The 514,216-nt window shown below is 44.7% G+C and overlaps 5 protein-coding genes across 61 annotated transcripts; 1 reads left to right on the top strand and 4 right to left on the bottom strand.

Annotated features, from left to right (window-relative positions):
* Positions 1–11,605: 11,605 nt before the first annotated feature.
* Positions 11,606–12,529, bottom strand: LOC143925263 (taste receptor type 2 member 40-like). The gene has a single exon (XM_077449853.1). The coding sequence runs from the start codon at positions 12,527–12,529 to the stop codon at positions 11,606–11,608; it is 924 nt and encodes a 307-aa protein (XP_077305979.1).
* A 12,482-nt stretch (positions 12,530–25,011) lies between these two features.
* On the bottom strand, positions 25,012–25,932 carry LOC143925261 (taste receptor type 2 member 8-like). Its single transcript, XM_077449852.1, has one exon. It carries the CDS (start codon positions 25,930–25,932, stop codon positions 25,012–25,014), a length of 921 nt encoding a protein of 306 aa, XP_077305978.1.
* Positions 25,933–57,683: 31,751 nt separating this feature from the next.
* Positions 57,684–128,491, top strand: LOC144000345 (uromodulin-like). Of its 4 annotated transcripts, XR_013278218.1 has the most exons (14): positions 57,688–57,985; positions 67,918–67,947; positions 69,557–69,580; positions 71,803–71,826; positions 71,930–71,950; positions 74,475–74,498; positions 77,758–77,850; positions 90,448–90,656; positions 97,159–97,319; positions 102,457–102,702; positions 104,531–104,693; positions 107,034–107,130; positions 119,370–119,393; positions 128,070–128,491. XR_013278218.1 is itself a non-coding variant. In XM_077494136.1 (13 exons), exons 1-11 carry the CDS (start codon positions 57,910–57,912, stop codon positions 107,104–107,106), a joined length of 981 nt encoding a protein of 326 aa, XP_077350262.1. In that variant the 5' UTR covers positions 57,685–57,909; the 3' UTR covers positions 107,107–107,130; positions 119,370–119,393; positions 128,070–128,491. The 4 variants fall into 4 exon arrangements, 3 of the variants coding, with proteins under 3 accessions (XP_077350264.1, XP_077350263.1, XP_077350262.1); XM_077494136.1 differs by lacking the exon at positions 104,531–104,693 and having other exon boundaries at positions 57,685–57,985; XM_077494138.1 differs by lacking the exons at positions 67,918–67,947; positions 69,557–69,580; positions 104,531–104,693 and having other exon boundaries at positions 57,684–57,985.
* A 25,078-nt stretch (positions 128,492–153,569) lies between these two features.
* On the bottom strand, positions 153,570–208,741 carry LOC144000340 (pancreatic secretory granule membrane major glycoprotein GP2-like). Of its 5 annotated transcripts, XM_077494128.1 has the most exons (12): positions 203,834–203,857; positions 198,053–198,145; positions 195,134–195,241; positions 193,344–193,505; positions 188,950–189,189; positions 185,760–185,922; positions 180,376–180,448; positions 173,835–173,855; positions 167,009–167,029; positions 160,844–160,864; positions 159,752–159,775; positions 153,570–156,170 (listed from the first exon to the last, which is right to left on the bottom strand). In XM_077494128.1, exons 4-12 carry the CDS (start codon positions 193,457–193,459, stop codon positions 156,109–156,111), a joined length of 741 nt encoding a protein of 246 aa, XP_077350254.1. In that variant the 5' UTR covers positions 193,460–193,505; positions 195,134–195,241; positions 198,053–198,145; positions 203,834–203,857; the 3' UTR covers positions 153,570–156,108. The 5 variants fall into 5 exon arrangements, with proteins under 5 accessions (XP_077350254.1, XP_077350255.1, XP_077350257.1 ...); XM_077494129.1 differs by lacking the exon at positions 167,009–167,029; XM_077494131.1 differs by lacking the exons at positions 159,752–159,775; positions 160,844–160,864.
* Positions 208,742–211,974: 3,233 nt separating this feature from the next.
* Positions 211,975–417,293, bottom strand: LOC144000334 (uromodulin-like). 50 transcript variants are annotated; one of them, XM_077494080.1, is made up of 37 exons: positions 416,992–417,293; positions 403,378–403,398; positions 400,357–400,377; positions 399,638–399,664; positions 396,713–396,733; positions 393,684–393,704; positions 392,965–392,991; positions 389,952–389,972; positions 389,233–389,259; positions 386,308–386,328; positions 383,296–383,316; positions 380,263–380,283; positions 379,543–379,569; positions 376,686–376,706; positions 375,962–375,994; positions 372,491–372,511; positions 372,103–372,135; positions 370,692–370,718; positions 369,320–369,352; positions 367,910–367,942; positions 366,348–366,380; positions 364,804–364,836; positions 363,254–363,286; positions 361,710–361,742; positions 360,160–360,192; positions 358,616–358,648; positions 357,032–357,064; positions 355,489–355,521; positions 354,715–354,747; positions 344,188–344,280; positions 337,916–338,118; positions 333,322–333,482; positions 321,493–321,738; positions 320,371–320,533; positions 317,960–318,056; positions 312,642–312,665; positions 211,975–212,376 (listed from the first exon to the last, which is right to left on the bottom strand). In XM_077494080.1, exons 1-37 carry the CDS (start codon positions 417,065–417,067, stop codon positions 212,315–212,317), a joined length of 1,899 nt encoding a protein of 632 aa, XP_077350206.1. In that variant the 5' UTR covers positions 417,068–417,293; the 3' UTR covers positions 211,975–212,314. The 50 variants fall into 50 exon arrangements, with proteins under 50 accessions (XP_077350206.1, XP_077350204.1, XP_077350205.1 ...); XM_077494079.1 differs by lacking the exon at positions 211,975–212,376 and adding an exon at positions 304,871–305,292 and having other exon boundaries at positions 416,992–417,290; XM_077494127.1 differs by lacking the exons at positions 211,975–212,376; positions 321,493–321,738 and adding an exon at positions 304,871–305,292 and having other exon boundaries at positions 416,992–417,292.
* Positions 417,294–514,216: the final 96,923 nt, after the last annotated feature.

Below are 514,216 nucleotides of genomic sequence, written 5' to 3'. Positions count from 1 at the left end.
CTGAATTTGAGTCTAGCTTCTATTTATTGTATGTCTCAGAGCATGTGGAGAGCAAAATTGCGTGGAAGAGGGGGCCCAAGAAAATGTTTGCCCAGGATCCAGTCAATATTAAAGACGGCCCTGGAGGCGGGGGGGGGGAGGAGAAGAAGGGAAAGAAAGGGGGAGGGAGGGGGGAAAGGGGGGGAAGGATGGAGGGACTAGAAAGGGACAGAAAAAGAAATGTAAAGGGGGAGGGGAAGGGAGAGAAGCAAGAGTGGGTCAATTGACCCACCTAATGGTAGTTAAGTTTAAAGATGATAGCACACCCGGGAACGGAATGTACCTGTAAAGCAGAAGCAGCATCCCATTCAACGTGGTTGCCCTATGTGTGCCGTGCAGACGGGCAATTCATTTTTACTGGCCAAAGCCACATCCATAGGATATAGCAAGCCGAGACCTACAACGGGAAAGGACCCAGATCCTTGCAGTGAGGACTTTTTTCCCCCACAAATAGAGCTTTTTTTTTTTTTTTTTTTGGTGGTATTTGATCGCCTATGCGGGTTTTATTTTTTGCGTTATAAACAAAAAAAGAGCGACAATTTTGAGAAAATAAAGACTGTATTTATTTTTACTTTTTGCTATAATAAATATCCAAAAATGTAAAAAAAAAAAATTTCTTCATCAGTTCCAGCCAATATGTATTCTTCTACATATTTTTGGTAAAAAAAAGAATTGCGGATAATGATTGGTTAGCGCAATAGTTATAGCATCTACAAGATAGGGGATAGATTTGTGGCATTTCTATTATTTATTTTTTACTAGTAGTGGCAGTGGTTTACGATTTTTTTTTATAACAGAACTGCGACATTGCGGCGGACAGATCGGACACTTTTGACACTTTTTTTGGGACTAGTGACATTTATACGGCGATCAGAGTTAAAAATAGCCACTGATTACTGTATAAATGTCACTGGCAGGGAAGGGGTTAACACCGGGGGGGGGGGTGATCAAGGGGTTAACCACTTGCCGCCCGCCCTATAGCAGAATGACGACGGCAAAGTGGTTTCAAAATCCTGACTGGGCGTCATAGGACGTTCTCAGGATTTTGAGCTGCTGCGCGCCCCCCGGGGACGCGCATCGCGGCGATCGTTGTTGCGGGGTGTCAGTCTGACACCCTGCAACTACGATCTCGGTAAAGAGTCTCAGACGGAGACTCTTTAACACGTGATCAGCCGTGTCCGATCCCTGCTGATCACAGTGTAAATAGGAAGAGCCGGTATTCGGCTTTTCCTCACTCGTGTCTGTCAGACGTGAGTAGAGGGGAGACGATCGGCTGCTCCTCTGACAGGGGGGGTCTGTGCTGATCGATTATCGGTGAAGCCCTCCCCGAGGATGCCCACACTGGACCACCAGGGACGCCACAAGACCACCAGGGATGCCCAGCACCAGGTATGCCACCCTAGACCACCAGCATTGCCAGTCAGTGCCCACAATGGATGCCAATCAGTGCCCACAATGGATGCCAATCCATGCCCACAATGGGCATCACTGATTGGCATGCATTATTGTTTGGCACTGATTGGCATCCATCAGTACAATATAATACAATAAAATGCCGCCTATCAGTGTCCATCCGTGCCACCTATACGTGCCCATCCATGCCGCCTATTAGTGCCAATCCGTGCCATCTATCAGTGCCCATCCATGCCACCTATCAGTGTCCATCTATGCCGCCTATCAGTGCCCATCCATGCTCATCCGTGCTGCCTATCCATGCCCAACTGTGCTGTATATCAATGCCCATCCATGCCGCTTATCAATGCCAATCCGTGCCAGCTATCAGTGCCAATTTGTGCCATCTATCAGTGCCCATCTGTGTCGCCAATCAGTGGCACCTATCAGTGCCCATCAGTGCCGCCTATCAGTGCCACATATCAGTGCCCATGAATGCCACCTCATCAGTGCCACTTCATTGGTACCACCTCATCAGTGCCCATCAGTGCCGTCTTATCAGTGCCCGTCAGTGAAGGAGAAAACCTACTTATTTACAAAGTTTTGAAACTGAAACAAAAAAAAAACATATTTTTTTCAAAATTTTCGGTATTTTTTTATTTGTAGCGCAAAAAATAAAAAACGTAGAGGTGATCAAATACCACCAAAAGAAAGCTCTATTTGTGGGAAAAAAATGATAAAAATTTCATTTGGGTACAGTGTAGCATGACCGCGCAATTGTCATTCAAAGTGCGACAGCGCTGAAAGCTCAAAATTGGTCTGGGCAGGAAGGTGTTTAAGTGCCCAGTATTGAAGTGGTTAAATGTGTTCCCTAGGGAGGTGTTTCTAACTGTTGGGGGGAGGAGGAGACTGACTGGAGGAGGAGAGAGATCTCTGTTCCTGCTCACTAGAAACAGATGATCTCTCTCTACTCCCCTGTCAGAATGGGGACCTGTCTGTTTACATTGACAGATCCCCATTCTGGCTTTCTGAGGAGCGATCGCGGTTGGTGCCGGCGGACATCGCGGCTGCCGGCCACGTGCATCGGCTCCGACGTCGCGCCGGTGTCACGCGCACGCCCCCTATTGCTCTTAGAGTGGCCGATTGAACACCTACGGCAGTGTAGTGACGGCGGCTGGTCAGCAAGCGGTTAAAGTTTAATTAAAGCCAAACCTTTTTTTTAAATGGGGAAGAAAATATTTGAAAGATTTGTGATTTTTTTTTATTTTTTATCCAAATCCAAAATAAAAAATGTTGTCATTACTTTCTATAATGTACACATAACATGAAATTAGAAAAAAAAAAAATCTTTGCAAACCGAGGGGAATTCCCTCTGTGAGAGTTGTCACCTCAACAGGTGTCCTCATTGGAAGGTTTCTCCTTAAAAAGGAGTTATGCTTAAAAAAATTTAAAAGTCAGCAGCTACAAATACTACAAATACTGTGGCTGCTGACTTTTAATAATTGGACACTTACCTGTCCCAGGGTCCAGCGATGCGGGGGGGGGGGGAAGGAGGGTCGAAGCTCCGCTCGTTCCCCCCTTCTTTCGGTGGCGCCGGCATCCTAACTGTGGGCACCCGGCTGCGCATGCGAGCGCAGCTCCAACGCCCTGTGATTGACCGCACAGTCATCTGGGACCTGTCACGTGTCCCAGATGACTGACAGGAGGGAGGGGGCTGAGCTGAGCCCTTCCTGCGCCGAGGGGAAGTGATGTCACCAGCCCAGGCACTGAAGGAGACAGACTACGAAGGACCCCCCTAGCAACAGGCATTTAGAGGTGAGTTCAATTTTTTTTTTCCAAATGTTTTTTTATTTAATTTTTTTTAGGAATTTTAATGAATTATATTTTTTTCAGTGGATCATCACTTTAACCGCTTCAACCCCGGAAAATTTTACCCCCTTACTGACCAGAGCACTGCTTACAATTCGGCACTGTGTCGCTTTAACTGACAATAGCGCACCCGTTCGACGCTGCACCCACAAATAGAGATTTTTTTTGGTGGTATTTGATCGCCTCTGCGGTTTTAGTTTTTTTGCGCTATAAATAAAAAAAGAGCAACAATTAAAAAAACAACAAAAAAAAAAACAATAATTTTTTGCTTTTTGTTATAATAAATATCACCCCAATGTTTGTTTTTTTTGTTTTTTTTTTAAACAAATTTCTTTATCAGTTTAGGCCAATATATATTCTTCTACATATTTTTGGTAAAAAGAAAAACGCAATAAGCGTATATTGATTGGTTAGCGCAAAAGTTATATCTTCTACAAACTATGGGAAAGATTTATGGCATTTTTATTATTATTATTTATTTTTTTACTAGTAATGGCGGTTCTCTGCGATTTTTAGCGGGACTGCAACATTTCGGCGGACACATCGGACCCTTTTCACACATTTTTGGGACCATTGTCATTTATACATTGATCAGAGCTATAAACATGCGCTGATTACTGTGTACATGTCACTGGCAGGGAAGGGGTTAATATACTAGGGGGCGACCAAGGGGTTAAGTGTGCTCCCTCAGTGTGTTCTAACAGGGAGTGACTAGGAGAGGAGACATATCACTTAGTAGGAACAAACAATATGTTTCCTCTTCCCTGACAGCACAGGGATTTGTGTGTTTAGACACACAAATCCCCACGCTGGCGCTCGTGCACGCGATCGCGCGTGGCTGGCGGCGATTGTGCCCGCCGGCCACGTGCATTGGGTCCCCAGCAGCTACACGTGCCCTGTGGTGGCTGAAAAGCGAAAGGACGTGCCCAGGGGAGCCATTCTGCCGCAGTATATCTGCGTGAGCCGGTTAAATTCCTATTTTGTTGACAGCTTCAGATTTAGAATTTACTCACAACTTTATTTTACTATATTTTTTATTAAAGAAAATGGAATATATTTACATGGAAATAAATATGGCATATACTGTATATATATATATATATATATATATATATATATATATATATATATATATATATATATATATATATATATATATATACATTATCACATCCACACACCAACAATGACACCTTCAGTGTATGAAACATGACATCAGGGTGTGGTTGTTAACCCCTTTAATACCAGGGGGGCACTTAGACACCTTCCTCCCCAGGCCAATTTTCAACTTTCAGCGCTGTCGCAATTTGAATGACAATTGCGCGGTCGTGCTACACTGTACCCAAATTTTTCATAACTTTGTTCCTACAAATGGAGATTTCTTTTGGTGGTATTTGATCACCTCTGCAATTTTTATTTTTTGCGCAACAAATAAAAAAAGACCAACAATTTTGAAGAAAAAAAAAAAAACGTTTTCTTTGTTTCTGTTAAATTTTTTGCAAATAAGTAATTTTTCTTCTTCAATCATGGGCACTGATATGGCTGCACTGACAGTCACTGATAAGGCGGCACTTATGGGCACCGATGAGGTGGCACCAATGAGGTGGCACTTATGGGCACTGATAGGCAGCACTGATGGGCACTGATAGGTGGCACCGATGGGCACTGACAGGTGGCACTGGCATGCAGCACTGATGGGCACTCATAGGAAGCACTGATGAGCACTCGTAGGCGGCACTGGTGAGTACTTATGGGTGGCACTGGTGGGTACTTATGGGTAGCACTGATAGGTGGTACAGACGGACACTGATAGGAACAGATGGGCACTGATAGGTGGTACTAATGTACACTGATGGGTGGCACTGATGACACTGATGGGTGGCATTTCCTTGCATTACTCAATTCATCTATTACTCTATGGTGCCAGTCAGTGCCCATTTGTGGGCACTATTTGGCACAGATTGGGCACAGATTGGGCACATGTGGATGGCCATGGGGGATGTACCTGGCCATCCACATGTTGGGGGCTTCCCTGGTGGTCCTGACAGCTTCCCTGGTTGTCCAGTGTGGGCATCTGAGGGGGGCTGCACTGATAAACAATCAGCACAGACCCCCCCTGTCAGGAGAGCTGCCGATCTGCTCCCCTCTACTCGCATCTGTCAGACGCCAGTGAGGAAAAGCAGATCAACGGCTTTTCCTGTTTACATTGTGATCAGCCATGATTGGACACGGCCGATCACGTGGTAAAGAGCCTCTGACGGAGGCTCTTTACCGAGATCGGTGTAGCGGTGGGTCAGACTGACACCCCGCACCACCGATCGCCGTGATGCTGTGGCTGTTATCCTGAAGGACATGATATGATGCCCAGTCAGGATAACTGAACCACCACCCGGCTGTAATTTTGCTATAGGCCGGGCGGGAAGTGGTTAAGGAGCAGGGCCGGGAAGCCGGCTGCGGCGTCCTTAACAACCGAGGAATCATCAGCTGTCAATGGGCTTCCCCGCTGACAGCTTTAAAAAAAAAAAAAATTAGCAGGTAAAAAAATAGTAAAAAAATGGCATGGGAAAAATCCATACCTGACCCCCCACCCCCCACCCCAAAGCACCTTGTCCAAATGTTGATGGGGGCAAAGGTATCTTCTCCACAACCCTGGGCTGTGGTTGGGGGGGGGGGTTTGCAGGTGGGGGGGCTTATCGGAATGTAGAAGCACCACAAGGGGGGTCCCCAGATCCCACCACCCTATATGTGAATATAGTGTGGGGTACATAGTACCCTCTACCCATTCATCCAAAAAAGTGTCAAAAAGTAATAAAAACTGAGTATTTGATAATTCTATTTATTACAAAATAAAAAAAAATGATAAAGACCGTGTCCCCCAATGTAAATACATCGCAAACCACGACTCCACCACACTGCCAGAACCTGAAAAAAAAAAAAACGCTCTGTACTCATTGACGACTGATCGTCGCATGCCTCCTCTACAGCTTCACAGTTCATATTCATTCACATGGGGGGGGGCGGGATCTGGGGGCCCCTTCCTAAGGCTATAGATCCACATAAAACAGCAATAAACATGAAAAGATGCATCGGGGACCACCCCGCTCATCAAAAACGGCCCACCGTGCCACAGCAGGAGCAAGGTTATCCGGTGAAGTCGAGGGAGAAGCGAGTGAGGAGCTACTTTGACTCAGAGCAGGGTGATCATATCCCATCCAAGGTATGCATTAGGGGAGTGATCATAAATGGGACACCTTCTACATAGATAGAAGCAAAATAAAAGGCAACAAAAACTATAATTTAAGTGCAGAACAAAATCACAGTAAAAGAAGCAGCCGGCAACTCCGTAACATCGAGCGGATTTATTGTAAAGCCTTCACAGCGAGTACAGTCAGCAGAAGACTAGTTTTGGCGATAAGACTTGTTCGCAGCACACATATATGTTGAAAAGCATGAAAATGTATATATAAGAGACTATCACATGACTACTGCTCCTCTCCAATCATCAATGTGTTCAATTGAAATCAGCTGATTGGTTACAAATTGTCAACAGATGTGAAGCTGGCAAGAAGTGAGAAGCAGAGAGTCTAGCTATAATACAACACATGAGATACAAAACATACAAAGACTTAGACATGTGAATTAGTTTTCGTCCGAATTTCGGGTATTTTCGTTATCGCTTTAACAAACGATAACGAATGTGCAGAATCCGAAAGCCGAAAGATCCGAGATAAACAAATGCTTTATTTTCATTTTTGTTGTGACAACAGTTCGATACAGATAGGAGATTTGACATGACGCTGACAATAGCGATCTGTGTCCATTGAACCTGTGGTCGAATGTGCCTAACCTCAGCTCTATTAGTCCAAGATTATTCTACAGAGAGAAAAAAGATTCGACATAGAGAGAAAAGATTCGACATAGAGAGAAAAGATTCGACATAGAGAGAAAAGATTCAACATTATAGAGACAATAGCAAAAATGGTCAACTGTGTCTAACCTAACTCTATTAGTCCAAGATTATTCTACATAGAGAGAAAAGATTCGACATGAAGATTGGACGAAGCAGTCGCCACCAGCGGACATTTATGATCAAATGCTCCGCCCATAGGCTATAGAAGAATTCTAATGTTGGGTGACTGGTAATAATAATGAATAAATATAATTATTACTAATGTCATACAACATTAGAATTCTACTATAGCTTGTAGGCGGAACATTCGGCCGTCGTACAGTTTAGCTGCTCCATTGAATCTTCTCAGAACATTCGACAGACACCATAAGCCTTCAATGACAGATTCCACCTTCATTATTTTCGGATTTTCAGACGAATGCATTTTTTTAATAAAATAAATAAAAACAAATTTCAGGAGTAACTAAATAAATTTATTTTTTGGGCGAAAACGAAATTCCGAAACTGAATATTTCGGTGTGCGCACGTCTACAAAGACTATCTTGACATGTGAGAAAATACATATATTAAAAGCTCTATGAGAGAATCTTTAACCTCTTGAGATCCGCGCTATAGCCAAATGATGGCTACAGCGCGGATCTCCTTTGCCGGGACTACGTCTATTGACGTCGTCCCGTGTACGAGCGGCCTGCGCGCCCTGTGATCAGCGAGTCTATGAGACTCCCATGATCACGGATCCGAGCAAGGGGTCGATCCCGACCCCTTACCACGTGATCAGCTGTCAGCCAATGACAGCTGATCATGTGATACAATGGAGCCGGCAATCGGCTATTATTCCTCCTCGCGCTGACAGCACGAGGAGAAAAAAAAAGAGCCGATCACCGGCGGCCGTGATCGGGACATCAGTCCCAATCATGGCCAGCCCTGCCAGTGCCCACCTGCCCCCTGCCAGTGCCACCTCATTAATAAATAAGTGCCCCCCGTCAGTGCCACCCAGCAGTGCCCATAGTGCCACCCAGCAGTGCCACATATCCGTGCCCATCAGTGTCATCTACCAGTGCCCATCAGTGCCCATCAGTGCCGCCTATCAGTTCCCAGCAGTGCCACCTATCAGAGCCACCTATCAGTGCCCATCAGTCCCATCTATCAGTGGTACCTATCAGTGCCCCTTAGTGCCACCCATCCGTGCCACCCATTCGTGCCACCCATCCGTGCCATCTTATCTGTGCCCATCTTTGCCCATCAGTGCCGCCTTATCTGTGCCCATCAGTACTACCTTATCTGTGCCTATCGGTGCCACCTTATCTGTGCCTTTTAGTGCTGCCTTAACTATGCCTATCAGTGCCCACCAGTGCAGCCTATCAGTGCCCACCAGTGCAGACTATCAGTGCCGCCTCATCAGCGCACTTCAATGAAGGAGAAAAATTACCTGTTTGCAAAATTTTATAACAAACTATTAAACATGATTTTTTATTTATTTTTTATTTTGCATCTTTTTTTGTTTGTTTAGCAAAAAATAAAACTCCCAGCTGTGATTAAATACCACCAAAAGAAAGCTCTATTTGTGGGAAAAAAATGATAAAAATGTCATTTGGGTACAGTGTTGTATGACCGTGTAATTGTCATTCAAAGTGCATCAGCGCTGAAAGCTGAAAATTGGTCTGGGCAGGAGGGGGGTTTAAGTGCCCAGTAAGCAAGTGGTTAATGAAAAAATATATAAAAATGTTAAAAGACGTGAAATATAAAGACTATTCATACAAGAGAGTACACATTCAAATTGTATCACAAGCGATGGGCATAGTACAAAGCCCATAGCGCCAGGACTTTTTTGAAAGTATTTCATAAAAAGGTCTACATCATATCGGTGGTTCATTCCAAGGTACCCTTGTCTGTAGGTGGAGAATCCACCAGACTTCACGTGAAAGAAGTGCGCGGTGGATGTCCCCCCCATGTGAGGATAATTTAACTCTTTCCAAGCCTGAGTGTGAAAAGGATGCCATTTTGCCGTTATGTTCAGACCTAAAGTGCTTAGACACATTGGATAAGCCTTTGTCATTACTGTTATGCCGCGTACACACGATCAGACTTTCCAACAACAAAACCGTGAGAATTTTGTTCGAAGGGCTCCAACTTGTCTTGCATACACACGGACACACAAATGTTGGCCAATAATTACGAACGTAGTGACGTACAAGACGTACGTGATATCTCCAATACGAACGCTAGTTTTACCAGACCGAGCACTTCCGCCTCGTCCTTGATTCCGAGCATGCTTGTTTATAATTTGGACGTTTGTCTGACCGACTTGTGTACACACGATCGGAAAGTCAACACACATCTGTTGGAGGAAAATTTGAGAACATGCTAGCCAACATTTGGTGGGGGAAAGTCCACCAACAATTGTCCAATGGAGCGTACACGCGGTCGGACTTTCCGCCAATAGCCTGACATCCAACATTTCCCGTTGGAAAATCCAATCGTGTGTACGGGGGCTTAAGATGCACCATAAAAATGTTCGCTGATTCGAGTTCTCAGTGGTCTCATGGTGCGACCCCCATATTGTTTGTTACATTTATCGCATTCCACAACATATACAACATTGCGAGTGCCACAGTTGATATATTCATGAATCGTGAATTATTTTCCTGTGGCACATGAAACTACTGTCTTTTGTTGTCTAGAGTGTCTATTACAGAAATGGCGTGTGTTATTCCCTCAAATGTGAGAGCCCACAGTGTTCAACCAAGTTTTTTTGTATTGCTGCAACTCAAACAAACTAGGCCTCCTGGAGTTTTAGCACGGCGGCTTGAAAACCTACAGCCCGACCTAAATGTTGGTGTCAAATCTCCATCCGTTGAAAGTATTGGTAAATATCTATCTATAATGTTTTTAATTTTATTAAATTCCAAGGAGAAGGCAGTTACAAAAGTGATTACAACATAAATAAATATAAAGCATGCAAAAAAGTCTATAAGTGGAAAAGTCCAACATGCAAAAATCCCACGTGGTTTGATTTGGGCGTTCCTCTGGGACACCAAGCAATATATGTTGACACGCAATCACTAATGTGACAGTACCACCACCTATAAAGATGTGAGCTTACCAGATAGCTCAGACCCAAAAGAACCTACGTCCTGTGAGTCAATAGAGCTTAGAAATGTCAGCTGACAACATAGGATGCAATTTCTGGAACTGCGTCCCCAAAACTTTTAGAGAAGGTCCGTCTAAAAAACAGGAGTCAAGTTTCAACCGGTAAAATGGAAAAGGATAGAGAAGACCATATCGCGTAATTCCATATGACAATGAAAATGTTATTAAAAAGGAACACACTTACATTTTAAAAGTGTTTCAAGCGCTTGTAAAAAAAAATGTTGGCGGCAGTGGAGTTCTTCCGACACGTTTCGTCTCAGTAGACTTCGTCTGGGGTGGGAAACAAAAGGGCAATGGGCCTTGGCTGGTGAGAAATGGGGCCCATAGGTCAAAAATAGAGGTCATCCCACAGCATGATGTGCCCCCAGTAAGCTTAGAAGTAGAAAAGGGCTTGTGACCTCTGGAAGCCAGGTCAAGTTGGATTTGGCTGGAGACTGCCTTGGAGGTACATTGCCGTGACTGTCAGCTTAATTCCGTGGGAACTTCCAGGCCTTTACTTTGAAGGCAGTTGCGGAGCTCTGAGAAGGTAGATCCTTCACAATGGGCCTCCCTGTAGTTGGAGGACAATTTAAATGGGAAACCTACAAAGCTGATGTTGTTGGCCTGTGGGATCTGTAAATGGGGATTCAAAATCGTTGATTGCAGCAGCTCTGCACAGATTTGATAGGGGTGTCCCTGGAAGGATAGATTACAGGCATTTCTGGCAGCCTGCATTACAGCTTCAGGTCTTCAGGTTGTCTATGAGATAACGCTCTATGGACTTGGTCCATTTTCAGACAGGGATGTTGGGGACCAGTTCTTGCAGGAGGACCAGGATGGAGCCTTTCAAATCTGTAATACTTTCCAGGGAGATCTCTGATTCTTATGTCGCTTCTCCTGGCTCTATTCTCTACATCTTCCAGCTGGGAGCAAAAGGCAGTAATCTCGCTTTGTAGATTTTGCAGGTCTGCCTTTTGGGCTTCTAAAACAGTAGTAGCGGCATACATCCTCATTTCTGTAAGGGCTGTGTGTTGGCTTTTCTCATAAGGTTATGCATTGCTTTCTCATAACTTTCAGCCCCAGTGATAATTATCTCCAGGAGAGGGGAATGTCTCAAGAGGGGAACACAGACAGAAATGAAAACTTGACAGGAGATATAATCTTTCTACACTCCATCTTACATTTTTATAAGATCGCTATCATACTGATCTCTATAACAATTTTGTAGTGAATATTTAGATATTCAAGGTAAGTATCCTCTACATTTTATGTCTCTGTGTTCCTCTGGCTTCTAGTCCAGAATCTACTCAGAATGGTTCTTCTCAGCTTGTTGCTGGCCTGGAAGATGACGGCGGCCTCCACCGATGGGGATAATAATCGTAAGCTCAAATTGACTGTAAGCATTATTACAATGAACTTGGTGGGATTTCTAAAAAACATAAGTATTCGAGAAATGCAGAAAAATGTGGACATGAGAAGTAAGAAGAAGATTGTCCTTAGTGCAGTGACATGAGCCTGAAGATTTGGACGTGTTGATCCAGAGTCGTTATTCTTCACCCTCCAGACGTGTCTGAGCAAAAAGGAGGAAGTGAGGACCAGGCACAGAAGACTAAGGCAGAATGGAAGAATGACGCCTACGGTGTTTGTAGGCACAAAATAGGTAAGACTGGAATGGTACCTGGTAACAGAGTCTTCTGTACTGTTCTCAGAAGAATGTATAGGACTTTCTGCTTGTACATCCCAGATGGCTGGGACACTCACAATGATTGTACCAAGAGCTGTTAAAAATAGAAGTTGACTCAGGTAATTGGACACAATTCTCTTTAACCAGATGAAGAACCCATAGCTGAGATTGGTGATGGTGGTACAGTAATGAGCCGAGAGCCAGAAGGTCAACCAGAAGCTGTAATATGTCAAGAAGTTAATGAATGTGTTCACAAACACAAATACTTGTATAATATATAAGGTTTTTGGACACAAGACAAAGAACATTCCCTGTAGGCTCATCACACACTGGAGGAGAAGATTCACAATCCCCTTAGCCAGAAAGATCACATCGGTGGGACTCAACTTCCCTTTCTTTCTGATGATGTCCAGGTTACCCATCACAATACAAGTGTAAGAAGGGATTGCCAAGCCAAGTCCCAAGACTGAAGAGACTAAAATGGATAATAAGAACGGAGACATCATGCTGGTGTGATCTCCGGACAGAGATGACGGGACACGTCCAGTGATAGCAAACAGAATGATGTATCAGTGTTGGAATGATGGAAAAAGTCTTTACAGATCTGTCTTGTTGACTTTGCATGGATTTAATTTCAATGCCGACATGTAAAGCACGGAACAACCCGTGTAATACAATCTCTGACTCATTTCCATTATACTGAGATTATTAACCACCTCAGGTGTGGCAGCTGCTTGTCCCTTATTGATCATGATGTACACTTGTCAATACTATGACTATTATGACCATAAATACGATATATCAATGAGGGACAAACAAGGCTTTATATTGGCCGGATTGTCTTAAAAAATAATTTATATATTTTTTATATTATAATTGTATTTTCTGAGTCCTTTTTCCAGCAAATTTAAGAAAACCCCAAGATCCAGTTCTCGGGGTGACTAGTAAAAACAAAAAGGGTCGGCTTCCATTTCTGACATTGCAATCGAGAGGAGCTAGGAGACTTCAGCTCCCTCCAGTGCTCATCTGTAACCTGCATCCAGGCCAGCCCCTCCACTACCTCCCGCCTACCCAGGGGAACCATCATGGATCGCTTTGTGGAGTGATGCTGTTCCTGAGCAGCCCCCGTTCTCGCTCCGACTCAGGGGTAGAGATGGACGAACTTCCGATTGGGACGTTCCACGAACGTGAACCGTGAACCGCGAACGCAGTCGAATGTTCGTGAACCTCAAAGTTTGCGGTGGGCCCCATTGACTTCAATGGCAGGCGAACTTTAAAAACCTACAGGTCATATTTCCAGCCACAAAATAATTACTAGCTGTGCACACATAGTCCCATCACATGGCCACTGACATAACACATGTATGAAGTGAATCTGGGATCAACAACGACAAGCATTCTTTTTTTATATGTGACATTTTGACAATTCAGGACTCAGGAGCGCATGAAGGCAATGGAGGAGAGGAAAGGTCAGGGTAGGCTATGAAGAGGGTGCAGGAGATGATCACCAGCACCGTAATAGAGAGCACTGACACCATCACCGTGATATAGAGCACTGACACCAGCACCGTGATATAGAACACTGACACCAGCACCATGATAGAGTGCACTGACACCAGCACCATGATACAGTTCACTGACACCAGCACCGTGATATAGAGCACTGACACCAACACTGTGATATAGAACACTGACTCCAGCACCGTGATATAGAACACTGAATCCAGCACCGTGATATAGAACACTGACACCAGCACCATGATAGAGTGCACTGACACCAGCACCGAGATATAGAGCACTGACACCAGCAACGTGATATAGAACACTGACACCAGCACCATGATAGAGTGCACTAACACCATCACCGTGATATAGAGCACTGACACCAGCACCGAAATATAGAGCACTGACACCAGCACCGTGATATAGTGCACTGACACCAGCATCGTGAAATAGAACACTGACACCAGCACCGTGATATAGAACACTGACACCAGCACCATGATAGAGTGCACTGACACCAGCACCGTGATAGAGTGCACTGACACCAGCACCGTGATATAGAGCACTGACACCAACACTGTGATATAGAACACTGACTCCAGCACCGTGATAGAGTGCACTGACACCAGCACGAGATATAGAGCACTGACACCAGCAACGTGATATAGAACACTGACACCAGCACCATGATAGAGTGCACTGACACCAGCACTGAGATATAGAGCACTGACACCAGCACCGAAATATAGAGCACTGACACCAGCACCGTGATAGAGTGCACTGACACCAGCACCGTGATAGAGTGCACTGACACCAGCACCGTGATATAGAGCACTGACACCAACACTGTGATATAGAACACTGACTCCAGCACCGTAATATAGAACACTGACTCCAGCACCGTGATATAGAACACTGACACCAGCACCATGATAGAGTGCACTGACACCAGCACCGAGATATAGAGCACTGACACCAGCAACGTGATATAGAACACTGACACCAGCACCATGATAGAGTGCACTGACACCAGCACTGAGATATAGAGCACTGACACCAGCACCAAAATATAGAGCACTGACACCAGCACCGTGATAGAGTGCACTGTCACCAGCACAGTGATATAGAGCTCTCACACTAGCACTGTGATATAGAACACTGACACCAGCACCGTGATATAGAGCACTGACACCAGCACCGTGATAGAGTGCACTGACACCAGCACTGTGATATAGAGCACTGACACCAGCACCGTGATATAGAGCACTGACACCAGCACCGTGATAGAGTGCACTGACACCAGCACTGTGATATAGAGCACTGACACCAGCACTGTGATAGAGTGCACTGACACTAGCAACGTGATAGAGTGCACTGACACCAACACTGTGATATATTAAATTATACTGTTACTCAATTCAACGATTACTCTATGGTGCCAGTCAGTGCCCATTTGTGGGCACTGATTGTCACAGATTGGGTACAGATTGAACACATGTGGATGGCCATGGGGGATGTACCTGGCCATTCACATGTTGGGGGCTCACCTGGAGGTCCAGTGTGGGCATCCGAGGGGGTGCTGTGCTGATAAACAATCAGCACAGACCCCCCTGTCAGGAGAGCCACCGCCGATCGGCTGCACTCTACTTGTCTGTCAGATGCGAGTGAGGAAAAGCCGATCACCGGCTTTTCTTGTTTGCATTGTGATCAGCCGTGATTGGACACAGCTGATCACATGGTAAAGAGCCTCTGTCGGAGGCTCTTTTTACCGAGATCGGTGTAGCGGTGTGCCAGACTGACACACCACACCACCGATCGCCGCGGTGCTGTGGCTGTTATCCTGAAGGACGTCATATGACGCCCAGTCAGGATAACTAAATTGGCTTCCCCGCTGACAGCTTTAAAATGTTTTAAAAATAGCAGGTAAAAAAATTGTAAAAAAATAATAAAAAAAAATGGCGGGGGAAAAATCCACACCGGACCCCCCACCGCAAAGCACCTTGTCCCAATGTGGCAAAGGTATCTTCCCCACAACCCTGGGCTGTGGTTGGGGGGGTCTGCAGTGGGGGGGCTTATCAGAATGTGGAAGCACCACAAGGGGGGTCCCCAGATCCCACCACTCTCTCTGTGAATGAGAATGGGGTACATATTACCCTCTACCCATTCAGAAAAAAGGTGTCAAAAAGTAATAAAAACAGAGATAGTATTTGACAATTCCCTTTATTACAAAATGATAAAGACCGTGTCCCCCAATGTAAATCCATCATCAATCACGACTCCACCACACCGCCAGAACCTGAAAAAGAAAAAAAAAAACGCTCTGTACTCATTGACGACTGACCGTCGCACATCTCCTCTACCACTTCACAGTTCATATTCATTCACATGGGGGGGGGGTGGGATCTGGGGGTCCCTTCCTAAAGCTATAGATCCACATAAAACAGCAATAAACATGAGTAGATGCATCGGGGACCGCCCCGCTCAGAGATAGGCTGTGGTCAAAAATGGCCCACCGCGCTCACGGCAGGAGCAAGGTTATCCGGTGAAGTCGAGGGAGAAGCGAGTGAGGAGCTACTTTGACCCAGAGCAGGGTGATCATATCCCATCCAAGGTATGCATTAGGGGAGTGATCATAAATGGGACACCTTCTACATAGATAGAAGCAAAATAAAAGGCAACAAAAACTATAATTTAAGTGCAGAACAAAATCACAGTAAAAGAAGCAGCCGGCAACTCCGTAACATCGAGCAGATTTATTGTAAAGCCTTCACAAGGAGTACAGTCAGCAGAAGACTAGTTTTGGCGATAAGCCTTGTTCACAGCACACATATATGTTGAAAAGCATGACGATTTATATATAAGAGACTATCACATGACTACTGCTCCTTTCCAATCATCAATGTGTTCAATTGAAATCAGCTGATTGGTTACAAATTGTCAACAGATGTGAAGATGACAAGTGAGAAGCAGAGAGTCTAGCTATAATACAACACATGAGATACAAAACATACAAAGACTTCGACATGTGCATTCGTCCGAATTTCGGGTATTTTCGTTATCGCTTTAACAAACGATAACGAACGCGCAGAATCCGAAAACTGAAAAATCCGACATGAACAAATGCTTTATTTTCATTTTTGTTGTGACAACAGTTGGATATAGATAGGAGATTTGACATGACGCTGACAATAGCGATCTGTGTCCATCCAACCTGTGGTCGAATGTGCCTAACCTTAGCTCTATTAGTCCAAGATTATTCTACATAGAGAGAAAAGATTCGACATAGAGAGAAAAGATTCAACATAGAGAGAAAAGATTTGACATAGAGAGAAAAGATTTGACATAGAGAGAGAAAAGATTTGACATAGAGAGAAAAGATTCAACATAGAGAGAAAAGATTTGACATAGAGAGAAAAGATTCTACATAGAGAGGAAAGATTCAACATAGAGAGAAAAGATTTGACATAGAGAGAAAAGAATTGACATAGAGAGAAAAGATTCAACATAGAGAGAAAAGATTCAACATAGAGAGAAAAGATTCGACATAGAGAGAAAAGATTTGACATAGAGATAAAAGATTCAACATAGAGAGAAAAGATTCAACATAGAGAGAAAAGATTTGACATAGAGAGAAAAGATTCAACATAGAGAGAAAAGATTCAACATAGAGAGAAAAGATTTGACATAGAGAGAAAAGAATTGACATAGAGAGAAAAGATTCAACATAGAGAGAAAAGATTCAACATAGAGAGAAAAGATTCGACATAGAGAGAAAAGATTTGACATAGAGATAAAAGATTCAACATAGAGAGAAAAGATTCAACATAGAGAGAAAAGATTTGACATAGAGAGAAAAGATTCAACATAGAGAGAAAAGATTTGACATAGAGAGAAAAGATTCAACATAGAGAGAAAAGATTCAACATTATAGAGACAATAGCAAAAAAGGTCGACTGTGTCTAACCGAACTCTATTAGTGCAAGATTATTCTACATAGAGAGTAGGGATGAGCCGAACACCCCCCTGTTCGGTTCGCACCAGAACCTGCGAACAGACCTAAACTTCGTGTGAACTTTAGAACCCCATTAAAGTCTATGGGACTCGAACGTTCACAATCTAAAGTGCTCATTTTAAAGGGTAATATGCAAGTTACTGTCCTAAAAAGTGTTTGGGGACCCGGGTCCTGCCCCAGGGGACATGGATCAATGCAAAAAAAAGTTTTAAAAACGGCCGTTTTTTCAGAAGCAGTGATTTTAATAATGATTAAAGTGAAACAATAAAAGTGTAATATTCCTTTAAATTTCGTAGCTGGGGGGTATCTATAGTATGCCTGTGAAGGGGCGCATGTTTCTGGTGCTTAGAACTGTCCCTGCACAAAGTGTCATTTGTGCAGGAAAAAAAGTCTTTTAAAATCACTTGTGGCTAAATTGTCGGCTCCCCGTAATACAGAGAACACTCAATGAGTGTTCTCTGTATTAGCCGACAATTCATTCATTCATTGATTAAAAAAAAAAAAAAAAAAAAAAAGCGTGGGGGTTCCCCTAAATTCAATTACCAGGCCCTTCAGGTCTGACATGGATATTAAGGGGAACCCCGTGTCAAATTTAAAAAAAAAATTGACGTGGGGGTCCCCCCAAATATCCATACCAGACCCTTCAGGTCTGATATGGATATTAAGGGGAACCCCGCATCAAATTTAAAAAGAAAATTGATGTGGGGGTCCCCCTAAAAATCCATATCAGACCCTTTATCCGAGCACGCAACCTGGCAGGCCGCAGGAAAAGAGGGGGGGACGAGAGAGCGGCCCCCCCTCCCTCCTGAACCGTACCAGGCCACATACCCTCAACATTGGGAGGATGCTTTGGGGGTCTGTGACCCCTCAAAGCACCTTGTCCCCATGTTGATAAGGACAAGGGCCTCATCCTCACAACCCTGGCCGTTGGTTGTGAGGGTCTGCGGGCGGGGGGCTTATCAGAATCTGGAAGCCCCCTTTAACAAGGGGACCCCCAGATCCCGGCCCCCCCCCCTGTTTGAAATGGTAAGGGGGTACAAAAGTACCCCTACCATTTCACAAAGAAAGTGTCAAAATGGTTAAATAAGACAAACACACTTTTGAAAAATTCCTTTATTAAAAATGAAAAAAAAAAAAAAAAAGATTCCGGCGGTGCTAATCCACTCTTGCTATCCAGCGACGGATCTCCGGGGTCCAGCGATGGATGATCATATCCAGCGACGGGGGATCTCTCAGTCCAGCGCTGTCCATACATCCTTCTTCTGTCTCCACTCCGGAGACAATGCAGAGAGCACAGCGCTGACGTTTCTTATATTGGGAGGGCGGGGCCACCCGTCACCTGACCCCACCCCTCTGACGCTGCAGAGGGAAGAGGGAAGCCAGGGGTTCCCCAGTAGCAAGAGTGGATTAGCACCGCTGGAATCTTTTTTTTTTTTTTTCATTTTTAATAAAGGAATTTTTCAAAAGTGTGTTTGTCTTATTTAACCATTTTGACACTTTCTTTGTGAAATGGTAGGGGTACTTTTGTACCCCCTTACCATTTCAAACAGGGGGGGGCGGGATCTGGGGGTCCCCTTGTTAAAGGGGGCTTCCAGATTCTGATAAGCCCCCCGCCCGCAGACCCTCACAACCAACGGCCTGGGTTGTGAGGATGAGGCCCTTGTCCTTATCAACATGGGGACAAGGTGCTTTGAGGGGTCACAGACCCCCAAAGCATCCTCCCAATGTTGAGGGTATGTGGCCTGGTACGGTTCAGGAGGGAGGGGGGGCCGCTCTCTTGCCCCCCCCTCTTTTCCTGCGGCCTGCCAGGTTGCGTGCTCGGATAAAGGGTCTCATATGGATTTTTAGGGGGACCCCCACATCAATTTTTTTTTTTATTTGATGCAGGGTTCCCCTTAATATCCATATCAGACCTGAAGGGTCTGGTATGGATATTTGGGGGGACCCCCACGTCATTTTTTTTTTTTAATTTGACACGGGGTTCCCCTTAATATCCATGTCAGACCTGAAGGGCCTGGTAATTGAATTTAGGGGAACCCCCACGCTTTTTTTTTTTTTTTTTAATCAATGAATGAATGAATTGTCGGCTAATACAGAGAACACTCATTGAGTGTTCTCTGTATTACGGAGACCCGACAATTTAGCCGCAAGTGATTTTAAAAGACTTTTTTTCCTGCACAAATGACACTTTGTGCAGGGACAGTTCTAAGCACCAGAAACATGCGCCCCTTCACAGGCATACTATAGATACCCCCCAGGTACGAAATTTAAAGGAATATTACACTTTTATTGTTTCACTTTAATCATTATTAAAATCACTGCTCCTGAAAAAACGCCCGTTTTTAAAACTTTTTTTTGCATTGATCCATGTCCCCTGGGGCAGGACCCGGGTCCCCAAACACTTTTTAGGACAGTAACCTGCATATTACCGTTTAAAATGAGCACTTTAGATTTCTCCCATAGACTTGTATAGGGTGTTCCGGCTTTTCGAATTTGCTGCGAACAGCCCAAATTGTTCACTGTTCGCTGAACAGGCAATGTTCGAGTAGAACATGAGTTCGACTCAAACTCGAAGCTCATCCCTAATAGAGAGAAAAGATTCAACATAGAGAGAAAAGATTCGACATGAAGATTCGATGAAGCAGTCGCCACCAGCGGACATTTATGGTCAAATGATCCGCCTATAGGCTATAGAAGAATTCTAATGTTGGGTGACTAGTAATAATAATGAATAAATATAATTATTACTAGTGTCATACAACATTAGAATTCTACTATAGCTTGTAGGGGGAACATTCGGCCGGAAATGTACGATTGCGGCCGTCGTACAGTTTCGCTGCTCCATCGAATCTTCTCAGAACATTCGACAGACACCATAAGCCTTCAATGACAGATTCCACCTTAATTATTTCAGATTTTCAGACGAATGCATTTTTTTCCGAAATAAAATAAATAAAAACAAATTTCAGTAGTGACTAAATACATTTATTTTTTGGACAAAGACAAAATTCCGAAACTAAATATTTCAGTGTGCCCATATCTACATAGTCTATCTTGACATGTGAGAAAATACATATATTAAAAGCTCTATGAGAGAATCTTTAATGAAAAAATATATAAAAATTTTAAAAGACGTGAAATATAAAGACTATGCATACAAGAGAGTACACATTCAAATTGTATCACAAGGGATGGGCATAGTACAAAGCCCATAGCGCCAGGACTTTTTTGAACGTATTTCATAAAAAGGTCCACATTATATTGGTTGTTCATTCCAAGGTACCCTTGTCTGTAGGTGGAGAATCCACCAGACTTCACGGGAAAGAAGTGCGCGGTGGATGCCCCCCCCCCCCCCCATGTGAGGATAATTTAACTCTTTCCAAGCCTGAGTGTGAAAAGGATGCCATTTTGCCGTTATGTTCAGACCTAAAGTGCTTAGACACATTGGATAAGCCTTTGTCATTACTGTTATGCCGCGTACACACGATGGGACTTTCCAACAACAAAACCGTGGGAATTTTGTTCGAAGGGCTCCAACTTGTCTTGCAAACACACGGACACACAAATGTTGGCCAACAATTACGAACGTAGGGACGTACAAGATTTACGTGATATCTCCATTACGCGCGCTAATTTTACAAGACCAATCGCTTCCGGTTCGTCCTTGATTCTGAGCATGCTTGTTTATAGTTTGGAATTTTGTCTGACCGACTTGTGTACACACGATCGGAAAGTCCGACAACACACATCGGTTGGAGGAAAATTTGAGAATATGCTAGCCAACATTTGTTGGCGGAAAGCCCGACAACAATTGTCCGATGGAACGTACACACGGTCGGACTTTCCGCCAACAGCTTGACCTCCAACATTTCCCATTGGAAAATCCAATCATGTGTGCAGGGCTTAAGATGCACCATGAAAATGTTCGCTGATTCGAGTTCTCAGTGGTCTCATGGTGCGACCCCCCATATTGTTTGTTACATTTATCGCATTCCACAACATATACAACATTGCGAGTGCCACAGTTGATATATTCATGAATCGTGAATTCTTTTCCTGTGGCACAAGAAACGACTGTCTTTTGTTGTCTAGAGTGTCTATTACAGAAATGGCGTGTGTTATTCCCACAAATGTGAGAGCCCACAGTGTTCAACCAAGTTCTTTTGTATTGCTGCGACTCAAACAAACTAGGCCTCCTAGAGTTTTAGCACGGCGGCTTGAAAACCTACAGCCCGACCTAAGTGTTGGTGTCAAATCTCCATCCGTGGAAAGTACTGGTAAATATCTATCTATAATGTTTTTAATTTTATTAAATTCCAAGGAGAAGGCAGTTACAAAAGTGACTGAACTTGTTTAGAACTCTTACTATTACTAAGGAAACTGTTGGGTTTTTGGTTAACTACTTACAGACCGGACCATTTTGCTGGTCAAAGACCAGACCACTTTTTGCGATTCAGCACTGCGTCGCTTTAACTGACGATTGCGCGTCGTCGACGTGGCTCCCAAACAAAATTGACGTCATTTTTTTCCCCACAAATAGAGCTTTCTTTTGGTGGTATTTGATCACCTCTGCGATTTTTATTTTTTGTGCTATAAACAAAAATAGAGCGACAATTTTGAAAAAAAACACATTATTTTTTACTTTTTGTCATAATAAATATCCCCCAAAAATATATAAAAAAACATTTTTCATCCTCAGTTTAGGCCGATACGTATTCTTCTACATATTTTTTGGTAAAAAAAATCGCAATAAGCGATTATTGATTGGTTTTCGCAAAAGTTATAGCGTTTCCAAAATAGGGGATAGTTTTATGGCATTTTTATTAATAATTTTTTATTATTTTTTTTTTTTTACTAGTAATGGCGGTGATTTTTATTGTGACTGCGACATTGCGGCGGACACATCGGACATTTTTGACACATTTTTGGGACCATTGTCATTTATACAGTAATCACTGCTATATAAATGCAGTGATTCCTGTGTAAATTACACGGGCAGTGAAGGGGTTAACCAGTGGGTGGCAGTGTAGGGGTTAAGTGTTCCTAGGGGCATGTTACTAACTGTGGGGGGGGGCTGGGCTTTGTGTTAGTGAACACAGATCTCTGCTCCAATCACATGGAGCAGAGATCAGCGTCACTTGTTGCTAAGCAGAACGGGGAGATGCTGTTTACAACGTCATCTCCCCGTTCAGCCGCCCCGTGAGATGATCGCGGATATACCCACGGCGATTGAGTCCGTGGGACCTGCGACCGGACTCACGGGGGTCCCGACCGGCACACGAGTGATCAGCGTCACTAGTTGCTAGGCAGAATGGGGAAATGCTGTTTTACACGGCATTTCCTCCATTCAGCCGTCCCGTGAGACGATTGCGGGTATGCCTGCAGCGATCGAGTCCACGGGACCCGCGACCGGACTCACGGGGGTCCCGATGGCAGTGCGGCATTGAAGATTGGATGTACCTGTATGCCAATATGCCTGCCCGTGCCATTCTGCCGACGTACATTGGCGTGTGCCAGTCGGGAACTGGTTAAACCAAGGTGTCCATCGATCACAAAGTAACATGGTAGGGGGTGACCACTCTAGTCATGAAATATGCAAATATCAGATGTGCAGATGAAGTCAACAGAAGCAATAAGGGAGTAGACAAATATCTCAGAAGAAAACATACCAAAGTACTCCTGTACACACAAAAGAGAATTGGTATATAAAGTGTAGTGCTAAATGTGATAGTCTGGCTGGAAAGTGCCAAGACCACCTAACTTGCAAAAGTGCAAAGAAATATTTATATGATAAAACGAGTGACCTATACTAGAGTGGTATCAAATATAAAAGATACAAAAAATAATATAATATCAAATTCAAAGATACAAAAAAATGTGGCCAGTGCAAGAAAAATGAGTATCAAATTTAAAAGATGTAAAGAATGTAACCAGCGCAGACATTAACATCTCACATATATAAACCTGGAATAGGCTAGTAGTGAACGTGCACAAAAAACAAAAACAAATTATTACAACATACATAAATATAAAGCATGCAAAAAAAGTCTATAAGTGGAAAAGTCCAACATGCAAAAATCCCACGTGGTTTGATTTGGACGTTCCTCGGGAACACCAAGCAATATATGTTGACACGCAATCACTAATGTGACAGTACCACCACCTATAAAGATGTGAGCTTACCAGATAGCTCAGACCCAAAAGAACCTACGTTCTGTGAGTCAATAGAGCTTAGAAGTGTCACCTGACAACATAGGATACGATTTCTGGAACTGCGTCCCCAAACCTTTTAGAGAAGGTTCGTCTACAAACAGGAGTCAAGTTTCAACCGGTAAAATGGAAAAGGATAGAGAAGACCATATCGCTTAATTCCATATGACAATGAAAATGTTATTAAAAAGTAACACACTTACATTTTAAAAGTGTTTCAAGCGCTTGTAAAAAAAAGTTGGCAGCAGTGGAGTCCTCCTGACGCATTTCGTCTCAGTAGACGTCGTCTGGGGTGGGACACAAAAGGACAATGGGCCTCGGCTGTTGAGAAATGGGGCCCATAGGTCAAAAATAGAGGTCATCCCACAGCATGATGTGCCCCCAGTAAGCTTGAGAGTAGAAAAGGGCTTGTGACCTCTGGAAGCCAGGTCAAGTTGGATTTGGATGGAGACTGCCTTGGAGATACATTGCCGTGACTGTCCACTTAATTCCATGGGAACTTCCAGGCCTTTACTTTGAAGGCAGTTGTGGAGCTCTGAGAAGGTAGATCCTTCACAATGGGCCTCCCTGTAGTTGGAGGACAATTTAAAAGGGAAACCTACAAAGCTGATGTTGTTGGCCTGTGGGATCTGTAAATGGGGATTCAAAATCGTTGATTGCAGCAGCTCTGCACAGATTTGATAGGGGTGTCCCTGGAAGGATAGATTACAGGCATTTCTGGCAGCCTGCATTACAGCTTCAGGCCATCAGGTCGTCTATGAGATAACGCTCTATGGACTTGGTCCATTTTCAGACAGGGATGTTGGGGACCAGTTCTTGCAGGAGGACCAGGATGGAGCCTTTCAAATCTGTAATACTTTCCAGGGAGATCTCTGATTCTTATGTCGCTTCTCCTGGCTCTATTCTCTACATCTTCCAGCTGGGAGCAAAAGGCAGTAATCTCGCTTTGTAGATGTTCCGGGTCTGCCTTTTGGGCTTCTAAAACAGTAGTAGCGGCATACATCCTCATTTCTGTAAGGGTTGTGTGTTGGCTTTTCTCATAAGGTTATGCATTGTTTTCTCATAACTTTCAGCCCCAGTGATAATTATCTCCAGGAGAGGGGGAATGTCTCAAGAGGGGAACACAGACAGAAATGAAAACTTGACAGGAGATATAATCTTTCTACACTCCATCTTACATTTTTATAAGATCGCTATCATACTAATTTCTATAACAGTTTTGTAGTGAATATTGAGATATTCAAGGTAACTATCCTCTACATTTTATGCATCTGTGTTCCTCCAGATTCTGGTCCAGAATCTACTCAGAATGGTTCTTCTCAGCTTGTTGCTGGCCTGGAAGATGACGGCAGCCTCCACCGATGGAGATAATAATCGTAAGCTCAAATTGACTGTAAGCATTAATTCAATGAACTTGGTGGGATTTCTAAAAAACATAAGTATTCGAGAAATGCAGAAAAATGTGGACATGAGATGTAAGAAGAAGATTGTCCTCAGTGCAGTGACATGAGCCTGAAGATTTGGACGTGTTGATCCAGAGTCGTTATTCTTCACCCTCCAGACGTGTCTGAGCAGAAAGGAGGAAGTGAGGACCAGGCACAGAAGACTAAGGTAGAATGGAAGAATGACGCCTACGGTGTTTGTAGGCACAAAATAGGTAAGACTGGAATGGTACCTGGTAACAGAGTCTTCTGTACTGTTCTCAGAAGAATGTGTAGGACTTTCTGCTTGTACATCCCAGATGGCTGGGACACTCACAATGATTGTACCAAGAGCTGTTAAAAATAGAAGGTGACTCAGGAAATTGGACACAATTCTCTTTAACCAGATGAAGAACCCATAGCTGAGATTGGTGATGGTGGTACAGTAATGAGCCGAGAGCCAGAAGGTCAACCAGAAGCTGTAATATGTCAACAAGTTAATGAATGTGTTCACAAACACAAATACTTGTATAATATATAAGGTTTCTGGAGACAAGACATAGAGAATTCCCTGTAGACTTAGCACACACTGGAGGAGAAGATTCACAATTCCTTTAGCCAGAAAGATCACATCGGTGGGACTCAACTTCCCTTTCTTTCTGATGATGTCCAGATTACCCATCACAATACAAGCGTTAGAAGGGATTGCCAAGCCGAGTCCCAAGACTGAAGAAACTAAAATAGATATTTCCGGGGACAACATGTTGAGGTTTGGTGTGATCTCCGGACAGAGATGACGGGACGCGTCCAGTGATGGCAGACAGAATGATGTATTCAATGTGGGAATTATGGAAAAAGTCTTTACAGATCTGTCTTGTTGACTTTGCATAAGTGTGATGGATTTCATTGCAATGCCGATATGTAAAGCACGGAACAACCCGTGTAACACAACCGCTGACTCATTTCCATTATACTGAAATTATTAACCACTTCAGGTGTGGCAGCTGCTTGTCCCTTATTGATCATGATGTACACTTGTCAATACTATGACTATTATGACCATAAATACGATATATCAATAACGGACAAACACGGCTTTATATTGGCTAGATTGTCTTAAAAAATTATTTATATTTTTTTTAATATTATAATTGTATTTTATGAGTCCTTTTTCCAGCAAATTTAAGAAAACCCCAAGATCCAGTTCTCGGGGTGACTAGTAAAAACAAAAAGGGTCGGCTTCCATTTCTGACATTGCAATCGAGAGGAGCTAGGAGACTTCAGCTCCCGCCAGTGCTCTTCTGTAACCTGCATCCAGGCCAGCCCCTCCACTACCTCCCGCCTACCCAGGGGAACCATCATGGATCGCTTTGTGGAGTGATGCTGTTCCTGAGCAGCCCCCGTTCCTGCTCCGACTCAGGGGTAGAGATGGACGAACTTCCGATGGGACGTTCCGCGAACGCGGTCGAATGTTCGCGAACCTCAAAGTTCGCTGTGAGCCCCATTGACTTCAATGGCAGGCGAACTTTAAAAACCTACAGGTCATATTTCCAGCCACAAAATAATTACTAGCTGTGCACACATAGTCCCATCACATGGACACTGACATAACACATGTATGAAGTGAATCTGGGATCGACAACTACAAGCATTCTTTTTTTATATGTGAAATTTTGCCAATTCAGGACTCAGGAGCGCATGAAGGCCATGGAGGAGAGGAAAGGTCAGGCCAGGCTATGAAGAGGGTGCAGGAGATGATCACCAGCACCGTGACAGAGAGCACTGACACCAGCACCGTGATAGAGAGTACTGACACTAGCACCGTGATATAGAGCACTGACACCATCACCGTGATATAGAGCACTGACACCAGCACCGTGATATAGAACACTGACACCAGCACCATGATAGAGTGCACTGACACCAGCACCGTGATATAGAACACTGACACCAGCACCGTGATATAGAGCACTGACACCAGCACCGTGATATAGAACACTGACACCAGCACCATGATAGATTGCACTGACACCAGCACCGTGATAGAGTGCACTGACACCAGCACCATGATATAGAGCACTGACACCAGCATTGTGATATAGAACACTGACACCAGCACCATGATAGAGTGCACTGACACCAGCACCGAGATATAGAGCACTGACACCAGCAACGTGATATAGAACACTGACACCAGCACCATGCTAGAGTGCACTGACACCAGCACTGAGATATAGAGCACTGACACCAGCACCGAGATATAGAGCACTGACACCAGCACCGTGATAGAGTGCACTGACACCAGCACAGTGATATAGAGCACTCACACCAGCACTGTGATATAGAACACTGACATCAGCACCATGATATAGAGCACTGACACCAGCACCATGATAGAGTGCACTGACACCAGCACCGTGATATAGAGCACTGACACCAGCACCGTGATAGAGAGCACTGAGACCAGCACTGAGATAGAGTGCACTGACACCAACACCGTGATATAGAGCACTGACACCAGCACTGTGATATAGAACACTGACACCAGCACCGTGATATAGAGCACTGACACCAGCATCGTGATATAGAGCACTGACACCAGTACTGTGATATAGAGCACTGACACCAGCACTGTGATATAGAACACTGACACCAGCACCAGGATATAGAGAACTGACACCAGCACCGTGATAGAGTGCACTGACACCAGCACCGTGATAGAGTGCACTGAAACCAGCACCGTGATAGAGAGCACTGAAACCTGCACTGTGATATAGAGCACTGACACCAGCACCGTGATAGAGTGCACTGACACCAGCACAGTGATATAGAACACTGACACCAGCACCGTGATAGAGTGAACTGACACCAGCACTGTGATATAGGGCACTGACACCAGCACCGTGATAGAGAGTACTGAGACCAGCACTGAGATAGAGAGCACTGACACCAGCACCGTGATATAGAGCACTGACACCAGCACTGAGATAGAGAGCACTGACAGCAGCACTGATACCAGCAACTGGGCCCCAAAAATATGACACCGATCAACCTCTTCAAACAGGAGGGTGCGGGCATATAGTACGGTGTGCTTTTTTTGTACAAGGAAGTGAGCCAAATGTAGAAAAAAGGTCTGTGTGTTTGATTAAATAAATTGTTTATAGACATATACATGGTCTACTGGTCACATGTGTTGAATTCCTCCGAGATCCATGCCTCATTCATTTTTAGAAATGTGAGGTAGTTAACACTGTCGTGAGCTAGGTGAGTGTGCTTATCGGTCACGATCCCCCTGCTGCGCTGAACGTCCTTTCCGACAGGACACTGGATGAGGGGCAAGCCAACAGTTCCATTGCAAATTGGGCAAGCTCTGGCCAGAGGTCAAGCCTGCCCACCCAGTAGTCCAGGGGTTCATCACTCCTCAGAGCGTCCACATCGGCCGTTAACCCGATGTAGTCGGACACCTGTTGGTCTAGGCATTCCCTGATGCTGGATCCAGATGACACCTGTCGATAGATCAGCTGAAAGAATGACCTCATATCAGAAGTCCCCAACACATCTTCAAACCGGCCTCTTCTTGCAGGCGCTGTTGGATTGGTACCCGCAACTCTTTCTCTGGGAGTGGAAATTCCTCCTCTGCCAGCGCACGCAAAAGCAGAATGCAGCATTTCTCGAAGCAAGGCCTGGAAGTGCTGCATTCTGACAGCCCTCTGTGACGGTGGTAACATTTCCGCCATTTTGTGTTTGTACCGGGGGTCTAAGTATGTTGCCACCCAGTACTGGTCCTTGACCTTTATGCTTTTTATACGGGGGTCCCTGTTAAAACATTGGAGCATGAAGGCCCCCATTTGCACTAAACTGGAAGCGGTGTGGTGGCCTGGCTCCTGCTCATCATCCAGGATAATGTCGTTCTCGTTCTCCTCTCCCCATCCACGCACAACAACAGGGATCCCAGAAAGGTTTAAAGCATGCTCTTCTTGCTCCTCCTCATCCGCCCCGGCACCATCCTTCTCTGACTCCTCTTCAGACTCCTGTTGTTCACTTGTCTCAGATAGAGTAGCCCCCCCGGGAATTCATCCAGTGTTGCGACTTCCTCATCTTCCCGCTCCTGCTCCTCCACAGCTTGATCAATGACACGACGCAATGCACGCTCCATAAAGAAGGCATAAGGTACCATGTCACTGATGGCGCCATGGCTGCGACTGACCAGTTTGGTGATCTCATCAAATGGCTGCAGAAGTCTGCATGCATCGCCCATGAGCAGCCACTGGCGCGGTGAAAAAAAACCAAGCTCCCCAGAACCTGTTCTGCCGCAGAGTTCGTACAGGTAGATGTTAACTGCACGTTTCTGCTGGAGCAGCCTATCAAGCATATACTGTAGAAGGTTGAGTTTCATCGCATCGGGCAATCACAAATAAGACGTCTGACCGGCAGATTGTGTCGCCACTGAATGTCAGCAAGGCGAGCCATGACTGTGTAAGATCTTCTGAAATGGGCCGAGATTTTCCTTGTCTGCCGCAAGACTTCCTGGACCCCAGGGTATTTGACAACGAATTGCTGCACGACCAAGTTTAAGACATGTGCCATGCATGGCACGTGCGTCATTTTGCCCTGTTTCAATGTGCTAAGCAGATTGGCACCATTGTCACACACCACTTTACCAACTGTCAAATTGAGCGGTGTTAGCCACTGATCTGCCTGTGAACGCAAAGCTGAAAGGAGTGCCGGGCCAGTGTGGCTCTTGGCTTCCAGGCACAACAGACGCAGCACGGCATGGCAACGTCTCACCTGGCATGTCTAATAGGTTCTGGGGAGCTTGGGCAGCGCAGCGGAAGAGACGCTAGAAGAGGAAAAGGAGGAGTCAGCTGAGGAGGAGAGGGAGGATGGAGTAGGAGGAGGATAAGAAGAGCCAGGCCTGCATGAAATCCATGGTGGTAAAACCACGGGTTACATGCTTGACGGCCGTCAGAAGGTTCACCCAGTGGGCAGTAAAAGTGATATACCTTCCCTGCCCGTGTTTGCTAGACCACGTGTCTGTGGTCAGATGTATCTTGGCACCGACACTGTGTGCCAGAGATACATTCACTTGCCGCTGAACATGGCCATATAGCTCTGGGATGCCGTTCTGTGAGAAATACTTCCTTCCTGGGACCTTCCATTGTGGTGTTCCGAGTCCACCAGTTTATATGGCAGTAGTTGGCGGGCTATGAGTTCTGACAAGCCAGCCGTCAACCGTTGTGCAAGAGGGTTATCCGGGGTCATCATTTTTTTTATGCTTGAACATTTGGCCCACGGAAGCCTGCCTTTTTGCAGAAAAACGTGAGGATGGCATTATGGAAGGTGGAGTGGAGGACAATTGTGAGGAGAGAGGAGAAGGAGAAGTAAAAGACGATGCTGGACGGTGAGAGCCTGGAGTGTGGCTTTGTGTGTTCCGTTGCTCCCACTGGGCTCGGTGATGGCTGCTCATGTGCCTTCTTAAGGCGGTCATCCCTAGGTGAGTGTTGGGCTTACTGTGACTTATGCGTTGACTGCAAAGATTGCAGATGGCAATGCTATTGTCATTAGCGGACACATTAAAAAAAAGCCCACACTGCGGAGCCATGTGCCGGCGTCCTGGGAGCGCTAGATGTGACCGTACATGGTCGATGACTCGCTCCTGATACATTCGCATTCTGCTTTGTCCCTCCTGTACAATCTAAGTTCTTCCTGCTTCTCCTCCCTATCTGCTGGTCCATATCTCCCTCTGAACTCCCCTCCTCTTCCTCTCTTGTGGGCACCCACGTGGCATCACTAGACACGTCATCATCGACGTCACCTTCCCCACCGCTATAAGTAGAGATCTCGGAGTAGGCAGCAACAGCGGGGACAAACCTCCTCCTTGGGCTGATCTGGGTACTGGCGTCAGACTGCTGAGTAGCAGTTGTTGCTACCTCCTCTTCCTGATCCAATACCAAGAGTGGCTGGGCATCAGAAATGTCCTCTTGATATGGATCGGAAAATAATTCCTGTGACTCAAGCGGAAGGTATGTGGTGGTGGTGGTGTTGTTGGTGGTAGTGTCTTTGAGGGTGCACATAGCAGAGAGTGAAGAAGAGGGTGCAGATCGAGAGGATGAGGAGGGTGCAGAAGAGTAAGGCTGAGTGAGCCACTCAACCAAGTCTGGTGCGTCCTTTGACGTAATCGCACACACCTTCTGAAATTTGCCACTTTGGCTCAAGTCTGTTGCTCCTGCCCTACCCCAACCACCCCTGCGGAAGGGCCTGCCTCTTCCTCTGCCTGTCATTTTTTAAATGACCCTGTGACAAAAGTCTCTAGAGAAGTGCAGTATGTATGTGGAAGAAGGTATATAACACCCTGATTCAATCTGTTATTTTTGGGGGCCACTGGTCTATCACACCAGTTATAATACTTTTTTTATTGCATTTGTCGCTCTCTGTAGTATCGCTGCAGAACCGCTGAAGCAGTCACAATGCTGCACAGTGGAAATGCACTATACTATGCTTTCTATATGTGCAAGTATTTTTATAAATGTATTACACCCCTATATACTGCACACCAAATAGTACACCTATACCAGTCCTTACAAGGACCTTTGTGGACCGATTAGCTAGTGATGTGTAGACTGTACCTCAGTCCCTACACTGAAGGACTGCTGCAGAATAGGGCAGCAATCTGCAGCACAGCAGTGCACCACAACCCTATATATTGTACACCTATACCAGTCCTTACAAGGACCTTTGTGAACCGAGTAGCTAGTGATTAGTGATGAGCCGAACACCCCCCGGTTCGGTTCGCACCAGAACTTTCGAACGGACCCCACGTTCGTTACGAACGTTAGAACCCCATTGAAGTCTATGGGACTCGAACGTTCGAAATGGAAAGTGCTAATTTTAACGGCTAATATGCAAGATACTGTCCTAAAAAGGGTTTGGGGACCTGGCTCCTGCCCCAGGGGACATGGGTCAATGCCTAAAATGTTTTTAAAAATGGCCGTTTTGGCGGGAGCACTGATTTTACTGACGATTAAAGTGAAAAAAAAAAGTGAAATATTCCTTTAAATATGCTGCCTGGGGGGTGTCTGTAGGATGCCTGTGAAGTGCCACGTGTTTCTCGTGTTTAGAACAGTCCCTGCACAAAATGACATTAAACGGAAATAACACCATTTAAAACTGCTTGCGGTTTTAATGTTATATCTGGTTCCTGCAATATGGTTGAAAATCATTCAGAAAAATGGCATGGGTAGCCCTCCCTGCCCATTACCAGCCCCTTTGGGTCTTGTACGCATATTAAGGGGAACCCCGTACCCATATTAAAAAAAGGAAATGCGTGTGGCCCCCAGGCCCTATATACTCAGAACAGCAGTATACAGGCGGTGCAAACAAGACAGGGACTGTGTAGGTTTGTTGTGTTAAGTTGAATCTGTTTGTAATTTTCAACGGGTACATTTTTAAAGTGTAGCTCCAGTCAAAAAAACTATTTTTAAGCTTTTTGGAAAACATAGGGAAGGGTTATCACCCCTGTATAATTTGTTTTGTCGTCCGTCTTTTTTCATCTCACTTGCTGTTGTCTCCTTCCGTTTGCAAGTAGGAGATGTTTGTAAGTTGGATGTTTGAAAGTAGGGGCCTGCCCTATATGCTCTGCAGAAATGGCGGAACAAGGTGTTGGTTTTGCCACAACATTGTAAGCCCTCAAAGTGGCTCTTGGTGGGCGCTGGAGCGCCCTGCTGTGAACGATTATATCAAGAATTGTAATTACATGCCATTGTTGAACAGTGGTAGAAAAATTGACCTTTGGTGGTTGTGGTGCTGGTGCCACAACACTATAAGTCCTCACCATTACTCTGGGTGGGCACAGGAAGGGGCCCTCCTGTGAAATATTATATCAAGAATTGTAATTACATGTCCCTGTTAAACAGGGGCAGAAAAATTTGGCCTTAGGCACTGCTGCTGGTGCCACCACACTGCAACCTCTTCCATATACTCTAGTTTTATTGCAGGAATTAGCCCTGCTGCAAAGCATTGCATCAAAAATTGTACTTAAACGCCCCTGTTAAACAGGGGCAGAAAAATTGGGCCTTAGGCACTGGTGCTGGTGCCACCACACTGCAACCTCTGCCATATACTCTAGTTTTATTGCAGGAATTAGCCCTGCTGCAAAGCATTGCATCAAAAATTGTACTTAAACTCCCCTGTTAAACAGGGGCAGAAAAATTGGGCCTTAGGCACTGGTGCTGGTGCCACCACACTGCAACCTCTGCCATATACTCTAGTTTTTTTGCTGGAATTAGCCCTGCTGCAAAGCATTGCATCAAAAATTGTACTTAAACGCCCCTGTTAAACAGGGGCAGAAAAATTGGGCCTTAGGCACTGGTGCTGGTGCCACCACACTGCAACCTCTGCCATATACTCTAGTTTTATTGCAGGAATTAGCCCTGCTGCAAAGCATTGCATCAAAAATTGTACTTAAACTCCCCTGTTAAACAGGGGCAGAAAAATTGGGCCTTAGGCACTGGTGCTGGTGCCACCACACTGCAACCTCTGCCATATACTCTAGTTTTATTGCAGGAATTAGCCCTGCTGCAAAGCATTGCATCAAAAATTGTAATTAAACGCCCCTGTTAAACAGGGGCAGACAAATTGGGCTGCTGGCATCACCCAGAACCAAAAATGTTCTTCCAACATATCAGCGGAGGAGGAAGAGGATAGACAATCAATATAACAGGACAGTCACTCAGCATCAGCATAGGCAGTCTTGAAGGGATGTGGTATTTCAAAAAAAATTATTCGGTTACATCAGCTTCAGGTGCTTGGTAGCTGTGGGTGATCCAAGACTGATTCATCTTCATGAAGGTCAGTCGATCAACTGATTCGGTGGACAGGCGCACCCTGTGATCGGTAACAAAGCCACCAGCAGCACTGAAGGTGTGTTCCGAAAGAACGCTGGATGCAGGACAGGCCAGTGGCTCAATTGCATACTGTGCAAGCTCTGGCCAGTGATCCATCCTCAAGACCCAGTAAGCCAGAGGATTTTCGGTGGGAAAGGTGTCCAAGTCTGACCTTGCCCCTAGGTATTCCTGCACCATGTAAATCAGACGCTGGTGATGGGTGCTGGAACCAATCATACCTTGGGGCTGCGGACTAAAAAATTGTCTGAAAGCATCAGTCAGACGGCCACCTTCTCCACCGCTCCTTCTGACCGATGTCTCAGCAACACGTTGTCCAGGACCAGGAGTTTGTAACCTCCCAGTCTCTGGGAACGCATTGCACAGACCTTTCTGCAAGGCCTCCCGGAGATGTCTCATCCTCTGCTCCCTCTGCGATGGCAAGATAAGGTCGGCAACCTTACCCTTGTACCGTGGATCAAGGAGAGTGGCCAGCCAGTAATGGTCCCTCTCCTTGACCTGAAGAATACGAGGATCCTTCCGCAGGCTTTGCAGGATCAGGGAGGCCATGCAGTGTAGGTTAGCTGAGGCATTCGGTCCGGAGTCCTCTGGGTCACTAAGGTCAACATGATCGGCAGCTACCTCCTCCCAGCCACGTACAAGTCCACGTGTTTCTTGGGACTGTAAATCATCCCTATAAGACTGCTGCTGCTGCTGCTGATGCTGATGCTGAGTGCCAGCCTCCACCTCCATGCTGACACAATCATCCTCCTCCTCCTCTTCCTCCTCCTCATCCTCTTCCTGTGTGATGGGTGGCACAGCAGGAACACTGTCTGGATAAAGGGGGCCTTGAGAGGCAAGGAAGTCCTCCTCTTCCTGCCTCTGTTCTGCCTCAAGTGCCCTGTCCATTATTCCACGCAGCGTATGCTCCAAGAGGTGGACAAGAGGTACAGTGTCACTGATGCATGCACTGTCACTGCTCACCATCCTTGTGGCCTCCTCAAACGGTGACAGGACAATGCATGCATCCCTGATCATGCCCCACTGGAGTGGTGAGAAAAAACCAAGCTCCCCTGACTCTGTCCTGGTGCCGTAGTCACACAGGTACTCATTGATGGCCCTCTGCTGTGTGTGCAGCCGCTGCAGCATGGCCAATGTTGAGTTCCATCTGGTGGGCATGTCACATATAAGGCGGTTCTTGGGCAGGTTCAACTCCTTTTGGAGCTCAGCCAGCCGAGCACAGGCATTAAATGATCAGCGGAAATGCACACAGACTTTCATGGCCTGCTTCAGGACATCCTGTAAGCCCGAGTACCTGTCTAAGAACCGCTGCACCACCAGGTTAAGGACGTGAGCTACACAGGACACATGGGTCAGTTGTCCCTGTCAGAGGGCGGAGAGGAGGTTGGTGCCATTGTTGCAAACCACCATTCCTGGCTTAAGCTGGCGTGGCGTCAACCACCTCTTGGCCTGCCCCTGCAGAGCTGACAAAACATCCGCCCCAGTGTGGCTCCTGTCCCCCAAACAAACCAGAGCAAGCACGGCATGGCATCGTTTTGCCTGCGTACTTGCGTAGCCCCTGGAACGCCTACGGAGCACCGCTGGTTCTGAGGACAGAGCACTGGAAGAGGCCATGGAGGAAGAAGAAGAGGAGGGGGTGGAGGAGAGAGGTGTGTCACAACCAATAGTAGCATTTTGGAGGCGTGGTGGCGGAACAACCTCCAACACTACTGCACCTTGTCCTGCATCCTTCCCAGCAGCCAGAAGAGTGACCCAATGGGCCGTGAAAGACAGGTAACGTCCCTGTCCATGCCTGCTGGACCATGAGTCAGCGGTAATATGCACCTTACCGCTGACCGCCCTGTCCAGCGAGGCAAGGACATTGCCTTCCACATGCCGGTAGAGAGCCGGAATCGCCTTTCGTGAGAAAAAGTGGCGTTTGGGGACCTGCCACTGAGGAACCGCACATTGTACAAACTCACGGAAGGGGGCCGAGTCTACCAACTGAAAAGGCAGCAGTTGAAGTGCTAGCAATTTAGCCAAGCTAGCATTCAACCGCTGGGCATGTGGATGGCTGGGAGTAAACTTCTTCCGCCGGTCCAGCAGCTGGGGCAGGGACATTTGCCTGCTATAATCGGACGTGGGTGTACCACTAGCAGAGTTCCCAGGAGCACTTGGCTGTGACACACCTAATTCTACACCTTCATTCCTCTCAGAGCAGGTTTCAGAGAGGACTGAAGGTCTAGTGGGGTTGGAGATGCCTGCTGATGAGGAGCAAGGAGAGGTCCGCTTTGTTCTTTGGTGTGGGTCTTTGAGGTACGCTTGCCAACGAGCTGCATGGCAGGTCAACATATGTCTGGTCAAGCATGTGGTGCCCAAGCGGCTGATGTTTTGGCCACGTGAGATACGCTTGAGACATATGTTGCAAATAGCAGCGGTGCGATCTGATGCACTCGTCTCAAAAAGGCCCACACCAAAGAACTTTTAGAATAACGCGCAGAGGCAGCGCCCTGCACAGGCGGAGCTCTGCGGTGTGATTCAGTCGTTGTGCAGCCCCTAAGCTGGCCCCCGGAGGGCATCCTGCCTCATTGGACATGTGCCTCCTCCTCCTCCTCCTCCTCCTCCCTCCTTCCAGGCACCCACGTGGAGTCAGTGCCCTCATCATCCCCTCCCTCTTCATCGCTGTAGCAAACCTGGCAGTATGCTGCAGCTTGTGGAACATGACTGCCAGATTGCTGTCCTTCTTGAGCATCCTCTCTCTCTGCGCTCACGCTACTGCCTTCCTCTAGCTGAGTGTCATCATCAGAGCCCACCAAACACTGGGCATCCTCCTGGAGCATGTACCCAACACTGTGCTCAAAGAGTTCAGGAGACTCCTCAGGAGGACGTGGTGGGTCTAGGGAAGGAGTCACTGATGATGACATTGAGAGGAGGGAAGACGATGCGTTGGCAGCTGCTTTGCTACTACCCTGAGACTGGGTGAGAGAGGATGAGGAGGATGAAGAGGGCTTGGTCATCCACTCTACCAAGTCGTTGGCATGTTGCGGTTCAACATGTCCAGCTGCCGAAAAGAAGGACAAGCATGTCCCATGGCCACGTGCTGATGACAATGCACCGCGTCCACGACCAGCACTGTTGTCTCTAGACACAGAGCCTGCTTGCCCTCTTTTATCGGCTCGCGCCTGTCTGCCTCTCCTTGCTGGCCTTCCAGACATGGTAATGGCCTGAAGGGAGTTGGGTAAAACAGCAGTTGGGTAGTTTATATTGTGCTGGAGGAACACCCACTAACTCCTGCAGATGCCTTTTTTATAAAACAGCAGAGATAAAGGGGTATATACAGATGTATACTGTGCTGTGCTGGAGGCACACACAACTTCCAATAACTCCTGCAGATGGCAATTGGGCTCAAATAGAGAACAGCTATGTAGGTGGATATAGCGGTATGTACTGGGTACAGAGCACGCAGACAGCACGCACTATCTCCTAACACTACTGACTGCAAGCTCTATTATTAAAGATAGATCACTAGCTATATAGGTGAGGTGAATATAGTGGTGTATACTGCGGTCAGGGCACAGACAATAACCACTACACAACAGCAAGATAGGAAATCAGCCAAAAACGATCGGTGTGTACTGTGTTGAAGGTACACAGAACACCCACTGCTTCAGATGCCAACATACTATACGAGGCCGCCTCAATGGCGGCCTTATATAGTGTGGGGCGTGCACTACACAGCCTGAGCTATGATTGGCCACAGGCATCCTGCCTGTGGCCAATCATGGCTCTCCTCGCTGCTGGCGCTGCGATTGGCCAAGCATGCGAGGTCACAGTGCATGCTTGGCCAATCATGAGCCAGCAATGCACTGCGCCATCGCAGTGCATTGTGGGCCGTGAGCGCCACGCAAATTTTGACGCCAACGGACCAAGTGTTCGGATTTCGCCGAACGGACGAACAGCCAATGTTCGAGTTGAACATACGTTCGACTCGAACACGAAGCTCATCTCTACTAGTGATGTGCAGACTGTACCTCAGTCCCTACACTGATAAAGGACTGCTGCAGAATAGGGCAGCAGTCAAGTATAATATTCTTTCTATATTTGGAAGAAAGTATATTATACGTGTACAACCCTATATCCTGTACTACACCTATACCATACCAGTCCTTAAAAGGACTTTTGTGGACCTAATAGCTAGAGATTTGGGTCACTGCAATCTCTCCCTGCTCCACACAGCAACCTCTCCCTACACTGACAAAAGACAGAATGTAAAATGGCCGCCGGATCAGGTCTATTTATAAGGTAGGGGGAATGTCCAATTGTCCATGTGATGAAATGTCTCAATTGGCTGTCCTGTACCCCATGATGGATGTGTCATCATGGATCAAAGTTTTTTTACACTGTAAACACATATGTCCACCGGGCGAACAGTGGCAATAGTCCGCCGATTGGGCAAATAGCGAAAAAACGCGAAATTCGCCATGAAACGACCGTCGGGCGAACAGTTCGGCCATTACTAGTCAAGGGACATAGCACATGCTGCAGCTAATATGGAGCTCACTCCCTCTGCTGAATCGTGTGCTGCAGAAGGACATACGCTCCTTCAAGCCCCCACTGCAATGCCACAGGTGAACCCAGCCTCCCCACCTGGTAATGCCCAGGCAGTGGTAACCCTCCTCATGGTCACCAAAGCCATGGATCAAGTGGTCCTTAAAGGTCTAGAGAAATAATCTGCGTATCATAGGACTCCCAGAAGCACAGAAGTGGGCTTCTGTGGAAGCATTGGGCTCACTGGCTTGTTGTCGTTGCTCTGATACTGGTTCCCCCTCTCCTCTCCTTTCCCTGTCCCCTCCTCCCTCTCCTTCTCCTTTACCCTCCCCTTTTTCCCCCTCCTTTACTTATCTCCCCTTCCCCTCCCCTATCTTCTTTTGCACCCCCTCCCCTTGGAGCTGTTTTATATCTGTGGTTACAGAGGAAGCACTCTCTGGGGGCTGGGGGGGGGGAGGGGCGGTGTCCTCAATGTGTACTCAATGGGGAAAAAAGTGAAGTACTTCCGATGTTTTTGGAGGTTTGTTCTCCAGTTTCCGGTTGTTTCATGTATTTGTTTGATTGCTTTATTCTTTCTCATAGCTTTTTAGGATTCTACCAAAGCCACAGTGATACCTGATCCAACAGGGCAATGTCTGACGTGGTTCTGCCCCCGCCTAATCTCACTTCTATCTACTACAACAGCCATGGCTCCTTCAGATGCTGGGGATCACTTAAAGGTAATCTCATATAATGTCAAGGGGCTACGCTTCCATCATAATGCAAATTCTGAGACATCTTAAGCCCCGTACACACGAGAGGACTTATGTCCGACAGACTTCCGAAGGAGTTCTGCCTGAGTTCTGCCGGAGTTCCGACGGAGTTCTGACGGACTTTTCGACTGAGCGGACTTGGCCACACACAATCACACCAAACACGGATTCGAACGTGATGACGTACGACTGGACTCGAATAAGGAAGTTCATAGCCAGTAGCCAATAGCTGCACTAGCGTCGGTTTTAGTCCTTCGGAATAGCACACACACGAGCGAATTTTTCGGTAGAAACTGGGTCCGGCAGAGTTCCGTTGGAAAAATTTGAAGCATGTTCCATTTTCTAAAGTCTGTCAGACTTTTGCGAATCAAAAGTCCATTGCAGCCCACACACGATCGAATAGTCTGACGGAATCATTCCGTCGGACTTTGGATGTTGAAAAGTCCGCTCGTGTGTACGGGGCTTTAAAGTGATTGTAAAGCTAAGGTTTATTTTTTAAATAACAAACATGTCACACTTACCTCCACTGTGCAGGTAGTTTTGCACAGAGTGGCCCCGATTCTCGACTTCTGGGGTCCCCCGGCGGTGCTGCTAGCTCCTAACTGCCTCAGATAATCCCCTAGGACAGCGATGGCGAACCTCGGCACTCCAGATGTTTTGGAACTACATTTCCCATGATGCACTGGCACTCTGCAGCGTAGTTGAGCATCATGGGAAATGTAGTTCCAATACATCTGGGGTGCCAAGGTTCACCATCACTGCACTAGGAGAAGAACTCGCACCCCCCCCCCCCCAGCGCCCACATCATTGGATTTGATTGACAGCAGCGGGAGCCAATGGCTGCACTGCTATCATTTTTTGCGGCACTTTTTGGGCACCAGTGGGGCCACTTTTAGTCCTCGCTAGCAGCCAAATAAAGGGTTAAAAGTGCTGCCCATTGTCATGATCTCAAAGGAAGCACCTCCAGGTAGCAGAGTTCGGAAGCAAGAGGCTGACCAATGCAGAGTTGAGCGGGGGAGTTGCCGGTGAGAAGAAGAAGGAAAGGCTGGAAGGCAAGCTCATACAAGACTTCCTGTGTTAAGATGGCGCTGGCGGTGGTCGTCTCAGATCGGGATCCTTCGGCAAGATAAGTGATGACGTGATAGGTGCTGCCCGTTGACTTCAATGGGCAGGGGCGCTTTAGGAGTATACACCGCTCCTAAAGAGCCTCAACAATGCTGCTTGCAGGACTTATTTTTGATGCCCAGAAAGTACATCGCCCCAGGCACTCGGGCTTTCACACTGGGATTGCAGATGAGGCTTTTTTCAGAGACTTTACAGCACTAAAGTGCAAGAAAAAGGCCCCCAGTGTGAAAGGGTTCCCGATGTGATTGACCCCTTATTGGGGGATCTTGGCATGAGTCTCCCAGGGCCCCACTCCTAGGGGCATGCAAATAATCTCTACCTGGTGGCAAGAGTGCACTTTGTTTTTTATATTCTAACAGCTGCATGAGATATTGCTCATTGTTGATGGCATGTGACTTTCGCTACAACCAGTAACAGAATCGATGTCAATATGATGTATTGAATTTTGATGAATGTTGTTCTCTATTATAGAAACAATTCGGTCATCTCTCTTCTTCTACATTACCCCTGATGAAAGGAATGAATTCTTCCTGAAACGCGTCGGCAGGAAGAGGAGGTACTTTTACATTTTGCACATATCTGTAAAATAAGTACTCAGCCGTGACCTCCTAACACTTTTAACCACTTCCCGACCGGCGCACGCAGATGTAAGTCGGCAGAATGACACGGACAGGCAAATGGACGTACAGGTACGTCCCTTTAAATTTGCCTCTGTGCCATCACGTGCGCGCCGGCTGGGACGTCTGTGAGTCGGATCACGGGACTCGATCGCTGCGGGGATCCCCGCGATCGTCTCACGGGGAGGAAGAACAGGGCGATTCTAATGTAAACAAGCATCTTCTCGTTCTGCCTAGTGACACTGACACTGATCAATGCTCCCTGTGATCGGGAGCAGAGATCAGTGACATATCACACGTAGCCACGCCCCCCCACAGTTAGAAACACCCTCCAGGACACACTTAACCCCTTAACTGCCCCCTAGTGGTTAACCCCTTCACTGCCAGTGTCATTTACACAGGAATCAGTGCATTTGTATAGAACTGATCGCTGGATAAATGACAATGGTCTCAAAAATGTGTCAAAAATGTCCGATGTGTCCGCCGTAATGTCGCAGTCACAATAAAAATCGCTGATCGCCGCCATTACTAGTAAAAAAAAATATTAATAAAAATGCCATAAATATATCCCCTATTTTTGTAAACACTATTACTTGCGCAAACCAATCAATAATCGCGTATTTTTACCAAAAATCTGTAGAAGAATACGTATCGGCCTAAACTGAGGGGAAAAAAATGTTTATATATTTTTTTGTGGATATTTATTATAGCAAAAAAGTAAAAAAGAATGCGTTTTTTTTTTTTTTTCAAAATTGTCGCTCTTTTTTTGTTTATAGCGCAAAAAAAAAAAAAAACGCAGAGGTGATCAAATACCACCAAAGTAAAGCTCTATTTGTGGGGAAAAAAAGGATGCCGATTTTGTTTGGGAGCCACGTCGCACGACCGCGCAATTGTCAGTTAAAGCGACGCAGTGCCGAATCGCAAAAAAGTGCTCTGGTCAGGAAGGGGGGTAAATTCTTCCCGGGGCTGAAGCGGTTAAAACGCTGGATTGTTGCTATATATTTTAAATGTATGTGGAAAATGAGACACAGTATTTTCAAAACGTTGAAAAATGTATTATTTCATAAAAACAGTGTAACAGTTAATGATAACAACTATACACAAAGTGATACATAATATCCATATATCGTATATAAGAAAAGAGCACTTCTCCTACGGCCCTGTGTATGGCTGTTATCTTTGATCGTTACACTGTTTTTATGAAATAATACATTTTTCTATGTTTTGAAAATACGGAGTCTTTAAAAGTTCACCCTTAATGTCCCTTAGTACCGGGGGGAAGGGGGGGACTCATTTTCCACATACAATATATTTGGGATATTTGGCAACAATAAATGGAGTTTTGTCTCCATAATGGATCCTCTCAGATAATTTATATATTTTAAATGTTGTAATAAAATTCATATTTTTATTGAACCTTTACTAGTCGGTTGTCAGCTGCCTTTAAAGACATTTATTTGGAGGTCATTTGTATTTCTATGCAGTACTGGGATGTTGGCAACAATGTAATGAATGGTCTTCTCTGGTGGATCTTCATGTTACATATGTCAAACTATAGTGCAGTCTATTATTGAATGAGACCAGAGAGACTTAAATACACTTTTTTACCAAAAGTATTGGAACACCTCAGGGCTGGTTTGGGACAAAAATTTGGCCCTGGACTTCATCCAGACCGGCCCACTTTAATTTTGCAAACACGCAAAAAACAGTATATAAACTGTACGCAATTGGGCAAAAAAGCCCCAAGAGAGCCCCCCTTACATCAGGGTCCCCAGAGGGCCCTTCCTTATATCTGGGTCCCCAGAGAGCCCCCCACTTACATCAGGGTCCACAGAGAGCCTTCCCTTACATCAGGGTCTCCATATAGCCTTCCCCTTACATCAGGGTCCCCAGAGGGCCCCTCCTTACATCTGGGTCCCCAGAGAGCCCCCCACTTACATCAGGGTCCCCAGAGAGCCTCCCCTTACATCACGGTCCCCATATAGCCTTCCCCTTACATCAGGGTCCCCAGAGAGCCCCTCTTACATCGGAGTCCCCAGAGATCATCCGCCTTACATCAGGGTCCCTAGAGAGCCAACCCCTTACATCCAGGTCCCCGCAGAGCCCCCCCCTACATCCGGGTCCACAGAGAGCCTCTCTCTTACATCAGGGTCCCCAGATAGCCCTCCTTACATCAGGGTCACCAGAAAGAGGGCGGGTAGTGGGCTGGGACCCTGTGGTTGGGGACTCCTGGACCAACTCAGGGCTATGGGCCCTAGATTCGGGGCTATAGCCCCAAAAGTCCCCCCCAGCGATGCCACTGGCTGTCACTGGAACCGGCCCACTGAGCCATCGGCCCACCGGGAAACTCCCTATAGTCCCTATGGCCAGTACATGCCTGGAACACCTGCCTTTACACGCACATGAACTTTAACCTCCCTGGCGGTACGATTATTTCGGATTTTAGGTGCTAAAAGCGGTACCATTATTTTGCATGAAAATTTGACGTTTTATATTGTAGTCCTGTAATTCTGAGGAATAACTCTCTTAAATCTGTCCAAACCAGAGTCTAGCAAGCATCCCGGGTATGATAAAGTTTGAAAAATGAAATAATAAATTATAATATAATAAATAACTATAAATAATTGTACCAAATAATAATATAACAATAATAAAAATTATTCAATAATGTAAGCAAATCAAAAACACTGAAATTTGCTCAGTTGCAGAATTGTCGCTGTCATTACTTTTCAGTATTTGATGACGGATCTCCCCACAAATCGCTATCGCTCAATTCTGCGAGTGATTCCAATTTATTATCGCTGTTTTCTAGATGGTCTAAAACCATTTTTGATGTAAAGTGACAGTTTGGTTGCTATGGACAATCTCCAGTTTCCAGGCAGAAAGAACAGTTTTATTATATAAAACTGCATGCAGGACACTGGGCAGACCACTAGGGACAAAGGGGAGGTGAAATATTTACATACAGCAATGTAATCTGTAAGATTACATTATACTGTATGTAATGTGTGTGTTTCACTTTTTGAATTTGGCGCCGATCTCCGTCCCCGTGCGTCGCAACGCTCGCAGGGAACGGAGATCGAGTCCGTGATAGATCGAGCGAGACACGGCTCGCTCGTACAGCGGGAGACAATGCTGGATCCGAGGGAGAAGGTAAGTAAACCTCCTCCTGGATCCAGCGATGCAGTCCCGATTCTGGCTCGGGGATACCGCTTTTGGTATAAAAATTCCACCCTGAGCCAGACTCGGGAATACCGTCAGGGGGGTTAATGGCATCCCAGTCTTAGTCCGGAGGGTTCAATATTGAGTTGGCCCTCCCTTTGCAGCTATAAGCACTTCTACACGCGGTCGGACATCCCGACAACCAAATCCGTCGGATTTTGTCCGACGGATTTTGTCTGAAACTGTTGCATACACACAGTCGGACAAAGTTGTGATGATGTTATTTCGTTAGGACAGGACTACGTTCAGGCTAGTAGCCAATAGCTTTGGTGTAGGAATTTGATCTGAGCATGCGTGGCACTTTGTCCGATTGGAATTCTCTACACACGATCGGACAAAGTCCGATTGGACCATTTTGTCGGAAAATTTTATAGCCCAGCTGGAAAACTTGGTCCGTCGGATATTCCGATGGAAACAGTCCGATGGAGCCGAAGAATATTATACTTGACTGCTGCCCTTCTGCTGCAGTAGTCCTTTATCAGTATAGGGACTGAGGTACAGTCTGCTAATCATTCACAACCTACTTGTTCCACAAAGGTCCTTATAAGGACTGGTAAGGTATAGGGTACTACAGTACATAGGGTTGAGTGAGGTACAGTCTGCTATTCCTTAAGGACTGGTATAGGTCCACAATACATAGGGTTGAGGTGCACTACTGCTGACCGCTGCCCTATACTGCAGCAGTCCTTTATCAGTATAGGGACTGAGAGTTTTGTCACAGGGTCATTTAAAAAATGACAGGCAGAGGAAGAGGCAGGCCCTTCCGCAGGGGTGGTAGGGGTAAGGCAGGAGCAACAGGCTTGAGCCAAAGTGGGAAGTTGCAGAAGGTGCGTTCAATTACTTTAAAGGATGCACCAGACTTGGTTGAGTGGCTCACTCAGCCTTACTCTTCTGCACCCTCCTCATCCTCTCAATCTGCACCCTCTTCTTTACTCTCTGCTATGTGCACCCCAAAGGCACTACCACCAACAACACCACCACCACCACCACATACCTTCCGCTTGAGTCACAGGAATTATTTTCCGATCCATATCAAGACATTTCTGATGCGCAGCCACTCTTGGTATTGGATCAGGAAGAGGAGGTAGCAACAACCACTACTCAGCAGTCTGACGACAGTACCCAGATCAGCCCAAGGAGGAGTTTGGTCCCCGGTGTTGCTGCCTACTCCGAGATCTCTACTTATAGCGGTGGGGAAGGTGACGTCGATGATGACGTGTCTAGTGATGTCACATGGGTGCCCACAAGAGAGGAAGAGGAGGGGAGTTCAGAGGGAGATATGGAACAGCAGATAGGGAGGAGAAGCAGGAATAACTTACACTGCACAGGAGGGACAAAGCAGACTGCAAATGTATCAGGAGCGAGTCATCGACCGTGTACGGTCACATCTGGCGCTCCCAGAACACCGGCACATGGCTCCGCAGTGTGCGCTTTTTTAAAGTGTCCGCTGCTGACAATAGCGTTGCCATCTGCAATCTTTGCAGTCATTGCATTAGTCGCGGTAAGCCCAACACTCACCTAGGGACGACCGCCTTAAGAAGGCAAAAGAGCAGCCATCACCGAGCCCAGTGGGAGCAACGGAACACACAAAGCCACACTCCAGGCTCTCACCGTCCAGCCTCGTCTTCTACTTCTCCTTCTCCTCTCTCCTCACAATTGTCCTCCACTCCACCTTCCATCACGCCAAGCTCACGTTTTTTTGCAAAAAGGCAGGCTTCCGTGGGCCTAATGTTCGAGCGTAAAAAAATGATAACGCCGGATAACCCTCTTGCCCAACGGTTGACGGCTGGCTTGTCAGAACTCATAGCCCGCCAACTACTGCCATATAAACTGGTGGACTAGGAAGCCTTTCGCAAATTTTTGCCCATTGGAACACCACAATGGAAGGTCCCAGGAAGGAAGTATTTCTCAGAGAAGGGCATCCCAGAGCTATATGGCCATGTTCAGCGGCAAGTGAATGTATCTCTGGCACACAGTGTCGGTGCCAAGATACATCTGGCTACAGACACGTGGTCTAGCAAACACGGGCAGGGAAGGTATATAACTTTTACTGCCTACTGGGTGAACCTTCTGACGGCCGTCAAGCATGTAACCCATGGCGCCCGTGTATATTTGGTTTTACCGCCACGGATTGCATGCTCTTCTTCTCCTCCTCCTCCATCCTCCTTCCTCTCCTCCTCGGCTGACTCCTACTTTTCCGCTGCTAGCGTCTCTTTCGCTGCGCCGCCCAAGCTCCCCAGAACCTATTCGACATGCCAGGTGAGACATTGCCATGCCGTGCTGCGTCTGTTGTGCCTGGAAGCCAAGAGCCACACTGGCCCGGCACTCCTTTCAGCTTTGTGTTCACAGGCAGATCAGTGGCTAACACCGCTCAATTTGACAGTTGGTAAAGTGGTGTGTGACAACGGTGCCAATCTGCTTAGCGCATTGAAACAGGGCAAAATTACGCACGTGCCATGCATGGCACATGTCTTAAACTTGGTCGTGCAGCGATTCCTTGTCAAATACCCTGGGGTCCGGGACATCTTGCGGCAGGCAAGGAAAATCTCGGCCCATTTCAGAAGATCTTACACGGCCATGGCTCGCCTTGCTGACATTCAGCGGCGACACAATCTGCCGGTCAGACATCTTATTTGCGATTGCCCGACGCGATGGAACTCAACCTTCTATATGCTTGAAAGGCTGCTCCAGCAGAAACGTGCAGTTAACGTCTACCTGTATGAACTCTGCGGCAGAACAGGTTCTGGGGAGCTGTTTTTTTTTTCACCGTGCCAGTGGCTACGCATGCAGACTTCTGCGCCCATTTGAGGAGATCACCAAACTGGTCAGTCGCAGCCATGGCGCCATCAGTGACATGGTACCTTATGCCTTCTTTATGGAGCATGCATTGCGTCGTGTCATTGATCAAGCTGTGGAGGAGCAGGAGCGGGAAGATGAGGAAGTCGCAATGCTGGATGAATTCCCAGGGGGGGCTACTCTATCTGAGACAAGTCAACAACAGGAGTCTGAAGAGGAGTCAGAGGAGGATGGTGCCGGGGCGGATGAGAAGGAGCAAGAAGAGCATGCTTTAAACCTTTCTGGGATCCCTATTGTTGTGCGTGGATGGGGAAAGGAGAATGAAGAGGACGACATTATCCTGGATGACGAGCAGGAGCCAGGCCACCACACCGCTTCCAGTTTAGTGCAAATGGGGGCGTTCATGCTCCAGTGTTTTAATAGGGACCCCCGTATAAAAAGCATAAGGGTCGGGGGCGTGGCCGGCGCGTGACTGAAATGGCCGCTTGAGCTCACAGCTCTCCACATCCACGGCGGCAAACAGCTACTACCAGCGAACCCCAGCCTTTACAACAGCCTTGTTCGGCAGCGTACACTCCCGCAGAGCCTAAGGAGCATGTCGCTGAAGCGTAAGGAGACCAGGCTTCCCCGCAAGCTGACAGCCTTCATGTATCAGCCGTCCGCGCGGCGAAGCCAAGATGGCGCCACGGCGGACGGGAAAGACACATCAGCAGAGCAATCCAGCCTTCTTCATGGCAGAGATGACCGCTCCGTTACGGACGCAGCACGGGTAAGTCCCTGTACCTCAGGGAACCCTTTATTATCTCCGCCCGGATCTCCTACCTCACAAAGCCCTGCTAAAAGCAAAATGAGGATGGATGCCTCAGAAGCACAACAGAAGGGAGAAAATTGTACAGGCCTGTCCTGTGGCTTACCCACACAGAGCCCTCAAATGGATGCCATTGCATCCTTTCCCACTATAGGCCAAGCTGTTATGGATACTACCCTAAAGGAAATGCTCATGTCCCTCTGCAGCTCCCTGCAATCAGACATACTGTCAGTCATGCAGGGATTAGGCACTAACATGAAAGTAATGGACAAAAGAGTCACTCATTTAGAATCTAATGTGGACGCCATGACTGCCACCATAAACGACATAATAGACTCACAAGAAACACAGGCCCAGGAAACAAAATGGCTAACTGACAAATTGGCAAATTTGGAGGACAGAGCCCGACGTAATAATTTTAAAATTCGAGGGGTCCCGGAATCAGTGCAAACTACTGAACTTCCTGCATTTGCGAAAGGCCTAATTAAATCAGTACTTCCAGAAGCAAAGAATATGGAACTGCTTGTGGACCGTATTCACAGATTACCAAAACCTGCATTTTTGCCTGACGCCACTCCCAGAGATGTTATTCTCAGAGTGCATTTTTTTTCATATTAAAGAGCAATTTATGCAAAAAGTGAGGGCTATGCCAACGCTACCTGAACCCTATACTCACCTACAAATTTTCGCTGACCTCTCCCAGCATACCCTGAGCAGACGTAGACAACTGAACAACATTACTAAAACCTTACGTAACAACCAAATCCAATATCAATGGATTGCTCCTGCCAAAATATCCATTCACCATGCTGGCTCAAAGCATGTGGTCTCCTCAGTCGAACAAGGACTGCGTCTATTGCAAGAGTGGGCCATTATCCCATCCAATAATGATCTGATACCTATGGATCAAAGCACCACAGGTTCCATGATAACCCAACCTCTTCCACAGAGACTACCTAATTAAATGGCTGAGGTACAATATATCATTTGGCCGTCTGGATGTGACTCCTGATCACACTCGGTCGCATTAGACTGTTACCCCCCTCCAGGGTCCCTTTTTCAGACACTGGTGTGTCGTTCCAGTACCCTGAGAACTGTTTTTGTTCCAGTTTCACCTTTTCCACTCCACACATCACTATCCCCCTGTTGGACTAGTAACCGCTTCCTGGGGAGCACCTCTGTCTTGTTTCTTTTTTCCCTTTTTTTTCTTTTTTTTTCCCCCTTTTCTCCCTTCTCCCTCGTCTTCTACAGGTACTCAAGATCTACTGCTGATTTCTCATCCAAAAGACTGCCTCTGCAACCCTCTTCGGAATCACACACGACAATCAATAAGCACTCCTTTCCTAACGACACATCTAGACCAAATCCTTGTGAACGAAGCAACCATCATCCTCATCTCTGAAGTAAGCGAAGATATTTTCATTCACAACAGCTGTCTCTCAAGTTCTTACCATGACCATAACTATTGTTACGATTAATGCTAAGGGTCTGAACCATCCCGCTAAAAGAGCCTCTTTATGGGCTCTAGCTAAACAAACCAAGTGCGACATACTGTGTGCACAAGAGACACACTTCCTAGCCAGCAACCCTCCCTCCTGCACCAATAGAAACTTTAATACCATCTACACAGCTAACGCGGATCAAAAAAAGAAGGGAGTGCTTATAGCCATTAGCAACTCTTTGACTTTCCAACAAGACCAATGTTTTCTAGACTCAGGAGGACGGTATATTATTCTGAAATGTCACATTAATGATGCCCCCTATACTATAGTCAATGTATATGTCCCCAATACCCACCAATCTCGGTTTCTTCGAAAGCTGCATAACAAAGTTAAAGCAATCCAACATGGCACCATCGTATGGTGTGGTGACTTCAACTGCACCCCTGACCCAATCTTAGATACATCATCTCATACCATAAGGAGACGTCCAGAATTAAACTCGCTTCTACATGAGCTGGAACTTTATGATGTATGGCGGTGTACCCACGCAGATGAAAAGGATTTCACATTTTTTTCTCCATGTCACAACTCTTATTCACGTATTGACCTTTTTCTCACGGATCAATGGACTCTGCAGAAAATATCTGCTTCCAATATACATCTGACCTCCTGGTCTGACCACTCCCCTGTAAGCTTGACCATTGAGGATACCACTAAATGCAATCCGACCTATTAATGGAGATTGAACACCAGAATACTGCAATCTCCACAATATGCACAAGTTTTACAGGACAATCTAATGTCGTTCTTTGAACAAAACATGGGCTCAGTGACTGACCCTCATGTTCTATGGTTAGCGCATAAAGCGTATATGCGCGGTCTTTTTATTCAATTAGGGGCCAGAGATAGGAGGCAAAGGAGGCAGCGACTGAACACCCTATTGACAGACATACAATCTACTGATCTCCTTAATAAGCAAACTCCTACACCAGCACTTAAATCGAAACTCATTGCCCTCAGATTAGAATTAAGAGCTCTATTGATTGAAATCCATGACAAACACCAAAAACGTTTAAAAATGAAATTTTATGCTGAAAGTAATAAACCAGGTAAACTGCTCTCCCATCAAGTTAAGGGTTACTCCGTTAAATCCCGTATCCCTTACGTCCATCATCCACATACTAATGTTAAGCTGACTGATCCGCAAGCCATCGCAAACGCCTTTAGCACCTATTATAGTGCTCTCTATAACTTGAAAGATAACCAAGATCAACCCCAACCAACATCCTTGCAAATCCAAGCATTTCTAGATACAATTTGTCTGCCCAGCCTATCTCCCCTCCAACTAGACGAACTAAATGCACCCTTCACGTTAGCAGAAATTACTCATGCCATCCAATCCTTACCTAACAACAAAGCACCCGGGCCTGATGGCTTTGTAGGAGAATACTTTAAACAATTTCATCATATACTTACCAAACACATTACTCCAGTGTTCAATTCAGCTGCCTCCTCGGCCTCTTTTCCACATGAAATGCTGAAAGCTTTAATCATAACAATTCCAAAGCCAGGGAAGGAGCCCACCTCAACACAAAACTTCCGACCTATCTCCCTACTAAATAATGATGTAAAACTATTTGCTAAAGTAATAGCTAACAGATTATCTGATATGATGCCACAATTGATTCACCCTGACCAATCAGGATTTATTAAAGGTCGCCAGACATCTGACGCAACCCGGCGAATGGTCAACATAATTCATCATGCGGTGGCCCATCGGATGCCTTCTCTGCTTCTATCTTTGGATGCGGAGAAGGCATTCGATCGGGTCCACTGGCAATATCTAAAACAAACCTTGGAAAAATTTGGTTTTCAGGGTCATATATTGATGGCTATTTTGGCCTTATACTCTACTCCATCAGCACAAGTCTACTGCTCATCCATGTTGTCCACTGAGTTTAATATATCCAATGGCACCCGTCAAGGTTGCCCCCTCTCACCACTAATTTTTGATTTGTTAATTGAACCCCTTGCGGCTAAAGTGCGATCCCACACACTTATATCAGGTGTTTCGATTGGAGATAAAGAACACAAAATCAGCCTCTTTGCTGATGACGTGATTTTCACGTTGACTAATCCTTCCTCTTCCCTGGCTTCGGTGCAAAATTTATTAGATGATTTCAGTCGTGTATCTTACTATAAGGTAAATGTAACCAAATCTTTCATACTACCTCTAGCCTTGCCTCAATCAACCCAACAACAATTGCGCAACAGCTATCAATACGCATGGTCTTCACATTCCCTCACTTACCTGGGTACTAATCTTACATCCACCCCTGCTGCCTTATACAAAGCAAATTTCGTTCCGTTCTTAGCTAAACTTCCCGTAGACCTAGCCAACATTTCTAAACTCACCCTTTCCGCATCAGGCAGACTCGCGGCATTTAAGATGCTCAAACTCCCCCAGCTGCTCTATCTATTCCGAGCTCTCCCCATACCTTTACCATCCTCCTTTTTCTCACAAATACAATCCTTGCTCCGTAAATTCGTTTGGCAGGATAAAAAATCTCGAATAGCACGACATCTTCTTACAAAAAACAGAAAAATAGGTGGCATGGGATACATAGATATTAAACACTACTATTACGCGGCAATCTTGGCTCAACTCAAAGCTTGGTTTATCTCTGACCCTGATAATCACTGGAGCAATATGGAAGCTTCCCAAATCTTAGGCAAAAACTTACGAACTTGGCTTTTATCCGCACCAAAAATTAGGAAAACAGATCACCGTCTCTCCCCAACCATTAAGGCATCTTTGGCAGCCTTTAATTATCTATTTGACCATTTACCTACCACAGCTCCTACCTGCGAAATTCCTCTCCCCATAGAGACGCTAAACTTACTGATAGCGGACTTACAGACTTCCGCTTGGCGTGACAAAGGTATATCCCACATCTCAGACTTATATGACACTGCTAACGGGTATATACTCCCCTTCACCTCCTTACAGGAGAAATTCTCATTGCCACTCACGGATTACTTTAAATACGTCCAGATATCACATTGTCTCCTAAATACTCCCTCCCTCCAACGTTCCATACCGACAGTGGCTTGGCACTACCTCTCCAAAAAATCCACTTCGACTAAGGGTATCTCTCTCTTTTACGCTCTTCTGGATGATAAAAATAGCTTTGAGAAATTACCCCCTATGCTAATTTGGGAAAGGGATCTTAAGTCCACGTACTCTACACACCAATGGCACAGCGCATTACGCGCCACTTTTGCAGCAACTAAGTCAGCTAACCTTTGGGATCTCTCCCTCAAATGTAACCTTCGGTGGTACATTACCCCTACACAAATACACAGATTTAGTCCTACCACGGATCCTAACTGTTGGAGACTCTGCGGCTTTCCTGGTACCCTATACCACGTTCTTTGGGAATGCCCTAAATTGACCCAATTCTGGACAAACATCTTTCACCTCATATCAGACATCACACATATTGCCTCCCCTCCAACCCCCGAGCTAGCACTCCTTAACATTGGTATTGATAAATACCCACACGACCTTCAAACTATAATCACCCATATATGCCTGGCAGCAAAACTGACTATTGTACGTAACTGGAAATCCCCTGATCATTTATCTCACACTGAAGTCATAAGACTAACACATTTACACGGCATGTATGAACGCATGTATGCATCGGCAGAAGGTTCCTTGTCTAAACTGACCCACAGATGGGAAGCTTGGCTAGAATGGTATGACAGAACCAAACCTTTATTTCACTGACAACTTCTGATAATCTATGAGAGAATAATTTTACTCAGGTCATCAATTACCTGTACATTCCCTCCCCTTTCCCCCCCCCCCCCCTTTTTTTTTTTTTTTTTTTTTTTTATATATCCTTTCTTCCCCACTTTGTAACCTATGCACTACTATTGTTACTGCCAACAGGATACCTAAAGTTATTTCCTATGTTATTATTACTGTTCCGGTTATTCCACGTGCGTTTCTGTCTTGTACTTTTCAATAGAACAGTTTACTAAAGCAACACTAGCATAGCATATACGAACTGCAAAAATTCATCAACATCGATACTTTGGTCGAGGGAGCGGTACCTCGCTCTAGGGCACAGTGTGCTCCCATTTGGGGTGCCTGGAACGAGGGACTGATCCCCTTTCCTTTCAGACTATGTATTGTAACCGACCTATCTTTTCTTCTTTAGTTTGTATCCCCTTTGTTATGTTTGCATACTGAATGTACCAATACTGCACTGTATATTGTCAACGACTTACTGTCATGATTACTTCTTTACCCTGTATATCACTTATTTGTTACTCAATAAAAATCTATTGAAGTTAAAAAGCATAAGGGTCAAGGACCAGTACTGGGTGGCAACGTACTTAGACCCCCGGTAAAAACACAAAATGGCGGAAATGTTACCGCCGTCACAGAGGGCTGTCAGAATGCAGCACTTCCAGGCCTTGCTTCGAGAAATGCTGCATTCTGCTTTTGCGTGCGCTGGCAGAGGAGCAATTCCCACTCCCAGAGAAAGAGTTGCGGGTACCAATCCAACAGCGCCTGCAAGAAGAGGCCGGTTTGAAGATGTGTTGGTGACTTCGGATATGAGGTCATTCTTTCAGCCGATACATCGACAGGTGTCATCCGGATCCAGCATTAGGGAACGCCTAGACCGTCAGGTGTCCAACTACATCGGGTTAACGGCCGATGTGGACGCTCTGAGGAGTGATGAACCCCTGGACTACTGGGTGGGCAAGCTTGAATTCTGGCCAGAGCTTGCCCAATTTGCAATGGAACTGATGGCTTGCCCCTCATCCAGTGTCTTGTCCGAAAGGACGTTCAGCGCAGCAGGGGGGATCGTGACCGATAAGCGTACTCGCCTAGCTCACGACAGTGTTAACTACCTCACATTTCTAAAAATGAATGAGGCATGGATCTCGGAGGAATTCAACACATGTGACCAGTAGACCATGTATATGTCTATAAACATTTTTTCAATTGAGCACACAGACCTTCTTTCTTCATTTGGCTCACTTCCTTGTCCATAAAAAGCACACTGTACTATATGCCCGTACCCTCCTGTTTGAAGAGGTTGAGCGGTGTCATATTTCTACTGGGGCTGCTTATTATGAGGGGCTCCCACCATCCCTGTGCTGTGCTGACTTCCTCCTGGGGCTGCTTATTATGAGGGGCTCCCACCATCCCTGTGCTGTGCTGACTTCTTTCTGGGGCTGCTTATTATGAGGGGCTCCCACCATCCCTGTGCTATGCTCATTATGAGGGGTTCCCACCATCCCTGTGCTGTGCTGACTTCCTCCTGGGGCTGTACTTCTGCTGTGCATATTATGAGGGGCTCCCTCCACCCCTGTGCTATGCTCATTATGAGGGGCTCCCACCATCCCTGTGCTATGCTCATTATGAGGGGTTCCCACCATCCCTGTGCTGTGCTGACTTCCTCCTGGGGCTGCTTATTATTAGGGGCTCCCACCATCCCTGTGCTGTGCTGATTTCCTCCTGGGGCTGTACCTCTGCTGTGTATATTATGAGGGGCCCCCACCATCCCTGTGCTATGCTCATTATGAGGGGCTCCCACCATCCCTGTGCTATGCTCATTATGAGGGGCTCCCACCATCCCTGTGCTGTGCTGACTTCCTCCTGGGGCTGCTTATTATGAGGGGCTCCCACCATCCCTGTGCTGTGCTGACTTCCTCCTGGGGCTGTACCTCTGCTGTGTATATTATGATGGGCTCCCACCATCCCTGTGCTATGCTCATTATGAGGGGCTCCCACCATCCCTGTGCTATGCTGACTTCCTCCTGGGGCTGCTTACGGTGCAGGTGTCAGTGCTGTATATCACGGTGCTGGTGTCAGTGCTTTATGTCATGCTGCTGATGTCAGTGCTCTCTATCACGGTGCTGGTGTCATTGCTGTATGTCACGCTGCTGATGTCAGTGCTCTCTATCACGGTGCTGGTGTCAGTGCTGTATATCACGGTGCTGGTGTCAGTGCTGTATGTCACGCTGCTGATGTCAGTGCTCTCTATCACGATGCTGGTGTCAGATCACTCTATCACGGTGCTGGTGTCATTACTGTATGTCACGCTGCTGGTGATCATCTCCTGCACCCTCTTCTTTGCCTACCCTGGTCCCTGACCTTCCCTCTCCTCCATTGCCTTCATGCGCTCCACAGTCCTGAATTGTCAGAATTTTACATATAAAAAAAGAATGCTTGTAGTTGTCGATCCCAGATTCACCTCATACATGTGTTATGTCATTGGCCATGTGGTGGCACTATGTGTGCACAGCTAGTAATTATTTTGTGGCTGCAAATTTGACCTGTAGGTTTGCAAAGTTCGCCTCCCATTGAAGTCAATGGGGGCCCGCCGCAAACGTTCCGGTTCGCGAACTATCGGCCGCGTTCGCGGTCCGCGTTCACGAAACGTCCCGTCGGAAGTTCGTCCATCACTAGTGTGCGCAGCCTATTGCATTAGAGTGTGCAGCCCAAAGCTCATATGTGTTCATATTATGTATATATATGGCCATGGACTGTGTCGGTAGAGCAGTAGACGGTGTCAAAAGGGCAGAGATTGGAGTCAGTAGTTTACTTTTTATATATTTTTTTTGTATTATTACTTTTTTACAATTTTATTATTTTTTTACAAAAAAAAATTACAATTATTTTTTTATTATTATTTTTTTTTACAATTTTTTTTAGGAGCCCCATTGGGGGGCTTTGGTTAAATACTAGGGGTCTAAACAGGCCCCCGATTTCTCACTTTTGAGACAGAGAAAGGGACTAAGGACAGACATTCTCCATTCCCTTTCTCTGCAGCCAAGCAGCAGGGGAATTCTGCCCAGCACAGGGTGATTAGGGTATGCACAGGCACACCTGACACATCCAGTGCGCACGCCTATGTTTGGGGGATGTCCCCATTGTAATCCCATTGCACCAGAGATTGTCCTCAGTCTCCTGGGATGAGCGACTCCCAACATCATTCCCTGGGAGATCCGTGTGAGTTCAGATCATCGAGGAGCGCCCACTAGATCCAAAGAGGACCTAACGTGTCATGTGACTGGCCTGAAGACATCTTGGAAATTAAAATAAAGAAAAACATATTGCAAGGGGGAACTCCGAGAGTGGAGGGGGCGAATGGGGGGGGGGCTGAGGGTATTTTGTGGAAAGGTCCTCTAGGAGCTCCATGTGTAAGGGCAGGATGTCCACCAATTCAAACCGGAGGATCACCCAGGGGCGGATTGACAACTCATGGGGCCCCCGGGCAATAGGAGATGATGGGGCCCCCGGGCAATAGGAGATGATGGGGCCCCTGGGCAATAGGAGATTATGGAGCCCCCGGGTAATAGGAGATTATGGGGCCCCCAGACAATAGGAGATTATGGGGCCCCCGGGCAATAGGAGATTATGGGGCCCCCGGGCAATAGGAGATTATGGGGCCCCCGGGCAATAGGAGATTATGGAGCCCCCGGGCAATAGGAGATTATGGGGCCCCCGGGCAATAGGAGATTATGGGGCCCCCGGGCAATAGGAGATTATGGGGCCCCCAGGCAATAGGAGATTATGGGGCCCCCGGGCAATCAGAGATTATGGGGCCCCCGGGCAATCAGAGATTATGGGGCCTCTGGGCAATAGGAGATTATGGGGCCACCGGGCAATAGGAGATTATGGGGCCCCTGGGCAATAGGAGATTATGGGGCCCCCGGGCAATCAGAGATTATGGGGCCACACAGTAGACATAAACATACACACACAGTATACAATCACACAGTATACACAGACATGTTTCTATTGGCTGAGAAGGTAATGGAGAGGTGGGGCAGCTATAATCTCTGGATTTTTAGACCAAAAGGATGTCGGTAAGGGAAATTTCAGAGACAGATGTAAAAAAAAAAAAACACATATTTTTACATACTGCCCCTGGTTTTACTGAGGCTGGCAACCCTGATGGGGCCCCCTAGTGGCCCGGTGCCCTTGGGCAGTGCCCGAGTGGCCGAATGGTCAGTCTGCTCCTGGGAACACCTGGTATGTGCTACTGAATTTTATTGAGTAATAAGGAAATGCTGAACAAGCCTTCCCGCTGTCTCTTACAAGAAAAAGAAAGAAAGGAAAAAGTCAAATAAAATTGCATTTATTGCAGTAAAGTCTTTATAGAAGTCACGGCCTTTCTTCTCATTGTGGCCATTTAATGTAGACGGAGTGGAATGACTTCTACAAAATAACTCAACTTCTATAAACTCAAAACATTTCAATAGATAACTAGAGGTAATAAACACATTTAGGCGTATTCAGTCTTTGTTGAGTTCATAGAATGGAAAAGTAAAGGACGTGTGTCTGTAAACCTCGCTGATCGGCATCAAAATGACCTTCTGAATTTTTACTTCCTTCTAAAATGACTTTTCATACGATAAGGTGGTGGAGCTGAAGCCATTGTGTCTCTGGTATCTCCGGTAAAGGAAGACTTTCCAGGAAGCCATCACTGCTGGGTCTGATTCTACTGGAAAAACAACCACCATGTCTAAGCCCCTCGTAATCTTGCTGCTTTTGTCCAGCACATTGGTGGTGACCTTCACAGCTGGCCAAACACCAGGTATGTAACTTATTTAATATTCAAAGCGAGTGAACCTAAAATGTTTCTGGTGCAGTGCCGCATTTTTCGATTGTCTCCAACCGGCTCACCTTTATATCTGTCCCTTGGATCCTAGGCTCAGGCTCTACATGGGGACCCAACGTTTGGCTGGGTACAAGTGCAGTGATATTGAGGAAAATGATTGCGTTTTTGTCAAGATTTCACCAAATTGGTATTTCTTATGCCCCGTAGACACGAGCGGAAATTCTGCCAGCAAAAAGTTGGATGAGAGCTTTTGGTCAGAAATTGCGACCGTATGTATGGCTCCATCAGACTTTTGCTGGCCGAATTTCTGCCAGCAAAAGATTGAGAGCCGGTTCTCTATTTTTTGGTCGGAAAAAGTTCCTATCATCTGTACCAATTCCGACGTGCAAAATTCCTACGCATGCTCGGAAATAATTCGAGGCACGCTCGGAAGCATTGAACTTCATTTTCTCGTCTCGTCGTCGTGTTGTACGTCACCGCATTCTTGACGGTCGAAAGTACCGAGAACTTTTGTGTGACCACATGTATGCAAGCCAAGATTGAGCGGAATTCCGTCGGAAAAACCATCCAAGATTTTTCCAACGGAAAATCCGCTCGTGTGTACGGGGCACTACTGGTTAAGGGCAGGTCTAGGTGAAGTCAAAGAAGGTTCCCTAACGCCTGGGGACCTTGGATTGTGGGCTCCTTGAGGGTAGGGAGCAGGCATGTACTGGCCATTAGGACTACTGGGATTTTCCCGGTGGGCCGATGGCTCAGTGGGCCACTCTGATGTAAGGGGGCTGCTGATGGGACACTCTGATGTAAGGGGGCTGCTGATGGGACACTCTGATGTAAGGGGGCTGCTGATGGGACACTCTGATGTAAGGGGGCTGCGATGGGACACTCTGATGTAAGGGGGCTGGTGATGGGACACTCTGATGTAAGGGGGCTGGTGATGGGACACTCTGATGTAAGGGGGTGGTGATGGGACACTCTGATGTAAGGGGGCTGCTGATGGGACACTCTGATGTAACGGGGCTGCTGATGGGACACTCTGATGTAAGGGGGCTGCGATGGGACACTCTGATGTAAGGGGGCTGGTGATGGGACACTCTGATATAAGGGGGCTGGTGATGGGTCACTCTGATGTAAGGGGGCGCTGATGGGACACTCTGATGTAAGGGGGCTGTGATGGGACACTCTGATGTAAGGGGGCTGGTGATGGGACCCTCTGATGTAAGGGGGCTGGTGATGGGACACTCTGATGTAAGGGGGCTGGTGATGGGACACTCTGATGTAAGGGGGCGCTGATGGGACACTCTGATGTAAGGGGGCTGCTGATGGGACACTCTGATGTAAGGGGGCTGGTGATGGGACACTCTGATGTAAGGGGGCTGGTGATGGGACACTCTGATGTAAGGGGGCTGGTGATGGGACACTCTGGTGTAAGGGGGCTGGTGATGGGACACTCTGGTGTAAGGGGGCTGGTGATGGGACACTCTGGTGTAAGGGGGTGCTGATGGGACACTCTGATGTAAGGGGGGGGGCTGATGGGACACTCTGATGTAAGGGGGCTGGTGATGGGACACTCTGATGTAAGGGGCTGGTGATGGGACACTCTGGTGTAAGGGGGTGCTGGTGGGGCACTCTGATGTAAGGGGGGGGCTGATGGGACACTCTGATGTAAGGGGGCTGGTGATGGGACACTCTGATGTAAGGGGGCTGCTGATGGGACACTCTGATGTAAGGGGGCTGGTGATGGGACACTCTGATGTAAGGGGGCTGGTGATGGGACACTCTGATGTAAGGGGGCTGGTGATGGGACACTCTGGTGTAAGGGGGTGCTGATGGGACACTCTGATGTAAGGGGGGGGGGGGCTGATTGGACACTCTGATGTAAGGGGGTGCTGATGGGATACTCAAAATGTAAGTGGGCCGGTCTGGATGAAGTCCAGGGCCAAATTTCTGTCCCAGTCCAGCCCTGGTAGGGAGTGTGAGTGTGTAATGTACAGGGATAGGGACAATTGTAGACACTCACTCAGGTTGAACTGGATGGACTGGTGTCTTTATTCATCCTTACAAGCTATGAAACTATGAAGCCTTGTGAACTATTGAAGACTAATAACCCCCCTTAAAAAAAACACCAAAAAAAAACTTTTTTTTTTTGCCTTTTCTATTGACTCAAATTTAATGCACAGAAATGATGAATTTCCCCAGTTTTTGTCAAAATTTCAGGATAAAGGAAACTCTGTTTCTTATCTATCTCTGACCAGGTCAAGGTAAAAGCTCATCGACCTTGAAATGAAGTCATGCCCCTCGTTATTCTACTGTCAGATTGCAGAACTTCAGTGGGTGGCGTAGGCTCTGGCAATGGACAGGGAGGGTATGGCCTCTGGAAGCATGAGATAAGTAGAATGGGAAGGGGGTGGACCCTCATTCAAATGAGAGAAATGGAGAGCTGGGGAGGTCGGTCCCCAAAAAGATCCTCCAACAAAAACAAGGAAGGGTGGACTATTGCGGCACTGGTTGGATTGCTATAAATTCAAATTATGTAGTAGGTAAAGCAATAATTTTATTAATACACAATTGATAAAGAACAAAAAATATATATGATCAAATACATATTAAAAAATGCATGATGAACAGTGAATATATATCCCCAGCTTAATGGTCCACAAAAGGGAGGGATCACATTGGGATAATTGCTTCATACGCACAATACGAAAATTGGATGGAAAATACCACTTTTGAAGTGTTTGTACATATGAGCGTATCATTTTATTTTGGTGGGGATAGTGGATCTTGGGTGGGAGTTCCCACTCTTTTTTCCCCCAGGACTTGACCCCTGAGTACGTTTCTTGCAAATAAAAATCCCTTTAAGCGGATTTGTTGTCAGTCTCTAAAGTTTCTGGGCCATTTACCACGGGAAAACCCCTAGACGCAAATCGAGGAGAAGAAGGTAACGGTGAGCCCAATCAAACCAGCAGCTCCTTCGGGGGTTAGTGCTACAGTTACATAGTAGGTGAGGTTGAAAAAAAGACACAAGTCCAACCTATGTGTGTGATTATATGTCAGTGTTACATTGTATATCATGTATGTTGTGTGATTATATGTCAGTATTACATCGTATATCATGTATGTTGTGTGATTATATGTCAGTATTACATTGTATATCATGTATGTTGTGTGATTATATGTCAGTATTACATTGTATATCATGTATGTTGTGTGATTATATGTCAGTATTACATTGTATATCATGTATGTTGTGTGATTATATGTCAGTATTACATTGTATATCATGTATGTTGTGTGATTATATGTCAGTATTACATCGTATATCATGTATGTTGTGTGATTATATGTCAGTATTACATTGTATATCATGTATGTTGTGTGATTATATGTCAGTATTACATTGTATATCATGTATGTTGTGTGATTATATGTCAGTATTACATTGTATATCATGTATGTTGTGGTCGTTCAGGAGCTTATCTAATAGTTTTTTAAACTATTGATGCTCCCAGCTAAGACCACCGCCTGTGGAAGGGAATTCCACATCCTTGCCGCTCTTAGCCCTTGTACACACGGTCGGAGATTCCGTCGGAATGTGTCCTATCGGACCGTGTTGTCGGATATTCCGACTGTGTGTGGTCTGCATCGGACTGATTCCGTCGGAATATCCGTCGGACCAAATTTTCCAACTTGCCGGAAATATTTTCCGACAAAATGCTCCGATCGGATATACTCCGATCATGTGTAGCCTACTCCGACGGACAAGGTGCCACACATGCTCACAATCAAATTCGGACACGGAAGCGCTCGTTCAGGTAAAACTACGGCTCGTAAGCGATATAGCACATTCATCACGCTGCAATGTTAAAAATTCACATTTTCTTGTTCTTTACAATGCTGCAAGAAGGAACTTCTTTTGATGCTCATAGTCACACACACTTCTCCCGAACGCATTTCATGACTCTTTTTTAACCATTTCACCAATACAATTTTAGTTTGCGTCACATCTACACAATTTTAGATTTTGTTTATTCTTTTTTGGATGCTTTTTTTTTTTTTGGATTCCCTAAAAATCTCCTTTAAAGACAGTTTGCTTATTTCTCCTTTTTTTTGGGGGTGTTTTTTGTGTGTAAACTTACCACAACACCATTATTATATTTTTTTGATATTTTGTTTTTCTTTTTTAATCTACAGGAGGTTGTTTAGTGTTGTTACCCCTTGTTATTTATTTCACTTTGTTTTTTGGAAATGTACCTGCCTGTTCACAAATAAACTGGCCTTTTGGAAGGAAAACACATACGCAAGTATTTCATCCAAACAAAAAATACCTTTATTTAGGTGTCAGTAACAGATAAAGAGGGAGGCAGTGATGTAGAAACTGGGGAGATTAGCGAAGCCTTTGGCCCCCAGGGCACACATCAGCTATTTAAATGCAAAACTTGGCCTGAGGAATACATATCTGAGGGAGAGAAGTCTGGTCCTGAAGTCCATAAAACCCGGAACAGCAGCAGATGACATCTATGTTCCCAGGCTGTGGTACTACAAGAGGCTGCATCTTCTGTCAGACCAGACTGAACCCAGGTCATCACTCTCTGGTCTTCCTTCACGCTTCCTTCCAGGCTGTGGCTAACAAAAACAAGGTGTGTGTGTAGCAGACCCACAACATAATAAGATTATCTGAAGAAGAGACTGTCCCCTCATCTCGCTCTGAAATTGAGTTTGCACTGTTGGAGAAAAAGGCACAACAAGAAAAAACATAAATTTACCTAGGAGACACCTAAAACCAAGCCAAGCAGTAAATGAAGGAGTTTTAAAGAAAAATGTATTGTGAAAATGCCTCTCAGATATTGTCTGGCATATCAATGGCCCCCCTACCCACAAAGTAGTCCATGTATGGGTTCTAGCCTCATGGGCGCTTTGGGGGGGGCAAGCCAGGATGAGCAGGTTCAAGGCCCGTGAGGTTCTCAGCATTTTCAAGCAAGTCTGCTTCTTGTTGGCCAACTGAGACCGCATAGTTCGCAGAAACTTTTTCATAAAATTGTGAAGAACACAGCATGCCAGCACTATGTGATTCAGTTTGTATTCCGCCATGTGGATGGGCGTAAGAAAAAGGCGGAACCGGCTGGCCAGTATACCAAAGGTGTTCTCCACCACTCTTCAGGCTCTGGACAGGCGGAAATTAAAAATCCTCTGGTCTGGGGTGAGGGTCCTCATCGGGAAAGGCCGCATCAGATGGTTCACCAGGGCAAATGCCTCATCCGCGACGAAGATGAACGGGAGTCCTTCCTGATTCTCCTCTGGGGCTGGCAAGCCAGACTGCCACTCTGGAGACGCCAGTAGAACTCCACCATCCGACATCCGTCCATTTTGCCCCACGTCCACAACAAAAACTCATAGGTCGCAGACACCACCGCTAACATCACGATACTATGAAACCCCTTATAGTTATAATAGTACGACCCTGAGTTGGGGGGTGGGACGATGCGGACGTGCTTCCCATCTATTGCTCCTCCACAATTGGGAAAGTCCCAACGACTGTCAAAGTGGGAGGCCACAGTCTGCCATTCCTGTGGCGTTGAAGGACACTGTGGAGTGTAACAAGAAACAAAATTAGTAATTTAAATAATCAACATTGCAAGCAGATTAGACACCAAGATTTTGGCCAAGATCAGTATAACATTTTGGGAACTGAGTATTTAAAGCCTAAAGTATAAGGTCCCCTTATCAGAGTCATCACCCCCCCCATCCCTTCCCCATCCCCCCATCTGATGGGCCCTTGCTAAAAAATGAGGGGGGGGGGGTTGGGACAGGTAACCCTCTCCACTCGATTGAGAGCTGAATGCCGAAATAATGTGTGATACTTTGGGAAGCCCCTCCTTACTTACACTATTGTCAGCCCACCTGACAGGTAAGAAGTGTCATAATACCAAAAATAGAAAATAAATGGAAGCACATTTTGACATTCTGCTATTACATATCCAGATAATTAATAGGTGAAAAACAAAAAAAAAAATAGCATTTGAAAGTATTGAGGCAGGCCCTTGCACTACATGCTTTGGTGAATTCATCCATAATTGTGAGCATCAAAAAGGTAGGTATAGCGTGTATTGTGTTTGGTAAAGTCATCAGATAGAGATTGCTATCAGCTGAGCTAGCAGTTGGGGGGAGGGGGGTTCCTAATGAGTTTGGCACAACCCAAAAAATTTAAAAAGTGACTCTGCATGAATTGAAGCACACACATAACATTTGTAGAGATTTTAGGGGTGTTTAGGGAAAGCAATACTATGGAGCTGACAAAAGACATTGGTAAGTGACTAGACTATAGTTTTATGGGCCAAGAAGAGCATGGTGGGGAAGTTAGTGAGGCAAATAATGCCTGAGGACAAAGGGGCAGAGCATATGAATTAGAGCATATTGAAATGATGGTAATTAGGGAATGGGGAAAGAAATGCAAGACATTAGCAATCATGAAATACATAGAATGTGATGTTAAAGGATAAAACTTACCTTCATATAGTCCTTCTGCAGGACCTGAATGATGGCAGAACAGGTCTCTGGAATAATGATCCACAGAGCCTGGGGGAGATTCCTGTAGGAGAACTTGAGGTCCTGAAGGCTTCTCCCTGTCGCCAAGTAGCGCAACGTGGCGATGAGCCTCTGCTCCGGCGTGATGGATTGCCGCATGCAGGTATTCCTGCCTGCTGATATAAGGGGTCAGCAACGCCAGCAGACAGTGAAAAACGGGGTCCGTCATCCGGAGATAATTCCTGAAATCATCAGGATTATTCTCCTGGATCTCACGGAGCAAAGGCATGTGCGAGAACTGGTCACGCTGGAGTAACCAATTCTTGGTCCACAAACGCCTCCCCTCCCTGTTCATGGACCGGGCTTGTGTCAAAGTAAGAACCCCAACACGAAGCCCCTGCACAGCACAAACTCTACGACGAGTACGTAGACGAAACATGGTTTGAAAACAGTCGGCTCGTCAGAACGACACCAGAAAGCACCGATAAACAGCAAGGCCTGAAAGAACGAACTGAATAGCAGAAGCAAGCAGACATAAGAAATGCCTTTCAAAGCGTACTATACCAAGATATAGTCCACAATGAGAAGCAAATACTTAATGACTGCACACACTGATTATCAGATACGCAAAGACAAGCACAAACTGAAGAGCGGTAGCGATCTGAATCATCAAATCTGAAAAGCGCGAAACGTCTCTCACCAAACTTCTACTAACACGCGATCAGGCAGAAGGAGCCCAAAGGGTGCCGGACGTGGTGCTGAACTTCCCTTTTCTAGGGCCCGCCGTACATGGCTTACGTCACCGCGTTCGTGGCAATCGCAAATTCTGATAACTTGGTCCGACCGTGTGTATGCAACATCACTTCTGGACCTGGTCCGGAATGAATCCGTTGGAATAACTCCGACGGATTTGGTCATCGAATGTCCGACCGCGTGTACAAGGGCTTATATCTAGATATCATCATCAGTATAAGGACATTGAGCAAATTTTTAAGAAATATTGGCATATTTTGGGTAGGGATAAGCATTTGGGTGAAGCATTGCCCAAACAACCCAAATTCATCTATAGACGGGTGCCCAATATTGGGGAAAGGGTCATAAAAAAGATTCTCAACTCCCCAATTAAGACATACCATTTCGGAAGAACTTAAAGGCTTTTTTTCGCCTGTAGAAGGTGTATTTGTTGTAGGACCATCCGTCAAGTAAATAGGGGGGTCACCTCTATTACTAATAGAGAGGGGGAGATATTTAAAATTGACAAATTCATGACGTGCAATATGACGCATGTGGTGTATTTGTTATGGTGCCCCTGTGGGCTGTTCTATGTAGGGCACACCAAAAGGATGCTTAGGGTACGTATTTCTGAACATCTTTCAAATATTCGGAAGGGCTTCCAATTCCATAGTGTGTCATTGCATTTTAAAGAATGTCATCAGCAGGACCTTAGTTTGCTGCAATTTTGTGGCATTGACTATGTCCATCCCTCCTGGAGAGGCTCAAATCGCGTGAGGGAATCGTCTCAGAGAGAAACGCGATGGATATTTTAATGAATGTCTCTCCCCGAGAGGGATGAACATAGAACTAGACCTAAATTGTTTCATTAGTCATTTTTGATTAATTATATTGAGTTGGGAAAAGGGGTCTTTGAAATGTTTGAGGTGATCCGCACATAGGGGATATCTCCCTGCAGTCCTATAATGATCATAATGTAGGGTGGAGAGGACTCCCGGTGGCTTGATTGATGTGCCATCCTAGGCTATAGGATATAGACCTCGGGGGGGGGGGGGGGGGGACATATATTGGGTGTAGTATGCTGGCTTGGGTCACCCACGGGTATCTATTATGAGAATAAGATTGATCTGTTCATTAATTGTAGATATTGATTAACTTATTTCTATAAAGGGTCTTTTTAGGGGCTGTTTTAATATGACTCCCTGTAGGCTATATTATTTAGCATTAGGGGTTAAGAGCATTGACCATCTCATAACGGTCATCTGTATTTTTATTTTTATTTTTTGAATTGGATTTGAATAATTTTAATTTTTTTTTAGTTTATTTTCTTTTGTTGGTTATTTATATTTTTATTTTGATTTTTTATTTTTATTTTGATTATTTATTATTTATTTTTGTTATTTTTATTTTATTTATTTTTATCTTTATTCTTATATTTTTTTTTTTTTTTTTTATGATTAGCATTTATTCTATTACGTAATACCTTTGTTCTGTCATGACTGCGTCTCGCTTTAACTGACAATTGCGCGGTCGTGCGACGTGGCTCCCAAACAAAATTGACGTCCTTTTTTTTCCCCACAAATAGAGCTTTCTTTTGGTGGTATTTGATCACCCCTGCGGTTTTTATTTTTTTTGCGCTATAAACAAAAATAGAGCGACAATTTTGAAAAAAACGCATTATTTTTTTACTTTTTGTTATAATAAATATCCCCCAAAAATATATAAAAAAAAACATTTTTTTCCCTCAGTCTGGGCCGATACGTATTCTTCTACATAGTTTTGGTAAAAAAAAATCGCAATAAGCGATTATTGATTGGTTTGCGCAAAAGTTATAGCGTTTACAAAATAGGGCATAGTTTTATGACATTTTTATTAATAATTTTTATTATTTTTTTTTTACTAGTAATAGTGGCGATCAGCGATTTTTATTGTGACTGCGACATTGTGGCGGACACATCGGACATGTTTGACACATTTTTGGGACCATTGTCAGTTATACAGCAATCACTGCTATATAAATGCAGTGATTCCTGTGTAAATGACACTGGCAGTGAAGGGGTTAACCAGTGGGTGGCAGTGTAGGGGGTTAAGTGTTCCTAGGGGTGTGTTACTAACTGTGGGGGGGGGGGTTGGGCTTTCATTTAGTGAACACTGATCTCTGCTCCAATCACATGGAGCAGAGATCAGCGTCACTAGTTGCTAGGCAGAATGGGGAAATGCTGTTTACAATGGCATTTCTTCATTTGGCCGCTCCGTGAGACGTGATGCCCGCGGCGATCGAGTCCGCTGGTCCCGCAACCAGGCTCACGGGGGTCCCGACCAGCGCAGGAGCGCGAGCTCCCGATGGCAGGGCGGCAAATTTAAAGGGACGTACATGTACGCCCATTTGCCTGCCCGTGCCATTCTGTCGACGTACATCGTCGTGCGCTGGTCGGCAAGTGGTTAAGTAGCAGCTTGGGTTAGGACGGTGGAGATTGGAGCGCTGTGGTGATACACTATTTGGAGGGAACGAGATTGGTGTATCTATTTTTTTGGAATCCCAAATTCTCAACCGCAAATGTCAGACATTGAAACCGGACATACGAGTAACAATGAATCATCTCAACTTGTCTGATACTATGTAATCATTTTATAATTTTTATATTATTTTCCAGGTCCATTTTCCACCACCATCAACACTCCTGGTAAGTGTTTTGTTCTTCATCAGATCACAATGGTGGAAGCCCTGTGGATTATTTTATACTTGTACAATATAATGTAATGTTCTTATCGTTAATTGGCTGCTCTTGTTTTATATTATATATGGTGATGCGTAAACCATGCAAGATTCTGTACACTTTTGTCTACTTTTTGTGCCTCAATACACATCTAGAGCAGTGATGGTGAACCTTGGCACTCCAGATGTTTCGGAACTACATTTCCCTTGATGCTCATGCACTCTGCAGGGTAGTTGAGCATCATGGGAAATGTAGTTCCAAAACATCTGGGGTGCCAAGGTTCGCCATCACTGATCTAGAGGTTTCTTAAAGGGAATATTCTAGAAGAAAGTGTGTTCTATACCTGTATGAAGGCTCACATACCTTGCGGAGACCTCATGAAATCCCCCCAACCCCCAGTTGCTATATTAGGCCAATGTCTACAAGACCCTGGAGCTGAACATTGGAGCCAAGTCTTCCCTGCTCCTGCCAATTACCGTATATACTCGAGTATAGGTCGATCCGAATATAAGCCAAGGCCCCCAATTTATCACAAAAAAAAATGGGAAAACGTATTGACTCGTGTATAAGCCGAGGGTGAGACATGCCTGTCCATCCCTGTGTGTCCGTCCATCCCTGTGTGTCCAGCCGCCCTGTGTGTCCAGCCGCCCTGTGTGTCCAGCCTACCTGTGTCCTGAGCCTGTGTCCTTCTGCACATACGGCGGCCATGCCAGGATCGCCGCACCTCTTCTCGTCTGTGACAGACGGCGGCCATTCCACTGTTCAAAAGCCACGCCTCCGTCTGTGATAGGCGGAACACTCAATTTCCCAGCAGTCTGTGTTCCGCCTATCACGGACATCCTCTCATCCTCGTCCGTAGTATGAGGATGAGCGGATGTCCGTGATAGGCGGACCACTGACTGCTGGGAAATTGAGTGTTCCGCCTATCACAGACAGGAAGGCGCGGCTTTTGAATAGTGGAATGGCCGCTGTCTGTCTGCACGACACGCTGATCGGGTAGACAGACGGTGGTGACTCGAGTATAAGCCGAGGGGGGCACTTTCAGCCTAAATAAAGAGGCTGAAAATCTCGGCTTATACTCGAGTATATACGGTAGGTCAAAGAATCTCTTCTTCAGAGATTATGATGTACGTGTCAGGAAGGAACGGCCCTGAGCTTTGAGCCACAGGCACGTGTCATCATTGGTAGGCTTGTGTGGAAATGAGCAGACATGTGATTCTCCCCACTTGTCTGAATCATAAATCACTCCTTACACCAGTCATATGGTATTGTTGCCATAGAGCAGGGGGTCTTCAGACTATGGCTCTCCAGTTGTTTAGGAACTACGAATCCCATCATGCCTAGTCATGTCTGTGAATGTCAGAGTTTTACAATGCCTTCTGGGATCTGTAGTTTCGCAACAGCTGGAGGGCCGTAGTTTGAGGATCCCTGCCATAGAGCATCGCTAATAATTTTATGAACAATCGGACTAATAGATTTTTTTTACTGTAAATGAATTTATGGTAATAAAGTTTTGACTATATGACATAACAAGAAAAATATCTTTGACATATCATCTGTTTTTTGTTCTCAATAGAACCCAGTTCTCCCACCATCACTAGTAAGTTTTCTTTTTGTTTTATAATCGTATATTTTAGCCTAATAGTTCAGGTGAAAATTTAGTCTATAGTGGTAAAAAAGGTTAAGAGTTATTATTGGACTTTGGGTTGGGGATTAGGAGGTGAAGTGTAAGGGTTAGGTTGCCTAAAGAGGAACCATGGGCAAAATGCATGGCGGTCTTTCAGTAGAATCACCACAGCAGTCCTCTCCACAACATAGCCCAACAGATCAACATATATTTATTAAACGTTTTCATGGGAATCAGATCTAGGCCATACTTACACCTCGGAACAATGGGCTACTGCTTATAACTCCACATTTAAGGTCACCAAATGCTCTAATCTTTGGGAACTAACTATCAAAATAGTACAGCGTTGGTACCTAACTCCCACGAGATTATCGAAATTCTGCACACCCCATAATAACCGATGTTGGCGACAATGTGGTGACAAAGGTGACACGCTCCACACTTTTTGGAGCTGCCCCAAACTGACTTCCTTCTGGGAGTCAATTTTCCAACTGCTCTCTGAAATAGCTCATGTGCCTGTAACCTCTCAACCCAGCCTAGCTCTTCTTTCCCTGAACCTAGATATGTACCCCAAACATCTCAGACATACGACTCTGCATGTCCTACTCTCAGCCAGACTATGGAAAAATCCTTCACCGCCCATGGTGGGAGAAGTGGTGAGAACGACCCACTTGCATTTCACCTACGAACAAAACGATAGCTCGTTGCCAAGGTACCCTATCATGTAACTCCCAGGCATGGCTACCATGGTCAACATGGATCAAACACCAAACTGTCCTTCCACTGTCGTATGAAAGCACTATCGTGAATCCGCCCGCAGATTTTTAAATACAGGAATGTTAATATTGTTACCCTATACACCATGGTTATGTTGTCAATCATACGTATTATGATAGTATACTTTTAGCTGCGCCTTCTGTACTAGACGACTAGTATTTTACTTACCATCAGGGGGGTGGACTCCCCTCCTGGCCACAGCATTGTTCCCGTAAGGGGTGCCCGGGAGGAGGCTCAAGGCCCCCTCAGACTAATTAGCAACAAGGCAACATCTCTATTACTTGTAAGTACCTGTATGCTACATCACTGCACATTTTCTCTTGTTACTGACTCACTCTAGGTTGATTCCATAATTGACAAGTCAACGAATGTATGCATTTTGATACTACTGTAACGCAATATCATTTGTACTACCTGTTAAAATCGAATAAAAATCTATATTTAAAAAAAAAAAAAGAATGCGGTGACGTACAACGTGTGTGCAAGCCGAGAAAAATGAAGTTCAATAGCCAGTGTGGCTCTTCTGCTTGATTCCGAGCATGCGTGGAATTTTGTGCGTCGGAATTGCGTACACGTGATCGGAATTTACAACAACGGATTTTGTTGTCGGAAAAATTTGAAAACCAGCTCTCAAATTTCGTTGGTCCGAAATTCCGACAAAAAAAAAAAAAAAATGTCTGATGGAGCCTACACACGGTCGGAATTTCCGACAACAAGCTCCCATCGGACATTTGTTGTCGGAAAATCCGATCGTCTGTACGTGGCATAAGCCCCTGTACACACGGTCAGACATTCCGACAACAAAATCCGTCGGATTTTGTCTGTTGGATTTTGTCCGACGGATTTGGCCCGAAACTGTTGCATACACACGGTCGGACGAAGTTGACGGAAAATCCGATCGTTCAGAACGTGATGACGTTATTTCGTTACGACGGGGCTACGTTCAGGCTAGTAGCCAATAGCTTTGGTGTAGGAATTTGATCTGAGCATGCGTGGCACTTTGTCCGATCGGAATTCTCTACACATGATCGGAGTATGTCCGATCGGAGCATTTTGTCGGAAAATTTTACCAACAAGTTGGAAAACTTGGTCCGTCGGATATTCCAATGGAAACAGTCCGATGGAGACCACACACAGTCGGAATATCTGACAACGCGGTCCAATCGGACACATTCCGTCGGAATCTCCGACCGTGTGTACAAGGGCTAAGAGTTATGGTCAGGAAAGGGACAGGTGAAATATAATTAGGGATGGGTTAAAAATGAGGGCCTACAATGAAAATCAAATTTTCTTCAATCCCAAATACCCAGCCCCCCCCCAAATTTCATTCATCCAAACCGTACATACAAGTAACAATGAAGAATGTCATTGTATCGGATAATATGTATTAATTTCATATCATTTATTCTATTTTCCAGGTCGGATTCCCACCACCTCTCCTAGTAAGTGTTTTATTCTCCCAAACCAGACATACAATTAACAATAAATCATGTCATCATGTCTGATAATCTGTGTTCAATTCGTATCATTTATTCTATTTTCCAGGTCCTATTCCCACCACTCCTGGTAAGTGTTTTATTCTTCTATCAGATCACAATGGTGGAAGTCCTGTGGATTATTTTATACTTGTACAATATAATGTGATGATCATATTATCGATTGGTTGCTCTTGCTGTACATCAGGGCAGTCATCAGAAAATTTTGGGCCCCTTATGCCCTGTACACACGGTTGGAACTTTCCGACGGGAAAATGTGCGATCGGATCGTGTTGTCAGAAAATCCGACCATGTGGGGGCTCCATCTGACTTTTTTTTCCGGCGGAATTTCCAACACACAAAGTTTGAGAGCAGGATCTAAATTTTCCAACAACAAAATCCATTTCAATTCCGATCGTGTGTAGACAATTCCAACAGACAAAGTGACACGCATGCTCAGAATAAATTACGAGACGAAAGCTATTGGCTACTGCCCTCTTTATAGTCCAGTCGTAAGTGTTCTGCGTCGCCTCGTTCTGAACGATCGGATTTTCTGACAACTTTGTGCGACCATGTGCATGCAAGACCAGTTTGAGGCAAAATCTGTCGGAAAAGATCTGACGGATTTTGTTGTCGGAATGACCGACCGTGTGTACAGGGCATAACACAGCTTTAGGCCTGCATCCGCCCCCCCCCCCCCCCCCCGCCTGACCACCAACATTCCCCTGGGCCTGCCTATGGGCCATCCTACCGAACTCACACACCGGCCACCTCACCTGTATGCACTCAGCCCCCCTTAACCCTGTATATATGTCAGCCCCCCCCCCCACATACAACTGTATATATGTTACCCCCCCCACACACACACACACATGTATATATGTCAGCCCCCCCCACACAACTGTATATATGTTACCCCCCCCCCACACACACACACATGTATATATGTCAGCCCCCCCCCACACACCTATATATTTTCCACCCCCAAACCCCTATATATGTCAGTCCCCCTCATATCTGTACATATGGCAGCCCCTCACACACACCTGTATATATGATACCCCCCCCCCCCACACACACACACACCTGTAACTATGTCAGCCCCCCCACACACACTTGTATATATGACACACACACACACCTGTATATATGGCAGCCCCCCCACACATACCTGTATATATGGCAGCCCCCCCCACACACACCTGTATATATGTTAACCCACCCACACACACACACCTGTAACTATGTCAGCCCCCCCACATACACCTGTATATATGTCACCCCCCCACACACACACCTGTAACTATGTCAGCCCCCACATATATGGTAGCCCCCCCACACACACACCTGTATATATGTCAGCCCCCCACGCACCTGTATATATGTCACCCCCCCCCCCACATACACACCTGTAACTATGTCAGCCCCCCACACACACCTGTATATATGGCAGCCCCCCTCACACACACCTGTATATATGGTAGCCCCACACACACACCTGTATATATGGCAGCCCCCCCCCAAGCACACACCTGTATATATGGCAGCCCCCCCCACGCACACACCTGTATATATGGCAGCCCCCCCACGCACACACCTGTATATATGGCAGCCCCCACACACACACACACCTGTATATATGGCAGCCCCCACACACACACACACCTGTATATATGGCAGCCCCCTCACACACACCTGTATATATGGCAGCCCCCCCACACACACACACACCTGTATATATGTCAGCCCCCCCCCCCCCCACATACACAAATCTGTACACACACACAAACCCCTGGCCCCTCCCTATACACAAACAGCCCCCCTCCCTTTCCTTCACAGCCCCTACTTGTAACTTCCTACCTGGTCCCAGCTCGTTTTACAAAGCTGACATGTTGTTCAGGTGAACATTTAATGTTTGGTGTTAAAAAGGTTATGTTTTAGGTTATCATTGGACTTGGGTTGGGGAACAGAAGGTGAAGTGTAGGGGTTAGGTTGCCTAAAGAGGAACCGTGGACAAAATACATGACATACAGAACAATATATCAGTAGAATTATCACAGCAGGTGTTGTTTTCCTAAGTCCACCTATAACATAGTTTTATCATCTGTTGATCCTGCCAGTAGATCCATTGTTTTTCCACTTCCTGCAACCAGCCAAGCTACCTTTCAAAAGTGGAAGTTAGAAGGAGTCCCTGTTTCAGCAAAAATGGTCAGCCAAGCAATCACCCAGCAGGGGGCATCGAGTGGATGAAGACATGACTTCCTATACTTCACACAGGAGGGTGACCACACCTTTACAGCATTGGAAGCTGGGGGTCACCATCATTGCAAAAACCTTGGAATACGTTAAACTTTTAGGCTCGGAGTAAGTTGAAAGTTAAGAGTTAATTTTCAGGATTAGGTCCAGGATGAAGTTTCACTGTTAAGGGTTAACCTTTAGGAATGTGCTAAGAGTTATGACAAGGGAAGGGGCAGGTAAGTGATAATTGTTAGAGAGACTACGAGGGCCTACAATGAAAAAAAATCACATATATTTCAATCCTAAATACCCAACCCCCAGATTTTATCCAAACCGCTCATATGTATTCATTTTATATTATTTATTCTATTTTGCAGGTCGGATTCCCACCACCACTCCTGGTAAGTGTTTTATTCTTCTATCAGATCACAATGGTGGAAGTCCTGTGGATTATTTTAGACTTGTACAATATAATGTGATGATCAGATCATTGATTGGTTGCTCTTGTTGTACATTATATATGGTGATGAGTAAACCATCCAACATTCCGTACACTTTGATCCTATTTTTGTCCCTCAATACACATCTAGAGAAGTTTCCTAAAGGGAATATTCTAGAGGAAAGTGTGTTCTATACCAGTATGAAGACTCACGTATCTTGGAGATATCTTGGAGAGACCTCATGAAACTCTCAAGCCTTGGTTGCTATAATAGACCAGTGTCTACAAACCCTGAAGTTGAACACTTGAGCCAACTCTTTCCTGCTCCTGCCAATTAGCTGGTAAAACCACCCAACATTCCGTACACTTTTGTCCTATTTCTGTCCCTCAATACACATCTAGAGACGTTTCCTAAAGGGAATATTCTAGGGGAAATATTGGTGCCTTACACCCGCCATACGGTATAGTGTCATAGAGCTCATTGATCATTTCATGGATGATTGGACTAATCAATTGTTTACTGTAAATCTGTAAATGTACTCTGTAAGGGCTCCCCTAATATAAAGGGGGTTAACGCCGTTTACGATGTTCCCTCTCCGAGACACACATCCACTCGGTACCAATATCCACAGCTAAACGACCCTTTCCTATAGGAGCCGATCCCTCTGGCAAAAAGACGAGACGCACTCTGTCTCTGCTGTAGTAGGAATGAATTTATTAAAAACCAACATTGTAACTTTTATACACAATTTAAGGCACATGCTTTAACATGAACAAGAGCCCAGCTCCACCCACACATCCCAAGACGTCTGCTAGGCTTCAAACGATCCCACCCAATACACATCTTTTTACAAAGGGTTAGCAGCCAGTCTGTCTGGCACTTTACAATACACACAAGGATAGACTTAAATGAACAATAGAAATGCAAAACAACTTAATTCCTCACAGCAATGACACTTAACCCCCACATACAGTATACATCCAATTTATACACAATGAATTATACAGCCTTGAATATGGCTATCACAGACCATATCGGGGGTTTCTTTTATTCACCCTGTGTCCAAAGTGACCCCACTGTCACATACTCATATTTATAAAGTTTGACTATCTGATTATCAGCCCAGTAGTTCAGGTGAGAGTTTTGTCTTAGCCCTTGTACACACGACGGAAAATGTCCGATCGGACCGTGTTGTTGGATAATCTGACCGTGTGTGGGCTCCATCGAACTGTTTCCGTCGGAATATCCGACAGACCAAGTTTTCCAACTTGTTGGTAAAATTTTCAGACAAAATGCTCCGATCGGACATACTCCGATCATGTGTAGAGAATTCCGATCGGACAAAGTGCCACACATGCTCAGATCAAATTCCTACATCAAAGCTATTGGCTACTAGCCTGAACGTAGTCCCGTTGTAACGAAATAACGTCATCACGTTCTGAACGATCGGAATTTCCGACAACTTCGTCCGACCGTGTGTATGCAACAGTTTCGGGCAAAATCCATCGGACAAAATCCAACAGACAAAATCCGACGGATTTGGTTGTCGGAATGTCCAACCGTGTGTACAAGGGCTTATGCCACGTACAGACGATCGGATTTTCCGACAACAAATGTCTGATGGGAGCTTGTTGTCGGAAATTCCGACCGTGTGTAGGCTCCATCAGATATTTTTTGTCGGAAATTTCTGACCAATAAAATTTGAGAGCTGGTTCTCAAATTTTTCCGACAACAAAATCCGTTGTCGTAAATTCCGATCGCGTGTACACAATTCCGGCACACAAAATTCCACAAGTTTGAGCCAACATTCGTCGGAAATAAACTGGTGCTGGTGCCACGACACTGCAACCTCTCCCATATACTCTAGTTTTGTTACTCATGCTAAATGCATTGGTGATCCTGCCATGAATGTCCTTGTTCAGACACATCCTGTTTCATGCTGACAACTGCCTCCTAATTGTGAGTTGTTACCGCCACATAAAAAGACGTTGAATATGGTGTATGTGATAAAGCCGGAGATAAGTGGTGATAACAGTTTTCAGGACTCAACGGTGGTGATAAGTCCCTAGTGAGGTGTTTAATAGGAATGAGGTTTTTGGGTGATGGAATATTGAATGTATGAAGGTAAAAAAAAACGTTGAGCCTTTAGAAAAACTTTAACCACTTTCAGCCCCCGGACCATTTTGCTGGCTTAAGACCAGACCACTTTTTGCGATCCGGCACTGCGTCGCTTTAACTGACAATTGCGCGGTCGTGTGACGTGGCTCCCAAACAAAACTGGCATCCTTCTTTCCCCACAAATAGAGCTTTATTTTGGTGGTATTTGATCATCTCTGCGGTTTTTATTTTTTGCGCTATAAACAAAAATAGAGCGACAATTTTGAAAAAACGCATTATTTTTTACTTTTTGTTATAATAAATATCCGCCCAAAAATATCTAAAAAAATAAAAAAAATTCCCTCAGTTTAGGCCGATACGTATTCTTCTACATATTTTTGGTATAAAAAAATAAAGAAATCGCAATAAGCGATTATTGATTGGTTTGCGCAAAAGTTATAGCGTTTACAAAATAGGGGATAGTTTTATGGCATTTTTCTTAATATTTTTATTTTTTTACTAGTAATGGCGACGATCAGCGATTTTTATTGTGACTGCGACATTATGGCGGACACATCGGACATTTTTTACACATTTTTGGGACCATTGTCATTTATACAGCAATCAGTGCTATATAAATGCAGTGATTCCTGTGTAAATGACACTGGCAGTGAAGGGGTTAACCAGGGGGTGGCAGTGTATGGGGTTAAGTGTTCCTAGGGGCGTGTTACTAACTGTGGGGGGGCTGGGATTTGTGTTAATGAACGCTGATCTCTGCTCCAATCACATGGAGCAGAGATCAGTGTCACTTGTTGCTAGGCAGAACAGGGAGATGTTCAACGGCATCTCCTCGTTCAGCCACCCCGTGAGACGATTGCGGGTATCTCCACGGCTATCAAGTCAGCGGGACCCACAACCGGACTCACGGGGGTCACGACCGGCACGCGCGCACTGCCGGCAGAGCGCACGCGATGGCAGGGCGGCATATAGAAATGGATGTACCTATACACCAATATGCCTGCCCGTGCCATTCTGCCTCATATTATCTATATTATATTATCTGACTCATAAAAGTCCTCCAGAAGTTTGATTGGTCCTCATCAGTATCCTCTGTTCTCTTTAGGTGCTTCAACACAGACATGTAAAGCAGATGAGGAATGGCAGCTGAGGAACAATCGATCTGGATGTTTTTGTAAAGATCCGTATAATGTCACTGGTATGTATATAGGAATTTGAGGAGTCACTCCAGCTTTCCACACTATTAAATTGTTATAGTCATCTAGTATTAAAAATACTATTCACAAACCATTTAAAGTTTAACCCCAGCTTTGGATAGACTTAAGAATAATAAAAATGTCAGTAGTGTGGGCGTGGTCCGACCACGAGAGAAGATGGCCACTTAGCCTGAGATCTCTCACCAACAGAGCTGCTTTCCCATCATTAACTGAGATGAGACTATGGGTACTGCATCCTGCGGCTCGTCAGCGACGAGATCCCGATCTCCCCGTGACAACTCCGGGCAGATGAGCCAGTCAATCCCGGAGATCTTCCACACTCAGGTCGGAAGCGCGCGGGCACTCTTAAGCTCCCAGCACACCCCTTACATCAGAGTGCACCTTAGGAGTCTTCCCTTATATTAGCTTGCCCATCAGAGCACCTCTTACATCAGGGTGCCCACCAGAGGCCACCTTACATCAGAGTGCATCTTAGGAGTCCTCGCTTAGAATTTGGTACCCATCAGAGTGCCCTTACATCAGAGTGCTTCTTAAGCCCCGTACACACGAGAGAACTTATGTCCGACAGACTTCCGAAAGAGTTCTGCCGGAGTTCTGCCGGAGTTCCGACAGAGTTCTGACGGACTTTTCGACTGAGCGGACTTGGCCACACACAATCACACTAAACTCCGACGGATTCGAACATGATGACGTACGACTGGACTCGAATAAGGAAGTTCATAGCCAGTAGCCAATAGCTGCCCTAGCGTCGGTTTTAGTCCGTCGGAATAGCATACACACGAGCGGATTTTTCGGAGGGACCGGGTCCGGCGGAGCTCCGTCGGAAAAATTTGAAGCATTTGAAGCATGTTCCATATTCTAAAGTCCGTCAGACTTTTGCAAATCAAAAGTCCGTTGCAGCCCACACACGATCAAATAGTCTGACGGAATCATTCCGTCGGACTTTGGATGTTCAAAAGTCCGCTCGTGTGTACGCGGCATTAGGAGTCTTCCCTTATATTAGGTTGCCCATCAGAGCACTTCTTACATCAGGGTGTCCACTAGAGCCCACCTTAACATCAGAGTGCATCTTAGGAGTCTTCCCTTACCTTTGGTTGCCCATCAGAGCCAACCTTACAATGGAGTGCATCTTAGGAATCCTCCCTACTTTAGGTCCCCATCAGAACCCTTTATCAGATCCCTTATCAGTGGTCCACCCTTACCTTGCTCACAGCATGTCTATATTCAGTGTAGCAGCAGGGTGGGAGGTAGAAGGCAGAAGGTGGTGGACCACAGATGAATGGAGGAAGTTCTGTCCTCCTCCTGGGGCAAGCAGGTCCTTAATTGCTAAGATGCTGATGGTCCTAACAAACAATAATACATGGGGGGGGGGGGGGACCTGTGATGAAATATGAAATCCTGTGGTACGATGGATGGGTTGCAGTTTGGAGACTATCCCAAAATGTACGCATATGGATTACATACAACAATAGTTTTAAAAATATCATTAACACGTTGAACAACATCTTTCCAGTATCTTACCAACTTACCAATGGAGTTGTAGGTGGGGGTGGGGGGTTGGCCCAGAATTTTTTTTTAGACATGGGCTCACTGAAATATTTTGTTTCCGAATTTCGTTTACGTCCGAAAAATACATTTATTTAGTTACTCCAGAAATTCCTTTTTATTTATTTTGTTTCGTTAAAAAATGCATTAGTCCGAAATTCCGAAATAATTAAGGTGGAATCTGTCATTGAAGGCTTATGGTGTCTGTCGAATGTTCTGAGAAGATTCGACGGAGCAGCGAAACTGTACGACGGCCGCAATCGTACATTTCCGGTCGAATGTTCCGCCTACAAGCTATAGTGGAATTCTAATGTTGTATGACACTAGTAATAATTATATTTATTCATTATTATTACCAGTCACCCAACATTAGAATTCTACTATAGCCTATGGGCAGAGCATTTCACCATAAATGTCCGCTCACGGCGACTGCTTCATCGAATCTTCATGTCAAATCTTTTCTCTCTATGTCGAATAATCTTGGACTAATAGAGTTAAGCCGCGTACACACGGGCGGACTGTCTGGCCAACTAAGTTCGTCAGACAATCCGACGGACAGTCCGTCCTACTTTTGAGTGAACGGACTTGACCACACACGATGAGCAGACAGTCCGTTGAAAGTTTGCACGATGACGTGTACGGCACGTACGACGGGACTAGAAATAGGACGTCCAATACACTGCAATGCAACCTTCGGCCGTGTAAATCCTTTCTGAGCATGCGCCATACTTAGTCCGTCCAACTTCCCTACTCACGAGCGGATTGTCCGCTGAAACCAAAGTTGGACGGACTGTATTACGGAAATTCCGAAAGACTTAGTCCGCCAGACTGTCCGCTGAAAAAAACCGCTGAAGCCCACACACGAGCGGATTGTCCGCTGAAATGTGTTTCAGCGGACTAAGTTGGACAGACAGTCCGCCCGTGTGTACGCGGCTTTAGATTAGGCACATTCAACCTTTTTTGCTATTGGCTCTATAATGTCGAATCTTTTCTCTCTATGTCAAATCTTTGTATGTCGAATCTTTTCTCTCTATGTCGAATCTTTTCTCTCTATGCCAAATCTTTTCTCTCTATGTCGAATCTTTTCTCTCTATGCCAAATCTTTTCTCTCCATGTCGAATCTTTTCTCTCCATGTCGAATCTTTTCTCTCTCTGTCGAATCTTTTCTCTCTATGTAGAATAATCTTGGACTTATAGAGTTAGGTTAGGCACATTCAACCTTTTTTGCTATTGTCGCTATAATGTCGAATCTTTTCTCTCCATGTCAAATCTTTTCTCTCTCTGTCGAATCTTTTCTCTCTCTGTCGAATCTTTTCTCTCTATGTCAAATCTTTTCTCTCTATGTCGAATCTTTTCTCTCTATGCCAAATCTTTTCTCTCCATGTCGAATCTTTTCTCTCCATGTCGAATCTTTTCTCTCTCTGTCGAATCTTTTCTCTCTATGTAGAATAATCTTGGACTAATAGAGTTAGGTTAGGCACATTCAACCTTTTTTGCTATTGTCTCTATAATGTTGAATCTTTTCTCTCTCTGTCGAATCTTTTCTCTCTCTGTCAAATCTTTTCTCTCTCTGTCAAATCTTTTCTCTCGCTGTCGAATCTTTTCTCTCGCTGTCGAATCTTTTCTCTCTATGTCGAATCTTTTCTCTCTATGTCAAATCTTTTCTCTCTATGTCAAATCTTTTCTTTCTATGTCAAATCTTTTCTCTCTATAATGTCAAATCTTTTCTCTCTATGTAGAATAATCTTGGACTAATAGAGTTAGATTAGGCACATTCAACCTTTTTTGCTATTGTCTCTATAATGTTGAATCTTTTCTCTCTATGCCAAATCTTTTCTCTCCATGTCGAATCTTTTCTCTCTCTGTCGAATCTTTTCTCTCTCCGTTGAATCTTTTCTCTCTCCGTTGAATCTTTTCTCTCTATGTAGAATAATATTGGACTAATAGAGTTAGGTTAGGCACATTCAACCTTTTTTGCTATTGTCTCTATAATGTCGAATCTTTTCTCTCCATGTCAAATCTTTTCTCTCTCTGTCGAATCCTTTCTCTCTCCGTTGAATCTTTTCTCTCTATGTCAAATCTTTTCTCTCTATGTAGAATAATCTTGGACTAATAGAGTTAGGTTAGGCACATTCAACCTTTTTTGCTATTGTCTCTATAATGTTGAATCTTTTCTCTCTATGTTAAATCTTTTCTCTCTCTGTCGAATCTTTTCTCTCCATGTCAAATCTTTTCTCTCTATGTCAAATCTTTTCTCTCTATGTAGAATAATCTTGGACTAATAGAGTTAGATTAGGCACATTCAACCTTTTTTGCTATTGTCTCTATAATGTTGAATCTTTTCTCTCTCTGTCAAATCTTTTCTCTCTCTGTCAAATCTTTTCTCTCGCTGTCGAATCTTTTCTCTCGCTGTCAAATCTTTTCTCTCTATGTCGAATCTTTTCTCTCTATGTCAAATCTTTTCTCTCTATGTCGAATCTTTTCTCTCTATGTCAAATCTTTTCTCTCTATGTCAAATCTTTTCTCTCTATGTCGAATCTTTTCTTTCTATGTCAAATCTTTTCTCTCTATAATGTCAAATCTTTTCTCTCTATGTCAAATCTTTTCTCTCTATGTAGAATAATCTTGGACTAATAGAGTTAGGTTAGGCACATTCAACCTTTTTTGCTATTGTCTCTATAATGTTGAATCTTTTCTCTCTATGTCGAATCTTTTCTCTCTCTGTCGAATCTTTTCTCTCTCCGTTGAATCTTTTCTCTCTATGTCAAATCTTTTCTCTCTATGTAGAATAATCTTGGACTAATAGAGTTAGGTTAGGCACATTCAACCTTTTTTTCTATTGTCTCTATAATGTTGAATCTTTTCTCTCTCTGTCGAATCTTTTCTCTCGCTGTCGAATCTTTTCTCTCGCTGTCGAATCTTTTCTCTCTCCGTTGAATCTTTTCTCTCTATGTAGAATAATATTGGACTAATAGAGTTAGGTTAGGCACATTCAACCTTTTTTTCTATTGTCTCTATAATGTTGAATCTTTTCTCTCTATGTTAAATCTTTTCTCTCCATGTCGAATCTTTTCTCTCCATGTCAAATCTTTTCTCTCCATGTCAAATCTTTTCTCTCTATGTCAAATCTTTTCTCTCTATGTAGAATAATCTTGGACTAATAGAGTTAGATTAGGCACATTCAACCTTTTTTGCTATTGTCTCTATAATGTTGAATCTTTTCTCTCTATGTCGAATCTTTTCTCTCTCTGTCGAATCTTTTCTCTCTCCGTTGAATCTTTTCTCTCTCCGTTGAATCTTTTCTCTCTATGTAGAATAATATTGGACTAATAGAGTTAGGTTAGGCACATTCAACCTTTTTTGCTATTGTCTCTATAATGTCGAATCTTTTCTCTCCATGTCAAATCTTTTCTCTCTCTGTCGAATCTTTTCTCTCTCCGTTGAATCTTTTCTCTCTATGTAGAATAATATTGGACTAATAGAGTTAGGTTAGGCACATTCAACCTTTTTTGCTATTGTCTCTATAATGTTGAATCTTTTCTCTCCATGTCGAATCTTTTCTCTCTCTGTCAAATCTTTTCTCTCTCCGTTGAATCTTTTCTCTCTATGTCAAATCTTTTCTCTCTATGTAGAATAATCTTGGACTAATAGAGTTAGATTAGGCACATTCAACCTTTTTTTCTATTGTCTCTATAATGTTGAATCTTTTCTCTCTCTGTCGAATCTTTTCTCTCGCTGTCGAATCTTTTCTCTCTCTGTCGAATCTTTTCTCTCTATGTCAAATCTTTTCTCTCTATGTAGAATAATCTTGGACTAATAGAGTTAGATTAGGCACATTCAACCTTTTTTTCTATTGTCTCTATAATGTCGAATCTTTTCTCTCTCTGTCGAATCTTTTCTCTCTCTGTCGAATCTTTTCTCTCTCTGTCAAATCTTTTCTCTCTATGTCAAATCTTTTCTCTCTATGTAGAATAATCTTGGACTAATAGAGTTAGATTAGGCACATTCAACCTTTTTTTCTATTGTCTCTATAATGTTGAATCTTTTCTCTCCATGTCAAATCTTTTCTCTCTATGTCAAATCTTTTCTCTCTATGTTGAATCTTTTCTCTCTCTGTCAAATCTTTTCTCTCTCTGTCAAATCTTTTCTCTCTATGTTGAATCTTTTCTGTCTATGTCGAATATTTTCTTTCTATGTCGAATCTTTTCTCTCTATGTCGAATCTTTTCTCTCTATGTTGAATCTTTTCTCTCTATGTCAAATCTTTTCTCTCTATGTCGAATCTTTTCTCTCTATGTCGAATCTTTTCTCTCTATGTCGAATCTTTTTTTCTCTATGTAGAATAATCTTGGACTAATAGATGTAAGGTTAGGCACATTCGACCACAGGTTCCATGGACACAGATCACTATTGATCAGCATCATGTCGAATCTCCTATCTATATATAGAACTGTTGTCACAACGAAAACTAAAATAAAGCATTTGTTTATGTCGGATCTTTCGGTTTTCGGATTCTGCGCGTTCGTTATGGTTTGTTAAAACGATAACGAAAATACCTGAAATTCAGACGAAAATGCATTCGGACGCAAACGAATGCACATGTCTAGAATTTTTTAAGCTGCATTCCCTGAACAATGTTTTCCTTCTATCTTACGGTATGGAGGATACAAGTGAAGTTACTCCCTGTTGGTTTTTAGGCTGCACTGCCTCCAATTTTTTAGGCTCGGTTCACACTGCTTCAAACTGTTTTTTAACCAACTTTCAGTGGGATTATATAGTGCAACTTGGATGCAACTTGTAGATGGTTTGCATATTGTAGGGGGAAAAAAAAATCAGGCTTAAAATGCACCAAAGTAGTACAGGACCACCAAAATTGTGACGTGCTGAGTTGCATTTATGTGAATTTCCATTGTCATGCAATTTTTTTCAACTAAAGTCACATCTGGTATCACACTAATATAAACAGAGCCCTAAAGTAAATGGAAATACAGCCAATAAAATCTCAAAAGTCGGTAAGGTTGAAAAAAAGACATCAGTCCATCAAGTTCAACCTGTGTGTGTGTGTTTATGTCGATATTACATTGTATATCACTGTATGTTGTGATCATTAAGGTGCCCGTCTACCGATGCTCCCTGCTGATACCACCACCTGTGGAAGAGAATTCCACATCCTTACCGCTCTGACAGTAAAGAACCTTCTACACAGATTATGAATAAACCGCTCTTCTTCCAATTTCTGGGAATGGCCTTTTAAACTCTTTCACAGAGTTTTCTCCCTATTGTGGGGTCACCAGTACGGTATTTGTACATCGCTATCATATCCATATTTGGGCAGCACAGTGGTGTAGTGGTTAGCACTCTCACCTAGCAGTAAGAAGGGTCGCTGGTTCAAATCCCAACCACGGCACTACCTGCCTGGAGTTTGCATGTTCTCCCTGTGCCTGTGTGGGTTTCCTCCGGGTACTCCGGTTTCCTCCCACACTCCTAAAACATGCAGGTAGGTTAATTGGCTTCTGTCCAAGAATTGGCCCTAGTATATGAATGGGGACCGTGGATTGTGAGCTCCTTGAGGGTAGGGATCAATGTGAGTGTACAAGGATAGGGACAATTGTAGACACTCACTCAGGTTGAACTGGATGGACTGGTGTCTTTATTCAACCTTACTAACTATGAAACTATGAATCCCCTCTCAAGCGTCTCTTCTCCAGAGAGAATAAGCTCAATGCTTGTAGTCTTTCCCCATAGCGGAGATCCTCCAGACCCTTTATTAACTTAGTTGCCCTTCTCTAGACTCGCTACATTTCCAACACATCCTTTCTGAGGACTGGTGCTCAGAACTGGACAGCATACTCCAGGTGCGGCCGGACCAGAGTCTTGTAGAGCGTTATCGGTATCGTTTTTATCTCTGGAGTAAATCCTCTTTTAATGCCAATATTCTGTTGGCTTTTTCTGGCAGCAGCTTGGCATTGCATACCATCATCTTCTAGGACCCCCAGGTTCATCTCCATCCTAGATTCCCCAGAGGTTCTCCCCCTAGCAATAGCTTGTATTCATATTTTTAGCACCCAAATGCATTACCTTACATTTTTCAACATTAAACCTCATTTGCCATGTGGTTGTCCAACACATTCGTTTATTGAGGTCCTCCTGTAAGGTTTCCACATCTTGCTGTGAAGTTGTGGCCCTGCTTAGTTTTGTATCATCCACAAACATTGAGATTGAACTATTTATCCCATCATCTATATTGTTTGTGAATAAATTAAAGAGAACTGGTCCTGGAACAGATCCTTGGGGGAAATCGCACTTGCCACACCAGACCATTCCGAGTTTTTGATATTTATCACCACCCTTTGGACAGGACCCTGTAATGAGTTTTCTATCTAGGTACATACCCTATGTATGTGTAGCGGCGGCTCCTGAAGAGAACGCGCTATGTGTTTTTCAAAGTTAAACTGCAGTTTGGTTTGGATTTGTTTGTCTAAATTGGACCTCTGCATCAGTCTGACTGGACTGTGAGATGTTCAGCCTGGCCACAGGGGGCACTGTCTCTTGTGGCGGGCATGGACCTATGATCTGGTTAGGTGCTTAAGTTACTCTCTTTTGAGGTCAGGTCATTGGGAGTGGCGCTCTCGCTGTGCCCTCTGGGAGAGGGTATTTAAGATGCGGACGTCACATGGCTCGGGGTCCAGTATGATGTGCTGAATTCATGGTCCTGGTCCTCCTGACCAGCCCCCAGGAAGACTATGTGCTGGGGTGCGGATCCACCCAACTTCAATGTCTCGGGGCTGGCTAGCCAGAGGCAAGGGAACTAAAAGAGGATTCTGAGGTGGTTGGGTGCCGTTTACGGTTCGGGAGAGACCCAGTGTACTTCAAGCATTCCATGGGAGGACTCTTTAGAAGAACGCCACTTATGGTTTGGTTTTCTTAACAAGAGCCTGGAAGGGCTGAAGTACCCGAGAGAATCCGGTCTTGTGGATATCGCCAAGCAGGCTGAAAGATCCAGGTATCCTACAAGTGTTTCAAGTTTAGTTTCCCTACATGTTCTACAACAACGTCTGTGGCAGAGACTTGTTCCTGAGGAAGCACCTGGTTGGCTGCTAGGCCTTGTGAGAGATGGACTGTCCAACCTGAGTGATCATCCAGTTGTGAATGGCTATTCTCTGGATGCAGTCAAAGTAAGTAAGTTCTTTTTAACGTTTTTGACTTTGACACTAAGAGAACCTGAACTTCCTTCCCAACCCTCTGACCCCAAGTTGAAAGACCGTTCAATTCACTGAGATTTGCAAATACAATCCATTCAAGTGGATCTGTTGTCAGTCTCGAGTTACTGGGCTATTTACCACGGGACATCCCCTAGACGTGTCACAAGGAGAACAGAAGGTAACGGTAAGCCCAAAAATAACCAGCAGCTCCTTCGGGGGGTTAGTGCTACATATGTATGTATGTATGCAGTGCCGGGACAAGGTCATCTAGAGCCCAGGGCAAACATACCAAACTGCGCCCCCCCTCCCAAGATGTATGAGCATTATGTGGCAACAAAAATCCCCCCACAATTACACTGAGCACTAATCTTCATGCCTACCCCCTAAGCATACATTCCCCCTCCTCTCAGTAGAAATCCACCCAATGCTGACCGCCACCCCCCCCCCCCCCCTTTCAGCACAAATCTTTGCACCTACCCATTCCCCATATCCACCCAGCTCGAATGCCCTCTCCCCCACCAAAAAAGGTTCAGCCCTTCTAGCACAAATCCTCTACCCCTAAAATTGCCCATCCTAGTACACATCTTCTAACCCCCTCCTAGCACAAATCTTCTTGCCATTCCCCTCCCTACACAAATCCCAAAAATCACCACTCTTGGCACTCCCCGCCAAATTTTCCCTCCTAGAACAATACTGCCACCCCTCAAATTCACCCTTTCAACACAAATCCTGCCCCCCCCCCACCTCACATGACACCACAGTGCCCAGGGCAGCTGCCCCTCTCGTCCACCCCTTGTCCCGGCTCTGTATGTATGTATGTATGCATGTATACCCTATCTCATCTACTGTGAGCTTTAATGAGTACTATGCAACAATACATTGTCATTAGGGATGAGCCGAACACCCCCCGGTTCGGTTCGCACCAGAACTTGCGAACGACCCCCGCGTTCGGTACGAACGTTAGAACCCCATTGAAGTCTATGGGACTCGAACGTTCGAATTGGAAAGTGCTCATTTTAACGGCTAATATGCAAGATAGTGTCCTAAAAAGGGTTTGGCGACCTGCCTCCTGCCTCAGGGGACATGGGTCACTGCAAAAAAAAGTTTTAAAAACTACCGTTTTGGCGGGAGCACTGATTTTAATGACGATTAAAGTGAAAAAAAAAAGTGAAATATTCCTTTAAATATGGTGCCTGGGGAGTGTCTGTAGTATGCCTGTGAAGTGCCACGTGTTTCCCGTGTTTAGAACAGTCCCTGCACAAAATGACATTAAACGGAAATAACACCATTTAAAACTGCTTGCGGTTTTAATGTTATATCTGGTTCCTGCAATATGGTTGAAAATCATTGAGAAACATGGCATGGGTAGCCCTCCCTGCCCATTACCAGCCTATTTGGGTCTTGTACGCATATTAAGGGGAACCCCGTACCCATATTAAAAAAAGGAAATGCGTGTGGCCCCCAGGCCCTATATACTCAGAACAGCAGTATACAGGCGGTGCAAACAAGACAGGGACTGTGTAGGTTTGTTGTGTTAAGTTGAATCTGTTTGTCATTTTCAACCAGTACATTTTTAAAGTGTAGCTCCAGTCAAAAAAACTATCTTTAAGCTTTTTGGAAAACATAGGGAAGGGTTATCACCCCTGTATAATTTGTTTTGTCGTCCATCTTTTTTCATCTCACTTGTTGCTGTCTCCTTGCGTTTGCAAGTAGGAGATGTTTGTAAGTTGGATGTTTGAAAGTAGGGGCCTGCCCTATATTATAGCGGTATGTACTGGGTACAGAGCACGCAGACAGCACGCACTATCTCCTAACACTACTGACTGCAAGCTCTATTATTAACCACTTGTTAGCCCAATGTTTGCATAAAGTGAAAGATGAAGTTATGCTGAGTAAATAGATATCAAACATGTCACTCTTCAAAATTGCACATGCCCGTTGAATGGCGCCAAACGTCGCTACTTAAAAAATCCCCATAGGCGACGCTTTAAATATTTTTTTACTGGTTACATGTTTTGAGTTGCAGAGGAGGTCTAGGACTAGAATTATTGCTCTCGCTCTAACATTCTCGGCGATACCTCACATGTGTGGCACATGCGAGCACATGGGGACATGGGCGCTTTAATTTTTATTTTATTTTTTTATTGTTCATTTTACTTTATTTATTTTAGTTTGACATTTTTTTTCCCAAAAATATATTTTTGATCACTTTTATTCCTATTACAAGAAATGTAAACATCCCTTGTAATAGGAATATGGGGTGACAGGTCCTCTTTACAGTGAAATCTGGGGGGTCAATATGACCCCACATCTCACCTCTAGGCTGGGAAGCCTGAAATAAAAAATAAAAAAAAGATTCTGGCTTTGATCGTACTGGCGAGTTGGTAGAAGCACCGGAGGGCGGTGAGGGGTGGGGGGCGTCTATGGCTGGGTATTTCAGGGTATCACCGAGTATGGCTGGGTATCTCTGAGTATGGCTGGGTATGGCAATTTATGGCAGGGTATTACAGAGTATTGGCGGGGTATTGGCGGGGTACTACAGAGTAATAGCAGGGTACTGCACTGCAGAGTAATGGCAGGGTACTGCACTGCAGAGTAATGGCGGGGTACTGCACTGCAGAGTAATGGCGGGGTACTGCAGAGTAATGGCGGGGTACTGCACTGCAGAGTAATGGCGGGGTACTGCACTGCAGAGTAATGGCGGGGTACTGCAGAGTAATGGCGGGGTACTGCAGAGTAATGGCAGGGTACTGCAGAGTATGCACTGGTATTGCAGAGTATTGGCAGGGAATTGAGGGGTTAAATTCGGTGAGCAGCGATGTGGGCACTGCAGATGCAGCCCACATCGCTGCTGACACCGATCTCTTTCCCCTCCGCTGTACCGATCGGTACAGAAAGGGGAGGTAGGAACAGGCGTCATAACATGACGCCGGTTTGTTTCCAAGTGATCACTCCGTCATTTGACGGAGCAATCACGTGGTAAACGGCCGCTATGAGCGGCCGTTTACCGTGATGCGCCGGGTCCTATGGACCCGGCGGTCACGGATGCTCTCGAGTGCGCACACCTCGGGGCACGCGAGAGCAGAATTCTGGGAGGCCGTTAATTAACGGCCTCTCTGAGTTAAACAACCGCCCTGAAGCCGTTAATCGGCAATGGGCAGTTGTTAAGTGGTTAAAGCTAGATCACTAGCTATATAGGTGAGGTGAATATAGTGGTGTATACTGCAGTCAGGGCACAGACAACAACCACTACACAGCAGCAAGATAGGAAATCAGCCAAAAACGATTGGTGTGTACTGTGTTGAAGGTACACAGAACACCCACTGCTTCAGATGCAAAGTAACACATTACAGGCGGCCGCCTTAAAGGCGGCCTTATATAGTGTGGGGCGTGCACTACACAGCCTGAGCTATGATTGGCCACAGGCAGGATGCCTGTGGCCAATCATGGCTCTCCTCGCTGCCGGCGCTGCGATTGGCCAAGCATGCAGGGTCACAGTGCATGCTTGGCCAATCATCGGGCAGCAATGCACTGCGCCAACGCAGTGCATTGTGGTCCGCGCGCGCGTCACTCGAATTTTGACGCGAACGGCCAAAACGTTCGGAATTCGCCGAACGGCCGAACGGCCAATGTTCGAGTCGAACACGAAGCTCATCCCTAATTGTCATTCCAAAAGTTGCTTTCAGTATTTGTAGCTCCTCCTTCATTACCCAAAAGCCCTTTTCTGTAAGAATTCCATTATCCTGGGAATTCCTCATGTTGGCTGTAATTTTTGGAATATGTGACGGGGCCCCGGGAAAGATATAAAACTATATCCATGTTCCATTGAAAGCTTTGTCACAGGTTGTTCCTGAGAAGACCTGCGAATCGTTTGAGATGACCGCCATCTTCCATAAGTGTCAGTTTAATGACCTGAGCATTTACTTCAACAAGAGTCATGTGAAGGATACCACCTGCTATGGCTTCCAGGATGACCCCGTCACAAATACCTTCACAATCCTGGTCCCTCTAAAGCTCAGAAGTTGTGGAGTCCAGGTACTGGTAAGTCTTCTCATTAAGCTGCTAATATTGTTAAAATGTATCATACCCTAATGTTGTTGTTGTTGTTGTATGTTGTTGTTGTATGTTGTATGTTGTTGTTGTATATTGTTGTTGTATGTTGTTGTTGTTGTTGTATGTTGTTGTTGTATGTTGTTGTTGTATGTTGTTGTATGTTGTTGTATGTTGTTGTTGTTATATGTTGTTTTGTTCTACAGTGGTGTGAAACAGTGTTTGCCCCCTTCCTCATTTCCTGTTCCTTTGCATGTTTGTCACACTTAAGTGTTTCGGAACATCAAACCAATTTAAACAATAGTCAAGGACAACACAAGTAAACACAAAATGCAATTTGTAAATGAAGGTGTTTATTATTAAAGGTGAAAAAAAATCCAAACCATCATGGCCCTGTGTGAAAAAGTGATTGCCCCCCTTGTTAAAACATACTATAACTGTGGTTGTCCACACCTGAGTTCAATTTCTCTAGCCACACCCAGGCCTGATTATTGCCACACCTGTTCACAATCAAGGCATCACTTAAATAGGAGCTGCTTGACACAGTAAGGTCCACCAGAAGATCCTTAAAAGCTACACATCATGCCGAGACCCAAAGAAATTCAGGAACAATTGAGAAAGAAAGTAATTGAGATCTATCAGTCTGGAAAGGGTTATAAAGCCATTTCCAAAGCTTTGGGAATCCAGCGAACCACAGTGAGAGCCATTATCCACAAATGGCGAAGACATGGAACAGTGGTGAACCTTCCCAGGAGTGGCCGGCCGCCCAAAATTACCCCAAGAGCGCAGCGACCACTCATCCAAGAGGTCACAAAAGACCCCACAACAACGTCCAAGGAACTGCAGGCCTCACTTGCCTCAGTTAAGGTCAGCGTTCATGCCTCCACCATCAGGAAAAGACTGGGCAAAAATGGCCTGCATGGCAGAGTTCCAAGGAGAAAACCACTGCTGAGCAAAAAGAACATCAAAGCTCGTCTCAATTTCCCCACAACACATCTTGATGATCCCCAAGACTTTTGGGACAACATTCTGTGGACCGATGAGACAAAAGTGGAACTCTTTGGAAGGTGTGTGTCCAAGTATATCTGGCGTAGAAGGAACACTGCATTTCATAAAAAGAACATTATACCAACAGTAAAATATGGTGGTGGTAGTGTGATGGTCTGGGGCTGTTTTGCTGCTTCAGGACCTGGAAGACTTGCCGTGATAAAAGGAACTATGAATTCTGCTGTCTACCAAGAGATCCTGAAGGAGAATGTCCGACCATCTGTTCGTGTACTCAAGCTGAAACGAACTTGGGTTCTGCAGCAGGACAATGATCCTAAACACACCAGCAAGTTCACCACCGAATGGCTGAAGAAAAACAAAATGAAGACTTTGGAGTGGCCTAGCCAAAGTCCTGACCTGAATCCTATTGAGATGTTGTGGTATGACCTTAAAAAGGCCGTTCATGCTCGAAAACCCTCTAATGTAACTGAATTAGGACAATTCTGCAAAGATGAGTGGGCCAAAATTCCTCCAGGACGCTGTAAAAGCCTCATTGCACGTTATCGCAAACGCTTGGTTGCAGTTGTTGCTGCTAAGGGTGGCCCAACCAGTTATTAGGTTTAGGGGGCAATCACTTTTTCACACAGGGCCATGATGGTTTGGATTTTTTTTCACCTTTAATAATAAACACCTTCATTTACAAATTGCATTTTGTGTTTACTTGTGTTGTCCTTGACTATTGTTTAAATTGGTTTGATGTTCCGAAACACTTAAGTGTGACAAACATGCAAAGGAACAGGAAATGAGGAAGGGGGCAAACACTTTTTCACACCACTGTATATGTTTTCAAATCTGTGTATTTTATAAACCATAGTCTTTATCACTGTCATGGACTTTTTTTCCACTCTTCCTGCTACATTGTAACAAAAAATAGCAGGTAATATATATGTGCAATTTTTACACCCGTCGGCCACCCGGTAATTTTTATCTTGTATCTGTAATTCTGCAGTTTATACTAATATGCTATTTTAGTATTTTAAAAATCTATAATTGTACCGGCGCTCAAAACTACTCCTTTCTTACTATGTAGGTGCGCTACAATCCCAAATTGTTTTCCTCACCTAAATGAGGTGATAATGTGTATAAATTAATTTCAGGGGTTGCGCCCCCCTCTCGCTAATATCCCATAAACCCTAAAAGTGCTTATGCTATGTGTGTACTAAACCAACTTGTGATCACTCAATGTGTTAATATCGATCTACCATATCTTACTTCACAACATATGAATATGGTGATCACCAGGGGATCCCCCCCCCCAAAGTGTACAAAAACAAAACAAAACAATTCAATATTCTATTGAAACTATAAAATACAAAAGTGTATATCTAATTAAATCCAAGTCCTTATTATGCAATGGTTCTTTGAACCGGATTAAACTGCTCCAATTGGGATCCGCTTCACCCTCTGATAAGTGTTCCACTAGTCATGTATCACCGGAAAAGCCAAATCGTGCCACCGCCACCTTATAGAATGGCCACTCACCAGACTTCACCATATGATACTCCATCGGTTCATTCAATGGATGGCCACTCCTTAATCCGCTCTCCCGTTAGCAATTCCTCAATTATTCGTATATTCATACAAAGGTAAATGAAACCAACATGGTGTAAATCCGTATTTAACTGTATACAATTTTATAATTAAAGGTGAAACGAATTTACACCATGTTGGTTTCATTTACCTTTGTATGAATATACGAATAATTGAGGAATTGCTAACTGGAGAGCGGATTAAGGAGTGGTCATCCATTGAATGAACCGAAGGAGTATCATGTGGTGAAGTCTGGTGAGTGGCCACTCTATAAGGTGGCGGTGGCACGATTTGGCTTTTCCGGTGATACATGACTAGTGGAACACTTATCAGAGGGTGAAGCGGATCCCAATTGGAGCAGTTTAATCCGATTCAAAGAACCATTGCATAATAAGGACTTGGATTGAATTCGATATACAATGTTGTGTTTTAAAGTTTCAATAGAATATTAAATTGTGTTGTTTTTTTGTACACTTTGGGGGGGGGGATCCCCTGAGTGATCACCATATTCATATGTTGTGAAGTAAGATATGGTAGATCGATATTAACACATTGAGTGGTCACAAGTTGGTTTAGTACACACATAGCATAAGCACAGGTTTATGGGATATTAGCGAGAGGGGGCGCAACCCCTAAACTTCATTTATACATATTTTAGTATTTAGATTTTTTTTTTAAATGTGGAGTTTAAAACTTTTAGTTCTATAATTAAGAGTTCATTGGCTGCCAATTTATATAAATATATTTATCAGATGATATCACTCTCAATGTAGAACCAATGTAATTAAGCTATTACCCGCTACATGAGAACATCAATGCAATCAAAGTAGAGATACACATTTGGATAGGAATAAGCAGCTCCGTCCTCGCCTCTCATTCTGACATCTACCTGGGTGCAGTGTACATTGCCCCACCAGAGCCCCCATATTTCAGACCAGACACTTAAAAAATGAGGCCACCAGCTTCCAATCCACAGGACAAGAGTTCCTCTTTGGGGATGCTAGGACAGGACAGGAAAGGAATAGAACTTTTTGAAAGAAATGGAGGCTTCCCCAGGCTTTTTAGCAACAAGTAGGAGTCAAAAAAAAGTTCATAAAAATCACTAGTTTTATTATCAAAAGACATTTGGACATCAATAAAGTACAAAAGTTAAAATATAATCTCTGGTACACACAATGCGAGACAGTTTGGACTGGGAAGGGAAATCAATTGATTGATAATACCATGGATGGATGGATTTGAGTATTACATGGTATGATTTTTATATATTTTTTTCTTTTTATTTAATATATATATATATATATATATATATATATATATATATATATATATATATATATATATATTATTTTTATATATATATATATATATATATATATATATATATATATATATATATATATATATATATATATATATATATATATATATATATATATATATATATATATATATATATATATATATATATATATATATATATATATATATATATATATATTTTTTTTTTTTTTTTTTTTTTTTTTTTTTATAGTCTACCAGGTTGCAAATTTGTGAATTCCAGCCAGACCAGATAAGGAACAAGCCATGAGGCCTGTGTATATGTTATAATGAGATTGATGACTCATGTTTCAAGGGAACAATGAACTGAGAGACATATTGTTTTTTTCTTAACTAAGGAAAAGAGGCTTATTCAAAAATTGTCTTATCAACAAGTATTATTAATTACAAGAAGTTGCATTAGCAATCATTTATATTATATCATTATTACATTATACTGGAGAGATTACATGCTTACTTAATTGTATAATTTTATATCTATTTTGTTTAGGTATTTTTATATATTTTGTTTTTTGGCTGACAATATTCAAACATATATTCATGATGGAATGTTTCATGGTGCTCATTGAAATATATTAGTATATATATATATATATATATACACACACACACACACACACACACACACACACACACGTATATGTATATCATACCATGTAATACTCAAATCTGTCCTTTTATTTTTATATGTATTCATAGAAATGTAAGAACCCCCTGAAGAAGACTAAAGCCGCGTACACACGGGCGGACTGTCTGGCCAACTAAGTCCGTCAGACAATCCGACAGACAGTCCGTCCTACTTTCGAATGAACGACCATAATCCTCTGTTGTATTTCCTTCCCAGTCCAAACTGTCTCGCATTGTGTATACCAGAGATCATATTTTAACATTTTTACTTTATTGACGCCCAACTGTCTTTTGATAATAAAACTAGTCATTTTTTGAAATAACTCATCTGGAATTCTGCAATCACCTTCTCCAAGTCCATCAGAGCACCTCCAACAGTGCTTGCCGGTCTGATATAGGCAGCTCCCCCTTACTTCTCGCAGTACAGAAGAGGGTACTATCATACTTCGACCACCTACAAAACACCAGTCCCAAGTCATACCACCATGAGGCCCTACTGACTAAGAAGGACCAGTCCAAGCCTTGCGGTCTGCAGCAACTCATCAGCTGTCTATCCCAAACTCCCAACAATGTGGCTTGAAATCTCAAATAAACATAATTAATGATTCCAAAGTAAAAAAAAAAAAAAATGTTGGAGAATGGAGAACTGATAAACAACCTCCAAGAATCTAACTGTTTACCAGTCATTGTACACTACAAACTGGCCCTGTACCTGGAAGTGCTACAAAATCCCAAAGACAGACAGACCTTGAGCCTGTACTGCCTGAAAATTGAATTAGGATGGCACAGACAGACCTACAAGCAATGGCAGCTGGTGGTAATTTTTTTTGGGGGGGGGTGGAAAACAGTGACACCACTCCAAACCCCCCCTCGGTCGCTCGCTCTGGGTTGGTTTGGGTCGGGTCTGGAGCACTTACCCCATCTATGGTGGGCAGTGCTTCTCTCAGGCTTCGTCGGCATCTTTCCCTGCTCTGCAGCAGTGGCTTCACCTTGTCTTGCTCTCCACGGGCATTGCAGCAGCTTCTGTTTCCTCCCTCCTCCTTGGCGGCCAATTGGGGTTCTTCTCTTTTCGGCCAATCGGTAAATGGTTCTCATACCTGCTTCTAATTGGCCGGTTTGAGAATCAGTCTTTCATCCACCCTATTTTGAAACCTATTATAGACTCTGGCTCTAATCAGGTGCTTCAAAAAACAAAAACAAATCGCTGCTGTAATTCATGCACCATGGCATCCTGAAAGGGGCCAGATGCATAAATAGGTGGTAGCGGCCGTGGACCATAGAGCATTCATTAGGATGTGGCAGCCATGGATAGAGGGGGTGGCGCCCGGGGGCCCCTAATGGATGAGCTGCCACTGCCTACAACCCCAGGCAAAGTAGTCTGTGCCAGCAATGTGACCAGGGGGTCCTGGAGGATGAAAACCACTACCTGCTACAGTGCCCCAAGGACTTATCAGTGAGGGACACTCGCTTCCAGAGGCTCTCCGCTCTCATCCCTTACTTCAGTTCTATGAAAGAGAAGAGGAAACTTCAAATTCTACTTGGAGAAGAGGAGACAATGGTGAAAATAGCTGCACAATGTGTGACAGAGTGTCACAGACTGAGAGGGAGAAAGAGAGCGAGACCCACCCAACCTGTAGCGGCTGTAGAGGTGGAAGAGGATGGGAAAGCCGATAACGAAGTCTTGCTGCTGCTCACCGATATGTCAGAAGCTGACCCAGTCCACATGCCTTACAGAATATACTTTGGACACAAAATGGTTAGAAAAAAAAATTTAATATAAATAAACAATAAAATCTACAGACAGGTGTTGAAAGGGACATTAAATGGCCTTTGTTTGGTATTTGTATGGCAGTTGGTGTGTGTGATGGGGGAGGAGGAAATAGATTTCGGCACTATCCAATAACATTTTTTTTTAATCTATTGTATTTCCTTTTTTGTTTCTATAAAGAAAACAAATGGCGCCCATATCACCTTTATAGCTGGTATTACGATTGATGTGGACACCTTCGGAACGACCCCAGGCAAGAAAACCCTGAGTGCAACCCTGCAGTGTTCCTACAAGTTGGATATGATAGCCAGTCTGAATACGGTTCCCGATCCTATCTTCAGGTAAAAGAATTTTTTTTTTTTTTAAATGTGAGTCTAATGCTGCGTACACACGACCGGACTTTCCGGCAGAAAAGGTCCAAACGGAGTTCCAACCGAACGTGTGTACGCGGCATAAGGATAATGGAAAATGTCCAAAGGCTGAGTGCTTAGCAACTTGGCTCCTGGCTGGATTCACATGAGGAGCTTCATCAAATCTGACCGACCCAACCAAGATTTTCATAGATGATTAGCCTGGTCAGGAGGAGACACTGGAACCAATGTACTACAAAAGAAAATACATGTATGAGGTCAATTTACAAATTACATGTACATTCCTCCTGTACAAACAAGGCAAATATAAACGTTCTTTAGGCGATGTCATCTTCTCAACGGATGTTCTTTTATTATAGGCAGTCGTAAAATACTGCATTATGACCACTAGATGGAGTTAAGGGGCACAACAAATATATACATCCTTCTACAAGGTAACAGCTCTAGAAAATGCTACAGGGAAATTCACAAATAAGTGTAATCAATGATTAACATTTTCTAGAGTTTGATACATTGTATCTCTTGCTACAAAGACATAGGTAATTCCTATACTCCCCAGCTCCATCTGGTGGTCATAATGTGATATTTTACTACTTACCATGGTAAGAAAGAGCATTCATTCAGAATAGAGAAGATCCTAAAGAGCATTTGTTTTTGCCCAATTCACCTAGAATGAATGTACATGCAGATTCACTGGATAAATGGATACATTAAATCATTACATGTTTATATATAAATGAACCAAAAACTGTGTCAACAGAAAATACATGGGGGGGGGGGGGGTGTCAGGAACCTATACACAGTATATATATATATATATATATATATATATATATATATATATATATATATATATATATATATATATATATATATATATATAATATATAATATATACTGTATATTAGTTAACACAGTCCAATAGACTGCAAATCCTGGTAAATCTGTGATGAAACCATCCAGCACCCAATCCAACTTGGGTGCTTCCGTCAAGATATCGCTCCCTCCAGTCTGGACAAATAGGAACCAGGTATTATAGCCGACCATCCAAGACTAGCTGATAATAGCTTAGATGCAACTGGAACTCTTTATTGACAACTCACAGAGAATCTATATACCACACAAAATCAGATAAAAAGCTTGATCACGTTATCCTCAAACGATTAGCACATCTAAGAAACCTACATGAGCCAACATAAACATAATGCTAATCCACCTCTAGCAACTAATTTATGATAGTGATTCAATTAACCCATAAACTAATCAACATAAACGTACACCATCACACAATAGTTTGCTAACAAGGTGGACACAATACTAGCAGACAGACAGAAACAATAGGTGACCCAAATAACAATGGGAGAGACACAAACTTAGCAGGATCAGGTTACTTTGAGATGCTGATATTAACATCCACTCTGAGTATCACAATCTAAAGCAGTCATTGTTAGTTTTGTGCATAGAGGCCCTAAATATGTATCCCAGGCCTAGATTCCCAGAGTTTGTGTGCTTCAGGGAGATAATCCTGCATCCAAAGCAAGACCACTCCAAGGGTCCCCCAAGAACACACCTCTCAAAAAGTAGTGTTCCCTTAAAATTCAGGGCCCATCAAAGAATACCCCCTACCATAGAAGTCTGGGCAACCAAACATAAACCCCAAAGGGCAAAGCTGACCAGGCACTTCCCTTCGGAAGACAACAACACCAATAGTATTATGTACCTAACAAAGAATGTGCGGCATTCTAGAGCAACAAGTAACCCAGTGCACTTACTATAGGTGTATTCAGGCACATTATTGAGGGACTATAAATACCTTACAACAGACCCTACTTAATATTAGCACATCCCACCCGAAGTAATGACCGGTACGTTACAAGATGTGCGGATACTGTTCGGTTAACACTGACTATACGATCCATTGCAGGTCGCAAAACTAGATATCACTTTTGAAGAAGGATGTGAGGGTGGGGTGTAGTCTCTATCACCGGGACATGTCCCCCATGGTAGTGCCCACCTTTCAATGCCTAGTTTGCATATTAGCCATAAAATGACCAGAATTCAACACAATCTGTCCCATGTGGACTTCAGTGGGCTTCACCTCTAAGTTTGGGTTGGACAAATTTTGACAAAGATTTTCTGAACCATTGGCAAATTGAACTTGGACAGATTTGTTCATCTCTACCTGGGAATGCTTTCCACGAGATTTTGCAAGGTGTCTGTTGGAATCTGTGCCCATTTGTGAGGTCAGATATTGATGTTGAATGAGAAGGCCTGGCTCACAATGGATGTTCTAGTTCATTCTAAAGGTGTTCAGTAGGGTTGAGGTCAGGGTTCTGTGCAGGACACTCGAGTTCCTCTACACCCAACTGAGCATACCGTGTCTTTATGGAGCTGGCTTTGTATATAGGGGCGCAGTCATGCTGGAACAGAAAAGGGTCTTCATCAAAACTGTTACCGCAAGGTTGAAGGAACAAAAATGTTTAAAATGTCTTTGTTATGATGCAATATCAAGAGTTCCTTTTTTCAAATAAACACCTGAATTCAAACACTTGGAAGGTTTTTCCCAAACTTTTGGTCCATGAATTGGCACCTGACTCACTCATGACCCTCCTGCCACCTGGTATGAAGGACTCCAGTTAAGATAAGAGAAACCTCTCTGACCCCCTGGCCACATATTCATACAAAGAGGTCCTGTCACCTGTCTACTGACTGCACAGGGTCAGTCATTTGCTTCCAGTATTAGAGGATTATGGGAAAAAGTCAAGTGGCAGCTATGCTGGCTTATCAGCTTTATCAGCATAGTCACATGACAGTCATTATTCTGTGTGTGATCTTGGGGGATGTTTAGCTTAATGGTTGTGAGCGGTCTGAGACTGTTGTTTAAGCAATTTTTGGCCCACATTTATAAAAAAAAATAATAATATATTGTTTGATGGTATATGTTTTCTTAGTTGAGAAGGAGATGCACTAAAGTACTGTTTTGTGTCTATGGCACGGTCTGCGGGCAAGGCCTTTGCTAGCTCTACAAAAGATCTAGGGCTAGAGCCCACAGCAGCAAATTAAAGAAACTAAAACGCTTGGGTTGGCATACACATGTAAATGATATACATGTTACATACAATATACACATATACATCAGGGTTCCCAGAGAGCCTTCCCCTTACATCAGAGTCCCCAGAGAGCCCCCCACTTAGATTAGGGTCCCCAGAGAGCCCCCTTACATCAGGGTCCCCAGATAGCCCCCCCACTTAGATCAGGGTCCCCAGAGAGCCCCTCCCTTACATCAGGGTCCCCAGAGAGCCTCCCCCTTACATCAGGATCCCCAGAGAGCCTCCTCCTTACATCAGGGTCCCCAGAGAGCCCCCTTACATCAGGGTCTCCAGAGAGCCCCCTTACATCAGGGTCTCCAGAGAGCCCCCTTTCATCAGGGTCTCCAGAGAGCCTCCTTACATCAGGGTCCTCAGAGAGCCTCCCCCTTACATCAGAGTCCCCAGAGAGCCCCCCACTTAGATCAGGGTCCCCAGAGAGCCTCCCCCTTACATCAGGGTCCCCAGAGAGCCTCCCCCTTACATCAGGGTCCTCAGAGAGCCCCCCACTTACATCAGAGTCCCAAGAGAGCCCCCTTACATCAGGGTCTCCAGAGAGCCCCCTTACATCAGGGTCTCCAGAGAGCCTCCTTACATCAGGGTCCCCAGAGAGCCCCCTTACATCAGGGTCCTCAGAGAGCCTCCCCCTTACATCAGAGTCCCCAGAGAGCCCCCCACTTAGATCAGGGTCCCCAGAGAGCCTCCCCCTTACATCAGGGTCCCCAGAGAGCCTCCCCCTTACATCAGGATCCCCAGAGAGTCTCCTCCTTACATCAGGGTCCCCAGAGAGCCCCCTTACATCAGGGTCTCCAGAGAGCCCCCCTTACATCAGGGTCCCCAGAGGGCCCCCTTACATCAGGGTCCCCAGAGAGCCTCCCCCTTACATCAGGGTCCACAGAGAGCCCCCCTTACATCAAGGTCCCCACAGAGCCTCCCCTTTAGATCATGGTCCCAAGATAACCTCCCCCTGACATCAGGGTCTCAAGATAGCCTCCCCCTGACATCAGGGTTCCCAGAGAGCCTCCCCCTGACATCAGGGTTCCCAGAGAGCCTCCCCCTTACATCAGGGTTCCTAGAGAGCCCCCCTTACATCAGGGTCCCCAGAGAGCCCCCCCCCCCTTACATCAGGGTCCTCAGAGAGCCCCCCCTTACATCAGGCTCACCAGAGCGAGCACAGGCAGTGAGAGATGATGTCATCTCTCTGCTGCCCACGGCTGCACAGTGAGAGTGGAACAGCGGTGATGCAGGGCGGGTGGTGAGAGATGATGTCATCTCTCTCACCCACCCGGCTCTCCCGTGCTGCCCCCCCCCCTGCACTTGCAGCCCGGCTATAGAGAGGCAACGATCACGGCCATCTCAGAGAGACTCGGGGCTATGGGCCCCAGATTCGGGGCTATAGCCCCAAAAGACACCCCCTAGCAACGCCCCTGTCTGCAGGTATTTACATTACATGCAGGATGTAAGATCCTATAGTATAGAAAGCCAGGTCTCTGCTTTGTTTGGCTTCTGAGAGCAAAACAAACCCCTAAACTGGGGGGGGGGGGCTTCTACAAGAAACGTTGCAACCCCCCCCCCCCCCTTAATAGCACTGTACAGATCTTTGTCGGCATAGAGGATTGGAAGATTCTCTTTAAGAATTGGAACAATTTAGTTGTACTCTAAGGAAAAAGTAGCAATAAAGTTTATTTTTATTATAATCGCTGCATTGTTTGTGTTTGTTCGTACGACTATTCTGAAACATTTCTACCCGATCTCTGTGAAGGGATATATTCTTCTAGCTATTGTTTGTGTACTACAGCCCCTGTCCCTGAGTCGCTGATGAATTCCTGTACATTCTTGCAGAAAGTTCTCCTCTGTGCTCCTTTATGGTCTGTAATTAGGATTAAGCCTTTCTAATTTCCCTCCTTCTATTCTTGCCTTTGTTTACCAGTTTAGTTTTTAGCTATCATTTAAAATATTAGTAATGTATATTTAATTGATTTTAATCAGTATTTTATTTTTATTTTTTATTTGAAATGCAGCACTATATTTATCACAGTTGCCGGGAAGGGACAGTTCAAGGTCTACATGGCTTTGTATAAAGATGGCACCTACAAAACTCCGTACTCGGGATCAGAAGTCGCCCTGTCCACAGATCAATTCTTGTATGTCGGAGTCTTCTTTCCGGGTGGCACATCATCGGATCTTGTCCTGGTGATGAAGAACTGCTACGCCACCCCAGGGAATGATGCGAATGACTCCACGAAATATTACTTCATCCAAAACAGGTACATTTAGATGTAATAAGATCCATCTACTGACACCCGACATTTCCTTCTCCATGACCGGGAGTGATAGATGAGGGATCTGTGAGCCAACCTTGGTTTACTCCCTTAGAACATGGGCAGCAGACCGGGGTCCCCATAACAGATGAAAAAGATATTGGAAACCTGAGTGCAGAGATCTCTCTACCTGTGTCCAGAGACAGGAGAAGCTGCTGGATGGTTCAACCCACCTGTGTCCATCCAACCCACCTGTGTCCATCCAACCCACCTGTGTCCATCCAACCCACCTGTGTCCACCCAACCCACCTGTGTCCTTCCAACCCACCTGTGTCCATCCAACCCACCTGTGTCCACCCAACCCACCTGTGTCCTTCCAACCCACCTGTGTCCTTCCAACCCACCTGTGTCCTTCCAACCCACCTGTGTCCTTCCAACCCACCTGTGTCCAAGCAACCCACCTGTGTCCATCCAACCCACCTGTGTCCATCCAACCCACCTGTGTCCTTCCAACCCACCTGTGTCCTTCCAACCCAACTGTGCCCATCCAACCCACCTGTGCCCATCCAACCCACCTGTGTCCATCCAACCCACCTGTGTCCTTCCAACCCACCTGTGCCCATCCAACCCACCTGTGCCCATCCAACCCACCTGTGTCCATCCAACTCACCTGTGCCCTTCCAACCCACCTGTGTCCATCCAACCCACCTGTGTCCAAGCAACCCACCTGTGTCCAAGCAAACCACCTGTGTCCAAGCAAACCACCTGTGTCCAAGCAAACCACCTGTGTCCTTCCAACCCACCTGTGTCCATGAAAACCACCTGTGTCCTTCCAACCCACCTGTGTCCTTCCAACCCACCTGTGTCCTTCCAACCCAACTGTGCCCATCCAACCCACCTGTGCCCATCCAACCCACCTGTGTCCATCCAACCCACCTGTGTCCTTCCAACCCACCTGTGCCCATCCAACCCACCTGTGCCCATCCAACCCACCTGTGTCCATCCAACTCACCTGTGCCCTTCCAACCCACCTGTGTCCATCCAACCCACCTGTGTCCAAGCAACCCACCTGTGTCCATGCAAACCACCTGTGTCCAAGCAAACCACCTGTGTCCAAGCAAACCACCTGTGTCCAAGCAAACCACCTGTGTCCTTCCAACCCACCTGTGTCCATGAAAACCACCTGTGTCCTTCCAACCCACCTGTTTCCATCCAACCCACCTGTGTCCAAGCAACCCACCTGTGTCCAAGCAACCCACCTGTGTCCATGCAAACCACCTGTGTCCATGCAAACCACCTGTGTCCATCCAACCCACCTGTGTCCAAGCAACCCACCTGTGTCCATGTAAACCACCTGTGTCCAAGCAACCCACCTGTGTCCAAGCAACCCACCTGTGTCCAAGCAACCCACCGGTGTCCATCCAACCCACCTGTGTCCATCCAACCCACCTGTGTCCATCCAACCCACCTGTGTTCATCCAACCCACCTGTGTCCAAGCAACCCATCTGTGTCCATCCAACCCACCTGTGTTCAAGCAACCCACCTGTGTCCATCCAACCCACCCGTGTCCAACCAACCCACCTGTGTCCATCCAACCCACCTGTGTCCATCCAACCCACCTGTGTCCAACCAACCCCTCTGTGTCCAACCAACCCACCTGTGTCCATCCAAACCACCTGTGTCCATCCAACCCACCTGTGTCCAACCAAAACTAAAGTACCAGATCTGATTGGCCTTTGCTTTTAAATATATTGACCGTTATGTATATTGTTAGTTCTCTCAATATGTATTCAACGATTATCTGTCCTTTTATCTCCCTTTTACTTTCTATAGCTGTCTTAACAAGGCAGATGGAAGTGTAACTGTCCCAGAGAACGGTGTCTCCAGACAAGGGTGATTTTCTGTGCCGATGTTCAAGTTTGTTGGAAATTATGACAGAGTGTATCTACACTGCGCTGTCAGCCTGTGTAACTCCACTGCTGAAAATTGTAGACCTGTAAGTAGGTTTTCAGCTATACAAAGAGGGTTAGAGCCAGTGGCGGCTATTGCAAAAAAAAAATTTGGGGGGTGCGCAAACCCCTCCAGGTCCTTAGCAGCAAACAGAGCCTCCCTCGCTTTCGCGGCTCCCCTGATACCTGGCCGGTGGCTGCCGTGTTCCAAATCTTCAGCCTCTTGTTTGGCTGGGAAACCGTAATTGAGCATACATATTCGCCAGCACACCATGGATGGAAAGGATCACATCACAAAAGAAAGTGCAATGTTTTGGATCCGCGCAGGACCCCTTTCGTCAGGCATGTGATACGTAGGACCCCTTCGTCAGGCATGTGATATATATCACATGCCTGACGAAGGGGTCCTGCGCGTCTCTGAAACGTTGCACTTTTTTTTGTGATGTGATCCTTTCCATTAAACCTTTTGGATGAAAAATTGCCGATCCATGGTGTGCTGGTGAATATGTACGCTCAATTGATGTTTCCAGGACCCAACTGGTAATCGCTGCAGAACCCACCATTTTATGAGCCACAGATACCAGAAACGCGTGCGAGAGGAATATCGATGTGACATGAAACCGCAAGTGGCGCGTGGCAAAGTTTGATTCGCTAAAGTTAAAAGTGGACAGGTTCAGGGCGCAGTACTCTGCGCCTCGAACACAATGTTAACCACTTACTGTCATTATGCGTCGGCAGTTTGAAGAGGAGTATCATTGTTATGGCAGCAGATAGCCGCCATGACCCCGGTATCCTCTTCTTCAGCGGGCATTCCGCTTTCAGATAAAAGTGGTCTCTGCTGCATATTCGCTCAAAGATCACTTTTATCGGGGGTGGGAGAGAGGGCCCCCCTGCCACACGCCGGTCATCTCCACTGCTTAGCGGAGCTGAGATAATCGCGTCCGCCCTCCTCTGAGCCTGGATGCTGAGTGAGGGGAAGATGGACCCCCACTCGGCTTAATAGCATTGGCGGGTGGAAGCGACGTCAAACGTCACTTCCGCCCACAGCTCTTAAAGGGGAATTTTTTTTTCTTGCATTTTAGTGTAAATATGAGATCTTTTTGACCCCCCAGATCTCAAATTGAAGAGGTCCTGTCATGCTTTTTCTCTATTACAAGGGATATTTACATTGCTTGTAATCAGAATAAAAGTGACCCACCAAATGCAGCCTGTGTCCCATTAAATGCAGCCTGTTTCCCATTAAATGCAGCTTGTGTCACATCAAACCCTTCCCCCCTCCCCCCGTTCTCCATAGGAGCACAGCGGTACTTGCCTTTCTTTGTTGACCTCTCCTGAGCTGTCTCCTTCTACTGGCAGCGGCGATAGAGGATTCCGCTCCTCATACTTTCTCTCGGTTGCAATGGGAGAGAGAAAACAGGAAGTGACATCAAACTCAGATGTAAATCAAACTGCCCGGCCGTAGTAATAGATACTATGAGCACCGGGCGGAAGCTACACGGCGCTTCGGAAAGCGCCGCAAGGGGGGACAAATGCCCACAACTGAAGCGTCACGTCTGCAATCTCATGATTGCATAGATGTGCTGCTTCCTATAGTGCACTGTGTCTGGCGTCTGAACACAGTGCACTTAAGGACTTTTTTTTTAAAGGGCCAGTTTTAAAATTATTTTTTTTTTTTTGTGACTGCATGGGGTGGGGTGGTGCCCGTGCACCCCCTATGGATGGTCCACCACTGATACAATGATATTTTAAATAAAGTTGTGAATGTGCTGCACTGCAAGGTGCATGATCAATGTGAATAATAACTATCAGTCCCTCCCCTCATGTCAGGGTACTCGGTGTGATCCTGGCCCCTGACCTGTCCTCTCAGCCTCAAATCCAATCGCCGTCCAAATATTGTAGACTTCCCAGCCGTAACATCTCCAAAAATTTGCCCCGTTTTTAACTGTTTAAACCCCTCCAGTGATTTTGGAGCCTCCTCATCTCTGTGTATGTCACCATCGGCAGCTGCTTCCTATGGTGGTACACTGGTGGGCTCACTGATGAGTTGGGCTTTGTGCATCTATAGACACACACACACACACACAATGTGGCTCGGCCCCCACCTCCGGTCCCTCCTCACAGGATTTGATTGACAGCAGCAAGAGCCATTGGTTCCTTCTGCTATCTCTGAGCCTGTGAGGAGAGAGAGAGCGAGAGAGAGAGAGAGAGAGAGAGACCAGTGGCGCTGCAGATGGGCACATTGCTGGATCGAGATAGGACTTGGGTAAATATAAAGGGGGTGAGGGTATACTACTAGTGAAACATTTTTTTTACCTCCGTGCAGGAAATGCATTAGGATAAAAATGAGTAACTTTTAGAATCACTCTAATGGTCTTGTTTGTTTCCAGGTCTGCTCCAGAGCAGGGAGCCCCAGTGATGGAATTGGATTCTCCAAGGGTTATGATTCCTCAGATCCTATAAATATTGGACCGATTAGACGATCAGGTAAACTTGTGTTTGGATTCTTATTATTTTATGCTTGATGATTTTTATCTGTTTCCTGAGAAAAGACCCAAATGATCCCATAGCACCAAAACTCCTTCTAGAACAGATGTTATTCCAGGAGGGCAGAGGACTTGGACACAGGAGGTTGTTGTATGTCTCCCGGACATCACTAATTTCTCTACAATGTAAAATAGATTAGGACATGGACCAATCAGTGAGCAGGAAGAGGGATGAAAGGGGAACTCTGATAGGGATCGGGAGGTGTTGATAATTTCTAACATCTTTTAGATGGGCATCCTTTAGAACACAATATCCAGTGATATTGGAAATAGTAACTCATCAAAATCATCAGCACTACGCGGATGACATCCAACTCTACCTGCGCACCACCAACAAAAAAGACCAATACCAGGCACTGGAAAACTGTCTCTCATTGATCGACGATTGGATGACGGAGAGCTCCCTCAAACTCAACAAATCCAAAACAGAACTCCTCTTCCTCTACGCAAACCGAAACAAGGACCCTGGCACAATGCCCACACCACTCACCATCCTCGGACAACCCATCACCCGCAGCATTAAAGCCAAAAACCTCGGAGTCATCTTTGTCTCAGATATGACGATGGATCCACAAATAGGATCAGTAGTCAGAGGATCCCATTACCTTCTTCGTTTATTGCGTAGACTCGTCCCCTTCATCCCGGAAAGAGATACAGCAGCAGAAGTTGCCGGCACAGTGGTGTAGTGGTTAGCACTCTCACCTAGCAGTAAGAAGGGTCACTGGTTCAAATCCCAACCATGACACTACCTGCCTGGAGTTTGCATGTTCTCCCTGTGCCTGTGTGGGTTTCCTCCAGATACTCTGGTTTACTCCCACAATCCAAAGACGTGCAGGTAGGCTGATTGGCTTCTGTCCAAAATTGGCCCCAGTATATGAATGGGGACCTTGGATTGTGGGCTGCTTGAGGGTAGGGACTGAGTGTACAGGGATAGGGACAATAGTAGACACTCACTCAGGTTGGACTGATGTCTTTATTCAACCTTACTAACTATGAACTAAGTTGGAACAATCATCCATTCCTGACTCGACTACGCAAATTCCCTCTAACTAGGACTTCCAAAATACCAAATTTTAAGTCTACAAATCATCCAGATCACAGCAGCCAAACCGGTAACTGGAAAAAAAAAAACCCATGGGAATCAATCACCCTATCCCTGAGGACCCTCCATTGGCTAGCCGTGAAGGACCGAGTTACATTCAAGACCCTCTGCCTCACTCACCAATGTACACAAGGAAAAGCCCCGCAATACCTCTGCAACAAAATAAAGCACTACACCCCCAGGTCGTGCCCTCTCCGGGGTCAACTAACCAGAACCTCCTCCACATCCCCAAGACCCGTTACAAATGAAAAGGCGAGCGAAGGTTCGCAGTCCAAGGACCACGCCTATGGAACGCTCTACCCGCGGACATCCGCTCGGGAAAGAAAACCATCTGGCCTTCAGGAAGAAGCTCAAGACCCATCTCCTCCGAAGACCCAGACGGACACTGGCGGGAAAAGAGCTCTGAGGCGATTTAGTTCGCATATGTAGCGCTATACAAGTTATTCATTCATTCAAAGACGTAAATATATTTGCGCACGGAACTGGATGGAATCAGAGAAATCAGCCCCATGGTTCAGGTGAAAGTTTAGTCTTTGGGGGTTTAACTTCTTGTCGACCAGCCACCGCAGTTGTACTGCGGCAGGTTGGCACGGCTGTGCAGGACGCTGACATTGTATGACGGCTGCTTTAAGAAGCTATAGGGGGGCACACGCCAGGGGCACGTACCAGCGGCTGCAATGTCCGCCGGCCACCCACGAACGCTTCACAGAGAGCCAGAACAGGGATCTGTCAAAGTAAACAGATCGTTGGGACAGGGGAGGAGAGAGAGAGAGAGATCTGCTGTTCCTAGTGATTAGGAACAGCGATCTGTCTCCTCCTCCTTATACAGTCAGTCCCCTCCCCTCACAGTTAGAAACACCTCCCCAGGGAACACTTAACCCCTTGATCGCCCCCTAGTGTTACCACCTTCCCTGCCAGTGACATTTATAGAGTAATCAGTGGGTATTTTTTTAGCTCCGATCACTGTATAAAATGTCACCGGTCCCAAAAAAGTGTCAAAAGTGTTCCATCTGTCCCCTGCAATGTCGCAGTCCCGCTAAAAATTGCAGATCGACACCATTACTAGTAGAGAATAAATATTTAATAAAAATGCCATAAATCTATCCTTCCTATTTTGTAGACGCTATAACTTTTGCGCACACCAAATTTATATAAGCTTATTGTGATTTTTTTTTTTTTTGCTAAAAATATTTAGAAGAATACATTTTGGCCTAAACTCATAAAGATATTTATTTTTATTTTTTTGGACATTTATTATAGCAAAAAGTAAAAAATATTGTATTTTTTTTCAAAATGTATGCTCATTTTTTTGTTTATAGTGCAAAAAATAAAAACCGCAGAGGTGATCAAATACCACCAAACTAAAGCTCTATTTGTGGGGGAAAAAAAAGGACATCAATTTTATTTGGGAGCCACGTCACATGACCGCGCAATTGTCAGTTAAAGCGACGCAGTGCCTAATCGCAAAAAGTGCTCTGGTTAGGAAGGGGGGTAAAATCTTCCTGGGCTGAAGCCGGTTAAAATCCGGTAATGCGATGTCTCACCCTGCTCTGCACATGCTCAGTTGATCTCCATTTTTGGCATTGTGCTGAAAATCAGTCACTAGAGGCAGATCTACCGACCGCCTTAAGATTTACTGCTGTTCAGGGACTTCGGGCTTCAGCAAAATGGTGGCCTCCAGCAAGAAGGAATAGAAACAACGCTGGAGTCATTGTACAACACGTAATAATTTTGGTATTATCATTTTTAACCACTTGACCCCCCGGAAGATTTACCCCACTTCATGAGCAGGTCATTATTTAACTGACAATTGCGCGGTCATGCAACGCTGCACCCAAACAACATTTGTATCCCTTTTCCCCCACAAATAGAGCTTTCTTTTGGTGGTATTTGGTCACCTCCGGGGGGTTTTATTGTTTGCGCCATAAAATAAAAAAGACTGAAATAGTTTTATTACCCAATGATCCTGCCAGTAGGTCCAGTGTTTTTTTCCACTTCCTGTAACAGCCCAAACTGTGCAATAAAAATGAGTGGTACAGGAAGTCCTGGTCCTAAATAGTCAGTTAACCACTTCAGTCCCGGACCATTTGGCTGCCCAAAGACCGGAGCATTTTTTGCGATTCGGCGCTGTGTCGCTTTAATTGACAATTGCGCGGTCGTGCGACGTTGCTCCCAAATGAAATTGACGTCCTTTTTTTCCCCCATAACTAGAGCTTTCTTTTGGTGGTATTTGATCACCTCTGGGGGTTTTTATTTTTTGCGCTATAAACAAAAAAAAAAAGAGCGACAATTTTGAAAAAGAAACAATATTTTTTACTTTTCGCTATAATAAATATCCCCCAAAAATATAAAAAAAAAACATTTTTTTTTCCTCAGTTTAGGCCGATACGTATTCTTTTACATATTTTTGGTAAAAAAAAGCAAAAAAAAAATAGCTTTAAGCTTATGTTGATTGGTTTGCGCAAAAGTTATATTGTCTACAAAATAGGGGATTTATGGCTTTTTTATTAGTGGCTGTCTATGGTACCGACAGGGCCGTCTTTAAAGCGGAGGTCCACCCTAAAGTGGACCTTCCGCTCATTGGAATCCTCCCCCCCCCTCCGGCGCCACAATTGGCACCTTTCAGGGGGGAGGGGGGTGCAGGTACCTGTACAGTACAGGTATCTGCACCCACTTCCGGCATAGATATCCTCAGAATCTACGCCCCTTTCCGCAGAATCTACGCCCCTTTGCGCAGGTCCCCCGCTGTCTGCTGGGAAACACACAGATCCCAGAGGCAGCGGGGACCATCCTTATTGCGCAGCGCGACTCGCGCATGCGCAGTAGGGAACGCGGGAAATGAAGCTTGAAAGGCTCCACTTCCTGATTCCCATACCCAAGATGGCGGCGGCAGCACCCGAGAGACGATCGAGAGATCGGCTTCGGGTGCCGACATCGCGGGCGCGCTGGGCGGGTAAGTGTCCTTATTTTAAAAGTCAGCAGCTGCAGTATTTCTAGCTGCTGGCTTTAAAAAAAAAAAAAAAAACGGCGGAACTCCCGGCGGACTCCCGCTTTAAGGCAGGGCAAAAGGGGCCCTGTCATTGTTGTGGGGCCCAAAACAGCTGCCTCATTCTTGTCAACTATCCAGGTTTAAATTCCCTTGTCCCTTGAAGTTTTAGTCCTGTGCTGTGTCCTGATATCTCACTGTGAAGAGCTGGTACTAATGCTGCCCAGCTCTGCCCTATTGTTGTGTACAGGTGACTCACCCGCAGACCCTGTATTTACATGTAAATAACCGGCATTCGTATGTAAATAGTGGCGACAATACTAAGTAAATAGGCATTTATATGTAAATAAAGGTGGCATTCCTATGTATATCATGCTCCCCTGCTGTGAGGAGGCGATGTGCTGTAACCTCTAGCAACTAATCAGTGATCCGTAATGTGTGCTGTAACCTCTAGCAACCAGTCAGTAAGCAGTAATGATATGCTGTAACTGCTGGCAACCAATCGCAATCGCTGCCTGATTTGATACAGAAAACTGATTTTAAGTCTAGCTGCTATTTATTGTATGTCTCAGAGTAGGTGGAGAAGGACATTTCATGTTGGGGGGGGGGGGGGGCCCAAGAAAAATTTTGCCCAGGGTCCAATCAATATTAAAGACGGCCCTGGGTACCAACATAACATGGCGGCGATTCGTGCAGCCGAGCCATGTTTTGCTGCCAGGAGGATACAACAAGCAGCTCAGGGAATGAAGCCAAAGTTCTCCTATTCCACTGACAGGTGGAAATGAGGAGCAGCTCATTGCCATTCGGAGAACACTGCCTGCTGTGTAGCCTTGGGAACCGAGGCAGTGGCTCCGGCCACTAAGAATGCTGTGGTGTTCAGAGCCTAAAATAGTGCCAGAGATAGCTGCCATGTGTGTGTGTGTGGGGGGGGGGGGGGGCATGGTTGCCAAGAGCAAACATCAGAGATGGTTGAACACAGTGTAGACACGAGACGCATTTTGGAAGAGCCAATCACTTCCTTCATCAGGAGGCTCAGGCCAGTATCAAGTGAGCTATCACGTACCTGGTACTGCAGGCCAATGGAGAGAGAGGGCTTCCCTTCCGGCTAACTTCCAGACGCCCCTGAGGGTGAAAACATGAAAGGTCAGGCCCAAAGAAGCACAGGTCACCTGCTGGACTGCATGCAGGAGGTTACAGAGTACAGCTGGTGAGCTGACATAAAATAATGAGCCGGGTTGGTATCAGAGCAGACGTGGTCAGGTGGATAGCTGGAGTCGAAGACAGGAAGCAAACAGGAGACCGGTCAAGGACAAGCCGGGTCAGTAACAGGAGACACAAGAACAGGACTATCACGAAGATAACACATTGGAGGAGCCAAAGATCAAACAGCAAATGTAGACACTAGCAGACTTCCTTATATAGGCCCATGTGACCTGCTGGTAGAGATACGGGGTCCTAAAGTCCTTCTCCTGCCATAAGTGCTGGTAGAGATACGGGGTCCTAAAGTCCTTCTCCTGCCATAAGTGCTGGTAGAGATATTGGATCCTAAAGTCTTTCTCCTGCCATAAGTGCTGGTAGAGATACGGGGTCCTAAAGTCCTTCTCCTGCCATAAGTGCTGGTAGAGATACGGGGTCCTAAAGTCCTTCTCCTGCCATAAGTGCTGGTAGAGATATTGGATCCTAAAGTCTTTCTCCTGCCATAAGTGCTGGTAGAAATACTCGGTCCTAAAGTCCTTCTCCTGCCATAAGTGCTGGTAGAGATACGGGGTCCTAAAGTCCTTCTCCTGCCATAAGTGCTGGTAGAGATACTGGGGTCCTAGAACCCTTCTCCTGCCATAAGTGCTGGTAGAGATACTGGGTCCTAAAGTCCTTCTCCTGCCATAAGTGCTGGTAGAGATACTGGGGTCCTAGAACCCTTCTCCTGCCATAAGTGCTGGTAGAGATACTGGGGTCCTAAAGTCCTTCTCCTGCCATAAGTGCTGGTAGAGATACTGGGTCCTAAAGTCCTTCTCCTGCCATAAGTGCTGGTAGAGATACTGGATCCTAAAGTCCTTCTCCTGCCATAAGTGCTGGTAGAGATACTGGGTCCTAAAGTCCTTCTCCTGCCATAAGTGCTGGTAGAGATACGGGGTCCTAAAGTCCTTCTCCTGCCATAAGTGCTGGTAGATATACTGGGTCCTAAAGTCCTTCTCCTGCCATAAGTGCTGGTAGAGATACTGGGGTCCTAGAACCCTTCTCCTGCCATAAGTGCTGGTAGAGATACTGGGTCCTAAAGTCCTTCTCCTGCCATAAGTGCTGGTAGAGATACTGGGGTCCTAGAACCCTTCTCCTGCCATAAGTGCTGGTAGAGATACTGGGTCCTAAAGTCCTTCTCCTGCCATAAGTGCTGGTAGAGATGCTGGGGTCCTAAAGTCCTTCTCCTGCCATAAGTGCTGGTAGAGATGCTGGGGTCCTAAAGTCCTTCTCCTGCCATAAGTGCTGGTAGAGATGCTGGGGTCCTAAAGTCCTTCTCCTGCCATAAGTGCTGGTAGAGATGCTGGGGTCCTAAAGTCCTTCTCCTGCCATAAGTGCTGGTAGAGATGCTGGGGTCCTAAAGTCCTTCTCCTGCCATAAGTGCTGGTAGAGATGCTGGGGTCCTAGAACCCTTCTCCTGCTGTTGGTTCTCTGATATGAGCAGCTTAAACCCTCATAGCATCAACTATCTAAAGTTTTGTCTCAACAACATCCACAGACCTTACGGCTGCACTCTGGGACTAGGATCATGGCTATCCTTTTTTTGTTTTCAGTTCTTTCGTTTTTTGGGGTTTTTCTTTTCTTTTTTTGATTCATTTGTTTCCTTTTGCTTTTTTGGATACATTGTTTCCAGTAAAAAAAACAAATTGTACTACAATTGTCTTGCCTTTATGGACAAGATTAGATGATTACTTTCAAATGAGCCCGTCTGTGGTTCCAGTTGCCGGCCAAGCTGTATACTATGACATTTAGATTGGGATTGAGCACCTAAGGCAGTGACGGCGAACCCCAGATGTTTTGGAACTACCTTTCCCATGATGCTCAACTACACTGCAGAGTGAATGAGCATCATGGGAAATGTAGTTCCAAAGCATCTGGGGGCGCCGAGATTCGCCATCACTGGCCTAGGGCATGAGGTTAAAGTCACATTAAAGCCAGGGCTTCAAAATAAGATGTGATAGTGTGACTTACACGCGCTTGCTTTGCTTTTAACATCATTTTATTCTCTTCCTACTCCACTAAGCCCTAGACATGGGCGCCGTCAATAAATTTGTTTCGTTCTGTTCTGTTACGGTTCATATTAAAATTAATCCGTACTTCGCGTTTCCTGTCTGAAATTCCGTTTCATTTCGTACAAAATACGAATTGCCGTTAGGTTCGTTAATTTGTATGAACATTCGTTACGATGAATTTAAAGGCAAAAATATACCTCAATATGACAGTCGATGCTGATGGAAGTTTGGTTTTTATCCGAAATACGAAATTCCGTTGAAGAATTTCCTATCCGAAATATGAATTTTCATTAGATGAGAAAGAGAGAAGCGGATTGTCTGCCATGCACCGCTGGTCCAGTTTTCGCCTGCTCCTCCTGGGGCTGCTTATTATGAGGGGCTCCCACCATCCCTGTGCTATGCTGACTTCCTCCTGGGGCTGCTTATTATGAGGGGCTCCCACCATCCCTGTGCTATGCTGACTTCCTCCTGGGGCTGTACCTCTACTGTGCTCATTATGAGGGATTTCCACCATTCCTGTGCTGTACTGACATACTGAGCACAACAGGGGTACAGCCCCAGGAGGAGGTCAGCACAGCACAGGGATGGTGGGAGCCCCTCATAATGAGCACAGCAGAGGTATAGCCCCAGGAGGAAGTCAGCATAGCACAGGGATGGTGGGAGCCCCTCATAATAAGCAGCCCCAGGAGGAAGTCAGCATAGCACAGGGATGGTGGGAGCCCCTCATCATCATCACCATCCCTGTGCTATGCCGACTTCCTCCTGCGGCTGCTTATTATGGGGGGCTCCCACCATCCCTGTGCTATGCTGACTTCCTCCTGGGGCTGCTTATTATGAGGGGCTCCCACCATCCCTGTGCTATGCCGACTTCCTCCTGGGGCTGCTTATTATGAGGGGCTCCCACCATCCCTGTGCTATACTGACTTCCTCCTGGGGCTGCTTATTATGAGGGGCTCCCACCATCCCTGTGCTATGCTGACTTCCTCCTGGGGCTATACCTCTGCTGTGCTCATTATGAGGGGCTCTCACCATCCCTGTGCTGTGCTGACTTCCTCCTGGGGCTGTACCCCTGCTGTGCTCAGTATGTCAGTACAGCACAGGAATGGTGGAAATCCCTCATAATGAGCACAGCAGAGGTATAGCCTCAGGAGGAAGTCAGCATAGCACAGGTATGGTGGGAGCCCCTCATAATAAGCAGCCCCAGGAGGAAGTCAGTATAGCACAGGGATGGTGGGAGCCCCTCATAGTAAGCAGCCCCAGGAGGAAGTCAGCATAGCACAGGGATGGTGGGAGCCCCTCATAATAAGCATAATGACTGAGTCGTCGATGCGACGACAACTGATCCGAAATTCGGAAACAAAAGTTTGTATTGCGTACAGAATTCGGACGCACGGCAATTCGTATTTGGGATCCTTCTGAACGTACGAATTTTGGGAAATTTGTACGAATTTGAGATTCATACGAAACGAATCGCACATGTCTACTAAGCCCCCATACACACGGTCGGACATTCTGACAACAAAATCCGTCTGATTTTTTCCGATGGATTTTGTCCTAAACTGGTGTTGCATACACACGGTCGGACAAAGTTGTCAGAAAATCTGATCGTTCGGAACGTGATTACATTCGTTCATTACAACGGGACTACGTTGCGGCTAGTAGCCAACAGCTTTGGTCTCATAATTTGATCTGAGCATGCATGGCACTTTGTCCCATCAGAATTCTTTACAAACGATCAGAAAAAGTCAGATCGGATTTTTTTGTTGGAGAATTTGAGATCCTGCTCCCAATTTTTTTTTTTTTTACGTCGGTATTTTCGATGGAAAAAGTCCAGTAGAGCCCACACACAATCGGATTTTCCGACAATATAATCCAATCGGACCTTTTCCGGCAGAATTTCTGACCGTGTGTACAAGGCAAAACTGTGCCCTGACCATGATGGCCATCGTCAGGTATGTGGATGCCCCCTGTGGCCACTGGGACCTATGAAGTCTCATTGGAGTCTCCCATTTAAAAGCCACAACCTTATGGCGAACAATTCTCGAGAGGCTTTGGCGCTGTGCCACTCTTGCTCTGCCTCTGCCAACCTTATGGCGAACCATTCTCGAGAGGCTTTGGCGCTGTGCCGCTCTTGCTCTGCCTCTGCGAACCTTATGGTGAACCATTCTCAAGAGACTTTGGTGCTGTGCCACTCTTGCTCTGCCTCTGCGAACCTTATGGTGAACCATTCTCAAGAGGCTTTGGTGCTGTGCCGCTCTTGCTCTGCCTCTGTCAACCTTATGGTGAACCATTCTCGAGAGGCTTTGGCGCTGTGCCACTCTCACTCTGCCTCTGCCAACCTTATGGTGAACCATTCTCGAGAGGCTTTGGTGCTGTGCCACTCTTGCTCTGCCTCTGCCAACCTTATGGTGAACCATTCTCGAGAGGCTTTGGCGCTGTGCCGCTCTTGCTCTGCCTCTGCGAACCTTATGGCGAACCATTCTTGAGAGGCTTTGGTGGTGTGCCACTCTTGCTCTGCCTCTGCCAACCTTATGGCGAACCATTCTCGAGAGGCTTTGGCGCTGTGCCGCTCTTGCTCTGCCTGTGTTTTTGGCCCTGGCTATGGCTGCATATAAGGTTGTAGTTCTAAACATGAAAGTGCATGCGCGGGAGACTCTGGAGAGACTTCATAGGTCCCAGAGGTCAAAAGTGGGACCACCATACCGGAAGTTGGCCAGCATGGCCATTTTTCAAAAGAATAGCAAAAGCGTGTAAGTTGTACTATAATAATCATCACATTTAGGAAATTGTTAGGGATGAGTTGGGGGGGTCCATGAAGGCCTACAGTGATTATCACACTTGCTTTGATCCCAAATATCCAACCCTCAGATTTTAGAGTCCAACCAGTAACAATGAATCATCTCAATGTGTTTGATAATATTTATTAATTTTATATCATTTATTCTATTTTTCAAGTCCAGGGCCCACCACTCCTAGTAAGTGTTTTCTTCTTCTATCAGATCACAATGGTGGAAGTCCTGTGGATTATTTTATACTTGTACAATATAATGTGATGATCATATCATTGATTGGTTGCTCTTGTTGTACATTATATATGGTGATGAGTAAACCATCCAACATTCCGTACACTTGTGTCCTATTTTTGTCCTTCAATACACATCTAGAGAAGGGAATATTCTAGAGGAACCTGTGTTTTATACCTGTATGAAGTCTCACATACCTTGCAGAGACCTCATGAAACCCACCAACCCCCGGTTGCTATAATAAACCAATATACTGGACCACCAGGGACACCACCAGGACCTCAAGGGATGCCCACCACTAGTCACCACCAGCTATGCCACCCATGGCCAACAGGGATGCCAATCAGTGCCCACAATGGATGCCAATCAGTGCCCACGATGGATGCCAATCAGTGCCAAACCATAATGCTTGCCAATCAGTGATGCCCATCAGTGCCATCCATTGGTGTATATCAGTGCCACCTATCAGTGCCCATTCATGCCCATCCATGCCACCTATCAGTGCCCATCCGAGACACCTACCAGTGCCCATCAGTGCTGTCTTTCAGTGCCCATCAGTGCCACCTATGTGTACCCATCAGTGCTGCATATCAGTGCCACCTATCAATGCCACCTATCAATGCCCCATCAGTGCTGCATATTAGTGCCCATCATCAGTGCCCACCAGTGCCACCTCATCAGTGCCACCTCAGCAGTGCCACCTTATCAGTGCCTGTCAGTGCAGCCCAATCAGTGCTCATCAGTGAAGGAGAAAACCTACTTATTTACAAAGGTTTTTTTTTTCAAAATGTTCGATCTTTTTTGTACTTGTTTAGCATAAAATAAAAACCCCAGAGGTGATCAAATGCCACCAAAATAAAGCTCTATTTGTGGGAACAAAATGATAAAAATTTAGTTTGGGTACGGTGTAGCATGACCGCGCAATTGTCATTCAAAGTGCGACAGCGCTGAAAGCTGAAAATTGGTCTGGGCAGGAAGGTGTATATTAGTATATAGTATTGAACTGGTTAAAAAAAAAAAACACCCCCCCGCCATTGTAATTCATGCGACCGGCGCCCCCAGAGGAGCCGGACACATGAATAGGGGGGCGGCGGCTGTGGATAGATTCATGCTATGCATGAATCTATCCACTGCATATAGGGGGTTGAGGAGTAGAGAGGGGGTGGCGCCCCTAATGGACTGGACTCATTCAGTGGCGCCCAGGCACCCCAATGGACTGGACTCATCCAGTAGCTCCCGGACACCCCAATGGACTGGACCTATCCAGTGGTGCCCGGGCGCTCCTAATGGACTGGACTCATCCAGTGGCGCCCAGGCACCCCTAATGGACACGGTCTCATCCAGTGGCTCCCGGACACCCCAATGGACTGGACCTATCCAGTGGCGCCTAGGCGCTCCTAATGGACTGGACTCACCCAGTGGCACCCGGGCGCTGCCACTGGATGAGAAACTGACAAATTGTTCCCTCTGTGCACAGTTCTGTGTTGTTGACCAGCACAGAGCTCTGGGTTGTGATTGGACACAGCCGATCAGTGGGTCCCAGCCGTGAATCTTTGATCATTGGCCAGGACTTGCTGACATGTTTCCCCTGCGTACAATCACAGTGTGTGCCAACCGAAGCCCAGAAGTAGGCAGTGACATACGGGTACTTCACTTTACCTACAACAGCCGCCCATCCGCAGTACATTGTGGGCGGTCGCTAAGTGGCGAACGGTTGGACTAATCAGCGGTACTCAGGCTACTAAAGTTTTGATTATCTGATGTAATTGGTAAATAATACAATCTATATACCTTTGACCTGTTATCTATTTTTTTCCTCTACAGAATCCGCCTCTTCCACCAGCAATAGTAAGTTTTTGGACTTTCTTTATATTGTTATAATAAGTAGGGATGAGAGAAACTGACAAACTCTTTGTTATTTAAGCCAAATGAATTGAATCCTTGGTGATCCTGCCATGAATGTCCCTGTTCAGGCACGTCCTGTTGTGGGGTGACAACAGACTTTGCAATTGTCCTCCTGAGTTGTCACCCTGACTCTTGAAACTCAGATGTAGAATATAGTGTGATAAATGGTGAAAATTCCGGTGATAAGTGGCCATAACAGTTTTCATGACTCATCACGGTGATAAGTCCCTAGTGAGATGTTTGTTAGGAATGAGGTTTGTTAGAATAACATTGTCCCTTTGCAGCACTGAACCATCAAAAAAAAAAAAACCGACCTATGGACATATGAGGGAGTATTTATAAAAGAAATGTAATTTTCATAAGAGTATCTTGAATCAGGAAAATACCACATTATGACCAATAGATGGAGCTGGCAATTATCGTAAACAATCGTAAAATAAATATTTATCTTCTATAATCATCAGCTCCATCAAGTGGCCATAATGCGGTATTTTCCTGATTCATGCTACTGTTATGAATAAAGAACGTCTGACCCGGAGAGAAAATAGCCGAAAAACACTCAATTTTGCTGGCATTCACACAGAACATATGTGTTTTTGCATGAAGATAAACAGTTTTTTTTTGTTTTTTTTATAAATACATCCCAAAGTGTCCTATTAAGTGTAGAAAAATAAGGTGAAGAGTGAAAACAAAGAGAAAAAAAGAGTGAAAAAAGTGGAAGGAATTGGGGACACCTCGAAGATAAGAGTTTTGATGTCTAGGATGGAAAGAAAGCCAAAAATTAACTGAGGTGGGTTGAAATGGGTTTTTTAAGAACAGTCTACTGACTGGAATGGTACCAGCTGATTGGAGAAAAGCCAATGTAGCACCAATATTTAAAAAAGGGCCGAGATACATCCCTGGGAATTACAGACCAATCAGCCTAACATCAATAGTATGTAAACTCTTGGATGGGATGATAAGGGGCTATATACAAGATTTTAGTAATGAGAACGGTATCATTCGCATTAATCAGCATGGATTCATGAAGAATCGTTCTTACCAAACCAATCTACTAACCATGAGGAGGTGAGTTGCCATCTAGATAAAGGAAGGCCCGTAGACTGGGTGTATCTGGATAAAGGAAGGCCCGTAGACGTGGTGTATCTAGATAAAGGAAGGCCCGTAGACGTGGTGTATCTGGATAAAGGAAGGCCCGTAGACGTGGTGTATCTAGATAAAGGAAGGCCCGTAGACGTGGTGTATCTAGATATAGGAAGGCTTGTAGACGTGGTGTATCTAGATAAAGGAAGGCCCGTAGATGCGGTGTATCTAGATAAAGGAAGGACTGTAGACGTGGTGTATCTAGATAAAGGAAGGCCTGTAGACGTGGTGTATCTAGATAAAGGAAGGCCCGTAGACGTGGTGTATCTAGATATAGGAAGGCCAGTAGATGCGGTGTATCTAGATAAAGGAAGGACTGTAGACGTGGTGTATCTAGATAAAGGAAGGCCTGTAGATGTGGTGTATCTAGATAAGGGAAGGCCCGTAGATGTGGTGTATCTAGATAAAGGAAGGCCCGTAGACGTGGTGTATCTAGATATAGGAAGGCCAGTAGACGTGGTGTATCTAGATATAGGAAGGCTTGTAGACGTGGTGTATCTAGATAAAGGAAGGCCCGTAGATGCGGTGTATCTAGATAAAGGAAGGACTGTAGACGTGGTGTATCTAGATAAAGGAAGGCCTGTAGACGTGGTGTATCTAGATAAAGGAAGGCCCGTAGACGTGGTGTATCTAGATATAGGAAGGCCAGTAGATGTGGTGTATCTAGATATAGGAAGGCTTGTAGACGTGGTGTATCTAGATAAAGGAAGGCCCGTAGACGTGGTGTATCTAGATATAGGAAGGCCAGTAGATGCGGTGTATCTAGATAAAGGAAGGACTGTAGACGTGGTGTATCTAGATAAAGGAAGGCCTGTAGATGTGGTGTATCTAGATAAGGGAAGGCCCGTAGATGTGGTGTATCTAGATAAAGGAAGGCCCGTAGACGTGGTGTATCTAGATATAGGAAGGCCAGTAGATGTGGTGTATCTAGATATAGGAAGGCTTGTAGACGTGGTGTATCTAGATAAAGGAAGGCCCGTAGACGTGGTGTATCTAGATATAGGAAGGCCAGTAGATGCGGTGTATCTAGATAAAGGAAGGACTGTAGACGTGGTGTATCTAGATAAAGGAAGGCCTGTAGATGTGGTGTATCTAGATAAGGGAAGGCCCGTAGATGTGGTGTATCTAGATAAAGGAAGGCCCGTAGACGTGGTGTATCTAGATATAGGAAGGCCAGTAGACGTGGTGTATCTAGATATAGGAAGGCTTGTAGACGTGGTGTATCTAGATAAAGGAAGGCCCGTAGATGCGGTGTATCTAGATAAAGGAAGGACTGTAGACGTGGTGTATCTAGATAAAGGAAGGCCTGTAGACGTGGTGTATCTAGATAAAGGAAGGCCCGTAGACGTGGTGTATCTAGATATAGGAAGGCCAGTAGATGTGGTGTATCTAGATATAGGAAGGCCTGTAGATGTGGTGTATCTAGATAAAGGAAGGCCTGTAGACGTGGTGTATCTGGATAAAGGAAGGCCTGTAGATGTGGTGTATCTAGATAAAGGAAGGCCCGTAGACGTGGTGTATCTAGATAAAGGAAGGCCCGTAGACGCGGTGTATCTAGATAAAGGAAGAACCGTAGACGTGGTGTATCTAGATAAAGGAAGGCCTGTAGACGTGTTGTATCGAGATAAAGGAAGGCCTGTAGATGTGGTGTATCTAGATAAAGGAAGGCCCGTAGACGTGGTGTATCTAGATAAAGGAAGGCCCGTAGACGTGGTGTATCTAGATAAAGGAAGGCCCGTAGACGTGGTGTATCTACATAAAGGAAGGCCCGTAGACGTGGTGTATCTAGATAAAGGAAGGCCTGTAGACGTGGTGTATCTGGATAAAGGAAGGCCCGTAGATGTGGTGTATCTAGATAAAGGAAGGCCTGTAGATGTGGTGTATCTGGATAAAGGAAGGCCTGTAGACGTGGTGTATCTAGATAAAGGAAGGCCCGTAGACGGGGTGTATCTAGATATAGGAAGGCCCGTAGACATGGTGTATCTAGATAAAGGAAGGTCCGTAGACGTGGTGTATCTAGATAAAGGAAGGCCCGTAGATGCGGTGTATCTAGATAAAGGAAGGACTGTAGACGTGGTGTATCTAGATAAAGGAAGGCCTGTAGACGTGGTGTATCTAGATAAAGGAAGGCCCGTAGACGTGGTGTATCTAGATATAGGAAGGCCAGTAGATGTGGTGTATCTAGATATAGGAAGGCTTGTAGACGTGGTGTATCTAGATAAAGGAAGGCCCGTAGATGCGGTGTATCTAGATAAAGGAAGGACTGTAGACGTGGTGTATCTAGATAAAGGAAGGCCTGTAGATGTGGTGTATCTAGATAAAGGAAGGCCTGTAGACGTGGTGTATCTGGATAAAGGAAGGCCCGTAGACGTGGTGTATCTAGATAAAGGAAGGCCCGTAGACGTGGTGTATCTACATAAAGGAAGGCCCGTAGACGTGGTGTATCTAGATAAAGGAAGGCCTGTAGACGTGGTGTATCTAGATAAAGGAAGGCCCGTAGATGTGGTGTATCTAGATAAAGGAAGGACTGTAGATGTGGTGTATCTAGATAAAGGAAGGCCCGTAGATGTGGTGTATCTAGATAAAGGAAGGCCCGTAGACGTGGTGTATCTAGATAAAGGAAGGCCCGTAGACGCGGTGTATCTAGATAAAGGAAGGACCGTAGACGTGGTGTATCTAGATAAAGGAAGGCCTGTAGACGTGGTGTATCGAGATAAAGGAAGGCCTGTAGATGTGGTGTATCTAGATAAAGGAAGGCCCGTAGACGTGGTGTATCTAGATAAAGGAAGGCCCGTAGACGTGGTGTATCTAGATAAAGGAAGGCCCGTAGACGTGGTGTATCTACATAAAGGAAGGCCCGTAGACGTGGTGTATCTAGATAAAGGAAGGCCTGTAGACGTGGTGTATCTGGATAAAGGAAGGCCCGTAGATGTGGTGTATCTAGATAAAGGAAGGCCCGTAGATGTGGTGTATCTGGATAAAGGAAGGCCTGTAGACGTGGTGTATCTAGATAAAGGAAGGCCCGTAGACGGGGTGTATCTAGATATAGGAAGGCCCGTAGACATGGTGTATCTGGATAAAGGAAGGCCCGTAGACGTGGTGTATCTGGATTTTGCTAAAGCATTTGACACAGTTCCCCATAAATGTTTACTGTACAAAATAAGATCCGTTGGCATGGCCCATAGGGTGAGTACATGGATTGAAAACTGGCTACAAGGGCGAGTTCAGAGGGTGGTGATAAATGGGAAGTACTCGGAATGGTCGGGGGTGGGTAGTGGGGTCCTCCAGGGTTCTGTGCTGGGACCAATCCTGTTTAATTTATTCATGAATGACCTGGAGGATGGGGATGGGGGAAACAGCTCAATCTCTGTATTTGCGGATGATACTAAGCTAAGCAGGGCAATAACTTATCCGCATGATGTGGAAACTTTGCAAGAAGATCTGAACAAATGAATGGGGGGAGGCAAATGAGGATCAATGTAGAAAAATGTTAAATAATGCATTTGGGTGGTAAAAATCTGAATGCAATCTATAGACTGGGGGGAGGGGAACCTCTGGGGGGATGTAGGATGGAGGAGGACCTGGGGGTCCTGGTAGATGATGGGCTCAGCAATGCCAAGCTGCTGCCAACAAAGCAAACAGAATATTGGCATTAAAAAGGATCAACTCCAGAGATAAAAGGATAATTCTCCCCTCTACAAGACTCTGGTCCGGCCGCACCTGGAGTATACTGTCCAGTTCTGGGCACCAGTCCTCAGGAAGGATGTACTGGAAATGGAGCGACTACAAAGAAGGGCAACAAAGCTAATAAAGGGTCTGGAGGATATTAGTTATGAGGAAAGGTTGTGAGATCTGAACTTATTCTCTCTGGAGAAGAGACGCCTGAGAGGGGATATGATTTCATTATATAAATACCGGACTGGTGACCCCACAATATACAAATACCGGACTGGTGACCCCACAATATATAAATACCAGACTGGTGACCCCACAATATATAAATACCGGACTGGTGACCCCACAATATTTAAATACCGGACTGGTGACCCCACAATATATAAATACCAGACTGGTGACCCCACAATATATAAATACCAGACTGGTGACCCCACAATATATAAATACCGGACTGGTGACCCCACAATATATAAATACCGGACTGGTGACCCCACAATATATAAATACCGGACTGGTGACCCCACAATATATAAATACCAGACTGGTGACCCCACAATATATAAATACCGGACTGGTGACCCCACAATAAGGAGAAAACATTTCTGCAGAAGGGAGTTTAACAAGACTTGTTGCCACTCATTAAAATTAGAAGAAAAGAGGTTTAACCTTAAACTACGTAGAGGGTTCTTTACTGTAAGAGCTGCAAGGATGTGGAATTCCCTTCCACAGGCGGTGGTCTCAGCGGGGGGCATTGATAGTTTCAAAAAACTATTAGATAATCACCTGAATGACCTCAACATACAGGATATACAATGTAATACTGACATATAATCACACAACATACAGGATATACAATGTAATACTGACATATAATCACACAACATACGTTGGACTTGATTACTTTTTTTCTTTTTTCGACCTCAGCTTTTATGTAAATATGTAATTATTTGCAATGCTTATAAATTTCTCATGGGTGATGATCCATGACATTTTAATCGTGGTAGCAGATATGGAAATGGATTGATGTCTTCCTGGATTGTGATATTGATATTTTGCCGCCAGTTTTATAAAGAACACAAGGATTGGAGAGTGTTTGGGGTGATGGATGGAGGTTTATTTAGAATTAATTATTATTTATTTTAATATCCAAGACTTTGAGACCTTGTATTATTATTATTGTAATTATTATTATTCAGGATTTACATAGCGCAAACAGTTTACGCAGCACTTTACAATATAAAAGGGAGACAATACAGTTATAATACAATAAAATACAAGAGGATTAAGAGGGCCCTGCTCAGAAGAGTTTACAATCTAATAGGGTGGGGCAGGTGGTACAAAAGGTTGTAACTGTGGGGAATGAGCTGATGGAAGTGGTAGGAGATCAGTTGGAGACATGATAGACTTCCCTGAAGAGATGAGTTTTCAGGGATCGCCTGAAGGTAGCAAGAGTAGGGGATAGCCAGACCGGAGGAGTTCCAGAGAATGGGAGAGGATCTGGAGAAATCCTGGAGACTAGTGTGAGAGGAGGAAACAAGAGAGCTTGAGAGAAGGAAGTCTTGAGAAGAGCGGAGAGGAGAGTTTGGGTGATATTTGGAGAAAAGATTGGTGATGTAGCTCGGGCAGAGTTGTGAATGTGGGTTGTACTGTATGTTGTGTTTAGTATTTTGAATTTAATTCTTTGGGTGATTGGGAGCCAGTGTAGGGATTGGAGGAGAGGGTTGGCAGACACTGATTGGGAGCCAGTGTAGGGATTGGAGGAGAGGGTTGGCAGACACTGATTGGGAGCCAGTTTAGGGATTGGAGGAGAGGGTTGGCAGACACTGATTGGGAGCCAGTGTAGGGATTGGAGGAGAGGGTTGGCAGACACTGATTGGGAGCCAGTTTAGGGATTGGAGGAGAGGGGTGATGAACACTGATTGGGAGCCAGTTTAGGGATTGGAGGAGAGGAGTGATGAACACTGATTGGGAGCCAGTTTAGGGATTGGAGGAGAGGGTTGGAGGACACTGATTGGGAGCCAGTGTAAGGATTGGAGGAGAGGGTTGGCGGACACTGATTGGGAGCCAGTGTAGGGATTGGAGGAGAGGGTTGGCGGACACTGATTGGGAGCCACTGTAGGGATTGGAGGAGAGCGTTGGCGGACACTGATTGGGAGCCAGTGTAGGGATTGGAGGAGAGGGTTGGCGGACACTGATTGGGAGCCAGTGTAGGGATTGGAGGAGAGGGTTGGTGGACACTGATTAGGAGCCAGTGTAGGGATTGGAGGAGAGGGTTGGTGGACACTGATTAGGAGCCAGTGTAGGGATTGGAGGAGAGGGTTGGCAGACACTGATTGGGAGCCAGTGTAGGGATTGGAGGAGAGGGTTGGTGGACATTGATTAGGAGCCAGTGTAAGGATTGGAGGAGAGGGTTGGCGCACACTGATTGGGAGCCAGTGTAGGGAATGGAGGAGAGGGTTGGTGGACACTGATTGGGAGCCAGTGTAGGGATTGGAGGAGAGGGTTGGTGGACACTGATTAGGAGCCAGTGTAGGGATTGGAGGAGAGGGTTGGTGGACACTGATTAGGAGCCAGTGTAGGGATTGGAGGAGAGGGTTGGTGGACACTGATTAGGAGCCAGTGTAGGGATTGGAGGAGAGGGTTGGCAGACACTGATTGGGAGCCAGTGTAGGGATTGGAGGGGAAGGTTGGCAGACACTGAGCGGTCAAGACAAGAGATAACAAGGGAGTTAATGAGGAGATTGGTGGTTTCATTTGTTAAAAAAGGGCGAATTGTAGAGATGTTTCGGAGGTGAATTCTAGAAACTTTTGATGATTGGACTTGGGGCTGAAATGACAAGTCAGAGTCTAGGATTACACCGAGTACCCGGGCGTGAGAGGAGGCACTGATGGTTGCACTATTGATTTTGATGGAAAAGTCATGGTGGGGGGGGGGGGGAATATTAATAGCTCAGTTTTAGAGAGATTTAGGTTAAGGAAGTGGGGTGACATCCATGCTGATATGTCAGTTAGTAATGAGAGAGGAGACTGAAGGAGTGAGGTGAGGAGTAGACAAATAGATTTGGGTGTAATGAACATTTTTACCTACCGTATTTCAAAATGTTTTGCAATGTGAAGACAAAACCACCATGTGGACCACCGTAGGCGATACATGTCCTAAGCGTGTTCAGCTTGTACCTCTCCTATGGATCACAGGAGCGCGGTCTGCTCTGCACTCCAGTAACCCATTTTCAGCAGACAGTGGGCTGAAGCCTGCTGTCGGCTGACGTCAGAGCCGGTCCAGGCTCGGTTAAGATCAGGACAATGAAGTCGGGATCTGTCCACATGTCTGGACCAGCACCCGGCTCAGCCTCACAGTGATCCACTGAGAGCCTGAGTCACCTGATCCCGCCCCCTCCACAGCCCAGTGACCCATTGACCACAAGTATGGGGGCAGAAGGGGCAGAGCAGACAGCGGTGACAGTAACCAGCTCTCTGCTCTGGGAGCCCTGAGAGCCGAGCAACCGGTGGTGTTTGATTGCTTGGTTCTCAGTCTTACAGCCGACAGGAGACAGAGGCAGAATCCACCTACAGTAGGTAAGTATGATTTAAAAAAACAAAAACAAAACCCATACTTCTCTTTTCATTATTATTAATATTATTATTTATAATACAATTAATAATTCTATGCAAAGGCAGAAATCTGATACCTTATTGTGGTGCCATGGAAATTCATCGGGCATGGCGGCCAATGTAGACGAGGATCTGCCTCAGGTTGTCTCAGAAAAGGAAAATAACATGAAAATATTTATTTTCCAGGCGCTCACATATTCCGGACTCTCCTTATCCCGGCTCTGACCATCCTCATACAATCTTTGTAGTCACCACCCAGGACTGGATGGACTTGGACCTGTGTCTTTTTCAGACCAGATTACCTATGTATCCGGATGAGACGGATGGAACCAGTTTCAATGTTATTTTGGTTTATCTAAGAATGAAAAATCCTAATTTTTTTTTATAAAACATTTCAATTAGTTTGTATAATTTGATTTACTCTGATATTATTTTTCAATTATTGTTTGCAAATTTACTGGAGTTAAAATTTCATAGCGTGTTGACTGTTGCCAATTGATCCCTTAGGTATTGCTCATAATCATTATAGATGAAATTTACACATCTCCCTTTTATTGGTTTGTTGGTATCAAAGAAAATAAAAATGTAACTCCACCTTTCAGACCATATTTCAAGTTATAACATTTTGTAACCACCTTTGTTGATCTCCACATGGGCAGGACGAAACGCGCTAGAGGGCACGGCCTGGATGGAGTCTGGACTGAGGGTAAACTTAGTAGACATGTGCACCGGCGTTGCCAACCGCCGATAGATTTGCGGGCAGCCCGTAAAAACAGGCACTTTTTTTCATGCCCGTAGAAGCCCGTAGAAGCCGAACTCTGCCAGTATAAAACGTCTGCGGCTGGATCGAGGGAGAACTGCACATGCGAACGCAGTTCCGGAAGTCCCAGAGACAATCCTATCCTGAGTCCACACCACCTGACCCGCCCAGGCCCGCTAATGACTTCATACCGCAAGCCGAATGCTAGGAGCTCGAGCGGGCTGAATGAGGAGCCTCGGAGTGGACAGTTCAGTGGAGTCGGCAAGGGCCAGCACTGTGCACTACCAAAAAATGTGGTCGTTTTTGTTTCATTCTTTTTTTTTTTTTTTTTTTTTCGATTCATTTGTCATGATCCGCAATTCCTAAATTCGAAAATTCGGAAATACATAAATTAGAAGATTTGGAAATTCATAAATTAGAAAATGTACGATTTTGTAAATTTGAAAACTTCAAAAATCCAAAAATTCAAAATTATAACTAACTATTAATTTATAGGTGTTGGAATTTCCTTTAAAATTTGGCTGTTTGTGAACGTAGCGAATACGTATTTATCCGAAGTCACAAATTATCCGAAATAACGAATGCTGCATCTAAACAGCGGAACAAATTAATAATAAATAATAATAATAAAAAGTTTTTTTTATTATTATTGTTATTTATTATTATTAATTTGTTATGTTCCATTTGTTCTGATACAGCATTCATTATTTTTGATAATTCATTGGATAATTCTTAACTTTAAGATACATTTGTATTCGTTGCGTTCCCTAACAGGCACATTTGAAGGGAAATTCCAGTACCTATCATTTAATAGTTATTATTTCAGATTTCAGAATTTCAGAATTTTCGAATTTAGGAATATTCAGAAAAATTTGTTAAACGGGATTTCATCAATTTGCATGTTTCCGAATTAACATTTTTTTTTAAAAATATGTTGAAAAACAAAAAAAAACAAAAAAAAATGTAGTCCTGTTACCCACTGGGTCTTGTCAGATGTTCGGCACCTGAAATGACATGGCCCGCGGCCCCCCCACCCCAAAAACCAGCCACCCCACTTACTGGATCTTCTTCTCGCCGGCTCCTGTCTTGTTTTCCTTTAAATATTTTTTGCCTTAATATAATATGAATAATACAATATTAATAACATTCATAAAATTATAAAATACAAATATTATTGCCTTGAACACCGCTCAACTTACAGGATTGTGAGGTTCTTCTCCCCCCCCCCCGCCAGCTCCGGTGATATTTCAAACGCCGCAATTCCCATCTTCCACCTCACCAGAGGAACTCTAGTTCTCACTGAAGTAGAATTGATGTCACCGTAGATCATTGATACTTCCTCCAGCTCCTTAGTAGAAGGTGGATACCTCGATATGGACCGGGGGCTGGAGGAAGAGTCTGATGAAGCCCGTACAGTGCATCCGTAATCCACCGATCACAGCTCCAATGCTTTGTGGGCTCAAATGCAACAAAAAAACTTGCTTTTTTTCTTCAATATGCTAATATATATATTTTTTTCTTTGTAAAAAGGTTGAGTAATGTAAGAAGCATTCTTGTATTTTCAATGAGTACAATGTGGGGGGGGGCGCTCAAATTTCTGAAGACAGTGACTTCTTCTGTGTCTTACATTGAAGGATGTAAAAAAAAAAATGTAATAATGTACAATGGATAGATGATTGGGTTACATGGGGATTTTATATCTGCTTGGAGATGACATCGTCCAACCTTCTGACCATGTTTAACGTTACACCCATGTTCCACAGTGCTCCACCCTCAAACTACCCCCCCCCCCAACCAGAATCAAGGGGTACTTCTGCCCGCAACATCCCGGATTTATTTATTTTTATTATTTGTTACACCCCCTCCCCCCCCCCCCCCACAGATCTATGAATGGAAGATTACAAGTCCCATCTGCAATTGTGGCAAATGGACCCGTAGGTATAAATGAACCACGAGTGCAGTAAAATCCCTGCACTTGTGGTCCATTGGTTACTTCCTCCAGCTCTGTTAGCGAAGGTCGTTATCTCCTTGTGGACCTGGGGCTGGAGGAATAGTGATGCATTATTATTATTATTATTAATATTATTATTATTTAATAATTTTATTTTTTTCACAAAAAGTTGAATAGGCCTTCAACAACTTGTGCCCAGGAAGATTTTATCCCCTTCATGACCAGCCAATATTTTTCTATTTGGCACTGCGCTACTTTAACTGATAATTGCTCAGTCATGCAACTCTGTACCCAATCAAAATTTATATGATTTTTTTTTCACACAAATAGAGCTTTCTGTTTGAGGTATTTGATCCCCACTGTTTTTTTTTTGTAATAAAAAATAAACTTTTTTTTCTTTTTACAGTATGAGTGCATTTATTATTATTATTTATTTATAAATTTTTTCACAAAAAGTGGAATAGACATTTAACAACTTGTGCCCAGGAAGATTTTATCCCCTTCACGACCAGCCCATTTTTTTTTCTATTTGGCACTGCACTACTTTAACTGGTAATTGCTCAGTCATGCCTCACTGTGCCCCATCATATGTAGTCTCACTTACCGTACAGGCAGCTCCGCTCGGGCCGTGCATTCCACAGGGCTTCCAACATCACCTCCAGTTTGCCTCTGGAACAGGGAAACTGGAAGTAACCTCTTAACTTGAACAACAAAGCTCCAGTATTACTACGAGTGGAAGCTGTTTGGCGCTTTGGATTGCGCCGCAAAGCAGGTCAAAAGCCTGCAAATGAAGCACCCCATATTCAGCCTATGCACATCTTATGCAGCTTCTGTGACCCCCCCCACACACACACACACACATACATACACTTTTTATCATTTTCCTTCCACTTCACAATTATGTGACATTTTGTGTTGGTCTATCACATAAAATCCCAATAAAATACATTTACGTACATGAGAAAATGTGTGAAATTTCCAGGGTATGAATACTTTTTCAAGGTACTGTACATGTATCTCCAGGTGATCCCCCACAGAATCTATCTATGTATAGCTTGTGGTCACTGCTTCAGTGTGCAAAATGATGTGTTCTTGCTTCTTTCTGTCGTGTCTTTATGATCTTCAATAAAGATCATTTTTCTCTGTAAAAAAAAAAAAAACTCAATAGTCAGACTGCTGAATGTACAAAACGGTCAGTAAGGGACTAACAACCTTCGGCATTGAAATAAAATCCATCCTGGTTATGCAAAGTCAACCATGAGACGGATCTCTGAAGGCTTTTTCCATCATTGAGATTCTAAATCTATCATTCTGTCTGCTATCACTGGACGTGTCCCGTCATCTCTGTCCGGAGATCACACCAAACCTCAACATGATGAATCCTAACTAGTGATGGACGAACTTCCGACGGGACGTTTCGCGAACGCGGACCGCGAACGCGGCCGATCGTTTGCGAACCTTAACGTTCGCAGCGGGCCCCATTGGCTTCAATGGGAGGCGAACTTTGCAAACCTACAGGTCAAATTTGCAGCCACAAAATAATTACTAGCTGTGCAAACATAGTCACACCACATGGCCAATGACATAACACATGTATGAGGTGAATCTGGGATCGACAACTACAAGCATTCTTTTTTTATATGGGAAATTGTTGTGACAATTCAGGACTGTGGAGCGCATGAAGGCAATGGAGGAGAGGGAAGGTCAGGGTAGGCAAAGAAGAGGGTGCAGGAGATGATCACCAGCAGCGTGACATATAGCAATGACACCTGCACAGTGATAGAGTGATCTGACACCAGCACCGTGATAGAGAGCACTGACATCAGCAGCGTGACATAAAGCACTCACACCAGCACCGTGATATACAGCACTGACACCAGCACCGTGATATACAGCAATGACACCTGCACCGTGATAGAGTGATCTGACACAAGCACCATGATAGAGAGCACTGACATCAGCAGCGTGACATACAGCACTGACACCTGCACCGTGATAGAGTCATCTGACACCAGCACCGTGATAGAGAGCACTGACATCAGAAGCGTGACATACAGCACTGACACCAGCACCGTGATATACAGCACTGACACCAGCACCGTGATAGAGAGCACTGACATCAGCAGCGTGACATACAGCAATGACACCTGCACCGTGATAGAGTCATCTGACACCAGCACCGTGATAGAGAGCACTGACATCAGCAGCGTGACATACAGCAATGACACCTGAACCGTGATAGAGTGATCTGACACCAGCACCATGATAGAGAGCACTGACATCAGCAGCGCGATATAAAGCACTCACACCAGCACCGTGATATACAGCACCGACACCAGCACCGTGATATACAGCACTGACACCTGCACCGTAAGCATCCCCAGGAGGAAGTCAGCATAGCACAGGGATGGTGGGAGCCCCTCATAATAAGCAGCCCCAGGAGGAAGGCAGCACAGCACAGGGATGGTGGGAGCCCCTCATAATAAGCAGCCCCAGGAGGAAGGCAGCACAGCACAGGGATGGTGGGAGCCCCTCATAATAAGCAGCCCCAGGAGAAAGTCAGCACAGCACAGGGATGGTGGGAGCCCCTCATAATAAGCAGCCCCAGTAGAAATATGACACCACTCAAGCTCTTCAAACAGGAGGGTACGGGCATATAGTACGGTGTGCTTTTTATGGACAAGGAAGTGAGCCAAATGAAGAAAGAAGGTCTGTGTGCTCAATTAAAAAAATCGTTTACAGACATATACATGGTCTACTGGTCACATGTGTCGAATTCCTCTGAGATCCATGCCTCATTCATTTTTAGAAATGTGAGGTAGTTAACACTGTCGTGAGCTAGGCGAGTACGCTTATCGGTCACGATATAGACCGGGGGTCTAAGTATGTTTCCACCCAGTACTGGTCCTTGACCCTTATGCTTTTTATATGGGGGTCCCTATTAAAACACTGCAGCATGAAGGCCCCCATTTGCACTAAACTGGAAGCGGTGTGGTGGCCTGGCTCCTACTCACCATCCAGGATAATTTCGTCCTCTTCATTCTCCTCTCTCCATCCACGCACAACAACAGGGATCCCAGAAAAGTTTAAAGCATGCTCTTCTTGCTCCTCCTCATCCGCCCCGACACTATCCTTCTCTGACTCCTCTTCAGACTCCTGTTGTTCACTTGTCTCAGATAGAGAAGCCCCCCCTGGGAATTCATCCAGCATTGCGACTTCCTCATCTTCCCGCTCCTGCTCCTCCACAGCTTGATCAATCACATGACGCAATGCACGCTCCATAACGAAGGCATAAGGTACCATGTCACTGATGGCGCCATGGCTGCGACTGACCAGTTTGGTGATCTCCTCAAATGGCCGCAGAAGTCTGCATGCGTCGCGCATTAGCAGCCACTGGCGTGGTGAAAAAAAAAACAGCTCCCCAGAACCTGTTCTGCCGCAGAGTTCATACAGGTAGACGTTAACTGCACGTTTCTGCTGGAGCAGCCTATCAAGCATATACAGTAGAAGGTTGAGTTCCATCACGTCAGGCAATCACAAATAAGACGTCTGACCGTCAGATTGTGTCGCCGCTGAATGTCAGCAAGGCGAGCCATGGCCGTGTAAGATCTTCTGAAATGGGCCGAGATTTTCCTTGCCCGCTGCAAGATGTCCTGGACCTCAGGGTATTTGACAACGAATCGCTGCACGACCAAGTTTAAGACGTGTGCCATGCATGGCACGTGCGTAATTTTGCCCTGTTTCAATGCGCTAAGCAGATTGGCACCGTTGTCACACACCACTTTACCAACTGTCAAATTGAGCGGTGTTAGCCATTGATCTGCCTGTGAACGCAAAGCTGAAAGGAGTGTGGCTCTTGGCTTCCAGGCACAACAGACGCAGCACGGCATGGCAACGTCTTACCTGGCATGTCGAATAGGTTCTGGGGAGCTTGGGAGGTGCAGCAGAAGAGACGCTAGCAGCGAGAAAAGGAGGAGTCAGCCGAGGAGGAGAAGGAGGAGGGTGGAGTAGGAGGAGGAGGAGAAGAAGAGCCAGGCCTGCATGCAATCCATGGCGGTAAAACCAAATCTACACGGGTGCCACGGGTTACATGCTTGACGGCCGTCAGAAGGTTCACCCAGTGGGCAGTAAAAGTGATATACCTTCCCTGCCCTTGTCTGCTAGACCACGTGTCTGTGGTCAGATGTATCTTGGCACTGACACTGTGTGCCAGAGATACATTCACTTGCCGCTGAACATGGCCATATAGCTCTGGGATGCCCTTCTGTAAGAAATACTTCCTTCCTGGGACCTTCCATTGTGGTGTTCAAATGGCCACAAATTTTCGAAAGGCCTCCGAGTCCACCAGTTTATATGGCAGTAGTTGGCGGGCTATGAGTTCTGACAAGCCAGCCGTCAACCGTTGGGCAGGAGGGTTATCCGGCATCATCATTTTTTTACGCTCGAACATTAGGCCCACGGAAGCCTGCCTTTTTGCAGAAAAACGTGAGCTTGGCGTGATGGAAGGTGGAGTGGAGGACAATTGTGAGGAGAGAGAAGGAGAACTAGAAGACGAGGCTGGACGGTGACAGTCTGGAGTGTGGCTTTGTGTGTTCCGTTGCTCCCACTGGGCTCGGTGATGGCTGCTCATGTGCCTTCTTAAGGCGGTCGTCCCTAGGTGAGTGTGGGGCTTGCCACGACTAATGCGTTGACTGCAAAGATTGCAGATGGCAACGCTATTGTCAGCAGCAGACACGTTTAAAAAAGCCCACACTGCGGAGCCATGTGCCGGGGTCCTGGGAGCGCCAGATGTGACCGTACATGGTCGAAGACTCGCTCCTGATACATTTGCAATCTCCTTTGTCCCTCCTGTGCAATGTAAGTTATTCCTGCTTCTCCTCCCTATCTGCTGGTCCATATCTCCCTCTGAACTCCCCTCCTCTTCCTCTCTTGTGGGCACCCACGTGACATCACTAGACACGTCATCATCGACGTCACCTTCCCCACCGCTATAAGTAGAGATCACGGAGTAGGCAGTAACAGCGGGGACCAACCTCCTCCTTGGGCTGATCTGGGTACTGTCGTCAGACTGCTGAGTAGCGGTTGTTGCTACCTCCTCTTCCTGATCCAATACCAAGAGTGGCTACGCATCAGAAATGTCTTGATATGGATCGGAAAATAATTCCTGTGACTCAAGCGGAAGGTATGTGGTGATGGTGGTGTTGTTGGTGGTAGTGTCTTTGGGGGTGCACATAGCAGAGAGTGAAGAAGAGGGTGCAGATCGAGAGGATGAGGAGGGTGCAGAAGAGTAAGGCTGAGTGAGCCACTCAACCAAGTCTGGTGCCTCTTTTAAAGTAATTGAACGCACCTTCTGCAACTTCCCACTTTGGCTCAAGCCTGTTGCTCCTGCCCTACCCCTACCACCCCTGTGGAAGGGCCTGCCTCTTCCTCTGCCTGTCATTTTTTAAATGACCCTGTGACAAAACTCTCAGTCCCTATACTGATAAAGGACTGCTGCAGTATAGGGCAGCAGTCAGCAGTAGTGCACCTCAACCCTATATATGGACCTATACCAGTCCTTAAGGAATAGCAGACTGTACCTCACTCAACCCTATGTACTGTAGTACCCTATACCTTACCAGTCCTTATAAGGACCTTTGTGGAACTAGTAGGTTGTGAATGATTAGCAGACTGTACCTCAGTCCCTATACTGATAAAGGACTGCTGCAGCAGAAGGGCAGCAGTCAGCAGTAGTGCACCTCAACCCTATATATTGTGGACCTATACCAGCCCTTAAGGAATAACAGACTGTACCTCACTCAACCCTATGTACTGTAGTACCCTATACCTTACCAGTCCTTATAAGGACCTTTTGGAACTAGTAGGTTGTGAATGATTAGCAGATTGTACCTCAGTCCCTATACTCATAAAGGACTACTGCAGCAGAAGGGCAGCAGTCAAGTATAATATTCTTTCTATATTTGGAAGAAAGAATATTATACGTGTACAAGCCTATTACCATACCAGTCCTGAAAAGAACCTTTGTGGACCTAATAGCAACAGCTACTGATTAAACTGACTGTCCCTCACTGCCTCAGACACAGCTTCCTGCCTGTCCCTATTTAAACTGACAAAACACAGGCTGCTGGAACAATAACTTGAATAGCACTCAAAACTATATCCTGTACTACTTTACCATACCAGTCCTGAAAAGGACTTTTGTGAACCTAATAGTAACAGCTAATGATTAAACTGACTGTCCCTGCTGCACACACCGTCCTGTCCCTCTCTCTACACTGACAAAAGACAGGCTGCTGCAACAATCAGTAGCAACAATCAGTAGCACAGCAGTGCCTCAAACCTTTATCCTGAACTACACCTAACACCTATACCATACCAGTCCTTAAAAGAACTTTTGTGGACCTAATAGTAACAGCTAATGATTAAACTGACTGTCCCTGCTGCACACACTGTCCTGTCCCTCTCTCTACACTGACAAAAGACAGGCTGCTGCAACAATCAGTAGCACAGCAGTGCCTCAAACCTATATTCTGAACTACACCTATGCTTTATATATGTGCAAGTATTTTATATGTATATTACACAACTATATACTGCACACCAAATAGTACACCTATACCAGTCCTTAAGGACCTTTGTGGAGCTAGTAGCTAGTGATTAGCAGACTGTACCTCAGTCCCTACACTGATAAAGGACTGCTGCAGAATAGGGCAGCAGTCAGCAGTAGTGCACCACAACCCTATATATTGTGGACCTATACCAGTCCTTAAGGACCTTTGTGGAACTAGTAGCTAGGGATTAGCAGACTGTACCTCAGTCCCTATACTGATAAAGGACTGCTGCAGAATAGGGCAGCAGTCAAGTATAATATTCTTTCTATATTTGGAAGAAAGAATATTATACGTGTACAACCCTATATACTGTACTACTCCTATACCATACCAGTCCTTAAAAGGACCTTTGTGGACCTAATAGTAACAGCTAATGATTAAACTGACTGTCCCTCTCTGCTACACACAGCGTCCTGTCCCTCCCTGCTAAAGACAGGCTGCTGGAATCACAAGCACAGCAGTTCACTCAACCTTATATACTGTACTACTCTATACCATACCAGTCCTTAAAAGGACATTTGTGGACCTAATAGCTAGCGATTTGTGTCACTGCAGTCTCTCCCTGCTCCACCCAGCAACCTCTCCCTATAGTGACAAAAGACAGAATGTAAAATGGCCGCCGGATCGGGTCTATTTATAAGTTAGGGGGAATGTCCAAGTGTCCATGTGCTGAAATGTCTCAATTGGCTGTCCTGTACCCCATGATGGATGTGTCATCATGGGTCAAAGTTCTTTCACACTGTAAACACATAAGTCCGCCGGGCGAACAGCGGTATAGTCCGCCGATCGGGCGAATCGCGAACAGGCAAAGTTCGCCGCGAACCGACCGCCGGGCGAAGCGTTCGGCCATCCCTACTTATTAATAATGGGGGATTCCAGATACCAGTCCCTACATCTACAAGCATCCCCACAACCAGGGATGAGCCAAACCCAAACACCCCCCCCCCCCGGTTTGGTTTGCATCCAGAACATGCGAACAGGCAAAAAAATTGTTCGAACACACAAACATCGTTAAAGTCTATAGGACACAAACATGAATAATCAAAAGTGCTAATTTTAAAGGTTTCTCTGCATGGTATTGTCATAAAAAGTATGGGGACCCAAGTCCTGCCCCAGGGGACATGTATCAATGCAAAAACAAGTTTTAAAAACTGACGTTTTTTCAGGAGCAGTGATTTTAATAATGCTTAAAGTGAAACAATAAAAGTGAAATATTCCTTTAAATTTCGTACCTGGGGGGTGTCTATAGTATGCCTATAAAGGGGCGCATGTTTCAAGTGTTTAGAAAAGTCTGACAGTAAAATTAAATTTCTAAAGGAAAAAAAGTCATTTAAAACTACTCACGGCTATAATGAATTGTCGGGTCCCCGAACCAAAATTTAAAAATAAAAATGGGTGGGGGTCCCCCTAAATTCCATACCAGGCCCTTCTGGTCTGGTATGGATATTGAGGGCAACCCCAAGCCAACATTTTTAAAAAATGGGGTCCCCCTCAAAATCCATATCAGACCCTTATCCGTGCACGCAACCTGGCAGGCTGCAGGAAATGAGGGGGGGGGCGAGAGAGCACCCCCCTCCTGAACCGTACCAGGCCACATGCCCTCAACATTGGGAGGGGGCTTTGGGGTAGCCCCCAAAGCACCTTATCCCCATGTTGATGGGGAGAAGGGCCTCATCCCCACAACCCATTTTAAGGGGAACCCCGCACCAAAATGAAAAAAAAAATGGCATGGGGTCGCCCCAAAAATCCATACCAGACCCTTATCCATGCACACAACCTGGCAGGCCGCAGGAAAAGAGGGCAGGACAAGAGAGTAAACCCCCTCCTGAACTGTACCAGACCACATGCCCTCAACATTGGGAGAGTGCTTTGGAGTAGCCCCCCAAAGTACCCTGTCCTCATGTTGATGGGAAGAAGGACCTCATCCCCACAACCCTTGCCCGGTGGTTGTGGGGGTCTGCGGTTGGGGGGCTTATTGGAATCTGGAAGCCCCCTTTAACAAATGGACTCCCAGATCCCGCCCCCCATGTGAATTGGTAATGGGGTACAAATGTACCCCTACCATTTCACAAAAAAAGTGTCAAAAAGGTTAAAAAACACAAGTTTTTGACAAGTCCTTTATTACATTTTTTTTTCTTTTCTCTTCTTCCATCTTATTTCTTCTGGTCTTCCTTTGTTGTTTTTCTTCCTCCATCTTCTCATCTTGCTCTGGCTTCTTCTCTGCTCCGTCCGCACGATCTGCCTCAGTGGGAGTCTTCCGCATGTGACGCATCTGTTCTTCTGACACTTCTTATATAATGGAGGGCGGGGCCACCCGGTGACCCCGTCACCTCTGACGCACAGGGAAAGCCATGAGGAACTCCCCCGTGCGTCAGAGGGGGTGAGGTCACTGGGTGGCCCCGCCCTCCGTTATATAAGACGTGTCAGAAGAACAGAAGTGTCACACGGTGGAAGACTCCCACTGAGGCGGATCGTTCGGACGGAGCGGATTTCGCACGTTCGAGTCCCATAGACTTTAACGGGGTTTTAAAGTTTGTTTGAACCGAACTGGGGGGGTGTTCGGCTCATCCCTACAGTTGAGTCACACCACTATAGACAATCACACTGGTTTACAGATACATTGTATTGAGGGTATAACACATCAGTATCTTTTCATAAGCGTCATGGTTTTCACATCTGCTGACTCCATCACCCTGTTATAATATTAACATACTAAGTCTAAAACATTTCCACTCCCAAAGGTTAGTGTTGCCGATACCACAACTGATACCATGCATATAAGCCTTTAAAATTAGCACTTTTGATTTCACCCATAGACATTTAACCACTTGCCGCCCGCCCCTATAGACAAATGACAGCTGCAAAGTAGTTTTAAAATCCTGACCGGACGTCATAGGACGTCCTCAGGATTTTGAGCTGCTGCGCGCCCCCGGGGGCGCTCATCGCGGCGATCATTGTTGCGGATTGTCAGTCTGACCCCCCGCAGCTACGATCTCGATAAAGAGTCTCCGACTGAGACTCTTTACCCCGTGATCAGCCAATCATGGCTGATCACAGTGTAAATAGGAAGAGCCGGTGATTGGCTTTTCCTCACTCGTGTCTGTCAGACGCGAGTAGAGGAGAGCCGATCGGCTGCCCCTCTCACAGGGGGGGTCTGTGCTGATCAATTATCAGCACAGCCCCCCTGAGGATGCCCACACTGGACCACCAGGGACGCCACCAGACCACCAGGGATGCCCAACACCAGGTATGCCACCCTAGACCACCAGGGATGACAGTCAGTGCCCACAATGGATGCCAATCAGTGCCCACAATGGATGCCAATCAGTGCCCACAATGGGCATTACTGATTGGCATGCATTATTGTTTGGCACTGATTGGCATCCATCAGCACAAAACAATACAATGCAATGTCACCTATCAGTGCCCATCCGTGCCCCCTATCAGTGCCAATCCATGCCCATCTGTGCCACCTATCCATGCCAATCTGTGCCACCTATCCACGCCCATTCATGCCACCTATCCATGCCAATCCGTGCCAGCTATCAGTGCCAATTTGTGCCACCTATCAGTGTCCATCCGTGTCACCCATCAGTGCCACCTATCAGTGCCGACTATCAGTGCCACATATCAGTGCCCATCAATGCCACCTCATCAGTGCCACTTCATTGGTGCCACCTCGTTGGTGCCCATCAGTGCCACCTTATCAGTGCCCGTCAGTGCAGCCCCATCAGTGCCCATCAGTGAAGGAGAAAACGTACTTATTTACAAAGTTTTGAAACTGAAACAAAAAAAACATATTTTTTTTTCAAAATTTTGGTGATCAAATGCCACCAAAAGAAAGCTCTATTTGTGGGAAAAAAATGATACAAATTTCATTTGGGTACAGTGTTGTATGACCGCGCAATTGTCCTTCAAAATGCGACAGCGCTGAAAGCTCAAAATTGGTCTGGGCAGGAAGGTGTTTAAGTGCCCGGTATTGAGGTGGTTAAAGGGAGTTTGGCGGCTTTCGAAATTTGCCACGAACACCCAAAATTGTTCGCTGTTCTACGAATAGCCAATATTCGAGTGGAACTCATGTTCGACTCGAACATAAAGCTCATCCCTACGCACAACCATCTGACAAGGTACCATATTAGAACAAAATGAGGCGGGCCTTTACATGTACCTTGCAAGGTCTAGTGACAACTCAAATCATAGACATTTATGTAAAAAAATGAACATATCTTTATTCTATAAATACACATAACTGATTGTAAAAAAGTTCTAAAAGAACTAGTTAGGAACACTTAGGCCGCGTACACACGCGCGGACTGTTCGCCCAACCTTGTTCGGCAAACAGTTTGTCAAACAGTCCGCTCAAAATTTGCATGAGCGGACTTGCCCACACACGAGCGGACTGTTTGACGAACAAGGTTGGGCAAACAGTTCGCTCAACTTTTGAAATGAACGGACTCGCCCACGTAAGGAGGAGGCAAATCCGCCCATTTCGAGCGCGTGTACAGGTAGGCGGGGCCCGCGAAGGAGACGTCGCGGGCTCCGCCGCCTGGAATGGGCTTAAAGGGGAACCCCAACGCCGAAAAAAATCGGCGTGGGGGTTCCCCCAAAGTCCACACCAGACCCTTGTCCGAGCACGCTACCCGGCCGGCCAGGAAAGGGGGGCGAGCGAGCGCGCCCCCCCTCCTGAGCCGTACCAGGCCGCGTGCCCTCAACATGGGGGGGTGCCTTGGGGAAGGGGGGGCCGCGCGGCCCCCCCACCCCAAAGCACCTTGTCCCCATGTTGATGAGGACAAGGGCCTCTTCCCGACAACCCTGGCCGTTGGTTGTCGGGGTCTGCGGGCGGGGGGCTTATCGGAATCCGGGAGCCCCCTTTAAGAAGGGGGCCCCCGGATACCGGCCCCCCACCCTATGTGAATGAGTATGGGGTACAATGTACCCCTACCCATTCACCTGTGAAATAAAGTACAAATAAAAACACAACACAGGGGGAAAAAATATTTTATTGCACAGCCGGGGGTCTTCCGTCTTCGGGGGTCTTCTCGCCGGACTCCTCCGCTATGTGTGTGTAGCTCTTTTGCCAGCGGAGGAGTCCGGCTTTCTTCCTCCCCGCCGCCGGCCTCTTCTCCCGACTTCGGGGGTCTTGTCCCCCTCTTCGGTTCTTCTGCCGGGCCACCGCGCCTGGTCCGGTGGCCCGGTCTTCTGTCGCCGTCTTCCGTTCTTCTGTCGCCGCCTTCGGTTCTTCTGCCGGGCCACCGCGCCTTCTTGTAGCTCTTTTACAGGCGGTGGCCCGGTCTTCTGTCGCCGTCGCCGCCTTCCGTTCGTGTTCTTCTTCTTGTTCTTCTTGTTCTTCTCCTGGAGATGTTGACTCGACGAGCTCTCCGGCCGGAATGCCGGGGACGCGCTGTGCGGTCACTTATATAGTGACAATGGGGCGGGGTCACATGGTATATGTCACATGGGTTGGTCACATGGGTTGATGTCACATGGGGACTATGACATCGTAAGGGGGCGGGGGTCACCATGTGACATCAACCCATGTGACATATACCATGTGACCCCGCCCCATTGTCACTATATAAGTCACAGCGCAGGGCGGCTCTGGCATTCCGGCCGGAGGGAGCGACGTGTCAACATCGCCTGGAGAAGAACAAGAAGAACAAGAAGAAGAACACGAACGGAAGGCGGCGACGGCGACAGAAGACCGGGCCACCGCCTGTAAAAGAGCTACAAGAAGGCGCGGTGGCCCGGCAGAAGAACCGAAGGCGGCGACAGAAGAACGGAAGACGGCGACAGAAGACCGGGCCACCGGACCAGGCGCGGTGGCCCGGCAGAAGAACCGAAGAGGGGGACAAGACCCCCGAAGTCGGGAGAAGAGGCCGGCGGCGGGGAGGAAGAAAGCCGGACTCCTCCGCTGGCAAAAGAGCTACACACACATAGCGGAGGAGTCCGGCGAGAAGACCCCCGAAGACGGAAGACCCCCGGCTGTGCAATAAAATATTTTTTCCCCCTGTGTTGTGTTTTTATTTGTACTTTATTTCACAGGTGAATGGGTAGGGGTACATTGTACCCCATACTCATTCACATAGGGTGGGGGGCCGGTATCCGGGGGCCCCCTTCTTAAAGGGGGCTCCCGGATTCCGATAAGCCCCCCGCCCGCAGACCCCGACAACCAACGGCCAGGGTTGTCGGGAAGAGGCCCTTGTCCTCATCAACATGGGGACAAGGTGCTTTGGGGTGGGGGGGCCGCGCGGCCCCCCCTTCCCCAAGGCACCCCCCCATGTTGAGGGCACGCGGCCTGGTACGGCTTAGGAGGGGGGGCGCGCTCGCTCGCCCCCCTTTCCTGGCCGGCCGGGTAGCGTGCTCGGACAAGGGTCTGGTGTGGACTTTGGGGGAACCCCCACGCCGATTTTTTTCGGCGTTGGGGTTCCCCTTTAAGCCCATTCCAGGCGGCGGAGCCCGCGACGTCTCCTTCGCGGGCCCCGCCTACCTGTACACGCGCTCGAAATGGGCGGACTTTCCGAGCGGGAACAGTCCGCTCATTTCGAAAGTACAGCGGACAAGCCCACACACGGGCGGACTGTTCGCTCAAACACATTTTCAGCGGACAGTTTTTCGGAATTTCCGAAAGACTTTGTCCGTCCAACTGTCCGCTGAAACTGTCCGCTGAAAGCCCACACACGAGCGGACTGTCCGCCCAAACACTGTTCAGCGGACAAGGTTGGGCGAACAGTCCGCCCGTGTGTACGCGGCCTCACAGTAAGGTTGTCCAGGGTGTTGTTATCCCAACTGAAAAATCTGGGTATATGGCCTACGCGTTTCACAGGATAACCCGCTTCATCAGGGCCTCGGATCATATCACAGATTATCTATATACAAGAAAAATATATGCGTCCGTTGTGTATTTCAAGATTGTTAATAAATGATATCACATCTAATTTACATCTCTTTTAATGATCAGTTAACAAATCTACAAAATACATTCCAATAAAGCTTCTTCTATGCACTATGGCACATTGTGGGGAGGAGAGAGAGAGGAGCAGAACAAGCACCTATAACAAAGTGCCCATATAGACTATATTAGTTCCTAAATCGGAAATATATAATAAACTAAACAAAAAAAAGAAGAAAAGAAAAAAAAACAAGGAAAAGAAAAAAAAACAAGGAAAAGAAAAAAACATAATTGAATATCTAAAACTTCACCTGTAAAATGTCAATGCCCGGCTTGATGGGAGTGAAGCCCGGGGAGCCCGTAGGGGTTGACTCCTCATCCCCCTGACATGGAAGGATGCTCCTTTTTATTGATGGGATTTTGGATGGTAAAGGTAAGGTTGGCAGTTATATATAAAAACAGGGGAAAATACATAAATGGCTTGGGGGATTCCAACAATAAATATGGGGGATGGTAAAAACTGGGGGAGAGGGGGGAGGAGCAGAGAGAAGAAGTAGAAGAGGGGGTTGTTCCCACACCTGCAGACATCCCCACAACTATCTGACAGGGGTTATGGGGATGAGGATTTCCCGAGGAACCTCACACATTTTATTTTGCTTGAGATATCCTCTTAAAGTTCGAGTACCGATACTTTTATTTTTAGTACTCACCGATACCAATTACCGATACCTACCACAATTGATACCTACCGCAATTACTGATACCTACCACAATTGATACCTACTGCAATTACCAATACCTAACGCAACTCATACCTACCGCAATTACAATACCTACCGCAACTGATACCTACTGCAATTACAATACCTACCGCAACTGATACCTACCGCAATTGATACCTATCCGCAATTACCGATACCTACCGCAACTGATACCTACCACAATTACCGATACTTACCCCAACTGATACCTACCGCAATTACTGATACCTACCACAATTGATACCTACTGCAATTACCAATACCTAACGCAACTCATACCTACCGCAATTACTGATACCTACTGCAATTACAATACCTACCGCAACTGATACCTACCGCAATTGATACCTATCCGCAATTACCGATACCTACCGCAACTGATACCTATCGCAATTACCGATACCTACCGCAATTACCGATACCTACCACAACTGATACCTACTGCAATTACCAATACCTACTGTAACGGATACCTACTGCAATAACGATACCTACCGCAACTGATACCTACGGCAATTACGATACCTACCGCAACTGATACCTACCACAATTACCAATACCTACCTTGCAACTGATACCTACTACAATTACCGATACCTACCGCAACTGATACCTACCGTAATTACTGATACCTACCGCAACTGATACCTACCGCAATTGATACCTACCTTAATTACCGATACCTACTGCAACTGATACCTACCGTAATTACCGATACCTACCGCAACTGATACCTACTGCAATTGATACCTACCTCAATTACCGATACCTACCACAACTGATAGCTACCGCAATTACCGATACCTACCCCAACCGATACCTACCGCAATTACCGATACCTACCCCAACCAATACCTACCGCAATTACCGATACCTACCGCAACTGATACCTACCGCAATTACCGATACCTACCCCAACCGATACCTACCACAATTACCGATACCTACCCCAACCAATACCTACCGCAATTACCGATACCTACCCCAACCAATACCTACTGCAATTACCGATACCTACCGCAACTGATACCTACCGCAATTACCGATACCTAACGCAACTGACACCTACCGCAACTGTTTTGTTTTTACTTCAGCTGGCAGCAATGGTACAAAGCATTATAAATTAAATACATTTTTTTTCGCTTTTTCAATGTAAATGTGTAAATATATGTTAATATATATGTGTAAAAATATTCACTAGCAAAGCAAACAAAAAAAGTTTTCATTGTTTATTGTTTATAAAAAAAAGCAGTAAAATAATAATTAAATGAAGGAGAATAGGAAGTTAATTAAGGCTCATTAGAGTAAATGAAGGGTTAATAAGGTATTAAGCAGAGGAACATTTGCTCATCCCTTTGATCTGCAGATGAAGAAACAGAAAGATACAAAAAGAAACAATGTTTATTTTTATTTTAGAGGTTTAGCGGCTGAGCAATGTTGTTAATAAACATTGCCAGATGGTTTTCTTTTTTTTTTTTTTTTTTTTTTTGACAGCTCCAATCACCGGACTTCTTTACCCACTTCAGCTGTCAACACGGGAGACCCGCCGACAGCTCAAAGACCCGACCCTGAAAGTATCGGTTTCAGGTATTGGGTGCATTTGCAAATACTCCACCCTAGTTCATCCCATACTCAAAAAGTCTGGCGTACTTTTTGGGGGACTCTACACTTCCATTCCACTCTGGACTTCCATACTCGCTGTAGGATGTTCACTGACAAAGAAAAACAAGTCCGTTTAAATTCCTGGCCAAAAAATGAAAGCACAAAAACTCTGCTAAAGGTCCCCCAAAATACACAGATGACCCTTTAAGGGGTCTGTGTGCTTTTTTTTTTTTTAAGCTGACAATGCAATGCCATTTCCTGCAAATTTAGAACCTTTTTTCTCTTGTGTAGCAGCGGCTCCTGAAGAGCACGCTCTATGCGTTTTTCAAAGTTAAAGTTATGCCTAAACTGCAGTTCGGTTTGGGTACAATTGTCTAAATTTAGACTTCATCCTCAGTCTGACTGGACTGTGAGATGTTCGGCCTGACCACAGGGGGGCGCTGTCTCTTCTGGCAGGTTTGGAACTATAGTCTGGTTCGGTGCTCAGTGAATTCAAGTTTGGTACCGTGATAGGTTGCCAGCTGTCCATCCGTGAAATTTCCTTGCTACTAAATATTCCCCGGTCAACTGTTAGTGGTATTATAACAGTACAACAGAAGCAACAGAAGCAACAGAAGCAACTGGGAACAACAGCAACTCAGCCAAGAAGTGCTCAGCCACGTAAAAAATAACAGAGATCAGCAAATACTGAAGCTCACCATGCACAGAAGTTACCAGCTGTCTGCAGAGTTGATAGCTACAGACCTCCAAACTTCATGTGGTCTTCAGATTAGCACAACAGCAGTGCATAGAGATCTTCATGGAATGGGTCTCCATGGCCAAGCAGCTTCACCCAAACCTTACATCACCAAGTGCAATGCAAAGGGTCAGAAGCCGTGGTGTAAAGCACGCCGCCAAGAGCAGTGAAGACGTGTTCTCTGGAGGGAGGAATCCTGCTTCTCTGTCTGGCAATCTGATAAAGGTGTCTGGGTTTGGTGGTTGCCAGGAGAACGGTACTTACCTGACTGCATTGTGCCAAGTGTAAAGTTTGGTGGAGGGGGGGATTAAGGTTGTTTTTCAAGGGTTGGGCTTGGCCCCTTAGTTCTAGTGAAAGGAACCCTTAAGGCGTCAGCACACCAAGACATTTTGGACAATTTCATGCTCCCAACTTTGTGGGAACAGTTTGGGGACGGCTCCTTCCTGTTCCAACATGACTGCCCCACCAGTGTACAAAGCAAGGTCCATAAAGACATGGATGAGTGAGTTTGGGGTGGAGGAACATGACTGGCCTGCACAGATTCCTGATCTCAACCCCATAGAACACCTTTGGGATGAATTAGAGTGGAGACTGGTGAGCCAGGCCTTCTTGTCCAACATCAGTGCCTGACCTCACAAATGCGCTTCTGGAAGAACTGTCAAACATCCCCATAGACACATCTCCTAAACCTTGTGGACGGCCTTCCCAGAAGAGTTGAAGCTGTTATAGCTGCAAAGGGCGGAGCCAACTCAATATTGGACCCTCCGGACTAAGACTGGGATGCCAATAAAGTTCATGTGTGTGTGTGTAAAGGCAGGTGTCCCAATACTTTTGACAATATAGTGTATTTAAGGGGAGATGGAGGGTGGTATCTTAGGAACAGTAGGAGATCCCCATTCATAATCCTTTCCAGGGGTCTCGTTGTTTTCTTGTACGTTCAGTCCATGGACGGGATTCTAAAGAAAGTCACACAAGGACAATGTCAGCTTCACCCGCACTTATTTAATCTGTAAAAAAAACAGCAAATATTAAAAACAACTAAAATCCATCCAGCCAATGAGCACTTCTCTTGAACGTCTGCAAATCTTCCAAAGAACATCCAATTGTCTATAGAAAGATTGCAGATAACAAGTGGATGGATCTTAGCTGGTTTTAAATCAGAGGTTTTTTTTTTTTTTTATTTGGCTACTCAATAAATAAAAAAAATAGTGCGTGAAGATGGGGGGGGAGGGGTCAATTCTTTTGTTTCTTATAAATAAAAAAATAAAAAAACAAAGATCAAGAAATGTACCTCTGGTATGTTGAACTACAACAATAAATGCATTGCCTTCATTTCTTTTTACTGATATTTTTTTTTTTTTTTTGATTTTCTCTTTTTTCTTTTCCAATTTTTTCTTTTATTTTTTATTGTGTTTATAAAGATATTCAGTGATGAATGCAAAATGGATGCAAAAACACATTTTGCGATACAATCAAGGTATGAAGGACACGTCAACCCAATTCTCTAGAAATCTCGTGGATCTTCATGCTAAGTGACCTGAGCTCCGTCAGTTCACTCATTTCTAATATGAAGTCTTAAATCAGGATTGATAATAAATAATAATAATAATAATAATAATAATAATAATAATAAAACATTTTATTTATAGTGCGCTTTTCATCAAATGATCTCAAAGTGCTACAAGTTCAAACAAAAAAGAATATTAAACAATTTATACAGAGAAACAAACATCTAAAAGAGTCAGAAGACTTTGCTAAAAAGAAATGTCTTAAGTTTTTAAAACAGTCAGTAGATTGAGGAGCCCTCGGGGTGTCAGGTAGGGCATTCCACAGGTGCGGGGCAGCTGCACAAAAGGCCCCGTCTCCCATTGTCCTGAGTCTATTTCTCGGTATATGAAGAAGGTTTGAGTGAGTGGATCGGGGGGAACGTGTTGAATTTAATGGTTTAAGAAGTTCTTTACGATAGGGGGGGGCATATCCATGGATACACTGGTGTGTGGGGAGAGAAGCCTTGTACTCAATCCTGGCGGAGACAACCCTGGTGGAGACAATCCTGGCAGAGACCACCCTGGTGGAGACAATCCTGGCAGAGACAATCCTGGCAGAGATCACCCTGGTGGAGACAATCCTGGCAGAGACAATCCTGGCGGAGACAACCCTGGCAGAGACCACCCTGGTGGAGACAACCCTGGCGGAGAATTTTAAGCATGCTCTCATTGACTTCAATGTTAAAAAAAAAAAGTGTTAAAAAGCTTAATATTTTAAAAAGTATAAATAGTAGAAAAAACGTTGAAGAAGCGCACACATCAGCTGAAAGAGCTGGACATTTTAAAAGTTGAACGGCTTTAATAGCCGAAAGTATGCGGAAGTTATGCAGAGCCAAAAAACGTACGGAATAATAATAAAAAGATGATGATGATTAATAAATAAAATGAAGCAGTCCCACTAATAAATAAAAAAAAAGAACTAAAAAATGCATTTCCTGGAGAAAATGCGTAGGAATGCTGAATAGCATCAAAACTGCCCCATCATATTGCCCCATCAAAACTGCCCCATCATGTTGCCCCCATCAAAACTGCCCCATCATATGCCTCTATAATAAATCAGTACATGGTGTGGTGTGTCTGTGCTTCCCCCCCGGGCTCTGTATTCTGAGATGCTCCAGCCGCCTCCCCCCCATCGCCCATCACTGTGTATAAGAAGCTTTGGTAACCATGGAAACATAACAGACAACAAAAGCCTGGATGCCCTAAATTTAATGACATTTTCTAAAATGATCACTAAACTTAACCACTTCCCGACCGGCGCACGCCGATGTACGTTGGCAGAATGGCACGGGCCGGCATATTGGCATACAGGTACGTCCAATTTTAAATGCCGCCCTGCCATCGTGAGAGCGCCGCCAGCGGCACGCTCGCATGTTGGTCGGGACCCCTGTGAGTCCGGTCGCGGGTCATGTGGACTCGATCGCTGCGGGCATACCCGCGATCATCTCACGGGGCGGCTGAGCGAGGAGATGCCATTGTAAACAGCATCTCCCAGTGTTGCCTAGCAACAAGTGACGCTGATCTCTGCTCCCTGTGATTGGAGCAGAGATCAGTGTTCACTAAAACAAAGCCCAGCCCCCCACAGTTAGTAACACGCCCCTAGGAACACTTAACCCCTACACTGCCACCCACTGGTTAACCCCTTCACTGCCAGTGTCATTTACACAGGAATCACTGCATTTGTATAGCACTGATTGCTGTATAAATGACAATGGTCCCAAAAATGTGTCAAAAATGGCCGATGTGTCCGCCATAATGTCGTAGTCACAATAAAAGTCGCTGATCGCCGCCATTACTAGTAAAAAAAAAATATTAATAAAAATGTCATAAAACTATCCCCAATTTTCTAAACTCTATAACTTTTGCACAAACCAATCAATAATCGCTTATTGCAATTTTTTTACCAAAAATATGTAGAAGAATACGTATCGACCTAAACTGAGGGAAAAAACGTTTTTTATACATTTTTAGGGGATATTTATTATAACAAAAAATAATGTGTTTTGTTTCAAAATTGTCGCTCAATTTTTGTTTATAGCGCACAAAAAAAAAAAAAAACGCAGGGGTGATCAAATACCAGCAAAAGAAATCTCTATTTGTGGGAAAAAAAGGACATCAATTTTGTTTGGGAGCCACGTCGCATGACCACGCAATTGTCAGTTAAAACGAAACAGTGGAGAATAGCAAAAAGTGGTCTGGTCTTAAGCCAGCAAAATGGTCCGGTCTGTAAGTGGTTAAACAGCTTTTTCACAAAAACTGTAGAAGATATCAAACTAAAAAGATAGAGCCAGATAGCTGAATATTTTGTGAACATTTTAAAGTTAGTTTGACATCTGTAGGTGAAAGTATGAAGGAGCTGAAACTTTTGGTAGCGGAAGAAGATTTTAAAGATTTTAAGCATGCTCTCATTGACTTCAAATGTTAAAAAAAAAGTGTTAAAAAGCTTAATATTTTAAAAAGTATAAATAGTAGAAAAAAAGTTGAAGGAGAGCACACATCAGCTGAAAGAGCTGAACGTTTTAAAAGAAGTTACGCAGGGCCAAAAAAACGTATGGAATAATGAAATTAAAAAAGATGATGATGATTAATAAATAAAAAAAAGAAACAACAATAGTGGGACTGCTGAAGCATTCCCAGCATCTTCCTCCGGCTTCTTCTTCTCCGCACCGTCCTCCGGATGATCCGCCTCAATGGGAGTCTCCCGCCCCCTCTGATGTATGGGGACTTCCCAATGGCTTTCCCCGTGTTGTCAGAGGGGGTGGGGTCACCCATTTAAGTAAACGGGTGACCCTGCCCCCCCGCTAACACCACGGGGAGAGCCAAAGGGAAGTCCCCGTGCATCAGAGGTGGCCCCACCCTCCATTATATAAGAGCTCTCACCTGAACAGAAGCGTCACACAGCAGGAGACTCCCATTGAGGTGGATCGTCCGGCGGACGAAGCGGAGAAGAAGAAGCCGGAGGAAGATGAAGCCGGAGGAAGATGCCGGACAAGAAGACCGGAGGAAAGAGCGGAGGAAGATAGAGGAAGAAGCCGAAGAAGAACAAGATGGAAGAAGTAGAACACCAAAGGAAGACCAGAAGAATATGGAAGAAGAAGCGGGGAAAGAAGAAGACAGCACAGGTTCCAGGATGCTGCCTGGGACACGGCCACCTTAATAAAAATGTGACTTCCCAGCAAATCTGGGACAGGTGGATGTACCTGGGGCCCATGGGCAATACCCAGGGGTGCCCACACATTAAGACAGCCCTGGATATAACCCTTCTACACTCCACTGGACACTTTAAGATGTTCAATATCAAGATTATTTCTATTAAAAAAGGTTATAGTGAATATATAGACATTAAAGTTGAAGATCCTCTGCAGTTTAAGTCTCTGCGTTCCTTCGATTTCTGGTCCAGAATCTTCTCAGAATGATCCTTCTCAGCTTGTTGCTGGCCTGGAAGATGACGGCAGCCTCCACCGATGAAGAGAATAATCGTAAACTCCAACTGACTGTTAACAGTGAGGGATTGTGAGAAAACATAACCGCTCGAGATATACAGAAAAGTGTGAAGATGAGAAGTAAGAAGAAGATTGTCCTCAGTGCAGTGACATGAGCCTGAAGATTTGGACGTGTTGATCCAGAGTCGTTATTCTTCACCCTCCAGACGTGTCTGAGCAGAAAGGAGGAAGTGAGGACCAGGCACAGAAGACTAAGGCAGAATGGAAGGATGACGCCTACGGTGATTGCAGGGAGAAGATAGGGAAGGCTGGTATGGATTCTGGTAACAGAGTCTTCTGTACTGTTCTGAGAGGATGGGATACTTTCTCCATAAACAGCCCAAAAGCCCGGGACACTCACAATAAACATCCCAAGTGCTGTCAGGGATAGAAGGTGACTCAGGAAATTGGACACAATTCTCTTTATCCAGATGAAGAACCCATAGCTGAGATTGGTGATGGTGGTACAGTAATGAGCCGAGAGCCAGAAGGTCAACCAGAAGTTGTAAAATGTTAGAAAATAACTTCATGTGTTCACAGATGCATAGACTTGTGTAGTGTAATAGATTTCTGGGGACAAGGCAAAGAGTATTCCCTGTAGGCTCAGCACACACTGGAGGAGAAGATTCACAATTCCCTTAGCCAGAAAGATCACATCGGTGGGACTCAACTTCCCTTTCTTTCTGATGATGTCCAGGTTACCCATCACAATACAAGTGTTAGCCCTTGTACAGACGGTCAGAGATTCCATCGGAATGTGTCCTATCGGACTGTTTTGTCCGATATTCTGCCTGTTTGTGGTCTGCATCAGACTGTTTCCGTCGGAATATCCGTCGGACCAAATTTTCCAACTTGCTAGACATATTTTCTGACAAAATGCTCCAATCGGACATACTCCGATCATGTGTAGCGAATTCCGATCGGACAAAGTGCCACGCATGCTCAGATCAAATTCCTACACCAAAGCTATTGGCTACTACCCTGAACATAGTCCCGTCGTAACGAAATAACGTCATCATGTTCTGAACGATCCGATTTTCCGACAACTTTGTTCGACCGTGTGTATGCAACAGTTTCGGACAAAATCCGACAGACAAAATCCGACGGACAAAATCCGACGAATTTGGTTGTTGGAATCTCCAACCGTGTGTACAGGGGCTTAGAAGGGATTGCCAAGCCGAGTCCCAAGACTGAAGAGACTAAACCTAAGAATGAGCTCAGAAACATCATGGTGAGGTTTGGTGTGATCTCCGGACAGAGATGACGGGACACGTCCAGTGATAGCCGACAGAATGATAGAATTAGAGTTGTAATTATGGAAAAAGTACTCAGAGATCCGTCTCATGATTGACTTTGCATAAATGTGATGGATTTTATTTTAATGCTGACATCCAAAGCACAGAACAACCCGTGTAATACAATCTCTCACTTTCCATTATACTGAAATACTTAACCCCTTCAGGACTGGGGCCTGTTTGTTCCTTATTGATCATTATGTACACTTAGTACGATGCCAACTATGAATGTGGTATATCAACGAGGGATAAACAAGGCTTTCTATTGGTAGAATTGTCTAAAAAATATATATATATTTTATAAAATTAGATATTGTAATTTTTTTTATCTTTTTTTGACCAAATTTAAGAAAAATAAAATTTACCATTTCACTTTGGGCGGGGAGCTTGTGGAAACCAGCTTACCTTAGAGAGCTTTGGAAACTCCTTGTCCAGCTCCCCCAGCCCCTCCTATGTGTGAGTTATCCCGTGTCTATTAGGGGCACAGGGTGACCGAGAACCCCTGATGGGTCTGCACTAACCAGACTCCCCGTACAACCACCCCGAACTCAGAATTTTGTGTTACCCCTGATATCCTGGGTTCTATATGTGTGGTTTGTGCTGAAAGAATGGAGGGGCTCTTTCACTTGGGACATTCATATTTTTGAACAATATCCCTCAAGAAATATATGAGGATGGATATTTTCACCTTTCGGACTTCTTGACTGGTGTAGGAGTGTCTCAGACCATTGCAAGATGGTTTGAGGTGGGGTGGGGGTTGTTATATGTTTGGTGTCTGTATCCCATTGTTCTATTGTTTCTGACTACATTGGGAGAAGTATTATGGGATGTACATGTGTATGTGGATTAGCTGTGAGAGGGGAGAGGGGATTTCTCAAGCAGCCCCTCCCTGCTGATAAGATGATCTACTGTTGAAAAGTTGAATATACCTGCGTCTCTCTTGTTACGAGATGTAAAGTATACCCCGCCCTGTGTCATTATGCAAAGAAGGGGGGATTGTCCCCTAAATGTAAATCTTTGTGCCACTGTTTGAATAAACAGTCTTACACTAATGTCTCGACAAAGAGACTGAGTGGGCTAAGGGACCTTGGATTGTGCTGGTATTGGACAAAGGAAGCTTTTACGGTGGACAGACTCTTCTTGAGTATGGGGGTCCATCAAAATGTCTGACTATTTAAAACTAAAAAGGGGATTATTTAAAACCCAGAGGACCCCAAAAGTTATCCATGGCTGGACCTGTCGTGGAGGGAGTGAAGTAACAGGAATAGACATACCTAGGTGGTCAGCCTTCCTGACTGCCATAGATACATTGCTGGATGACAGGACTGGCAATAGATTTACATTGTGGGACATTTTTATATTACGTTTTCATTAAAGTATATAAACTGTATCTGTCTTTATTAATTGACTAATTTTAGCTAGTAGGGGTACTATGTACCTGGGTGGCCCATTATTGACCTCTACAACAACCAGGCCAGGGCTGTAAAGACTTCATCAGAAAGAGAGAGTGATGAGGGCGATATGGTGGATGTCAATGGTCGGTCCTAGGTGGTTGCGGGGGGGGGTGTAACTTCGGGCAGCATTTAATGGAGGAGAAGCAAGTCTGGAAGATTTAGAAGAAAGAAGGCACCTCTAAGTGCAGTATTAACATATTTAATATAGTGCACAAGGAGTTAAAAACACTTAAAGGATTGTGGAAGCAATCAGGCATGTAATGTAGAGTCCTAATGTGAGTTCTTCGTCCTTCCTCTTAGTGGAAGAGAACTAGCCATTACACCACTTTGCCCACTATAGCGCCCAAGAGATTCAGGAACAACTCCCCCGCATCTGATGTCCAACCCCCCATAGATAAATAACTACCTGTGGTCTTTTTTTTAGGGCTCAGCCTCCTCCCCACCAGACAGCCCAAAAGAAAACACAGTGAAGAGGGTGCAAAGGGAGAAAAGGCAAACCAAAACCCAAGCCCCTACACCAGACCGCCCCGCCTACGGTAAAAATCTTCAACCTATCATCATGTCACATGAAACCACCCTACTCACACGGGGACTTACATTCGCTCACACCATATCCAACACTTTTCAGTTGTTCAAAGACTTGTTCAAATTTATCTGGAATCTAACAGTGAAGCAATTTTACAACATACATGCTGCCAAGAATGGACCCTCATCCTCCCGAGCTGACACTACCTACTCCCCTCCTGCCAACAACCTCATCACAGATGAAAAAATAGAGCTAGAAATACTAAAGGAACTGTACCAGGAAGGAACTAGACCCACTTTGAACCCTGAGGACCCCAAACTGGACCTGTACACCCAACATCTCATTAGGTCTCCCAAAGTTAAACACACTGCCTTCCTCCCCCTGTCCAAATTCTATCCAAGATAATCCAAAGGACCGTGCCTAGATGCCATATATACTCCAGTATAATTTGCAAACAATAATTAAGAAACAAAATAAATCATATTATACAAGCACATTGACATGTTTAAAAAATAAATAAAAAATCAGGACTTTGTATTCTTAAATAACAAAAATAACATTGAAATGGGTTCCGTCGGTCTCATCCGGTGACATCCAGTCCTGGGTGGTGACTACAACGATTGTATGAGGATGATCAGAGCCGGGATAAGGAGAGTCCAGAATATGTGAGCGCCTGGGGAAAAAAATACATAAATATTATTTCCATTTTCTGAGACAGCCTGGGGCAGAGTCTAGTCTACATTGGCTCCCATGCCGGATGAATCTCCATGAAATCGAGTGTGAATACGTAAAACGCATAAAGTGGTTCCTTTAATTGGCGGACGTGAAAACGTAATAAGGTATCAGATATACATCCTTGCATAAATTAATAAAATTAAAATACATAATGATAATATTGAGAAAGCCGTAGGACGTGTTTAGCACATGGTGGTCCTGTCTTCAGGTTGCAAAATTTTGGAAATAGCTACAGTATATAATCTCCTCTACGAGTTCTTAGATAGTAAAAATAAATAATAAGCCTTTCTAAATAAACATGGCTGCAAAAATATCAATATCATGATCCTGGAAGGCATCGAGGAGTTCCATATCTACTGCCAGGATCGACATTTCAATGCTCGTGGATCGGGAAAAGTTGTAAATGATTGTAGATGATACACATGAAACATTTGACAAGGTATGGAATCCTTGGATTTCCTTTGTTAATTCATAATTGAGTTCTAAATTGATCTCTCTTCAACCCATCCCAATGGATTTTCAGCTTTCTTTCAATCCTAGCCATAGAAACTCTTATCATTGGGGCGTCCCAACTTCCTTTCTTTTCTCTTTGGTTTCAGCCTTGACATTGTTCTTCTACACTTAAAAAAATACATTTTGGGATTATGTTTACAAAAAAACATTTGTAGAGCTATTCATCCTGTCAAACTGCAGCCTTATTCAGCGATCGCATCATAATAACAGAAGCAACGTTTCAGAGCCTTGGAGGACAATTCATCAGGCATGTGACCAACATCAAACATCATATGTCTAATAAAGGGGTCCTGCGAGGCTCTTAAATGTTGCTTCTGTTATAATGTGATAGCTAAATAAAGCTTTGGACCAACTCTGGAGATCCGTATTGTGCTGGTGATATACGTTCGCTTTGGGTATCTTTGGTTTCCAGCCGGTGGTCACTGCCCACCCACTTACATTCACAGCCATATTGAAGGGACGTGTGCCTTGGGAATAGTGTGTTTGAATTCCCGAGGAGAAAGCTGTCACCTTTAGCAGCAATGGAAATACAGATGCTATATGAGGAACTTTCCAATTCATCAGGAGGTTTGGGTCAATGGGCTGACAAACACCCCACTGAGATTACCTTTTCACTAAAAAGCCAAATTCTACATCAGCCCAAATCTCATTCTTATCAAACACCTCACTAGGGACCCATCGCTAATGCTAAGTCATAAAAACTGATAATACCTCCAGGTTTTCTGCACTAAAATTTCATGAATTCAGATACCAGAATTTTTATTTTGATGGTGACAACTCAGCAGCACAACTGTGACTCCATAACAGGATGTGTCTGAACATGGACCTTCATAGTAGGATCACCGGGGATTCCAAGCATTTAGCTTAAGCACATCCCACCCGGGCCAATGTACATAAATGGCCGCATGGGAGCTTACCCATTTGGAGTGTCTGTCTCTGTCCACAGTGCACATCACAGTGCACATCCCCATCTGTCACAGTGTCCCATCAACATCTAGCACACCAAGAACTATCTGTCCCTGTCCACAGTGCACATCAACATCTGTCACAGTGTCCCATCAACATCTATCCCACCAAGCATCATCTGTCCCTGTCCACACTTCACATCAACATCTGTTACACTAAGCGCCACCTCTCCCTGTCCACAGTGCACATCAACATCTGTCCCACCAAGCATCATCTGTCCCTGTCACAGTGTCCCATCAACATCTGTCCCACCAAGCATCATCTGTCCCTGTCACAGTGTCCCATCAACATCTGGCACACCAAGCACCATCTGTCCCTTTCCACACTTCACATCAACATCGGTCCCACCAAGCATCATCTGCCCCTTTCCACCATGCACATCAACATCTGTCACAGTGTCCCATCAACATCTGTCCCACCAAGCATCATCTGTCCCTGTCCACAGTGCACATCAACATCTGTCACAGTGTCCCATCAACATCTGGCACACCAAGCACCATCTGTCCCTTTCCACACTTCACATCAACATCGGTCCCACCAAGCATCATCTGCCCCTTTCCACCATGCACATCAACATCTGTCACAGTGTCCCATCAACATCTGTCCCACCAAGCATCATCTGTCCCTGTCCACAGTGCACATCAACATCTGTCACAGTGTCCCATCAACATCTGGCACACCAAGCACCATCTGTCCCTTTCCACACTTCACATCAACATCTGTCCCACCAAGCATCATCTGCCCCTTTCCACCATGCACATCAACATCTGCCATAGTGTCCCATTGACATCTGTCCCACCAAGCACCATCTGTCCCTGTCCACAGTGCACATCAATATCTGTCCCACCAAGCACCATCTGTCCCATGTCCACATCAACATCTGTCACAGTGTCCCATTAACATCTGTCAACATCGGTCACAATATACCAGAGCACAAAAACATTTTGTCAGTGTAAAAGAAAATAAAGAAACAGCATAAAAAAAAAAATACAATTAATTAAAATTTATGGAGACAAATTAATTATTTACAAAACTGTATAATGTGCGGCACAGTGGAGTAGTGGTTAGCACTCTCACCTATCAGTAAAAAGGGTCGCTGGTTCAAATCCCAACCACGACGCCACCTGCCTGGAGTTTGCATGTTCTCCCTGTGCCTGCGCGGGTTTCCTCTAGGTACTCCGGTTTCCTCCCACACTCCAAAGACATGCAGTCTCTCCAATATTGACCCTGGATTGTGGGCTCCTTGAGGGTAGGAACCAATGAGAGTGTGCAATGTACAGGGATAATTGTAGACACTCACTCAAGATGGACTGGTGTCTTTATTCAACCTTACTAACTATGTATAAGCCCCTGTACACACGGTCCGAGATTTTGCCAACCAAATCCGTCGGATTTTGTCCGACGGATTGTGTCCGAAACTGTTGCATACACACGATCGGGCCAAGTTGGCGAAAAATCTGATCTTTCAGAACGTGATGATGTAATTTCGTTACGATGGGACTACATTCAGGCTAGTAGCCAATAGCTTTGATGTAGGAATTTGATCTGAGCATGCGTGGCACTTGGTCCGATGAAAATGCTCTACACATGATCGGAGTATGTCTGACCGGCCCAGTTGGTCGGGAAATATATCCAACATGTTGGAAAATTGGGTCCGATGGAATCAGTCCGATGCAGACCACACACAGTCGGATTATCTGACGACACGGTCCGATAGGACACATTCCGACAGATTCTCCGACCGTGTGTACAAGGGCTAACAGAAACTAAGAAAAATATGTTTTTCTCAAAACTTTTTTTTTTCATTTATAACACAAAAAATAAAAAAGCCAGTGGTGAGTAAATACCACCAAAATAAATCTCTGTTTGTGTGAAAAATATGATAAACATGTCATATGGATACAGCTGAAAGCTGAAAAATTGGTCTGGGCAAGAAGTGGGTGAAAGTGCCCGATATTGAGGTAGTTAAATAACAAAGTGTTTGCCAGCTCCTCTCACCCCTATTTATAATAACAATTTAAAGAAAATATAAAAACTTACCAGTGATGATGGAAGAACCGGATTCTGTAGAGAATAAAAACAGATGACATGTCAGTGGTATATAGAATGTATAGTATACAGTACAATATATTACCATATATTAAGATACACCATATTACCATTTATTACAGTACACCATTGATTAGTCCAATTGTTCATGACACTATACCGTATGACATGTGTAAGGCGTGATTTATGACCAGATCCCATGTTGGACCCCAAAGCATTTCTCATATCTTGCAGAGATCTAGGGTGGTCCATAAACACAATGCTTTAGTATAAAACGATGACATGGGCCTGTGGTTCAGGGCTAAGAGCTGTTTCTTCCTGACTCTTACATCTTATTGGCTCCTATCTGTGAAGGGCAACTTCATCAACCAACCGTCAGGAGCAGGGAAAGGTTTGCCCTAGTGTTCAGCTCCAGGGTCTTGTAGACACCGGCCTATTATAGCATCTGGGGGTTTCATGAGGTCTCTGCAAGATAAAGTCCTTGCTGAATAGGTGATCACATCCTCGATGAATACACAAGGGGTTAATTTCAGCTAGCTTTAAGAGTAGACCTAGTTCAGCACCTCAGCAGATAGAGGAGATATCTGTGGCACCATAAGGAGAGGGTCTTGTAGACACCGGCCTATTATAGCATCCGGGGGGTTTGGGGGTTTCATGAGGTCTCTGCAAGGTATGTGAGTCTTCATACAGGTATAGAACACACTTTCCTGTAGAACAAGGATCTCCAAAACTACGGCCCTCCAGCTGTTGTGGAACTACACGTCCCATGAGGCATTGTAAAACTCTGACATTTACAGACATGACTGGGCATGATGGGAATTGTAGGTCCTGAACAACTGGAGGGCCGTAGTTTGGAGATCCCCTGCTCTGGAAAACTCCCTTTAGGAATCTTCTCTAGATGTGTATTGAGGGACAGAAATAGGACACAAGTGTACGGAATGTTGGATGGTTTACTCATCACCATATATAATGTACACCAAGAACAACCAATCAATGATCTGATCATCACATTATATTGTACAAGTCTAAAATAATCCACAGGACTTCCACCATTGTGATCTGATAGAAGAATAAAACACTTACCAGGAGTGGTGGGAATTGGATCTGGAAAATAGAATAAATAACATGAAATGAATACATATTCTCAGACACATTGACATCCCAGATAGGAAGGATAATTTGCCTCAAATGTGCGGCAGTGTTGAATTGTAAGTCTGGTAATGTGCTGCACATTTCCCTGGTAAGTTGTACACTTGCAGAGCACTTGAAGGACAAGTTCTAGTTGACACTTTTGTGTGGTAAGTCTCTAGCAAGATCAACGTTGCAGTGGTGAGTCTACAGCAAGAGCTCTGAAAGTCTACAGCTTGAAAATTCAGCCACAGTGACCCCCTGTGGTGGGATGACTTTTGCACAACACAACTGAACCAGAACTTGCGGCAGACTTGCAGAATGTTTGCAAAGAAAGTTAATCTGGAGTCATGCAATATGGCCCTGTGGTGTTGGCACGTGCAGTATGATTGGTCTTTAACTCGGAGACGGGGAGGAGGAGGCCGGTGTGATGGAGGAGAGTTGCCGATGAGTTTCTTGTGCTGGGAGGACCGATATCATCTAGTGGCTACGTGATCCCTGTTAAATCTCATAAAAGTGTATTTGACTTTAGTGGTCCATCCCTGATGGGAAGGGTCAGTGTGTGGAATACTGTCGGGGGAGCACCTGTCATGGCACTTGGTGGAAGGCTGGGCAGCTCTTCCATCCAATTCTTCCAAAAGACCCAGAATTCCCTGGTACCCTAATTTGTCTCCATAAATTTTGATCACAATTTATACGTCTATATTTCTTTGAGTAAAATAGTAAGTTAATTTTAATTCTATTTTTTTTTTTTTTTTTTACACAGTTTCTTTATTTTCTTTTACACTGACAAAATGTTTTTGTGCTCTGGTATACTGTGACAGATGTTGACAGATGTTATTATTGCGGTTTTTATTTTTTGTGCTATAAACAAAAAAAAGAGCGACAATTTTGAAAAAAAAAAACACATTTCGTACTTTTTGCTATAATAAAGATCCCCGGTTTTTTTTCATAAAAAGCTATTTTTTTCTCAGTTTAGGCTGATATGTATTCTTCTACATATTTTCAGTTAAAAAGAAAAAAAAAAAGTGTATATTGATTAGTTTGTGCAATAGTTATAGAGTCTACAAAATTGGGGATAGATTTATAGCATTTATATTATTATTTTTTTACTAGTAATGGCGATCTGCGATTTTTATCATGAGTAGGATGTTACGTCAGACACAGCGGACACTTTTGACACATTTTTGGGACCATTGGCATTAATACAGCGATCAATGCTATAAAAATGCACTGATTACTGTAAAAATGTCACTGAGCGGGAAGGGGTTAAACATTAGGGGGCGATCGAGGGGATAAATGTGCTCCCTGGGAGGGGATTCTAACTGAAGGGGGAGGGGACTGACCTAGAGGAAGTGACGGGTCGTGGTTCCTAGATAGTAGGAACACACAATCTGCATCTCCTCTCAGAACAGGGGTTTGTGTGTTTACACACACACACACTCGCTCGTGGCCAGCGGTCATCGTGAGCGTCGGCTATGAGCATCGGCACCCCCGCAGTGCAGCACGAACGCTATCCCAATCCCGCAAGCCGACGTATAGCTTACGGCAGTGCGCGGGATCATACCGACCTGTTGCAGTATAATGACGGCGGCTGGTCGGCAATCGGTTAAAGAGGAACTATAAGCAGAAAAAGACATATACGATACATTCTGTCAGTGTCATCAACACACAAGTTTGTTTTTCTGAGTTTACGGCATAATTTAGGTTTATTTATTGATCGGACGTATGCCCAGCTTCCTGCCGTTCACACAGAGGGTTGGCCACGTTCCTCCAGTGTTGGAAGCTGGTGGTCATTTTTCATTGAAAGGCTTCAGAGAGCACAAACTGGTGAGGTCAACAGATATTTATTACATGAAAATAATCTGTTATATGACCATATGTTTATGCTCAGACGTCACCTTCCGTTAGTGGTATCGGCCTCAATCTTGGCTGTTCCTTGGTCGGATCACGACCCGGTGCTAGTTGTCTGTCACTCTATTCTAGATAGACCTAGATTTTTTCCCTGGGTGATGAATGATTCCCTTCTTTCGCATGCAGGGGTGACAGCGGATATTGTTAAGGCTTCTGAGGACTACTTTCGTGAAAATTTAGGCTTGGTGCAGCCTCCGGTGGTCCTTTGGGAGGCTTATAAAGCGGTGTTACGGGGTCGGATAATTGGTCTGGCTTCGGCCCGTAAGAGGGCAAGAGAGATAAAACAAAAAGAGCTTGAGTCCCGATTGGAGTCATTATCCGAGAAGATTAAACAATTTCCCACCCCGAGAAACCATAAGTTGTTGGATTTAGCCAGATCGGAGCTTGACCTATGCCTCACTGAGGGTGCTGAGCGTATACTACGCTGGTCCCGCCAGCGGTGGTATGTGAGAGCAAACAAGCCGAACCGCATGTTAGCTAACAGACTCCGAACCTTTGCCCCTAAATTGAACCCGATTACGTTACGAGATCGAAACAATGTCCTATCAGGGAACCCGAAGCATGTTCTGGAGGAATTTGGGTTTCGCCTTGCGAAGCTATACGCGGCACCAGAGGGCAATGCGGCTCAGAGCACGGCAGACTTCCTGGAAAGCCTTTAGCTCCCATCCTTAACGGGGGCTCACGTTGCCCTCATGGATAGGGATATTCAGCTCACCGAAGTTCTACAAGCAATAAAAGAACTTAAGGTGGGAAAACGTCCTGGGCCTGATGGGTACACCACGCTTTATTATAGGAAGCTGGCATGGGTAGTAGCCCCCCACCTGGTGGCAATGTACAATTCGGTGAAAAACGGCTACCCTCTCTCCCCAGATCTTCTGACGGCAAATGTGGTGATGATTCCTAAACCGGACCGTGACCACTCATCTTGGGCCAATTTCAGGCCGATCTCACTCATCAATGTAGATATGAAACTCTTGACAAAAATCTTGGCGACTCGACTAAACTCTTTTCTCCCCCGTTTAATAAAAAAAGACCAGGTTGGCTTCGTACCACAGAGACAGGCGGGAGATGCAATTCGACGTATAGTTCAACTCCAACATATAGCCCAGGCTCGCTCTCAGGAATCTATGCTTCTCTCCCTCGATATGAATAAGGCCTTTGACTCCTTATCTTCTCATGTCTGTCCTACGGCACTATGGATTCGGGACTTCTTTTATGACTTGGATGTCGTCCCTATATGATTCCCCCCGAGCAAAAATGAAATATTATGGATTTGAATCCCCCATTTTTAATATCCATAGGGGAACCCGCCAGGGATGTCCGCTGTCACCCCTTCTTTTTGTGTTACCACTGGAACCTCTGGCGGAGGCAATAAGAGCTCATCCAGATATCCGAGGCATAGAAATAGCAGGTTGCCCCCATAAGATTTCCTTAATCGCTGATAAAATTCTCATTTCTGTCACCTCTCCTAGAACTTCCCTGCCAAACTTACACACACTGTTGCAAACCTTTGCGTCTCTCTCAGGACTCCAGATTAACTCATCTAAATCGAAGGCATTGTCCACTAATCTCTCTGTGGAGTTACTGGGGGACTTGCAGTCGGCCTTTCCTTACCAATGGGTTTCCTCTTTGCCTTATTTAGGAATCCGTCTCACATCAACATACCAGGCTTTATATCAGGCGAATTATCCACCATTATTCAAAAAATTTACGGATATGTTGTCGGCGTGGTCCTCCTTACCTCTTTCATGGTTCGGGAGAATAACGGCCATCAGGATGGCATATCTCCCAAAATTACTTTACTATTTTAGGGTTCTCCCCATCCCAATTCCCTCCCACGTCCTCAGTACCCATCAGCGTAGGATCCTGCAATTTATCTGGGGATCGTCTCGCCCCCGTATTAATAAACAAATCCTGTTCGCCAACAAAAGTAATGGGGGCCTCTCGGTCCCGAATATAAGAGACTACTACTTGGCTGCTACCATTGCTCCACTCTCTCACCTCCACGAGACGTATCAACTCCCGCTCTGGGCGACTATTGATCTGCTTGAGACGGACCCCATCCCAATCTCTTCATTACCATGGCCCCCACCTGTACACTGCCCTAAGATTACAGGGCCTTGTATGATTCATACGCTACGAGTTTGGGACTCGGTGAAGTACTCGGCGGGGCTGGCTTCTCCCCGTCTCCCGCTGTTGCGACTTTTACGTTGCCTACTTTTCCCTCCAGGCCTTAATGACTCCGTGCAATTCAAGTGGTGGACCATGAATGGCTTCGGCGATGTACACTCCTTGCTTACTCCCACTAAAATTTTACCATATGATGTTTTACGCTCATCACACGACATACCTCTACGAGAATATTTCAGGTATCTACAGATCCGTCATTTCCTCCAGAGTCTCATTAAATCTCAGGATGCCCCATACAGGTTGACACCGTTTGAGAGCATCTGCAGATCCAGACCCCACTCTCCTGGTCTGATATCTATGATATACTCAGCTCTGGTTTCTAGGCGGAGACCTCCTGTGCGGTCTTACCATTTGCAGTGGGAGAGAGAGTTGGGGAAGAAGCTGGACCCGGAGGATTGGCAGGCAATGACCCTAGCCATATCCAACTGCTCGCGCAATGTAGTAATTCTGGAAAATGCATATAAGGTGTTATACCGGTGGTATTATACCCCGACACGCCTGGCTCGCTTTGTCCCAACCTGTTCCCCACTTTGTTTTAGGGAATGTGCCCAAGAGGGCACTATGGCCCATATTTGGTGGACGTGCCCGCGGGTGTGCAGACTATGGGTCAGGGTGTACGCATTGCTCCGTAGCCTACTTCGAGTAAATCTTAAAAAAGGATCCGTTTGAGGCACTCCTTGGCAAACCAATCACTGAGCTGTTACGCCCAGAGCGCCAATTGGCACAACATCTCTTTACTGCAACTAAGTTGACAATAGCCAGAGCATGAAGAACCCCGGCTCTGAGTTTCGAGGCAGTCAAGAATCGACTGAATGATGTTATGGTCAATGAAAAATTGTCTTCTGTTGTTTCTGACACTCATGCCAAGTTCCTACGTGTCTGGCAGCCCTGGATTGCATATCATTATTCTCCTAGATTCGATGTTGCTATATTATCAATGTAGGGACCGGTGGTGCGCACCCTGTGAACCCATTCTCTTCCCTCCCTCCCCTCTCTCTTCCTCGACTCCCCTTCCTTCTCTCTTTTGATCCTCACTACTCCTCCCCTGCTTCTCATTCAACAACCTCTTTTAATCTTCTCTTGACTCATTCTACATCTTCTTCTCTTCTTCTTTCTTTTGTCTCACCAATTACCAGTAGATGATTACTATGGGCTGTTAATGTACTGTATGACATGCTTCTGTTGCAGTCATGTGAAAACCCGGGTTCACCCGGACACAGGAAATGTCAGAATCGCTCGGGCAGCAGCCTGCTTCAATTACTACTATACTGTGAAACACCTGAACTGTTATTTGTACGACAGCCTATTGTATTGGAATGTAAACTTGTTAATTAATACTAATAAAAACCTTTGTAAAAGAAAATAATCTGTTATAGAACAACATATAATCAGATCGCTCCACACAGATAAAGTCCTGGCTGAATAGGTGATCACATCCTCGATGAATACACAAGGGGTTAATTTCAGCTAGCTTTAGGAGTAGACCTAGTTCAGCACCTCAGCAGATAGAGGAGATATCTGCGGTACCATAAGGAGAGGGTCTTGTAGATACCGGCCTATTATAGCATCCGGGGGTTTGGGGGTTTCATGAGGTCTCTGCAAGGTAAGTGAGTCTTCATACAGGTATAGAACACACTTTCCTCTAGAACAAGGATCTCCAAAACTACAGCCCTCCAGCTGATGCGGAACTACACGTCCCATGAGGCATTGTAAAACTCTGACATTTACAGACATGACTGGGCATGATGGGAATTGTAGGTCCTGAACAACTGGAGGGCCGTAGTTTGGAGACCCCCTGCTCTGGAAAACTCCCTTTAGGAATCTTCTCTAGATGTGTATTGAGGGACAGAAATAGGACAAAAGTGTACAGAATGTTGGATGGATTACTCATCACCATATATAATATACACCAAGAGCAACCAATCGATAATATGATCATCACATTATTTTGTACAAGTATAAAATAATCCACAGGACTTCCACCATTGTGATCTGATAGAAGAATAAAACACTTACCAGGAGTGGTGGGAATTGAATCTGGAAAATAGAATAAATAACATGAAATGAATACATATTATCAGAGACATTGACATCCCAGATAGGAAGGATAATTTGCCTCAAATGTGTGGCAGTGTTGAATTGTAAGTCTGGTAATGTGCTGCACATTTCACTGGTAAGTTGTACACTTGCAGAGCACTTGAAGGACAAGTTCTAGTTGACACTTTTGTGTGGTAAGTCTCTAGCAAGATCAACGTTGCAGTGGTGAGTCTACAGCAAGAGCTCTGAAAGTCTACAGCTTGACAATTCAGCCACAGTGACCCCCTGTGGTGGGATGACTATTGCACAACACAACTGAACCAGAACTTGCGGCAGACTAGCAGAATGTTTGCAAAGAAAGTTAATCTGGAGTCATACAATATGGCCCTGTGGTGTTGGCACGTGCAGTATGATTGGTCTTTGACTCGGAGACGGGGAGGAGGAGGCCGGTGTGATGGAGGAGAGTTGCCGATGAGTTTCTTGTGCTGGGAGGACTGATATCATCTAGTGGCTACGTGATCCCTGTTAAATCTCATAAAAGTGTATTTGACTTTAGTGGTCCATCCCTGATGGGAAGGCTCAGTGTGTGGAATACTGTCGGTGGAGCACCTCTCATGGCACTTGGATTCTGGAAATTTCACCCTTCAACTCCTTTATTTTGGTGACCTTCACTTGAGTCATCTATATGAACTTTCTCTTGAAGCACTGCACTTGTGTGTATATATATATATCCCTTTCATGACTAAAGCCCCGTACACACGAGAGAACTTATGTCCGACAGACTTCCGAAGGAGTTCTGCTGAAGTTCTGACAGAGTTCTGACGGACTTTTCGACTGAGCGGACTTGGCCACACACAATCACACTAAACTCCAACGGATTCGAACGTGATGACGTACGACTTGACTCGAATAAGGAAGTTCATAGCCAGTAGCCAATAGCTGCCCTAGCGTCGGTTTTAGTCCGTCGGAATAGCACACACACGAGCGGATTTTTCGGAGCGACCGGGTCCGGCGGAGTTGCCGCTCGTGTGTACGCGGCATAAGCCTATTTTTGACATTTGGTGTTTACAAGTTAAAATAAATATTTTTTGCTAGAAAATTACTTGGAACCCCCAAACATTATATATATATATATTTTTTTAAGCAGAGACTCTAGAGAATAAAATGGCGACAATATTTTACGTCACACGGTATTTGTGCAGTGGTGTTTTAAACGCAACTTTTTGGGAAAACGGACACTTTCATGAATTAAAAAAAAACAAAACAATAGAATTAGCCCAATTTTTTTGCATAATGTGGAAGATGATGTTACGCCGAGTAAATAGATACCAAACATGTCACACTTTATAATCGCACGCACTCGTGGAATGACGACAAACTACGGTACCTAAAAATCTCAATAAGCGGCGGTTTAAATTTTTTTTTTCAGCTACCAGGTTAGAGTTACAGAGGAGGTCTAGTTCTGGAATTATTGCTCTCACTCTGGCAATCGCGGTGATACCTCACATGTGTGATTTGAACACTGTTTACATATGCGAGCGCGACTTCCGTATGCGTTTTCTTTGCTGAGCAAGCTCACGGCCACGGGGTTCGCTTTAAAAAAAAAAAGGTTTTCTTATTTATTTTATTTATTTTAAAATTAATAAATTGTATTATATTATATATATATTTAAAAAAAAAATTTGATCACTTTTTTTGCTGTCACAAGGAATGTAAACATCCCTTGTGACAGTAATAGGTGGTGACAGGTACTCTTTATGGAGGGATCGGGGGTCTCCTTTACACTTCAAAGTATTCAGATCACCATTTTCGGCGATTCTGAATACTGTATATATTTTTAAATCCGGCCCCATTGGCAGCCGAGTAAATGGGAAGTGACGTCATGACGTCGCTTCCATGTTTACAATTAGGAGACTGGAATGAAGCCACTTACGGCTTCATTCCAGTCCCTCCCAAACCGGCAGAAGCGGCGGATGTGCGATCAGTGCTCCCGATTGAACAGGAGCACCGGTAAGAGCGGTGGGAGGCGGCGGGAGGGGGGGATGTCCCCTCCCGCTCCTCCAGCAAAACAGCCGAGCGGCTTTTAGCTGCATCGGTTGTTATGGCTGGAAAGCTAATCACCCGCTATAAAAAACGGTACCGGGATGATGCCTGCGGGTGCAGGCATCATCCCGGTACACCCCCGGAAGCCGAGTAAGCACATCTGCGTACGCTCGGCGGCAAGGGGTTAAATCTGTAACCATGTATTTCCAGTGATTTGTGTCAGCTGCTTTTCTATTGTTATTTTTACGTACAGTCATCGTAAGCATGGGCTATTGATAATAACTTTAGATATTAACTCTTAAAGGTTGTTTTACTACTATTTGAGTGGCCAATTGCTTTTTTAAACAAGTCTAACTTATTGCACTTAAATATAGATGGTTCAAATCTCAACCGGTTCAGCAGGGACTGCCTGAGATTCGAACCGTCTATGGGCAGGCTGATCAATCAACTTGGTTACAACCAGCCCCTAGCTGTGTTCTCCAGGCAGCGACGTCTCCCTGTGCCCCCCCCCCCCTACTGGAAGAACACAATAGCTTCGCGGGAGGAATTGGGGGAATTGGCCATATCTGGATATGGTTGGGCCACATCTGGAGTACTCTGTCCAGTTCTGGCCACCAGTCCTCAGAAGGGATGTGCTGGAACTAGAGAGAGTCCAAAGAAGGGCGACAAAACGAATAAGGGGACCGGACACCCTAAATTACGAGAAACGACTGCAAGCACTAAATGTATTCTCGCTGGAGAAGCGACACTTTAGAGGAGATATGATAGCGATCTACAAATATCTCAATGGGGATCCCAGCACAGGAAAAAAAATAATTCTCAGCAGGTGGAAGAGGACACGGGACCACACAATGAGACTGGAAGGTGGCGGCTGCGGGGAGTATGGATATTTTGACTGCTGAGGCACAATGGGCCTAGGTACAAATTAGTGTAACACAATGGGATCAAATCCCCCCCACCACCCTTGCCCTTTTACCCCATTAAATAAAACACAACCATTAGGTTGGAAAGGGCAAGGCCACAGCTTTATTAAATTCCAACACGGAACATGTGAACACATTTAACCAATGCCAGTCACAGTCGTACTGTGAGCACTCAATTCCAAAAAGGAGGAAGTTGGGCCTGTCCTTACCATAAATGCTGGACAGACGGCCTACTTCCAATTTTTTCGTCAAAGGGCATAGCCCATTACAGCAACATTAAATGCTGCCAAGGTCAAGAAACCGCAGCAAGCTGTGACATATCATAACAGAGGAAGGGTGGGCAGCTCTTCCATCCAATTCTTCCAAAAGACCCAGAATTCCCTGGGGCACAATTAATTTGTCTCCATAAATTTTGATCACAATTTATACGTCTATATTTCTTTGAGTAAATTAGTAAGTGAATTTTAATTCTATTTTTTTTTTTTACACAGTTTCTTTATTTTCTTTTACACTGACAAAAAGTTTTTGTGCTCTGGTATACTGTGACAGATGTTGACAGATGTTATTATTGCGGTTTTTATTTTTTGTGCTATAAACAAAAAAAAAAGAGCGACAATTTTGAAAAAAAAAAAAAAACACAATATTTCGTACTTTTTGCTAAAAAAATATTTTTTTTCTCAGTTTAGGCCGATATATATTCTTCTACATATTTTCGTTTAAAAAAAAAAGTGTATATTGATTAGTTTGTGCAATAGTTATAGAGTTTACAAAATTGGGGATAGATTTATAGCATTTATATTATTATTTTTTTTTTACTAGTAATGGCGGCGATCTGCGATTTTTATCATGAATATGATGTTATGTCAGACACAGCGGACACTTTTGACACATTTTTGGGACCATTGGCATTAATACAGCGATCAATGCTATAAAAATGCACTGATTACTGTAAAAATGTCACTGAGCGGGAAGGGGTTAAACATTAGGGGGCGATCAAGGGGATAAATGTGCTCCCTGGGAGGGGATTCTAAATGAAGGGGGAGGGGACTGACCTAGAGGAAGTGACGGGTCATGGTTCCTACAGTGGGGATCGAAAGTTTGGGCACCCCAGGTAAAAATGTGTATTAATGTGCATAACGAAGCCAAGGAAAGATGGAAGAAATCTCCAAATGGCATCAAATTACAGATTAGACATTCTTATAATATGTCAAAAACAGTTAGATTTTATTTCCATCATTTACACTTTCAAAATTACAGAAAACAAAAAAATGGCGTCTGCAAAAGTTTGGGCACCCTGCAGAATTTATAGCATGCACTGCCCCCTTTGCAAAGCTAAGACCTGCCAGTGTCATGGATTGTTCTCAGTCATTCTCTGGGAAGACCGGGTGATGTCAATCTCAAAGCTTTTAAATGGCCAGACTCATCTGACCTTGCCCCAACAATCAGCACCATGGGTTCTTCTAAGCAGTTGTCTAGAAAACTGAAAATAGTTGACGCTCACAAAGCTGGAGAAGGCTATAAGAAGATAGCAAAGCGTTTTCAGATGTCAATATCCTCTGTTCGGAATGTAATTAAGAAATGGCAGTCATCAGGAACAGTGGAAGTTAAAGCAAGATCCGGAAGACCAAGAAAAATATCAGACAGAACATCTCGCAGGATTGTGAGAAAAGCAATTCAAAACCCACGTTTGAATGCACGATCCCTCCAGAAAGATCTGGCAGACACTGGAGTTGTGGTCCACTATTCCACTATAAAGAGATACTTGTACAAATATGGTCTTCATGGAAGAGTCATCGGAAGAAAACCTCTTCTACGTCCTCACCACAAAAATCAGCGTTTGAACTTTGCAAATGAACATATAGACAAGCCTGAGGCATTTTGGAAACAAGTTCTGTGGACCGATGAGGTTAAAATAGAACTTTTTGGCCGGAATGAGCAAAGGTACATTTGGAGAAGAAAGGGCACAGAATTGAATGAAAAGAACCTCTGTCCAACTGTTAAGCATGGGGGTGGATCAATCATGCTTTGAGGTTGTATTGCAGCCAGTGGCACAGGGAACATTTCTCGAGTAGAAAGAAAAATGGATTCAATAAAATTTCAGCAAATTTTGGATGGTAACTTGATGCCATCTGTGAAAAAGCTGAAGTTAAAGAGAGGATGGCTTCTACAAATGGATAATGATCCTAAACACACCTCAAAATCCATGGGGGGATTACATCAAGAGGCGTAAACTGAAGGTTTTGCCATGGCCTTCACAATCTCCTGACCTCAACATTATTGAAAATCTATGGATAGACCTTAAAAGAGCGGCGCGTGACAGACAGCCCAAAGAACTTCTCAAAGAACTGGAAGACTTTTGAAAGGAAGAATGGGTAAAGAGACCTCAAACAAGAATTGAAAGACTCTTGGCTGGCTACAAAAAGCATTTACAAGCTGTGATACTTGCCAAAGGGGGCAGTACAAGATATTAACTCTGCAGGGTGCCCAAACTTTTGCAGACGCCATTTTTTTGTTTTCGGTAATTTTGAAAGTGTAAATGATGGAAATAAAATCTAACTTTTTTTGACATATTATAAGAATCTCTAATCTGTAATTTGATGCCATTTGGAGATTTCTTCCATCTTTCCTTGGCTTCGTTATACACATTAATACACATTTTTACCTGGGGTGCCCAAACTTTCGATCCCCACTGTAGATAGTAGGAACACACAATCTGCATCTCCTCTCAGAACAGGGGTTTGTGTGTTTACACCACACACACACTCACTAGTGGCCAGCGGTCATCGCGACCATCGGCTATGGGCATCGGCACCCCCCCCCTGCAGTGCAGCACGAATGCTATCCCGATCCAGCGAGCCGACATATAGCTTACGGCAGTGCGCGGGATCGTGCCGACCTGTCGCAGTATAATGACGGCGGCTGGTCGGCAATCGGTTAAAGAGGAACTATAAGCAGAAAAAGACATATACGATACATTCTGTCAGTGTCATCAACACACAAGTTTGTTTTTCTGAGTTTACGGCATAATTTAGGTTTATTTATTGATCGGACGTATGCCCAGCTTCCTGCCGTTCACACAGAGGGTTGGCCACGTTCCTCCAGCGTTGGAAGCTGGTGGTCATTTATCATCGAAAGCCTTCAGAGAGCACAAACTGGTGAGGTCAACAGATATTTATTACATGGAAATAATCTGTTATAGAACAACATATAATCAGATCGCTCCACACAGATAAAGTCCTGGCTGAATAGGTGATCACATCCTCGATGAATACACAAGGGGTTAATGTCAGCTAGCTTTAAGAGTAGACCTAGTTCAGCACCTCAGCAGATAGAGGAGATATCTGTGGTACCATAAGGAGAGGGTCCTGTAGACACCGGCCTATTATAGCATCCGGGGGTTTGGGGGTTTCATGAGGTCTCTGCAAGGTATGTGAGTCTTCATACAGGTATAGAACACACTTTCCTCTAGAACAAGGATCTCCAAAACTACGGCCCTCCAGCTGTTGCGGAACTACACGTCCCATGAGGCATTGTAAAACTCTGACATTTACAGACATGACTGGGCATGATGGGAATTGTAGGTCCTGAACAACTGGAGGGCCGTAGTTTGGAGACCCCCTGCTCTGGAATACTCCCTTTAGGAATCTTCTCTAGATGTGTATTGAGGGACAGAAATAGGACACAAGTGTACGGAATGTTGGATGGTTTACTCATCACCATATATAATGTACAACAAGAGCAACCAATCAATGATCTGATCATCACATTATATTGTACAAGTATAAAATAATCCACAGGACTTCCACCATTGTGATCTGATAGAAGAATAAAACACTTACCAGGAGTGGTGGGAATTGGATCTGGAAAATAGAATAAATAACATGAAATGAATACATATTCTCAGACACATTGACATCCCAGATAGGAAGGATAATTTGCCTCAAATGTGTGGCAGTGTTGAATTGTAAGTCTGGTAATGTGCTGCACATTTCACTGGTAAGTTGTACACTTGCGGAGCACTTGAAGGACAAGTTCTAGTTGACACTTTTGTGTGGTAAGTCTCTAGCAAGATCAACGTTGCAGTGGTGAGTCTACAGCAAGAGCTCTGAAAGTCTACAGCTTGACAATTCAGCCACAGTGACCCCCTGTGGTGGGATGACTATTGCACAACACAACTGAACCAGAACTTGCGGCAGACTAGCAGAATGTTTGCAAAGAAAGTTAATCTGGAGTCATACAATATGGCCCTGTGGTGTTGGCACTTGCAGTATGATTGGTCTTTGACTCGGAGACGGGGAGGAGGAGGCCGTTGTGATGGAGGAGAGTTGCCGATGAGTTTCTTGTGCTGGGAGGACCGATATCATCTAGTGGCTACGTGATCCCTGTTAAATCTCATAAAGTTTGACTTTAGTGGTCCATCCCTGATGGGAAGGCTCAGTGTGTGGAATACTGTCGGGGGAGCACCTGTCATGGCACTTGGATTCTGGAAATTTCACCCTTCGACTCCTTTATTTTGACGACCTTCACTTGAGTCATCTATATGAACTTTCTCTTGAAGCACTGCACTTGTGTATATATACCGTATTTTCCGGCGTATAAGACGACCTTTTACAGTTAAAAAAACTGAGCAAAAAGGAGGGGTCATCTTATACGCTGGGTCAGCTGCTGGGATGCCTTCTGGATGTCCGGTAATACTGTATGTAGCTTCGGCTACATACAGTATATACCACTGAACCAATCCCAGTGAGCGATGTATTCAAATGAATACAGAGCCTGCTCGGATTGGAGTAGCAATCTCTGCCAATCCGAGCAGGCTACACACAGTAGCCTGCTCCGATTGGCTTTGAGAGTGAGGCGCGGGCTGATGATGTAACAGCCTCCGCCAATCCCAGCAGGCTTTGCATTCATTAATAGAATACATTGCTCGCCGTGATTGGCTCCAGCACCAGCAAGAAGGAAGAAGGAAATGGCTCCAGCAAGAACGAAGAAGAGGGATATGAAGCGTCGGAAGCCTCGGAATGGGGGGTCGTCTTAAACGGTGAGTACGGGCAAAACATTTTAAAAACCTGCACAGTTAGGGGGTCGTCTTATACGCCGGCAAATACGGTATATAAATCTGTAACCATGTATTGCCAGGGAATTGTGTCAGCTGCTTTTCTATAGTTATTTTTTTGTACAGTCATCATAAGCATGGGTTATTGATAATAACTTTAGATATTAACTCTAAGCCCTTGTACACATGGTCAGAGATTCCGACGGAATGTTTCCTATCGGAGCGTTTTGTCGGATATACCGACTGTGTGTGGTCTCCATCGGACTGTTTCCATCGGAATATCCGACGGACCAACTTTTCCAACTTGCCGGAAATATTTTCCGACAACATGCTCCTATCATGTGTAGCCTGCTCCGACGGACAAAGTGCCACGCATGCTCAGATCAAATTCCTAGACCAAAGCTATTGGCTACTAGCCTGAACGTAGTCCCGTCGTAACGAAATAACGTCATCACGTTATGTACAATCGGATTTTCCGACAACTTTGTCCGACCGTGTGTATGCAACAGTTTCGGAAATATTCCGTCAGACAAAATCCGTCGCACAAAATCCAATGGATTTGGTTGTCAGAATGTCCGACCGTGTGTACAGGGGCTTAAAGGTTGTTAGAAAAGGTTGTTTAAAAAGGTTGTTTTACTACTATTTGAGTGGCCAATTGCTTTTTTAACCACTTCGCATCCAGGCCAATTCTGACATTTCTCTCCTACATGTAAAATTCCTAATTTTTTTTGCTAGAAAATTACATAGAACCCCCAAACATTATATATGTTTTTTTAGCAAAGACCCTAGAGAATACAATGGCGCTCGTTGCAACTTTTTATCTCGCACGGTATTTGCGCAGCAATTTTTCGAACACTTTTTTTCAGAAAAAAAACTGTTTCATGCTTAAAAAAAAAAAAATAAGCAGTAAAGTTAGCCCAATCTTTTTGCATAATGTGAAAGAGGATGATAATCCGAGTAAATAGATACCCAACATGTCACGCTTCAAAATTGCACGCGCTCGTGGAATGGCGCCAAACTTTGGTATTTAAAAATCCCCATAGGTGACACTTTAAATTTTTTTACTGGTTACATATTTTGGGTTACAGAGGAGGTCTAGGGCTAGAATTATTGCTCTCACTCTAACGTTCGCGCCGATACCTCACATGTGTGGTTTGAACACCGTTTTCATATGTGGGCATGACTTACGCATGCGTTCGCTTCTGGACAGGGGCGCTTTAAAAAAAATTTTTTATTATTGTTAATTTTATTTTTATTGTTTTAGTTTTACACTTAAAAAAATAAAAAAATTAATTGATGACTTTTATTCCTATTACAAGGAATGTAAACATCCCTTGTAATAGGAATATGGCACGATCGGACATATTTACAGTGAGATATGGGGGGGGGTCAATAAGACCCCACATCTCACCTCTAGGCTGGGAAGAATAATAATAAAAAAAAAACGATCCTGGCTTCCTAGCCAGATCGGCGCCGTTAATTTAAATACAGAGGCCGGGCGTGACGTCATAACATCGCACCCGGCCTCCGAACGACCATAGAGACTCCGGGGACGATCTGGTTCCCCCAGAAATCTCTATGATCACATGCTGGGGCCGGCGGATCCTGTGACCGACTCACCGATGGAAACGGTGAGTCGGTACAAGCCCCGGAGGGCGGCGGAAGGGGGGGGGGTCCCCTCCCGCCGCCCGTAAGAATGATCAAGCGGTGGAACAGCCACTATGATTGTTCTTATGGTGCAGGGAATCACCGGCTGAAAACGCCAATATCTGAATGATGTCTGTGGCCTCAGGCATCATTTAGACATAACCACTGAAAGCCCATGACGTCATATGACGTAGTGTGGGCACCAAGTGGTTAAACAAGTCTAACTTATTGCACTTAAATATAGATGGTTCAAATCTCAACCGGTTCAGCAGGGAACCGTCTATGGGCAGGCTGATCAATCAACTTTGGTTACAACCAGTACAACCAGCCCCTAGCTGTGTTCTCCAGGCAGCGACGTCTCCCTGTGCCCCCCCCCCACTGGAAGAACACAATAGCTCCGCGGGAGGAATTGGGGGAATTGGCCATATCTGGATATGGTTGGGCCACATCTGGAGTACTCTGTCCAGTTCTGGTCACCAGTCCTCAGAAGGGATGTGCTGGAACTAGAGAGAGTCCAAAGAAGGGCAAAAAAACTAATAAAGGGACCGGACACCCTAAATTACAAGAAACGACTGCAAGCACTAAATGTATTCTCGCTGGAGAAGCAACACTTAAGAGGAGATATGATAGTGATCTACAAATATCTCAATGGGGATCCCAGCACAGGAAAAAATGATTCTCAGCAGGTGGAAGAGGACACAGGACCACACAATGAGACTGGAAGGTGGCGGCTGCGGGGAGTATGGATATTTTGACTGCTGAGGCGCAATGGGCCTAGGTACGGGGGGTGCACTATGATGTAAGGCGGAGGGTGCACTATAATGTAAGGCAGGGGGGTGCACTATGATATAAGGCAGGAGGGTTCACTATGATATAAGGCAGGGGGTGCACTATGATGTAAGGCGGGGGAGTGCACTATAATGTAAGGCAGGGGGTGCACTACGATATAAGGCAGGAGGGTTCACTATGATGTAAGGCAGGGGGGTGCACTATGATGTAAAGCAGGGGGTGCACTATGATGTAAAGCAGGGGTGCACTATGATGTAAAGCAGGGGTGCACTATGATGTAAGGCAGGGGGGGTGCACTATGATGTAAGGCAGGGGGGTGCACTATGATGTAAGGCAGGGGGGTGCACTATGATGTAAAGCAGGGGTGCACTATGATGTAAGGCAGGGGGTGCACTATGATGTAAGGCAGGGGGGTGCACTATGATGTAAGGCAGGGGGTGCACTATGATATAAGGTAGGGGGGTGCACTATGATGTAAGGTAGGGGGGTGCACTATGACGTAAGGCAGGGGGGTGCACTATGATGTAAGGCGGGGTGCACTATGATGTAAGGCAGGGTGGGGGACATTTTACTTCTGATGGTGAGGGGCACTTAACATCTAATGTAAGGAGGGGTGGAGTGCTCTGGATATATAATATTACTGATACAACCGGCCCTTTGAGGGCAACCATGATGATGATGAAGGCCTACAATGAAATTGAGTTTAACACCACTGATCTAACCCCCTTCCTTTCCACCTCCTGATCCCCAAATCCCAATGATGACTTAAGTCTTAACCTTTCTAACCCCCAAAGACAAAACTTTCATCTGAACTATTGGGCTGATATTATATTTGTTTTTGTAGAGGTAGTTCAATGCTGTCTCATATTTCTGACTCAGTTATGGTCCAGTAGATTCAGTCTTTAGACATTTGTCTGATGTACTTAGTGGCTAAGTGGTTAGTGCTTCTACCAATGCCGGTTCAAATCCCAACCACGGCACTACCAGTCTAGAGATATTCTCCCTGTGCCTGTGTGGGTTTCCTCCCACACTCCAGAGACACGCTGGTAGGAAAATCGGCCCTAGTATGTGTATGTATGCAAGCTCGGGACCTGAGATTGTTTGTAGATATATGCAATTGGTTTCGTCCAAATTGAAATTTTGAAAAATTTTTGTTTTTCGGATATTCAGATGTATTCGAAATTTCCAAAATTACAATAGTACCGAATTTCAACAAATCCGAAATCACAAAAATAAAAAAAACGGACAGAATTCGAATCGGTTCACAAAGTTTTCAAATCAATTTCAATAGTTTGACAAATTAATTTTGAATAATTTTCAAATTCAAATAGTTTTCAAATTCAAATCGTTTTCAAATTCAAATAGTTTTCAAATTTAAATAGTTTTCAAATTCAAATAGTTTTCAAATTTAAATAGTTTTCAAATTCAAATAGTTTTCAAATTCAAATTCAATTCCGAGTTTTCAATTTCGAATATTTTTCAAATTCAAAATCATTTTCCAATTTCCAAAGAGAATAAAATAGAATAGAAAATAAAGAAACAGGATTAAAAAAATTAAATAGAAAAGAATAAAACAGAAAATAAAAAAATATAAATTAATAGAATAAAAAAAATAATTGAATAAAATAAAAAGAATATAACCATCCCCTTGAAATTTGACTTTCAAATAGAATAAATTCAAATTTAAAATGCATAAGTCTAGAAAAGAATAAAAAAAGAATAGAATAGAAAAAAAATAAAATAAACTATAATAGAATAGAAAAGAATATCATTATAAAAACAATAGAATCAAATAGAACAAATATAACTATTTCCCACAATTCATATATAAACAATTAAAATTGAAATAGAATAGAAAATAATAGATTAGAATAGGAAGATGGTTATATTCCTTCTGTTCTATTCTGTTGTTGTTTTTTCTTCACTATTCACTGTTCAGTTATTTTCTATTTTATTCAAATCTATTTGTTTCAATTCTATTTAAATTCAAATTTCTATTCTATTTTTTATGTTATATGAATGATATTCTTTCTACTCTATTCTTTTATGTTCAAATATCAGAAGATGGTTATATCCTTGCTAATTTATGCTATTATTTTTTTTTATCCTATCCTATTTGTTTCTATTCCATTCTGTTCTTTTTTTTTTTTTTACTATTCTATTTTGTTCTGTTTTACTCTATTATATTCTATTCTTTTATTTTCTGTTATATTTTTTTATTCTATTCTATGTTTTTTTTATATTCCTTTCCTTTATTTCCTATTCTATTTTATCCTCTTTGGAAATTGCTAAGTAATGCGAAATTTTAAAACTTTTCGAAATCGGAAACTAATTTAAAGATGATTCGAAAAAACGATTCAAATAGATTCAAATTTGAATTCTGAAAAAAATCTAATTTGATTTGAATGTGAATAATCAAAACAAATTCCGAAAGCGAATTAAACAGGTTAAATGAATTTAACTAAATTAATTTATGTAAATAACGAATCAAAACAATTTTTTTTTTGCAGGTCTAACTGCTTGGGAGTCGGGACTGAGGTGAATGTATAATATATACATAAAGTTCTGCATAAATTCTCAGTGCTTTATAAATACCTGGAATAATAAAGGATTGTGGCGGGAGTGCTCCCTACCAGGGTTTCCATGTCATAGTCACTGATTGGTCACTGATTGGTCACTGATTGGTCACTGATTGGTGTAGGTCCTATTCTATTTTATCATTATAAAGAATCAGTGATATGCAGGAGACCCACAACCATCTCCTAGTCCTCTGTCCTCTTGGAATAATCTCTGTTCTAGAAGCAGCTTTGATATTATGGGGGCTTATTAACATTAAGCGGAAGAAAACCATCGAGAATAAAAATAAATTAAGTATCCAATCACAAGTTTACCTGATCTCCTAATTGGTCCAATTGTCAGAGCAACATTAAAACTGTACGGGATTCCAGGTCCATCGCAGGCGCACTAGAAAGAGACAAGGCCATTAAGAAAACAGGGAGGAACGGCACGGGTTCAATCGGTATAAGATCTTCTCTATGAAGTCATCACATCATTCACAGAGCTAATCTGATGAGCTGACTAAACGGAGCTCAGGTCCCACCTTATCACTTTCCTCCATGAAGAAAATCAATGGTGAGGTTTGGGGTTGAGGAACTCAAACGTCCTCTACAGAGCCCTGACCTCAACCCTACTGAACACTAGACATGCGCACACTGAAATTATTCGTTTCGGAATTGCGTTTTCATCTGAAAAATACATTTATTTTGTCACTCCCGAAATTTGCTTTTAACTATTTTGTTTTGTTAAAAAAATGCATTCGTCCGAAAATCCGAAATAATTAAGGTGGAATCTGTCATTGAAGGCTTATGTTGTCTGTCGAATGTTATAAGAAGATTCGACGGAGCAGCTAAACTGTACGACGCCGCAATCGTACATTTCCGGTCGAATGTTCCGCCTACAAGCTATAGTAGAATTCTAATGTTGTATGACACTAGTAATAATTATATTTATTCATTATTATTACTAGTCAACCAACATTAGAATTCTTCTATAGCCTATGGGTGGAGCATTTCACCATAAATGTCCGCTCACGGTGACTGCTTCATCGAATCTTCATGTCGAATCTTTTCTCTCTATGTCGAATAATCTTGGACTAATAGAGTTAGGTTAGGCACATTCAACCTTTTTTTTGCTATTGTCTCTATAATGTTGAATCTTTTCTCTCTATGTCGAATCTTTTCTCTCTATGTAGAATAATCTTGGACTAATAGAGGTAAGGTTAGGCACATTCGACCCCAGGTTCTATGGACACAGATCGCTATTGTCAGCGTCATGTCGAATCTCCTAGCTATATCTAACTGTTGTCGCAACAAAAATGAAAATAAAGCATTTGTTTATGTCGGATCTTTCGGTTTTCAGATTCTGCAGGTTCGTTATCGTTTGTTAAAATGATAACGAAAATACCCGAAATTCAGACAAAAATGCATTTGGACGAAAACGAATGCACATGTCTACTGGACACCTTTGGGATCAATTGGAATGCCAATTGGAGAGCCAGTTTTTCTCCTCCAACATCAGTACCTGACCTCACAACTTGGAACAAACTCCCATAGACACCCCCAGATGATGGGGTTTAGGTGTCTCCAGTGAAGGGGCCTGTTAATACTCCATCATCCAAAGATATTGTAGAAAATTGTTCTTCCAACCTTATGATAACAGATTGATGAAGACCCTTTTCTGTTCCAGCATGACTGTCAGACCCTGTGTATAAAGCCAGCTCCATAAAGGCATGGTTTGACCAGTTTGGTGTGGAGGAACTCAAGTGTCCTGTGCATAGCCCTGACCTCAACCCCACTGAACACCTTTGGGATGAATTGGGACACTGGTTGTGAACAAAGAAGCGGTCCTTGACGTGATGGATGGTGTGTCTGAGGGACCCCCCGTAATAGAGTCGGAATAAGTGACAGTAGATCTCCTATTGCAGTTACACTATAAATAGAGGATTTTGATTTGAATCCTAAACCTATTGACACTGCGAGATCTTTTTCATGACTGAAAGCTGGAAAGTACTAATGGACAATGGAGTGATACCTGCTACATATATGTATCATACAATTTATTGCAAGATAATAGATTTTTTGTTTTTTGTTATTTTCATTTTTATAGTAATCATGTCTTCGTTCATGTCTGTTTCTACAATCATCATGTCTAGAAGATTTTTTTTATAGAATCTACATGCTATATGTACAATAAATTTAGAATTTGAATCAAATCCTAGTGTCTCTGACAATTTAAAGTTGCAATTCTATTTCTTGGAGGAGGGCGGGGGGTACAAAAAATCTTCTACATATATATAGGGATGTGGCAAACTCACTATACTCTCTGACATGGTGAAAATCTATATTTATCTGGTTGTGAGCAAGGTCTTCTCATCCAACATCAGTAGCTGACCTCATAATGGGCAAAAATGTCCACAGAACAATCCTGTAGGAAGCCTTCCCCGAAGAGTGGAGGATGGTATACCTGCAGCCGCAACAGACACTACAAAGCACCAATATCATATTAAAACACAAACTGTGGTTCCCACCACCAAGAGATCCAACACTACCGGTCCCTATTCCCCCAAGACTCGTTTTCCATTTAAGGTCCAACACTAATAAATGGATAATTGGGATGGGTTGTTTCCAAGACTTCCCATTCCCAGATGGTGTTTCTCACCTACCATCACATTCCCAACCCTACTGAAGACCTTCAATTCAAATGCTGATGGCAAACCAGGTCTTCTCATCCAAAATCGGTAGCAATTAATGGACACAAAATCTGGCAGACACCCTCCAAAATGTATATGATTTATTTTTTTTCCTAAATCTGAACACTTAAGCCTTGTACACACGGTCGGAAAATCCGTCGGAATGCGTCTTATCGGACCGTGTCGTCGGATAATCCGACTGTGTGTGATATGCATCGGACTGATTCCGTCCGAATCTCCGTCGGACCCAATTTTCCAACATGTTGGAAATATTTTCCGACCAACTGGTTTGATCGGACATACTCCGATCATGTGTAGAGAATTTTGATCGGACCAAGTGCCACGCATGCTCAGATCAAATTCCTACATCAAAGCTATTGGCTACTAGTCCCATCGTAACAAAGTTACGTCATCACGTTCTGAATGATCGGATTTTTCGACAACGTAGTCCGACCGTGTGTATGCAACAGTTTCGGACAAGATCCGACGGGCAAAATCCGACGGACAAAATCCGACGGATTTGGTTGTCAGAATGTCCGACCGTGTGTACAGGGGCTTAGGCCTTGTACACACGATTGGATTTTCCCACAACAAAACTGTGGATTTTTGAAGGGCGTTGGCTCCAACTTGTCTTGCATAGACACGGCCACACAAATGTTGGCCAACAATTATGAACTTAGTGACATACAAGACGTACCTGATATCTCCATTACGAACGCTAGTTTTAGAAGGGCGAGCGCTTCCAGCTCGTCCTTTTTTCCGAGCATGTGTGTCCGACAGACTCGTGTACACGCGATCGGAAAATCCGACAAACAAACATTTGTTGGTGGAAAATTTGAGAACCTGCTAGCCAACATTTGTTGGAGCAAAGTTCGATGGAGCGTACACATGGTCGGGCTTTCTGCCAACAAGCAACACATCCAACATTTGTTGTCTGAAAATCTGATCGTGTGTACGAGGCATAAGGATTGTGTGATCGCCTGAACTGTGTGTTTCTCAGAAGATCCACAGGACATAAAAATATCATAAAATAATGTAAAGGCGCACCTATAGTAAGCATTGAGCCTGTTTATACCCCTTGGCTTGAAATTAATCCTTTTATTATTGCATAGAATTTTCTGTGTCCAAGTCGTGAATATTAAATGGTAAAATATTTTATTTTTTTATTTTTTTGTTTTGTATTTTTTTATTGCTGATCCAAACTAAGGCTCGGTTCACACAGTAGGTGGCGCGACTTGCAGCGCCGTGACCTCAGCGGCAACTTGCAAAACGACTTCTGTATAGAAGTCAATGCAAGTCGCCCGAAGTCGCCGCAAAAGTAGTACAGGAACCTTTTTTCTAAGTCGGAGCGTCTTGAGTCGCTCCTATTAGAACGGTTCCGTAGTACAGAACGGGGCGGGACTTGTCAGGCGGCGAAGTCGCCTGGACAAGTCGCCCCTGTGTGAACTGAGCCTAAAGTTGGTTGTTTTCTGAAACCTCCAGCACTGAACTGGCTACCCAGTCCAATAATGGAGATCACACAAACAACCAACTTGTGATCACCATTTTCATTGGAAGTCCCAATGAAAATACCAACATTGATGAGCTCATTGAATCCCAGATCAGACAAGATAGTCAACTTCTGATATTTTGATCCTGTAGTATTCTGGGTATTCATAGAGTGTGTTGCCCACCTGCTTACATTGTGTGACAATGTTTGGGAGATTCAATGATTAGCAAACCGGTCATGTTTCTGATTCATCCATCACCAATAATCAATAAACTCTTAATTTAAAGAACTGTCTAACGATTGAAACTCGAATGCCCCATACAGGCGGTCGGAAATTCTGATGGAAAAAATCTGATCGGATTATGTTGTCGGAAAATTCGATCGTGTGCGGGCTCTATCGGACTTTTTCTGTCGGAATTTCCGAAGGAAAACATTTGAGAGCTGGATCTAAAATTTTCCGACAACAAAATACGATCAGACTTTTTCCGATCATGTGTAGAGAATTCAAAGTGGCACGCATTCTCAGGAAAAAATTTGGAGACGAAAGCCATTGGCTACTGGCCTCTACGTAGTCCCGTCGTACTTGATTTACGTCACCTCGTTCCGAAATAATCAGATTTTTCCGGACAACTTTGTGCGACCGTGTGTATGCAAGACAAGTTTCAGCCAAAATCTGTCGAAAAAAAAAATCAGATGGATTCTGTGGTCGGAATGTCCGACCGTCTGTATGGGGCATAATGTCTCGTACACGCGATCGGACTTTCCGACAACAAAACCGTGGAATTTTGTTCGAAGGTTGTTGGCTCCAACTTGTCTTGCATACACACGGTCACACAAATGTTGGCCAACAATTCCGAACGTAGTGAGTGTACAAGATGTACGTGATATCTCCATTACGAATGCTAGTTTTACAAGCGCTTCCGGCTCATCCTTGATTCCGAGCATGCGTGGACTTTTGTTCCGACGGACTTGTGTAACACGCCATCGGAAAGTCCTACAACAAACATTTGTTGGCGGAAAATTTGAAAACCTGCTAGCCAACGTTTTGTTGGCGGAAAGTCCGAACAACAAATGTTCGAAGGAGCGTACACACAGTCGGACTTTCCGGCAACAAGCTCACATCCAACATTTGTTGTTGGAGAATCCGATCGCGGCATTACAGATTGAATGCACTTAGGCTGGGTTCACACCATTACAAATTGGATGCAAGTTCCCCTCATTCAATTCACAATGGCAGGAGATTTTGACCGGATCTCTCACATCTCCACTGCGGTTCCGGTGTGAATTTACACAGGAGCCCTGTGCGTCTTTTGGTCTGTTATAGGTCCGAATTCAGCCATAAATTTGGGCTGAAATCAGACCTGAAACAGTGTACCGGATGGGAGCCGAATGTGGCGATAGTGTGAACCCAGCCTCAGACAATAAAAGCCACCACTCTGGAGGAGAGGCCATCATTTTGAGCGTATGTCTCATTGTTGCACTTTTGGAGGTGTAATTGATGCTCTAACCCTCTTTCTACAGCTCGAAATCCTACTTACCTGGCTATAGGGTACAGTACTGATGTCACACACGCTCATAGCACAATGTACATATGCTCTGTTGTTGTTTCTAACATACTTGAACAGACTCACAGAAAACCGCCCTTTATTGGAAGAACCGCTCTCTTTGAGAATTAAAATTGAATATTCCAACTTAGAACAACTAAAGAAAATAAAAGTGAGAAAAAAAAAAGATATTTTACTGATAATCATTTCATACACATTGTACTAAAATACTTTATTCAGGAAATGAACAATGTAAATTATGGTTCATATGTAAAGGGAAAGGCCAAACAGATCGGGTACTATAGCTTTGGATGGACACAGGTGGGTTGGATGGACACAGGTGGGTTGGATGGACACAGGTGGGTTGGATGGACACAGGTGGGTTGGGTGGACACAGGTGGGTTGGATGGACACAGGTGGGTTGGATGGACACAGGTGGGTTGAACCATCCAGCAGCTTCTCCGGTCTCTGGACACTGGTAGAGAGATCTCTACACCCATGTTTCCAATATGTGTCTCCTTTTTCATCTACTTTGGGAATCCCAGTCTGCTGACCATGTTTTTACGGGAGTAAACCAAGGTTGGTTTACAGATCCCTCATCTACCGCTACTGGTCATGGAGAAGGAAATGTCGGGTGGCAGTAGATGGCAGGGACATGCAGTCAGGGGAGGCAAAAAAAAAAAAGGATCAAGCTTTGAGGGTCGTAGCTCGGCGACCCCAAATTTGTGTAGCTGAAGTCCTACCCCACCACTTTGGCTCCTACGACCTATGGTTCCGCAGATACGGGACTCCTTGCACAGTCAGAAGCTGCATATAGAGCGTGCAGTATAAATACAAGGCGGCACACTCAGTTTGCAGCAGACTGAGAGGATGAGCTCACAGAACCTCTCCTCACTTCTTGTCAGAGGCACTGAGCTCAATGGACAGCTTGGAGCCTTGGACCAATGGTAAAGTACTATTGGCCCCAGTTGCAGTGGAGGCATGCCTCTCACTGCAGTGTCATAGAAGGGGGCATGTCTAAAAGACAAATACTCCCTTCCAACCCTCTTATCTACAAGGAAAAACATGTTTATGTGTATAAGATTTACCCCCCATCCCATGTTTTTCTCACACAACTAAGAAGGTGAACGAGAATCTTCTGCTGCTGAAAAGGTTCAAGCCAAACCATATATTATTATATTATATGTTATAAGATCATTGTGACAGACCTAGCCGGGACAGAAGCTGTTGGAGGGGACAGAATGCGAGCCTCTTGCCTTGCGATTATGGGCCCTCGCATTTGGGGGAGCGGTGCTCTTTGTGAGCTGTATGCCTGGGGACCCCTGAGGTGGTGTTACTTGGATTCAGATCCATGTCCCCCCCAAGACACACAGACTCTGGATATGTATTTGCCATATTAGCAATAGACTGAATCCCACTGCTACCACCAATGTAAGTGAAGATTGTGAAGGATCCAATCCCCCACACTTTGAGTGCTTCCGTCAGTATACCGCTTCCTAAGCCTCAATATAGATATCAGATATTCCAACCGCTCACAAGCAGAAAACAAGACGACACTTGCTTAGCTACTCAACATGGACTGATTTATTAGAACTAAAAAGACAAGTATTTATAATACAGTAGAAGACTAAAACCTAACCTAATTAGCATGAGCTAGGAGACAAAGTCTTACCCTGAAAAGTCATATCTCGCAGACAATTAGCTTGGGTCAATGATTAGATAATTAGCTCATTAGGTTAGGTTTTATTCTTCTACTGTATTATAAATACTTGTCTTTTTGGATCTAATAAATCAGTCCATGTTGAGCAGCTCAGCAAGTGTCGTCTTGTTTTGTGCTTGTGTGCGGTTGGAATATCTGATATCTATATTCAGACTTAGGAAGCCGTATACTGACGGAAGCACTCAATCGGAGTGTGGGGGATTGGATCCGTCACAATCATCATTTATTATTTATCTATTTACTGTGAAATTACAACTTCAAACTTCAGTAATTTGTCCGGTAAGCCACCTGCTTGAGTACAGTTTTTTGAAAATATAGTAAAATTACCCTAAAAAAACAATATATAATAATTATTTGTATATTACTTATGGTAATTAACCCCTTGCCACCCAGGCCAATTCTCACACTTCTCTGCTACATGTAAAAATAATAATTTCTTTGTTGGAAAACTGCTCAGAACCCCCCAAACATTATATATATATATATATATATATATATATATATATATATATATATATATATATATATATATATATATATATATATATATATAATTTTTTTTAGCAGACACCCTAGAGAAAAACAAAATGGCGGTCGTTGCAACTTTTAATGTTGCACGTTATTTGCACAGAAACTTTTTCAAGGTTTTTTTTTTTTCATGAATAAAAAAAAAAAAACAGTAAAGTTAGCCTGATTTTTTTTGTAAAATGTGAAAGATGATGTTACGCAGAGTAAATAGATACCCAACATGTCACACTTTAAAACTTGCGCACGCTCGTGGAATGGCGCCCAAACTTCAGTACTTAAAGGGGTTGTAAAGCTAAAACATTTTTGGCAATATCTGATCTATATGCTCTATAGATAAGGAATCTAGCTGTTATTTCTGCCGAAATGTTTTATTTACCAGTTAGATAAATAGGCTTTATCATTACTTCCTCCTTTCCTCTCTGTATGTTCTCCTCAACTTCCGGGTTTTCAAAGGAACTACAATTCCCATGATGCTTAGCGGCATCACGCATGCCGCTTTTTTTGCGCACAGCGTCTCCCTCGCAGGGATGTAGTCCCCAAGGGAAGGGGGCGAGCATGCTGACTAACCCCCAGCCAGAATGGCTCGGATGACGGGGGCAAGCTTCTAGCGGAGGAACAGGAAGTTGAAAATTCATACACAGAAACAAACATCATTTACAAAGGAAAACGAAGGAAAAGGTAAGTGAACCAACAGTACACTACCTTAAAGGAACATATTAAGAAAATAAAAAAAAAAACCTTTACAACCCCTTTAAAAATCTCCATAGGTGACGCATTTTTACAGGTTAAAGAGGAGGTCTAGAGGTAGAATTATCGGTCTCGCTCTAAAGATGGCGGCGTATGTAACCCGTGTATATCTGGCTCTGATAACAGCCAGTGGCTCTCCAGCCGCTCACCTCACCGCACCTCCCTGGTAGACAGATCTTCTAAGCTTACCTGCTTTGGAAGAACTGGTATTTCTGAGGGTCGTTCATATCATTTGTTGGGGTGGCGTAGCAGTTCTTCATCAGCAGAACATAATTAGATGTGCCTCCAAGAAAGAAGACTCCGACATACAATACTTCCTCTGTGGACAGGACAGCTTCCCATCCCGTGTACGGAGTTGTGTAGTTGCCATTATACAAAGCCATGTGGACGTCGAACGTTAATTTCCCAAAAAATTTGTAAGTTATAGTCCTACATTTCAAAATAATGATAAACAACAATTAAATATATAATACTAATAATGTAAATGACAGCTAAAAGGTAAACGGGTAAAGAATGGGGAAGATAGAAGGGGGGAGAGTAGAAGGGCTTAATCCTAGTTATAGACAAGAACGCAATACACAAGTTCTCTGCACTACTGTAGGACAAATAACAGAGGCCGAAATAAAGATCATACCACAGGAAAATGACTGTCACATGCAGTGGTGGCTGGTGTTTTTTTTGGGGGGGCGCAAACACCCTGCCCCTTCGGTGCGGCACGGCTCTGCACTCCCAAAACGCCGCCTCCAACACCCTCTGTCCTTACCGTGGATGCGGTGAGGGCATCGGTCGGAGCTGCTGTGGCCATCTCCCAGCGTTGCGGGCTCCAGTGTCCTCCTCTGGGGTCCTCTCCTCTCTGCTCATCCCAAAGGCAGGGCTGGACTTACCATTGGGCTTGACTGGGCTCAAGCCCATGGGCCCCACCCAATAGGGGGCCCCACGGGCCCTGCCAAGATACACAGCTGAATGTACTCGGCTCAGCTCCGCTCACAGTCACGCCCAGTCCCGCCCTATGATAGACATAACACAGGGACTGGGCGTGACTGTTAGCCGAGATGAGTATACTCGGCTACTCTCTGCTCCACTCGGGACTGCAAGAGGACCCGAGAGCCGCCGAGATACACAGGACTCTGCATCTCGGCGGCGCCATTTTTAAACTTCAAGACTGCATGACAAGGCTGCAAATGACACTGGACAAGGCCGCAGATGGATGGGCAAGGCTGCAGATGAACACTGATAAGGCTGCATTGATGGGCATTTAAATGTACGTTTTTTCCTTAAACTTCCCTCCTAAAAGTTTCTTTACTTAAAATTCCCTCCCAAACTTGGGGTGCGTGTTATACGCCGATAAATGCGGTAATGTACATGAGGTAGGGCCTGAAAGTAGATCAAGCCCAGGGGCCCCCACAACCCTAAGTCCTGCCCTGCCAAAAGGTGTTCTATCAAGGTGGAGGTCAGGACTCTGAGTCATGTTGGAACAGGAAGGGGTGATCCCCAAACTCTTCCCACAAAGTTGGGAGCATGAAATTGTCCAAAATGTCTTGGTGTGCTGACGCCTTAAGAGTTCCCTTCACTGGAACTAAGGGGCCAGGCCCAACCCCTGAAAAACACCCCCACACCATCACCATAATCCCCCTTCCACCCACCCACCACCCTGTAATCCCCCCCACAAACCATAATCCCCCCCAACCCTCGACACCATAATCCCCCCCACACACCATAATCGCCCCTCCACCAAATGATTTGCACCAGTGCACAAAACAAGGTCCATAAAGACATGAATGAGCGAGTTTGGGGTGGAAGAGGAACTTGACTGGCCTGCACAGAGTCCTGACCTCAACCCCATAGAACACCTTTTGGATAAATTAGAGTGGAGACTGTAAACCAGGCCTTCTCATCCAACAACAGTGCCTGACCTCACAAATGCTCTTCTGGAAGAATGGTCAGACATTCCCATAGACACCCTCCTAAACCTTGTGGACGGCCTTCCCAGAAGAGTTGAAGTTGTTATGGCCGCAAAGGGTGGGTCAACTCAATATTGAGCCCTACGGACTAAGACTGGGATGTCCTTACAGTTCATGTGTGTGTAAACGCAGGCGTCCCAATACTTTTAGTATTGTAGTATACTGTATATTTCGTATGCTCCTCAGCTCCATTGTGTGGTCTATAATGCAGCTTTTTATTACCGCCTTTAATGAAAAAGAACATTTATTCAGAAGATAATACTTAATGTGTTTGTAGCCGTATCAGTGCAATTGTGACAGAGAAAATTAAGTACTGTCCCTGATACTTTTTTTATTTGCACTAACATACAATTTTTCAGCACAAGCTTTCAGGGTATTTCCCTTTCTTCAAGGTCCAAGCAGCACTGATTTACACATTTTTAAGTAGAATGTAAAAACAAAACAAAACAAAAAAAACCTCTGAGGGAAAGGATAGAAAAAAAAAACACATACAAATCAATGGCAATAAAGATAACAGCAGAGTTAGTGAGATAAGACAGAGGGAGAGCTATGGAATGGAGGGGGGGGGGAGGGGGTGCTAGTCACAGAGGGGGTTGTAAAACAAAGGAAAGGAAAAACCTTTGAACTAAGAATGATAATTCTTTTGACACAAAAAATAATGGCCTGAATTTAGATATAGGTTTCCTTACCCATTATACTAAAGTTTTACAACCCCCTCTGTGACTATCTCTCCCTCTGTCTTATCTCACTAACTCTGCTGTTATCTTTATTGCCATTGATTTGTATGTGTTTTTTTTTTCTCTCCTTTCCCTCAGAGGTGTTTTTTTTTTTTTTTTTTACATTCTACGTAAAAAATAGTAAATCAGTACTGCTTGGACCTTGAAGAAGGGGGCATACCCCGAAAGCTTGCCCTGAAAAATTGTATGTTAGTGCAAATAAAAAAAAGTATCACGGACAGTACTCCATTTTCTTCAGAAGATAAAACAGCCTAAAAAGAAAAATAGTTTTTCCCAATTAGCACAGAACGAATGTACGTGACGATTTTCTGGATGAGTGGCTATGAAGATGATTTGTAAATAGCCCATACATGTATTTTCTGCTGTCATGTATTAGTTCAAGTTTCTCTGGATAATCGTCTATGAAAATCTTGGTTGGGTCGGTCAGATTTGATGGAGCTCCTCATGTGAATCCAGCCAGGAGCCAAGTTACTAAGCAGTCACCCCAGAGACATTTTCCATCATCCTAAAGCCTCGTACACATGATCGGAATTCTGTCCGACAGAGCGTCAGACTTTTGTCCGAAGGGCGTGTGCCGGGAACTTGTCTTGCATACTAACGGCACACAATTGTCGGCCAACAAACACGAATGTAGTGACGTACTACGAGGAATTTCAGCTCTTGAGCGCCACTCTTTGGGCACCTTCTGTCGTGTTTGGTGAGCATTGATTCCGAGCATGCGTGTTTGTACTTTGGACTTTTGTGTGACGGACTTGTGTACAGATGGTAGGAAAATCTGACAACAGACCATTGTCCGGCGAAAGTTTACGAGCCTGCCATCCAACATTTGTTAGCGGAAAGTTGGACAACAATTGTCTGATGGAGCATACTAACGGTCGGATTTTAGGCAAACAGTCTCATCACACAATCCCCGAAAGAATATCCAATCGTGTGTACGAGGCTTAAAGCCTCATATGCCTCATACACACACCCATGGATTTTTGTACCAAAGGGCGTTAGCCATGAACTTGTATTGCATACACACAGCAGGACTTTTTCAGCCAACTTTCACCAAATCACGTAGTTTTTCGTCTCTTTACCGCCACCTTTGGTCAACTTCTGTATTGTTGTCTGATCTTTTGCATTGGTTCTGAGCCACATTGTAAAGTCCAATGGTTTTGTGTACACACGATCAGACTTTGCTCCATCGGACTTTTGTTGTCGGAAAGTTTGTCCGTTCACACAGCCATCAAAAGTCCGATGAAAACCGAAAAAGTTTGTCCGATGGAGCGTACACACGGTCGGATGTTGCCTTAAAACAGCTAATTTGCATGTTTGTTTCAAAAAGTCTGATCGTGTATATGGGAGTATACACACAAAACGACTTTCCGCAGACAGAGCGTCGGACTTTTGTCCGAAGGGCGTGTGCCTGGAACTTGTCTTGTATACAAACTTCACACAATTGTCGTCCAACAAACACGAACGTAGTGACGTGCTGCATGGAATTTCAGCTCTTGAGCTCCACCCTTTTGGGGAACCTTCTGCTAATGTCGTGTTTGGTGAACATTGATTCCGAGCATGCGTTTTTGTAATTTGGACTTTTGTCTGACAGACTTGTGTACACACGCTCGGAAAACCCAATAATAGACCGTTGTCCACGGAAATTTTATAAACCTGCCATCCAACATTTTTCCAGGAAAATTTTATAAACCTTCCATCCAACATTTGTCCACGGAAAATTTATAAACCTTCCATCCAACATTTGTCCACGGAAAGTTGGCCTACAATTGTCTGGTGGAGTGTACAAATGGTAGGATTTTACGCCAACAGTCTGTCTGTTCCGTTGGAAAATCCGATCGTATGTATGAGGCTTTAGACTCACATTTTGATTTTCTTTTTCTTTTACCTGATGATAGGATTTGGAACGGTATTCAGACTGGATATTATATCCAACGTGTGGGAACACTGCAGGGGTACGTTCAGGGTGGTTTTTCCTGGGGGGTTTTCGGGTTGTGTCCACATCAATGATGATATCAATCTTATACGTGATATGAGTTATATTTGTTTCCTTTACAGAAATTAAAAAGAAAAAACAATAATTAAAAATAATAATAATAGTGCCGACACCTATGTCCTCCTCGCCCATCACACCCACCATCCGCCATACAAAGGCCAAACAAAGACCATGCAACTTCAACTATGGCATAGAGACGATGGATTTTATTTTAACACCCGTCTGGAGGATTTTTTTTATTTATGTTTTTTCATGAATAGATTATTATAATATATATATATATAATACTGTATATATAAATAATAATGATATTATTAGTGGGAATGCTTCAGCAGTCCCACTATTGTTATTCGTCTTTTTATTTATTAATCTTTTTATTCCGTAAGTTTTTTGGCTCTGTGTAACTTCTGCATACTTTCAGCTATTAAAGCCAATCAACTTTTAAAATGTTTGGCTCTTTCAGCTGATGATGGGACTTCTTCAACTTTTTTTTCTACTATTTATACTTTTTTTAAAATATTAAGCTTTTTAACACTTTATTTTTTTTAACATTGAAGTCAATGAGAGCATGCTTAAAATCCTTAAAATCTTCTTCCTCTGCCAAACGTTTCAGCTCCTTCATACTTTCACCTACAGACGCAAAACAAACGTTAAAATGTTCACAAAATATTCAGCTATCTGGCTCTATCTTTTCAGTTAGATACCTTTTACAGTTTGTGTTAAAAAGCTGTTTAAGTTTAGTGATCATTTCAGAAAATTTCATTAAATTTAGGGCATCCAGGCTTTTTTTGTCTGTTTTGTTTACCTGGTTACCAAAGCTTCTTATACACAGTGATGGGCCGTGGGGGGAGGCGGCTGGAGCATCTCAGATTACAGAGCCCGGGGGAGAGCACAGACACACCACACCATGTATTGATTTATTATAGAGGCATATGATGGGGCAGTTATGATGGGGCAATTCTGATGGGGCAGTTTTGATGGGGCAATTCTGATGGGGCAGTTTTGATGCTATTCAGCATTCCCATGCATTTTCTCCAGGAAATGCAGTTTCTAGTTATGATTATTAATATTTTATTTTTTTACCTATTTTTTTAGCCAGTTTATATTGTTCTCTGAGACACATGGACGGGGTCGGCTCCTTGCATATCTATGAGCGTATAACAGCAAAAACCTCACCGTCTGCTTTTCCAGCCTCATCCACCTCCACAGCCATGTTGGTGCCTTCTTGAAATTATCACCTACCTATATTACTATTCTTTTCCTAAATGTCCCCCCCCCCTACCATCATGTAGATTCATTGACAATCACAATGCCTGCCACATCCTTGACCCGAAAAAAAGAACAAAAAAAGAAAGAAAAAAAGTTTGGCTCCTGGTGAACGCTCCCTCACTCTGCCTGCTCAACCATGTGTAAGTTATTATATAGGGAAGGGGAGGGGCCACCTGGTGGTCATGCCCCCTTGTGACGTCATGGACCGGTGCATGCTGGGCCGGTGACATCACAAGGAAAGGACTTAATTTACTGCATGCGATCATTTATGAAAATGAGTCACGTGACTGCGTCATCACATGCGGTAAACGTTAGTGAATTGACCCCCTATGATTAATAAGATTCACCGATGCAAATTAACAGATAGAGAAATATTTTGGGTAGCAATAATAGCAGCGTCGGAGAATACTTACATAAGACAGGGCTTTGCAGTCTCCGACTTTTAGAGGGACCAGGACTGAGAAGGTATTTGTGACGGGGTCATCCTGGAAGCGGAGGCAGGCGGTATCCTTCACGTGACTCTGATTGAAGTAAATGTTCAGATCATTAAACTGACATTTGTGGAAGGCGGCTCTCATCTCGAACGATTCGCAGCTCAGATCAGGAACAACCTGTGACAAAGCTTGAAATGGAACATGGATTTACTTTATTATCTTTCAGGGGCCCCCCGGTGTATATTCCACAAATAATGACAGCCAACGTGAAGAATTCCCAGGATAATGGAATTAAATGTAGAAATGCGTAAAGAGGGAGGAGCTGAAAAGTTTGAAATAACTTTCGGGGTGACTTCATATTATTGCATAGTACACAGTGAAGCTTACAGTAGATGGTATTTTAATGCTTGGATTTCCATTTACTTTAAGAACATATGCCCCGTTCACACGAACGGACTTTCCAACAACAAAACCATAGATTTTTGTTCGAAGGTTGTCGGCTCCAACTTGTCTTGCATACACACGGTCACACAAATGTTGGCCAACAATTATGAGCGTAGTGACCTACAAGATGTAAGGCTAGCCGATGTGACATCTCCATTACGAACGCTAGTTGTACCAGACCGAGCACTTCCAGCTCGGACTTGATCTCGAGCATGCGTGGACTTTTGTGCAACAGACTTGTGTACACATGATCGGAAAGTCCAAGAAAAAAAAAAAAAAGAAGAAAAAAAAATGAAATCATCACCTATGGAGATTTTAAAGTATGGTCGTTTTTCGCCATTCCGCAATTTTAAAGCGCGTCATGTTAGGTATCTATTTACACAGCATAACATCCTCTTTCACCATCATTATAAAAAAAATTGGGCTAACCTTACTGTTTTCTTATATTTTAATATTCAAAAAAGTGTATTTTTTACCCAAATCAAATGCGTTTGAAAGATGGCTGCGCAAATACCGCGTGACATAAAATATTGCAACAACCGCCATTTTATTCTCTGATAAAACAGAAGTGATTTTCTAGCTAAAAATACGGATTTTAACTTGTAAATAACACATGTCAGAAATAGGCCTGGTCTTGAATTGGTTACTAACTAGTTTTAGAACTGCCCCCCCCTCTCCTAACACCTATACTTACTAACCTGTGTAAGAAAGATGTATATACAGTACTTACCTATTTCTAGGCTGCTTCAGGCCGGTCACGTGACCCGGTTCCCTTGGGTCAGGCAGCAGCAGGGAAGAGAAGGAGACACTGGCAACAGATTGACTATTGAAGCCTATGGGGGGCATCACCACTGCAGGCTTTAAGGACAGTTGCCAGAACGCTCTATCCAAACCCCTGCTGATGCCATTGGCTGACACACAGCATTGCATGACTGGACCACAGCATAATGAAAATAGGTAAGTATTTACAGTTCATCTTTCCTACACAGGTTAGCAAGCATAGAGGGGGGAGGGGGGAGCAGTTGAAAAGACTAGTTAGATGCAAGCTGAAATTCTACTTTAAGTCTACATTTATACCTTTCAGACCTCATATCAGACTTGCAGTGAGCACAATGTATTCCTATGAGTTAGGAGGTATGAGTTAGGAGGTATGAGTTAGGAGGTACTTTGGTGGGGTTTGGGGTTAAAGTCTAACTGAATTCCATGAGCTCTGATGTCTTGTGCCATATACAAACTTCAATTTTATTTCCAAAAGGCTTCTAGGAAAAAGGGACCAAAGGCTGTTTGTGCCTTATATGCCCTTCTACGGTTGCCTGGGCATCCTAAGCTTGATTGCCAGTTCCACCAGATTCCACCCTTCCTGAGCTTGACTGCCAGTCCCACCAGGTTCCATTCTACATAAGATTACCTGATAGTCCCATCAGGTTCCACCCTTCCATAGAATAACTATGAGTCTTACTAGGTCCCAACCTTCCATAGATTAACTATCAGTCTCACTAGGTTCCAACCTTCCTTAGATTAGCTACAGTCCCAACATGTCCCTCTCCTCCTTCGCTTGAGTGCTAGTCCCACCAGGTTTCACCCTTTGTAAAACTGGTTACCAGGTCCAACTCTTCCTTATCTTGACCACCAGTCCCACTAGGTTGGACTGTTTTCCTAGCTTGACTACCAGCTTTACCAGGCATCCCATTTTTGTCTAAATTCTGATGGGAAGCAGCTCCCACATCATCCCATCATGCGAGGCCGACAGGAGTTTCCCACATCATTCTGCCCAATTTTGTAAAAATTACTGCCCTGTAATGCAACCTTTATGAAGACTGGTTTGGAAATATTTTACAATTTTGGTCAAACTACAACCAATTGAACATATTAGCCCTTGTACACAAGGTCGGACATTCCGGCGGAAAATGTCCGATCGGACCATGTTGTCGGATAATCCGACCGTGTGTGGGCTCCATCGGAATATCCGACTGACAAAGTTTTAGAGCTGGGCAATACAATTTTCCGACAACATGATCCGATCGGACTTTGTCCGATTGTTTGTAGAGAATTCCGATCGGACAAAGTGCCATGCATGCTCAGATCAAATTACGAGATCAAAGCTATTGGCTACTAGCCTGAACGTAGTCCCGTTGTAACTAAATAACGTCATCACGTTACGAACTATCGGATTTTCCGACAACTTTGTCTGACCGTGTGTATGCAACACCAGTTTCGGACAAAAGATTTTGCTGTCGGACTGTCCGACCGTGTGTACAAGGGCTTAGAAGTTCTCTCATCTCTACTCCACAGTGGTCTCACCAACAGCAATAAAAACCCAACTGATATTTTTAATATTCTTGAGTCTATCCAAAGCTGGGGTTAAACTTGAAATGGTTTATTAACGCTAGAGGACTTCAACTACGAAATATGGTGAAAAGCTGGGGTAACTCTTCAAATTCTTGTGTAACATACCGGTGACTTTATACGGATCTTTGCAAAAACATCCATATTGTTGGTTCCTCAGCTGCCATTCCTCGTCTGCTTTACATATATGTGTTGAAGCATCTAAAGAGAGCAGAGGATACTGATCAGATAATATTAGAAGTACTGAGAAACATGGAATGTATCATAGGATGAGTGAATTGAATTTTGGAATGTATCATAGGATGAGTGAATTGAATTTTGGAATGTATCAGAGGATGAGTGAATTGGTTTTGGGTCCCAATGAATCTTCAAATTGGGAATTAAAAAAAAAAAATTCTGTGTAAATGAAAACACATTCATCTAGTCTGCAGAGAAATGTACAAATGTGATTTCCCATTACCTTCTACCAAACCCTAAAAAAAGGATAAAAGAACCGTTCTCCTCCATTGGTCATCATTATCATGGGTTAGCAGAAGATTTCTTCCAAACTTGATTTTATCACAAAAAACTGATTATATCTTCAATACACTTTCATTGAAATTAGCTTTTCATTTTGTATGGCATGATGACAAGGCACAGTAGAGCTAGGTTTATATTCACCATGCCAATGGCTGATGATGCAGGACGCATGACTTGTATTGGCACTATTCGAGGAAGTGACAAAAAAAGGTGCGTTGTGAGGATGCATGCATCAGCGACACTGTTTCTGCTGGAGAACACACTGCATGGCATTATGTATAGGGCACAAGGGGATCACTGTTTCAAGATGCTAACCCTGTGAGGACACAGCAGGCACAGGAGGAGAAGGAGTATGAATCCTGTGGGAACATTGGGGCTGAAGATGAGTTTGATGCCTCTCAAACCACGAGAGTAGTATGTGGCTGGGGGTAGGTAGCTAAGGATAGTGTCAACCCCAATGTCCTTGAGGGCTTTGGTTATTCTCCTACCCCATCATATAAAATGCAAAATACTAATCACAACATACAACACCATCCACAATATTGCCTCCAGCTACATCACCAACCTCATCTGCAGATATCACCCAAATCATCCTCTCCGCTCCCCCCAAGACCTCCTGCTCTCTAGCTCACTTGTTACCTCATCCCATGCTTGCCTCCAGGACTTCTGCAGAACCTCTCCCATCCTCTGGAAATCGCTGCCCCGGTATGTTCAGTCAGCCCCTAACCTGTCCACCTTTAGGCGATCCCTGAAAATGTATTCAGGGAAGCCTATCCCACCTCCACCTAAGAACCGTACCCAAGCCACCTCCATCAGATCACCCCCCCACAGCAATTACCTTTTTAACCACATCCCCCTCCCTAGATTGTAAGCTCCATGACCAGGTCCCTCCTATTCCTTCTGTATTGAACTGTATTGTAATTGTACTGTCCCTCCTACATTGTAAAGTGATGTGTAAACTGTTGACGCTATATAAATCCTATATGATTATAAAGATAATTTTTACCCCTCCAGTAATTTGAGGATAATGGGTTTCTCCACACCCTGGAATTTGTGTCATTAAGGAGAGGGACAATTAGGGCCAGTTTAGACTTCAAAACAAGGTTTCGGACACGCTTTATTAAAGCTCTCTGAATGCTCGTCAAAGTTCCTCTCGCTGGATAAAATGGTTAGCTTGCAGTTCTGTTTATACCTTACTTTTGCTTGGTTCTTCAATGAGGCTTTGGTGGAGCTTCCATGAACCTTTGGTGGGGCTTTGGTGGGGCTTCAGTGGAGCTTCAGTGGTGCTTCCAGCGAGCTTTGCCATAGACTTCTATGGAGGCTTTGAAGACACTTTGAAGCACAACTACTAGTGACATGGGGTATACTTTTTGACGCAAAGCAAGGTGTAAACAAGACTGTAAGTTAGCCATTTTATTTAGTGACAGGAGCTTTGACTGGCATTCAGAGAGCTTTAACAAAGCATATCTGATGCCTTGTTTTGGAGCAAATGTAAACTAGCCACTAATGTATGCTGAAGCCAAAGCAAGTGTAATGCCGCATACACACGTCCAGACTTTCCGGCAGACTAGGTCCAATCATGTGTGGGCTAGTCTGATCATTTTTTGGAAAAAAACTATCAGACTGACCTAGAAATAGAACATGTTTCAAATATATCCGACGGACTCAATTCCAACGGACTAAAATCGGGAAAACCGTTCATCTGTATGCTGGTCCGATGGACCAAATACGATGCAAGGGAAGCTATTGGCTACTGGATATTGAACTTCCTTGTATAGTCCCATCTTACGTCATCAAGTTCAAAACAAACGGACTTTCGAATGGACTTAGTCCGTTTGTGTGTGACCAATTCCGTTTGTTCGGAAAGTCAGTCGAAACTCCCCCGAAAGTCCGTCGGGAAGACCGTCGGACCTAGTCGGCCGGAAAGTCCAGTCGTGTGTATGCAGCATTAATAAGCCCTTACTGGTTGGAAATCAATATTACAAGGGGAAAGTCTCAACCAGAGCTTTTTGTTACCTATCGGCAGCAGCTGAACCACATGGAGGCCGATTATCTGAGAATAGGAGCGTATGAACCAGCTATGAATCAAATTACCGGAATTCTGGTAACTCAATATCTCCCTAAGGTGCACAAGAACCCCCTAAATCCACCAGGTCAACCTATAAGTAGTTCACTTCTAGAATCAGGAGCTATATACATAATTTCTTACAGCCTCTCATTTCTAAAACTCCCTCTTTCCTGAAAGACAGCACACAGGTCATTAATATTCTGATGCAAATCACTTGGAAGGAGGGATACATAATGGCCACTGCAGATGTGTCTTCTTTGTATACCATTCTCCCATTGCCAAGGTAGAGAAGCTGCGAAGTGCTACCTAGAAAGAGATTCTGGCATTCACTTGTCACAGCAACAATTTTTTTTCTCCAACTCCTCGACTTTGTGATGAGCCACAACTATTTTTGGTTCAATGGCTCTTATTATCTGCAAGGTCGTGGAGTGGTAATGGGTGCCAAGTTTGCGCCAAGTATGGCCAACTTGTTCAAGGCCAAGTGGGAGGAGGATGTCATCCATGGTCAACAGAGGACCGGATTGGTCTTCTGGGAATGATATATAGATTACGTCCTCCTCCATTGGGAGGGCCTCTTTGGATCTGTTCATTGAAGAGCTAAATATCAATGATCAGTGCATTGTTCTCCAACAAAAGGCAAGTACTTCCACCAGCCATTTTTTGGATCTTGATATTAGTGTACAGGATGACAAACTTATTACATCTACCTAATTTAAAGATATTGACAGGAATGGCTACATAGGGATGGGCAGTTGCCATCATGAGTCTTGGCTCAGATCTGTCCCTATGAGCCAGTTTCCAAGACTGAGGAGCAACGGCTCCCTTCAAGATGATTACCTGAGGGAGGTGCAGTTCCTTAAAACTTGTTTCCTTCAGGAAATATATGCAGCTAATGTACTTGATTTGGTCATTACTGATGTTGGTTCCAAGGAAAGAGAGGATTGATTAAAACCAAGAATAAAAAATAATAATGCTGATTTCTCTTCTTGTTTTTTCGTTTTTTACCACTTATTCAAACCAAAATTTTTCTATCAAAAAGATCCTTAGAAAACACTGGGATGTTTTGAAGAACGACATAATACTAGGTCCTTTACTTCCAGAGCACCCTAGCATTACCTACAGGGGTACCCCCCTCTTAGACTTTAGATAGGTCCTAATATAATTAGACCTCCAGCTAGACCAAGTAATTTGGGGGATTTTAAAGGTTATTATTTATGTAGAAAATGCGAGGTTTGCCAAAATAATTCCCTTAGGGAGAGAAAATATCTCTCCTCTGGCTCTAATATTACTGACTGAACATATAATGTAGACTCCTTCATTAAATGTTCAACCAAGAACGTGGTCTATCTGATTACGTGCCCTTGCAGCCTAAACTATGTAGGTCGCACTATCCGCAAATTATAGACTTGACTTAAGGAACACTTGGCTAATATCCAGAAAGGTTTCTTAAACCACTGTCTGTCAAAACGTTATGCGTTATGCTATGATAAAAGTCTAAAAGGTACATCTTTTATGGCCATGGATAAGTTTAAATCCCATTGGAAAGGTAGTCATACCAGGAGAGAGATCTCAAAGATGGAAATTTTTTGCTTAAAATCCTACAGACCACATGGTTTGAACATAGAATGGAATGTTAACGCCTTTATTAACAATAGTTGAATTCCTAGTCTGCTTACATTATTATACTGTATATTCCGTGTTTATTGTTTTTGATCTTATTGGTTTCTATTTAGAATTTTTAAATTGTTGTACCACTTGTTTCCAACCACAAGATGGCCGCGCTGTTTCTATTCCCCAATTGGCCCTTGATAAGGCTTTTTTTGGGTGTTAGGTTGTCATTAATATAAATGTTTTTTTTTAGATGTTCTGAAGAGGTTTTTACATATATATTTTTTGTTTGATTCCATTTGGCCCGGTTCTTTACATCCAGCCCAGTCTCAGAAACCAGAATAGTGAGATATCTCTTGTCTCTGCTTCTGATCTCCCTAAACAAAAATTGTGATGAATGAATAATGTGTGGAGTAGAAATGTAATTTCATTGTGATTTGTTTTATAATGACAATAAATCTTATCTTATCTTATCTAAATATGACTGCCGTTGGTGGGTTAGGCTGTATACATTCTAGCCATGTTGTCAACATCCGGCTATGACGTGGTTCCGCTTCCGGTGGTTGAAAGTGAGGGCCGGAATGCAAGGGGGAGGAGGCGTTCCCTTTCGCCCTCTCCCTAAATAAAGAGGAAGTGACAATCTCTAACCACGCCCCTGATGACGTTCCATATTGGACGAAACGCTGTGTAGGGTGGAGCCCAGAGATCTGACATTACGATGCTATACGCGATGATCGCCCCCATCTTGTTGGTTGGAAACAATTGAAACCTAGGACCGATATTAGCCCCTGACATGCTCATTTTTAACTCATGAAATGTGAGTATTTTGAATGCTTTTTATGGAATATATTTGCCCTGATTCAACCAGGGCAAGAAAGGAGCTGTTTTCTTTCTATTAAATATATGAACCTGTGGATCCATCACATGTTGAGACTGTACGGGATCCAGCTATCTGATACCTGAGCAGAGTAGTGATATTATGGATGCATCATGCCTATCTTACCACCTATAATCTAGTGGTCCATTGTTTGCGGTAAGAGGCCTGGTGTGTTGGTGTTCAGTGGAGGATATTTTAATTCACCTTGGTTTGTCCTGTATACACCATAGGTGATTCCAGTTTTTGTGATCATGGACTCTTTAAGCTAAATCAAAGTGGACTCTTTATTTGAATATTTTTATGCCTTCATATTATCAGACCCACTGACATTCTTGTTGTTACTTGTATGGCTGGCTTGGATGTCTGAAATTTGGGGCTGGGTATTTAGGATCAAAGAAAATATCATATTCACTGTAGGCCCTCCTCTTCTTTCACTGTAAACCTATCCTTACCTCCAGTACCCCAATCTTGCATGAACGTGTCATCCACTCTTGGTTGTGGTTTGCTCCGGCGATCCTGAAAACTTCAACCTGAGTGCCACTTGCAGCGCAACATCTCCACCACTAGGAGCTCTGGTAAAGACCAAGAGGCATTTTAGACCCTGCAAGTTGGTCCTGTTTAGAGCTCTCACCTCCGCTAAGTGAGTGGCCAATACAAGATCTCTGCCCACTCTGTAGCTTTTGCCACCCTCAACTCAGCTGCTGCCTAGGTTCTGGCCAGCCGCCCCCCCACCCCCCAGTGGGAGCGCATTCATAGGTTGTGACTCATTCAATGATTCAATCGCCATTGTGATCTGATAGAAGAATAAAACACTTACTGGGAGTGGTGACTGTCAGTGGATCTGGAAAATAGAATAAATTATATGAAATTAATACAAATTATCAGACATGTTGACATCCTTCATTACTACGTGTTTGTCCAGCTTAGACGTCTGAAATTTGGGGGCTGTGTATTTGGTATTTTGATATTCATTGTAGGCCCTCATTGTCCTCCAACTTTAACCCATCCCTAACAATTATCATTCACCTGGCCTGATAAAGCAACCTGGGTTTGGGGGTTTCATGAGGTCTCTGCAAGGTGCGTGAGTCTTCATACAGGTATAGAACACACTTTTACTAAAGCAACCCTTACATTATTCAATTTTTTTTTGTTTAACCAATGGGTTGAACAAAAAAAAGGACCCAATTACCCCATCTACACATTGGAGGTGGATGAGGGAATCCCTCCTGCTGATCTTTTGTATTTTGACAACAGGAAGCCCTTGTACACACGGGTCGGACATTCCGACAACAAAATCCGTCGGATTTTGTCCGAAACTGTTGCATGCACACGGTCGGACAAAGTTGTCAGAAAATCCGATCGTACTTAACGTGAAGACGTTATTTCGTTACGATGGGACTACGTTCAGGCTAGTAGCCAATAGCTTCGGTCTAGGAATTTGATCCGAGCATGCGTGGCACTTTGTCCGACCGGAATTCTCTACACATGATCGGACAAAGTCCGATCGGATTATGTTGTCGGAAAATGTTATAGCCCAGCTGGAAAACTCGGTCCGTCGGATACTCAGACGGAAACAGTCCGATGGAGCCCACACACTGTCGGATTATCCGACAACGCGGTCCTATCGGACATTGTCCATCGGAATGTCCGACCATGTGTACAAGGGCGAACGCCTGCAGGTATCATCATCATTACCATATATAATGTTAAACAAGGGAGGGCAACCAATCAATGATTAGGGATAAGCCGAACTCCCCCCCTCCCCGGTTCAGTTTGCATCAGAACATGCAAACCATTTGTGTGAACACTGTTAAAGTCTATGGGACACGGAAAAATCAAAAGTTCTAATTTTAAAGGCGTATATGCATTTTTTTGCCATAAAAAGTGTTTGGGGAGTGGTACCATTGAAAAGAACAGTCCCCCCCCCCCCCCCAGTCCATTATCAGTACCTTCAGGTCTGGTATGGTTATTGAGAGAAACTCCACGTCAACATTTAAAAAAAAAGTGGCCTGGGGGCCTCCCAAAATCCACACCAGGCCCTTCAGGTGTCTGTTCATTGTCTGGTTTGGAGGTCTGAGATTTGGGGCTGGGTATTTAGGGATCAAAGAAAATGTCATATTCCCTGCAGGACCTCCTGGCCTCCAACTGTTAACCTTTCCTTACCTCCAGCACCCCAGTGCTGCAAGAAAGTGCCATCTACTGGCTCTACTGTGGCATTGTTAGGGCTGGATATTTTGGGTTGGAGCAAATGTGATATTTTCTGTAGGTCCCTCATGGTCCCCCAACTTTACATATTCCTAACAATTATCATTCATCTATTGCCAGGGCCATCTTTAATATTGATTGGACCCTGGGAAAAAACTTTTCTTGCCCCCCACCCCCCATGCAGTTTTGCTCTCCACCTGCTCTGAGACATACAATAAATAGCAGCTAGACTCAAAATCAGTTTACTGAATCAGATCAGGCAGTAATTGCGATTGTTTGCCAGAGGTAACAGTGTATCATTATCGCTCACTGACTGGTTGTTAGAGGTTACAGTGTATCATTATCGCTCACTGACTGGTTGTTAGAGGTTACAGCACACATTACGGCTCACTGATTAGTTGCTAGAGGTCACAGCACATGATTTCTGCTTGTTGATTGGTTGCTACAGATTACTATGGCTATGACCTCGGGGGGGGGGGGGGGGGGTGCATGATACACATAGGAATGCTGCTGGCGGTTGCTATTTACATATGAATGCCACCGCTATTTGCATATTAATGCCAGTAATTTACATGTAAACACAGGGTCTGCAGGTGAGTCATCTGTATACAACAATAGGGTAGAGCAGGGCGGCATTAGTAGCAGCACTTCACACTGAGATATCAGGACACAGCATAGGACTAAAACCTCAAGGGGCGAGGGAATTTAAAGCAGGATAGTTGGCAAGTATGAGGCAGCTGCTTTGGACCCCACAACAATGACAGGGCCCAGGGCAGCTGCCCCTTTTGCCCTGCCTTAAAAACGGCCCTGCCTATTGCAGAAGCCAAGGGTTGGGGGCTTGATGAGTCTCTGCAATATAAGTGACCCTTCATACAGCACACTTTCCCCTAGAATACTCCTTTCAGGAAACTTCTCTAGATGTGTATTGAGGGACAAAATAGGAAACAATTGTACAGAATCACCATATATAATGTACACCAAGAGCAACCAATCAATGATCTGATCATCACATTATATTGTACAAGTATAAATTAATCCACAGGACTTCCACCATTGTGATCTGATAGAAGAATAAAACACTTATTGGGAAATGGTGACGGGGAAAGGTTTCTGGAAAATATAATAAATAAAAAAGGGAAAAAAAAAAGAAATAAAAACAAAATCTTAAAAAAATGTAACAAAAAAAGTATGTTAAATAGAAATTATTTAATTAAAAAAATATATTTTTTAAATTGTCTGACTTTTTTGTTTATAGTGTAAAAAAAACAAAAAAAAAAACGCAGAGGCGATCAAATACCACCAAAAGGAATCTCTATTTGTGAGAAAAAAAGGACGCCAATTTTATTTATGTACAGCGTCGCACAACTACGCAATTGTCAGTTAAATTAACGTTGTGCCGTATCGCAAACAAATGTCCTGGCAATGAAGGGGGGGGGGGGGTAAAACCTTCTGGAGCTGAAGTGGTTAAGCTTGTGCAAATAATATGATGTCATTATGAATACATTTACATATACTGATCTATATACTGTATGTGTAGGAACATGCGTGTGTGTTGATAAGATGATATCACTTTCACTGGTACAGTATATCTAACAATCATTAGAAATCCATCTGTCCGTCTTTGTGGAGTCCCTTAAATTCTAGACCCAAGCCAGACATGGACCCCGACCTCTGCCCAAAACTGACATTACCCCTCCCCCCTCCTCCACCATTCAGCTGTCCTTCACTGGAACCTACCCCGTCCACTGAAGTTCTGCCATTTAACAGTAGAATGACGAGGGGCCGTGACTTAGTATCCAATTAAGGAGCATTCATCTTCAAATCGATCGTTTCCATTTTGCTGGGATTTCATCATTCACCAATGAGTTGGAGTGAATAGGAAAGGAAAAATTCAGTTATTTTTTTAACAACTTCAGCCCCGGACCATTTTGCTGGCTTAAGACCAGACCACTTTTTGCGATTCGGCACTGCGTCGCTTTAACTGACAATTGCGCGGTCGTGCGACATGGCTCCCAAACAAAATTGACGTCCTTTTTTTCACACAAATAGAGCTTTCTTTTGGTGGTATTTGATCACCTCTGCGGTTTTTATTTTTTGCGTACATTGGCGTGCGCCTATCGGGAAGTGGTTAAGGGAATTATTAGTCTTTAAGTCGTTGTAAACCCTTTACAACCACTTTAACCTACAGATAAGCCTAGATTAAGGTCTAGATTGAGGCTTACCTGTAGGTGCTTGAAATATCTCCCAGACCTGCACGGTCTAGGAGATATTTGCGAATCACCGTATGGCGATTTCTTCCGCGCATACGTCAGAGTTAGAAAGGGCGTGCTGCGCCGTTTCTAACTCGGGTCATTAAAGGCAGCTCCCGCGCATTTGTGTATGAGTGACGTCACACTACTCCGGCTAGTCACAGAGCCGGAGTTTGCGGCCCCCGGAAGGAAGAGGGGTGTAGAATGGACGCTCACTACTAGCGAGGAAGACGAGGACATCACAAGCTTCTCCTGCAGGTAAGTGACACATAATGGGCTACTATGCGATGCGATGCGGTGCGATGCATAGTAGCCCATTATGCTTTACCTTTGCAGGCTAACAAAGAGGAAGTAACACCCATCAGGGTTTACTTCCTCTTTAAAGAGTTTTTGAAAGTTAACCACCTGTCAGTTAGAGCGGCACAGTGCCGAATCGCAAAAATGGCCTGGTCATTAAGGGGGAAAATCTTCCGGGGCTGAAGTGGTTAAAAGGTAACTCAGGAAATAGGAAGAAGGGAGCACCCACAATGCCACATCCGTAATATATCAAGGGAAAACAAAGAATACCTACAGTATATCTATTTGGTGTCTTCTTTGTTTTCCCTTAAAGGGTAACTCCTTTCACCTCTCCTGTTCTTGACCAAAAACAAAAAAAAATACAAATTTGGTGAAATTTTGCCAACAGTCTAATCAATTTAATAACAATCACTGCACTTGCACCTAGCCAAAAAATTAGTTTCTGTGTAAACCTGGACCTAGGATCCAAGGGACAGATATAAAGGTGAGGCAGATGGAGACATCACAGAAAAGTTCTGGGTTCCTCACTCTAAATGTTGTCTCTGTTACATACCTGGTTCTTGGCCGGCTGTGAAGGTCACCACCAATGTGCTGGACAGAATCATCAAGATCACGAGGGGCTTAGACATGGTGGTTCTTTTTCCACAGGTTCAGACCCAGCAGTCTTCCCTTATCTGAGCCACCAGAGATACAATGGCTTCACCTCACTCGTTTATTGTAAAATATATCCTTTTAGAAGGAAGTAGACAATCAGAGGGTCATTTCATGTTGATCACCAAGTTTACAGACACACCTACATTCCACTACCTATCCTTTATTTTCACGTAATCTGAATGTGTTTATTGCCCAACGTGATCCTCTCAGTGCATGAATGTGTCGCCTTCCATCATGTGTTTGGAATCTCTGGTTATCCATTGAAGGTTTAGAGCTGTTTAGTAGGAGTTTATAGATGGTAAATTATCTTCTAGGTGTCATTCTGTGATATGTTTACTGTAGATGGCCGCAATGAGAAGACCGGCTGTGACTTCAATAAAGACAGTGCTGGAAAAAAAACAACATGGTTCTACTTTTTTTTTTTAAGAGGCAGCAAGAAGGTTTGTTCAGCATTCCATGATTACACAATAACATGAAGCCAAGATGAAAAACCTGTTTAGTTGAACCTCTGAACCTCTGAGTTCATCTCAAGACAAAGTATTCAATAGTACATACCGGGGCCACGCCTGTTGTAAATGATGCATTCCCTCCCATTACCGATGTCCCTGGCCTCTTGCTCTTCCTCCATCTTGGCATTTGTAGGAACGGCTGAACATTACAATGCACAATCCCGTAGCAGCCACTTGGGGGGTCATTCATACTTCACGTGTGTTCAGTGTGCCCCCCCCCCCCGTCCTGGAAATTTTGGCCGTATGCAGGGCACACAGCCAAATCTCCTGTTTCCCATAATAACATTTCCGTCTTAATGATATAATACTTTAGCTTACCTTTCAACCCACTCATCCCAATGAACAGACATGACCATCCTTCTTACGTTCTCAGTTCCATCAGCCTGACTCCCTTCACACCAGCCAGCATTGGCCTTTTATTATCACAAAAGCTTTCAGAAGCAGGAAGTGCAGATTCTAGCCAATCACTTCTTACATGGGAAGTGACATCACAGAAAATGACACACATTAAAGGTGAGGGCACTCACAAGAGGAAGTGCACACGCCCCCTTTTAGCCAGCATGCAGCCCAGCCAATACTGTTTTGAAGTAAACAGTATGGAGTGAGCTCATTCTACTGGTTCTTAAAGGCTTGAGACAATCTGCGGGGACATTGCTACTGGTGTTGTCAATATACGGTACGGGTATATTAACAAGGCAGTTACCAATGTCCGCTTATTAAAGCAGATATGTATCCAAAAGGGATACGTAGTCACACAAGAGATAAAATAATATGTTTTCACGTTACGTGGACTTCGCTTCTCTAATGTGCATAGTCATTTGAAGGTAAGAAGCCCAGCGCATTGCGCTTGGTACCTACAAACCAACAAACATCCACAGACACCGAGAACACGTCTCAAATCCCATGAGAAGGTTTTCATAATGACCGTTTTTTACCACTGGTCTTGATTTAACCCAAGTGCGCTCTGCTAGAGCGCTCCTCAATTAAACCAGACACAGGGAGACATATGACAATCTATAAAACACACATCCTAGAATAAAATGTTCACATAAATGTTATACAATCAAATTTCCACAACAACCCCTACTCCCAAACTCAGTAGCAGTTGAAGTCTATTACATGCAAAATGCTGCATTTTGATGGAGAAAAAGTCCCCGCCCCTTTCCAAAAAGCACAAAAATGCATTGATGTGAACGTGTTCCATTGCAACCTGTGTTTAAAAAATTCCCTACATATCTGAAAAATGCATCAAAAAACGCATTAGTGTGAATTGCTACAACATGTATTTGCAAAAACTTCTCCTAAAACAGTTCATATTCAGGTATAATGTTACGTCAAGTAAATTGATACCGAACATGTCACGCTTCATGACTGCCCCCGCTCGTGGAATGGCGACAAACTTTGACCCTTAAAAATCTCCATAGGCGACGTTTAAAAATGTCTACAGGCTACCAGCTTTGAGTTACAGAGTTACAATACCTCACATGTGTAGTTCGAACACCGTTTACGTATGACGGTTTACGCGTGACTTACGTAATGCTTTCGTTTCTGAGCGCGAGCTCGGCGGGACAGGGCGCTTTACATTTTGTCTTGTAATAGAAAAAAAAGCACGACAGGACCTCTTTAATGTGAGATCTGGGGGGGGTCAAAAAGACCTCACATCGACATTGGAGCATTGGATCTGAAAAAATGTAAAAATCAAATTTCTTCATAAATTTAGGCCGATATGTATTCTGCTACATGTTTTTAGTAAAAAAAAAATCCCAAAAAGTGTATATTGACTTGATTTGAGCAAAAGTTATAGCGTCTACAAACTATGGGATATATACTGGAATTTGTACTTATATATATTTATTTTATACTAGTAGGCGGCAATCAGAGACTTATGGCGGGACTGCGATGGATAATCGGACACTGACAATTTTTAAGGACCAATGCCACTAAAGACACTGGCTGGGAAGGGGTTAAACATCAGAGGTGATCAGTTAAATATGTGCCTAGCCAGTGTTTATGTGTGTACATAAGGGATATGCTTTGCAGAGAAACTAAATCTATCACATCTCCAAAGACAGGACAGAGCTTTGCCTTGTTTACATAGGCTGCATGGAGCTCTTCCTTTCTCCTCACCGATCAGTGGGTGCTGGTGGTCATCCATTGTCCGACACCCACTGATCAGCTCCTGCTGTGATTAATCAAGGCACGTCAATGACGCATGCTGACGCCCCCTACCCAGAATCACACATACACACATATTTTATATATATATATATATATATATATATATATATACACACACACACATATATATATATATATATATATATATATATATATATATATATATATATATACATATATATATATTGTGAGGGGGTTCGCTCGGTAGCGGGTGTGTGTGACCCCCTGGATGGGTTCACAACACAAAGTCAGGCACAGCAGACAGCGGTGTAGGTGCAAAAAATAAAAGATCCGGTTTATTTAGGCTACATGCAGTGATACATATAACAGCCAAACAAAATAAAACAAGAAAATAAATCCTGGTCAGCTTGACCTCTAACTACACACGTAGACTCCCTGTCTAACAACTGGGTGCAGCCTTGTGCTGCCCCAGTCCCTTTCTCTATTGTAGGGGTTTGCCACACAGGCGTTAACTCACCGCACAGAACAGATCTCAGACTCCCCAGTCTACACACACAAAACTGGTTCCAGGATGGAGCATCTCCCTATGCATGCTGTTTTTTTTTGTAGAGGTCTTAATGAGCCCACTTACTACAGCTGGGCTCATTAACTCTTCCCCTCTAATTGTAAAAGTCTGCATAAAGCCTGAATCTAGGACACACATATTTCCCATCCTGAATACAACCAGGTGATTTTACCTGCGTGCTGCCACAATATATATATATACATACATATATATATATATATATATATATATATATATATATATATATATATATATATATATATATATATATATATATATATATATATATATATATATATATATATATATATGATTATGCACTGAAATATGATCTGAAAGGTGGAATTAGATTAAATTTTATTTTTTGTTACCAAAAGAAAAGAAAAAAGAAAATCAATACATAAAAGGGAGATGAGTATATTTGACCTATGATGAATAAAAACAGTATCCAATGAATCAATTTTTAGATCTAACAGAGTAATACATTTTATTTAATATAAACGTGCAAACAATAGGATAGAACACAAAATCAAAATAAATCAAATTATACAAACTCGTTGAAAGGTTTCTAAAAAAAAAAAAAAAAAAAAAAAGGTTGTGACTTTGCCTTTCTAAATAAACAAAAATAACATTGAAATGAGTTGTTTCGGTCTCATCCGGTGACCAGTCCTGGGTGGTGACTACAAAGATTGCGTCAAGATGGTCAGAGTCGGGATAAGGAGAGTCCACAATATGTGAGCGCCTGGAAAAGAAATACTTTCATGTTATTTTCCTTTTCTGAGACAACCTGAGTCTACATTGGCCGCCATGCCGGATGAATCTCCATGAAATTGAGTGTGAATATTGAAACACAAGTGATTCCTTCAATGGGCGCACAGAGACAGTATAAAGTCAGATATGTGTCCTTGCTTATAATGAATAATATTATTATAACTAATAATAATAATAAAATTGTATTAGGAAATATATTAAATACTCATTTTTAATTATAAATTAAAATATTAAATTATATATTGAACCCTTCATCATGATCACCACTTATCTCTGGATTTTCACCATTTATTGAAGGGTTAATGGGGTTTCTATGCTGTATATTTTTCATGAGATTATGTGTGATCCATAGTCACAACATCTTGTTTTGTTCAGACATGCCCGACTCTGCAGAAACAGTTTCTTGTGAGTAGTGATGGCCGAACGGTTCGCCCGGCGGTCGTTTCGCGGCGAATTTCCGACTTTCGCCGTCCGCGGGTTCGAACGCCTTTTTCCGTCGTTCGCCCCGGCGGACTTACGTGTTTAATGTATACAAGAACTTTAACCTTTCGTGACACGTTTATCATGTGTTACAGGACAACCAATTGAGACATGACAGCTCATGGACACTTGGACATTCCCCCTAACCTATAAATACACCCGATCCGGTGGCCATTTTACATTCTTTCTTCTGTCACTGTAGGGAAAGGATCCTGTGTGGAGTAGGGACAGAGAAAACGCTAGCTATTTGGTACACAAAAGTTCTTTTCAGGACTGGTATAGGTGTTAGGTCAGCAGCCTGAGTTTCTTTTGTCAGTTTAGATAAAGGGACAGAGCGCTGTATGCTGCTATTTTAGGGACAGCTCAGCCAGATTAGTCTTTCTTCATCATCATCATCATCATCATCATTAGCTGTTACTATCAGGTCCACAAAAGAGCTGTTCCAGCTAATCGTTCCAGCCTACTCTTTTTTGCCAATTTGTATAGGGACAGGCAGGAAGCAGTGTGTCAGGCAGTGAGGATAATTTTAAAGACTTGCTGTTACTATTAGTTCCACAAAGGTTCTTTTCAGGACTGGTATCAGTGGTACGGTAATAGGCTTGTACACGTATAATATTCTTTCTTCCAAATATAGAAAGAATATTATACTTGACTGCTGCCCTTCTGCTGCAGTCTGCTAATCATTCACAACTCACTTGTTCCACAAAGCTCTTTATCAGGACTGGTAACTTGGTCTGTCTAGGGTGCTACGGTACATAGGCTTGGGTGCGGTACAGTCTGCTGTTCTGTAAGGACCGCTATCGGTCCACAATACATAGGGTTGCCGTGCACTACTGCTGACCGCTGCCCTATACTGCAGCAGTCCTTCATTGGTATAGGGACTGACGTACAGTCTGCTAATCACTAACACACAACCTGCTTGGTCCACAAAAGTTCTTATAAGGACTGGTAACTTGGTATAGGGTGCTACGGTACATAGGCCTGAGTGCGTTACAGTCTGCTGTTCTGTAAGGACCGCTATCGGTCCACAATACATAGGGTTGCCGTGCACTACTGCTGACCGCTGCCCTATACTGCAGCAGTCCTTCAGCGGTATAGGGACTGACGCACAGTCTGCTAAACACTAACACACAACCTGCTTGGTCCACAAAAGTTTTTATAAGGACTGGTAACTTGGTATAGGGTGCTACGGTACATAGGCCTGAGTGCAGTACAGTCTGCTGTTCTGTAAGGACCGCTATCGGTCCACAATACATAGGGTTGCCGTGCACTACTGCTGACCGCTGCCCTATACTGCAGCAGTCCTTCATTGGTATAGGGACTGACGTACAGTCTGCTAATCACTAACACACAACCTGCTTGGTCCACAAAAGTTCTTATAAGGACTGGTAACTTGGTATAGGGTGCTACGGTACATAGGCCTGAGTGCGTTACAGTCTGCTGTTCTGTAAGGACCGCTATCGGTCCACAATACATAGGGTTGCCGTGCACTACTGCTGACCGCTGCCCTATACTGCAGCAGTCCTTCATTGGTATAGGGACTGACGTACAGTCTGCTAATCACTAACACACAACCTGCTTGTTCCACAAAAGTTCTTATAAGGACTGGTAACTTGGTATAGGGTGCTACGGTACATAGGCCTGAGTGCGTTACAGTCTGCTGTTCTGTAAGGACCGCTATCGGTCCACAATACATAGGGTTGCCGTGCACTACTGCTGACCGCTGCCCTATACTGCAGCAGTCCTTCATTGGTATAGGGACTGACGTACAGTCTGCTAATCACTAACACACAACCTGCTTGGTCCACAAAAGTTCTTATAAGGACTGGTAACTTGGTATAGGGTGCTACGGTACATAGGCCTGAGTGCGTTACAGTCTGCTGTTCTGTAAGGACCGCTATCGGTCCACAATACATAGGGTTGCCGTGCACTACTGCTGACCGCTGCCCTATACTGCAGCAGTCCTTCAGCGGTATAGGGACTGACGCACAGTCTGCTAAACACTAACACACAACCTGCTTGGTCCACAAAAGTTTTTATAAGGACTGGTAACTTGGTATAGGGTGCTACGGTACATAGGCCTGAGTGCGTTACAGTCTGCTGTTCTGTAAGGACCGCTATCGGTCCACAATACATAGGGTTGCCGTGCACTACTGCTGACCGCTGCCCTATACTGCAGCAGTCCTTCATTGGTATAGGGACTGACGTACAGTCTGCTAATCACTAACACACAACCTGCTTGGTCCACAAAAGTTCTTATAAGGACTGGTAACTTGGTATAGGGTGCTACGGTACATAGGCCTGAGTGCAGTACAGTCTGCTGTTCTGTAAGGACCGCTATCGGTCCACAATACATAGGGTTGCCGTGCACTACTGCTGACCGCTGCCCTATACTGCAGCAGTCCTTCAGCGGTATAGGGACTGACGCACAGTCTGCTAAACACTAACACACAACCTGCTTGGTCCACAAAAGTTTTTATAAGGACTGGTAACTTGGTATAGGGTGCTACGGTACATAGGCCTGAGTGCAGTACAGTCTGCTGTTCTGTAAGGACCGCTATCGGTCCACAATACATAGGGTTGCCGTGCACTACTGCTGACCGCTGCCCTATACTGCAGCAGTCCTTCATTGGTATAGGGACTGACGTACAGTCTGCTAATCACTAACACACAACCTGCTTGTTCCACAAAAGTTCTTATAAGGACTGGTAACTTGGTATAGGGTGCTACGGTACATAGGCTTGAGTGCGGTACAGTCTGCTGTTCTGTAAGGACCGCTATCGGTCCACAATAGATAGGGTTGACGTGCACCACTGCTGACCGCTGCCCTATACTGCAGCAGTCCTTCAGCGGTATAGGGACTGACGCACAGTCTGCTAAACACTAACACACAACCTGCTTGGTCCACAAAAGTTTTTATAAGGACTGGTAACTTGGTATAGGGTGCTACGGTACATAGGCCTGAGTGCGTTACAGTCTGCTGTTCTGTAAGGACCGCTATCGGTCCACAATACATAGGGTTGCCGTGCACTACTGCTGACCGCTGCCCTATACTGCAGCAGTCCTTCATTGGTATAGGGACTGACGTACAGTCTGCTAATCACTAACACACAACCTGCTTGGTCCACAAAAGTTCTTATAAGGACTGGTAACTTGGTATAGGGTGCTACGGTACATAGGCCTGAGTGCGTTACAGTCTGCTGTTCTGTAAGGACCGCTATCGGTCCACAATACATAGGGTTGCCGTGCACTACTGCTGACCGCTGCCCTATACTGCAGCAGTCCTTCAGCGGTATAGGGACTGACGCACAGTCTGCTAAACACTAACACACAACCTGCTTGGTCCACAAAAGTTCTTATAAGGACTGGTAACTTGGTATAGGGTGCTACGGTACATAGGCTTGAGTGCGGTACAGTCTGCTGTTCTGTAAGGACCGCTATCGGTCCACAATAGATAGGGTTGACGTGCACCACTGCTGACCGCTGCCCTATACTGCAGCAGTCCTTCAGCGGTATAGGGACTGACGTACAGTCTGCTAAACACTAATACACAACCTGCTTGGTCCACAAAAGTTCTTATAAGGACTGGTAACTTGGTATAGGGTGCTACGGTACATAGGCTTGAGTGCGGTACAGTCTGCTGTTCTGTAAGGACCGCTATAGGTCCACAATAGATAGGGTTGACGTGCACCACTGCTGACCGCTCACCTATACTGCAGCAGTCCTTCAGCGGTATAGGGACTAAGAGTTTTGTCACAGGGTCATTTAAAAAATGACATGCAGAGGAAGAGGCAGGCCCTTCCGCAGGGGTGGTAGGGGTAGGGCAGGAGCAACAGGCTTGAGCCAAAGTGGGAAGTTGCAGAAGGTGCGTTCAATTACTTTAAAGGATGCACCAGACTTGGTTGAGTGGCTCGCTCAGCCTTACTCTTCTGCACCCTCCTCATCCTCTCGATCTGCACCCTCTTCTTCACTCTCTGCTATGTGCACCCCCAAAGACACTACCACCAACAACACGACCACCACCACCACCACCACATACCTTCCGCTTGAGTCACTGGAATTATTTTCCGATCCATATCAAGAGGACATTTCTGATGCGCAGCCACTCTTGGTATTGGATCAGGAAGAGGAGGTAGCAACAAGCGCTACTCAGCAGTCTGACGCCAGTACCCAGATCAGCCCAAGGAGGAGGTTGGTCCCCGGTGTTGCTGCCTACTCTACTTATAGCGGTGGGGAAGGTGACGTTGATGATGACGTGTCTAGTGATGTCACGTGGGTGCCCACAAGAGAGGAAGAGGAGGGGAGTTCAGAGGGAGATATGGACCAGCAGATAGGGAGGAGAAGCAGCAATGACTTACATTGCACAGCAGGGACAAAGCAGACTGCAAATGTATCAGGAGCGAGTCATCGACCATGTACGGTCACATCTGGCGCTCCCAGGACACCGGCACATGGCTCCGCAGTGTGGGCTTTTTTTAACGTGTCCGCTGCTGACAATAGCGTTGCCATCTGCAATCTTTGCAGTCAACGCGTTAGTCGCGGTAAGCCCAATACTCACCTAGGGACGACCGCCTTAAGAAGGCACATGAGCAGCCATCACCGAGCCCAGTGGGAGCAACGGAACACACAAAGCCACACTGCAGGCTCTCACCGTCCAGCCTCGTCTTCTACTTCTCCTTCTCCTCTCTCCTCACAATTGTCCTCCACTCCACCTTCCATCACGCCAAGCTCACATTTTTCTGCAAAAAGGCAGGCTTCCGTGGGCCTAATGTTTGAGCGTAAAAAAATGATGACGCCGGATAACCCTCTTGCCCAACGGTTGGCGGCTGGCTTGTCAGAACTCATAGCCCGCCAACTACTGCCATATAAACTGGTGGACTCGGAGGCCTTTCGCAAATTTGTGGCCATTGGAACACCACAATGGAAGGTCCCAGGAAGGAAGTATTTCTCAGAGAAGGGCATCCCAGAGCTATATGGCCATGTTCAGCGGCAAGTGAATGTATCTCTGGCACACAGTGTCGGTGCCAAGATACATCTGACCACAGACACGTGGTCTAGCAAACACGGGCAGGGAAGGTATATCAGTTTTACTGCCCACTGGGTGAACCTTCTGACGGCCGTCAAGCATGTAACCCGTGGCACCCGTGTAGATTTGGTTTTACCGCCACGGATTGCATGCAGGCCTGACTCTTCTTCTCCTCCTCCTACTCCATCCTCCTCCCTCTCCTCCTCAGCTGCCTCCTCCTTTTCCGCTGCTAGCGTCTCTTCCACTGCACCGCCCAAGCTCCCCAGAACCTATTCCACATGCCAGGTGAGACGTTGCCATGCCGTGCTGCGTCTGTTGTGCCTGGAAGCAAAGAGCCACACTGGCCCGGCACTCCTTTCAGCTTTGCGTTCACAGGCAGATGAGTGGCTAACACCGCTCAATTTGACAGTTGGTAAAGTGGTGTGTGACAACGGTGCCAATCTGCTTAGCGCATTGAAACAGGGCAAAATCACGCACGTGCCGTGCATGGCACACGTCTTAAACTTGGTCGTGCAGCGATTCCTTGTCAAATACCCTGGGGTCCAGGACATCTTGCGGCAGGCAAGGAAAATCTCGGCCCATTTCAGAAGATCTTACACGGCCATGGCTCGCCTTGCTGACATTCAGCGGCGACACCATCTGCCGGTCAGACGTCTTATTTGCGATTGCCCGACGCGATGGAACTCAACCTTCTATATGCTTGATAGGCTGCTCCAGCAGAAACGTGCAGTTAACGTCTACCTGTATGAACTCTGCGAAAGAAACGGTTCTGGGGAGCTGGGTTTTTTTTCACCGCGCCAGTGGCTGCTCATGCGCGACACATGCAGACTTCTGCGGCCATTTGAGGAGATCACCAAACTGGTCAGTCGCAGCCATGGCGCCATCAGTGACATGGTACCTTATGCCTTCTTTCTGGAGCGTGCATTGCGTCGTGTCATTGATCAGGCTGTGGAGGAGCAGGAGCGGGAAGATGAGGAAGTCGCAATGCTGGATGAATTCCCAGGGGGGGCTACTCTATCTGAGACAAGTCAACAACAGGAGTCTGATGAGGAGTCAGAGGAGGATGGTGCCGGGGCGGATGAGCAGGAGCAAGAAGAGCATGCTTTAAACCTTTCTGGGATCCCTGTTGTGCGAGGATGGGGAGAGGAGAATGAAGAGGACGACATTATCCTGGATGATGAGCAGGAGCCAGGCCACCACACCGCTTCCACTTTAGTGCAAATGGGGGCCTTCATGCTCCAGTGTTTTAATAGGGACCCCCGTATAAAAAGCATGAGGGTCAAGGACCAGTACTGGGTGGCAACGTACTTAGACCCCCGGTACAAACACAAAATGGCGGAAATGTTACCGCCGTCGCAGAGGGCTGTCAGAATGCAGCACTTCCAGGCCTTGCTTCGAGAAATGCTGCATTCTGCTTTTGCGTGCGCTGGCAGAGGAGCAATTCCCACTCCCAGAGAAGGATTTGCGGGTACCAATCCAACAGCGCCTGCAAGAAGAGGCCGGTTTGAAGATGTGTTGGTGACTTCGGATATGAGGTCATTCTTTCAGCCGACCCATCGACAGGTGTCATCCGGATCCAGCATCAGGGAACGCCTAGACCGTCAGGTGTCCGACTACATTGGGTTAACGGCCGATGTGGACGCTCTGAGGAGTGATGAACCCCTAGACTACTGGGTGGGCAGGCTTGACCTCTGGCCAGAGCTTGCCCAATTTGCAATCGAACTGTTGGCTTGCCCCTCATCCAGTGTCCTGTCCGAAAGGACGTTCAGCGCAGCAGGGGGGATTGTGACCGATAAGCGTACTCGCCTAGCTCACCACAGTGTTAACTACCTCACATTTCTAAAAATGAATGAGGCATGGATCTCGGAGGAATTCAACACATGTGATCAGTAGACCATGTATATGTCTATAAACAATTTTTGGAATCAAGCACACAGACCTTCTTAATTCATTTGGCTCACTTCCCTGACCCAAAAAAGCACACCGTACTATATGCCCCTACCCTCCTCTTTGAAGAGGTTGAGCGGTGTCATATTTCTACTGGGGCTGCTTATTATGAGGGGTTCCCACCATCCCTGTGCTGTGCTGACTTCCTCCTGGGTGTTCTTATTATGAGGGGCTCCCACCATCCCTGTGCTGTGCTGACTTCCTCCTGGGGGTTCTTATTATGAGGGGATCACACCATCCCTGTGCTGTGCTGACTTCCTCCTGGGGCTGCTTACGGTGCTGCTGTCAGCGCTGTATGTCACGGAGCTGCTGTCAGCGCTGTATGTCACGGAGCTGCTGTCAGCGCTGTATGTCACGGAGCTGCTGTCAGCGCTGTATGTCACGGAGCTGCTGTCAGCGCTGTATGTCACGGAGCTGCTGTCAGCGCTGTATGTCACGGAGCTGCTGTCAGCGCTGTATGTCACGGAGCTGCTGTCAGCGCTGTATGTCACGGAGCTGCTGTCAGCGCTGTATGTCACGGAGCTGCTGTCAGCGCTGTATGTCACGGAGCTGCTGTCAGCGCTGTATGTCACGGTGCTGCTGTCAGCGCTGTATGTCACGGAGCTGCTGTCAGCGCTGTATGTCACGGAGCTGCTGTCAGTGCTGTATGTCACGGAGCTGCTGTCAGCGCTGTATGTCACGGAGCTGCTGTCAGCGCTGTATGTCACGGAGCTGCTGTCAGCGCTGTATGTCACGGTGCTGCTGTCAGCGCTGTATGTCACGGAGCTGCTGTCAGCGCTGTATGTCACGGAGCTGCTGTCAGCGCTGTATGTCACGGAGCTGCTGTCAGCGCTGTATGTCACGGAGCTGCTGTCAGCGCTGTATGTCACGGAGCTGCTGTCAGCGCTGTATGTCACGGTGCTGATGTCAGTGCTCTGTATTACGGTGCTGCTGTCAGTGCTCTGTATCTCCTGCACCCTCTTGTTTGCCTACCCTGGTCCCTGACCTTCCCTCTCCTCCATTGCCTTCATTAGCTCCATAGTCCTGAATTGTCAGAACAATTTCCCAAATAAAAAAAAAATGCTTGTAGTTATCGATCCCAAATTCACCTCATACATGTATTATGCTATTGTCCAGGTGGTGGGACTACGTGCTACCCCCTAATAATTACCCCGTGGCCGCAAATTCGACCTAAAGGTTTGCGAAATTCGCCTCCCATTGAAGTCAATGGAGCCCGCGGCGAACGGTCGTTTTCGCGAACGTTTGTGTCCGTTCGCGTTTCGCGTTCGCGAAACGTCCCGTCGGAAGTTCGTCCATCACTACTTGTGAGAACATCCTAACTTGTCACATGTCTGGGATTTGATCCTGGGATCTGGTATTCACAGATGGGTTCCTATTGCCTGAACCACCAAGGAACTTTCTTATTGGTCGAATCTCTGTTTGGTTCTACTCCATGAGTTTGGATGTTGGCTCCACCCTGGGACCAGCAGATGGTAGTCACCTGATCAGTGACCCTATAAATCCTCACTTCTCCTTCCTGTCCTTGCCCTAGTATAGGTTCCTGTTTGCTAGTTTGGTGAATGCGATTTGTTTATGGTTACTGACTTTGCTTGTTCCTGACGCTGATTCTTGGATTACCCCTTGGATTTAAGCCAATCTCGTTGCTGACCTTGCCTGTTTCCGACACTGCCTTCTGATTGACCCCTGTGTACTTCTGTCTTGGTCTGCTGTCTTGGACTGTCCTTTCACCCACCGGGTTCCTGTCTTCGGCCTCTAATAAGGGATTTTATTTGGTGGTTCCCTGTTAGGCTGTTTGCACCATCTATTGCGGCCCCTTTATCCGGGCTGCAGGATCTCAACCGTCTCTCCATCAGATACCGGGATAACAAGACTACCGGTCAGGAAACTGGAGAGGACGGTTGTAATTTCCTGGCAGACCTGCCACTAATAAGCGTTGTTTACCAAAAGTCTCATGAGACTGTGAGTCATATCGAAAACCAATTTGAAACCGATCCCCCTAGTGTTCAAACTGTGGAAATCCCCTGAATAAAGCTGATCATGCTTTGACTCTATCCCATGTGGGATTTGTCTCTGTGTGTTCCCGAGGCTTTGTAGGGTGTTCCACAGCCGTCCGGTTCTGAAAGTCCCCATCACATGTATATATGTATAGACTCTCCATCAGAATTTTGTATGGCATGGAGACAACTCCGGAGCACAATTAGTAAACATTTGTCACCCCATAACAGGAAGTGCCTGGAGAAGGACCTTCATGGGAGGATCACCAGGGATTCAGTGTAATTAGTGTAAACAACAAAGTGTTTGTCAGTTTCTCTCATCACTGCTTACAATAAGAATGTAAAGAAAATACAAAAACTTACCAGTGATGGTGGAAGAGCTGACTTCTGTAGAGAATAAAAACAGATGACATATCAGTGATTATATAGATTGTAGTATTTACTGATTATATCACATAATCAAAACTTTAGTAGCGTGAGAACATCTACAGTACACCATTGATCAGTTCAATCGTTCATGAAATGATCAACGAGCTCTATGACACTATACCGTATGACGGGTGTAAGGAGTGCTCTATGGTTCAGAGAAGTGGAGTAAATTACTGTTCATTTCCAGACAAGTCCACCACCGTTGTTAATGAACACTAAGTAACGGCACTTTTAGGCTTTTCCCAATAAAAGGGGTGGGGGGTTTATATATAATGATTCAGGAAGCGATCCAATAACGGATCCAGCTGATACAGCTAAAGAAATTGGTTCCATTTTACCCATGGCGTCCTTGGACCCCGGACATCTCTCATACCTTATGGAGAACCACAGTGGTCCAGAAATCCAATGTAGACATGTGCAATTCGTTTTTTTTTTTTTTTCCAAATTATTATTATTTTTTTAAACAAATTTCAACAAATTTGTTATTTCCAAAATATTGGAATTAACGAAAACCAGTTTAACAAATTTTTCTCGTAAATTCATAAATTCAAAACATTTGTAAAAGAGGAAAATCGTAAATTCGAAAATCCAAAAATCCGAAAAAAGTGAAAATTTGAAATAATAATAATAACTAATAATAACTTAACTATTATTAACTGTTAAATTAAAGCTATTGAAATTTCCTTTCAAATTTCTCTGTTAGTGAATGTAACAAATACGAATTTATCTGAAGTTTACAAAATTATCCTGAAATAATGGATTTTGAATCTAAATGAATGGATAATAATAAATAACAATAATAATAAAAATGTTTATTATTATTCATTTGTTCCGTTCCATTTGTTTAGATACGGCATTCGTTATTTCTGATAATTTGTAACTCTGGATGAATTCGTATTCATTACATTCACTAACAGCCACATTTGAAAGGAAATTCCAATACCCATAATTTAATAGTTATTCTTTCGAATTTTCGGATTTTCTTTCAGATTTACAAATTTACAAATTTACGAATTTATGAATTGTGATCATAATGAATGACCCAAAAAAAAATGAAATTTAAAGTGGTTGTAAACCCTTACAAACCACTTTGACCTACAGGTAAGCCTAGATTAAGGCTTACCTGTAGGTCCAAGCAATATCTCCTAAACCTATATGGTTTAGGAGATATTTGCCCGAAAACAGGCACCGCTGTCTACGGCGCATGCGCCGTAGACAGCGGTGCGCAGGCACACTGAGCGCGGCATTCTCAGCGACGGAGCTGCCGCGCGTGTCGGCCCCCGTGCGCATGCGCGGGAGTGACGTCATCGCGGCTTCGCCGAATGACAGCGGCGGAGCTGCGAGACCCCACCAAGAAGATGGATGCGGCGGACTACAGGGGACAGCGGCGACTTCGCTGGCTCTTGTGTCAGGTAAGTGACACATAATGGGCTACTATGCGATGCGATGCGATGCGATGCATAGTAGTCCATTATGCTTTGCCTTTGCAGGGAATGAAAGAGGAAGTAAACTCATCAGGGTTTACTTCCTCTTTAAGCAGTGCACATGTCTAATCCAATGCTTTATTATAAACTGATGATACGCGCCTGCGATTCAGAACTCCTAGCCCTTGTACACACGGTCAGAGATTCCGATGGAATGTTGTCCGATCCGACCGTTTTGTTGGATAATCCGACTGTGTGTGGTCTCCATCAGACTGTTTCCGTCGGAGTATCCGACGGACCAAGTTTTCCAACTTGTTGGAAAAATTTTCCGACAAAATGCTCCGATCGGACATACTCCGATCATGTGTAGAGAATTCCGATCGGACAAAGTGCCACGCATGCTCAGATCAAATTCCTACACCAAAGCTATTGGCTACTAGCCTGAATGTAGTCCCATCATAACGAAATAACGTCATCACGTTGGATTTTCCAACGACTTTGTCCGACCGTGTGTATGCAACAGTTTCGGACAAAATCCGTCGGACAAAATCCGACGATTTGGTTGTCGGAATGTCCGACCGTGTGTACAAGGGCTAAGAGGTTTCTTCTTGCTTCTTACTTATTGGCTCATATCTATGAAGGGCATCTTCATTGACCAATTGGCAGGGAGGAGTTGGCCTGTGTGTTCAGCTCCAGAGTCTTGTAGACATTGGCTTATTATAGCAAATGCTATAATCACTGTAGGCCCTCATAGTTCCCCAACTTTAATCCATCCCTAACAATTATCTATCGCCTGTTCCTACCCTGGTCATAACACTTAAATAGAGAGTGCAGCCATTCTCTTTTAAATGTATTAAATAGGGATAATTCTTCAGTGAGAAGGGCTAAACTTTAGGGATAGGTTAAAGTAACATTAGAATGTTTGTAAACCCTCATATATACCCAGTGAAGTGAACAGCCTCAGGTGATACACGGAGATGAAAGAGACTAGGAAAATAAATAAAAAAAATTAAAAAAATCCATAAAACTATCCCCTATTTTGTAGACGCTATAACTTTTGTGCAAACCAATCAATATATGATTTTTTTATTTTTATTTTTTTAACCCAAAATTTGTAGAAGAATACATATCGGCCTAAACTGATGAAGAAATTCATTTTTTTAATATTTTTTTGGGGGATGTTTATTATAGGTATTTATTAAAAGTAAAACAATGATTTATTTTTTTCAAAATTGTCGCTCTTTTTTTAGTTTTTGTGCTATAAACAAAAAACGCAGAGGTGATCAAATACCACCAAAAAGAAATCTCTATTTGTGAGGGGGGGGGGGGGGAGAAATTCATTTTGTTTGAGGACAGTGTCGCATGACCGCGCAATTGTCAGTTAAAGCGACGCAGTGCCGTTTCGCTAAAAAAAAATTACCTGGTCATTGAGGCGGCAAATCCTTTCCGGTCCTAAAAATGTAAAAGATATAAATGCCAAATTTCAAGAAGATTGGCATTAATTATTAGGCTAAAAGTTATGATTATGCCCAGCTAGTTCCCTGGGGTCTCCTTCTCATATTACTGTATGAGCGACAAGGATGTGGAATTCCCTTCCACAGGCGGTGGTCTCAGCGGGGGGGGCATTGATAGTTTCAAGAAACTATTAGATATGCAACTGAATGACCACAACATACAGGGATATACAATGTATTACTGACATATAATCACACACATAGGTTGGACTTGTGTCTTTTTTCAACCTCACCTACTATGTAACTATTTGTGATTCAGTTATGTTTCAGTAGATTCTTTGTACATCAGTCTGGTATACACCTTATAAGGGTTCCCATTTCTTCCCCCCCGATTGGTCTTCATCTATTTTACATTGTAGAGAATGGGCGATGTCTATGAGACATACGACAACCACTTCTGCCCAAGTCCTCCGTGCTCCTGGAATAATCTCTGTTCTAGAAGGAGTTTTGGTGCTATGGTATCATGTGGGGCTTACAAATAGATAAAAATCATTAAGCATAAAATATATATATATATACATTTTTCCAAAAATTAGTTTTTTTCATATGACTTTGCTTACGCCCCGAGTCTCAGTGATGTAAAAGATATATATGCTAAATTTCAAGAAGATTGGATAATATTTAGAGGTTGCACACATTGATCACTTTTATCAAAGCAAAGTCTGTGGGCTTCACTTGATAAGAAGGACTATACAGTCCTATACAGTCCTCCTTCTTCTCCTGGAGATGTTGACTCAAAGCTCTCTCCGGCCGCAATGCCATGGACGCGCTCTGCGGCGGACAAGGAGCGGGGTCATCAGTTGATGTCACATGGGTTGATGTCACATGGTGACCCTGCCCCCTTACGATGTCACAGTCCCGGAAGATGCTGGGACTGTCGCCATGTGACATCAACCCATGTGACATCAACCCATGTGACATCAACTGATGACCCGCCCCTTGTCCCTATATAAGTGGCCGCAGAGCGCGTCCCTGGCATTGCGGCTGGAGAGAGCTTTGAGTCAACATCTCCAGGAGAAGAAGGAGAAGAATAAGAAGAAGAACGGAAGGCGGCAGCGGCGACAGAAGAGCTATAAGAAGACGCGGTGGCCCAGCAGAAGAACCGAAGAGGGGGACAAGACCCCCGAAGTCGGAAGAAGAGGCCGCGACGAAGAATAATGCCGGGCTCCTCCGCTAGCAAAAGAGCTAGAAGAAGATAGCGGAGGAGTCCGGCGAGAAGACCCCCAAAGACGGTAGACCCCCGGAGCTGTGCAATAAACTATTTTATCTTGTGTGTTGTGGTTTTTTTGTACTTTACTTTACAGGTGAATGGGTAGGGGTACATTGTACCCCATACTCATTCACATAGGGTGGGGGGGCAGTATCCGGGGGCCCCCTTATTAAAGGGGGCTCCCGGATTCCGATAAGCCCCCCGCCCACAGACCCCGACAACCCACGGCCAGGGTTGTCAGGAAGAGGCCCTTGTCCTCATCAACATGGGGACAAGGTGCTTTGGGGTGGGGGGGCCGCGCGGCCCCCCCTTCCCCAAGGCACCCCCCATGTTGAGGGCACGCGGCCTGGTACGGCTCAGGAGGAGGGGGGGAGGCGCTCGCTTACCCCTCCTTTCCTGGCCGGCTGGGTAGCGTGCTCGGAGAAGGGTCTGTTGTGGACTTTTTTTTCGGCGTTGGGGTTCCCCTTTAAGTCCATACCAGGTGGCGGGGCCAGCGGCGTCTCCTTCGCGGGCCCGGCCTACCTGGAGACCCGCTCGAAGTGAGCGGATTTTCCTCCGCATGTGTGGGCGAGTCCGTTCATTTCAAAAGTAGGGCGGATAGTACGGCGGACTTTGTACACCATATTAGTCCGCTGAAAAAGTGCCGTGTGTGGGCAAGTAGCCCGTTCGGAAAGTCCGACGGACAGTCTGGCGGGAAGTCCGCCAGTCTAAGTCCGTCGGATAGTCGGCTACGTGTGTACGCGGCATTAGGAATACAGTAACTCTCTTAAATCTGTTCAAACAAGAGTCTAACAGACATCCCTGGTATGATAAAATTTATAATATAATAACTAATGATAATAAATAATTATAAAAAATGATTCAATAATGTAATCAAATCCAAAAACACAGAAATTTGCTCATTTGCAGAATTGGCGCTGTCATTAGATTTAGTGTTTGATGATGAATTTCCCCACAAATCGCTATCGCTCAATTCTGCAAGTGATTATAATTTATTATCGCTGTTTTCTAGTTGGTCTAAAATCACTTTTGACATAAAGGGACAGTTTTTGGTTGCTATGGACAACCTCCAAATTCCAGGTAGAAAAAACAGTATTTATAATATAAAAGTGAACGCAGGGCACTGGAAAGACCACTAGGGACAAAGGGGGTATGTATTTTTGTTTATACAGTACTGTAATCTGTAAGATTACAGTACTGTGTGTGTGTTTTGTGTGTTTTTACTTTTTTGAATTTGGCGCCGATCTCCTCTGCCGTGCGCCGTGACGTCGCAGGGAACGGAGCTCGGCGGCACTCGGGCACTGTGTGAATCGAGCGGAGGACACGGCTCACTCACACAGCGGGGAGGACATCGCTGGATCCAGGGGACAAGGTAAGTAACCTCTCCCTGTATCCAGCGATGAGATCCCGAGTCTGGCTCGAGGGTTACCGCTTATGGTACTGAAATCCCAGCCCGAGCCAGACGCGGGATCACCGCCAGGGAGGTTAAGTTTGTGATTTCTAGTTTTCCCAATAAAAGTAATTAACATTGAAAAATCATATTTCTTGCCTACTTTTACAACACAGATCAAAGTGTGCAACCTCTAAATATTATCCAGTCTTCTTCAAATTTAGCATATATAACTTTTTTTTTTTTTTATAATTGTCATTTTTATTAATTTTCAAAGCAAAAACAATACACTAGTGCATTGGAAGATTCAGTACACAAAGAGAGATATAGATCATGGTGAAAAACATAAGTTACAACAGACAGAGAAAAATGTCCACATACGCAGGCACAGAGGTGAACTGCGTATCCGTATCACGTACTGTAAAGAACAAACAGTTAATGTAAATCAAACAAACTATTCTGATCAACAAGTGGCCGGAGGCCAAAAGAGAAAGGCAAAACGTTCGAACATTCACATGGTCAGCATAGTTAGTCCCCGGAAGGGGAGGGACAGAATACCCGGAGAACTGGGTAGGGAAGGGGGGGACGGTAGCCACCAACAAAGAGCCCCGGTCGGTAGCTGCAGTCAGATGGATGTACCGGCAGGGGGAGCCCCATATGCCGATCGATCCCAGGGTTCCCACACTTTATCGAACTGGGGAACCAAATCATGCACCGAGGCTGTCAAATACTCCATTCTCCTAATTTCAGACACCAGTTGGAGTAACCTAGGCCAGGGGGGGGTTGCACTGGACAACCAGCACAATGGGACAAGCCTCTTAGCAGCAAGTAAAATGTAGGAAACCAGTCGATTGGTGTTTTTAGGTATACCTGGTACAGGGAGACCCAGCAAACAATGTAGGGGATCAATCGGGAGGGATACCCCTGTCACCTCCACCACCAAAGACCCCACCGCTATCCAGAAGGGCCGTATCAAAGGGCATTTCCAGAAGATATGAAACAATGACCCGATGCCAAGTCCACATCGCCAACAAGATGACGAGACTGAGGAATCGTATTTGTGGATGACATCGGGGGTCTTATACCAAAACATAAGGATTTTTATTGCTGTTTCCCTTTGCGTGACACTCTTAGAGGATTTGAAAGTAGAGGACCAAATCCTATCCCACGACTGCAGGGAGATAGGCTTGTCCAACAACTGAGACCATCTGCTCATGTACAAATGCGTAGATTCGTTTAGAGGGGTCGACTCATGGAGGATTCGGTGAATAGAGGAAATTAAATTAAGTTGATGTGGGCCTTGAGCGCAGATATGTTCAAAAGCTGTGGGAGTGTCAAGGGTTAAAGTCGGAGACTTAGAGCTAAAAAAGTGTCTCACCTGTAGGTAGAAGTAAAACGAATGTTTGGGAATGTCATATTTTTCTCGCAAGGTCTCAAAGGCATGGAGTCTACGGGAGACAGGGTTTACCAGGTGTCTAAGTTGGAAAAGAGGGGGATCTAGCCACGGGGAAATCCTACCCATAGACAATCCATCAGGGATAGTAGGATTAAATAAGACATTTGCGAGGGGGGGGCAAGCCGAGGAGAGGGAGTACTTTTTGTTACACTTTTGCCACACGTCCAAAGTAAATGACATTGGGCCCGTACATTGACGTCTAAGGGTAGAGGGCAGTAGGGATGGGACGCCCCAGATCAAGGAGCATGGGTGAACCGGATACAGGACCCCCTTTTCAATAGCAGCCCACCGACTTGTGGCATTAAGAGAGGACCAGGTAGCAATAATTCGTAAATGGGTAGCTTGATAATATTTCACAATATCCGGAGCACCCAACCCTCCCCGACCCGTGGGTGCAAACACCACAGAGCTGGCAAAGCGATGAGACCTGTCAGCCCAAATAAATTTAAGGAAACGTCGTCGGAGAAGTTTAAGCTGAGGGGTCGGAACGGCGACTGGCAGTGTCTCAAAGTGGTAGAGCAGTCTGGGCAAGACTGACATTTTAAGGACGTTGATCCTGCCCAGCAGGGATAAAGGGTATTTAGACCAGGTCAGTAGTGAATTATTTATATCCTGAAACAGGGCAGGAAAGTTTGCACGGAACAGGTGGGAGTAAGAAGGGGTTAGAAAAACCCCCAGGTACTTGAGTGAATCACTGCACCATCTATAGGGATAAGATTCTTTTAATCTAGAAAGTTGTGTGGCAGGAATGTGTATGGGGAGGGCCTCAGTTTTAGAGGTGTTAACCTTGTACCCAGAAATACCCCCAAAGGATGTTAGTAGCTTGTGCAATGAGGGGTTAGCATATATAACTTTTACATCACTTGTACACTTTATTTTTTTCCCTTAGAAAATGAAACACCCTGATATATATATATATATACATTATGTTTATGTATATCCAATCACAAAGTTTACCTGATCCCACAATAGGTCCAATTGACAGAGCACCATCATAACTCTTGGGGGATCCTCTAGTTCCTTCGTTTCGACTGCCTGCTTCGGCACAGACCTAGAAACAAAGAAGATCATTAAGAAAATAGGGACTTGTGACGCGGGGTCACCCATATAAGATGAAATCATCACAGTATTCACAAGGTAAGCTGATGAGCTGACTGATCGGTGGTCACATCTTATCCCTCTCATACTGTATTTAAAGAAAATGCATTAAGGGAATGGAGCCCAATGCTTTCCATTGCACCCCCCCACCTTCCCATAATCGGAGCCTGAGCTCCTTGCTTTGGTTTGTGCTGGAAGTGAGGATATGTAAATACCTTCTGTTCTAACTACTTAAAGCAGAGTTCCACCCATTGAAAAGTCAGCAGCTACAAAAAGTGTATCTTCTGAGGTTTAATAATCAGACACCTACCTGTTCCAGGGTCCAGCAATGGGGGCTTACCAAGCCCCACTCCTCTCCGTGGGGGTGGCATTCTAACTGTGGGTGCCTGGCTGTGGCTTCACAGCCGGGTGCGCACTTAGCATGCGAGAGCCGCGGTGAGCGCTGTGAATGGCTGGGTGATCTTCTGGGACCTGTGACGTGTTCCAGAAGATTGCAGGGAGGGGGGAAGAAGTGAACTTCCTTCCGGTAATTGGACACTGATCAGCACTGGTAGGTTACACTGATAGGCAGCACTGCTAGGTGGCACTGGGGCACTGATTGTAACCACTGGTGGGCATTGATAGGTGGCACCCATGGGCATTGATAGGTGGCACTGGTGGGCACTAGCAGGTGGCACTGGCAAGGGGTACTGATTGGCACTAATGAGGCAGATGCACCTCTTTCCTCTTCGGGACCAATGCCCCTTGCACATAAGCCGGTGATCGGCTTTTTCTTCTCCTCATGCTGTCAGCGTGAGGAGAAAAAAAAAACGATTAATGAGCTTTTGTTTACACACGTGATCAGCTGTCATTGGCCTATCAGCTGATCACCTGGTAAGGGGCCAGGACTGGCCCCTTACTCGGATCTGTGATCACCCGAGTCTCAGTGACTCAGTGATCACAGCATGCGCCCTGCGAGGGGAGCGTGCAGCGGGGACTCAGGAGGCTCACAGTCCGCACTGTGGCCGTCATTCGGCTATAGCATGGACGCCAAGCGATTAACGATCCTATTGGATAAATAGTGCTATAACTTGGCAGAAGAGGAGACATATGGCGGAGGAAGCTTGAGGAGCAGATACTGGAGCCGCTGCTGCCCGCACTCCAGGAGAAGACACCACAGCCCCACCACACCCGGGGTGGGGGTGGGGGGCTGTCAGTGTGGGGGGTGTGTTGTTTGTTTGCTGCCCTCCCAAAAAAATATCTCACCAGCCGCCACTGTTGTGTGTGTGTGCAGTCTTGTTCTGGCATGTGTTGGCGTGTTACGAAACTAGTCACGAAACCCACCACCTCGTATAGTTGCAGAATTGTCCAGTATGTGGAGAATCGTAGAGTTCATGGACCGTGTTTGCCCGGCTCCTTACATTGTAAGGCTACATTCAGGAGATTCAGTGATTAGCAAACTGGTCGTATTTTCTGATTCATATTAGACAATAAAAGCCATCACTCTGGTGAGGAGGCCATTGTTTTGAGTGTATGCCTCGTTGTTGCAGGTATCCTGATTTATGGACTCCGGGACTAGACCAGCTTTCTTATCTGCTCTAACTTTCTTTATATAGCGGGAAATCTACTTACAGGTGCACAGGATCCAGTGCCGGAGTCACACAGGCTGACAGCGCAGTGTAGAAACACGCGGTTGGAGTTTCCAACAAACTTGAACATCTTCACGGAAAACCGTCCTTTACCGGAGACACCGTTCTCTTCAACATTTATGGTTCCATCTGCCTTGTTTTTACAGCTAAAAATAAATGTAAGCGTGAGATAAAAGGACATTTTACAGATACTAATTTTATACACATTGTACTAAAATACTTTATTCATAGAACTGGGAGTAGAAGAACCGGTGCAACATGCATAATAAAACAGAGGAAAAAACATACACTATAAAACCCTGACCATAGCAAAAATGGGCGCGTAAAACAATGAGATCAATAAAACAACAATAGGTGACTAAACTGTAATGAGAGGGGGAGGGGGAATACGAGTCCACAAGTCCAATGGGAAAAAGATGTAAAATTTATGAGTCAAACAAGGAAATGATTCAAACCTCCATCAGTACCCCATTAATTGACACCTCATCCCTTTTTAGAAATATCAAAAAAGGTTTTTTAAGGTAAACCAAGCCTAAGGGAGTGGGATGTTAACGGTGCAATAAGTCAAAAACTGTATTCTTATTAAAAAATTACAAAATTTATTTATACATAATTCATAAAAGCAGAACAATGATCTGTATAATCATACTGAGGTTAGATACAACTTTGTGGTCCAATAGATGGTAAAGTTGAGGTAGTTGCGATTGATTTATCCCGACATGTTTCGCTTAATGCTTCATCAGAGGATAAGCCAACTACCAACATAATAAATTCAAAAAAAGAGAAAACATAAATTAATTTCACAAAATACATTTCTTTGTACATAATTCATACAAGTAATCGACATATATAGTGTTTAAAGGACATGAGTGAGGTTCAAAGAAATGATGGAAATATGCTCACCCCCATTTTACCGACCCATTCGTACCCCAGGAAAAGTTATATGACTACCAGATGGATAGAGGAATGCAGGGCAACAAGTACAGCAGCCAGGCAATATAGCTGGAGAGGGCATAGACGGCGGCTAATTGGGACAGAAAAATTGTATCATATCAGCATACTATTTATAAATAAGAGCTATGTTGTTATTATATTTTATACTATAGTCAATATATAGGAGTAATCTGTAGCCTTTTTAAAAAAAAGAGAATTATATTTTAATATAACAATCATTTCAAGATTTTTGCATTTTTAATTTAATGAATATTTTATACTAGTGGGGCCCAATTACTATTTATTTAAATACATCCACTTACATTTACTGACGATAAAGTAGAATTTCCTTAATATATTTTATTTCCCAGATATTATATTATATCCACCAAAGTGCATAAGGAATTCTCCTTCAGGTTAAGACAAGCCCAGAGTGATAGCACACTCACATGGGCTCTGCAACCTGTTTACACGATATCTAAGAAAGAAAAATACATTTACCATTAATTGAAGTGTGGATAAAGAAAGAGAGTCATTCTCAGCAATCAAATGTTAAAACTACTAACCAGTCAGCAAGCGTGGACTTCCTCCTAGCGCGGCTCCCCCACAATAGAGCCGAATGTTTTGTGTCCCAATAAATATACCGCCGTCCATCGAGCCGGCGTCTGACGTCACCGGCTCGATGCGGACGTAAACAGCGGCAGTGCGCCTGCGCGAGAGAGCCATTAGGGGAATCTGGAGACTACATTTCCCACAAGGCCTCGGTGCAAACACCGGTGTTCAGGGAAACGTACAGGAGGGGGCAGCCAGAGCGCAGCTAAAGCAACGCTCTGGCTAGCACCCTCATATTGCTCCAAGAGTGTGTGTTTCCCTATCTCGCACGCAGGGATCACCGCTAACCAATGGGCAGCCCGCTCAATCAGATATAATCCGATCCAGCAAAGGTGCCCTCGGGCGTCCATATGCTCCTCTCCAATGCCAAAGTGCCAAAAGCTGCCGACCAGGAGTCATGCATCATAATTACATGCGATATTCGAACAAATCATAAATCGCATGCCAGACCACACGTGGGGAATGGAAAAGATTTATAAATAAAAACCAATGGGGGATAAAAAATAAAATAGATAAGGGGGGCAGAAAAGTATATGTATATATACCCCAATATATCAATCGGTACAATCGCGATAAAGGACCAAATCAATCGCGAAATCCATATATATATTTAATTGAAGGCCCCATTTCGTGTCCCAAAAACAGAATTCACAATCTACTTTGAATATCAATAATATGAAGTATCACAGATAAGTATTAATATATTTGACATATCAAAATGATATACAACCATATAAACAATAATTAATTAAAAACAGGACGAGACAAAACAAGACTAAACAAGGGAAAAACACAGCAAATATCATCCCCCCAACCCACCCCCCAAAAAATCAAAAACCCCAGATCAAAGGTCCTCAAAGAAATGATCGATAACTCAAATTTTCATTAAACCCAGGAAATATTATTGCTTTTAAATTATATATCCATCTTGCTTCTATTTGTAAGAGTTTTTTGTCAACACTCCCCCCTCTTGAAGAGAGTGGGACACGATCTAAAGCCTGGAATCTAATATAGTCTGGGTTAAAGTCATGATGTAGGCCTATATGCCTACCAATTGCTGTGGTCATTTTTTTATTAAGGATTGGTTTTATATGGTCTCTCATCCTTATTGCGAAGGCTCTTTTTGTTTTGCCTATGTAAAATCCTCCACACCGGCACTGCGCCAAATACACTATGCCAGGTGTGGAGCAGTTCACACAGGATTTCAATTGGTGCCAATTTCCATTTGGTAATTTAAATCTACTACAGCTAGCCATATATCTGCACATATCACAATGTCCACATGGGTAGGAACCATATTTCCCTATTTTGGATTCATTATCACAGTCAATATAATGACTATGTACCAAACGGTCCTTCAAGGAGGGAGCGCGTTTGTAAGTAATCTCAGGACATTCATTAACATATTTCTACACCACAGGGTCGGCTAATAGTAGGGGCCAAAATGTCTGTATTATATCTCTAAATTTTTTATTTTGATTAGAATGTCGAGTAATTAATCTTACAGTTTTGGTTATTTTCACAGGTTTTTTAGTAAAAATAAGGGTATTCCTATCTTTTTGCTGGACTAGATTATATGCTTTTTTCAGGCATTTGTGGGTATATCCACGTACTATTAGTCTATCATGTAGCTCTCTAGCTGCTAATTTATAATCTGATTCCTGACTGCAATTTCGTTTGAGCCTGAGATATTGACTATACGGTATAGATCTTATCAGGGATGGTGGATGTGAGCTTTTGGCATGTAGAATGGTATTTCCAGCCGTCGGCTTCCTAAAGATAGAGGAGGTCAGTAGGCCTTCAGAGTCAACATGAATCTTTAGGTCTAAAAATTCAACCTCCCTTCTATCATATTTAAGAGTAAAGTAGAGATTATAGTCATTAATCAAAATTTGTTGGAAAAATTGATTTAATTCAATTTCAGTCCCAGACCAAAAAATAAGGATATCATCCAAATACCTATACCAGGCAAGGACCTTTTCAATCATGGGTATCATATCTTCTCGCGAGAATAGTTCTTTTTCCCATCCCCCCAGGTACAGGTTGGCATACGATGGGGCACATTTGGTCCCCATCGCAACCCCCTGTACCTGGAGGTAATGGGTCTGATCAAACTGGAAAATATTGTGTCTAAGCACAAAGTTCAACAGTTCAACTACAAAGTCCGTATATTTAGCACCTCGAGGGCCTCTTTCGCTGAGGAATGTCCGCACAACTCCCACCCCCCTATCATGGGGGATGGCGTTGTAGAGACATTCCACATCGACCGTGACAAGCCAGCAATCTGGGGGTAAAGACATTCCCTCAATTGTTTTAAGTAAGTCTATCGTATCCTTAATATAGGAGAATAATGATGTAACGTGTGGACGTAGATAGTTATCGATTAGTGAACTACTGTTTTCCGTTAAACATTGGCAACTAGATATTATTGGTCTTCCCGGAGGTTCTAATAAGGATTTATGAACCTTCGGGAGCGCATAAAAGGTAGGTATCTTAGGATCTTTAGTATTTAGAAATTCCCAGGTATTTTTGTCAATAGTTCCTGATCTGTATGCTTTAAATATGATATTGCGGAATTGCATCTCATAATTGGTAATTATCGTGATTGAAATAGGGCGATACCAATCTTTGTTTTTTAAAATTTTAAGACACATATGAACATATTGCTCTTTGTCCATGACAACCAGATTACCTCCTTTATCCGCTGGTTTAATTATCAAGTTGGAATTAGATTGTAAAGAGTGTAATGCCTGCAATTGATGTTCATTAAGATTGGAATTTTCAACAGACCCAAATGAACTATTTTCTATTTTTCGGCAAACTTGTTGGGTAAATGCCCAAATGTTTGGATTAATATTTAGTTGAGGAAAATTGTTCGATTTGGGTTTAAAAGATTGTGGAGGGGGGAACGACAGACCCTCAATCGTCAGACCAACGGGCTCAAGCATTCCCGGGTCGTCCGAGAAGGTCTGTCCTTCCTCCCAAAGGTCCATCAAATCTTGAATCGCTTGGTACTCAATTATGCTATCCTCCAATTTATCCTCATGTACATTCCGAGTGGATACAGTCTCACTTTTGTCAAACATAGTTTTATAAAGTAATTTGCGAGAAAATAAATGTACGTCCTTTATTAATTCAAATATATCAATATTTTTGTTAGGGCAGAATGTAAGGCCAAATTTCAGAACTTCTTTTTCATATTCAGTTAGTACATAGGAGGACAAATTAATAATGGACAGTTCCGAACAAGTAGTTGTTTCTAATTTATTCGGAGTATCCTTTATTTCATTACATTTGGGGGTGATTCCTTCCCTAAAAAAATCGGTGCTACACGAGGGGGGAGTGTTGACAAAAAACTCTTACAAATAGAAGCAAGATGGATATATAATTTAAAAGCAATAATATTTCCTGGGTTTAATGAAAATTTGAGTTATCGATCATTTCTTTGAGGACCTTTGATCTGGGGTTTTTGATTTTTTGGGGGGTGGGTTGGGGGGATGATATTTGCTGTGTTTTTCCCTTGTTTAGTCTTGTTTTGTCTCGTCCTGTTTTTAATTAATTATTGTTTATATGGTTGTATATCATTTTGATATGTCAAATATATTAATACTTATCTGTGATACTTCATATTATTGATATTCAAAGTAGATTGTGAATTCTGTTTTTGGGACACGAAATGGGGCCTTCAATTAAATATATATATGGATTTCGCGATTGATTTGGTCCTTTATCGCGATTGTACCGATTGATATATTGGGGTATATATACATATACTTTTCTGCCCCCCTTATCTATTTTATTTTTTATCCCCCATTGGTTTTTATTTATAAATCTTTTCCATTCCCCACGTGTGGTCTGGCATGCGATTTATGATTTGTTCGAATATCGCATGTAATTATGATGCATGACTCCTGGTCGGCAGCTTTTGGCACTTTGGCATTGGAGAGGAGCATATGGACGCCCGAGGGCACCTTTGCTGGATCGGATTATATCTGATTGAGCGGGCTGCCCATTGGTTAGCGGTGATCCCTGCGTGCGAGATAGGGAAACACACACTCTTGGAGCAATATGAGGGTGCTAGCCAGAGCGTTGCTTTAGCTGCGCTCTGGCTGCCCCCTCCTGTACGTTTCCCTGAACACCGGTGTTTGCACCGAGGCCTTGTGGGAAATGTAGTCTCCAGATTCCCCTAATGGCTCTCTCGTGCAGGCGCACTGCCGCTGTTTACGTCCGCATCGAGCCGGTGACGTCAGACGCCGGCTCGATGGACGGCGGTATATTTATTGGGACACAAAACATTCGGCTCTATTGTGGGGGAGCCGCGCTAGGAGGAAGTCCACGCTTGCTGACTGGTTAGTAGTTTTAACATTTGATTGCTGAGAATGACTCTCTTTCTTTATCCACACTTCAATTAATGGTAAATGTATTTTTCTTTCTTAGATATCGTGTAAACAGGTTGCAGAGCCCATGTGAGTGTGCTATCACTCTGGGCTTGTCTTAACCTGAAGGAGAATTCCTTATGCACTTTGGTGGATATAATATAATATCTGGGAAATAAAATATATTAAGGAAATTCTACTTTATCGTCAGTAAATGTAAGTGGATGTATTTAAATAAATAGTAATTGGGCCCCACTAGTATAAAATATTCATTAAATTAAAAATGCAAAAATCTTGAAATGATTGTTATATTAAAATATAATTCTCTTTTTTTTAAAAAGGCTACAGATTACTCCTATATATTGACTATAGTATAAAATATAATAACAACATAGCTCTTATTTATAAATAGTATGCTGATATGATACAATTTTTCTGTCCCAATTAGCCGCCGTCTATGCCCTCTCCAGCTATATTGCCTGGCTGCTGTACTTGTTGCCCTGCATTCCTCTATCCATCTGGTAGTCATATAACTTTTCCTGGGGTACGAATGGGTCGGTAAAATGGGGGTGAGCATATTTCCATCATTTCTTTGAACCTCACTCATGTCCTTTAAACACTATATATGTCGATTACTTGTATGAATTATGTACAAAGAAATGTATTTTGTGAAATTAATTTATGTTTTCTCTTTTTTTGAATTTATTATATGTAAAATTTATGGTGGCAGCCGTTCTCAGAGAAAAGCCAGACTCTGCAAATCAAATAAAAGAACAAAACAGTGTAATATTAAGATGTACAATAGACATTTTTTTTTTTTTTTCTGAATTTGTTTGTTAATCAGGAAATGAAAACCTATTTAGCAAACTTTCTTTCATTTTTAGAAATTTCCAAATTTCAAAAAAAAATTGGGAAATTAAAAAAAAATTGGGAAATTAAAAAAAAAATGGGAAATTCAAAAATGAGAAATTCGAAAAAAAAAAAACAGAAATTCGAAACCCCCAAAATGAACTATTCTAGGTATTGGAATGTCCTTTCAAATTTTCTGTTAGTGACTTTAACAAATACAAATTTATTTGACGCTACCAATTACACAAAATTATGAATACCACATTTAAACGAATGTAATGAATTAATAATAATAAATTCAAATAATAATAATAATAAACACATTTTATTATTATTCATTTGTTCTGTTCCATTTGTTATGATGGGGCATTCGCAACTTCAGATAAATTCGTATTTGTTATATTCACTAACAGCCAAATTTGAAAGGAGATTCCAATATCTATAATTTAATAGTTAATAGTTAAGTTATTAGTTAGTTATTATATTGAAATTTTCATTTTTTTTTCAAATTTCCAAATTACTGAATTATTCTTTTTTTTTTTCTTTTTTGGATTTTACAATTTTCAGAATTTTCTTTTTTTTTCGAATGTCCAAATTAACTTTTTTTTTTTTTTCAAATTTACGAATTTTAATTTTTTCGAATTCGTAAATTTCCATTTATTTTTTTCTGCACACCGGATGTAGAGATCATTAGCGGGATCTTCTTGCTTCCAAAAGTACCTGTTTTGGATGAAGTAATATTTTTTGGAGTCATTGGCGTCATTCGATGGAGTGGCGTAGCAGTTCTTCATCACCAGAACAAGATTTGATGTGCCCCCCGGAAAGAAGACTCCGCCATACAAGAATTCCTTCGTGGACAGGGTGACTTCTGATCCCGTGTACGGAGTTGTGTAGTTGCTATTTTTATACAAAGCCATGTAGACCTTGAACTGTCCCTTCCCCGCAACTGTGATAGATATAAAGCTGCATTTCAAAGAGAAAAAAATAAATTAAATATAATACTAGTAATTTAAATGACAGTTAAAGGATAAATTAGTAAAGATTGGAACGCATAGAAACATTGTCTGCACAACTGTAGGGTAGATGACCCGAGGCCTACATACAGATCATACCATACGAGACAGGATTGGCCCTTCCACAGTGAGATTCGGGGGGAAAAAGACATCCATAATTTTCATTAAGACTCCAGAGGATTATTTCAGGATTATCCAGAAGGATGTATATATGTTCTGTGACCCTCAACTTCATCTAGTGGCCACATAGCGCTGTATTGTACTACTGTCCATCATAAAAGAACTTTGGTTCAGAAGATAAAATAGCCTAAGGCCGCGTACACACGGGCGGACTGTTCGCCCAACTTTGTCCGCTGAACAGTGTTTGGGCGGACAGTCCGCTCGTGTGTGGGCTTTCAGCGGACAGTTTCAGCGGACAGTTGGACGGACAAGGTTTTTCGGAATTTCCGAAAAACTGTCCGCTGAAACCTTGTTTCAGCGAACAGTCCGCCCGTGTGTAGGCTTGTTCGTCAAACAAAGTTGCGCGCATGCTCAGAAAGGATTTTCACGCCGAAAGCTATAATGCAGTGTATAGGACGTCGTATTTTTCGTCCCGTCGTACGTGCCGTTCACGTCATCGCGCACGGTTTCAGCAAACTGTTCGTCCGTCGTGTGTGGCCATGTCCGTCCATGCTAAGTTTGAGCGGACTGTTTGCCGAAACTGTTGGACGGACAAAGTTGGGCGAACAGTCCGCGCGTGTGTACGCGGCCTAAGGATCAGTTGTCTTTGCCCAATTTGCACACAATGAATACACATGAAGACTTTATGGAGGAATGGCTATAAAATATACAATATTTGGAAATAGACCCCCCTATATGTATTTTTCTGCTGCGGCGCATTCATTCTTGTGTCTCCTCTTGCCCTGGATAACCATCTATGAAAATCTTGGTTGGGTCGGTCAGATTTGATGGAGTGGCCTCCTAATGTGAATCCAGCCAGAAGCCAAATTACTAAGCAGGCCACCGTTAGGCCGCGTACACACGGGCGGACTGTCTGACGGACTTGGTCCGCTGAAACGTGTTTCAGAGGACAATCCGCTCATGTGTGGGCTTCAGCTGACTTTTTCAGCGGACAGTCTGGCGGACTAAGTCTTTCGGAATTTCCGTAATATTGTCCGTCCAAACTTGGTTTCAGTAGACAGTACGCTCGTGAGTAGGCTAGTTCAACTGACTAAGTATGGCGCATGCTCAGAAAGGATTTACACGGCTGAAGGTTGCATTGCAGTGTATTGGACGTCGAATTTCTAGTCCCGTCGTACGTGCCGTACACGTCATCACGCAAGCTTTCAGCGGACTGTCTGTTCGTCGTGTGTGGTCAAGTCCGTTCATTCAAAAGTAGGACGGACTGTCTGTCGGATTGTCTGACGGACTTAGTTGGACGGATAGTCCGCCCGTGTGTACGCGGCCTTAGGCATTTTCCATTATCCTTAGACTCACAAATTTTTTTTTTTTTTTTTTACCTGAAGATAGGATCGGGAACCGTATTCAGACTGGCTATCATATCCAACTTGTAGGAACACTGCAGGGTTGCAGTCAGGGTTTTGCCACCTGGGGTGGTTCCAAAGGTGTCCACATTAATAGTGATAACAGTCTTATAGGTGATATGGGTGTTGTTTGTTTCCTTAATAGAAACAAATGAGAAAAAATAATTACAAAATGTTATTAGATGCATCTAGTCCCTCCTCTCCCATCACACACACACACACACACACACACTAACTGGCACACAAAGGCCACACAAATGCAATGGAACTTCAACTATGGGATAGAGCCACGGGAATTCCTTTTTTTAACAAGTTGCCGACCAGCCGCCGCAGTTATACTGCGATAAGTTGGCACGGCTGCGCGAAAAGACATACTGGTACGTCGGTTCGTGCGCTGGATTTTGCCGGCGCTCGCCCGTGGGTCCGGCAGGCTCGATGTCCGCCGGCCACCTGCAATCGCGGGAAAGAGACCCAGAAGTGGAAAGGTCTAAGCCCTTGTACACACGGTCGGAGATTCCGTCCGAATGTTTCCTATCGGACCGTTTTGTTGGATATTCCAACTGTGTGTGGTCTGCATCAGACTGACCAAATCTTCCAACTTGCCGGTAAAATTTTCCGACAAAATTCTCCGATCGGACATACTCCGATCATGTGTAGCCTACTCCGACAGACAAGGTGCCACGCATGCTCAGATCAAATTCCTAGACCTCTTCCCGGAATTACTCCGACGATTTGGTTGTCGGAATCTCCGACCGTGTGTACAAGGGCTAAGAGTACGAGTATGGCGTAATGGCCATTGGTTTTCTTTCAATAATTTTTATATGCAATAACCAGATATGATTAAAGAAAAAGGACATTGCATCAGAATTAACGTCATTGAAGTATGAACAGATAAATCAAACAAGAAGTTGACAAGTGCATAGATCATGGTAATAATAGCAAAGATATCTGTCTTGGGTCCAACTTCCTGGATAAAGAGATCATAGCAGCAAGAAGAAAGTGGAATACCGGTTCTATTGTTAAGAAATTGTTTACTTTCAGAAATAAAAAGGACAAATACCCAAGCAATGAGAACTTGGAGAGGTAGGGAGAAGAGGGCAAGACCTTAAGAAAGTATAAAGCAAAGAAAAATAATATATGGTTTAGAGAATGAACAGGCACCAAGGTTGCTCATGGTGGCCATTGGTTTTAGCAGTTAGTCGGTCGTTGGTGAGTTTCAGTAGGGCCGCTTTCAGTGGAATATTGTGGGTGGAAGCCAAACTGTAGGGAACCTGTAGAGAAGATTGTTGTCAGTGAGGTAGCAACTCATAGGGTTGTAGACAAGGCATTCAGGAACCTTGGAGGCAAATAGGAGCAGGGAGATGGGTCTTAAAGTGATTGTAAAGTTTTTTTGTTTTGTTTTGTTTTGTTTTTAAATAACAGACATGGTATACTTACCTCCTCTGTGCAGTTGGTTTTGCACAGAGCAGCCTGGATCCTCCTCTTCCCGGGTCCCTCTTTGCTGCTCCTGGCCCCTCCCTCATGTCCCCTCAGCCAGCAGCTTTCTATGGGGGCACCCAAGCCAAAGTCAGAGATCCATGTATCCATGGAGACATGGAGCCCGCCCTGGCCCCACCCTCTTTTTTTTCCCTGATTGGCTGACTGACTTTGACAGCCATGGGAGCCAATGGAGCTGCTATTGTCTCTCAGCCAATCAAGAGAAGTGTCCCTGATTGGCTGAGGCATTCGTGGACATCACTAGATAGAGATGGGGCCCAGGTAAATATTAGGGGTTGCTGGGGGGGGGGGGGGAGGCTGCTTTTTATCTTAATGCATAGAATGCACCTTCTGTCTTTACAACCCCTTTAGGATATTCAAACAAGTGGGGTTCAGTGAGGGTTTTTTAAGTATGGGGGTAACCAGTTCATGATTGATTGGAGAGGGAAAGGTGCTGGAGGGGATGGAGAGGTTGAAGATGTGGGTTAGAGCGGTGGTCATCAACCCTGTCCTAAGGGCCCACTAACAGGCCAGGTTTTATGTATTACCTTGGGGGGAGATGCAGACTAGAATACGGCAATCACTGAGCGGCAAATGATATCACTTGTGATGTATTTCAGTTATCTTGAAAACCTGGCCTGTTAGCGGGCCCTGAGGACAGGAGTTGATGACCACTGGGTTAGAGATTTTAGGATTGAGCAGGAAGTGTGGTCGTAGTAATTGTGAGGGGACAGAGTCCAGGGGAGAGGTGGTGAGGTGGGCCTCGGAAAGGAGTTTGTCAACTTCCTGAATGGCAACAGGGCTGAAAGAGGAAAGTATTGAGTGTGGTGTTGGACCTGGTGTGTTGGATGGAGGAGAAACATGGACACTGGATATCTCATCACGAATTGTGTCCATGTTGTTTTTAAAATGACTGGAAAATTATTAGAGAACACTTACCTGGACTCCACAACTTCCGACTTTTAGAGGAGCCAGGATTGTGAAGGTATTTGTGACGGGGTCATCCTGGAAGTTATAGCAGGCGGTATCCTTCACATGACTCTTGTTGAAGTAAATGCTCAGGTCATTAAACTGACACTTATGGAAGGCGGCGGTCATCTCAAACGATCCGCAGGTCTTCTCAGGAACAACCTGTGACAAAGCTTTCAATGGAACAAGAATATATCTCATTAACTTTCAGGGGCCCCGTCACATATTCCTAAAATGGCAGCCAACATGAAGGATTTCCAGGATAGTGGAATTAAATAGAGAAGGGGCTTTTGGGTAATGTAGGAGGAGCTGGAAAGACTGAAAACGGCTTTTGCAATGAGTTAGGATTATTACGTTAAAGCTTACAGTAGATGAGATTTTAATGGTTGGATTTCCATTTACTTTAAGGCCCCTGTGTAGCGCCTGAAAAAACCGGCCCCTTTCACTCCAGTGTGAAAGCCGGACGGCTTTCACACTGGAGTGGTACGCTAGCAGGACGGTGAAAAAAGTCCTGCTAGCCGCATCTTTGGAGTGGTGAAGGAGCCATGTATTCACCGCTCCTAAACCACTCCTACCCATTGAAAGTTTTAACCCTTTTTTGGCCGCTAGCGGGGGGTTAAAACCACCCCGCTAGCACCTGCAGACCACCGCTAAAACGACGGTAAAGCGCCGCTAAATATGGCCAATCCCCACCCCCATCAACACCTCCATTTGGCTCTTTGGGCCACTTGTAAAAATTACCAGACTGGGGGCACTCACCTATATTCTAAGTTGATAAGATATTGGAAAGATTTTGTTCAAAATAATAATACAATTTTGAAAACTATTGTCGTATGTGATCCATATACAGGCATTTTTGGGCATCCAGAGCTGGAGTCTCCAAACAACGACCTTCAGGCCAAATCTATCCAGCTACAGGATTGGATCACAGGTTTACAGATTTGTATTTTTTACCAATATCGTAGCAATGGATGACCTTCTTGGACCAGCAAGAGGACAGAACTTCCTCCATCCATACCTGCTCCACCTCCTGCCTCCCACCCTGCTGCTACAATGACAATAGACATGCTGAGAGCAAGGTAAGGGTAGACTATGTATAAGGAATCTGATGTAAAAGGGGGCTCTGATGGGGACCCCAATGTAGGGGGATTCCTACGTTGGACTCTAATGTAAGGGGGTTCTTATGAGGATCCTGATATTAAAAGGGCTCCAATGGGCACTCTGAAGAAAGAGGGGTGGGGTACCTAATGGGGACTCAGATGTAAGAAGGGTCTTATGAGGATCTTGATGTAAGGAAAGCTCTATTGGGGATCCTGATGTAAGTTAAGCTCGGATGGAGATGTTGATGTAAGGAAAGCTCGGATGGAGATGTTGATGTAAGGAAAGCTCGGATGGAGATGCTGATGTAAGGAAAGCTCTGATGGAGATGTTGATGTAAGGAAAGCTCTGATGGAGATGCTGATGTAAGGAAAGCCCGGATGGAGATGTTGATGTAAGGAAAGCTTGGATGGAGATGTTGATGTAATGAAAGCTCTGATGGAGATGTTGATGTAGGGAAAGCTCGGATGGAGATGCTGATGTAAGGAAAGCTCTGATGGAGATGTTGATGTAGGGAAAGCTCGGATGGAGATGCTGATGTAAGGAAAGCTCGGATGGAGATGCTGATGCAAGGAAAGCTCGGATGGAGATGTTGATGTAAAGAAAGCTCTGATGGAGATTTTGATGTAGGGAAAGCTCGGATGGAGATGTTGATGTAAGGAAAGCTCGGATGGAGATGCTGATGTAAGGAAAGCTCGGATGGAGATGCTGATGTAAGGAAAGCTCGGATGGAGATGCTGATGCAAGGAAAGCTCGGATGGAGATGTTGATGTAAGGAAAGCTCTGATGGAGATGCTGATGCAAGAAAAGCTCGGATGGAGATGTTGATGTAAGGAAAGCTCGGATGGAGATGTTGATGTAAGGAAAGCTCAGATGGAGATGTTGATGTAGGGAACGCTCGGATGGAGATGTTGATGTAAGGAAAGCTCGGATGGAGATTTTGATGTAGGGAAAGCTCTGATGGAGATGTTGATGTAAGGAAAGCTCGGATGGAGATGTTGATGTAAAGAAAGCTCGGATGGAGATGTTGATGTAAGGAAAGCTCGGAGGGAGATGTTGATGTAAGGAAAGCTCGGATGGAGATTTTGATGTAGGGAAAGCTCTGATGGAGATGCTGATGTAAGGAAAGCTCGGATGGAGATGTTGATATAGGAAAAGCTCGGATGGAGATGTTGATATAGGGAAAGCTGGGATGGAGATGTTGATGTAGGGAAAGCTCAGATGGAGATGTTGATGTAGGGAAAGCTCTGATGGAGAGGCTGATGCAAGGAACGCTCGGATGGAGATGTTGATGTAAGGAAAGCTCGGATGGAGATGTTGATGTAAGAAAAGCTCGGATGGAGATGCTGATGTAAGGAAAGCTCGGATGGAGATGCTGATGTAAGGAAAGCTCTGATGGAGATGCTGATGCAAGGAAAGCTCGGATGGAGATGTTGATGTAAGGAAAGCTCTGATGGAGATGCTGATGCAAGAAAAGCTCGGATGGAGATGTTGATGTAAGGAAAGCTCAGATGGAGATGTTGATGTAGGGAAAGCTCGGATGGAGATGTTGATGTAAGGAAAGCTCGGATGGAGATGTTGATATAAAGAAAGCTCGGATGGAGATTTTGATGTAGGGAAAGCTCTGATGGAGATGTTGATGTAAGGAAAGCTCGGATGGAGATGTTGATGTAAAGAAAGCTCGGATGGAGATGTTGATGTAAGGAAAGCTCGGAGGGAGATGTTGATGTAAGGAAAGCTCGGATGGAGATTTTGATGTAGGGAAAGCTCTGATGGAGATGTTGATGTAAGGAAAGCTCGGATGGAGATTTTGATGTAGGGAAAGCTCTGATGGAGATGTTGATGTAAGGAAAGCTCGGATGGAGATGCTGATGTAAGGAAAGCTCGGATGGAGATTTTGATGTAGGGAAAGCTCTGATGGAGATGTTGATGTAGGGAAAGCTCGGATGGAGATGTTGATGTAGGGAAAGCTCGGATGGAGATGTTGATGTAAGGAAAGCTCGGATGGAGATTTTGATGTAGGGAAAGCTCTGATGGAGATGTTGATGTGAGGAAAGCTCGGATGGAGATGCTGATGTAAGGAAAGCTCGGATGGAGATGTTAATGTAAGGAAAGCTCGGATGGAGATGTTGATGTAAGGAAAGCTCGGATGGAGATGTTGATATAGGGAAAGCTCGGATGGAGATGTTGATGTAAGGAAAGCACGGATGAAGATGTTGATGTAAGGAAAGCTCTGATGGAGATGCTGATGTAAGTAAAGCTTGGATGGAGATTTTGATGTAGGGAAAGCTCGGATGGAGATGTTGATGTAAGTAAAGCTCGGATGGAGATGTTGATGTAGGGAAAGCTCGGATGGAGATGTTGATATAAGGAAAGCTCGGATGGAGATGTTGATGTAAGGAAAGCTCGGATGGAGATGTTAATGTAGGGAAAGCTCGGATGGAGATGTTGATATAAGGAAAGCTCGGATGGAGATGTTAATGTAAGGAAAGCTCGGATGGAGATGTTGATATAGGGAAAGCTCGGATGGAGATGTTGATGTAAGGAAAGCACGGATGAAGATGTTGATGTAAGGAAAGCTCTGATGGAGATGCTGATGTAAGTAAAGCTTGGATGGAGATTTTGATGTAGGGAAAGCTCGGATGGAGATGTTGATGTAAGTAAAGCTCGGATGGAGATGTTGATGTAGGGAAAGCTCGGATGGAGATGTTGATATAAGGAAAGCTCGGACGGAGATGTTGATGTAGGGAAAGCTCGGATGGAGATGTTGATGTAAGGAAAGCTCGGATGGAGATATTGATGTAAGGAAAGCTCGGATGGAGATGTTGATGTAAGGAAAGCTCGGATGGAGATATTGATGTAAGGAAAGCTCGGATGGAGATGTTGATGTAGGGAAAGCTCTGATGGAGATGTTGATGTAAGGAAAGCTCGGATGGAGATGTTGATGTAAGGAAAGCTCGGATGGAGATGCTGATGTAAGGAAAGCTCGGATGGAGATGTTGATGTAGGGAAAGCTCGGATGAAGATGTTGATGTAAGGAAAGCTCGGATGGAGATGTTGATGTAGGGAAAGCTCGGATGGAGATGTTGATGTAAGGAAAGCTCGGATGGAGATATTGATATAAGGAAAGCTCGGATGGAGATGTTGATGTAAGGAAAGCTCTGATGGAGATGTTGATGTAAGGAAAGCTCGGATGGAGATGTTGATGTAAGGAAAGCTCGGATGGAGATGCTGATGTAAGGAAAGCTCGGATGGAGATGTTGATGTAAGGAAAGCTTGGATGGAGTTGATCTAAAAATGGCTCTGATCAGGACCCATGTGTAAGGTGGCTACTCTATTAGGGAAACTGATGTAATGGGGGTGGGGGATTTGCTTTGTTTTACTGAAGTTATTGCTCTTTTTTACAAAAAAAGTAAAAAAACACAGATTTTTTTTTTTTCAGCCTGTGTATATTTAAACAGTATACAATGTGGTCCCCATACTGGAATCCAGATTCTCTAAAAAAAAAATGGTTATTTTGCGTTTGGTGGGCTCAGTATAAAATTTGATAATTGCACAGAATTAGATTTCCTGACATCCACCAACTTAGATTAGAATGTGTAACGTTTTAAAGAATAAATTCACCTTTATGAAAAAGAGAATACTGTAATTTTCAGGATTTATTTTTGTTCAGGAGCCTGTATGTTGCATCCATAATCACCCTTCATTAAACCACTTCCAGAACCACCAGGTCCAAAACACACAAGAGAACCAAACCAGCGCTGTCCCTCATAAGCAACACACAAATTGCAACAGTCTGTAGGGAAAGTTCTCTTTGCTCTAGGTGCTGCAACTCTCCCAAAAATCCACTGGGTGGCGGACTTAGTCTGAAATATACAAAGAAAAGAGAGAGCGCACGACTGCCCTAGTGTGATACTGTTTAATGTTAAAAATGCCAAGTCCACAAACATGGAACTGATTGTCGCATGTACAGCAAGGTAGATGTCTCCTTTCCTGGCCTGTATAAATGGGTTGGCTCCCAAAAGCGAGTGATACGAATGGGGGATGTTATTGCAAAATCCGGCTTCCTCGTTGTGTCAGGCTGCGTTTGCTGCACAACATGCGCACGGTCCAGCCGGAGCTGCGTGATGTCACTCGCGGCCATGAAGGAAGGACCAAGTGAGCGAAGGAACTCCTCCTAGCTAAACAGAGCATTTTGCCAAGACAACATGTTTCAGAGGCGTGGCCTCCTTCTTCAGGTCCCCAGTCCCACCAGGCCCAACTCCTCCTCATCTTGGTCCCCAGTCCTATCAGGTTGGACCGTTTACTTAACTTGCCTACCAGCCCCCACCAGGCATCTCATTTGTATCTTAGCTACCCCTGGAAGAAGTGGCTCAGGCTGGGTTTTATAAAAAAAAAAAAAAAAAAAAAAAATGTAAATAAGGTTGTAGCGCACTGCCACCTACTGGTAGAAAATAATGTACAGCTGCTAAAATCATTAAATATGTTCCCTATGTTATATCTGTGAACATGCATATAAATAAATAGTGCAAAAAAAGTCCACTTAAATTTAATATAAATAAAACATCTTCTTATGAATTGTGCAATGGAGAACGTCTATTCAATGAAGTGCATCACAGAAAAAAAACACCTCGGTAGTTTGACAATTTGCTCCTTTCATCAGGTGAAGTGCAAGATCCCCTTCATTATAGACCCCAAAAGGGTCAACTAAGCATGTAGGCAAATCTAGTTGATGGACCAAACACTGGTGTTCAGGTTCCTTTAAGAGCAATAGTGTTGCCTCTCCAAAATATCTCCGCACAGCTCACAAGCAGGTCATACAAACAGAAAAGAACAGCCTCCAATAAACCAGTAGCGGGGTTAATACGTTCAACAAACCGCACAGACCCCACTTCCTAAAATACACTCACATATTTATGTAAAAAAGCATCCAGCATCTCACTTAATCCAGTGAACACTCCCGCCACCAGGCTCAACCTCTACGCGTTACACCACCAATATAGGTGGCTTCATCTGGAGGAAAACCGGGGGTGGCGGTGGCAGGGTATATTTATATAAAGAAAAAGAAATGGTAATGTTCGTACATTGTTCCAGTTCACGCATGCGCATTTCATGCTGAAATTTGCGCATGCACACGTGCAATATAAATAAAAAACTAAAATCAGCCGATCTTGTGTATTCTACAAGAAAATGACCAAACAAAAAAGGGACGCTTGGTAGCTAAAATGAATAGAAGTTAACCCCTAGTGGAAGGTAATAACTGTAATCTAAAAAAAAAAAAAAAAAAACAAGCAGATGATAAGTATCAATATATATCCTACATACTGTACATGGTAAGATATAAAGAAACTAAAAAAGGTGAGCCAGAAAAACATGTTTTTTTTCTGTGATGCGCTTTATTGAAAAGACTTTCTTAATTGTACAATTGATAAGAAGATTTATTATTTATATTCAATTCAAGTGGACTTTTTTTTTGCACTATTTATTTATATATACTGTATGTTAACGGATATATTATGCACTGTCATTTTATGCATATGAAATGTCTTTATTTTTAGTTATCTATTGTCATGTTTTAGTTAATATCTTACTTTGTTATTCTATTAGACATGTGCACTGCCGAAAAATGTATTAGTTTTCATTTCATTTTTTTTTTTTTCTTTCATTTTTCAGGTAATTCGTTCTGACTTCATCATCCCATAATGTGGCTCCTACAGGAGCTTCTCAAAACATTCTGCATGATTTTTAACCACTTGCCGCCCGCCCTATAGGCAATTGACGGCGGCAAAGTGGTTTCATAATCCTGACCAGACGTCATATGACGTGATCAGGATTATGAGCCGCTGCGCGCCCCCGGGGGCGCGCATCCTGGCGATCATTGTTGCGGGGTGTCAGTCTGACACCCGGCAACTACGATCTCGGTAAAGAGTCTCCGACGGAGACTCTTTACCACGTGATCAGCCGTGTCCAATCACGGCTGATCACAGTGTAAATGGGAAGAGCCGGTGATCGGCTTTCCCTCACTCGCGTCTGTCAGACGCGAGTAGAGGAGAGCCGATCGGCTGTTCCTCTGACAGGGGGGGGGGTCTGTGCTGATCGATTATCAGCACAGCCCCCCCGAGGATGCCCACACTGGACCACCAGGGACGCCACCAGACCACCAGGGAAAAGGTAATCCTCCCTAGACCACCAGGGATGCCAGTCAGCACAATGGGTGCCAATCAGTGCCCATAATGGATGCCAATCAGTGCCCACAATGGGCATCACTGATTGGCATGCATTATTGTTTGGCACTGATTGGCATCCATTACTATAGTATAACACCAATTCCGCCTATGAGTGCCCACCTGTGCCGCCTATCAGTGCCCACCTGTGCCGCCTATCAGTGCCCACCTGTGCCACCTATCCATGCCCATCCATGCCCGTCTGTGCCGCCTATCCATGCCCATCTGTGCTGCCTATCCATGCCCATCTGTGCCACACATCTGTGCCGCCTATCCGTGCCACCCATCTGTGCCAGCTATCAGTGCCAATTTGTGCCACCTATCAGTGTCCGTCCGTGTCGCCCATCCGTGTCGCCCATCCGTGCCGCCTATCAGTGCCACTTCATTGGTGCCACATTGGTGCCCATCAGTGCCGCCTTATCAGTGCCCATCAGTGTAGCCCCATCAGTGCCCATCAGTGAAGGAGAAAACGTACTTATTTCCAAAGTTTTGAAACTGAAACAAAAAAAACATTTTTTTTTTCAAAATTTTCGGTATTTTTTTATTTGTAGCGCAAAAAATAAAAATCCCAGAGGCGATCAAATACCACCAAAAGAAATCTCTATTTGTGGGAAAAAAATGATAAAAATTTCATTTGGGTACAGTGTAGCATGACCGCGCAATTGTCATTCAAAGTGCGACAGCGCTGAAAGCTCAAAATTGGTCTGGGCAGGAAGGTGTTTAAGTGCCCGGTATTGAAGTGGTTAATCACGTACTGTCGTGTAATGCAACCCTTTTTTTTTTTTTAAGACTGGTGTCGAAATTCTGAATTTAGGAGGATTGAAAATATTGTAAAATTAGACATATTGTTTCAGACATTCTCTCAGTTCAACCCCCGCCGCCCCCAACCCCGCCCCCCTCCCAGTGATGTCACAAATTGCCAAAATAAAAAATAAAACCTCAACTGAAATTTTTGTGAATTGGGTCCATCCAATGCTAAAATAAAATGTTTTGGGTGGGGGTTAAACTTTAAATGGTGTGTAGATAATATTTACAATGGTAGATGACTTCAGCTATGAAATAGTGAGACAATCCGGAGTGACTCCTTTAGTCCTTGCATACATACCGGTGACGTTATACGGATTTTTGCAAAAACATCCAGATTGATCGTTCCTCAGCTGCCATTCCTCATCCGCTTTACACGTATATGTTGAAGGATCTAAAGAGAAAATCGGATACTTATGAGGACCAATCAAACTTCTGGGCGACTTTCATAAATCAGATAATATAATGAAGACGCGCTGAGAAATATGGAATGTTTACGGAGCTGTAAGAATCTATCTAGCTTTTAGAATTGCATATCGACATGTATTGCCTCTCGAAACAGGTAACCGACTCAACTCTCTCCAACTATGACCCTTCTAAGTATTAACTTAGACGCCTTCCCACCACCATACAAAACAATAGTGACTAATACCCTCATAGCCGCAAGACTTACAATAACCAAATTGTGGAAATCAATTGAAGGCCCAAATCTTGCTGAAGTTATTACAAGACTATATATACAGGGCCTTGAAAAAGTATTCATACTCCTTAAAATTTTCCACATGTTGTCATGTTACAACCAAAAACGTAAATGTATTTTATTGGGATTTTATGTGATGGACCAACACAAAGTGTCACATAATTGTGAGGTGGAAGGAAAATGATAAATGATACAAATAAATCTGTGAAACGCGTGGGGGGGGGGGGGCATTTGTATGGCGCCCCCCGGAGTCAATACTTTGTAGTACCCCCTTTCTCTACAAGTAGTTTTGGGGGTGTCTCTACCAGCTTTGCACATCTAGAGAGGACATTTCTGCCCATTCTTCTTCTTTGTAGAATATCTCAAGCTCTGTCAGATTGGATGGAGAGCATCTGTGATCAGCAATTTTCAAGTCTTGCCACAGATTCTCAATGTGATTTAGGTCTGGACTGTGACTGGGCCATTCTAACACATGAATAGGCTTTGATGTAAACCATTCCATTGTAGCTCTGGCTGGATGTTCCGGGTCGTTGTCCTACTGGAAGGTGAACCTCCACCCCGGTCTCAAGTCTTTTGTAGACTCTAACAGGTTTTCTTCTAAGATTGTCCTGTATTTGTCTCCATCCATCTTCCCATCAACTCTGACCAGCTTCCCTGTCCCTGCTGAAGAAAACCATCCCCACCACATGATGCTGCCACCACCATGTCTCACGGTGGGGATGATGATGTGCATTGTTAGTTTTCCCCACACATAACTTTTTGCTTTTAGGCCATAAAGAAGAATTTTGGTCTCCTCTCACCAGATAACCTTCTTCCACATGTTTGCTGCCCCCTCCCCCACATGGCTTCTCACAAACTACAAACAGGACTTCTTATGACTTTCTTTCTCCAATGTCTTTCTTCTTGTCACTCTTCCATAAAGGGCAGATTTGTGGAGAGACGACTAATAGTTGTCCTGTGGACAGATTCTCCCCCCTGAGCTGTGGATCTCTGCAGCTCCTCCAGAGTTACCATGGACCTCTTGGCTCTTCTCTGATGAATGCTCTCCTTGCCCGGCCCGGTCAGTTTAGGTGGACCGCCATGTCTTGGTAGTTTTGCGGTTGTGCCCATACTCTTTCCATTTTCCGATGATGGATTGAACAGAGCTCCGTGAGATGGTCAAAGCTTGGGAGATTTTTTTGTAATCCAACCCTGCTTTATACTTCTCCACAACTTTATCCCTGACCTGTCTGGTGTGTTCCTTGGCCTTCATGATGCTGTTTGTTCACAAAGGTTCTCCGACAAGCCTCTGAGGGCTTCACACAACAGCTGTATTTATACTGAGATTAAATGACACACAGGTGGACTCTATTTACTAATTAGGTGACTTCTGAAGGCAATTGGTTCCACTAGATTTTAGTTAAGGGGTATCAGAGTAAAGGGGACTGAATACAAATGGCCCTCCCCCACATTTTTCACATATTTATTTGTATCATTTATCATTTTCCTTCCACTTCACAATTATGTGCCACTTTGTGTTGGCCCATCACATAAAATCCCAATAAAGTATATTTATGTTTTTGGTTATAACATGAAAAAATGTGGGACATTTCAAGGGATATGAATACTTTTTCAAGGCACTGTACAAGCACATTACAAATGAATGTTAGCCCGAAAAAACTAAAACATAAATTGCTTCAATAGATACTTACTCAACTGGACTACCCTCCCTAAAGCCTCTAAAACTACTGAAATAACTTTATCAACACTCTTAGTTAACGGCAAACTCTTTCCTCTCTATTAAGAATGTTAAAGTAAACCAATTTCTTCTTGTATAGAGGATATTCCCTTCCTACGTATTAATGATATGAAACGCGTTCTCCACTTCTATGTCCCATTATATTCCCTTCCTACGTATTAATGATATGAAACGCGTTCTCCACTTCTATGTCCCATTATATTCCCTTCCTACGTATTAATGATATGAAACGCGTTCTCCACTTCTATGTCCCATTATATTCCCTTCCTACGTATTAATGATATGAAACGCGTTCTCCACTTCTATGTCCCATTATATTCCCTTCCTACGTATTAATGATATGAAACGCGTTCTCCACTTCTATGTCCCATTATATTCCCTTCCTACGTATTAATGATATGAAACGCGTTCTCCACTTCTATGTCCCATTATATTCCCTTCCTACGTATTAATGATATGAAACGCGTTCTCCACTTCTATGTGAATTGGTTTGGAAACCCAATGAATCTGCAAATTGGGAGTTTTTTTTAACATTATATACAAGGACGTCCATCAAGTCTGCCTTTTACTTTCTATCAAATAAAAAAAAAAAATGATGAAACAGCCGTTCTCCTCCATTGGTCTTATTAACACGGATTATGGGGAGACTTTTATTGATGCGTGTGGTCTTGTAACAGCTCTCTGCTCAGAGCAAAAGGGAGAGCTGAGCGATCGACGGTGCTTGATTGCTCAGTTCCCGGGGTGGAGCTGGTGGGAGACAGCTGCAGCTGGGATTGGTGAGGTTTGTGTGATTTTTTTTTTTTTTTTACTATTCCTACTATACAGTGGAACCTCGGATTACGAGCATAATCCGTTCCAGGAGAATGCTCGTAATCCAAAGTACTCTCATACCAAAACAAGTTTTCCCATTGAAGTCAATGGAAACGAAAATAATTTGTTCCGCATTGACTTCAATGGGATGCAATACCGCATGTGGCCAGAGGCAGGGGGGGCACTGGAGAGCCTCGGAAAAGGCCAGAGGACGCTTCTGCTGACCTCGGCAAACGTCGGAAAAACTTCCTACCCGAGATTTGCCGAGGTCAACCGCTCTGTACTCGGGCGTTTCCGTGCATTTCCGAACGTGATGTTCGGCTCTGCTCGGCTCCGGCGCCCCCCCCCCACCTCAGGCCAAAAGCGGTACTGCACACCACCTTGGACTGAATTGTGCTCATTATGCGAGACAACATTCACAAACCAAGTTGCGATTTTTTTTAAAAATACAGTGCTCATACTGCGAAACGTTCGTTAACCGCTTTACTCACAATCCGAGGTTCCACTGTACTTCTTTTTTAAACCTTAAAGCGGGATTCCACCCTAAAGTGGAACCTCCGCTAATCGGAACCCCCCCCCCCCCCCTCCGGTGTCACAATTGACACCTTTCAGGGGGGAGGGGAGTGGAGATACCTGTCAAAGACAGGTATTTTCACCCACTTCCGGGCATAGACTCCCGCGGGAGTCTACGCCATTTCCTGCCCTGCCGCGCTGTCTGCTGAGACACACACGGGTCCCAGTGACAGCGTGGAGATTTCCTATTGGGCGGCGCGGCTCGCGCATGCGCAGTAGGGAACCGGGAAGTGAAGCCGATTCGCTTCACTTCCTGATTCCCTCACCTAGAATGGCGGCGGCAGCAGCCGAGAGCCGAGCGATCGATCGGCCTCGGCTGCCGGCATCGCTGCAACCCGGACAGGTGAGTGTCCATTTATTAAAAGTCAGCAGCTGTAGTATTTATAGCTGCTGGCTTTTAATATTTTTTTTTTGGCGGAATCCCTCTTTATTGCGGAGTTCCACCCACTTTTAGAACCTTTTCTCTAAATGATTATTATACCATATAGATAAACCATTGTAAATATTTAAATAAATATGTCCGCCACCCCCCCATCAAATCATTCTCTGCAGCTATTACCTTTTGTACCACCCCCTCCCTTTAGAATGTAAGCTCTACGAGCCGGGGGCCCTCCTGTACCTTCTGTATTGTACTGTAATTGTGTTGTCCCCCCTATACATTGTAAAGCGCTGAGTAAACTGTTGGCGCTATATAAATCGTTAATAATAATAATAATAATATCCGGCGGCGCACTGTCTCCTGGGAGTTTTGTGTCACAATCCCCAGGAGTGAGTGCGGATGGCAGCCGCTCGTGATCCTGATATTTACGAAACCGGAACCACTACAGGGGCGGGCACTTCTGACGACCCCGCCCGTTGTAATGGCAACGTTCAGAAGTTGATGGTGCTACGAGCCACACACACACTGCGCATATACGCAAGAATGGGCGGTGCATGCTGGTCGCTCGGCAGCACTGTTTCCCCGGAAGATAGTGGCTTGTGGGCTTCACATGCCCACAAGCAAAATGGAAAATGCCAGGAGACAATAATAAAATATATCTTTTCATTGCAAATCGGCAATCGAGCGGCGATAGATCATAAAAACCTGAATTATATATACAGTGGTGTGAAAAAGTGTTTGCCCCCTTCCTCATTTCCTGTTCCTTTGCATGTTTGTCACACTTAAGTGTTTCGGAACATCAAACCAATTTAAACAATAGTCAAGGACAACACAAGTAAACACAAAATGCAATTTGTAAATGAAGGTGTTTTTTTTTTATTAAAGGTGAAAAAAAGTCCAAACCATCATGGCCCTGTGTGAAAAAGTGATTGCCCCCCTTATTAAAACATACTATAACTGTGGTTGTCCACACCTGAGTTCAATTTCTCTAGCCACACCCAGGCCTGATTATTGCCACACCTGTTCACAATCAAGGCATCACTTAAATAGGAGCTGCTTGACACAGTAAGGTCCACCAGAAGATCCTTAAAAGCTACACATCATGCCGAGACCCAAAGAAATTCAGGAACAATTGAGAAAGAAAGTAATTGAGATCTATCAGTCTGGAAAGGGTTATAAAGCCATTTCCAAAGCTTTGGGAATCCAGCGAACCACAGTGAGAGCCATTATCCACAAATGGCGAAGACATGGAACAGTGGTGAACCTTCCCAGGAGTGGCCGGCCGCCCAAAATTACCCCAAGAGCGCAGCGACGACTCATCCAAGAGGTCACAAAAGACCCCACAACAACGTCCAAGGAACTGCAGGCCTCACTTGCCTCAGTTAAGGTCAGCGTTCATGCCTCCACCATCAGGAAAAGACTGGGCAAAAATGGCCTGCATGGCAGAGTTCCAAGGAGAAAACCACTGCTGAGCAAAAAGAACATCAAAGCTTGTCTCAATTTCTCCACAACACATCTTGATGATCCCCAAGACTTTTGGGACAACATTCTGTGGACCGATGAGACAAAAGTGGAACTCTTTGGAAGGTGTGTGTCCAAGTATATCTGGCGTAGAAGGAACACTGCATTTCATAAAAAGAACATTATACCAACAGTAAAATATGGTGGTGGTAGTGTGATGGTCTGGGGCTGTTTTGCTGCTTCAGGACCTGGAAGACTTGCCGTGATAAAAGGAACTATGAATTCTGCTGTCTACCAAGAGATCCTGAAGGAGAATGTCCGACCATCTGTTCGTGTACTCAAGCTGAAACCAACTTGGGTTCTGCAGCAGGACAATGATCCTAAACACACCAGCAAGTCCACCACCGAATGGCTGAAGAAAAACAAAATGAAGACTTTGGAGTGGCCTAGCCAAAGTCCTGACCTGAATCCTATTGAGATGTTGTGGTATGACCTTAAAAAGGCCGTTCATGCTCGAAAACCCTCTAATGTAACTGAATTAGGACAATTCTGCAAAGATGAGTGGCCAAAATTCCTCCAGGACGCTGTAAAAGCCTCATTGCACGTTATCGCAAACGCTTGGTTGCAGTTGTTGCTGCTAAGGGTGGCCCAACCAGTTATTAGGTTTAGGGGGCAATCACTTTTTCACACAGGGCCATGATGGTTTGGATTTTTTTTCACCTTTTAATAATAAACACCTTCATTTACAAATTGCATTTTGTGTTTACTTGTGTTGTCCTTGACTATTGTTTAAATTGGTTTGATGTTTCGAAACACTTAAGTGTGACAAACATGCAAAGGAACAGGAAATGAGGAAGGGGGCAAACACTTTTTCACACCACTGTATATGAGTTCTAATCCAAAGATATTAATCTTAAAAAAAAAAAAATGTATACAGTTGGAACTCTCCTTTAATAAGGTATAATGACTAGGAAAAGGAAATTCATAACTTACCTGTACAAAAAGATGCGTAGAACCACCAGGAGTCTTGAATTGTGATTAATTTGTACACATAGTATCCCTGTGGACAAGCCTTAACCTGGATAGTTGATGTCCAGTAGCAGCAGTCTCCAGACCAATGGCCACAAGAAGTGCGATTTACAATGCCGTCTCTGATCACCGGATGTGTTCCATTCATCCACACTGGGACGTCTGCATTACATCTAAGTTCGGGTACACAGTATTCTGGTATACGGACACCTCCACTACCAACAAACTGATACCACACATTCATGAAAAAATTATAGTAAACGATTGAGAGTTGTGTGTTGTTTGTGCTTCTCCAGGGCTGATTGAGCACAGTGCGGCTTACACAAGGATCAGAGCAGGAATAGGAGCCAAGGGACTTGGTACATTCCATTCCAAAGCCACAGGCGCCTCTCTGGCACTCATCAATTTCACAATGGGACCCGTTCCCGTAGTATCCATCAGGACACACACAGGTATACCGATAAAAAGTATAAATGCACTTTGCTACAGGATGACATCGGTACAGACTAGGATCTTCACACTCATTGAAGGGAACACAGGAACCTTCTGAGTGGTTGTAACTTCTTGGACAGAGGCAGACATAAGAGCCAATGGTGTTCTGACAAGTGCCAATAGAGCAGTTGTGTGTTCGGGAGTCGGTGCACTCATCAATGTCGGAACAGTTGAGTCCATTTCCAAAGAAGCCGTCCTTGCAGGAACAATGGAATCCATCGCATAGAGCATATGGATGACATAGCGAACAGTCTACTGCAGCTGTAGAAAAAAAGTGAAGAAAAAATAAAATCAATAAATGGACTGGAACTAAAAACATCCATCCTAAAATCTTCTCCTGTCTCTACCGGCTTTCCTCTGGACTCATAAATGAGCAAACCAAAGCTGTGCATAGATCATTCTGAGTTGTCACTGCTGACTACACATTGTTGACTTTTTAAAGTTTGTGTGATGAAGCCACCCCCCTGATGAAGTCACATGTGCTGTGACGCAACTCGTCAGGAGTATCTGGATGATGTCACTTCCGTGTCACGGCTGGGCTGTAAGTTCCATAGTGGAATACACTGCACTTTGCCACGCTTGTTTTATCTTACTAAATGTGAGTGTAAAATTGTTTTGTCAGTTTTTAATAAAGTGTAAAAACGAACATACCGTATAAAAAGAGTCTTTTTAGCTATATATGATTACGCTGTGGGGGAGATGCCTGTGGCCAATTATAGCTCAGGGGGGTTTAGTACACGCCCCACACTATATAAGGCCACCAGCGCGGTGGCCTTGTGTAGTGTGTTCCGGCGTGCAGGGAAAGAGCTAGATAGGCAGGGACAGTGTGTTCTTTTCTCAGGCATCTGCAGGAGTTAAAGTGGGTGTTGTGTGCCTCCAGCACCGTATACACCTGTATCTACCCTTTTTTGCTTGTGTTCTCTAATACAGGCATCAGCAGGAGTTAAAGTGGGTATTGTGTGCCTCCAGCACAGTATACACCTGTATCTACCCTTTTTTGCTGGTGTTCTCTAATACAGGCATCTGTAGGAGTTAGTGGGTGTTGTGTGCCTCCAGCACAGTATACACTTGTATCTACCCTTTTTTGCTGGTGTTCTCTAATACAGGCATCTGCAGGAGTTAAAGTGGGTATTGTGTGCCTCCAGCACAGTATACACCTGTATCTACCCTTTTTTGCTGGTGTTCTCTAATACAGGCATCTGCAGGAGTTAAAGTGGGTATTGTGTGCCTCCAGCACAGTATACACCTGTATCTACCCTTTTTTGCTTGTGTTCTCTAATACAGGCATCTGCAGGAGTTAAAGTGGGTATTGTGTGCCTCCAGCACAGTATACACCTGTATCTACCCTTTTTTGCTGGTGTTCTCTAATACAGGCATCTGTAGGAGTTAGTGGGTGTTGTGTGCCTCCAGCACAGTATACACTTGTATCTACCCTTTTTTGCTGGTGTTCTCTAATACAGGCATCTGCAGGAGTTAAAGTGGGTATTGTGTGCCTCCAGCACAGTATACACCTGTATCTACCCTTTTTTGCTGGTGTTCTCTAATACAGGCATCTGCAGGAGTTAAAGTGGGTATTGTGTGCCTCCAGCACAGTATACACCTGTATCTACCCTTTTTTGCTGGTGTTCTCTAATACAGGCATCTGTAGGAGTTAATGGGTGTTGTGTGCCTCCAGCACAGTATACACCTGTATCTACCCTTTTTTGCTGGTGTTCTCTAATACAGGCATCTGTAGGAGTTAGTGGGTGTTGTGTGCCTCCAGCAGAGTATACACCTGTATCTACCCTTTTTTGCTGGTGTTCTCTAATACAGGCATCTGCAGGAGTTAAAGTGGGTGTTGTGTGCCTCCAGCACAGTATACACTTGTATCTACCCTTTTTTGCTGGTGTTCTCTAATACAGGCATCTGTAGGAGTTAGTGGGTGTTGTGTGCCTCCAGCAGAGTATACACCTGTATCTACCCTTTTTTGGTGGTGTTCTCTAATACAGGCATCTGAAGGAGTTAAAGTGGGTGTTGTGTGCCTCCAGCACAGTATACACCTGAAGATACCCCTTATTGCTGGTGTTGTCTGTTGCATATCTTGCATATTAGCCTTTAAAATTAGCACTTTTGATTTCAAACGTTCGAGTCCCATAGACTTTAATAGGGTTCTAAAGTTTGAACTAATTTTTAGTCTGTTTGAAGGTTCTGGTGCGAACCGAACCGGGGGGTGTTCGGCTCATCCCTAGTCGCGGTGTTATTGCCCGTTGGAATTTGGTGTGATCGTGTGTAGGCAAGACAGTTTGAGCGAAATTCCGACGGGAAAACCATCAGAGCTTTTTCTGACGACAATTCCGATCGTGTGTACGCGGCATTAGAGGTGAGTGGCCACCCACATAGTATTTTTAAACACGTGGCAGATGTTTTCCTCCCTTGGATATCTTGGTGGTCACATGGGATCAGCTTTAACCACTTGCTGACCTCTGCACGCCGATATACGTCAGCACAATGGCAGCGGTGGGCAAATGAGCGTACCTGTACGTTACCTTTAATTGGCGGGGCTAGTGGGCACCCTCACGTACAGCGTGACCATGCCCTGTGGGTCCCGTTGACTCGATGTCCGCTGGTGTCCTGTGATAGTGTGACGGAGCGGCAGAACGGGGAGATTCCTATGTAAACAAGGCATTTCCACATTTTGCCTAGCAACATGACAGAGATCTACTGTTCTCTGTCACGGGGAGCAGTGATTGCTGTTATGTTTTAGTGAGCCCACCCCTCCCCCCACAGTTAGAATCACTCCCTAGGACACACTTAACCCCTTTATTGCCCCCTAGTGTTTAACACCTTTCCTGCCAGTGTCATTTCCAATGTAACCAGTGCCGTTTCATAGCACTGATCGCTGTAAAAATGACACTGGTCCCAAAAATGTGTCAAAATTCTCTGACTTGTTCCGCCAAAATGTCGCAGTCCCAGTAAAAAATCACTGATCACCGTCATTACTAGTAAAAAAAAATGGCATAAATCTATCCCCTATTTTGCTATAACTTTTGCGCAAACCAATTAATATACGCTTATTGCGATTTTTTTTTTTTTTAACAAAAATATGTAGAAGAATACATATCGGCCTAAACTGAGGAAAAAATTGGTTTAAAAAAAAGATTGGATATTTAATAGCAAAAAGTAATAAATATTGTGTTTTTTTTTTCAAACTTTCCACTTTTGTTTATAGTGCAAAATTTTTTTGAAAAGAGTGTATAAATAAAAGATAATTGGTATCCTCATCCTCATTATTTAGTATGGAAAACAAGAAAGGGGCGAAAACAAACTTGGACTACTCCAACCATAAATAACCATGTATCACCCAGTGGAAACGAGGACTGTCTTGATACCCAGACATATGGACAATATATAGAAATTACAAAAGAATTTTTTATTTATTTAGAAAAATTATTGTGTTAAAAACAGTTGTTAAATGTCAACCATCTTGCGACCATTGTACATAGCAACAACAAAAAAAATGTACAATCAAGTGGTACTCGGCCTCCTAAAACGGGGAGCTGAGGGTACAACAGTTAGTGTCCAAGTTGATGGAATGTCTCCTACTAGTTTCGCGACAAATGTCGCTTCTTCGGGAGATCTCTTGGTACATATCTAAAATCAAATACATATATTTACATCATTAAAAGCGGAGGTCCACCCTAAAGTGGAGCTTCCGCTCATTGGAACCCTCCCCCCTCCGGCGCCACAATTAGCACCTTTCAGGGGGGTGCAGGTACCTGTACAGTACAGGTATCTGCACCCACTTCCGGCGTAGATTCTGCAGAAGGTACGCCCCTTTCCGCAGAATCTACGCCTCTTTCCAAAGGTCCCCCGCTGCCTGCTGGGAAACACACGGATCCCAGAGACAGCGGGGACCATCCTTATTGCGCAGCGCGACTCGCGCATGCGCAGTAGGGAACCGGGAAATGAAGCTGCAAGGCTCCACTTCCTGATTCCCATACGCAAGATGGCGGCGGCAGCACCCCGAGAGACGATCGAGAGATCGGCTTTGGGTGCCGACATCGCGGGCGCGCTGGGCGGGTAAGTGTCCATATTTTAAAAGTCAGCAGCTGCAGTATTTGTAGCTGCTGGCTTTAAAAAAAAAAAAAAAATGGCGGAACTCCCGCTTTAACATAGTACATCAATTAATAACCTAATAGAGTCAGGGCTATGGAGTGTTTTTACAGATTGTTATTACAGAAACGTTGCTCACCACTGGAGGTCCTGAAAGAGAGGGCCAAAAGTAGGCACGGGTGGCTGCCAACATTAGGGTCTACCACCCCCAGGGCGGACACGGGAGGCACATTATACAGAGTAGGCTGTGAAAAAATATATAAATATGGAAACGTATGAGTGAATTAATAAATTAGGAAGTAACATGTTGTTACTATGTACGATGGTCGCAAGATGGTTGACATTTAACAACTGTTTTTAACACAATAATTTTTCTAAATAAATAAAAAATTATTTTGTAATTTCTACATATGTGAATATGGCAGTACCTATAAAGTCCCAATTCTAGGGTGTTTCTCCATTTTTCTTAGATTCACAAGTATAGTTTATCTAACAATCAATAGAAATCCATCTGTGTGCCCTTGTGGATTCCCTTAAATCCTAGATCCAAGCCATACATGGACCCCAAACTCTTTTCCAAGTTGCAATGCCCCCTTTACCATTCAGCTGTCCAGCTGGCCAGAGTCTACACAGCCCACTGAAGATCTGCAACGACTAGGGGCCTGACTTAGTCCTGAGGTTGATGAGTATTCATTTGAGATTTCACCATTTTGGTTGCCTTGAATTAAAGTCAGTAGAAAAGGCAAAATGAAAGTGTTTTTAGGGGGAATAATGATTTTAGATGTTTTTTAGTGGTTTGGAAAAGCTCCTTTCACCTTCTCCTAGACCTGTTTTTGACCAAAAGGAAATACAAATTTGGTAAAACTTTACCAAAAACAGCCCAATCAATTGAACCAAAATCACTGCACTTGCACCTAGTCAAAAAGTTGGGCCCTCGTGCACATCCTGGGAATAGGATCCAAGAGACGGATCTAAAAGTGAAGTAGTTGGAGACATCACAAAATGCGGCACTGCATTGGAAGCGTTATAGGTTGACTTAAATATTGTCTCGGTTACATACCTGGAGTTTGGCCGGCTGTGAAGGTCACCACCGATGTGCTGGACAAAATCAGCAAGATTACGAGGGGCTTAGACATGGTGGTTCTTTTTCAGCAGGTTCAGACTCCGTGGTAATGGCTCCTGGAGAGTCTTCCCTTACCTGAGATACAATGGTTTACAATACAATGGTTTCCTCTCACACACCCTTATATATCACTTTTAGAAGGAAGTAAAAACTCAGAAGGCCATTTGATGTTGATTACCGAGTTTACAGAAGCACAGACCTTTCTATTTTCGGCTTTATAATCAGAATTTGAATGTATTTCTTTTCACGTGTGTGTTTATTACTTTTGGTTATCCATTGAAAGTTTAGAGTTTTTTTAAGAGTTTGTAGATGTTGATCTATCTTGTAGGTGTCATTTCTAAACACCGGTCCCTGTTTACTGTACATGGCCACAGTGAGAAGAAAGTCGGGGACTTCTATAAAGACTCTGCTGTAAAATTTACCATTTTATTTGCCTATATACTTTTTTTTTTTAACGTGGGAGCAAGAAGGGTTGTTCAGCATTCTCCAACTACCCCATAAAATGAAGCCTAGATGAAGGACTGAACTTTTGAGCAAACAAGCTGAACCTCTGTGTGAATCTCAAAATTAATTATTCAATAGTACGTACCGGTGCTCCTCCTATTTTAAATGGAGCACTCCAGCTGTTGGGGGAAGCCTCTCCATCGTAAAGTAGGCTTAACATTACAATGCGTCCCTCTTGGCTGCATATGTTGGGCACAGGCTGCTTTTTATGGGCACAGAGGCTGCATATGATGGGCACAGGCTGCACATTATGGGCAGAGAGGCTGCATATGATGGGCACAGAGGCTGCATACGATGGGCACAGAGGCTGCATATTATGGGCACAAAAGCTGCATATGATGGGCACATAGGCTGCATATGATGGACACAGAGACTGCATATGTTGGGCACAGAGGCTTCATCTGATGGGCACAGGCTGTATATTATGGGTGCATAGGCTTCATATGATGTTCACAGGCTGCATATTATGGGTACAGAGGTTGCATATGATGGGCACAGGCTGTATATTATGGGTACATAGGCTTCATATGATGTTCATAGGCTGCATATTATGGGTACAGAGGCTACATATGATGGGCACAGGCTGCATATTATGGGTACAGAGGTTGCATATGATGGGCACAGTGGCTGCAGTTGATTTTTTTTTTTTTTTTCATTTTGTTTGTCCCCCCCCCCCCCCCAAAAAAAAAGTTTGAACACCAGGCGCCACTGTGTCTCAGCCAATCAGGAGGGAGAGTCCCAGCCAGTTGAGACTCTCCTGCAACATCACTGGATCTAGAGGGGGCTAAGGTAAGTATTAGGGGGTCAGGGGGGTGCTGCACACAGAAGGATTTTTATCCTAATGCATAGAATGCACCTTTTGCCTTTACAACTCCTTTAACCACTTACAGACCGGACCATTTTGCTGGTCAAAGACCAGACCACTTTTTGCGATTCGGCACTGCGTCGCTTTAACTGACAATTGCGCTGTCGTGCGACGTGGCTCCCAAACAAAATTGAGGTCCTTTTTTTCCCCACAAACAGAGCTTTCTTTTGGTGGTATTTGATCGCCTCTGCGGTTTTTATTTTTTGCGCTATAAACAAAAATAGAGCGACAATTTTGAAAAAAATGCATTATTTTTTACTTTTTGTTCTAATAAATATCCCCCAAAAATATATAAAAAAACATTTTTTTCCCTCAGTTTAGGCCGATACGTATTCTTCTACATATCTTTGGTAAAAAAAATCACAATAAGCGATTATTGATTGATTTGCGCAAAAGTTATAGCGTTTACAAAGTAGGGATAGTTTTATGGCATTTTTATTAATAATTTTTTATTTTTTATTTTTTTACTAGTAATGGCGGCAATCAGCGATTTGTATTGTGACTGCGACATTATGGCGGACACATCGGACATTTTTGACACATTTTTGGGACCATTGTCATTTATACCGCAATCACTGCTATATAAATGCAGTGATTCCTGTGTAAATGACACTGGCAGTGAAGGGGTTAACCAGTAGGTGGCAGTGTAGGGGTTAAGTGTTCCTAGGGGTGTGTTACTAACTGTGGGGGGGTTGGGCTTTCATTTAGTGAACACTGATCTCTGCTCCAATCACATGGAGCAGAGATCAGCGTCACTAGTTGCTAGGCAGAATGGAGAAATGCTGTTTACAACGACATTTCTCCATTCAGCCGTCCCGTGAGACGATCGCGGGTATGCCTGCGACGATCGAGTCCGCGGGACCCGCGACCGGACTCACGGGGGTCCCGACCGGCACATGAGCGCGCCGCCTGCGGTGCGCTCGCGATGGCAGGGTGGCATTGAAGATTGGACGTACCTGTATGCCAATATGCCTGCCCGTGCCATTCTGCCGACGTACATCGGCGTGCGGCAGTCGGGAACTGGTTAAATCATCTTAAACGTATAGACTTAGGATCAATCTGTAGAGTATTTTTCATCATGAAAATATATACCAATTAACTATAAATGTATTTATCAGTAGACAGAAATTAAATAATCGATTTGTTAATTAGATATTCTTTTTAGATTGTAAGCTCTAATGAGCCGGGCCCTCTGATTCCTCTTGTATTGAATTGTATTGTATTTTAACAAATTTAGACAAATTTGTTAATTCGGAAACATCTAAATTAATGAAAACCTTACAAATTTAACAAATTCATTAGAAAATTCATAAAATCGTAAGTTCGAAAATTTGGAAATTCAGAAATTCTAAAATCTGAAAATCTGAAATAATAACGAACTATTAAATTATAGGTATTGGATTTTCCTTTCAAATTGGCTGTTAATGAACACAACAAATACAAATTTATCCGAAGTTACGAATTATCCGAAATAATGACTGCCACATCTAAACACATGGAATGTGACAAATTAATAATAATAAATAACAATAATAATAAAAATGTGTATTATTATTATTATTATTATTATTATTAATTAGTTCTGTTCCATTTGTTTAGATGTGAAATTTGTTATTTTGGATAATTCATAACTTCGGATAAATTTGTATTTGTTAAGTTCACAAACAGCCACGTTTTAAAGGAAATTCCAATACCTATAATTTAATAGTTAGTTATTATTAGTTAGTTAGTTATTATTTAGAATTTTTGGATTTCCGTCCTTATTTTGGGATTTTTTCAAATGTACATTTTTTTAATTTGCTAATTTAGGAATCTACAAATCTACGAATTTTCAAATTTACAAATAATAATAAAAAACGTTTTATTATTATTTATTTTTTGTGCTGTACCATTAGTTTAGCTGCGGCAGCCGTTATTTCGGATAATTTGTAACTTCAGATAAATTTGTATTTGTTACGTTCACTAACAACCAAATTTGAAAGGAAATTCCAATACCTGTAATTTAATATTTAGTTAGTTATCATTTAGAATTTTCGGGTTTCTTCGTTATTTCGAATTATCGGATTTTCGAATTGACAAAATTAAAATTTTTCAAATTTATAAATTTACAAATTTACAAATTTTCGAATTTATGAATTTACTATTTTTTTTAATTTAACCACGTCCGGACCGCCCACTGTAGTTATATGTCGGCTGTTTGAAGAAGAATATCATTGTTATGGCAGCAGCTAACTGCCATAACCCCGATATCCTCTTCTTCAATGAGCCGTCCAGTTTAAGGTAAAAGTGGCCTCTGCTGCGGATACGCTGCAAGATCACTTTTATCAGCGGCAGGAGAAGGCCCCCCTCTCACTGCGCTCCAGTGCCCTCCGCCGCTTATCAGGGTAAGATAAGATAAATAAGAACTTTTTTTTTTAAACGGGCCCTGTCCCAACAAGCTCCCATGCAGACGCAAACATGTACGTGAGCAGCGCCCGCATATGAAAACGATGTTCAAGCCACACATGTGAGGTATCGCCGCAATCGTTTGAGTGAGAGCAATAATTCTAGCCCTAGACCTCCTCTGAAACTTAAAACATGCAACCTGTAGAATTTTTTAAATAATGCCTATGAAGATTTTTAAGGGTAAAAGTTTGTTGCCATTCCACAAGCGGGCGCAATTTTGAAGCATGACATGTTGGATATCAATTTACTTGGTGTACCATTATCTTTCACAATATTAAAAAAATTGGGCTAATTTTACTTTGTTGTCTTATTCTTTAATTCAAAAAAGTGTATTTTTTTTTTCAAAAAAAGTGCGCTTATAGGACCGCTGTGCAAATACATTGTGACAGAAAGTATTGCAACGACCGCTATTTTATTCTCTAGGGTGTTAGAGAAAAAAGGTATAATGTTTTTGAGTTCTAAGTCATTTTCTAGCAAAAAAAAACTTTGTTTTTAACTTGTAAATAACAAATCTCAAAAAGAGGCTTGGTCCTTAAGTGGTTACGAATTTACAAAAAAAAACAATTTACGAATTTTCTAATTTATGAATCTACAAACCCACAATCTTTTTTTCGAATTTACGAATTGCGATCATAAAGAATGACCCGAAAAACGACAAAAAAATTGATAAAAAAACTTGACGAAACGAAAATGAACATATTTTTTGGCAGTGCATGTGTCTACTATCAGCTAATCATTAGACATGTGCATTCATTTTCGTCCAAACTTCAGGTATTTTCATTTTAACAAATAATAACGAACGTGCAGAATCCGAAAGATCTGACATAAACAAATGCTATATTTTCGTTTTCGTTGTGACAACGGTTCGATATAGATAGGAGATTCAACATGACGCTGACAATAGCGATCTGTGTCCATCGAGCCTGTGGTCGAATGTGCCTAACCTTACCTCTATTAGTCCAAGATTATTCTACAAAGAGAGAAAAGATTCAACATAGAGAGAAAAGATTCAACATAGAGAGAAAAGATTCGACATAGAGAGAAAAGATTCGACATTGAGAGAAAAGATTCAACATAGAGAGAAAAGATTCGACATAGAGAGAAAAGATTCGACATTGAGAGAAAAGATTCAACATAGAGAGAAAAGATTTGATATACAGAGAAAAGATTCAACATAGAGAGAAAAGATTTGATATACAGAGAAAAGATTTGACATAGAGAGAAAAGATTTGACATAGAGAGAAAAGATTCAACATAGAGAGAAAAGATTCGACATAGAGAGAAAAGATTCAACATAGAGAGAAAAGATTCAACATAGAGAGAAAAGATTCGACATGAAGATTCGGCGAAGCAGTCGCCGCGAGCGGACATTTATGGTCAAATGCTCCGCCCATAGCCTATAGAAGAATTCTAATGTTGGTTGACTAGTAATAATAACTAATAAATATAAGTATTACTAGTGTCATACAACATTAGAACTCTACTATAGCTTGTAGGCGGAACATTCGACCGGAAATGTACGATTGCGGCATCGTACAGTTTCCATCGAATCTTCTCAGAACATTCGACAGACACCATAAGCCTTCAATGACAGATTCCACCTTAATTATTTCAGATTTTCGGATGAATGCATTTTTTAACAAAACAAAATGAATACAAAATAGTTTCGGGAGTAACTAAATACATTTATTTTTTGGATGAAAACAAAATTCCCAAACAAAATGTTTTGGTGTGCCCATGTCTACTAATCGTGGAACCTGTGCTGGGTTCTGGGAGCAATATGAAACGCTAAAATTAAAAAAAAAATCTATCAGAATAACATTTTATTGTAGTAAAATCTCTCCCTATATAAAGAATCCAGTCTTTCAATGAATATGGGCAGTGGTCCTCCATTCCACCGGGAGTGGTGGAGCGTACCAGATTTCGGAGGAATGAGGAACAAGGAAAGTATCTCTGCTTATTTTTTACCTCCTGGACAGAAGCAGAATTTAAAGCATGCAGTGGTTTAGCTTTATTGCTGTGAATATAAAGGTTTATTTCTGTTCCTGACAAGCACATATAAAAGAGATGCATGCACACATTTATGGGAATGTTTGATGCGTTTACTAGCCTATCCTATCCATGTTATTCGTAACCGTTAGCGTGTCAATGAACTAGGCACATGGTAACCAGAGGGAGTTCCTTGTTTGGGGTGGTTGAGCAGACTTGCTTTGGGAAAGTGAAACAAGCCTGTGTTACAATTATCACAGCCTTCAATACTATCTACCCCCACTAGAGGGGGGCCCAAGCCTAGTTTTCTGGACACACGCAGGCAAATGCATCATCTGCACGTAATATAGTGCATTCTGAGGTCGCGTACACACGACCGGACTTTCCGGCAGACTAGGTCTTCCCGATGGACTTTCGCCAGAGTTCCGACGGACTTTCCGAACGAACGGACTTGGACACACACAACCGGACTAAGTCCGTTCAAAAGTCCTTTCATTTTGAACGTGATGACGTACGACTGGACTAAAAAAGGAGGTTCAATAGCCAGTAGCCAATAGCTTCCCTTGCGTCATATTTGGTCCGTCAGACCAGCATACAGATGAGCATTTTTCCCGATAGGAATTGAGTCCATCGGACAGATTTGAAACAAGTTCTATTTCTAGGTCCATCGGATTTTTTAAATGAAAAAACGATCGGATTAGCCCACACACTATCGGATTGTCCGGCGGACTGATTCTGTCGGACCTAGTCTGCCAGAAAGTTCGGTCGTGTGTACGCGGCATAAGGGTTGTGAAGCAGCTAGGCAATGCCCACACACTTCTAAGCCCTTGTACACACGGTCGGAGAATCCGTCGGAATGTGTCCTATCGGACCGTGTCGTTGGATAATCCGACTGTGTGTGGTATGCATCAGACTGATTCCGTCGGAATATCCGTCGGACCCAATTTTCAAACTTGTTGGAAATATTTTCCGACCAACTGGTTCGATCGGACATACTCCGATCATGTGTAGAGAATTTTGATCGGACCAAGTGCCACGCATGCTCAGATCAAATTCCTACATCAAAGCTATTGGCTACTAGCCTGAACGTAGTCCCATCGTAACAAAATTACGTCATCACGTTCTGAATGATCGGATTTTTCGACAACTTAGTCCGACCGCGTGTATGCAACAGTTTCGGACACAATCCGACGGACAAGATCCGACGGACAAAATCCAACGGATTTGGTTGTCAAAATCTCCGACCCGTGTGTACAGGGGCTTAAAATTCCCAAGATATTCAATATCTACAATCCTGGAGCACTTCCACCCTTCCCACTGCTCACACAGACTCACAGATGCACACCTTAGGGTAGTTTGCAACCACCAGCAACTTGGTCTACTGGGCGACCATACACACACATGCAAATGTATTTGTCTCCATCCCTGGCTTAGGTCAGGGGTCTCCAAACTTTTTAAACAAAGGGCCAGTTGATTGTCCTCCAGGCTTTAGGAGGGCTGAATTGTGGCCAGCGGGGGCAGAAAATGTCACAGGCTTAGCATGAGTAAGAATAAATATGGCCTCAGGGTTGGTGGTCAATAGGAGTAGCGTTCCTATTAGTAGGAGGGATAGTATTGCATCATTGGTATCAGTGGAAGAAATAGTGCCCCATTGTTGGTGTCAGTGGCAGGAATATTGCCTCATATCAGTGGGAGGGATAGTGCCCCAAGGGCTGGATAAATGCTAGCAAAGGACCACATCTGGCCCTCGGGTCGCAGTTTAGAGACCACTGGCTTAGGGGAAGGTCATACGTAATGCTCTGGGATGGTCCAAACCCAGTTCAGCTTTACAGAACGTTGATATGGCGATGTAATAGTAAGACAAACTGTAGATAGTAAGTGCCAGTAAAAAAAAAAAAAAAATTCTTGTAAAAACCACTCTTGCGCTTATAAGGTTGTGAAAGGTGCATATAAAATTCATAGATTTGCTGGTTGTGTCTATTTTATTTGCTATTTGAGGGCACAAAAATATTCCATGGTGAGAAACGAGACAAGAAGATGAATAGATTGCTGACCACATATTTAGAATAAACCTTTTTAAACTTTAAACAACAACAAACACATTCTGGCTCATTCTGGCTTGAATATATACACACCATTGTCAAAAGTATTGGGACACCTGCCTTTACACACACATGAACTTTAATGGCATTCCAGTCTTAGTCCTTAGGGTTTAATATGAGTTGGCCCACCTTTTGCAGCTATAACAGCTTCACCTCTTCTGGTAAGGCCGTCCACAAGGTTTAGGAGTGTGTCTACGGGAATATTTGACCATTTTCCCTGAAGTGCATTTGTGAGGTCAGGCACTGATGTTGGACGAGGAGGCCTGGCTTGCAGTCTCCAATCTAATTCATCCCAAAGGTGTTCTATCGGGTTGGGGGTCAAGACTCAGGTGCAGGTCCTCTTGGATTTTTTTCCTGGCCATTCCCTAGACTTTGTTGTTACCTCCACTCCAAACTTGCTCATTCACACTATATTTCCAAAAGAACCCTATATATAGAACACTAAATTGCCACCCTTTCAAACCATTTGGTTCAAGTGGTGTGGGATTGGGAAGAATAGCATGCGTGAGGTCACTTGCATATTTGTGGAGGTCAGCAGGAAGCACAGATTCAGGAATATCATGCAGGTTTACATTGTTATGGCGAGACCTGTCCTCCGCGAGTCTGCCAGTTTGGCTCAAGTCCAAGACTGTTCCTCCTGGACCACATCATATGCATCAACCAAGTAATTTACAGTTGTACTGCATTCCGCCATTTTATTCTCAATGTAAATACTCTATCTCCAAAGCTATGCATTTCAGAGGAAAACTTTACTATGAGAGATGAGAGGTCAGTCATCAAGAAGACTGTAGTGACAGAAGCATGTCTTTTAGTGTTGTGTTGAGTACAGGTTGGCCTGATGTGGGCAAATATGCCATAGATGATTGTAAGGCCTGGTTAGATCGGAGAGGGTTAAATGCCTGTGCATGGTCATAGGAATATGGAGCATCCATCCTCATGCAGGCCTTAATTGGGCTACCAGAAGCTGGGCTTCCCCCTGATGAGTTTCTGGGAGACAGAAGCATGAGTTGTGGTTCCAGATCTTCCTATGTGTCATCTGGGAGATCTGTGTAGGATCGGCCACGTCAACTTGGCTATTACTGACCTTCAGTGCCGGTTTTAGGAAGAAAATGGTAAGCTTTTTAGGTTTGTGGTCATCCTTCTTCTTGTGGGACATGGTCCTGGAGGGTGCCCAGGGTGTGAGGTGGCTGAACGACTGTGGATATGGGCCTTAAGATAAGATATTACCAAAAAAGTGACCAGAAAATAATCCTTAATATGATGCAATAATTCTGAGATCTTGTGGATCTGATTCTAAAATATAGAGTACTTATCAAAAAGTCGTTTTCCTGTTCTTTGGTTTTGATTCCACAGAGGAAAGGCAGTAAAGTTTCTGCTTATCTTGATACTGCTTATTGCCTGTATGTGATGTTAATTTCTAAATTTGAGGAGATGTTTTGGTTTGGAATCACTGCCAAGGTAGGTATTCTGCTCTCATGGGAAATTCTGATCAGGCTTACCATCTAACTTCAATCTGTCACGGTCAGGGGTCAGACACGGAGACCAGTAACTAGCGTGAATAGTGGCGAACATTGATGTGCAACCACACATGCACATGCACCATGGCTCATGCATGGCGTGACAGATCCTGGTGCCCAATCAGGTTGAGCTACAGGTTGCTGGATGTTCTTCATCTCCCCCATGTATTCCTAAATTCCTGTTCCTGATATTAATCTATTTCCTGTTACCCACCTGGCTTGCCTTTAACCTGTCTTGTCTCCATTTCTGGCTTTGCCCCTCGGCTTGCTCTATTGACTCCACTTCTGCTTGCTGATTCATGTATGACCTTTGGCTTGCTCTTTGGACTCTGCTACTGTCTGATGACCCCCGGCTTACTTCTGACCGTGCTGGCTGCCTTACCCCTGGCTGATACGTGTATAACTACTGGCCTGACTCCTGACCCTGCTTCCAGCTCTCCCTTTCTCCAAGTCTAATATGTTACATCTGAGGGACTCCTGCCCAGCAGAGCATCCTGCTCATCCAGTCACCATCCTGCAGACATCTCATCACTTCAGCCTGTTGCAGCTGTCAACTCCTGCTTCTTTTGGCATAGCTCTCCCTGTTACTACCTTCAGGGGTGCCCTGCACTCAGCCAGAAGAACTTGACTTTGACCAGGAATGGGACATATGCTCTGGTGTGGCTGAAAATGTTAAAATACACCTATCAAGAAATTCTCAAGCTCTACAAACATTCATAAATTGAAGATGGTGTATTCCAACCTCAGTTCCCAGATACCCCCAACAATTAAATGTCACAATTTCCTTCCACTTTGTACAGATACTTGAAATCATTGTCAATGAAGTGGTATGTGTGACAGCTATTTTATCTATGGGAAATTCCCAGCACATGGCTTGATGGGGTACAGAGTTTGGGAACCACTGATTTAGGAGACTAACAGCTCAAGGGTACTATTGGATCTTTGTGCTAAAAATACTACATCCAGATGGTCACAATGAAACCATGCAATCAGTTGACTAACCAATATTTATGGTTCTTCACCCAAATGTCTTTTAAATCTCTCACTTGCACCTTAGCAATATTTATCCATCAGTTATTCAGTTACTACTACCTTTATTTTGCCCTTGGTTACCAACTGTCGTCTACTTGGACCATTTTTCATGCAAACGCACAACCATATGGTTTTAGAATCACATTGTTTGCCTCGCTGGCTTAATTTTGGCCATTTATTAGTAAAACCATTTACATTTTAAATACCCAACTTACAAGAACTTGTATCCTGTACTTTTTTCACCCACAACCATAAGTTATATTTTAATATTCACACGCCTATAATCCCTCTTTTACCAATAAAAATATGTATTGTCTCTAGCTTTGGTTTCTACACACATTTCTGCATTTACATTATTCCTATTCATTTACTTTTTCATTCTACTGCTCCCTCTTGAGTTCCAGATTCCTAACATCGGAAAGCCAGTGTGGATTTGTGCTTGTGCTCATGCTCGTGCACATTGCACATGTGCTCATTTGTACGAGCGAAGATCCAATGTTAGATATACTGTCAGTGCATCGTGCACATATTTGTGTGAAGCGCATGCACATACCAATTAGCACTTGGCCCTCAGTGGTCTATTTGATCTGATCTATCACTATGAGCAGTTGCCGAATGGTTTTCAGCTCGTTCTTGTGTTCCTAGAAACCTGATCTGCTGTACCTGCTTACCCATGTATGACCTGGCTTGCCTTTGGACTTCACTTCTGCTCTTGCTCTAGCTCTGTCACCTAACTACTCCAACCTCAACTTGTTTACTGCACCTGACCTGACTCTGTACCACATTGCCCGGCCGTTGCTGACCTTGGCCTGCCTTCTGGACTTGCTTTGCCAGCTGTTTCCAGTTCTCCACTACCCAGTAGGCTTGTGCAATTCGTTTCGTAAGGAATCGAAATTTGGCCGAATTTTGCATCTTTCGGACATTCGGATGCATCCGAATGTCTGAATAAAAAAATAACGAATAACAACGAATACGAAAGAAATATAAGGAATAGTGATGGCCGAACGGTTCGCCCGGCGGTCGTTTCGCGGCGAATTTCCGACATTCGCGGTCCGCACGTTCGAACGCCTTTTTCCGTCGTTCGCCGCGGCGGACTTACGTGTTTAATGTATACAAGAACTTTAACCTTTGGTGACACGTTTATCATGTGATACAGGACAGCCAATTGAGACATGACAGCACATGGACACTTGTACATTCCCCCTAACCTATAAATACACCCGATCCGGTGGCCATTTTACATTCTTTCTTCTGTTAAGATAGGGACAGGTTCCTGTGTGGAGTAGGGAGAGATAAACCACTAGCTATTTGGTACACAAAAGTTCTTTTCAGGACTGGTATAGGTGTTAGGTGTTGATAGGTTTGCTGTGCTGCTGATTCTTGCAGCAGCCTGAGTGTCTTTTGTTAGTTTAGAGAAAGGGAAAGGACGGTGTATGCTACAGGGACAGCCAGATTAGTCTTTCATCATCATCATCATCATCATCATCATTAGCTGTTACTATCAAGGTCCACAAAAGAGCTGTTCCAGTAACCACTAATCGTTCTCTTTTTTTGCCAATTTGTATAGGGACAGGAAGGAAGCAGTGTTGTCAGGCAGTGAGGGTAATTTTAAAGACTTGCTGTTATTATTAGTTCCACAAAGGTTCTTTTCAGGACTGGTATCAGTGGTACAGTAATAGGCTTGTACATGTATAATATTCTTTCTTCCAAATATAGAAAGGATATTATACTTGACTGCTGCCCTTCTGCTGCAGTCTGCTAAACATTCACAACTCACTTGTTCCACAAAAGTTCTTATAAGGACTGGTAACTTGGTATAGGGTGCTACGGTACATAGGCTTGAGTGCGGTACAGTCTGCTGTTCTGTAAGGACCGCTATCGGTCCACAATAGATAGGGTTGACGTGCACCACTGCTGACCGCTGCCCTATACTGCAGCAGTCCTTCAGCGGTATAGGGACTGACGTACAGTCTGCTAATCACTAACACACAACCTGCTTGTTCCACAAAAGTTCTTATAAGGACTGGTAACTTGGTATAGGGTGCTACGGTACATAGGCTTGAGTGCGGTACAGTCTGCTGTTCTGTAAGGACCGCTATCGGTCCACAATAGATAGGGTTGACGTGCACCACTGCTGACCGCTGCCCTATACTGCAGCAGTCCTTCAGCGGTATAGGGACTGACGTACAGTCTGCTAAACACTAATACACAACCTGCTTGGTCCACAAAAGTTCTTATAAGGACTGGTAACTTGGTATAGGGTGCTACGGTACATAGGCTTGAGTGCGGTACAGTCTGCTGTTCTGTAAGGACCGCTATCGGTCCACAATAGATAGGGTTGACGTGCACCACTGCTGACCGCTGCCCTATACTGCAGCAGTCCTTCAGCGGTATAGGGACTGACGTACAGTCTGCTAAACACTAATACACAACCTGCTTGGTCCACAAAAGTTCTTATAAGGACTGGTAACTTGGTATAGGGTGCTACGGTACATAGGCTTGAGTGCGGTACAGTCTGCTGTTCTGTAAGGACCGCTATCGGTCCACAATAGATAGGGTTGACGTGCACCACTGCTGACCGCTGCCCTATACTGCAGCAGTCCTTCAGCGGTATAGGGACTGACGTACAGTCTGCTAAACACTAACACACAACCTGCTTGGTCCACAAAAGTTCTTATAAGGACTGGTAACTTGGTATAGGGTGCTACGGTACATAGGCTTGAGTGCGGTACAGTCTGCTGTTCTGTAAGGACCGCTATCGGTCCACAATAGATAGGGTTGACGTGCACCACTGCTGACCGCTGCCCTATACTGCAGCAGTCCTTCAGCGGTATAGGGACTGACGTACAGTCTGCTAAACACTAATACACAACCTGCTTGGTCCACAAAAGTTCTTATAAGGACTGGTAACTTGGTATAGGGTGCTACGGTACATAGGCTTGAGTGCGGTACAGTCTGCTGTTCTGTAAGGACCGCTATCGGTCCACAATAGATAGGGTTGACGTGCACCACTGCTGACCGCTGCCCTATACTGCAGCAGTCCTTCAGCGGTATAGGGACTGACGTACAGTCTGCTAAACACTAATACACAACCTGCTTGGTCCACAAAAGTTCTTATAAGGACTGGTAACTTGGTATAGGGTGCTACGGTACATAGGCTTGAGTGCGGTACAGTCTGCTGTTCTGTAAGGACCGCTATCGGTCCACAATAGATAGGGTTGACGTGCACCACTGCTGACCGCTGCCCTATACTGCAGCAGTCCTTCAGCGGTATAGGGACTGACGTACAGTCTGCTAAACACTAATACACAACCTGCTTGGTCCACAAAAGTTCTTATAAGGACTGGTAACTTGGTATAGGGTGCTACGGTACATAGGCTTGAGTGCGGTACAGTCTGCTGTTCTGTAAGGACCGCTATCGGTCCACAATAGATAGGGTTGACGTGCACCACTGCTGACCGCTGCCCTATACTGCAGCAGTCCTTCAGCGGTATAGGGACTGACGTACAGTCTGCTAAACACTAACACACAACCTGCTTGTTCCACAAAAGTTCTTATAAGGACTGGTAACTTGGTATAGGGTGCTACGGTACATAGGCTTGAGTGCGGTACAGTCTGCTGTTCTGTAAGGACCGCTATCGGTCCACAATAGATAGGGTTGACGTGCACCACTGCTGACCGCTGCCCTATACTGCAGCAGTCCTTCAGCGGTATAGGGACTGACGTACAGTCTGCTAAACACTAACACACAACCTGCTTGGTCCACAAAAGTTCTTATAAGGACTGGTAACTTGGTATAGGGTGCTACGGTACATAGGCTTGAGTGCGGTACAGTCTGCTGTTCTGTAAGGACCGCTATCGGTCCACAATAGATAGGGTTGACGTGCACCACTGCTGACCGCTGCCCTATACTGCAGCAGTCCTTCAGCGGTATAGGGACTGACGTACAGTCTGCTAAACACTAATACACAACCTGCTTGGTCCACAAAAGTTCTTATAAGGACTGGTAACTTGGTATAGGGTGCTACGGTACATAGGCTTGAGTGCGGTACAGTCTGCTGTTCTGTAAGGACCGCTATCGGTCCACAATAGATAGGGTTGACGTGCACCACTGCTGACCGCTCACCTATACTGCAGCAGTCCTTCAGCGGTATAGGGACTGACGTACAGTCTGCTAATCACTAACACACAACCTGCTTGTTCCACAAAAGTTCTTATAAGGACTGGTAACTTGGTATAGGGTGCTACGGTACATAGGCTTGAGTGCGGTACAGTCTGCTGTTCTGTAAGGACCGCTATCGGTCCACAATAGATAGGGTTGACGTGCACCACTGCTGACCGCTGCCCTATACTGCAGCAGTCCTTCAGCGGTATAGGGACTGACGTACAGTCTGCTAAACACTAATACACAACCTGCTTGGTCCACAAAAGTTCTTATAAGGACTGGTAACTTGGTATAGGGTGCTACGGTACATAGGCTTGAGTGCGGTACAGTCTGCTGTTCTGTAAGGACCGCTATCGGTCCACAATAGATAGGGTTGACGTGCACCACTGCTGACCGCTCACCTATACTGCAGCAGTCCTTCAGCGGTATAGGGACTGACGTACAGTCTGCTAATCACTAACACACAACCTGCTTGTTCCACAAAAGTTCTTATAAGGACTGGTAACTTGGTATAGGGTGCTACGGTACATAGGCTTGAGTGCGGTACAGTCTGCTGTTCTGTAAGGACCGCTATCGGTCCACAATAGATAGGGTTGACGTGCACCACTGCTGACCGCTGCCCTATACTGCAGCAGTCCTTCAGCGGTATAGGGACTGACGTACAGTCTGCTAAACACTAATACACAACCTGCTTGGTCCACAAAAGTTCTTATAAGGACTGGTAACTTGGTATAGGGTGCTACGGTACATAGGCTTGAGTGCGGTACAGTCTGCTGTTCTGTAAGGACCGCTATCGGTCCACAATAGATAGGGTTGACGTGCACCACTGCTGACCGCTGCCCTATACTGCAGCAGTCCTTCAGCGGTATAGGGACTGACGTACAGTCTGCTAAACACTAATACACAACCTGCTTGGTCCACAAAAGTTCTTATAAGGACTGGTAACTTGGTATAGGGTGCTACGGTACATAGGCTTGAGTGCGGTACAGTCTGCTGTTCTGTAAGGACCGCTATAGGTCCACAATAGATAGGGTTGACGTGCACCACTGCTGACCGCTCACCTATACTGCAGCAGTCCTTCAGCGGTATAGGGACTAAGAGTTTTGTCACAGGGTCATTTAAAAAATGACATGCAGAGGAAGAGGCAGGCCCTTCCGCAGGGGTGGTAGGGGTAGGGCAGGAGCAACAGGCTTGAGCCAAAGTGGGAAGTTGCAGAAGGTGCGTTCAATTACTTTAAAGGATGCACCAGACTTGGTTGAGTGGCTCGCTCAGCCTTACTCTTCTGCACCCTCCTCATCCTCTCGATCTGCACCCTCTTCTTCACTCTCTGCTATGTGCACCCCCAAAGACACTACCACCAACAACACGACCACCACCACCACCACCACATACCTTCCGCTTGAGTCACTGGAATTATTTTCCGATCCATATCAAGAGGACATTTCTGATGCGCAGCCACTCTTGGTATTGGATCAGGAAGAGGAGGTAGCAACAAGCGCTACTCAGCAGTCTGACGCCAGTACCCAGATCAGCCCAAGGAGGAGGTTGGTCCCCGGTGTTGCTGCCTACTCTACTTATAGCGGTGGGGAAGGTGACGTTGATGATGACGTGTCTAGTGATGTCACGTGGGTGCCCACAAGAGAGGAAGAGGAGGGGAGTTCAGAGGGAGATATGGACCAGCAGATAGGGAGGAGAAGCAGCAATGACTTACATTGCACAGCAGGGACAAAGCAGACTGCAAATGTATCAGGAGCGAGTCATCGACCATGTACGGTCACATCTGGCGCTCCCAGGACACCGGCACATGGCTCCGCAGTGTGGGCTTTTTTTAACGTGTCCGCTGCTGACAATAGCGTTGCCATCTGCAATCTTTGCAGTCAACGCGTTAGTCGCGGTAAGCCCAATACTCACCTAGGGACGACCGCCTTAAGAAGGCACATGAGCAGCCATCACCGAGCCCAGTGGGAGCAACGGAACACACAAAGCCACACTGCAGGCTCTCACCGTCCAGCCTCGTCTTCTACTTCTCCTTCTCCTCTCTCCTCACAATTGTCCTCCACTCCACCTTCCATCACGCCAAGCTCACATTTTTCTGCAAAAAGGCAGGCTTCCGTGGGCCTAATGTTTGAGCGTAAAAAAATGATGACGCCGGATAACCCTCTTGCCCAACGGTTGGCGGCTGGCTTGTCAGAACTCATAGCCCGCCAACTACTGCCATATAAACTGGTGGACTCGGAGGCCTTTCGCAAATTTGTGGCCATTGGAACACCACAATGGAAGGTCCCAGGAAGGAAGTATTTCTCAGAGAAGGGCATCCCAGAGCTATATGGCCATGTTCAGCGGCAAGTGAATGTATCTCTGGCACACAGTGTCGGTGCCAAGATACATCTGACCACAGACACGTGGTCTAGCAAACACGGGCAGGGAAGGTATATCAGTTTTACTGCCCACTGGGTGAACCTTCTGACGGCCGTCAAGCATGTAACCCGTGGCACCCGTGTAGATTTGGTTTTACCGCCACGGATTGCATGCAGGCCTGACTCTTCTTCTCCTCCTCCTACTCCATCCTCCTCCCTCTCCTCCTCAGCTGCCTCCTCCTTTTCCGCTGCTAGCGTCTCTTCCACTGCACCGCCCAAGCTCCCCAGAACCTATTCCACATGCCAGGTGAGACGTTGCCATGCCGTGCTGCGTCTGTTGTGCCTGGAAGCAAAGAGCCACACTGGCCCGGCACTCCTTTCAGCTTTGCGTTCACAGGCAGATGAGTGGCTAACACCGCTCAATTTGACAGTTGGTAAAGTGGTGTGTGACAACGGTGCCAATCTGCTTAGCGCATTGAAACAGGGCAAAATCACGCACGTGCCGTGCATGGCACACGTCTTAAACTTGGTCGTGCAGCGATTCCTTGTCAAATACCCTGGGGTCCAGGACATCTTGCGGCAGGCAAGGAAAATCTCGGCCCATTTCAGAAGATCTTACACGGCCATGGCTCGCCTTGCTGACATTCAGCGGCGACACCATCTGCCGGTCAGACGTCTTATTTGCGATTGCCCGACGCGATGGAACTCAACCTTCTATATGCTTGATAGGCTGCTCCAGCAGAAACGTGCAGTTAACGTCTACCTGTATGAACTCTGCGAAAGAAACGGTTCTGGGGAGCTGGGTTTTTTTTCACCGCGCCAGTGGCTGCTCATGCGCGACACATGCAGACTTCTGCGGCCATTTGAGGAGATCACCAAACTGGTCAGTCGCAGCCATGGCGCCATCAGTGACATGGTACCTTATGCCTTCTTTCTGGAGCGTGCATTGCGTCGTGTCATTGATCAGGCTGTGGAGGAGCAGGAGCGGGAAGATGAGGAAGTCGCAATGCTGGATGAATTCCCAGGGGGGGCTACTCTATCTGAGACAAGTCAACAACAGGAGTCTGATGAGGAGTCAGAGGAGGATGGTGCCGGGGCGGATGAGCAGGAGCAAGAAGAGCATGCTTTAAACCTTTCTGGGATCCCTGTTGTGCGAGGATGGGGAGAGGAGAATGAAGAGGACGACATTATCCTGGATGATGAGCAGGAGCCAGGCCACCACACCGCTTCCACTTTAGTGCAAATGGGGGCCTTCATGCTCCAGTGTTTTAATAGGGACCCCCGTATAAAAAGCATGAGGGTCAAGGACCAGTACTGGGTGGCAACGTACTTAGACCCCCGGTACAAACACAAAATGGCGGAAATGTTACCGCCGTCGCAGAGGGCTGTCAGAATGCAGCACTTCCAGGCCTTGCTTCGAGAAATGCTGCATTCTGCTTTTGCGTGCGCTGGCAGAGGAGCAATTCCCACTCCCAGAGAAGGATTTGCGGGTACCAATCCAACAGCGCCTGCAAGAAGAGGCCGGTTTGAAGATGTGTTGGTGACTTCGGATATGAGGTCATTCTTTCAGCCGACCCATCGACAGGTGTCATCCGGATCCAGCATCAGGGAACGCCTAGACCGTCAGGTGTCCGACTACATTGGGTTAACGGCCGATGTGGACGCTCTGAGGAGTGATGAACCCCTAGACTACTGGGTGGGCAGGCTTGACCTCTGGCCAGAGCTTGCCCAATTTGCAATCGAACTGTTGGCTTGCCCCTCATCCAGTGTCCTGTCCGAAAGGACGTTCAGCGCAGCAGGGGGGATTGTGACCGATAAGCGTACTCGCCTAGCTCACCACAGTGTTAACTACCTCACATTTCTAAAAATGAATGAGGCATGGATCTCGGAGGAATTCAACACATGTGATCAGTAGACCATGTATATGTCTATAAACAATTTTTGGAATCAAGCACACAGACCTTCTTAATTCATTTGGCTCACTTCCCTGACCCAAAAAAGCACACCGTACTATATGCCCCTACCCTCCTCTTTGAAGAGGTTGAGCGGTGTCATATTTCTACTGGGGCTGCTTATTATGAGGGGTTCCCACCATCCCTGTGCTGTGCTGACTTCCTCCTGGGTGTTCTTATTATGAGGGGCTCCCACCATCCCTGTGCTGTGCTGACTTCCTCCTGGGGGTTCTTATTATGAGGGGATCACACCATCCCTGTGCTGTGCTGACTTCCTCCTGGGGCTGCTTACGGTGCTGCTGTCAGCGCTGTATGTCACGGAGCTGCTGTCAGCGCTGTATGTCACGGAGCTGCTGTCAGCGCTGTATGTCACGGAGCTGCTGTCAGCGCTGTATGTCACGGAGCTGCTGTCAGCGCTGTATGTCACGGAGCTGCTGTCAGCGCTGTATGTCACGGAGCTGCTGTCAGCGCTGTATGTCACGGAGCTGCTGTCAGCGCTGTATGTCACGGAGCTGCTGTCAGCGCTGTATGTCACGGAGCTGCTGTCAGCGCTGTATGTCACGGAGCTGCTGTCAGCGCTGTATGTCACGGTGCTGCTGTCAGCGCTGTATGTCACGGAGCTGCTGTCAGCGCTGTATGTCACGGAGCTGCTGTCAGTGCTGTATGTCACGGAGCTGCTGTCAGCGCTGTATGTCACGGAGCTGCTGTCAGCGCTGTATGTCACGGAGCTGCTGTCAGCGCTGTATGTCACGGTGCTGCTGTCAGCGCTGTATGTCACGGAGCTGCTGTCAGCGCTGTATGTCACGGAGCTGCTGTCAGCGCTGTATGTCACGGAGCTGCTGTCAGCGCTGTATGTCACGGAGCTGCTGTCAGCGCTGTATGTCACGGAGCTGCTGTCAGCGCTGTATGTCACGGTGCTGATGTCAGTGCTCTGTATTACGGTGCTGCTGTCAGTGCTCTGTATCTCCTGCACCCTCTTGTTTGCCTACCCTGGTCCCTGACCTTCCCTCTCCTCCATTGCCTTCATTAGCTCCATAGTCCTGAATTGTCAGAACAATTTCCCAAATAAAAAAAAAATGCTTGTAGTTATCGATCCCAAATTCACCTCATACATGTATTATGCTATTGTCCAGGTGGTGGGACTACGTGCTACCCCCTAATAATTACCCCGTGGCCGCAAATTCGACCTAAAGGTTTGCGAAATTCGCCTCCCATTGAAGTCAATGGAGCCCGCGGCGAACGGTCGTTTTCGCGAACGTTTGTGTCCGTTCGCGTTTCGCGTTCGCGAAACGTCCCGTCGGAAGTTCGTCCATCACTAATAAGGAATCAATTCGAATGAATTCGGTAATTCTTTAAAGATCTAATGAAACAAAAGGTCAGCTCAAAGTAAATCTTATAGTCCAATAGATATAGGCAATATGTCAAGTACTTTTCTGCATTTGGAGTTTCTAGCACCAAGTGATCCCGAGATACGGGGGCCCCAAATTCGGGTCACACACTTGTGACACTTGTACTATCACCCAAGATTCTGAAAGCCGCTTAAGGAATCCGAGAGGTCTCCGATGTTTGCCCCCGCCTCGGAGACCTCTTGGATTCCTTAAGCGGCTTTCAGAATCTTGGGTGATAGGAATACTCTTTCCACTTTTGAGCGGTAAATATACCATCATTGGCTCACCTAAATGTTATCTACATTGACATGTTTTTTAACTTTGAATTCATGTAAACTTTTCCAGATCCAACTGTCCCCCTGAAGAGACCATATGCTGGTCAAAACGCGTCGGGGCTCAATTACTATACAATACTATGTAATACAACAATGTGTAATTATACATGTTTGTTTTATTGGGTTGTGGAATATGTAATGTGTATTCTTTGAACCAGATGATATACTGTATACATTGTATTGAACTACACTATGACATTGGACATCTTTTGAAATGGATACTAATGTATCCTCAATATACAGAATATTGTGACCATGAGTGTACCGACTTTTTTTAGCACCACATCCCCAAATTAGAATAAAAGAATGTAGAGAACGGGACTTTATAGGTGCGGAGTCAGATAAAATGAAATAAATATAAAAAATATTCCTTTATTGGAAAAATAGAATACAAATACATCTAATTCCATAAAACCACATAGACAAAGGTAAGGAGGTGCAGATTGTGGCTAAATGTCCAATGTTTTACAGCTCAAACAACACAGCAGTAGATGACAAGCTTCCCAACATGTTTCACCCTCAAACCGGGCTTCCTCAGGGGATGCTGGTCGTTCGTGATATGTACTGCCTTCCGTGTTTCTAAAAGCAAAAAGACCAGAAACTGTCGGGAAATCTAGATGAACTGCCACGTCAAACCAGCCGTATGCCAGAGGTGGCCATAGATGGCATAAAAAAGACCAGAAACACAATTTGGGCGAATTGACACCAAGGGTGGCACATCAACCAGGATCAAAATGCTCAGAGTATCTGAATGATAACAAGCAGTATATGTCTGTGTCCCGACTCCCGCAGCGTATTGCATCCTCAATGCCCTAGATGAGTACCGACCAAAAGAAATGTAATGATATGTTAGATAAATACCACGTAGTTGATATATATGGAGGGCTTTTCATCCAATGGAGAAAGATTATACGTTTCACTCAAAAGTTCATGGCACATATCATAGACTAGATTACTTTTTGACAAATCAGTTAGGAATGGCCGAGGTCTCCTCCTCTGAGATAGGTAGTTTTGTTTGGTCGGACCAAGCCCTCATATTTTTGGTGATTGAATTACCAAGTGTCAATACAAGAAGAGGCACTTGGAAATTAAATGACAATTTATTATATGATGAGGTCTGTACTTCAGAGATCTGGTTGGCTATATGGAATTTCACCCCAGATAATGTAAAGGACAGCACTTCCCTGCCCATTCAATGGGAAACACAAAAATGTATACTGAGGGGTCTATTTATAAAGCATGGAGCTAGGTTAAAAAAAAAAGCAAAAGGAAATAGATCAGCCCAGTTATTACAAGAAATAGTTCAACTGGAAAAAAAACGGCATGAAAAAAATTCAGCACTGGAGATATTAATGGACTTGACAGAAAAAGGGCTCTAATTATGAACTTTATTAAATGAATAAACACTACAGGTTAGGGATAAAAATCTATATTATCAACAAGGAAATAAACCCCGTAGACTGCTAGCCAGAGTACTAAGCCAGAAAGTAAATACAACATCTATTGTGAAGGTTAAAGAGGAAGTAAACCCTGATGGGTTTACTTCCTCTTTCATTCCCTGCAAAGGCAAAGCATAATGGACTACTGTGCATCGCATCACATCGCATCGCATAGTAGCCCATTATGTGTCACTTACCTGACACAGAAGCCAGCGATATCACCGCTGTCCCCTGTAGTCCGGCGCATACATCTAACCAGTGGGGTCTCACAGCTCCGCCGCTGTCATTCAGCGGAGCCGCGATGACGTCACTCCCGCGCATGCACACGGGAGCCGACACGCGTGGCAGCCGACACGCGCGGCAGCTCCGTTGTTGGAAATGCCTCGCTCAGTGCGCCTGTGCGCCGCTATCTACGGCGCATGCGCCGTAGACAGTGGTGCCTGTCTTCGGGCAAATATCTCCTAAAGTGTGTAGGTTTAGGAGATATTTCTTGGACCTACAGGTAAGCCTTCATCTAGGCTTACCTGTAGGTCAAAGTGGTTTGTAAGGGTTTACAACCACTTTAAGTCAGAAACAGGCGATATGGTATAAGACCCAAAAGGAATTTTGAAAACATTCCATCCTTTCTATTCCCGATTGTACAATATACCTAACCAACTAGCAGAGAGGGATCCTGAAATATTTCAACAGAATATACAACAATACATAAATGATACTACTATACCGACTTTAACATCAATAGAGGTTGAGCAATTAGTAGACACGCGCACACTGAAATATTTTGATTTGGAATTTCATTTTCGTCTGAAAAAAACATTTATTTAGTTACTCCCGAAATTCATTTTTATTTATTTTGTTTTGTTAAAAAACGCATTCGTCTGAAATTCCGAAAATCCCAAATAATTAAGGTCAAATCTATCATTGAAGGCTTATGGTGTCTGTCGAATGTTCTAAGGCCGCGTACACACGCGCGGACTGTTCGCCCAACCTTGTCCGCTGAACAGTGTTTGGGCGGACAGTCCGCTCGTGTGTGGGGCTTCAGCGGACAGTTTCAGCGGACAGTTGGACGAACAAGGTTTTTCGGAAATTCCGAAAAACTGTCCGCTGAAACTTTGAGCGAACAGTCCGCCCGTAGGCTTGTTCAACAAACTAAGTTCCGCGCATGCTCAGAAAGGATTTCCACGTCGGAAAGTTGCATTGCAGTGTATTGGACGTCGAATTTTTCGATCCGTCGTACGTGTCGAAACGTCATCGCGCACGGTTTCAGCAAACTGTTCGTTCGTCGTGTGTGGGCATGTCCGTCCATGCTAAGTTTGAGCGGACTGTCCGCCGAAACTGTTGGACGGACAAAGTTGGGCGAACAGTCCGCCCGTGTGTACGCGGCCTAAGAAGCGGAGCAGCTAAACTGTAAAGCCGCGTACACACGGGCGGACTGTATGGCCAACTTAGTCCGTCAGACAATCCGACGGACAGTCCGTCCTACTTTTGAATGAACGGACTTGACCACACATGGATGTAGGGCTGCAACTAACGATTATTTTCATAATCGATTAGTTGGCCGATTATTGTTTCGATTAATCAATTAATCGGTTAAAAACCTTAAAAAAAAGGGAAAAAAAGTTATTTTACTGCGATTTGTATTTTTACATTTTTTTTGGCCAATTTGTTGTTGGGCAGATTCAAAAACACAAATTGCCGCAAAAACGTATTATTACATGCTTTTCTGTTGCTTCTCCATTTAAGTATATTGAACCAAAAAAGCAAAATAGCACTGTTTTGTGTTAAAAAAAAAAAAGTACTTGTCTTTTTCAAGCAGCTGAAAAAATCATGGATATGAACGTGTCCCATAGGAAACAATGTAAATGAACTGTAGTGTGTTTCTGCAAATAGCACCAAAAACACATAGGTGTGACCCAGGCCTGAAATGTTTAGTAACATAATGGGGTTAAAAAAACTAAAATTAGTACAAAAAGAGCAAATAATTACTACTGTAAGGGGTTAATTTTTTAATACGAGACAGTGAAAGTAATATTTACAGTAGCGATTTGCTCTTTTTGTACTATAAAGGGCTAATTTTAGTTTTTTTTAACCCCATTATGTTACTGGCCGATTAATCGATTATGAAGATAATAATCAATTAATTTCATAATCGATTAGTTGTCGATTAATCGATTAGTTGTTTCAGCCCTACACGGATGCAAAACAGTCCGTTGAAAGTTTGCGCGATGACGTGTACAGCACGTACGACGGGACTAGAAAGAGGAAGTCCAATACACTGCAATGCAACCTTTCGCCGTGTTAATCCTTTCTGAGCATGCACCATACTTAGTCCGTCCAACTAGCCTACTCACGAGCGGACTGTCCGCTGAAACCAAAGTCTGACGGACAATATTACGGAATTTCCGAAATACTTAGTCCGCCAGACTGCACGCTGAAAAAGTCTGCTGAAGCCCACACACGAGCGGACTGTCCACTGAAATGTGTTTCGACGGACTAAGTTGAACAGACAGTCCGCCCGTGTGTACGCGGCTTAAGACACTGCAATCGTACATTTCTGGTCAAATGTTCCGCCTACAAGCTATAGTAGAATTCTAATGTTGTATGACACTAGTAATAATTATATTTATTCATTATTATTACTAGTCAACCAACATTAGAATTCTTCTATAGCCCATGGGCGGAGCATTTGACCATAAATGTCCGCTCGCGGTGACTGCTTTGTTGAATCTTTATGTCGATTCTTTTCTCTCTATGTAGAATAATCTTGGACTAATAGAGTTAGGTTAGGCACATTCGACCTTTTTGCTATTGTCTCTATAATGTCAAATCTTTTCTCTCTATAATCTTGGACTAATAGAGCTGAGGTTAGGCACATTCGACCACAGGTTCGATGGACACTGATCTCTATTGTCAGCGTCATGTTGAATCTCCTATCTATATCCAACTTATGCAACGAAAATGAAAATAAAGCATTTGTTTATGTCGGAGCTTTCGATTTTCGGATTCTGCACGTTCGTTAACATTTGTTAGAACAATAACGAAAATACCTGAAATTGGAATGAAAATGCATTCAGATGAAAACGAATGCACATGTCTAGCAATTACAAAAAGGAATTTTCAGATACTGAAATACAGAAGGTAATTGATGGATTAGCGCCGGGAAAAAGTCCCGGACCAAATGGTTTTACCCCATGGTTCTATAAGTCATTCAAGGATTTATTAGTCTCAATTATGAAGCGGGCCTTTGATTCAGTGTCTGCCTCTCAACCATTTGTCCCACAGGGTATGCAGGCATATATTTCACTCATACCAAAACCCGAGAAAGATCACACAATGTGTGGAAACTAGCGGCCAATCTCGCTGACAAATATTGATCTCGGATTATATTCAAAGCTTATAGCCAATAGCCTTACACCGAAAATGGAAACTTATATCCACGTAGATCAAACTGGGTTTATAGAGGGACGAGAAGCTTGGGATAATACCCAGAAAACCCTGACACTGGTAGAGTATGTCCGGACACACGCCATCCCATCCTGTCTCTTGCTAATTGATGCCGAGAAGGCTTTTGACAGGGTGGGATGGCGGCTTTTTGAAGAGGCATTAAGACAATAAGGAGTGGGTCCTATGCTTTGGGAAAAAATAATAAAAAAATGGTCCTATATAACAGCCCAACCACCAGAATACATGCAAATGGATATCTATCTGATATAATTAATATAGCTAATGGAACTCGACAGGGGTGCCCCCTGTCTCCATTGCTATATGCATTGGCTATGGAACATCTGACGACAGCAATCCGGAACAATGCAGATATACAAGGAATAAAAGTGGGAGACAAAGATTGTAAAATGTCGGTTTACGCAGATGATTTGTTTATAGAAAAATGAGCATAAAGCTCAGAAAAATAGGAAAATACTCTGGAGGAAAATTTCTTAAAGGTTTAGTGAGAACAATAGGGACTATTGTGTTATCATGTAATAATCAAATAATAATCGTTAGAATTAAAATTCAATAACATTTTATTATGAATAACTACACACAGGTAGTGAAAAAAGACATATACACAAAAAAATCAAAACAAACAAAGTATACTCAATCCATTAGGAGGACAGGTAATATACAAGGGTAGTTGAAAAGTTGAAAAACAATGAGAAGGGATTTTTTTACACAAATGTAGAATTGACGTGTAAATCGACCGGTTTCGCGGCACTGGAAAAGCCGCTTCCTCAGGAAACGTCACCTACAAATCCCAGGATTTCTCAGACCCTTCAATAACGGAGCGACCAACTTCGAGACACCCAAAATTAGGGCGCCCTCCCCCCCTGAGGGCGGACACGGGGGGTGCAATATGTAGAGAGACACACTATACACTACGGGTAGAAAAGCCCAATTTTATCAAAGTAGCTAAAAGGTGTACTGCATTATATATGACCAAACGAATCTTCAATATAAAGCACCAGCAAGTTTCATAGGAGTTTGCTCTTTTAGGCCGCGTACACACGGGCGGACTGTTCGCCCAACTTTGTCCGCTGAACAGGGTTTGTGCGGACAGTCCGCTCGTGTGTGGGGCTTCAGCGGACAGTTTCAGCGGACAGTTGGACGAACAAGGTTTTTCGGAAATTCCGAAAAACTGTCCGCTGAAGCCTTGTTTGAGCGAACAGTCCGCCCGTGTGTAGGCTTGTTCGACAAACTAAGTTCCGCGCATGCTCAGAAAGGATTTACACGTCGGAAAGTTGCATTGAAGTGTATTGGACGTCGAAATTTTCGATCCGTCGTACGTGTCGAAACGTCATCGCGCACGGTTTCAGCAAACTGTTCGTTCGTCGTGTGTGGGCATGTCCGCCCATGCTAAGTTTGAGCGGACTGTCCGCCGAAACTGTTGGACAGACAAAGTTGGGCGAACAGTCCGCCCGTGTGTACGCGGCCTAAGACAATACCCATGTACGTGTGTGTCTCTCAAGGACGCCGCAGATGATTTGTTAATTGTATTTTACGAATCCAGTGGTGGTAATGGCAAATTGAATAAAGGAATTTAAACGCTTTGCCGAATTGAGTAACTTCAAAGTGAATTATAACAAATTTGAAGCTTTAAGTATAACAATACCCATGAACATTGTGAATTCTCTTAAAAAAACAAAAAACAAAAAAAAAAAACTTTTCTTTTAAATGGCAGGATAATGCATTTAAATATCTAGGAGTATTTATTCCTAGGGAGATAGAGAAGCTCCAGGAATATAATTATCTTCCAATAGCACAACAAAAATAATCAAGACACTCCAACAGTTTTATAAGGGTGTTTTTTCTTGGAAGGGCAGAATAAATATTATAAAGATGGATATATTGCCTAAAATACTCTACATATTTCAGACCTTCCCAATATTTCCCGCAAGAAACATCCTGAACCTCCTACAAAAAGCTATAGGGAGTTTCATCTGGGCGGGTAAACCAGCCAGAATTAGTAGAGTAGTACTAACTAGACCTAAAGAAGATGGGGGCCTGGTGCTCCCAGATCTATCAATGTATCTTAGATCGGTATTCGTGGCCAGGATAGTGGACTGGTTCCACAGTGTAGAATGTAAACAATCTTTGAAATTAGAGGAGGGGATCATGGCCATGAAGCTATAGTCACTTCCATGGATAATGAGGGAAAATAGGCTCTCTATCAGGGAGTTGCCGCTTTTGGTGGCATCAACATTGAAGGTATGGGATGGATTGGTGAGGAGGGGGATAGGCTCCACTTATATTGGCCCAATGACATCCCTCTTCAGCAATCCAGAATTCCCACCGGCATTGGAGGTTATGACCGTCCTAAAATGGCAGAGAAGGGACGATATAAGGGTGGTACAGATAATGGAGGGGAATAGACCTCCTTCGATAGAGGTTCTAGATATGGAATATAAAAGTAGTACTAACTAGACCTAAAGAAGATGGGGGCCTGGCGCTCCCAGATCTATCAATGTATCTTAGATCGGTATTCGTGGCCAGGATAGTGGACTGGTTCCACAGTGTAAAATGTAAACAATCTTTGAAATTAGAGGAGGGGATCATGGCCATGAAGCTGAAGTCACTTCCATGGATAAAGAGGGAAAATAGGCTCTCTATCAGGGAGTTGCCGCTTTTGGTGGCATCAACATTGAAGGTATGGGATGGATTGGTGAGGAGGGGGATAGGGTCCACTTATATTGGCCCAATGACATCCCTCTTCAGCAATCCAGAATTCCCACCGGCATTGGAGGTTATGACCGTCCTAAAATGGCAGAGAAGGGATGATATAAGGGTGGTACAGATAATGGAGGGGAATAGACCTCCTTCGATAGAGGTTCTAGATATGGAATATAAAAGGAAATGGATGCAATACTTGCAACTTCAAAAGTTTATCATCTCTCTCATGAAAGGGGGAATCACCGACAGTACTAGAAAGGTTATTTCTACAAGAACAGAAGCCAACGCACACACTATCTAATGTATGCAAATATTTAATGTTGGAAAATAAGGACCAGGAGATAAGTTATATAAAAAAAAAATGGGAGGAAGAGCTGGGGATTGATATCCCTATGATTAATGGGAAGAAAACATTCATATTAATATATAAAATATCAATCTCTAATAAGCATCAGGAAAGAAATGATAAATTACTAGCTAGATGGTATAAATGCCCTGTGGACATGCACAAAATAAACCCAGAGAATGAGGACATTTGTGGGAGATGTCGGGCGACAAAGGGCACTTCGTCACATATATGGTATTTTTGCCCGGGGTCCAGACATTTTGGAACAAAATATATGTAGCCGCCACACTTTGGACAAGGTATCTGCTATGTACAAATGTTGTTTTTTACCTCAGGTTAACTTTGACATCAGTCTGGCTGGGCTGTGTAAGAGTTCTGCCTGGTCATGTGTACAGTTAGGTGCACATGACAGGACCAGAACCAGGTCTGGTTGGACGCTTTAGGTATCAGTGTTCCCCGGAGACAATCAGTGGGTGTGTCTGGCCCCGCTGATGAGTCTGGGGAAGGGTACTTAAGATGTTGAAGTCACGTGTTCAGGGTTTATTCGTGAGGCCATAGCTACCTGTTCCTGATTCTGGACCGGGGAAGCCTTGCAAGGGGTCTCAGTCATGGGAGCATGTGTTGCTCCGCAACATGGTTCAGTTGACTAACCCCAATAGACCCGCCTGGTCTGGGGTAAGGATCCATGTGTTCCCAAGTCTCTGAACCGGCTGGTCCGAGGCGCAGTAACTAAGGGAAGATTCAAGGCGTCCGGGTGTGCTCTCGGCTTGGAGGGGCACCCCAGCTCGTGTTTTTTTTTTCTTTTCTTCATAGGAGTGGGTGGTGTATGTTACGTATGTATGTGAGGAAGTGGGGGGGGGCAGTTGTATGAAAAGTGGGGTGAACGAAGACAACAGGGCCATGTACTTAATATAAGATAAATTTAGGGGATAAATCAGAGACCGGAATTGATTTTATGTGTTTGTGCAAAAGCTAAATGTATTCAAATATATTGCTAGATAACAATAGATTTGTAAATGTTGGATAATAATAATTGTAAAAATGCTTTGTTAAATAAGGATTATAAAAAAAAACAAAAAACATGATCAATTTTAGAATTTTTCCTTGCAGACCAGCACTAGTAATATAACCACTTGTCTGGAGGGTTTTACCCCCTTTACCACCATACTGAAGCAGAGCATGATCCCCTCCCTTCAGAGACTGGGCCGCAGAGTAGTATTCCAACATGATAACCACCCCAAACACACCTCCAAGACCACCACTGCCTTGCTATAGAAGCTGAGGGTAAAGGTGATGGACTGGCCAAGCATGTCTCCAGACCTAAACCCCATTGATCATCTGTGGGACATCCTCAAATGGAAGGTGGAGGAGCGCAAGGTCTCCAACATCCACCAGCTCTGTGATGTCATCATGGGGGAGGGGAAGAGGACTCCAGTGGTGACCTGTGAAGCTCTGGTGACCTCCATGCCCAATAGGGTTAAGGCAGTTCTGGAAAATAATAGTGGCCACACAAAATATTGACCCTTTGGGCCCAATTTGAACATTTTCACTTAGGGGTGCACTGACTTTTGTTGCCAGCGGTTTAGACATTAATGGCCGTGTGTTGAGTTATTTTGAGGGGACAGGAAATGTACTCTGTTATACAAGCTGTACAATCACTTCTTTACATTGTAGACAAGTGTCATTTCTTCAGTGTTGTCACATGAAAAGAGAGAAGAAAAGATTTACAAAAGTGGGATGGGGTGTACTAACTTTTTTTTAGATACTGTGTATTTTAAAATAATGATAAAATAATCGATGTATGTGTACATGTATATGCATGTATTTAGAAAGAACCAACAAATGAATTATATAGCAATTCTATTATTATTATTTTCTACCTATTCAATTTTATTTTAAATGTATGATTTATTTTTTTATTATTGTAGCACTAAACCCCGAAGGAGCTGCTGGTTATTTTTGGTCTTACTCTTACCTTTCGTTCTCCTTGTTTTACGACTAGGGGATGTCCCGTGGTAGATGGCCCAGTAACTTGAGACTAAGGATGAGCCGAACACCCCCCTGTTCGGTTCGCACCAGAACCTGCAAACAGACCTAAACTTCGTGTGAACTTTAGAACCCTATTAAAGTCTATGGGACTCGAACGTTCACAATCTAAAGTGCTCATTTTAAAGGGTAATATGCAGGTTACTGTCCTAAAAAGTGTTTGGGGACCCGGGTCCTGCCCCAGGGGACATGGATCAATGAGAAAAAAAGTTTTAAAAACGGCCGTTTTTTCAGGAGCAGTGATTTTAATAATGGTTAGTGAAACAAAAGTGTAATATTCCTTTAAATTTCGTACCTGGGGGGTGTCTATAGTATGCCTGTGAAGGGGCGCATGTTTCTGGGGCTTAGAACTGTCCCTGCACAAAGTGTAATTTCTGCAGGAAAAAAGTCTTTTAAAATCACTTGCAGCTATAATGAATTGTCGGCTCCCCGTAATAGAGAGAACAGTCAATGAGTGTTCTCTGTATTACGGGAGCCGACAATTCATTCATTGATAAAAAAAAAAAAGTGTGGGGGTTCCCCTAAATTCAATTGCGAGGCCCTTCAGGTCTGATATGGATATTAAGGGGAACCCTGCGTCAAATTTTTTTAAAAAAATGACGTGGGGTCCCCCTAAATATCCATACCAGACCCTTTATCCGAGCACGCAACCTGGCAGGCCACAGGAAAAGAGGGGGGATGAGAGAGCGCCCCCCCTCCTGAACCACACCAGACCACATGCCCTCAACATTGGGAGGATGCTTTGGGGGTCTGTGACCCCTCAAAGCATCAAGTCCCCATGTTGATGGGGACAAGGGCCTCATCCCCACAACCCTGGCCGGTGGTTGTGGGGGTCTGCGGGTGGAGGGCTTATCAGAATCTGGAAGCCCCCTTTAACAAGGGGACCCCCAGATCTCAGCCCCCCGTTTAAAATGGTAAGGGGGTACAAAAGTACCCCTACCATTTCACAAAGAAAGTGTAAAAAAATAGTTAAATAAGACAAACACACTTTTGAAAAATTCCTTTATTAAAAATAGGGGGTTGGGCCCCTTAGTTCCAGTGAAATGAACTCTTAGCCCACGTACACACGGTCAGAGATTTTGCCAACCAAATCCGTCGGATTTTGCCCGTCGGATTTAGTCCGACGGATTGTGTCCGAAACTGTTGCATACACACGGTCGGGCCAAGTTGGCGAAAAATCCGATCTTTCAGAACGTGATGACGTAATTTCGTTACGATGGGACTACATTCAGGCTAGTAGCCAATAGCTCTGATGTAGGAATTTGATCTGAGCATGCGTGGCACTTGATCCGATGAAAATGCTCTACACATGATCGGATTAGGTCCGTCCGGCCCAGTTGGTCGGGAAATATTTCCAACATGTTGGAAAATTGGGTCGGACGGAGATTCGGACGGAATCAGTCCGATGCATACCACACAAAGTCGGATTATCTGACGGCACGGTCTGATAGGACACATTCCGACAGATTCTCCGACCGTGTGTACAAGGGCTTAAAGTAATTGTAAAGTCATAAGGTTTTTCATCTTATTTCATTCTATGCATTAAGATAAAAAGCCTTGTGTGTGTAGCAACCTCTCCAGCACCCCTAATAATTACCTGAGCCCCACCTCTGTCCAGAGATGTCCACAAATTCCTCAGTCCTCTGGGACTCTCCCTCCTGATTGGCTGAGACACAGCAGCTGCACCATTGGCTCCCGAGGCTGTCAATCAAAGTCAGTTAGTTATGTGCTAGCACTTTATGCGGGGCACACCAGTACATTATGACGTAACCCTGCAGGGGGGCCCATTTTCTTTTTATTTCAGTGGTGGTTTACTACTGCTTTAGGGGTCGGTGGGGAGTTGTTGGGCATCAACATTTTGATGTGGTGCCCCATGATCTTCAGTTATGCCCCTGAATAACCACATTCCTGACTGGGCATTATATGACATGGAGGCAGGATAACAAGCCAGCGCGTGCCCGCATGGGAGCGCAGCATGGCGATCGATGGTGTGGTGTGTCAGTCTGAAGGAGGCTCTTTATCACGTGATCAGCTGTGTCCAATCATGGCTCATCACAGTGTAAACAGGAAAAGCCGTGTATCGGCTTTCTCTCTATCACCTCTGAGAGACGCGAGCAGAGCAGAGCCGATCAGCTGCTCTCCTAATGGGGGGGTCTGCGCTGATTGACTATGAGTGTATGAGTGCAGACCACCAATGATGCTCACCCATGACCACAAGGTATGCCCACCCATGACCACCAGGGATACCAATCTTTGCCCATCAATGAAGCCAATCAGTGCCCAACAGTAATGCCTGCCAGTGCCTCCTCATCAGTGATTCCTATCAGTGCCATCTATAAGTGTTCATCAGTGCCACCTATCAGTGCCCATCAGTGCTCCCTAACTTTACCTATCAGTGCCACCCATAAGTGCTCATCAGTGCAGCCTTTCAGTGCTCATCAGTGTGGCCTATCAGTGCCCATCAGTGCCACCTATGAGTGCCCATCAGTTCTGCATATCAGTGCCCATCAGTGCCATCCATCAGTGCCCATCAGTGCCACCTATGAGTGCCCATTAGTGCTACATATCAGTGCCCATCAGTGTTGCATATTAGTGCCCATCATCAGTGCCCATCAGCGCCGCTTATCAGTGCTCATCAGTGCTGCATATTAGTGCCTCAGTGCCACCTTATTGGAGCCACCTCATCAGTGCCCATCTGTGAAGGAGAAAACTTACTTATTTACAAAATTTTATAACAGAAACAAAGAAAAACTTAAAAAAAAATGTCAGTGTTTTTTTATTTGTTTAGCAAAAGATAAAAACCATAGAGGTGATCAAATACCACCAAAAGAAATCTCTATTTCTGGGAACAAAATTATAAAAATTTAGTTTGGGTACAGTGTAGCATGATCGTGCAATTGTCATTTAAATAGCGACAGCGATGAAAGCTGAAAATTGGCCTGGGCAGGAGGGGGAGGGGGGACGCCCGGTATTGAAGTGGTTAAAGAAGTTCTAAAGGTGTAAGTAAAAATGTAGTCAAAGGAGAGTGACAATGTTTATTTTAATGCATTCTCTGCATTAGGGTAAAAAACCTTCTGTGCCAGAATTCCCCTCAGACCCCCCCCCCCCCTTATACTTACCCGAGTCTGGTCTTGATCCAGCATTGGCTCTCTTCGCTCTCTCCCTCTCATATGGCAGATTATGATAGCAGCAGTGACAGGGGAATCAACTTCTGTGACAGGGGAGAGGGGGAGGGGACGAGCCACGCTGTCTGCGTCTATGGATGTAGCAACTTGGCTTTGCGACTTGGAATCTGCTTCCTATGGCTCAACACTGAGAAGAAGGGACCCCAAAGTGGGGAGGATCGAGGCTGCTCTGTGCAAAACCTTGGAAGATGATGGCAGCCTGGAAGATGACGGCCTGGAAGATGATGGCAACCTGGAAGATGACGGCAGCCTGGAAGATGACAGCCTGGAAGATGACAGCCTGGAGGATGACGGCCTGGAAGATGATGGCAGCCTGGAAGATGACAGCCTGGAAGATGATGACAGCCTGGAAGATGATGGCAGCCTGGAAGATGACAGCCTGGAAGATGATGGCAGCCTGGAAGATGACAGCCTGGAAGATGACAGCCTGAAAGATGATGGCAGCCTGGAAGATGACAGCCTGGAAGATGATGGCAGCCTGGAAGATGGCGGCCTGGAAGATGACGGCCTGGAAGATGACGGCCTGAAAGATGATGGCAGCCTGGAAGATGACAGCCTGGAAGATGATGGCCTGGAAGATGATGGCCTGGAAGATGACAGCCTGGAAGATGACAGCCTGGAAGATGACGGCCTGGAAGATGACAGCCTGGAAGATGACAGCCTGGAAGATGACGGCCTGGAAGATGACAACCTGGAAGATGACAGCCTGGAAGATGACGGCCTGGAAGATGACAGCCTGGAAGATGACAGCCTGGAAGATGACGGCCTGGAAGATGACAGCCTGGAAGATGACAGCCTGGAAGATGATGGCCTGGAAGATGACAGCCTGGAAGATGACAGCCTGGAAGATGACGGCCTGGAAGATGACAGCCTGGAAGATGACAGCCTGGAAGATGACGGCCTGGAAGATGACAACCTGGAAGATGACGGCCTGGAAGATGACAGCCTGGAAGATGACAGCCTGGAAGATAATGGCAGCCTGGAAGATGACAGCCTGGAAGATGATGGCCTGGAAGATGATGGCCTGGAAGATGACAGCCTGGAAGATGACAGCCTGGAAGATGACGGCCTGGAAGATGACAGCCTGGAAGATGACAGCCTGGAAGATAATGGCAGCCTGGAAGATGACGGCCTGGAAGATGATGGCAGCCTGGAAGATGATGGCAGCCTGGAAGATGACGGCCTGGAAGATGATGGCAGCCTGGAAGATGATGGCAGCCTCAACAGATGGAGATAATGATCCAGGTGATCATACCTATTGGGGTCTGTGTACTTTTTTGATAAAAAATAAACACCTGCAGCATGATGAAGAATGTGAAGATGAGAAGTAAGAAGAAGATTGTCCTCAGTGCAGTGACATGAGCCTGAAGATTTGGACGTGTTGATCCAGAGTCGTTATTCTTCACCCTCCAGACGTGTCTGAGAAGAAAGGAGGAAGTGAGGACCAGGCACAGAAGACTAAGGCCGCGTACACACGCGGGGACTGTTCGCCCAACCTTGTCCGTCAAACAGTTTCAGCGGACAGTCCGCTCAAAATTTGCATGAGCGGACTTGCCTACACATGACGAACGAACAGTCCGCTGAAACCTAGCGCGATGACGTATCGGCACGTACGACGGGACGAAAATTTCGACGTCCAATACACTGCAATGCAACCTTCCGATGTGGAAATCCTTTCTGAGTATGCGCGGAACTTAGTTTGACGAACAAGCCTACACACGGGCGGACTGTCCGCTGAAACAAAGTTTCAGCGGACAGTTTTTCGGAAATTCCAAAAAACTTTGTTCAGCAGACTGTTCGCTGAAACTGTCCGCTGAAGCCCACACACGAGCGGACTGTCCGCGGAAACACTGTTCAGCGGACAAAGTTGGGCGAACAGTCCCCGCGTGTGTACGCGGCCTAAGACAGAATAATGCCTAGAAAGGTCATTGGCACAAAATAGGAGAGACTGACGTTGTAAATGATATAGGTAGCAAGGCTTTCTGTACTGTTCTTAGAAGACTGAATATGACTTTCTTCACTGAAAGCTTGGACATCCAGGACACTCACAATGAACACCCCAAGTGCTGTCAGGAATAGAAGGTGACTCAGGAAATTGGACACAATTCTCTTTATCCAGATGAAGAACCCATAGCTGAGATTGGTGATGGTGGTACAGTAATGAGCCGAGAGCCAGAAGGTCAACCAGAAGTTGTAATATTTCGGAAGTAAAGTGATATCTTATCAACATAGGTGTGGGCAGTTTTTTGAATTAGGGTGTGCACCCCGAAGCTCAAACACACACATGCGTGTGAGTGTCTACATATCTGCATATCTCTGGCCCTGGCACACTGATCTCCCTGCTGCCACACACAGCAATAATGCTAATGCGCACTAAGTGATTAGGGTGTGCCCAGGCACACCCGGCACACCCTGTGCGCACGCCTATGCTTATCAACTAAACGTAGGTTTCTGATATATGAGGAGAACCAACCCTGTAGAACCAACAAGCAAGGGAGTATCAGCTTCACAATCCCCTTCCCCAAAAAGATCACATCGGTGGGACTCAACTTCCCTTTCTTTCTGATGATGTCCAGGTTACCCATCACAATACAAGTGTAAGAAGGGATTGCCAAGCCGAGTCCCAAGACTGAAGAGATCAAAATAGAGATGGAGTCCAGGTACATCATGTTGAGGTTTGGTGTGATCTCCGGACAGAGATGACGGGACACGTCCAGTGATAGCAGACAGAATGATAGATTTAGAATCTCAATGATGGAAAAAGCCTTCAGAGATCCACCTCATGGTTGACTTTGCATAACCGGGATGGATTTTATTTCAATGCCGACATCTAAAGCACGGAGCAACCTGTGTAAACAGTGTTTATATCATTTCCATGGTACCAATGAATTTAACCATTTCAGAGACGAAGGTTGTTAGTCCCTTACTGACCGTTTTGTACATTCAGCAGTCTGACTATTGAGTTTTTTTTTTTACAGAGAAAAATGATCTTTATTGAAGATCATGAAGACAGGACAGAAAGAAGCAAGAACACATCACTTTGCACACTGAAGCAGTGACCACAAGCTATACATAGATAGATTGTGTGGGGGATCACCTGGAAATACATGTACAGTGCCTTGAAAAAGTATTCATACCCTGGAAATTTCACACATTTTTTGATGTTACAACCAAAAACGTAAATGTATTTTATTGGGATTTTATGTGATGGACCAACACAAAGTGTTACATAATTGTGAAGTGGAAGGAAAATGATAAATGATACAAATAAATATGTGAAAAGTGTGTGTGTGAGGGGGGGGTGCACAGAGGCTGCATATGATGGGCATAGGCTGCATATGATGGGCACAGGCTGCATATGATGTGCACAGAGGCTGTATGATGGGCACAGGCTGTATATGATGGACACAGGCTGCATATGATGTGCATAGAGGCTGCATATGATGGGCACAGGTTGCATATAATGGGCACAGGCTGCATATGATGGGCACAGGCTGCATATGATGGGCACAGGCTGCATATGATGAGCATAGAGGCTGCATATGATGGGCACAGGTTGCATATAATGGGCACATGTTGCATATGATGGGCACAGGCTGCACATGATGGGCACAGAGGCTGCACATGATGGGCACAGGCTGCATATGATGGGCACAGGCTGCATATGATGTGGATAGAGGCTGCATATGATGGGCACAGGTTGCATATAATGGGCGCAGGTTGCATATGATGGGCACAGGCTGCACATAATGGACACAGAGGCTGCATTTGATGGGCAAAGGCTGCATTTGATGGGCACAGAGGCAGCATGTGATGGGTAAAAAAAAATATTCAAAAATGTTCTTTAAGTGCGCTGTGTTCGGGCGCCAGACACAGTGCACTATAGGAAGTGCCTCGTCAATGCAATCACAAGATTACAGAAGAGGTGCTTCATTTTCAGGCTTTTGACCTGCTTTGTGGCACAATCCAAAGCGCCAAACAGCTTCCACTCATAGTATTACTGGAGCTTTGTTGTTTAAGTTAAGAGGTTACTTCCAGTTTCCCTGTTCCAGAGGGAAACTGGAGGTGATGTTGGAAGCTCCGTGGAATGCACGGCCTGAGCGGAGCTGCCTGTACAGTAAGTGAGACTACATATGATGGGGCACAGTGAGGCATGACTGAGCAATTACCAGTTAAAGTAGTGCAGTGCCAAATAGAAAAAAATTGGGCTGGTCGTGAAGGGGATAAAATCTTCCTGGGCACAAGTTGTTAAATGTCTATTCCACTTTTTGTGAAAAAATAAATAAATAAATAATAATAATAATAATAAATGCACCCATACTGTATTTATTATTAAAAAAAAAAACACAGTGGGGATCAAATACCTCCAACAGAAAGCTCTATTTGCATGAAAAAAAATGATATAAATTTTGATTGGGTACAGAGTTGCATGACTGAGCAATTATCAGTTAAAGCGCAGTGCCAAAGTATCACAGTGCCAAATAGAAAAATATCGGCTGGTCATGAAGGGGATAAAATCTTCCTGGGCACAAGTTGTTGAAGGTCTGTTCAACTTTTTGTGAAAAAAAAAAATATTAAAAATAATAATAATAATAATAATAATAATAATGCAGCACTATTCCTCGAGCCCCAGGTCCACAAGGAGATAAGGACCTTCTCTACTGGAGGAAGTAACCAATGGGCCACAAGTGCAGGTTTTATTGCACTTGTGGTTCATTTATACCTACGGGTCCATTTGCCACAATTGCAGATGGGACTTGTAATCTTCCATTCATAGATCTGGGGGGGGGGGGGGTTGTAAAAAATAATAAAAATAAATAAATCTGGGATGCTGCGGGCAGAAGTACCCCTTGATTCTGGTTGGGGGGGGGTAGTTTGAGGGTGGAGCACTGTGGAACATGGGTGTAACATGAAACATGGTCAGAAGGTTGGACGATGTCATCTCCAAGCAGATATAAAATCCCCATGTAACCCAATCATCTATCCATTGTACATTATTACATATTTTTTTACATCCTTCAATGTAAGACACAGAAGAAGTCACTGTCTTCAGAAATGTGAGTGTCCCCCCTCCCCCCCACACACACACACATTGTACTCATTGAAAATATAAGAATGCTTCTTACATTACTCAACCTTTTTACAAAGAAAAAATAAATAAAAATATTAGCATATTGAAGAAAAAAAAGCAAGTTTTTTTTTTGTTGCATTTGAGCCCACAAAGCATTGGAGCTGTGATCGGTGGATTGCGGATGTAATGTACGGGCTTCATCAGACTCTTCCTCCAGCCCATGGTCCATATCGAGGTATCCACCTTCTACTAAGGAGCTGGAGAAGGTATCAATGATCTACGGTGACATCAATTCTACTTCAGTGAGAACTAGAGTTCTTCTGGTGAGGTGGAAGATGGGAATTGCGGCGTTTGAAATATGACCGTATCTGGCGGGGGGAGAAGAACCTCACAATCCTGTAAGTCGAGCGGTTTTCAAGGCAATAATATTTGTATTTTATAATTTTATGAATGTTATTAATATTGTATTATTCATATTATATTAAGGCAAAAAATATTTAAAGGAAAACAAGACAGGAGCCGGCGAGAAGAAGAACCCCCCCCCCAATCCAGTAAGTGGGGTGGCTGGTTCTAGGGGTGGAGGGCCGTGGGCCATGTCATTTCAGGTGCTGCACATCTGACAAGACCCAGTGGGTAACAGGACTACATTTTTTTTCGTTTGTTTCGTTTTTCAACATATTTCAAAAAAATGTGTTAATTCGGAAACACGCAATCCCGTTTAACAAATATTTCCGAATATTCCTAAATTCAAAAATTCTGAAATAATAACTATTAAATTATAGGTGCTGGAATTTCCTTTCAAATTTGCCTGTTAGGGAACGTAACGAATACAAATTTATCTTAAAGTTAAGAATTATCCAATGAATTATCAGAAATAATGAATGCTGTATCAGAACAAATGGAACATAACAAATTAATAATAATAAACAACAATAATAATAAAAAACGTTTTATTATTATTATTTATTATTAATTTGTTCCGCTGCATTTGTTTAGATGCGGCATTCGTTATTTCGGATAATTTGTGACTTCGGATAAATTTGTATTCGTTACATTCACTAACAGACAAATTTTAAAGGAAATTCCAACATCTATAAATTAATAGTTATAATTTCGAATTTTCAGATTTTCGTTCTTTTGCATTTTCAGATTTTTGAAGTTTCAAATTTACAAAATCATACATTTTCTGATTTATGAATTTCCAAATTTTCTAAATTATGTATTTATGAATTTTCGAATTTAGGAATTGCGGATCATAACAAATGACCCGAAAAAAAAAATGAACAAATAAAACTAAAACGACCAAATTTTTTGGCAGTGCACAGTGCCGGCCCTTGCCGGGTCCACTGAACTGTCCACTCTGAGGCTCCTCATTCAGCCCGCTCAGCTCCTAGCATTCGGCTTGCAGTATGAAGTCATTAGCGGGCATGGGCGGATTAGGTGTTGCGGACTCAGGATAGGATTGTCTCGGGGATTTCCGGAACTGCACTTTTTACTGGCAGAGTTCGGCTTCTACGGGCATGAAAAAAAGTGCCTGTTTTTATGGGCTGCCCGCAAATCTATGGGCGGTTGGCAATGCCGGTGCACATGTCTACTAAGTTTACCCTCAGTCCAGACTCCATCCAGGCCGTGCCCTCTAGCGTGTTTCGTCCTGCCCACATGGAGATCAACAAAGGTGGTTACAACTTGAAATATGGTCTGAAAGGTGGAGTTACTTTTTTATTTTCTTTGATACCAACAAACCAATAAAAGGGAGATGTGTATATTTCATCTATAATGATTACAAGCAATACCTAAGGGATCAATTGGCAACAGTCAACACGCTATGAAATTTTAACTCCAGTAAATTTGCAAACAATAATTGAAAAACAGTATCAGAGTAAATCAAATTATACAAACTCATTGAAATGTTTTATAAAAAAAAATTAGGATTTTTCATTCTTAGATAAACCAAAATAACATTGAAACTGGTTCCATCCGTCTCATCCAGATACATAGTTAATCTGGTCTGAAAAAGACACAGGTCCAAGTCCATCCAGTCCTGGGTGGTGACTACAAAGATTGTATGAGGATGGTCAGAGCCGGGATAAGGAGAGTCCAGAATATGTGAGCGCCTGGAAAATAAATATTTTCATGTTTTTTTTCTTTTCTGAAACAACCTGAGGCAGATTCTCGTCTACATTGGCCGCCATGCCCGATGAATCTCCATGGCACCACAATAAGGTATCAAATTTCTGCCTTTGCATAGAATTATTAATTATATTATAAATAATAATATTAATAATAATGAAAAGAGAAGTATGGGTTTTGTTTTTGTTTTTTAAATCATACTTACCTACTGTAGGTGGATTCTGCCTCTGCCTCCTGTCGGCTGTAAGACTGAGAACCAAGCGATCAAACACTACCGGTTGCTCGGCTCTCAGGGCTCCCAGAGCAGAGAGCTGGTTACTGTCTGTCACCGCTGTCTGCTCTGCCCAATCCACCCCCATACTTGTGGTCACTGGGGCTCTGGGCTTTGGAGGGGGCGGGATCAGGCGACTCAGGCTCTCAGTGGATCGCTAGGAGGCTGAGCCGGGTGCCGGTCCAGACATGTGGACAGATCCTAACTTCATTGTCGTGATCTTGCCCGAGCCTGGACCGGCTATGACGTCAGCCAACAGCAGGCTTCAGCCCACTGTCTGCTGAAAATGGGTTACTGGAGTGCAGAGCAGACCGCGCTCCTGTGATCCATAGGAGAGGTACAAGCTGAACACGCTTAGGACATGTATCGCCTACGGTGGTCCACATGGCGGTTTTGTCTTCACATTGCAAAACATTTTGAAACACTGTAGGTAAAAATTTTCATGACACCCAAATCTATTTGTCTACTCCTCACCTCACTCCTTCAGTCTCCTCTCGCATTACTAACTGACATATCAGCATGGATGTCGCCCCACTTCCTTAAACTAAATCTCTCTAAAACTGAGCTATTAATATTCCCCCCCACCCAACCATGACTTTTCCATCAAAATCAATGCAACCGTCAGTGCCTCCTCTCACGCCCGGGTACTCGGTGTAATCCTAGACTCTTACTTGTCATTTCAGCCACAAGTCCAATCTTTGTCAAAAGTTTCTACAATTCACCTCCTAAACATCTCTACAATTCACCCTTTTTTAACAAATGAAACCACCAATCTCCTCATTCACTCCCTTGTTATCTCTTGTCTTGACCGCTCAGTGTCTGCCAACCTTCCCCTCCAATCCCTACACTGGCTCCCAATCAGTGTCTGCCAACCCTCCCCTCCAATCCTTACACTGGCTCCTAATCAGTGTGCACCACCCCTCTCCTCCAATCCCTACACTGGCTCCCAATCAGTGTCCACCAACCCTCTCCTCCAATCCCTACACTGGCTCCTAATCAGTGTCCACCACCCCTCTACTCCAATCCTTACACTGTCTCCCAATCAGTGTCCACCAACCCTCTCCTCCAATCCCTACACTGGCTCCCAAACATTGTCCACCAATCCTCTCCTCCAATCCCTACACTGGCTCCCAATCAGTGTCTACCAACCCTCTCCTCCAATACCTACACTGGCTCCCAATCACTGTGTGCCACCCCTCTCCTCCATTCCCTACACTGGCTCCCAATCAGTGTGCACCAACCCTCTCCTCCAATCCCTACACTGGCTCCCAATCAGTGTCCACCACCCCTCTCCTCCAATCCTTACACTGTCTCCCAATCAGTGTCCACCAACCCTCTCCTCCAATCCCTACACTGGCTCACAATCATTGTCCACCAATCCTCTCCTCCAATCCCTACACTGGCTCCCAATCAGTGTCTAGCAACCCTCTCCTCCAATACCTACACTGGCTCCCAATCACTGTCTGCCACCCCTCTCCTCCATTCCCTACACTGGCTCCCAATCAGTGTGCACCAACCCTCTCCTCCAATCCCTACACTGGCTCCCAATCAGTGTCCACCACCCCTCTCCTCCAATCCTTACACTGGCTCCCAATCAGTGTCCACCACCCCTCTCCTCCAATCCTTACACTGTCTCCCAATCAGTGTCCACCAACCCTCTCCTCCAATCCCTATACTGGCTCCCAATCAGTGTCCACCAACCCTCCCCTCCAATCCCTACACTGGCTCCCAATCAGTGTCCACCACCCCTCTCCTCCAATCCTTACACTGTCTCCCAATCAGTGTCCACCAACCCTCTCCTCCAATCCCTACACTGGCTCCCAATCAGTGTCCACCAACCCTCCCCTCCAATCCCTACACTGGCTCCCAATCAGTGTCCACCACCCCTCTCCTCCAATCCTTACACTGTCTCCCAATCAGTGTCCACCAACCCTCCCCTCCAATCCCTACACTGGCTCCCAATCAGTGTCCACCAACCCTCCCCTCCAATCCCTACACTGGCTCCCAATCAGTGTCCACCACCCCTCCCCTCCAATCCCTACACTGGCTCCCAATCAGTGTCCACCACCCCTCTCCTCCAATCCTTACACTGTCTCCCAATCAGTGTCCACCAACCCTCTCCTCCAATCCTTACACTGGCTCCTAATCAGTGTCCACCAACCCTCCCCTCCAATCCCTACACTGGCTCCCAATCAGTGTCCACCACCCCTCTCCTCCAATCCTTACACTGTCTCCCAATCAGTGTCCACCAACCCTCCCCTCCAATCCCTACACTGGCTCCCAATCAGTGTCCACCAACCCTCCCCTCCAATCCCTACACTGGCTCCCAATCAGTGTCCACCACCCCTCTCCTCCAATCCTTACACTGTCTCCCAATCAGTGTCCACCACCCCTCTCCTCCAATCCTTACACTGTCTCCCAATCAGTGTCCACCAACCCTCTCTTCCAATCCTTACACTGGCTCCCAATCAGTGTCCACCAACCCTCTCCTCCAATCCTTACACTGGCTCCTAATCAGTGTCCACCACCGCTCTCCTCCAATCTTTACACTGGCTCCCAATCACCCAGAGAATAAATTTCAAAATACTAACCACAACATACAGTACAACCCACATGCACAACTCTGCCCCGAGCTACATCACCAATCTTTTCTCCAAATATCACCCAAACTCTCCTCTCCGCTCTTCTCAAGACCTCCTACTCTCAAGCTCTCTTGTTTCCTCCTCTCACACTAGTCTCCAGGATTTCTCCAGATCCTCTCCCATCCTCTGGAACTCCTCCGGTCCGGCTATCCCCTACTCTTGCTACCTTCAGGCGATCCCTGAAAACTCATCACTTCAGGGAAGTCTATCACGTCTTCAACTGATCTCCTACCACTTCCCCCAGCTCATTCCCCACAGTTACAACCTTCTGTACCACCTGCCCCACCCTATTAGATTGTAAGCTCTTCTGAGCAGGAACCTCTTAATCCTCTTGTATTTTATATTATTATAACTGTATTGTCTACCTTTTTATATTGTAAAGTGCTATGTAAACTGTTGGCGCTATATAAATCCTGAATAATAATAATAATAACAATAACAATAATAATAATGCAAGGTCTCAAAGTCTTGGATATTAAAATAAATAATAATTAATTCTAAATAACCCTCCATCCATCACCCCAAACACTCTCCAATCCTTGTGTTCTTTATAAAACTGGCAGCAAAATATCAATATCACAATTCAGGAAGACATCAATCCATTTCCATATCTGCTACCACGATTACAATTTCATGGATCATCGCCCCCTGGAGAAATTTACAAGCATTGCAAATAATTAGATAGTTACATAAAAGCTGAGGTTGAAAAAAGAAAAAAAGTCATCAAGTCCAATGTTGTGTGATTATATGTCAGTATTACATTGTATATCATGTATGTTGCGGTCGTTCAGGTGATTATCTAATAGTTTTTTGAAACTATCGATGTCCCCCGCTGAGACCACTGCCTGTGGAAGGGAATTCCACATCCGTGCCGCTCTTACAGTAAAGAACCCTCTACGTAGTTTAAGGTTAATCCTCTTTTCTTCTAATTTTAATGAGTGGCCACGAGTCTTGTTATACTCCCTTCTGCAGAAACGTTTTCTCCCTGTTGTGGGGTCACCAGTCTGGTATTTATGTATTGTGGGGTCACCAGTCCGGTATTTATATATTGTGGGATCACCAGTCTGATATTTATATATTGTGAGGTCCCCAGTCTGGTATTTATATATTGTGGGGTCACCAGTCTGGTATTTATATAATGAAATCAGAGAGAATAAGTTCAGAGCTCACAACCTTTCCTCATAACTAATATCCTCCAGACCCTTTATTAGCTTTGTTGCCCTTCTTTGTAGTCGCTCCATTTCCAGTACATCCTTCCTGAGGACTGGTGCCCAGAACTGGACAGTATACTCCAGGTGCGGCTTTTTTGATCCCCTTTTAATGCCAGTATTCTGTTTGCTTTGTTAGCAGCAGCTTGGCATTGCTGAGCCCATCATCTACTAGGACCCCCAGGTCCTCCTCCATCCTAGATCCCCCCAGAGGTTCCCTTCCCCCCAGTCTATAGATTGCATTCAGATTTTTGCCACCCAAATCCATTATTTTACATTTTTCCACATTGAACCTCATTTGCCATGCAGTTGCCCCTCCCCCCATTCATTTGTTCAGATCGTTTTGCAAGGTTTCCACATCCTGTGGAGAAGTTATTGCCCTGCTTAACTTAGTATTGTCCGCAAATACAGAGATTGAGCTGTTTCCCCCATCCCCATCCTCCAGGTCATTTATGAACAAATTAAACAGGATTGGTCCCAGCACAGAACCCTGGGGGACCCCACTACCCACCCCGACCATTCCGAGTACTCCCCATTTATCACCACCCTCTGAACTCGCCCTTGTAGCCAGTTTTCAATCCATGTACTCACCCTATGGTCCATGCCAACGCACCTTATTTTGTATAGTAAACATTTATGGGGAACTGTGTCAAATGCTTTATCAAAATCCAGATACACCACGTCTACGGGCCTTCCTTTATCTAGATACACCACGTCTACGGGCCTTCCTTTATCCAGATACACTCCGTCTACGTTCCTTCCTTTATCCAGATACACCACATCTACGGGACTTCCTTTATCTAGATACACCACGTCTACGGGCCTTCCTTTATCCAGATACACCACATCTACGGGACTTCCTTTATCCAGATACACTCCGTCTACGGACCTTCCTTTATCTAGATACACCACGTCTACGGACCTTCCTTTATCTAGATACACCATGTCTACGGGCCTTCCTTTATCTAGTTACACCACGTCTACGAGCCTTCCTTTATCTAGATACACCACATCTACGGGCCTTCCTTTATCTAGATACACCACATCTACGGGCCTTCCTTTATCTAGATACACCACGTCTACGGGCCTTCCTTTATCTAGATATACCATGTCTACGGACCTTCCTTTATCTAGATACACCACGTCTATGGGCCTTCCTTTATCTAGTTACACCACGTCTACGAGCCTTCCTTTATCTAGATACACCACATCTACGGGCCTTCCTTTATCTAGATATACCACGTCTAAGAGCCTTCCTTTATCTAGATACACCACGTCTATGGGCCTTCCTTTATCTAGTTACACCACGTCTACGAGCCTTCCTTTATCTAGTTACACCACGTCTACAGGCCTTCCTTTATCTAGATACACCACGTCTATGGCCTTCCTTTATCTAGATACACCACGTCTACGGGCCTTCCTTTATCTAGTTACACCACGTCTACGGGCCTTCCTTTTTCTAGATACACCACATCTACAGGCCTTCCTTTATCTAGATACAACACGTCTACGGGCCTTCCTTAATCCAGATACACCACGTCTACGGGCCTTCCTTTATCTAGATACACCACGTCTACGGGCCTTCCTTTATCTAGATACACCACGTCTACAGGCCTTCCTTTATCTAGTTACACCACGTCTACGGGCCTTCCTTTATCTAGTTACACCACGTCTACGGGCCTTCCTTTTTCTAGATACACCACGTCTACGGGCCTTCCTTTATCTAGATACACCACGTCTACGGGCCTTCCTTTATCTAGATACACCACGTCTACGGGCCTTCCTTTATCTAGATACACCACGTCTACGGGCCTTCCTTTATCTAGTTACACCACGTCTACGGGCCTTCCTTTATCTAGTTACACCACGTCTACGGGCCTTCCTTTTTCTAGATACACCACATCTACAGGCCTTCCTTTATCTAGATACAACACGTCTACGGGCCTTCCTTAATCCAGATACACCACGTCTACGGGCCTTCCTTTATCTAGATACATCACGTCTATGGGCCTTCCTTTATCTAGATATACCACTTCTACAGGCCTTCCTTTATCTATCTGGCAACTCACTTCCTCATAGAAGGTTAGTAGATTGGTTTGGCAAGAACGATTCTTCATGAATCCATGCTGATTACTGCTGATGATACCGTTCTCATTACTAAAATCTTGTATATAGTCCCTTGTCATCCCCTCCAAGAGTTTACATACTATTGATGTTAGGCTGATTGGTCTGTAATTCCCAGGGATGTATCTCGCCCCTTTTTTAAATATTGGTGCTACATTGGCTTTTCTCCAATCAGCTGGTACCATTCCAGTCAGTAGACTGTTCTTAAAAAAACCCACTTCAACCCACCCCAGTCAATTTTTGGCTTTCTTTCCATCCTAGACATCAAAACTCTTATCTTCGAGGTGTCCCCAATTCCTTCCACTTTTTTCACTCTTTTTTTCTCTTTGTTTTCACTCTTCACCTTATTTTTCTACACTTAATAGGACACTTTGGGATGTATTTATAAAAAAAACAAAAAAAAACTGTTTATCTTCATGCAAAACCACATATGTTCTGTGTGAATGCCAGCAAAATTGAGTGTTTTTCGGCTATTTTCTCTCCGGGTCAGACGTTCTTTATTCATAACAGTAGCATGAATCAGGAAAATACCACATTATGGCCACTTGATGGAGCTGATGATTATAGAAGATAAATATTTATTTTACGATTATTTACGATAATTGCCAGCTCCATCTATTGGTCATAATGTGGTATTTTCCTGATTCAAGATACTCTTCAAGATACTCTTATGAAAATTTTATTTGTTTTATAAATACTCCCTCATATGTCCATAGGTCGGGGTTTGTTTTTTTTGATGGTTCAGTGCTGCAAAGGGACAATGTTATTCTAACAAACCTCATTCCTAACAAACATCTCACAAGGGACTTATCACCGTGATGAGTCATGAAAACTGTTATGGCCACTTATCACTGGAATTTTCACCATTTATCACACTATATTCTACATCTGAGTTTCAAGAGTCAGGGTGACAACTCAGGAGGACAATTGAAAAGTCTGTTGTCACCCCACAACAGGACGTGTCTGAACAGGGACTTTCATGGCAGGATCACCAAGGATTCAATTCATTTGGCTTAAATAACAAAGAGTTTGTCAGTTTCTCTCATCCCTACTTATTATAACAATATAAAGAAAGTCCAAAAACTTACTATTGATGGTGGAAGAGGCGGATTCTGTAGAGGATAAAAACAGATAACAGGTCAAAGGTATATAGATTGTATTATTTACTGATTACATCAGATAATCAAAACTTTAGTAGCCTGAGTACCGCTGATTAGTCCAACCGTTCGCCACTTAGCGACCGCCCACAATGTACTGCGGATGGGCGGCTGTTGTAAGTAAAGTGAAGTACCCGTATGTCACTGCCTACTTCTGGGCTTCGGTTGGCACTCACTGTGATTGTACGCAGGGGAAACCTGTCAGCAAGTCCTGGCCAATGATCAAAGATTTACGGCTGGGACCCGCTGATCGGCTGTGTCCAATCACAACCCAGAGCTCTGTGTCGACAACACAGAACTGTGCACAGAGGGAACAATTTGTCAGTTTCTCATCCGGTGGCAGCGCCCGGGATGAGAACCTGTCAGTGGAATAGGAGAACTTTGGCTTCATTCCCTGAGCTGCTTGTTGTATCCTCCTGACAGCGAAACATGGCTCGGCTGCACGAATCGCCGTCATGCTACGTCGGTACCCAGGGCCGTCTTTAATATTGATTGGACCCTGTGCAAAATTTTTCTTGCCCGGCCCAAATGCAATTTCCCTCTCCACCTTCTCTGAGACATACAATAAATAGCAGCTAGACTTAAAATCAGTTTTCTGTATCAGATCAGGCAGCAATTGCGATTGGTTGCCAGCAGCTACAGCATATCATTACTGCTTACTGACTGGTTGCTAGAGGTTACAGCACATGTTACGGCTCACTGATTAGTTGCTAGAGGTTACAGCACATTGCCTCCTCACAGCAGGGGAGCATGATATACATAGGAATGCCACCTTTATTTACATATAAATGCCGCCAAACGCAGCTATTTACTTAGTATTGTCACCGCTATTTACATACGAATGCCGGTTATATACATGTAAACACAGGGTCTGCAGGTGAGTCACCTGTACACAACAATAGGGCAGAGCTGGGCAGCATTAGTAACATCACTTCGCACTGAGATATCAGGACACAGCACGGGACTAAAACTTCAAGAGACAAGGGAATTTAAACCTTGGCAAGAATGAGGCAGCTGTTTTGGGCCCCACAACAATGACAGGGCCCCCTTTGCCCTGCCTTAAAGACGGCCCTGTCGTTACCATAGACAGCCACTAATAAAAAAGCCATAAATCCTTTTTTTTTTTTAGACACTATAACTTTTGCGCAAACCAATCAACATAAGCTTGAAGCTATTTTTTATTTTTTTTTACCAAAAATATGTAGAAGAATACGTATCGGCCTAAACTGAGGAAAAAAATCATTTTTTTATATATTTTTGGGGGATATTTATTATAGCGAAAAGTAAAAAATATTGTTTCTTTTTTAAAATTGTCGCTCTTTTTTTTTTTGATTATGGGGCAAAAAATAAAAACCGCAGAGGTGATCAAATACCACCAAAAGAAAGCTCTAGTTATGGGAAAAAAAAGACGTCAATATTGTTTGGGAACCACGTCGCAAGATCGCGCAATTGTCAGTTAAAGCGACGCAGTGCCGAATCGCAAAAAGTGCTCCGGTCTTTGGGCAGCCAAATGGTCCGGGACTGAAGTGGTTAACTGACTATTTAGGACCAGGACTTCCTGTACCACTCATTTTTATTGCACAGTTTGGGCTGTTACAGGAAGTGGAAAAAAACACTGGACCTACTGGCAGGATCATCGGGTAATAAAACTATTTCAGTCTTTATTATTTTATGGTGCAAACAATAAAACACCCCGGAGGTGACCAAATACCACCAAAAGAAAGCTCTATTTGTGGGGGAAAAATGATACAAATGTTGTTTGGGTGCAGCGTTGCATGACCGCGCAATTGTCAGTTAAATAATGACCTGCTCATGAAGTGGGGTAAATCTTCCGGAGGTCAAGTGGTTAAAAATGATAATACCAAAATTATTACGTAAAATTGTACAATGACTCCAGCGTTGTTTCTATTTCTTCTTGCTGGAGGCCACCATTTTGCTGAAGCCCAGAGTCCCTGAACAGCAGTAAATCTTAAGACGGTCGGTAGATCCGCCTCCAGTGACTGATTGTCAGCACAATGCCAAAAATGGAGATCAACTGAGCATGTGCAGAACAGGGTGAGACATTGCATTACTGGATTTTAACCAGCTTCAGCCCAGGAAGATTTTACCCCCTTCATGACCAGAGCACTTTTTTCGATTCGGCACATCATCACTTTAACTGACTATACGACTATTTAACTAATTGCGCGGTCGTGCGACGTGGCTCCCAAATAAAATTGATGTCCTTTTTTATCCCCCACAAATAAAGCTTTATTTTGGTGGTATTTGATCACCTTTGCAGTTTTTTTTTTTTGCGCTATAAACAAAAATAGTGCGACAATTTTGAAAAAAAATACAATATTTTTTACTTTTTGCTATAATAAATGTCCAAAAAAATAAATAAATGTCTTTATGAGTTTAGGCCAAAATGTATTCTTCTACATATTTTTAGCAAAAAATAAAATAAAAATCAGAATAAGCGTGTATTGATTGGTTTGCGCAAAAGTTATAGCATCTACAAAATAGGAAGGATAGCTATATTGCATTTTTATTATATATTTATTTTGCACTAGTAATGGCGGCGATCTGCAATTTTTAGCGGAACTGCGGCATTGCGGTGGACAGATCGGACACTTTTTTGGGACCAGTGACATTTTATACAGTGATCAGAGCTAAAAAATACCCAGTGATTACTGTATAAATGTCACTGGCAGGGAAGGGGTTAACACTAGGGGGCGATCAAGGGGTTAAGTGTTCCCTGGGGAGGTGTTTCTAACTGTGGGGGGAGGGGACTGACTGGAGGAGGAGGAGGAGACAGATCACTGTTCCTGGTCACTAGGAACAGAAGATCTCTCTCTCCTCCCCTAACAGAGCGGGGATCTGTCTGTTAACAGATCCCCGTTCTGGCTCTCTGTGAAGCGTTCGTGGGTGGCCGGCAGACATCGCAGCCGCCAGCGCATGCCCCTTGTAGCTTCTTAAAGCGGACATCGTACAATGTCAGCGTCCTGCACAGTCGTGCCAACCTGCCGCAGTACAGCTGCAGTGGCTGGTCGACAAGAAGTTTAACCCCCAAAGACTAAACTTTCACCTGAACCATGGGGCTGATTTCTCTGATTCCATCCAGTTCCGTGCGCAAATATATTTATGTCTTTGAATGAATGAATAACTTGTATAGCGCTACATATGTGAACGAAATCGCCTCAGGGCGCTTTTCCTGCCAGTGTCCGTCTGGGTCTTCGGAGGAGATGGGTCTTGAGCTTCTTCCTGAAGGCCAGATGGTTTTCTTAGTTGAGTGGATGTCCGCGGGAAGAGCGTTCCATAGACGTGGTCCTTGGACTGCGAACCTTCGCTCGCCTTTTCATTTGTAACGGGTCTTGGGGATGTGGAGGAGGTTCTGGTTAGTTGACCCGGAGAGGGCGACCTGGGGGTGTAGTGCTTTATTTTGTTGCAGAGGTATTGCGGGGCTTTTCCTTGTGTACATTGTTGAGTGAGGCAGAGGGTCTTGAATGTAACTCGGTCCTTCATGGCTAGGCAATGGATGGTCCTCAGGGACGGGGTGATTGATTCCCATGGGGGTTTTTTTTTCCAGTTACCGGTTTGGCTGCTGTGATCTGGATGATTTGTAGACTTAAAATGTGGTATTTTGGAAGTCCTATGTAGAGGGAATTTGCGTAGTCGAGTCAGGAATGGATGATTGTTCCAACTTAGTTCATAGTTAGTAAGGTTGAATAAAGACATCAGTCCATCCAGTTCAACCTGAGTGATGCCGCGTACACACGGTCGGAGAATCCGTCGGAATGTGTCCTATCGGACCGTGTCGTCAGATAATCCGACTGGGGGTGGTCTGCATCGGACTGATTCCATCCGAATCTCCGTCGGACCCAATTTTCCAACATGTTGGAAATATTTCCCAACCAACTGGGCCGGTCGGACGTAACCCGATCATGTGTAGCGAATTTTGATCAGACCAAGTGCCACGCATGCTCAGATCAAATTCCTACATCAAAGCTATTGGCTACTAGCCTGAATCTAGTCCCATCGTAATGAAATTACGTCATCACGTTCTGAAAGATCAGATTTTTCGACAACTTAGTCTGACCATGTGTATGCAACAGTTTCGGACACAATCTGTTCCGTCAAGACTAAATCTGACTGACTTGGTTGTGGAAATCTCCGACCGTGTGTACAGGGGCTGAGTGTGTACAATTGTCCCTATCCCTGTACATTTCACACTCAGTCCCTACTCTCAAGAAGCCCACAATCCAAGGTTCCCATTCATATACTAGGGGCCAATTTTGGACAGAAGCCAACTAGCCTACCTGCATATCTTTGGAGTGTGGGAGGAAAGCGGAGTATCCGGAGGAAACCCATGTGGGCACAGGGAGAACATGCAAACTCCAGGCAGGTAGTGTCATGGTTGGGATTTGAACCAGCGATCCTTTTTACTGCTAGGTGAGAGTGCTACCCACTACACCACTGTGCCGCCCACTACACCACTGTGCCGCCCACTACACCACTGTGCCGGCAACTTCTGCTGCTGTATCTCCTTCCGGGATGAAGGGGATGAGTCTACGCAATAAACCAAGAAGGTAATGGGATCCTCTGACCACTGATCCTATTAGTGGATCCATCGTCATGTCTGAGTCAAAGATGACTCCGAGGCTTTTGGCTTCAATGCTGCGGGTGATGGGTTGTCCGAGGATGGTGAGTGGTGTGGGCATTGTGCCAGGGTCCTTGTTTCGGTTTGCGTAGAGGAAGAGGAGTTCTGTTTTGGATTCGTTGAGTTTGAGGGAGCTCTCCATCATCCAATCGTCGATCGATGAGAGACAGTTTTCCAGTGCCTGGTATTGGTCTTTTTTGTTGGTGATGCGTAGGTAGAGTTGGATGTCATCCACGTAGTGCTGATGATTTTGAGGAGTTACTATTTCCCATATCCCTGTATATTGCGTTCTAAAGGATGCTCATCTAAAAGATGTTAGAAATTATCAACACCTCCCGATCACTATCAGAGTTCCCCTTTCATCTCTCTTCCTGCTCCCTGATTGGTCCATGTCCTAATCTATTTTACATTGTAGAGGAATTAGTGATGTCCGGGAGACATACAACAACCTCCTGTGTCCAAGTCCTCTGCCCTCCTGGAATAATCTCTGTTCTAGAAGGAGTTCTGGTGCTATGGGATCATTTGGGGATTATTCTCAATAAACAGATAAAAATCATCAAGCATAAAAATAATAATAATAATAATAAGAAGAATCCAAACACAAGTTTACCTGATCGTCTAATCGGTCCAATATTTATAGGATCGGAGGAATCATAACCCTTGGGGAATCCAATTCCATCACTGGGACTCCCTGCTCTGGAGCAGACCTGGAAACAAACAAGACCATTAGAGTGATTCTAAAAGTTACAAATTTTTATCCTAATGCATTTCCTGCATGGAGGTAAAAAAATGTTCACTAGTAGTATACCCTCACCCCCTTTATATCTACCCGAGTCCTATCTTGATCCAGCAATGTGCCCATCTGCAGCGCCACTGGTCTCTCTCTCTCTCTCTCTCTCTCTCTCTCTCTCTCTCTCTCTCTCTCTCTCTCTCTCTCTCTCTCTCTCTCCAGAGATAGCAGAAGGAACCAATGGCCCTTGCTGCTGTCAATCAAATCCTGTGAGGAGGGACCGGAGGCGGGGTCCAAGCCACGTTGTGTGTGTCTATAGATGCACAAAGCCCGACTCAGGAGTGAGCCCACAGGTGTACCACCATAGGAAGCAGCTTCCTATGGTGACAAACACAGAGATGAGGAGGATCTAAAACCACTGGAGGAGTTTAAACAGTTAAAAAGGGGCATATTTTTGGAGATGTTACGGAGGTAAAGTCTACAATATTTGGACGGCGATTGGATTTGGGGCTGAGAGGACAGGTCGGAGTCCAGGATCACCCTGACATGAGGGGAGGGACTGATAGTTATCACTCACATTGATCATGCACCTTGCAGTGCAACACATTCCCAACTTTGTTTAAAATCGTATCAGTGGTGGACCATCCATAGGGAGCACGGGAGCCACCCCACCCCATTCAGTCACAATTATTTTTTTTTAAACTGGCCCTTTAAAAAAAATACAAAAAAGTCCTTAAGTGCACTGTGTTCAGACGCCGGACACAGTGCACTATGGGAAGCAGCACGTCTATGCAATCATGAGATTGCAGACGTGGCACTTCAGTTGCAGGCTTTTGTCCTGCTTGAGGCGCTTTCCGAAGCACCGTGTAGCTCCCGCCCGGTGCTCATAGTATCTATTACTATGGCCAGGCGATTTGATTTCCATCTGAGTTTGATGTCACTTCCTGTTTTCTCTCTCCCATTGCGCCCCAGAGAAAGTATGAGGAGTGGAAGGAGACAGCGCAGGAGAGGACAACAAAGAAAGGCAAGTGCCGCTGTGCTCCCATGGAGAACGGGGGGGAGGGGGGTTTGATGTGACACAAGCTGCATTTAATGGGAAACAGGCTGCATTTAATGGGACACAGGCTTAATTTGGTGGGTCACTTTTATTCTGATTACAAGCAATGTAAATATCGCTTGTAATAGAGAAAAAGCATGACAGGACCTCTTAAATATGAGATCTGGGGGGTCAAAAAGATCTCACATCTCATTTTCACACTAAAATGCAAAAAAAAAAAAAATTCCCCTTTAAGAGCTGTGGGCGGAAGTGACGTTTGACGTCGCTTCCACCCTCCAATGCTATTGAGCTGAGTGGGGGGCCATCTTCCCCTCACTCAGCATCCAGGCTCAGAGGAGGGCGGACGCGATTATCTCGGCTTCGTTAAGCAGTGGAGATGACCGGAGTGTGGCAGGGGGGTTCTCTCTCCCGCCCCCCGATAAAAGTGATCTTGGAGCGAATATGCAGCAGAGACCACTTTTATCTGAAAGCGGAATGCCCGCTGAAAAAGAGGATACCGGGGTCATGGCGGCTATCTGCTGCCATAACAATGATACTCCTTTTCAAACTGCCGACATATAATGACAGTAAGTGGTTAACATTGTGTTCGAGGCGCAGAGTACTGTGCCCTGAACCTGTCCACTTTTAATTAGCGAATCAAACTTTGCCACGCGCCACTTGCAGTTTCATGTCACATCGATATTCCTCTTGAACGCATTTCTGGTATCTGTGGCTCATAAAATGGTGGGTTCTGCAGCGATTACCAGTTGGGTCCTGGAAACATCAATCGAGCGTACATATTCACCAGCACACTATGGATCGGCAATTTTTCATCCAAAAGGTTTAATGGAAAGGATCACATCACAAAAAAAAGTGCAACGTTTCAGAGACGCGCATGACCCCTTCATCAGGCATGTGATACGTATCACATGCCTGACGAAGGGGTCCTACGTATCACATGCCTGACGAAGGGGGTCCTGCGCGGCTCCAAAACATTGCACTTTCTTTTGTGATGTGATCCTTTCCATCCATGGTGTGCTGGCAAATATGTACGCTCAATTACGGTTTCCCGGCCAATCAAGAGGCTGAAGATTTGGAACATGACAGCCACCGGCCAGGTATCAGAGGAGCCGCGAAAGCGAGGGAGGCTCTGTTTGCTGCTAAGGACCTGGAGGGGTTTGCGCACCCCCAAAAAATGTTTTTCAATAGCCGCCACTGGCTCTAACCCTCTTTGTATAGCTGAAAACCTACTTACAGGTCTACAGTTTTCAGTAGTGGAGTCACACAGGCTGACAGCACAGTGTAGATACACTCTGTCATAATTTCCAACAAACTTGAACATCGGCACAGAAAATCGCCCTTGTCTGGAGACACCGTTCTCTGGGACAGTTACACTTCCATCTGCCTTGTTAAGACAGCTATAGAAAGTAAAAGGGAGATAAAAGGACAGATAATCATTGAATACATATTCAGAGAACTAACAATATACATAACGGTCAATATATTTAAAAGGCAAGGCCAATCAAATCTGGTACTTTAGTTTTGGTTGGACACAGGTGGGTTGGATGGACGCAGGTGGGTTGGATGGACGCAGGTGGGTTGGATGGACACAGGTGGGTTGGATGGACACAGGTGGGTTGGATGGACACAGGTGGGTTGAATGGACACAGGTGGGTTGGTTGGACACAGGTGGGTTGGATGGACACAGGTGGGTTGGATGAACACAGGGGGTTGGTTGGACACAGGTGGGTTGGATGGACACAGGTGGGTTGAATGGACACAGGTGGGTTGGTTGGACACAGGTGGGTTTGATGGACAGAAGTGGGTTGGATGGACACAGGTGGGTTGGTTGGACGCAGGTGGGTTGGATGGACGCAGGTGGGTTGGATGGACGCAGGTGGGTTGGTTGGACGCAGGTGGGTTGGATGGACACAGGTGGGTTGGATGGACACAGGTGGGTTGCTTGGACACAGGTGGGTTGGATGGACACAGGTGGGTTGGATGGATACAGGTGGGTTGGTTGGACACAGGTGGGTTGATTGGACACAGGTGGGTTGGATGGACACAGGTGGGTTGGGTGGACACAGGTGGGTTGGATGGACACAGGTGGGTTGGATGGACACAGGTGGTTGGGTGGACACAGGTGGGTTGAACCGTCCAGAAGCTTCTCCGGTCTCTGGACACAGGTAGAGAGATCTCTACACCCAGGTTTCCAAGATTTTCCATCTTTTTCATCTGTTATGGGGATCCCAGTCTGCTGCCTATGTTCTACGGTAGTAAACCAAGGTTGGCTCACAGATCCCTCATCTATCACTCCCGGTCATGGAGAAGGAAATGTCGGTTGTCAGTAGATGGATCTTATTACATCTAAATGTACCTGTTTTGGATGAAGTAATATTTTGTGGAGTCATTCGCGTCATTCCCTGGGGTGGCGTAGCAGTTCTTCATCACCAGAACAAGATCCGATGATGTGCCACCCGGAAAGAAGACTCCGACATACAAGAATTGATCTGTGGACAAGGCGACTTCCGATCCCGAGTACGGAGTTTTGTAGTTGCTATCTTTATACAAAGCCATGTAGACCTTGAACTGTCCCTTCCCTGCAACTGTGATAAAAATAGTGCTGCATTTCAAATAAAAAAAAAATACTGATTAAAATCAATTAAATATACATTACTAATATTTTAAATGATAGCTAAAAGGTAAACTGGTAAACAAAGGCAAGAATAGAAGGAGGGAAAATAGTTCCAGACCATAAAGGAGCACAGAGGAGAACTTTCTGCAAGAATGTACAGGAATTCAGGAGCGACTCAGGGACAGGGGCTGTAGTACACAAACAATAGCTAGAAGAATATATCTCTTCACAGAGATCGGGTAGAAATGTTTCAGAATAGTTGTACGAACAAACACAAACAATGCAACGATTATAATAAAAATAAAGTTAACTTTGTTGCTACTTTTTCCTTTGAGTACAACTAAATTGTTCCAATTCTTAAAGAGCATCTTCCAATCCTGTATGCCGACAAAGATCTGTACAGTGCTATTAAGGGGGTTACAACGTTTCTTGTAAAAGGCCCCCCGATTTAGGTAGCATGTTGTCACCCAGTTTGTTTTGCTCTCAGAAGCCAAACAAACCAGAGACCTGGCTTTCTATACTATAGGGTCTTATATCCTGCATGTAATGTAAATGCCTGCAGACAGGGGCGTTGCTAGGGGGTGTCTTTTGGGGCTATAGCCCTGAATCTGGGGCCCATAGCCCCAAGTCTCTCTGAGATGGCCGTGATCATTGCCTCTCTATAGCCGGGCTGCAGGTGCGGGGGGGGGGGGGCTGGCAGCACGGGAGAGCCGGTTGGGCGAGAGAGATGACATCATCTCTCACCACCTGCCCTGCATCACCGCTGTTCCACTCTTACTGTGCAGCCGTGGGCAGCAGAGAGATGACATCATCTCTCACTGCCTGTCCTCGCTCTGGTGAGCCTGATGTAAGGAGCGGCTCTCTGGGGACTCGGAGATAAGAGGGGCTCTCTGGGTACCCTGATGTAAGGGGGGGCTCTCTGGGGACCCTGATGTAAGGGGGGGCTCTCTGGGGACCCTGATGTAAGAGGGGGCTCTCTGGGGACCCTGATGTAAGAGGGGCTCTCTAGGAACCCTGATGTAAGGGGGAGGCTCTCTGGGAACCCTGATGTAATGGGGAGGCTATCTTGAGACCCTGATGTCAGGGGGAGGTTATCTTGGGACCCTGATCTAAGGGGGAGGCTCTGTGGGGATCCCAATGTAAGGAGGAAGCTCTCTGGAGACCCCGATGTAAGGGGGAGGCTCTCTGGGGACCCCAATGTAAGGGGGAGGCTCTCTGGGGACCTTGATGTAAGGGGGGCTCTCTGGGAACCCTGATGTAAGGGGGAGGCTCTCTGGGGACCCTGATGTAAGGGGGCTCTCTGGAGACCCTGATGTAAGGGGGCTCTCTGGGGACCGTGATGTAAGGAGGAGGCTCTCTGGGGATACTGATGTAAGGGGGAGGCTCTCTGGGGACCCTGATCTAAGAGGGGGGCTCTCTGGGGACTCTGATGTAAGGGGGAGGCTCTCTGAGGACCCTGATGTAAGGGGGCTCTCTGGGGACCCTGATGTAAGGAGGCTCTCTGGAGACCCTGATGTAAGGGGGCTCTTTGGGGACCCTGATGTAAGGGGGTTCTCTGGGGACCCTGATGTAGGGGGGCTCTCTGGGGACCCTGATGTAAGGGGGCTCTCTGGTGACCTTAATCTAAGTGGGGGGCTCTCTGGGGACTCTGATGTAAGGGGGAGGCTCTCTGGGAACCCTGATGTATATGTGTATATTGTATGTAACATGTATTTCTTGATCATACATCACGGGACACAGGAGCTTCATTACATAGTGGGTTATATAGGCACCTCTGGTGATTGGACACTGGTTGACCCTAATTAAGGAGAATTCCTCCCCTATATAACCCCTCCCATTTGGGAGGCACCTCAGTTTTTTCGCCAGTGTCTAGGTGATGGTCACGTAAAATTTTAGCTCTATGCAGGTCCCTGCGAGGGCCGAAGGGCTACAACAAACCGGATCCATACCTCGGGCCGATATTTGACTCCCAAGATGGTATGGTACCCAGGCCTCGTCTGCCGAAGAAGCGAGGTTTTGCCTGTAAGTCCTCTCCATTGGAAGACTGGGCTCTGGGAAAACCAGACTTGGTGTACTGTTTATACAGAGCACACGAAAGTTTCTGGCAGAGCTTTTTACATGGCCCAGGTGGGAGGTTCTTCCGAGTAAGAGCCCCAGATATGCCTGAAGGTTGGCTAACAATACCCGCCATGATGGGTGAAGGCTGGAATTTGTCTGGTTCAGCAATTCCTGCGGCGGGGACAGGTAAGGGAAGTCATCCTGTATATTTAATATATGAATGGATTTCTTCATTGTGAGTAGTTGTATGTCTTACCTGGTTTCCACCACTAGAGGGAGTAAGAGCAGCCTGATGCATACTTACATGCCTTTCAACACACACGCTCAAGTGAAAGCCTGTTTCTCCAGCTAACTCACGTCTCCATTGCAGTCCCTGCCACAAAGAAGGTAAACAGGGGTCCCACGCAGTTCAGGGGTCCCACGCTGCTCCATTTTGGGTTCTCCCCCCCCGGATTCCGCGGTCCTCGTGCACGCGCGCCGGGCGCGCTCCCGGCCTAATGGAGGAGGGGGGGTGTGGTTGCGAGCCGTGCACGTCAGTGTGCACGGCGCTGTACTGCGCAGGCGCCAGGCGGCAGTTTTAAAAAGTCCAGAGCGTCAGGGGACTGTAATTGGAGACACAGGAGCTGTGGGCAGTAAGCATCCGTGGGGATTGGATCCAGGCAAACCTTAAGACACCTACTCAGCATCAGGTTGTGCAATTTAAGCATATATATATTATTGTGAGACTTTAAGCGCAACAGTGATCGCACTTGTACTAGTACCTCTGCTTTGTAGCCTAGTACTATGTCTCCTCGTAAGAGGGTCTCAGGGGGAGGTAATAAGGGCACTGGTAAGTCACCGTCTAGGTCCAGGGGTTCCAAAAGTGCCTGTAAATTACCATCCCCCCCCTGCAAGACTGGAGCCAGCCTCTCAAAACGAGTCAGTGCACCTGTCAGGTTTGCAGCCTCTCCTAGTTTGTCAGCCCCGGTTTATGTCACTGAGATACTCCCTTAGGGCTACATTGGAGGGTTTTGAAGAGAAAATAATGAATTTTATTACTGCTTCCCTGAAATATAGCATGAAAAGGGGTAGACCCCCTCCCTCTGCTGAAATCCCTCTCTTGGATGGTTCTTCTGAAAATGAGGAGAGATCCCTATCTTAGGATGGGGATCATGAGCAGTCGGATGAATCAGAGGAAGAGGAGATAGTTCCCTCCTCCCAGGCACTCAGAAAACAGGTGCAGTATTATACTGAATTGGTGCGTACCACATTCAGAATGCCTGCTGCTGAAGTCGCTACATCCTCTGTTTCTTCCCTGGGAGTCAGGAAAGCCCCACAGACTGCCTATTCCTTTCCAATCCATCCCTTAATGGATGAATTGTTGTATAAGGATTGGGGACATCCCAATAAACTGTTTGCTCCTCCTAAAAAGGTTTTCTTTGCATTATCCTCTGGAGGAAAGTTTCACCAAGAACTGGGGGGTCTCATCTGTTGATGCGGCTGTTTTCTTGCGTGAATGAAACCTGACTTGTCCTTTGGATATTGCGCAGGTATTTAAAGGATCCAACTGATAAAAAGCTGGAAACCTTATTAAAAGCCTCCTTTTCCATGACTGGTGCTGTGGTGCAACCTACAGTCGCAGCCGTGGGGTTGTGTCAGTTCCTCAAGGAACAAGTTAAGCAGATGTTTGGGCTCCTTCCCAGTGAGGAAGTAGAAAATTATGCAGAACTGCCTCATATTCTGTGCTTTATGATTGATGCGATTTTGGATTCTGTCCAACAAGCATCACGTTTGTCCCTCATGTTGGTACACATGCGTAGGGCCCTATGGCTAAAGAATTGGGCAGCTGAGCTGTCATGCAAGAAGCATTTGATTGGGTTCCCGTTTAAAAGGGAACGTTTTGTTTGGAGAAGAATTGGTTAAATTCGTCCAAAATATCAGGGGGTAAAATTTACTCTCCTTCCAATCAAAAGAGCCAATGTCCGTCATGCAGGCGTGCTCTCTCTCCCGAAGCATCAAGCTCTAAGCAGTGGCAATGGCCTTCTCAGCCCTCCTCTACTAAAAAGGCTCAAGGCAGAGCCCAGGGGCAAGAAAAGACTTGGGGGCGAAAGCCTGCCAAGCAAAGCCCAAGATCTTCCTTGTGAAGGGGCACCCCGCTCGGCAGAGTGGGGGGAAGGCTCCTGCAATTTGCAGGCGCCTGGCGGGAAGAGATCCAGGACAGGTGGGTGATCTCTTCAGTATCTCTGGGCTACGAGCTAGAGTTTCAGGAGATTCCACCTTCCCGTTTCCTAAGGTCAAGGATCCCCAGGGATCCAGTAAAGCAAAAACCGCTATTCCTGGCCTTAGATCAGTTACTATCCCAGGGTGTGATAGTAGAAGTGAGCCCGAAAGATCAGGGTTCAGGGTTTTACTCAAATCTCTTCACCGTTCTAAAACCAAATGGAAGTGTCAGACCTATCCTGGATCTGAAAGACCTAAACCGGTTTTTACACATCCAGACCTTCCGAATGCAGTCAATCCGCACTGTGGTCTCCTCCCTGCAAGGGGGAGTATTCATGGCATCAATAGATATCAAGGATGCATATCTCCATTTGCCAATTTTTCCCGCACACCAAAAATTTCTAAGGTTCGCGGTAGAGCGGCGCCATTTTCAATTTATGGCCTTGCCGTTCGGGCTTGCCACAGCCCCTCGAGTCTTCACAAAGATTCTGGTCCCTCTCTTAGCAATCTTAAGAGTTCAGGGCATAGCCGTCATGGCTTATCTAGACGACTTGCTTCTCATGGAGAAAACTTCAGCGTTCCTAAGTCGCAGCGTCACCAAAACGCTAGAACATCTAGAATGCCTAGGTTGGATTATAAACCTAGAAAAGTCGTCCCTACAACCGACTACCAGGTTGGAATACCTAGGTATGATTATCAACACCACTCAAGGCAGGGTGTTTCTTCCAAGGCTAAGGGCCTTGGCCATTGGAGATCTGGTGCGCCTGATTCTGGGCAGAAGATCTTCCTCCATTCGGTTGTGCATGAGACTATTAGGGAAGATGGTCGCCTCCTTCGAGGCCGTCCCATTCGCCCAGTTCCACTCAAGGCCTCTGCAAGGATGCATCCTTGCGGCTTGGAACAGGAAGCCCCAATCCTTGGATCTTCCTATGCGTCTATCCCCCGGGACACGCAAAAGTCTTGTCTGGTGGTTACAAACCAGGAATTTGCTGAAGGGCAAAACTTTTCTTCCTCTCTCATGGAAGATTATCACAACAGATGCCAGCCTGACAGGCTGGGGAGCTGTATTGGAGGGAACATGCTCGCAGAGGAAATGGTCTGCTACCGAAAGTCTACTGCCCATAAATATCTTGGAGATTCGGGCAGTTTACATGGCACTCATAGAGTGGTCTTACAGACTGCGAGGTTTCCCGGTTCGGGTTCAGTCCGACTATGCCACCGCAGTGGCTTATATCATTCACCAGGGAGGTACCAGAAGTCTGGTGGCCCAAAAGGAGGTGAATCGCATACTTGTCTGGGCAGAAAAGTGTGTTCCGTGTCTTTCTGCAGTCTTCATCCCAGGAGAATGGGCTCTGCACCCCGATGTGTTTCAGAACATATGTCACAAGTGGGGTACTCCAGACGTAGATCTGTTTGCGTCCAGGTTCAACAGGAAACTGGACAAGTTTGTGTCAAGGACAAGAGATGCACTTGCCCAGGGGTCAGATGCTCTGACGGTTCCCTGGGATCAGTACAATCTGATCTATGCCTTCCCCCCGAGCCCGCGGCTGTCGCGGTTCCTGGGAAGGGTCAAGAGGAAGACTAAGTCAGTCCTTTTGGTGGCCTCAGCTTGGCCCAGGCGACCATGGTATGCAGAAATCATGAAGTTGGCAGTAGGCAGGCCATGGACCCTCCCTCTCCGGCCAGATCTGCTCTCACAGGGTCCAATCTACCATCCTGGTTTACGCAGTCTGAATTTGACGGTTTGGCTGCTGAGACTCACATTCTGAGACTGTGGCCTTTCGGGGGCCAGTCCTTTCTACTCTGGTTAATGCCAGAAAGCCGGCCTCCAGGCGTATTTATTACAAAATCTGGAGGACATATGTTTCCTGGTGTCAACTCAGGAAGTGGCATCCTAGAAAGTATGTCATTAACAGAATCTTGGCCTTTCTCCAGTCAGGCCTAGAAATGAATTTGGCCATAAGCACTATTAAAGTGCAGATTTCGGCCCTGTCGGTATTTTTTTCAAAAAACCGCTTGCATCACATTCCCTGGTACGGGCTTTTATCCAGGGGGCTATGCGGACAAAACCGCCAGTTAAACCTCCGGTATGCCTATGGGATCTGAATTTGGTTCTCTCGGCCTTAAAGGGCCAACCATTTGAACCTTTGCATCTGGCTTCTTTAGCTCTCCTGACTAAAAAGCTGGTCTTCTTAGTAGCCCTATATACGGCTATAAGAGTATCAGAGTTGGCAGCTCTTTCCAGTAAAGAGCCGTGTTTAATTATCCATAAGGATAATAAGGGTGGTCATGCGTCCCAACAGGTCCTTTCTACCTAAGGTGGTTTCGGGTTTCCATTTGAATCAGGATGTAATCCTACCATCCTTTTTTCCGGACCCTCAGTCCACAGAGGAAGAGTCTTTACACACTTTGGATGTGGTTAGAGCAATCAGTGTTTATCTTCAGGCAACTTCTCAGATAAGGAAAACTGATTGTTTATTTATTCTGCCGGAAGGCCCTAGAAAGGGCCAGGCAGCATCAAAGTCCACTCTCTCAAGGTGGATCAGGCAAGTTATTTCTCAGGCCTATGGCTTAAAGGGGAAGATTCCCCCTTTTCAGGTGAAAGCGCACTCTACTAGGGCTGTCAGTGCTTCTTGGGCAGTGCATCACCAGGCCTCCCTGGCTCAGATCTGTAAGACTGCGACTTGGTCATCAGTCCACACATTCACCAGATTCTATCAGGTGGATGTCAGAGGGCAAGAGGATATCGCCTTCGGGCGCAGTGTACTGCAGACTGCAGTTTAGGTCCTCAGGTCCCTGGCGGTCTATATTTATGATCTGTGTCTCCCTCCCCTCAATCTGAGCATTGCTATGGGACATCCCACTATGTAATGAAGCTCCTGTGTCCCGTGATGTATGATCAAGAAAATGGGATTTTTATATACAGCTTACCTGTAAAATCCTTTTCTTGAGAGTACATCACGGGACACAATGCTCCCGCCCCTCTTGGGTTTTACGTGGTTTCTTATTGCTTTGCTACAAAACTGAGGTGCCTCCCAAATGGGAGGGGTTATATAGGGGAGGAATTCTCCTTAATTAGGGTCAACCAGTGTCCAATCACCAGAGGTGCCTATATAACCCACTATGTAATGAAGCTCCTGTGTCCCGTGATGTACTCTCAAGAAAAGGATTTTACAGGTAAGCTGTATATAAAAATCCCATTATCATATACATGCGTATGCCAACCCAAGCATATGACTTTCTTTACTTTGCTGCTGTGGGCTCTAGCCCTAGATCTTTTGTAGAGCTAGCAAAGGCCCTGCCTGCAGACCATGACATAGACACAAAACAGTACCTTAGTGCATCTCCTTCTCAACTAAGAAAACATATACCATCAAACAATATATTATTATTTTTTTTTATAAATGTGGGACGAAAATTGCTTAAACAGTCTCAGACCGTTCACAACCATTAAGCTAAACATCCCCCAAGATCACACACAGAAAAATGACTGTCATGTGACTATGCTGATAAAGCTGATAAGCCAGCATAGCTGCCACTTGACTTTTTCCCATAATCCTCTAATACTGGAAGCAAATGACTGACCCTGTGTAGTCAGTAGACAGGTGACAGGACCTCTTTGTATGAAAATGTGGCCAGGGGGTCAGAGAGGTTTCTCTTATCTTAACAGGAGTCCTTCATACCAGGTGGCAGGAGGGTCATGAGTGAGTCAGATGCCAATTCATGGACCAAAAGTTTGTGAAAAACCTTCCAAGTCTTTGAATTCAGGTGTTTATTTGAAAAAAAGAACTCTTGATATTGCATCATAACAAAGACATTTTAGACATTTTTGTTCCTTCAACCTTGCGGTAACAGTTTTGATGAAGACCCTTTTCTGTTCCAGCATGACTGTGCCCCCGTGTACAAAGCCAGCTCCATAAAGACAGGGTATGCTCAGTTGGGTGTGGAGGAACTCGAGTGTCCTGCACAGAACCCTGACCTCAACCCTACTGAACACCTTTAGAATGAACTAGAACATCCATTGTGAGTCAGGCCTTCTCATTCAACATCAATATCTGACCTCACAAATGGGCACAAATTCCAACAGACACCCTGCAAAATCTCGTGGAAAGCATTCCCAGGTAGAGATGAACAAATCTGTACAAGTTCAATTTGCCAATGGCTCAGCAAATCTTTGTCAAAATTTGTCTAACCCAAACTGAAGTCCACAGGGGACAGATTGTGTTGAATTCTGGTCATTTTATGGCTAATAGGCAAACTACTGTAAAATAGGCATTGAAAGGTGGGCAGTACCATGGGGGACATGTGCCTGTGGTAGAGACTACACCCCACCCTCACATCCTTCTTCAAAAGTGATATCTAGTTTTGCAACCTGCAATGGATCGTATAGTCAGTGTTAACCGAACAGTAAATGCGTATCCACACATCTTGTAACATACCATCATTACTTCGGGTGGGATGTGTTAATATTAAGTAGGGTCTGTTGTAAGGTATTTATAGTCCCTCAATAATGTGCCTGAATACACCTATAGTAAGTGCACTGGGTTACTTGTTGCTCTAGAATGCCGCACTTTCTTTGTTAGGTACATAATACTATTGGTGTTGTTGTCTTCCAAAGGGAAGTGCCTGGTCAGCTTTGCCCTTTGGGGTTTATGTTTTGTTGCCCAGACTTCTATGGTAGGGGGTATTCTTTGATGGGCCCTGAATTTTAAGGGAACACTACTTTTTGAGAGGTGTGTTCTTGGGGGACCCTTGGAGTGGTCTTGCTTTGGATGCAGGATTATCTCCCTGAAGCACAAAAACTCTGGGAATCTAGGCCTGGGATACATATTTAGGGCCTCTATGCACAAAACTAACAATGATTGCTTTAGATTGTGATACTCAGAGCGGATGTTAATATCAGCATCTCAAAGTAACCTGATCCTGCTAAGTTTGTGTCTCTCTCATTGTTAATTGGGTCACCTATTGTTTCTGTCTGTCTGATAGTATTGTGTCCACTCCACCTTGTTAGCAAACTATTGTGTGATGGTGTACGTTTATGTTGATTAGTTTATGGGTTAATTAATTCACTATCATAAATTAGTTGCTAGAGGTGGATTAGCATTATGTTATGTAATTGGGCAAAAACAAATGCTCTTTAGGATTTTCTCTATTCTGAATGAACGCTCTTTCTTACTATGGGAAGTAGCAAAATATCACATTATGACCACCAGATGGAGCTGTGGAGTATAGGAATTACATATGTCTTTGTAACAAGAGATACAATGTATCAAACTCTAGAAAATGTTAATCATTGATTACACTTATTTGCGAATTTCCTGTAGCATTTTCTAGAGCTGTTACCTTGTAGAACAGGGATATGCAATTAGCGGACCTCCAGCTGTTGCAGAACTTCAAGTCCCATGAGGCATAGCAAGACCCTGACAGCCACAAGCGTGACACCCAGAGGCATGATGGGACTTGCAGTTTTGCAACAGCTGGAGGTCCGCTAATTGCAGATCCCTGTTGTAGAAGGATGTGTATATTTGTTGTGACCCTTAACTCCATCTAGTGGTCATAATGCAGTATTTTACGACTGCCTATAATAAAAGAACATCCGTTGAGAAGATGACATCGCCTAAAGAACATTTATATTCGCCTTATTTGTACAGGAGGAATGTACATGGAATTTGTAATTAGACCTCATACATGTATTTTCTGTTGTAGTACATTGGTTCCAGTGTCTCCTCCTGACCCGACACGGTATTATTAGCCTACACATATCCATTACTAAATTTTTCTTCATTAATTACTCCACATTTTTTATTTTTATCACTAGAATTGCAAGTTTGCGGTGGTATATTTGCACATTCCCGAGCGATGATGCAGTGTGGTGTTCCGGTGATTGTGTCGGCTGGTTTTCTCTGGTCCGGGGTTCACCCACTTGGGGGATGTTCTTTGCCTCAACCCCGGTTGAGACCATATGTAGCCCAGACCACCATTAAATTTCACCCTAGGAGTTTTGATCCTATCCATTGGCGTTTAGTGAGTATTTTGGAAACTAGATATCTCTTTAGACCTACCCTCTAGCTAAATAGAGGATTCCCTTTGTTATTTAATTAAAATGTATTTATTTTATTTCTCTCCAGCCCATATCTATATGCATCTGACTCCTGAAGATTGGTACAAAACCATGAAACGCGTAGAGTTAATATCTTATGGATGCTTTAATTTTCTTATATAACCACAATATGAATTGTTTTGTTGATTCTTTTTATATATGTATGGCTGTATTAACCACATCAATTGCCTTCTGTATTTTTATCATTTGTATCTTCATCTCCAATGATCAATTATATTAAATATTTTATACGAATATTACTTTGGAAATCTTGAGATTACGGTATTATTAAATTATTAATATAGTTGTGATTCTGTGGAATATGTTACAATATGACCTTATTATTTAGGCATTAGAAACAGCTAATTAATGATTGACTTGCCTCATTTAAAGTCCCAGTCAGATTCTCTACACAGATTTGAAATATGTTCTATTTCTAGGTCCGTTTGACTTTTTGAAGAAAAAAGTCAGGTGAAGCCCACACCCACACGATCGTAATATCTGACGGAATGATTCCGTCAGACCTTTTCTGCCAGGAAGTCCGGTCGTGTGTACACGGACTTTCCATTAAAGATGATGGAAAATGTCCAAAGGCTGAGTGCTTAGCAACTTGGCTCCTGGCTGGATTCACATTAGGAGCTTCACCAAATCTGACCGACCCAACCAAGATTTTCATAGATGATTAGCCAGGTCAGGAGGAGACACTGGAACCAATGTACTACAACAGAAAATACATGTATGAGGTCTAATTACAAATTCCATGTACATTCCTCCTGTACAAACAAGGCAAATATAAATGTCAAATGGCAAGTATAAAAGTCCCAGTCCGATTCTCTACACATGTTTTACCTAATTTAGGGATGGGGGCAAGCCAATATTCTACTAGGATTGGGTCAGGTCACAATTTCTTTTCAAATGTTTCAAATCTGTCCGATGGAATCAATTTCTATCGGGAAAACCATTCGTCTGTGTGCTGGTCCGATGGACGAAATACAATGCAAGGGCAACCATTGGCTACTGGCTATTGAACTTCCTTTTATAGTCCTGTTGTACGTCATCACGTTCAAAACGAATGGACTTTGGTTCGTTCGTGTGTGGGCAAGTCCGTTCAGTTGGAACTGCATCAGGAAGACCATTGGACCTTTTCTGCCGGAAAGTCCGGTCGTGTGTACGCAGCATTAGACTCACATTTAAAAAAAAATGTTTTCTTTTACCTGAAGATAGGATCGGGAACCGTATTCAGACTGGCTATCATATCCAACTTGTAGGAATACTGCAGGGTTGCAGTCAGGGTTTTCCTGCCTGGGGTCGTTCCGAAGGTGTCCACATCAATGGTGATAACAGCTATATAGGTGACATGGGTGTCATTTGTTTTCTTTATAGAAACAAAAAAGGAAATACAATAGATAAAAAAAAAATGTTATTGGATAGTGCCGAAATCTATTTCCTCCTCCCCCATCACACACACACCAATTGCCATACAAATACCAAACAAAGGCCATTTAATTTCCCTTTCAACACCTGTCTGTAGATTTTATTGTTTATTTATATTTAATTTTTTATTCTAACCATTTTGTTTTCAAAGTGTATTCTACAAGGCATGTGGACTGGGTCAGCTTCTGACATATCGGTGAGCAGCAGCAAGACTTCGTTATCGGCTTTCCCATCCTCTTCCACCTCTACAGCCGCTACAGGTTGGGTGGGTCTCGCTCTCTTTCTCCCTCACTTCTACATTTTTCATGTCCCTCTCAGTCTGTGACACTCTGTCACACATTGTGCAGCTATTTTCACCATTGGCTTCTCTTCTCCAAGTAGAATTTAAAGTTCCCTCTTCTCTTCTATAGAACTGAAGTAAGGGATGAGAGCGGAGAGCCTCCGGAAGCGAGTGTCCCTCACTGATAAGTCCTTGGGGCACGGTAGCAGGTAGTGGTTTTCATCCTCCAGGACCCCCTGGTCACATTGCTGGCACAGACTACTTTCCCTGGGGTTATAGGCAGTGGCAGCTCATCCATTAGGGGCCCCCCGGGCACCACCCCCTCTATCCATGGCTGCCACATCCTAATGAATGCTCTATGGTCCATGGCCGCTACCACCTATTTATGCATCCGGCCCCTTTCAGGATGCCATGGTGCATGAATTACAGCAGCGATTTGTTTTTGTTTTTGATTAGAGCCAGAGTCTATAATAGGCTTCAAAATAGGATGGATGAAACACTGATTCTCAAACCGGCCAATCAGAAGTGGGTATGAGAACCATTTCCCAATTGGCCGAAAAGAGAAGAGTCCCAATTGGCCGCCAAGGAGGAGGGAGGAAACAGAAGCTGCTGCAATGCCCGTGGAGAGCAGGACAAGGTGAAGCCACTGCTGCAGAGCAGGGAAAGATGCTGACGAAGCCTGAGAGAAGCACTGCCCACCAGGGCAGACTGACCATTGGGCCACTCGGGCACTGCCCGAGGGCCCCGTGCCACTAGAGGGCCCCATCAGGGTTGCCAGCCTCAGTAAAACCAGGGACAGTATGTAAAAATTTGTTGTTGTTTTTTTTTGTTGCATCTGTCTCTGAAATGTCCCTTACCGACTTCCCTTTGGTCTAAAAATCCTGAGATTATATCTGCCCCGCCTCTCCAGTACCTTCTCAGACAATAGAAACATGTCTGTGTATACTGTGTGATTTTATACTGTGTGTGTGTCTACTGTGTGGCCCGATAATCTCTGATTGCCTGGGGGCCCCCATAATCTCCTATTGCCCGGGGCCCCATGAGTTGTCAGTTCACCCCTGCTGCCCACCATAGATGGGGTAAGTGCTCCAGACCCGACCCAAACCGACCCAGAGCGAGCAACCGAGGGGGGGTTTGGAGTGGTGTCACTGTTTTCCACCCCCCCCCCCAAAAAAAAATTACCACCAGCCACCATTGCTTGTAGGTCTGTCTGTGCCATCCTAATTCGATTTTCAGCCAGTACAGGCTCAAGGTCTGTCTGTCTTTGGGATCTTGTAGCAAGTCCAGGTACAGGGCCAGTTTGTAGTCTCTGTACAATGACTGGTAAACAGTTAGATTCTTGGAGTTTGTTTATCAGTTCTCAATTCTCCAACATTTTTTTATTTTTTTTTACTTTGGAATCATTAATTATGTTTATTTGAGATGTCAGGTCACATTGTTGGGAGTTTGGGATAGACAGCTGATGAGTTGCTGCAGACCGCAAGGCTTGGACTGGTCCTTCTTAGTCAGTAGGGCCTCATGGTGGTATGACTTGGGACTGGTGTTTTGTAGGTGGTCCCAGTATGATAGTACCCAGTGGCGTAACTAGAACCTTCAGGGCCCCGATGCAAGAAACCATGAAGGGCCCCCCTGAACCCCAGCCAGGGCCCTTCCCTCTGAGTCCGGCGGTGGAACTCCAGGGCGTGGTCACAGGTATGACCTTTGTGAGCCCTTTAGTTCCACCACTGGCATCAGTAGTTTTTTTTTTATTATTATTTTTTTTTTTTTTTTAGGTGCCCCATTGGGGGACTGTCCCTAGGCAGGATGGGGTCCCCATCCCCAGAAGAGATTAGGTCCTTTTCTCCAGGGCAGATGAAGTTACTGCCCCCATGTGAGAAGGGGGACTCGGGGGGGGAGGTGGGACTCTGGCTGGGGAGAACAAACATCAGACTGAGCGGCAATGCATGGAGCAGGAGAGGGGTACTCTGAGGAGCCTGCCGAGGACACAGGTCATGCGAGGAATGCACAACTAAAGAGCAGCCAGTACGAGTATGGAGCTCTGCTAGTCACCCTCCACCTCCAGCCACCCGTGTACATGGTGCACTGGTACCCCTAGCTGCCTATGCTGCTGCCGGCCATATGTAGGGGGGCTGCATGGGCCCCCTGCATCACAGGGCCCTGTTGCGGTCGCAACTGCTCCACCCCCTATAGTTACGCCCCTGCCCTCTTCTCTACTATGAGAAGTAAGGGGAAGCTGCCTATATCAGACCGGCAAGCACTGTAAAGCCCCGTACACACGAGCGGACTTTTCGACATCCAAAGTCTGACGGACTGAGTCCGTCAGACTATTCGATCGTGTGTGGGCTGCAACGGACTTTAGCTCCGCTAAAGTCTGACGGACTTTGGAAATGAAGCATGCTTTAAATTTTCCCGACGGAACTCCGCCGGACCCGGTCCCTTCGAAAAATTCGCTCGTGTGTGCTACTCCGACGGACTAAAACCGATGCTAGGGCAGCTATTGGCTACTGTCTATGAACTTCCTACGTCGAATCCAGTTGTACGTCATCACGTTCGACTCCGTCGGAGTTTGGTGTGATGGTGTGTGTCCAAGTCCGTTCGGTCGAAAAATCCGCCAGAACTCCGTCGGAACTCCAGCGGAACTCCGTCGGAGGTTTGTCAGACTTAATCCCTCTCGTGTGTACTGGGCATTAAATTTTCCCGACGGAACTCCGCCGGACCCGGTCCCTTCGAAAAATTCGCTCGTGTGTGTGCTACTCCGACGGACTAAAACCGACGCTAGGGCAGCTATTGGCTACTGTCTATGAACTTCCTACGTCGAATCCAGTCGTACGTCATCACGTTCGACTCCGTCGGAGTTTAGAGTGATGGTGTGTGGCCAAGTCCGTTCGGTCGAAAAATCCGCCAGAACTCCGTCGGAACTCCAGCGGAACTCCGTCGGAGGTTTGTCAGACTTAATCCCTCTCGTGTGTACGGGGCATTAGAGGTGCTCTGATGGACTTGGAGAAGGTGCTTGCAGAATTCCAGATGAATTATTTCTAAAAATGACTAGTTTTATTATCAAAAGACAGTTGGACATTAATAAAGTTAAAAATGTTAAAATATAATCTCTGGTATACACAATGCGAGACAGTTTGGACTGGGAAGGAAAATCAATCAATTGATAATACCATGTGGTATGGTTTTTACAAAATATACAACAGAGGATTATGGTTGTGGTCTTCTTCAGGGGGTTCTTACATTTAAATATGAATACATAAAAAAAAAAAGGGACAGATTTGAGTATTTCATGGTATGAGATATATATATATATATATATATAGATATATATGGGTCATCACCATATTCATATGTTGTGAAGTAAGATATGGTAGATCGATATTAACACATTGAGTGATCACAAGTTGGTTTAGTACACACATAGCATAAGCACTTTTAGGGTTTATGGGATATTAGCGAGAGGGGGCGCAACCCCTAAACTTCATTTATACACATTTTTACCTCATTTAGGTGAGGAAAACCATGTGGGATTGCAGCGCACCTACATAGTAAGATAGGAGTAGTTTTGAGCGCCTGGTACAATTATAGATTTTTAAAATACTAAAATAGCATATTAGTATAAACTGCAGAATTACAGCTACAAGATAAAAATTACCGGGTGGCCGACCGGTATAAAAATTGCACATATATATTACCTGCTATTTTTTGTTACAATGTAGCAGGAAGAGTGGAAAAAAGTCCATGACAGTGATAAAGACTATGGTTTATAAAATACACAGATCTGAAAACACATAGAACAAAACAACATACAACATACAACAACAACAACATACAACAACAACATACAACATACAACAACAACAACATACAACAACATACAACAACAACATACAACAACATACAACAACAATATACGACAACATACAACAACAACAACAACAACAACATACAACAACATACAACAACAACATACAACAACATACAACAACATACAACAACAATATACGACAACATACAACAACAACATACGACAACATACAGCAACATTAGGGTATGATAAATTTTAACAATATTAGCAGCTTAATGAGAAGACTTACCTGGACTCCACAACTTCCGACTTTTAGAGGGACCAGGATTGTGAAGGTATTTGTGACGGGGTCATCCTGGAAGTCATAGCAGGCGGTATCCTTCACATGACTCTTGTTGAAGTAAATGCTCAGGTCATTAAACTGACACTTATGGAAGATGGCGGTCATCTCAAACGATCCGTAGGTCTTCTCAGGAACAACCTGTGACAAAGCTTTCAATGGAACATGGATATATATTTTATATCTTTCAGGGGCCCCGTCACATATTCCAAAAATTACAGCCAACATGAGGAACTCCAAGGATAATGGAATTCTTACAGAAAAGGGCTTTTGGGTAATGAAGGAGGAGCTACAAATACTGAAAGCAACTTTTGGAATGACAATGTATTGTTGCATAGTACTCATTAAAGCTCACAGTAGATGAGATAGGGTATACATACATACATACATACATACATACATACATACATACAGAGCCGGGACAAGGGGTGGGCGAGAGGGGAAGCTTCCCTGGGCACTGCGGTATCATGTGAGGTGGGGGGGCAGGATTTGTGTTGAAAGGGTGAATTTGAGGGGTGGCAGTATTGTTCTAGGAGGGAAAATTTGGCGGGGAGTGCCAAGAGTGGTGATTTTTGGGATTTGTGTAGGGAGGGGAATGGCAAGAAGATTTGTGCTAGGAGGGGGTTAGAAGATGTGTACTAGGATGGGCAATTTTAGGGGTAGAGGATTTGTGCCAGAAGGGCTGAACCTTTTTTGGTGGGGAGGGGGCATTCGCGCTGGGTGGATATGGGGAATGGGTAGTTGCAAAGATTTGTGCTGAAAGGAGGGGGGGGGGGTTCAGCATTGGGTGGATTTCTACTGAGAGGAGGGGGAATTTATGCTTAGGGGGTAGGCATGAAGATTAGTGCTCAGTGTCTTTGTGGGGGGATTTGTTGCCACATAATGCTCATACATCTTGGGAGGGGGGGGGCGCAGTTTGGTATGTTTACCCCGGGCTCTAGATGACCTTGTCCCTGTATTGCATACATACATATGTAGCACTAACCCCTCGAAGGAGCTGCTGGTTATTTTTGGGCTTACCATTACCTTCTGTTCTACTTGTGACACATCTAGGGGATGTCCCGTGGTAAATAGCCCAGTAACTCGAGACTGACAACAGATCCACTTGAATGGATTTTATTTGCAAATCTCAGTGAATTGAACGGTCTTTCAACTTGGGGTCAGAGGGTTGGGAAGGAATTCAGATACTCTTAGCCCCTGTACACACGGTCAGACATTCTGCCAACCAAATCCGTCAGATTTTGTCTGTCGGATCTTGTCCGAAACTGTTGCATACACACGGTCGGACTAAGTTGTCGAAAAATCCGATCTTTCAAAACGTGATGATGTAATTTCGTTACGATGGGACTACATTCAGGCTAGTAGCCAATAGCTTTGATGTAGGAATTTGATCTGAGCATGCGTGGCACTTGGTCCGATCAAAATTCTCTACACATGATCGGAGTATGTCCGATCGAACCAGTTGGTCGGAAAATATTTCCAACAAGTTGGAAATTTGGGTCCGACGGAGATTCAGACGGAATCAGTCCGATGCAGACCACACACAGTCGGATTATCCGACAACACGGTCCGATAGGACACATTCGGACGGATTCTCCGAACGTGTGTACAAGGCTTTAGTGTCAAAGTCAGAAACGTTGAAGAACTTGCTTACTTTGACAGCATCCAGAGAATAGCCATTCGCAGCTGGATGATCACTCAGGTTGGACAGTCCCTCTCTCACCAGGCCTAGCCGCCAACAAGGTGCTTCCTCAGGAACAAGTCTCTGCCACAGACGTTGTTGTAGAACACAAAGGAAAACTAAACTTGAAACACTTGTAGGATATCTGGATCTTTCAGCCCACTTGGCGATATCAACAAGACCGGATTCTCTCGGGTACCTCAGCCCTTCCAGGCTCTTGTTAAGAAAACCAACCTGTACGTGGTGTTCTTCTTAAGAGTCCTCCCCTGGAATGCTTGAAGTACACTGGATCTCTCCCAAACCAGAAAAGGTACCCAACCACCTCAGAATCCTCCTTTAGTTTCCTTGCCTCTGGCTAGCCAGCCCCGAGACATTAAAGTTGGGTGGATCTGCACCCCATGGCATAGCCTTCCTGGGGGCTGGTCAGGAGGACCAGGACCATGAATTCAGCACATCATACTGGACCGGGACCCCGAACCACGTGACGTCCGCATCTTAAATACCCTCTCCCAGAGGGCACAGCGAGAGCTCCATTCCCAATGACCTGACTCCGAAAGAGACTAACTTAAGCACCTAACCAGACCATAGTTCCACGCCCGCCACAAGAGACAGTGCCCCCTGTGGCCAGGCTGAACATCTCACAGTCCAGTCAGACTGATGCAGAGGTCCAATTTAGACAAACAAATCCAAACCAAACTGCAGTTTAACTTTGAAAAACGCAGAGCGCTTTCTCTTCAGGAGCCGCCGCTACACATACATAGGGTATGTACCTAGATAGAAAACTCATTACAGGGTCCTGTCCAAAGGGTGGTGATAAATATCAAAAACTCGGAATGGTCTGGTGTGGCAAGTGCGATTTCCCCCAAGGATCTGTTCCAGGACCAGTTCTCTTTAATTTATTCACAAACAATATAGATGATGGGATAAATAGCTCAATCTCAATGTTTGTGGATGATGCAAAACTAAGTAGGGCCACAACTTCACAGCAAGATGTGGAAACCTTACAGGAGGACCTCAATAAACAAATGTGTTGGGCAACCACATGGCAAATGAGGTTTAATGTTGAAAAATGTAAGGTAATGCATTTGGGTGCTAAATATATGAATACAAGCTACTTGCTAGGGCGGAACCTCTGGGGGGAATCTAGGCTGGAGATGAACCTGGGGGTCCTAGAAGATGATGGTCCAAGCTGCTGCCAGAAAAGCCAAGAGAATATTGACATGCATTAAAAGAGGATTTACAAGACTCTGGTCCGGCCGCACCTGGAGTATGCTGTCCAGTTCTGGGCACCAGTCCTCAGAAAGGATGTGTTGGAAATGGAGCGAGTCTAGAGAAGGGCAACTAAGTTAATAAAGGGTCTGGATGATCTCTGCTATGGGGAAAGACTACAAGCATTGAGCTTATTCTCTCTGGAGAAGAGACGCTTGAGAGGGGATATGATAGCGATGTACAAATACCGTACTGGTGACCCCACAATAGGGAGAAAACTCTGTGAAAGAGTTTAAAAGGCCATTCCCAGAAATTGGAAGAAGAGCAGTTTAATCATAATCTGTGTAGAGGGTTCTTTACTGTCAGAGCGGTAAGGATGTGGAATTCTCTTCCACAGGTGGTGGTATCAGCAGGGAGCATCGGTAGATGGGCACCTTAATGATCACAACATACAGTGATATACGATGTAATATCGACATAAACACACACACAGGTTGAACTTGATGGACTGATGTCTTTTTTTCAACCTTACCGACTTTTGAGATTTTAATGGCTGTATTTCCATTTACTTTAGGGCTCTGTTTATATTAGTGTGATACCAGATGTGACTTTAGTTGAAAAAAATTGTATGCCAATGGAAATCACATGGTACCCGTTCACATAAATACAACTCAGCACGTCACAATTTTGGTGGTCCTGTACTACTTTGGTGCATTTTAAGCCTGATTTTTTTTCCCTACAATATGCAAACCATCTACAAGTTGCATCCAAGTTGCACTATATAATCCCACTGAAAGTTGGTTAAAAAACAGTTTGAAGCAGTGTGAACCGAGCCTAAAAAATTGGAGGCAGTGCAGCCTAAAAACCAACAGGGAGTAACTTCACTTGTATCCTCCATACCGTAAGATAGAAGGAAAACATTGTTCAGGGAATGCAGCTTAAAAAATTCTAGACATGTGCATTTGTTTTCGTCCGAATGCATTTTCATCTGAATTTCGGGTATTTTCGTTATCGTTTTAACAAACAATAACGAACGCGCAGAATCCGAAAACCGAAAGATCCGACATAAACAAATGCTTTATTTTAGTTTTCGTTGTGACAACAGTTCTATATATAGATAGGAGATTCGACATGATGCTGACAATAGCGATCAGTGTCCATCGAACCTGTGGTCGAATGTGCCTAACCTTAGCTCTATTGGTCCAAGATTATTCTACATAGAGAGAAAAGATTCAACATCGAGAGAAAATATTTGACATAGAGAGAAAAGATTCGACAGAGAGAGAAAAGATTCGACATTATAGAGACAATAGAAAAAAGAGAGAAAAGTTTTGACATAGAGAGAAAAGATTCAACATTATAGAGACAATAGAAAAAAAGGTTGAATGTGCCTAATCTAACTCTATTAGTCCAAGATTATTCTACATAGAGAGAAAAGATTCGACAGAGAGAGAAAAGATTCGACATTATAGAGACAATAGCAAAAAAGGTTGAATGTGCCTAACCTCTATTAGTCCAAGATTATTCTACATAGAGAGAAAAGATTTGACAGAGAGAGAAAAGATTTGACATGGAGAGAAAAGATTCGACATAGAGAGAAAAGATTCGACATAGAGAGAAAAGATTGGACATTATAGAGACAATAGCAAAAAAGGTTGAATGTGTCTAACCTAACTCTATTAGTCCAAGATTATTCTACATAGAGAGAAAAGATTCCACATGAAGATTCAAGGAAGCAGTCGCCACGAGCAGACATTTATGGTGAAATGCTCCGCCCATAGGCTATAGAAGAATTCTAATGTTGGGTGACTAGTAATAATAATGAATAAATATAATTATCACTAGTGTCATACAACATTAGAATTCTACTATAGCTTGCAGGCGGAACATTCGGCCGGAAATGTACGATTGCGGCGTCATACAGTTTAGCTGCTCCGTCGAACCTTCTTAGAACATTCGACAGACACCATAAGCCTTCAATGACAGATTCCACCTTAATTATTTCGGAATTTCGGACGAATGCATTTTTTAACGAAACTAAATAAATAAAAAGGAATTTCTGGAGTATCTAAATAAATGTATTTTTCAGACGAAAACGAAATTCTGAAACAAAATATTTCAGTGTGCACATGTCTAAAAAGAATTCTGGGCCAACCCCCCACCCCCACCTACAACTCCATTTGGCTCTTTGGGACACCTGTGAACATTACCAGTCTGGTGATATTTTCTAAGTTGGTAAGATACTGGAAAGATGTTGTTCAACGTGTTAATGATATTTTTAAAACTATTGTTGTATGTAATCCATATGCGTACATTTTGGGATAGTCTCCAAACTGCAACCTATCCATCGTACCACAGGATTTCACCCCCCCCCCCAATGTATTTTTCCAAGTTAGTTGTTTGTTAGGACCATCAGCATCTTAGCAATTAAGGACCTGCTTGCCCCAGCAGGAGGACAGAACTTCCTCCATTCATCTCTGGTCCACCTTCTGCATTCTACCTCCCACCCTGCTGTTACACTGAAGACATGCTGTGAGCAAGGTAAGGGTGGACCACTGATAAGGAATCGGATAAAAGATTCTGATGGGGACCCTAAAGTAGGGAGGATTCCTAAGATGCACTCCATTGTAAGGTTGGCTCTGATGGGCAACCAAAGGTAAGGGAGGACTCCTAAGATGCACTCTGATGTAAAGTGGGCGCTGGTGGACACCCTGATGTAAGAAGTGCTCTGAAGGGCAACCTAATATAAGGGAAGACTCCTAAGAAGCACTCTGATGTAAGGGTGCTCTGATGGGCACCAAATTCTAAGCGAGGACTCCTAAGATGCACTCTGATGTAAGGTGGGCTCTGATGGGCACCCTGATGTAAGAGGTGCTCTGATGGGCAAGCTAATATAAGGGAAGATGAAATCTGATGTAAGGGGTGTGCTGGGAGCTTAAGAGTGCCGGCGCAAGGCAGTGGCCGCCACGCTTCCGGCCTCAGTGTGGAAGATTGACTGGCTCATCTGCCCGGAGGTGTCACAGAGAGATTGGGATCTTGTCGCTGGCGAGCCGCAGGATGCAGTACCCATAGTCTCAGCTGTACAGGTGCGGTAGAAGTCTCAGTTAATGATGGGAAAGCAGCTCTGTTGGTGAGAGATCTCAGGCTAAGTGGCCATCTTCTCTCGTGGTCAGACCCGCCCACACTACTGACATTTTTATTATTCTTAAGTCTATCCAAAACTGGGGTTAAACTTTAAATGGTTTGTGAATAGTATTTTTAATACTAGATGATGATAACAATTAAATAGTGTGAAAAGCTGGAGTGACTCCTCAAATTCCTATATACATACCAGTGACATTATACGGATCTTTACAAAAACATCCAGATCGATTGTTCCTCAGCTGCCATTCCTCATCTGCTTTACATGTCTGTGTTGAAGCACCTAAAGAGAACAGAGGATACTGATGAGGACCAATCAAACTTCTGAAGGACTTTTATGAGTCAGATAATATAATATAGATAATATGAGGCAGAATGGCACGAGCAGGCATATTGGCGTATAGGTACATCCATTTCTATATGCCGCCCTGCCATCGCGTGCGAGCTGCCGGCGGTGCGCACGTGCCGGTCGCGACCTCCGTGAGTCCGGTCGTGGGTCCCGTGGACTCGATAGCCGTGGAGATACCCGCGATCGTCTCACGGGGTGGCTGTAAACGGCATCTCCCTGTTCTGCCTAGCAACAAGTGACACTGATCTCTGCTCCATGTGATTGGAGCAGAGATCAGTGTTCACTAACACAAAGCCCAGACCCCCCCAGTTAGTAACACGCCCCTAGGAACACTTAACCCCTACACTGCCACCCACTGGTTAACCCCTTCACTGCCAGCGTCATTTACACAGGAATCACTGCATTTGTATAGCAGTGATTGCTGTATAAATGACAATGGTCCCAAAAATGTGTCAAAAATGTCCGATGTGTCCGCCATAATGTCGCAGTCACAATAAAAATCGCTGATCGCCGCCATTACTAGTAAAAAAAAAAAATATTAAGAAAAATGCCATAAAACTATCCCCTATTTTGTAAACGCTATAACTTTTGCGTAAACCAATCAATAAATGCTTATTGCAATTTTTTTACCAAAAATATGTAGAAGAATATGTATTGGCCTAAACTGAGGAAAAAATATATATATATTTTTAAATATTTTTGGGGGATATTTATTATAACAAAAAGTAAAAAATAATGTGTTTTTTCAAAATTGTCGCTCTATTTTTGTTTATAGCGCAAAAAATAAAAACCGCAGGGGTGATCAAATACCACCAAAAGAAAGCTCTATTAGTGGGGAAAAAAGGACGCCAGTTTTGTTTGGGAGCCACGTCGCATGACCGCGCAATTGTCAGTTAAAGCGACGCAGCGCCGAATCGCAAAAAATCGTCTGGTCTTAAGCCAGCAAAATGTTCCAAGTGGTTCTAAAGGCTTTTTTACCTTCATACATTCAATCTTCCATCACCCGAAAACCTCATTCCTATTAAACACCTCACTCGGGACTTATCACCACCGATGAGTCCTGAAAACTGTTATCACCACTTATCTCCAGCTTTATCACATACACCATATTCTACGTCTTTTTATGTGGCGGTAACAACTCACAATTAGGAGGCAGTTGTCAGCATGAAACAGGATGTGTCTGAACTATTGGCTACTGGCTATGAACTTCCTAATTCTACATCATCATGTTCAAATCCGTTGGACTTTTGGAGTGATTGTGTGTGGCCAAGTCCGTTCGTTTGAAAGTCCGGCGGACCTCAGCTGCAAAGTCCGTCGGATTGTCCGCCGACCAAGTCCGTCAAAAAGTTTGGCCGTGTGGGGGGGCGCATGCGCGGCGCGAACCTGGAAGGTCGCACTTGAGAGGAGCTCCGTCGCAGCGGGGACGTTATCTCACTCCCCGGGGCCGTTTAACGCACTGTTCGAGCACCTGAAGTACCTGCACCCCCGGAGGAAAGATCGGTGCATGCCGTCCGCCAAGTCCCGTCGCGGGAAACCAGCACAGCGGTCCCTCACAAACTATCTCCTCAGGGCCCGGGAGATGGCGGGGAATTCCCAAGATGGCGCTGACCTGGGACGCACGCCGGAGCTCAGAGGCAGCCCTGCAGCCTCCCCTGCACATTCGATCAGGGATGGTGAGTACTCTTTACAACTCACCAAAGCAGACCTAGATGACAGCCTCACAGCTATGTACACAAAACTGGCGGAGAAATTTCAAACCGAACTCCATAAGTCCACCAGCACATTACAACAGGAGCTTGCTGTTTTAGGAGGCAGAACTGACTTACTGGAAACGAAGCATGATGAGCTGCAGCTTGCATACTCTGACCTCCGCAGGGATCATGAATCCCTCTCAGAGTCGGTCTCCCAGCTCCAGGGCCACTTGGAGGACCTTGACAACAGAAACAGACGGAACAACCTGAGGCTCAGGGGGGTCCCGGAGGCCATAACTGATATAGCCCCTGCCGTACTGAAGCTGTTTCAATCTCTACTGCCTGCTTCTCCTATCTCTGCATTTACATGTGACAGACTGCACAGAGCTTTGCGGCCCAAGCCACCTGAAGACAAACCTCCCAGGGACATTATTTTGTGTCTCAAGGATTATCTGGTGAAGGAGGAGATCCTAAGGGCTTCTCGTGCCACCCCCAACATTACCTTGGAGGGGGTCAAGATCCAAATCTACCCGGACATTTCCCCGGCGACCCTGGATAAGAGGCGCAAATTTAAAGAAATCACGACTCCCCTGCAGGAAGCACGAATCCGGTACAGATGGGGATTTCCATTCAAACTTCAGGTCATCCATAACGGCACCACGTACTCTGTCACCACCATTCTGGAGGGCAAGGAGCTCCTGGTCAAGCTGGGACTCATGGCGAAGGAGGACCTGCCCAGGATGCCCTCTACACCTCGCCCTTCGGCCATATGGGCCACTCCTTCCCCGAACAGAGACCGCAGGAGGCAAAGGCAAAACCTTAGAGCCCACCTCATATGAAGACGGGTCTCATAATTTTTGTTTTCTTTTGCACTTTGATATTTAACCAGTTGGCCCGGTTGCTTTTCCTTTCCGCTTTTTTCCCCGGCCTGAGTTTTGATGGGACTGGTGGACTGGTATGGAGGCCAGCTGGGGGGGTTTTCTTCTTAGATCACGGTACTTTTGACACCCTTCCCCCCTATGGCCCAATGCGCCTTTCTGGAGGCACCATTTGCTCTACCTAGTCCCCGCTGTGCGGAGATATTGGGCCCGCGCTTGTTTTTCCCCCCACTCTTGCGTCCCCGCGGGAGAGTTGAGGGTTGGGGTGAGTGGAGGCAAGTTAGTCCCTGCTCCTCCCCGCCATCTTTCTCCTCTCGGGTGGCCGAGAGTGTTGGACCTAGAGGTCCCACTGTTCAGGAAGGTCACTCACCTGGCAGATATGGTTTATCTTTATGTCGGGATGGTCTATCCCCTCCCGACCCCAATGGTTTATATGTTCACTATGTTTTTTTTGGTTGTTTTTATTTTCTGGTACGGGACACTTTTTTGTTATATCATTAGAATACCTAAGGTTAAGATCCTCTGGAAACACTTCTTTATATACGCTAGTAGACTTCCGCTGCAGTGCGGTTTATTAGGTTGGCCAATGTGTATATGTATATCTTTCACCCCCCCCCTCGGGATCGGAGTTATTAGCCTCTATTGGGCTTTGCTTTCCCCTCAAAATGATCAATGGGGATTAAGATAGTCTCACATAATGTTAAGGGGTTTAACTCCCCTCAAAAACGTAAAAAAGCATTTAGTGCCTACAAACAGTTGCGAGCAGATGTGTTGCTCCTCCAGGAGACACATTTTTCTACGGGTAATCACCCCTCATTTTTTAATAAGGTTTATTCTCGTGGTTATTACTCCACTTATGCATCCCGATCCCGAGGGGTGGCTATTTTTTTACGCAATGGGGTTCAGTTTAACATGGACAGAATGTACAAGGACCCTGAGAGCAGATTTATTATCCTTCAGGGTTCCTTGCAAGGTAAACAGGTTACCCTAGCGAATGTTTATGCACCCAATGATTCACAACTAACTTTTTTTAAAGCGTTCTTCCGGGTCCTTGATAGTTATATTTCTCCCCACATGATAGTGGGGGGGGATTTCAACCTGGTAGCTCACTCGGTGCTTGACCGTAGCAGGGACAGAGGCTCCGCTAACGCCTTCTCGAAGTCTCTAAAATCATTGCTTCTTTCCCATAACTTGACAGACTCGTGGAGGGCCCATAACATGGGGGCCAGGGAGTATACATTTTATTCTCACCCTCATGACAGTTATTCCAGGCTGGATTATTTATTCTGTACTGCAATTCTCCTGGCAAACTCCACGGCTGCGTCCATCCACCCCTGCCCATGGTCAGACCATCAGATGGTATCCCTGGACCTGTCCCACATGGGCCTTAAGCCCTCAGTGGCGGGTTGGAGACTAAATGAGGCACTTCTTTCAGACCCAAGCGTGTTACCGCAGATTTCCTCCCATATTACAGAGTATTTTGCGCATAATGATACGAATGAGGTGTCCCCCCCCATACTGTGGGCCGCACATAAGGTAGTGGTCAGGGGGCACCTGATTCAGCTAGCGGCAGAAAGAAATAGGCAAAGGTTGGCAGACATTCGCAGACTCACGATCGAACTGGACAGACTTTATCACTTACATTCTCAAGATCACGACCCTAACACTCTCTTACAAATTAACTCGCACAGACTAGAACTTGACAGAATTTTGTCTGACAGAACAGAGAAAGCTTTGCGCTGGTCTAAGGCCAAGTTTCTGTTACACAGCAGCTCGGCCTCAGCCATGTTTGCTAGAAAGTTGAACCAATCTATTCAAGCACCGCATACATACAGATTAAGAAACGCTCAAGGCACTGCAGTTTCCCACCCAGCCGAGATCCTTAAAATTTTTTCCAAGTTTTACGCTGACCTTCTCTCCCCCCCGGCCTCCCCTCCGGACCGGGCCCTCGAGGCTTGGCTGGAGGAGATACCGCTCCCTAAATTGTCTACGGTCCAGATTCAAGCATTGAATGCCCCGTGTTCTGATCAGGAAATCTCTAAAGTTATCAAATCCCTTAAACCCTCCAAAACCCCCGGGCCGGATGGATTCTCGGCCCAGTACTATAAGAAATTTCAGGACTCCCTGACACCATACCTCAGGGCCATGTTCGATCATATCCTTGAGGGTAATACCTTCCCGGATGACATGCTCTTAGCGAATATGTCTCTGATCCCCAAGCCGAACAAGGACCACACTCTTCCACAGAATTATAGGCCGATTTCGGTTATCAACACCGACCTCAAGATTTTTGGGCGCATTTTGGCCGACAGGCTCGCTAAGATAATCACCTCTCTAGTCTCCCCTGACCAAACGGGTTTTATACCGACCAGACAGATCACGGATAATATCAGGCTTGCCTCTAATGTCATTCAGGATGCTGATCTATTTTCCCGTAGAGTGTTACTGTTGGGCCTGGATATCCACAAAGCGTTTGATAGTGTGTTGTGGTCCTATCTAGAACTGGCTTTGGGGAGATTTGGTTTTTCAGGAGCCTTTGTGCATGGCTTTAGGGCACTTTACCACCACCCTCGCACCCGAATCAAGCTGCCAGGCTGCAACTCAGACTATTTCACACTGGGTCGTGGAACCAGGCAGGGGTGCCCGCTATCGCCCTTGCTGTTCGCCCTGGCCATAGAACCTCTGGCTCGGGCGATCAACCTCAACCCCGATATTAGGGGCTATGTTAAGGGCGATCAGGAATTTAAGCTGAGTATGTATGCGGATGACGTACTCCTGTTTTTGACGGACCCTATGGTCTCCATACCCAACTTAGTTTCAATCCTGCATGATTTCCGGGGTCTGTCTGGTCTGGGAGTTAACCTCACGAAATGTTCAGCTCTGCCAATTAATTTTCCCCAACAGATAGCAGCTCAGATTCAAGCGAACTTTGGTTTCCCTATGGATTGCCAGACCTTCTCTTATCTGGGGATTAAGCTAGCGGCTTCTAGCCATAAAATATACCTTGCTAATTATCCGGCTATGTTTTCCCGAGTTAGACAGCTGTTACACACCTGGGACTCTTACCATATTTCATTCTTAGGCAGGGTTCAGGCGGTTAAGATGTCGATCCTCCCTAAACTATTATTTTTATTCAGATCCCTGCCCAACTATATTTCCCGTCTCACCCTGGAATCTCTACAAAGCGATATTAATAAGTTTGTCTGGCACAACAAAAAACCTCGTTTGGGCAAACATATGTTGTACAGGAGTAGAGGCAGGGGAGGTCTGGGTTTACCGAATATCTGGTTGTACTACCTCTCAGCCAGATTTCTCCAGCTTGCCCAATGGCACTATCCCCCGAGATCAGTGCCCTGGTTGCGCTTTGAACGGGCCTCGGTGATCCCATATTACCTCCCCGGTCTTCTCTGGAATAAGTCCTTACACGTTAAAGAGCTCTCAGCCCTGAATACAGTGGTGAGTCAGTCACTTCGCTTATGGTCCCTGTACAGTGGGAAATTCTCACTTCGTTCCCCTAACCCTAAACTGGCCTCATTTATCGGGAACCCTGAGTTCCCTGCGGCCCTCCAGGATTATGCTGGTTTTGCATTATGGACTAGGGGGGATCTGATCACCTACGGTACCCTACATGTCAGGGGGGCCTTTCGGTCTTTCGGATCCCTCCGGTCCTCTCATGCCCTACCTAATTCTGAATTTTTTCGCTACTTGCAAATTAGACATTTTTATAACACTTATTTCCCGAGGGCCACCTGGGGGGTGGACACCTTATTTGAGAGACTATGTGGCCCGGGATCTAGAGATAGGGGCGGTATTTCCATCTTATACTCATCCCTTACAGATGTGGGCCTCTCTGAGAAATCTGCGGCCATAATTAAATGGGAACTGGAGACAGGAGAGGAAGTCTCCTCAGAGGAGTGGTCTTGCAGAATTTCTAACATGCATAAGTGTACCAGGTCCGAGGCGGTTAAGGAAACGGTGCTGAAGCTCCATACCAGGTGGTATTACACCCCTGCGAAGCTGCATACCTTTTTCCCCACCGTTTCTGGATCTTGTTTTCGGGGTTGCCCTGATGCGGGCACTCATCTCCATATATTTTGGAGCTGCCCAGCTCTCAGATCCCTCTGGCAGAAAGTGCAGGACAGAGTGTCGGGTATCATTGGCACCCCGGTCACACTTTCCTTCCAAATGTGCCTCTTTTTTGCTGATATCCCAGGCTCTACCCCCCCAGAGCAAAAGCTCTCCCATACTCTTTTTAGTGCAGTACACTGGTCGATCGCCTTATTCTGGCGTTCGCCCACGGTAGCATGGGAGCGGGTGCTCAAGAGGATGGCTGCAATACAGTTAATGGAGAGGATTTCCCATACAATTTTGGACACCATGCCGGTATACGAGCTTAAATGGAAGACTTGGTCCCCCTGATACCCTTAGCCTTTGGGCTGGGGCTTCATGGGAGTTTGCTCGCCCCCGAACGGGGTTCAGACCTAGGTGGAGGATCTTGCAGTCCCGTACCCTTTGGGAGCATTTATTTCATTAATTCAGTTTTAGTTATTGTCTTACGTTATGATTTTTGTTTTTCTTTGGTTTTCATTGGCATTTCTATGTTTGTTGTTTATCGATGTTACAGTCACTACCCCAGTGCTTGGTATAGTGGGGGATACTTTATCTCTGTCGGATGCCTCGCTCTTTATACCCCCATGAGCAATGACTACTGCGTTGGATAGCAGCTACTTACCATCCATTACTCTGTTTTATACTTGTATGCCTGCTACTCCTTTACTGCAAGCAATGTATTATTGTTAACTCGATGTACTGTACTTTGATGTTTGTATTCTGGAGCACTCAGTCGCTCTATGTATGTGCCTATTTTTTCTTTATAAGTCTCAATAAAAGTTTGTATTAAAAAAAAAAAAAAAAGTTTGGCCGTGTGTACGTGGCATAACTCTTAACCCATAACCTAAATTTAAGCAACAACTAGTAAAAGTTGACGTAACTCAAACACTTTACCTTCTCCCTCCCCCTTTTTGATTGTAGTTTTAGAAAACCTTTAATAAATATGTGTTGATCTGTTGGGCTATGTTATGGAGAGGACTGCTGTGGTGATTCTACTGAAAGACTGCCATGCATTTTGCCCATGGTTCCTCTTTAGGCAACCTAACCCTTACACTTCACCTCCTAATCCCCAACCCAAAGTCCAATAATATTTCTACTCTTAACCTTTTTAACACCATAGACTACATTTTCACCTGAACTATTAGGCTAAAATATACGATTATAAAACAAAAAGAAAACTTACTAGTGATGGTGGGAGAACTGGGTTATATGGAGTACAAAACCAGATGGCATGTCAAAGATATTTTTCTTGTTATGTCATATAGTCAAAACTTTATTACCATAAATTCATTTACAGTAAAAAAAAATCCATTAGTTTGATTGTTCATAAAACTATTAGCGATGCTCTATGACAACAATACCATATGACTGGTGTAAGGAGTGATTTATGATTCAGACAAGTGGGGAAAATCACATGTCTGCTCATTTATACACAAGCCTACCAATGATGACACGTGCCTGTGGCCAGGGCCGGACTGGCCTACCGGGATACCGGGAAATTTCCTGGTAGGCTGGCTGCAGTCAGGGCCGTATTTGGTCATTGGAGCTACTTGCCTGGCTGTCAGTAATATAAAGAGCAGCGGCGGCGCTGGCAGCATCCAATGCCTTCACTTCTGATCCGGCGCCGCCCACTGAACTGCAGGCTGAACCTGCGGAGTGATGTGCCTGATGGGAGGAGCAGAACGTCAGAACGTCATGGTGCTGCTCTCCTTCCATCTGGCCCATGCGGAGCTAGCACGGCCCACTGGTCTCAGTGTGTATGCAGTCATAAGGGCAAGTGAACGACCAGTGCAGCCCCCTCTCTCTCCAGCGCAGCCCCCCTCTCTCCAGCGCAGCCCCCCTCTCTCCAGCGCAGCCCCCCTCTCTCCAGCGCAGCCCCCTCTCTCTCTCTCTCTCTCCAGTGCAGCCCCTCTCTCTCTCCAGTGCAGCCCCCTCTCTCCAGCGCAGCCTCTCTCTCTCTCTCTCCAGTGCAGCCCCCCCTCTCTCTCTCTCTCTCTCCAGTGCAGCCCCTCTCTCTCTCTCCAGTGCAGCCCCCTCTCTCTCTCTCCAGTGCAGCCCCCCCTCTCTCTCTCCAGCGCAGCCCACTCTCTCACTCACCAGCGCAGCCCCCCTCTCTCTCTCTCTCACCAGTGCAGCCCCCTCTCTCTCTCTCCAGCGCAGCCCCCTCTCTCTCACCAGCGCAGCCCCCCTCTCTCTCTCTCTCTCCAGTGCAGCCCTTCTCTCTCTCTCCAGTGCAGCCCCCTCTCTCTCTCTCTATCTCCAGTGCAGCCCCCTCTCTCTCTCTCCAGTGCAGCCCCCTCTCTCCCTCACCAGTGCAGCCCCCCTCTCTCCCTCACCAGTGCAGCCCCCCTCTCTCTCTCACCAGTGCATCCCCCTCTCTCTCTCACCAGTGCAGCCCCCCTCTCTCTCTCTCTCACCAGTAAAGCCCCTCTCTCTCACACCATTGCACCCCCTCTCTCTCACACCATTGCACCCCTCTCTCTCTCTCTCTCTCTCTCACCATTGCACCCCCTCTCTCTCTCTCACCATTGCACCCCCCTCTCTCTCTCTCACCAGTGCACCCCCCCTCTCTCTCTCACCAGTGCACCCCCCCTCTCTCTCACCATTGTACCCCCCTCTCTCTCGCCATTGCACCCCCTCTCTCTCTCACCATTGCACCCCCCTCTCTCTCTCTCTCACAGCATTGCAGCACCCCCTCTATCTGACACCATTGCAGCCCCTCTATATCTCTCTCTCTCGTGGATTCTTTAGAAAAAAAATTAACTTATTTACTATAATAATATAAATCATAATAAAAAGTGAACTAATTCATTATAATAATTAAAAAATGTTGCAGGTAAAAAAAAAAAAATGTGCATTTATTTATTTATTTTTGCCTGCAGAGCATGCATATCTCTCTCTCTCTCTCTGCAATTATGGGCACAGTCAGGCTGCGATTATGTGCACAGTGAGACTGCATTTGATGGGCACTGGTGAGACTGCATTGATCTCTTGTATCATGTCTGCAGTCTCTGACCATCTCTTGTATCATATCATTGTCGGCAGTCTTTGAGGGAGTTTGGAGAGGAGTCAAGAGTGGGAGTGTCGCTAAGATGGGGGTCATGGGAGAAGTCAGACGTGTGTGGACTGTGGAGAGGCCTTTCATGAACAAGAAAATAATAACGTTAAGCTGTTGGGCTGGTATAAAAAAAATTCTGGGGCTGGTATAACATTTTTTCCAGGGCTGGTTTTTATTCCCAGTCCGGCCCTGCCTGTGGCTCAGAGCTCAGGGCTGTTCCTTCCTGATACATACATCATAATCTCTGAAGGGAAGATTCTTTGACTAATTGGCAGGAGCAGGGAAGAGTTGGCTCAAGCGTTTGGTTCCAGGGTCTTGTAGACATTGGCCTAATATAGCAACTGGGGGTTGGTGGGTTTCATGAGGTCTCAGGAAGATATGTGAGCCTTCATACAGGTAAAGAACACACTTTCTCCTAGAATATTCCCTTTAGGAAACTCCTCTAGATGTGTATTGAGGGACAAAAAGTAGACAAAAGTGTACAGAATCTTGGTTGGTTTACTCATCACCATATATAATGTAAAACAGGAACAGCCAATTAACGATAACAACATTACATTATATTGTACAAGTATAAAATAATCCACAGGACTTTCACCATTGTGATCTGATAGAAGAATAAAACACTTACGAGGAGTGGTGATGGTGGTGGTGGGAAACGGACCTGGAAAATAAAATAAAAATGATAAAATAAGTATATATTATTAGACACGTTGATGATTCATTGTTATTTGTATGTCCGGTTTGTATGTCTGAAATTTGGGGCTGGGAATTTGGGGCTCCAAGTATGGCCGAATTGGCTGAAAGGCTCTGAGTACAGCCGAGGTGGCCGAAAAACCGCCGAGAAGCGGCGAGAGCGGGCGAAAGCCTCCGAGTACGGTCGAGGCGGCCGATAGCCTCCGAGTACGGCTGAGGCGGCTGAAAGCCGCCAGGTACGGCCGAGGTGGCCAAAAGCCACCGAGAACTTACGGGCGCCGCCGATATACAAAGGACATCTCGGTGGCACCATTTTTAAAAACAAAATCTGAGGGGACAAGGCTGCAAAGATGGACAAACTGCAAGACGGGCAGGCTGCAATGACAGGGCTGCAATGACAAGGCTGCAATGACGGACAGGCTGCATGACAAGGCTAAAAATGACACTGACAAGGCTTCAGATGGACACTGATAAGGTTGCATTGATGGGCATTTAAATGTAAGTTTTTTTTCCTTAAATTCCCCTCCTAAAAAATTTTTTCCTTAAAATTCCCTCCTAAACTTAGGGTGCATGTTATACGCCGATAAATACGGTAATGTAAAACAAGAGCAGCCAATCAATGATGCAAGCATCACATTATAATTTACAAGTATAAAATGATCCACGGGACTTCCACCATTGTGATCTGATAGAAGAATAAAACACTTACGAGGAGTGGTGATGGTGGTGGTGGGAAACGGACCTGGAAAATAAAAGAAAAATGATAAAATGAGTATATATTATTAGACACGTTGAGATGATTCATTGTTACTTGTATGTCCGGTTTGTATGTCTGAAATTTGGGGCTGGGAATTTGGGGTTGAAGCAAATGTGATATTCACTGTAGGTCCTCATAGTCCCCCAACTTTACCTATTCCTAACAATTATAATTCATCTGTCCCTTCCCTGGCCATTACATGTAGCCCACCTCTATAGTTTAACCCTTAACACTTAAAATTCTTCCTGGAGCTCAGGGCGTGTTCCTTCCTAAGTCTTGTTGGCTCATATGTCTGAAGGGCAGATTTATCAGCTAATTGGCAGGAGCAGGGAAGAGTTGGCTCAAGTGTTCAACTCCAGGGTCTTGTAGACACTGGCCTATTATAGCAACCTAGGGTTGGTGGGTTTCATGAGGTCTCTGCAAGCTATGTGAGCCTTCATACAGGTATAGAACACAAGTTCCTCTACAATATTCACTTTGGGAAATGTCTCCAGATGTGTATTGAAGGACATAAAAGAACAAAAGTGTAGAGAACTTTGGTTGATTTACTCCTCACTATATATATCGCATATATATCGCGGGTGTGTGTTATACTCCGATCCGCCGCGATTCCCTTGCGATTTTTGGGCTCTGGTCGGCTTTAAGCTGCCTTTGGCCCTTCTCTGCGGTTTTTGGCCGCCTCGGCCGTACTCGGAGCCTTTTGGCCCTTCTTGGCAGTTTTCAAGAGTGGCCGAAAGGCTCCAAGTACGGCCGAAGCGGCCGAAAGGCTCTGAGTACAGCCGAGGTGGCCGAAAAACCACAGAGAAGCGGCGAGAGCGGGCAAAAGCCCCCGAGTACGGTCGAGGAGGCCGAAAGGCTCCAAGTACGGCTGAATCGTCCGAAAGGCTCTGAGTACAGCCGAGGTGGCCGAAAAACCGCCGAGAAGCAGCGAGAGCGGACGAAAGCCTCTGAGTACGGTCGAGGTGGCCGAAAGCCCCCGAGTACGGCCGAGGCGGCCGAAAGCCGCCAGGTAAGGCCGAGGTGGCCAAAAGCCACCGAGAACTTAAGGGCGCCGCCGATATACAAAGGACATCTCGGTGGCGCCATTTTTAAAAACAAAATCTGAGGGGACAAGGCTGCAAAGATGGACAAACTGCATGACGGGCAGGCTGCAATGACAGGGCTGCAATGACAAGGCTGCAATGACAAGGCTGCAATGATGGACAGGCTGCATGACAAGGCTAAAAATGACACTGACAAGGCTTCAGATGGACACTGATAAGGTTGCATTGATGGAAATTAAATGTTAGTTTTTTTTCCTTAAATTTCCCTCCTAAAAATTTTTTTCCTTAAAATTCCCTCCTAAACTTGGGGTGCATGTTATACGCCGATAAATACGGTAATGTAAAACAAGAGCAGCCAATCAATGATGCAAGCATCACATTATAATTTACAAGTATAAAATGATCCACGGGACTTCCACCATTGTGATCTGATAGAAGAATAAAACACTTACGAGGAGTGGTGATGGTGGTGGTAGGAAACGGACCTGGAAAATAAAATAAAAATGATAAAATGAGTATATATTATTAGACACGTTGAGATGATTCATTGTTACTTGTGTGTCCGGTTTGTATGTCTGAAATTTGGGGCTGGGAATTTGGGGTTGAAGCAAATGTGATATTCACTGTAGGTCCTCATAGTCCCCCAACTTTACCGATTCCTAACAATTATAATTCATCTGTCCCTTCCCTGGCCATTACATGTAGCCCACCTCTATAGTTTAACCCTTAACACTTAAAATTCTTCCTGGAGCTCAGGGCGTGTTCCTTCCTAAGTCTTGTTGGCTCATATGTCTGAAGGGCAGTTTTATCAGCTAATTGGCAGGAGCAGGGAAGAGTTGGCTCAAGTGTTCAACTCCAGGGTCTTGTAGACACTGGCCTATTATAGCAACCTAGGGTTGGTGGGTTTCATGAGGTCTCTGCAAGATATGTGAGTATTCATACAGGTATAGAACACAAGTTCCTCTACAATATTCACTTTGGGAAATGTCTCCAGATGTGTATTGAAGGACAAAAAAGAACAAAAGTGTAGAGAACTTTGGTTGATTTACTCCTCACTATATATATACCGTATTCATCGGTGTATAACATAGAAAATCGCGGGTGCGTGTTATACGCCAATCCGCCGCGATTCCCTTGCGATTTTTGGGCTCTGGGCGGCTTTAAGCCGCCTTCAGCCCTTCTCTGCGGTTTTTGGCCGCCTCGGCCGTACTCGGAGCCTTTTGGCCCTTCTCGGCGGTTTTCAAGAGCGGCCGAAAGGCTCCAAGTACGGCCGAAGCGGCCGAAAGGCTCTGAGTACAGCCGAGGTGGCCAAAAAACCGCCGAGAAGCGCCGAGAGCGGGCGAAAGCCTCCGAGTACGGTCGAGGCGGCCGAAAGGCTCCAAGTACGGCCGAATCGGCCGAAAGGCTCTGAGTACAGCCGAGGTGGCCGAAAAACCGCCGAGAAGCGGCGAGAGCGGGCAAAAGCCTCCGAGTATGGTCGAGGCGGCCGAAAGCCTCCGAATACGGCCGAGGCGGCCGAAAGCCGCCAGGTACGGCCGAGATGGCCAAAAGCCACCGAGAACTTACGGGCGCCGCCGATATACAAAGGACATCTCGGTGGCGCCATTTTTAAAAACAAAATCTGAGGGGACGAGGCTGCAAAGATGGACAAACTGCAAGGCTGCAATGACAGGGCTGCAATGACAAGGCTGCAATGACAGGGCTGCAATGACAAGGCTGCAATGACAAGGCTGCAATCATGGACAGGCTGCATGACAAGGCTAAAAATGACACTGACAAGGCTTCAGATGGACACTGATAAGGTTGCATTGATGGGCATTTAAATGTAAGTTTTTTTTCCTTAAATTCCCCTCCTAAAAAATTTTTTTCTTAAAATTCCCTCCTAAACTTGGGGTGCATGTTATACGCCGATAAATACGGTAATGTAAAACAAGAGCAGCCAATCAATGATGCAAGCATCACATTATAATTTACAAGTATAAAATGATCCACGGGACTTCCACCATTGTGATCTGATAGAAGAATAAAACACTTACGAGGAGTGGTGATGGTGGTGGTGGGAAACGGACCTGGAAAATAAAAGAAAAATGATAAAATGAGTATATATTATTAGACACGTTGAGATGATTCATTGTTACTTGTATGTCCGGTTTGTATGTCTGAAATTTGGGGCTGGGAATTTGGGGTTGAAGCAAATGTGATATTCACTGTAGGTCCTCATAGTCCCCCAACTTTACCTATTCCTAACAATTATAATTCATCTGTCCCTTCCCTGGCCATTACATGTAGCCCACCTCTATAGTTTAACCCTTAACACTTAAAATTCTTCCTGGAGCTCAGGGCGTGTTCCTTCCTAAGTCTTGTTGGCTCATATGTCTGAAGGGCAGTTTTATCAGCTAATTGGCAGGAGCAGGGAAGAGTTGGTTCAAGTGTTCAATTCCAGGGTCTTGTAGACACTGGCCTATTGAAGCAACCTAGGGTTGGTGGGTTTCATGAGGTCTCTGCAAGCTATGTGAGTCTTCATACAGGTATAGAACACAAGTTCCTCTACAATATTCACTTTGGGAAATGTCTCCAGATGTGTATTGAAGGACATAAAAGAACAAAAGTGTAGAGAACTTTGGTTGATTTACTCCTCACTATATATATCGCATATATATCGCGGGTGTGTGTTATACTCCGATCCGCCGCGATTCCCTTGCGATTTTTGGGCTCTGGTCGGCTTTAAGCTGCCTTTGGCCCTTCTCTGCGGTTTTTGGCCGCCTCGGCCGTACTCGGAGCCTTTTGGCCCTTCTTGGCAGTTTTCAAGAGTGGCCGAAAGGCTCCAAGTACGGCCGAAGCGGCCGAAAGGCTCTGAGTACAGCCGAGGTGGCCGAAAAACCACAGAGAAGCGGCGAGAGCGGGCAAAAGCCCCCGAGTACGGTCGAGGAGGCCGAAAGGCTCCAAGTACGGCTGAATCGTCCGAAAGGCTCTGAGTACAGCCGAGGTGGCCGAAAAACCGCCGAGAAGCAGCGAGAGCGGACGAAAGCCTCTGAGTACGGTCGAGGTGGCCGAAAGCCCCCGAGTACGGCCGAGGCGGCCGAAAGCCGCCAGGTAAGGCCGAGGTGGCCAAAAGCCACCGAGAACTTAAGGGCGCCGCCGATATACAAAGGACATCTCGGTGGCGCCATTTTTAAAAACAAAATCTGAGGGGACAAGGCTGCAAAGATGGACAAACTGCATGACGGGCAGGCTGCAATGACAGGGCTGCAATGACAAGGCTGCAATGACAAGGCTGCAATGATGGACAGGCTGCATGACAAGGCTAAAAATGACACTGACAAGGCTTCAGATGGACACTGATAAGGTTGCATTGATGGGCATTTAAATGTTAGTTTTTTTTCCTTAAATTTCCCTCCTAAAAAATTTTTTCCTTAAAATTCCCTCCTAAACTTGGGGTGCATGTTATACGCCGATAAATACGGTAATGTAAAACAAGAGCAGCCAATCAATGATGCAAGCATCACATTATAATTTACAAGTATAAAATGATCCACGGGACTTCCACCATTGTGATCTGATAGAAGAATAAAACACTTACGAGGAGTGGTGATGGTGGTGGTAGGAAACGGACCTGGAAAATAAAATAAAAATGATAAAATGAGTATATATTATTAGACACGTTGAGATGATTCATTGTTACTTGTGTGTCCGGTTTGTATGTCTGAAATTTGGGGCTGGGAATTTGGGGTTGAAGCAAATGTGATATTCACTGTAGGTCCTCATAGTCCCCCAACTTTACCTATTCCTAACAATTATAATTCATCTGTCCCTTCCCTGGCCATTACACATAACCCACCTCTATAGTTTAACCCTTAACACTTAAAATTCTTCCTGGAGCTCAGGGCGTGTTCCTTCCTAAGTCTTGTTGGCTCATATGTCTAAAGGGCAGTTTTATCAGCTAATTGGCAGGAGCAGGGAAGAGTTGGCTCAAGTGTTCAACTCCAGGGTCTTGTAGACACTGGCCTATTATAGCAACCTTGGGTTGGTGGGTTTCATGAGGTCTCTGCAAGATATGTGAGTATTCATACAGGTATAGAACACAAGTTCCTCTACAATATTCACTTTGGGAAATGTCTCCAGATGTGTATTGAAGGACAAAAAAGAACAAAAGTGTAGAGAACTTTGGTTGATTTACTCCTCACTATATATATACCGTATTCATCGGCGTATAACATAGAAAATCGCGGGTGCGTGTTATACGCCGATCCGCCGCGATTCCCTTGCGATTTTTGGGCTCTGGGCGGCTTTAAGCCGCCTTCAGCCCTTCTCTGCGGTTTTTGGCCGCCTCGGCCGTACTCGGAGCCTTTTGGCCCTTCTCTGCGGTTTTCAAGAGCGGCCGAAAGGCTCCAAGTACGGCCGAAGCGGCCGAAAGGCTCTGAGTACAGCCGAGGTGGCCGAAAAACCGCCGAGAAGTGGCGGGAGCGGGCAAAAGCCTCCGAGTACGGTCGAGGCGGCCGAAAGGCTCCAAGTACGGCCGAATCGGCCGAAAGGCTCTGAGTACAGCCGAGGTGGCCGAAAAACCGCCGAGAAGCGGCGGGAGCGGGCAAAAGCCTCCGAGTATGGTCGAGGCGGCCGTAAGCCTCCGAATACGGCCGAGGCGGCCGAAAGCCGCCAGGTACGGCCGAGATGGCCAAAAGCCACCGAGAACTTACGGGCGCCGCCGATATACAAAGGACATCTCGGTGGCGCCATTTTTAAAAACAAAATCTGAGGGGACGAGGCTGCAAAGATGGACAAACTGCATGACGGGCAGGCTGCAATGACAGGGCTGCAATGACAAGGCTGCAATGATGGACAGGCTGCATGACAAGGCTAAAAATGACACTGACAAGGCTTCAGATGGACACTGATAAGGTTGCATTGATGGGCATTTAAATGTAAGTTTTTTTTCCTTAAATTTCCCTCCTAAAAATTTTTTTCCTTAAAATTCCCTCCTAAACTTGGGGTGCATGTTATACGCCGATAAATACGGTAATGTAAAACAAGAGCAGCCAATCAATGATGCAAGCATCACATTATAATTTACAAGTATAAAATGATCCACGGGACTTCCACCATTGTGATCTGATAGAAGAATAAAACACTTACGAGGAGTGGTGATGGTGGTGGTGGGAAACGGACCTGGAAAATAAAAGAAAAATGATAAAATGAGTATATATTATTAGACACGTTGAGATGATTCATTGTTACTTGTATGTCCGGTTTGTATGTCTGAAATTTGGGGCTGGGAATTTGGGGTTGAAGCAAATGTGATATTCACTGTAGGTCCTCATAGTCCCCCAACTTTACCTATTCCTAACAATTATAATTCATCTGTCCCTTCCCTGGCCATTACATGTAGCCCACCTCTATAGTTTAACCCTTAACACTTAAAATTCTTCCTGGAGCTCAGGGCGTGTTCCTTCCTAAGTCTTGTTGGCTCATATGTCTGAAGGGCAGTTTTATCAGCTAATTGGCAGGAGCAGGGAAGAGTTGGTTCAAGTGTTCAATTCCAGGGTCTTGTAGACACTGGCCTATTGAAGCAACCTAGGGTTGGTGGGTTTCATGAGGTCTCTGCAAGCTATGTGAGTCTTCATACAGGTATAGAACACAAGTTCCTCTACAATATTCACTTTGGGAAATGTCTCCAGATGTGTATTGAAGGACATAAAAGAACAAAAGTGTAGAGAACTTTGGTTGATTTACTCCTCACTATATATATCGCATATATATCGCGGGTGTGTGTTATACTCCGATCCGCCGCGATTCCCTTGCGATTTTTGGGCTCTGGTCGGCTTTAAGCTGCCTTTGGCCCTTCTCTGCGGTTTTTGGCCGCCTCGGCCGTACTCGGAGCCTTTTGGCCCTTCTTGGCAGTTTTCAAGAGTGGCCGAAAGGCTCCAAGTACGGCCGAAGCGGCCGAAAGGCTCTGAGTACAGCCGAGGTGGCCGAAAAACCACAGAGAAGCGGCGAGAGCGGGCAAAAGCCCCCGAGTACGGTCGAGGAGGCCGAAAGGCTCCAAGTACGGCTGAATCGTCCGAAAGGCTCTGAGTACAGCCGAGGTGGCCGAAAAACCGCCGAGAAGCAGCGAGAGCGGACGAAAGCCTCTGAGTACGGTCGAGGTGGCCGAAAGCCCCCGAGTACGGCCGAGGCGGCCGAAAGCCGCCAGGTAAGGCCGAGGTGGCCAAAAGCCACCGAGAACTTAAGGGCGCCGCCGATATACAAAGGACATCTCGGTGGCGCCATTTTTAAAAACAAAATCTGAGGGGACAAGGCTGCAAAGATGGACAAACTGCATGACGGGCAGGCTGCAATGACAGGGCTGCAATGACAAGGCTGCAATGACAAGGCTGCAATGATGGACAGGCTGCATGACAAGGCTAAAAATGACACTGACAAGGCTTCAGATGGACACTGATAAGGTTGCATTGATGGGCATTTAAATGTTAGTTTTTTTTCCTTAAATTTCCCTCCTAAAAAATTTTTTCCTTAAAATTCCCTCCTAAACTTGGGGTGCATGTTATACGCCGATAAATACGGTAATGTAAAACAAGAGCAGCCAATCAATGATGCAAGCATCACATTATAATTTACAAGTATAAAATGATCCACGGGACTTCCACCATTGTGATCTGATAGAAGAATAAAACACTTACGAGGAGTGGTGATGGTGGTGGTAGGAAACGGACCTGGAAAATAAAATAAAAATGATAAAATGAGTATATATTATTAGACACGTTGAGATGATTCATTGTTACTTGTGTGTCCGGTTTGTATGTCTGAAATTTGGGGCTGGGAATTTGGGGTTGAAGCAAATGTGATATTCACTGTAGGTCCTCATAGTCCCCCAACTTTACCTATTCCTAACAATTATAATTCATCTGTCCCTTCCCTGGCCATTACACATAACCCACCTCTATAGTTTAACCCTTAACACTTAAAATTCTTCCTGGAGCTCAGGGCGTGTTCCTTCCTAAGTCTTGTTGGCTCATATGTCTAAAGGGCAGTTTTATCAGCTAATTGGCAGGAGCAGGGAAGAGTTGGCTCAAGTGTTCAACTCCAGGGTCTTGTAGACACTGGCCTATTATAGCAACCTTGGGTTGGTGGGTTTCATGAGGTCTCTGCAAGATATGTGAGTATTCATACAGGTATAGAACACAAGTTCCTCTACAATATTCACTTTGGGAAATGTCTCCAGATGTGTATTGAAGGACAAAAAAGAACAAAAGTGTAGAGAACTTTGGTTGATTTACTCCTCACTATATATATACCGTATTCATCGGCGTATAACATAGAAAATCGCGGGTGCGTGTTATACGCCGATCCGCCGCGATTCCCTTGCGATTTTTGGGCTCTGGGCGGCTTTAAGCCGCCTTCAGCCCTTCTCTGCGGTTTTTGGCCGCCTCGGCCGTACTCGGAGCCTTTTGGCCCTTCTCTGCGGTTTTCAAGAGCGGCCGAAAGGCTCCAAGTACGGCCGAAGCGGCCGAAAGGCTCTGAGTACAGCCGAGGTGGCCGAAAAACCGCCGAGAAGCGGCGGGAGCGGGCAAAAGCCTCCGAGTACGGTCGAGGCGGCCGAAAGGCTCCAAGTACGGCCGAATCGGCCGAAAGGCTCTGAGTACAGCCGAGGTGGCCGAAAAACCGCCGAGAAGCGGCGGGAGCGGGCAAAAGCCTCCGAGTATGGTCGAGGCGGCCGTAAGCCTCCGAATACGGCCGAGGCGGCCGAAAGCCGCCAGGTACGGCCGAGATGGCCAAAAGCCACCGAGAACTTACGGGCGCCGCCGATATACAAAGGACATCTCGGTGGCGCCATTTTTAAAAACAAAATCTGAGGGGACGAGGCTGCAAAGATGGACAAACTGCATGACGGGCAGGCTGCAATGACAGGGCTGCAATGACAAGGCTGCAATGATGGACAGGCTGCATGACAAGGCTAAAAATGACACTGACAAGGCTTCAGATGGACACTGATAAGGTTGCATTGATGGGCATTTAAATGTAAGTTTTTTTTCCTTAAATTTCCCTCCTAAAAATTTTTTTCCTTAAAATTCCCTCCTAAACTTGGGGTGCATGTTATACGCCGATAAATACGGTAATGTAAAACAAGAGCAGCCAATCAATGATGCAAGCATCACATTATAATTTACAAGTATAAAATGATCCACGGGACTTCCACCATTGTGATCTGATAGAAGAATAAAACACTTACGAGGAGTGGTGATGGTGGTGGTGGGAAACGGACCTGGAAAATAAAAGAAAAATGATAAAATGAGTATATATTATTAGACACGTTGAGATGATTCATTGTTACTTGTATGTCCGGTTTGTATGTCTGAAATTTGGGGCTGGGAATTTGGGGTTGAAGCAAATGTGATATTCACTGTAGGTCCTCATAGTCCCCCAACTTTACCTATTCCTAACAATTATAATTCATCTGTCCCTTCCCTGGCCATTACACATAACCCACCTCTATAGTTTAACCCTTAACACTTAAAATTCTTCCTGGAGCTCAGGGCGTGTTCCTTCCTAAGTCTTGTTGGCTCATATGTCTGAAGGGCAGTTTTATCAGCTAATTGGCAGGAGCAGGGAAGAGTTGGTTCAAGTGTTCAACTCCAGGGTCTTGTAGACACTGGCCTATTGAAGCAACCTAGGGTTGGTGGGTTTCATGAGGTCTCTGCAAGTTATGTGAGTCTTCATACAGGTATAGAACACAAGTTTCTCTACAATATTCACTTTGGGAAATGTCTCCAGATGTGTATTGAAGGACATAAAAGAACAAAAGTGTAGAGAACTTTGGTTGATTTACTCCTCACTATATATATCGCATATATATCGCGGGTGTGTGTTATACTCTGATCCGCCGCGATTCCCTTGCGATTTTTGGGCTCTGGGCGGCTTTAAGCTGCCTTTGGCCCTTCTCTGCGGTTTTTGGCCGCCTCGGCCGTACTCGGAGCCTTTTGGCCCTTCTTGGCAGTTTTCAAGAGTGGCCGAAAGGCTCTGAGTACGGCCGAAGCGGCCGAAAGGCTCTGAGTATAGCCGAGGTGGCCGAAAAACCACCGAGAAGCGGCGAGAGCGGGCGAAAGCCTCTGAGTACGGTCGAGGCGGCCGAAAGGCTCCAAGTACGGCCGAATCGTCCGAAAGGCTCTGAGTACAGCCGAGGTGGCCGAAAAACCGCCGAGAAGCAGCGAGAGCGGACGAAAGCCTCTGAGTACGGTCGAGGTGGCCGAAAGCCCCCGAGTACGGCCGAGGCGGCCGAAAGCCGACAGGTAAGGCCGAGGTGGCCAAAAGCCACCGAGAACTTAAGGGCGCCGCCGATATACAAAGGACATATCGGTGGCGCCATTTTTAAAAACAAAATCTTAGGGGACAAGGCTGCAAAGATGGACAAACTGCATGACGGGCAGGCTGCAATGACAGGGCTGCAATGACAAGGCTGCAATGACAAGGCTGCAATGATGGACAGGCTGCATGACAAGGCTAAAAATGACACTGACAAGGCTTCAGATGGACACTGATAAGGTTGCATTGATGGGCATTTAAATGTAAGTTTTTTTTCCTTAAATTTCCCTCCTAAAAAATTTTTTCCTTAAAATTCCCTCCTAAACTTGGGGTGCATGTTATACGCCGATAAATACGATAATGTAAAACAAGAGCAGCCAATCAATGATGCAAGCATCACATTATAATTTACAAGTATAAAATGATCCACGGGACTTCCACCATTGTGATCTGATAGAAGAATAAAACACTTACGAGGAGTGGTGATGGTGGTAGTAGGAAACGGACCTGGAAAATAAAATAAAAATGATAAAATGAGTATATTTTATTAGACACGTTGATGATTCATTGTTACTTGTATGTCCGGTTTGTATGTCTGAAATTTGGGGCTGGGAATTTGGGGTTGAAGCAAATGTGATATTCACTGTAGGTCCTCATAGTCCCCCAACTTTACCTATTCCTAACAATTATAATTCATCTGTCCCTTCCCTGGCCATTACATGTAGCCCACCTCTATAGTTTAGCCCTTAACACTTAAAATTCTTCCTGGAGCTCAGGGCGTGTTCCTTCCTAAGTCTTGTTGGCTCATATGTCTGAAGGGCAGTTTTATCAGCTAATTGGCAGGAGCAGGGAAGAGTTGGTTCAAGTGTTCAACTCCAGGGTCTTGTAGACACTGGCCTATTATAGCAATCTAGGGTTGGTGGGTTTCATGAGGTCTCTGCAAGTTATGTGAGTCTTCATACAGTTATAGAACACAAGTTCCTCTACAATATTCTCTTTGGGAAATGTCTCCAGATGTGTATTGAAGGACAAAAAAGAACAAAAGTGTAGAGAACTTTGGTTGATTTACTCCTCACTATATAAATACCGTATTTATCGGTGTATAACATAGAAAATCGCGGGTGCGTGTTATACGCCGATCCGCCGCGATTCCCTTGCGATTTTTGGGCTCTGGGCGGCTTTAAGCCGCCTTCGGCCCTTCTCTGCGGTTTTTGGCCGCCTCGGCCATACTCGGAGCCTTTTGGCCCTTCTCGGCGATTTTCAAGAGCGGCCAAAAGGCTCCAAGTACGGCCGAAGCAGCCGAAAGGCTCTGAGTACAGCCGAGGTGGCCGAAAAACCGCCGAGAAGCGCCGAGAGCAGGCGAAAGCCTCCGAGTACGGTCGATGCGGCCGAAAGGCTCCAAGTACAGCCGAATCGGCCGACAGGCTCTGAGTACAGCCAAGGTGGGCGAAAAACCACCGAGAAGCGGCAAGAGCGGGCGAAAGCCTCCGAGTACGGTCGAGGCGGCCGAAAGCCTCCGAGTACGGCCGAGGCGGCCGAAAGCCGCCAGGTACGGCCGAGGTGGCCAAAAGCCACCGAGAACTTACGGGCGCCGCCGATATACAAAGGACATCTCGGTGGCGCAATTTTTAAAAACAAAATCTTAGGGGACAAGGCTACAAAGATGGACAAACTGCATGACGGGCAGGCTGCAATGACAGGGCTGCAATGACAAGGCTGCAATGACAAGGCTGCAATGACGGACAGGCTGCATGACAAGGCTAAAAATGACACTGACAAGGCTTCAGATGGACACTGATAAGGTTGCATTGATGAGCATTTAAATGTAAGTTTTTTTTCCTTAAATTTCCCTCCTAAAAAATTTTTTCCTTAAAATTCCCTCCTAAACTTGGGGTGCATGTTATACGCCGATAAATACGGTAATGTAAAACAAGAGCAGCCAATCAATGATGCAAGCATCACATTATAATTTACAAGTATAAAATGATCCACGGGACTTCCACCATTGTGATCTGATAGAAGAATAAAACACTTACGAGGAGTGGTGATGGTGGTGGTAGGAAACGGACCTGGAAAATAAAATAAAAATGATAAAATGAGTATATTTTATTAGACACGTTGATGATTCATTGTTACTTGTATGTCCGGTTTGTATGTCTGAAATTTGGGGCTGGGAATTTGGGGTTGAAGCAAATGTGATATTCACTGTAGGTCCTCATAGTCCCCCAACTTTACCTATTCCTAACAATTATAATTCACCTGTCCCTTCTCTGGCCATTACATGTAGCCCACCTCTATAGTTTAACCCTTAACACTTAAAATTCTTCCTGGAGCTCAGGGCGTGTTCCTTCCTAAGTCTTGTTGGCTCATATGTCTGAAGGGCAGTTTTATCAGCTAATTGGCAGGAGCAGGGAAGAGTTGGTTCAAGTGTTCAACTCCAGGGTCTTGTAGACACTGGCCTATTATAGCAACCTAGGGTTGGTGGGTTTCATGAGGTGTCTGCAAGATATGTGAGTCTTCATACAGGTATAGAACACAAGTTCCTCTACAATATTCTCTTTGGGAAATGTCTCCACATGTGTATTGAAGGACAAAAAAGAACAAAAGTGTAGAGAACTTTGGTTGATTTACTCCTCACTATATAAATACCGTATTTATCGGTGTATAACATAGAAAATCGCCGGTGCGTGTTATACGCCGATCCGCCGCGATTCCCTTGCGATTTTTGGGCTCTGGGCGGCTTTAAGCCGCCTTCGGCCCTTCTCTGCGGTTTTTGGCCGCCTCGGCCATACTCGGAGCCTTTTGGCCCTTCTCGGCGATTTTCAAGAGCCGCCAAAAGGCTCCAAGTACAGCCGAAGCGGTCGAAAGGCTCTGAGTACAGCCGAGGTGGCTGAAAAACCGCCAAAAAGCGGCGAGAGCGGCCGAAAGCCTCCGAGTACGGTCGAGGTGGCCAAAAGCCACCGGGAACTTACAGGGGCCGCCGATATACAAAGGACATCTCAGTGGCGCCATTTTTAAAAACAAAAGCTGAGGGGACAAGGCTGCAATGATGGACAAACTGCATGACGGGCAGGCTGCAATGACAGGGCTGCAATGACAAGGCTGCAATGACGGACAGGTTGCAGGCTGCAATGACAAGGCTGCAATGACGGACAGGCTGCATGACAAGGCTAAAAATGACCCTGACAAGGCTTCAGATTGACACTGATAATGTTGCATTGATGGGCATTTAAATGTAAGTTTTTTTTCCTTAAATTTCCCTCCTAAAAAATTTTTTCCTTAAAATTCCCTCCTAAACTTAGGGTGCGTGTTATACGCCGATAAATACGGTAATGTAAAACAAGAGCAGCCAATCAATGATACAAGCATCACATTATAATTTACAAGTATAAAATGATCCACGGGACTTCCACCATTGTGATCTGATAGAAGAATAAAACACTTACGAGGAGTGGTGATGGTGGTGGTAGGAAACGGACCTGGAAAATAAAATAAAAATGATAAAATGAGTATATATTATTAGACACGTTGAGATGATTCATTGTTACTTGTATGTCCGGTTTGTATGTCTGAAATTTGGGGCTGGGAATTTGGGGTTGAAGCAAATGTGATATTCACTGTAGGTCCTCATAGTCCCCCAACTTTACCTATTCCTAACAATTATAATTCATCTGTCCCTTCCCTGGCCATTACACATAACCCACCTCTATAGTTTAACCCTTAACACTTAAAATTCTTCCTGGAGCTCAGGGCGTGTTCCTTCCTAAGTCTTGTTGGCTCATATGTCTGAAGGGCAGTTTTATCAGCTAATTGGCAGGAGCAGGGAAGAGTTGGCTCAAGTGTTCAACTCCAGGGTCTTGTAGACACTGGCCTATTATAGCAACCTTGGGTTGGTGGGTTTCATGAGGTCTCTGCAAGTTATGTGAGTCTTCATACAGGTATAGAACACACGTTCCTCTACAATATTCTCTTTGGGAAACGTCTCCAGATGTGTATTGAAGGACAAAAAAGAACAAAAGTGTAGAGAACTTTGCTTGATTTATTCCTCACTATATATATACCATATTTATCGGAGTATAACATAGAAAATCGCGGGTGCGTGTGATACGCCGATCCGCCGCGATTCCCTTGCGATTTTTGGGCTCTGGGCGGCTTTAAGCCGCCTTCGGCCCTTCTCTGCGGTTTTTGGCCGCCTCGGCCATACTCGGAGCCTTTTGGCCCTTCTCGGCGATTTTCAAGAGCGGCCAAAAGGCTCCAAGTACAGCCGAAGCGGTCGAAAGGCTCTGAGTACAGCCGAGGTGGCTGAAAAACCGCCAAAAAGCGGCGAGAGCGGCCGAAAGCCTCCGAGTACGGTCGAGGCGGCCGAAAGCCACCGGGAACTTACGGGGGCCGCCGATATACAAAGGACATCTCAGTGGCGCCATTTTTAAAAACAAAAGCTGAGGGGACAAGGCTGCAATGACAGGGCTGCAATGACAAGGCTGCAATGACGGACAGGTTGCAATGACAAGGCTGCAATGACGGACAGGCTGCATGACAAGGATAAAAATGACCCTGACAAGGCTTCAGATTGACACTGATAATGTTGCATTGATGGGCATTTAAATGTAAGTTTTTTTTCCTTAAATTTCCCTCCTAAAAATTTTTTTCCTTAAAATTCCCTCCTAAACTTAGGGTGCGTGTTATACGCCGATAAATACGGTAATGTAAAACAAGAGCAGCCAATCAATGATACAAGCATCACATTATAATTTACAAGTATAAAATGATCCACGGGACTTCCACCATTGTGATCTGATAGAAGAATAAAACACTTACGAGGAGTGGTGATGGTAGGAAACGGACCTGGAAAATAAAATAAAAATGATAAAATGAGTATATATTATTAGACACGTTGAGATGATTCATTGTTACTTGTATGTCCGGTTTGTATGTCTGAAATTTGGGGCTGGGAATTTGGGGTTGAAGCAAATGTGATATTCACTGTAGGTCCTCATAGTCCCCCAACTTTACCGATTCCTAACAATTATAATTCATCTGTCCCTTCCCTGGCCATTACACATAACCCACCTCTATAGTTTAACCCTTAACACTTAAAATTCTTCCTGGAGCTCAGGGCGTGTTCCTTCCTAAGTCTTGTTGGCTCATATGTCTGAAGGGCAGTTTTATCAGCTAATTGGCAGGAGCAGGGAAGAGTTGGCTCAAGTGTTCAACTCCAGGGTCTTGTAGACATTGGCCTATTATAGCAACCTAGGGTTGGTGGGTTTCATGAGGTCTCTGCAAGTTATGTGAATCTTCATACAGGTATAGAACACAAGTTCCTCTACAATATTCTCTTTGGGAAACGTCTCCAGATGTGTATTGAAGGACAAAAAAGAACAAAAGTGTAGAGAACTTTGCTTGATTTACTCCTCACTATATATATACCATATTTATCGGAGTATAACATAGAAAATCGCGGGTGCGTGTGATACGCCGATCCGCCGCGATTCCCTTGCGATTTTTGGGCTCTGGGAGGCTTTAAGCCGCCTTTGGCCCTTCTCTGCGGTTTTTGTCCGCCTCGGCCGTACTCGGAGCCTTTCGGCCCTTCTCGGCGGTTTTCGAGAGTGGCCAAAAGGCTCCAAGTACGGCCGAAGCGGCCGAAAGGCTCCGAGTACAGCCGAGGCGGCCGAAAAATAATCGAGAAGCAGCGAGAGCGGCCGAAAGCCTCCGAGTACAGCCGAGGTGGCCGAAAGCCGCCAAGTACAGCCGAGGCGGCCAAAAGCCGCCGAGAACTTATGGGCACCGCCAATATACGAAGGACATCTCGGTGGCGCCATTTTTAAAAACAAAAGCTGAGGGGACAAGGCTACAATGATGGACAAACTGCATGACGGGCAGGCTGCAATGACAGGGCTGCAATGACAAGGCAGCAAAGACAAGGCTGCAATGACGGACAGGCTGCATGACAAGGCTAAAAATGACACTGACAAGGCTTCAGATTGACACTGATAAGGTTGCATTGATGGGCATTTAAATTTAAGTTTTTTTTCCTTAAATTTCCCTCCTAAAAAATGTTTTCCTTAAAATTCCCTCCTAAACTTGGGGTGCGTGTTATACGCCGATAAATACGGTAATGTAAAACAAGAGCAGCCAATCAATGATACAAGCATCACATTATAATTTACAAGTATAAAATGATCCACGGGACTTCCACCATTGTGATCTGATAGAAGAATAAAACACTTACGAGGAGTGGTGATGGTGGTGGTAGGAAACGGACCTGGAAAATAAAATAAAAATGATAAAATGAGTATATATTATTATACACGTTGATGATTCATTGTTATTTCTATGTCCGGTTTGTCTGAAATTTGGGGCTGGTATGTGAGTCTTCATACAGGTATAGAACACAAGTTCCTCTACAATATTCTCTTTAGGAAACTTCTCTAGATGTGTGTTGAGGGACAAAAAAAGAACAAAAGTGTACGGAATGTTGGATGGATTACTCATTACTATATATAATGTACAACAAGAACAACCAATCAATGATATGATCATCACATTATTTTGTACAAGCATAAAATAATCCACAGAACTTCCACCATTGTGATTTACTATAAGAATAAAACACTTACGAGTGGTGATGGAAAACGGGCCTAGAAAATAAAATAAAAATTATAAAATGAATGGACATCATTAGACACATTGAAATGGTTCATTGTCACTTGTATGTCTTTTTTGGATGTCTGAAATGTGGGCTTAGGAACTTGGGATTAAAGCAAATGTGATATTCACTGTAGGTCCCATGTTCCCCTAACTCCGCCCATCCCTGACAATTATCATTCATCTATCCCTTCCCTGGCCACATGGCAGTATTCAGACACCCATACCCCTTTTATGGCCAATTACTTGCATATTAGCCTTCAAAATGGGGACTTTTTGATTTTTACTGTTTGGCTCCCATAGATTTCAATGGGGTTAGCTGTTTGGATTAGAACATTTCCTCTGATTGGGAGTTCTGCTGCAAATCGAACAGGGGGGTATTCAGCCCATCTCTAGTTATTATGTGTTGGTATGCAGCACATTATGTGAAACTTACCTTAAAATGAAGCCCTCCAGCGGCGCGCTGTCCCGGCTGACAGGGTTTTTCCATCTTCATCAGGTTTTCCTTCCAGGTTTTTGGGCTCTGGTCCTTGGAATGGACTGAATGTGCAAGGGTGTCACTGTTCACGACATAGGGCTCTGAAGGAATGGCATGGGTACAGTGGGGATCGAAAGTTCGGGCACCCCTGGTAAAAATGTGTATTAATATGCATAACGAAGCCAAGGAAAGATGGAAAAATCTCCAAATGGCATCAAATTACAGATTAGACATTCTTATAATATGTCAAAAAAGTTAGATTTTATTTCCATCATTTACACTTTCAAAATTTACAGAAAACAAAAAAATGGCGTCTGCAAAAGTTTGGGCACCCTGCAGAATTAATATCTTGTACTGCCCCCTTTGGCAAGTATCACAGCTTGTAAACGCTTTTTGTAGCCAGCCAAGAGTCTTTCAATTCTTGTTTGAGGTATCTTTGCCCATTCTTCCTTACAAAAGTGTTCCAGTTATTTGAGATTTCTGGGCTGTCTGTCATGCACTGCTCTTTTAAGGTCTATCCATAGATTTTCAATAATGTTGAGGTCAGGAGATTGTGAAGGCCATGGCAAAACCTTCAGTTTACGCCTCTTGATGTAATCCCCCGTGGACTTTGAGATGTGTTTAGGATCATTATCCATTTGTAGAAGCCATCCTCTCTTTAACTTCATCTTTTTCACAGATGGCATCAAGTTACCATCCAAAATTTGCTGAAATTTTATTCAATCCATTTTTCCTTCTACTCGAGAAATGTTCCCTGTGCCACTGGCTGCAATACAACCCCAAAGCATGATTGATCCACCCCCATGCTTAACAGTTGGACAGAGGTTCTTTTCATTAAATTCTGTGCCCTTTCTTCTCCAAACGTACTTCTGCTCATTCCGACCAAAAAGTTATATTTTAACCTCATCGGTCCACAGAACTTGTTTCCAAAATGCCTCAGGCTTGTCTATATGTTCATTTGCAAAGTTCAAACGCTGATTTTTGTGGTGAGGATGTGGAAGAGGTTTTCTTCTGATGACTCTTCCATGAAGACCATATTTGTACAAGTATCTCTTTATAGTGGAATAGTGTACCACAACTCCAGTGTCTGCCAGATCTTTCTGGACGGATCGTACAGTCAAACGTGGGTTTTGAATTGCTTTTCTCACAATTCTGCAAGCTGTTCTGTCTGATATTTTTCTTGGTCTTCCAGATCTTGCTTTAACTTCCACTGTTCCTGATGACTGCCATTTCTTAATTACATTCCGAACAGAGGATATTGACATCTGAAAACGCTTTGCTATCTTCTTATAGCCTTCTCCAGCTTTGTGAGCGTCAATTATTTTCAGTTTTCTAGACAACTGCTTAGAAGAACCCATGGTGCTGATTGTTGGGGCAAGGTCAGATGAGTCTGGCCATTTAAAACCTTTGAGATTGACATCACCTGGTCTTCCCAGACGATGATTGAGAACAATCCATGACACTGGCAGGTCTCAGCTTTGCAAAGAGGGCAGTTCATGCTATAAATTCTGCAGGGTGCCCAAACTTTTGCAGATGCCATTTTTTTGTTTTCTGTAATTTTGAAAGTGTAAATGATGGAAATAAAATCTAACTATTGTTGACATATTATAAGAATGTCTAATCTGTAATTTGATGCCATTTGGAGATTTTCCCATCTTTCCTTGGCTTCGTTATGCACATTAAGGCCGCGTACACACGGGCGGATTGTCCACCCAACTTAGTTCGTCAGACAGTCTGACAGACAGTCTGTCCAACTTTTGAATGAACGGACTTGACCACACACGATGAACGAACAGTCCGCTGAAAACTTGTGCGATGACGTGTACAGCACGTACGACGGGACTAGAAATTCGACGTCCAATACACTGCAATGCAACCTTCGCCGTCGAAATCCTTTCTGAGCATGCGCCGTACTTAGTCCGTCCAACTTGCCTACTCACGAGCGGACTGTCCGCTGAAACCAAGTTTGGACGGACAAAACTACGGAAATTCCGTAAGACTTTGTTCGTCAGACAGTCCGCTGAAAAAGTCAGCTGAAGCCCACACACGAGCGGATTGTCCGCTGAAACACGGTTCAGCGGACTAAGTTGGGCGGACAATCCTCTCGTGTGTACGCGGCCTTATACACATTTTTATCTGGGGTGCCCAAACTTTCGATCCCCACTGTATGCCATTCCTTCAGAGCCCAGGCACTGGTAACGTTACCGGGCCTTCACAAGAGATATTTACTGTACCTATAGGCAAGCCTTATTATATTCTTACCTATAGGTAAAAAAAAAATCCAAGGGAATTTACTCCCGATTTAACACTGAAACTTCATCCCTGACCTTATCCCAAAAGTAACCCTTTACTTTGAACTTACCCCAATGCTTAACTCCAACACTTAACTCTTCACCTAAATTTAAGGAATAACTCTAGTCCCTCATGGTCCCCAACTTTAATCCACTCCTAACATTTATCATTCACCTGTCCATTCCCTGACCATAACACTTTGCCAACTTCTAATGTTTAACCCTTAACACTGAAACTTCTTCCTGATTCTCAGGGCTGTTCCTTCTTGAATCCTTCTAGGTCATATCTCTGAAGGGCAGTTTCATCAGCTAATTGGCAGGAGCAGGGAAGAGTTGGCCCAAGTGTTCAACTTCAGGGTCTTGTAGACACTGGCCTATTATAGCAAACAAGGGTTGGGAATTTCATGAGGTCTCTGCAAGGTATTTTAGTCTTCATTAAGGCATAGAACACGCTTTCCTCTAGATTATTTGCTTTAGGAAACGTCTCCAGATGTGTATTGAGGGACAAAAAAGAACAAAAGTGTTCAGAATTTTGGCTGGTTTACTCCTCACGATAGATAATGTCAAACAAGTGCAGCCAATCAATAATAAGGGAATCACATTATAATGTACAAGTATAAAATAATCCACAGGACTTCCACCATTGTGATCTGATAGAAGAATAAAACACTTACGAGGAGTGGTGATGGTGATGGTGGGAAATGGACCTGGAAAATAAAATAAAAATGATAAAATGAGTATATATTATTAGACACGTTGATGATTCATTGTTACTTGTATGTCCGGTTTGTATGTCTGAAATTTGGGGCTGGGAATTTGGGGTTGAAGCAAATGTGATACTCACTATAGGTCCTCATAGTCCCCCAACTTTACCTATTCCTAACAATCATCATTCATCTGTCCCTTCCCTGGCCATTACATGTAGCCCACCTCTAAAGTTTAACCCTCAACACTTAAAAATTTCCCCGGAGCTCAGGGCCCTTCCTTCCTAAATCTTGTTGGCTCATATGTCTGAAGGGCAGTTTTATCAACTAATTGGCAGGAGCAGGGAAGAGTTGGCTCAAGTGTTCAACTCCAGGGTCTTGTAGACACCGGCCTATTATAGCAACCTAGGGTTGGTGGGTTTCATGAGGTCTCTGCAAGTTATGTGAGTCTTCATAAAGGTATAGAACACAAGTTCCTCTACAATATTCTCTTTAGGAAACTTCTCTAGATGTGTATTGAGGGACAGAAAAAGAACAAAAGTGTACGGAATGTTGGATGGATTACTCATTACTATATATAATGTACAACAAGAACAACCAATCAATGATATGATCATCACATTATTTTGTACAAGCATAAAATAATGCACAGGACTTCCACCATTGTGATCTGATAGAAGAATAAAACACTTACGAGTGGTTATGGAAAACGGACCTAGAAAATAAAATAAAAATTATAAAATGAATGGACATCATTAGACACATTGAAATGGTTCATTATTACTTGTATGTTTGGTTTGGATGTCTGAAATGTGGGCTTAGTAACTTGGGATTGAAGCAAATGTGATATTCACTGTAGGTCCCATGTTCCCCTAACTCTAGCCCATCCCTGACAATTATCATTCATCTATCCCTTCCCTGGCCACATGGCAGTATTCAGACACTCATACCACTTTTATGGGCAATTACTTGCATATAAGCCTTTCAAAGGGGGACTTTTTGATTTTGACTGTTTGGCTGCCATAGATTTCAATGGGGTTCGCTGTTTGGATTAGAACATTTCCTCTGATTGGGAGTTCTGCTGCAAATCGAACAGGGGGGTGTTCAGCCCATCTCTAGTTATTATGTGTTGGTATGCAGCACATTATGTGAAACTTACCTTAAAATGAAGCCCTCCAGCGGCGCGCTGACCCGGCTGACAGGGTTTTTCCATCTTCACCAGGTTTTCCTTCCAGGTTTTCGGGCTCTGGTCTTTGGAATGGACTGTATGTGCAAGGGTGTCGCTGTTCACGACATAGGGCTCTGAAGGAATGGCATGGGTATGCCATTCCTTCAGAGCCCAGGCGCTGGTAACGTTATCGGGCCTTCACAAGAGATATTTACTGTACCTATAGGCAAGCCTTATTATATTCTTACCTATAGGTAAAAAAAAAAAGCCAAGGGAATTTACTCCCACTTTAACACTGAAACTTCATCCCTGACCTTATCCCGAAAGTAACCCTTTACTTTGAACTTACCCCAATGCTTAACTCCGACACTTAACTCTTCACCTAAATTTAAGCAATAACTCTAGTCCCTCATGGTCCCCAACTTTAATCCACCCCTAACATTTATCATTCGTAAAACAAAACAAGATAAAGTTGGCGCACAAATGAATGGTCTCTTTAAGAGCGTTTGACTATCTCGTGGGATGTTTGTTTATTTAAATAAATGTCCTGTAGATGGTCTCAATGTGCGGCTGTTAACCCATTATGGACTTGGCAAAAAATGGATGCAGCAGAAAAAACGATCAAAAACAGCGCATCAAAGGGACTAGTAGATTGATGTGAAAAAGACTTTAAAATGTCATTTATTAAATGTAAAAAATAAACACAGACATCTGATCCCTGCAGGATCTCAAACACATAAAAAACACCAATCATAAAACGGACAGATGTTTGATAATGAAAAGCTCCTCAGATCTCTCAATTATAACTTTGGAAAGGTCAAAACCAACGACCAATGTGCACAGCTTTCGAATGCCTCATCAGCTCTGCAGCCCATTGAACACCTATGAAGTGAGTGTCCCTAGAAACGTTGTTCCATTCGTTTACACTGACTTTTTGGGTTCTTTCAGATGATTGATTGCATTCATTAGGCATTCGAAAGCTGTGCACATTGGTCGTTGGTTTTGACCTTTCCAAAGTTATAATTGAGAGATCTGAGGAGCTTTTCATTATCAAACATCTGTCCGTTTTATGATTGGTGTTTTTTATGTGTTTGAGATCCTGCAGGGATCAGATGTCTGTGTTTATTTTTTACATTTAATAAACAACATTTATCATTCACCTGTCCATTCCCTGACCATAACACTTTGCCAACTTCTAATGTTTAACCCTTAACACTGAAACTTCTTCCTGATTCTCAGGGCTGTTCCTTTCTGCCTCTTACATCTTATTGGCTCATTTCACTGAAGGGCAGTTTCATCAGCCAATTGGCAGGAGCAGGGAAGAGTTGGCTCAAGTGTTCAACTCCAGGGTCTAGTAATTACTGGCCTGTTATAGTAACCAAGGGTTGGGAGTTTCATGAGGTCTCTGCAAGGCATGTGAGTCTTCATACTGGTATAGAACACACTTTCTTCTAGAATATTCCCTTTAGGAAACTTCTGTAGATGTGTATTGAGGGACAAAAAGAGGACAAATGTGTACGGAATCTTGAATGCTTTACCCATCACCATATATAATATACAACAAGAGCAACCAATCAATGATATGATCATCACATTATATTGTACAAGCATAAAATAATCCACAGGACTTCCACCATTGTGATCTGATAGAAGAATAAAACACTTACTAAGAGTGGTGGGAATTGGACCAGGAAAATAGAATAAATTATATGAATTGAATACATATTATCAGACATGATGACATGATTTATTGTTAATTGTATGTCTGGTTTGGATGAATACAATTGTGGATTGGAAATTTGGGATCAAAGCAAATGTGCTAATCACTATAAGCCCCCATGCTCCCCCAACTTTAACCCATCCCTAACAATTATCTTTCACCTATCCCTTTGATGTCCATAACACTTAGCCCACCCCTAAAGTCTAACTCTTAAAGAGGTAATAAACTCATAAAAAAAAAGAAGAAGAAAATCCTCCTACAAGGCAATGTTATAATGTGCTAGTATGTGAACCTTACCTTAAAACAAAGCCCTCACCTCTGACACGGCTTTGATCTTCACCCAGTTTTCCTTCCAGGTCCGCAGGCTCTGGTCCTTGGAATGGACAGCATATGTGGGAGTCGCTGTTCACCACACACAGGGCTCTGAAGGAATCACACGGATAAACCGTTCCTTCAGAGCGCAGGATGCCGGTGACGTCACCAATGGCTTCACAAGTAAATATCTCCTAAACATTGCACATTTATGAGATATTTACTCTAACTATATGTAAGCCTTATTATAGGTTTACCTATATGATATGATCATCACATTATATTGTACAAGTATAAAATAATCCACATGACTTCCACCATTGTGATCTGATAGAAGAATAAAACACTTACAAGGAGGGGTGATGGTGGGAAACGGACCTGGAAAAAAAAATAAAAAAAAAATAAAATGAGTATATATTATTAGACACGTTGATGATTCATTGTTACTTGTGTGTCCGGTTTGTATGTCTGAAATTTGGGGCTGGGAATTTGGAATTGAAGCAAATGTTATACTCACTATAGGTCCTCATAGTCCCCCAACTTTACTTATTCCTAACAATCATCATTCATCTGTCCCATCCCTGGTCATTACATGTAGCCCACCTCTAAAGTTTAACCCTTAACTCTTAAAAAAATTCCCGGAGCTCAGGGCCCTTCCTTCCTAAATCTTGTTGGCTCATATGTCTGAAGGGCAGTTTTATCAGCTAATTGGCAGGAGAAGGGAAGAGTTGGCTCAAGTGTGTAACTCCAGGGTCTTGTAGACACTGACCTATTATAGCAACCTAGGGTTGGTGGGTTTCATGAGGTCTCTGCAAGCTATGTGAGTCTTCATACAGGTATAGAACACACGTTCCTCTACAATATTCTCTTTAGGAAACTTCTCTAGATGTGTATTGAGGGATAAAAAAAGAACAAAAGTGTACGAAATGTTGGGTGGATTACTCATTACTATATATAATGTACAACAAGAACAACCAATCAATGATATGATCATCACATTATTTTGTACAAGCATAAAATAATGCACAGGACTTCCACCATTGTGATTTGCTATAAGAATAAAACACTTACGAGTGGTGATGGAAAACGGGCCTAGAAAATAAAATAAAAATTATAAAATGAATGGACATCATTAGACACATTGAAATGGTTCATTGTTACTTGTATGTTTGGTTTGGATGTCTGAAATGTGGGCTTAGGAACTTGGGATTGAAGCAAATGTGATATTCACTGTAGGTCCCATGTTCCCCTAACTCTAGCCCATCCCTGACAATTATCATTCATCTATCCCTTCCCTGGCCACATGGCAGTATTCAGACACCCATACCCCTTTTATTGCCAATTACTTGCATATTAGCCTTCAAAATGGGGACTTTTTGATTTTGACTGTTTGGCTCCCATAGATTTCAATGGGGTTCGCTGTTTGGATTAGAACATTTCCTCTGATTGGGAGTTCTGCTGCAGATCAAACAGGGGGGTGTTCAGCCCATCTCTAGTTATTATGTGTTGGTATGCAGCACATTATGTGAAACTTACCTTAAAATGAAGCCCTCCAGCGGCGCGCTGTCCCGGCTGACAGGGTTTTTCCATCTTCACCAGGTTTTCCTTCCAGGTTTTCGGGCTCTGGTCCTTGGAATGGACTGAATGTGCAAGGGTGTCGCTGTTCACGACAAAGGGCTCTGAAGGAATGGCATGGGTACAGTGGGGATCGAAAGTTCGGGCACCCCAGGTAAAAATGTGTATTAATGTGCATAACGAAGCCAAGGAAAGATGTAAAAATCTCCAAATGGCATCAAATTACAGATTAGACATTCTTATAATATGTCAAAAAAGTTAGATTTTATTTCCATCATTTACACTTTCAAAATTTACAGAAAACAAAAAATGGCGTCTGCAAAAGTTTGGGCACCCTGCAGAATTAATATCTTGTACTGCCCCCTTTGGCAAGTATCACAGCTTGTAAATGCTTTTTGTAGCCAGCCAAGAGACGTTCAATTCTTGTTTGAGGTATCTTTGCCCATTCTTCCTTACAAAAGTGTTCCTGTTCTTTGAGATTTCTGGGCTGTCTGTCACGCACTGCTCTTTTAAGGTCTATCCATAGATTTTCAATAAGGTTGAGGTCAGGAGATTGTGAAGGCCATGGCTAAACCTTCAGTTTATTCCACTTGATGTAATCCCCGTGGAATTTTGAGGTGTGTTTAGGATCATTATCCATTTGTAGAAGTCATCCTCTCTTTAATTTCAGCTTTTTCACAGATGACATCAAGTTACCATCCAAAATTTGCTGAAATTTTATTGAATCCATTTTTCCTTCTACTCGAGAAATGTTCCCTGTGCCACTGGCTGCAATACAACCCCAAAGCATGACTGATCCACCCCCATGCTTAACAGTTGGACAGAGGTTCCTTTCATTAAATTCTGTGCCCTTTCTTCTCCAAACGTACCTTTGCTCATTCCTGCCAAAAAGTTCTATTTTAACCTCATTGGTCCACAGAACTTATTTCCAAAATGCCTCAGGCTTGTCTATATGTTCATTTGCAAAGTTCAAACGCTGATATTTCTGGTGAGGACGTAGAAGTGGTTTTCTTCTGATGACTCTTCCATGAAGACCATATTTGTACAAGTATCTCTTTATAGTGGAATAGTGTACCACAACTCCAGTGTCTGCCAGATCTTTCTGGAGGGATCGTGCAGTCAAACGTGGGTTTTGAATTGCTTTTCTCACAATCTTGCGAGCTGTTCTGTCTGATATTTTTCTTGGTCTTCCAGATCTTGCTTTAACTTCCACTGTTCCTGATGACTGCCATTTCTTAATTACATTCCGAACAGAGGATATTGACATCTGAAAACGCTTTGCTATCTTCTTATAGCCTTCTCCAGATTTGTGAGCGTCAACTATTTTCAGTTTTCTAGACAACTGCTTAGAAGAACCCATGGTGCTGATTGTTGGGGCAAGGTCAGATGAGTCTGGCCATTTAAAACCTTTGAGATTGACATCACCTGGTCTTCCCAGACGATGATTGAGAACAACCCATGACACTGGCAGGTCTCAGCTTTGCAAAGGGGGCAGTGCATGCTATAAATTCTGCAGGGTGCCCAAACTTTTGCAGATGCCATTGTTTTGTTTATTGTAATTTTGAAAGTGTAAATGATGGAAATAAAATCTAACTTTTTTTGACATATTATAAGAATGTCTAATCTGTAATTTGATGCCATTTGGAGATTTTCCCATCTTTCCTTGGCTTTGTTATGCACATCAATACACATTTTTACCTGGGCTGCCCAAACTTTCGATCCCCACTGTATGCCATTCCTTCAGAGCCCAGGCTCTGGTATCGTTACCGGGCCTTCACAAGAGATATTTACTGTACCTATAGGCAAGCCTTATTATATTCTTACCTATAGGTAAAAAAAAAGCCAAGGGAATTTACTCCCGCTTTAACACTGAAACTTCATCCCTGACCTTATCCCGAAAGTAACCCTTTACTTTGAACTTACCCCAATGCTTAACTCCGACACTTAACTATTCACCTAAATTTAAGGAATAACTCTAGTCCCTCATGGTCCCCAACTTTAATCCACCCCTAACATTTATCATTCACCTGTCCCTTCCCTGACCATAACACTTTGCCAACTTCTAATGTTTAACCCTTAACACTGAAACTTCTTCCTGATTCTCAGGGCTGTTCCTTCTTGAATCCTTCTAGTTCATATCTCTGAAGGGCAGTTTTATCAGCTAATTGGCAGGAGCAGGGAAGAGTTGGCTCAAGTGTTCAACTTCAGGGTCTTGTAGACACTGACCTATTATACCAACCTAGGGTTGGTGGGTTTCATGAGGTCTCTGCAAGGTATGTGAGTCTTCATACAGGTATAGAACCCACTTTCCTCTACAATATTCTCTTTAGGAAACTTCTCTAGATGTGTATTGAGGGACAAAAAACAAAACAAAAGTGTACGGAAAGTTGTATGGATTACTCATTACTATGTATAATGTACAACAAGAACAACCAATCAATGATATGATCATCACATTATTTTGTACAAGTATAAAATAATCCACAGGACTTCCACCATTGTGATTTGCTATAAGAATAAAACACTTACGAGTGGTGATGGAAAACGGACCTAGAAAATAAAATAAAAATTATAAAATGAATGGACATCATTAGACACACTGAAATGGTTCATTGTTACTTGTATGTTTGGTTTGGATGTCTGAAATGTGGGCTTAGGAACTTGGGATTGAAGCAAATGTGATATTCACTGTAGGTCCCATGTTCCCCTAACTCTAGCCCATCCCTGACAATTATCATTCATCTATCCCTTCCCTGGCCACATGGCAGTATTCAGACACCCATACCCCTTTTATGGCCAATTACTTGCATATTAGCCTTCAAAATTGGGACTTTTTACTGTTTCTCTCCCATAGGTTTCAATGGGGTTCGCTGTTTGGATTAGAAAATTTCCTCTGATGGGGAAATCGAACGTGGGGGTGTTCAGCCCATCTCTAGTTATTATGTGTTGGTATGCAGCACATTATGTGAAACTTACCTTAAAATGAAGCCCTCCAGCGGCACGCTGTCCCGGCTGACAGGGTTTTTCCATCTTCACCAGGTTTTCCTTACAGGTTTTCGGGCTCTGGTCCTTGGAATGGACTGAATGTGCAAGGGTGTCGCTGTTCACGTCAAAGGGCTCTGAAGGAATGGCATGGGTACAGTGGGGATCGAAAGTTCGGGCACCCCAGGTAAAAATGTGTATTAATGTGCATAACAAAGCCAAGGAAAGATGGAAAAATCTCCAAATGGCATCAAATTACAGATTAGACATTCTTATAATATGTCAAAAAAGTTAGATTTTATTTCCATCATTTACACTTTCAAAATTTACAGAAAACAAAAAATGGCGTCTGCAAAAGTTTGGGCACCCTGCAGAATTAATATCTTGTACTGCCCCCTTTGGCAAGTATCACAGATTGTTAACGCTTTTTGTAGCCAGCCAAGAGACTTTCAATTCTTGTTTGAGCTATCTTTGCCCATTCTTCCTTACAAAAGTGTTCCAGTTCTTTGAGATTTCTGGGCTGTCCGTCACGCACTGCTCTTTTAAGGTCTATCCATAGATTTTCAATAATGTTGAGGTCAGGAGATTGTGAAGGCCATGGCAAAACCTTCAGTTTACGCCTCTTGATGTAATCCCCCGTGGAATTTTGAGGTGTGTTTAGGATCATTATCCATTTGTAGAAGCCATCCTCTCTTTAACTTCAGCTTTTTCACAGATAGCATCAAGTTACCATCCAAAATTTGCTGAAATTTTATTGAATCGATTTTTCCTTCTACTCGAGAAATGTTCCCTGTGCCACTGGCTGCAATACAACCCCAAAGCATGATCAATCCACCCCCATGCTTAACAGTTGGACAGAGGTTCTTTTCATTAAATTCTGTGCCCTTTCTTCTCCAAACGTACCTTTGCTCATTCCGGCCAAAAAGTTCTATTTTAACCTCATCGGTCCACAGAACTTGTTTCCAAAATGCCTCAGGCTTGTCCATATGTTCATTTGCAAAGTTCAAACGCAGATTTTTCTGGTGAGGACGTAGAAGAGGTTTTCCTCTGATGACTCTTCCATGGAGACCATATTTGTACAAGTATCTCTTTATAGTAGAATAGTGTACCACAACTCCAGTGTCTGCCAGATCTTTCTGGAGGGATCGTGCGGTCAAACGTTGGTTATGAATTGCTTTTCTCACAATTCTGCAAGCTGTTCTGTCTGATATTTTTCTTGGTCTTCCAGATCTTGCTTTAACTTCCACTGTTCCTGATGACTGCCATTTCTTAATTACATTCCGAACAGAGGATATTGACATCTGAAAATGCTTTGATATCTTCTTATAGCCTTCTCCAGCTTTGTGAGCATCAACTATTTTCAGTTTTCTAGACAACTGCTTAGAAGAACCCATGGTGCTGATTGTTGGGGCAAGGTCAGATGAGTCTGGCCATTTAAAACCTTTGAGATTGACATCACCTGGTCTTCCCAGACGATGATTGAGAACAATCCATGACACTGGCAGGTCTCAGCTTTGCAAAGGGGGCAGTGCATGCTATAAATTCTGCAGGGTGCCCAAACTTTTGCAGATGCCATTTTTTTGTTTTCTGTAATTTTGAAAGTGTAAATGATGGAAATAAAATCTAACTTTTGTTGACATATTATAAGAATGTCTAATCTGTAATTTGATGCCATTTGGAGATTTTCCCATCTTTCCTTGGCTTCGTTATGCACCTTAATACACATTTTTACCTGGGCTGCCCACACTTTCGATCCCCACTGTATGCCATTCCTTCAGAGCCCAGGCGCTGGTAACGTTACCGGGACTTCATAAGAGATATTTACTGTACCTATAGGCAAGCCTTATTATATTCTTACCTATAGGTAAAAAAAAAAGCCAAGGGAATTTACTCCCGATTTAACACTGAAACTTCATCCCTGACCTTATCCCGAAAGTAACCCTTTACTTTGAACCCCAATGCTTAACTCCGACACTTAACTCTTCACCTAAATTTAAGTAATAACTCTAGTCCCTCATGGTCCCCAACTTTAATCCACCCCTAACATTTATCATTCACCTGTCCCTTCCCTGACCATAACACTTTGCCAACTTCTAATGTTTAACCCTTAACACTGAAACTTCTTCCTGATTCTCAGGGCTGTTCCTTCTTGAATCCTTCTATTTCATATCTCTGAATGGCAGTTTTATCAGCTAATTGGCAGGAGCAGGGAAGAGTTGGCTCAAGTGTTCAACTCCAGGGTCTTGTAGACACTGGCCTATTATAGCAACCTAGGGTTGGTGGGTTTCATGAGGTCTCTGCAAGGTATGTGAGTCTTCATACAGGTATAGAACCCACTTTCCTCTACAATATTCTCTTTAGGAAACTTCTCTAGATGTGTATTGAGGGACAAAAAAAGAACAAAAGTGTACGAAATGTTGGGTGGATTACTCATTACTATATATAATGTACAACAAGAACAACCAATCAATGATATGATCATCACATTATTTTGTACAAGTATAAAATAATCCACAGGACTTCCACCAGTGTGATTTGCTATAAGAATAAAACACTTACGAGTGGTGATGGAAAACGGACCTAGAAAATAAAATAAAAATTATAAAATGAATGGACATCATTAGACACATTGAAATGGTTCATTGTTACTTGTATGTTTGGTTTGGATGTCTGAAATGTGGGCTTAGGAACTTGGGATTGAAGCAAATGTGATATTCACTGTAGGTCCCATGTTCCCCTAACTCTAGCCCATCCCTGACAATTATCATTCATCTATCCCTTCCCTGGCCACATGGCAGTATTCAGACACCCATACCCCTTTTATGGCCAATTACTTGCATATTAGCCTTCAAAATTGGGACTTTTTACTGTTTCTCTCCCATAGATTTCAATGGGGTTCGATGTTTGGATTAGAACATTTCCTCTGATGGGGAAATCAAACGTGGGGGTGTTCAGCCCATCTCTAGTTATTATGTGTTGGTATGCAGCACATTATGTGAAACTTACCTTAAAATGAAGCCCTCCAGCGGCGCGCTGTCCCGGCTGACAGGGTTTTTCCATCTTCACCAGGTTTTCCTTCCAGGTTTTCGGGCTCTGGTCCTTGGAATGGACTGAATGTGCAAGGGTGTCGCTGTTCACGTCAAAGGGCTCTGAAGGAATGGCATGGGTACAGTGGGGATCGAAAGTTCGGGCACCCCAGGTAAAAATGTGTATTAATGTGCATAACGAAGCCAAGGAAAGATGGAAAAATCTCCAAATGGCATCAAATTACAGATTAGACATTCTTATAATATGTCAAAAAAGTTAGATTTTATTTCCATCATTTACACTTTCAAAATTTACAGAAAACAAAAAATGGCATCTGCAAAAGTTTGGGCACCCTGCAGAATTAATATCTTGTACTGCCCCCTTTGGCAAGTATCACAGATTGTTAACGCTTTTTGTAGCCAGCCAAGAGACTTTCAATTCTTGTTTGAGCTATCTTTGCCCATTCTTCCTTACAAAAGTGTTCCAGTCCTTTGAGATTTCTGGGCTGTCCGTCACGCAGTGCTCTTTTAAGGTCTATCCATAGATTTTCAATAATGTTGAGGTCACGAGATTGTGAAGGCCATGGCAAAACCTTCAGTTTACGCCTCTTGATGTAATCCCCCGTGGAATTTTGAGGTGTGTTTAGGATCATTATCCATTTGTAGAAGCCATACTCGAGAAATGTTTCCTGTGCCACTGGCTGCAATACAACCCCAAAGCATGATTGATCCACCCACATGCTTAACAGTTGGACAGAGGTTCTGTTCATTAAATTCTGTGCCCTTTCTTCTCTAAACGTACCTTTGCTCATTCCGGCCAAAAAGTTCTATTTTAACCTCATCGGTCCACAGAACTTGTTTCCAAAATGCATCAGGCTTGTCTATATGTTCATTTGCAAAGTTCAACGCAGATTTTTCTGGTGAGGACGTAGAAGAGGTTTTCTTCTGATGACTCTTCCATGGAGACCATATTTGTACAAGTATCTCTTTATAGTAGAATAGTGTACCACAACTCCAGTGTCTGCCAGATCTTTCTGGAGGGACCGTGCGGTCAAACGTGGGTTATGAATTGCTTTTCTCACAATCCTGCGAGCTGTTCTGTCTGATATTTTTCTTGGTCTTCCAGATCTTGCTTTAACTTCCACTGTTCCTGATGACTGCCATTTCTTAATTACATTCCGAACAGAGGATATTGACATCTGAAAATGCTTTGATATCTTCTTATAGCCTTCTCCAGCTTTGTGAGCATCAACTATTTTCAGTTTTCTAGACAACTGCTTAGAAGAACCCATGGTGCTGATTGTTGGGGCAAGGTCAGATGAGTCTGGCCATTTAAAACCTTTGAGATTGACATCACCTGGTCTTCCCAGATGATGATTGAGAACAATCCATGACACTGGCAGGTCTCAGCTTTGCAAAGGGGGCAGTGCATGCTATAAATTCTGCAGGGTGCCCAAACTTTTGCAGATGCCATTTTTTTGTTTTCTGTAATTTTGAATGTGTAAATGATGGAAATAAAATCTAACTTTTTTTGACATATTATAATAATGTCTAATCTGTAATTTGATGCCATTTGGAGATTTTCCCATCTTTCCTTGGCTTCGTTATGCACATTAATACACATTTTTACTTGGGGTGCCCAAACTTTCGATCCCCACTGTATGCCATTCCTTCAGAGCCCAGGCGCTGGTAACGTTACCGGGACTTCACAAGAGATATTTACTGTACCTATAGGCAAGCCTTATTATATTCTTACCTATAGGTAAAAAAAAAAGCCAAGGGAATTTACTCCCACTTTAACACTGAAACTTCATCCCTGACCTTATCCCGAAAGTAACCCTTTACTTTGAACTTACCCCAATGCTTAACTCCGACACTCAACTCTTCACCTAAATTTAAGGAATAACTTTAGTCCCTCATGGTCTCCAACTTTAATCCACTCCTAACATTTATCATTCACCTGTCCATTCCCTGACCATAACACTTTGCCAACTTCTAATGTTTAACCCTTAACACTGAAACTTCTTCCTGATTCTCAGGGCTGTTCCTTCTTGAATCCTTCTGGTCATATCTCTGAAGGGCAGTTTTATCAGCTAATTGGCAGGAGCAGGGAAGAGTTGGCCCAAGTGTTCAACTTCAGGGTCTTGTAGACACTGGCCTATTATAGCAAACAAGGGTTGCGAATTTCATGAGGTCTCTGCAAGGTATTTTAGTCTTCATTAAGGTATAGAACACACTTTCCTCTAGATTATTTGCTTTAGGAAACGTCTCCAGATGTGTATTGAGGGACAAAAAAGAACAAAAGTGTTCAGAATTTTGGCTGGTTTACTCCTCACTATAGATAATGTCAAACAAGTGCAGCCAATCAATAATAAGGGCATCACATTATAATGTACAAGTATAAAATAATCCACATGACTTCCACCATTGTGATCTGATAGAAGAATAAAACACTTACGAGGAGGGGTGATGGTGGGAAACGGACCTGGAAAATAAAATAAAAATGATAAAATGAGTATATATTATTAGACACTTTGATGATTCATTGTTACTTGTAGGTCCGGTTTGTATGTCTGAAGTTTGGGGCTGGGAATTTGGAATTGAAGCAAATGTGATACTCACTATAGGTCCTCATAGTCCCCCAACTTTACCTATTCCTAACAATCATCATTCATCTGTCCCTTCCCTGGCCATTACATGTAGCCCACCTCTAAAGTTTAACCCTCAACACTTAAAAATTTTCCCCGGAGCTCAGGGCCCTTCCTTCATAAATCTAATTGGCTCATATGTCTGAAGGGCAGTTTTATCAACTAATTGGCAGGAGAAGGGAGGAGTTGGCTCAAGTGTCCAACTCCAGGGTCTTGTAGACATTGGCCTATTATAGCAACCTAGGGTTGGTGGGATTCATGAGGTCTCTGCAAGGTATGTGAGTCTTCATACAGGTATAGAATACAAGTTCCTCTACAATATTCTCTTTCGGAAACTTCTCTAGATGTGTATTGAGGGACAAAAAAAGAACAAAAGTGTATGGAATGTTGGGTGGATTACTCATTACTATATATAATGTACAACAAGAACAACCAATCAATGATATGATCATCACATTATTTTGTACAAGCATAAAATAATCCACAGGACTTCCACCATTGTGATCTGATAGAAGAATAAAACACTTACGAGTGGTGATGGAAAACGGACCTAGAAAATAAAATAAAAATTATAAAATTAATGGACATCATTAGACACATTGAAATGGTTCATTGTTACTTGTATGTTTGGTTTGGATGTCTGAAATGTGGGCTTAGGAACTTGGGATTGAAGCAAATGTGATATTCACTGTAGGTCCCATGTTCCCCTAACTCTAGCCCATCCCTGACAATTATCATTCATCTATCCCTTCCCTGGTCACATGGCAGTATTCAGACACCCATACCCCTTTTATGGCCAATTACTTGCATATTAGCCTTCAAAATGGGGACTTTTTACTGTTTGGCTCCCATAGATTTCAATGGGGTTCGCTGTTTGGATTAGAACATTTCCTCTGATGGGGAAATCGAACGTGGGGGTGTTCAGCCCATCTCTAGTTATTATGTGTTGGTATGCAGCACATTATGTGAAACTTACCTTAAAATGAAGCCCTCCAGCGGCGCGCTGTCCCGGCTGACAGGGTTTTTCTATCTTCACCAGGTTTTCCTTCCAGGTTTTCGGGCTCTGGTCCTTGGAATGGACTGAATGTGCAAGGGTGTCGCTGTTCACGACATAGGGCTCTGAAGGAATGGCATGGGTACAGTGGGGATCGAAAGTTCGGGCACCCCAGGTAAAAATGTGTATTAATGTGCATAACGAAGCCAAGGAAAGATGGAAAAATCTCCAAATGGCATCAAATTACAGATTAGACATTCTTATAATATTTCAAAAAATTTAGATTTTATTTCCATCATTTACACTTTCAAAATTACAGAAAATAAAAAAAATGGCGTCTGCAAAAGTTTGGGCACCCTGCAGAGTTAATATCTTGTACTGCCCCCTTTGGCAAGTATCACAGATTGTAAACGCTTTTTGTAGCCAGCCAAGAGCCTTTCAATTCTTGTTTGAGGTATCTTTGCCCATTCTTTCTTACAAAAGTGTTCCTGTTCTTTGAGATTTCTGGGCTGTCTGTCACGCACTGCTCTTTTAAGGTCTATCCATAGATTTTCAATAATGTTGAGGTCAGGAGATTGTGAAGGCCATGGCTAATCCTTCAGTTTACGCCTCTTGATGTAACCCCCAATGGATTTTGAGGTGTGTTTAGGATCATTATCCATTTGTAGAAGCCATCCTCTCTTTAACTTCATCTTTTTCAAAGATGACATCAAGTTACCATCCAAAATTTGCTGAAATTTTATTGAATCCATTTTTCCTTCTACTCGAGAAATGTTCCCTGTGCCACTGGCTGCAATACAACCCCAAAGCATGATTGATCCACCCCCGTGTTTAACAGTTGGACAGAGGTTATTTTCATTAAATTCTGTGCCCTTTCTTCTCCAAACGTACCTTTGCTCATTCCGGCTAAAAAGTTCTATTTTAACCTCATCGGTCCACAGAACTTGTTTCCAAAATGCATCAGGCTTGTCTATATGTTCATTTGCAAAGTTCAAACGCAGATTTTTGTGGTGAGGACATAGAAGAGGTTTTCTTCTGATGACTCTTCCATGGAGACCATATTTGTACAAGTATCTCTTTATAGTAGAATAGTGTACCACAACTCCAGTGTCTGCCAGATCTTTCTGGAGGGATCGTGCAGTCAAACGTGGGTTATGAATTGCTTTTCTCACAATCCTGCGAGCCGTTCTGTCTGATATTTTTCTTGGTCTTCCAGATCTTGCTTTAACTTCCACTGTTCCTGATGACTGCCATTTCTTAATTACATTCCGAACAGAGGATATTGACATCTGAAAACGCTTTGCTATCTTCTTATAGCCTTCTCCAGCTTTGTGAGCGTCAACTATTTTCAGTTTTCTAGACAACTGCTTAGAAGAACCCATGGTGCTGATTGTTGGGGCAAGGTCAGATGAGTCTGGCCATTTAAAACCTTTGAGATTGACATCACCTGGTCTTCCCAGATGATGATTGAGAACAATCCATGACACTGGCAGGTCTCAGCTTTGCAAAGGGGGCAGTGCATGCTATAAATTCTGCAGGGTGCCCAAACTTTTGCAGATGCCATTTTTTTGTTTTCTGTAATTTTGAAAGTGTAAATGATGGAAATAAAATCTAACTTTTTTTGACATATTATAAGAATGTCTAATCTGTAATTTGATGCCATTTGGAGATTTTCCCATCTTTCCTTGGCTTCGTTATGCACATTAATACACATTTTTACCTGGGGTGCCCAAACTTTCGATCCCCACTGTATGCCATTCCTTCAGAGCCCAGGCGCTGGTAACGTTACCGGGACTTCACAAGAGATATTTACTGTACCTATAGGCAAGCCTTATTATATTCTTACCTATAGGTAAAAAAAAAAGCCAAGGGAATTTACTCCCGATTTAACACTGAAACTTCATCCCTGACCTTATCCCGAAAGTAACCCTTTACTTTGAACTTACCCCAATGCTTAACTCCGACACTCAACTCTTCACCTAAATTTAAGGAATAACTCTAGTCCCTCATGGTCCCCAACTTTAATCCACCCCTAACATTTATCATTCACCTGTCCATTCCCTGACCATAACACTTTGCCAACTTCTAATGTTTAACCCTTAACACTGAAACTTCTTCCTGATTCTCAGGGCTGTTCCTTCTTGAATCCTTCTGGTCATATCTCTGAAGGGCAGTTTTATCAGCTAATTGGCAGGAGCAGGGAAGAGTTGGCCCAAGTGTTCAACTTCAGGGTCTTGTAGACACTGGCCTATTATAGCAAACCAGGGTTGGGAATTTCATGAGGTCTCTGCAAGGTATTTTAGTCTTCATTAAGGTATAGAACATGCTTTCCTCTAGATTATTTGCTTTAGGAAACGTCTCCAGATGTGTATTGAGGGACAAAAAAGAACAAAAGTGTTCAGAATTTTGGCTGGTTTACTCCTCACTATAGATAATGTCAAACAAGTGCAGCCAATCAATAACAAGGGCATCACATTATAATGTACAAGTATAAAATAATCCACATGACTTCCACCATTGTGATCTGATAGAAGAATAAAACACTTACGAGGAGTGGTGATGGTGGGAAACGGACCTGGAAAATAAAATAAAAATAATAAAATGAGTATATATTATTAGACACTTTGATGATTCATTGTTACTTGTAGGTCCGGTTTGTATGTCTGAAGTTTGGGGCTGGGAATTTGGAATTGAAGCAAATGTGATACTCACTATAGGTCCTCATAGTCCCCCAACTTTACTTATTCCTAACAATCATCATTCATCTGTCCCTTCCCTGGCCATTACATGTAGCCCACCTCTAAAGTTTAACCCTCAACACTTAAAAATTTTCCCCGGAGCTCAGGGCCCTTCCTTCATAAATCTAATTGGCTCATATGTCTGAAGGGCAGTTTTATCAACTAATTGGCAGGAGAAGGGAGGAGTTGGCTCAAGTGTCCAACTCTAGGGTCTTGTAGACACTGGCCTATTATAGCAACCTAGGGTTGGTGGGTTTCATGAGGTCTCTGCAAGGTATGTGAGTCTTCATACAGGTATAGAACACACGTTCCTCTACAATATTCTCTTTAGGAAACTTCTCTAGATATGTATTGAGGGACAAAAAAAGAACAAAAGTGTATGGAATGTTGGGTGGATTACTCATTACTATATATAATGTACAACAAGAACAACCAATCAATGATATGATCATCACATTATTTTGTACAAGCATAAAATAATCCAGAGGACTTCCACCATTGTGATCTGATAGAAGAATAAAACACTTACGAGTGGTGATGGAAAACGGGCCTAGAAAATAAAATAAAAATTATAAAATGAATGGACATCATTAGACACATTGAAATGGTTCATTGTTACTTGTATGTTTGGTTTGGATGTCTGAAATGTGGGCTTAGGAACTTGGGATTGAAGCAAATGTGATATTCACTGTATGTCCCATGTTCCCCTAACTCTAGCCCATCCCTGACAATTATCATTCATCTATCCCTTCCCTGGCCACATGGCAGTATTCAGACCCCCATACCCCATTTATGGCCAATTACTTGCATATAAGCCTTCAAAATGGGGACTTTTTGATTTTTACTGCTTGGCTCCCATAGATTTCAATGGGGTTCGCTGTCTGGATTCGAACATTTCCTCTGATTGGGAGTTCTGCTGCAGATCGAACGTGGGGGTGTTCAGCCCATCTCTAGTTATTATGTGTTGGTATGCAGCACATTATGTGAAACTTACCTTAAAATGAAGTCCTCCAGCGGTGCGCTGTCCTGGCTGACAGGGTTTTTCCATCTTCACCAGGTTTTCCTTCCAGGTTTTCGGGCTCTGGTCCTTGGAGTGGACTGAATGTGCAAGGGTGTCGCTGTTCACGACATAGGGCTCTGAAGTAATGGCATGGGTACAGTGGGGATCGAAAGTTTGGGCACCCCAGGTAAAAATGTGTATTAATATGCATAACAAAGCCAAGGAAAGATGGAAAAATCTCCACATGGCATCAAATTACAGATTAGACATTCTTATAATATTTCAAAAAATTTAGATTTTATTTCCATCATTTACACTTTCAAAATTACAGAAAATAAAAAAATGGCGTCTGCAAAAGTTTGGGCACCCTGCAGAGTTAATATCTTGTACTGCCCTCTTTGGCAAGTATCACAGATTGTAAACGCTTTTTGTAGCCAGCCAAGAGCCTTTCAATTCTTGTTTGAGGTATCTTTGCCCATTCTTCCTTACAAAAGTGTTCCTGTTCTTTGAGATTTATGGGCTGTCTGTTACGCACTGCTCTTTTAAGGTCTATCCATAGATTTTCAATAATGTTGAGGTCAGGAGATTGTGAAGGCCATGGCTAAACCTTCAGTTTACGCCTCTTGATGTAACCCCCAATGGATTTTGAGGTGTGTTTAGGATCATTATCCATTTGTAGAAGCCATCCTCTCTTTAACTTCATCTTTTTCAAAGATGACATCAAGTTACCATCCAAAATTTGCTGAAATTTTATTGAATCCATTTTTCCTTCTACTCGTGAAATGTTCCCTGTGCCACTGGCTGCAATACAACCCCAAAGCATGATTGATCCACCCCAATGCTTAACAGTTGGACAGAGGTTCTGTTCATTAAATTCTGTGCCCTTTCTTCTCCAAACGTACCTTTGCTCATTCCGGCCAAAAAGTTCTATTTTAACCTCATCGGTCCACAGAACTTGTTTCCAAAATGCATCAGGCTTGTCTATATGTTCATTTGCAAAGTTCAAACGCAGATTTTTCTGGTGAGGACGTAGAAGAGGTTTTCTTCTGATGACTCTTCCATGGAGACCATATTTGTACAAGTATCTCTTTATAGTAGAATAGTGGACCACAACTCCAGTGTCTGCCAGATCTTTCTGGAGGGATCGTGCAATCAAACGTGGGTTATGAATTGCTTTTCTCACAATCCTGCGAGCTGTTCTGTCTGATATTTTTCTTGGTCTTCCAGATCTTGCTTTAACTTCCACTGTTCCTGATGACTGCCATTTCTTAATTACATTCCGAACAGAGGATATTGACATCTGAAAATGCTTTGCTATCTTCTTATAGCCTTCTCCAGCTTTGTGAGCGTCAACTATTTTCAGTTTTCTAGACAACTGCTTAGAAGAACCCATGGTGCTGATTGTTGGGGCAAGGTCAGATGAGTCTGGCCATTTAAAACCTTTGAGATTGACATCACCTGGTCTTCCCAGACGATGATTGAGAACAATCCATGACACTGGCAGGTCTCACGTTTGCAAAGGGGGCAGTGCATGCTATAAATTCTGCAGGGTGCCCAAACTTTTGCAGATGCCATTTTTTTGTTTTCTGTCATTTTGAATGTATAAATGATGGAAATAAAATCTAACTTTTTTTGACATATTATAAGAATGTCTAATCTGTAATATGATGCCATTTGGAGATTTTCCCATCTTTCCTTGGCTTCGTTATGCACATTAATACACATTTTTACCTGGGCTGCCCACACTTTCGATCCCCACTGTATGCCATTCCTTCAGAGCCCAGGCGCTGGTAACGTTACCGGGACTTCACAAGAGATATTTACTGTACCTATAGGCAAGCCTTATTATATTCTTACCTATAGGTAAAAAAAAAAGCCAAGGGAATTTACTCCCGATTTAACACTGAAACTTCATCCCTGACCTTATCCCGAAAGTAACCCTTTACTTTGAACCCCAATGCTTAACTCCGACACTTAACTCTTCACCTAAATTTAAGTAATAACTCTAGTCCCTCATGGTCCCCAACTTTAATCCACCCCTAACATTTATCATTCACCTGTCCCTTCCCTGACCATAACACTTTGCCAACTTCTAATGTTTAACCCTTAACACTGAAACTTCTTCCTGATTCTCAGGGCTGTTCCTTCTTGAATCCTTCTATTTCATATCTCTGAATGGCAGTTTTATCAGCTAATTGGCAGGAGCAGGGAAGAGTTGGCTCAAGTGTTCAACTCCAGGGTCTTGTAGACACTGGCCTATTATAGCAACCTAGGGTTGGTGGGTTTCATGAGGTCTCTGCAAGGTATGTGAGTCTTCATACAGGTATAGAACCCACTTTCCTCTACAATATTCTCTTTAGGAAACTTCTCTAGATGTGTATTGAGGGACAAAAAAAGAACAAAAGTGTACAGAATGTTGGATGGATTACTCATTACTATGTATAATGTACAACAAGAACAACCAATCAATGATATGATCATCACATTATTTTGTACAAGTATAAAATAATCCACAGGACTTCCACCAGTGTGATTTGCTATAAGAATAAAACACTTACGAGTGGTGATGGAAAACGGACCTAGAAAATAAAATAAAAATTATAAAATGAATGGACATCATTAGACACATTGAAATGGTTCATTGTTACTTGTATGTTTGGTTTGGATGTCTGAAATGTGGGCTTAGGAACTTGGGATTGAAGCAAATGTGATATTCACTGTAGGTCCCATGTTCCCCTAACTCTAGCCCATCCCTGACAATTATCATTCATCTATCCCTTCCCTGGCCACATGGCAGTATTCAGACACCCATACCCCTTTTATGGCCAATTACTTGCATATTAGCCTTCAAAATTGGGACTTTTTACTGTTTCTCTCCCATAGATTTCAATGGGGTTTGCTGTTTGGATTAGAACATTTCCTCTGATGGGGAAATCAAACGTGGGGGTGTTCAGCCCATCTCTAGTTATTATGTGTTGGTATGCAGCACATTATGTGAAACTTACCTTAAAATGAAGCCCTCCAGCGGCGCGCTGTCCCGGCTGACAGGGTTTTTCCATCTTCACCAGGTTTTCCTTCCAGGTTTTCGGGCTCTGGTCCTTGGAATGGACTGAATGTGCAAGGGTGTCGCTGTTCACGTCAAAGGGCTCTGAAGGAATGGCATGGGTACAGTGGGGATCGAAAGTTCGGGCACCCCAGGTAAAAATGTGTATTAATGTGCATAACGAAGCCAAGGAAAGATGGAAAAATCTCCAAATGGCATCAAATTACAGATTAGACATTCTTATAATATGTCAAAAAAGTTAGATTTTATTTCCATCATTTACACTTTCAAAATTTACAGAAAACAAAAAATGGCGTCTGCAAAAGTTTGGGCACCCTGCAGAATTAATATCTTGTACTGCCCCCTTTGGCAAGTATCACAGATTGTTAACGCTTTTTGTAGCCAGCCAAGAGACTTTCAATTCTTGTTTGAGCTATCTTTGCCCATTCTTCCTTACAAAAGTGTTCCAGTCCTTTGAGATTTCTCGGCTGTCCGTCACGCAGTGCTCTTTTAAGGTCTATCCATAGATTTTCAATAATGTTGAGGTCACGAGATTGTGAAGGCCATGGCAAAACCTTCAGTTTACGCCTCTTGATGTAATCCCCCGTGGAATTTTGAGGTGTGTTTAGGATCATTATCCATTTGTAGAAGCCATACTCGAGAAATGTTTCCTGTGCCACTGGCTGCAATACAACCCCAAAGCATGATTGATCCACCCACATGCTTAACAGTTGGACAGAGGTTCTGTTCATTAAATTCTGTGCCCTTTCTTCTCTAAACGTACCTTTGCTCATTCCGGCCAAAAAGTTCTATTTTAACCTCATCGGTCCACAGAACTTGTTTCCAAAATGCATCAGGCTTGTCTATATGTTCATTTGCAAAGTTCAACGCAGATTTTTCTGGTAAGGACGTAGAAGAGGTTTTCTTCTGATGACTCTTCCATGGAGACCATATTTGTACAAGTATCTCTTTATAGTAGAATAGTGTACCACAACTCCAGTGTCTGCCAGATCTTTCTGGAGGGATCGTGCGGTCAAACGTGGGTTATGAATTGCTTTTCTCACAATCCTGCGAGCTGTTCTGTCTGATATTTTTCTTGGTCTTCCAGATCTTGCTTTAACTTCCACTGTTCCTGATGACTGCCATTTCTTAATTACATTCCGAACAGAGGATATTGACATCTGAAAATGCTTTGATATCTTCTTATAGCCTTCTCCAGCTTTGTGAGCATCAACTATTTTCAGTTTTCTAGACAACTGCTTAGAAGAACCCATGGTGCTGATTGTTGGGGCAAGGTCAGATGAGTCTGGCCATTTAAAACCTTTGAGATTGACATCACCTGGTCTTCCCAGATGATGATTGAGAACAATCCATGACACTGGCAGGTCTCAGCTTTGCAAAGGGGGCAGTGCATGCTATAAATTCTGCAGGGTGCCCAAACTTTTGCAGATGCCATTTTTTTGTTTTCTGTAATTTTGAATGTGTAAATGATGGAAATAAAATCTAACTTTTTTTGACATATTATAATAATGTCTAATCTGTAATTTGATGCCATTTGGAGATTTTCCCATCTTTCCTTGGCTTCGTTATGCACATTAATACACATTTTTACTTGGGGTGCCCAAACTTTCGATCCCCACTGTATGCCATTCCTTCAGAGCCCAGGCGCTGGTAACGTTACCGGGACTTCACAAGAGATATTTACTGTACCTATAGGCAAGCCTTATTATATTCTTACCTATAGGTAAAAAAAAAAGCCAAGGGAATTTACTCCCACTTTAACACTGAAACTTCATCCCTGACCTTATCCCGAAAGTAACCCTTTACTTTGAACTTACCCCAATGCTTAACTCCGACACTCAACTCTTCACCTAAATTTAAGGAATAACTCTAGTCCCTCATGGTCTCCAACTTTAATCCACTCCTAACATTTATCATTCACCTGTCCATTCCCTGACCATAACACTTTGCCAACTTCTAATGTTTAACCCTTAACACTGAAACTTCTTCCTGATTCTCAGGGCTGTTCCTTCTTGAATCCTTCTGGTCATATCTCTGAAGGGCAGTTTTATCAGCTAATTGGCAGGAGCAGGGAAGAGTTGGCCCAAGTGTTCAACTTCAGGGTCTTGTAGACACTGGCCTATTATAGCAAACAAGGGTTGCAAATTTCATGAGGTCTCTGCAAGGTATTTTAGTCTTCATTAAGGTATAGAACACGCTTTCCTCTAGATTATTTGCTTTAGGAAACGTCTCCAGATGTGTATTGAGGGACAAAAAAGAACAAAAGTGTTCAGAATTTTGGCTGGTTTACTCCTCACTATAGATAATGTCAAACAAGTGCAGCCAATCAATAATAAGGGCATCACATTATAATGTACAAGTATAAAATAATCCACATGACTTCCACCATTGTGATCTGATAGAAGAATAAAACACTTACGAGGAGGGGTGATGGTGGGAAACGGACCTGGAAAATAAAATAAAAATGATAAAATGAGTATATATTATTAGACACTTTGATGATTCATTGTTACTTGTAGGTCCGGTTTGTATGTCTGAAGTTTGGGGCTGGGAATTTGGAATTGAAGCAAATGTGATACTCACTATAGGTCCTCATAGTCCCCCAACTTTACCTATTCCTAACAATCATCATTCATCTGTCCCTTCCCTGGCCATTACATGTAGCCCACCTCTAAAGTTTAACCCTCAACACTTAAAAATTTTCCCCGGAGCTCAGGGCCCTTCCTTCATAAATCTAATTGGCTCATATGTCTGAAGGGCAGTTTTATCAACTAATTGGCAGGAGAAGGGAGGAGTTGGCTCAAGTGTCCAACTCCAGGGTCTTGTAGACATTGGCCTATTATAGCAACCTAGGGTTGGTGGGATTCATGAGGTCTCTGCAAGGTATGTGAGTCTTCATACAGGTATAGAATACAAGTTCCTCTACAATATTCTCTTTCGGAAACTTCTCTAGATGTGTATTGAGGGACAAAAAAAGAACAAAAGTGTATGGAATGTTGGGTGGATTACTCATTACTATATATAATGTACAACAAGAACAACCAATCAATGATATGATCATCACATTATTTTGTACAAACATAAAATAATCCACAGGACTTCCACCATTGTGATCTGATAGAAGAATAAAACACTTACGAGTGGTGATGGAAAACGGACCTAGAAAATAAAATAAAAATTATAAAATGAATGGACATCATTAGACACATTGAAATGGTTCATTGTTACTTGTATGTTTGGTTTGGATGTCTGAAATGTGGGCTTAGGAACTTGGGATTGAAGCAAATGTGATATTCACTGTAGGTCCCATGTTCCCCTAACTCTAGCCCATCCCTGACAATTATCATTCATCTATCCCTTCCCTGGCCACATGGCAGTATTCAGACACCCATACCCCTTTTATGGCCAATTACTTGCATATTAGCCTTCAAAATTGGGACTTTTTACTGTTTCTCTCCCATAGATTTCAATGGGGTTCGATGTTTGGATTAGAACATTTCCTCTGATGGGGAAATCGAACGTGGGGGTGTTCAGCCCATCTCTAGTTATTATGTGTTGGTATGCAGCACATTATGTGAAACTTACCTTAAAATGAAGCCCTCCAGCGGCGCGCTGTCCCGGCTGACAGGGTTTTTCCATCTTCACCAGGTTTTCCTTCCAGGTTTTCGGGCTCTGGTCCTTGGAATGGACTGAATGTGCAAGGGTGTCGCTGTTCACGACATAGGGCTCTGAAGTAATGGCATGGGTACAGTGGGGATCGAAAGTTTGGGCACCCCAGGTAAAAATGTGTATTAATATGCATAACAAAGCCAAGGAAAGATGGAAAAATCTCCAAATGGCATCAAATTACAGATTAGACATTCTTATAATATTTCAAAAAATTTAGATTTTATTTCCATCATTTACACTTTCAAAATTTACAGAAAATAAAAAAAATGGCGTCTGCAAACGTTTGGGCACCCTGCAGAGTTAATATCTTGTACTGCCCCCTTTGGCAAGTATCACAGATTGTAAACGCTTTTTGTAGACCAGCCAAGAGACTTTCAATTCTTGTTTGAGGTATCTTTGCCCATTCTTCCTTACAAAAGTCTTCCAGTTCTTTGAGATTTCTGGGCTGTCTGTCACGCACTGCTCTTTTAAGGTCTATCCATAGATTTTCAATAATGTTGAGGTCAGGAGATTGTGAAGGCCATGGCTAAACCTTCAGTTTACGCCTCTTGATGTAATCCCCCGTGGAATTTTGAGGTGTGTTTAGGATCATTATCCATTTGTAGAAGTCATCCTCTCTTTAACTTCATCTTTTTCAAAGATGACATCAAGTTACCATCCAAAATTTGCTGAAATTTTATTGAATCCATTTTTCCTTCTACTCGAGAAATGTTCCCTGTGCCACTGGCTGCAATACAACCCCAAAGCATGATTGATCCACCCCCGTGTTTAACAGTTGGACAGAGTTTCTTTTCATTAAATTCGGTGCCCTTTCTTCTCCAAACGTACCTTTGCTCATTCCTGCCAAAAATTTATATTTTAACCTCATCGGTCCACAGAACTTGTTTCCAAAATGCCTCAGGCTTGTCTATATGTTCATTTGCAAAGTTCAAACGCAGATTTTTCTGGTGAGGACGTAGAAGAGGTTTTCTTCTGATGACTCTTCCATGAAGACCATATTTGTACAAGTATCTCTTTATAGTGGAATAGTGTACCACAACTCCAGTGTCTGCCAGATCTTTCTGGAGGGATCATGCAGTCAAGCGTGGGTTTTGAATTGCTTTTCTCACAATTATGCGAGCTGTTCTGTCTGATATTTTTCTTGGTCTTCCAGATCTTGCTTTAACTTCCACTGTTCCTGATGACTGCCATTTCTTAATTACATTACGAACAGAGGATATTGACATCTGAAAACGCTTTGCTATCTTCTTATAGCCTTCTCCAGCTTTGTGAGCATCAACTATTTTCAGTTTCAGTTTTCTAGACAACTGCTTAGAAGAACCCATGGTGCTGATTGTTGGGGCAAGGTCAGATGAGTCTGGCCATTTAAAACCTTTGAGATTGACATCACCTGGTCTTCCCAGACGATGATTGAGAACAATCCATGACACTGGCAGGTCTCAGCTTTGCAAAGGGGGCAGTGCATTCTATAAATTCTGCAGGGTGCCCAAACTTTTGCAGATGCCATTGTTTTGTTTATTGTAATTTTGAAAGTGTAAATGATGGAAATAAAATCTAACTTTTTTTGACATATTATAAGAATGTCTAATCTGTAATTTGATGCCATTTGGAGATTTTCCCATCTTTCCTTGGCTTCGTTATGCACATTAATACACATTTTTACCTGGGCTGCCCACACTTTCGATCCCCACTGTATGCCATTCCTTCAGAGCCCAGGCGCTGGTAACATTACCGGGCCTTCACAAGAGATATTTACTGTACCTATAGGCAAGCCTTATTATATTCTTACCTATAGGTAAAAAAAAAAGCCAAGGGAATTTACTCCCGATTTAACACTGAAACTTCATCCCTGACCTTATCCCGAAAGTAACCCTTTACTTTGAACCCCAATGCTTAACTCCGACACTTAACTCTTCACCTAAATTTAAGTAATAACTCTAGTCCCTCATGGTCCCCAACTTTAATCCACCCCTAACATTTATCATTCACCTGTCCCTTCCCTGACCATAACACTTTGCCAACTTCTAATGTTTAACCCTTAACACTGAAACTTCTTCCTGATTCTCAGGGCTGTTCCTTCTTGAATCCTTCTAGGTCATATGTCTGAAGGGCAGTTTTATCAGCTAATTGGCAGGAGCAGGGAAGAGTTGGCTCAAGTGTTCAACTCCAGGGTCTTGTAGACACTGGCCTATTATAGCAACCTAGGGTTGGTGGGTTTCATGAGGTCTCTGCAAGGTATGTGAGTCTTCATAAAGGTATAGAACACACTTTCCTCTACAATATTCTCTTTAGGAAACTTCTCTAGATGTGTTTTGAGGGACAAAAAAAGAACAAAAGTGTACAGAATGTTGGATGGATTACTCATTACTATGTATAATGTACAACAAGAACAACCAATCAATGATATGATCATCACATTATTTTGTACAAGTATAAAATAATCCACAGGACTTCCACCATTGTGATTTGCTATAAGAATAAAACACTTACGAGTGGTGATGGAAAACGGACCTAGAAAATAAAATAAAAATTATAAAATGAATGGACATCATTAGACACATTGAAATGGTTCATTGTTACTTGTATGTTTGGTTTGGATGTCTGAAATGTGGGCTTAGGAACTTGGGATTGAAGCAAATGTGATATTCACTGTAGGTCCCATGTTCCCCTAACTCTAGCCCATCCCTGACAATTATCATTCATCTATCCCTTCCCTGGCCACATGGCAGTATTCCGACACCCATACCCCTTTTATGGCCAATTACTTGCATATAAGCCTTCAAAATGGGGACTTTTTGATTTTTACTGTTTGGCTCCCATAGATTTCAATAGGGTTCGCTGTTTGGATTAGAACATTTCCTCTGATTGGGAGTTCTGCTGCAAATCGAACGGGGGGGTGTTCAGCCCAGCTCTAGTTATTATGTGTTGGTTTGCAGCACATTATGTGAAATTTACCTTAAAATGAAGCCCTCCAGCGGGAGGCTGTGTAGCTCAGCTCAGGCTGTGTAGCTCACGCCCCACACTATATAAGGCCGCCAGCGCGGCGGCCTTGTGTAGTGTGTTGGCGTCTGTAGGAGTTAGTGGGTGTTCTGTGTACCTTCAACACAGTATACACCGATCGTTATCGGCCGATTTTTCATTCTTGCTCTTCTGTAGTGGTTGTTGTCTGCGTGCCCTGACGGCAGTATACACCGCTATATCCACCTATATAGCTAGCTATATTTCTATTTTTTAATAGAGCTTGCAGTTAGTGGTAGGAGATTGTGCGTGCTGTCTGCGTGCCCAGAACCCAGTATGCGCCGCTATATCCACCTATATAGCTAGCTATATTTCTCTTTTTTAATAGAGCTTGCAGTCAGTTGTAGGAGATTGTGTGTGCTGTCTGCGTGCCCCGACCGCAGTATACACCACTATATCCACCTATATAGCTAGCTATCTTGCTCTTTTTAAATAGAGCTTGCAGTCACTTGTAGGAGCTTGTGTGTGCTGTCTGCCTGCCCTGAACCCAGTATACACTGCTATATCCACCTATATAGCTAGCTATCTTGCTCTTTTTAAATAGAGCTTGCAGTCAGTTGTAGGAGCTTGTGTGTGCTGGCTGCGTGCTCTGACCTGTGAGAGCTTCCAGAGTGGTGGAGGAGGAGAGGGAGCTGATGGCTTCAGTCAGCCCAGGCCAGGTGGCTGTTTCTCAGCCTGAGGAAAGGCATGGTGTCCTAAAACTCCAGGAGTTTGTTAAGGAGGAGAGGCTGTACTCAGAAAACCAGCTTGACTTGGTTGACTGGTCTCTGAGACAGCCAGGTGAAGACATGGAGAAATCTGCGGAGAGGAAAAGGAAAGCCAAGAGCTTAATAGTAAAGGCTTCTCGCTGTTACTGCGAAAAAATGAAAGTTTTGGCCGGGCTGAGGAATAGACGCGACAGATCAGGTATCAGGAAGAGATCAGAATTTAAACCTGCCATAGATGGACTGAAAAAGCAGTGTAATATGCTTGGTGAGCTTTTATCAAATCTAATTGAAAGTGCCTCAAGCGAAAAGGACTTTCTGTTGAGTATAGAAAAAGTTATGAAAGTGGCGTGCGATGAGGGCTCTCAAGCAGTAAGACGCCGCAAGCAGCGTTTAACCCCAACTACAGCGCCAGAAGGAGAGATGGAGGGTCCCTCTATGGAGGACACCCATGGAGAAGCAGAAGTGGAGGAAAAAAGGCCGGTAACCCCAATATTGGTGGAGGCTCCAGCTGTAGCTGCAATCCCGGCCAGGAAAGAGACATCCCCGGTAAATGGGAGTGTGGAGGAGAGCGGTGATGGGAGAAGAAACCCCAAGGCAAAGAATGCTGTTCCCGATGGTACTGTGGAGGGGCCAGGTAAGCCTAAGGGGAGCCAGCCTGTGTGTGTGGCTGTGACCCCAGGTGGCGGTTTGGGTCCCGGTGATGCAGGAGGAAGACAATATCAGAAGGATAGCAAGGAGAAGAAAGACTTTAAGGAAAAATGTGAGAAGATTCCTGTGGTACAGCTAGCAAGACTGGTAGAAGATAAAGAAAAACCGGACTTACCAAAACAGTCCCCAATGATCCCGGCCGGTGATTGCAGGCAAGGCACGCCGTCAGCTGAGTTGTCGGCTGCCGCTGCTGCAAGCCGGACCCAGGGTAAGGGGAAGGGGGTTAAAATATGTGGAGGGAGTGAGAAGAGCAAAGACAGCTTGGCCGGCACTGTGGTTGGTGGTGCAGTGAAGGCTAGCAGCAAAGCTCCGGGTGACTTGGTAATGGCGGCCGCCGACAATAGAACGCCGTCTTCCCGCGGGAGGGAGGGCAGTACTGTTGGGCGGGGAGCCAATAGGAGTGCAATGAGAGCGGGTGACGCACTTCCGTTAGGCGGATCTGTTCCTGGCGGGGATGGTTCGAGGCCGGGAGTGAAGATCGCAGAAGTGGAGGTTGACCGCGGGAGGCCCCTTCGGTCAGTGAAACCTGGGACTTCCGGTATTCCATCTTGTCAGGAGAATGCCGGCGGGACTGATATGGAAATATCTAATGGTCTGGAACCAGGTCAGGTTTCTGCTTGGGGAGATTGTCCCATGGGGGAGCTAGGAGATGACAGCCCTGCTATGGATTATATTCGAGGTTTAGAAGGGTCCCAACGGGAGCAGGGACAGGTGCCAGTGGATTCCTGTGGGGCCTATACAGAGGTGGTCTGGCAGGAGAATTGGAACGCCCTCTTCTATAGTTCAGAGGAGGAGGCCCCTCCAATGGAACAGTCTAGTGGGGGGGGGGAGTAGGTGTCCCCAAGCTGAGAGGGTTTCTGTGTTGCCCCTGGATGCTCTACCTGTCCCAGCAATAGAGGCTCCTCTTCCTGAACCTGTTTTGAGGGGTACACCGGAAGTGAGGCTGCTAACAGCCTTAGGGGAAAGACGTTCCTACGCAAATGTGGCAGGGTCAAATGTTGCGCTGGACCACCTGTACCATCAGTTCGGGGCTGGTAATTTTCGGGTGCCCCTGGCTGATCAGTCCTCCGGGGCAAATTCATGGTCTAGGGGGACGGGTGGTCCTGAACGCAAACGTAGGAAGGTTGTACAGTTAAGGTGGGAGGGGAGTGGCCAATGCCCTACAAGGGGTCAGGTTGTGGACATGATCCTATCAAGGTTGGGGAAATTTTTGCAGTAATCCACCCATCGGGTTCCCCTGATTTTGACATAAGCTTCATGAATGTGGTAATCATGGAGCTTCTTATTACTTCATTTGGTCTAATCAGGTGGACGGATCCGTGGAAAGGGTTCCGTATAATTCCTTTGAGTAGACAAGAGGACATCAAGAACATAACAATCTTAGTTAGAAATGAGAGTCTGCCCCCAGAGGACATTGCAACTTGGTTAGGAAGACATGGCCAATTGCAGTGTCCTCTAAATAAATGCCTGGATGAACGAGGGGTGTGGTCTGGGGCATGGAACACTAGGATTAAGTTAAAAAGGGCCGGCAACACGGTTGCACATGTCCCAGGTAGTGCTTTCCTGGAAAGGGATAGGATCCTGGTGTTCTATCAAGGCCAACCCCGTCGTTGTTTTAGATGTGGGTGCCCAACCCACTTGAGGTCAGACTGCACGGTGGTGCGGTGCATCAAGTGCAACAAATTTGGGCACTCAGGGGAGTCTTGTGGCCCGATCTACTGCAACCTCTGTGGTCAAATGGGGAATCCATTTAGTAGATGCCCCAGGGCGTACAGGGGAGAAGCAGCAGCGGGCAGTAGATCGGGTGGTAATGCTGCTCCACCTCCAGCTGGGCGGAGATCTGGAGGGGAGGGGCAGAGTAACGTGTCTGGGCAGGGGGGGCAGGAGGAACCCCGGACTCAGAAGGAACCTAAGGAGCCCCAGAAAGAGAAGGGGGTTCGGTCTACGAATGTAGCCCGGGCTCCTGATAGTATAGTTCAAGCTTCTATAAGTAAGGTTGGGTCCGTGATGTCTTCTGAGTCTCTCCCTTCCGGGGGAGTGGTGCAGGGATCTTGTCCCCCAGTTCCTGGTACCTCTCCCCTTCCTCGGAGGCAGCGATCTGGTGGTCGCTTAGCTGCCACCTCCTCGTCTGATTCCTCAGCGGGTGAGAGCCAGACCGGGGAGGAGGAGATGGAGGTGTCAGTAAAGGGCACTCAGAAGTGTCCTAAAGAGTTATCAGATGAGAAAGGTGAGGTAACCTGGGTAACGGTCAAGAAGAAGCATAGTAAAAAGAAGAAGAAAAGGGCCCCACTACCTGTGGTGGAGTCTAGGTCCTCACCAAGGCCTAGTAACAGGGGTGAAGCTCATCTTCTGGATTTTTCCTCAGGTGATGAGTGTGTTGAAGATATGTAAATATAATTGTACAGTTCCACGGATGTTGTGATTCCAAGTGATATGATTATGTTATGAGTGGAATGTAACTGATGTTGTGTTTGTAAAGTTTTGATTTCTTGTATGTTTTGGTAGCAGAAAATCATTAAAAAAATATCCACCTATATAGCTAGCTATCTTGCGCTTTTTAAATAGAGCTTGCAGTCGGTTGTAGGAGATTGTGCGTGCTGTCTGCGTGCCCTGAACCCAGTATACACCGCTATATCCACCTATAAAGCTAGCTATCTTGCTCTTTTTAAATAGAGCTTGCAGTCAGTTGTAGGAGATTGTGCGTGCTGTCTGCGTGCCCTGACCACAGTATACACCGTTATATCCACCTACATAGCTCTTCTCTAATTGAGCCATCTGCCATCTGCAGGAGTTAGTGGATGTTGTGTGTGCCTCCAGCACAATATACACTACCCAATTGCTGGTTTTCCCATCTCCCTTCAGGCCATTACCATCTCTGGTAGGCCAGCAAGGAGAGGCAGACAGGCGCGAGCCGATAAAAGAGGGCAAGCAGGCTCTGTGTCTAGAGACAACAGGGCTGGTCGTGGACGCGGTGCATCGTCATCATCAGCACGTGGCCATGGGACATGCTTGTCCTTCTTTTCGGCAGCTGGACATGTTGAGCCGCAACATTCCAACGACTTGGTAGAGTGGATGACCAAGCCCTCTTCATCCTCCTCATCCTCTCTCACCCAGGCTCAGGGTACTAGCAAAGCAGCTGCCAATGCATCGTCTTCCCTCCTCTCAATGTCATCATCAGTGACTCCTTCCCTAGACCCACCACGTCCTCCTGAGGAGTCTCCTGAACTCTTTGAGCACAGTGTTGGGTACATGCTCCAGGAGGATGCCCAGTGTTTTGTAGGCTCTGATGATGATACTCAGCTAGAGGAAGGCAGTAGTGTGAATGCAGAGAGAGGGGATGCTCAAGAAGGACAGCAATCTGGCAGTCATGTTCCACAAGCTGCAGCATACTGCCAGGTTTGCTCCAGCGATGAAGAGGGAGGGGATGATGAGGGCACTGACTCCACGTGGGTGCCTGGTAGGAGAGAGGAGGAGGAGGCACATGTCCAACGAGGCAAGATGCCCTCCGGGGGCCATCTTAGGGGCAGCACACCAATTCAATCACACCGCAGTGCTCCGCCTGCGCAGGGCGCTGCCTCTGCGCGTTATTCTAAAAGTTCTTTGGTGTGGGCCTTTTTTGAGACGAGTGCATCAGATCGCACCACTGCTATTTGCAACATATGTCTCAAGCGTATCTCGCGTGGCCAAAACATCAGCCGCTTGGGCAACACATGCTTGACCAGACATATGTTGACCTGCCATGCAGCTCGTTGGCAAGTGTAACTCAAAGACCCACACCAAAGAACAAAGCAGACCTCTCCTTGCTCCTCATCAGCTGGGATCTTCAACCCCACTAGACCTTCAGTCCTCTCTGAAACCTGCTCTGAGAGGAATGAAGGTGTACAATTAGGTGTGTCACAGCCAAGTGCTTCCGGGCACTCTGCTAGGAGTACACCCACATCCGATTATAGCAGGCAAATGTCCCTGCCCCAGCTGCTGGACCAGCGAAAGAAGTTCACTCCCAGCCATCCACATGCCCAGCGGTTGAATGCTAGCTTGGCTAAATTGCTAGCACTTCAACTACTGCCTTTTCAGTTGGTAGACTCAGCCCCCTTCCGTGAGTTTGTACAATGTGCGGTTCCTCAGTGGCAGGTCCCCAAACGCCACTTTTTCTCACGGAAGGCGATTCCGGTTCTCTACCGGTATGTGGAAGGCAATGTCCTTGCCTCGCTGGACAGGGCGGTCAGCGGTAAGGTGCATATTACCGCTGGCTCATGGTCCAGCAGGCATGGACAGGGACGTTACCTGTCTTTCACGGCCCATTGGGTCACTCTTCTTGCAGCTTTGAAGGATGCAGGACAAGGTGCAGTAGTGTTAGAGGTTGTTCCGCCACCACGTCTCCAAAATGCTACTATTGGTTGTGACACACCTCTCTCCTCCACCCCCTCCTCTTTAGCTGCTGTCAATCAAAGCCAGTGAACCAAATGAGGATAGAGGGAGGGGACAAAGTCAAGCCACAGCTCCGTATATCTGAGCCTGGTGAATGCACCTGGTTGGATGCACTCGGCAAGAGGGAGGGGTCAAGAGCATTGTCAAAGGACCCGGGAAAAGGAGAATCTGGGCTGCTTTGTGCAAAACCATAACACAGAGCAGGTAAGCATAACATGTTTATTATTAAAAAAAAAAAAACATTGTCTATTGTATACCTTTAAAGTTTAAGATTTAAGGCTCTAAAGCAGCGTACACACGACCGGACTTTTTGGCAGCAAAGGTCCGACGGAACGAATCCGTCGGACAATTCGATCGTGTGTGGGCTCTATCGGACCTTTGCTGTCCAAAAATCTGATGGACTTTAGAAATAGAACATGTTTCAAATTTTTCCGCCGGAACTCCGCCGGACCCAGTTCCTATTGAGAATCCGTTTGTGTGTATGCTAGTCCGACGGACCAAAACCAAAGCTAGGGCAGCTATTGGCTACTGGCTATGAACTTCCTTATTCTAGTCCAGTCGTACGTCATCACATTCAAATCCGCCGGACTTTGGTGAGATTGTGTGTGGCCAAGTCCATTCATTTGGAATGTCCGTCGGAACTCCGCCGAAAGTCCATCGGGAAGACCGTTGGACCTAGTCCGTCAAAAAGTCCAGTCGTGTGTACGCGGCATTACAGTGAATGTTTGGCCTGAACTTAGATTCAAACCAAGAACTCATCTCAGAAATCATGGGTGCGATCCCCCCTCAAGTACCACCGATGCCACCTCACCTCAAGTACCACCGCTGCCACCCCCCATCAAGTGCCACCGCTGTCACCCTCCATCAAGTACCACTACTGCCAAACCCCACAAGTACCACCGCTGCCACCCCCCATCAAGTGCCACCGCTGCCACCCTCCATCAAGAACCACCACTGCCACTCCCCACAAGTACCACCGTTGCCACCCCCATCAAGTACCACCGCTGCCACCCCTCCTCAGGTACCACCGCTGCCACCCCCCTCATCAAGTACCACCGCTGCCACTCCCCAAGTACCACCACTGCCGCCCCCTATCAACTACCACTGCTGCTATGCCCCCTTAATTACCACTGCTGCCACCAACCTCAACATCACTACTGCCACCACCCTCAAGTACAACCCCCTCAATATCACCACTGCCACCCCTCCTTAACACCACTGCTGCCACCCCTCTAAAAAAAAAAAGTATCACAATCATGCTATTTCAGGGGGGGGGGGGGGGGGGCTTCATGATTTCTTGCACTGGGGCCCTTATGTTTCTAGTTACGCCTCTTCACCGCATCAGTGCCTATCAGTGACAGAGAAAAAAATAGTTATTACAATGTATTTATTTCCCAGCAGTGATTAATTCGGGACTGTACTGAAGGAATTATATTCTTAGGCCGCGTACACACGGGCGGACTGTCTTGGCCAACTTAGTTCGTCAGACAGTCTGACAGACAATTCGTCCTAATTTTGAATGAACGGGCTACTTGCCCACACACGGCACTTTTTGAGCGGACTAATACGGCGTACTAAGTCCGCCGTACTATCCACCCTACTTTTGAAATGAACGGACTCGCCCACACACGAGGAGGAAAGTCCGCTCATTTCGAGCGCGTCTCCAGGTAGGCGGGGCCCGCAAAGGAGACGTCGCTGACCCCGCCGCCTGGTATGGACTTAAAGGGGACCCCCAACGCTGAAAAAAATCGGCGTGGGGGGTCCCCCCCAAGTCCACAACAGACACTTGTCCGAGCACGCTACCCGGCCGGCCAGGAAAGGGGGGCGAGCGAGCGCCCCCCCCCCCCCTCCTGAGCCGTACCAGGCCACATGCCCTCAACATGGGGGGTGCCTTGGGGAAGGGGGGGCCGCGCGGCCCCCCCACCACAAAGTACCTTGTCCCCATGTTGATGAGGACAAGGACCTCTTCCCGACAACCCTGGCCGTTGGTTGTCGGGGTCTGCGGGCCGGGGGCTTATCGGAATCTGGGAGCCCCCTTTAATAAGGGGGCCCCCGGATACCGGCCCCCCACCCTATGTGAATGAGTATGGGGTACAATGTACCCCTACCCATTCACCTGTAAAATAAAAGTACAAAAAAAACACAACACACGAGATAAAATAATTTATTGCACAGCTCCGGGGTCTTCCGTCTTCGGGGGTCTTCTCGCCGGACTCCTCCGCTATCTTCTTGTAGCTCTTTAACTAGCGGAGGAGCCCGGCTTTCTTCCTCGCCGCCGGCCTCTTCTCCCGACTTCAGGGGTCTTGTCCCCCTCTTCGGTTCTTCTGCCGGGCCACCGCGCCTTCTTATAGCTCTTTTACAGGCAGTGGCCCGGTCTTCTGTCGCCGCCATCGCCGCCTTCTGTTCTTCTTCTTCTTCTCCAGGAGATGTTGCCTCGACGATCTCTCCGTCCGCAATGCCAGGGACGCGCTGCGCGGCCACTTATATAGGGACAAGGAGCGGTGTCACATGGCTTTATGTCACATGGGTTGGTGTCACATGGTGACCCCGCCCCCTTACGATGTCATAGTCCCCATGTGACATCAACCCATGTGACCAACCCATGTGACATAAAGCCATGTGACACCACCCCTTGTCCCTATATAAGTGGCCGCGCAGCGCATCCCTGGCATTCCGGCAGGAGAGATCGTCGAGGCAACATCTCCTGGAGAAGAAGAAGAAGAAGAAGAATGGAAGGCGGCGACGGCGGCGACAGAAGACCGGGCCACCGCCTGTAAAAGAGCTATAAGAAGGTGCGGTGGCCCGGCAGAAGAACCGAAGAGGGGGACAAGACCCCTGAAGTCGGGAGAAGAGGCCGGCGGCGAGGAAGAAAGCCGGGCTCCTCCGCTAGTTAAAGAGCTACAAGAAGATAGCGGAGGAGTCCGGCGAGAAGACCCCCGAAGACGGAAGACCCCCGGAGCTGTGCAATAAAGTATTTTATCTCGTGTGTTGTGGTTTTTTTTGTACTTTTATTTTACAGGTGAATGGGTAGGGGTACATTGTGCCCCATACTCATTCACATAGGGTGGGGGGCCGGTATCCGGGGGCCCCCTTCTTAAAGGGGGCTCCCAGATTCCGATAAGCCCCCCGCCCGCAGACCCCGACAACCAACGGCCAGGGTTGTCGGGAAGAGGCCCTTGTCCTCATCAACATGGGGACAAGGTGCTTTGGGGTGGGGGGGCCGCAAGGCCCCCCCTTCCCCAAGGCACCCCCCATGTTGAGGGCACGCGGCTTGGTACGGCTCAGGAGGGGGGGCGCTCGCTGGCCCCCCTTTCCTGGCCGGTCGGGTAGCGTGCTCGGACAAGGGTCTGTTGTGGACTTGGGGGGGACCCCCACACCGATTTTTTTCGGAGTTGGGGTTCCCCTTTAAGTTCATACCAGCCAGCGGGGCCAGCGACGTCTCCTTCGCGGGCCCCGCCTACCTGGAGACCCGTTTGAAATGAGCGGACTTTTCTCCGGGCGGGAAAAGTCCGCTCATTTCAAAAGTACGGCGGACTGGCATACACACGGCCGGACTGTCTGCTGAAAACAAAGTTGGACGGACAAAATTACGGAAATTCCGAAAGACTTGGTTCGGCAGACTGTCCGCTGAAAAAGTCCGCTGAAGCCTACACACGAGCGGACTGTCCGCTGAAATGTGTTTCAACGGACTAAGTTGGGCGGACAATCCTCTCGTGTGTACGCGGCCTAAGCCCTTGTACACACGGGTCAAACATTCCGACAACCAAATCCGTCAGATTTTGTCCGTCGGATTTTGTCCGTCGGATGTTGTCCGTCGGATGTTGCATACACACGGTCGGACTAAGTTGTCGGAAAATCCGATTTTGTTATTTTGTTAGGATGGGAATACGTTCAGGCTAGTAGCCAATAGCTTTGATGTAGGAATTTGATCTGAGCATGCATGGCACTTTGTCCGATCGGAATTCTCTACACATGATCGGAGTATGTCCTATCGGAGCATTTTTTCCGAAAATTTTACCAACAAGTTGGAAAACTTGGTCCATCGGATACTCCGACGGAAACAGTCCGATGGAGACCACACACAGTCGGAATATCCGACAAAACGGTCCGATAGGACACATTCTGTCGGGATCTCAGAGGGCTAATTTATTTTACAACTTTTTTGAATTGTTTGCTTGTTTCCACTTTTGCATTTATGGATTGTCACTAATGTTGGGTATATTAATTCATGAATTGTCACTGATAATAGATCTTATTACAAGTTGAGCACTGAGAGTGATTGATTAACATCATAGCACTCATTACATTTTTATATTTTATTTTTTTGGTAAATAATTATTAATTGAATAGCACTGGTGGTATTAATTTTATATATATATTGTGTAGTAGCACATTGTAGAAAAAAATATCCACATAATTATTTAAATATTTTTTTGGTGAAGTTGGCGCAGTCCATATTTTTACATATCATTTTTTTAACCCAAATTAAGGGGTTTGTTTTGACTGCAGCACACCCACACGTATTATATATATTTGTGCGCCGGTATCTTTCTTCTTTAGTGATTAAATACCACCAAAAGAAAGCTCTATTTGTGTGAAGAAAATTATAAAAATTGAAGATGGGTACAGTGTAGCACGACCGCGTAATTGTCATTCAAAGTATGACAGCGCTGAAAGCTGAAAAAATGGCCTTGGCAGGAAGGGGGTGTAAGTGACCGGTAGGTAAATGGTTAAACATGCACCACAGGACACAGATTTAGTCCATTGTAATAAACGACCCATGTTCTTTTTTATGTCAAATTTTAAGCTTAAACTAGAGGGTTCTTTAGTGTAAGAGCGGCAAGGATGTGGAATTCCCTTCCACAGGCGGTGGTCTCAGCGGGGGGGGGACATCGATAGTTTCAAGAAACTATTAGATAAGCATCTGAACGACCACAACATACAGAGATATACAATGTAATACCGACATATAATCACACACATAGGTTGGACTTGATAGACTTGTGTCTTTTTTCAACCTCCCCTATTATGTAACTGTAGCACTAACCCCGGAAGGAGCTGCTGGTTTGATTGGGCTCACCGTTACCTTCTTCTCCTCGATTTGTGTCTAGGGGGTTTCCCGTGGTAAATGGCCCAGAAACTTTAGAGACTGACGACTTCAATTATGACTCTCCTCGCTGCCGGCGCTGTGATTGGCCAAGCATGCGGGGTCACAGTACATGCTTGGCCAATCATGAGCCAGCAATGCACTGCGATGGCGTAGTGCATTGTGGGGCATTCGTGCCACACGGATTTGGTGCGAACGGCCCACAGAGTTCAGAATTCGCTGAACAGACGAACGGCCGATGTTCGAGACGAACACCGAGCACATCCCTACTGGGGATATATATTGACTGTTCATCATGCATTTTTTAATATGTATTTGATCATATATATTTTTTGGTCTTTATCAATTGTGTATTAATAAAATTATTTCTTTACCTACTATATCATTTGAATTTATAGCAATCCAACCAGTGCCGCAATAGTCCATCCTTCCTTGTTTTTGTTAGAGGATCTTTTGGGGGACCGACCTCCCCAGCTCTCCATTTCTCTCATTTGAATGAGGGTCCACCCCCTTCCCATTCTACTTAAAGTGGTTGTAAACCCTTACAAACCACTTTGACCTACAGGTAAGCCTAGATTAAGGCTTACCTGTCGGTCCAAGAAATATCTCCCAAACCTATATGGTTTAGGAGATATTTGCTCGAAGACAGGCACCGCTGTCTACAGCGCATGCGCCGTAGACAGCGGCGCGCAGGCGCACTGAGCGCGGCATTTCCAACAATGGAGCTGGCGCGCGTGTCGGCTCCTGTGCGCATGCGCAGGAGTGACGTCATCGCGGCTCCGCCCAATTGACAGCGGCGGAGCTGCGAGACCCCACCGAGAAGATGGATGCGGCAGACTACAGGGGACAGCGGCGACTTCGCTGGCTCCTGTGGCAGGTAAGTGACACATAATGGGCTACTATGCAATGCGATGCGATGCGATGCATAGTAGTCCATTATGCTTTGCCTTTGCAGGGAATGAAAGAGGAAGTAACACCCATCAGGGTTTACTTCCTCTTTAACTCATGCTTCCAGAGGCCATGCACTCCCTGTCCATTGCCAGAGCCTACGCCACCCACTGCAGTTCTGCAATCTGACAGTAGAATAACGAGAGGCATGACTTCATTTCAAGGTCGATGAGCTTTTACCTTGACCTGGTCAGAGATAGATAAGAAACGAACATGAGAATTTCCTTTATTCTGAAATTTTGACAAAAACTGGGGAAATTCATCATTTCGGTGCATTAAATTCGAGTCAATAGAAAAGGTAAAAAAAGTTTTTTTTTTTGGTGTTTTTTTAAGGGGGGTTATTAGTCTTCAATAGTTCATAAGGCTTCATAGTTTCATAGCTTGTAAGGATGAATAAAGACACCAGTCCATCCAGTTCAACCTGAGTGAGTGTCTACAATTATCCCCATCCCTGTAGATTGCACACTCACATTGGTCCCTACCCTCAAGGAGCCCACAATCCAAGGTCCCCAGACGTTAGGGAACCTTCTTTGACTTCACCTAGACCTGCCCTTAACCAGTAATGCCCCGTACACACGAGCGGATTTTCCGTCCGGAAAAATCTTGAATGGTTTTTCCAACGGAATTCCGCTCAAGCTTGGCTTGCATACATGTGGTCACACAAAAGTTCTCTGAACTTTCGCTTGCCAAGAACGCGGTGACGTACAACACGACGATGAGCCGAGAAAATGAAGTTCAATGCTTCCGAGCTTGCCTGGAATGATTTCCGAGCATGTGTAGGAATTTTGCACGTCGGAATTGGTACAGACAAACGATTTTCCAATAGGAACGAAAAATAGAGAACCTCCTCTCAATCTTTTGCTGGCGGAAATTCCGTCTGATGGAGCCATACACACGGTCGCAATTTCTGGCCAAAAGCTCTCATCCGACTTTTTGCTGGCGGAATTTCCGCTCGTGTCTACGGGGCATAAGAAATACCAATTTGGTGGAATCTTGACAAAAAGGCAATCATTTTCCTCAATATCACTGCACTTGTACCCAGCCAAACGTTGGGCTCCCATGTAGAGCCTGAGCCGAGGATCCAAGGGACAGATATAAAGGTGAGCCGGTTGGAGACATTGCAAAATGCGGCACTGCACCAGAAACATTTTAGGTTCACTCGCTTTGAATATTAAATAAGTTACATACCTGGTGTTTGGCCGGCTGTGAAGGTCACCACCGATGTGCTGCACAAAAGCAGCAAGATTACGAGGGGCTTAGACATGGTGCTTGTTTTTCCAGTAGAATCAGACCCAGCAGTGATGGCTTCCTGGAAAGTCTTCCTTTACCGGAGATACCAGAGACACAATGGCTTCAGCTCCACCACCTTATCGTATGAAAAGTCATTTTAGAAGGAAGTAAAAATTCAGAAGGTCATTTTGATGCCGATCACCGAGGTTTACAGACACACGTCCTTTACTTTTCCATTCTATGAACTCAACAAAGACTGAACACGCCTAAATGTGTTTATTACCTCTAGTTATCTATTGAAATGTTTTGAGTTTATAGAAGTTGAGTTATTTTGTAGGTGTCATTCCACTCTGTCTACATTAAATGTCCACAATGAGAAGAAAGGCCGTGACTTCTATAAAGACTTTACTGCAATAAATGCTATTTTATTTGACTTTTTTCTTTCTTTTTTTTTTCTTTTTTTTTTGTAAGAGATAACGGGAAGGGTTGTTCAGCATTTCCTTATTGCTCAATAAAATTCAGTAGCACATACCGGGTGTTCCTAGGGGCGGACTGACCATTCGGGCACTCGGGCACTGCCCAAGGCCCCTGTGCTACAGGGGGCCCCATCAGGGTTTCCAGCCTCAGTGAAACCAGGGGCAGTATGTAAAAATCTGTGTTTTTTTTTGTCTCTGAAATGTCCCTTACCGACATCATTTTGGTCTAAAAATCCTGAGATTATAGCTGCCCCACCTCTCCAGTACCTTCTCAGCCAATAGAAACATGTTTGTGTGTACTGTGTGATTGTATACTGTGTGGCCTCATAATATTCTATTGCCCGGGGGCCCCATGGTCTTCTATTGCCCGGGGGCCCTATAGTCTCCTATTGCCCGGGGGCCCTATAATCTCCTATTGCCCAGGGGCCCTATAATCTTCTATTGCCCGGGAGCCCCATAATCTCCTATTGCCCGGGGGCCCCATAATCTTCTATTGCCCGGGGGCCCTATAATCTCCTATTGCCCGGGAGCCCCATAATCTTCTATTGCCTGGGGGCCCCATAATCTTCTATTGCCCAGGGGCCCTATAATCTCCTATTGCCCGGGAGCCCCATAATCTTCTATTGCCCGGGGGCCCCATAATCTTCTATTACCTGGGGGCCCCATAATCTTCTATTTCCCAGGAGCCCTATAATCTTCTATTGCCTGGGGGTCCCATAATCTTCTATTGCCCAGGGCCCTATAATCTCCTATTGCCCGGGAGCCCCATAATCTTCTATTGCCCGGGGGCCCCATAATCTTCTATTGCCCGGTGGCCCTATAATCTTCTATTGCCCGGGAGCCCCATAATCTTCTATTGCCCGGGGGCCCCATAATCTCCTATTGCCTGGCGGCCCCATAATCTCCTATTGCCTGGGGGCCCCATAATCTCCTATTGCCTGGCGGCCCCATAATCTCCTATTGCCTGGGGGCCCCATAATCTCCTATTGTCTGGGGGCCCCATAATCTCCTATTGCCCGGGGGCCCCATAATCTTTTATTGCCCGGTGGCCCCATCATCTCCTATTGCCCGGGGGCCCCATTATCTCCTATTGCCCGGGGCCCCCATGAGTTGTCAGTCTGCCCCTGGGTGTTCCTCCTGTTTGAATTGGTGCACATCCTGCCCTTACACATGGAGATCCTAGGGGACTTTTCCACAAAATACCCTCAGCCCCCCCCATTTGCCCCCTCCACTCTCGGAGTTCCCCCTTGCAAGATGTTTTTCTTTATTTTAATTTTCAAGATGTCTTCAGGCCAGTCACATGACACGTTGGGTCCTCTTTGGATCTAGTGGGCGCTCCTCGATGATCTGAACTCACAGGATCTCCCAGGGAATGATGTTGGGAGTCGCTCATCTAAGGAGACTGAGGACATCTTCCGGTGCAATGGGATTACAATGGGGACAACCCCCAAACATAGGCGTGTGCACGGGATGTGTCAGGTGTGCCTGTGCACACCCTAATCACCCTGTGCTGGGCAGAATTCCCCTGCTGCTTGGCTGCAGAGAAAGGGAATGGAGAAAGTCTGTCCTTAGTCCCTTTCTCTGTCTCAAAAGTGAGATATCGGGGGCCTGTTTAGACCCCTAATATTTCACCAAAGCCCCCCAATGGGGATCCTAAAAAAAAAAAGTAAAAAAAAAAAGTAATACATTTTTTTTTAATTTTTTTTGTAAAAAAATAATAAAATTGTAAAAAAGTAATAATACAAAAAAATATAAAAAGTAAACTACTGACACCAATCTCTGCCCTTCTGACACCGTCCACTGCTCTACCGACACAGTCCATGGCCCTATATATACAGAATATGAACACATATGAGCTTTGGGGTGCACACCCTAATGCAATAGGCTGCGCACACCTATGGCCCCCAATTCATTATTGTGTATTCTATCCCATCACCTGCTGGGGGCCTATTAAAAAAAAAAATACTCAGAATTGGATTGAGAGCAGGGTTGAGGTCAGGACTCTGTGCAGGCCAGTCAAGTTCCTCTACCCCAAACCTGCTCATCCATGTCTTTATGGACCTTGCTTTGTGCACTGGTGGGCAGTCATGTTGGAACAGGAAGGGGCCGTCCCCCAAACTGTTCCCACAAAGTTGGGAGCATAAAATTGTCCGAAATTTCTTGGTATGCCGACACCTTAAGAGTTCCCTTCACTGGAACTAAGGGGCCAAACCCAACCCCTGAAAAACAACCCCCACACCATAATCCCCCCTCCCCCAAATGATTTGACCCAGTGCACAAAGCAAGGTCCATAAAGACATGGATGAGCGAGTGTTGGGTGGAGGAACTTGACTGGCCTGCAAGGAGTCCTGACCTCAACCTGATAGATCACCTTTGGGATGAATTAGAGCGGAGACTGTGAGCCAGGCCTTCTCGGCCAACATCAGTGCCTGACCTCACAAATGCTCTTCTGGAAGAATGGTCAAACATTCCCATAGAATGGGGGATGTGTCAGAGCGAGCTCTGTATCCTCATCGTGTCATGCTGTGTTAGCTGTATAACACTCGCGCAGCGTGACGTCACTCGTGGCCGTGTAAGGAAGACCAAGTGAATGAAGTAACTCCTCCCAACTAATAAAGCGGTTGCCAAGACAACATGTTTCGGAGACGTGGCCTTCTTCTTCAGGTCACGCCCTTCTCTCCCCTAGCCTGCTTATTTATGTGAAGAACCTCCTGCCCCTCCCACGGAACAGCCAATGCCCTTCAACCAGCCAGGAGAAAGGAGCTCATGTTGGGTATCAATTTACTCGGCGTAACATCATCATTCACAAAATACAAAAATAAAATGGGCTAACTTTAATGTTTTTTTTTTTTTATTCATTCAAGTGTATTTTTTCCCCAAAAATTTAATTTGAAAGACCGTTGAGCAAATGCGGTGCGACATAAAGTATTGAAACGACTGCCATTTTATTCTCTAGAGTCTCTGCTAAAAAAAATATATATAATAGTTTTTTTTTTTTTTTTAAAGTACCCCCTTACTTCCCACCAGGATTTCCAGGTTTTCTTATATTTATTTCTACATCCTCTTTTAACCACTTGACGACCAGCTCGCGGCCAATATACACTGGCAGAGTGGCTCTGCTGGGACGAAACCTTGTTTGAGTACATTGTCCCCTTTAAGAGCCGCTAGGGTGGTATGCACACGCCGCCAGAGGCAAGCACACGCTTCACTACACGTAGGGTTGCCACCTGTCTGGGATTCACCCGGACAGTTCGGGTTTTGGATCGTGTGTCCAGGTTTCAGACCACCTGAAACCCGGACACAATATTCAGAATGGACTGTGGCTCCCCAAGTCATCAAGTACCACAAATGTCAAGTGCACAGGTGTGCACACGGGCCCCACCCCCCGTACACAGACAGGAGAGAGGGCTTGACCTGCACCTAACCCTTCCCGCCCTGCCCACCCACACTCCAATCCCCGGCGTTCTGTGCCTCAGGAAAGGGATGTGTGGGGCTGGAAGTTTGAAGCTCAGCAACTCAGCTCAGATACATGGTGGATGGAAGGTGTCGATGCCTGAGCCTCCATCCTCAGGTGGATGAGCTCACCATCCAATGTCTGTAACTGAAGTGCCCCCCCCTCCCTTCTCTCTCCTGCCTCCAAGCAAGTAACACTAAGGTAAGGGGTGTCCTGTTTACTCTGAGGTAAAAGGGGCTTTAAGGACCCTAATTTAAGGGGGAATTCTGGGAACTCTGATGTAAGTTGGAGGTTTGGTGAGCAGTAACTCCTTTACACAGTCCACAGTGTCTCCCCTTAAAAATAAAATTGGTGGCGCTAAAGTGTTTGGCTTGAAGAAACGGTGGCAACCCTAGATGCGGGTGGCCAGTGGGACCGAGAGCCAGCGCAGGGATTTGTGTGTGTGTAAACATACAAATCCCTGATCTGTCAGGGAAGAGAGGATACATATTTTTTGTTCCTGCTAAGTAGGAACAGCGATATGTCTCCTCCCCCAGTCAGTCCCATCCCCATACAGTTAGAAACACACACTAGGGAACACACTTAACCCCTTGATCGCCCCCTAGTTTTAACCCCTCCCCTGCCAGTGACATTTACACAGTAAGCGGTGCATTTTTATAGCACTGATTGCTGTATAAATGGCAATGGTTCCAAAAATGCATCAAAAGTGTCCGGTGTGTTCGCCATAATGGCGCAGCCCCGATAAAAATCGCAGATCGCTGCCATTACTAGTAAAAAAATAAATAACTAAATAAAAATTCCATAAATCTATCCCCTATTTTGTAGGCGCTATAACTTTTGCGCAGGCCAATCAATATACGCTTATTGCAATTTTTTTTTACCAAAAATATGTCGAAAAATATTTATCGGCCTAAACTGAGGAAAAAAAATTTTTTTTTAAAAAAACATTTTTGGGAATATTTTTTATAGCAAAAAGTAAAAAATATAGTTTTTTTATTCAAACTTCTCGCTCTTTTTTTGTTTACAGCGCAAAAAATAAAAACGGCAGAGGTGATCAAATACCACCAAAAGAAATCTCTATTTGTGTTACAGCACACATTATGGCTCTCTGAATATTTTCTAGAGGTTACAGCACATGATTTTTGCTTAGTGATTGGTTGCTAGAGATTACTGTGCATCAATACTGCTCACTGATTGGTTTCTAGAGGTCACTGCACATCCTTACCATTCACTAATTGGTTGCTAGAGGTTACTGCACATTATTACTGATCACTAATGGGTTGCTAGAGGTTACTGCACATTATTACTGATCACTAATTGGTTGCTAGAGGTTAATGCACATTAATACTGCTCACCAATTGGTTGCTAGAGGTTACTGCACATTATTGCTGTTCACTGATTGGTTCCTAGAGGTCACTGCCTATCCTTACCACTCAATGGTTGGTTGCATGAGGTTAGTGCACAGCATCACTGCTCACTGATTGGTTGCTAAAGGTTACAGCACATCATCTCCTCACTGCTTGCACACAATAAATAGAAAGGAAACTCTTAGGAATCATAGGACTCCTGGGATCAGTGGCAAAGCTGGGGGAGTGGGGGGGGGGTGTGATCAGTGGCAATGCTGGGGGGGGGGGGGGGGTTGATGGGATCAGTGGCAACAGTGGTGGGATGGGATTAGTTAGAAGGCAGTGCACTATGACAAATTTGGACCATCATGTAGAGCAAAGCTGGAAATCTTTGGCAAGTATACAATATAGTAGGGGATTCTACCAATGTAATGGGGAATTCACAATGACCACCAATGTGAGGGGGGTTACACTGACCATCAATGTGAGGGGGAATTTGCACTGACCACCACCATGTAAGAAGGGATTTTACACCCCCCCACCAATAGAAAATAGGGATTTCTACACTGACACCAATGTAATAAGAGCATTTACACCAACCGCCAGCGTAAGGGGGAATATACATGGACCTCCATGTAAGGGGGAATTTACACTGACAACCATTTTTGAGGAGATTTATACTGACCACCAATGTAAGGTGACACTTCTACACTGACCAACATTGTTAGGGGGGATTTACGCTGATCACCAATGTAAGGTGACACGTCAACACTGATGTTAGGGGGGATTTACACTGACCACCACTGCAAGGGCAATTGTTATGAAGAAATTTATACTGACCACCAATGTAAGGAGACACTTCTACACTTACCACCAATGTAAAGGGAAATGTACACTGATCACCAATGTTATGAAGAATATAGACTGACAACCAATGTAATGGGGAGGGGGATTTTACATCAACAGTCAGTAAAGGGGGATTTCTACACTCACCACCAATTTAAAGGGGGGTTCTACATGGACCACCAATGTAAGGGAGGATTTGAAACTGACTACAAATACAAGTTTGGATTTTTTTTAACGATTACCAATATAAAGAGCAGTTTCTACATTGGCCACCAATGTAATGGGGATTTACGCTGGCCACTAATGTAATAGGAGCATTCACAGTTACCACCAATTTAAAGAGGGATTTATACTGACCACCAATGGAAGGGGAACCTTCACACTGGCCACTAGTGTGAAGGAAAGGATTTTTTTTTTTTTTTATTAATTTTTATTAAATTTTACACATTTTACAAACATCTTTTAGATCATTTTAGAAAAAAATAGAGTTACCAAAATTCCAGTACAAATTCCTTCCATCCAAGAGTCTGTAATTTAAGGAAGGGGGGAGCAGGGCATATGCACCCATACACCCATACACAATCTTATTCATAAAGAAAAAGAAAAAAAAAACAATATCTAAACAATACGGTAACTCCCCATCTTCTCTCTTCATCTGTTCTTCCACTTTTTATTTTTCTTATTAGATAACCCCCCCTCCTTCCCTCCCTTTCTGTCCCTTCGTCCCCCCCCCCCCCAGTGTTATGTTTATACCTTTACCCTTCCGTGTTTTTCTCTTCTTTTCCTTTCCCCATTCCTTTTATACCCAGTTTCTTGAAGTGTTTCCAGTACCCTTGTCCCTTTCTTCCCTTCTCCCTCCCACCCCCCCCCCCCCCTTATCCTCTTCCTTTTATTATTATGGTTTATACCGGGGTATGTATCTTCTCTATCCAATTTCGCCAATTTCTATCAAACTCTTTCAGATTATTCCGTTTTGCATATACTGCTCTCTCTTTACATAGATATTCATTTACGGCTCTCACCCAATCTTCCACTGTGGGGGCTAGACTTGATTGCCATCTCATAGCAATCATCCTTCTGGCTTGAAATAGGCATCTCATGCCGCGTACACACGAGCGGACTTTTCAACATCCAAAGTCCGAAGGACTGAGTCCGTCAGACTATCCGATCGTGTGTGGGCTGCAACGGACTTTTGACTCGCCAAAGTCCGAAGGACTTTAGAATATGGAACATGCTTCAAATTTTCCCGAAGGAACTCCGCCGGACCCGGTCCCCTTCGAAAAATCCGCTCGTGTGTGTGCTACTCCGACGGACTAAAACCGACGCTAGGGCAGCTATTGGCTACTGGCTATGAACTTCCTTATTCGAGTCGGGTCGTACGTCATCACGTTCAAATCCGTCGGAGTTTAGTGTGATTGTGTGTGGCCAAGTCCGTTCGGCCGAAAAGTCTGTCAGAACTCTGTCAGAATTCCAGCAGAACTCCGACGGAACTCCTTTGGAAGTCTGTCGGACATAAGTCCTCTCGTGTGTACGGGGCTTTAGAATTACAATAGTTACTCCCTTTTTCTCTGCTTTCTCATTTCTATATCCTAAGATACACACCACAGCATTTAATTCTATCGCGGTCCCAAAGACCCCGCTCAGTGTCTCTGCTACTCCTTTCCAATATCAAAATAATTTGGGGCACTTCCAGAGCATATGTATTAAGTTTCCCGTCCACCCACACCTGGGACAACTGTCATCCGCTCTTTTACCAAACCTAAATAGTCTCTGGGGGGTATAATATGCTCTTTTAATCACCATCAGGTGGGATATCTTATGTGGAGGGGAGACCGAGACCTTTGGGCACGCCTCTAGAATTATTTTCCACTGTGGATGTGTTATATTTCCCACATCTAGCTCCAATTTCCCCTTCTCAGCCCTATTTTTCCCCTCGCGATTCATCTGTTTATTCAACTGGGAATAAAGTTTTGATATTAATCCTTTGGTGGGCCCTGCTTGTGCTACCAGCTGTAACAGTGGCAGTTCTTCCCAAACCAATGATAAATTTCCAAACTGGGTCTTTAGGGCATGTCTCACCTGTATATATGCATAAAATGTATTTTGTGATATCTTAAATTCTTTTTGCAGCTCTTCAAATGATTTAGTACCCCTGCCTCCATATAGATGGTTAAACCTTTCAATGCCACATTTTTCCCATTCTAAGATTTTACCAACCCACCAAATTTCTTGTAGCTTCCTATTGTTCCAGAGAGGAGTATATTTTGTTATTTCCCTATATCCCATCTTTTTTTTAACTATATCCCATATCTTTAACATCATTTTTACTGTAGGGCACCTATACTGGAATGAATCCGCTTCCAGCGTCTCTATCAGGGTACTATGTGGGGAGTCTGTTAAGACTAATCTCCCATTTGGGGTTCCTCCATTCACCACATCAATTCCCCCTGTAACACAGGCAGGTTTCCGTTACATCAGAGGGGGGCGGGGTCACCCATACGTCACAGGGAACCCTGGGTTTCCCCTTGCGTCAGAGGGGGGCGGGGTCAGGTGACGGGTGGCCCCGCCCTCCGTATATAAGAAACGTCAGCTGCCGGAATGCCTGCAGTGTCTCCTCCACGGAGACAGAAGAAGGACGGAGGATTCGCTGCGCTTTATGAGATGAGCCATCGCTGGAGAGATGACCGTCCGTCGCTGGATAGCAAGAGAGGATTACCACCGCTGGAATCTTTTTTTTATTTTTTTATTTTTAATAAAGGAATTTTTCAAAAGTGTGTTTGTTTTATTTAACCATTTTTTACACTTTCTTTGTGAAATGGTAGGGGTACTTTTGTACCCCCTTACCATTTCAAACAGGGGGGGGCCGGGATCTGGGTGTCCCCTTGTTAAAGGGGGCTTCCAGATTCTGATAAGCCCCCCGCCCGCAGACCTCCACAACTACCGGCCAGGGTTGTGGGGATGAGGCCCTTGTCTTCATCAACATGGGGACAAGGTGCTTTGAGGGGTCACAGACCCCCAAAGCATCCTCCCAATGTTGAGGGCATGTGGCCTGGTACGGTTCAGGAGGGAAGGGGGGCCGCTCTCTCGTCCCCCCCTCTTTTCCTGCGTCCTGCCAGGTTGCGTGCTCGGATAAAGGGTCTGGTATGGATTTTTAGGGGGAACCCCACGTCAATTTTTTTTTAAATTTGACGCGGGGTTCCCCTTAATATCCATACCAGACCTGAAGGGTCTGGTTATGGATATTTAGGGGGAACCCCACGTCAAATTTTTTCTTAAATTTGAGGCAGGGTTCCCCTTAATATCCATACCAGACCTGAAGGGCCTGGTAATTGAATTTGGGGGACCCCCACGCTTTTTTTTTAATTTATTTTTTTATTTTTTTATCAATGACTTTCAATGAGTGTTCTCTGTATTACGGGAGCCGACAATTTATAATAGCTGCGAGTGATTTTAAAGGACTTTTTTTCCTGCAGAAATTACACTTTGTGCAGGGACAATTCTAAGCACCAGAAACATGAGCCCCTTCACAGGCATACTATAGACAACCCCCCCCCCCTACGAAATTTAAAGGAATATTACACTTTTATTGTTTCACTTTAATCATTATTAAAATCACTGCTCCCGAAAAAACGGCCGTTTTTAAAACTTTTTTTTGCATTGATCCATGTCCCCTGGGGCAGGACCCGGGTCCCCAAACACTTTTTAGGACAGTAACTTGCAGAATCTTTTCTCTCTGTCAAATCTTTTTTCTCTGTCGGATATTTTCTCTATATAATCTTGGACTAATAGAGGTAAGGTTAGGCACATTCAAACACAGGTTCTATAGACACAGATTGTTGTCAGAGTCATGTCGAATCTCCTATTCTATATCGAACTGTTGTAACAATGAAAATGAAAATAAAGCATTTATTTATGTCGGATCTTTCGTTTTTCGGATTTTGTGCTTTCGTTATCGTTTGTCAAAACGAAAACGAAAATAGCTGAAATTCGGACGAAAATGCATTCGGACGAAAACGAATGCACATGTCTACTAATTGCACAGGCCAAGGGCTCTATAGCAAGAGCGAAGAGCAGGGGTGACAATGGACACCCCTGCCTCGTCCCTCTCTCCAACTCTATTCTGTCGGATAACTCATTATTGATTTTTAGTCTTGCACTGGGTTTATCATATACCATCCTAATCCAACCAATAAAAGAAGGACCCAGGCCGAATTTCTCCAGTACTTTCCATATATATCCCCATTCTACGCTGTCAAATGCTTTTGTTACATCTAGTGCCACTACTGCTCCCGGCGTGTCGTTATCTGTTGGAATCTGTAGGTTCAAAAAGGCTCTCCTGATATTTATACTGGTTGACCTGTTGGCTATGAACCCTGTTTGATCCGTGTGCACTAATCTTGCTATAACTCGATTAAGCCTAGAAGCTAATACCCTGGCCAAAATCTTTGCATCAGTGCACAAGAGGGAAATTGGTCTATACGCTGCTACATCCAATGAGTCCTTTCCTTCTTTGTACAACAAAATTATAATTGCCTCCATCATTGATGGAGGCAATTTGCCCTCCCTGATTACTCCTCTTAGGCCGCGTACACACGCGGGGACTGTTCGCCCAACTTTGTCCGTCAAACAGTTTCGGCAAACAGTCGGCTCAAAATTAGCATGGACGGACATGGCCACACACGACGTACGAACAGTTTGCTGAAACCGTGCGCGATGACGTGAACGGCACGTACAACGGGACGCAAAATACGACGTCCTATACATTGCATTACAACTTTCGGCGTGTAAATCCTTTCTGAGCATGCGCGGAACTTAGTTTGACGAACAAGCCTACACACGAGGGGACTGTTCGCTGAAACCAAGTTTCAGCGGACAGTTTTTCGGAAATTCCGAAAAACCTTGTTCAGCGGACTGTTCGCTGAAACTGTCCGCTGAAAGCCCACACACGGGCGGACTGTCCGCCGAAACACTGTTCAGCGGACAAAGTTGGGCGAACAGTCCCCGCGTGTGTACGCGGCCTTAGAGTTTCCAGAAGTTCAGGAAGCAGTATCTCACCATAGTTTTTATATACTTCAATCGGCAGCCCGTCCGGCCCAGGTGATTTCTGATTTGACATACTCGCAACTGCTTCCTGAAGCTCCTTCAAGGTTATTGGGGCTTCCAATTCTTCTCTTTCTTCTTGAATCAAACATGGTACCTCTAGGTGACCTAAAAATGTTTCCATCTGCTCCTCCATCCCCACTTTCTGTGCAGTGTACAGTTTTTTTATAGTATTTTCTAAATGCTTGGCATATACTCCCAGTTTCCGTTGTAACCTCTGCCTCCATTGTCCTAATAACCGGGATTGAAGATGGCCCAGAGTTAGTCTTCACCAGTTGTGCCAACATTTTTCCCATACTTTCCCCTTCTGCAAAAGAGACTTGACGATGGAACATATGTTGTAGCTCCACCTTTTTCAAAATCATTAGCCTAAATTCTTCTTGTTTATCTAACCAGATTTTTTCTTTTCCCTGAATGGGGTCACTAGTATAGTCCCTTTCAGCCTCTAGCACTTCTCTCCCTATTCTTACCTCCTGCTCTCTCAACTTTCTATTAATTTTTGCTATAGATTGGATCAGGAGTCCCCTCAAAAATGCTTTCAGAGCGTCCCATAGTATCCCTGATGCTACTGTACCGCGGTTATTTTTTAAAAATTATTTTAGTTCCAACTGGATCCTCTCTGGGCTTTCTTCTTTCTCTTTTTTTATTAGTTCTAGCCAGAGTGGGTTCAATTTCCATACCTTCTGTGCCCTTCGTTTTCTGTGCCCTTCGTAAAATCGTCGGAAAGGATTTTACACCAAGTCCCAATTTAATGAGAAGATTTACACTGACCACCAATGTAACTTAGACATTTATAAAAAAAATATTATTTATTTATTTATTTTGTTTTTAATTAATTTTTTTTTTTTTTACAGGCTCAGCAGCATCTGCTTTGTGTGTCCCGGAGAGCACTTTGTAGCGTCAAGTGATTCTAAGCACCCCATTCACTGCACAGATCTTACAGTTCCATAACCCCTCATACAGCGTCGGTGGAAGGCGCCCGGCGAGGGCGGACAGACTCATGTGTTTAAAGTTTATGGAAAAAGCCTTCAGAGATCCGTCTCATGATTGACTTTGCATAAATGGGATGGATTTCATTGCAATGCCGACATGTAAAGCACAGAACAAACCTGTGTAATATCATCTCTGACTCATTTCCATTATACTGACGCATTTAACCACTTCAGGACCGATGGTTGTTTGCCCCTTGATCATACAGCAGCAGTACTATAACAAAGGAGGGGAAAATAAAAGTTTATTTTTTATTTTTTATCATTTTGTTAATTCTATATGGGTGCATAAAAACAAACAAAAATTTATTTTTTGCCAGAAAATATTCCCCAAAGAAATTCATGTTTGTCCTAATTTTTTATTTTTCTTTATATATAGTAACGTTATACATTATCTAATCTAATCTAATCTATCGCCATCTAAACATAATGGAAAATTGTTCTCAATGCTCACCGTCATTTTCCTTTCCTGGCCCATCCTCACGTCAGCACAATTTACCTAAAGAGGGGGGAGCACAACAAGGAAATATATTTTTACTATATAAAATATATTATGATATACAATTAGATATTAAACTACTGAATACCTATATAGAAATATTTTTTAAGACAAACAAGGATTTTTTTTTTTTTTTTGGGGGGGGGATATTGTTTGGTAAAAATGAATTCATTTTTATTTTCATTTTTTTTATTTGTACAAATAAAATAAAAAATACTTTTTTTTTCTACTTTGGGGTAGTCACGCTGCTCCATGTGCAATGTGATAAAGAAGCTTTGTTATCTTGACAGATTTTTTTTGTGTGAAAAAATTAGATCAATAGAATGCTAGAATAGACACCACTAGATGGCAGCAGTTTAAAGGAAAAACAAAACAAAAAACAAAACAAAAAACACTTGTAATTGCCTTCTGGATTCCACTTACAATTTTATATATACACACACACACACATATATATATATATATATATTGTGGCAGCATGCAGGTAAAGTCACCTGGTTGTATCCAGGATGGGAAATATGTGTGCCCTAGATTCAGGCTTTATGCAGACTTGTACAACTAGAGGGGAAGAGTTAATGAGCCCAGCTGAAGTAAATGGGCTCATTAAGACCTCTACAAAAAACCCCAGCATGCATAGGGAGATGCTCCATCCTGGAACCAGTTTTGTGTTGTATAGACTGGGGAGTGTGACACTTGTTCTGTGCGGTGAGTTAACGCCTGTGCGGCAAACCTCTACAACAGAGACAGGGACTGGTGCAGCACAAGGCTGCACTCAGTTGTTAGACAGGGAATCTAAGTGTGTAATTAGAGGTCAAGCTGACCAGGATTTATTTTCATGTTTTATTTTTGTTTGGCTGTTATATGTTTCACTGCATGTAGCATAAATAAACCGCATCTTTTGTTTTTTTGCACCTACAACGCTGTCTGCTGTGCCTGATTTTGTGTTGTGAACCCATCCAGGGGGACACACACACCCGCTGCTGAGCTAACCCCTCACAGTATATATATATATATATATATATATATATATATATATATATATATATATATATATATAGCTATTGTATACATAATATGTTAAAATATATAATTAACTATTTTATTACTGTATACCTTATATATATATGCACACACATATCTGTACTCAGTTTTTTTTGGTAATTCTATGTTGATTGAATAAAAAAAAAATAACTTTCCAAAGAAACCCTCACTTGTCTTTAATTAAATAATTATATATATATATATATATATATATATATATATAAATTCATTAATTAAAGACAAGTGAGGGTTTCTTTTTTTTTTATTCAATCAACATAGAATTACCAAAGCTTAAAAAAAATAAAAAAAACTGAATACAAAAAAAAAAAAACTTTTTATTTTTATTTTGGCACGTCATGCTGCTGTATGTGCAACATGATCAATAAGCTTCTTTCTTATCTTGAGTGATGACAACATTTTTGCTGGGAAAAAAATGAATAAAAAATCCCCGCTCCATAGAGGGTGTGGCAGGTAAGAGAGCTGAACTGGTTAATGTTGTTTAACAAGATCCACAAAACACTCGCTTAAGATTCCGCTGGAAAAATCATGTAAATCTTGGGTGCAGCCAATGATAAGTAGACCCCCTACATTCATTTCAATATTTTCATCGGCTATTATTTAGATGAATAGAATAGACACCACTAGATGGCAGCAGTAAAAAAAAAAAAACAACTTGCTTTATTTTTTTACTTATATAGCACTATTAATTTACGCAGCGCTTTACATATGCATTGTACATTCTCATCGATCCCTACCCTCAAGGAGCTTACAATCTAAGGTCCCTAACTCACATTCATGCATACTAGAGACAAATTAGACAGGATCCAATTAACCTACCTGCATGTCTTTGGAGTGTGAGAGGAAACCCACGCAGGCACAGGGAGAACATGCAAACTCCAGGCTGGTAGCGTCGTGGTTGGGATTCAAACCAGTGACCCTTCTTACTGCTAGGTAAGAGTGCTAACCACTACACCACTGTGCCGCCCACTACACCACTGTGCCACCCACCACAATTTACCTAAAGAGGAGGGAGGACAAGAAGGAAATATATTTTTTATTTTATAAAATATATTACCATATAAAAATAGATATTAAACTACTGCATACCTATATAAAAAATATTTTTTTAAGACAAACAAGGATTTATTTTGGGGGGGATATTGTTTAGTAAAAATGAATTAGTTGTTATTTTCATTTATTTATTTGTACAAATAAAAAACAAAAAATAAATAAAAAAAAAACACTTTTTTTTTCTACTTTGGCATAGTCACGGTGCTCCACATGCAATGTGATAAAGGGGCTTTATTATCTTGAGTGATGACAACTTTTTTTTTGTGAAAAAAATTTGATGAATAGAATGGTAGAATGAGAAAGAGAGAGTTGTTGGGACTTTATATGAGGCCACGACTGTCCAGTACACAGGTCTCCATCCCTGATTAAATGGAATAAAGAAGGGGGGAAATGAGGGGCAAAAAGGGGGCATTGGGACTTTATATGAAGCACAACACTCGGGTAGGACAAATCATTCAATATGGTAAACATGATATTTATTGGTGACAACATTGGGCATAAAAAAGCACGGGCATATTGTGTGTGTGTATATATATATATATATATATATATATATATATATATATATATATATATATATATATATATATATATATACACACACAATATGTCCGTGCTTTTTTAGGGTCTACCTCTGATATAATTTTTTAATCATGTGCTACATTGTTTATTATGCTACTTAATTTTACTATGATATTATTTATTAATTATGTTTTACCTACTCTGTATCATATTTATTGCTTTAATATGTATATCATTTATTGTACTATTGCCACCAATAAATATCATTGATTTGTCCTACCCGAGTGTTGCGTTTCATATAAAGTCCCAATGCCCCTTTTGCCACTAATTTCCCCCTTTTTTATTCCGGAATGGTAGAATGGTAGAATGGACACCACTAGATGGCAGCATTTTAAAGAAAAATAAAAAATAAAACCATAATTTCCTTCCAGATTCCACTTTACAATTTTATATATATATATATATAAAATTGTATATGTGTGTATATATATATATATATATATATAATATATATATATATATATATATATATATATATATATATATATATATATATATATATGTAAAATTGTTGTAAGTGCGCTCTGCATTACGGCTCTCCTTGGGGCATCCAGAGGGGTCCCAGGCCGCTAAAGTGTTTGGGTTTGGCTTGAAGAAAAGGTGGCAACCCTAGGTGGAGGCAGGGTAGGCTTCTCTAAAGAGAAGCATTTTCAGGGATCACCTAAAAGTAGATAGCTTTGGAGACAGTCTGACAGATTGGGGGTGGGGTATTCCAGAGGATGGGAGAGGCTCAGGCCGCGTACACACGGGCGGACTGTTCGCCCAACCTTGTCCGCTGAACAGTGTTTGGGCGGACAGTCCGCCCGTGTGTGGGCTTTCAGCGGACAGTTTCAGCGGACAGTTGGACGGACAAAGTCTTTCGGAAATTCCGAAAAACTGTCCGCTGAAACTGTGTTTGAGCGAACAGTCCGCCCGTGTGTAGGCTACTTTCGAAATGAGCAAACTGTTCCCGCTCGGAAAGTCCGCCCATTTCGAGCGCGTGTACAGGTAGGCGGGGCCCGCGAAGGAGACGTCGCGGGCTCCGCCACCTGGAATGGGCTTAAAGGGGAACCCCAACGCCGAAAAAAATCGGCGTGGGGGTTCCCCCAAAGTCCACACCAGACCCTTGTCCGAGCACGCTACCTGGCCGGCCAGGAAAGGGGGGCGAGCGAGCGCGCCCCCCCTCCTGAGCCATACCAGGCCACGTGCCCTCAACATGGGGAGGTGCCTTGGGGAAGGGGGGGGCCGCGTGGCCCCCCCCACCCCAAAGCACCTTGTCCCCATGTTGATGAGGACAAGGGCCTCTTCCCGACGACCCTGGCCGTTGGTTGTCGGGGTCTGCGGGCGGGGGGCTTATCGGAATCCGGGAGCCCCCTTTAAGAAGGGGGCCCCCGGATACCGGCCCCCCACCCTATGTGAATGAGTATGGGGTACAATGTACCCCTACCCATTCACCTGTGAAATAAAGTACAAAAAAAAACACAACACAGGGAAAAAATATTTTATTGCACAGCTCCGGGGGTCTTCCGTCTTCGGGGGTCTTCTCGCCGGACTCCTCCGCTATCTGTGTGTAGCTCTTTTACTAGTGGAGGAGTCCGGCTTTCTTCCTCCCCGCCGCCGGCCTCTTCTCCCGACTTCGGGGGTCTTGTCCCCCTCTTCGGTTCTTCTGCCGGGCCACCGCGCCTTCTTGTAGCTCTTTTGCAGGCGGTGGCCCGGTCTTCTGTCGCCGCTGCCTTCCGTTCTTCTGTCGCCGCCTTCGGTTCTTCTGCCGGGCCACCGCGCCTTCTTGTAGCTCTTTTACAGGCGGTGGCCCGGTCTTCTGTCGCCGCTGTCGCCGCTGTCGTCGCCGCCGCCGCCGCCTTCCGTTCTTGTTCTTCTTCTTGTTCTTCTTCTTCTTCTCCTGGAGATGTTGACTCGACGAGCTCTCCGGCCGGAATGCCAGGGACACGCTCCGCTGCCACTTATATAGTGACAATGGGGCGGTGTCACATGGTATATGTCACATGGGTTGGTCACATGGTGACCCCGCCCCCTTACGATGTCATAGTCCCCATGTGACATCAACCCATGTGACCAACCCATGTGACATATACCATGTGACACCGCCCCATTGTCACTATATAAGTGACCGCACAGCACGGCTCTGGCATTCCGGCCGGAGAGCTCGTCGAGTCAACATCTCCAGGAGAAGAAGAAGAAGAACAAGAAGAACAAGAACGGAAGGCGGCGGCGGCGGCGACGACAGCGGCGACAGCGGCGACAGAAGACCGGGCCACCGCCTGTAAAAGAGCTACAAGAAGGCGCGGTGGCCCGGCAGAAGAACCGAAGGCGGCGACAGAAGAACGGAAGGCAGCGGCAACAGAAGACCGGGCCACCGCCTGCAAAAGAGCTACAAGAAGGCGCGGTGGCCTGGCAGAAGAACCGAAGAGGGGGACAAGACCCCCGAAGTCGGGAGAAGAGGCCGGCGGCGGGGAGGAAGAAAGCCGGACTCCTCCGCTAGTAAAAGAGCTACACACAGATAGCGGAGGAGTCCGGCGAGAAGACCCCCGAAGACGGAAGACCCCCGGAGCTGTGCAATAAAATATTTTTTCCCTGTGTTGTGTTTTTTTTTGTACTTTATTTCACAGGTGAATGGGTAGGGGTACATTGTACCCCATACTCATTCACATAGGGTGGGGGGCCGGTATCCGGGGGCCCCCTTCTTAAAGGGGGCTCCCGGATTCCGATAAGCCCCCCGCCCGCAGACCCCGACAACCAACGGCCAGGGTTGTCGGGAAGAGGCCCTTGTCCTCAATAACATGGGGACAAGGTGCTTTGGGGTGGGGGGGCCGCGCGGCCCCCCCCTTCCCCAAGGCACCTCCCCATGTTGAGGGCACGCGGCCTGGTACGGCTCAGGAGGGGGGCGCGCTCGCTCGCCCCCCTTTCCTGGCCGGCCGGGTAGCGTGCTCGGACAAGGGTCTGGTGTGGACTTTGGGGGAACCCCCACGCCAATTTTTTTCGGCGTTGGGGTTCCCCTTTAAGCCCATTCCAGGCGGCGGAGCCCGCGACGTCTCCTTCGCGGGCCCCGCCTACCTGTACACGCGCTCGAAATGGGCGGATTTGCCTCCTCCTTACGTGGGCGAGTCCGTTCATTTCAAAAGTTGAGCGAACTGTTTGGCAAACAGTTTGCTGAAACAGTCCGCTCGTGTGTGGGCAAGTCCGCTCATGCAAATTTTGAGCGGACTGTTTGCCGAAACTGTTTGACGAACAAGGTTGGGCAAACAGTCCGCGCGTGTGTACGCGGCCTCAGGAGAAGTCTTGGAGGGGAATATGGGAGGAGGTGATGAGGGAGCTGGAGAGCAGGAGGTCTTGGGAGGAACGAAGAGGACAATTAGGATGGAATCTTTCAATGAATACAGGTAGAGCATTGTATGTAAGGTTGTAGGCGGACCGCCCGCATACCGGGAGGGGTGGAAAGCACCGGGTGTTGGCGGAATGAGGAACAAAGGAAGTATTTGTGAGCATTTCCCCTAAAAGAAAAAAAAAACAGGATTTAGTTCTTGCTTTGGTTCAGCTTTTCTGCTGACTTTATTTTCATCTCTAAATATAAAGGTTTATTGGTGTTCCCGAGAAGAAGCACATAATAAAACAGATGTATGCAGAGATTTATGGAAAGACTCGTTGATCTCGGCAAGGTTAATGATTGTATATTCATTGGCCTCTCCTAGTTTTGGCCGGCTACGCATTGATCGAAATTCAGCTGGTTCATCAGGGACTGGCCGAACTCAATCAGGTGTAGCGCTGGCTCCTAACGAGCAGACGCTATGGTTTTTTGAAAAGTTAATTTGCCTCAAACCACAGTTGGGTTTCTGGCCTATTTCTCTAAATTTCTGGTTTCAGTACCAGTCCAGCTGGTTTGCACTGGGTTCTCCTTGACCGCAGGTGTCGCTGTCACCGCCGGCATGAGTAGAGACACAGTCTAACTGGGTGTATTGAATGCCATTATTCTCTCAGAACCAGCCCAGTGGGAGTGTTTTCCTGCTGTGCATTCTGGGGGGTGGTGGTATTTAAGGTACCGACGCCACGTGCTTTGGGGTTCCATTTTTTATTTTTTTGTCTGTTCGGTTCTGGTGGTCCTCCTGACCCAGCCCCATGGCCCTTCGGGCCGAGGTGACGCAACTGCAGGGCCAGGCCCGAGTGGATTTCGGGGCGTACTGATCCAAGGGTGCTCCGGTGCCGTCTCATCTGAAGTTATAGGCCCAGCAACTGAAGAACCCCAGATGAGGACTCTTTCAGGAGAAGACCGTGCGCAAGGCTGGCTTCTCTGAAGGAGCCTGGAGGCTTAGTTGAAGGACGCAACCTGGATTAACACTCATACGGTATCGCCGGTTCGGCTGAGAGAACCTGGTACCGTATGTCAGTTCTTTAAATTTATCCACATCCCTCAGTAACGCTCAAGTGTATCTCACAAGTCTGTGGCAGAGACTTTGTCAAGCACCCTACCGGCTGCTAGGCCTAATGAGAGAGGTCTATCGGGGGGTTATTAAATCCAGTTGTGAAACGGTCTTTATTCTCTGGATTTTCTCTAAAGACTTCCATTTTTTTGCAATACAAGTACCTGAACTCCCTCCTAACTCTCTACCCTTTATTGAAAGACTCTGTTTCTGTTCTAAATAAATAACCCAAAAGAAGATTCAGTGTCAGGTTCCACATTCTTTGGGCCATCTACCACAGGAACCCCAAGATGGAGAAGCAAACAAGGAGGTAACGGTAAGCCCAAATAAAACCAGCAGCTCCTTCGGGGGTCAGTGCTACAGATGTATGGGGCAGCCTGGTTGTACCCAAGACAATCTTTTGAGTGAATTGTGTACAATCAGCCTGTTGGAAATGTTTTCTCTTGATCAACAACGCTATAGCTATCGTAAAACAGAATATCTCAGTGGGTGGGATTCCCCATCCACATGAATGTGTGTGGATGGAACATTGAGCCATTATCTTTTCATTCAATCTATTGGTTGAAAAAAAACAAAAAAAACAAACAAACCTTAAAGCGGTTGTACACCCTGTACAACCACTTTTACCTACAGGTAAGCCTAGATGTTGATTTGATTTTGATTTGATATGGGATTTGTACTGTGCCGAATGCGCTCCGTTACGGCCTATATTAAGACTTACCTGTAGGTGCTGGAAACATCTCCAAGGTTTAGGAGATATTTACAATAAAGCTGTGCACCGATGTCTACGGCGCATGCGCACTTTAGAAAGGACAGATCGTGGGGGGGCGTGGCGAACGAGCGCTAAGATGGACGCTTAAGTCTACTGCTCCGCTCGTCCACCGGAGAGATTCGCTTACAACCGAGCGCACCGACACATACTGCGACCGTACACCCCTCGATCGAATCACCGATCGTCGCAGGAATGTCGCGGAGGAGAAAAAACACGCCGCAACCGCACAAACTTAAAGATTTCTTCTCAACGAGGCCTCGTGATCAGCCACAAGATGGCGGCGGCGCGCGCAAACAACAGCCAGCTAACCAGGCCGTGAGGCACAGCGCAGGCCAGGAAGATCAGGGCTCGTCAGTCACGCTACCGGGGGGACACAGCGGATCCTCTTCTGGAACCTCTAGCCCTTCCACTCGGAGCCCGGCCAAGTCGAAGCCACGAATGCATTCCCCGGATGGTCACACAGAGATGGAGGTAAGCGGAAGGCAACACACTCCAGCCGCTCAGGCCTCACACTCCCCGGACCCCATAGCGGATTTCCCCACAGCGGATAGGCCTGTGTCTGACACTACACTAAAAGAGATGCTGATTTCTCTCAGATCTGCCTTACATAAGGATATGGTACAGGAGATTAACCTCTGCCGCTCAGAAGTACATGCTATGGGATCTAGAGTGGATAGGATAGAATGTGCATTGGAGGAACATGCGGCCTCATACAATCTAATGGTAGACACACAAAGGGCTCAGGAGGAGGAACTGACATGGCTAAAAGACAAGATCTCTGACCTCGAGGACAGGTCTAGGCGTAACAACTTGAAGCTGAGGGGTATCCCTGAATCGATTCCCCCGCAACAACTTTTACAATATGCCCAAACAATGTTCTCCACCCTAGTGCCGGACCTAACAGCACAAGATTTGCTCATTGACAGAATCCACAGGATTCCCAAGCCCTCCTTTCTACCAGAAGGAACCCCGAGAGACACACTAATGAGAATACACTTCTTTCATGTTAAGGAACGCATCCTTCAGGCTGCACGAGGTTCTGTCAATCTACCCTCACAATACGCTGATATAATTCTGCTGCCTGACCTCTCCAGACATACTCTAGAAAGACGGCGTAATTTGGCTACCGTAACTAAGGCCCTGAGAAACCATAAAATTCTCCATAAATGGAAATATCCAGCTACGCTGGTCATAACCCACAATGGCGTTTCCAAAACTGTTACCAAGCTTGAGGAGGGTATCAGTGTGCTCCGGGAATGGGGGATTTTGCCCGCCCAACAGCCTCAGCGCTCTCCTACACAGACCCCCACACCGATCCCTCCAGAATGGCAGGTGGTATCTCGCAAACGCCACAGCAAACTAAACACTGGTGGCAGCTCATAATACTACTACAATGACACTGATCTCTCTCCGGAGATAGGAGCCTATATCTGGTCTTCTTCTACCCCCGTTCCTAAGTTAGCAGCTACGTCTGCACTTGGATCAGCTATGAGATCCCTTTTTATGACTGTTTGTCTAACGTTTTTTGTTCCGGTTTGTTTTTCCTTTTTAATTGACGCACGCAATATCCAGCCTTTCCATCACCCATCTATAACTGCCATCTCTCCAAGCTACAACAGCCGCCCAGAGGTTCACTCCAGCAGGATTGAAGCAATTATTGTGAGTACTTCCGCCACGCCTTGCACACTCATATTTTTTTTTGTCTATAGCAGATGACCATTAAGTGTCTATCACTGAATGTTAAGGGCTTGAACCATCCTGCTAAGCGTTTCTCTATGTGGAAGGAAGCCCGCAAACATGGAGCTGACATACTTTCCATACAAGAGACCCACTTCCAACAACAAAAGACCCCCACATGCACTCATAGAGATTACCCACATATCTTTCTTGCTTGCAATCCGAACGGCAAAAGAGGAGGAGTGATGCTAGCACTGAGAAACACTATCTCTTTTCAACTAAAAGAGTCCTTCATTGATGACGGAGGAAGATACCTCATAATAGCTGGAGACATTAATTCTAAACCATACACTATTGTTACTTTATATGCTCCAAACACGCACCAAATACGCTTTCTAAAAAAAGTGTTCAAAAAGACCGCCTCCATGTTGTATGGTCAGCTCCTTGTTAGCGGAGACTTCAACTTAATAGTAGACCCTAAATTGGATACTACGTCCAACATGTCTAAGAGGATGTCCTTTTTACAAGCTCTTTTACACGCTCATGATCTATTCGATGCCTGGAGGTGTCTACACGCTAATGAGAGGAACTACACTTTTTTTTCTCCAAGACATTGCTCATACTCACGTATAGACATGTTCTTAACCGATAAATGGTTGCTACAGCGAGTCCAGGAAGCTCGAATTCATGATATTACTTGGTCCGACCACGCTGCTATCACTTTGTCTATTGCGGAACAGGGTGTCTCCCCCTCCTCCCCCATCTGGCGTTGTAATGTAAGGATTTTACAGGAACCCACACTTACCCATGTGGTCTCTCAGCATATCAAGGAATTCTTTCACTTTAATGCATCTCCTGATACAGACCCATTTACACTCTGGAACGCCCATAAAGCATACATGAGAGGTATTTTAATCCAACTAGGAGCTAGGGAGAAAAAGAAGCATAGGCTTAAACTCCAATCTACTTTAGATGAATTACACACACTAGAGAATCAGAATAAACTTGCACCAACACCAGATCTAGCCGGTAAGATTTCTACGACAAGGGAGACCCTGAGGGAACTTCTTACACAACAATACGATACGCATCTTAGGAGATTGAGACTTCAATCATATGCGAATGCCAATAGAGCTGGGAAATACCTAGCTAATAGAATTAAAGCGGCCCGCTCCAAAACTAAAATAGCATATCTTTTGCACCCCACGGACCACCATAAAAATACCAACCCGCAAGACATAGCCAACCAATTTGCTGATTACTATGAGTCCCTGTATAATTTACATACTGATACATCTATTACACAACCCAAACATGCCGATATACAAAAGTTTTTACACAGTATTAATCTCCCCTCGCTAACCGAGGACCAGCTCCTCTTATTAAATGCTCCACTTTCTAGCCAGGAACTACACCACACTATAAAATCCTCACCTACCGGTAAATCCCCAGGACCGGACGGATTCAGTAATGAGTACTATAAGATTTTCAATGAAGCTCTAGTCCCTCACATGTTAGAAACCTTTTTGAAGGCCATAGAATTATCCTCTTTTCCTCCTGATATGTTGAGAGCCCACATTGTGACACTACCTAAACCGGGAAAGGATCCCACTACTCCAGCCAACTTCAGGCCTATCTCGTTGCTCAACTCAGATATAAAATTCTACGCGAAGATATTGGCCAAACGATTGATGCATATCATTCCACACCTCATAAATAGAGACCAGATGGGCTTTGTGAGAGGGAGACAGACCTCCGATGCTACTCGTCGCATTATTAATATCATTCACCATGCTGTTAAATCCAGAACGCCTTCTCTGCTTCTCTCTATAGATGCAGAGAAGGCGTTCGACCGGGTTCATTGGACTTATATGGAATCGGTGTTGAGTAGATTTGGTTTTGGAGGCCCAATCTTGACGGCTATAATGGCTCTGTATTCATGCCCTTCGGCTCAGGTATACTCCTCGGGCATGTTGTCCAAAACATTTGGCATCTCTAACGGCACGAGACAAGGCTGCCCCTTATCACCCACGGTTTTTAATCTCATGATGGAACCTCTAGCCGAAGCTATACGTGTACACTCTCATATTAAAGGGTTCAACCTAGGGCATCAGAAACACGTCATTAATTTATTTGCCGATGATGTCATACTTATGTTGTCCGACCCGCAATCTTCTCTTCCTCATGCTCACAAAATGCTGACATCCTTCGGGGATATTTCCTATTATAAGGTTAACTTTCACAAATCTACGATTCTGGACATGGGGATTTCTCAGCCTATTAAATCTAGTCTCCAAAAAACCTTGCCATACTCATGGAGTACACATGGTATTAAATATTTAGGTATAAACTTAACCAACAATATTGCCTCACTAGCAGCAGCTAATCTTGGGCCGTTCGTATGTCACTTGACACGCCAACTCAATGAGTTTGCAAAAAAGGAACTGTCATGGTTGGGCAGGATGGCTGCCTTCAAAATGGCCATCCTACCACAAATTCTGTACCTATTTAGATCATTGCCTATCCCAATACCCATACGTTACATTCGAGATATATCCAACCTAACTTGGAAATTTACATGGGGGGGTAAAAGAGCCAGATGTAAACGTTCTAATCTTAACCCACATAAAAGAGTAGGGGGAATAGGATACCCTGACTTAATGGACTACTTATGGGCAACCAGACTCGACCAACTCCGACATTGGTTTGTACCAACAGATAATCCATTATGGGTAGATCTAGAAAAGTCACTACTACCAATAGCTGATACTCGACTAATCCTAGTGAGTGACTTGTGGGAGCAATGGAAGGAGGGAGATATGCCACCCTCAGCACAGGTATCTCTACATGCCTGGAGGTATCTACTCCAACACGATTGCTGCAATGCGCAAAGTATCGCATATGACTTTCCTATAGAAGTATTAGAAGCAAAGATTCCTCAGTTCTCGACCAGCTGGCTGAAAACAAGAGGAATCGCATCCATGAAAGATTTGTTTATAGGCCAGAAACCGAAATCGGCAGCACTCCTGATGTCTGACTTTTTACTGCCAAGCAATATGTGGTATTGTTGTTTACGTATCTCCCACTTCTTGAGCTCTCATCCACTTCCCGAACTGAAAATACCTGTTCAGGCGTGGAACTTTTACTCTACTACCTCCCAGCCTAGCAAAGGAATCTCTCTATTTTATAATTTACTCAATAACAAAAACACTTTCCACAAAACAGCGTCCCATATCAGCTGGGAAAGGGATTTGTCCTCCACCTTCTCCGATAAACAATGGTCACAAGCGTTTCAATCCATCCACCATGCATCCCACTGTGTGAATCACTGGGAAATGACTCTCAAAATTGTTAACAGATGGCACTATACACCGTATAGGATCGCCATTTATTTTCCCGGCTCGTCGCCACTTTGTTGGAGAAGGTGTGGTAAAACAGGCAACCTAATTCATATGCTATGGGAATGCCCGAGTCTTACCAGCCTGTGGAACACAGTTTTCACTCTCATTTCCTCTATCACAGGAATGTTGACACCCCCGAACCCTGCTTTGGCCATACTGCAGATAGGTATAGAAAAATTTCAACCAGGAGATAGACCGGTTGTTACACATATCTTGTTGGCAACAAGAAATCTCATTCTACGCAACTGGAAAGACACATCGGCTATTAATATATCTGATGTCCATAAGCTAGTTAATAGGAATCACGCTTTTGAGCGTCTATTGGCAATAAACAACCTCACTTGCCATAGGTTCGATAATACTTGGAAAACATGGTGCCAGCGTTTCAAACCCAGCTAAAAGTGCAACTTACTCATTTACTGACTATCTTTATAGGGTCCTACCCCTTAATGTAGTGTTTTGTTACAACTGATATGTATACTACTAGTTCTCACCCTGATGTGTAAGGTATATTGCGTGTAACCGTTACTTGCTTTTTGTTCCAACAATGTTCCACTTACTTTTCTTTTTCCTTTTTGTTATGTACTGTGAACCAGTATTGTTTCAACATGTGAAATTTAATAAAAATTTATTGAAACAAAGAAAGGACAGATCGTGCCATTTCTAAAGCGGGTCATGCCGTGACTGGCGGCCCCCAGGCGCATGCACAGTATTGACATCTCTCGCGACTCCGGCCAGTCACAGAGCCGGAGTTCGCGGGCCCCCCGGAAGTAAGAGGGGCGAAGATGAACGCTCACTGCTAGTGGGGACAGTATGCCATGCATTGTAGCCCATTATGCTTTGCCGGGAAATAAAGAGGAAGTAAAACCCATCAGGGTTTACTTCCTCTTTAAAGGCCGTAGCCCTTAAATGGGGGGGGGGGGGAGCAGCCAGAGGTCACGTGACCGGCTAGAAAAAAACGGAAAAAAGGTATTTACGTGCACAATGTTATACAAATATTTGATTAAAACATGTGACGTAGCACATCCAATTAGTACATACATCAATGGGAATAGTATGTTATTATACACACCCATGGGCCAATACAGTAAATCTATAAATCAGAATGTCAACATAACACTATACGATATATGGGGCATCAGGAGCCAAAATTGGTCAATGTAAAAATCATTAAAAGGGGCAAATATACATGACATAAAATAATGTATGTTGAAGGTATATATATATATATATATATATATATACATCTTGAGAAGCTCGATGCGTTTCATCTAATCAGGAGCGGATGCATAAGACATATCTGTAGAAAAAATTTATAAAAAGGCCAGTATGATCTAATGTTCGACCCCCAATAAATGGAGAAGATATAAAGAGAATAAAAAGAGCAAAAGAAGCCAGAGAGTAGGAAAGTATTCACCCCCCCTACTTACATGTAGGCTCAGAGTATTGGTATTGGGCAAATGGGGAGCATCTTGAGTGTCTTTACCGGGAGCTGTGGTGGTGAGGACCCACTAATAGGCGAGACATGGGCCCGCAACTTCCCAAAGGGGTGAGGATGTCCATGTTGGCATCGCTGGTCGTGCACAGCAATGGCTATATATATATATGTGTGTGTATAACTATAGTGTAATAATGGTAAGTACCATACTGAGGTATAGTATTAGTCAATAAGAACATAGGAGCAAGTGTGAATGAAAGGAACATAAATAAACCAAAGCAAGGAAAACAAAACAATAAAAACATAACCATATGCATTGAAATGGTAGCTAGTCTCTAGCCAGACCCTGGCCTTAGATCACAACAAGGCATGCAATCTAATACTTTAATCTTGTTGGCTTATCTGGGCCCTGGGCCAGTACGATGAACTACACATAAAAAAATGGGGGGGGGTATGGGGGGAAAAATAAATACAAATAAGGGTCGTTGATAAAAGGTCCTTGGTGAGAGAGCCTAATGACGGATTTGTCAACAGAGCAAATAAGAAAGTCATTAGTGCCTATAAAAGAAACAATGACATCAATCTTCTGGTGAACATTCAATCTGTGTTCCAACCTACTAGAGGTGGTAAAGAGTTGTGATCCGAGCTACAATGATGGTTTCAACCAGTATCAAGTTGTAAATATTTGATATCCTGCAGTATCCCATGAACCAGGGGCAAGTTAAGGGGACTCAGGAGTCATGAACCAGGGGCAAGTTAAGGGGACTCAGGAGTCATTAACCAGGGGCAAGTTAAGGGGACTCAGGAGTCATTAACCAGGGGCAAGTTAAGGGGACTCAGGAGTCATTAACCAGGGGCAAGTTAAGGGGACTCAGGAGTCATTAACCAGGGGCAAGTTAAGGGGACTCAGGAGTCATGAACCAGGGGCAAGTCAATAGGACTCAGGAGTTTTTCTGGATTATAAAACCACGAAATAAAAACACATCTTTTAATGAATTTGTGTTAGGCCGCGTACACACGCGGGGACTGTTCGCCCAACTTTGTCCGCTGAATAGTGTTTCGGCGGACAGTCCGCTCGTGTGTGGGCTTCAGCGGACAGTTTCAGCGGACAGTCTGACGAACAAAGTTTTTCGGAAATTCCGTAAAACTGTCCGCTGAAACTTGGTTTGAGCGGACAGTCCGCCCGTGTGTAGGCTTGTTCGTCAACCTAAGTTCCGCGCATACTCAGAAAGGATTTACACGCCGAAGGTTGCATTGCAGTGTATAGGACGTCGTATTTCTAGTCCCGTTGTACGTGCCGTTCACGTCATCGCGCACGGTTTCAGCGGACTGTTCGTTCGTCGTGTGTGGCCAAGTCCGTCCATGCTAATTTTGAGCGGACTGTCCGCTGAAACTGTTTGACGCAACAAAGTTGGGCGAACAGTCCCCGCGTGTGTACGCGGCCTTATCTATTCATTTACCTGGGAATGCCCATATTTGCTAACACTGATTTATAACTCTGTCAATATTGTATTCTTAGGTCACTGCAATATCTTTATTGTATTGGTGTTATTCTAATGCCGCGTACACACAACCGGACTTTCTGGTGGAAAAAGGTCAGACGGAATCATTTCATCGGATATTCCGATTGTGATCGTGTTTTAAATCTTTCCGACGGGATCAATTCCTACCGGGAAAAAGCTATTGGCTACTGGCTATTGAACTTCCTTTTTCCAGTCCCGGCGTACGTGTTGTACGTCACCGCGTTCTAAATGATCGGACTTTTGGTGTGATCGCGTGTGGGCAAGTCCGTTTCAGGGGAAACTCCGTCAGAAAAAACCGTCAGAGTTTTTTTTGACGGAAAAAAACAGTCGTGTGTTCGCGGCATAAGGCCCTGACAAAGCGGGACTTCCCCCAAAACTGGAATCCCCAAAAACAGGATCAGCACGTCCTGGACTCAATTAACAGTAACTGTTTTTTTTACAACTGTAATATGTTCTTAACCAACAGATGATGAATAAGGTTTAAATATATATTTTTTTAAATCTGTGGTATATATCTTTATTCAGACCCTACATAGGTAGGTACATAGGTGCATACAAAGTCCCACCCTACCGCACTTTGATTCTTGATTCTATATCCTTCTTTTGGGATGGTACCTGTGTAGGGTTATAGTCATTTCACACCAACCCCCCACCCCTATGCAATACATCCCACTTTACCGCTCAAAGATGAGTGCCTATGTTCTTATAGTTTGTCCTTTATACGTGTTGGGTGGCTGTGTGAACTCTTATGTCTATTTTCCCGTACTGGTGATATTCTTGCTGATTAAATGTCCAATTCCTTGGATAGTACTGGTGCATTTATGAATTTATTGTTAAATGGCCACGACCCTCCCCGACACAACCTGTTCCCATTAGGGGTGTCGGAGTGACATGGCGGCGTGTCCACAATTTCTTAATTGCTATTTAGCACTGAATACTTCTGGTCCTTTTCTTTCCTGTTTTATTTTACCCTCAAAGGGGTTGTAAACCCTCCGTGTTTTTCACCGTAATACATTCTATGCATTAAGGTGGAAAAACCTTCTGTAGTGCAGCAGTGCCCCCCCCCCCCCCCGAGCCCCCCTTATACTTACCCAAGCCCCGTAATTCCCACGACAGGGAACGAGCACAACAGCTCTCGGGTCCTGATTGAATAGATTTATGGCAGCGCAGCCATTGGCTTCCACTGCTGTCAATCAAATCCAATGACGTGGACGTCGGGGGGGGGGGGGGTGGAGCCGAGTCCCGCTGTCTGTGTCAACAGACGCAGCAGCAGGATACGGGAGCGTGCCTGCATGGGTGTCCCGAAGGAGAGCGCCTCTCTGGTGGGGCACTCGAGAAGAGGAGGAGCTGGAGCACCACGGGGGGGACCCCAAGTGAGGAGGATCGGGGACCACTCTATGCAAAACGAATTGCCCAGTGGAGGTAAGTATAACATGTTTGTTTAAAAGAAAATGGAACCTTTAAGGTTTGTCTGAACTATAACAATAAACATTGTACGCCTCTACAAGTCAATGATTGTCACAAATCTATATTGTTGTGATAACCTTTTTGTTATCCTTTCTTTTCCTATGTAATTCCCCCTGAAATATTCAATAAAAACGATGTTGAAATTGCTCGGGTATTGTTTCCAAGATTATTGGATATTGGTTTTGGTAAGATTTTGGAATTCTTAAAAATATATTATATAAAAATATAAAACAAAAAAATATATATATAATATAATATATAGAAAAATATAACAGTATAAAAACTGTCAATGTAGCCACCTTTGTTTTCTACAGGTTACAAATTAGATTTTTACCTTCTCCAGTGGTGGGAATACTTTCCCTGTTTCCTCAAAAATAAGACCTAGCGTGGTTGTCGGTGATGGCTGCAATATAAGCCCTACCACCCAAAAAAGCCCTTGTAGGTCTTAGGCCGCGTACACACGGGCGGACTGTCTGGCCAACTTAGTCCGTCGAAACACATTTCAGCGGACAGTCCGCTCGTGTGTGGGCTTCATCTGACTTTTTCAGCGTGCAGTCTGGCGTACTAAGTATTTCGGATTTTCCGTAATATTGTCCGTCATACTTTGGTTTCAGCGGACAATCCGCTCGTCAGTAGGCTAGTCGGACGGACTAAGAATGGCGCATGCCCAGAAAGGATTTACACGGCAGAAGGTTGCATTGCTGTGTATTGGACTTCCTATTTCTAGTCCCGTCGTACGTGCTGTACACGTCATCGCGCAAGCTTTCGACGGACTGTTTGTGCATCCGTGTGTGGTCAAGTCCGTTCATTCGAAAGTATGACGGACTGTCCGTCGGATTGTATGACGGACTAAGTAGGCCATACAGTCCGCCCGTGTGTACGCGGCCTTATTTTCAGGGTAGGGCTTATTTTTTGGGAAACAGGGTAGGGCTTATTTGGGGGGTAGGGCTTATATTGCAGCCATCACCAACAATCACGCTAGGTCTTATTTTCGGGGGAAACAGGGTTGAATTTAGGAATTCCTCTGTTTCTGGATAAAGTCTTTTTAAAGGGGTTGTAAAGGTAAATGTTTTTTCACCTTAATGCATTCTATGCATTAAGGTGAAAAAACATCTCACACTGCTGGCGCCCCCAGTCCCCCCGTTTTACTTACCTGACCCCTCGAAAATCCCGCGCTCGCCCCCGATGTCCTCTTCACCGCTCAGCCTGGCCGCTGATTGGCTGGAGTGGATAGATGGAAAGCAGCGAAGCCATTGGCTCGCGCTGCTGTCAATCCCATCCACTGACGCGGAGCGCCGGGGGGCGGGGCCGTGTGATACAGCCAGCGGCTATAGCCGCTGGCTGTATCACGGGAGCGCGACCCACAGATGCTTCTCACCATGAGAGGGAGCTTACATGAACGTGAGAAGTACCTGCGGGAGGAAGCTGAGACAGCCGCCGAGGGACCCCAGAAGAGCAAGTTCGGGGCCACTCTGTGCAAAACGAGCTGCACAGTGGAGGTAAGTATAACATGTTTGTTATTTTAAGAAAGAAATTTACTTAACAATCCCCTTAAGTGTAATTAAGTGGTAAGTGATTATGTTTAGGGGTTTGGGAGGTTGTGAAGAAGGTTTTTTTGTTTGTTTGTCATTTATGGAGAAATATCCTTTAGTGTAGGTTTTCCTATAAATTGATTCTAACCTACAAATGTCCCAAACCTATATATTTTATCAGTAGAACAAATGGGGGAAGGTCGTTCAAGAAGTTTGGTTTCCTTGAGATTAAAGTTGATGTTTTTTTTCCTGCTCCTTCCTCTCTTTCCATGTTTTCTAGGGGTTTGTTTGAGAAGGGTGGGATTGGGAAGAGTCTGACTGTGTTGACGGTGTGGCTGGGAATCAATTGGTAAGTTTTATGGGGGCTTGGTAAATGTTTTGGTACTTCTAAAAAAAGAAATCACAGAACTAGAAGATGTGGATTTTCTGTGGTCAGTATTGGTAGGTTTGAAGCACGTTGATTTTTATTTTCTGTTACCGGGGGTCTTTTCTGGGTGTTTTTTTGGTTTTATACGGTATTGGAAGTGGGTATGTCTGACTGGGTCAAAGCATCTTGAATGGTTTGGTTGCCTGTCGTCACATCTGGAGTTGTTATTGTTACCGGTTTGCGTTGGTGATGATAATTGAGACGTTGCGTTTGTAAGGGAGGTGTTGATTGGATCACATATCTATGCCAATCCATCCAGTTCATCATGAAATTGTGTGAGGGCGCCTATTGTTTTCCATATCCCTGTACATTGTGTTTGCCAAGAAACACAGCTAAAACTTTATTGGATTTATCTACACTCTCTACTGACACCACCAACTGTGGAAGGAAGTCCCACATCCTTACTACTCTGAGCCCTTGTACACACGGTCGGAGATTCGGATGGAATGTGTCCGATCGGACCGTGTTGTCGGATAATCCGACTGTGTGTGGTCTCCATCGGACTGTTTCCATCGGAATATCCGACGCACCAAGTTTTCCAACTTGTCTATAAAAATTTTCGACAACATGCTCCGATCGGACATACTCCGATCATGTGTAGCCTACTCCGACGGGCAAAGTACCATGCATGCTCAGATCAAATTCCTAGACCAAAGCTATTGGCTACTAGCCTGAGTGTACTCCCGTCCTAACGAAATAACGTCATCACGTTATGTACAATCGGATTTTCCGACAACTTTGTCTGACTGTGTGTATGCAACAGTTTCGGACAAAATCCGTCGGACAAAATCCAACGGATTTGGTTGTCAGAATGTCTGACCGTGTGTACAAGGGCTGACAGTGGAGAACTCCTTACTTAGATCGAAGCTTCTAATCCAACCTTATTGTGTGGCCAATGGCCATGTATCTTCTTTAGCCCCTTGACGACCGGCTCACGCCGATATATGTTGGCAGAATGGCACAGCTGTGCAAAGTGACGTATATATATATATATATACGTCACTTTGAATTTTGCGCGTTGCGGGTGTGCGCATGCCCCTGCTGCAAGCTCCGTGACTCCGCGGACTCAATGTCCACTGGTGTCCCGTGATTGGGTCACAGAGCTGCAGTGTAAACAAGGCATCTTCCCATTCTGCCTAGTGACACAAAAAATGATCGCCTGCTCCCTCTCATCGGGAGCAGCGATCAGTGACGTGTCACAGTAAGCCACGCCCCCTAACAGTTAGAATCACTCCCTAGGACACACTTAACCCTTTCCCAGACCCCTAGTGGTTAAACCCTTTACTGCCAGTCACATTTATACAGTAATTAGTGCATTTTTACAGCACTGATCGCTGTATAAATGTGAATGGTCCCAAAATGGTGCCAAAAGTCTCCAATGTGTCTGCCATAATGTCGCAGTCATGATAAAAATCACTGATCGCCGCCAATACTAATAAAAGAAAATATTAATAAAAAAAGCCATAAAACGATCCCCTATTTTGCAGACGCTATAACTTTTGCGCAAACCAATCAATAAATACAATTTTTTTTTACCAAAAATATGTAGAAGAATAAGTATCGGTCTAAACTGAGGAAAAGATTTGTTTATTTTTTATTTTTTTGTGGATATTTCTTCTTATAGCAAAACGTAAAAAAAATTATATTCAAAATTGTCGCTCTTTATTTGTTTATAGCACAAAAAATAAAAACCGCAGTGCTGATCAAATACCACAAAAAGAAAGCTCTGTTTGTGGTAAAAAAAGGACGTCAATTTTGTTTGGGAGCCACGTCGTACGACCGCGCAATTGTCAGTTAAAGCGACGCAGTGCCGAATCCCAAAAAGTGGCCTGGTCATTTGGCAGGCAAATGGTCTGGGGCTGAAGTGGTTAGAGACCGGAGATTAAAATATTTCCTTCTAATGCTAGAGTGCCCATTCACAGATTTATTATATATTGTAATCAATCATATCTCCTCTTAAGCGTCTTTTATCCAGGTAGAATAAAGTGTAATGTTTGAAGTCGTTCCTCAAAACTGAGGTCCTTCAGCCACCTTGTTAGTTTTGTTGCCCTTCTCTGGACTCTCTCCAGTTCCGGCACATCCTTCCTGAGGATTGGTGACCAAAACTGGACACCCTCTTGTTCTCACTGGCCATTGAGCTATTGGCTGAAAAACCTAAGAGGGATGTAAGAGTTAAAGGTCTACATGTTGAAACTTTGGGGGACCCATGCTCCTCATTATCAGCAGCTTTTTCAGAAGTTTGGTGGTTATTCCATGTGTCGTATAAATTGGACCAAACCTAGGTTGTTTCCTAAAGATTACTTCCCTGTTGTCAGGGCTGGGCTCAGCCCTTCCTTCTCTGAGCTGGTGGCTCAGCTGATGGGTAATTTCCAGCTCCTATCTGTCAGGAAAGGTTCCCTCCGCTGGTAATATCGATCATTTGGAATGCAGTACTGAGATCCACCAGCAGGTGTCTCCTGGCAGTTTGGAGCTGTCAGAAGAGCTTTTCCCTGCTGGAATTATGTAATCTTTGGTCTGCAGTACTGGCATCCACCAGCGGAGGGATCCTGGCAGTGTGGAGCAGGTATTACCTTCTGCAGTCAGGCGTCACATGACTGATAGCAGCCATTGTATAAATACCCGACAAGTGCACACACACCTTGTCCTTATATTGTCCTTGTGCCCTGCATCCTGCAGCCTGTATACCTGAACCTTGATTCCTGCATCCTGCATCCTGCCTCTTGAACCTGTTGTACCTGATCCTATCTATTCCTGCATCCCTGGAACCTTATCCTGCAACCTGTTCCCTTTCTCCTTGCTCCCCCCCCCCCCATCTGCTGACCTCCTATTTATGACCCTGGCCTGATTACGATTCTGGTACTCCCTTTTGCTACGTATGCTGGTTTGTTTGTTTATCTTCACTGTTTGGTTGTTTGGTTTCTTCAATCAGTTTGTATTGGTGGTGTATTCACACTTATATACATTTATTTTAATAAACGTACTTTCACCTATTTATGTCTGGTTCACTCCGTCGCAGTCACATAGTTCTGGTCACTTCTAGTTTATGACACTATCTCTCTCCACAGTTGCTCAGCTGTTGTTGATCCTGCTCGTCAGTCCTGCCTACTTAAGCCGTCCAGCCCAGAGGGTCTCTGCCCTCGCCTTCGTCTCACATCACAAGAAACTGTCTCCTGCGTTCCTGTTTAAAGACTGGCTTTGCTGACATCCCTTCAGGCTCCAGATCCTGCTTGCTGTTCCACTACTTTGATCTCTGACTCCTGGCTTGGCTGACTATCTGTTTCGGTTACTGAACTTTGGCTGTGTTTTGAATATGAATTTGGAGATTTTAGTGTTGCGCAATATACAGGAAAGTAAAAGGGGGGAGGAGGGGGGGGGGGGGGAGGGGAGAGAATAGGCAAGGGAACAAGGAAGTTGTAAATAGGGAGATAGTAGTGAGAGATTGAAAGTATGGATAGTGACTAAATGTACAATAGTGCCTTTTAAATTAATAAAATGCGCGATATACTAAAATGAGCAATAAAAGTAGCAGTCATATAAAAATGGCAAAAAATATATAAATATCAATCGTAGATGCTAAAATTATCAATCATAAATACTAAAGATCAAAGAAGCTGTGCAAAGTTGCAATATAGTGTGCCAAGTGGAAAAAAATAAATAGAGTGACAGTCCAAAATATAGCCAAAAATATGAACAATTTACAGATATTCACATAAGCACAATCCCATGTGACATGCCGAGTTAAAAAACGCAAATCTCAATGAATCCAATAAGCATATACACAAAATAAGTGTTCCATGCAGTGCGTTTAGGTGCAAATGATGCTAGCAGCAATACAAAACGTAACAATTGCAAGTGAAAAAATGGTGAAAAAATAAATAAATCAAACGAATAAAAGTGCTAATAATCACTATGAACTATTCAAGATTGTAGACGTGCTGTGTTCTAAAGAAAAAACACTTTGCTTCAAACTCCAGTGACACGTGCAAGCATACAGATGTAGTGACTTTTCCTTCTTGTTATCCAGTGAATGAATGGATGTGCCCTTACCTCACGGCTGTGAGGTTACAGCCTTAATCAGATAATGATGAATAGCTTGCTCCAGTTCCTAGGGTAAGTGTGCCTCACAAAATAAGGAGATGATAACCCATAGTGTAGTAGTTTGAACGAATCCAATTTATTAAATAAAGCAACAGGGTACTCACATTAAGGAGTAAATGTGTACAGCAGTATATAGAGCAAACGAACGGTGCGTTCCAGCGTCCTTCCTAGTGTCTCTCTCACTTCCTTCCTTGCGCATTCGTCACCGTCACGTGACTTCTTCAGGGAAATGAGTAGAGAGAGAGGAATTGTCTTTTTATGCTATAGATTAGTCATTACGGCGGCCATTTTCCTGTAGTCCGAAACGGGACTTCCGGTTTCGGAAGAAGTCACGTGACGGTGACGAATGCGCAAGGAAGGAAGTGAGAGAGACACTAGGAAGGACGCTGGAACGCACCGTTCGTTTGCTCTATATACTGCTGTACACATTTACTCCTTAATGTGAGTACCCTGTTGCTTTATTTAATAAATTGGATTCGTTCAAACTACTACACTATGGGTTATCATCTCCTTATTTTGTGAGGCACACTTACCCTAGGAACTGGAGCAAGCTATTCATCATTATCTGATTAAGGCTGTAACCTCACAGCCGTGAGGTAAGGGCACATCCATTCATTCACTGGATAACGAGAAGGAAAAGTCACTACATCTGTATGCTTGCACGTGTCACTGGAGTTTGAAGCAAAGTGTTTTTTCTTTAGAACACAGCACGTCTACAATCTTGAATAGTTCATATTGATTATTAGCACTTTTATTCGTTTGATTTATTTATTTTTTCATCATTTTTTCACTTGCAATTGTTACGTTTTGTATTGCTGCTAGCATCATTTGCACCTAAACGCACTGCATGGAACACTTATTTTGTGTATATGCTTATTGGATTCATTGAGATTTGCATTTTTTAACTCGGCATGTCACATGGGATTGTGCTTATGTGAATATCTGTAAATTGTTCATATTTTTGGCTATATTTTGGACTGTCACTCTATTTATTTTTTTTCCACTTGGCACACTATATTGCAACTTTGCACAGCTTCTTTGATCTTTAGTATTTATGATTGATAATTTTAGCATCTACGATTGATATTTATATATTTTTTGGCATTTTTATATGACTGCTACTTTTATTGCTCATTTTAGTATATCGCGCATTTTATTAATTTAAAAGGCACTATTGTACATTTAGTCACTATCCATACTTTCAATCTCTCACTACTATCTCCCTATTTACAACTTCCTTGTTCCCTTGCCTATTCTCTCCCCTCCCCCCCCCCTCCTCCCCCCCTTTTACTTTCCTGTATATTGCGCAACACTAAAATCTCCAAATTCATATTGCTTAGGGAGTAGGTCAAGCTCCTCTCCAGTGCTTGCAGCAATTTTTTCATTTTCCTTGTTTGGTTGGTTGGCGCAGAGGTATTTTACACATCATGTGTTTTGAATATGTTTGTTCTTTTTACTTTTATTATTAAACAAGTGTGATTTAACTGTGCTTCTGTCTCGGCCTGATTTCATGGTTTCTGACGCCTGTTGAGATGGTTCCCACCATGTGTCCAATCCCGATCTTCTTGCAGTTTAGATACAGATGCAGTGTCAATGTCCAACTCCTTTTATTCAACTTTATACCGAGTGACCTGAATCCAATTATTGATGCCTTTATGAACCGAGCTCGTATTTGGCGGGACCTTCCTTTATCCATTATTGGCAAAATGAATTTGTTTAACCACTCGCCGACCGCCGCACGACGATGTACGTCCATTTTTTGAAGAGGGATATCTCGGTAACGGCAGCAGCTGCTGCCACAACCGAGATATCCATCTCTTCAGACGGCGGTCGGCTGTACGATAACGGTGGTCTCCGCGGCGGATTCGCCGCCAGATCACCGCTATCGGCGGCGGGAGAGGTGCCACCCCCCCCTCCCGCCGCCCTCCTGCACCTTCCGCCGCTTACCGGAGCCGTCGGCAGCGGCGGAGGCGATCGGGTCCTTCCGTCTGCTGGGCATAGAGACAAGTGAGGCTAAGATGGCCCCCACTCGTCTCTATACCATAGGAGGGCGGAAGCGACGTCAAAACATCACTTCAGCCCATACCTCTTAAAGGTATATTTTTTTTTTTAAATGTCAGATTTTTTTTTTTTTATTTTTTTTTTTGCATTTTAGCCCAAATATGAGATCTGAGGACCTTTTGACCCCCCCAGATCTCATATTTAAGAGGACCTGTCATGCTTTTTTCTATTACAAGGGATGTTTACATTCCTTGTAATAGGAATAAAAGTGATCAATTTTTTTATTTTATTTTTAAAGTGTAAAAATAAATAAAATAAATTAAAATAAATAATAAAATTTTTTTTTTTTTTTTTAAAAACACCCCGTTACGACGAGCTTGCGCACAGAAGCGAGCGCATACGTGAGTAGCGCCCGCATATGAAAACGGTGGTCAAACCACAAATGTGAGGTATCGCCGCGATCGGTAGAGCGAGAGCAATAATTCTAGCCCTAGACCTCCTCTGTAACGCAAAAAATGCAACCTGTAGAATTTTTTAAATGTCGCTTATGGAGATTTTTGAGGCTAAAAGTTTGACGCCATTCCACGAGCGGGCGCAATTTTGAAGCGTGACATGTTGGGTATCAATTTACTCGGCATACCATTATCTTTCACAGTATAAAAAAAATTGGGCTAATTTTACTGTTGTCTTATTTTTTTATTCAAAAAAGTGAATTTTTTCCAAAAAAAGTGCGCTTCTAAGACCGCTGCGCAAATACGGTGTGAAAAAAAGTATTTCAATGACCGCCATTTTATTCTCTAGGGTGTTAGAAAAAAAACAATATAAAATGTTTGGGGGTTCTAAGTAATTTTCTAGCAAAAAAAACTGTTTTAAACATGGAAACACCAAGTCCGAAAAAGAGGCCTGGTCCTTAAGTGGTTAAAATGATTCTTCTACCCGATTTTTTTAAAATATTTTTCTTCCAATGTCAGGCATACGGTACCTTCCCAAGAGGGCTTTAAGAAAATGTTGAATCTTTAATGCTCTCTTAGCTATAGGGGTCTTTTTTTTTTTACAGGGGGGAGAATGCTGAGAATGCATTAAGGTAAAACAACAACCATCTGCCTTAAAACCACTTTAACATTTAAACATTTTTAAAAATGTTTTATTCTTAAAAATGATTGTATTTTTAATATGAAATGTTAGTAGGGAAAATAAGGATAAAGGTGAGTATTTGTGCTCATTCTTGACCTCCTCGGCAAAAGAATGACTGGATTTCAGCTCTTGTTACAACCCATAATAGTTTATTGGTGTTCTATACAAGCACATAAAAAAAAGCTGCATTTCTGGATTTATGGGAAGACTCGGTTATTGGTAACTGTCAGTTGGATGTGTTATAACTGTCACTAAACATACTTTTTTGCTGAGGCTTTCTTATACATTTAGGCTCGGTTCACACAAGGCGACTTACAGCACAACTTCGCAAAGGCGATTTTGGAGCGCGACTTTGCTCAACTTACAGCGCGACTTAACCACTTAAGGACCAGGCCTCTTTTTCAGATTTGGTGTTTACATGATTAAAACAGTTTTTTTTTTTTGCCAGAAAATTACTTAGAACCCCCAAACATTTTATATTGTTTTTTTTTTTTTTCCTAACACCCTAGAGAATAAAATGGCGGTCATTGAAATACTTTTTTTCACACCGTATTTGCGCAGCGATCTTACAAGCGCACTTTTTTTGGAAAAAAATTCACTTTTTTGAATAAAAAAATAAGACAACAGTAAAATTATCCCAATTTGTTTTTTTTTTTATATTGTGAAAGATAATGGTACGCCGAGTAAATTGATACCCGAAATGTCACGCTTCAAAATTGCGCCCCGCTCGTGGAATGGCGTCAAACTTTTAGCCTCAAAAATCTCCATAAGCGACATTTAAAAAAATTCTACAGGTTGCATTTTTTTGCGTTACAGAGGAGGTCTAGGGCTAGAATTATCACTCTCACCGATTGCGGCGATACCTCACATGTGTGGTTTGACCACCATTTTCATATGCGGGCGCTACTCACGTATGCGCTCGCTTCTGTGCGCAAGCTCGTCATGACGGGGTGTTTTTAAAAACTTTTTTATTTTTTTTTCTTATTTATTTTAATTGATTTTATTTATTTTTACACTGTTTTAAAAAAAAAAATGGATCACTTTTATTCCTATTACAAGGAATGTAAACATCCCTTGTAATAGAAAAAAGCATGACAGGTTCTCTTAAATATGAGATCTGGGGGGTCAAAAAGTCCTCAGATCTCATATTTGGACTAAAATGCAACAAAAAAAAAAAAAAAGGAAAAATAACATTTAAAAAAAATATACCTTTTAAGAGGTATGGGCGAAAGTGAAGTTTTGACGTTGCTTCCGCCCTCCTATGGTATAGAGACGAGTGGGGGCCATCTTAGCCTCACTCGTCTCCATACCCAGCTAGCAAAAGGACCCGATCGCCTCCGCCGCTACCGATGGCTCCGGTAAGCGGCGGAAGGTGCGGGAGGGCGGCGGGAGGGGGGGTGGCACCTCTCCCGCCGCCGATAGCGGTGATCTCGTGGTGAATCTGCCGCGGAGACCACCGTTATCGTACAGACGACCGGCGCCTGAAGAGATGTATATATCGGTTGTGGCAGCAGCTGCTCCCGTTACCGAGATATCCCTCTTAAAAAAATAGGACGTACATCGGCGTGCGCTGGTCGGTAAGTGGTTAAAGTCGCCTCCAGGACAGGCGACTTTGGCTGAGGCCAATCACAGCGGGGAGGGGGAGGGGGGGCTTGCCTAGGCAAATGTGGGAAGTAACCTATGTAAATTAATTTCTTTTCCCTGTAAATTCGCTTCAATATAGCCGGAGATCCGACTTGGAGGCGACTTCCATTGAAATCTATGCGTACAAGATGCCTAGAAGTCGGATTGAAGTATTACAGGAACCTTTTTCTGAAGTCGGAGCAACTTCCGTAGTGTAAATTAAAGAGGAAGTAAACCCTGATGAGTTTACTTCCTCTTTCATTCCCTGCAAAGGTAAAGCATAATGGACTACTATGCATCACATCACATCGCATCGCATCGCATAGTAGTCCATTATGTGTCACTTACCTGACACAGGAGCCAGCGAAGTCACCGCTGTCCCCTGTAGTCCGGCGCATCCATCTTCTCGGTGGGTTTTGCTGCTCCGCCGCTGTCATTCAGCGAAGCCACGATGACGTCACTCCTGCGCATGCGCACAGGAGCTGCCACTCGTTGCATATCGCCGTTGACAGTGCGCCTGCGCGCCACTGTCTACGGCGCATGCGCCGTAGACAGCGGTGCCTGTCTTTCGGCAAATATCTCCTAAACTGTGTAGGTTTTGGAGATATTTCTTGGACCTACAGGTAAGCCTTAATCTAGGCTTACCTTTAGGTCAAAGTGTGTTGTAAGGGTTTACAACCACTTTAAGACGGCTCTCATTCACTTCAAGGGAATTTCTTATGTCCAGCGACTTGGGGCAACTTGAGGTCTGACAAGTCGGATCCCAAGTCGCTGTAGTGTGAACCGATACTTAAAGTGGTTGTAAACCCTTTTTAAAAAATCCTGGAAAAAAAAAAATCCTGCAAGACAAAGACATAATGAGCTAGTATGCGTAGCATACTAGCTCATTATGAATAACTTACCTGAGAACGAAGCCCCCGAAGTGGTCCTCCGTCTTCCTCTTCGCCGCTGCCATGGATCCCGGAGCGACTTCCCTCCCGTGCATGCACACGGGAGCTGATGCTCGCGGCATATCGCCACGATCTGCGGCCTGCCCCAGTGCGCCTGCGTGCCGCTGTCTATGGCGCATGCGCCGTAGACAGCGGTGGCTGTCTTCGGGCAAATATCTCCTAAACCTTATAGGTTTAGGAGATATTTCTTGGACCTACAGGTAAGTCTTAATCTAGGCTTACCTGTAGGTCACAGTTGGTTGTAAGGGTTTACAGCCACTTTAATAACAAGGGAATGTATCATATTTGAAACATTTCACTATTCACTATGAACAGCAAATCTCTCTCTCCTCCCCAGTCAGAATGGGGGGAGGGGGGGTATTTTTGTTTACATTGACAGACCCTCGTTCTGGCTCTCTCTCTGGAATGATCGCGGGTGCGCCTCCTATTCTATTTAAAGCACGCCGACGTTCAATGATGGCGATTCATGCAGGGGAGCCAACCATGCTGCGGCGGCTGGTACTTAAGCGGTTAAAGTGGTCATAAAGGTTTTTTTTTTTTTTTTTTACCTAAATGTATTCTCTGCATCAAGGTAAAAAAAAAAAACACTTTTTAATAGCTCCAGCCAGGGGTCACCAACATCCTAGCAAACAATGATGCATTCTAATTCATCTGCTGTCTCTGGGACTCCAGGCTGACAGCGTCCTAGCAACCGGCGACGCATCCCCAATAATCTACCAACTGGGAGAGCCCGGGGCAGCATCTGAATGTAAATAGAGAGGGGATATGCTGGCTGACATCATTTACCAAATATGGGTGTGGCCACTGTTACATAGTTAGTAAGGTTGAATAAAGACACCAGTCCATCCTGAATGTCTACAATTGTCCCTATCCCTGTACATCGCACACTCACATTGGTCCCTACCCTCAAGGAGCCCACAATCCAAGGTCCCCATTCCATATACTAGGGGCAATTTTGGACAGAAGCCAATTAACCTACCTTCATGTCTTTGGAGTGTGGGAGGAAACCGGAGTACCCGGAGGAAACTCACGCAGGCACAGGGAGAACATGCAAACTCCAGGCAGGTAGTGTCATGGTTGTGATTCAAACCAACGACCCTTTTTACTGCTAGGTGAGAGTGCTAACCACTACACCACTGTGCCACACCACTGGGCCTATGTCATTGTTGGTCAGTGACATCGGGCAGCATTCCACCTCTTTGTTTTTGCAAACAAGCTGCCTGGCCAGGGGATCTGTCACTTGCAGCTGGAAGTAGATTGGGGGGCGGATGTATCAGCTGGTCTGTCCTGACATTTTTAATTTAGGCGGTTCTACAACAAATTTTAAGACAAATTTCTATTTTCACCGATCATGACCATCCCTAGTCTTAATTTTTTTTTTCTTCTTTCATTCGATTTTTATTACACAATAGACATGTGCCATTCATTTCATCCCAAATTAGTTTTTTTAGCGAATTTTGACAAATTCGTTAATCCGGAAATATCCGAATGAATGAAAACCCCGTTTAACAATTTTTTTCTGAAGATTTATAAATTAGAATATTCAAAAATTCATAAATTTGTAAATTCTTCAGTTTGAAAATTCGAAAATTCTGAAATAATAACTAACTAATAATAATTACTAACTATTAAATTATAGGTAATATAATTTCCTTTCAAGCTTGGCTGTTAGTGAATGTAACGAATATGAATTTATCCAAAGTTACAAATTATCTGAAATGACAAATGGCAAATCTAACAAATTTATAATAATAAACACTAATAATAATAATAATAAAAAAATGATTATTATTATTATTATGTATTATTAATTTGTCCCATTCCATTTGTTTAGCTGCGACATTCGTTATTTCGGGCAATTCATAACTTTGGATAAATTCGTATTCATTAGATTCAGTAACAGCCAAATTTGAAAGGAAATTCCAATACCTATATTTTAATAGTTAGTTATTATTAGTTAGGAAATCCAAAAATTCGAAAGAATAATTAACTAACTATTAATATTCGGAAATTCGTAAATTTGTCAATTTGGAAATTTGGAAATTCAGAAATGTGAAAATCTGAAATAATAACTAACTAATATTAATTATTAACTGTTAAATTATAGGTAATGGAATTTCCTTTCAAATTTGGCCGTTAGTCACGAATTATCTGAATTGACAAATGGCGTATCTAAACGAATGGAATGTAACAAATTTATAATAATAATAATTAATAAATAATTATAAATGTATTAAATAATTAATAATAAACACCAATAATAATAAATGTTTTTTATTATTATCATTATTATTATTATTTATTATTAATTTGTTCCCGTTCCATTTGTTTAGATGCGGCATTAGTTATTTCACTAATAGCCAAATTTGAAAGGAAATTCCAATACCTATAATTTAATAGTCAGTTATTAATAGTTAGTTATTCTTTCGAATTTTTGGATTTCCGTTCTTATTTTCTGATTTTTTTTCCTTTACGCATTTTTTAATTCACAAATTTTCGTTTTTACGAATTATGATCATAACGAATGACCCTAAAAATAAAAAATAAAAATGAATAAAACTAAAATAAAAATTAACACATTTTGCAGCAGTGCACATGCCTATTACACAGTTACAGTGTAATACAGTGTGTACATGTAATACAGATAGGCACATACAGTATCTGTTACCTTACTATTTCCCCATGTGCCAATAAAAGGAATGACTTAATGTGTGTAAATACTGTATGTAAACTCGATTTCATGGAGGTTCATCTAGCATGGTGGCCAATGTAGAGTATGCTTTGCCAGAAGTTGCTTCAGAGAAGGAAATACCATTATATTTCTCTTTCAGTCGCTCACATATTCAGGACTCTCATTATCACAGCTCTGATCATGCTCATACAATCTCTATAGCCACCCCCCAGAACTGGATGTCACCGGTTGGAATACTGGGTGTCACCGGATGGAGTACTGATGTCACTGGATGAAGTATTGGATGTCACCGGATGGAGTACTGGATGTCTTCTGATAAAGTACTGGATGTCTCCAGATGGAGTACTGGATGTCTCCAGATGGAGTACTGGATGTCTCCGGGTGAAGCACTGGATGTCTCCGGAATTCCAAAAACAAAAAACAAAAGTGCTGTAAGGCTCCCTGTGCCCGCCTCCTCCACCTTCCTAGCTTTGCCTGCCTCCTCCACCTCCCCTGCTGTGCCCACCTCCTCCATCTCCCCAGCTGTGCCCACCTCCTCCACCTCCCCAGCTGTGCCCACCTCCTCCACCTCCCCAGCTGTTCCCACCTCCTCTACTTCCCCAGCTGTGCCCACCTCCTCTACCTCCCCAGCTGTGCCCACCTCCCCAGCTGTGCCCACCTCCTCCACCTCCCCAGCTGTTCCCACCTCCTCTACTTCCCCAGCTGTGCCCACCTCCTCTACTTCCCCAGCTGTGCCCACCTTCTCCACCTCCCCAGCTGGAGTACTGGATGTGTCCGGATGGAGTACTGGATGTCACCAGATGGAGTACTGGATGTCTTCGGATAAAGTACTGGATGTCACCGGAAGAAGTATTGGATGTCTCCGGATGAAGTGCTGGATGTCACCGGATGAAGTGCTGAATGTCACCGGATGAAGTGCTGAATGTCACCGGATGAAGTGCTGGATGTCACCAGATGAAGTACTGGATGTCTCTGGATGAAGTACTGGATGTCTCCGAATGGAGTAATGGATGTCACCGGATGAAGTACTGGATGTCTCCGGATGGAGTAAGGAATGTGTCCGGATGGAGTACTGGATGTCTTCGGATGAAGTACTGGATGTCACCGGAAGAAGTATTGGATGTCTCCGGATTACTGGATGTCACCGGGTGGAGTACTGATGTCACTGGATGAAGTATTGGATGTCACCGGATGGAGTACTGGATGTCTTCTGATAAAGTACTGGATGTCTCCAGATGGAGTACTGGATGTCTCCAGATGGAGTACTGGATGTCTCCGGGTGAAGCACTGGATGTCTCCGGATGAAGCACTGGATGTCTCCGGAATTCCAAAAACAAAAAACAAAAGTGCTGTAAGGCTCCCTGTGCCCGCCTCCTCCACCTTCCTAGCTTTGCCTGCCTCCTCCACCTCCCCCGCTGTGCCCACCTCCTCCATCTCCCCAGCTGTGCCCACCTCCTCCACCTCCCCAGCTGTGCCCACCTCCTCCACCTCCCCAGCTGTTCCCACCTCCTCTACTTCCCCAGCTGTGCCCACCTCCTCTACCTCCCCAGCTGTGCCCACCTCCCCAGCTGTGCCCACCTCCTCCACCTCCCCAGCTGTTCCCACCTCCTCTACTTCCCCAGCTGTGCCCACCTCCTCTACTTCCCCAGCTGTGCCCACCTTCTCCACCTCCCCAGCTGGAGTACTGGATGTGTCCGGATGGAGTACTGGATGTCACCAGATGGAGTACTGGATGTCTTCGGATAAAGTACTGGATGTCACCAGAAGAAGTATTGGATGTCTCCGGATGAAGTGCTGGATGTCACCGGATGAAGTGCTGAATGTCACCGGATGAAGTGCTGAATGTCACCGGATGAAGTGCTGGATGTCACCAGATGAAGTACTGGATGTCTCCGGATGAAGTACTGGATGTCTCCAAATGGAGTAATGGATGTCACCGGATGAAGTACTGGATGTCTCCGGATGGAGTAAGGAATGTGTCCGGATGGAGTACTGGATGTCTTCGGATGAAGTACTGGATGTCACCGGAAGAAGTATTGGATGTCTCCGGATTACTGGATGTCACCGGGTGAAGTACTGGATGTCACCAGATGGAGTACTGGATGTCACCGAATGGAGTACTGGATGTCACCGGATGAAGTACTGCTCCTCCAGCTCCCCAGCTTTGCCTGCCTCCTCCACCTCCCCCGCTGTGCCCAACTCCTCCACCTCCCCAGCTGTGCCCACCTCCTCTACCTCCCCAGCTGTGCCCACCTCCTCTACCTCCCCAGCTGTGCCTGCCTCCTCCACCTCCCAAGGTGTGCCTGCCTCATCTGTCTCCCGAGCTGTGCCTGCCTCATCTGCCTCCCCAGCTGTGCCCATCTCCTCCAAATCCCCAGTTGTGCTTGCCTCCTCCACCTCCCTAGGTCTGCCTGCCTCCCCCACCTCCCAAGCTTTGCCTACCTCATCTGCCTCCCCAGCTGTGCCCACATCCTCCACCTCCCCAGCTTTGCCTTCCTCCACCACCTGCCTAGCTGTGCCTGCCTTCTCCACCTCCTCAGCTTTGCCTGCCTCTGCCACCTCCCCAGCTCCTTACCGGATGGAGTACTGGATGTTTCTGTATGGAGTGCTGAATGTCTTTGCCTGCCTCCTCCATCTCCCCAGCTGTGCCTGCCTCATCTGCCTCCTCAACCGTGCCTGCCTCCTCCACCTCCCCAGCTGTGCCCACCTCCTCCACCTCCCCAGGTGTGGCTGCCTCCTTCACCTCCCCAGCTGTGCCCATCTCCTACACCTCCACAGCTGTGGCTGCCTCCTCCAGCTCCCCAGCTGTGGCCGCCTCCTCCACCTCGCCAGCTGTGCCTTCCTCCTCCACCTCCCCAGGTGTGGCCTCCTCATCCACCTCCCCAGGTGTGGCCTCCTCCTCAACCTCTCCAGGTGTGGCTTCCTCCTCCACCTCCCCAGGTGCGGCCGCCTTCTCCACCTCCCCAGCTTTGCCTGCCTCCTCCACCTCCCCAGCTGTGCCTGCCTCCTCCACCTCCCCATCTTTATCTGCCTCCTCCACCTCCCCAGCTGTGCTCACCTCCTCCACCTACTCAGCATTGTCTTCCTCCTCCACCTCCCCAGGTGTGGCCACCTCCTCCACCCCCCCAGCTTTGCCTGCCTCCTCCACCTCCACAGCTGCACCTTCCTCCTCCACCTTCCCAGGCGTGTCCGCCTCTTACACTTCCCCAGCTGTCACCCTCCTCACAAGCTGAGCTTCTACTGATCTCCTCCTCATCAGCTGTGAAGGACGTCCTCCATGGATGTCCTTCACAGCTTTGGGGTAGCCGCTGATGGGGAGAAGGGCCTCATCCTCACAACCCTTTTTCCGGTGGTTGTGGGTGTCTGCGGGCAGGGGGCTTATGGGAATATGGATGCCCCCTTTAAGAAGGGAACCCCCAGATCCCGGCCACCCCCCATTTGAAATGGTAACAGGGTACAAATGTAAAAATAAAAAAATAAAAATGTCCCACGAAGTCCATTCATCTTCTCTCGCTCTGCTGAAAAAACCCCAAAAAATAAAAAGAAACACAGCACGCCGCCATTGATGATGGCAGCACCCCCTCTGATGCCACGGGGAAGCCATTGGGAAGTCCCTGTGCATCATAGGGGGTCAGGATCACCCGGTTATCTCAATGTGTGGCCCCGCCCTCAGTTATAAAAGAACTGTCACCTGAGAGGATGGTCATTACATCCCATGGAGGCGGATTGGTGGCAGCGTGCAGGTTTTTTTTTTCTCAGTCTGTCAGTGGAGCGAGCGAAGAAGATGAATGGACTTCGTGGGACATTTTTATTTTGTATTTTATAATAAAGGACTTGTTCCAAGATGTGTCTTGTGTTTTTTTTAACATTTTGACACATTTGTACCCTGTTACCATTCCACACGGGGGGGGCGGGATCTGGGGGTCCTCTTGTTAAAGGGGGCTTCCAGATTCCAATAAACCCCCCGCCCGCAGACCGCCACAACTACCAGGCAAAGGTTGTGGGGATGAGACCCTTGTCCCCATCAACATGGGGACAAGGTGTGGTTCAGGAGGGGGGCGCTCTCTCATCCCCCTTCTTTTCCTGCAGCCCATCAAGTTGTGTGCTCAGATAAGGGTCTGGTTTGGATTTTTAGGGGGACTCCATGCCATTTTTTTTATTTTGGTTCAATGTTCCCCTTAAAATCCAGGTCTACTCTGGTATGGATTTTGAGGGGGACCCCTATGCCGTTTTTTTAAAAAAAATCCCCTTAATATCCATACCATTTGGAGGGACCTTCACACAATTTTAAAAAAAATTTTGGTTCATTCATGTTTCCACCTTAATATTCATACCAGACCCAAAGGGCCTGGTATGAATTTTTGGGGGGACACTCATGCCGTTTTTTAATTACTTTTATCTGTATTGCCAAGACCCGACAATTCATTATAGCTGTATTTTTAAATGACTTTTTTCCCTTTAGAAATGTAATTTTGCTCTAGGACTGTTCTAAACATGGGAAACACATGCCAATTTACAGGCATACTATAGACACCCCCCAGGTACGAAATTTAAAGGAATATTTCACTTTTATTGTTTCACTTTAAGCATTATTAAAATCACTGCTCCCGAAAAAACTGCAGTTTTTTTAAACTTTTTTTTTTGCATTGATACATGTCCCCTGGAGCAGGACCTGGGTCCCCAAACACTTTTTATGACAATAACTTACATATAAGCCTTTAAAATTAGCACTTTTGATTTCTCCCATAGACTTTTAACCGGTTCCCGACCAGCGCACGCCGATGTACATCGGCAGAATGGCACGGGCAGGCATATTGGCGTACATGTACGTCCAATCTTCAATGCCGCCCTGCCATCGCGAGCTGAATGGAGGAAATGCCGTGTAAACAGCATTTCTCCATTCTGCCTAGCAACTAGTGACGCTGATCTCTGCTCCATATGATTGGAGCAGAGATCAGTGTTTTCAATAAATGAAAGCCCAGCCCCCACACAGTTAGTAACACGCCCCTAGGAGCACTTAACCCCTACACTGCCACATACTGGTTAACCCCTTCACTGCCGGTGTCATTTACACAGGAATCACTGCATTTATATAGCACTAATTTCTGTATAGATGACAATGGTCCCAAAAATGTGTCAAAAATGTCCGATGTGTCCGCCACAGTGTCACAGTCACAATAAAAAATGCTGATCGCTGCCATTACTAGTAAAAAATAAAATAAAAAATAAAAATAATTAATAAAAATGCCATAAAACTATCCCTATTTTTTAAACGCTATAACTTTTGCGCAAACCAATCAATAATCGCTTATTGCAATTTTTTTTACCAAAAATATGTAGAAGAATACGTATCGGCCTAAACTGAGGGAAAAAAATGTTTTTTTATATATTTTTGGGGGATATTTATTATAACAAAAAGTAAAAAATAATGTGTTTTTTTCAAAATTGTCGCTCTATTTTTGTTTATAGCGCAAAAAATAAAAACCGCAGGGATGATCAAATACCACCAAAAGAAAGCTCTATTTGTGGGAAAAAAAGGACGTCAATTTTGTTTGGGAGCCACGTCGCACGACCGCGCAATTTTCAGTTAAAGCGACGCAGTGCCGAATCGCAAAAAGTGATCTGGTCTTTGACCAACAAAATGGTCCGGTCTGTAAGTGGTTAAAGGGTGTTCCACGGCTTTCGAATTTGCCGAAAACACCACAAAATGGCAAAAATGTTCGAGTTGAACTTGTGTTTGGCTCAAACATCAGGCTCATCCCTACCTGTTAATCGTAGCTCCCTCCAGCTCCCATACTCACCTGAGCTCGAACTCGATCCAGCACTGTGTATGTCTGCTGCAGCTCCTCTTCCCTCTCCCGGCTCTCACAGGCTTGGCTGAGAGCAGAGGGAAGCCATTGGGCTCCTGCTGCTGTCAGTCAAAACATGAGAGCAGAGAGCGGAGGGCGCATCTGAGCCAGGCTTTGGGTCTGAAAGTAATAAGGGTTAGGTTTTGAGGAGAAGGGTAGGAAAGATACACAATAGGGGGGTATAGTTGGACTAGAAGATACTGATTTAAAAGCTCTTGGGTGGCAGAAGGCCTCGGCCATGCTGGCTTAAGAGGGTTTTATTGGGAAGAACAATAAAAGTGAAATATTCCTTTAAATTTCGTACCTGGGGGGTGTCTATAGTATGCCTGTAAATTGGCATGTGTTTCCCGTGTTTAGAACAGTCCGAGAGCAAAATTATATTTCTAAAGGAAAAAAAGTAATTTAAAAGTACTCGCAGCCATAATGAATTGTCGGGTCTTGGCAATACAGATAAAAGTAATTGAAAAAAAAAAACGGCATGGGTGTCCCCCCCCAAAAAATTCATACCAGGCCCTTTGGGTCTGGTATGAATATTAAGGGGAAACGTGAATGAACCAAAATTTTAGCTGGACTAGAAGATAATGATTTAAAAGCTCTTGGGTGGCAGAAGGCCTCTGCCATGCTGGCTTAAGAAGGTTTTATTGGGAAGAACAGAAAACTGTACAATTTGTAATACTAAAAACGTGTTATATACTCAAAGCACAATTTAGGACATAGACTATATCCCAGAACACATTATTTTTTTAGATTTTATTCTTCTGAGTCATGAGTTCTGAAGGTGTCGGGGGCCCACATCTTATGCAGATAAAAAGATCTCAGAAAGAAGTTTCATTCCAAGGTAGCAATTTTTCCAGGAATGACTTGGTATTCAAGCAAAAGCAAATAGAAGACAAACATTCTTTACAGTTTTACACCAAATATTCAGGAAATGCTTTAATACATTTTTGTGAATTACTATTGTTTTTATTTAATTTTTTTTAACAAAGATCATAAAGAGGTAGGGTGTGGGTCATAAAGAGTGTGGATCATAAAGAGGTGGGGTATGGATCATAAAGAGGTGGGGTATGGATAATAAAGAGGTGGGGTATGGCTGCAGTAGTATAATGTTGGTGAAAGTTGGATGACGTGAGGACTGGTCACACTTTTTATAAGACCAGTAAAGTCTTTTATGGGATTAGCATAAGTGAAAGTGAATTATTACAGCTGAATACACAGCTCTACCTCACCGTATCCTCAGCATTCATACAGTGCCTTGAAAAACGTATTCAAACCCTTTGAAGATTTCCACATTTTGTCATGTTACAACCAAAAATCTGATTGGATGGAGAGCGTCTTTGAACAGCAATTTTTAAGTCTTGCCACAGATTCTCAATGGGATTTAGGTCTGGACTGTGACTGGGCCATTCTAACACATGAATGGCTGGATGTTTCGGGTCGTTGTCCTGCTGGAAGGTGGGGATTGTCCTGTAATTGTCTCCATCCATCTTCCCATCAACTCTAACCAGCTTCCATGTTCCTGTAGAATAAAAATTATTGTTCTAAAAAGTGTTTGGGGACCCGGGTCCTGCCCCAGGGGACATGGATCAATGCAAAAAAAAGTTTTAAAAATGGCTGTTTTTTCAGGAGCAGTGATTTTAACAATGATTAAAGTGAAACTATAAAAGTGTAATATTCCTTTAAATTTCATACCTGGGGGGTGTCTATAGTATGCCTGTGAAGGGGCGCATGTTTCCCGTGCTTAGAACTGTCCCTGCACAAAGTGTCATTTCTGCAGGAAAAAAGTCATTTAAAATCACTCGCGGCCATAATGAATTGTAGGCTCCTGTATTACAGAGAACACTCAATGAAAGTCATTGATAAAAAAAAAAAATGCGTGGGGTTTCCCCAAATTCAATTACCAGGCACTTCAGGTCTGGTATGGATATTAAGGGGAACCCCGCATCAAATTACCAAAAAAAAATGACGTGGGGTTCCCCCCCAAATATCTATGCCAGGTTGTAGATTGTAAAAAAGACACAGACACTGTTGGGATAAGTCCTTTATTAAAAATTTAACCCCCAAAGCATCCTCCCAATGTTGAGGGCATGTGGCCTGGTGTGGTTCAGGAGGGGGGGCGCTCTCTCATCCCCCACTTTTCCTGCGGCCTGCCAGGTTGCGTGCTCAGATAAAGGGTCTGGTATGGATTTTTGGGGGGAACCCCACATAATGTTTTTTAAAAATTTGACGTGAGTTTCCCCTTAATATCCATACCAGACCTGAAGGGCCGGGTAATAGAATTTGGGGGGGAACGTGAAATGTCCAAAGCTTGGAAGATTTTTTTATAACCTAACTCTGCTTTATACTTCTCCACAACTTTATTCCTGACCTGTGTGGTGTGTCCCTTGGCCTTCATGATGCTGTTTCTTCACTAAGGTTCTCCAACAAACCTCTGGGGGCTTCACAGAACAGCTGTATTTATACTGAGATTAAATTACACACAGGTGGACTCTATTTACTAATTAGGTGACTTCTGAAGGCAATTGGTTCCACTAGATTTTAGTTAGGGGTATCAGAGTAAAGTTGGCTGAATACAAATGCCCCTCCCCCACACTTTTCACATATTTATTTGTATCATTTATCATTTTCCTTCCACTTCACAATTATGTGACACTTTGTGTTGGTCTATCACATAAAATCCCAATAAAATACATTTATGGTTTTGGTTGTAATAAAATGTGGAAAATGTCAAGGGTAGGGATGAGCTTCGAGTTCGACTCGAACATTGCCTGTTGGCCTGTTCAGCGAACAGTGAACAATTTGGGGTGTTCGCAGCAAATTTGAAAAGCCGGAACACCCTGTACAAGTCTATGGGAGAAATCTAAAGTGCTCATTTTAAAGGGTAATATGCAGGTTACTGTCCTAAGAAGTGTTTGGTGACCCGGGTCCTGCCCCAGGGGACATGGATCAATGCAAAAAAAAGTTTTAAAAACTGCCGTTTTTTCGGGAGCCGTGATTTTAATAATGATTAAAGTGAAACAATAAAAGTGTAATATTCCTTTAAATTTCATAGCTGGGGGGTGTCTATAGTATGCCTGTGAAGGGGCGCATGTTTCCCGTGCTTAGAACTGTCCCTGCACAAAGTGTCATTTGTGCAGGAAAAAAAGTCTTTTAAAATCACTTGCGGCTAAATTGTCGGCTCCCCGTAATACAGAGAACACTCAATGAGTGCTCTCTGTATTAGCCGACAATTCATTCATTCATTGATAAAAAAAAAAAAAAAGCGTGGGGGTTCCCCTAAATTCAATTACCAGGCCCTTCAGGTCTGATATGGATATTAAGGGGAACCGCGCATCAAATTAAAAAAAAAATTGACATGGGGTCCCCCTAAAAATCCATACCAGACCCTTTATCCGAGCACGCAACCTGGCAGGCTGCAGGAAAAGAGGGGGGGGGGGGGCGAGAGAGCGGCCCCCCCTCCCTCCTGAACCGTACCAGGCCACATGCCCTCAACATTGGGAGGATGCTTTGGGGGTCTGTGACCCCTCAAAGCACCTTGTCCCCATGTTGATGAGGACAAGGGCCTCATCCTCACAACCCTGGCCGGTGGTTGTGAGGGTCTGCGGACGGGGGGCTTATCAGAATCTGGAAGCCCCCTTTAACAAGGGGACCTCCAGATCCCGCCCCCCCCCCTGTTTGAAATGGTAAGGGGGTACAAAAGTACCCCTACCATTTCACAAAGAAAGTGTAAAAATGGTTAAATAAGACAAACACACTTTTGAAAAATTCCTTTATTAAAAATAAAAAAAATAAAAAAAGATTCCGGCGGTGCTAATCCACTCTTGCTATCCAGCAACGAATCTCCGGGGTCCAGCGATGGATGATCATATCCAGCGACGGGGGATCTTTCAGTCCAGCGCTGTCCATACATCCTTCTTCTGTCTCCACTGCGGAGATCCCAGCGCTGACGTTTCTTATATTAGGAGGGCGGGGCCACTCGTCACCTGACCCCGCCCCCTCTGACGCTGGTGAAGGGAGCCAGGGGTTCCCCAGTGACGTATGGGTGACCCCGCCCCCTCTGATGTAAAGGAAACCTGCGTTACATCAGAGGGGGGGGTCACCCACACGTCACTGGGGAACCCCTGGCTTCCCTCTCCAGTGTCAGAGGGGCAGGGTCAGGTGACGGGTGGCCCCGCCCTCCTAATATAAGAAACGTCAGCGCTGGGATCTCTACAGTGTCTCCGCAGTGGAGACAGAAGAAGGATGTATGGACAGCGCTGGACTGAGAGATCCCCCGTCGCTGGATATGATCATCCATCGCTGGACCCCGGAGATCCGTCGCTGGATAGCAAGAGTGGATTAGCACCGCTGGAATCTTTTTTTTATTTCTTTTTATTTTTAATAAAGGAATTTTTCAAAAGTGTGTTTGTCTTATTTAACAATTTTTACACTTTCTTTGTGAAATGGTAGGGGTACTTTTGTACCCCCTTACCATTTCAAACAGGGGGGGGGGGGCGGGATCTGGGGGTCCCCTTGTTAAAGGGGGCTTCCAGATTCTGATAAGCCCCCCGCCCGCAGACCCTCACAACCACCAGCCAGGGTTGTGAGGATGAGGCCCTTGTCCTCATCAACATGGGGACAAGGTGCTTTGAGGGGTCACAGACCCCCAAAGCATCCTCCCAATGTTGAGGGTATGTGGCCTGGTACGGTTCAGGAGGGAGGGGGGCCGCTCTCTCGTCCCCCCCTCTTTTCCTGCGGCCTGCCAGGTTGCGTGCTCGGATAAAGGGTCTGATATGGATTTTTAGGGGGACCCCCGCGTCAATTTTTTTTAAAAATTTGATGCGGGGTTCCCCTTAATATCCATATCAGACCTGAAGGGTCTGGTATGGATATTTAGGGGGACCCCCTACGTCAATTATTTTTTTACATTTGACACAGGGTTCCCCTTAATATCCATGTCAGACCTGAAGGGCCTGGTAATTGAATTTAGGGGAACCCCCACGCTTTTTTTTTTTTTATCAATGAATGAATGAATTGTCCGCTAATACAGAGAACACTCATTGAGTGTTCTCTGTATTACGGGGAGCCGACAATTTAGCCGCATGTGATTTTAAAATACTTTTTTTCCTGCACAAATGACACTTTGTGCAGGGACAGTTCTAAGCCCCAGAAACATGCGCCCCTTCACAGGCATACTATAGACACCCCCCAGCTACGAAATTTAAAGGAATATTACACTTTTATTGTTTCACTTTAATCATTATTAAAATCACTGCTCCCGGAAAAACGGCCGTTTAAAAAAAAAAAAATTGCATTGATCCATGTCCCCTGGGGCAGGACCCGGGTCCCCAAACACTTTTTAGGACAGTAACTTGCATATTACCCTTTAAAATGAGCACTTTAGATTGTGAACGTTCGAGTCCCATAGACTTTAATAGGGTTCCAAAGTTCACACGAAGTTTAGGTCTGTTTGCAGGTTCTGGTGCGAACCGAACAGGGAGGTGTTCGGCTCATCTCTAGTGGTGGGGGATTTGATCCCTTGGTGTTACGTTAATTGGGACCTAAGCCCATTGCGCCTCAGCAGTTATGGTAGACTCTAGGTCTATTATCCTTTCAGGTAAGCCTTTTTATGTGGAGGTTTCAGTGGCATTCACAGTTTTATTGATATTATAGTTGAGAACATATAAAAAGCTGTACAAAAATATGTCAACCACCCCAATGTAAGGTGCAGATGGAAAGGCAAAACACATCTCAAGCAAACACATTTCCCAGCACACTGACCAGCTAGCTTGCAAAAAAGTCTATTGGAGCCAAACATGAGAAATCAAAAGTGCCAATTTTGAAGGCTTACCGTATTTGCCGGTGTATAAGATGACCCGGCATATAAGACGACCCCCCCCCCCCCCAATTGTACAGGTTTTTAAAATGTTTTGCCCGTACTCACCGTTTAAGACGACCCCCCCCCCCCCATTCCGAGGCTTCCGAAGCTTCATATCCCTCTTCTTCGTTCTTGCTGGAGCCATTTCCTTCTTCCTTCTTGCTGGTGCTGGAGCCAATCACAGCGAGCAATGTATTCTATTAATGAATACAAAGCCTGCTTGGATTGGCAGAGGCTGTAACATCATCAGCCCGCGCCTCTCTGACTCTCAAAGCCAATTGTCAGAGATTGTTACTCCGATCCATATTCATTTGAATACATCGCTCACTGGGATTGGCTCAGCGGTATATACTGTATGTAGCAGAAGCTACATACAATATTACCACACATCCAGAAGGCATCCCAGCAGCTGACCCGGCGTATAAGACGACCCCTCCTTTTTGCCCAGTTTTTTTAAGTGTAAAAGGTCGTCTTATACGCCGGAAAATACGGTATATGCAAGTAATTGGCCATAAAAAGGGGTATGAATGTCTGGGTACTGCCCTGGGGGACATGTATTAATGCAATAAAAAAAACAAAAAAAAAAAATCACTTCAATACCGGGCACTTAGACACCTTCCCCCCCAGGCCAATTTTCAGCTTTCAGCTCTGTAGCAATTTGAATGACAATTGCGCGGTCATACAACACTGTACCCAAACACATTTTTTATAATTTTGTTCCCACAAATAGAACTTTCTTTTGGTGGTATTTGATCACATCTGCGATTTTTATTTTTTGTGCAACAAATAAAAAAAGACAGAAAATTTTGATAAAAAACTAGTTTTTCTTTCTTTCTCTTAAATGTTTTTGTAAATAAGTTTTCTTCTTCAATGATGGGCACTGATATGGCTGCACTGATGGGCAATGATAAGGCGGCACTGATGGGCACCAATGAGGTGGCACCAATGAGGTGGTACTGATGAGGTGGCACTGATGGGCACTGGTGATGGGCACTGATAGGCGGCACTGATGGGCACTGATAGGTGGCACTGATGGGCACTGATAGGCTGCACTGGTATGTAGCACTGATGGGCACTCATAGGCGGTGCTGATGGGCACTACTCATAGGCGGCACTGATGGATACTTTTGGGTGGCACTGATGGGTACTTATGGGTGGCATGGATAGGTGCCATGGATGGACACTGATGGGCACTGGTAGGTGGGCACTGATGGGCACGGATGGGCACTGATAGGTGGCACTGCTGGACACTGATGGGTGGTACTGATGACACTGATGGGTGGCATTGCTGGGTGATGGGTGTCCCTTAATTGGTACATGATGGTGCCAGTCAGTGCCCATTTGTGGGCACTGACTGGCACAGATTGGGCATCATTTGCACATGTGGATGGCCAGGGGGTACATACCTGGCCATCCACATGTTGCCCACTTCCCTGGTGGTCCTAGTGGGGTCCCTGGTGGTCCAGTGTGGGCATCTGAGGGGGGGCTGTGCTGATAAACAATTAGCGCAGACCCCCCCGTCAGAAGAGCCGCCAATCGGCTCTCCTCTACTCACGTCTGTCAGACGCCAGTGAGGAAAAGCCGATCACCGGCTTTTCCTGTTGACATCGTAATCAGCAAGGACACGGCAGATCACGTGGTAAAGAGCCTCCGCTGGAGGCTCTTTGCCAAGATCACTGCTCCACCGATCACCGCCATGCGCACCCCCCACGGGCGCGCGGCAGCATGTTATCCTGATGGACATCATATGACACCCAGTCAGGATGACTAAACCACCGCCCCCGGTCGTCATTCTGCTATAGGCCGGACGGGAAGTGGTTAAAGGAGCAGAAATTTTAATTATGCTTAAAGTTCAACAATAAAAATAAAAAATTCCTTTAAATATTATGCCGGGGGGGGGGGGGGGTCCCGTTAGTTTGCCTGTAACGTGGCACATCTGTGCCATGTATAGAACCTGCTGCAGCATAAATTATATATCTAAAGAAACAAAAAGAGTTAAATACCATTTAAATTGACTTGTGGTTGCAATTGTTGGGACCCAGCTATTTAAAAAAAAAAGTCCCCCAATGTAAATCCATCGTCAAATACGACATCCACCACAACGCCGGAACCCAAGAAGAAATGAAAAAAACTCTCCACACTCCACAATGTAAGAGTGGGGCCACCTGGCTATGTTACCTGGTGGCACTACCCCCTTGTGACGTCACCAACCCTGCCAGGCTGCATGCTCGGATAAGGGTCTGGTGAGGACTTTGGGGAAGACCCCACAACATTTTTTTTATTACATTTGACGTAAGGTTCCCCTTAAAATCTATACCCTTCCTGAAGGGGGGGCCCACAAATTTTTTTTTTTACTATTTAATTTTTTTGTTTATTCAGCTGTGAGCTGATGACTCATCAGTTTTCAAATATGCAGTGGCCGGCTTCCCAGCCCCGGTCCTTACTTACTTAACAACCAGCTTTGCCCAATCAGAGCAGAATGCACTGTGCATCGTGCAGTGCATTGCAGGTGGTGTGGTGGGGGTGAACACCCACCTGATGTCCTGAAAATTCAGGTGTTCCCCCTAACGGGGCGACACACTTGTCTTTGTCCTCCTCAACTGGTTGCCCCCACATACTCTTGACACCATCTGAACCAAATAAGTTCATCTTGGTCTCATCAGACCACAGGACATGGTTCCAGTAATCCATGTCCATAGTCTGCTTGTCTTCAGAAAACTGCAGGCTTTCTTGTGCATCATCTTTAGAAGATGCTTCCTTCTGGGATGACAGACATAGAGACAAATTTGATGCAGTGTGCGGCGTAAGGTCTGAGCACTGACAGGCTGACCCTCCGCCCCACCCCTTTAACCTCTGCAGCAATGCCAGCAGCACTCATATACCTATTTCCCAAACACAACCTCTGGATATGACGCTGAGCACGTGACCACAACTTCTTTGGTGGACCATGGCGAGGCCTGTTCTGAGGGGAACCTGTCCTGTTATACAGCTGTATGGTCTTGGCCACTGTGCTGCAGCTCAGTTTCAGGGTCTTGGCAATCTTCTTATAGCCTAGGCCATCTTTATGTAGATCAACAATTCTTTTTTTTTTCAGATCCTCAGAGAGTTCTTTGCCATGAGGTGCCATGTTGTACTTTCAGTGACCAGTATGAGAGAGTGAGAGCGATAACACCAAATTTAACACACCTGCTCCACACCTGAAACCTTGTAACACTAACGAGTCACATGACCCCGGGGAGGGAAAATGGCTAATTGGGTCCAATTTGGACATTTTCACTTAGGGGTGTACTGACTATTGTTGCCAGCGGTTTGGACATTAATGGCTGTGTGATGAGTTATTTTGAGGGGACGGCAAATGTACACTGTTATACAAGCTGTACACCCACTACTTTACATTGTAGACAAGTGTCATTTCTTCAGTGTTGTCACATGGAAAGAGAGAAGTAAAGATTTACAAAAAACGTGAGGGGTGTACTCACTTTTGTGTGATACTGTATTTATAGCAGCAAAGTCTTTATAGAAGTCACAGCCTTTATCCTCATTGTGGCCATTTATAGTAAACAGAGGCATTTTATCAAGGAAAGAAACCTACAACATAAATTAACAACTATAAACTCTAAACAACTTCAATGTTTCAATTGATAACCAAAGGTAACAAACACCCATATTGGGTAGAAGGTGAAACTTTCCCACACTGAGATAAAAAAAAATTGGGGAAATCAAATATGACAATAAAAAAATCAAACATATCGTCAGATTAAGGGATGGAAAAAAGACACGTACGTGCGCCTGTAAAATTGGTGATCAACATCAAATGACCTTTTACATTTTCATTTCCTTCTAAAGTGATATATAAATGAGGGTTAGATAAAGCCGACAGATCTCAGGTATCTCAGGTAAGGGAAGACTCTCCAGGAAGCCATCACTGCTGGGTCCGAACCTGATGAAGAAAGAACCACCATGTCTAAACCCCTCGTAATCTTGGTGCTTTTATCCACCACATCACTGGTGACCTTCACAGGTGGCCAAACACCAGGTACGTAACCTATAAATATTGAAAGCAAGTGAAGGGAATGAGGGCTGGGGGGCATATGGAACCCCCCCCCCCCCCTGCGGGAACTCAGCTTTGCTGCCCGGCCCTTTGGGGCATCTGCAGAGCCGAGCATGACATTGGTTTGCTTATGTTTGCCCTGTGAAGGGACTGTTGGTTCTTACGAAAGGATTACATTGAGGGATTCTATGTGTGCATGTGGTGTTTTTTTTAATGATTATTTATGTCTTTTATTAAAATGGTGTATCCCTGGAACCCTAGAAGAAGATTCATTGTATCCTAGGGAATTATAAATGTTCATCATAGCCCCCCATAATTACCTATAATGTCAGAGGATTCAATAATCCTGTTAAAGGTCATCGGATATATCGGGAATTAAAAGTACGTGCTGCCAATGTGGTGATGTTACAAGAAACTCATCTGAAATGTTCTTACAAAATTAGTTTTAGCTCAAAATAATTTCCGATATGGTATTATGGGTACTCCCCCAATAAGAGATCGAGGGGCGCTGCAACAGGAACACACCATTTGTGTTGAAAGCAATAAAGTCGGACCCCGAAGGACGATATGCATTTGTTAAAGGATCCTTATGTATTATTGTTTGCACTTTGGTAAATGTATATTGCCCCACCAGACGGCCTTCCCTTCTTTTTTTTTTTTTTAAGGGGGTCCTTAGTAAATGAAAGGGTCTTAGAGGTGAGAAATGAATATTAGGAGGAGGCTTTAATTTTATTTTTGATCCAGGCCCAGAAGGACGATATGCATTTGTTAAAGGATCCTTATGTATTATTGTTTGCACTTTGGTAAATGTATATTGCCCCACCAGATGGCCTTCCCTTCTTTTTTTTTTTTTTTGAAGGGGGTCCTCAGTAAATGAAAGGGTCTTAGAGGTGAGAAATGAATATTAGGAGGAGGGTTTCATTTTATTTTTGATCCAGGCCCAGAAGGACGATATGCATTTGTTAAAGGATCCTTATGTATTATTGATTGCACTTTGGTAAATGTATATTGCCCCACCAGACGGCCTTCCCTTCTTCTTTTTTTTTTGAAGGGGGTCCTCAGTAAATGAAAAGGTCTTAGAGGTGAGAAATGAATATTAGGAGGAGGCTTTTTTATTTTATTTTCGATCCAGTCTTACATACCCAGCCTATGTCTACGGTCTAAAGGAGGGCAACTCAGTCCGATTAAAGATAAGATACATCGACGACAATTAGATGTATGGAGAATGCCTTCCCTTTTTTTTTTTTTTGAAGGGGGTCCTCATTAAATGAAAGGGTCTAAGCCCTTGTACGCACGGTCGGAGATTCAGACGAAATGTGTCCGATCGGACCGTTTTGTCGGATAATCCGACTGTGTGTGGTCTGCATCGGACTGTTTCCGTTAGTTTTCTAACTTGTCGGTAAAATTTTCCGACAACATGATCCGATCGGACCTTGTCCGATCATGTGTAGAGAATTTCCCAATCGAACCAAGTGCCACGCATGCTCAGATCAAATTCCTAGACCAAAGCTATTGGCTACTAGCCTGAACGTAGTCCCGTCATAACGAAATAACGTCATCACGTTCTGAATGATCGGATTTTCCAACAACTTTGTCCGACCGTGTGTATGCAACAGTTTCGGACAAAATCCGACAGATTTGGTTGTCGGAATGTCCGACAGTGTGTACAAGGGCTAAGAGGTGAGAAATGAATATTAGGAGGAGGGTTTCATTTTATTTTTGATCCAGGCCCAGAAGGACGATATGCATTTGTTAAAAGATCCTTATGTATTATTGTTTGCACATTGGTAAATGTATATTGCCCCACCAGACGGCCTTCCCTTCTTTCTTTTTTTTTTGAAGGGGGTCCTCAGTAAACGAAAGGGTTTTAGAGGTGAGAAATGAATATTAGGAGGAGGCTTTCATTTTATTTTTGATCCAGTCTTGCATACCCAGCCTATGTCTACAGTCTCAAGGAGGGCAACTCAGTCCGATTAAAGATAAGATACATCGACGACAATTAGATGTACGGAGAATATTTTATCCCAAAGTAAAAAAAATGTAACATACTATTCACAAGTACACTCGTCATAGTAAAGATTTGATCACATTCTCTTAGAACATCAGCTTTTAGAGGACTGTTAAACGTAGAAATAAAATCAATAACACACTATTTGTGTTGAAAGCAATAAAGTCGGACCCAGAAGGACGATATGCATTTGTTGAAGGATCCTTATGTATTATTGATTGCACATTGGTAAATGTATATTGCCCCACCAGACGGCCTTCCCTTCTTTTTTTTTTGAAGGGGGTCCTCAGTAAACGAAAGGGTCTTATAGGTGAGAAATGAATATTAGGAGGAGGCTTTAATTTTATTTTTGATCCAGGCTTGCATACCCAGCCTATGTCTACGGTCTAAAGGAGGGCAACTCAGTCCGATTAAAGATAAGATACATCGACGACAATTAGATGTCTGGAGAATATTTTATCCCAAAGTAAAAGATTTTACATACTATTCACAAGTACACTCCTCATAGTCAAGATTCGATCACATTCTCTTAGAACATCAGCTTTTAGAAGGACTGTTAAACGTAGAAATAAAATCAATAACTTTGTCAGATCACATTCCAGTATTGATGGTTGTCCTTGATTTTAAGGTGAGACAGATAAACTAGAGGCTAGATGAGTCTTTTCTACATGATCCTTGGGTGGCCAAAGATCTAGACTTATGCCCCGTACACGCGGTCGGACATTCCGACGACAAAATCCGTCTGATTTTTTTCCGACGGATTTGAGCTCAAACATGTCTTGCATAGACACAGTCGCACAAAGTTGTCGGAAAATCCGATCGTTCGGAACGTGATGACGTTATTTCGTTACGACGGGACTACGTTCAGGCTAGTAGCCAATAGCTTTGGTCTAGGAATTTGATCTGAGCATGTGTGGCACTTTGTCCGATCGGAAATTCTCTACACACAATCGGACAAAGTCCGATCGGATCATATTGTCGGAAAGTTTTATAGGCCAGCTCTAAGCCCTTGTACACACGGTCGGACATTCCGACAACAAAATCCGACTGATTTTTTTCCGACGGATTTTGTCCGAAACTGGTGTTGCATACACACGGTCGGACAAAGTTGTTGCAAAATCCAATCGTTCGGAACGTGATGACGTAATTTAGTTACGATGGTACTACATTCAGGTTAGTAGCCAATAGCTTTGGTCTCGGAATTTCATCTGAGCATGTGTGGCACTTTGTCCAATCGGAATTCTCTGCAAACGATCGGATCATGTTGTCGGAAAATTTTATAGCCAAGCTCTCAGGACGAGGTGATGTAAACCACATACAATGGGGCTATAAAGAGGGCAGTAGCCAATAGCTTTCGTCTCGTAATTTATTCTGAGCATGCGTGGCACTTTGTCCAACGGAATTGTCTACACACGAACGGAATTGAAATGATTGGATTTTGTTGTGGGAAAATTTTAGATCCAGATCTCAAACTTTGTGTGTCGGAAATTCTGACGGAAAAAAGTCTGATGGAGCCCCACACATGATCGTATTTTCCCGACAACAAGATCCGATCGCACATTTTCCCTCGGAAAGTCCGACCGTGTGTACGGGGCATTACACTTGGATCTCTTTTTTTAAGGAGAATGATACAGTAAATATATCCCCGGTTGTGCTTTGAGGAGCACATAAGGCAAGCCTAACTGCAAAGCCTTCTTCACGAAATCCAAGGCTGGGAGCAAATACATAAAGACACAAATAAAGATAAAATGGTGGTGAGGCTAGCAATAAAAATGGGAGGCCTTAAAGGCTTTGATGGTGCAAGATATTAAACCTGCTTTTAATGGAATGGCAAAACGCCACTATGAGATGGGAAATAAACCAGGGACATTGCTGGCAGGAATATTACAGTCAAGGAACACAGTTATATAGCTAAATTTAAGGATAAGAAAGACGAGTTGAAAATTTCTACAAGTGATATTATAAAAAATCTTTCAACAATACTATCAACACATGTATGTATGAAGTGACGAACACTCAACATTTTTAGGAAATTCAATCTAGGAATCTAGGAAGAATAAAGTTGGACAATATTTGAAGGAGGCAAAACTGTTATCAGTAGAAACTATAACTAACTTGGATAAGGAAGTTTCAAAGAAATAGAAGCGGCAATTAAAAGTTCCAAAGTGGGTAAAAGCCCAGGCCCATATGGGTATACATCCTTATATTACAAAAAAATGTCTATGGAAATGAATATCTTATTTCCAAGCATATATGAATTCTATTGGGGGAGGTACAAAATGGATGATAGGGAGGGAGGGAGGGAGGGTATACAGGATGGCTGGTAGTGACTATAAGGGAAGGTATGGGAAAGGAAAAAGGCAAGGAAGGGAATAAGGAGAAGGATGAAAGTTATTCTACGTTTCTTCGTAAAGTGTTTGTAAAGTCACTATGTGACTTTACATGTATCCCATGCAGATATACAGCCATTAGCAATAGTGTAAGGCCGCGTACACACGCGCGGACTGTTCGTCCAACTTTGTCCGCTGAACAGTGTTTGGGCGGACAGTCCGCTCGTGTGTGGGCTTTCAGCGGACAGTTTCAGCGGACAGTTTGACGAACAAGGTTTTTCGGAAATTCCGTAAAACTGTCCGCTGAAACCTTGTTTGAGCGAACAGTCCGCCCGTGTGTAGGCTTGTTCGTCAAACTAAGTTCCGCGCATGCTCAGAAAGGATTTACACGCCGAAAGTTATAATGCAGTGTATAGGACGTCGTATTCTTCGTCCCGTCGTACGTGCCGTTCACGTCATCGTGCACGGTTTCAGCAAACTGTTCGTTCATCGTGTGTGGCCATGTCCGTCCATGCTAATTTTGAGCGGACTGTTTGCCGAAACTGTTTGACGGACAAAGTTGGGCGAACAGTCCCCGCGTGTGTACGCGGCCTAAGTGTTTTTCTTAGAAATGAAAAGACTAAATACCTCTTCTGACACCATGGCTATATGGTCACGTGATCCCACTGTGCTGGCTGGCCTCGATCTATGGAGAGAAGTGGGAGGGGAAAAGATTGCCCTGTGACATCAGCCGGCCAGCAGAGGGGAGTCTTGGCCCCTTCTGCTTCTCTCCGTAGATCGATTCTGCTTCTCTCTGTGGATCAAGGCCGGCCAGCACACGGGGATCACGTGACTGCACTATGTGACTTTACATGTATCCCATGAAAAGTGTTTTTTTAGAAATGAAAAGGCTAAATACCTTTTCTGAGACCATAGCTGGCTCACGGTCATGTGATCCCACTGTGCTGGCTGGCCTCGATCTATGGAGAGAAGTGGGAGGGGAAAAGATTGCCCTGTGACATCAGCCGGCCAGCAGACGGGAGTCTTGGCCCCTTCTGCTTTCTCTCCGTAGATCGATTCTGCTTCTCTCCGTAGATCGAGGCCAGCCAGCACACGGGGGTCACGTGACTGAACTATGTGCCTTTACATGTATCCCATGCAGATATACTGCCATTAGCAATAGTGTAAGTGTTTTTTAGAAATGAAAAGGCTAAATACCTTTTCTGAGACCATAGCTGTGCGGTCACGTGATCCCACGGTGCTGGCTGGCCTCGAACTATGGAGAGAAGTGGGAGGAAGGGCCAAGATTGCCCTGTGACATCAGCCGGCCAGCAGAGAGGAATCTTGGCCCCCTCTACTTCTCTCCATAGATTGAGGCCGGCCAGCGCACGTGGATCACATGAACGCGCAGCTGGGGTGTCAGAAAAGGTATTTCGCCTTTTCATTTTTAACGAACACCTACACTTTTGTTAACGATAGCATATCTGCATGGGGTACATTGATATGTGCTGCATTATGCAGCTGAATAGAGGCGGGAGGGGCGGGGAGAAAAGTGCTCTCATGCTGATAGGGAGGTAGAGGGGAGAGGAGGACAGAGGAGAGCTGCGGGTGATGGAGGGCGTAAACTGACCATGGTATTTAGGGCTCAGCAGCCATGATTATCATGGTCAGCAGAGGCAGGGGGACACGGAACTTGCAGGATCAACCAGGTTTATTACCGGTTAGGAAGAGAAGAATTGCACAGCACAAGCACTGGGCTGTTATTCATGCCTTAAAGGAACAGGATCTTTTTTTTTTAGGGTTGCAAACACTTTAATATCCATAATATCAGGGGGGGTGGGGATGATGTAGGTGGGAGAAGGAAACGGGATAGGGGGGTGAGGACACCAGAGCCAAGGTTTAGGTGTAAGGATCTGGTCACCACTAGATCTTTCTTGGTGAAGATCAGTCGGATCATATACTCTGAGATTCAGGGAGACCACACCTCTTCTGTTGTCCATTTATTCCTTTTTAGGGAATAAATACGGTTGCTATGATAATTGAACAGGATCCTAGGATTCACACTTGCCTACAACCTTTTTTTTCTATTAATATATGAATTCCATCGGGGGGGTTCAGAAATGCGCTCAGAAGCTTTAGTGGCCTACATATCAGTCCTACGGCATCAGGTTCTAGCTTCAGGCCAATATCATTAATAAATTAAGATATTAAATTATTAGCAACAAAATTGTCTGAAAGGATGAAGCATTACATGTCATATTCGATAGAGAAAGATCAAGTAGGCTTTATTCCTGTGAGGGAAGTGAGAGATAATGTTCTGAGAACAATTCTCTTAATACATAGAGCCAAAAAAGGCAAAAAATGGTCCTCCTCTTGTCAATAGTGTCCGAAACCGTGAAATCAGGCCGAGACAGAAGTACAGTTAAATCACACTTGTTTAATAATAAAAGTAAAAAGAACAAACATAGTCAAAACATAGCCAGAGTTCAGTAACCGGAAAGGATGGTCAGCCAAGCCAGAAGTCAAGGATCAATGTAGTGGAACAGCAAGCAGGATCTGGAGCTAGAAGGGATGTCAACAAAGCAAGTCTTGAACAGGATCGCTGGAGATTCTATGATGTTGACCAAGGTAAAGGCAGAGCTCCTCTGGACTGGATGGCTTAAGTAGGCAGGACTGACGAGCAGGATATCATCTACAGCTGAGTAACTTTGGAGAGATAGGAGCTGGCAATTAGCCAACAGCTGAGTGGTCAGCTCAGAGTAGGAAGGGCTGAGCCCAGCCCTGACAAATAGACACCAAAAAGGCATTTGACAGGATGGGTTGGGACTTTATGTTTTAAACATTGCAGCGCATTATATACTAAATCATCTACTCAAGTTGGAGCCATTCTTCCTATATAATGGGATGGGAAAGGGTGCCCGCTATCTCCTTTGCTTTTCGTACTATTCCTGGAATCCCTCTGTGTGATGAATCAAGCAATTTACTGTAAGAGATACAGGGCATAGAAATACTTGGAAAGGAACATAATGTATCTGTGCACTTGCCGACGATATTATGCTCTATGTATGTAATCCAAGACAAATGCTGACTATTACAGTGGCAGCTGGTGTTTTTTTTGGGGGGGCAGCAAACAACCCCCCCCCCCCCCCGATCGGTCAGTTAGTCATCCAGCCCGGCACTTACCTCATCTAGATTGTGGGTGGGCAGCAGCTCGCAGTGGGTAGCAGGTCCTGCGTCCTTTCCTCTTCTTCTGCATCTCGGCATCTTCCACTGTGTATCTCCTCCCTCCTCCTGCCAGGTGTTCAATAGGACCTCCTATCCTTTCAGTCAATCAGATGAAGGGTCACAAGACCCACTTCCTGATTGGCTGGAAGGAGGATCAGTGCGGCAATAGCGAATATTTATCGGCTATTGTCACACAACTGGGTGGGCTCGGATCACAGTGCCCTGCGCCTGTAGCCCACCCTTTTTTGAAGCCAATTAGAGCCTTTGGCTCTAATCACTTGCTTAAACCCCCCCCCCATTGGAATCCATGGTCCAGCGCCCTGCGTGTAGATCAGGTGGCCGGACGCATGGATAGGGAGGGCGGCACCCATTCGCCCCTAATGGATGGGCCGCCACTGGTCTATTATTCTAATGGAACTAAAACGATGTTAGGAGATTTCAAGTCTTAGCCCTTGTACACACGGTCGGAGATTCCGACAGAATGTGTCCGATCGGACTGTGTTGTCGGATATTCTGACTGTGTGGTGTCTACATCGGACTGTTTCCGTCGGAGTATCCCACGGACCAAGTTTTCCAACTTGTTGGTAAAATTTTCCGCCAAAATGCTCCGATCGGACATACTCCGATCATGTGTAGAGAATTTTGATCGGACAAAGTGCCACGCATGCTCAGATCAAATTCCTACACCAAAGTTATTGGCTACTAGCCTGAACGTAGTCCCGTCCTAACGAAATAACGTCATCATGTCGGATTGTCCGACAACTTTGACCGACCGTGTGTATGCAACAGTTTCGGACAAAATCCGTTGGACAAAATCCGATGGATTTGGTTGTTGGAATCTCCGACCGTGTGTACAAAGGCTTAAGGTCAATGTAGAAAAGTCAGAAATATTAAACATCTCTGTTCCCCATGGGGAGTTTAGGGCTCTTAGACCTTTGTATCCATTTGAAATGGAAGGAGAAGGGCTTGCAATATTTTGGTATAAATGTATCCCCCTTAGTGAAGGATTTGTACCAAGATAATTACTTACCTTTTCTTAATAGAATTAAAAAGGATCTGAAAGGTTACCCTACCTGCAGGTTATACTGGTTGGGTAGGATTAAAATGGTGACTCTTCCAAGGGTTCATTCCAGGTATTCCAGGCTCTTCCGGTAAACATACGTGGGGCCTAATTTAAAACTCTTAGGTCATTGTTATAGATATTTATTTGAAAACATTGAGGTTTGAAAAGACCTCGATCAAACAGGGACTTTCCATTCCTGACTTTAGACCTATCACAAGGCAGAATATCTGGCGAGAGTAGTTGGCTGGTCACATAGTGCCCCTTTAAAAATTGGGTACAATTGGAGTGTGACGTGAAACATCTCTAGGTCAGGTTATATGGCTACAAAGTCAGAACAGAGGTCTGTACAAGGACTTAGATTTTATTACAGTAGAAACTTTAAGAGCTTGGGATAATCTCCATAAAAGTATGAAATGGCAGCATAATAGTCCTCTAATTCCACTCTTGGGTGCAAACTATTTCCCGTCTGGAAAAAAAAGAATAAAGCCTATTTAAATTGTACAACTTCAGATTGTCTGAGATCAAGGATGTTTTAAATGGGAATGCCTTATGCCCAATATTAGAATTAAGAGCCAGATATGGCTCCACACCATGGGGTGCTTGGAGATTTAGGCAACTTGAGTATTTTGTGGATTCATTGCCAAGACCCCCAATTGGAAAGTTTAACCCAACGGAAAGACTAGTGGTTGAGGGAGGATCATGGTATCTCTAACATCTACAGGTTGCTGACATCTCCCCAGGAGCTGGGGGTTTCATGCTATTTGAATGGATGGGAGCTTAAACTAGATCAACCTCAAAGTCATAGATTATGTATACTCCACTTCAATAGATACCAGGATAAATTCAATGAATTATAAATTGTTGACTAGGTGGTATTACGTTCCATCAAAATGACATAGGATCAACTCAGGGCTGCCATCGGAATGTTGGAGGGAATCTGGTGGGGAGGGAACACATGTCCATATATATGGTGACCCGCAAGTGTCCCCCCCCTCCGGATGCAAGGGTGCCCCCCCGGGAAAGCAGCTTTCCATGGGGCACCCAATGAAGAGGAGGGGCCAGCGGGGGACCCCAGAAGAAGAGAATAGGGGGCTGGTCTGTGCAAAACGATTGCAAAGAGTAGGTAAGTATGGGCATGTTTGTTATTTTTACCCACACTACGTCTATTGACGTCATGGGGTTTCGGTGGTTATATCTAAATGATGCCTGAGGCCACAGACATCATTCCGATATTGCCGTTTTCAGCCGGCGATTCCCTACACCATAAGAATGATCATAGCGGCTGTTCCGCCGCTTGATCGTTCTTACGGGTGGCGCGAGGGGACGCCCCCCCCCTCCCGCCGCCCTCCGGTGCTTCTACTGACTCACCGTTTCCATCGGTGAGTCGGTCACAGGATCCGATGGCCCCAGCAAGTAATCATAGATATTTCCGGCGGACTAGATTGTCCCCGGAGTCTCTATGATCGTTCGGAGGCCGAGCGCGATGTTATGACGTCACGCTCGGCCTTGGTATTCAAATTAACGGTGCCAATCTGGCTAGGAAGCCCTGATCATTTTTTTATTTTTTTTATTCTTCCCAGTCTAGAGGTGAGATATGGGGTCTTATTGACCCCATATTTCACTGTAAATAGATCTGATCGTGCCATATTCCTATTACAAGGGATGTTTACATTCCTTGTAAAAGGAATAAAAGTCATCAATTTTTTATTTTTTTTCGTCCCCGTGAGCTCGCACACAGAAGCGAACGCATACGTAAGTCTCGCCCACATATGAAAATTGTGTTCAAACCACACATGTGAGGTATCGCCGCAAACGTTAGAGCGAGAGCAATAATTCTAGCCCCAGACCTCCTCTGTAACCCAAAACATGTAACCAGTAAAAAAATTTAAAGCGTCGCCTATGGGGATTTTTAAATACCAAAGTTTGGCGCCATTCCACGAGCGCGTGCAATTTTGAAGCATGATATGTTGGGTATCTATTTACTCAGCGTATCCTCCTATTTCACATTATGCAAAAAAATTGGGCTAACTTTACTGTTTTTTTTTTTTTAAAGCGTGAAACTGTTTTTTTCTGAAAAAAACGCGTTCGAAAAATTGCTGCGCAAATACCGTGCGAGATAAAAAGTTGCAATGACCGTCATTGTATTCTCTAGGGTCTTTGCTAAAAAAAAACATATATAATGTTTGGGGGTTCTATGTAATTTTCTAGCAAAAAAATTAGGAATTTTACATGTAGGAGAGAAATGTCAGAATTGGCCTGGGTCTGAAGTGGTTAAAGGCAAATTTTAATGAAATTTTTGTAAAAATACAATTATTGTTATTGCAACAAAATAGAGCTTGGAAAAAATCTGTTAATATTGGGAAATGGAGGAGAACCATTGTTTCTTCAGTTTTTGATGATTTTTTTTTTTTATTTTATTTTTTATTTTTTGCATATACACAGAAGAATTTAAAAGAATTCAACATTTTCAGATTCATTTGGGTTTCCAAACCAATTCACTCATTCTATAGTACCGTATTTCTTATTATGTCTTCCTTATATTATCTACTTTACTGTATAAAGGTACCCCCAGAAGTTTTATTTGTCCTCATCGGTATCCTATGTTGTCTTTTTTATAATTGTGCAGAAACATGTAAAGCGGAAGAGGAATGGCAGCAGAGGGGCGAAAAATTTGGATGTTTTTGCAAAGATCCATATAAAGTCACCGGTATGTATGCAAGAATTTGAAGAGACACCCACATTTTTGCAATATTTTATACTGTAGTTAAAGTCATCTAGCATTGCAAATAATATTTCCAAACCATTTAAAGTTCAACCTCCGCCAAAACATTTTTTCCTGGCGGACTCCATGGCAGCCTACGTGTGGGTTATCCCCGCCTCCTCTCCAATGCTATAGGACCCAGGAGGAGACGTCTAGCGTGGTGCAGTCAGCTGGCAAGGTCTGGAGCCCTCAGCAGAAATCCCTCCATGGCAGCGGTTTACGTTTTCTGTGTCATGGTGTCTACATTCCTCTCAGTTTTACTTTTAATAGATTATCATTGAAATAACAATGAAATACAGAACAACAGCAGATCAGTGCTCAAGGTACCGTATATACTCGAGTATAAGCCGAGATTTTCAGCCTCTTTTTTGAGGCTGAAAGTGCCCCCCTCGGCTTATACTCGAGTCATCGCTGTCTGCCTACCCGATCAGCGTGTCGAGCAGACAGACGGCGGACATTCTACCATTCAAAAGCCGCGCCTCCGTCTGTGATAGGCGGAGCACTCAATTTCCCAGCAGTCAGTGGTCCGCCTATCACGGACATCCGCTCATTCTCGTACTACGGACGAGGATGAGAGGATGTCCGTGATAGGCGGAACACAGACTGCTGGGAAATTGAGTGTTCCGCCTATCACAGACGGAGGCGCGGCTTTTGAAAAGAGGAATGGCCGCCGAGGCGCCGACGAAGAGCGGCGATCCTGGCAAGGGACGGGACGAAGGCAAGGCACTGGATGGATGCAAAGCACGGGACGGATGCAAAGCACGGGACGGAGGCAAGGCACGGGACGGAGGCAAGGCACCGGACGGAGGCACAGGACGGAGGCTCGGGACACAGGTAGGCTGGACACACAAGGCTGCACGGACACACACACAGGGATGGATGGATGGATGGACACACACACACACACAGGGATGGATGGATGGACACACACACAGGGATGGATGGATGGACACACACACACAGGGATGGATGGATGGACACACACACACAGGGATGGACGGACACACAGGGATGGACGGACACACACACAGGGATGGACAGGCATGTCTCACCCTCGGCTTATACACGAGTCAATAAGTTTCCCAGTTTTTTGGGGGTAAATTGGGGTCCTCGGCTTATATTCGGGTCGGCCTATACTCGAGTATATACGGTAATAGCTTACAACAATGAGTTTCACATAGATAGAAAGCAAAGCATAAGGTTTGCTAAAACATGTCTAGAATAATTGAGATGACTAAAGTAGGCATACATACTAGTATACTAAAAGAATATCACGAGAGATACCTGCAGGGGTACATAACAACACTTGGGTTTAAGAACCCATAATACTTGCAGCTAAACAGTAGTGGCAGGCCACACGTGTCCGACACCCCAAATGGGATCACACTGTGTCAGACACCTGAAGGTTCAGACCCAATAAAAACAAAGAAAAAGGAATACCATAAGTCTGCAAGTAACCTATCGACTGGTCTAGGTAGGGAAAAAAAAAACCTTTTACCTAAGCCAGTGAAAACAACTCTAGTATCAGGTAATTAAAGAAATAATTGAGCGAAAGAAAGGCAATTGCCATGAAAAAGTCATTAAACATATTTAGCATTGTAATGTTGTACTCTTATAGAGTATAGAAACCCATCGTTGAACCTAGATACGGTAGCAAAGAGAGCACTTGATATAGAAAAATAGTAAAGAGAGAGAAAAGATGAAGAATAGAGAGGAAAAGGAAAAGTAGAGATAGGAAGGAACAGTTGAAATAGAAGATACTGTCAAAATGGACCGCTCTCACCTGACTTATGATCATTGCTCAGAGGTATGAAGACATTTGGTGGTGTACCTGGTCCACGGATCCCATGTCGCTGTGTGTTTATCTACCTTGTCAAGGAAGATGCTCACTATTTTTTCTTGAACCATAATCCATGATATTTTCCTTTTAACCAATCCCAAGGAAACAGTGGGCTGCTTCCAGGCCCTGGCAATGGTAAGTTTGGTACCAATGAGAATAAATCTAATGAGATGTTGTGTTAATTTTGGAACAACCTGTAGAGGGAAATTTAGAAGGGCTATTTGAGGCGTTTTGTGTATAGGCAAGGTTGTGATCTTCCGGATAATATGGAATACCTTATTCCATAGATTTCTAATTTTGGGGCACTCCCACCAAATGTGTACCATAGAGCCAATATGACCACATTCGCGAAAACAGAGGGGAGAAGCGTTCGGGTATATTTTTGCTAGTCTCAGAGGAACCATGTACCACCTCATAAGAACCTTTAAGTTAGCTTCAATAAGAGTTGTATTGAGTAAGCCTTTAGATGCCGCACGAGATGCCATGTGCCACTCGCCTAAAGACCATTGCTGATGAAGGTCATTTTCCCATTCCCGCATAAAAAGCGTTTTAGATTCTGTTTGGGCAAGCGCACGATAGATTACAGAAATCCCCCCTCTCTGCTCCATGGCCTGGCCACCCCAAAGTTCATATTCAGTAATTGAGAGAGGAGAGCCTAAACACAATCCTAGAGATTTGAGGAAATGAGAGATTTGTTGGAATCTGAATTTTTCCGAAACCGGCATGTGCAGTTTCCTCAGACAATAACTTAGAGAAAAAGGACCCGAGGGGGAGACTAGGTGGCCAATCCTATAAATGCCCTTATCTAGCCACCAACGAAATGCCTTAATGTCCTGGCCCGGAGGAAACAGGGGGTTCCTGAAGACGTGAGAGAGGGGCTTCCAATTGGAGGTAATATGTGGATTAGCTTTCATGGAGTCACATTCCTCTCAGTTTTTTCTCTTCCCTGGCTCTAGCTTGGCCTCTCGTGGCACCTGGAGAACACTTTCTCTCTTGTTGGTCGCGGTGAGCTTCTGCGCATGTGCAAAACCACGGGTGAACCCAAGGCTTGAATCACGCATGCACAGCTCAGCAGAGGACCTGGAGGCTGTGCAGGGGCCTGGTGGCCCGTCTCTATGGTGCAGGCGCGAGCGGGACACAGACGCGAGTGGGACATGGCGCGACGGTGACGTCACCAGAGCAGGGATTTTAAAAAGGCTGTCAGCCCCTGGCTCTGTGGGATTTCCAATGGGGCAGTGTGCGTCAGCTTTCCCAAGGCCCGGATGTTTGACATCTGGTAAGCACCAGCCCAGGACTGTGGGTCTCGGGGGAATGGTTGCTCTTTAAGTGGAAGTACCATTCTTATTTTGCTTTCCTTTTTTTTAGTTACGAGGTACCCTTTTGCTCCTTCTCCTATGACTGATTCCCTACGGGCTGTAGAATCTTTGCCTAGTCTTCCTACAAGGTGCTAGGACAGGTCATCACCTCCTTGCCGCCACCCTTCACATACAAGGTACGTGAAGGGGAGGGGCCAGAAAATGCTCATGGATGGACATGCATCTTAAAAACATGCCTCTTTTTCCTTTTCACTACTCTTTTCTATTCAGTCCTTCCAGCTCAGTTTACCAGTTTGTGGCATGAGACAACAGAGACCTTGCCAGGCCACAATGTCAGCGTTCTTCATCCAGGTCCAGATGTGACTTCCCGTCTAGGACCCATAAACAGAGGAGATGTTCCCATTCCTCTTCCAGACGCCACACCCATCTCCATGACCGCAAAGCCTGCTGGGGTGTGGGACACGAGTCCCGGAGGGAAGGTCTTTATGCGAGCCATGCTATGCCCATGTGGTCGGAGAAAAAGAGACTGAAAGCCAACAAATTAAGTCTCTAGTTAAGTGTGTGGTGCAGCAGTCCCTGAAGGAGTGAGGTACAACCTGCACACAGAGCCAGTCCAGCACTATATCAGACTCTTTTTCTGATGAGGCCCAGGAGGATCTGTATGATGCTTCTCCTAGGTCTTCAGACAGTGAGGTGGAGGGAGACTAGGTCCTAGGGGGCTTTGAGGAGGCCCTAAAATGGGCAAGCACAAATAAAATCTACAGGAGAATATGGGCCAAATTCGTGGAACTCTCATCCTCTATGGGAAGATCATACAGAGACCCGGGAATACAAGACATCTTGGAATTATTTTAATTGGGTCAAGATCTGGCTCTGTTGGTCAGCTCTCTTAAGGTCTAAGTCTCAGCCCTGTCTGCCTTCTCCGTAGTGTCATGGGCTGTTCACCCTCTGGTCCGGCAGTTCTTCAGGGGCGGCAAGACTCAGGCCCCAGAGGAGGTCAAAATTCCCCAAGTGGGACCTTCCCCTTGTTCTTCAACCACTCTCAGGACTCAATACCACGGCAACTGGCTCCTATTAAAGATCTGTCCGCAAAGGCCACCTACCTCGTAGCCATAATGTCGGCCAGGAGGGTCTCAGAGATTGGGCCTTCGGCCATAAAGAACCGTTCTTGACTTTCTTTCTGTACAGGGTGGTGCTCATACCCATGCTTGATTCAAATCCTAAAGTCACGTCAGTATTCCATGAGAATCAAGAGATTGTCCTGCCCACATTCAGGGCTCCAGAGGCCATGGAGGCTCAACCCACTGGATATAGGGAAACACTGAAGGAATACATGCAAGCTATTTTCTACTTTAGACGCTCAGATCACCTGTTTACCCTACACTCCGGGAGTAACAAGGGGAAACGGGCTTTGACCAGAACGATTGTGGCCTGGATCGTCCAAACCATCCAGCAGGCTTATAAGACTAAGGGCTTGGCTCCCCTGGAGGCGGTGAAGGCACATTCAACCAGGGGCATAGCGACTGCAGATGTCAATTGCAAGTAAGAAGTCTCATTGAAGTCAACATTAATGCAAGCTGTCAAGTATAGTTTGGCATATGAAAAGGCAACCTAGCAGCAGATGGTTTGATCCATTGACCTCTGGGTTATGGGCTCAGCATGCTCCCGCTGTGCCACTCTGCTACAGTTATCTCAGTAATTCAAGCTCGTACACAAGCAGTAAGCAGTACACAATACAAGATGGGTAGGAGGAATCCAGACTCCAGAGGAATGAGAAGATGGGTGGGAAGAATCCAGACTCCTGGGGAATCAGAAGATGGGTGGGAAGAATCCGGACTCCAGAGGAATTAGAAGATGGGTGGGAGGAATCCGGACTCCAGGTGAATCAGAAGATGGGTGGGAGAAATCCGGACTCCAGAGGAATCCGAAGATGGATGGGAGAAATCCGGACTCCAGAGGAATCCGAAGATGGGTGGGAGAAATCCGGACTCCAGAGGAATCAGAAGATGGGTGGGAGAAATCCGGACTCCAGAGGAATCAGAAGATGGATGGGAGAAATCCGGACTCCAGAGGAATCAGAAGATGGGTGGGAGGAATCCGGACTCCAGAGGAATCAGAAGATGGGTGGGAGAAATCCAGACTCCAGAGGAATCAGAAGATGGATGGGAGAAATCCGGACTCCAGAGGAATCAGAAGATGGGTGGGAGGAATCCAGACTCCAGAGGAATCAGAAGATGGGTGGGAGGAATCCGGACTCCAGAGGAATCAGAAGATGGATGGGAGAAATCCGGACTCCAGAGGAATCAGAAGATGGGTGGGAGGAATCCGGACTCCAGAGGAATCAGAAGATGGGTGGGAGGAATCCGGACTCCAGAGGAATCAGAAGATGGGTGGGAGGAATCCGGACTCCAGAGGAATCAGAAGATGGGTGGGAGGAATCCGGACTCCAGAGGAATCAGAAGATGGGTGGGAGGAATCCGGACTCCAGGTGAATCAGAAGATGGGTGGGAGAAATCCGGACTCCAGAGGAATCCGAAGATGGATGGGAGAAATCCCTACTCCAGAGGAATCAGAAGATGGGTGGGAGGAATCCGGACTCCAGAGGAATCAGAAGATGGGTGGGAGAAATCCGGACTCCAGAGGAATCAGAAGATGGATGGGAGAAATCCGGACTCCAGAGGAATCAGAAGATGGGTGGGAGGAATCCGGACTCCAGAGGAATCAGAAGATCGGTGGGAGAAATCCGGACTCCAGCGGAATCAGCAGATGGGTAGGAGAAATCCAGACTCCAGAAGAATCAGAAGATGGGTGGGAGGAATCCGGACTCCAGAGGAATCAGAAGATGGGTGGGAGAAATCCGGACCCCAGAGGAATCAGAAGATGGGTGGGAGAAATCCGGACTCCAGAGGAATCAGAAGATGGGTAGGAGAAATCCAGACTCCAGAAGAATCAGAAGATGGGTGGGAGGAATCCGGACTCCAGAGGAATCAGAAGATGGGTAGGAGGAATCCGGACTCCATAGGAATCAGAAGATGGGTAGGAGGAATCCGGACTCCAAAGGAATCAGAAGATGGGTGGGAAGAATCAGAATTCCAGAGGAATCAGAAGATAAGTGGGAAGAATCCGAATTCCAGAGGAATCAGAAGATGGGTGGGAAGAATCCGAATTCCAGAAGAATCAGTAGATGGGTGGGAGGAATCCGAATTCCAGAGGAATCAGAAGATGGGTGGGAAGAATCCGAACTCCAGAGAAATCAGAAGATGGGTGGGAAGAATCCGAACTCCAGAGAAATCAGTAGATGGGTGGGAAGAATCCGAACTCCAGAGAAATCAGAAGATGGGTGGGAAGAATCCGAACTCCAGAGAAATCAGAAGATGGGTGGGAAGAATCCGAACTCCAGAGAAATCAGAAGATGGGTGGGAAGAATCCGAACTCCAGAGAAATCAGAAGATGGGTGGGAAGAATCCGAACTCCAGAGAAATCAGAAGATGGGTGGGAGGAATCCGGACTCCAGAGGAATCAGAAGATGGGTGGGAGGAATCCGGACTCCAGAGGAATCAGAAGATGGGTGGGAGGAATCTGGACTCCAGAGGAATCAGAAGATGGGTGGGAGGAATCCGGACTCCAGGTGAATCAGAAGATGGGTGGGAGAAATCCGGACTCCAGAGGAATCCGAAGATGGATGGGAGAAATCCGGACTCCAGAGGAATCAGAAGATGGGTGGGAGGAATCCGGACTCCAGAGGAATCAGAAGATGGGTGGGAGAAATCCGGACTCCAGAGGAATCAGAAGATGGATGGGAGAAATCCGGACTCCAGAGGAATCAGAAGATGGGTGGGAGGAATCCGGACTCCAGAGGAATCAGAAGATCGGTGGGAGAAATCCGGACTCCAGCGGAATCAGCAGATGGGTAGGAGAAATCCAGACTCCAGAAGAATCAGAAGATGGGTGGGAGGAATCCGGACTCCAGAGGAATCAGAAGATGGGTGGGAGAAATCCGGACCCCAGAGGAATCAGAAGATGGGTGGGAGAAATCCGGACTCCAGAGGAATCAGAAGATGGGTAGGAGAAATCCAGACTCCAGAAGAATCAGAAGATGGGTGGGAGGAATCCGGACTCCAGAGGAATCAGAAGATGGGTAGGAGGAATCCGGACTCCAGAGGAATCAGAAGATGGGTAGGAGGAATCCGGACTCCAAAGGAATCAGAAGATGGGTGGGAAGAATCAGAATTCCAGAGGAATCAGAAGATAAGTGGGAAGAATCCGAATTCCAGAGGAATCAGAAGATGGGTGGGAAGAATCCGAATTCCAGAAGAATCAGTAGATGAGTGGGAGGAATCCGAATTCCAGAGGAATCAGAAGATGGGTGGGAAGAATCCGAACTCCAGAGAAATCAGAAGATGGGTGGGAAGAATCCGAACTCCAGAGAAATCAGTAGATGGGTGGGAAGAATCCGAACTCCAGAGAAATCAGAAGATGGGTGGGAAGAATCCGAACTCCAGAGAAATCAGAAGATGGGTGGGAAGAATCCGAACTCCAGAGAAATCAGAAGATGGGTGGGAAGAATCCGAACTCCAGAGAAATCAGAAGATGGGTGGGAAGAATCCGAACTCCAGAGAAATCAGAAGATGGGTGGGAAGAATCCGAACTCCAGAGAAATCAGAAGATGGGTGGGAGGAATCCGGACTCCAGTAGACTCTCTCTCCGATGTTCATGACAATACCTCATCTGTGTAGCACAATTAATGCTCACCCTGCACTGCACTTTTTATATGAGGTGCGGGACTGATGGGTGTATTTTAATTGTTTTTCCTTTTTGTTCATACAATTCTCTTTTCACACTTCTCTTTCTATTTTCTTTTCTTTTTTGTCACTTTATTACTATTATTAGTGAGCTAACAAGCTCACTATATGATAGCTATGGCAGGTGACATGTCCTTTTAATGTTCTCCAAAGCTCCTGCCCTTTTCACCCTTCCCCTCCAATGCAACTATTCCGGCACAGATCTTGCTGGAATAGTTGCATCCTCGGTTACATTGTAGTGACATCATACAAGTCTCTTCCAAGGTCATTAATCACAGGAGAGATTGTCCTCATGCTTACTGAGAGGAAGCTGTTTCCTGTGGTTCTGGACTCCCCTGTGGAATGGAAGAGCCTTGGAAACACTGCTGGTATGGGGGGGGCACTCCTTGTGAGCCTTGTAAAAGGGGCCCATAATCGGGCTGCCTCTAAGGCCTCTTGATCATTTTTTATTGGACAGTTCTCTCCTGTTCTTTAATTTGGTATCAAGCTTTCAGATCCTCTCCAGACTAACCCACAACCAAATTCCTCCTTCTCCTCACCGGGCTCTACTAAACTTGACAAGAGAGACCTTCGCACCAAATTCCTCCTTTACCTCACGGGCTCTACTAAACTTGACAACAGGGACCTTCGCACCAAATTTCTCCTCTCCCTCACCGGGCTCTACTGAACTTGACCACAGGGTCCTTCACAAATTCCTCCTTCCCCTCACGGGCTCTACTGAACTTGACAAGAGAAACCTTTGTACCAAATTTCTCCTCTCCCTCACCGGGATCTACTAAACTTGACAAGAGAGACCTTCGCACCAAATTTCTCCTCTCCCTCACCGGGATCTACTAAACTTGACAAGAGAGACCTTCGCACCAAATTCCTCTTTCCCCTCACGGGCTCTACTAAACTTGACAAGAGAGACCTTCGCACCAAATTCCTCTTTCCCCTCACGGGCTCTACTAAACTTGACAAGAGAGACCTTCGCACCAAATTTCTCCTCTCCCTCACCTGGCTCTACTGAACTTGACCACAGGGTCCTTCACAAATTCCTCCTTCCCGTCACCTGGTTCTACTAAATTTGACAAGAGGGACCTTCACACCACCCGTCTGACACTCAGTCACTCACATTCTCCTGGCTGCAAAGCTCAACATTGCTAGACTTTAGAAAAAATCTCAACCCCCCCCCCCCCCCCACACCACCACATCGGACACTCTAGACTTGATCCACAAACATTGCTCCTTCAAACTTATGCTTGCCTCTAGCAGGGGCTCCTATGGAAAATCACTTTCCCTATGGCAGCCCTAGCTACAATGGCATCTTTCCACCCAGCATCCACCTCCCCTACCATCACCATAGTAATGAAGAACCCTTTTTGGTGCCCTCTATGTATACTGTTAAATATTCTTCCAAGTACCAGAAGTTGGTCCCAGACTAACTGCTTGCAGACTCTAATTGCCTTATCTGATGTATGACTTACCACTGGAATTTACTAACTGGTTATAGTTACTGCTGTGTTGTTCCTCCCTTTTATACTTGTTACTGCTTATAAAATGACTCTATAATCGGTCTTATATACACTATATTACCAAAAGTATTGGGGCGCCTGCCTTTACACGCACATGAACGTCAATGGCATCCCAGTCTTAGTCCGGAGGGTTCAATATTGAGTTGGCCCTTTGCAGCTATAACAGCTTCACCTCTTCTGGGAAGGCCATCCACAAGGTTTAGGAGGGTGTCTATGGGAATGTTTGACCATTCTTCCAGAGGTCAGGCACTGATGATGAATGAGAAGGCCTGGCTCGCAGTCTCCGCTCAACTTCATCCCAAAGGTGTTCTGTCGGGTTGAGGTCACGACTCTGTGCAGCTCAGTCAAGTTCCTCCACCCCAAACTCCCTCATCCGTGTCTTTATGGACCTTGCTTTGTGCACTGGTCCAAACCATTTGGTGGAGGGGGGATTATGGTGGGTGAGTGGAGGGGGGATTATAGTGTGGGGGGAGGGGGGATTATGGTGGGTGCGGGGAGGGGGGATTATGGTGTGGGTGGGTTGTTTTTCAGGGGTTGGGCTTGGCCCCTTAGTTCCAGTGAAGAGAACTCTTCAGGCGTCAGCATACCAAGACATTTTTGGACAATTTCATGTCCCCAACTTTGTGTAGGCCAGTCAAGTTCCTCCATCCCACACTCGCTCCTCCATGTCTTTATGGACCTTGCATTGTGCACTGGTGGGCAATCATGTTGGAACAGGAAGGGGCCATCCTTAAACTGTTCCCACAAAGTTGGGAGCATGAAATTGTCCAAAATGTCTTGGCCCCCTTAGTTCCAGTGAAGGGAACTCTTAAAGCAGGGTTCCACCCTAAAGTGGAACCTCCACTAATCGGAACCCTCAAAGACAGGTATTTACACCCACTTCCGGGCATAGACTCCCCCGGGAGTCTATGTCATTTCCTGTCCTGCCGCGCTGTCTGCTGGGACACACACGGGTCCCAGTGACAGCGCGGACAATTCCTATTGCGCTGCGCGACTCACGCATGCGCAGTAGGGAACCGGGAAGTGAAGCCGATTCGCTTCACTTCCTGATTCCCTCACCTAGAATGGTGACGGCAGCAGCCGAGAGCCGAGCGATCGATCGGCCTCGGCTGTCGGCATCGCTGGAACCCGGGACAGGTGAGTGTCCATTTATTAAAAGTCAGCAGCTGTAGTATTTATAGCTGCTGGCTTTTAATATTTTTTTTTTAGGTGGAATCCCTCTTTAAGGCGTCAGCAAACCAAGAAATTTTTGGACAATTTCATGCTCCCAACTTTGTGGGAACAGTTTGGGGACGGCCCCTTCCTGTTCCAACATGGCTGCCCACCAGTACACAATGCAAGGTCCGTAAAGACATGGGTATCAAGCTCATGGCTGTAGCATGTGTAATTTTTAGAATATACAACGGAGCCCCTGAAACATAAAAAAAATGATATCCATGTTTTATTTAAAGCTTTGTCACAGGTTGTTCCGGACCTGACCTGCGGACTGAGCGAGATGACCGCCATCTTCCATAAATGTCAGTTTAATGATCTGAACATTTACTTCAATCAGAGTAACTTCAAGAATTACATCTACTACATCTTCCAGGATGACCCCGTCACAAATACCTTCAAAATCCGGGCCCCCCTAGAACTCATCCAATCTGGAGGCGTGTCCAATGTAAGTTTTCTCTAATGCTGCTCTTATTATTATTATTATTATTATTGTATGGTGACCCCTCCCCCGAGGCTGGATTCACACCCATGAGTTGCAGCCACCACACTCAATGTTAATGTCCCCACAATGTGCTAAAGAGCCCTTCATTTAGGATTGCACCCCAATGTACAACTAAAGGAGCTGACAAAAGCACCCAGAACCCTACAGGACACATGCTGTGCCCCCATTCTGGAGAACCCTACAGGACACATGCTGTGCCCCCATTCTGGAGAACCCTACAGGACACATGCCGTGCCCCCATTCTGGAGAACCCTACAGGACACATGCCGTGGCCCCATTCTGGAGAACCCTACAGGACACATGCCGTGCCCCCATTCTGGAGAACCCTACAGGACACATGCCGTGCCCCCATTCTGGAGAACCCTACAGGACACATGCCGTGGCCCCATTCTGGAGAACCCTACAGGACACATGCCGTGCCCCCATTCTGGAGAACCCTACAGGACACATGCCGTGCCCCCATTCTGGAGAACCCTACAGGACACATGCCGTGCCCCCATTCTGGAGAACCCTACAGGACACATGCCGTGCCCCCATTCTGGAGAACCCTACAGGACACATGCCGTGCCCCCATTCTGGAGAACCCTACAGGACACATGCCGTGGCCCCATTCTGGAGAACCCTACAGGACACATGCTGTGCCCCATTCTGGAGAACACTACAGGACACATGCCGTGGCCCCATTCTGGAGAACACTACAGGACACATGCCGTGCCCCCATTCTGGAGAACCCTACAGGACACATGCTGTGCCCCCATTCTGGAGAACACTACAGGACACATGCCGTGCCCCCATTCTGGAGAACCCTACAGGACACATGCCGTGGCCCCATTCTGGAGAACCCTACAGGACACATGCTGTGCCCCATTCTGGAGAACACTACAGGACACATGCCGTGGCCCCATTCTGGAGAACACTACAGGACACATGCCGTGCCCCCATTCTGGAGAACCCTACAGGACACATGCCGTGCCCCCATTCTGGAGAACCCTACAGGACACATGCCGTGGCCCCATTCTGGAGAACCCTACAGGACACATGCTGTGCCCCATTCTGGAGAACACTACAGGACACATGCCGTGGCCCCATTCTGGAGAACACTACAGGACACATGCCATGCCCCCATTCTGGAGAACCCTACAGGACACATGCTGTGCCCCCATTCTGGAGAACACTACAGGGTACGGCAATCAATACATCAAAATACAGAACCTCCCTTACAGGGACTAAGAATAAGGCTCTGAAGGTTTAGTCTTACAGATACAACCGGCCCTTTGAGGGCAACCATAATGCTGATGTGGCCCGCAAGGAAATTGAGGGACACCCACGTCTAGAGTATTTATTTATTTATTGAATAGTGGAGCAATTTTGTGTCTGAAATGTATTCCATGAGTACCTTAAAACCCCATCCCCCCATAGAATGGACAAGGTTATAAAGTCCTTCTTTAGTTGTTGAATATTTTATGCCACTTTCCCCGTACATTCCTTTAGTTCATATATCCTGTTGTATTTTGGTGTGTTGGTTGTTTTACTATATGTGTCTTTTCTGCATACAGAACTCACCTCCCTCCCCCTGATGAAGTAAGCATTTCGAAACGCGTCGGGATACTCCCATACAAGGATTTAGAAAGTTCTTTATTGTAACTTCCATGTTTACATTCTGAGTGATTTGGGATAAAGGGATTATAGTTGAATATATTGACATGGTGGGAAAATATATCAGCTAATAATTTTACACACGCTTTGTTTTTAATGATTATTTGCTAACAACCAAAATATGATTTTTTTTAACAAAAATTATGTATTTGAGTCAGCGTGCCTATAAAGTCCCGAACTTCTATACTGCTTTTTTTTTACAGTGCCTTGAAAAAGTATTCATACCCCTTGAAATTCCCCACATTTTGTTACAACCAAAAACATAAATGTATTTTATTGGGATTTTATGTGATGGACCAACACAAAGTGGCACATCATTGTGAAGTGGAAGGAAAATGATAAATGATACAAATAAATCTGTGAAAAGTGTGGGGGAGGGGCATTTGTATGGCGCCCCCCGGAGTCAATACTTTGTAGAACCCCCTTTCTTTACAAGTCTTTTTGGGGGTGTCTCTACCAGCTTTGTCCATCTAGAGAGGACATTTCTGCCCATTCTTCTTCTTTGTAAAATATCTCAAGCTCTGTCAGATTGGATGGAGAGCGTCTGTGATCAGCGATTTTCAAGTCTTGCCACAGATTCTCAATGGGATTTAGGTCTGGACTGTGACTGGGCCATTCTAACACATGAATATGCTTTGATGTAAACCATTCCATTGTAGCTCTGGCTGGATGTTTCGGGTCGTTGTCCTGCTGGAAGGGGAACCTTCCGCCCCGATCTCAAGTCTTCTGCCGACTCTAACAGGTTTTCTTCTAAGATTGTCCTGTATTTGTCTCCATCCATCTTCCCATCAACTCTGACCAGCTTCCCTGTCCCTGCTGAAGAAAACCATCCCCACCACATGATGCTTCCACCACCATGTCTCACGGTGGGGATGGTGTGTTCGGGGGATGGGCGGTGTTAGTTTTCCCCACACATAGCGTTTTGCTTTTAGGTCATAAAGTTGAATTTTGGTCTCCTCTGACCAGATCACCTTCTTCCACATGTTTGCTGCCCCCTCCCCCACATGGCTTCTCACAAACTACAAACAGGACTTCTTATGACTTTCTTTCTCCAATGTCTTTCTTCTTGTCACTCTTCCATAAAGGGCAGATTTGTGGAGAGACGACTAATAGTTGTCCTGTGGACAGATTCTCCCCCCTGAGCTGTGGATCTCTGCAGCTCCTCCAGAGTCACCATGGACCTCTTGGCTCTTCTCTGATGAATGCTCTCCTTGCCCGGCCCGGTCAGTTTAGGTGGACGGCCATGTCTTGGTAGGTTTGCAGTTGTGCCCATACTCTTTCCATTTTCCGATGATGGATTGAACAGAGCTCCTTGAGATGTTCAAAGCTTGGGAGATTCTTTTAGAACCTAACCCTGCTTTATACTTCTCCACAACTTTATCCCTGACCTGTCTGGTGTGTTCCTTGGCCTTCATGATGCTGTTTGTTCACTGATGTTCTCTAAAAAACCTCGGAGGGCTTCACAGAACAGCTGTATTTATACTGAGATTAAATGACACACAGGTGGACTCTATTTACTAATTAGGTGACTTATGAAGGCAATTGGTTCCTCTAGATTTTAGTTAGGGGTATCAGAGTAAAGGGGGCGCCATACAAATGCTCCTCCCCCACCCCCCACACTTTTCACATATTTATTTGTATCATTTATCATTTTCCTCCCACTTCACAATGATGTGACACTTTGTGTTGGTCCATCACATAAAATCCCCATAAAATACATTTATGTTTTTGGTTGTAACATGACAACATGTGGAAAATGTCAAGGGGTATGAATACTTTTGTATACACAGTACCTTAAGGTCTCATGTACACTGCTGCTGGTAAACGGATGTTTAGGAGAAGTTGGGTGTTTTTTCAGCTGCCCCCGAACTCTCCTCAATGTTATCTTATCAGTACATGTACATGAAAAAGAACAGGATCTGTAGGAGGAGTTGTGTTCTCCTCTCTGCTGTTGCATGAAGATGGACAAGATCTGTAGGAGGAGTTGTGTTCTCCTCTCTGTTGTTGCATGAAGACGGACAAGATCTGTAGGAGGAGTTGTGTTCTCCTCTCTGCTGCTGCATGAAGAAGCACAAGATCTGTAGAAGGAGTTGTGTTCTCCTCTCTGCTGCTGCATGAAGAAGCACAAGATCTGTAGGATGAGTTGTGTTCTCCTCTCTGCTGCTGCATGAAGAAGCACAAGATCTGTAGAAGGAGCTGTGTTCTCCTCTCTGCTGCTGCATGAAGAAGCACAATATGTGTAGGAGGAGTTGTGTTCTCCTCTCTGCTGCTGCATGAAGAAGCACAATATGTGTAGGAGGAGTTGTGTTCTCCTCTCTGCTGTTGCATGAAGAAGCACAAGATCTGTAGGAGGAGTTGTGTTCTCCTCTCTGCTGTTGCATGAAGAAGCACAAGATCTGTAGGATGAGTTGTGTTCTCCTCTCTGCTGCTGCATGAAGAAGCACAAGATCTGTAGGAGGAGTTGTGTTCTCCTTTCTGCTGCTGCATGAGGAAGCACAAGATCTGTAGGAGGAGTTGTGTTCTCCTCTCTGCTGCTGCATGAAGAAGCACAAGATCTGTAGGAGGAGTTGTGTTCTCCTCTCTGCTGTTGCATGAAGAAGCACAAGATCTGTAGGATGAGTTGTGTTCTCCTCTCTGCTGCTGCATGAAGAAGCACAAGATCTGTAGGAGGAGTTGTGTTCTCCTCTCTGCTGCTGCATGAAGAAGCACAAGATCTGTAGGAGGAGTTGTGTTCTCCTCTCTGCTGCTGCTTGAAGAAGTGCAGGAACTGGTGGAGGAGTTTTGTTCTCCTCTCTGCTGCTGCATGAAGAAGTGCAGGAACTGGTGGAGGAGTTTTGTTCTCCTCTCTGCTGCTGCATGAAGAAGTGCAGGAACTGGTGGAGGAGTTTTGTTCTCCTCTCTGCTGCTGCATGAAGAAGTGCAGGAACTGGTGGAGGAGTTTTGTTCTCCTCTCTGCTGCTGCATGAAGAAGTGCAGGAACCAGTGGAGGAGTTGTGTTCTCCTCTCTGCTGCTGCATGAAGAAGTGCAGGAACCGGTGGAGGAGTTGTGTTCTCCTCTCTGCTGCTGCATGAAGAAGCACAAGATCTGTAGAAGGAGTTGTGTTCTCCTCTCTGCTGCTGCATGAAGAAGCACAAGATCTGTAGGAGGAGTCGTGTTCTCCTCTCTGCTGCTGCATGAAGAAGCACAAGATCTGTAGGATGAGTTGTGTTCTCCTCTCTGCTGCTGCATGAAGAAGCACAAGATCTGTAGAAGGAGCTGTGTTCTCCTCTCTGCTGCTGCATGAAGAAGCACAATATGTGTAGGAGGAGTTGTGTTCTCCTCTCTGCTGCTGCATGAAGAAGCACAATATATGTAGGAGGAGTTGTGTTCTCCTCTCTGCTGTTGCATGAAGAAGCACAAGATCTGTAGGAGGAGTTGTGTTCTCCTCTCTGCTGTTGCATGAAGAAGCACAAGATCTGTAGGATGAGTTGTGTTCTCCTCTCTGCTGCTGCATGAAGAAGCACAAGATCTGTAGGAGGAGTTGTGTTCTCCTCTCTGCTGTTGCATGAAGAAGCACAAGATCTGTAGGAGGAGTTGTGTTCTCCTCTCTGCTGTTGCATGAAGAAGCACAAGATCTGTAGGATGAGTTGTGTTCTCCTCTCTGCTGCTGCATGAAGAAGCACAAGATCTGTAGGAGGAGTTGTGTTCTCCTCTCTGCTGCTGACTGCTGAGATGGGGGGGAGAGATGAGCCTTTCTGCTGTTGCATGAAGAAGCACAAGATCTGTAGGAGGAGTTGTGTTCTCCTCTCTGCTGCTGCATGAAGAAGCACAAGATCTGTAGGAGGAGTTGTGTTCTCCTCTCTGCTGCTGTGTGAAGAAGCACAAGATCTGTAGGAGGAGTTGTGTTCTCCTCTCTGCTGCTGCATGAAGAAGCACAAGATCTGTAGGAGGAGTTGTGTTCTCCTCTCTGCTGCTGCATGAAGAAGCACAAGATCTGTAGGAGGAGTTGTGTTCTCCTCTCTGCTGTTGCATGAAGAAGCACAAGATCTGTAGGAGGAGTTGTGTTCTCCTCTCTGCTGCTGCTTGAAGAAGTGCAGGAACTGGTGGAGGAGTTTTGTTCTCCTCTCTGCTGCTGCATGAAGAAGTGCAGGAACTGGTGGAGGAGTTTTGTTCTCCTCTCTGCTGCTGCATGAAGAAGTGCAGGAACTGGTGGAGGAGTTTTGTTCTCCTCTCTGCTGCTGCATGAAGAAGTGCAGGAACTGGTGGAGGAGTTTTGTTCTCCTCTCTGCTGCTGCATGAAGAAGTGCAGGAACCAGTGGAGGAGTTGTGTTCTCCTCTCTGCTGCTGCATGAAGAAGTGCAGGAACCGGTGGAGGAGTTGTGTTCTCCTCTCTGCTGCTGCATGAAGAAGCACAAGATCTGTAGAAGGAGTTGTGTTCTCCTCTCTGCTGCTGCATGAAGAAGCACAAGATCTGTAGGATGAGTTGTGTTCTCCTCTCTGCTGCTGCATGAAGAAGCACAAGATCTGTAGAAGGAGCTGTGTTCTCCTCTCTGCTGCTGCATGAAGAAGCACAATATGTGTAGGAGGAGTTGTGTTCTCCTCTCTGCTGCTGCATGAAGAAGCACAATATATGTAGGAGGAGTTGTGTTCTCCTCTCTGCTGTTGCATGAAGAAGCACAAGATCTGTAGGAGGAGTTGTGTTCTCCTCTCTGCTGTTGCATGAAGAAGCACAAGATCTGTAGGATGAGTTGTGTTCTCCTCTCTGCTGCTGCATGAAGAAGCACAAGATCTGTAGGAGGAGTTGTGTTCTCCTCTCTGCTGTTGCATGAAGAAGCACAAGATCTGTAGGAGGAGTTGTGTTCTCCTCTCTGCTGTTGCATGAAGAAGCACAAGATCTGTAGGATGAGTTGTGTTCTCCTCTCTGCTGCTGCATGAAGAAGCACAAGATCTGTAGGAGGAGTTGTGTTCTCCTCTCTGCTGCTGACTGCTGAGATGGGGGGGAGAGATGAGCCTTTCTGCTGTTGCATGAAGAAGCACAAGATCTGTAGGAGGAGTTGTGTTCTCCTCTCTGCTGCTGCATGAAGAAGCACAAGATCTGTAGGAGGAGTTGTGTTCTCCTCTCTGCTGCTGTGTGAAGAAGCACAAGATCTGTAGGAGGAGTTGTGTTCTCCTCTCTGCTGCTGCGTGAAGAAGCACAAGATCTGTAGGAGGAGTTGTGTTCTCCTCTCTGCTGCTGACTGCTGAGATGGAGGGAGAGATAGAGACACGTCTCTCTGAAGAAGCGCAGGATCTGGTGGAGGAGTTCTGTCCTCCTCTCTGCCTAGACAAGGTGGGGGCCCAGCTGCAGGAGAGGTGCGAGGGCCACATGAAATAGCCTGGTGGGCGGGATGTGGCACGTAGCCCTTGTGCTGGGCACATGTGCTGTGGACAGACGTTAACAATGAAATGCCATGGTTCTATCCTATGCAGCTATGGCGTTTGTTTGGCGTTTGTTTGGCGTTGGTATGGCAGTTGCTGTGTGTGTGTGTGTGATGGGAGGGGTGGAAATAGATCCTGGCACTATCTACTTTTTAATTTCTATTATTATTTTTTTGTTTCTATAAAGAAAACAAATGATACCCACGTCACGTACACGGCCAATTTCATCATTGTTGTGGATCAACTCGGTGCAATAATCACCAGGAACAACACCCTGAATATCACCCTGCAGTGTGCCTATGCTTTGGATATGATCGCCAGCCTGCAGAAGACTCTGCATCCTATCATCAGGTACAAGAAAAACAAAATAATAATAATGTGAATTTAAGGTGAAAAAATGTCTAAAGACTGACTGCTTAGTAATTTGTCTCCTGGGTGGATTCACATGAGGAGCTCCTTCATATCTGACCGACCCAACCAAGATTATCATAGATGATTATCCCGGGATAGAGGAGACACTGGGGCTCATACATCCCAGCAGACGACACTTGTATGGGGTCCAAATCATCTTCAGAGCCGTCCATCCAACAAACCTGCATTTGCGTTTGCTCTGTGCCAATCGGACAAAAACAAATGTTCTTTAATCACTTAAGGACCGGAAAGGTTTTGCCCCCCCTTCCCGCCGACCAGGCCATTTTTTGTTATATATGGAACTGCGTCACTTTAAGTGACAATTGCACCGTCGTGCGACGTTGTACACAAACAACATTTATGCCCTTCCCCACCCCCCAGAATAGAGCTTTCTTTTGGCGGCATTTGATCACCTCTGTGATTATTATGTTTTGCGCTATAAACGCTATTAAAAAAAAAAAAGAGCAACAATTTTGAAAAAAAAAAAACACATTATTTTTTACTTTTTGCAATAAGAAATATCCCAAATTTAAAAAACAATTTTTTTTTATTCCACACAATTTTATTAGTAGAAAAAAAAAGTGCAGGTTTACAATATTGTTGTTTATACACTAAAGAAAAAAAAGAACAAAGGAAAAAGAAGAAAAGAAGGGCGCACCGACTAGTGCATTACCACAGGCAGGGCCGGGACAAGTGGTGGGCAGGAGGGAACGGCTTCCCTGGGCACTGTGGTATCATGGGCGGGTGGGGCACCACAAGGAAATAGGAGGGAGGGGGATTTGTGTTGGAAATGGGGATTTGGGGGGCAGTGGGGAGTAAGTATTGTTCTAGGAGGGGACATTTGGGGGGTGTGCTAAAATTTAGGGGGAGAAGGAATGGGGGGAAAGAAGATTTGTGCTAGGAAGGATGATTGGGGTGCTTTGTGCTGGAATGGGGGATTTGAAGTGGGGTTATTGGGAGGGGTAATCTTAGGGGTAGATCATTTGTACTAGGAGGAGTGATTTTTTTGGGGGGGCACTTGAATTGGGGGGGATTTGGGGGTGGGGGGGTTAAGATTTGTGCTGGGAGGGGGGATTTCAGCAGGGGAACAGATTTGCACTGGGAGGAGGGGGAATTTATGCTTAGGGGGGTGAAAAAGATCAGTTTTTTTTCGGGGGGGGGGGGTTTGATGACGCATAATGCTCATACACCTTGGGGGTGCAGGTTCTTTTCCGATGTTGACACGACACTCTCTCCCGCTGTAATGCCGTGGACATGGTGCACGGCGACTTATCTAGGCATACAGGGCGGGGTCACCGGGTGATGTCACATGGTCACCCCACCCCTTCTGACGTCACAGTCCTAGGGCATGCTGGGACCATTTTTTCGGGTGTAGGGGGTTACCCTTAAAACCCATACCAGGAGACGGGGCTCGCAAGGTGGAAGCGGCGACATTGACTTCCTTCTCTAGTCCCGTCGTACCTGAAGTCACGTTCAAAATGAACGGACTTTAGTCCGTGTGTGTGGGCAAGTCCGTTCATTTGGAAAGTCCGTCGGAACAGCATACAGATGAGCGAATTGTCCGCTAGAAAGCCAAGTCCGGCGGACAATTTTGAAACAAGTCTTCTTTCTAAGTCCGGGAAGAAAAAGATCCGCTGGAGCCCACAGGCGATCGAATCGCCCGGCAGACTCTGGCCTGTCGGACTGAGTCCGCCGGATAGTCCGATCGCGTGTACGCGGCATTACTGTACTTTTCTAGAAACACCTTGATTTATCTCCAGTATGCAGCCTACAATGAATTTGTCCTGGATTCATCCCACAATCCTCCTGCCAGCTGTCACACGGTATGAAGCATTCTTGGGACAAATCAAACAGGCAAGATGAAGAAATCAAACTATAGAAACCACATCCCAAATATGCAAAGTAGAACAAAGAAAGGGGGACTGAGAGGTAACGAACCTCGGGACTTTAACGGTATCAATTTTCGATTCTTGGTATTTTGATCCATGCATTTGATACCGTTAAAGTCCCGAGGTGCGTTACCTCTCAGTCCCCCTTTCTTTGTTTTATTCTTGTGACATAAGAGAAAACCCTTCTGACCCCTCCCCCCCCAGCTACATATTCATGCAAAGAGGTCCTGTCACCTTGCTACTGTCTACAGACGGACAAACGCTTGTTTCCATGGCGGATTATGGGGGGGAAAAAGACAAGTGGCAGCCATGCTGTCTCAGCAGCTTTATCAGCGTAGTCACGTGACGGTCATTTTTGTGTGGTTAGGTCTCTGTCTTCTAATGTCAATCTTCTATCCTCAACGTTCTTTACCAGTTTACCTTTTAGCTGTCATTTATATCATTAGTATTGTATATTTAATTATTGTTTATCATTATTTATTTTTTTCTATTTGAAATGCAGGGCTATCAATATCACAGTTCCAGGGATTGGACAGTTCATAACCTACATGGCTTTGTATAAAGATAGGAGCTACACCGATCCGCACACGGGAACAGATGTCACCCTGACCACGGAGGAATTCTTGTATGTCGGAGTCTTCTTCCTGGGAGGATCATCAAATCTTGTTCTGGTGATGGACAACTGCTACGCCACCCCAACAAACAATGTAAATGATACCCTGAAATACTACATCATCCAAGACAGGTACACTTGTAATAATGATAATAATGTAATGTGATGAGATCCATCTACTGGCACCCAACATTTCCTTCTCCATGACAGGGAGGGATAGATGGGGTAAAAGGGCAAGGGTGGGGGGATTTGATCCCATTGTGTTACATAAATTTGTACCTAGGCTCATTTCACCTCAGCAGTTATGTTCTACGGGAGTAAACCAAGGTTGGTTCACAGAACCAACCTTGGTTTACTCCCGTAGAACATAACTGCTGAGGTGCAATGAGCCTAGGTGTGAACCAGCCTTGGTTTACTCCCGTAGAACATAACTGCTGAGGTGCAATGAGCCTAGGTGTGAACCAACCTTGGTTTACTCCCGTAGAACATAACTGCTGAGGTGCAACGCGCCTAGGTGTGAACCAACCTTGGTTTACTCCCGTAGAACATAACTGCTGAGGTGCAATGCGCCTAGGTGTGAACCAACCTTGGTTTACTCCCGTAGAACATAACTGCTGAGGTGCAATGCGCCTAGGTGTGAACCAGCCTTGGTTTACTCCCGTAGAACATAACTGCTGAGGTGCAATGAGCCTAGGTGTGAACCAGCCTTGGTTTACTCCCGTAGAACATAACTGCTGAGGTGCAATGAGCCTAGGTGTGAACCAGCCTTGGTTTACTCCCGTAGAACATAACTGCTGAGGTGCAATGAGCCTAGGTGTGAACCAGCCTTGGTTTACTCCCATAGAACATAACTGCTGAGGTGCAATGCACCTAGGTGTGAACCAACCTTGGTTTACTCCCATAGAACTTAACTGCTGAGGTGCAATGAGCCTAGGTGTGAACCAACCTTGGTTTACTCCCATAGAACATAACTGCTGAGGTGCAATGCACCTAGGTGTGAACCAACCTTGGTTTACTCCCGTAGACAATAACTGCTGAGGTGCAATGAGCCTAGGTGTGAACCAACCTTGGTTTACTCCCATAGAACATAACTGCTGAGGTGCAATGCACCTAGGTGTGAACCAACCTTGGTTTACTCCCGTAGAACCTAACTGCTGAAGTGCAATGAGCCTAGGTGTGAACCAGCCTTGGTTTACTCCCATAGAACATAACTGCTGAGGTGCAATGCACCTAGGTGTGAACCAACCTTGGTTTACTCCCGTAGAACCTAACTGCTGAAGTGCAATGAGCCTAGGTGTGAACCAGCCTTGGTTTACTCCCGTAGAACATGACTGCTGAGGTGCAATGAGCCTAGGTGTGAACCAACCTTGGTTTACTCCCATAGAACCTAACTGCTGAGGTGCAATGAGCCTAGGTGTGAACCAGCCTTGGTTTACTCCCGTAGAACATAACTGCTGAGGTGCAATGAGCCTAGGTGTGAACCAACCTTGGTTTACTCCCATAGAACATAACTGCTGAGGTGCAATGAGCCTAGGTGTGAACCAACCTTGGTTTACTCCCGTAGAACATAACTGCTGAGGTGCAATGAGCCTAGGTTTGAACCAGCCTTGGTTTACTCCCGTAGAACATAACTGCTGAGGTGCAATGCACCTAGGTGTGAACCAACCTTGGTTTACTCCCGTAGAACTTAACTGCTGAGGTGCAATGAGCCTAGGTGTGAACCAACCTTGGTTTACTCCCATAGAACATAACTGCTGAGGTGCAATGCACCTAGGTGTGAACCAACCTTGGTTTACTCCCGTAGACAATAACTGCTGAGGTGCAATGAGCCTAGGTGTGAACCAACCTTGGTTTACTCCCATAGAACATAACTGCTGAGGTGCAATGCACCTAGGTGTGAACCAACCTTGGTTTACTCCCGTAGAACATAACTGCTGAAGTGCAATGAGCCTAGGTGTGAACCAGCCTTGGTTTACTCCCGTAGAACATGACTGCTGAGGTGCAATGAGCCTAGGTGTGAACCAACCTTGGTTTACTCCCATAGAACCTAACTGCTGAGGTGCAATGAGCCTAGGTGGGAACCAGCCTTGGTTTACTCCCGTAGAACATGACTGCTGAGGTGCAATGAGCCTAGGTGTGAACCAACCTTGGTTTACTCCCATAGAACCTAACTGCTGAGGTGCAATGAGCCTAGGTGTGAACCAGCCTTGGTTTACTCCCGTAGAACATAACTGCTGAGGTGCAATGAGCCTAGGTGTGAACCAACCTTGGTTTACTCCCATAGAACATAACTGCTGAGGTGCAATGAGCCTAGGTGGGAATCAGCCTTGGTTTACTCCCGTAGAACATAACTGCTGAAGTGTAATGAGCCTAGGTGTGAACCAGCCTTGGTTTACTCCCGTAGAACATGACTGCTGAGGTGCAATGAGCCTAGGTGTGAACCAACCTTGGTTTACTCCCATAGAACCTAACTGCTGAGGTGCATGGAGCCTAGGTGTGAACCATTGGTTTACTCCCGTAGAACATAACTGCTGAAGTGTAATGAGCCTAGGTGTGAACCAGCCTTGGTTTACTCCCGTAGAACATGACTGCTGAGGTGCAATGAGCCTAGGTGTGAACCAACCTTGGTTTACTCCCGTAGAACATAACTGCTGAGGTGCAATGCGCCTAGGTGTGAACCAGCCTTGGTTTACTCCCGTAGAACATGACTGCTGAGGTACAATGAGCCTAGGTACAAATTTATGTAACACAATGGGATCAAATCCCCCACCACCCTTGCCCTTTTAACCCATTAAATAAAACATTTACAACCATTGGGTTGGAAAGGGCAAGGCCACAGCTTTATTAAATTCTGTGAACACATTTAACCAGTGCCAGTCACAGTCGTACTGTGAGCACTGAATTCCAAAAGGAGGAAGCAGGGGCCTGTCCTTACCATAAGTGCTGGACAGACAGCCTACTTCCAATTTTTTCATCAAGGGCATAGCCCATTACAATAACTTTAAATGCTGGCAAGGTCAAGAAACCGCAGCAAGCTGTGACATATCATAACTGAGGAAAAAATGGCCGGGAGGGTGGGCAGCTCTTCCATCCAATTTTTCCGAAAGACCCAGAGCTCTGGCCAATCCCAACCGCCATGTTTCCCCCAATCATCACCATCCACCCCTTTGTCCGGAACCTGTCCGTGCCCCCATCAGTCAAGGCTCTCTTTCCCTATGGTGGGGGGGCACAAGAGGCCTTCATGGGAAGCAGACTGGTATCCCCATAACATATGAAAAAGGTGGACATTACTAGAAACATGAGTGCAGAGATCTCTCTACCAGGAGAAGCTGCTGGATGGTTCAACCTACCTGTGTCCATCAAAAACTGCAGTACCAGATCCAACTGACCTTTCAATTTTAAATACTTAAATCTTTATGTACATTGTGAGTGAAGTCTTTTAGTACATAAAATGATTATCTGTCCTTTTATCTCCATTTGTACTTTCTTTAGCTGTCTTAACAAGCAAGATGGAACTATATATGTAGAAGAGAACGGTATCTCCAATAAAGGACGCTTTTCTGTGCAAATGTTCAAGTTTGTTGGAAAATACGACAAAGTGTATCTACACTGTCAAGTAAAACTGTGCAACAGCTATGCTGGATCCTGTAGACCTGTAAGTAGGATTCCATCCATCAAAAGACTGTTATGCCCCGTACACACGATCGGACTTTCCGACAACAAAACCGTGGAATGTTGTTTGAAGGTTGTTGGCTCCAACTTGTCTTGCATACACACGGTCACACAAATGTTGGCCAACAATTGCCAACGTAGTGACGTACAAGACGTACGGCGAGCTGATAAAAAGGAAGTTCAATAGTCATGCGCCACCCTTTTGCCGCATACACACGATCAGACTATCCGGTGGACTTGGAGTGCAGTGTGGACTATGGCGGACTTTTTTTTCCCAAAAGTCCGGCGGACTTAGAAAGTAGTTTTGACTCTGTGTGCTGTGTGCTAGTCTGCCGGACTTTTGAAATGAACGGACTTTCCCGCACACGGAGAAAAGTCCGTTCATTTTGAACGCGGCTCCAGGTAGATGGGACTAGCGCAGGAGGTCAATGTTGCCACCTTCGGCGGAGAGATTGACACGTCGCCTGTCACCTGGTATGGACTTAAAGGGGAAGCCCTACGCCGAAAAAACAGCGTGGGGGTCCCCCCCAAGGTCCATATAAGTCCCTTATCTGAGCACACAACCCGGCTGGTCAGGAAAGGGGGTGGGGACGAGTGAGCGCCCCCCTCCTGAGCGGGGCCCCCCCACCCCAAAGCACCTTGTCCCCATGTTGATGAGGACAAGGGCCTCTTCCCGACAACCCT

This window comes from Lithobates pipiens, unplaced genomic scaffold, assembly GCF_037356315.1.
Source record: "Lithobates pipiens isolate NorthernLeopardFrog02 unplaced genomic scaffold, aLitPip1_a1.2 Scaffold_22, whole genome shotgun sequence".
Taxonomy (NCBI): Eukaryota; Metazoa; Chordata; class Amphibia; order Anura; family Ranidae; genus Lithobates; species Lithobates pipiens.
Note: the sequence above shows the minus strand (reverse complement) of the source record. Positions and strands in the feature narration are given on the sequence as shown.

Coding starts and splice junctions, on each gene's coding strand:
- LOC143925263 (XM_077449853.1), bottom strand. CDS start 12,529: ATGATGTCTCCGTTCTTATTATCCATTTTAGTCTCTTCAGTCTTGGGA.
- LOC143925261 (XM_077449852.1), bottom strand. CDS start 25,932: ATGTTGTCCCCGGAAATATCTATTTTAGTTTCTTCAGTCTTGGGACTC.
- LOC144000345 (XM_077494136.1), top strand. CDS start 57,910: ATGTCTAAGCCCCTCGTAATCTTGCTGCTTTTGTCCAGCACATTGGTG. Junction 71,827..71,929: donor GATTCCCACCACCTCTCCTA/GTAAGTGTTTTA, acceptor TCTATTTTCCAG/GTCCTATTCCCACCACTCCT. Junction 97,320..102,456: donor GTTCCCGATCCTATCTTCAG/GTAAAAGAATTT, acceptor TTTGAAATGCAG/CACTATATTTATCACAGTTG.
- LOC144000340 (XM_077494128.1), bottom strand. CDS start 193,459: ATGTGGACACAACCCGAAAACCCCCCAGGAAAAACCACCCTGAACGTA. Junction 167,030..173,834: donor TCCAATTCCCACCACTCCTG/GTAAGTGTTTTA, acceptor TCTATTTTCCAG/ATTCAATTCCCACCACTCCT. Junction 160,865..167,008: donor TTCAATTCCCACCACTCCTG/GTAAGTGTTTTA, acceptor TCTATTTTCCAG/ATCCAATTCCCACCACTCCT.
- LOC144000334 (XM_077494078.1), bottom strand. CDS start 264,288: ATGTCTAAGCCCCTCGTAATCTTGCTGATTTTGTCCAGCACATCGGTG. Junction 252,273..258,532: donor CTACGCATCTTTTTGTACAG/GTAAGTTATGAA, acceptor TTTTCTCTTTAG/ATCCTTCAACATATACGTGT. Junction 243,926..252,179: donor AAATCCGTATAACGTCACCG/GTATGTATGCAA, acceptor TTCCATTGAAAG/CTTTGTCACAGGTTGTTCCT.